Source organism: Lepisosteus platostomus, chromosome 4 (assembly GCF_059453375.1).
Source record: "Lepisosteus platostomus isolate fLepPlt1 chromosome 4, fLepPlt1.hap1, whole genome shotgun sequence".
In the NCBI taxonomy this organism is placed as follows: domain Eukaryota; kingdom Metazoa; phylum Chordata; class Actinopteri; order Semionotiformes; family Lepisosteidae; genus Lepisosteus; species Lepisosteus platostomus.
The window spans coordinates 15,892,219-16,437,759 of NC_142614.1; the positions used below are offsets into that span (position 1 = coordinate 15,892,219).

At 39.9% G+C, this 545,541-nt stretch overlaps 19 protein-coding genes across 43 annotated transcripts; 12 read left to right on the forward strand and 7 right to left on the reverse strand.

Annotated features, from left to right (window-relative positions):
- Positions 1 to 4,072: 4,072 nt before the first annotated feature.
- Positions 4,073 to 60,346, forward strand: egflam (EGF-like, fibronectin type III and laminin G domains). Of its 4 annotated transcripts, none has more exons than XM_088628719.1 (24): positions 4,073 to 4,652; positions 13,877 to 13,986; positions 17,793 to 17,879; positions 18,321 to 18,347; positions 19,336 to 19,486; positions 20,262 to 20,397; positions 27,633 to 27,799; positions 35,914 to 36,029; positions 36,836 to 37,163; positions 41,356 to 41,456; positions 42,657 to 42,757; positions 44,355 to 44,499; positions 46,629 to 46,818; positions 50,443 to 50,568; positions 50,934 to 51,177; positions 52,706 to 52,817; positions 53,978 to 54,094; positions 54,792 to 54,972; positions 55,456 to 55,479; positions 56,521 to 56,599; positions 57,277 to 57,420; positions 58,558 to 58,641; positions 59,110 to 59,213; positions 60,084 to 60,346. In XM_088628719.1, exons 1-24 carry the CDS (start codon positions 4,547 to 4,549, stop codon positions 60,236 to 60,238), a joined length of 3,135 nt encoding a protein of 1,044 aa, XP_088484845.1. In that variant the 5' UTR covers positions 4,073 to 4,546; the 3' UTR covers positions 60,239 to 60,346. The 4 variants fall into 4 exon arrangements, with proteins under 4 accessions (XP_088484845.1, XP_088484847.1, XP_088484846.1 ...); XM_088628721.1 differs by having other exon boundaries at positions 4,074 to 4,652; positions 19,369 to 19,486; XM_088628722.1 differs by lacking the exon at positions 4,073 to 4,652 and adding an exon at positions 7,574 to 7,923.
- Positions 60,347 to 65,411: 5,065 nt separating this feature from the next.
- On the reverse strand, positions 65,412 to 106,525 carry lifra (LIF receptor subunit alpha a). 3 transcript variants are annotated; one of them, XM_088628723.1, is made up of 18 exons: positions 106,240 to 106,525; positions 84,344 to 84,510; positions 83,879 to 84,036; positions 83,244 to 83,394; positions 82,160 to 82,432; positions 81,625 to 81,751; positions 79,793 to 79,959; positions 78,537 to 78,679; positions 77,418 to 77,577; positions 76,843 to 76,919; positions 76,214 to 76,430; positions 75,651 to 75,833; positions 75,410 to 75,511; positions 74,110 to 74,265; positions 73,382 to 73,522; positions 72,714 to 72,807; positions 71,805 to 71,874; positions 65,412 to 70,667 (listed from the first exon to the last, which is right to left on the reverse strand). In XM_088628723.1, exons 2-18 carry the CDS (start codon positions 84,426 to 84,428, stop codon positions 70,113 to 70,115), a joined length of 2,859 nt encoding a protein of 952 aa, XP_088484849.1. In that variant the 5' UTR covers positions 84,429 to 84,510; positions 106,240 to 106,525; the 3' UTR covers positions 65,412 to 70,112. The 3 variants fall into 3 exon arrangements, with proteins under 3 accessions (XP_088484849.1, XP_088484851.1, XP_088484850.1); XM_088628725.1 differs by lacking the exon at positions 106,240 to 106,525 and adding an exon at positions 91,537 to 91,663; XM_088628724.1 differs by lacking the exon at positions 106,240 to 106,525 and adding an exon at positions 87,310 to 87,716.
- A 13,200-nt stretch (positions 106,526 to 119,725) lies between these two features.
- On the forward strand, positions 119,726 to 141,305 carry osmr (oncostatin M receptor). Its single transcript, XM_088628728.1, has 18 exons — positions 119,726 to 119,883; positions 122,550 to 122,672; positions 125,292 to 125,455; positions 125,762 to 125,918; positions 129,235 to 129,486; positions 129,658 to 129,784; positions 130,805 to 130,956; positions 131,940 to 132,076; positions 132,558 to 132,720; positions 133,626 to 133,705; positions 134,019 to 134,232; positions 134,735 to 134,920; positions 136,342 to 136,443; positions 136,857 to 137,021; positions 137,456 to 137,608; positions 138,701 to 138,794; positions 139,757 to 139,841; positions 140,347 to 141,305. Exons 2-18 carry the CDS (start codon positions 122,600 to 122,602, stop codon positions 140,725 to 140,727), a joined length of 2,685 nt encoding a protein of 894 aa, XP_088484854.1. The 5' UTR covers positions 119,726 to 119,883; positions 122,550 to 122,599; the 3' UTR covers positions 140,728 to 141,305.
- A 2,479-nt stretch (positions 141,306 to 143,784) lies between these two features.
- rictora (RPTOR independent companion of MTOR, complex 2 a) lies at positions 143,785 to 223,743 on the reverse strand. Of its 2 annotated transcripts, XM_088628726.1 has the most exons (39): positions 223,545 to 223,743; positions 223,368 to 223,415; positions 206,405 to 206,502; positions 192,737 to 192,801; positions 190,124 to 190,255; positions 189,118 to 189,181; positions 186,438 to 186,564; positions 184,268 to 184,437; positions 181,622 to 181,689; positions 180,664 to 180,731; positions 179,767 to 179,849; positions 178,908 to 178,995; positions 177,651 to 177,741; positions 174,888 to 174,954; positions 174,703 to 174,783; positions 173,610 to 173,710; positions 172,715 to 172,880; positions 171,811 to 171,912; positions 171,035 to 171,081; positions 170,381 to 170,516; positions 169,624 to 169,823; positions 164,373 to 164,499; positions 163,219 to 163,383; positions 162,597 to 162,673; positions 161,360 to 161,438; positions 159,972 to 160,081; positions 159,186 to 159,273; positions 157,643 to 157,735; positions 157,095 to 157,201; positions 156,223 to 156,452; positions 154,521 to 155,523; positions 153,492 to 153,572; positions 152,049 to 152,226; positions 151,593 to 151,680; positions 150,784 to 151,005; positions 149,653 to 149,808; positions 149,298 to 149,421; positions 147,720 to 147,858; positions 143,785 to 147,276 (listed from the first exon to the last, which is right to left on the reverse strand). In XM_088628726.1, exons 1-39 carry the CDS (start codon positions 223,726 to 223,728, stop codon positions 147,202 to 147,204), a joined length of 5,328 nt encoding a protein of 1,775 aa, XP_088484852.1. In that variant the 5' UTR covers positions 223,729 to 223,743; the 3' UTR covers positions 143,785 to 147,201. The 2 variants fall into 2 exon arrangements, with proteins under 2 accessions (XP_088484852.1, XP_088484853.1); XM_088628727.1 differs by lacking the exon at positions 153,492 to 153,572.
- Positions 223,744 to 227,193: 3,450 nt separating this feature from the next.
- LOC148672793 (FYN-binding protein 1-like) lies at positions 227,194 to 280,058 on the reverse strand. 6 transcript variants are annotated; one of them, XM_088628730.1, is made up of 19 exons: positions 279,904 to 280,058; positions 259,924 to 260,983; positions 254,055 to 254,205; positions 248,179 to 248,267; positions 246,577 to 246,596; positions 245,711 to 245,757; positions 244,258 to 244,384; positions 243,764 to 243,923; positions 242,933 to 243,074; positions 241,622 to 241,641; positions 240,738 to 240,810; positions 239,393 to 239,512; positions 234,656 to 234,681; positions 233,936 to 234,017; positions 232,406 to 232,505; positions 231,645 to 231,807; positions 230,219 to 230,252; positions 229,265 to 229,296; positions 227,194 to 228,317 (listed from the first exon to the last, which is right to left on the reverse strand). In XM_088628730.1, exons 1-19 carry the CDS (start codon positions 279,904 to 279,906, stop codon positions 228,295 to 228,297), a joined length of 2,472 nt encoding a protein of 823 aa, XP_088484856.1. In that variant the 5' UTR covers positions 279,907 to 280,058; the 3' UTR covers positions 227,194 to 228,294. The 6 variants fall into 6 exon arrangements, 5 of the variants coding, with proteins under 5 accessions (XP_088484856.1, XP_088484855.1, XP_088484857.1 ...); XM_088628729.1 differs by lacking the exon at positions 279,904 to 280,058 and adding an exon at positions 267,570 to 267,688; XM_088628731.1 differs by lacking the exon at positions 279,904 to 280,058 and adding an exon at positions 265,920 to 266,044.
- A 706-nt stretch (positions 280,059 to 280,764) lies between these two features.
- On the reverse strand, positions 280,765 to 295,228 carry LOC148672794 (tetratricopeptide repeat protein 23-like). Of its 5 annotated transcripts, none has more exons than XM_088628737.1 (12): positions 295,148 to 295,228; positions 294,152 to 294,249; positions 293,313 to 293,490; positions 292,999 to 293,122; positions 292,481 to 292,634; positions 291,665 to 291,790; positions 288,986 to 289,163; positions 287,168 to 287,273; positions 286,187 to 286,314; positions 284,893 to 285,042; positions 284,396 to 284,478; positions 280,765 to 283,370 (listed from the first exon to the last, which is right to left on the reverse strand). In XM_088628737.1, the coding sequence occupies exons 2-12, from the start codon at positions 294,214 to 294,216 to the stop codon at positions 283,331 to 283,333; spliced, it is 1,332 nt and encodes a 443-aa protein (XP_088484863.1). In that variant the 5' UTR covers positions 294,217 to 294,249; positions 295,148 to 295,228; the 3' UTR covers positions 280,765 to 283,330. The 5 variants fall into 5 exon arrangements, with proteins under 5 accessions (XP_088484863.1, XP_088484862.1, XP_088484864.1 ...); XM_088628736.1 differs by lacking the exon at positions 295,148 to 295,228 and adding an exon at positions 294,915 to 295,032; XM_088628738.1 differs by lacking the exon at positions 295,148 to 295,228 and adding an exon at positions 294,493 to 294,884.
- A 762-nt stretch (positions 295,229 to 295,990) lies between these two features.
- Positions 295,991 to 304,760, reverse strand: ccdc80l2 (coiled-coil domain containing 80 like 2). The gene is made up of 7 exons (XM_088628735.1): positions 302,975 to 304,760; positions 301,591 to 301,747; positions 299,856 to 299,983; positions 298,709 to 298,860; positions 298,200 to 298,303; positions 297,896 to 297,976; positions 295,991 to 296,775 (listed from the first exon to the last, which is right to left on the reverse strand). The coding sequence occupies exons 1-7, from the start codon at positions 304,469 to 304,471 to the stop codon at positions 296,519 to 296,521; spliced, it is 2,376 nt and encodes a 791-aa protein (XP_088484861.1). The 5' UTR covers positions 304,472 to 304,760; the 3' UTR covers positions 295,991 to 296,518.
- Positions 304,761 to 305,119: 359 nt separating this feature from the next.
- c4h5orf34 (chromosome 4 C5orf34 homolog) lies at positions 305,120 to 381,571 on the reverse strand. Its single transcript, XM_088628762.1, has 12 exons — positions 379,918 to 381,571; positions 379,180 to 379,269; positions 322,110 to 322,759; positions 320,650 to 320,751; positions 319,554 to 319,674; positions 315,129 to 315,220; positions 313,818 to 313,887; positions 309,304 to 309,474; positions 308,729 to 308,847; positions 307,750 to 307,854; positions 307,461 to 307,501; positions 305,120 to 307,136 (listed from the first exon to the last, which is right to left on the reverse strand). Exons 1-12 carry the CDS (start codon positions 380,110 to 380,112, stop codon positions 306,931 to 306,933), a joined length of 1,962 nt encoding a protein of 653 aa, XP_088484888.1. The 5' UTR covers positions 380,113 to 381,571; the 3' UTR covers positions 305,120 to 306,930.
- LOC148672797 (uncharacterized) lies at positions 324,133 to 328,028 on the forward strand. Of its 3 annotated transcripts, XM_088628755.1 has the most exons (6): positions 324,133 to 324,679; positions 324,862 to 324,936; positions 325,123 to 325,476; positions 325,688 to 326,029; positions 326,258 to 327,475; positions 327,742 to 328,028. In XM_088628755.1, exons 2-6 carry the CDS (start codon positions 324,862 to 324,864, stop codon positions 327,856 to 327,858), a joined length of 2,106 nt encoding a protein of 701 aa, XP_088484881.1. In that variant the 5' UTR covers positions 324,133 to 324,679; the 3' UTR covers positions 327,859 to 328,028. The 3 variants fall into 3 exon arrangements, with proteins under 3 accessions (XP_088484881.1, XP_088484882.1, XP_088484883.1); XM_088628756.1 differs by having other exon boundaries at positions 324,626 to 324,936; XM_088628757.1 differs by lacking the exons at positions 324,133 to 324,679; positions 324,862 to 324,936 and having other exon boundaries at positions 325,404 to 325,476; positions 326,252 to 327,475.
- Positions 329,166 to 333,052, forward strand: LOC148672798 (uncharacterized). Its single transcript, XM_088628765.1, has 6 exons — positions 329,166 to 329,708; positions 329,891 to 329,965; positions 330,152 to 330,505; positions 330,716 to 331,051; positions 331,282 to 332,499; positions 332,766 to 333,052. Exons 2-6 carry the CDS (start codon positions 329,891 to 329,893, stop codon positions 332,880 to 332,882), a joined length of 2,100 nt encoding a protein of 699 aa, XP_088484891.1. The 5' UTR covers positions 329,166 to 329,708; the 3' UTR covers positions 332,883 to 333,052.
- On the forward strand, positions 334,199 to 338,080 carry LOC148672799 (uncharacterized). Of its 2 annotated transcripts, XM_088628758.1 has the most exons (6): positions 334,199 to 334,731; positions 334,914 to 334,988; positions 335,175 to 335,528; positions 335,740 to 336,081; positions 336,310 to 337,527; positions 337,794 to 338,080. In XM_088628758.1, the coding sequence occupies exons 2-6, from the start codon at positions 334,914 to 334,916 to the stop codon at positions 337,908 to 337,910; spliced, it is 2,106 nt and encodes a 701-aa protein (XP_088484884.1). In that variant the 5' UTR covers positions 334,199 to 334,731; the 3' UTR covers positions 337,911 to 338,080. The 2 variants fall into 2 exon arrangements, with proteins under 2 accessions (XP_088484884.1, XP_088484885.1); XM_088628759.1 differs by lacking the exon at positions 334,199 to 334,731 and having other exon boundaries at positions 334,784 to 334,988.
- LOC148672800 (uncharacterized) lies at positions 339,218 to 343,106 on the forward strand. 3 transcript variants are annotated; one of them, XM_088628750.1, is made up of 6 exons: positions 339,218 to 339,757; positions 339,940 to 340,014; positions 340,201 to 340,554; positions 340,766 to 341,107; positions 341,336 to 342,553; positions 342,820 to 343,106. In XM_088628750.1, the coding sequence occupies exons 2-6, from the start codon at positions 339,940 to 339,942 to the stop codon at positions 342,934 to 342,936; spliced, it is 2,106 nt and encodes a 701-aa protein (XP_088484876.1). In that variant the 5' UTR covers positions 339,218 to 339,757; the 3' UTR covers positions 342,937 to 343,106. The 3 variants fall into 3 exon arrangements, with proteins under 3 accessions (XP_088484876.1, XP_088484874.1, XP_088484875.1); XM_088628748.1 differs by having other exon boundaries at positions 339,225 to 339,757; positions 341,330 to 342,553; XM_088628749.1 differs by lacking the exon at positions 339,218 to 339,757 and having other exon boundaries at positions 339,819 to 340,014; positions 341,330 to 342,553.
- LOC148672801 (uncharacterized) lies at positions 344,258 to 348,134 on the forward strand. 2 transcript variants are annotated; one of them, XM_088628747.1, is made up of 6 exons: positions 344,258 to 344,785; positions 344,968 to 345,042; positions 345,229 to 345,582; positions 345,794 to 346,135; positions 346,364 to 347,581; positions 347,848 to 348,134. In XM_088628747.1, the coding sequence occupies exons 2-6, from the start codon at positions 344,968 to 344,970 to the stop codon at positions 347,962 to 347,964; spliced, it is 2,106 nt and encodes a 701-aa protein (XP_088484873.1). In that variant the 5' UTR covers positions 344,258 to 344,785; the 3' UTR covers positions 347,965 to 348,134. The 2 variants fall into 2 exon arrangements, with proteins under 2 accessions (XP_088484873.1, XP_088484872.1); XM_088628746.1 differs by having other exon boundaries at positions 344,266 to 344,785; positions 346,358 to 347,581.
- LOC148672802 (uncharacterized) lies at positions 349,265 to 353,154 on the forward strand. Its single transcript, XM_088628764.1, has 6 exons — positions 349,265 to 349,811; positions 349,994 to 350,068; positions 350,255 to 350,608; positions 350,818 to 351,153; positions 351,384 to 352,601; positions 352,868 to 353,154. Exons 2-6 carry the CDS (start codon positions 349,994 to 349,996, stop codon positions 352,982 to 352,984), a joined length of 2,100 nt encoding a protein of 699 aa, XP_088484890.1. The 5' UTR covers positions 349,265 to 349,811; the 3' UTR covers positions 352,985 to 353,154.
- Positions 354,366 to 358,188, forward strand: LOC148672803 (uncharacterized). 2 transcript variants are annotated; one of them, XM_088628754.1, is made up of 6 exons: positions 354,366 to 354,834; positions 355,017 to 355,091; positions 355,278 to 355,631; positions 355,843 to 356,184; positions 356,418 to 357,635; positions 357,902 to 358,188. In XM_088628754.1, the coding sequence occupies exons 2-6, from the start codon at positions 355,017 to 355,019 to the stop codon at positions 358,016 to 358,018; spliced, it is 2,106 nt and encodes a 701-aa protein (XP_088484880.1). In that variant the 5' UTR covers positions 354,366 to 354,834; the 3' UTR covers positions 358,019 to 358,188. The 2 variants fall into 2 exon arrangements, with proteins under 2 accessions (XP_088484880.1, XP_088484879.1); XM_088628753.1 differs by having other exon boundaries at positions 354,369 to 354,834; positions 356,412 to 357,635.
- Positions 359,691 to 363,211, forward strand: LOC148672804 (uncharacterized). The gene is made up of 6 exons (XM_088628760.1): positions 359,691 to 359,870; positions 360,053 to 360,127; positions 360,314 to 360,667; positions 360,877 to 361,212; positions 361,441 to 362,658; positions 362,925 to 363,211. The coding sequence occupies exons 2-6, from the start codon at positions 360,053 to 360,055 to the stop codon at positions 363,039 to 363,041; spliced, it is 2,100 nt and encodes a 699-aa protein (XP_088484886.1). The 5' UTR covers positions 359,691 to 359,870; the 3' UTR covers positions 363,042 to 363,211.
- LOC148672805 (uncharacterized) lies at positions 364,706 to 373,104 on the forward strand. Of its 3 annotated transcripts, none has more exons than XM_088628743.1 (7): positions 364,706 to 364,893; positions 365,076 to 365,150; positions 365,337 to 365,690; positions 365,902 to 366,243; positions 370,932 to 371,273; positions 371,500 to 372,615; positions 372,839 to 373,104. In XM_088628743.1, exons 2-7 carry the CDS (start codon positions 365,076 to 365,078, stop codon positions 372,953 to 372,955), a joined length of 2,346 nt encoding a protein of 781 aa, XP_088484869.1. In that variant the 5' UTR covers positions 364,706 to 364,893; the 3' UTR covers positions 372,956 to 373,104. The 3 variants fall into 3 exon arrangements, with proteins under 3 accessions (XP_088484869.1, XP_088484870.1, XP_088484871.1); XM_088628744.1 differs by having other exon boundaries at positions 371,506 to 372,615; XM_088628745.1 differs by lacking the exons at positions 370,932 to 371,273; positions 371,500 to 372,615; positions 372,839 to 373,104 and adding exons at positions 366,472 to 367,689; positions 367,956 to 368,242 and having other exon boundaries at positions 364,714 to 364,893.
- A 144-nt stretch (positions 381,572 to 381,715) lies between the features above and the next one.
- On the reverse strand, positions 381,716 to 392,428 carry paip1 (poly(A) binding protein interacting protein 1). The gene is made up of 11 exons (XM_088628763.1): positions 391,930 to 392,428; positions 390,142 to 390,293; positions 389,422 to 389,622; positions 387,470 to 387,582; positions 387,105 to 387,216; positions 386,330 to 386,455; positions 385,681 to 385,787; positions 385,005 to 385,122; positions 384,071 to 384,125; positions 383,412 to 383,508; positions 381,716 to 381,933 (listed from the first exon to the last, which is right to left on the reverse strand). Exons 1-11 carry the CDS (start codon positions 392,138 to 392,140, stop codon positions 381,840 to 381,842), a joined length of 1,386 nt encoding a protein of 461 aa, XP_088484889.1. The 5' UTR covers positions 392,141 to 392,428; the 3' UTR covers positions 381,716 to 381,839.
- Positions 392,429 to 393,137: 709 nt separating this feature from the next.
- On the forward strand, positions 393,138 to 454,570 carry nnt (nicotinamide nucleotide transhydrogenase). The gene is made up of 22 exons (XM_088628741.1): positions 393,138 to 393,285; positions 395,019 to 395,238; positions 399,175 to 399,404; positions 401,498 to 401,715; positions 402,361 to 402,448; positions 403,998 to 404,086; positions 406,937 to 407,124; positions 409,232 to 409,365; positions 409,977 to 410,168; positions 410,714 to 410,867; positions 412,943 to 413,104; positions 417,024 to 417,134; positions 419,599 to 419,744; positions 421,399 to 421,594; positions 422,609 to 422,842; positions 425,827 to 425,987; positions 429,779 to 429,958; positions 431,758 to 431,917; positions 436,877 to 436,958; positions 449,288 to 449,406; positions 449,746 to 449,861; positions 452,565 to 454,570. The coding sequence occupies exons 2-22, from the start codon at positions 395,085 to 395,087 to the stop codon at positions 452,709 to 452,711; spliced, it is 3,261 nt and encodes a 1,086-aa protein (XP_088484867.1). The 5' UTR covers positions 393,138 to 393,285; positions 395,019 to 395,084; the 3' UTR covers positions 452,712 to 454,570.
- The last annotated feature ends 90,971 nt before the right edge of the window (positions 454,571 to 545,541 follow it).

A 545,541-nucleotide genomic window follows, 5' to 3' on the forward strand; every position in this document is an offset into this window, starting at 1 on the left:
TAGTTAGTAGCTAATTGATCTGAAGAGCTCATACAATGATTTCTTGAAATAAGCCAGGGCACAGGTTCAATAACCATAGGGATGGAAACTCAGTTTTATAAGATCACTTTATTGGCCACATACTGTACATGTCTTGTATTAGGAATTTGTCTTTTTGCATACCCCAACTTGCTCATCATGAGACACACAGACAGGGAGAGAAGCTTGGGGTCAGAGCATAGGGTCTGACATTTATATGGGGTTAAGGGCCTTGCTCAGGGGCCCAACGGAGTAGGATTCCTCTGCCGGCCACGGGATACAAACCGGCAACCTTCTAGCCACAGGCGCAGATCTTTAGCCACAGGGCCACATTTTGGACTCACACAATGACAATGTGTTGAATTAACATGTTTTTTTTCATTCCGGTTTGATTTTATTCCCCTCATGCACCTAATTGCAGTAAACAATGCCAATGGATCCTTAAAACACCGCTAAAGACAAAATGCAGTGTTGGCACAGAAGAAAAGAGTTCTCTCTTATGCTTTACAAAATCACAGGCTTACACTGTGTGTGCAGATGAACAGGAGCACTGACGTGTTTCTGACATGTAGGGAAACATTAGAGGTTTCTACAACAATACTGCAAATTGATTGAAATAATCTGTTACTGGAGCCCCCACGTTAGCCACCAGTAATTGCCCAGATAAGAAGAGTGAGTGTTCTTGTGGTCATTGGACACAGACCTATTAAGGTTTGTGGAAGATGAAAATTTAAGATTTGCTTTAAGTGAAATAAAGGACCAGCAGAAGTTCTGAATTTTAAGAGCAGACACTGTTCAAATCCAGCTTTCATGTGTATGCCAAAATGGAAGCTCTATGGCATTTAAGAGTTTTTTTAATCTTTCATGCATGCAACAGCTCAAATTGCACTGCTTGGTCATAAATCAAAGAAACAACTGATGAAGAATTCATAGAAATTAGATTAAGATCAAGGACTGTTTTCATGTGGAGATTAATACATTGTCAGTTTGCCTAGAGTCAAGCAAAATAATGTTTTCTTTCATACAAATGTCTTTGTTTTATGAGAAAGCAATAATACAGCTCTAGACAGATATATTTCCTTCAATATCTACAGAGAGGAAAAAAAAAACAATAGAGATTTCAGCGGGTAATGAATTCAACAATTTCCTTTGACTCCTGGATTTGACTCTTCATTTCCGTCTATCCCAAAAAAGGTTAAATAGCAGTGACCCAGTGGAGCAGATATTAAAACTGAAGGATCAGAATATGAGCCCTGACAAGGAGAAAGCATTTGCTGTCAGTTTTCTTTCAAAAAGATATAGATCCCTTGTGTAACTCTTCTATCACTAAGCTGTTATTGTAAGTTTGAAACAAAGTGAAGCCTCTTTCGGCAAAATGGATTTACTTAAACGGTGTAACCTAGAGAGCACCCCTGGGGTCATCCTGTTTACAAAAAACCCACGAATTGGTAAAGCTCAATCATTGACTCCAGAAAAGAAAGAAAACAAATATATGTGGCTGTCTGTGGGACAGACACATGGCTGACAGGACATTTGAATGACTTGGGAACGTGCTCTGGGAATTCCTGTAGCCACAGTGCTCTGGAGGACTGGGCTCACTGCATGATTTCCAGAGACAAGTCTGGAGTGGATCTTTGCAGGATGTCAAGAATCTTGTCAAAGTCTACCCTGCATAGGTGAAAACATCATGTTTTCTTTTAAAGAGAATGTACACACACGAAGCAACATTTAATTGGCTTAAAAGCCCTTTTAAAACAGTGTGGTGCATCAACCAATTACAAGCATTCAGGAACAGCCATGAGAAGGCAACAGGAAAGGGACCAGTCCTTTTATACAGTACTGTACAGTACCTTGCTTTTGGGATCCATACAAAACCCGGACTGTTCTGTCTGTTATCACTGCCAGCCCCATGAGTCCTTGATGCTAGGAAAGGAAAAAAGAAATATGTTTTTGAAGAAAACTGTGTATCTACTAGGCATCTACTTCTTTCTCATGCAAAAAAAGGACTGTGTAGTGACGAGTCCCTCTTTTACAGTCCTTCTGCTGTGCATTGTGCCTCTGTGTTGAGTGGGGAAGTGGGTACATGTTGGGGTGAGACGCAGGAGTTTGTTGAAGTCTCTGTGAAAGGCCTGACACTGTGTATGACAGTGTAATACAAACATGCATGGAATTTCATGGCAAGAGCCCACATGACAGCACTGAGCTAATATAATGGGTACCAGAGTCAATAGAATGTAATCTAAGAATACTAGCACGATTCCCAAGCCCAGTGCAGTTGAGGATTTATCATTTACTCCTTGGTATGATGGGTTACCTGTTCTTTACATTCTACCCTGTGATTCTTTGAGACCACAATCACATTCTCAGTGTTTGTCTTGGACATACACACTGTTGTGCCAATATCCTGTGCCTTCAAGGTGATGTAGTGTATTAAAACATGTTTTTGGCACTGGTACCACTAACAACTGAGCTCTTGTTCTTAAGAAAATAAATCTGAGTGACTGGTCAGTGAAAAATGATCAAAGTCATACCAAAAACATTTAATTTATATGTAAAATCCATATTCTTTATTTTTCTGAAAGCATGCATGTACTGTACAGTACTTTACAGTCTGAATTGAGTGTTACGTTTCTTTTGGTGCACAGTGTAGCTGTTTTGGTGACATAGAGTACGATTTTCCGTGTGTTTGTTAAGAACCATCTGTTACTTTGAATTGGGCCCGTGGAAAATAGTTTGCTGTCTTTTTTTGGAAACTGTTCGGTCCACTCTATCTTCAGATTTAAAGGGTTCTGTTTCCCAAATGTTTAAATGTGCTAGCATTCAACTAAAGAGTGCATATAGTAAACACAAGAAGGTTGTAAATATTTTCACCCTCATATCTTTAAAAACTCTCTGTTGTGTGTTTTATTCACTAGTTTGTTGTATTATATTGTAAAAACAATCTATGGAAGTGTTTTTTATATGTACATTTTGACTGACTTATGGAGATAAAATGTATTTATTCCCATCTTTCAAGCTTTACTGTTCAAGTACATGGTATATGGGTTTCTAAGGTATTTAAAAGGACCCCCCACAGAATGCAGCAAATGTTCCAACTCTTTTTTGGAGTGGCTATGAAGGCAGCCCACCACAGTAGTAGAGTGTGGATTGTTTCCAGTTTTATGGTAAAATTATTGCTGCCTGGTACTTGCACTAGTTTATATGTCCATGTCCTGAGATGTTATGTCCAATATGTTAGCTACTGTACACTGTATTGATGGTTTTATTCTTTCTCTCACTGCTTAACTTTCTGAGTTACAAGAATCTGGACGTTTTGGCCAGGCTGTCTTTTGAAATGCTAAATTGTTCAATAAGGCTAAGTTTCAAAAGAATGTCATGTTTTGTACAATCATTTCCTATGGCACCAGGACAAGGAGTGCTTGCTTCCTTAATTGCTTCAACCAGTGCAACGGATTAAGAATAATTGTATTTTTATGTAGCTCTTGCAAGGCTAGAATTACATTCCCTCCTTGGGGACAGCACTAACAGAATTTAGGGTCAGGGTTAGGGTGAATGAAGACGGAGATAATACAGCTGCACCAAACGACAGCCATGTCTTCTATTCGAACATGAGTATCATGCAGGGTCGAAGAATGGCAGTCAATAACTGGGCGGACTCTTACTGTACCTACACTCTGAGCGTAGGGCTACTGTCGAACCTTCCTGTGATAATGCAAATTGACTGGCGAGTTAAGTGCTTTACAAGGTGTAAATCGCTCTCATTCAGACACCTGTTGCTTTCTCTCTTTCTTCCCAGGGCTTTCCAGGACACGACAGAAATCAATCACACCTTCCCTAAGTTAAAATGATAACATTCTTTTCAATAGCAACTTGAAAGGCTAAACATATATTGTTGTTGTTTTTGTACTTTTTTCGTCATAAACACTTTAATTACATTCGTGATTATAAATCCCCCTCTGGGCGTTTCTATATTAGTCTGAGTGGCGGTAGCAATCTTCAAACCTCCATCTGGGAGGATTAAACTCGATTTATCCTCTTAAACTCCAAATGCTCCCTCCTTCCCTCCTTCTTCCCTCCCCCCACCCCGAACCATCCAACGCCCGGTCTTCCTCCGTAGTTACGATGGACCCAAATGCAGAAGAACTTCGAAGTACCAGCTGTAAATCGGAATTCAGTATTATTTTGGAGGGGTGTCTTGTAGGGGTGCCGAGAAAGAAGCGGGGCTCCTGCGCCTAGTGTGTGGAATGGACATGCCAGCGCTAGGTTGCTCATTTACTGATCTTTAGCAGATTGTAATCTCATCAGATGGTCAGTCTCAGCACCCCCCTGCCGGGAAAAGAAGAGGCTGGCTGCTTTGTGCGGGATTCATTCTGGAGGACTTTATCCTGTCCGGGGTGGGACGCGTCCAGTAGTGTAAAAAGGACCGCGATTATTAGCGTTCAACTTTCAGGAACCGGACTCTCCGTTTCATCTTCGGCTGTGGATTATTCGTGAAAACTGAAACTTTTTCAACTTCGATGAGCAAGAAATGGGTTTTTTAAGCAGGGAGAGGAGCTCGTTTTTCTTTTCATGTGTAATTATTCTCCTGACAGAAGCTGCTTATTGCGCGAGGAGGACTGCCGTGAGAAAACAAGGTAATTACCCCCCCCCAAAATCTTCCAAAACTTTTCGCGTTTTTACAGGTGACAGCAAGTAAAGGTACCTATGAGACGACAAAGAGGGTTAAAATCGGCTGGGCAATCCATCACACAGGATTGTCTGCTTGTGTGATTTGTACCTAAACATCAAACAATAACTTCCTCCCGTTTTATCCTGTTTAATTTTTCGCAATTGAAATGCTAAAGAGGAATCTGTTGTTTGGGCGTGTCTATAGCATGTTTATTAAAGAATGACATTTTCGCGAATTTGAAATGCGTATTTTGGTCTTCGATTAACATTTGATCCTGAATCTAAACATTAAACGCATTTCAATGGCAAATTTATTAAATTTATGGGCTGCATAGCAGGCGATCTTGTAACTGTTTCTACTGGTGCTTCGATTTTCTTTTTTACTGTTACTTCAACAACATTTTTATTCGTTTCTTTTGAATAGTGGTTTCTGACTTTCTGATTTCTCTCTACATTGTCGTTCCCCGCTGAATACATCACTGTATGACGTGAAAACTGAGAAATTCTGCTAAATAAGTCATAATATTTCATAATTGATTGATGGCTCATGGAATTATCAAAGGCAGGCTAAACCCTCTGTACGCACAGTATCCAGATTTGCGGTGTAGTGGTTATCTGCGACAGACAGTGGAGGAGAGGTTGCGGATGAGCGGCTCAGATCAGTAAACAAAGTGGGAGGCTACTCATCCTGTTTTAGCGTTTGATTACTCCGTTTTACAGCTACTGTACAGTACGTTGAATAAGTATCGGTGTGTTTTGTAAATGTTCTATTAATCTACAGTATTACAGTAACCAAAGCCCAACTTTATCGTTTATAAACAATATTTTGAAACGACGTTTTTTAAATACAGATAGTTAAGTTTGTTTTAAACAAACACACAAAACAACGCTTATTTTAGATATTGTACTGAAACATGACGTCTGCATTTTTCACTTGAATTAACGAGGCGTATCTCCAGTAATAAAGTTACCTCACACTCAGTATTTAGTAGAAGTGCACTTGCACAGTTCAAGTCCAGCTGCTTTTCAAAAGATTTAGCACACGGTCATGTTTAATATTTCTAATTGACTAGAGACCACTACGGTTGAACAGCCGATAAAACTTTATGAATGAACAGAGGAATTTTATTATAGTACTGAATTGAAGCCTTTCACAAAACGTACTGTATGAGTTCGATTGCCAGTCCTGTGGACCAATGATTCTAGACACAAAACAGTATATTGTTCTTATTCAATGTGGACTAACCGCTATACTTTTCAGGAAACGGGAAACAATATTTGCAACATAATAATTAATAATAATGATCATAATCAGTTCTACGATCAAGTCAACAGAGGGCGCTCTGGTGCATTGTTTGCGGTTCTGTTGAGGGAATTGGGCATGAGGATCCAAATTAACGGTACCAAGCAAAACTTGTTAGAAGCCAGCGGGTGGCAAGAGAGAAATTATTAAATTTACCCTGATCCCGGGCCCATCATATATTTAATTGCAAATTGAGCAATGACTCAAATGTTCACGTTTGTATGGAGTTGTTTCTCTGTGGGAAGGAAGAGTACCGTTTACTTTTGTGGTAAATTATAGTTCACTGTTAACATTAAAAATCTGGGTAAAGGGTACTTTTATTCATTGATTATACTTCAAAATCCTGTTCTATGTTATCCATTTTAGATAATTACATTTTATATTTTTAAGTTTATTGGACATCTTACGAATTACCTGTAAATTGTAAAAAATAGGAAGCGTAACTGGGAGGTATTAATAATAATAATAATAATAATAATAAACTTTATTTTATGTAGCGCCTTTAAAGGTGGCTTCTCAAAGTGCTTTACAGGATGACAATAACAATAAATAAGAAGACTACAACAATAAATAATCATCAATTTCCCTACGGGATTAATAAAGTATTATCTATCTAAATAAGAAGATTTCACAAGATAAGACACAATTACAATTAGAACAATAACAATAGAGGAGACCGTGGAAGTGGTACTAAGAAGAGCAGAGGGGTGAAGAATGGAACCAGTGAAGTAAAGGCTTTTCTGAAGAAGAAGGTTTTGAGTCTGGATTTGAAGGAGTTTAGAGAAGGTGACTCTCGGATATCCTTGGGCAAAGAGTTCCAGAGCTTGGGGGCATAGCAGGAGAAGGCCCTGTCGCCCATACAATGTAGACGGGCTTGGGAGACAGTAAGGAGGGCAGAATTTGAAGAGCGGAGGTTGCGAGGTGGGGAGTAGAGCGATAAAAGTTCAGACAGGTATTGAGGTGCCAAGCCATGTAAAGCCTTATAGGTGAGCTATTCATAGTTTCCACACCTATAATCCAGTTATTATGTCATAGTTTAGCTATAACCCTTTGTGTTAAGTGAAAGGGAGGCATGTCTGGTCAATTTAGATATCTGTAACTAAATTAAAATTAGCGTGGTTCTGATCCCCATAGCCGCAGCGCATAACGTAATGCACGTCAGGACGTGACGTTACGTGTCTTCTTGGTAGTCGTGATTTACTGGTATGCAGACAATGATTCTGTAGGTCAGAAGAAGTAGGATTTAATTCCTCATAGCTGCTTAGAGAAAAAAAGTCTAAAAAGATACTACTGTATGATCAGCTCTGAAGATCCTACAGCAATACTTTTTCTGTGTAGTTAGACGATTTTTACTTTGCTTTTAACTGCTGTTTGCCAAAGAAAAGACTTCTCATAGTTTACCACGGCAAAAAACGGGTACAATCTGGAATTCGTATGGTTATTAACTTTTTTATTTAAAGAGAGGGCATTCATCCATGATTAGCCTAGCTCAACACAGGCAATACTGTGTGAAGAATTGTGGGAAATAATTAATACCATCTGACAAAGCTTTATATCTACTGGAGAACTATTTGGAACAAAACAAATGCGACATTTGCATTACTGATTAAGAACCTGTAGACTGGCCTTTGTTGCTTAGTTTGTCCAGTTCTAAAAATTAACTTGGAGAAAACAAAGATGGGTGCGATATATTGATGTTTACAGTGCAGTCAAGCCTCAAAGGGTGCAAATAACAGCACGCACAGTAATAATTAGGTGCCAGGATGCTGCACAGTGATGAGGAGTTTCAGTGCAGAAACAGACAGGAAGTCATAGCATAAGGGCAGAATCTGTAGGTTAGGGTCAGTCATAGCTGGTGTCAGCTACAGTATATCCCGCAGATATGGATTTTCAGGTTTTTCTGGAAGACTGCAAGTGAATCCGCAATGTAGCAGGTAGGTCATTTCACCACTGGGGGGCAGCACAGAGAACAGTCTGACCTAGGACTTGTGGCCCCTCAGCAATTGCCAGTTGGCCTGAGGAACCAGATCTTAGTGCCCTGTGGGCCTGACAGTGGTCTGCAGGGGCCATGCAGGACTACGGGCTTTGCCATGTTGTTTCTGGAGTTTTTTGGAGGTTTCCACACATTTTACACTCATTATGGAAGTGTACATGAGAGATCTCTGTTATTTAAGAAGACAAAGAAGTGGTGTCCAGATTACAGAGCTTTGACTAAGTGCTGATATGCTTATAGACTACATTGGTACTGGTCTGGGAACTATGAATCATTTCTGGAGTCCATCCACCTGTCCTAATCACCCACAACCTGCAATTAGCATTGTCTTTAGGAAGGGTCAGCTCCACCCTCAGAACATATGTCATTATGGCACTTTGTAGAAGAATCTGTGCCACAGGGATCTGAGACGCTATGCATTTTCGGCATTTCAAACAGGGAAGCCTTTCTGACTTCTCAAACTCTATGCGGCCCCCAGCCCTGGTGCTGTTTCTCATTCATGTACTGGTTTGTCTCAGTCCTTATTAGTGGGGTCTTTAGCCTCTGAATGGAGACACCTATGAAGCATGAAGGTATGGAGTTTCTCAGCACCAGGTGAATATCGGCCTTCTGTGAAGAAATCGATTCACCTGTTTAAATTTCTCAAAGTTCACCACTGGTGCATCAATGCACATGACTCATTCTTCTTACTCCTCCTTCAGGTGTCTTCAAACTCCTTTCCTTGTGGCAGGGGTTGCTTGTCAGAAAATATAACTATCAGATTGTATGGACACTGTCTCTGGAAAAACATGATTTATAATTGTCTGGGAACAGAAAAGGTCCTCTATACATCTTGTTTTTTCTGTGCAGCCGTGTTTGTGTTCACAGTAGCTCTTGTCAGTGTGACAGATCCTATTCTTTCCTTAATGAAGTCCCAGGTGAACAGCTCAAGTTCAGCCAAGGGCGTATGTTCATTTACCAATGTAATATTATGCTCATGCAAAGCTGACCCCACATTAATGTTCTGTATACTGTATATATGTTGTTATATCCGTTAGAATATGATCAATGTTCTGCCCCTACATCAGCTTGCCTTAGAAAAGTTTCTGTTTTTTCTCTAAATCTCCCCTGTATCTGTCCTTTATCTGATAATGGGTTTTGATTCAAACAGAGCAAAACCTGAGAACAATGTGGCATTACATTGTCAATAAAAGGTCATGTTTTGCTTTGCAGTTTTACATAAATATTTAAATGGGCTCTGGATGAACCATTTTTTTGCTGCGAGATGAGAGATACAGCATGATTACAGCCTTTTATTTAGTGCCTCAGTGTCACACACCACCAGCCAATAATGTAAGAAACAAGAGATGGTACTTGTCTGAATAGCAACTGATTGTGTCTTTGTAGCTCCCGAAATGCAAAAGCACAGTAGATAAGTTAATGAAAATGAACTCTCGTACTTGCTTATCAAAGCCTGTCACCATAGTGACAACTGAAAGGGAGATGTGAAAAATCTGTCTGTCTGATCTGTAAGGCTCCCCTTTGTTATCAGGCTGTCTACCCATTAAAATATGTCTCGTATATTTAGTGTTACAGATTTAGGAAAGAAAAAGCCCTCATCAGTTTTCTGATCCCAAAATTCCCCAAACAGTTCACATTCAAATATTCCTCTTATGGAAATCTCAACCTGAGATGAGTAAAACCCCCTCTGTGAAGATGGCCGACGACACTGCATGATAGGGTACTTCCCCAGTTTTAGAAAAGGCTCAGATTCTGGGAGGTGAGCTGGCTTCGGACTGAAGACTGAGTTGATAGTTGGGATTTTTTTCACACAGGGCAACTTAGCAGGCTCATGTGCCTTTCTAGGGTGGTGGAGGCACATAATTAGTTACCCACACAGCCTGCTCTTTCTAGAGCTGACATCGGGTGTGCACAAATTAAATGTTATGTTTCTTACTATATGAACTGCAGGGTGGGGGATGTGAACGCACAGTCCTCTAGTTACTGTAGAAGTGTAGGACCCTAGCCACTGCTCCACCTGCTTCCTCGTGAGCCTCTCTCCTGATGCCCTTTTGGCATCACATGCATTTGTAATTCATTCCTTTTGACACCGCTAAGAGAAAAGGGGGAAGAAATTTGTCCGAATAGAATAGATCATTTTGGAAAGCAGCCTAGTGGTGCTGCGGGATCTCTCTCTCCGTATTTGTTATTTTCCAGCAATGAGTGATAGATTTGAAGTTTGTAGAGATGGTGGTGGGGTTGTTTTTTTAGGATTGTGTTCATCAGGGAAATAAATTTAGTCTCATAGGCCTTACTGTTCATTAAATAAGGTGCTGAGCAACTGTCTGGTCATTTACGGTCTCTTTATTCTGATTTAGACCTTTTTTTTTAAGACTCTCTTTAGCTGAGAAAACTCAGTTAATCTGGTACTAGTGGTGATTACAAAAGTGTTTTTGGAACAGATGCTATATTACAAGGCCAAAAGCATAGTCTGTGTGAATGCAGAATATACGGTATTTGATTTATCACATACAGTACTGTACAGAGTGGCCCTGTGTTAACTTTTGTTATTTGCCGTTAGTTGGAATTTGCTGCTCTGTCTTTTTTTTTGCAAACATTCCACCAGCAGCCACTTTTTTTCAATCTTTGCCATGTCATTTTGTATTTAAATCATCTGCACAACCTGATTCCTAAATCATCTGTAGGTGGTGGTGTTTGTGGTAAATGACAAGCCCTGAGAAATGAAACTTTGTTCCATGAAGGACTGAATTGCAGTTGTGCAGTTGATAGATACTAAACCTGTTACTCCAAAACAACTTGTAGTACAGTTTTGTAAACACCGTAATCTTTTTGGGGGAAAACACCATGGCAAATCCAAAAAGATGTGTAGAACTTCTTGAACATCAACCTTGGTGTTAAATCATCACCAATGTACTGTATCTCATCTCTACTTCATCTTTACCTGATGAGTTCAACAATGGGATTTTGAGCTCCTAATATTTTGTCTGATAGAACCATATGCACGACACATGGATATTGAAGACTGTGGGATCTTACTCAAGTGACCTAATATAGACAGGCCAAACAAAAGAAAACATTTGCTTTTATTAATACTGTAATACTGGGGAAAAAAGGCTTGTAAAAGGCAGGACAGGCTTTTCACAGACCTGAAGTGATTATAGTACCCACAATCTCCAAAATTCCAAGTGCTGGATTAAAGAGACCTATAATCCTGCTGTATACTGTATGAACAGGTCAGATAACAGTCTGTGTGCTCTCTCTGGGAACAGCCTTCCCCTTTTATTCTTCCCACTCCATCCAGGAGTGTTTGGTTTTACATTGGTTACATAGCTAGATAGGTCTTTCCCTGTGCTAGCCATACAGCACTATATGAGAGTACTCTAGCTACGTACTGTATGTTTCTGGTTTCTCGCCTGTGTGCTGCCATCTGTGTAGTGTTTACTAGTTCGCTGTCCTTTATTCTCTGCAATCGTATCAACATGATGTATGTATCATTACTGATTACTGCTCATCAAGTTCTGTGTCTAACTTTTGAGCGCTAGCATGTCAAACCTGAACACTGGTTTGAACTATTTTCATGTGCTTCTCCGTGTAGGTGAGAGATATACAGTACTGTATGAAGGTAATCCGGGGAAACTCGAGACTAACAAACTTGTTCGTTGTCTAAATGAACCCCAGAATTTTGTCCGAGTTGATGACTTTTCTGAGTTTTGTCTTTACTACCCTGACACTATTTGTTCTGCAAGGTGAGACCATGGCTACTTTGCACAGACTTTCTGCTGGTGCCCTCGATAACCTTTTTATTTCAAACTGGGCTTATGGCTAGTTCCCTATGCATCTTCTTATCATATGGTACTTTTGAAAATTGTATATTTTGGAAGGAATCTTGATAGATTCCCAACTGTGCAAATTTTCTGCTTTAAGGATTCCAGTTGTCAGGATTGGTTAAATGGTGTAACTGCTTCGTGTGTGGTGACCATGGGCCAGGGTGGAACTGTGCTCACCAAGATGGGGGCAGACCAGGCCAGAAGTGACACTCCTTGATTTACAGACTTTTTCAAGTCAATAGCAGTCTACCAGCTTGTAAATCCTGAAAACCTGTCTTTCACAATTACATCCTTGGATGCACTATTTTTCAAAATTGAAATTGGTGATGTAAACACTCTTAATTGCTGACAGGAAATTGATACCTTGCCAGTGGAGGACTATAACGCCTTCTAATCAGGAAAACTCATTTAACTGCCTTTCAAACCTCTAACCATTTGTTCTAATTTTAGAATGGGTTTCAAATATTATTACATCTTTAATGAAGGGATGAACACCTGAAGATGCTGCTTCTCTGCCATTAAAACTGAGCACAGGGTAACCCAATGTGTGATTAGTACTGCATGCCTGAATGTCCCTAATGGACTTTAGTAGTTTATCATGGAAAAGACTGTCTCGGCTTGCCATGCTGATAGTGTGGCATGTGTGCTCAACACATGCTTCCAATTTGTGCAGCTTCAAAGGCCTGGTGGAACAGAAAACCTATCGTCTTCCCTGCTTTGAATCCCTGGGGGGGGTGGTGGAAGATTGCCATTAAGTCAATTATATGAAGTTTTAACATCTGCTATGTTGGTTGGGAGCACAACGAGGGGCGCCACAGAGATTTTCACATTGACAGCACCCATGAACTCTTTGTGGCCAGTGTAATGGTTGGGTTATTGCAGGTGATTCAAGACTTGCCTGGCACTTGCATTTTTTCAGCAAGGAGAATAAAATGTCAACCCAAATTGTGCATGTGCTTTGTTTTTTCTTATTGTGTCAATATACTACATTAATGTTGTTGTTTTTTCTTGGTAAGACCCAAGGGTTTATTCGTATTGCACATAGAAAAGCTACAATATCATACAGAAGATGGTTGTTTTTTTAAAGATTTCTTTTCTCTGTTTATAAATAAAATGATATCCTTTTAGTGAGGAGCTGTGCTCTTCGGAGATTCTCACTTCTTGGGCGTTGACGTAATAGTAGTGGACCAGGGCACAGTTTAGTTAACTTTAAGCTTGATTAGAGTGCTTGACAAGGTCAATGAGAGTTACTGTAGTTCAACTATATTTTATTATGGGCCTCTTTATCTTGAATGAACATCATAACTATCCTGAAGAACTTGACTGGTGTTAGTGGACTGGCTGCCAGTCACTGAAGAGCAACTTTCTCTGAGACTGTTGTTTTGTGCATGCAGGGCACAACAATACAGGTGGAAAAGTGTTAGAATACTTATCGCAAAGGGGAAATCCATTTCAGCCATGCTGAGAGAGTCTGAAATAAAATTTCATTGCCCTGGTATGATGGCACGCACCCTTGTTTTTCCTGGTAGTGGTCTGGTTTCTTTCAGGTGCACACCGACTCACCAGTGTGGCGTCTCCTGCAGTACAGGGGACCCTGTCTTATCACAGGTTGAGATCTGACTTGGGGTTTACTGCTCCAGTGAAAAGAGCATGACCTACTGCTCCACTCACACCGCTTTCAGCAGCACTCTGGTTTCCTTGGGTTAGTCAGTCATGCTGGTGTCCACCAGGCCCAATTATGTTGATCTTCTTTGCTGTGATGAGCTCAGCACTCAATGTGCTCTGTACCCAGTGGATCCAGAAAACAGTATCAACAACCAAAATGCAGGGTTATATAAAGGGATTGTTTGTAGAGTTAAAACGTTGCTCCCCGAAGATAACAAAAGTTCCTTGTCATCCATCCACTGTCTTGTTAGCGAGTAGTTTTCTTATTCACTGTCCGGGATTGCCAGATCCACCCAAGTTTGAAACCACGATGCCTCTGAGAGTCCCTGTTACAGTGTGAGGACTTGTGTTCTGGCCTCAGCTTGTAGCACATCCTAAACCCGTTGTGTTTCTGTATCGCAGATCGACTGAGTCCTCCCCTGGACATCCAGGTGGAGCCCCTGAACTGTACGGCATTCAGTGTGCGCTGGAGGATGCCCCGACGCCACATCAGCACCATCACCGGGTACAAGGTACAGTAGGAGGCCTTCAGTCTTGGGTTTACCCAATGCCTGCATCTCCACTCCACTTTTACAGAGAGTGAAGTAAAGTATTTGAAGCACCCAGCCTCTGCATGGCAGCCTGATGTTCAGAAAAGGGGTTGTGACTCGGTCTACTATGGCTAGGTTATATCCACTGCCTGTTTTTGAGGGAAGGAACCTTAGCTGATTTAAGTCTCCCCATCCAGGCATCCAATTCTGTCATTGTGTGTGCAAACCCACCCTGTCTTTAAGATTTTCCAGTAGCAGGTGGTGAGGCTCACAGTCTGGATCTGAAACTGGGGTGATTCTTATGTTAGTCATCTTAAAGTCTATGGAGAAAATTGTTTGAACTTGTGAATGCCCTGGTGGGACTTGAATATAACACTGGCTTTTGGATCTCATTTGCACTGATAGAAAATCCCAGCTCTTCAGTCTATACCCTTTAATATATACCTTTAAAATCTTTCTAGAGTGGCTTAAATTGTCACTGGGTACCCTGTAACTTTGGGTATTCACTTATTTAGGGCATCTTAAATGGTGCTGGGAAAAATAAGTCTTGAGGTGATTCAATATGCAGTATTTGTTGTCCATTGGAAATTGGTCAATTGGTGAACAGGTCTGTTTCAGAGGCACAGTAAAAGATCAGTGTTCTGTGTGAAAAAGATTGCAAAAAAGGTTGCAAACAGAAATAACAATACATACAGAAAATGCCTTTCAGCAGTCAAAGCTGCTCCAAAATGACAATGATTAAACTTGACATACTTTAAGCAGTCAAAATAATGATTTTCTTTCTGTTAGATAATACTGGTTCTTTTTTATTGATATTAACAAGTTAACAAATCATCAGAAAATAAATGACAGGTTTTCTAATTGACTTACATGTAAGTTCACAAATAAATGTCTTGCCTGAATACATTAGGAGAACGAAATTTGTTTTTCAATCTTGTGTGGCGGATTGACTTTTGTAATGGTGAACATCTTCTTTTTCTTTGTTTTTTGTCAGTCGCTGCACTCTGATGAACTGTGATAAGTATTTTCTGGTGTTGAGTTAGTTCCCAATCTCTGGGACCCTTTGGGCCATATACTATAGTGGAGGAAACAAGCACAGTAAATGGAGCTGTCAGTACTTTATGGCATTCCAAACCTGTAAGAGTGAAAGAAAACCTCAACACTACTGGAATGATGTTGTAGCGAAGAGTCAGAGATTGGGCTCTGATCTGCTGCTGAAGCTCACAAGAGACTGGATCAAGAGAAGACAGGCTCTCTAGGAAAACAAATTCATGTTACTAAAGAAAAATGAAATTCTGACCTGCTGCATGATAATTGAAGAGAAGCATGCAGGCTCTCTGTGAAAGGCGAGCCAGACCTCTGTGACGTGCAATAATAATATTGACTTAGCTGTAGATGTTACAGATACTGGCTTAGATTGTGCGAAGTAAATGGGTATGTCATGCAGAGGTTGTGCTCTTTTTAGGAACCACAGGAAGCACTCTGTATTTTGGAGAGTAACTGCTATTTTAAAATCCAAGAATGCCAGAAACGTTCTGGACTTTGCAATGTTTTAAATAACAAAACAAGCCCTGAGGTGACTCAAGGAGAAAGTTAGCTGTGGAGTATAATGTCAGAACTGTCTGGACTTCTAAGAAATTTTAATAAAATGACCATTCTTCGAAGAATAAAAAGGCATCTGTTAGTCAATAGAACGTGTCACAGGCTAAAAAGTGTGTCTGAGGTTTATAGACAAGAACACTGCCTAAACTATTGAATGGAAAAAATGAGCAAACAATAATAAAATAATTGGTTTTATGCAAACTTTGGCCTATTATAGAATGCTCAACACATAGTCTTATATTAAAGGTAGAATTTTTTTTTTAAACAGCCTTTAATTCTTGGTCAAAGATTTGTTCCTCATCGTGACACCACTTGTTAATTCAAGACAGATACCTCTGTTGCAGTGGCTTCTTCCACCTGCTGATTGCAAGTTTATCAATGTTTTGACAAACGTTTTTTTTCAATTGAGATTGATTTGAAAAGATCCTACTATGGTATTTTGGGACACAGAATGTTACCTCCCTGCTGTTGCTCTTGCTAAAGTAAAGAGAAAGTGAACAAGACCTACTGTATGTACCAGCAGCCTGCTGGACGAGCAGGGAAAATAAATACCATTAAAGAAACTGTTCCCTGCCTCTGAACCTGAAGATCACAGCCTTGGGTGACCTCACTGTGAGTCTCGCGTCCAAGTAAATAAACTCTCCAGGCCAGACACACCTAGGAGTTGTCCCTGTTTGTGCTAAGTGCTGTAAAGCACCTGCTGTACTGACAAAGTATTTCTTTAAAGTAGCTACATGTGAAGAGGAACAAAGTTAAGATTTTGCTTGTTTTGTTTATGACTCTGAGGAAATGTCAGTTTTATAATCAGCCTTTTAAAGCTGTTGCTAATGTTTTATATGGCCTATGAAAGTGCCATTATTTGTGAATCCCAGTCATGTCTTTTTGATTTGTCACCACCAGATTATCTAGTTACGTCTGGAGCCTAATTATACTCTGTTTATACCTTATGTTCTCCTCCTTTGGTTGATGTCTCAGCACTTAAGATTTAAGAATGGGGAGAAGACGCATCTACTTGGAAATTTAAAGCACCCTTCTATTGGTTTTTAGTCTTGCACTGCATTTTAAGATAATAAAAACATGCCATTCTGCTGTACATATTGGCAATTAGATGTTCTCTGCCAAGAACAAATTGCAGCAAGACACTAACATTTTACAGCTCAAGGTACAATTATCCAGCTGCAGCACTTTATCATGTTTAAGATTCGCACAATGTTGTTTCGGTAATAGCCTGTGGGTTGCAGGACAAGCAAGGGAAAAAAAGATGCTGGTTTAAGACTGCGATTATTGAGATGGGAAAATGTAACCTGTAGTGATTTGCAGAGAAAACGGCACCTGAGGATTGCAGAACCGTTTTGGAAGGTACAGTTCATTTTCAGGTGTGGAGTGCAGATACAGACTCTCATCCCTATGCAGTGCTGAAGCTGTGGTGAGGACCAGAAATAAAAACAGTTCCCAAATCCTGTAATATGGGGTGTGGGAGATTATTGAAACATCTTTCTCTATTTGCTTCGGGGTTTTGTTGTGCTAGTCCCTGTCCTATTGACAGCTCATCTGGACAGGCCAGCCCTGGTGATCAGCACAGCTTGTTTGGCAATTGTGACTCTTCAACCTGGACCAAAGTCCCTGTGGGATTTCATCCGCATCCTCGTGACTCACTCCCAGGCAGTGTGCGGACGGCTGCCTGTGGTTTGGGGTTAATGGATGTGTTAAGGATTCCTGTGTCTCTTGAGATTACTGGCCGTGTGGGCCCTCACTGGGGTTTTGGCCATTTGAATGGTTCAGTGGCTTGGAAACCTTCTGCAACAGCCGGCCTCATCAGCTTTTAAACTGTTGTGAGAATGAATTTCATCCCATTGCAAGAGAGTTAGCAGGAGTGGGCTTGGCAGCCAGGAGAGCCCTGAGCCGTTTCAATCAGGTTTGTCCACAGGACCTCAGAGTTGATAGCGCTACTAACAGAAATGAAGGATCTGAGAAATACACGTTTCACCTCAGTTCCAGCCTGTCAAAGTGTGCCTGTGCTGTGGACTCACTCCCCAGCGCTGTAGCACCCTTGACCAACTGCAAGTATCGAAAGTCCAAAAATCCTTTCTGGTTCACTACAGTGCACGGGTGGGGGGTTAGCTGAAAGCGCACTTAAAAACATTGCTCTTAAATGCCTTTTCTATGTGTTTGTGGGCCTGTTTCAGGTGTTTTACACAGAGATGAAGAACAACAGGCCAGTGAGTATAGCTGTGACACATGACATTCCTTTGAGTCTGGGCATGCTTACTATGGTAAGTAAAGAGTACGTATGGTATTTTACATCTAACTTAAAACCTACAGTATTTGCTATGTAAAATTACACAAAGCGCAAACTGATGTTTAGTATTTGCCCCACAGTATTCTTATTGATTGTCATAAAGTATCCGGTGCTTTTCCATAGATTATATTATACAGGCCTTGTCTGTAAGGCTTTGGGGAGAGTCACTACAAAGAGACGTGATTTTGCATTGCGGTGTGGTGAATAGTGCTTGTGCCTCACAGTGGTTGGCTTTTTGTACAGTTCTGGGCTAGAGCACCTTTTTTTAGAAAACTATAGTGAGAATGTTACAGACAGCTGTTTAGTCCTGTATGATATAATAGCTACTGTATGTACAGAATGCAAGAAATCATATGATATTTCGTATTGTTTTTTGTCATAAAACTGATGACCGGCTTGTTTATTGTTTTTGCAGGGGCAGTTTGATGGACAAGCAAGTTTTGTAAGTATAATATGTTGTTCTAGTTCTTTACATGCCTCACATAAGAGAGGACCCCATAAGGCATGTGTTAGAAGATATTGAATGGTGTAAGAATTCTGCTGATCTAAAGGAGTGTATTATAGATGGGTAGTTAACACAGATTTAAAGTATATGAAGATTGAAACCCCAGATGTACAGTACATGTCAGTGTGTCCAATTTCCCCACCCTTTCCAGTATGTCCCTGATGTTTCTTGCATTGAAAGACTGTTATATGTATACACTGTATAAGTACTGTATAACATAATGGAACACTTTTTTGGATATTGAATTGAACTGTAGTGAAATTGAAATATTTATTCAAGAATATTTGAAATTATATTTCATTTAACACCAAGGCATTAAAAATTCAACAAAAGCATATTATAACAAACGTCATTTGTTCCAGTTTTGATGCCTTTTTGTATATTTAGCTTGCTTTGCTATATTTAACAGTATATTTGTTTGAATGCCAAGGAGTAGTATCCTGTGACATTCTCTAATCCAGTATTTTATTATTCATGTTTGGTTTGCAGGATGCATGTCTTTTATCAGAATGACATTCTCTGGGCTTCATCTCACATTAGATTCTGAACGTTTCTCCCCATGGGTTCTTTGCTTGGTTTGTTTGAGAAGAAAACAAAGCATTAAAATTGTAAAGTGTCAAAAATGATTAGTAAGATACCCTAGAGGCAATTTAAATGTTTGATTTTGATTTTGCTTCATTAAAGGGCCTGTTTTTCCTTTTAATAAAAAAAAAACAGTAATGTTAGCTTGACGGAAAACAGGCAATCATGCCTCTGTCCTCAGGCGCTGAATGTTGCTTTCATTGTGAGCAGCACCCACTTTGATATCAGACTCAATAGTGACTTAGACTGCTACAAAACAGAGGTCCTGAGCTCAGGCATGGGAAAATACAGCTTCTGTTTATCAAAGAGCTCTTTTGGACTTTGCCTCTAATGACAATAATAGACTGAAGATGGGTCAACCCTGTATCTGCTCCAGGACGTTGTCATTGGTAACCTCAAGGTGGGCACTCAGTACAGGGTCAGCGTTGGAGCCTTCGGATGGGCGGGAGAAGGGAGGCCCAGCATGCCTCGTGATGTCACCACTGCTTCTCGAGGTGGGTAGCAAAGCGACGAGTAGGATTTCTTCAGGGAGATAGAAATGGGTGAAACGGATTTCACCCAAAGAAAACTCCTAGGCTGACTGTCCTATATTTCCACATGTGCAGGTTAAACTATGACAGAGAGGCGATGGGCTTCGCTCCTGTTTTGCAAGAGAGCCCAGGAAACTTCAAAAGAGCTCTCTGGAACAAAGCATGAATTCCTGAATATCTCATATAAACGTTATGTCATAAAAGTAACATACCTATTGTAATACATGAAGGCCATCAGCCTGTATTACTATTGGTGTTTCTGTCCAGATTTGATGCTCTTCAGTATGCAGCATACATCAGCTAGACTACAGGCTATTCTCTCTGTATATCAGTACCACTGAAAGAGCTGGGTGATTGTCATCAATACCCTTTCAGTTGTAATTAAATGTTTGCCTATGAGATTAATCTTTTCGGAGGCTTGTCCCATGAACCGTTTATAAAATAGTCCAAAAGACCCATCTTCATGTCTGCATTTACTAACAACTTTGGTATATTTGCTCATTTAGATGAAGCAATACCACTGTTCAGTATCCCGTCAGTTTTTGGCCACACCATATCGTATAAACAGAAATTCTCCTCTTCTAGTTACGGTGCCAGCAGTGAATTTTCAATAGGAAACATTAATAAAGCTGTTGGTTTTCTGTTGGATGCATTTAAAAGTTTACTTGGCACACAGTTGTTTAAGACCCGTCATCTCACCTCAGAGACAATCTCTAACTTTCCCCTCTTCCTCCACCAGATAAATGCATCCCACCTTCCCCGCCAACGCAGGCTCGGGCCCTGGCAGTGTCCGACACAGAAGTAGCATTGTCATGGAAACAGGGAGAGAGTCAAGGCAGCTCGCCGGTTCAGTACTTCTTGGTGGAGTACATAAGGTGAGAGTTGTTTGTGTCTGTCAGAACTGGTGTTCAGTCCCCTGATGGCTCCTTGTACAACCCTCTCGGCTAGTACCACTTCAGTTTTGATTATAACTCCAATTGCAGAAACCATTCTGAAAATGAAACAAAGAACAGGCTTTTAAATGTAAACCAAACTTGAACATCCATAAGGAAGTGCCTTAGCACTTTAAAACTGAAAGATTTAGCTCCTTCTCCTGGCTGTTTCTTTGTACAGGGTTAAGGCAAAAAAGAATCATGGCCGAGGCCAATTTAGAGACTGGATCTCCGGATTATTTCCACTTTTTAACAGGAGGAGTGAAGAGGTGACTGGACAAAATCCTGCAGTGGATTACAAGCTATTATGATAAAAAACAATTTTCCCTCCTGTGTCGAGTTTTAGTTGTGTTTAAAGTATATTTTGGCTTTTTATACATTTGGTTGGCTTTTGGTAGTGTGTAGAAAAGATAAGCAAGACTTCTTTAATGGATGGGGCCAATAAAAACATCCCAATGCCCGGACTGTGTGACACTTGTCAGGGGACATTTTCAATATTTTGCACAGCAGTAATCCAAATCAGATTTAAGGATTTATGATTAAATATGGGAAATTCTGAAATAATTGTGTGATCGGTCTGCACTGAGGTTGATTGTTGCTCTGAGTTTTGTGCTGACACGGTGCTGACACGGTTACTGTATGCGGACTGACAGTGAAAAGACCTCCTCTGATTTGTTGGTTTTCCACAAGCTTATTGGAATCGGCTGTGGGTACAGAAGGAATTTTGTTTTCCTGTCCTCAGTTTTACAGGGAGGGAAACTGAGATGCAGACAGTAAACGTCTGTAGCATCAAAGCAAAATTTGTGTGTGGTGGGAACCAGTGTAGCCAGGGAGTTCAAACAAGCGTGCTGGTCACTTCAAATTTGTATAATTGAAACCTTATGTTCCCAGTACAGACAAAGAAAAGAAAAAAGAACTGCAGGGTGGCTTTTCAGAAAGTCTTGACACAGTAACTCTTTAGCAGCAGATAAATGCTGGTCTGACTGAGAAAGGCAACCGCCGTAACCAGAATCACCGAGGCAGTCACGACTGCGTCAATCCCAGGTACAGCAACATGTGCAGTGCAATGCTGTTTTCCCCTTGTGCTTCCTCTGCTTTAGACATAAAGCATAAAAAGAATAATCTGGTGTGTTGTCAGCGAATGTTCAGACACACATGTTAAAAATGGTCTTTCACTTCAAAAGTTCGATAGCACAAAGCGTTCAGGCTGTTACTGGTGTTGAAAGCATGGCATGTGCCAGTGGGCACTGCTGGAGGCTGTTGGCTGTGGATGTGGATGTCCCCCTCCTGCTTGTCAGTCTGTCCTGGCACTGAGCGATCGCACACTCTGTGGGCGAGAGGGTGCTTCTCCCTCTTATCCTGTTTGACCCCTGGCCCCTGCTTTTCGGAGGGCTGGTGAATGTTCACTATTGTGTGGGTGTGAATGGCTGCTCTTTGACTGGGAACAAACATTCAATGGGGGCTGGTGTGGAGACCCCCTCAGTCCAAGATCTTACGGGACACAGAGAGATGAAAAGTCTGATAGGCAGTTAATTAACATTGTAGGGTCGGCTGGGGCTGGAGCGTTTCCGCTTGGGGCTGAAGAACTCTCTTAGCAAGTCAGACAATGTAGATTTTTGAACATTGCTTAGCAAAGACAAGAATCCCACTGTGCAAGCTTACAATCTTTATCAGCTGAAGCTTGGATGAATAAGTAAAGTGCAATGTGTTTAACAGTTGCATATTGTCTGTACTTTCTTGATTATGTAGTTGTAAATTTGAGTTAATCTTGTATGTGTTCTGTCGAAAATTCTGTTATTTAACATTAAATAATATTTTATATAGATATTTAGATGTTGTGTCAAAGGTGCTACCTGCTGTTCGAAGGTGGCAATCTGTCATTTTTGTCAGAAAACCTGTAGAGTATTTTTGAGAAAACTAAAGATCTTCATCCAGTCTAACACTTCCTAAAGTACACTATTTACAATAAAAGCTATTTTTGGCAGATTTTGTGTAATGCATCTTAGTTTTCCACATACAGTTCCAGACAGTCTAGTTGGAATACCTATTTATATGATAGCTAGAAAATATTTTCAGGACCAGAGCAGTGTGTCATATAAAACATACAAAATGTTCTACCACCCCACATGGACTGAGAACCGGACCACATAGACTGAGTTTTTAGGAATTGGATTGTATGTGAGGGCTAAGAGACTAAAACCCTCCTGCACACAATTTAAAGAGGTTTAGTGCTCTGTCACTCAGTTGGAATTCTGTATTTTTCTAAACAAAACAATTGCATAATAAATAACTCCCACACACAATTGTTTCTTTGCAAATTATGTATTTGGTCTTTTGTTATGTCTCCAGACAAAATGTCTTCAGGTTATGAAACAAGCAGTGTGTAATGTATATGCATCAAGAGAGATAGGATCCATTGTTTATAGAGCAAAATGATTAGAGCTTGATTAGTCATTGTTAGATGTCGACATTTTAATCAAGAAACAAATATGGTTAAACAATACTAATTACAGGATTAGAGGCAGCTGGAGAGGACAGACAAACAATGTACCCTGGAGTTATGATAAGATCCGGATAATACACCTTAGCCTTTCACAGACCAGCTCTTTATATGGCAGTCTTGTTTTCAGCAGAACCACCTTAAAGACATTTAATTGACGATGAATAAGGATTACCAGCAGGGGTCTCCGATCCTGGACAAGGACAAGCCCTATCTGGCAGGTTTTAAATGTAACCATTAAAACTCTGACTTATAAAGACTTGGAGAAATTTAATTGTGATTTGTTGAGGTGGTGATTTGTTTAAGTAATTGAGATGTAATTTAGAATAAAAAATGTGGGTACGTCTCAGTCTCTAAAGACCAGAGGTCTCTGCAGTGGTACATGGGGAGCTGTCTGTTACGTTTGGGTGAACTGGGCAGAGAGGTCAGACAGTCCTCACACTGGGGCTTGGGCTGCCCTGTCCTTTGCGGTCTTTGTGCACTCAGAATAGGACAAACTGGGGTTGGGGAAAAAGCAGCAAGGATTCCTATCTGCCTTCCAAGGTTTCCCTATGAGAAAATACTAAGGAAAGGAGAGCTGACTTGACGAGCCTTCACAGGGAAGGAACAGAGGAGCATGAAGCAGCATAGCATCTGGAACAGACCTCTGCTGGCTCATGCTGGGAAAAAAATAATAAAATCATGCATAAAATCATCCACCTGGGAGGAGGCCTGCTGTCTGCTAGCAGCTGCACTGTAAGCACTTGTTACAGAACACAGGGCTTCTGCAGGTGTAGTATCTTACACAGGTAAAGCTCATGTTGCTTTTTGCCTGTGTGAAACACTTAGCTTGCTCAGCAAATGGGTCCTTTTGGCTTAGCTGCAGTTAGTTTAGTGTTAGTTTAAAAAGGACAAGCTTTTACACAATACTGCTTTTTTGCCAGATAATTTCCATCTGAATTAGTTTCTGAGACTCATTCCATATTCTTATTGCTGGTAACAATTTCATCATGTGTGAAATATCTGATGCTGCTACAGTTTCACCCTAAATCCACCTTCTTAAAGGCAGAAGCTGGGTCATAATTACAATATAGTCCTCAGTTCTCGATTGTCAGGTCACAGCTGTCTGAAGATCAGAGAGAAATTAAACATGAAACTCAGAAGCGATCAGCACCTGAAAGGTTAATGCCATTTTCCATTCTGTCTCCTGTTCATATTCCTTATTTATTTCAAGTGGGCTAGCTGCACAGTTAGTCATGGCAGCTCTATAATTGCCCTGGCTTGTCCTCTGTTTACAATTTGCTGAGTGATTCAGTCAGTGTGTTGCTTCTTTGTGACAAGTTTTGCTTAATTGAAAGATGCGTTATCAATAATCATTTGGTTAACTTGTTCTGGCTTTCTTTGGTCCACAAAGAAACTGGTTCAGTTGGCCATATATTTCTCTTGAGAGAACATTTTTCTCCATCTTCTTTCCTGTTCACTGTATGCATGACAGTGTCCGTATTGTGAAGCAGATCCATTGGGATCGAAATCTCCTGCATTTTCGGTATTGCTTTCTAAAGCTCTTCTGTGTAAGTCACATGTGGTTTTGTTTGGAGCAACACATTTTTAAGAATATAAAAAGTGTCCACAAAATTATGCAGCCAGTTTATCATACTGCACTTTAAACTGTTTGGATCTCCTGTGAAATTCTTAGGATAACATTCCTGGTCTGAGTGCTTTGAATGTTTTTTGGACTTATGTTTAAAAACACTGCATTCATTACTTGCAGGGTCCATTTGAAATTATGCCAAGTTTTTTCTGAAATGGGCTTAATTTTGGCCCTTAGTTGACCACCTGCGGATGGCGTTCCATACACACAAGATGAAATGTTGAGAAATACAAGTCTCAAATTCAAACAAGAAAATATACTGTTTACATACATGTTATCTGAGTAAATGACTCAGAAAGCATTTTTCAAGCCTGCTGTATTACATTCTGTAATAATGCCTCTGCAGTTTCCTTTTCTGGGCCTGATGTGTCTGTGTCCATTTACCAGACTCCTTAGCACAAGCCTAGAATTACCGCCAACTACACACACAGGATGAAAATGGTAATGTGAAGCAATTCAGTGAATGAGAAATAAAGACAAGAAGAGCCTTTCTAAGCCCACCGAATGTGCAGTGATTTATCTTTTACTTTTAAAGGAGAGAGCAGCCTGACATGTTCCGTGATTAAAGACTGAATTGTTGCATAAAGATGTCGAGCTGGACTTATTTAAAGAGATCTTGTTCACTTGAAGACAAAGGTGATCTTATCACGTGTTACCACTGCTAATACCTCTGTTACAGAGCTTGGAATACTGAAGATGGAAAAACAGAGTTTATGCAAAGTGTGTTTTCTTGTATGGTGGAGGCTGGGAATAATAGTGTCTCAGGGTGTTTGTCGTCTTATTTCCAGGTTTTGTTTACTTTAATATCTTCTAAGTCTTTTGTTTTATGGTACACATGGCACTTGCTGTGCACGTCTCGTGCTCCTGGTTCTGAAGTTATGCATTGCATGTTTTAATACTGTGCGTCTGTAATGGTAAATCTGATAAGGTCACACAGCTCTGAAAAAAATAAATAAGATCCATACACTTACAAGATATTGCACAGCGTATTTCCACTGAGTGATTTATTCAGCACGATCTGAGAAAGTAAACTAATTGTAATTGGAGCTAGCAAACAATCCACTCCTACAGTATGTTTTCTCTTACATGAAGCATATTAATGTGATGCTCTTCAATCTTAATGTCTGCCTTCACAAGCTCTGACTGTCAGATAAAGAAAATGTGAGAAATTATCTGGAAATTGAATTTAAAACCTGTATTTTAGAGGCGTTATATTTTGGAAAACTCTTGAGACATAGAATAGCATAGCATGGGATTTAATCAACCATGGCTTTGTAGACAAATTCCAATAGCCTACAGAAAACATGGAGCCTGTTTTGCAGTGAAGTAAAAATTTCTAAGCACATATTACATTGTGCATTGTGATAAAATTCAGCTGATGAGTTTATGAACCAACTATACCATACATTTTGCCATCTCGATTTTATGACGAGAGCAATGATGCCTTCAAAGTTTCCATAATGTAAAACCTGATGACACTGAGAACCCAGTGCTGAAAGTGACTTTGAAACTGCTCTATTTCTAGAAGTCCTTCAACTTCGCATTTCTGCCTTTCCGAGAGATATTTTTTAACTGGTGTGGTGTGAAGGACGAGACCCCAGTAGGGTGTTGATCTATATCTATGCTGTACCACCTCCTGCGCTCTCTGGCAGTGCTTTAAAGAAGTGTGTCAGGATTGATTTATAGGGTGCCTACACTGGGTCACAATCCCATCAGTGTGGGAAAGGTGATGCCAGAGCCATCCACATCTCATTGGTGGGTCTAACATTGCCTTAATGGCTACCTGCTGGTCTGCACCACAGAGTGCTGGCATCCCCAATCACTAGCAAGGGCTGCCATCGTGAATGCTGGGCTGCTGGTTTTTCCCAGGATCGTGGCTCGGAGGTGAGACTCAGTCACGAGCGGCAGCTCTGTAGTGGGAGACCCCCATAGCTCTCGCACCAGCAGGGGCTGGCGAAATGTCGATGAAATGTCTAGGTTGACTCAGTGGCAGAGTCCCATGATCGGCCAACTGGTTAGTCCATCAAAGCTTAAAGGCGAGGCAGATGTCGACGGTACTCCTTTCCAATACTGCATGCTCTAAGGGTATTCTGAGTGTCAGTAGTTCAGGTCAGGTCAGCTGCGTCATGATGCGTAGTCTGCAAAGGAACAAGTCATAGGTTTATCCCATGCTGAAAAGAGAAGCAAGAACACACAACGTTTCAGCTGTGAAGCCAAAACGTGTTTTCTCTCTTCTCAATTCAACATTGAATAAACCTATTACACACCTGAAGAAGGCTTCACAGCCAAAATGTTGTGTTTTCTCTCTTCTCAATTCAGCATTGAATAAACCTATTACTTGTTTCTGTGTGTCAGGATTTGAATTTTCTTGTTCCTGTTGTATTTAGACCCAATCTAATGATGCATTGAAGTTACAGTTATGTCCATAATATTTGCCTCTCACTGCCATCTTCAAATTACAGCTGTTTTGTATCCCTCTTTTTAGATCTTTAACACAAGTTGTCACTGTGGTTAAGATAAATCCAGATCATTTCTCAAGCACCTCTTTCAAAGATATATTCACTGACCCATCGATATCCCAATAACTGGCAAGCTAGGCATTTATCCCAGCTGCATAGACCAGGAGCTGAAATGTGATCCCATTGCTTACAAGCATGTAGTGTTGTGCTGTCTTGTTTCTCCAGATGCAAATGAACAGGCATTTTTTAAAACTTGTACTTTCTATTAGTTAGCAGTGTAGGTATCACAAGCAGATAATTTGTATTGAATCAAAGCAGTTTATAGCCAATTGTCCTTGATTTAATTCAGTAATTTTGCATTGTGCAGAGATATGAGCCTGCAGTCATCTTTAAACCAGTACTGTAGCATTATGTGACTTTATCTTTATTTGCTTTTGTAAGAAAATGGTAACAGTGGTGTACAGTATAAATGTGAGTGAATTGATATCAATAAATGAGAATGAATGAGTAATGTTCAATATAAAGCTTTCAAGGTTTGAACAAAACCATCGTAACAAACACCCACTCCTTTCTTTGATTCTTTCCGCAGGCCTGAGCTGGACACAGACTGGACAGCAATCAAAGAGCCCATTGAGTCCAACTCCATGGTTCTGAAGGGGCTCGTCCCAGACACACAGTACCAGTTTGTTGTCAGAGCCGTCAATGCACATGGGACCAGCCAGCCCAGTGAAACCAACATCCCAGTCAGGACGCTCAGTAAGTGTGTAAGCATGGGACAGGTACAGAGGGACCTCGAACGTCTGGAACCCAGTGACAAGCAAAATATGATAGATTTTAGTGATACATGATATGAGTATGATGTCATTATGAAGTATTAGGTTATGTTTTATGGTTTGGTTTGAATGTTGTCAACTGCTTATTTGCATGGCAAAGCAAAGCTTATCCATATGTGAAGCACATGCGCTGATGCTGGGAGACCACTGTTTAACAAACTCCCTATCGCTGAAGTTTACTATGAACAGGCCTTAAATAGCACTGGATAGAATGGACTTCGGTATTCACTGGGACCCCCCATACAGCTCTTCAGAATTCAGAAGGCCATGTGGTTCTTTACTCCAGTGAAGTGAAGGGAAAATGTGCAGCTCGCTGTTAATATTGTCTAGGAACTCTGTAAGGGCAGCCCTTTTATTTCCTGCAGGCGAGCTAACAGACTGGCAGCCCATTTCTACATCAAGGCTGCTGTCTGCACATGCCTCATAAAGCCGAACAAAGCAGATATATCGCGTGGGCTTTGAAATTTGCCTTTAAGTCAGCAGTGACCTTTTTTTTCCCTGAAATGGCATTGCTTCAGATGCTTTGCTTGTTGTGCTGACCTCACTTGGCTTCTCCAAACGACTCTGCATCCTGCGCGGTTGCCTGTGTTCTGCAAGCACGCGGGAGTGCGGCTCTTGATGAGCTCTTCAGCGCACAGTGCTTATCAGAAACCCAAATAGGAAGAGCAGGGTCAGGCGACCCTCCATGGTAACAATAACAGCTCTGAGACAAAAGCGCGGGTGCTGACTAATGAGGTGGAACCAACTTCCTCTGTGGAGTTTCGCTCAGTTCATAAAAGCACTTCTGGACTTGGATTAGAGATATTCGGATGGAGGCTTCTTGGCTCATTAGCAGATCCTTTGACCAAATTTCTGGTCAAGCAATGTTAACGATTGGGGTGAAAGTGCCGAACCAACTCATGAAAGGTTACTAATTCTAAAGGAAAATAATTTAATACACATAAAGAAGTAATGAAACCATGACTTTTGTTTTACCTGGCTTTGTTAAATGTACAGTCAATTCTTCCATGACTTGTAGGTTGCATGGAGTAATGTGTGACTCTGTTCTCCAGGAGTCCACCAGGTAATTCAGCAAGGAGAGGTGTCGATGCAGAGCGCAGATTAATAATAATAATAATAATGATGATGATAATAATAATAATAATAATAATAATAATAATAATAATAATAATAAAACTTTATTTTATATAGTGCCTTTAAAGGTGGCTTCTCAAAGCGCTTTACAGAATGACAACAACAATAAATAAAAAGAATACACAAGATAAAACACAATTACAATATATAGAGGAGACCGTGGATGGTGGTACTAAGAAAAGCAAAGGGGTGAAGAATGGAACCAGTTAAGTAAAGGCTTTTCTAAAGAAGAGGGTTTTGAGTCTGGATTTTAAGGAGTTTAGAGAAGGTGACTCTCTGATATCCTTGAGCAGAGAGTTCCAGAGCTTAGGGGCATAACTGGAGAAGGCCCTGTCACCCATACAATGTAGACGGGCTTTGGGGACAGTAAGGAGACCAGAATTAGAAGAGCGAAGGTTGCGAGGTGGGGAGTAGGGTGATAATAGTTCAGACAGGTACTGAGGTGCCAAGCCATGCAGAGCCTTATAGGTGAGAATGAGGATTTTAAAGTCTACATGGAATTTGACTGGAAGCCAGTGTAAGGACTCCAGGATAGGAGTTATGTGATCATTTGCGCTAGACCAAGTCAGGATTCTGGCTGCTGAATTTTGGACATACTGCAGTTTGTTCAAAGTAGATTTAGATACCCCAGCGAGTAGAGCATTACAGTAATCAAATCGAGAGAACACAAATGTGTTGATCAGCTTTTCAGCCACAGTTAGTGATAGCATAGGGTGTAGTCTAGCGATATTTCTGAGGTGAAAAAAAAAAGTATGCAGTATGCTGCACATGTGGGTTGAAAGTTAAGCCAGAACCGAATATAACCCCAAGGTTTAACCCCAGTGCTCATTAGGCTGAGCACTGTTAGCACAGGTTGAACTCTGAGTCGTCCAGGGGTCTCTTGGTAATCTTAGGAACTGTTACCACTGCGACTGACTGGAGCTTGCCTTTTCATCAAATAGAGCTGGGTCAAGTGCTCCCCCCAACCCTGACACTTTTATCCAAAGCAACTTAGTCGCATCCTGTTGGGATGCAAAGGGTGAAGATAACTGTACAAGCCTTCGGGTCTGTGGTTTGCATTGTGCACCTGGAGCGTTCTAGCATGTCGTCAGCTGTTGTCTCCTGTACTTGAATGGAGGTTGTAGTAGTTGTTGTTGAATCAGAAAAGCAGAGCTAATGAGATGCTGGCCACTGATTCAGACTGAAACTGTTAAAATCAGCAGGATGCGGGCACTTAACTCCATTACATTTTATAAACAGTGACAACATTTATGAACACTTTTGTAGTAATCATTAACTCAGTAGTCATTTTTAAGTGTTGCAAATATTTTAGTTTACATGTACAATTTTTGGGATTTAGTGGTTTATGCATGTGTTCTTAGTTGGTTTTGGAGTATATGTTTATAATATGACTAATTCGCTACTTGTGAATTATCCATTTATTGTGGAACAATCTTAATATGTAGCCTGTTTTCAGCTAATTAGTCTTAGGTGATGTAAGACCTGTGTAGAGTTAAATGTGAGCATCCTGTTGATGGCTTTGTTGTAATGTAACAGGAAGGAATCTAATGAATTGTAATATAGGTCACACACTTGAGACTTTATTAACTGTTCTAGTAGTAGTTGATTAACATTTTATTGTTTTCAGAATTTGTTTCAGGAGGGGCTTTATTAATAATAATAAAATAAAGCAACTGTTCGAGATTTCTCAGAAGTAGTTGTCAGCAGGTTGTTCAGGAAAACAATTCCTGAAGGAAGGCTGTTCATGCTAAGGACAGTGGCTCTCCAGGGGGAAATGTGGGTGAACAGATGTGCTTGAGAATTATTTGTTACTTGGGGATCTCTCACCTTGGCAATCCTCTCTGGGAACCTCAAATGTCATGGAACTGTGCCAGACCTGATGCAATCCATAAATACAGTGTTCAGCTGTGTGAATAAGTCTATCAATTAGCCTTCTTTAGATCCACTGAGACGAGAGCTCTTTCTGAATTGGGGAACTCAGTCAATTTATTTGGAATAGTAAAATGACACTTTTATCCAAAGCAACTTAGTCGCATTCTTTTGGGATGTAAAGGGTGAAGATAACTGTACAAGCCTTTGGGTCTGTGGTTTGCATTGTGGACCTGGAGTGTTCTAGCATGTCGTCAGCTGTTGTCTCCTGTACTTGAATGGAGGTTGTAGTAGTTGTTGTTGAATCAGAAAAGCAGAGCTAATGAGATGCTGGCCACTGATTCAGACCGTTAAAAACTGTTAAAAACAGCAGGATGCAGGCACTTAACTCATTAGATTTTATAAAATCTGTGCTTTAATATGAAGTAATAGGAATTAGGAAGTCGTAAAACAGTTCTTCTTTTAAGATCCACATACAGTATTGTTTCATGATTATCCAGACAGGTGTCACACATTACAAAGAAGCTTACAAAGCAGATTTTGAAGAAATGAATTTGTTGGGCTCAGGATAAGTGGAGCCCACAGAACTTGTGGTGATGAACATAATACATTTGAGCAGAGTCTCCAGTGTCATGATGGCCTTCCGCTTTATATTTTGAATCTAATAAATCTGACCAACCGTAATAATATTCTAAAATATGCACAGCTTGGTTTTAGGAAACTTTTGTTAATGTTGTGAATGTTATGAAGCAAGATAACAGCAAATCCAGTCCAGCCCAGATTATAGTGAGTGATGTAAGCAGCAATGTCAATTCACAGCGGTATCTTCCCTGCTTTAATGCGATTCTATATCTGTTTGGGAAACTGTTATAATTTCTTTTGAATGTTGTTTTATTTAAATTCAAATTCAGGTTTTATGTGCTGCAGAGTGTTGAAGAAATAGTATTTCATTATTTTAGGTTTACACATTATTTACACATTTCCTTTACATTCTTTTATCCTGTTACAGTGTCCTGTCACCTAACATAGCCAGGTGTACATACAGTACACGCAGTACTGTGGGTGTATTGGCTTCCTCAGTGTTTCCTGCTAATTTATTTATGCATTTTTGCATTGACAGTTCATTGCATTATCAATGCAGAATTTACTTTTCACAACCTATCCATAACCTCACAGTGTGTTGAATCTGTTTTAAAATAACTATAAATGTCAGGCTTACTCTTTTCTTTTATTTAAAAAAAAAATTCATGTCTACCTTTAGCTGTCATTTTTAACACTGGATTTATTTTAATTGTAACACTGCTTCACAAGAATACTGTTACTCATCTTCCCAGGAAAGTAATGCAGGGCTCAGTGCAAGATGGGAGGTCATGATTTCACTGTGACCTCTGGTCCTAATTAGTTTGTTCTGGGACTGCTTGTACGAAAAGAAAAAGTGTGGAAGTGCTGCACCTGGAGCATAGTGTAGCCCAGGTCGCAGGTGCTGACTGCAGTCCAAGGACCGTCTGACCTATTTTGAAGAAGAGACTTCATCGCGAAACCCCAGTAGCCTCTCCTCTCACCACATGCCAGACAGCAAAGCTTAATTAATATATATATTCTACTCAACAATGGCCTGCATTGCCTTTTGAGAGAATGTGTTCTCCTGCATGTGTGAGAGAAGTATTTCTCAACCCACTTGGAAGTTGAATGTACAGCATACAAATATATAGCAGAAGAAAAATTCTAAAAATAAAATGCAATACATTTTAAAACATTCGCATTTTAATGCTTTTTAAATAGGCTATTTTAATATTTGGTGTAAACTGAGTTGTATGGTTCATGTAATTGTACATCTTACAACATAAATTATAATATACTGCAGTATTACCCTGCATCTCTACAAAGGATTATACATGTCCATAGAAATAATTACATATATTCATGTATTGATATTTAACAGTCCTTCCTAAATATTTCCTAAACATGTTTCTGGATGTGTTTCTTTGTCATCCAGTCAGTTCCAGTAATTCAGCTTGTGGTTTTCTGTGAAAGGACAGGCTAAAACGTCAACACAGTTTGAATAGTATCTATTCACAAGTTGAGAATTCTGGGGAGCATTTTTGATGTAGGTGCCAGTAGGTCTCAGGTCCCATGCTTGGGAGATGTGCGGGACATTTAGTAAATGAAGCCTCTTTATAGTTTCTAGTGGTTAGGGAGCAAATTAAATGGTACATCTTACTGAGGTTAATCTTAAGAAATTTGTAGCAAGGAGCAATGGCACTGTGCCTGGAGGAGGTCAGTGGGCTGCAGAAACTTTCCATGGCTTTACTGCACTAGGCCTGTTTCTTCCAGCTATCCCCACTTGTAAGTGCGAGAACACTTAAGGGTGTTATCATTGTGGACCAGGAAGAATAGGAGGGCAGGCAGACAAGGCACGATGGCTGTGAAAGAGTTAACCTGAGGTTATTGAATTAAGTGTTAAATCCTGGCAATTTAGGGAAGGGTCTGCGAGGGGCTACTTGTCTCTCTTCAGGTGAGAAAATCTGGTTATTACTCTTTTACCAGACAGAACAGACCAGGGCAATCTTGAGACCTCGCCCCTCCCCCCAGACAAGTCAGGCCCACAAATCCACCCAGGGTGACTGTCTCTCTCTCTCACATACACATACAGTATACCGAACATGTCTGGCATGTACAGGGTTACTAAATGCCATATGTTTGGAAAAGAAATGTGAAAAAAGTGTACAAAATGCAATGGGTTCAGTACAATATTTGCACCTTTCATTCTCCACGTTGCGATGGATGTTGAGTGTGATTTCAGGCTGCTGATAACCAGAGCTGTTTTTCTCTTTTGCCTTTTGTTGAGGGAGTATGGGAGGTTCCCGAATAAGAGTGTGCGCTATGAGGTGCTCAGTTTTGGGTACAGAACAGCAGCTACACAGATTCTGCCATCTGCCACCGATATTCTGTGTCTCGCTGTCAGTACTCCATCCATTTCAGGTTGCATGTCTTTGCTGTTCACTCTACCAATATAAAATCTTACAGATTTTAAGCCACATGTCATCTTGAGTGCATATTGTGTGGTGCATTATTGATTTCTCAATAAACCCTTTCCCTGTGCCATACTTTATGGGTGAACATTCTCATTTTTTTCTCATTATGACAGACCTGATTCACATTCTCTTATTTGTATGCATATCTTGTTTCCTTACATCTGTGGGATGCAGTGCCTTATTCATTTCTCCTCCAGTCAGACAATTCTTTATCATCAGCTCATGTTTTATAGTATATAAACTACTGCAGCATGAACAGCCTGGCTTTATTCCAAGATTTGCATTTTGAATGTGTTGGAGTATGGATTTGTCCACTTCCTAGGAATAAAAAAAAAAGTCATCCAATATACCATCTCGGTGCACTATAGAAATTTTGAATCTTCATCGCTTGGAACAGAATTGTTCAGGCGTAGCTGAGAAGTGTTTGCTTTGATGAGCACTGTAAATACGATGTTACTCTTAACACAGAGCAAAAGATCACTGGGTCAGGAATAAACCTAAGACTCTCTGCAAATCTCTAACTTTGGGAACACTGATTTCTGGCATTGAAAGATAAGTTCTGCATCCTTGTTATCTTTTTCTTAACTTTGTGTCACATTCAAGACTAGAGAGGAGGGCAGCATGGAGTGGATTATATAATTTTTTTCTGGGGGGGGGAGGGTGAGTTGTGATTTGGGCTCAGGACACCTCCCATGAATTTACTGTACAGTATGGTCTGTAAAAAAGTCAAATATTTTACTATTATCTTACAATCATCTCGAAATAAATTATAAAAGAGTCTAACTTCAGAAAGGTGTCGGAATTGGCATTTGTTTTAATATGAGTAGCTGCCTTTCCTAAAGTTTAAAGCTGGGGGCTGGTGTGAACTTCGATCGGCAGTCTTCCCTTCTGCTTCAGTGCCTAGTCTGAAACATACCTGTTTTTTCTCCGGTCTCCTTGGATTTCACGGTCATGAAACATGCCAGGACATAACTCGGAGGACTGCTTTAAACGAGGAGTGCGGTCCCATGAGAACTTTAGGCTGGTGGCGCGGGGATAAAATGTCTGTAACTGCATCGCCCCTGTCGTAGTCGTATTTGCAGAGGTCTTGTAATTGACATGGAAATGCTTCCATCACATCCCTGAGTAAATTCCTGCTGACATTTTAAATGTCAGTGTCCAGTGTGTTCTTAAAAGCGGGCCAATTTTAGGTAATGAAATCATTGGTGTGTCATGACTTATGAGCTGAATATGATTGTGGTGTGCTTATCCACAGATTTAGTGCTCTGTTGTCTTTTGTAGGTTTCAAAGATTTTTTTTTCCCCACTTTAAAATTTCCTCCTACGTTTCTTGCAGTTCCCAAAAATCTCCACCTGAAATTCTCAAACCGCATTTGAATGAAAAATAAAACTGAAAACTATTTCTCTATTCTGTGACTGTGCCACCTCTGCCTGTATTGGCGCATTTGTATTTAATTTATCACAGATTCATTTTTACACTTTAATTTGCTACATTTTTTATTGACACGGAAATTGGCGGATTATTGCACTTTGAGAAATTGTCCCCTTCTCTCCGCACCTACTGTACCAGTTCTGATATTTTGTTCAAGTCTCATCACAAATGTTTACAACTATACAGTACATCTTCTTTTTCAAGATTCTTCTAAAGTTAATGTGGGAAAAATAGAAAAACACACATTGGAAACCCATGTAGATCTTTATATATTGTATATGCTCAGGTACAGGTTGGATCCAAAAATATAATTTGAAGGGTGAGCTGAAGAGGTACAACACAGATTTAACGAATCCTTTATTGCAGATAAAGCTAAGAAAAAAATTGCACCCCTCTTTATTGGGTCAGGCTGCTCACCGTTAAAAACATATGACATGAGCACACTTTGGCAATGCAGAAAGTCCCTTTTATCAACCACATGTCCATCCCATGTAGCAACTCATTAATATCTGGGTGCCGTTGACAGTAGATGCCCAGTTCCCTGTAATGCCTGAGCTCTTCTTTATAGGTACTGATGAGCTGGGCAGTGGACATCATGGGCAGAGCTACATCACAGACTCCAAGATCAATGACGAGGTGGCCTTCGGGATTGATGACTCAGACTACGATATCTACATTGAAGAGGTGGGCAGTTCTCTCAATCTCGTGTTTTTCTTTTTCAGTACTTCTCCCAGATAGTTGCTGTGTCCTGCCATTTTTGAGAACACAAGCAAAACTCACCTTGTAAAGCCTGTCATTAGCCAAGGTTCCAGTACTGTTTTCTCCTGCCACATGTAAATTGGCAGCACCTATTAGATTACAATTTTTAACTTGACTATTACATGCAGCATTGTGGAGTGATGGTTACCTTTGTTGTCTTACAGTTCTAGGGTCCTGGGTACAATTCTGAGCTGGGCTTCACACCTGTTTCTCCTCATGTTCCTGCAGCTGCTTTTGTCTCTTGTTTCTCTCCACCACTCAAAGACATGCTGATATGTTGATTGACTGGTAGTAATTTGCCCCTTCCATGAGGAGAAGCAGATGCTGGAGCAGCTCTGTTGCAAGGCTGGGCTGAACACAGTATAGTGCAGGTGATGATAACGGTGTCATCTATGATGGACGCCATCGACAGCCATGCTCCAGGATGTGAAAGTAAAGCCATAGTTCTCTGGATATAAATTTGTTGTCACTGAATTGTAGAAAATCCCATGAAAGGATAGCTCCTCTTTTTTTAAAAGAAACTTTCAAATAATCAAAAATCCAAACAGAGCTTTGAAAACAAACCAAAGAAAACTTATCATTACTGCATACTTATTTGAGTTGCTATAAAATTTTGTCGTTGATCACTACTACCTCAAGTAATAATGAGCTAAAACAAAATAACACCTGTTGGCATTCCAGTTGTCATCTCTTCTAAACCTATTGCAATATTGTTCCTCCTTCTGCTGCAGCTCAAGCCATTTCCTGCCATCAAGGAGGACAACAGGAAGTTCCAGTTGGAGGCTAAGGCCTCTCCTGCCTCTCAGACAGGAAAAGGGAGACTGAAGTACACAGTGACCACTACCACGTCCACGACTCCAACTTCTGCCACTACTACCACCACGCCTGCCCCCACGACCTCCGCCCCCACGCGAACGGGTGGCACCATGCCCCGCCTGCACGATCTGCCCTGTGACGACACGGTCTGCCCCGCCGACAGCTTCTGCGTCAACGACTACGACAGCGGCGGCTCGCGCTGCCACTGCAGCCTGGGCAGAGGGGGGCCCTTCTGTTCGGAAGGTGAGCAGATGCTATTGGCTCCGGGGTCGTCACATGATGAGTCACATGTGCCTCCCAGGGGGGCCTACTTAAGATACCATGAAGTGGAGACTGCTTTTTAAAAACACTGCCCAGAGCTAATGACAGCCTGACAGTGCGTGTTGGCCAGCAAAGCAAAATAAACTCAGGCCTGGTTGTCATTTGTGTATTTCATGAACGGCGTTGACTCTGATCAGGGGGTGTAACTGTGTGAGTAATGTATAACATTACAAAATGGTTTCTTCAGAATGAATGTTTTTTTCTCCTGTTTTTAATTTTTTTCCCCCCACGTCATTTTGCTCGTGTGCCCTGAAGTGGAAAAGATCCTGCCAAGCATTTCTCAGGATTTAGGGATAAAGGGATGTCTTGTCTCGGGGCTGTGAAGGCACGTTTTGTCTTACGTGTCTTGGAAAAGAGACTTCTTAGGAATCACAAATGTACCTCTCAGAACTTGGCTTTACTGAACTGATACTTAAGCTTAAGTTTTTGGTTCTGGCATGTTTTTGTTGCAGATCTTGAGACTGTATAGATGGAAAAAAATGAGACAAAATAGCTATTGCTCTTTTGCAGGTTTGCCAATTAAATGTATTAATAATTAAATACTGAGAGTAAACGCGAGTAAGTACAGGTTGCATACATTATACTTTGCTAGTTCAATTTTGCAGTTTTATAGCAGCCCTGCATTGTGTTCTTCCAATTTGTTTGATCTGTTTTAACTGTTTATAAGTATTTTAAGGGAGCTTAGTGTTCTGTTTGACATGTCCTGCACTGTTTCTTTTGTGATCGATATTTTTTTTTTCATCTTTGAGTTGGAGTATCCTGTCATACCTTGCCTCACCTTTATAACTTCTTTAAAGAAGATTACATCTTAGTAAGGGGGTCAAAAAGAAACCCCATCATAACATCTAGAATACGTCCTTCAGAGAATCATCACAATCCTCCTCCAGCAGTTTGTTCTCGGCTCTCCCAGGGAACTAATAAAAGGCAGATTGGATCAGAGGCTAGATCACATCAGGAAATTTTGCTTTGCTCCATTTTTCACATTCTTACCTCTTAATCTATCCTGAGAGGAAACTCTAATGGAATCGTTGACTACCTTTGTGATTATTTTTAGTTTTCTTTTTTAAAGGTGAAACATCTGGGTATTACTCCAATTTGTCCCAAAGGTCAGCCTAATGACAGCTCCTTCTCCAGGGTCGAGGAGGGAATTTCAGACTAATTTTAACCACTGACACAGCCAGCTATGACTTGCACTCAAGAGGCAGTATAATGGTCACACTATTACACAGTGCATGAGCATCATACCATGTTCTGCTATTGTGAATATAACCAAATAACAAAACAGATGTATTTGTTTTAGACAATTAAAAGTCTATGTACTATGTACATAGTCTAAAGTACTATGCGCATTGACTTTATATACGTATAGAGATTGAGTGTTCATAAAACATCTTTTTTTTCTTCATTAGCCTTTTGGTCATACAAAGATGTGTATACAGTATGTCCTTCGGGAGTACTGAGAACCAGTAGATGGTAGTAGTGGTACTCTGGGGAGATGTTTGCTCTTTAGAGAGTTTACGTGGGCGCAATCGGGGTTTGGACTTCTCCCAGACTGGCGTGTGAAACTGTTCATTGCAGGATGAGAATGTCCACTAAATCTGCAGCAGTTCTTTGATGAGATGGAGTTTATAAGAGAAGTTTGGGAGGAAGGTTAGATCATAATCTCACACAATTCCACTCGTCTACATACAGTATAGAAGTCTTGCACCCAGGACTTCCCTTCTCGTATCTCTCTCTCACCGCCCCTCCCCATCCACATCCTTGTAGCAGCTCCCTAGCTCAATCCTCTCAATAGTGAGGGGATGTTTGGGCAGCGTATCCTCACAGCTAGACTGCCGTTCCCTCAGATAGGTGAATCATGCCAGATACTCTATACATACAGTGTTTCATCCTGCTGTCACATTCATTAGGATCTTACCCAGCTACTGAAAGGGCTTATTAAATTTGCTTTTGATATATTATTGCATTTTGTTGTATAGAATATTATTAGTTATTAATAATATAATAATAATTCCTTATAAAATCAACTAATAGATTTGAGTTATCTAATTAAGTAAACAGAGAACAGAGAAGTTACTTAATTAGATAACTCAAATCTATAAGTTGATTTTAATTATTGTTTTCCAGCACTTGTAATACATTTTATATGAGTATGACATTTTTTCTTGTAACTTAAAATAACTTTGTAAGAGCTAAATATGATTTGTTAAGGCTGGAAGAGAAACCATAAGAGATAATACTGAGGAGTGGGGTGTAAAAAACACTACGGTGAGCGAATCCTTCACCTGTCCTCCTTTTGTGTTACTACAAGATTTTGCTTTGTGAAAAGTGAGGGAAATTTCAGCGCTTAAAGGGGACTTGAGGCAGTTAGTATACAATACGTGTTGGTTTATTTATCATATTGATCCTCAGTGATGTCCGTACAATTGTTCCTGAGCCCACAGAGAGAGCTTCAGCCTTGACCTGTGAAGGTGCTGAATCATGGTAGTAAGCTATGCTCCTTTATAAAATAGAACCCTAAAACATCTGAAATGCAATACTTCTTCCCCCTATCATGCATTAAAAGTGCAAAGCAGCCATGCCTTTGTACCTGATCTTGATAATCTAAAACAAATATGCTTGATAGCTGTTACATAACAATGAATTACAAACAACATACCATATGGGCTATGAAATAATCTTTATGTTGTAGAGTGCTATATGTACAGTGTGACTCAGAAAACCGTTAATGACCCCAATGCAATAGAGTGATATATTCTGTTGCGTAACGTAAACTTTTTTGTTATGAAGTTTAGTTTTTTAATGAGATGGTTATATATTACCGTAGTCATTTATGTCTTTTCGTTGTTTTTTTCACGAAGTCTGGTATTTCACCAAGATCCGCTTCCTGTTTGGATCCCACTTGATCAGAGGTGCTAGTTCCCCAACATTATTTCAGCGAAGGCTCAAATTCCTGCTTTGCAAGGGTTAAACATTTTCCAAAAAGATATCGCTTCTGCTTCTGTTGTTGCTCTGCCCTCCCCTGAGAAACCGATCCTGTCAATATTAAAGGTTTATGGTCTATGCATTAATCCGAACCCCGTAAAGGAAACAAATCAATGTTGTGTTGCACAGGGCTTGTTTGCTCATTGAGCTCGATTTTTTTTTTTTATGTCCATGAAAAACATCATACAGCCACAGCTCGGTGACCTTGCCCCCAGCACATCGACTCATGTGGTGAATGATGCCGAGCGATGCATTAATCTGCCTGCAGACAGGGGTGCTATTCAGGACTTCCTCCTGGCAAAACTCACCGTTCGCTCACATTCTCCGTTCTTAAAGCCACCCCCCCTCCCCCGCCTTCTCCTCCGATTCCCCACGACCTCAAAGTCTGATGAGTCACTTCCACGGAGTGCTGAGAGAAGCCTGCTGCTTTCCAGAGAATAATCTTTCTTTTCAGTCCAAAAGCAGTGCTACAGGGTGACCTTGTTGCCTTCTATATTTTATAACTGAAAACAAATATGTTCTTTTATTAATTAATCAGAAAACATCTCCCGATTTCATATTTTGTTTTACTTTGGCAGTGCAGGATATTTGTAATGTGCGCTGAACATCAGTTATTGGGCTTTTCCCTTAACTGATCATTGCCATTTTAAACCAAAATATTGTGCTTTCATTGTAAAATCCAATGTTTAATATTTCAAATGCCCTAATTCGCTTTGCAAAATTAAACTCGGAATCCTAACATCTTTCTAAAGCTGTTCTCTGTCCATAAGTAGCATTTGTCTCAATGACTATTTATCCAAGAAATTTCGTGGATGGTTATCATGTAGTATAAAGGACAACAGATGTTTATAATGTTACGCTACAGATTGAATCTTCATAGTTCTGTAAATCTTGTGGAAATAGCAAGACAAATGCTTATGTTACTAATTGAAAATGAGGAATTCAAAACCCCAAATTTTTAAAATCCAATAAGAACTGAAGTCTTCTCTTAAGATCAGATGCTAACCATGATGTGTAATGTGAATTTAGTGCACTTTGGTTAGTTTCTGAGAGATGCGGCAAGGTGAATAAAGATCTGAGATTCTTTGATCCATATGTTAATAATCGACTGCCTGCATTTCTCCTCCAGGTGTTCCAGTCCAGTATCCAAAGTTCTATGGCTTTTCCCATATGGCTTTCGAACCACTGAAGAATTCCTATCAAACGTTTCAGATCACCATTGAATTCAAGGTGCGTTCACTTGAGTGTCCAGCAGAGTAAGGAGCCTTGATCGGTAGTAAAGATATTTGCAAGCACTCAAACACTGAGATCCAGTCATTTGTTTGTGTTAAAATCTGAAAGCTGGTAGCTGTGAAAAACTGGAAAACCCTTATAATCTGTTCTGATGCAGAAGTAAGGATAATAAAGTATGAACACCTCCTGAAGTCAGATTTTGTTTTTTGGAGGAAAGATGTCAAAGGATTTATTCTTTATTTTCATGTTCAATGTTGACTAAGGAACATTTACCAAGGAAACTTCAAAACGGAGTGAAGAGAACCATTTTATTTGCACTTTGTTTCTGCAATTAACAAAGCAATTTCAGAGTAAAATCCTTGTTTTTTTTTTGCAAGAAACTGAAACTAGTTAAAAAATGCAAACCTGTTAACAATTACAGCACAATTGACATTTCAGTCAGATTTTAATGACCTGAAAACGTAAAACAAAATCTTGTTCTTTGAAGACAGGCTAAGAAAACTGTAATATGCAATGTATATATATATATTTCCCTATGGTGTCCAGAACTTTTACTTCAGTGTTTGGTCCCCAGTTCATCCCTTTACCTTTTCTAGCAAACTTCCAGGTCCCAGCAGAACATGCCAGACTGACCGTTGTGTTTGAAGACTAGGCAATTGTCGTTCATTTTTCACTGCCTCTGCTGAAATGTAAATGACATTTTTTGCCCCTGTTGTTTAGAATAATTAGCTCTACTCTTGAATGGCAATGGAGTATCAATTCAATTTTTTCTTGTATCTTTGAGGTTTTGGTCCAACTGGATTATAAATTACTTATCCTTTTTATACCTTAATCTTAATTTTTTTACTTGTTTCTGCAATTGGGGTAACTTTTCAGAAAAACCCTGCAGATCTCTTATCGGTCTGCTGTGGATTGTTGGCCCCCCATCGCTGTCTAAGCAGCTCCTAAGAGCTGTGCAGTACACAGTATCGGACGTCTCAATAATCTGCTTTAATAGGTAACCCAATGTTTTGTTATGTATGTTTGAGAAAGGTCACAAATATTGGACACGGCTCAATATCTAAATAATTAAACTGCAAGCGAATCCCGAAGGCTGAAACTTCCTGCTCCAAATCCAGATGTACAGCATCGGTGTCTTGTTGGGTCAGTGTCCTCTGGTGGATGGGGCAAGGATAACCCAGGTTTTGTCGTATCCAGGCAGAGGCAGAGGACGGGCTGCTGCTGTACTGCGGGGAGAATGAGCATGGGCGCGGAGACTTCATCTCCCTGGCTGTCATCCGGCGCAGGCTGCACTTCAGGTGGGCAAACAGGCCCCCTGGGATCGGGGGTGGACCTGCTGGTAGAGGGTGTAGGGAGCTAATGAGCAGTCGGCTGAGGAAGAGACCTGGAAGAATTAGAGCTATTGTACTGGGTAAACATGAAAGTTATTCAGATGTCCTGGTTTGAAAACCGAAGGATACCGAGGCTTCTTAGGACCAGAGCTGGCACAAAACAAAGAGGAATTTGGAGACAAGTAAAGCTCTTTAATATCTTGACGGGAACACAGACACTAGACCAACAACCTAAATGCAGTGACACTGCTGATGCCACAGTGACAGTGCTACTGTAGCCCCCAGTGTGGCAGTCAACACAGCTTCTATGCCAGGGAACAGGGTTGGACCTGTGCCTCATGTGGGTCAGTCATGCAGTAGGCACTATAGGAAAACTGTGCAATTCCATATTCCTTATTTTAATGTGGTCAGGCTCTACAGAGATAATGTAGGAGGAACGTCTCATCACAGTCATTGCTGGGAATAAGAAAACCAAGGCTTGTACTGGTTAGGTGCGTTTTGAACAGAATGTTTCAAGAAATAGGTTCATTGTGTCTATATCTGTTGTTTGTAATAAGATTTGAGGATCTGCTTTTCGCAGCAATCTGAATGTTATGGCATAAGTATCAGGCAGTTGGGGAATTTGGCCCTTATCTTTTTTCCTTTTAGTGAGTTTTCTAACCCTAGAAAACACGAGTATCCCTTATGTATGTCTGATAAAATGTCTCTCACCGTCACCATTTTCCTAGATGAAAATAAACCACTGTTGTACTTACAAAGGAGAAAAAACTGTTTTGTGTCTTTTTTAATTAGGTGACACTCCTAAAGTTTATTTCATTCCCATGCAAAAACACTAAAACCCTGCTAAATTTGAAACTATGCAAGCACGTTTTGCCTCTTCGATCCCTCAAGCACCGTTTGCTGAGTGACTTGAGTGACCCTGAACCCAGAGCCCATTTAAATCTCATCTCAGTCCTGCAGTTTTATCATTTAGCCCTGAGTGAGTTGTTTATGGTTGTGGGTTTGATTTTCACTAGCAGTTAAATGAGACGTGCACACAAAAGCTCTTTTTAACAGAACGGAGCATAGTTAGTGTCCAATAATTACCATTCGACATCATTATAATTAATGAAAAATCATTCTAAATTCAGAAGGCAACCAACATTTTTACAGAACTGGCATAGAGTGAAGACTCACTGACCACTAATTGCTGTTTAAAGGGAGGCAAGCAGTTGGAAAATAAAAAGTGAAAATGAAGAGCCCTAAAGATAACAAGGCTAAACCTTAAAATCATGCTAATCAGTGTAAAGCTCTGATTGTGAAGGACTCCTAAGAGAAGCAGTGCCAGAGTTTTTGCAGTGAACATACAGAGGCAGGGGGAGTGTGGGGCACTGTCTAGGAAATATTAGATACTAATATCGGTGACTGCAAAAATGTAATAGTTGGGCTTTTATTCCTGTTTAAATACCTCCTCAGATTGTGACCTAGAGAGTCCAACCAGGCAATGGGCACACTTGCACTTCACAATGATATTTGTACCCAGTGTGATGCAGCCCAGTTTGTGATTTGTTTCCCACCCCTTCAGGTTTAACTGTGGCACAGGGACAGCTGTCATTATTAGTGAGAGCAGAGTCAGGCTGGGCAGCTGGCACAGTGCCACACTCTCCAGAGATGGCACGAACGGGTGGCTGCGTCTGGACAACGACACGCCTGTAACTGGCCGGTCCCAGGTAAGCAGAACCTTCCAGAACCTTCTCCCGAGCTGCAGTATTGTAGGCAGGTAACATGCAGTAACGCACACATGTTTTAGAATGCACTATTGCTTTTGTCGTCCTGAATTCAACACTAAGAAAAACAAAAACAATCCTGTAAACCTGAGAGCAGGCCAAAATGACCGTGTGATTTGTTTAAAAGAGGAAAAGGACACATTGGTAAACTGTGGGTGATACAAACAATGAGTGTTTTAGTAATGAATAAATTGGCATTAAAAATAATACTATGTAAAAAAATGTAGGAAGATTGCATTGTGGGTTTTTTTAATTAGCTGTGGCCACAAAACATCAATGTCTTACACAGATATAAACACTGAAAACCAGAAACCCTTGTCAGATAAGAGTGAACGGCAGTATGATATTTTTGTTGCTGTGCAGGATAACATTTGCCAGGAGAAAACATAAGAAAGCTTGACAGCTGTAGAGGAGATATGGACTTGAGAACTGAGCCTTCTCATCTGTGGACATGTTAGACAAAAGGCAAAAACAGAAAAGAGCTTTGTGCTTGCTAGCCTCTGGAAATATCTCACTTTCTGTAGGAACTGTATTATGACTGAAACTCTAGCCTTGCTTTCAGGAAAACAATGGCAGGTCAAAAGGTGAAAACTGGAGGCAGCTGGCCAGGTTGCTATCTAACTGTGCAGTCTTATTGGGAAATACAGTAAAAAGCAACTGTGGTTGCTTGCCAAGTGTGGCTGTGCCTGAATGATCTTTTTCCAGTCTGCTCACAGGATTTGTTTAGAAAATATATTTATTAAATCAAATTTCCTGCAGACACCCTGACTGAGGCGAGACTTTGGAATTGGCAGCAGCCTAGGGGCTATTCTTCCTTGTTCAACAGCCAGTTATTCATTGTCACAATTCACATAGTGCATTTGATCCCAAAGAATCCCAAAACACTTCCCAGGCAGAAAGCAGCTCAATTTATCCACCATTGAAGTGCCACCCCACCTGGGTAACACAGACCTGTCATGACATGACACAGACAAGTGTGTATGAGCACCTGCACTGTACAGCCGATCAGGGGGAAAACGGAGAAACTGCTTTGCCAGATAAATTAATCATTAAATAAAGGAGGAAATATAGGGAGTTTTGTGTAAACCCAAAGCTGAATTGAACCAGGACAATGGAGTCCACACCCCCATACTCTTACAGTGTTACATTTACAGTGTTACATCTGCTCTCCCCCCCACTGATAGCTGATGTGTGGTGAGCGTTCTGGCGCACTATGACTGTCGTTGCATCATCCAGGTGGGGCTGCACATTGGTGGTGGTGGAGGGGAGTCCCCATTACCTGTAAAGCGCTTTGAGTGGGGTGTCCAGAAAAACGCTATACTGTATAAGTGTAAGCAATTATTATTATTATTATTATTATTATTATTATTATTAATATTATTATCCACTGGATACCATCTTTTGTGTTTCTCAAGGCTGTAGGGCCTGAGAGGGGGCTTTGATAGGATGACTTACTGGAGCGGTCACTACTCCTCCTTCCTTTGACTTTTCCACCCCTGGTTTACACTTTCCAAGATCCCTTGATTGACATGCCCTGACTGAAGCTCTTGTGAGCTCCAGTGTCAGTGCTCAGGAAAATAAACCCCTCTAGCTGACACAGCACAGTACAGAGAGCCCTCCCTGGACTTGATGTTGTGAAATGAGAGGTTGGGGGCGGAGCCAGTTGCCGTTTGCTGAACAGTGGCCCCAGCAGGCCAGGACTGCTGCCAGAAGTTAAACCAAGGCCACTCCAAAAAGATCCGTCTGTAGTGTGGCAAAGTGAGACACCAGCCAAGTTTGCGGTTCTCTGGGTGAGAGGAGGAGAGATTAGCCAGCTCAGAGGAGCACCGCTGGGACTGTTTCACAACAGGGAGAAGTGACCTAAAGTTGCCTGCGGAGAAACAAGGATGCGCCTTTTCTGTCTTACTGACATAGAAATGCATTGTGCGATAGGGGTTTTAGTTTATTTGCACTAGCTACCATGGGAGCTATATTCCTCTAGTTGTTTAGGCAAACTGAGGTCATGGTCATGATTTTCCAGAACTATGGCCTTTTCTTAATTAAGCGCTGTTTGTGTCTTTATTTTCACACAGGGCCAATACACCAAGATCACTTTCAGGACTCCCTTCTATGTGGGGGGCACTCCCAATGCTTATTGGCTAGTGAAGGCGACTGGGACCAACCGAGGTTTCCAAGGCTGCGTCCAGATGCTGAGCGTCAACGGCAAGGCCATCGATATGAGGCCCTGGCCCATGGGCCAAGCCCTGAGTGGGGCTGAAGTTGGTAAGCAGGCTGGAGCCCATTTGAAATGGTCAAAGAGAACGCGTCCTCTTGCTCTTTAGCAAAAAGCTTTTTTGACTATGAAGCTCAGGACCACTGCGCAGGGATGCTCTTCAGAAGTTTTAAATGCCTCTGATGTGATTGTGCTGACATTTAACTCCTTACAATGTTGTAGGATAAAGAATGGCTATTGCTGTATCTACCAGGACATGAGCACCTCATTAATTTTCAAAGATTTAGGGGTGTATTTGAGCAACCAGCCCCGATTGGTAAATTAACCTTTAACTCTTTAAAACGAATGCAGATCAACTTACGCTGCATGCATGTAATTATTATTGTATTCCCATTTCTGGTCTTACTAATGTTTTGGAACAAGGTGCAATTTTTTTTTCTTTCAGAAATTACACCGAACTCGGTCTGATAGCTTGTCAGAATTAGATGGACAACAGGTGATGGAGTGTCCTGAGTTAATGCTACATCGCAAGATTCATTTTCCTTCTCTGAATAACTCGAAAAGGGTGGAATGTGCAGACTAACAATGAGAGTGAAATATGAGTAGGAGGAATGCAATGATTTTTGTTAACTGCACAGTCTTTATAGCAATTTCTTTCATTGTGCTAGAAATAGAATTGCAGAACAGGTCTGGGGAAGAATTGAGGGGTTTGAGAAGTAGCCTGATGTAGTGTCTATTTAAATGCAAAAAAAGCTTTAATGGAAATTAGTTTCCCCAAAGTAATTGAACTAAAGATTTCTATAAGTAAGGGCTAAGCACTGAAAAAATTTCCATACAGATTGTGTGATTAAAGGATTGTGTCTGAAAGTGTCTTAGCAGACAGTGATGCCATAAGACAGCCATTAACCTTCCTCACAAAAACCTGTTTTTCTCTCTGCTGCAGTAGAAAAGGTGTTTTTTCTTTTACATGATTACATGAATTTCAGTTCGTTACATATAACTTATACTGTATACTGTACAGCTGTACATAAGAACTTAAGACTGGTTACAAATGAGAGGAGACTTTTCTTCTCATTTAGATTTTTTTAGGTACAGGGTATTTGCTTAAACACGACGTCAGGGTAGCTTGTTCCTTTCACACTCCCTTTGCGTCTCAGTTTTATAATTCACTTTCACATAGTTTCCGCTTGTGTCCTCTGGTCAGAATTGGATCGTTGGTTCTGAAGAGGTCCACTGGGCTGACAATTTCAATGCCTTTTGAGGTTGTTGTGCAAAACATCAGTGAACATATGTTTTTAAATATTTAAATTCTCAACTAGTTGTGTTCATTTTAACATGCCCTTCTATGCACATTCTGTACAGTATTTTGATTGCTAGAACTAGTTTTAATTCCTATAAAATGCTGTTGAGGATCAGCAAATACAAAACCTTCTCTGAATGAACTTGCATACAGTACACAGGATCCAATGTATAAAACTAACCAGCCGCCTACAGTGATCTGACACTAAGAGGTGTTTCTGTCTCATGGCTGACTTGGCATTACATAAATCACGTTTTCTCGATGGCAGAACAAACAAGGTCTTTATCAGTTGTACTTGTCCCCTCTGTCTGACAGCTGTGGTTAGGATCTATCTGCTCTCTCGGAGAGACATTAGGCCTGGAGGTGTCTGAGCCCTGCCCATCACCAGCCTGGCAGAAAGGTTAACAGAAATGATCCAGCACAATTGATCTGTGAAGCGAGTATAAGCTGGGACAGGGAAGGGGAAAAAGTGATGTGGCCATGCTGTAACAATGTGGCAGATCTTCATCGAACATGCCTGTCAACTGGTTTACACACAAGTTTTAATACTCTCTGGCTGCAGCTAAAAAGGGACACTACCAATTACATTTGTGCATATCATAGTTTTGAGGTGTATTTTTGTTCAATCATGCTTATTATGGTAACAGTAATTTACAAAGGTATGGCCAATTTGGGGATGGTTTTCTGCAAAACAACTTGGAGAAGCTGGAGATCAAGTTCGCTAGAGAAAAGGGCACAACTGGCCCTTGAATCAGAAACCTCCAGCTCTGACTTGTCCCAAAATCACTGATAGCTGAAGAAACTGTAAATATCAAATCAGGGATTGACATAAGCACATATTGACACCAGAATAATTGAACACATAAACCAACAATTTAATGCACAGTGATCTGATCAGCTGAATAGATGTGATGAAATTGGTGTAACAAATTATTTATTGTAGATGGAATATTATTAAAGCTTCTGATTTGCATTGTTTTTCCCTTGCAGTTCAGGTGAAGTTGATGTGGTAGTGTCTTACAGTATATTAGTATCATCTTAAAGGAGACAAAAGGCGCTTAAGAAATGAGTTGTTGTAGTGTCTGTTAAACACAGTAAAGCATCACAATTACAATTCAGAAACTTGTTCAGCCATTGACTCATAGATTATTTCCATGTCTAGCATAGAGTATGTACTTTAATGACCCCCCTAGTTAGGGTGGCATGGTGGCACAGTGGTCAACATTCCTGCCTTGCAGGGCTGGGGCCCTGGGTTCAGTTCCTTGGGTGCTATCTGCTTGGAGATTGTGTGTTCTCCCCATGTTGGTGTGGGTTTCCTCCCACCATCCAAACACGTGCTGGTGGGTTAATTGGCTTCTGAGAAAACTAGCCATAGTGTGTGTGGTTGTGTCTGTGTGCGCCCTGCCTTGCACCCTTTCCTTACCAGGAACTCCCCCATGACCCTGTATTGGATAGAGCATTAGAAAGAAGAACGGAAGATAGACGGATTACTCATTAGTTTAAAGAGAATCACTCCTCTTTCCACTTCTGACTGTGTAATAAAATGTATTACTATATTGCAATAGCTGTTTAGGTTTCATCCTGTAAAAATCTGCCAGTTGATCCAGTTTCACTATGCATTCCTCTGCTGTGCCTGAAAATGAATTCTTAACAGGAGAGCAGAAAATTAAGGGAGATACACTGAAGGCGAGAATTCAAAAATATATTCCTACTGAATCTTGCTTGTACATGCTGAGCTGATTAACATTTTTTTTCCTGCTGCTGTAATGTAAAATAAACATAAGATTAAGCTTTTAGTGTTAAACAGACAGCCAAGCCAGCAGCATGTCCCCCCCCCCACCTCCTGCACCAACACCTGCCCCAGGACAGCTCCTGTTGACCTTCAGAAGTTGTGCTGTTGCTGTAATTAGTGATTACAGGGTCCATATGCTTTTCTTGGGCCCCCTGTGGTGCTTTTCCAGTCCCTGCCCACCCTTAAGGGAGATTAGACCATCATGTCACAGCATGATTTTAAGAATACCTGTCATGTGCTACGGATTGTCCATAGAAAATGCAAGGGCAAAGGCTTGGATACCCATACAGATTTCGGAACTGCTGAAAAGATTTGCGAGAAAAAAAGAGATTTTACAACAGCCCCATTTCTTGCAAACAAAATTGCTAAACACAACGGGAATGGGAATAAAGGAAGAGCACCACACGAAAAAGTCCTTGGAAAAAACCTTGCACTGGAAATTCTCAACTAGAGGAAATTTCAGAATTTGTGTACAATTCGGAGAAAAGATCTTGTTCAGATAAAAATGAATGGGTTGAAGAATTTTTCCAGGTGCCTGTGTGTATTTCTTCCTTTTTTATCAGCTCATCTTCTTTCTAACAGGTGAGTGCAGTGCCAGTGTGTGTGAGGAGGTTGTCTGTGCCAATGGAGGGATGTGCTTTGCTAACAGAGCAGATTCCTACATCTGCCTGTGTCCGCTGGGCTTCAGAGGAAAGCACTGTGAGGAGAGTAAGTTGCCTCGCAATCTGTTATCACAGTGTAATATCCTTCTTGAAGGTTTACAATGGTAACTTCACTCTTTCAGCACTCTTTTGTTTTCCCTATTTTACTTATCTGCTTAAAGAAAGCATTAAAGAAACATTTAAGTCAGTTGGAACACATTCTCATTTACAATGATCTACAGTATATACAGTACAACAGGGCATTTACTGGAGCAGTGAGAGTGGGGTACCTTCCTCAAAGGTACAACAGCTTTATCCTGCCTGGGGTTTGTACCCACAATCCTGGTCTTGTCCCCATAACCGCGGCTTGTTCCTCTACAGCTCACGCTCTGATTCAACACCCCTCTCAGATCTCTTGTTTCTGATGCACAGGTTTCTGGTTGGCGCTGCCCCAGTTCAACGAGACCTTGTTGTCTTACGCTTGTGTGCCTTGGCCCCTGGCGCCTCAGCACTACCTCTCCTTCATGGAGTTTGAGGTCACCTTTCAGCCCACCGCGGAGGATGGGGTCCTCCTCTACAGCGAAGACACCAACAGCAAGGACTTCATCTCCATCACCCTGGCGAAGGGTCACCTGGAGTTACGCTTTGACTGTGGCTCCGGCCCGGCTCTCATCAGGTACTGTACACATTAGGAGTGCATGAAGGCAGGCCGTGTGCCACACTGCGCTCTTGGTCACTCAAATTAGTTACCAGATAAATTGCTTGCCTGTTGATAATCAATTAAAATCTCTGAATGCACTAAAAAAATCTAAAAGTAATGAAACAGAAATTTGTACCCACAAATAAAACAACATCCTCAAATTTGTAAAATCTCCATGCATTTTAATATATATATATAAAAAGAGTAACATCTGGCCAATACAATATATTACACCAACAAAAAATGTACAACTGAGGGAGCTCAGGAGCCAAAGTTTGTTAGAGAACACCACCACTAACTTCTCCCAGCATGCTTTGCATCTTTCCATCTCACCATTCGCTCAGCTTACTTCTCTCATCTCTTCAGTTTCTTCATGCGGGCTGGTTCTGACAGTCTTGTCCCCATGGACACTTTGTTGTCCCTTATCCAAGCAGGTCTGAGCCAGTGAGTGCCTAGAATCCAATTCTTTACTCGCCAGTAAATCACTAAAACACATTAAGCTGTGGAGAGTTTTCTGTAGCAGTGTGTCCTGAAATTATATTAAGGACAATCCCACGATGCACCCTGCTGGCTCTGGGCTCTGTCACAGGACATGACATTCATGCTTCCTGCTCATCGAGCTCCTTCTGCTGTCTTGTTGGAAGACGCCAGACTGAAGAGACTAATAGAGACCGCGTGGGCTGTGGACGTTAAGTGACAGCCAAGGGGGGCACATGATTGAACATGCCTGTCAAATCTGTGTGCTGCAGCAGCTGTGAATAGAACAAATATGATTCAGACAGTGAGTTCCAGCATCCAGGTCCTTCCCCTTGGACTGCTACTCCCCGGCCTCAACAGATTGAGTGTGGAGTGTGTCAAAACATCATTCCTGCATGATGTGTTAAGCTGAGAATTATTGAGTGAAAGTAATTTTCACACTTTACACTTAAACATCGTGTTTCTGTGCCACCAGGGCTGTGTTGTCTTGTTTTGTGGCTTATGGTTGCATGGGATACATAAATATTATGGAAGGGGATAAGTATGTCATCACAGATCCTGTTAGAGCTCAGCAGATCAGCGATGCTGGACCTGGTCAGTACTGGGATGGGGGACCTTCAGGGATAGCCAGGTTCTGTTGAAATGGTGTGTTTGGTGTTGGTTCTGGTGGCGGTGTGTGTATAGCGACTGGCACACTTCGTGATGCAGGAGGTGCTCGACACACCTCTAGAATCCACATTGGGATCCTTTTGGGGAGCCAGGCTCAATACAAATTAAATTCATTCTCACCTCCTGTAAAACCTAAATTGAATCAAGTATTTCATGATTTTCTTCCTTGTCCATGACCCCGCTCAAGGTCCAGTTTCATGCCTTGAAAGCTCAGGGGAAACAAAACGAATGGTTGACAGAGTGCAGCCCACCTATTTGCAAAGAGTGTAGGAGCTGCAGCGGTGAAAAGACCAGTGTGTGAAAACTGTGCTGTCCTCCATCCCTCCCCATTAATAGTCATGTGTCCTCTCTGCGGCAGGAGCGAGGAGCCGGTCAGCATGAACACGTGGCATGAGGTGCACGTCTCCCGCACGGCCAAGAACGGCATCCTGCAGGTGGACTCCCAGAATCCCATGGAGGGGATGGCTGAGGTAATTACAGGTCACAGGACCTTCAAGCACAGGGCATTTGCAGCTGTTCTCTTCCTGAGGAACTACGGTGAAGCGCTGAAATATTCACAGATTTAAGTGTCATGAGCATTTCATGTTTCAGATTACTTCTCCATGTTAATCCCGTTTTGACCCCACAAGTGTTGTGGACCAGGCTTTGGTGAAAATATCTTTTCATTACAGATTGTAAGAGGATCCCATTAATTTAGTTTGTTATTTCAAAGACCTGATGATATTGTCTGCTTACAAGAAGCTAGCCCAGCACCATAATAACCTTAGATTTTTAGGGTTTGCTTAATAAAAAAGCATGACAAACATTTCCATAATGGAGAGGCAGTTTTAATAACTGTACAAATTCTGAATGTACTGTATACAAGGCGAAGCCACTGCGACCAGCTCTGAAAACAAATGCAGTATCTGAGCTTCAGTATCAGTGGTCGTTGTAGCAGAAGGAGATACTCTAGAGATACTGCTGTAGATGTTCTCTGCAGTCCATGTGTTTTTGCACTTGTTCAGCAATAGTGTATTAATTTTATATATTGCTATAAAAAGCAATATAGTATGAGTTGGTATTTTTTCTTCAGGTACAATCATGATGAATAAATTTTTTAAGAAAACTGCATACAAATCAAGCATTGCACTGTTTTCAAATTGGAATATCTATATATATATATTTTTAGAATATACAAGTGTAAGGTACTTTCTTAAAAGTATGATGTTCAAACTGTAGCCTGTGTTTTTACTACTTTACCCTGCATGCCTTTCAAATTCAACTGCTCTGTCCATTTTTTTGTCATATTTGTATTCATTATGGCCTGATCTTTACAGACCACTCCTCTAGGTCCTGTACTACATTCTGTGCAATCACAACATATAAAAGTGCAAAATCTTTTGGAACATGCTAGTCGAACACTGTGTGGCAAAGATTAATGTGAAGATCAGCGGTTGTGTCCGTGCCGTTTTACATTCTCATCAGCTCTTCCTCAGCAAAAGCAAAACGTTAAAATGACAGCTTAGCAAACCACTCACCAAAAAGAAAAAATGAAATCTTGCATTTTTTAGATCCACATGGTCAGGGACTGTGGGACAAGAACTTGGTCAACCTCTGCACGTGGCCTGACAGCTGTGTTTTTTGCTCGTAGGGTGCCTTCACTCAGATCAAGTGCAACACTCCCCTCTACATTGGGGGGGTTCCAGACTATGGCAGCACCAAGAGGGGAGCAGCTGTTTTCAGACCTTTCAGTGGAAGTATCCAAAAGGTAATGACCAGAAATCTGCCCCATGGCCTTGGAGCAGTGATCCCTGCTTCTAGACCCAGAGAACTGCAAAGTCTTCTGGTTTCTCTGCATTCTGAGATCTTATTGATGGGACTACATCACCATTTGCATTGGTAATCAAGGCTTCCCAGCCCAGATATGGGGTCTCGTTTTGGAGAAAATGCTTTCTATTTAAATGCAAGCTCAAGATGAATCTTACATAATAAGCATCCAATCTAGCTAGAATCCTACTATGCAGATTTATTGGTAAATGATAAAGCTGAATTTCTTTATCATTTCACTATGGACTTGACCTGAGATGTTTGGTGAAGGTGACTGCACCTTCTTGGGTAGACATCATATTTAACGTAGAACTCCCTGGACCTCAGAAGTTTTATAAGGTCTTTTGGTGCCTGTGCTAGGCAGGACAAAGTCACCATTCTGGCATACAGACCAGAGATCACAAAGTAGTCATGCTATGTCTAGAAAGAAAAACAGTTATTTACTAAACACATGACATTGCTGACTAACCAAATCAAGCATGGCCCACACATGCTGTATAAATCATGAATATGCTCCAGCTCCAGCCACATAATATCAACACTTCATTCTGATGAAACCACGTCACATGAAAGCAAAAGCACAGGGGTTTTAAAGTCTCCTGACATTCTGCTCTTGCTCTGTGCCCTGTGCCCTGCAGATCATCCTGAATGACCGCACCGTCCAGCTGAATAAGGACTTTGCCTCTGGGGTCAACGTGGAGAACGCCGCTCACCCCTGTGTGAGGAACCCCTGCGCCAACGGTGGCTCCTGCAGACCCAAGAGAGATGGGTACGAATGCGACTGCTCACTGGGCTTCGACGGGCTGCACTGCCAGAAAGGTACACCTGTGTGATCACAGGAGCTGAACTCGGACCCAAGGGATCAAAGCAAGGTTCTTCTTGTCCAAAGCAAGACTTCTTTTCCAGCTCTAAAATCTGTAGCTGTGTAGAATTTAGTGTTTGTGCCATGTGTCTTTAATTTGCTAGAACTACCACATGGAAGGAGGAATGTGTATTGAGTAACTCATAAAATTAGATGAGGTCATTTTGACAGATAAGTGCATTTTATCAGAGTATTTCCCTCAGTAAAGTAGTGAATAACCTCCAGATACAGAAATTAGTCTTAGTTCAAAATAAATACTCTGTGAGTGAACTTTAAAATATGCTCTGACAATGTTTGTGAATGCATTTGAGCACTTCCCATATAAATAATGCATATAATCATTGCCCCAGTTTTAAGTCATATATTACCATTGTGTTTCTTCAGGTAATATCACATTCTAATCTTTACTCCTGTTTTCTTTATTTGCTGCCTGTCTGAAGAATGTGGAAATTATTGCTTGAACAGTAAGTTCCTGCATACAAAATGAGATGACAGTGGGCTGCTTTCATGCCTAGATTATATCACAGACAGAATGCTAATAAAATAGAAAGTAAGATTTTGTTAAAAACAAGTTTAAAAAAAAGCCTGCAGTGCCCTTTGTTGGTTTTTGGAATATGATCTGTGGATGAAATGCAGCTGGTTGTTGAAGACCACTTCTTGTTTGCCTGTGTTTAATTGGATTCTGACAGAGAAAATTGTGCATTCCAGGACCTTATCCTGTTTGCCTCTGAGAGCTTAGTAAGCCCAGAGAGGTCAGAGGTCACGTGGAAATGTCACTGTGCAGAAGCTCCAGTTGAGGTGCATGTTTCTTAATTTATCCTACAGTTCTTTCAAGAGCCATTCCTGGCATTACCATGGAATGTTGCCAGAATATGCAACATTTTTTTTTTGATAGTCTGCTTCCTGTCAGTATTGCACAACAACTGCATGAAACATTTGGTTTGTGTTTTTTGAGAGGCAGAGAGAACCATACTGATTGAGGTTATGGACACTCAGAATTGAAGACATTATAAGTCTGATTCAAAGAGTCTTACCTTTTAATGAAGAAACCTATTCTTCTCATGTTTTAATTTCTTGTTTTGTTTTAATTTGTTTGGACCACATTAAATGCAAGTTTGTCATTATTTGTGTATTATTACAAAGTCAGTTTGAGATAATCTATGCATCTAATACAGACTGGCCCCATCAAACACTTTTAATTCCTTCAAGAAAACTCAAAATAATGAACTTTTTGTGCATCCCAAATATTAATTAAAAGAGGTACATCAGTATAAAATCTCTGGTATATTTGATTGAGCTGTGTGTACATTTTTATAGAAATTGTTTGAACTGTGTTTTTTATGCTCCATCTTAAAAAATCCTTATGTATATTACATTTTTCCTTGTGCTACTGTATGTCAGTGTTTTGGTATGTAGAGGCACGTTCAGCTTTCACTTAAAAACCTTTCTTGCTCTGCCACCCAGAGGTTGTTTTCTGAAAGTGCATCCTCTGTTTAATTTAACAGCCGTCACTGAAGCCATCGAGATCCCTCAGTTTATTGGCCGCAGTTACCTCACCTACGACAACAGAGATATCCTGAAAAGGTCAGTTAATTTTCAAGGTTTTGGTTCAGAAACAAAAGAGATGGAATGAAAATCAGGCTTTCCACTGTATAATAATACAGTAATTTGTATTGTAGATTTTGTTCATCAAGATCTCAGTGATGATAAGCACGTGAAATAGTTTCCTCATTACTGTATGCATTTTCTAAAGAAGACGTAACGTTTCTCTGAAATAAAAACAAATTTGTTATTCAAAACATATCCGACATGCCAAATCATGGTTACCTATCTCTTTGTCTATTGTTACAAGTCTACTGTAACTATTAATCACCTGTATTGTGTTTACAATATAAGGCCTCCCAGTATACATTCATGGACAGCATTTTCATGACAGCAATAAGGTTGCCCCTAATTGTTCCTTTCCTGTCTCATTGCTGTCGTGAATCTGGCATAAAACTCATAGTCCAGGTATTACTGGTAAAATAATACATAGATGCTTTCCAGTTTGTGCTTCTAAAGCTCTTTCCGCTCAGTGAATACATGTGAACATTAGGGGAGCCTGAGGAAATTTGTCAAACCTGAGGCCTGACTCCCAGTTCTGGGCAGTTGATCAGAGAGTGAAATTTTGCAGTAGTGTCTGAGCGTGTGACAGGCTGTGGTGCCTGTGTGTGTGACAGGTTGTGGTGTCTGTGCATGTGACGGTCGGCTGTCGTTCACAGGGTGTCAGGCTCTCGGACAAACGTGTTCCTGAGGTTCAAGAGCATGGCAAAGGATGGGCTGTTGCTGTGGAGAGGTGAGAGCCCCATGAGGCCTAACAGTGACTACATCTCCCTCGGACTGCAAGATGGCGCCCTGGTCTTCAGGTCAGTCTGGGCCCCTGGTTGCTATCCTGGGTCCCTTACAGGGGAACCCCCATCATTTCAATGCTCTGAGACAGTTGAGGCTCAAGCAAGTGTGCTTATGTTTCTCAATAGGAGAGAAGTGCATAATGACAGTTCCCCTGTCTGAAACTCATAGTTTATTAAAACAGTCACAGCCGTTATATAATAAAACAAAGGCCTGCCTACGAAACAGACATATCTGTTTCTCTGGCAATGCTTTCGCTCCTGTGTGTGAACACATGTCTACAGCACACCCCACTATTGCTCCAGACCCAGCTATGTGACATGGGTGTACTTTCTTCTTCATTTTTGTATATGGTGAGGCATCACAGACATGAAATGCAGATAATGTAAGATCTGCGTTTCATGTCTGCTTATTTTTAAATGACAGGGCTGTGTTGTCTGGCAAAAAAACAGTAAGTTGTTTCAATCACCATTTCTGTTCAGAGGCCTAGCCATAAAAACAATGTTTTCCTGTATTGGGGATTTATGACTGCAAAAAGCACCAAAAAATGTGCTTATTTTATGTAACCACCGTGTGTGGTCCTTTCATTTGTATTTAAAGACATTCCTAAAGTACATCTTGAGGAAGATGAAAAGTCAAAGCTCTCATGTTTTAGACACAGACCTCCTCCTTTGCCAGAGCAATGCACTCCTCAAACATACACAAATACTGTATAGTTTTTGTTTTTCGTCTCCTGAGGAGAACTTATTCTGTTGATAAATTCCCAAGAAGGATGTGTTGGAGCTGCTCCATGGCAGATGAGTGACTCACTGGGCCTATAGGAGTTTGGGCTTCAACTATTGACGATTAACCACATTGACACTGAATGTGACCACAGAGTGAGAAAGCCTCTCTGAGTCATGGCCTCGCTACATTGTTTTGAGGGAGCAGCTGTAGGTGATACAGAAGCAATTAAATTTCTTGGAGAATCTTGTTAGAGCTCCTTATCCAATGGCCCCTGTGCTCTGTTACAGTACATGCTGTGCACAGTGTATAAATGGGACCTCGGGGGCAGGCACTGCGTGCTGCCCCTCAGGCCAGTGTCAGACACCCGTCAGAGAGCAGGATCAGTCAGGTGAGGCTGCCTGCACACAACTCCCTGTTTCCTGTTGCAGCTACAACCTGGGCAGCGGGGTCGCCACGGTGATGGTGAATGGATCCTTCAATGATGGCCGTTGGCACCGCGTCAAGGCAGTTCGGTATGTCCTCTCGAGTAAAGCCATGGTCCCCCTGCATGTTCAGAGTACTGTCTGACCGTGCAGATACCTCCTTGGGACCAAATGAACAATAAACAAAACAAGGCCTTGTTGCAAAAACACACCTAGTATTGATTGATCTGAATTAGGTATCTGCAATAAATGCATCAGCATACTCCTTCTTTATTTGACCTGTATGTTAAATAATTAATGTGCTGTCACTTCAGATATTTATTTTTTGGGGGGGGTTTGTAACATGGATGTGTTTGGACCTCATGGGACTAAAAAATGGATGCCACTATTTCCTATGATTCAGCTAAAGACAAAAAATTTGCTCTTTTCTTGTCCAGAATTTTTTTAAGAGGGTTGGGAAATGAGTGTTAAGTTGGTTTTTTAGCTTATCAGAGGCTGAAAGTGATAAAAGCTACTTCGTCCTAATGGAAGATTGTTAATGTCCCCTCTGTTTCCCAGAGATGGGCAGTCTGGGAAACTCACAGTGGACGACTACGGTGCTAAGACAGGCAAATCACCAGGCAAGATGCGTCAGCTTAACATCAATGGGGACCTGTATATTGGTAAGTGCTCTAATGTGTAATTATAAGACAGTGACAGGAATAGGAGCAGCGTTACTAATTACTAAACTACGAGCAGTTTTTTACATACAAACGGTGCAGAACATGGCCTTGCATTTCAAGATTGGCCTGATGCAGAAGGCATGGCAAAACTGTAAAATATATATTAAGGATTCAGGCATGTGTACAGGGTAATTCTTATTGCACTGTATGTTCTTTCCATATTTGATGCTGAACTGAGCAGGATTTGGTTATTTTTCTGTAAAGTATTAGACTTTTAATTTTGTTTGTAGCTAGTAAATGTTTGGATATTATAACAATGATTAAAATCTTTAAAAAACATGCATTGTTTTAATTCAATGGCTACCTTTTTGAATGTTTAGTTAATATTAATTGTTGTATTTCAATGGGGTGGATCACTATTAATTAGTAGGTTTTTTTCATTTAGAGCTTTCTTGTGATCATTTTCCTCCCTCTATTCAATTAAAAGTGTGGGTTGTTCTTTTCTCCCTGTGGGTTTTGGTCATGTACTCAACATGCTGACTAGCTTAATTGCTACTTGTGGCTGGTCACTGTGTGCCTCTCTGAGTCTCTCTGTGCGGACGCATCTTGGCAATAGTCTTTTCTCCGGTGTGTGTCTGTGTGTGTCTCTCTGTGTGGGTCTCTCTCTGTGTCTCTGCACGCACATGCATGTCCTCTGATGTGTCCTGTCCTGGGAATAGTCTTGCCTCACGTCCCGCGCTTTCAGATCGGTTCTGGGATGCCGCAACCTCTTCCAGGAAAGAGTGTTTTCCTGATAAAGCGCTGCTGGAGGAATGCTGGCGGTATCTTGACCGGGCCTGAGTTTGAGCCCCTTTGTCTTGTTTCTCCCAGGGGGAATGAAGGAGATTGCGCTACACACAAACCGGCAGTACATGCGAGGCCTTGTGGGCTGCATCTCTCACTTCACCCTGTCCACGGACTACCACCTCTCCCTAGTGGAGGACGCAGCCGACGGGAAGAACATCAACACCTGTGGGAACAAGTAGGAGCTGCCCCCTGTTCCTGAGGGGCTCTGCTACAGGGGAAAGCACAGACCTCAAGGACCGAAGGCACACTGGCCGCACCACACAGGCACTTCGTCACCCGAACGAAGTCTCGTAAGAATTTCCCCATTCCCTTGTTATTCTCCTCGACAAGTGCCCTGTTAGCCAGAACATGTGACGTTAAAACCCTGTCAGTGAATACTATGAAGCAGCGGGGTAATTCAAGGCCGGACTAGAAGAACCAACATGCCGTGCAAGCGGGCCACCTTCAGGAAAGTGTTCTGGCGGTCCTTCCTGTGGATTTAGGAAGTGTTGGCCACTTTCCCGACCAGGTCAAAAATGAAATCCCAATCATTGGACTTGGTAACCTTCATACTGTGTTTTGTTCCAAAACCCTTCAGATACGTATTTATGCTAATGTGAGACTGCAAGAAACAAAAGGTTGAGGAGAGGAACGCAATCTTAATTGTTTTTCTGGTACATTTTCTATAGCATGTACTCCGAAGTACAGCACTACCAAAAAATGAAAGGTAAAATGAATGAGCTATTTTTATTGATTACTTAGTTTTGTAAATCTCTCTGATCTAGAGATATTGTATTGTGTCACATGTTAATGGGGGGAAAAAACAACTCAATTATTTGGGGGGAAAAAACACAAGAAACACAGGAGCAATCCTGAAAACAGGAACTAGGCACTACTCAGCCTAAAAGGCAAGGGCATGATGGATAGGAAGAGGAAGAGCTAGCGTCTGTGAGAGTTCAGGCTTTGTTTTGTTAACAGATCCATTAGGCCTCAGTTACGTCAGGGACATTGGTCAAAAGCATGTTTTTACATCTTTCAGACATCCATCTAAAGAAAAACACAGCGAAGATGCTGACTTTGTCGAACCCATTTAATATATTATTATTATTATATACTATATATAATTATATATAATATATATTAATATATATATATTATTAATATAAAGTAGTTTCTTTTTATCTTTAAACAAATGTTCTGCTATTTTTGGGAACGTGCTCTCGGCAAGTTGGAAATGTTCCTAAACATTTGTTTAGCAACACTGACATGCTGTGTCGCTGGTACAATGGGAAAAACGCACAAGTAGGTGAGAAGCCATATATCCTCCTGGTAAATCTTTGTTGTGTTATGCTTCCATTGTAGTATAGATTGTCAAGCTGATCTTTTTTATGAATTTCAATATAAGTGTTTTCAGTAACTGGTTCTCCATACAGGAGGTGATACTGTATCCAATTTGTCTGGGCTGTGCATGTCACATACTGTATATCCCCAAGGACAAGCATATTTGCTTTAATACTAAAAGCAGCAGTCCTACTGGGTTCATCTTCATCAGGGCCTGAAAAATCAATCAATTGATCGAATACAGCAACCAAAGACATTCTTGCTTAATAGTTAATTCTCCATTCAGATACATGGTCATTTTCTATGATTAAACTGGGCTCATATCTGGTGGTTTGGCTACAGTAGTTTATTTTTTCCCCGTTTTATGTCCACCCAGTTGGGAATGGAATGTGACTCTTAACTTGGGATTGCTGTGTACCTCACCTGGAGAATGGGCATCTGCTAAGACATGCTCATCGGACAGGGCCTATCACCTTTTGACATGCTGTGGGCTCCAGGTCAGGTCAGGAAGGTAATCGCTGACTAGAAGGACAGGGTGGCTCTGACTGATGTCAGTGCAGACTCATAGGCACCCAGCACGCCTCACGGATTGGCACCCAGCATGCCTCAGGGGTTGGCACTAGGCATTCCCCAGGAGTTGCTATTGTGTTTGAAGTTGAGAAGAGTCCTAGACGACAAATGCCCTCCCTATCCTGATGGTATCTGCCAGCTGTGCACCAAGGCTCAGGGAATCCCATTGCAGTCAGGGAATGATATGGAGCACAGGTTCCAACCTGTGAGGGCCCTCAGCATCCGTCTTCTTTATGCACTCTATTTGAAGTCAAAATGATAGCACAGTGTTACTCCTTGTTTGAAGCACTCCATTGGGTTAGACACCTTTTACAGCAATTATTCTTTTGATTAAATCAGCTTGTGGGTGACCCCAATGCTACAAAGATTAGGCAAACACAAATTTATTTTAAAGGACTCTAACTCAGTTCCTAAAGAAATGCACAATGTTACATACAGACTGCCACATATGAGCCCAAGTAATACACTCAGCCATGCCAAATTCTGGTGGTGCCAAATTCACAAACTGCATTGATTAAACAGCAATGGATTAAAAAGTTTGTCTTGTCTTACAAACCATGGCAGGCTGCACACTGGAAAGAAGGAGGGGCAGGTTCCTAATAATGGATTATTCTGCCATACTGGAGCTGTTGAGTACGGCTTGATGTACAGTAGTTAGAGTGGAGAGTTAGAATGTGTGCTTTGACATTATACAGTAATACTTGGTATCAAATAGACCAGCAAATGTAGCATTTACATGTAACATTTAAGCAGCATCTTAACTACATGTTAATCAGCTGTGAGTAAAGGTACAGTAATGGCTAAGGTCTGTTACGGTTGTTTTGCTAATTAACGTAGTCATTGCTGAGTATGATTTGGGCTTATGTAGTATGCTGTGGTAGGAAACATTATATTTCCTCTGGAAGTGAATATGCACGCTAATAATGTTGTCGACATTTATTCCCGATTAATCTAGGGAAGACCCTATTGGAAAGATTTAAGTGTTATGAAACAATTACAAAATGATTGGCCAAACACTGCCTTCTTTCATCTGGTTATATTCAGGCTGTTTTGTGAAGACAGTGAAACTTGTTGCCACACAGGGATCTGTCAATACACACCCTCCAAGACAGCTTTCTCGGTCAGAATACCCAGCATTTTAGCACTAATAGAGATGAGATAATATGAGAAATTGCATTTTCTTTTGTTGTGTTATTAAATATAGCATCATTACAATACTTTTTTAGTTTGGAGTATAGTCTTTCTCTGTATAATTGTGATCCCTGTCCATTCCTCTTACCCTTCGCACAGAATTTTGTAAATGATGTCTATTCTTGAAGATGTAAATTTATGATGCCCTTCAGTTTTAAGTAAATAAACCAACATATTTAATAAAACTTTTTTGTTAACAGTGAATAACCTGACAAAGTCTTGGAAGGCACAGTGACAAAGTCAGTGGGGTATAAGTGAAAATTATTGTTACTCATATAGTATCATTTCTTGCCATTTGCATTTTAGACGTCTGTCTATATCTGTGCACACTATTTTGTATCAGGACTATTCAAATGAAATGCAGATTGTCTCACTGTTTCAAGGCCAGAATTCTGGAGATCTAACAGAGGCAACTTGAGCAGACAAAACAAGATCAAAACTAACTGGACATTTCTGAGCACTTTGTGAATTGGTGCTGACGTTGTTGCTTCTGTCTAGTGTTCAGCTACACATAAACCTGCCACAGTATTCAAGGCATTGTCTTCTAAATGAGGAGTCAGTAAACACTCTCTCAGTGTTGAGAAAGAGCTTGATATGAAGAGTGCTGACCCAGGATACCGATGATTAAACAGTACATACAGGGAGAGGGTTAATTTGAATAGTTAATATAAAGGCCATTCACAGAAGAGGCCAGCAGAAAATAGGTTCAGTAAATGTATGTCAATAGGTCAAGTTTCAACAATCAGTGTCTTTGGAGTCCGTGTGTTTTATTGAACCAAAACATTTGAGAAGTATTAAATAATAAAAGCTTGTTTCTACAACGTTTTCCAAGATTCGCAAAACATTAAATGTGTATTTGGTAGCTCAGTCTTAGTTTCACTTTTGTTATGAGAATGCTAACCATGCAAGTAACCACCTGGTGAACTATTTTTTACTTGACCTTTTTAATTAATAGTTTGTTCATTTTTGTCATACTGTATATCTTGGAATTTATCAAAAGCATTCATATGGTACCGCAGATAAAAGGAGTAATAAAAAATTTCAAGACATTTTAACATTAGTGACATACTGTAGACTGCCTTAAACTGCTGTTAGCTGCTCCCATTCTTGGTCTTGCTTCTCGGTTGTTTGCAGACATACCCAGGATACCTAGTTATTTTAAGTATTTTTAATTTAAATGGCAAGTTACCAATTGGCTGGTTGGCGTATCTTCACGAGGGATGTCTTACGATAAAATGGAATTTTCACAGCCGAAACGTTTTCTCTCTTCTCTTTTCAGCACGGAATAAACCTGTTACGTGTTCTTTGTTTCAGTGTTGGTCATGATTCACCTGCAGGTGACCAAATGCTGCACTTGTAGATTTTAGATGATACTGGATTTAGCCTAATCTTCTCTGAAAGGTGACATCCATGGTTCTGGGTAGGACCCAGTTTCTACTGGAAACTTGAAGAATGTAATGCTGGGGCAAGTGCATTTGGAGCTTGCTGAGAGATGACTTCAGTCACCTGAATGCTTCAAAACAATTGTTGGACGATCCACTGAAACATCATCAGCCTACTGGGGTTTGATTACTGAAGTCAGGATGGTTTTAGTTTTGGACCATCTGTTGGAGATTAATTTATCATCCATTTGGTAAATCAGCTAAACTCCAGCAGGAAACGTGTCTGGAATCAAAGAGAGAATGACCCCCAGAAATGTTGAAAATAGAGCTAGGATAATGACACCTCCTTGCGTGACATATTTCTGGGCATTAAAGAAAGCTGTAATGAATGGATCATTATTAAGGATTATTTCACACACCTCCCCCTGAAGCAGGTGAATTATGGAGGTAATCTTTCAGAATGCCTCATGACTTGAAGAGTCAAACAACTTTGTCAAAACAAACAATGTGAAGTAGAAAAGGTTGGTTATTCTCGTGCAAACCTTGCCCCTGTGTTGTTTATGCTTCTCGAGGGCCCAAACTCGTTTGAGGATTCTGTTCATATATATTCACAAGATTTTTTTTATGCAAGGCATGAATGTGCCTGGATGCATTGTTGTGGATCCAGCTTTTAATCACATATTACGACCCCTGTACCCGAATGTGCACATTGGTCTTGACTGGCCTCCACACTACCAGGAACTAACACTACCAGACTTTTCCTATGGGAACACTTCGAGTCTATGGGTTAAAGCCCAAAAAACCCAAACAGTGTTGCAGCACTTAAGGAAAACACTTTGAATTCATGCGCTCAGATTAGTGTTTCCACCTTAAGAAGTGTTCAGAAACATTTGTACAAGACAAGTTTAATGGCAACCAGTTCAAATAATAAAATACTTCACTTATTAATTTTTAGCATGGGAACATCCAGAATTCTGATATACTCTAAAGCTAAACCAGGTACTGGGTATGTCATTTGCAGTTGGTTGAAGAATTAAACCTTTGGATTTTTCTGGGTAGCCTTATGGGTGTCAGTGGTTGCAGGGTACATTATACTACAATTATAGTTGTAGCAGAGACCTTTAGCAACAATATTCTCTCATTTTTTCTTATTTCTAGGAAAAATGTTAAGAATAGTAGAATCAACCAGCTGCATCTATACAGATGAAGGCTTGAGTTTACCGAGATGTTTTTTGCGTAGAGAGTATACTCCATCTCTGGATGATTATACATAGATTTTTTTTACTGGACACCATTTCTATAATCTATGGGTGTGCTTTACTGTTCCTTTTTTCTGCAGTGAAATAGCATCCCATACTACGTTCACACTCCACGAAGCGGAAGATGATAGCTTTACTGAAAGGCTGAGGTCTCTGAGTAACAACAAATACAGCAAATGAAACAAAGGCAAAGTATAAACTGAATGCCTCTTTCGTGTGCTCCTTAAAAACACATCACAATAAAGATTCATGATCTCTTTCTCCTTTACTGCTTTATTTGGAAATTCAAGTCTAAAAGGGGACTTTTGCCTTGAAGTGATTATTGCAGGTGCTTACATAGTGAAATGGCTAACCACTCTGTGAGTCTGAATATAAACAGCGTGATCACTAACACCTGTGATGATGAACCCTGGGGCTTTTGAAACATGTCACAAGAGGTGAATTTGAATAATTTACAAACACAGACATCTAGAGAGCTATATCATGCCTATTGGCAGTGACAAATACAGTAAGTGTCATCTCTGCTCTGGTCTGCAGTGTCTCCATGTGGAGCAGAACTGATGCCAGACTATCTTCTAATGTCTCAGTAAAGTTATAACATGCTAAGCTACACAACTGCAGTTCTTGGTTATTTACATATTTACAAAGCCTTCAAATATGCAACCAAGCACAGAAGTGACACAGGACATCCAGACATGGAAACTTACTGTACATATAAGCGTTACACACTTTTCATTTGGTAGCTGGTAGACCTTTAATAAACAAAGTTCGACTTGTTTTTGTACAAGGCACTAAAATTAAAGTTAATACTTTATTTCAAAAATGCCAACAAGCAAATACAATTTTCTGAAAAATGTAACAGTTCGACAACAAGCAACATTTGTTTTACTTAAAATAAGGGATGTATCAATATTATGTTGCCAATACAAAAACAGTCAATCCAAAGACTAACAGTCTTGATTACACTGAACATGTTTTGCTTATCCTTGGTATAGAGAAATCCCCCCAAAATATCAATACTGTTTTAATAACATTCAGAATAATTTTGTGGACAAAAGATGCATTTAACTGTAGTGTTTATCAGAAAAGCAATGCAGAAAATTTAGTTTGTATGCAAATTAAACTATTTAATAAATTGGTTTGAATGATATCCTATATTGTACAATAAAGTGCTCAGCTTTCTAATGCTATATTGGTTTAACACTAACAGTAATTTACAGTAATGAATAACTACTGTACATCATCCAAACATTATTTTGTTTGGATTAGTAATGTCCATTGCATTGTTACACATCATCACACACTACAAAGCTCTTTAATTTCATTAGTGTGCTGTCTGTGGAACGCTTTAGAGTTATTCAATGACTTTTTTTTTGATAACTGAACATTAGCATATTAAAGATTAATATTGTAGGCCATGCACAGGCTCTGAAGTAGTGTTTACATAAGGTATATAATCCTATTGTGTCAGTACATATAAAAAACATTTACTACATACACTCCCTTTTGACACTAAAATGAGTTAAAAATAAAATGAAGATCCAACAAGCTATTTGGAGATTAGACATAATACGAATTGCAATATACTGATTTGAACGTGATTGTGATAATGGAATTCTTCAGTTCTTATGTGGTTTACTTGGTGGTTTTAAAAACTGAAAGCATTGTTATCTAGCAAAACTTTGCTGTGTTTGAAAAGCACAGCCAAATCTTCAATGCCCAAGGGTTCTAATAAGAGTCAGAAGTACACTTCAGAAAAATTGTCTACTAGAGCAATCAATGATTCTGGGAAGCTTTAACATGAATGTGACAGTGCAGATTGCAGCCTTGCATAGTACTTAATGGCCTGCATTGAAAAAGACATTGACATTACAGCACCAGGAAACATTCTGATGTTTGCAAAGCTTGCATTGTGGTCTTTGGGGCCCAGTTTGAATTAAGACAAGATCAAAAGGAAGCCCATACTTCAGACACATCAAGAGCTGAGCAGTAAACTAGAGGGTTTCATTTTTAATTATACTAATAACTCAAATTACTTTAAAAAATGCACAAACACAAAAGGAATTGGATTTAATTGACCTCCACGGCTTAATGCATGTTACCTCTATGCAAAATGTAGTGTACAACTTGAAAAATGTGCTACAGAGAGCAGCAATTATGGCCATAGTTTCATCGCTGTGGAGGTGCACATTGTTCAAAGCAACACGCTTCTCCCACCAGGCGATCTGTTAAATTATACGTCCCACAGGACATCCAGTTAGCAAACCACCATTCCTCAGAAGAGGTGGAGTTCTGAGTTCACAGCTTTCTTTAAGTCCATGAGGATAAACGGGTGCGAGCAGTTTCTTAGCTTTGTCTGTTGCTGTTGCGGCTGAACATGTCAGCCAGAAAAGGAAGAAAAAAGTTTAAAAGGTTCACGGCCGGGAAGGATGCTGAAAATATAAGAAATGTTATTTTCAGAGCATTCCTTCAAATTGTCTGTGAACTCGTCCCTCACAAAAGCTGTGTCCAGCAGAGGTCCAGTTTGGTATGAAGCAGGCAGTCCAATTCAGAACAGCAGGAATGTGTGCGGAGGACTTTGACCACTTTTTAACGTTCCACTTGAAGAAGCATACCCAGAACCGTACACCTGATCAACAATCAAAGCCTGAGAAGTGACACAACAAATGAAGCAATGTCCTTCTCTCCACTTGAAGAGTCTTCTCCCTTCAGCAGGTGTTGAGTTGAAGCGTTCACAGTGTTGGGTCCTACGAAGGGGACCTCATTGATTTAACCACAAGGCCAGAATGAGGAAGACTCTGCCAGGAACAACTGACAGCAAGTCCAATGAAAAGATAAACACTCCCTGAGGAACCCAACATTGCCATCTCAAAATCCATAAGATGTAGATCTTTTGGGTCTCAATACAGTCTGACAATGCAGATTTGTTAACAAGGAGTAGAACAGAAGGCCATTCTATTTTCAGACAATGCTACTGAATGTAAATTACTACATGAAAGCATTTGGACTCCAGAATAGGAATACAAAAAAAAACACATTTACATTACTAATGTGACTTTTAAATGTTTTGGAGCTAATCTGTACGTATCATATATTAAAAGAGGCATACATTGTAAAAACAATCATAGAAGGTGAAAGAGCATCGGTACTGGAAATACACTGAAATATTACTTTGTCTATTTTGCCTCTGACAACTGTGAAAAAACAAAATCCATTCTAGCAAACTAACCTGTTTAAAGACAATTACATTGTAATGACCTTTCTCTGTGTGTCAAAATGTCAATGACCTAGTAATAGGTTGCTGTTAAATACTTTTTGAGACTTTGAGAAGAAAACGTGATCTAACTGAAATGTTTAAAAAGCACTAATTCTCTTTGGTAATACTGAAAGGTGATCACTGTTTGAAATAATACCATAATATTTAAATTTTTACTGAAAGCAGGGCATGATTTATCTAGTGATATGAAGGATGTCTGTTTCAGGCTGTAAATTTTGAATCATTAGAGACTGCTGTACTTCATCATGTTTCAGACTTTGAACTCTCACAGAAGCTCCAGCAGGATGGTAATCAAATTCTCTATTCTTGCGCTGAAATGTGTTTGAAATTATAGTGGATCTCACCGGGTTTGATCAAGGTGGTTTCTTCAACTGGTGGACTTTTCTAGCCTAAACACTGGCAGGAATGAAGCCTTGAAATAAAAATTGAATTAAAAAATAACACTTTCTAAAACTTTACAGCGATTTAAAATATGGAAAGATTACAGAAAAGCTGCCAGCCTGTTAAAAAAACAAAGATTTAAGACCATTTTTCTCAGGGTTAGTTTTTGTATTTTAAGGCAGCGATGAACTTCTTTTCCACATTGCATCATAGTGTTATCAAGGTAAGTAGCTACTCGGTGGCTGTGACTTAGTGCAGTCTTAGTTACTCTTTGGTATTAACGAAGATGCTTTTAGCAACACAAATACATGTGAGGGATCTGCAGTTTTTCGTTGGACTTTTCCCTATTTTTCCCCCTTCTCCTTTCAAAATGTTTGCCAGGTTAAATCACAATGCTGTCATCCGAACGTTTCACATGCTGGCCTCCTGCAGAGCCAACAGTCATGTCAGTAACAATCCTCTTATGTTTCCCAATACGCAGTACACACTTTTGCAGCAGGTAAGTCTCCTATGTAAGTGCCTTTATGAATCACCAAAGGATTTTCATCCATAGTACTGAACTATCTCAATTTGAACAACAAAAAACAGTTATTCCTGCCCCTGTGGTGTGGTCATTTCTTAGTCCTTGTGTGGCCAGTTGGTCAGTACTCGAGGTGTGGGGCGAGGCTGGGCACTACCGTTTCATGGAGAGGAAGTTGTGAAACCAGGTGCTGAACTGCGGCTCCTGGCTGTCCTCGGGGCCCTGGTCGGGCAGCAGGAACTGGGTAGAGTTGATGGAGGTGGGGCTGCCCAGCGAGCTGTTGAGGCTGGCAGGCCCGGGAGACTCCACGGTCCAGTCTTTGGGGTTGGCCTGCGGCTGGTAGCCCGCCGGGTCGCAGATGAGCGGCATGGCGAGCGGCGGGCCGAGCTCCTTGGGATCTGGGCCCCGGGTCATCTGGGGCTGGTAGCCGGAGCTGGCGGACGCGGAGGAGGAGGGCTGAATGTTCGTGTAGGTCACCTCCGTGCTGTTGGACTCCAGGGAGCTGCCGGAGGTGCTGGTGCCCGCGCCGCCGTTGTAGACCTGCCCGTAGTAGTTGAGAATAGTCTGGCTGCTGCAGCCCGTGTCGTTGTCATCCACCACGGGCTCCTCGCTGTCGCTCTCCTTCTGTTCCACCAGCACGTCTCCGACGACGCACACGTGGCTGGTGTCACAGGCATCCACGTTCATGGGCGGGTTCACGAAAGTTCCCTGAAATACACCGACAACATTGAAAAGCCAAACTCGCCGAAAAAGCCCAAAGAAGTAAAATCGTATGATATTATTAACGATTACACTACGATCTCATTATTATTAGAATTAATTGCACTTATATAGAGCACTTTTCATCCCAAAGGACGTTCAAGCTGTTTACATACAGGAGCCAGACTGTACAGTTTTAACCAGAACACTGGTTTTACACCTCTACTCTTGCAAACAGGGTCGTGGGCCCCTAAGTGACCAAAGAGCAAAGAAATGGGATTAACACCTTATCCAAAGGACACTTTCAAAGAGTACATCCTACAGTGCAGTGATGCCCAACATGTTAGTTCCAGGACTAGTTGACTGGAGTTTGCAATCTGGACCTTCTGAGCATTCACAGACAGAACTGTACTTGGTGACCTGGTGAAAGTCTATGCTCTCACTTGACATTAAACTCTGAGGCAATGGATCAATAAGCTCTTCATTTCTAACAGGGGCTTCACAATCTTCTAAATTAGAAAAAATTGTGAATTGTCCAGAAATATGTTTAAAAAAACCTAAAAAGTCTTTTTACTCCTAGGAGTGAAAACTGTAGTTACACAAATGGTCCAGTCTGAAGTCATTCTAAGTAATGTACTGTATACTATAGAAGATTTGCCACTCATCCAGATATCAGAAATTTTTGACTGATTTATTGATTCCATAATATCTAACAATATTATGTTAGGGCAAAAAAATATTTTTGTATTATGTGTATTACATGGCACTGTCAGCTTAGAAATGTGAGCCTGAAACCCCAAGACACTGCTGCCACCTACTGTTCATCTGGTTTATAAGACAAAACAGCAGTGCTCCAGAAAAAGAAGATTTTCACACTAACAATCTAACATGCATATGCATTTTTATTGCATAAGTTATGTGATTTCAATGCTGTAATAAAACATACGCAAAAGTCTTTAAAAGCAACTTCTCAAATAAATTAAAACAGCCTAGCTCAGGTGAAACTATAAACCTAAGAAGGCAGATTCACAGAGCTAGCTGTTAGCTCTGGGACTGAAGCAGCAGGAATGAGCTGGGCTAGCTCAGTAACAGACCAAAACACAGAGAACCCAACAGTGACAAAGATATATAAATATAAGAAGTTACCTCTCCAGGAATCCACTGTTCACCCCTGATCTCAGGTTTGGGGATGTCAGGATAGAATGTCTGCATCACCCTAGAACAGAGAAAGAAGCCATGAGTGCCTTTTCAAAACATCAAAGCATTGGTCACCTTGTTTGACAAACCAACAGTGAATCATGAACCAGATGATGTACAAGTAGCAATGTGGAAATGCAACACTGTTGAAGCCGATTTCCTGGCCTTTCAAGTAACAACTGGATGAGACACTTGATCAAACTAACTGGATGGGGAAAATAGCCTCCTCTCATTTGTAACCTTTCCTGTACACTATGCACACAGAAGAAGTAAAGGGGTACAGCGTTGTGAAACTAGTGTTAACTTGTTTTCTCACATCACGCATCACAAAAATGTTGGTATACCTCGAACTTCTACCATTGACGGATGTTTCATGAAGACAGCTAAAAATTTTTTTTTAAATACCAAAGACATCATAAAAAATGCAAAGACCCCACACTAAGGATATGTAGATTTATTTGACAGATCCTTAAGGCTTTAAGTGGAGGCTGGTGCTCAGCAAATGGAATGTTAAAAATGCCTCACACTCTGCTGCCTGGCTAAGAGACTGGAGTAATACTGTGGTCAACACACTTCAAGTGTCTGGCATTCATCCTTTTGCACGAGTGTCATGATCAGAGCCTGATGCTCCCTTCAAAACAGCTGATTTGTCTAATTTGTCCCAAAATGATTCTTCAGCAATTGCCTGCATCCTGCACTGCATGGTGCACATGCCCAAAAACACCATGTCATCTTCCGCTCCACTCTGCTGTGCTGTGTCATTACATGTGAATTTAAACTTAAAATGAGCACAGCACCCATCAAAACCATGCAGTTGGGCCAGCAAGTGTGTAAAACAAACAAAAATAAACATCATACCAGTTCCTTTTTTTGTAGCAGACGACAGTGAGGATAATGGAGGAGACGGCCATTACCCCCAGAGAGATGAGGATGATGGCAATTAATCCATCAGCTGAAAGACAAGGAGAGAAAGTTGGATGTTTGCTAACTTCAGCTGCTGACAGACCGCACACGCAGAGGAACCAATCCAGGAATTCTGTGTGGTGAAGCCTGCAGCCTGTCCTGCGAGTTGGCATCAGTCACGTGATGCAGAGCTGCTGAAATCCTGTATGTCTTTTGTGCAGTTCGCATGCAGAAGGGACTCCCAAGACACAAGATCTTCAGAGATTTTTACAGCACAGAAACTCAGTCCAGGTCTCTGAACATGACTTAAATGAAACTTATAAATGTTAAATGTGCTGGTCTTTCAACGTAGGTAAGAAAAGGATAAATATTCCCTCTCCACTAAATGCTGCTTTGAAATGGAGTGGAAAGAAGCACTGAACAAAAGCTCTGACAGCTGTCCTAAAAAGATTTTTTTCTGTTCCAAAGCAAGAAACAAAAACGCAGGAAAAGGGGAGGAGGAGGGGGTAGGCGTAAGTGCTTTCTGATTAACTGATTTTTGCAGGAAGTGAATATTTGTAAAACCATCTCATGCTGACAATGAGAGTTTCTCCCGGTTTCACAAAAGGAGTGAAATGACTTACTTGGGCCGGGCATGAATACAGAAACGGTGGCTCCTCCGTCATCCTCCCCTGCAGCTGTATAGGCCTTTACTGTGAAGTTGTATACAGAACTGCGCAGTCTTTTCAACACGTAGCTTCTTGCATCTGGATTGGTGATATTTGCTAATGTCCAACAAAGAGAAAGAGGCTCTTAACCAAAAACAACATTTGTTACAGGCACTTTAATGATTTTTATTTTTTTTCATTTTGTAAGACCTTTGATTAAATTTTTGTTTACAGTTTGTTCAAATGCTAAGAAGACAACAATGAAATGAAGTTATGCAACTCCCAAACTTTCACTCATTCTTCATATTTCCTGCTGCATTAAAAGCATTCTTTTAAAAGCAAGATCGCATTCTTGATGGGGATTTTTAATAAATGTCTTTATGCAGACTGTATAGTATCTCTTCTGTATGGTCAATGGTACTTCACACCGACGACCTGCTCCTGTACAGTGGAGGAGAACTTCCTTGTCTGAGCACACAAGCATTGAATTATCCTGCAGTGTGGCTTTGTGTTTCATGCAGTCTGACACAGGCGCTTGTACAGATGGATAATTCAATATTTATGCCAAAGATGTGAGCAAGTAATGTGAAAAAACTGGGTGATTTCACTGTGTATCTGGGCAGTCTTTTATTGTCTCTCACTGTCTAAGCCCCTGCTATAGAAGGGCGCTATAAAAATGTCTCAATTATATAAGGTTTAGTCACCGGCTATAATGGAGCGTCCTGTCTTGTTCGAAGCATAAATGATGAATCCTTTGATGAATCCGTGTTTTTTCTCCAGAGGAATGTCCTCCCACTGCAGCAGCACCTCATTTGCAGAGCGTGGTTCTGCCTTCAGATTCTTCACAGGCTCAGATGGAACTTTGAAAACGAAAACAAAATGAGTGCAGTCAGGCCAGCGTTGTATCATGACAGCTGACACTCTTACACTGCTTGTAAAAGTCATTGTACCGCTGTTTCATGAGGTTATTCCCTCCCACTGAGTGGAGATTACCTGGCAAGCATTTAACCCTTTCAACACCCAGCTGAAAGTCCCTTTGAATTTATTATTTTGTTCCTAAAAGCCTGGAAATTCTGGCTGACAAATTATTTATGACCTGAGTATGTCTCACTACTACAGCTTGTTCACACAATGGGAATCTAGCCCAGACAGTATGGAGGTAAATATCGTTACTACATCTGTACTAACTGCTGCAGGCTTTTTAAAACACATTTATCACAATAAATCCAAAATAACAAATGACAATATGAGGAGACAAGCAGTAGCTAGTGCCTACGTTTAGCTCGAAAGGAATATTTGCTCTGCTCTGTAATGTACCTGTAACGATCTCTGTGACATCTGCAGCCTGTCTTATAAGCCTCTGTAGTTTTAGCACATCCTCTTTTAATTATGTGCTTTGGAAAACTCCAGTAATGGAAAACTCTAGGGACACCCAAATGGTTAGAATGTTATCTGTATTAATGAATTGGCTGTGATCCTTGTTACTGGACTCATACACAGTATAACCTGTAGAAGGCCTTTGTTTAGAAGCATCTACTCTGGAGTGCAGACCCCTTAGATGCAAACCATTTTTTTATGATAAGCACAACACATCACAATACCACTAAAAGCAATGATCGTCAAGCTGCAGCGACACAGAATGATGTCAATTCTTGCTATGTTGATGTTAGTGCCCTTTTTCAGTTGTTTTCTCAACAATAGTGCCATGTTACAGTTCTCTGTCAGTCTACGAAATTGTCTCAACCTTTTCCATTCCGAATCCTGCACCCCTCCCCTTGGAAATATATTTCCATTTATATTTTTCTGCAGCTGTCATTTCATTTGAGCAACATCTCCCTGTTAAACAATGGAAAGAACAGCTGAGGATGTGGTTCTTCATACGAATCAGTGTGCAAAAAAGGAAAAGGACCTTTAAAGACCAGAAGATCTTAATTTGAAAAAACCCTTTGATGAGGCAGCAGAGAGCTTGTTCAGCTCTCTTACAGTGGGTCTCTCAGTTCTCACCTAGTTCCTGTCCATATCCAATCTTCCTCTCTAGTAGGTAGGGCCCGTTCTTTGTACAGCCATAGATGGAGAAGCTGTACTGCACGCCAGGTTCAAAGTCCTCTGTAGACACACAGGAATATGTGTCAGGGTGAGTGAAAGTTTTAAGTATCTTTCCAATGTGAATATACAGAATTAATCTAATAATAAATGAATTCATTCAGCTGCTGTTGTTGTTTCAAATACAGCAACTGGGATTTACCTGACTTTATTACTGCATTGGTGCTTCCTAGAGGAACCTTCACCCAGTCCAAACTGCAGTTCTGCACCCTGTGAGTAGGGCACCAATCCACAATGTACCCACAGTCAACGCTGGCATTGGGAGACCAGCTCAGGTGAAAACCCCCATTCGCAGCACAAACCACAGACGGAACAGAATTGTTAACTGAAAAAAAACAGGAAAGAAAGGGCATTAAATCCAGATATCAGTTAAACCTAGATGATGCCTGCCATTTCAATCATCTGCTTCTACAGAAAGTCAAAGAAATAATTCATCAAAATTGTTCAAAGATATAAAATACAAGGAACAAGTTAAGCAGTGAATCACTGTCCTCCATGAGTACTGCCTGACACAAATTATAAGGAATATCAGTAATAAGACAGTAATTGAAACAATAGATTTATTTTTAATTGCACGTCTCTTCAAGCCAAGTTTTAAGGAAGCAGGGAGACTAACCGACTAACCTTAGAAAACTAACAGACAGCACTGGGGCACTGCCTTAGCTTCAGAATGAGAGTGTCTGAGGGGCGTCACGCCTTTCCTACCTAACAGCAGCTCAGGGACTATGAGGCTAGAAGGAGGAGAAGATCCTGCAGAGTTGCTGGCGCGGACAGATATGACGTAGTCACGGTTGCTGAGGTTCAGCTCTGCACTGGTGTCACTGGGGGGCAGAGTGAAGCTCTGTTCACTGCCATCAGTGAGACTCTTCCAGGTCACTTCATATTGACGAATTTTTCCATTGCTTTCCCTTTTGGACAGGGGCTATAAACACCAAAGACAAAGTACATAAAGCACTGATTGGAATTTGCTGTGCTCTTCAAATCTTTGTTCTATTGCGGACGTGAAGCTTGCACACGCACCATAGTAACCATGGTGTACGCACAGGAAAAACAGCAACAGATGGCTAGGAGTGTTTTTAAGCTTAACTTTGACAAAAAACAGTGTCATTAGTCAATTCTGAGAAGCCAGCCTTCATTTTCAATTGATTCTTGTGGCAAGGTAAAGCTACAGGGAGCCTGCTATAAATCACAAGCTTTTGATGAAGGCATAGAGATGAAGATCATTGCAACAGCAGTGGCCAATCTGTCGAACTCATCATACACAAGCATAAAATTATGTAATGGCATTCCTTTCTGATGATTAAATCTCCCAAGCAAGCAAATCAATTGTTTACCTTCCATGCAATGACAACTTTTTGGCCATCTTCCTCCTTGATAATATTTCTCCAAATGTCAAGGGCTTTTACTGGGCCTTGGGAGTGAAACAAAATAGGGAAAAGCTAAACAAACAAAAAACATGTATTGTTTTTTCAGAAAATGCAGAATGTTTATAGTGTTGAACAAAGCAGTCCAGATTTTTGCTGTCTAAAAAACACTAGACATCCTAGTTACTGCTTCCACTTGCTAACGAAAACACATGCTGCAACAATGTGATCACACCAACGTTCTGAATAGCAGGCTCTTTTTTAACAAGCCCAAAATGATCAACGGTTCAAATTTACCCTCATCTTTGTGGATTGCGTGCAAACACATATTCCAGTCTTTCTACACTGTAAAGAAGTATGATTCCACCACTAGGACAGGATTCAATATGGTTCATAAAGCTTTAGCAGTTAAGAGAAGTACTGCAGAGCAAGGGAAGGTGAAAGAGCTCATATCACAACTATTAAAGCAAGTGAGAGCTTAAATTTCTCAATGAACATCTTGTACTGTACACCTTAAAAGACTTTTTGCTACTAGTCATACTTACTTTCCTCTAGAGTCTGAAATTGTTTAATATGGCTCCAATCACCCCATTTCCAGAAATCTTCAGCAACTCCACAGCGAACGCGGACAGAGTATTTCTCACCCGGAAGCAAATGGCTCATTTCTAGATTCCAGCTTGATTTTTTATCCAGTGTGTAGTTCCGCTAATAATAATGTTAAAAAAACACAATAGATAAGATAGATAAATATCTACATCAATACATCTGTATTAGATCTAGAATCATGGTCATACTGAAAAATTAATCCTTTTCATTAAAACAAGATCCAGAAGAAAAGAAATGCTATTACAGTCTTCACTTGTCCTTTTCCTTGGCTAGTGCTTTTTACTCATCATAGGGGTTCTCTGAACCCAAAAGATGAGGTACACCCTCAAAACACCACATCTTTCCCCATGTTCCATTAGGTTCTTCTAAGCTCTTCTCTGACCTAAATGCTGTAGTACAGATCCAAACATCATTTGGATTAAACAGACAATAATAAATTAATTCACCCGTTTGTCATGTCCGTTTGTTCGTGGTTTCATTGCATACATGATTTATTTTACCTTAGTCTGTGAAGATTTGATTTCAGCAGCTATCCAACAAGCGGCATCCATTAAAGATTTGTGGGAAACAATGTTACCAAAAAAAAGACGCTGACATGCAAACTTTCCATCTCAGTCATTTGCTTGAATTTCGTTAGCTCCACAAATTCAGTTTTCCTGAACAGTTGTCAGGCTTTGCATGACTGTTTCCATCGCCTTCCTCTGTTTTGGTCTTTCTGTGACAAGAGTGCTAGGGAATATTTTCTAGTGAACATGCTTGTTAACCAGAAATGTTCTGTAACAATAGCTAACAACTTTAAAGATGCGGTGCTGCATAAGTTTGTGTACAGAGGCCATGGATCTAGCAAACTGAATTTCATGATTAGAAGTAACAATGTTAACAAAGAGTAGAGGTGAATTTAATCCTGAAAAGCAAAGCAGATAGAGCAGTTGAGTCTTCCTCAGGAGTAAACAGGAGTGGAGATTATATAAAGTTTACTAGACAATGTGAATAGTGCAAGGTTCTCACACAAAGACACCTAAATAAAGTTGTATGTTATCAACAGGACAGTTACTTACCACCTCTGCATGATCCTGGCTGTACACCTCCACCTGGCACACAAAGCTCAGCCTGTCGTAGTTCTTTGGCCAGTCCCAGACCAGCCTGGCACTTCTGGAGTAGACAGACTCGACTCCCAAATAGCGAGGATTGTGTGGATACACTGAACAGAAGACCATTATACACTTGTAAACCTCTGAAGCACTCCGTTTACCTCAATATACATACTAGCATCACAAAGGAATATTTAAACAAACCCTGCAAATGTCTCTACAAAATGATTTCTTTCAACTGCCTACAAACATTTCAGTTCATGTTATTACTGCCTTCAGTCTGAGAGCAAGATTAAATGAATCTGAACCTAACCTGGAATATAAAATCATAATGGCCTTTAGAAGGAATAAAGATCAAGGCAATTCTAATGAGAGATGTCTCACATCCTTGCAGGCATAAGGGACATTTTTCACTTTCAAACCTTGAGGAACTGCATAATATGACTTGCCAAGCAAAATATGATATAACATGTTCATGTTTCTGGAGTTTAGAGAAGTGACAAGTGAAAATTGCAGAATGTTTAATGCCAGCACAGCATTCACGTAAACCCATTCAGAGTAATCAACAATTTACATTTCTACACAGTAGCATAAGCAGGAAGCTCTGGGGTCTTGGATTCAGCTTTGGGCAGGGGAGCCAGAATGCATGTTCCCTGTAATTTAGAATAACTCTGAATATTCCAGCTTTCTTCAACCTACTTGCAGTTTAACTGGCTAAGATAACACTATCCATTTCCATCCCTCCACATGAATCCACCTCGAAAACTATTTTTGATGTCTCTGTGCCCAATGCTTTGATACAAGTATGGGTTTTTAGGATACTACGATTATGCCCCTATTTTTCATCTAGAAAGAATTAGGTTGTTAATGCAACAGCATGTAGCCATGTAGCAGGAAAGCAATCCACTATATCAAGGAAGAGTGCTTAATGTAGAACTTTCATCTATTCATATTAGAGGCCAGGTTTTGCAACTTGCAACTATGTCCAGGTTTTGCAACTTGCAGAAGCTTTTTGTGCTTCTGCAACTATGTGGCATAAATATCAGCCTCCTGCTTAAGCTTCTGAGTTAGGCCCTGCACGTCACACGAAGCCGCCCTTGCCCAATGCAGCCACATTTGAGTCTGCTGTCTTGCTGCGCTTGGCACTGTGCTGCACACAAGAGACCTCAGTGTCAGGCCTGCTCATTCCCAGATAGCGGGGACCTGCGGCTGCACAGGCTTACCTCTGTGGTGCAGGTCCAGAGAGTCTGAGAGCTCCACCGCTCCCAGGGGGTTCACGGCCCTCAGAGTGAAGACGTACTGCTGCTGGCCAGGGCTCACAACATGTTTGCAACAGTACTTTTGTCCACGAATAACATTGGCCTCAGAGCAGTTGCCTTCCCCAGAAAGCCTAAGAGGTAGAAGAAAAGAGAAAAAGACACACAAAAAACAGTTTAAAAACAATATCCCAGGGAAGTTGGGGACCTTCAAATAACAGTGGTAGGAACCTTGGCACCACCATTACAACTAATGTTTTCCAGCTAATCTATAATGATTCCAATGCTCTTAAGCAGTAGGGTCTTTTAATTAATTAAGGGGTTGATTCAGTGCATACAGCACTGACTAGGTGCCATTACGCATGTCTGAAATGGGAATTACTTACTGCTGTTGTAGCATACAATACAATCATATCATATCACAAACAAAATACAACCATACAGGCATCTTGTTTTGGGCCACACAAATTCCAAACAGCCCAAATAATTCACAATCAAGTTGCCAAGCCCCATGTCTGTGAAAGGAAGAATGCAGCCACTGGATTGTGAGAACGTGCATAAAAGCAGGCAAAGAGCCATGAAATTTTCCCACAAGGCTGGCAGTGAAGGAGCTATAAATATCACAGGGTATTACACCCTTTCCTTCCTGCATCTCCCACTCTGCAGCTGGGTTACATTTTCTTCTCCTCAAAGCCTGTTTTTTTATTACTATTGACAATCATAATTCAAAACACGGAGAGGCTGTGTTTTTCTTCCATGTAACCTGAGATTGGTTTACAGTACATGATTCATGAATAACTTTGCTATGAGTCCGAAGGAAAACTGCTGCATCGCAAAGCACGTCCGCTGTGGGCAAGTTGGACTACTGCATTGGTCTGCCTGCACTTACTGCATTATGGCACCAAGATGTAAATCCTGTTACCGAACTATGACATTCTCAAGGGACTTTACACAGTGACCTGGTTTGGAAGCTTCAAAGGGTTTAATTTTGCACCATTAAACCTCTTAAAAAATAAGGGCAGTTGGTCAATAGATCTAGATCGCTTGCTGTTAAGTACACGTTCCTGACAAGTCCACTCATCTGGCAACAATACTGGATCACGCCGAGATACTTTAAATGTTATCACAGCAAATGAGGACCATGTCAAGTAGCTCTTCTATTTAAATGAATGGCTTCTGCAGAATAGAGTGACGAGGAAACTGTCCAAGCACAGTGATTTATTATTAATTACAGCTATTCGATCTGCATCCACAGGTCCCATCTTTTGCTCATCTTCACCTGGCAACATGTTATCACCTGTGCTGTGGCATTTGATGTCACTGTCATCGTCTGTGACATATGTTGTTGCTTAAGACCTGTGCTATACCCTTTAATCTACTGAACAGCTAGAAAGTGCTGTACCATATAGACACTTTTAAACAGGTACATCTGACCTGAATATGTTCCCATATTGTACAACCGCATTCATTTGGAATCAAAGACAAAGGTAATAGGTAATTATATTATTAATAAGTTTTGGTTAAATACTTCACAAACACTAAAAGTTATGCAATAAGGTACAATATTTTCTCAGCCTTTTTGGCGCTGAAACGGCAGTTATAAGCATAAAACAGTAAAAAACAGTATGTTATGATGCTATATACTGTACATTATCTATTCACTCATTTGGGAAAACATGGGATACTCAGAGCTAAGTTCTGTCAGGAAAGGAGCATTTACATTTACAAATCTGGTGTTGTTGCTTTTGACCTGCCTGTCCTGTCAGTACTGTGAACCAGAGTCTACTCTTAGAAAGCACCTTTCAGTCAGGCTGTAGATAGTCCTGCGTGGCCCATACAGGTATGTGGAGTTGCCCGTGTTCCAGTAACATTCGACGGATGCCAAGTCTCGAGTCTCACACACAAGGTCACTGTCCCGAGGGGCATCTGGGAAAACAAAGTCGTAAAGGGGGAGAATAATAGTCCCCAATTAATCAGTTGAAAAAAACTGCAAAAGAAATCCTGCTCGCTTTTACTTCCTTTTCTGATGCATACTGTATACCAGATAATCCAAATCCAGTAAAACGTCTGATAAAGGAACACAGATAAACAGATTAGACTGTAACAGAACAGATTGATCAGATATTGATTAACATTAGAGATGATTTTCTAAATCCTACATGGCAAACCAGAAACTACAGTTTCTGTAGATCCCTATCATTGAGTTTAACACCAAGAAGGAAATGTAGGCTTTTAGAAAAATACACAGCTTCGGGAATGTCCTCGCAAAAAGATGTGACATGATTTTAAAACTGAAAAAAAAATACTGATGACTACAGAGAACGAGTTACTTACAGCCAACAAACACAACGGTCCCCCCAATGGACCCAGAAGATTGGTTAATGCAAATCACATTATCTCCGCTGCTAATGGATGGAACAGGTAGCTTCTTCTGTGCTGCCAGAGTCCTGTTGCTTAGGTATGTGGTACTTAACTTCTCCTGAAAGATTAAATCCATGACATTGTCGTTCTTCCCAGCCACACAGCAAAATGTCAAGTTTGTGCCAACAGCCACCACTCTGTCAATGGGAAACACTGCAGTTTCACCGACATCTTTTGTATCACTCCCTGGATAATGAGAAGGATGACAACACATGTTATGATGTTAAGAAAAAATTAATCATAATCTTATATAATAAAAAATATAAACAAGAACACAGAAAAGACTACAAACTCGGGGAGGCTAATTGGCCAAATGAGCTGATCTTTGGTAGTTAGTAATTAAAAAAATATCATACAGCTGTGTCTTTTATAGGAGCATAAAGTCACAAACTTCCTGATTCACAGAGAATTTCTTCCCACAAGCTGTCTGATTACTGAACTCTACCCCTATCACGGGATCACCCTGATGTTTTTTTTTAAGTTATATGTTGTTTAACATTGTTGTTGCTGCTGTTCGGTGTTTATGTTTTTGGCGATGGTCTTTTTATCAGGGCAGAAATGCAAATAAGCATTTCACTGCACTTCGCATATGACAATAAACTGACCTGAACTCTTGAAGGAAGCCAGGGGCTTCAACAACAAGGCTGGGCAGAAAGTATTCCCTTACCTGTGACATCACCAAACAAAAACTCTTGGGATGAAATTCCCCAGGATCTCCTCATGGCTCTCAAAAGTATGGTCACTGACTTCCTACATATATATCCATCTCAACTTTTCAACAGGGGTGTCAAATCTAAAAACTTCTAAAAACGTAGTTTTGCTTCAATTAGCAGGTGTCAGAGAGTTTAAAACAAAACAACACATGAGTGTTTTGTACAGCTATTTTGTGTGCTTTGTTAGATCTGTTATATAAGCAACAGCACAAAAAATAAAGATCCTGGAATGTGAAAATAAAAAGAAATTATATTTTTTTGTCCTGTATAGCTGTGAAACCCACCTTGGATGGTCACTAATGAGCTCCATTTACTTTTTTTGTGGTTGTGGATGGATCGTATCCGTATAGAGTGGGACGTGCAGTTTAAAGGCATAGGAGAGATCCACATCCACTGGTTTTTATAAGTGTTGTTCAGCAGCACTTTATAAACGTCCTGTTGAGATACAAAACATGTAAGACTGGAGCCAGTCATACTGAAACTGAGGAAATCATTAAAAAAATAAATTCCTTAATGGAAGTGCCGCTTCCCTTATGGTCACAATAGACACTATTGTTCTGGCAGCATGATAACATAATAACATAGCACACTTATGTTGGAAATTGACATTTGTGAAATGGACATTCACTAAGCAAACTTTTCTAGCAACATCAGATTAAAATAGGTAAGTTTAAACGACTAATTCCATTTAAAATTTTAACCTTAGGCAGACAATCATTTCTGCTTAGTAAAACTCAAATGTTTGAACTCATGCAACATGGCTAGAAGGACATATGAATGATGGGATCCATACAGATTGTCAGATTTACAGTAGGTGCAGAGATAACATATATATTTGTTAATAAAAAACTTTTTATATTAACATTGTTGATGCTTTGTCAGTCTCTCTCCTTATTTGAATTTTTTTTAATGTGCTTACTCGGTGAACAACTTCCATTTTCTCAGTCAAGAGAACTTCAATCTCATATTGCTCTGAAGAGCTACGAAAAGAGGAGTCATCCTCCCACTCCACAGACAGAATGTCAGATTGATAGTCTGGCTTCACTGTCACACCCTGGGGCACAGGCAAACTGAGGTCTGCAAAGACAAAAAAATAGCACGTGTATCTACTGTAGATAAACGAGTCACTTTGACACCATACTATTCTGGGTTTTGGAAATGTAAATGTTATTAATACTATGCGTAACAGCTGCATGAGAGCCATTCAGTGCAAAACACTACACATCATAGAGCTGTTTCTGTATCTTCTTTCTACAGGGCCGTGAACATAAAGACTTTCTTACCCTGCAATAAAATTAGCCGCAGAGCTGCAGAATTTCCTTTGATTTTAAAACCACAAATGTTTCAATACCCTAAAATGGTTTCTGATGCGGACCTACTGTACCTTCTTCGGAGACGCTCTCTCTCACAAGGACAGCAGCGAGGAGAAACCACCACAGTCCAATCAGGAAGCACGGAGGAGTCTGCATTCTGGGCAGGAGTTTCAGGAAGCTACAGTACAGGTGGCCAAGGTGATGGTAACCAAATCATAACCGACAGATCCTGCCAGAACTAGAATTGACAAAGACAAACACTGGGATTAAAATGTATTTTTAACTGTAATCCAGAACACATTTACAATGCCTACATCCAATTCAATGATAATGCCCAGTCGATCTTAATTTATGTGACGCATGACGGGAACATCCTCCAAACCAGTTGATCAGTATGATTATTTTTCCAGTTTCCTAGACATTCGCAATGGTTGTGTCTACAAAAGCTTTTATCAACTACATCTCTGTTGCCTGCGGCAGTGAGACTTAGTAAGATTAACCCCCCGCCTTGTCAATTCTCAGACACAGCTGGAACCCCAGGCAAGCCATGAGAAGGGCAGTGGAAACGGTACTTTGCGTCTGTAGACAGGACTGACTTCAGGCCAACAAGAACCAGGGACACTTCAGCTTTGTTTTGGAACAAGTCTGTACCCTTCAACACCAAGCAAAAGAAAAACTAAACTGAAAATGAGCTGCAACTGTGCTCTACCACGGGTTATAGCACAGGACGTTAAACCTAGGAAAAGGACTTACAGGCTTGAATTAAAAGAACATGAAGAGGGTTAAATACCAAGGAATATTTCAGCTAAAGGGCTATGATACTTAGATACAAAAGCCAGGGCAAGCAAATTAACACACAACAAAACCAGTTTTCAGACACCAAAAGAAAACCCTCTCATTCCCAATGACTATACTTTGTGTTAAGAACACAGTCGCTCTGGTTGAAATACAGCATCAATACCTAAGTAGGACATTTTTCAAATTAATGTCATTAATAAGTTATACATTAAGACCATTCCCGCTGAATTCCAAGAATGATGGCTTGCGTGTTCAAGTTCCACAAAATATAACACTATAAAAAGTATAAGCAGTAAGAACATTTTTTCCTTTTTCCCCACCTATTATATCATCATATAACCTGAGCTGGGTGATTGCAGCAGACGTGACACAAGTGAGTCATCTTGATACCGTAAGGCTTGCCTCCCCAGGGTAGCGGCAAGTTTGTGCAAGACTACATCTCTGCTCAGGCTCGGACACTTCTTGAATTCATAAAGACTGTGCCAAAATCAACAATCAAAACATTAAAATAACACACTTTGAAAACTATGTAGCAAGGCAGCCAGTTCCCACCCCCACACACAAATGCACTGAGTTTTCCTGGAATTCTTACACTGACAGTTAACAGGCGACACTGCAGGAGTCGTTGAGTACTGCTGGCTTTCCATTTACTGTGTGGATTAAGTCTCTGGCAAGCCAAGACGCCATCAGACACAAAGTTTGGAATGTGTTTTAATCCCAAGGCTAGCTGCGGTTTCCTGACACCATGCCACTGAAACAACACAGCATACTAAAATGAGGGGAATTCTGAAAGTCACTACATGGCACAGGACTAATGCCAATATCTTGTACTGTCCAAGCATTTAAAAGTCTTAAATTAGCAAAGAGCACAGAGTAAAGGGCTAATCAAGCAAACAGCTCACTTAAATGACTAAATTAACCTAGGAACAAACAAGAGGCTTACAAAGATCAGGACTGAGAAATGCAGATTTAAATGCAGTAACATCCCTGACAACAAATGACTAAATGTCAAGAACAAGAAAATAAAATGTTAGGTTTAGAACTTGAAGTGCCAGTCATGGGTGGATGTAGACAGAGAGGTGAAAAATGTATTTTTATTTTATATTTCTAAGGTTCAGTTGTTTGTATTGGCTCTCCAGTGTGTGAGATGCCAAGCAGACGTGGGGACTGACAATCTGCTTTGTACGGATATCACCATCAGCGATTCCATAATTCTCAGACTGTGCTAGACCAAAACAGTAAAATAAGTTCCGAGGCACTATTTGTGTTTCTGAGTTTGAAATTGACTTTCATCTTGTATGGAATCAACGGTGATCTTGGTCTCATTTACAAGTACGAGAGTCCTCTTCTTTACCCTCCACGTAACTGATGTTTAGACGGCAAACCCGGAACAAAATCAATAAAAAACAGGGGCAAACAACACGAGATGAGAACTGAATGTTCTCATTCAGTTCTCAACTGAATGTGTTTACTAAAATAAACACCATCCGGATCTTCCCCTTTACTTCAGTGAAGGGAGACACTTCAAGAGTGGGTTTTACTCAGTTACTTTAAAAGCAAGCTAGCAAAGGTGTTGAGCTTCCAATCATTTAAACGACTAGTAATTTAAATTCGCCATCTCTGTCAAACTAATATTTGGCTATGTGTAGCTCTCACTTGGAAAAAAAATAAAAATGCAGCAAACAGAGGGCTACAGATTATATTATTGCAAATGCACTTTGGGATAGAAACAATGCACAAAAGTAAAAAAAGAATGAACCAAAGACACAAACCTAGGGCTTTTAATGTAGTTGTGCACAGCAGAGGTATGCTACTTGTTCTAAATAGAATGAAAATACAAAACAATCTAATTTTCAAGAATCAAAATAATCTTACCCAGCTTGCAGGAAAATGTACATACACTGGACTGAAAATAAGGTTAAGGTTATCATGTAAGTATAACACTGTGTATATAGTGCCTTTTAAAGCAATAATTTCAAATTTCAAATGTCAAGGCTGTTTATGCATTCCCAATTTTCTGAAACAGGACAGACACAGTACATCCTCTGCTGTTCAACATTTGTCTTCAAAGTTTTCTTTTTTTAAGTTAATGATTTTTTTCCCCAGAGAAAAACGTTTTGTGGTGCCCCATACAAGCACGCACAGTGCATTATCCAGTCATCCTACTGTGAAAAGCAAGCTAGAACTTGAAAAAGCCACATCCAATTACAAGAAAGGAAACTTGCTTCCAAATACTTACTCGTGAATGGATCAGAATCAAAAGATTCCAAACGATAATGCATTTCCAATGTAGATCTCAGAGCAGTGAAATATACATTTGTTTGTCATTAAGGCCTGCGCCGTTGTTGTTCCATCTCATTTGGCTTTTTCCACTGCTGCCATTTCCTTTAACTCTTCTCTTACTCTGTGCAGACAAACTCGGTGAAACATTTCATTTGAAACGTATCCTGCTCCTTAACTAAAAACCACGACACTACAAAGTGTTGCAAAATGCTTTGCTACCGATGCCAGCACAGGCACAGCCAAATAATTTTACCCCGTTGACCTTTTTCCCCAGAGAAATACTTACTAAAATAGACATTAAAACCTCTCAAAAGTTTTTAAAAAGCTGCCCCACTTACGCATTATGTATGCATCGTAATCATAAAATGTGGTCGGCAAAGAGCTAAACCTTGCAAAGCAAAACACATATACAGTTATGTAGCGGATAAACAATGATTAGATTTCGCATTTGTTATTATATGCAGACATCTGCATGAGCTGTAAATGTAGAAAGGCGCACACGTGTTCACTCTCAAGCTTTTACCAATCACAGATTTTAACAAGGAGCTGTTTTCCTATGCATTTCCATTGAAGCGTCTCCAGAGTAGCACATCACACTGTGAGCTCCTTCTCGGAGACCATGACCTTAGCTTGATCTGAAGAAAAAGGCCCTGTCAGACTGGAACTGGGGGCTCTGAACTGCCGGTTCTCAAAGTGAAAGCTGTCCAGATTTACTGGACACAGGCAGGATACACAGGTCATCAGCATGAACTTCTGTTCCTTACTTATCCGTGCAGATATTTCCTTTGCCTCTTTGACAATTCGCTCAATTAACCCCATTGTCTTTGTGTCATATTTACTATGCAGCACGGATCATGGGGATTTCTCCTGTACCATTGTGTGCCAGTTAACTGGACACCAGAGACCTACAATATTTACTGTAAAACATTTCATGCATTCCTCATTTTCTAAAAATGGAGTTTTAATGGTAAACTAAAATCCACCCTTCAAATGTGTTTTGTGCGTTACAAAAAAAACAAAACTTGTGGGTTTTAACAAGTATGGCAGGCATATACAGTAGCTCTGTTTATTCTGAACACAAAAGTGTCTAGAAAGTAACTTTTTTTAAGTTGTTGCTGCAAAACATTTAATTCAGGCAAAATAATACATTTTTGCAGGGTTACAAATTCATCACAATTCATCAAGGGGCAAAACCAGTAAAAATGAGCAAATATTTAACAGATTTGTGTATTGCATTTTTGCAGAAACATTAATTTAACCATGACTCACAGATACAAATGACTTGTTTGTTTCAGACTTGGTTACACCTAAAAAAAAATGTGCAAATGTGCCAAAGTGATTTATATTTTCGAAGCTTCTCTAGAAGAGTGGGGCTGGAAGTCCTAGGTACTTGGAATCCCTCAAGGCACAGACAGAATTGGACAGAAACGCAGCAGCACTTCAGTTTTTTAAATGCGCTCAGCCCTTGTATGACAACACTTCTTCAAGGACCCAGCTCTGCAGAGTTGTAAAAACCAGCAGCACAAAACGACATTACAGGAATTCCAAACAGAGGGAGAACATTAATGTGTCTGCTACTTTAAAACCCGAGAGCACCTGACAAGACACATCGTTTTCAAAAGTGACAGCTGTTCAGATCAAAAGAGAATTATACTCGGTCTGGGACACGGACTGGTCACTAGCCGCTGTAAGCAATTCAGGAGGTAATAAGTAATCCTCAGAAAGCAATCCAACAACTGAGTATGGAACAGAATTACTGATTCTATACTAAAAGTGACTCAAATGGCCTTTGGACTTGAAGGCCTTTAATGTAGACTGTAAACAGCATCAATCGGTCAAATGGATCAAATCTGGGGTCTACCCTACAGTCTTCTTCAATATACTCAGAGAGGCTTATTGCTTTGGAAGGCTATCAAAAATGGAACAAACAGTGGAGACATCCAGGTTAGCCAAGTCAGTACACTTACATAAGCATGTTCTGATCACAACACTGCCTACAGAGCTCATGAAAGCCTTTTTGTACTTATAGAGAAAGTACAATTTAAAAGTTGGGAGTCAACTGGTACATGATGTGTTCTTCAGTAGGGGAAGAAAATTAAGTAAACTACTGTATATGGAATGAGTATTTTTCACAGATGTTCACTAAGACAGAGGTAAATAACACGTCTCAAATAAAAGAAGGATCTTGCATCATGCAGAACAATCTCTGCACACAGGAATAGAATGTGAAGTGTCACAGGGACATGTGAGCGCTTAAAACACAAGTATTAAATATTGGACCTGATAGTGTTTTTTATCAACTGTACTCAAAGAAATGTGGGATGTTATTCTTCCAACAAACGGTGTAGCTAAAAAAAAAGATGAGGTTTATACCCATCAACTAGAGATGTTCAAATATTCTACCCATGCACAGAAAGGCAGATAAAACTGAGGATGCAGTTAGGTGAACACTACTGAGTGATCTACATGTCCTTAAATCAAGCAGACAGTTAGCATAGTTAGGGAACATTGATTGTGTTTCACTTGTTACATGCCTTTCAACAGAAACACCACACACCATGCGAAGAGATATCTTTGCACTTTTGTATCTCTAAGAAGATCATAGAAGATCAAAAGATGCATTAAACAAATATGCATGTGAAGAACACAAACACTTCAAAAGGATGACATCTTAAGTGATTTACCAGGAGAATCCAAGACCTGTATTCTATATTTACACAGATAAATCGTTCCAGTACAAACAAAGCACAAGCAATAATGTTGCTAAGGTCATCCACTCAATTCAAGGAACTGGGAGAAAAAATGCATTTAGGGATTCAAAAAGGGGACATCTTGGTACAGAGCTTTGCTTGTCTAAAACAAACTGCACCACTGTTTTACTCCTTGGATATTTCAAGAACCAGCTGGTTGAGATTATCAGATAAATAATATGCTCTACTAACAGGCCTCCTCTCATTTTGCAATACTTCTTACGTTCTCAGGATTAAAAGATTACAAGGTTTAATCCTTTACTGTCTGCGAGTTACATGCAGGATATTTAGAATAACTTTTATGGTGTCATCAAGTGTGTCTTTTCACTGTTCAAAAATGACAGATTCAGGGAAGAGAAGACCAATCAGAATCTGTATTGCACTGAAGGAAACAATGTAAAAGAGAATCTGCATTACATAAGACCTTCAAAACATTCAGGACATATTGGCTGAAAAAAATATATTCAAGCTTGCTGATTTATTTAAATCTCCTACACAGCTCTCACTGGCAAAGTCTGTGCTTCATATTTTAAAACACTACTTTTAGACTTCCACCTTTTAGTTTTAGTCATTGAAAAAAACAGTGGCGGGAATGGAGGGGGGGTGATTAATGACTGCTCATATTCTGCTAAGAATATTTAATCTGTATGTTTTCATGCATCACATTGGTGTTATTAATTTTAAAAGTTGAAGAACAATTAAAACTTCTGTGCGCTCAAGTTATACTGTAGCTGTGCTACTGACGCCCTGACTTCTTTAAAGAAACAGTGAGATGACATCCTCACATCATTACAGAAAAACTAACTGAACTAGATACTGTTTAGACAATGTCGTGTTCTAAGTGTTCCAATATTAAACAAGGAAATAAAACAATTGTTTTAGCAGAACCCCTTTAGATTCTAAAGATGGCATTTCAATTGTAGTATTTTGTATGCAGCAGTAATATATATGTCAAAAATGAGCCTGAAATTGTGAAGACAAAATGCATAAATAAGTTTGGTAGCAGAAGTAGGATGTCTTTTGGACTTGCATCCTGGTTTTTCTGAAGCTAACCTCTATCACAGGATATCATTAGTGCAGCACTGATGGTCCATTAAGGCACCCAATCATCACAGCCTTGGTCACAATATGCTTGCTCTTTCTGCATGTAATGCTGTATTGCATTCCTAATTACGCGGATGCAAGTCTCCATTTAAGTCACGCAGTCCATTTCCAAGGACTTTGGTACACATCAGCAGCAAAATGTTCCTCTCCATTCATTCAAATTGGAGGACACATAACAGATGGTAGCTCAAATACAGGAAATGCACATTGACTGGCCACTGCACTGTACTGCACATACTACACGTACATACTGTACATATTGAGAGTCAGGCATAGACCTTAATCTGAACTGTCGGGATTCCTGTTGTAGTAAATGTATTTTAACTTACCGAAAAAGGACACTGTACAGTAACAGACCCCCAGGACTCTCAGAGCTGTCCTGCGCTGGCGGCCTCTGATATTCCAGAATCACAGCTACGCTGCTCCTTTCCCCAGCAGCAGGCAACAGACTGCTGCAGCTCACAGCGGCTGCTCAGAAGAAAACTGGGAGAGTCCTAGCCACGCACCCATGGGATGTAATTTTTTCCTTTCTGTTTCATTCTGACCCATACTGGGTCTTCAATTTTACTAAAATGAGCCATTAACCTCTTAAGAAAGCAGGGTCAGAACTTCGCACACTGTAAGCACCTGCAAAATCCCCCTTTAAGGGCAACACAAAACATTTCAGGAAAAGTTCTTCCCAGCCCATTAACAACACCCAGTTACAGCTGGAAATTCAATACTTAATAGTATGCTGAGCCACAGTACATCTGTGTTCATGATGAAGAGGCATTTTCTCTCTCCAAATTCAAACTTTGTTACAGAATGCATGTGAAATGAAAATAGTTGTGTAAAGACTGAATCGGATGAATTTTCCTCCCTTTTTACCTCATTTCTGTATCACAAGGAAGAACACTGTAGGATGAGTAACAATATCCAGCAGTTGTACAGACACACTGCTGACTTGTATCCAAAGCCACTTGCATTTGCACCCATTTATACTGCTGGAGAAGCTGTGTTATACTTCAGATGCTCAAGGGTAAGGGTTCAACAGCAGTCTCGATCCTGGGATCCTAGGATCTGAACCTGCATCCTTCTAGTTACAAATCCAGAACGCTAACCACTGCTCCACACTGCTGCCTTAGTATCCTTTGTCTCCAGATGCACATATTCCATAGCCATATCCATAATAAACTGTCCTCTCATAAATCGATTTACCACGTCTACACAATTCCACATTAATTGCAGGGATAACAACACTTGAACTTACAAATTAGAGCAAGTCAAGCAATGTACAATTATGACAGCATACATAATTACAAAAACAATAGCAAACAAACCCGGAGTGCGGATGCAGAGCAGTAACGTGGACACCCTGCAGGTATGTGTTCCCCGATTCCAGTGAGTAACACCACCACAGTGATGACTAAAAAATTCTCGAGATTGGGCAGGTCTCATTTCCCTGGGCCGTCTCATTCCCCAGCTTAGGAGCGAGGTGGGATAATCAACAGGCTCTGGGAACGGGGCTACAAGACTCGGAGCATATATAAAATATAAAGAGGAAGGGACTGTCACAAATGTTTAATTCATAAGTATAATGCAACCCATCGTTAATACCTGCCTATTTAAACCAGTGTTTATACGCTTACAGGGTCTCACGAATGTCTGTCCAGACACATTTAGTCTCATTAGAAGATGAAGGGAGGGAACTGGCTGGGACTCACCACACTGGCCAGGTAGGCTGGTAAGACAGGACAGGGGATGGAGGGGTTAAGATCTGTACGTTTGGATTACCATTGCAAAACTCTACCAACTATCAATTAAGTGAGCCAGCCATATCACCCTGCAACTCACAACTGGCAACCCACTGAAGCTAAGCAGGTGTGAGCCTGGTCAGTACCTGGATGGGAGACCTCCTGGGAAAAACTAAGGTTGCTGGTGAAAGAGGTGTTAGTGGGGCCAGCAGGGGTGCTCACCCTGCGGTCCATGTGGGTCCTAATGCCCCAGTATAGTGACGGGGACACTATACTGTAAACAGGCGCCATCCTTCGGATGAGACGTAAAACCGAGGTCCTGACCCTCTGTGGTCATTAAAAATCCCAGGGTGTTTCTCGAAAAGAGTAGGGGTGTAACCCCGGCATCCTGGCCAAATTTCCCCCATCGGCCTTTATCAATCATGGCCTCCTAACAATCCCCCTCTGTGAATTGGCTTCATTACTCTGCTCTCCTCCCCACTGATAGCTGATGTGTGGTGAGCGTTCTAGCGCACTATGGCTGCCGTCGCATCATCCAGGTGGATGCTGCACATTGGTGGTGGTGGAGGGGAGTCCCCATTACCTGTAAAGCGCTTTGAGTGGAGTGTCCAGAAAAAGCGCTATATAAGTGTAAGCAATTATTATTATTATTATTAATTATCACAAATACATACAGTATACAGTATTTATAAAGCACTAATTGACATGGATAATTTTAGAACTGCTACCTTTTAGGAGGTGAATTCTGGATTTTATAATAAGAAAGTGCAAAATGTTCAGAGTATGGGAATTAGTTTTCTCTTTTGAAGCCTCTGTGGTAATGTGCACTTTCTGCTACAATACAGCTGTGTAAGACTGAAACTGAAAGGCAGCATGTGGATTCGGTAAGTTACAAGAAACAACTTGTCTGTGACCTTGTAGAGCAGACTGTAGAGCAAGTTATGATAAGCCATAAAAACAAGGCCAGTGATGGGAAAGAACTACACAGAGCATGTAACACATGTAAGCTGCCTCAAAACTAAAGCCTGGGTTGCGAAATTCAAACGATAAAATATACAATGAGGGCACGGCAAGTAACCACATGTATAAGTAGGTGGTGGTGTGTTTAATCCATGTGTTTCTTTTAATAACCCCTGTCTCAAAGCTTTTCATGTACAGACTGCCCTAATTTTAACTTGGGCAACATGTTCCCAAACAAAGAAAAAAGCTAAATGAGTTTCCAAAAGACAGTTCATTCACCAGGGTGGTAGAACTCTGAATGTAAGGTGCCATACGCTCATCACTAACTAAAAGTCTGAGGTCAAATATCAAATGGATTGTGCCTGCAGGGACCACTGCTCACACACCGTCTCGTCAAGTGAAGGAGATGATTCCTCCAACCTCCAGTTCTCCATTATGACTCCTTTGCATATACCCTGGAAGCAGATCACCCATGAAGGCGACTGTAGCGTCTTCCACAGCAGGGCTTCTTATTCCAGGTGTTCATGGACCAGTATGTCACCTCGTTTTGGTTCTAGCTGAAATCTAAATTGCCAGTGAAGTGAAACGCTACCTCCTGAGGTGCATGCCACCCTGCAGACACCTGCTTGCATTGGGCAAGGCCAGACAACCAATTATTCACAAGCACTTCAGATATGATGCTTCTACAACATGAAAGGTTGCTGAATAATTACAGCTCTCGATGATACAATTCTTCATCATGAGCCTGATATGAAGAATTACGAAAGGAAGAGTGTACTTATATTACCTGCGAGATTATACAAGCAGTAAATTAATATTAGAACTATATGAAATGTTTCCATGTTGCATCATACTAAATCTTTTTACTGATAACTCATCTATTATCCAATCCCAGCTACTTTCCCTTGCTATTTTTGTTACTCCATGCATAACCTCTCTTAAGTTTTCACCTCTGTTAGTGAACATCTGACTGCTACAGACCACAAAAAAGACAAAAAGTGCCATACGCGTTTGCAAATATTGATCTAGATGAAGCACACCAGCAATTTAAGCAAGAATTAGATGTGCTTATCATGGAAGTGTTAGAACATTATCTTTTCCATTTGTATGCTTTAAGTTCTGTTTAAGTTCTGTTGACCGGAGTTCTATTGGCTATGAATGCCTTTGCAAAGAAGACCATTATAGCATTTTTGTGGTCCAAGAGGTCTACTACTTAAACTCTTATCTACACGAATGACCTAACCCTCCTCCGGTAGGCTGCACTGTCAGTCACCCAACTAATTTAGCAAGAGCCACACTTGCCTTTCAAGAAGGTTTTTTAAGTTACTCTGTTACTGTTAAACTGTTAATACAGTACTATGCAATAAATGAGCTAGGTGTTAACACTTTCCCGAAGTTTTCTACAAACATACTTAGGTCTACACTATAGGATATGTTTCTACTTTTCAAAGTTATGATTAGGATTTTGTTGCTTCTATGCACTTGATCTGCTGTACAGGTAGAATATTCTCATGTTTGTGTCACTCTAAAGGCTAAAGCATTAACATTGAGGAATTAAATCTCCAGAAATGTACATGTCACTTTGAAACATAGACTATGAGCCCACAGGTGTTTTTTTCAGCCAGGTGATCATTTGAGGGACATCTTTTGGACACAAGTCAATCTATCCACCCCTCGCTCCAAATCAGGTGACGCCCCAAGTCAAGCTTCTCACATCCTGTGGGTTCCCAGCAACAGGGCATCTGATAATGTATCCAAGGGAAAACTGCCATCTTGGCCTGAAACGAAGCTTAAGACATCCCCCTGTTCAAGTTCCCCTCCGTAAAAGAAATATAAACTTGGAAAAAAGCAGCTTGGAGACCAGATTAAAGCTTTAATTGTTATGAGGATCCTGAGGTAAATGGGCTAATGGCAAGAGACACTCTGGAAAAACATTCACAAGCTGCCAAAAAAAAAGGGCTCGCTACCTTCAGCTCTCAATACACATACTGTACTGTTCCCATTCTAAGCACGAGAGGGAACGGTTACAGGAACCACTGGTCTCACATCTTCCCGTTACTTCATTCATCTGTTTTTGTTGTGTGTGGATTTGGCCTGAAACGATTTCATATTATTACAACCTTCTAAAATAGTTTACTCTTGGCTGGAACGCAAACAGCATAAGTTGGAAGCAAACCAATGACCACGCAGCTCCCAAGTCCAAGCTGAGGGTTCCACATTGCCTGAAGGTCAGTTAAGCACAAATTACGATGGAGGTCAATACCCCAGGAAGCCTTACTGAGCAACAGTTTTCCATCCATTTTCCAAACACTCAATTAACTGATATAATTACGAGCTCCAAACCATACTGCATGTATAAGTTTGACAATTTACCCACCTTCCCTCAGTTTCTATTTTTTTCCAACTAATTAAAAAAAACTCTGGGTTCAGATGAAAGCTAGAAACGCTGCAATCCAGCAATTGCATCATCTCACCACAATAACGGGGGTACTTCCTATGAAGAAATGGACTCCCAGAACTCACAGCAGAGGTCCAGATGAGCCCAACGATCAGAAACTCAAAAGACACATGGTCAAGTAACATGAATTAATATACAGTAACTGCACATAGACTATCAGTAATCAAGTCTTCCAGTAAGGTGAATTTAAAGACCATAAAAATGGTTACAAACGAGAGGACATTTAGTCCACCCTGCTGTTTCTTCAAAGAAGCCAGGGTAACAGCTTCAACAAAATGGCATTAATTGAACACTAAATAATTTGCCTATGATGGGAAGTAATTCCTATTATTACAAATGTTATTTGACAAACTTTGCAGCGGAATTATAATGATTTCAACCGCTTCCCTGGCACCATCACTGCAGAGCAAAAGGATCCTGCATCTATGATGTTGGACACTTGGAGAGCATTCCTCAAAGGGTATCATTTGTGCTTCTGATGATAACTTCCAAGTTCAAGTCCTAAAGCACAGCTCACACCCTGTCTTTGGAGACCAAAACTCTTGACCACAGCCACACTGTTTTCCAATGTATGTCGAAGATGTGGCTTGCTGTGTACGCTACACACAGCACAGAGAAACAAGATTATAGACAGTCCATTGAACATGCCATTCAGGTCTTTTTCATTTTTTTTTAAAACACAGCACAGGCTGTAACAGTAAAGTATATATTTAAAGGATCATAAAAGCATTTCAATGGGCTTAAACATAGTTACTAGTATTCTATTAATACAAGACAGTGACTTGTTTTTTGCAGTTTAAGTGTTTTTAAATGTGTTCTATAGTGTAATCAGGGTAGCCTTGGGCACCTGTATATTGGGTGGCTATCTGCATTCATTCTTGGACCTTGACAATCTGTTACAGATGATCAAAAAGCAAAAGCAAAAACAAAACATGAAACAATACACCAATCACAGATAAAAGCCTACTGCAGCAATGGAGACCTTCTCTGTTCATTCTTCACAACTTAAAAAAACAATGTTCTGTCCTGCAGCTTAATACAGTCCAGAAGACGAATGGACTTTGAGTAAAACCAATTTCACAATGAGAAACAGCAGGCCGCTTGTAACACATGTAGTTGTGGGTAGACAGTACAAACTGCACAGTCACATTGTGGGTACTTTGTCATGAAGGTTGCTGAAGACGTTATCACAGTGCAAGCTTAGAGCTACTAACTCTACAGACAATATAGCCTGCGCTTATGTGTGACTATGTTTCTAATTAGTAGTCAGATTTATATAACCCATCAGTGAACAGATATGAAGGTAAAACATGTTTATGTAATTAAAAGTTACTCTAACAAAGTCTCCAGGTAACAAATGGTTTCTAATATGGAAAAGAAGTGTGAACATTATTTGCAAAAGCTGAAAACAATCTGTTCTACTCAAGCTCTTTGTTATTACCTGTGTGTGAAGACAACTGCTTTAGCCTCAGGCTTCAAAACCAAATCATGAGAACATTTAAGACAATGACAAAACCACCAGGGAATCTTTGGTGATGCCAATGCCAGATAGAACACCCTGTAGTTTAATAGTATGTGTATAGTGTAAGAGTGTATAGTGAACAGGACATGAAAATAATAAAGGACACTGCGTCTTATCCTATTATACAGCTTTGGAAACTCTGGGCACCTCAGGTTTCCTCTGCTGTAGCCATAACGGAAGTTCTTGTCCGTCTACCCACATTCATTATTTGTTTTAAAAAAAAGAGCATTTCTGATTAACATCTGCATGATTTTACTCCTTTGTCCTCTGCCTGTCACTGTGGAAAGATCAGCTCTCATAGGAAAAACAATGGGAGTTTATTTTCCTTAAAATGTAATGTTTGCTTTTAAACGGCAAATTATAGGGTGCTCTGCTGTTTGCCACATGTGGTTTTAATCTATTTTGGTCAAGTAAAGAAAAAGAGTTTCTTTTACAATGAGTTCAGATGTTGTCTGGTTGTTGGAGCTAAATATGAAGTCACTCATCCTAGTCTTAATATTAAGTTAATTTCCTTTTTACAAAGCAAGACACAAAAAAGACTTGCTAATTTAGAATTAGTGGGGATAAGGCAAACGAATAAGACAACATAAGAAAAGGTGTCTCTGAATGTTTATAAAGAAATTTATAGAAAAGACAGGCTCAACACCTGGTTGATGGTTAAACCACCTACAGCTGCATGTAGACTGAGGAGTTAAGGAGTGGCTGCATAGGTGGAGGAGAGATACAGAAAGTTAAATGCAAGCAAGACAAGGGGATTTATATGGTATTTATAGGTTTTGGGGAAGAGATAACATGGTGAATGTTGAGTTAAAGCAGCAGATGTGAACCCTCATTTGCCAAAGCTTTCATTTAAAACTCCATTGAGACGGCTGTAAGTCACAGACATCTGTATGTGCATAAGACTCAGAAAATGTTTTAAACACAATTGTATGACACATTCTGGCAAGCAATAACAGAACATATGTCCAAAGCTTTTACAAAAGTTTCGTTTGCCAGTTTGTGTCACATTGCCAATGGAATGTTTTACCTCTTGTTGACAAAATTAAATCACAGTACATTCCTGCTTCTCTTAGAAAAATGACCCTCTAAAAGCAAGCACATGGGAAAATTATTTCCCGTAAAGCATCCAAAACCCCTGATCAATATTAGGCGTCTTCATTTAATCTCTGACTAACCCATCAATAAGAGTTGCATCATGCAATTATAGTCAGTGGATTACCAGAAAATTGTTTTTATGGTTTAAAAAGAAAAAAAAAAAACTCAGTTCTGCCAATAAGTACTGTAGATGATTTTTCTAAAAGGCACTTACGCAGCATTAATTTGGAGAAGCACAATAATGGGCTTTGACTTTTCGGGGCTTCTACATTTTCAATCTAGTAAATAAACTACAATATAACTGGAAATACACCTGAATTTCAAAGAACTTTATAAAGTTTTCCAAGTATTTGGTTCTGATATAAATGTGTCTCTATCGCTGATCTGCCCAATTTAGAACTTTTCTTACTGTTACTGTTTTGGAAAACTACAGCCTTAATCACATTTACTTTGCCTTGTAAGGTTTTACTCTGTATGGTACTTGGCAAAGAGGCAAAGTGTAAGATATCCCTCATTTGGGCCTTCTGCTTTCTTGATAGTGAGCCTTAAACAGAATCGCTGTTGTTTTTACTGCGTAGACAGACATTTCTGGGAACCACACACAAGATGCTGAAGGCATGTTGGTATAATAATACGCTTAAATTACAGCTGGCTTACTCCAAACGAAAAGACCAACGCCCAGATGGTGTAACGTTTTTATTTTTTACAATAGTCATTCACTTCTACTGCTGGGAAAACCTTGCAAATACTGCAGCTGATGTTCTGGATCATATTTGGAGAACCAGGCTATTTACTGTAATTCAACCCCAGCAGTCATGTCTGTTTGCATCTTAGGCTATTCAAAACGACTGGCAGTATTTTACACCCTGTCCACATTTTTGTAAATAAACCAGTTTAATTGAAATTAATTCTCAAGTCATCCCAGCAATGACAGCTCAGTTAGAATAGTGTATTTCATTTCTTTGGAGGTGCAGTGGTTAGCACCACTGCCTTGCAGCACTAAGGCCCTGGGTTCAATTCCTGGGGTGCTCTGTGTTTGTATGTCCTCCCCATATTGTTCTGGGTTCCTTCTGGGTTCTCTGGTTGCCTCCCACAGTGCAAAATACTTTTGGTAGGTTAACTGGCTTCTAGGAAAACTGGCCCTGGTGTGAGTGTGTGCGTGTCTCTGTGTGGCCTTGTCCCCTCCTTACAGCTGTTGCTAGCCAGGGTAAGCTCTGGGGTCCCCATGATAAAGCTGTTAGAATATAGATGGATTGAAGAACTGTGGGTTAAAAACATGGGGGTATGAACTGAGACACTGAAAGACACACCCTCTGATGCACCTCCACTTCATACTGAGGTTAGGATAACCCTGAGGATAAATACAAGAAGAGAGATTCAAGCACAGCACTGCTCTAGCCTTCACTTCTCAGTCTAACCCAGCCTGGTCCCAGGGACACAGGAAATGTAAAAAGAGTATATGTCATGTTCACTGTGGCTGTTTGGTGGAGCACAGTGTTCTCCCAAAACTTATTTTTCTTCCCCAAATGCTTTGATTCCCAGACCAGATCATGTTAGTTGAAAGCTTGAAGGACTTGGATTTCGATATCTGCTTTTCACTTGAACCATATGGAAAAAGTCAGAGGCAGGCATGGAAAACTGCCATGAGAAAACCATGGAAGACAATAACATAGAAGATACTCAAAATGTAGCTGAGGGGGCCTGGGAACACTAATCATTTTATGCTACAGTGATAATTAAAGTGCACAATTCACTGCTCTGCACTATAAATATCATGGTAATCTGATACATTGCATTAATTCAGTACAAGCAAATATTACATAGGCTTTGAGGAGAAAAACACAGGACATAATATCACCATAAATCGTTTAGGATTCTCGTACTGCAAAGAGCATCATTTTTAAAACTAAGTCACCAGAAATCGAACAGCAAGCTATATGGACAAGGAAACTCAGCTGCAGCCAGTAAAACCTTGTGATGTGAGATTTATTTAACAAAACTAAGGTACTTCATAAGATTGTCAGCAATCAGGCTGTTACACAGAGACAGATTCCTTAGACTTCTTTACCTCACTGTGTTCCTATCACTCAATTTTTCATTTCCTATGCAGAAATGATGTAGAATCCTCTGCTGCAAATTTAGCCACTTTGTGTTAAGATAACATTTATTTCTAATCTGTACTTTGCAGTATGACAAAGGAACCTTTCAGCTATGTGGATGTGCAAGACAGGAACAAATAACGTTAATGATAAGAAACACCAGACAATGAATCGATTCAATGTGTTTGGCAACTAACATGGATTAGCTGATGTATTAGTCTTTATACTGACTGCTCATATCTAGTTTTTACTGAGTTGTTGTTGTCACATTTCTTAAAAATCAATCAATATGAATCAGATCAATATGAATTAAAATATGAATTAAAAACTGCTACACGACATTGTTCTCTTCTCACCCAAACGTAGCTGTATTAATAACAGTAAAAGCTGCTATCATAGCAGAAGTTTCAATGCTCATAACATACAAAATTATTCCTGATGGCATCTAAGAGGCCCAAGACTGCTACACAAAAGTGTACGTCAATCAATCCCACTTATAGGAAATCAAATTAAATCTCTAACCTATCAAAATCATTCACAACTCCTATCTCTGTTTAAAGAATTGGTATAAAGTGCTCAAATGTTCATACCAAATGATGATGAAATGATGGCGTTTTTGGCCCACATGTATGATCTTTGCTTACACTGACATTGATACGTCGAGAGTGGGTCATTTTCAAAACCAAAATAACAAAAAAATAAATAAGCCAGGAGACTCCCAATGGGGAAACTGAAAATGAGATACAATCTTTGCTCTCAGTCCCATAGACTTCAACAGTCATATCCCAATTTCTGGCCAGCAGTGTCCTGTAGCAAAATATCCTTCCCCACCCCCTTCCCCAAAGGTTGGCTTACTTAATGCAGAGGACTCCTATCGGCAAATCCACAAAATGGAACTTGAGCTCCAGGACACACTCAGTCCTGTCCTTCAGTTGCTATGGCAGTGGTTGTGTTGTAAGTACAGGTTCAGTATCTCACAGCCCAAAGGGAGAAAAGAGCCCCGCTACACAACACACAAAAAACAACAGACTTCCAGCATTACAGAGTCAGCTCATCCTCCCACCTTTACACTGTCACTGTTTTTGCCCAAGTAAAAAAGGCAGTACTGTACATTATTTTTAAAAAATCACTCTACTCTTTTATTATTTGATGAGAAGAACGAGGAGAATTGAATGTGATTGTTTTTATTCATGCTGGCACTGGCAGCACTGGGAATTATACAGATGTGCCACTGGCGTTTCAAGGCACATCACAGGCAGCAGAGCAGCTCACTTCTGATCTTAAGGTTTGCATTCAACTGCTTTCAGAATAAAGGACATTTTTTCCTGATATAACTGTCTGTGATGGGCATCATGGATTAGTTTAGATCAGAGAAGCTCAACAATGGCACTTACATTCTAGGGCAATAAGCCTTCCAAAAACGGTCAGACTGATACTTAACTGCATAACAAACACAGATGCAGAAGATCACTTTATGAAGGATTTTTATATAATCAGCATAAACTCATTGCTTCAAGTGAAAACAGGCCAAACAGCACAATTTTGACTGGAAAGCAGTGGTGTTTTTTTTTTCTGGTGTGTTCACAGCATCTCCTCTGTTGTCCACCACTGGTTTGATTCTTACAAAAAGCTGCACACCTCATTCCTATCATTTGTAAAGCAACCACGCAGTCAATACTACCGTTTTTAAATTACAAATTTAAATCAGCTAGAATTTAAGGGCTACAGGTTAGTGTTTTTTCTTGCTTAGACATTACATCATATATTATCTGTAGTGGACAGACAGGCACCAGATGGCTTCAGGCTTAGAGGCATAATCCTCGGTGAGGCTAGGTGACTGTGCCTTTGAACCCCCTATCTTGTTTTCCCCTTGTTTTTAGCTAACAAGCACCATTCAGGAGCCCCCTGTTGGCACCAACCTACCACAGCAAGCTAATTCATGAGTTATTGACTGCACCAAAAAAAAGACCACAAAAGAAAACATCAGTCGAGACCAAACAAAACAGAGAAATGCACCAATTAGGCCTACTCCTCAAACCAAGAAGAAAATATGTATACAAAAAAACTTTCAAATCAACAAAAGAAAGCATTGCGCTTCTGGGAAGTCCACCTACACAATTTGCAAGTGCTACATGAGTGGATTTGCATGATATGTGTGGAATGGGTATCTATAAGCAATGAGAGAGCTATATTCCTAATGCTACTAAGGAAATATAAGCATAAAACTCAACCCCTTACTTGCCCACTTCAACATCACAGATTTATCCCCAGGAACTGTATTCTGAAGGGATGTCGTCCTATCCCTCCAGAAGCACAGGAAAGATCTCAAATGTTTTCTGCACAGTAGCCCCAAGAAGTACTTCAAACATTCACAAGACTTTACATCTTGAAGCAGAAGAACTCAGAGTCTTCAACTGTAAAATCCTGCAAATACCTTAAGCATGCTTTAAATTTGCAGAATTCCCAATATAAGACATAAATCGAAAATGTAAAGTGGCAATCATATTTCACAACAGAACGGAGGAATACTGATTCTGGGAAACTCATTGTAGACACCGAGTTTACCACAGAACCTGGTTTAAAAGCACAAAGCAAAATGAAAAACCATGAGTAACAGTTAATAGGCACCATCTTAGCGTACCAGGCCAGGGGCATACCATGTCACTCCTCGTTCGTCTATAGCAGGAACTGCCAGCATTGATCCAGACCACAAAAGTCACAGACCCTTACAATGTTCTCGCTGCAAGTCAGATACTATGACAGACACTACTACCTCCACAGCAGGAGCTTTGCTCAATGAAGTCACTTTAAAGCAGTGTTGCCACTTGTCCAGACTTCATGCAGGCAGCCCAGTTTTTTACCTTTGTGTCAGGGACAAATGCTGCAGACCTGATGTCTGTGAATCGAGAAGGGCTCTTACTCCCACATCCTGCCACAATTTGTGTTCAGGAATTCACTGTGGGAAAAGGTGGACACGCTATGTTGAAGCCAATTGGAAGCAAAAGGCAAACATTTCAACATTCCATAAGCTTTAAGATATGTATCAGAACATTTTGGGGTTTCACAAAAGGAGGCTGCGATATGCTAAACTGGCGAAAGGCTTGGAGCTGCTACAAGCAGCTGTAGGAGTTGATGATCTTAAGGGGACCCTGTGAACCCTACAGGACCATGGCTGCTCTAGCCCAGAGCAGGATGCCCTTCACCCAAGCGTAAAAGGCACAGTGAACACTCCATACTGTCAAGGTACCTTCTGGCTTTCATTCCAGATAGTTTGCTAACAAGAACATCTGACATGTATCTATCAACTAATATAAAGCTGTTAATTAATTTTCAGTGCTGAAACCAAAACAGTTACAAAAATTTAAAGTCGACCTCTAGGCTGTAACAGTGATGTTACACGATTTCAGACAGGAGCGAGGATGGGCCAGGTCAGGACCGGGGTGGGTGACCTCCAGTGAAAACCGGACTGCTGCTGTATGTGGTGTGGTGTTGGTGAACCTGTAGGAGTGTCTCTCCCCACCTCCAAACCATTACGCCAGTAAACTCAGAGATAATCTGCTGTAGTTGTCTGGTGTTAACCCCAGTTTCCAGGATAACCTCAACAGGTGATGCACAATCTGGCTTCTCTCGAGCTCCCCCTTAACTCAGCTGGTGAAGAAACCTCCCACGTCTCCACCTGATCTGTGCAGTGGTGGAGCTGCTGGATGAAAGGGGTCCCCTTGTCTAACAAAATAATGTGCCTTTTAATCCTGTGGCATAAAAAGAGCTACTGTAGATGAATACAGGGAATTAAGAACTGAAAGCCAGCTGTTTTTGAACTAACCTCATGCATGTATGTTGACAATGCACACCAAAAAGGATAAATCAGACTACAGTAAATACAGGTCCAGCAATAATGACCATGTAAACTGCAACCTTGGGATATACAGTCCCATTGTCACAACAGATGAATTTACAAGACAACACACACAAAAAAACAGAAATTAGGGCTGTCCTGTTTTATCCCTGAAAATGAACGTAAATAATGAAATTGGATATATCCAAATAAATCACTTCCATAACAAACAATAAGGTACTTATTAATCACCCCCAACCACTTTTCTTGACTTAACACTCCTGTCCTCTTTTTTATATTACTATTCAGGATTTGATTAATGCAAGTGCTGTTCTAAAACTTTAATGAAACTTTGTTTACAAGTGGTGAAAAGTTTCTTAGCGAAAAAACTTTTAGAACCTACTCTTGCTCAGCTATGAATCTGAATTCATAGCTGAGCAAGACTATCTCCTGAGCAACCCAGGATGGCAAGACTGAACAAAGGATTTGAACAGCATCCAGTATCGAACGTTAACCCACTTTAACTACAAACTAGCCGATTATCGAACGATACCGAGAGAAAGACGAGATTCGAAGAAGCAGTCATCCCTCCTAATATTTCGGATATCCAAGACATTTGTTAAACTACGGCGAAGCCTAAGTTACAGTAAGTCACATGTGCATTAATAAAGGGATAACTGGAGAGAATCTGAAAAAAACAATGTATATACTATGTAGTCACTTCTATAGAACGCTTTCCGTTCATTATCATACTTCAGTTACGGCAATATCTAATGTAATTGGACAAAACAAAATCCTATAAGAGTAGGTTCTCTATCAAAATCCAGAAAATAAGCAAACAGTACTTTATTTTAAGCCAGTATTAATACGCTTTCAATCATTTGAAAATAATAAAAAAGGAACTGACATTCAGGAAGTGATTTTCGATACTGACCACATTATGTATCTATTTCTAGTTGAGCGTCCATTGAAAGAGAAACAGCTAGCCAGTACCAGCAGCATGTTGACAGCAATTTCTAACCCCTCGGGTATTCCTGTTACATTTCGACCAGCTATCCCTTCATTTTCTGGGTGCCTTGTGTCGTGCTATGGTGTTACTCAGCATTAATATTAATTATTACTGCATTTCAGTCAGCTGTAGAACACAAGATAAGACTGGAAGAAGGAACAGTACGAACCCAGAATAACTCCATGTATCCACAGCTACCGAAGGAAATCCCTGTGATTAGTTTCCAACCTTTTTGATTCCTCGGTCTCCCTTAGCAGTACGGTAGGTTTTCCACCACTCTACACAAGACCATCGTACGCAAATCTGCGATATTGTACTTACGGTCACGTTCCTCTAACGTGTGGGCACTGGAAAACGCAGTCTTGCTTGTTGTGGAGGCTATTTAATTTGACTGGTTTCGGCCGATGGAAGACATGAATATTACAGGCGACTTGAGTCCTCCGTGTGTCGAGCTGTAACGTGGGATAGACATGTGGGTATCACACGTGAAAAAAATAAACAGATTTTTTAAAAAAGAACTATGAAAAGTGACAGAAAAGCAGACTGTTCCTCAGCGGATTGTAAGTCCTGGGAGAATTGGCAGCGGGGGCGTGTGTGTGGGATACGGCCTGGGATACGTCACCGGAAACACGGTTTTCCAATGAATGATTCAAAAGACGAGAAGACTGGAGCGGATCTGTTAGTGCTATTCGCATACTTATGGGGACGCTTAAACACTCCGTTTTCCCTTATTTATTCGTTCATCCATTCCCCTTAGAATATCAGATTTTTATCATTCCAGTTTTTCATCATCCATGTTCTAGGAAGTTGGTTGTAATGATTAGGGACAGGCGGTCACACACTAAGAGCTTCCCAAGAAAAATAGCAGGTCAGGATGAATGATTTGCGCAGGCCAGAAGAGTGTTATATAAATGTAGCTCTTAAGAATGGAGGGAAACTGTTGATGAATTAAATAATAAAATGTTTTAAAAATTAAAAATGATTTTTATTGTATCCTTTAAGGGACAATTGAGGCTTCAGCCCCTCTAAAATGTGGAGTGCAACATGTGAATCATTACACCTCCTATGAAATATGTAGGGTATCTCTCACTTGTTGTTTGACCCTAGGGCAATTGTATTGCTGTTCGTGTTTTAGCAGTCTTTCAACGTTTTTATCTTGGCAGGAAGAGCTGTGTCTACCTCAACAGCAGCTGCTGCGCACTAGACTACGAATGTACCAGTCCCATGAATAGAGTGCAAATACATTGAGTAGCTTGCTCTGTGGATAACAATGGGCCATACTTAACCAGTAAAAAGGCCAAACGTTGTCTCCTACAGAGTTATAATTTTCTTGCACGGGGTATTATGTATGCCCAAAAGGTTTACTTGCCTCCCTGTGTCCTAAAGGAGGCCGAAAGTGTTTTATAACTGTTATTCCAGAAAACTAGTTAAAACAAAATACAATCATCCTTCAAATATGTTTCTTTCACAACTGCTTTGTATGAACTCAAGCCCTGTTCTCGGGTCATTCAGAGGTTATAATTTCAATGAAATCATATACCGTATGAGCCCAGGTTTTACTTGAAAAGGTCAGGCATTGTTTATAGTTGGGAAAAAATATATTTTGTTTGAAGTACCATTCTGTGCCAAGCAAGATAGAAAAAAAAAGACATTTGTACATCTTTGTGTTTTGCAATCTATAGGATTACCTCACTTTCAACAGGATGACTTACACCAGATCTCTCCCCTGTCTCATCTGTGGTATTGTAATTAACTAACTACTACTACCACATAAGAAAGCTCACAAATGGAAGGAGGCCATTAGGCCCATCTAGCCTGTTTGGTAGATAGTAGATAATTGATCTTTCCAGTTGTTTCTGGAAAGAAGCCAGAGTGTCAGCTTCAGCATTGTGGTTAGGTAACTTGTTCCACACTCCCAAAACACTTTTGGTAAAGAAGGTCCTCCTGTTCTCGGTTTAAAATATCCACTGCTCTAATTTCCACTTCTGGTATGAGTTTCACTTCTAATTCTGAACAGCTCCGTTGTGTTGACTTTAATGTCTTTGAGGATCTTGAATACTTGAATCAGGTCCTGTAGATTTCTCTGTTGAAGACTAAAAAGGTTCAGAGAAGACTACCAGAGAATTTAAGTATTCAAAATCCTCAAAGGCATTGATAATACCCAGCATATCTTACACAGAAAGCAACTACTGAACTGTAAACATTTGGCAGTGGCAAATATGTAAGTAATTCAAAGGTCTTGGCAGTAATTCAAGTACACAAATATTGCAACATGTTAAATATTTTGTTTACTTTATTTCCAATACAAAATGTCCCTACAAAACAAATCCACCAATTGCTCTATACAATGAGCAATCAAAATTTCACAGAGTGCCTAATAATTATGAATGTATAAAAAACATGTTTTGCTTAATGTGCTTTGATTAATATGTATTCCTGACTAGTAATTTACCCTGTGATCTATTGTGGTAATCCGTCAGTTAATAAATTGTTTTTAGAGGTGTGCCTTGTTGTAATTTGGAATTCGGAAAGTTGTTCTGTAACATTCAGATGGTTTGGGGGGACACCCAAAGGGCTCTTCCTTGGCATCATGTGACTCCAGGGAAGGAGTGTGGAGCACCCCACATAAAACACCTAATGTCTGTTCCCCCTGACAGGTAAACTGTCCTGACATGACAGTGAATCTCCTGCTGCTTCTAAAAAAAATTATGGACAAATTTTACCGTTCTGCTACTCAAGTGGCAGTGTGGTGGCTCTGTGGCTAAGGAGCTGTGGCTAAAAGGTTGCCGGTTTGAATCCCACTGCTGGCAGACAAATCCTACTCTGTTGGGCCCCTGAGCAAAGCCCTTAACCCCAACTGCTCCAGGGGTGCCATATAAATGGCTGGCCCTGCGCTCTGACCCCAAGCTTCTCTCCCTGTCTGTGTGTCTCATGGAGAGCAAGTTGGGGTATGCGGAAAGACAAATTCCTAATACAAGAAATTGGCCAATAAAGTGATCTTAGTCTAAGTTTTCAAAATCAGCAGCGTAGATCAGCACAGTTTGGAAGCAGTGGTTGTTAAGGCTCTGGACTTGTAACTGGAAGGTTGTGGGCTCAAATTGTAGGCAAGGGGCTGCTGCAGCCTTGAGCGAGAGTGATCTGTATTAGTAAAATAGCCAGCCACAAGTCTCTCTGGATAAAAGCATCAGACAATTACTAAATATTAATTTAGTAATAAACCATAAAATCAGTACAACAGATGCTTTCTACCACAAGGGGAATGTTCTGCTCATGCTGTTTGTGTATGAGTTGTTACATGTCATGGGATATTTAGGACAGAAATGTCTTCTAGCCACTGAACAGTCTGATCAGCACTCAGTTCAGTACAGGTCAGACTTTATCTGGTTTAGACAAAGGAACCAGGGAGGTGATGGTACAGAATGTTCTAAGATGGTTTTCACTAGCAGGTCATGTGACTTGCACAAGTTACACAGAACTGAACTAGAGCCATTTTTTCTCAAAGGGTCTGTCTGATAACTGGGCTTCCCACTCACAAGTTGCACAGGCCAAACAAGAATTCCGTCAATGCAGCTTGTGAGTGGGAAGCCCAGTTACCAGACAGACCCTTTGAGAAAAAATGGCTCTAGTTCAGTGATGAAATCACCAGTCAGGAGGTGAACGGTTGATTTAGGAGACTCAGTATATGAGAGACGCCTGTTTGTGTCTCTCTGATGAAGAAACATCTCTGCAACTGGGCACCATCTTTGATAGGCCAGACATCCATGCTTTGGCCATTTTCCTTGAAGGACAGAAACTAAGCAAGTGGGTCTGTGATCATGGCTGTGGAAATACTTATTTCCTTTTTGGATTCTCCAGCAGGCTAGAGAAATTGTTGCATTTTGATGTAGTATTTGGTAGTTAGAAATGTTTCCTCTGGTTTCGTATCGGTTTAGAGAGCAAATTTCTCCTCCAAAAGAAAGGGACCTCTCCCTCATGTCTCTGTGATATACTGTGTTACTTTCACTCAGCATTTTCTAAATTCTCTTGTCATCTGAATGTCTGTGATTATTACAGGATCTGTATGGAATTTGGAATTTGAACACAAACCATGCATAATTCGACACTGTATTTGAAATGAATCAAACAAGGGGCTATAGTGGGGCATGGTAGTGATCTAAAGTTTCTGACCCCAAAATCCTTCCACGCCTGAAGTGTTGCGCCCACCTATTCAGTGATGTTGGAAGTCTTGTTACAGATGCCAATCACACCCCCGACTAGATGTCTCACACTTCCCAGAACTCATAGGCTTTACAGTAAATGTACTCTGGTGTGGCTTGCCATCTAGTGGTCTGATCGGCACATTACAGGTAATTGTGAATGTAACTCCCAGAGCGTGGGAAACTCCCTCCTTCGCGTTAACTACAGTCAAGGTACCCTGTCGTAATATTGCAAAAGTAGGGATTTAGCATAAAGGTCAAAACAGGACCTGCATAACCGTAGCTTTACAACAGAGGGCGCTATAGTTGTATGCTATAAATATTGAATTTTTATATATACCCTATCCATAATACATCAGTGTTACCTGTGGCGTCTCTGTATAGGGTTTTCACTCACAGCACGTTCCAGAATTATTCTTAAGATCTCTGGCACGTGACCACGTGAACAGTGGAGTGAATGATATTGAACTCATTCTTATCTGGTATTTTGTTTAGTTTTTGTTTTTAGTCCATTTGTAGTGGAGTGAATGATATTTAACTAATTCTTACCTGGTATTTTTAGTTTTGTTTTTAGTCCATTTGTAGCCAGCAGAGCCAATACCATTGGATACACGTTAACTAAAACAAAATCGTGGCCACATGTTAACTAACAAAAACACAAAGGATAGCATCTCGTCGGTATACTGCGCAGCGAACGAACGAGATGTTTGTCTGTTTCTCTTTTTTGTTTGTGAATAAACGGGAAAACACAACCTTGGCTCTGGAAGCTTCTCAAAATAAATATTAAGTCTGGTTACTGTTCAAAGAAAACAGTCTCATGTTGTCTTTCCAATGAAGCTACTTTGATTGTGAGCAGCTAAAACTATTTACTGTATATCCCGTCACCAGACCAAAGCAGTGGAATGCAACATTGCTCCCTAGTGAATTATATGCTCGTACGCTATGCGGCGTCAAGTCAATGAGCTAAAACTTATTGGGAAAGAGCTTTACGCAACATACTTTACTGCACATTCATTTCCGGCACTTCAGAATCTTTCCGCTCCTCACATTTTGTTATACAGCTATACAAATAAATATGCAAATAAGATTACAATCAATCAGTCTTTTGTCTACCTAAAAAGGCTAAAATAACCCCCCCTAAACAAAAGGTTGTTGTTATAGACGAGTGGATCACCTGTGTGGGAAATTAAGACAGGGCAAGGGAGGAGGAAAGAAATAATGACAGGCAATATGTATACAATAAATATATAATATAAAGTATATTATATATTAATATATATTATAATAATATAAATGTATAAAACATTACCAGTCCAATAAATGAGAATCATAATACTCGATGTTCTTTTATCTGATGTCTGACATCTTGCGTCGCATGAAACTCGTACACGTGGACTCAAGGGGTCAATTGCACCCAACGAAAAGTGGTGGACTAACTGGGCCTGACGCAGTGGTTAGTACGCAGCTCCGGACGTCAGGGTAATACCAATTGCAACTAAATTGGCAGGAAAAGTTTATGGAAGCCCGTTTCGGCCAGGGAGTAAAAAAAAAACGCGCTATGGGATCTCGGAATTGCGACTTACTGTAGTATCATCTCGGGATTGCGACTTTTTATCTCACACTTGCGACTTCGAAATAGCCCGCATTTTATTGTCTGTCCTTATGTTATTGTAACGGATTCAGGTTCTAGGGCTTGTGCCCTCGCTACTCCCACCCTAGTTCTTGTCTCACTGCATTGGCTCGAACCCAGCTCTTGCCAGCTGAGCTAAAGAACACTTTCTTTAGCCCCGGCGGCCAGCATCCCTGTTATGCGCAGGGGAGGGCGGTACTGTCACCACACTCCAACCAGATCGTACAACCTGTATGTCGGCCGTTCCGTTACACTATATTCATAAATCGTACAGGATCATAGTATCTATAGACCTGAAGACTTGTCTGGTACAGTGCCCTGATAAAAAATCAAATTAATTACAGTAATTTATATGGAATCCCATTTCCGCCAGTGAGGCTTCCATAGTACCCGGATGGATTAGTGGACGGTGGGCTTTTTAAAAAAGATTTTATTTAAACACCAGAAATACAAAAAAGGAGACAATATGAAAAAAGATACAGAAATAGACACCACATCCAGAGGAATTCACAATTATAAAAACTGAAACTTATATTTTTTTTACATATTTCCATTGTATGTCCTTTTTTACTTAAAAAAGAAGGTCTTCTTTAGCTCAGCTGGCAAGACCTGGGTTCGAGTCAATACAGTGAGGCACGAAGTAGGCGAAGCCCTAGAACCCAAATCCGTTACAATAACAAAAGGACAGATAATTAAATGTGGGCTATTTCGAAGTCGCAATTGCGAGATATAAAGTCGTAATTCTGAGACGTGAGGTCGCAATTCTGAGTTTTTAAGTCGCAATTCTGAGATACTAAGTCGCAATTGCGAGATACCATAGCGCGTTCTTTTACTCCCTGGCGGAAACGGGCTTCGATAGAATTTCGTTCCCAGTTCCGTACTAAACATATTCTCAAATGCAACGAAGAGCTGCTACTCTCTAGAGAATGCTAAGTACGGCACTAACTATAGCTCTTGACGCTCTTGAAGCAATTCAGGACTATGGGGATCACTGAATCACAAGGGAAAGTTCCGAATGTTGTTGTAGCTTAGTACTGAAATAATATCGTTAATACGTAATGATTTGAAGCATCCATCGCTGTGAAATTTATTGTAATATTCAACTAACATTGTATTCCAACCACAATACGTCCTCATATTTTTGCTTTTAAACATTTTCATGTTTGTGGGACAAGAAGAGTTCCACATTAAAAATATCATCCCTCTGCCCTTTCCATTTCTAGCTTTTAAAGACTAAATCAGAGTATCTTGTTGCTCTTTGAACTATTTTCTGAATTCCATTTTTCTGACTGTTTTCACTCAGGTATTTATTTTAATGCAGAAACAACTCACTTTAGGAAATTAGTTACCAAACTAAATTGCAGCATTCTGTAAATGCTGCCCTCGGCCTGTTTAAACATACAGCCACTTAAAGGGCTGGCAATAAGAAGAGGATTACTCATGTAGGGAGAGTGTGGTCCAAACTGGGATTTGAGCCGGCTTTTCTCAGGCACATCCTAACTCCTGATACACCTGCTATCCCAAACAGCTGTGAAGTCCGCTACTTTCAGTGGAATTGTATTCCTTTTTAAAAAAAAACAAAACTAGACAATTTATGTTTGACCTGACTTGAAGGTACAACAGTCTACTGAGACAATGTGGCACCTGAACAAGGATGCAAATGAATTTCACAGTTACATAGCTTGTTCTGATCGCATCCAAAATTGAAGAGCTGGAAAACTGGAAAAAACATGAAATATTGTGCAGCAACAAGTCAGCCTGAACAAACACAGAAACAGAAAAAAATTGAAAATGAGGGGAACCTAAGGTATATCGTTAAGGTATATCGATAATAATATCGTTAATACGTAATGATTTGAAGCATCCATCGCTGTGAAATTTATTGTAATATTCAACTAACATTGTATTCCAACCACAATACGTCTCATGTTCTGATCGTGAAGATGTCATCAGCATCGCACCTACAGATGTGTGGAGAGCCCGTAGTCAGGTACTGTAGAGAGCTCGGAGATACATACTGTACTAAGATCAATTTTCTGGGGAGTGAAGTAAACGGAAATGTAAAAAAATGCTTTATAGAGGGCTAGTGAGAAACAGGTGTACACTGGATACAATGTATTATTTTATGTAGTTATAAGTACTGGTATGTAAAAGAAAGAGCCCATGGAGCCTAATCTGTGAAAAATCAGAGTAATTAATAAAACTAAAAACCTACAGCAGCTACCTGAATGGCCAAAATCCACAGACACAAATGAGAAAACACTCATACAAATGCACCACCCTTACAGAGACACTGGCCATCAGTGCCCACTAAGATCAATCAGACCCAAATGCTGTACACATGTCTGGATAATATATATTAATGTTGTCATTAGCTTACAAGTACAATACGAGTAGTTTAAATATTCCAAATCGGAGCCCCCTTCACTTTTTACTTGGTAAAACAACAAAGTCTTTAGTGTTGTACTAAAACATGATCAGCTGGTTTCCAGCTTGTTCTGCAGGTTATTTCATTGCATTTAATTGAGAGTACAGCAGGGGATGATCACGAGACAGAACCATACTAGCTAGTATTCTACTTAGTATGCAGCACCATTTAGTATGGAGCTCTGTACTAAGTAGAATACTAGCTAGTAGCAAGTTTGTTGCAATTGGTCCAGGGTGTCTACATGAGTTTCTAAGTGTGCAAGCACAACTGAATTTAAAGCAATGAAACTGGTTTCACCATAAGGGTGTCAAAAAGATGAAAACAGTGAAATTATAACGTCTCATCAGTAAATATGAGCCAAACAGAATTTTCACATCACTTTTTGTGGAAATCAGTTAAATAAGTTATCGAACAGCCTAATTTTCTGTGTTATGAAGGAATTCTCCTTGATAACTCGGTGCACACACAAACAGCAAGAAAACATGAACCCACAATAAAACAATCAGGCAGAAACAGGTAACCTGATGAGATGCATGAATAATTGAACAGTTTACAGGCCTGACAGTAATTCCCCACTCTGGTCCTATGAGAACATCATGTCAGCAGGTTTGCAGTCCACATAAGTCACCCATGCTAACTGATACCTTTGATCTAAATTTAAACACTGGACTTGATTGTTTCTGAACTCAATCGTGAGGGAAAAAACATGGACAACCACATACAGTAATGTTTCCAACAATTTAAGCACATATTTTAATAGATCTTTAAGCACTCTCTCCTCAACTTGCTAACCATTATTCCTGATTAAACGTCTCTTAATAGCTGGTAAAGTATGCCTTTTCTCAGAAGACAAAGAGAACAGGAATTAATTGCATTTTTAAAGTTACCTCGAATTCATTGAAAAACACAAAGGCAAATCTTAAAGCAGCACAATCAGTCACAGCTCTTGTATTTGACAGGAGCTACTGGCCACAGGACACAAACTCAAAAGAGCTTGTTATCTGATCACAGCACAGAAACACTTGGTTTCCAGCAGAGAGGGATGTGTATTTAGTATTTACTGTAGGAATAGTAAGATGTACAGTAGCTGATTCTGCTTGGCTGAGGGCAGACTCCTGGCCACATGACAAGGAGGCTGGGACTGCCTGCAGAGTGAGGAGTGACCAAGGGGCAGCTGCACAGATGGGGCAGGGATGCAGAAGAAAAAATGTGAAAAGAGAGGGACATCTATAGATGTCAGAAGTGATTTAAGGGATGATTATGATTTAGAACAGCTGGGATGCAAGTAACTTTGTTGTCGTTATTCCTCCTAAACTTTAGTCAAGATCTTCCATTTGATCTGACAGAAGAATTGGCCTGGTCCTGCTCACATTATTACCCTGTTTTCCTTGGAAAGACGTGGAACCATAAGTTAATTGGAACCCAGCCTTTGTTACAGACTATGCTTTCATTAACATATGATTTTTTGATGGTTACTAAGCAATACGTTTTAGCAGAACTGTTCTGAGAACGTCTCTTTGTAAGGGAAGTGATTCATGTACAGTAGTGATTCCAAAAAATCCACTGAATAAACACCTACACCTTATTTATTGTACTGCACATGTGGCAACATGCAAGGACGATTTGTAATATAGTATCCAGTAGGTATTTAAGAAATGCTCTAACATGCTTTCAGGTTGTATCAGTAATCTAGCATAAAGCTGAGAAGGTAAATTCCTCATATTTTTGCTTTTAAACACTTTCGTGTTTGTGGGACAAGAAGAGATCCACATTAAAAATATAATCCCTCTGCCCTTTTCATTTCTAGCTTTTAAAGACTTAATCAGAGTATCTTGTTGCTCTTTGAACTATTTTCTGAATTCCATTTTTCTGACTGTTTTCACTCAGGTATTTATTTTAATACAGAAACAACTCACTTTAGGAAATTAGTTACCAAACTAAATTGCAGCATTCTGTAAATGCTGCCCTCGGCCTGTTTAAACATACAGCCACTTAAAGGGCTGGCAATAAGAAGAGGATTACTCATGTAGGGAGAGTGTGGTCCAAACTGGGATTTGAGCCGGCTTTTCTCAGGCATATCCTAACTCCCGATACACCTGCTATCCCAAACAGCTGTGAAGTCCGCTACTTTCAGTGGAATTGTATTCCTTTTTTAAAAAAAAACAAAACTAGACAATTTATGTTTGACCTGACTTGAAGGTACAACAGTCTACTGAGACAATGTGGCACCTGAACAAGGATGCAAATGAATTTCACAGTTATATACAGTAGCTTGTTCTGATCGCATCCAAAATTGAAGAGCTGGAAAACTGGAAAAAACATGAAATATTGTGCAGCAACAAGTCAGCCTGAACAAACACAGAAACAGAAAAAAATTGAAAATCAGGGGAACCTAAGGTCAAGGACAGAAAAAAGGATATAAACCTACAGTTGTTTTTTATGAAGCCAAAGATAAAAACCCAAGTACAAAGAATTCTTACAACATCTTCCTGCTTAAAAAAAATTTGCTCAATCAGTGTTTCTGCTTTTATCAAAAGGTGTTGTAAATGAGCTTCTGGGATCCTGCCTCTTCTTTCACGGTGGAACTGAGCTTAACTCATTTTTTTTAATGTTCATTTGAAAATGTAGAAAAACATCACAGAAAAAGCAAACCAAAGAACGAAAATGCAGAAAAATAAATTATTGTAATTCATTTGCAGCTAAAACATTTCCTGCAGATAAAATAAAAACAGAACATACATTTGTGTGTCGCAATAATCTTTGCAAGTTTCCTGGCCTTATCGTAAAATAGTTATCGCTGGTTAGTATTTTTTGGTGGATACGGCTTCTGCCATTACACTTCTATTTTCACAAGTACTTTAAGGTGTGAAACATACAAGATGTTGAAATGTGCTTCTCCTTTACTTATTCGAAGATCTGTTTGCACAAGAGCAATAACAAGTATCACTAATAGATTATTTTCATTGAAAGGAAGTGAATGTTTTATACTGAACCTTACACACTAAGAAAGGAGAATTTCTTAGACACAATGACAAGCAGAAGAAAAACATTAGTACATAAAGTTTACACAAACCTCATTACCACAAGACATGTAAGCTTCAACCCCTCTGCATTTGATTTCCAAATATGATTCTTCATGTCATTTACTTTTCATTTGTATAGTGCATCATTGCAATTCTATTCTTACTGAAATATTTTACTTCAATTCAGAACTTCAAGTAGTAAGCACCATTGCTTTTGAAATACAGCTTAGAATAGAGCTCTTGTCTCAGCAGAAAGACACAGAAGTTAAAAGAGATTTCAGTCATTGTGTTATAATTATGTGATCCAAAAATGTAAATATGTATATAAATATTTCAGCCCAAACAAGTTTCTATTGTCACAATAATTCTGGATCAGAGTTATCCTGGACTTTGCTTTTCTGTTTTTTTTTAAGCCCAGCCTTGTCCAGCTTGGCCAGGACACACATGCTCACACTAAGGCCCTGAGGTGGCCATGTGCTCCTCTGTCTAGTTACTGCTGCGCTCTGCTTGATTGTCTTGACTTCTGGACGTCTTGTCTTTCAGCCTCAGAGCCCCTCACACCCACTATTACAGAGCTGTACGCTGAGAGCTACTCTTGGACACTGGTGGTCAAGTGGAACATCAGCTCTCTGGAATTTGAGGATGAGCTGAATGTGACCTTTGAAATTCAGGTTGCGAGGACAGTAGACGTCAACTAAACTGTGATTTCCATCCCCCTGTTTTCAGTAACCACATTCTTCTTAGGGAGCAGCAGTGAGCTGGAGATCACTTACCAGTCACAGGGCACATGACAAGACTATACCTTGGACAGGACATTGGTAATCGCAGGAGACGGTGGGACATACTGTACATCATGGTTAAGATTGTTTTTGAGATGACATTTGACTGACACAAACAGGAGATGGCTGAGGAAGTGCTGACCTGTGGATTTGCAGCGAGATACCCTGTTGGAGAAGTTTCCCTCTTGAGTGTTAAAGTCACAGATATAATTTGTTATTATCAGCTGTGTTGTTCCTCTTTTGATTGTTATCTGATTGCCTCCGGGCCCTGTTTCTCAATAACTGGGAAAACACCCTTGCTTGAATCTTACATGAAGCGTTCCTGGAAATGTATGAAACCTGGCCAGTTTATGGTCTGTTGTCATCTCTGCTGCATGGTTCTTCGTTGACTACCTACAGTCTTCCCACCAGTTGAAGGCAGTGGTGTCATCTGTGCTCAGGTCAGGTTTAGGAGCAAAAACGTTATTTTCCTGGGAGGATGTTCAATAAACATGCAGGATTGCTACTGCTGCTGTAGTTCTCAATCATTAGCACCATTGTGTTTGCATGTTTCTCTGGACCTGACCTTTATGGTGTTTGTTCAGACAGGAGCTCAGGAGATAGTCAAATTCTAAACTCTCTGCTCTCCTATGCATGTAAACTACCAGTCTGCAAGTGGCACTATGTACATCTTTTCAGATGCCAATCCCTCCACCCCATAAGTGAGGGGGGGTGTGACAGTGCTGATCTCCAACCAGCCCTGTCATTTCCAACGCCAGGCAAGTTAAAGCCAAAGTTACAGAGTAGGCTATCCTTTCTTATTTGTCAGTTCGTTTCATCATCAGAACTTAATTATGAAAATGTGGCTTCTCACTCCTCACTCCTTGGGTATAAGTCTGTGCTACAACTCCAGGGTTAAAACTACAGAGGGAATAGGGTGGTGATAATTACATTGTTTGGAAACCTGCTTGTCTGCAAGCTGCAGAAAAATAGAATTAGGTAGTCTTTGCAATTTATTTCAGTAAAATTATGCCATTATCATGGCAGGGGTTCTTGATAACAATAGAATAGAATTATAAACAGGAACTAGCTTGAAAAAGCCTGACAAAAGGTAATGTAACTTATCCACAAACTAGAGAAATATCACAAAGGAAAAGTTCTGTGGAACTCACTGCCTCAATTCACCTCAATGGAAACCCAACTCAATGACTATTCATTTTTAAAATACCCCCTCAAAGACCTCTGTTTCTGTATCTTTTAATGTCTTTTTTTTTCTATTTGGTGCTTGGTTTCTGGTAGTGATTTTTTTTTTACTTCTGTAACGTTTTTATGCATGTACAGTACCATTGTACAGCATTTTGAGTTTTTTAAAAAGTATTTAGAAACAAAATGTGCAAAGATAATGTAGTGCTTAACATGAATAAAACTATCATTCCACTAAAGTAGTTTGAATTTCGCCTTTTTTCCTTACAGTGTACTGAAGAATTATACTGTACCTTAGACGTGTAACGCTAACTACTGTATGAAGTCTCAAGTGACAGACTGCTTCCACGTAAATTGAAGGGCATCCGAACTGAGAGCTGGTCCGTGAGTCTGAAATAAGAATAACGTATCATGGCAAGCGGGTGGAAAATGGATGGATGTATATCAAGGCAAAGAGCACCGGCATTCACGTACAAAAACAGCGAAACGCACACACAATTGTTGATTGTTGATTTTTTTTTTTAATTTTAATCGGCAATTATGCATACTATTCTCCACCCCATTTCCCGCTGTGATGACTCATTTCGAGAAAAGGAGCGTTTCCAGTCAAAGTATTGCGCAGCTGTTTAGTTGAACGAAAGCGACGTGACAGTGTACAGAGTAGTTGGTGCATACACAACGTGATGTTGCCTTTTCTGATGATACTGTACATGCATTTCTGAAGAAAGTAAGTGGTCGTTTTTGTTCATTCAGAAGTTATAAATTTTTAAATATTTTGTAAAAGGCCAGTTTATAGTTCCATAAATGCTTAAATGGGAAAGACGGCGTTTTTCCCATTACGGGTTTTTATTGAGTGGTTACAGTAATGTTTCTATTTGGCTTTTTCTCACCTTACAAACATGAATGTTATGTATGCAGATTTGTAGGTGTTATACTGTATAAGGTGTTCTCTTTAAGTTTATTGTTTTAAATTGAATGTCATTTAGTTATTCTTTGTAGTGTTATGAGTTCTATTTTAGCCTTTTTTAGAATTTAACATATGCATATCAAATATTATATTAAATAGTTACTAAAATGACTGCGATTAAAAAATATGGTGTGGATTTCAAGATCAGGGTATAGATAAACCAAGAATTTGAAACGTTCAACAATTCCTTTTCAATGCCGGTGAATTTATATGCAACACCAACCTCGCGTCTTCCACTTAACTAACTTAATCAGCAGTAAGAAAAAACGCCCATTGTACACCTATCCAGTCTCTCAGTCGGTTTGTGCTGGAACTGTCACACAAGAGAGTCAGCGCATAGAGCACCAAATATGAAATGATCACAAAGTAGATCTGTGATTTTACAATGAAGACGGATTGGAATAATAATAATAATAATAATAATAATAATAATAATAATAATAATAATAATAATAATAATAATAATAATAATATTTCGATAACAGTGTGATGGTGACGCCGGACCCAGACATATAACGTCTAGAATGTAGAAGCACAAAAGAGGGAACTTTAAATACTGAAGGGAGAGGGACGGTTGGATAATTGGTCCAGGAGCGAGGATCTGTTGAATCTGGTGCCTGTGAGAATGTGATGGGTTCAATTTGGGAATGAGATCGTGAAACACTGGGTTTGGGAATGCAACGGCGTTTGCGAGGGAGAGTGTGGGGTGTGACCGGTTGCTGTCATCCCTCCCGAACTTTAGTTACAAACTCCATTACATGACTTGATAGGCACCCAATGTAGAGACTGAAGTGTAGGAGTGATAAGCTGCCTGGGTGTGGTGTGAGTTAAGAAGTATGGATGCAGTTTTGGACATATTGGAACTCTTTCAGAAGAGAGATAGGGAGCCCATAGAGTAAAGAGTTGCAGAAATCAACCCTCTATTACTTTCAAGAACAGTCATTGTGAATTTTGGTTAAACTATTGGTGAGTGTAGGACAACAGATACAGAGATAACATTTGTGCCTGAAATCTGCTGCAATGCTTATTTTACCCACACCCAATATCAAAGAGATAGAAAAAAAATGTGAATGGTGAAATCTGGCAAGATGGTGAAATTAGTCTATTAACTGTGCTCCTGCTTTTACTGTATCACAAGGTGATGTGAAAGAGGAATTGGCAGCATATTTCAAGTGCTGATCGTGGGTGAGCTTTGTAGCTGGATTTCTTTAGAATGCATTTTAAATTGTTGACCCAGAAATGTCAAATTTATAAAAGAGACTTCAAGAGACAGAATGAAGAAAATAATGCTTGTTGTGGTTTAAAATGCTTATAGCGAATAAAAACAAAATGCAGAGCTGACAGAAAGCCATAATCCCTACACCTACTGTACATTGTATCACCACAGCATACAATGCCAATAAAATAGTTAATAACACAAGTACACATTTTCATAGTTCATAGTTCTTGACGCTGGTCAGACCAAGAACAACTGCATAATTACAGTTTGAGCAAATTAGCTCTGTATTCCAGCTGATAATAAAATATAACTTCGAAATAATACTGAAAGTAGATCATTTAAAGACGGACAGTTTTTGAAATTTGTAAAACTGATAATATCACGATGGCACATATTTAGCAATGAATATTCAGCAAAACCTGTTCAGTCTGTTTATTGATGGCCTCCAGTCTCGAGGTACTGTATGCTATTTCCTGGTTTTTCAGTAGCTGATGGCCACGTTAGTAAAAGTGCAGTATATGAATTACTACTGCTATGGATTTTTATGGATTGTATGTTTGCTGGGTTTCTTATGGTCAAGAATATATATGCACTAGGTATTTATTTATATATATAAGGACTGAACCGGAAAGTAGAAATAGAAAAATAGAAATGCAAGGTGGTGTATTGGTGCTAAACAGCCAAGCAGATTGTAACAGAAGTTTTGATCCCAAAGGTATTGAAAATGATCATTTCTGCTCATTGATTCTTGTTTTTTTCCTAAGACATATACAGAAATACACTGAGTTGGAAAATTAAAAGCAGGACTCAAAAGGATGATGCTGGGGTTTTAAACTCTGACTACAACATACAGAATATCTCCACTTCTAGAAAGAAAAAGAAAAGAGAGCATGCTGTCAGCAGAGATGCAAATGTGTTAGATAAGATGGCATCAGCACGGGAGCCTAGTTGTTTGAACATGCTAAGTAACAGAGCCATATCATACAATTCAAGGAAAGTGTACAGTATAACGGCCTTGTCCTCCTCTGTATCAGTTGGATCCTTTGCAAACAGCCCATATTCTGCCCATTGGGAGTGGAGTGTGTGGCATTTAACAGCATAGCGGTCTGTTCTGATGATCCAATAGGTCATTGGCCGTTTTGTTTCTGGGAAGCCTGGCAGTTTCGTGGATGCGTTGACTTTGAGGGCTTTTTTATGTCCTTTCTAGGAAAGTAACAGCGGTGCACATTTTTGAGGCTGTCGCTGGCGGAGAGGGGAATGGAAACAATACTGTGCCTTCTGGCTGCTTGTCTCCTGTGGCAGTTCCAGGGCGGACGGTGCCAGAATAAAGGTAACAAACATTTCATACTGAGGTAGAATTTCCAGGTTGAAATGAGGTCCAGTTTTTAGGGGGTGCAGATAGGCTATTAAAATAGTCACAGCACAGGGAAAGTAATAGCAGATTTAAAAAGAGAATGGTTTACGCTGAAGCAAAAAGATAATTTATAATAAAAATATAGCTTATCTAAGCATACTGTATATAAATAGTTTAGCTCTACTATATATTGTACATCAACAAAGATAGATCTGTGTAAGATGCTAATGTTAAATACAGCTTAAAACAGAGCTCTTCTCACAGTTGAAAGACGCAGAAGTTAAGAGAGTTTTCAGTCATTGTCGTATACTTATAGAATGCAAAAGTGTAAATATGTATACACATATTTCAGCCCAAACCAGTTCCCATCGTCACAGTCCGTCTGGATCACAGTTATCTTACAGTTTGCTTTTCTCTCTTTCCAACATTTAACCTTCAGTGCAAAGTGTTCTCTGTTTGATTTGGTTTCTGATGACATGTGAAACAGGATCAAAGAAATTGAATACACTGTAAAGCCTAGAAAATGAATTGCTAGATGTTGTCTTCTAGTCTTGGCGATACCATGGCATTTACTGTAATTGTTTATTGGTTATTTAGTAAACTTGACTTTTCAAACACATGCACTGTAGATTAGTGTTTGGCAATTGTTAAGTCAAGGAACTCAAGTTGTATGCACAACAATTAGCAGGATATGAATTCTGATAATGATTAGCTGAGTTCATTAAAGGAGAAATTGATCAGGGGTGAATTGGCTGCCGAGCTGGTTGTCAATTGCGTTTTGCTTCTTTTAAATATCCTCTTCTGTAAATGTGGTTCCGCACTGCATTTTCAAAAAGAGTTCATTAGGTCAACTGCTATTCCAGCTAAGATAAACAAGTGTCTATTGCACAGTACTCCACATCTTCATACACTGGCCATGTTAACCTAAAGGATTAAAATGTTCTCTGACTTGAACACTCTTGCTTGTGTGATGACCACTTGGCCTTAATCCTGAAGTAGTCAAAGACCCACCCACACCCCTTAAAGCAATGGACCATGGGAAGCAAAGAATAATTGCCTGAGCTCGGAACTGTCTTCACTTGTTTCTATAATTGTTTTTTTTTGTAAAATATTTGAGGTTCAGACTTACCTCTGTAAGGTAAAAAAAACAACAAAATAATAAAGGCTACTATACAATACAAGAAAAGAAACAAGGTTCCACATAGGCTTAGATCTTTCAACAAAAGGGGTCCTCAGCTAGTGAATGTTCTTGCCAGCCCTCAGGTTGCTCTCTGTGATTGTGGGTTCAAGCCTGGGTCATGTCAGGCTTGCAGTGCTGTTGTTGTGAGGCTGTATAGTCTGAGAAGTGTTAAAAGAGGAGGTGCTCAGAGGAGAAGGTGGGTGGGTCGGAGGAGTCTTTCTCACTCTCCTCTGCGTGTGGTCATCTCAAGCCGAAATAAAAGAAACACAGAACTGGCTATTCCAATTAGTCAGCTATTCAGATATTTTATATTAAAAAAGTGACTGCGCAGTATATATACTGTCAACTTGCAGCCATATCACCCTGCAACTCACAACTGGCAACCCACTGAAGCTAAGCAGGTGTGAGCCTGGTCAGTACCTGGATGGGAGACCTCCTGGGAAAAACTAAGGTTGCTGCTGGAAGAGGTGTTAGTGGGGCCAGCAGGGGGCGCTCACCCTGTGGTCCATGTGGGTCCTAATGCCCCAGTATAGTGTTGGGGACACTATACTGTAAACAGGCGCCGTCCTTCGGATGAGACGTAAAACCGAGGTCCTGACTCTCTGTGGTCATTAAAAATCCCAGGGCGCTTCTCGAAAAGAGTAGGGGTGTAACCCCGGTGTCCTGGCCAAATTTCCAATTGGCCCTTACCAATCATGGCCTCCTAATAATCCCCTTCTATGAATTGGCTACATTACTCTGCTCTCCTCCCCACTGATAGCTGATGTGTGGTGAGCGTTCTGGCGCACTATGGCTGCCGTCGCATCATCCAGGTGGATGCTGCACATTGGTAGTGGTGGAGGGGAGTCCCCATTACCTGTAAAGCGCTTTGAGTGGAGTGTCCAGAAAAGCGCTATATAAGTGTAAGCAATTATTATTATTATTATAACTTAGTGATTCTAGCACAAGATCTGACTTCTTCAGGTTTTATTGAACTGATTTTTGTTGTTTTTCCAAGTCTTTAAAGCAATCAGTGATTTGTTAATGCCTGCAAGACATGTTGAATCCTGTTGAGGATTAGAAGTAATACTGTATAAACAACCTCTTTTCTTCAGTAATATTTTTATATATCAGCTTAGTCCCACGACATAGATCTGCCTCTCAAGCAGCAAAGCCTTCAGGTCATCTCTGCCTTGGCCAGTGGTTTCATTTGCAGCACAAATCTCATAGGCCTCCTCCTCCAGTCTCTCCTTAGATGTAAACCACATTGCTGAATGTGAAGTACAATCGGTTGTTTGTGAGGGAGCCTAGCCTCGTCCAGAATGGCCAGGACACACATGCTCACACTAAGGCCCTGAGGTGGCCATGTGCTCCTCTGTCTAGTTACTGCTGTGCTCTGCTTGATTGTCTCGACTTCTGGACGTCTTGTCTTTCAGCCTCAGAGCCCCTCACACCCACTATTACAGAGCTGTACGGTGAGAGCTACTCTCGGACACTGATGGTCAAGTGGAACATCAGCCCTCTGGGATTTGAGGATGAGCTGAATGTGACCTTTGAGATTCAGGTTGCGAGAACAGAAGACCTCGACGTGCTTCACACTGTGAGTCAAGGAGATATTTTTAATAGGCTTTGCCACTAAAGCTTCACAAAAAATACCCAGCACAATTTTGAAATAGAGATAATTTTTTCATCATTTGCATTTCTGTTGATCTTTTTTCACAGTTTTTTAGATAATTTAGTTTATGATGTTAGTATATACACTATTATAATTTTTTGCAACACTGATACCCTTTGCAGTGCTCTTAACACTACAAAACAAGAGCAACAGTAGGGTAACTGTAGCTGTATCTGTACGCAATACTGTATGTGATACATTCCGTCGTTTTGTTCACACTTTTTTTTTCAGGACTGGTACAATGTAATGCTAAAGAAGGGCAAGGCAGTCTTTACTTGGCAGTGGGTTTCTGAGGTGCCCCTGGAGTGTGAAGATCACTCTGTGAGAATAAGGAGTATATTAAATGATACCTATTCCAGCACCTGGAGCTCCTGGGTAAAGCATCAAGGTAAGATTTCTTTTGTCATGAAGTTTGGACAGGTCTAACACATACAGGAGGGACTGAGGAGGTCACTGGCTTGTTGACATGTTAGAAGAGACCTTATTGAAGAAATTTCCTTCTTGAGTGTAAAAGTACCAGCTGTGTTGTTCCTCTTTTCATTTTATCTGATTTCCTCCGAGCCCCGTTTCTCACTAACTGAGATAAAATTCTTCAGATCTTCTGCGAGTTTCCATCTTGCATTGTAAGTAAAACTCACTTAACAGACTTGACCAGAATTTCTTTGTCGAGTGTCAAGTTTTTCTACAAATCAAATGTTATGTTATTTGACAGAACACATTTTCTGTAATAAGCATTCTTGGAAATCCATTTCAAGAACCAGAATGTGGCCAGAGAATGTTATTTCATCATCGTTGCTGTGTGTTTCATTGTAGCCTATAGTGAAGAAAGCGTTTTCTTGTATAGATCAGATGTCAAGTTTAGGAGTAGGAATATTGTTTTCCTGTGCGAGTTCCCTGAGTCAAGACTTCACTCCCATGGCAAGCTGTGCTGTGTTTTTAATAAATCCGATCTCTGTCAAACTTTGCAGGCAGTTCTTAAACCTTAAATATACAGTATGTCACATTAATTTGCATAGATTACACTTAGGTAGGTATTAGAACCCTTGAGATTTCACTGTTTAATCAAGAAAGTGTGCCTTCTGCACTTTTGATTCTACAGTATACATTCCAAAAGCATGATGCCAGCTTCAGTGTAACAATGTCCAAATTCAGTGCTACATGTTTATAAAGAAAGAGATACAATGCTAGAGAATACAGAGATGTAAGATTTGCACGGATTTGCTGCTATTTTCAGTAAATGTATTTCGCATTTAGCATGCCTTTTGTAATCACACCAAAGACTTACTGAGGATAATGATCTGTTTTTTATGAACAACCTGCTTTTAGACTGTTATACAGTCAGGTATGCTTACAGAAACAGCACAAACATTAAGAAAAGAGACAGGTAACGCACATACACTCTTGGGTATAGACATTCTCAAGTGTTTACTGCAAATTACAATAAACCCTGTAACTCTACTATTCCCCACATCATGTGCAGTGGAGTCCTACAGTAAATCCAGAATGCTTGGATTAAAACAGTGATTTCAATTGAGATGTCTCTTAAACTACAGTACATAATCATGAACTTTACTTGTGATCAAATAAATTGGTGACGGCATGCATTTATTAAGTAGTTGAGATAATAAGATAGTTCAGGTGGGTAGCTGCGTCAGCATGCGTAGGCTGCAAAGGAACAAGTAATAGGTTTATTCCATGCTGAAAAAAAGAAGAAAGAGAACACAACGTTTCGGCCGTGGAGCCTTCTTCAGGTGTGAGAGAGACAGGGCAGTAGGCAAAGGTAAAGTAGCGGGAGAACAAAGGTTGGGAGGGAGGAGGAGTGAGAGGCGGGAGCAGGGGACAGAAAGAGAGGCCAATCAAGAGGTGTGAAGTCAGAATGGGTGCAGAGAGGTGTGAAATGAAACTTCCAATGAATGGAGAAAATTTAAAAGAACAGTAATCTGTCGTTAAGGGAAGGGAGAATGTGTGATCCTAACTGCAGAATAATTTTAGTTTCGGTGGTCTTTCTGATGTATGAGTTCGGAAAACCGTCTTTGAGAACACAGACGGAGAGATTAGAGTGATCGTGGCCGTCAGAGGTGAAATGAGAAACAATGGGCTTGGAGAGATCTTTAATCTTCACAGCCCTGATGTGTTCTCTGAAGTGGTCTCCGAGTCTCCTTCCTGTTTCTCCAATGTAGATGGCTGGGCATTTACTGCAAGAGATACAGTAAATAAGGTTGCTGGAGTTACAAGATGCTGTCTGGGTGATCCGGAATTGTCCTGAGGGGCCTTGAATGAGTGTGGTGGTGGCTGTGTACTTGCAGGTGATACAGCGAGCTCTGTTGCAAGGGAAAGTGCCTGGTGTGGATGGTTGTTGAGGGAGGTCAAGGGAGCTGTGAACAAGGAGGTTACGCAGATTAGGTGGTCGGCGATATGAGATGATAGGGCGATCAGAAAAGAGGGCCCCAATGGAGGGATCATCCTGTAGGATGGAAAGTTGTGGTTAATGGTCCTGGGGATAGGAATTGTGTTAGGGTGGTAAGGAAGCACCAAGGGAATGCGGTTGTTAGGGCGGGAGTTCCTGATCGGGTTGATGGTCCGGGGGGTGTTTTTGGCTCGGGCAAGGGCCCTGTCAATCACACTGCTGGGGTATCCTCTGTTGATGAAAAATGAGTACATTTCGAGGGCTTGGTTCTCGAAGTCGATGTCGTCGCTGCATAGTCGTCGTAACCTAAGGAACTGTGAAAAAGGAAGAGAGTTTTTAGTGTGGTTGGGGTGAAATGAGCTGTACAGGAGGTAGCTGTGTGAATCCGTGGGTTTGTAATAAACTGAAGTGGACAGTCGGGGGTAGTTGATAGACAAGTGGATGTCTAGAAACGGAAGAGTTGTGGAAGATATGTTAACCGTATATTTGAGGGACGGGTGGAAGTTGGTGAAATGGTGCAGGAAGAACTCAAGCTGATAATCTTGAACTCAATCTGTTAATCAGCTTGAGTTCTTCCTGCACCATTTCACCAACTTCCATTTCACACCTCTCTGCACCCATTCTGACTTCACACCTCTTGATTGGCCTCTCTTTCTCTCCCCTGCTCCCGCCTCTCACTCCTCCTCCCTCCCAACCTTTGTTCTCCCGCTACTTTACCTTTGCCTACTGCCCTGTCTCTCTCACACCTGAAGAAGGCTCCACGGCCGAAACGTTGTGTTCTCTTTCTTCTTTTTATCAGCATGAGATAATAAGATGCCAATCAAACTTCACTGTGCACTGTATAATCTTGTATTGTGTGTATTAATGTGTTTTATGCTACTGTAGATGTTTTCAGGGAATACAGAATTTATCCAGCTGTTATTCGTGACTAACTATTGCTAGTAAAAGAACACCAAATGTAAATTAGAACAATGGGTATCGAAAAAAACACACAGGCCTAAGGTGAAGGAAAAGGAAGGGAGCCTCGTTCTGTAGGTGGAAGGGAGTCTTCATCAGTAGCTAATCTATTAATGAGTACCTTCTTGTTCTAAATTATATCTAACACTGCAACACAGTATTAATGTCTAACTGTTGCCCAAGGAACCTATCCAGCCAGCCAGAAGCGGGAACTGTGAACAGGGAAATATTTTTCACGGATGATATTGCTAGTAGTGGTCCCAAATCTCATGGGGTTTCACACCATTCTCACACTTTCCAGTAAGGTTTTTGTCTGTTTTTCTCCTTTCCTTTTCCACAGGAAAACACCAAGGTGATGAACCTGAAATATTTCCATATCAGGAAGTCTTGAAGGAGGGATCAACTGCATATTTCTGCTGCATACCAAGCAAGGGAGCATATGTCACTACAATGAAGTACAATCATAAAGAGTACCCTGTGCTTCCTATCAGCAACAGAACTAAAGCTATCAAAGTGGAAAATCTCCCTCTGACAGGCAAAAATGGAATTTTTGTGACGTGCAACGAACATCATGTTGTCATCTTTGTGAGTTGTAAGTATATCTATATACAGTATATTTATTGCCATTGTTAATACAGACAAATAGGCAAAATGTCAGAACGGAAGGAAATTTCACAAGTTTTAAACTGAACTGCCCTTCAGCTGCATAAGAGGTGATTTAATTTAAAAATGCATTGAAGTGCTGACATGCCTTCTCTTACAGTTCCGCCAGAAAAACCCCAAAATGTAAGATGTGAAACGAGAGACCTAGAGACAGTGAATTGTACATGGCACCCAGGGAAAGACAACCTGTCTCTTAGAAGGAAACAGAAGTACAGCCTTATCACAGGGTGAGTGTGAGTGTCAGACTTTCCGATGACTGCCTGAATTGTTAATGCTGGGCAGGCAGCAAAGGAAATCCAGAACTAGTCACACAATGTGGATAACGTGAATGACGAGAAAACAAGAATGTGTTTAAAACAAGAGGTGGTTTTTAAAAGCAATTGCAGGATATCGAGTTATAGAAACTGCTGTTAAAGTTACATTGAACTCTAGAGATTTTAATTAAATTCGATCCCTCTTACAATCTGTATACTAGCATGGGCATATTAAGGATTGTGCAGGCTTCCCTCTGAACGATTCCTCTTACATTCAGGTGCAGAGCACACTGGGGCAGCCTGGTTTGGTCACCTTTAGCCAGTGTCATTATAACAGATCTGTTTCTAATAGGTTTGGAGCAGAACATAGCTCAGAAAGCTTTCACTGAAGTATTCCAGAATCTGAGAGGGTTTTAAAAAGGCCACAAACATTGAATTAAACTCAAGACATAGCAATGAAGGGATGTCGATGGAAATGCTTTGCTAGTAGATTCAGCGCAGGAATTTGTGTACAGCTTCACCAAGAGAGTTAGCAGTAAAGGAAAGAAACGTCCTGGCCGTTTTTGTGGAAAAGACTCACAAGTTAACAACCGGGCTGAAGGGGTCATCTGACATTGTTTTCATGTATCCTAAATTAACAACTTTGTGAGGGCTGATCACAAAGATGCAGTGGAGGAAAAATCTACAGATGAGTTTTATGTGCAATGTTTGAGTTAACAGAACAATCAAAACAAAGCAATGCCTGAGTGAACAAGCAAGATCTAATTACAAAAAACAATTTGCTTGATTGTAATGAGAAACGGAAGAGATCGGAGAACCAGAGTATTCCACATCAACCTGCTGTCATTAAATACAAAAGCACTCCATCCTTATGTGACATTTTGCAGCTGCCTGGTTATGTCTCAGTGGTACAGGCTCCCTTCAGACTACCTGTTAAATAGATATATTTATTTAGTTTTTAATTATTTTCTGTATTCATTTGGGTGTATGCAGGCCTTTGCCAGAAGATGAAGTTGCGTGCTCCAGCAACTCCTACTGTGCCTTCAAGATTGTTCCTGGGCAACAGCGGTACAACACCACAGTAAAAGTGAAAAACAGGCTGGGTGTAGAATCTGTAAATCTGACCGTGGACATCACTCACATAGGTGAATATATCCAGTTCTTTGCTCTTCTTGCACTCCAAGGCACTCTGTCCACAGTGACTTCTCATCTTTCCTAAAGGGGCACTTTTGCAAATTCAGAAATAATACCTATTCACTCCATAACAACCCCAAAACATGAAGATGCTTGTATTGGCTACTACTGTAAGTGTAATGTGAATGTTTCATGATTTTTTATAGAGTACAACAAAGTATGCGCACAGTCTGGTCCCATTGCCATGCTGCAACAGAAGGAATCTGTTTTATTTCCTCTTTGTGGCCTGATTGCAGGAGACATATCTGGCATCTTTGCTGTTTGGATGACAGTCACAGCATGAGTGCCTGGCACTACCTTTGAATATTTTAGTCCCAGACCTTTTCAAAACCAGACATGGTGTACTCAGTTACCCCAGTGCGTTGACACAGAAGTCTTGTCTGTGTGGTGTATTGTGATTCTCAGTAGTGTGAACGCAAAGACGCAAGACTCTTTGAAGCTGCGAAGAACGGAGAATCAGCTGAATGTTACTGCCTCATTGCCTTACCCATGGCTTGTTCTGCGCTGTGGCAAGGTGCATTAAAGAGTTAGTAATGCCATGTTAGCTGAGCAGGAACCAGAATGTGAACAATCCTGGCTGTATTGCCTGGGGAGCTTTGCATTTCCATGTTACTATTTATGGTTTTTTATTCAAACTGTTTTACCCCTTTAATGTTAAACTTTGCAAGCAGTGTAAGCTGTCCTTAATGGACACATCTTTTAAGCAATATATATAATATATATATAAATACTTTTATATTTATCTTATTTAAATATTTTTTAAACCTCTTTTTACCTCTTACATTTGGTAAATCTTAGGTTCTTCTTTCTTTGCCAACATGAGCACAGAGATGATGACGATAAAAAGATACTGGCAGTATCGATGAACTTTGTTATTTAAAATAAAAAATGCTCCTTGTAATGTGAGTGAATAACTTCTTTTTCACCCTGACAGTTTTTCCCAAGCCCCCAGTGATACAGTCAACCACTTCCGGACCTAGATCTGTGAACATTTCTTGGACACTGGAAGGCAATTTCTCTGCTTTTGAGCTTCTTTGTCAAGTCATAACAAACAACGGAGATATTCCAACGGTATGTGTTTTTCTTCACCAGGACGAACCACACCCTAGTGTGTGTTTGTGTTGCATTTGAGTTTGTTCATTTAGATTACCAGGTGTGTGCACTGAACATTACAGCCTGTTTCCTGTCATGACCCAGTTTTATAAAAGGAAAAAAACAAACACAACCACATTCAACAGTTCCACTGCTAAGAACCTGGGGAAGAGATAATGTAGGGTTTCTTGGCTGGGAGTAATTTTCCCCTCCTACCTTTTCATTCCCAGAAATGACTAGAAAATAAAAGTGCTCTCACATAAAAACTGCATGTCAGAACATTGCATTCACTCAGCATGCCAGAACAAAGATTTATTTTAAGGATGGGAGGCTTTGTAAATTAGTCTATAAAATGTGATGTAATAGAATTTCCAGTTGTTGTCATGAGGAATTATTCAAAGTCAGTATGTTTTTAAGGATACTTTGTACATTTAATCATTCTCTCTTTCTGATGCTGAAGAATCACACCCTAGGTGGAAAGCATCTTGGTACTTATGAAGTCTCAGTCGATGGACTGCATCCCTACACAAGGCACAAGGCGCGAGTTCGATGTGCTGCCTCAGAGCACTTCTGGAAGTGGAGTGAATGGAGTGAGCCTCAGGACTTCCAAACTGAAGCTGTTCGTAAGTCTGAATTAAGAGTGATATATTAATATTTATGCAAAGAGCACCACCTTGTTTAATAGTAAAAATGCATGTAACTGACAGTCTGAGATACAGAACTGTCGGACAGCACAAATCTGTCTCCCTGTTGTTCCTAGACAAGATATGAATCCAAAAATTACCAAAAACATCAGTGCATCTGCCACTGGTGAATTGCTAACACAGCAAATGTCAAGCTTTTTCTGTTTGCTACATGCGTCCTTCTTCTACCCAATGGAAAACCGTGATCAAAATGTCCTTGTCAGCTCTCAGGTCCTTCATGGTATCATTTTAGACCTGGAGTTTGACTCTTTTGTTACAAATAACTGCATGCCTATGATGTCGTAGTAGTATTGCTTGTCACAGTATTATACACAACATGCCAGTGAAGTCCACTGGATGGTGCTGAAGACTGAGCCATCTTCACAGTTATTGATGTCCCAGAAAGAAAATATATACAGTAGACATCCTTGCCTACTTGCTCAGAATTTCTCACTTGTATCCAAATTCTAGCTGTACTGGTAGGCTGGCTATGTTACTTCTCCTCCTACTGAATCACACGAGATTCTCAGAATTAGGCATCTGCAGGAATTGATTCAGAAGTTTTTTTTTTTTCAACCATCATCTGTCCTCTCATCTAATACCCAAATTGGATTTTGATAAGAACAACGCACTTCCATCCAATCATGAAACCACATTTGAATTGACCAGCCCTAGTCACTCCAGGATTGTTTCTACAACTGGTGTGCATCCTGAGTCAATCCAATTCCATTTCTGCCTGCAAAGGTACTTAAGGTCTGTTCTTTAAGCTTTGCTGGAATCAGATAGATTTTGGCTTTGAAAAGTCAGTACTGAATTCTGAACCTGTCAGCCCTTCTTCCTTTCAGGTCCTTCGGTTGCGCCTGATCTCTGGAGGGACATCAAAGATGGTCAGCACGGTCGAAACGTCACTGTTCTGTGGAAGAAGGTAAGCTTCCCCTTACCTAAACAGTCATTTCATCTTCTGCAAGGGGTCTCGTCCTTGCCTGTTGATTTTGAAACATAATTTGGCCTGCAGTCACCTGGGTAAGACTCAGTCTAGATTGTATGTCTTTGGGATGTGGGAGGAATCCTGAGTGCAGGACTCTGGTGGCTGCAGCTCTACCCGCCAAGCCACTGTGACAAGCATGGGCCTTCAAAAACAACACAAAAAGGTTCTTTGGCTACTGGAGGAGCCAGAAGGAATATCTGTTTGTCTTCATGACAATGCCTTCCTAATCGCTCTGAATGTATTCTTTCAGTATCCTGTCAGCTCTGAGTCCAGGGGATCCATTCGTAGCTACAGTATTACCTGGGAAGTCTCAGGGAGGAATGAACAGGAAGTGGTCAGCAGTGAGGTGACCCAGAAGGAGATTGCCATCAACAAAGACAACTGTACCATAACCGTGAGGGCCAGCAACGCTGCCGGCTCTTCGCCTGTGTCTCGGCTCATCATCCCAGCTGCCAGTTGGAGAGGTGGGTTCTTGTGTTAACAGGGCTGATTTGGAATCAGAGTCGGCTCACTTTGTCCTGCTTCTGTCCCATCTGAAAGGATGCACAAGAGTTGGTTCACATACCGATAATGATTTAGAGACAAATGTTTTATTCTGTAGTTGAAGATAACCATACAGTAGAGAAAATGATTTGTTTTATTGAAAAAAACAGCACACACATTCATTATTTCTGCAGGTGTTCCACTCTTGGTAACAAGCAGTTAACAAAGAAGGAGCTGACAGATTTAACCATACATCTGCATTAGATGGGAAGGACATAATTAAAAGGAACAGTGAAAACAAACCTGACAATGAACTGCTTGCAGGTGGTCCACACTTTTCGAAACAAGAATAACTGCTCTTTAATCTTTTGGGCTTTGGAGACCAGATCCTTCACTGGGATTTCCTGCAGAATTCCTGCAGATGACAGATGTATTGTTTAAATGATAGAACGTTCTTTAGCTAACCTGACTGTTCCCCTTTAGATGGAAATCACCCTGAAGTCCAGAAAATCCATGGCAGTCTTGAGGGGTTTTGGATGGAGTTGCAGCGAGACCCCCGTGTGGACTGCAACTATGCTGTGGAGTGGTGTGAGCTACCCGGAGCGACCCCTTGTGCTTTGGAGTGGAGAAAAATACCTTTCAACACAACATTTGTCCGAATTTCATCAGGTACCAGCAAATAACTTTTTTTTTCTGTTGCGTTTGACATTAAGTAGTTTGCAAGGACTTCATGAGTACTGCTCAAGCATTGCACTCAGTCACTTTGTCATTTGCCCACCTGTGGTTAGTTTCCACAGGAATGCACATCCTATCAGTTACATTTGATTTAGAGAAGGTTACACTATAAAGAAGAGAGGATGGTGGCAAGCAGATGCCTCACACCTCTTGGGTCCTGGATTCGATTTTGGAGTGGAGGCACCATCTGTGTGGAGTTTGCAGATTCACCACAGATTGTGGTGTTTGTATGGGCTTCTTCCGGTAGATTCCTCCCTCTCCCCTGTGTGAGTTTCCTGAAAGTACCTGGCATCCTGTTCGGGGCTTTCTGATAAGGGATGAACAAAGAAAAGCTCAATAAAGAATTAGCCTTTGCATTTGTACAGTGTTTCAGCAATTTTTGTTTTCATCTGGCAGGTATACTATGAATGAAAGTCAGTAGTGTCTTTATGTGTCAAAAATCTATTTTGAAAAAGCAATGTTTTGATGATTTGGAAGGAGAGTGAAGGCAATGGTTCTAAAAATGTTGCTATGCAGGTATTAAAATGTGGTAATGAAATATTTTAAAAGTGTTGCAATGCAGTATTTAATATGTTCTGGGCAATACCTTGCAAGCAGAATTCTGACTTCCCCTGTAAATGCAATACAGTGCTTTTACCTTGTCAGGAATGAAAAATAGCGTGATTTTGAATTATGGTCCAGATCTAACGATGACTGACTAAGACTGAACTTTGAAGTTTCCAGGTTTCTAGGACACAGAGATGTTGATTGGCTATACATAAATATTGGAGATATTATTAAGATGACATTAACACTGTGTAGCCTATGCAGCTGGATCCCAGATTCATACTGCTATCGCAGACCTCTAGAGCACGCTGTCCACCCAGGGCAGAATGAGAGTACAGTGCTGGACCCACCCTTTGCTGTGGGGGTGTCTTATGCTCTACATGGTGCTATACAAATGGAAGCAGCTATTAATAAGAACAGCATGTTATGCTATAACACAGGGAAACTCTTCTGTGCTTTTCCCTGCAAAGGATCTTTTTACAAAGGGCATTTCATTACATAATTGTGAAGATTAGCTCAGTTATGACTTCATATCTGCGGTACCATACAAAACACGAAGACTCAGAAGTCATGTAGTAGACAAGGTCATGGTTTCAAAGTCATGAATGAGGTGCAGTATGATGTCTGTCTAGCCCTGCTTCCCCTGGAACTCTGATCTACAGTCAGAGAGAGTGGAAAAGACCATGTGCTTGTTCAAAGGCCTCCCCTTTTCCCTTTTTGGTTTGGCTTATATTTATAAGAGACATTGTCAGTTCCAGCTTCAGATTTAGACCTGGCTGGCATCACTAACTTTCCATGGTGTTCAACAGGGAAGTTCACAGCGGGACAGCGCTATACATTCAGAGTGTACGGATGCTCATCTGACACATACTGGCTGCTGGAGAGAAAGATGGGCTACACCTCAGAGCTGGGTAAGAGTGGAGCACAGAGGGAATGCAATGTCATACTCAAGCCAGTTTATTTCTGCTGTTCTTACCCCAGCCTTAGAGACTTGAAGTTGACACATCTGGCTGTCCTGTGCTACTGTACATTGCAGTGCCATTGCACACTGTGACCCTTAAGCTCTAACAGCAGGGTGAGCTGTAGGTGATGAATCAGTATGTTCATCATAAATCCAGTGGTCCAAACTCTAAATCCAGTCCCTCTCCCAAAAAAAACTTCTTGTGACTTATTCTTTGGTACCAAAGATGAGCTGAAAAGCGGTGAAATTGGAAATCGTCTGGTGTCTTCCAGATGGAAAACAAGACTGTAGTAGCACAATTCAGTAAAAGCCATGCTTTTGTGTTGCTGAACGAAGGTGCTAGATATCGTATGTGTCTACTAGCCCCCAGAGAGCAGCCATCAAACCTTCAGACCTATGTGAGCCACAGCTCTGTGACCCTGATGTGGGACTTCTCTGAAAACAGTGACTACCATCCGGGCTTCATCAGAGGGTACCAGATCCACCTACAAGACAGGGATGCCAATACGAGAAAGGGCCCTCAGACAGGTTTGGTTTCCTGATCAAAGAGAAATCTAAAATCTATTATTGGAACAATAATATATGATAAAACTTCCAAGAACATTTACACAGCAGCAAAAATAAATCTAGGAAAGTCATCATTTCCAGGAGAGCAGCTTGATTTTGAAGGGTTCTATTTGTCATACAACAACATACTTAATAAACCTAATGAAACCTATTATATTCTATTACACAGACTCTTGCCATATTGCTGTACTCCAGGCCTGTTCAGGTATCACAGCAAATACGACAGAGCTCTAAGGTGTTGATTTTGTAGCTTTCCAAACCAATACTGTTTTAATGTTTAGACCAGGTTTTACAACAAAAGTGTAAACAATACAGTAGCTGTGTTAGTGGTATTATGCAAGTAATTTGACCGCAGAAACATTTGAATAATTACAGCCTTTTCTGTCTTCTTTCAGGGTCACAGGTTTTTAATGTTACTAATGCAAGCACAAAGGAGTATACTATTCCTGACCTCTTGGAGAACAGAGAATACACCATCACAGTGGCTGCCTTCACTGCTGCTGGGCTTGGCCCGCAGGCTGTTGTAACTGTCATTACACCTGGAAACCGTGAGTCTCACCGGGTGTAACTAAAGGCACTGGCACGTCAGCTCTTTTAAATATAAACCACCAGGCATCACCAACATACAAAGGAGAACCTGTTAAAAATTTGTAAACTGTGGGATGGGTCATTTGTCATTTCCTCTATTGTTAACCCATGTGTATTTGTTTATTCAGAATGATTGAAGGTGTGAAGTACAAAGTAGTATTTGACAGCCTGAGTCATAGACCATCTCAGTACTGTATATTGGACTGATCCAATGCTGATCGTCAGTTCATTTGTTTATAAAATGGAATGTGCACACAGAGTGATGTATTAATCTGAATTATGATACATTCCAGAAAAAAAATCATGTGGTAGGACTTTTATCATAGCTCATCCTATAAGCATGCCCAGTTCCAGTCACGTTTGCTGTTAAGTAAATGGGTAATAGCATTGTTTGAGCTCAGGACACAAACAGGATATAAGACTACCCTATTATGACAATATAGTTTCTCAAGGGAGATTTTGTTCCCAATACAGTCAGGGCTGGCTGTGGGACAAAAATAAAATCAAATAAATTCACAAAAATTCTAAGTGAATTCGCAATCGAGCAAAACCGAATGTTTATAGCTCTTCAGCCACACTCACAGACAGATATAAGGGTTACTGAGATGATCCTCCTAATTTCTCAATACAATTTCAGTGATACTGCACAATAAAACAAGTCAGTTATGATACTCTGTGGAATAATAAGAGTTACTGTAGGACTGTATTTAAAGTAATTCTGCTGTGTGATACACTGCAGGTGTGTGTAAATCACTCTAGGAGCTTCATGCTTGTATGCAGTTTATAATGTAATGAGTTGGGGTGCTAAAAGCACTGTATTTATATTGGAAATATTTCAGCAAGTAATTCATTAAGTTAAGATAACTCTGGGAGTTGAAGTGTAGTCTGTTTTTTTTGTCTAAATACATTTAAAACATTGTCTGTTTTTCATTTAAGATCTTTAAGAAATGAATGCTGTATCAGTTGGGAGCCCCTTAGCCTGGGGAACAGTGATGGATAGTGAACTTTGAATGTATATTGATCACAAGTTTGTATCACATTTTTTCTAACAGATGTGCAGTTCCTGGTCATTCTGCTGACTTCAGTGCTGGTGTTAGTGCTGCTTGTTGTCGTGTTGTGTGTTTATCTCTGGCCCCACAAAGAGACGTAAGTCACGATGCTGAAAAGAACATGTTCTTTCTTCTTATAACCATGTTAATTCAAAATGTGGTATCTCTTGGCTTCATAGTGCACCACCTTGGCTTTTGACTTTGCAGATTGGACCACCAAACACCCTTTTGCAGTGTATCCATGATCAACAGCATGTCATCAATATTACACATGGAAAAATAAACCTTGCAGTATTCAGAATTAGTTCTTGTGGGTTATATGAACATGATAACAGAAAATTACCTTTGATATTGTATCTTGAGCCTTAAAAACAATTTGGCCATCTTTCTCTCCTGACTACAGATGTACAAATTTCAACTGTTGCAGTTTCATTTTTTTTCCATCAATCGATATTTGATGTGAATATTATGAGTCCTGCCATGCAGCTCTTAGCACTTTTGCATAGCGGTTTTCTTCCAACACACCAGGATAATGGACAGGCACCATTGAGAATCTAGCTTGGCCCAGGCTGCCCTGAATGAATGCTGGGTTTCAGCAACTCAGAATGCAATGAACACTGTTTTCTCCTGCTGTCAATTTAAACCTGACTAATATTCAGCCAAGATCACTGCTAGTCCCCCCACAGACATGCTCAAGCCCTGAAAGTTATTAAGACACTACTAGTGGAGTGTATTTATCCTGTCAAGCTCATCTTGTCAGGTGTTACAAACTAAGCATAGCTGGCTTATTAGTTGTCTTGGGGTATTCTGTTAGAAGTGTGGACAGTTCTGTGTTAGGATGACTGATAAGCCAAACCGACAGTAGAATATAGTGCAAGTCCAACAAGGTCCAATACTATCCTGTCCAAAAGGTTTCCTGCAGTTCAGGATGGGGAGAATGACCTCCTCTTATTGTAGGTTGTCTAATTCTGACTGCAAGTGTAGGCCCAGCCTCTTGAGCTCCACAAAAACAATCCTACAGGCCCATTCAGGCTCTAACCTCTGCGCTGCATTCCACAGGGTCATGGAAATATTCCTGGATTTCTTCAGGGTGCCCACACCAAAGGACATCAAAGCCCTGCAGTGGGACAACACAATCTATGAGGTTTGTAATTAATACATATTCCCACTTTTAATTTCTACTTTCAAACAGTACTTCCTATTTTGACCTATATTTGATGCGTAAAACACATTTTTGAGCACAACTGTGCCAGAACAGGAGGGTTAGCATCAAATGGGGCATTCCTGTGGTTCTCGGTGAAGATAATGTTGAAACTCCGGCTGCTCCGGCAACAGTTGAATGAGATCATTGGATCAATTCCTTAGTAAATATCCAGCGGACTAGATGGGCTGAATGTCCTCCTTTTGTGCACTCTGGACAAGCCAGCTCCTCCTAACCCTGGAAATGTTCAGTCAGTTGTGTTCTTCTGCCACGGGAATCCCAGTCAGAATAAGCTAATGACTCAGCCTTCAATCCAAATATATATCTTACTAGCTTCAGTCACTCAGGACCTCTGTTACTCATTTTAAATAGCAATTCCCCCATCTTGATTATAAAAAAAAGCTTAAAGAGTTTAAAGAGGATTTTCTTTTGCTATTTGTTTTCACAGACTACCAAAAAACTTCAGGGCTTGACAGCACAGGATTGCCCATGCTGCAAAATCGAGATTGTCGAGACAAAACAGGAAGAGAAGCTGTTGATGCATCTGTCTGCCTCTGAACTTGAAAGCCCCCTCTCTTCCAGCCCCCACACGGTGTGCTCTTACTGCCTGCAGGGCACTACAACTGAGCCTGCCCAGACTTCAGAGAATACACCCGGGCAGGGGGAGCTAGTGATTTTCAATAACCTAACATACCTCGTAGAAATGCCCGATATGGGGGGTCAGAGCTTCCACAGTGGTCTTCGCACCAGTCAGATACTTGGAGAAACCAGAAGCCAGATCAAATATGACACTGGTGGCTACATTACAACGGGGGACATACCTCAGTGAAGGTGTGCTTGAATCACACTTTCTTCAATACCCAGTGCTTCCGGAGAGAAAGCAGTGTTCGCAGATGTACATTTGCACTACTGTTTGATTCCCAGAATCTGTTTTCAAAACCATCGTTTATCTGAGGCAGCTTTGCAGAGATCCCTTTAGGCCCAAAAACAAACTGTATGCCCCATTGTGTCAGCTGCGTCTGTCAAATAAAATCTCATTTGCTCTGGCTGCTGATTTCTGAAGTATTGGTAACATACTACACAGTGTGCTCCAGGCTGCAGAGAGTGCGTAAAAGACAGCCAAACAGCCAGTATGGGACATGTGGGTAAATTTCGACTGGGTCTCTGGTCAGCAGAAGTAACAGAGCAAACAGTGAAGTCCATCACGTAAAAGGAACACGCTTAAACAGGCAAGGGCTGGCCGAATGCAGGGACTGAAAAGGCGGGTCATTTCACGTTTGTGACTCATCTTAACTTGTAACTCAACAATAATGAGCTTGTCATTTTATTTTCACTCAGTTGAAGTAAGCGTTTCCTCTTCTTCAAGATGTGCAGAAATTCTTTTAATAAACATTATATAAAACAGAACTTGGAATAATGTCAGAATGTCTTTCTAACATATTTGTTCCAGGATTTCCAGACCTTGGACCTGAAGGAACACTTTGCTGGTTTTCATTGCAGCTGAGCTAATTCAGTACTATTGGAACCCAAACTGTGAGGGACACTGTAACCAGACACTCGCACAGTGGGAGTGACACTGTAATGAGACATTTCCACAGTGGGTGTGACAAGATCCTGAAACTCAGAAACCAGTACAGGGTAGATACCAATTACAAATCCCATTCTACTTTTAAGAGCTGAAAGCAAATTTGCAAATATATCTCAAATAGAAATCTGAAATAAATAAGAAGGCTCCACGGACGAAAAGCTGTGTTTTCTTTCTTTTCAGCATGGAATAAACCTATTGTTCCTTTGCAGCCTACGCATGGTGACGCAGCTACCCACCTGACCTAATCTTACAGAGTACCTTTACACATGTGAGCCCACTATAGGTTTTTTTCCAAAACCTCAGGACCTGTTTTGGAAGTGTTTGCACAACACTAGCTACTCACATATCCACTGTCAAGGAAGTGACTAATGCAACAGCAAATTCACTTAAGTATATTTATAGGGACCAAACTGTTTAAGCAGGAACTGAGACGGTACACAGAATGACGGAACAGCAAACACAGAAGCCTTTATCAGGACTTCAAGCACCAAGCCAATGTTTTTAACTGCTTTCATTCCACCTAGAACCTCCTGAACTTCCCTTATTGAGCTTTAGCTTTGTGTTCCAGAAGAGCTACAGAAACGAGGAGTGTGGAGAAATACCCTCTTGCTGTGCCCATAACATCATGGCTTTGCTGCTGTTCCACAAGCCAGAAAGCACATTGGGGTGCTAAGCAGTAGAATGCTGAAGGAAAGGGAAGACTTATCTTCATGAATTTACATGAACTCCAGCTTCGTTCCCTCCTCCCGTCATCATGTTCACCATCGTCTGAGTCGGTATGCTCAAGTACTGTGCCAGTCTGCTCCTACAAGGTTTTATTAATCTTTCACAACTGTGTTGTTATCTGGATGCTAAACACTTTTGTTTCTCCTTCATGACAGACAAGACACAAGTAAATACTTACAGACAGCCACAACCCATTGGCTCACCCACAATCACCCCGAACAACTGTGCTTCAAATCATCCCGAAAGCCTGCTTATATAAGACTCCGTGAGCTGCAATGAACATCACACTTTGTGTATCCCAAATCGAACTCTGGGAAAATATGTCTCAACTCCTAACTGGATCTTGCATAAATACAGTATATGTGTTTTATTAGCTGCCCTGCAGATGCTGCACAGCAAAATCAGTCTACAAAGGCCGGTTCAGATTCATGAAAAGCTTTCCTTGGAGGGTATTTGTTTATATATTGTTGTTGCAAATACAGAGAAATGAGAAAAGTACAGGAACATACTGTATTAATGGAGGAAGTTAATGGAGGAAGAGGTAAAATAGAATCGTATGTTCACAGTTCTTGACATTTGACAACTGCAGTTTTCTTACTAGATAGTACTATCACTTACAAACATCAACATATATGAAGAAGCACTGAAAAAATGAAACATTCTACTGTTACCAATAGTCATTTTGTTTTGCTTTTTGCATTCCTCAGTGTATTTAGATACAAATGCACACGGGATCAAATTAAAAAAGTGAAACCACTGTAGTGTTCTTCACAGCATGTTTAAATCATGTTTAGGAAGTACAATAGCAACCTGACAAGACAAGCATATTATTAGAAATGAAATCAATATTTAAAAAACCACACCAATCACACCAAAGCCTCAACAGTGGAATCCATAACATGCCAACTAAGCTGGGTGTCGGGTGCAGCATGAGTTTTTATAGTGTAGCAAGTGGTGCATAAATAAACAAAAGACTGTTTCACAACCGACACTTATTTTGGACAAGGTTGTTGACCCGCAATGGACTAGTATTCCATTCAAGGGCAGCCTTGTGTTTTCAGTTTGCTTCAGATCACAAGACTCTGTCCTTAAGGTCTTATCTGTAAAATTAGTCAAGAAAAATACCGGCTACATAAATTTGATATCAAAGCTCTTCCATGTTTTGCATTAGTGAAAATACAACAAAATCTTTTTTTTTGCAGGGGGGGGGGGGGGGGGGGGAGAACAGACAGCAATAATCAGCATGTTAAAAATGTTCATTGCATTTAATGGAATCCAAAATGCAGGATTTCTTCATCATAGACATGCAGCTTACAAGCTTTCAAGTAGAAGTGCACTGAAATCTTCTTTACCCTACAGTTGTGGCAGTGTGGAACAAGATGTCCAGCCATGTTGTTGAATCTGAAACCCTTGATCGTTTCAAGAAACTGGATGAATTCCTTTGATCAATTGGATACTAACTAAAAGGGCTAAAAAGACAAAATAGCCTCCTCTCATTTGTAACTGTTCTTCTGTTCAAAGTAATAGCTCACACACATACAGAAAGAAAGGGCCACCACAAATACACTGGAATAGTTCCTGTATATTTTTATTAACAATGTATCCCTTTGATAAGATTGTATGCTTCATGAGGTTTGTAATGCCCAAAGACATATACTGTACACACTATACAAAGGAACAACATGTTGGGCGAAACCTCTTTAAATTATACACAGCTTCATGAAATATTTTTCTTAAGGAAAAAATATAAATAATTCTGCTTTTGTTTTCCTTTCTTCTCTTCTATTATACAGGTATACAATATAAATCAGGTTTTGACATCCTTTCAGTGACCTACAAATACTAGAAATCCAAATAAGTAGCAGCTTATTACTAGAACAAAGATAAAAAAGGGATTTGGCTATTGTGCCTTAATTTGCTTGAAAATATTAAACAGTTAAATAATTAACATCCCAACCCCACCCAAAAGCTACATTATGGATTGCAATTTTTTTTATCATTCAATAAAACCTTTGCTTTAATAGTAAAAATCCAATTTTTATCCCCGCCAATGGTTTTAAATTGATATTATTCTTTTGTGGGCACATTTCAGGTTACTTAAGTAAAAAATAGTGTAGTAAGAATGTGAATTAGGCTGGTCGTGCAATTTGTGCATGCAAATTACAAAATGGTATGAATATAAAACAAAGTGTATAACGTGCAGAGACAACTTGGGAAAATATCTTGTTAAAGAAATCAATGCACAGGTTTTCCAGTTCTAGTGGAGGAGGACAACCTACAACAGTTAACCATGACATTGTCTTGCACATCGTTTTTCAGTTTTTGGGATTTCAGCGGCTTGTCAAATTTCTGGTAACCTCTGGTTCAAAGAAGCTCTTGGCTCTGATGAGATTTTGTATTTCCCCACCATCAGGCATTACTTTCTCTTCATTAACATTATAATGAAACATTATAAAATACATGTTCATATATATTTAGCTCTGCAGAGCTAGCACGGCTTACATTAAACTTCCCGTTATGCAGCTTGGAAAACACTAGACAGATTCATTTTGCACTCTTTCAACCTTCTTTGCTCTGCCATTGTGCTCTACATCAGTAAATGGTGGTGATGATGCTTTCCACTTTTATGTCGTACAGAAACTGACCTTTTCTCACACTCAACACTTAATGTGATGCATTGAGCTAACCTATTAACAGTCTGAAAGGTGTCTTTAGGAATGCTAAGCCACACTGTCTTTGCAATGTCTCTCTATTAGCATATTAGATGAAAGATTGATGCCACGTGTTGCATTTCCTATTATTGGCAGCACCTGAGGATGCTGAGACAGTGGCTGACTCTCTTTGCTTTGGCACAGCTGGTTTGCTGTTGGTGATTCGTGCCATCTTTACCAAGTTCACCTGATCTGTAACTATCGAAAAGTAAGATAAAATGACAGGCTTGGCTTTCAGAGACACCACGTAATCTTATACCTCACAAGAGTCCAGACTACACTCTTACGGCAACTGCAGAAAGCAAACCTAAACGTACCATGACAGATGGCAGGTCAAGGATTGAATCATTCTGCTTTGCTTCCCTGCTGGGCACTCTGCAATCCCCAACTGCTAGTGTGAACCATATACTAACACTGATGAACAGAGAAGGAAAATTAAATTTTGGTGCCTTTTTCCCAGGGCAAGCATTCCTTTAGAGTAACCTTCCGAATGTTTCACCGTGCATGATTTGTACTGTGGATTGCGATTTGTACTGTGGACATCGCGACAGGTAGCCCACAAGGTTAGGGTTTTGTGCAGACAAATGTGTAGATGCTAAAAAGAACAAGAAGTACCGGTAAATTAATTAGATACTAAATAAATTAAATGTCTAATCCATCATTCTTTGTTGTTTTGGATTAAACTTTAAAAAAGACAAAATAATTAAAGCTGCCTTAATAATGAAAATAATGTGGTCCAGCCAAGAAAATTCATGTGGAAAACCCCAGTTCTGTAAAAGCTCAATTCCTGTGTGGGTACAGGTAAGGGGTACATTGCATAGCCATTAATTTACAGTTTCAAACTCTGAATCCCCAGGGGGAAGTTTTCTGCTTTTAAGAAAGCCATTCCAACAGAGAAGAGTCCCAACTCTTCCGCAATTCTTATAACAATAACCGTTTTCGTCTCGTTAACTGTCGGAGTTTATGTCAAGGTGATGCAGAGTTCTAAATAATGCTTGCATGAAAAAGCTACTTCTGTTCCTAACATGAGTATCACCTGCTTATCCACACAGACTTCTAAATATAAATCATTTCAGCTTGCGTGTGAATACAAAAAAACAATGCTCAATTGAAATTCTTCTCACAACAATTTCTTCATGGCTTTGTAAAGGGCATGGCTGGAAACATCTGCTTTAAATCTAAACTTTCTTGTTTTTGGACTAATGGTCCATGTCCAGAGAACACTTAATACAATATGGCACTTAAATACATCAAATGTTTCAGCTCATCTGATTTGAAGATCTATGAGTTCCTCTATTTAACACATTTTGTGTTTTAGAGCAAAACTGCATTCTTTAAAAACAATTTCAGTAACTCAAAACCCAACTGCGAAAGGCTACAAATGCTCAAAAATGCTGTCAGAATTTGGTACATTTCCTTTTCTTTTTGCTACAGCCCTTTACGCATCCAGAAAACAACACCAAATGTTCTGAGATGGAAAATTACAATAGGTTCTCAGAAAAAATGAAACAATTCAGCATGAAGCAATTATTTTCTGGTCAACAACATGAAACAATGCCATGCTTCAGACAAAGGGAAGTTTATGGAAATTGGCATTAATTGATGCATGAGTGTCTGAAGGATTTTAAAAGGATCCAAAAAACCCTTTTGGGTAAAATCTGAAGATTTTATCCAAAGGTAATGTGAAAGCAAGTTTGGAAGTGACAAATAGACAAAAATGTGTTTTTTCTTCCTTGGCACCGATACAGCTTCTTTAGTTTCCCAGATCATGGCTATTTCAAACGTCTTAGGACAGAGGCTACAAAAAACATAACCCCAAGTAGTGTTTCTAAATCAAGGAAATAAACCGTAAGAGGAAAAAAAAGAAACATGCCTTGGTCATTTCATACTAACAACAGAGTGCACTCTTAAATAAAATCAAAACATCATAGCGTATCTTTTCCAAACCCCTAGCAATTTCAGTTACTTCTGTAAGAATTCACCAGATGTGTTCAGTGCTCAGTTCACAAGTGATGATCAGTATCAACATTTGGTAATATCACTGTGTTGATGATCAACAGTCCCACAGATGCCTGTTGGGAATAACTGTTTTGTTCACACAGGGTAGACCGGCTGTCTCTCATCTTCTCCCCCTTTGTTGGCAGTGTCCTGATCTCCCCACTCTTGTCCCCGTGTTGTGGAGATTCCCAAGGTTTCGGGTGGGGGTTGGGATGGGAGAGGTGGGCAGGGGCAGCTGTTCCAAGTGCATGAGGATGCCAGGAGGAGCAGGGATCAGGGATCAGGATTCGGGTTGTAGATCTGCAGAGACTTGCTTTGGTGGTGTGGCTAGGATGGCCTCAGCTTCCTCGTACATCTGTGAAAAGATATCGGTACCAAAGGGGAAGAAAAACTAACACATACTGAGGTTGTTTGAGCTTCTAATTCTTTTGGGCCAAACCTATTGGGAACAATCCAAACTATTTTGGAATACACTCCCCAACTTAAATCTGCAGAAGCAGACTTTCTGAGACTCTTCAAAAAAGGCTCTGAGGTTCTGGCATCATGCTACTATTGCTATAGATGGTATGTTACTAGATATGATCTGATACAATATGATTAGAATAGCATCCTTGTGTTTGTCAGTTCTCATATGCATAGGGTCTCCCCAGTCATGTGTAATGTCTAAAGTTGTAGCACATGTGAGGGAGGCACTCCTGTACTATTAGCGTGAGTGAAAGAGTTGTTCTCACCAGCCTGTGGCAGTGAAACGAGGAAAAGCTAGGTGTAAAGATTACAGCGGTCTGGGTACAGGCTTACCGGGGTGAACTGGACATCCTGAAAGAGCTCCTGTATGAAGCGCCGGGAAGGCAGACGAAACATGCAGTGAGCCAGCAGGTGCGACACCTCTGAATACAGGCAGATGTCATCAAAAGCATAAGGAAACTTCTCCTTGATTCTGAAGAAAAATAAAACTTGTGGTCAGGATTTTCGCCTTGAAGCTCCGGGCCTGGACTCACCTCCTTGGGTGCTATCTGCATGGATTTTATATGTTCTCCCCATGTTCGTGTGGATTTCTTCCATGGTTGGTTGCTCATGGTCAAACAGATATTGGCAACAGAACACACACGAGCCCTGACAAAGAATCTCGTTTTAATAAAGATTTCTCAAAATGTAAACTGTATGTCACATTGACACAAAGTACACATAGTATTACAAAAATCTCCCCCCAAAATCTTACAAAAACTCCAGCAGGAGTGGAGAGATGAAAACATCTGGGTAAACGAGGGTCACCAACTATAATGAAAGCAAAGATTTATACACAGGTGTGGCTCATGTGTTAAATAAATGGCAACTAAAGTTGGGACCATGTATTAAAAAAGGTGGCCGGGCTTGGTTGCCTACAATTATGGCTTGCATGGCTGAAAAAATTACTCAGAAAAAAAAAGTTTTTTTTTTTTATGTGGTTCGTTTTCCAGCAGTTTCAGTAGCCAAGACAACTCCATTTGCTAACATTTCAAGAACAGCGGTGTCTCATACTCCAGGACCATATAAGGGCAAGTACAGTAACTGCAGATCAACAGACTGCACATTTCAGCCTAAGGCACAAACATCCCGTTTCATCAAACCCATTGAGAACTCCACAGAGAAGGACACAACTGTACAACAACACATCACATTGGGCATTTGCAAGTCCTGTGCTACAATTATCTGACATAAACAGTTACAGCGCAACTAAACACAGTAAACCAATGCTTCCATTTTTTTGTCCACTACATGTAGTTTAACAACATTTAAGAACAGATAAGAACAGAAAGTACACAAACACTGCACTATTTTGCCAATTGTTTAACCTTTTTTTCCTTTTCTGTTTTCAATGAACCTCTACTTATTTCTAAACAATATTTATTATACTTCATAAACTACCAAATATCCCTGCTCAGATACAAGTGACAAATACTCATCTCTACAAATGGATTGTAGAGCGAGTTGAAGGAAAAATGCCTTGCTCCTATACCTCCTCCTGCTGGTTTTAAAGGGTACTGCATTGCAGTTAAGCAGAGGTTATGCCTAAAGGGCAAATGTGATCTTGTGAAAACATTTGCTTTCCTCAGTTACCAGGAGTGAGTTTTCCCTCACTATTGACATTCTAAGGGTTAAGGTTTCCTCTGTATTTTTTTGCTGTCTAGGGAGAGAAGCGCCCAGCGCTTCATTTTTTGCTTTCTGGAAGGTGCGAGTGCAAATATTCTTAAGTGTACTTTATCTGGTATCACCACTGCATTTCAAGTCCTTTAGATTATATGACTAGGGTCAGGACTCTTGATGTACTCTGATCACTCTTGTGACCTTAAGTGCATTGAGACCCACTCAGATGAGTCATGAATAATTTCTGCTTACGTGAGCAGGCCGGTTTCGTGTCCTTTTGTTCCCACTGAGCTGCTGAGGTTAATGACCAGGCGCAGAACCTCTTTGCGTAGGAGAACTCGACAAGCAGGTGTGTCCTCTGATATGGCCTTCCCACCTAGGAAACACAAGGCCAAAGTTTCTGTTGGCAAATGAAACACGAGGTAAAAGCCAAAGTGTCATTAAAGTATCACCTCCTGCAGTTTAGGAACTCAACCGAAACAAAAGTGTCATTCGGCGATTGGTTAGCTCAATTAGGGGTTCAAAACTGGAGAAACGGAGCAGTCCAGAAGGCCCTCTGTCTCAGACTGGCAGAGACTGTTGAAAAGAGCAAGACTTCCATACTTACCCAGGACCAGCTCCGTGCTCCGAGTGCTACTGGCTGAGCCCTGAGAGACTGCGTCGCTGCATCCCGACACTCCCGAGAACTTGGACTGTGGCGTCACCTCCAGGTGATTGTGGATCGTCTGCCCACACCAGTCTGAATACGGAATGTCATTGAATTCTGGACGGGGAAGGTACATGGACACAAAGACATTACAAGGGCAAACTGGATCACCAATTGCAGTTTAATGCAACATATATTTCCAGTGATGGTTACTGATATTTCAGGCACTTAAAAACAAACAGAATGATATACCAGGAAAGATAAGAGAAAAAGTTGAAGAGACGTTCATATGAAAGACTGGACCTCATCTGACAGCTCCCAAAATACAAGGTGACACTTTATTACTTTTTTCTTTACCTCAAATAACAATACACTCACACTAAAATGCAGTTGGAAAAAGAAGCTGTTCAACATCTCTGGCACTGGTGCACAAACTCACGGCTTGCTATATTAAAAGGTGATCTGCTGTTTACTTTCAACAAAAAGAGTTTCCTACTAAAACTTGAACAATATAAATGTATTAAGTAAGCAGTCCAAATAAAACTATTTACCAAATTTACATTCCCCCACCCAACACTGGCTACTTGAGATCAGATATGTTTAATGAAAACATCTATAGTGACAGACTATGGTTAAAGCAAAATAAACAGCATTAAAACATCTGTTACTGTTATATTATTATTTAAATGTGATCCAATTTGCTCTTTCACGGGGACGCGGCAGCCTGTAACCTCTACTGAAACTAGTTCCCTAACTCTGGTTCCCATCTTGATCAAGGCTGCCAGTTCATGTCTTCACTCCAACGACAGATGATGATGACAGTAAGTGACTGGCAGGTGATGAGGCTTGACAGCAAAGAACGCCTTTGCTTGCTCCTAATGATTTCTTTGTGCTGCCCAAGTACGTATGAGCCAAGTGAAGTGAAACAGCAAATCAACCCCTGCTTTAACACCAGCAGCTTATTGTGAACAACAAATGATTGTCTCTGCACCCGGCTTTCTTGAGAGCTGCACTTTTATCCCGCAATACCAAGCCGGGTTTGATGGGAGGATTCTCCCGCCATCATGCCGGCCCACCTGCAGTCAGGCTTACCTGTGCGGTTTAAAGTGGAGTTGATCTGGTTGTGTGCCTGACAGCCCAGGACCTGGACACCCACGCAGTAAAGGCAGTTGTTGTCCGTGTGCTCCTGCAGCCCTGTGTCCTCAGAGTTGCTCAGGAGCTGCGCCTGGTCAGAGCGGCTTGTGTTCATCAGCTCTGTAATACTGATCTGCTGCCTAAGCGCCTGCAGGGGATTTCGACCGGACTCCCCAGGCCCTGAAACAACCACACAGCTGCTTAGTATCAACCACGCACAGCCAGGGGCCCTGCAACACTAGTGTTCACCTCCGGAGTTTGCCGTAAAGCAGGCGACATACAGGACAGCAAGCTGGCAAGCTGGCAAGCTGGCTTAACATTCATCATTCACTGATCTTATACAATACAAAATATTTGTTTACTGTATAAATTACTCACAGAAAACTCAACATGCATTAAACAAGCTCAAAACCTAAAGCATGCATTAACAGTTTCTTTGGAAGCAAGCATGTCTGATGTTTGAGTATTTGTGATACAGGAGGAAGAGCCACGAACCTCAAAACTCACTTTTTCTTCACATACTGACCAGACCCCATTATTGGTACCAATTCCCAACGTGAAAAACCTTTTTTCAGTATATATTGGCCACTGAAACCCAATTGCTGAACAATTCACACCAGCATTTCAATCCTGCTGCCCCACATATAACTAAAGGAGACTGAAGAGACATTTGTTGGAATCGTCTTATAATTCATGATGCTCACAGGGCTCCTTAGAAAGAAAGTAAGGCCTGTTTGAAGAAGAGAAGCAGCTGTTGTGTACTTTACCATCGGATTCACTGAAGACGAACTTTGCCAAGTGTTCATCAGCAGGTGGAGGACTGGTCTTCTGTTGGAAGTACGGAGTTTCTTTAATCTGCAAGTAAGAGACAGCTGTTAAACTCTGCTACACAAAAAGCTCCTAGGAAACTGCAAATGCACAAACCTTTTCTTGGTGAGGGGATTAGAAAGAAGAGGTAATGAAAGTGGATTAAACTACATTTAACATACTATGCCCATTCAACAGCACAGCCCAAAATATGTAAGTCCAGAATTCAAAATCAAGTGAAGTAACAGTATATGAGTCACTATCCCTTCCGCTCACAGCCTGCATGTTAATCAACATGGAGTCTTGGGGTTATTTTTCAAATTAAAACGATTACAGTTGTTACCCCAGCCTTAAGAGATGTGCATGCAGTGGATTCACTGAATCTGCTCTGATAGGACTCCCGAAGTTCACAGTACCTGGAACATTTCGTTGATGTCCATGGGAAGGGCCAGGCCGATGTAGTCATCCGAACAGCCGTAGGTGGCGCTAGACACCATGGAGCGCACTGAGGAGGAGCGCTGCAGCGTGTTCTGGTTGATGGGGCTCAACAGGTCTTCCTTATCCAGAGACGCAAAGCTGAGGGCCTTCAGGAACCTGCACACAAGGACAACCCACACGTCAGAGCGCAGTCGAGGAGAGCTTTCTACGCCACAGCTGCTGCGGAACAAAAGCGCTGCAAACATAAGAAGAAGGTGGCAACATTCTGGGGCTTGTCTTCTGCTTTAAATAAAACAGCCAACTACAGAGACTTCATTGCCTATCCTTGCATTCACCTCTGTTCACAAGAAAACACAGTTGCTTCACTTTGCTTTTTAAATAACATACTCAAAACCATAGAACGCAGAACAGCGAGATGTTGTACTATTAACACACAATTTGGATTTTTGCATGTATTGTTATGGTAAATTGCCATACCAATTTTAAACTTAAAAAAGAGTTTTTGACTCTACCATTCAAATCTGCCAGCATTTGACATCAGTACTGAAAATGTGAGGTGAGTACAAGAATATAAACTAAGATCCCTTTGCAAAGACTTACTATAACAAACCTCAGTGCCCAGTCAGAATGAAAGTTTTGCTTTGTCTTAAGCGTCTGGTGAGCGATAAAAGGCAGTAAAGAACAGCAGCTTTGCCTCTGGTTAAAAAGACGGACAATGTTAGCCATCCCACCCTACCCTAATTGTTCGTCATCCCAGGTGGTGGCTCATTTGAGCCGACGATTATCCGTTTTTTTTGGCATTTGCTTGTGGGAAATTGGCATTTTGGCATTTTGGCATTTCCATCCTTGGAAACCTTCTCCGTCTTTCCAGCATTGCTTGCCGAAAGAGTCGAAAAGACAGGTCATAAAAGGCCCCTTACCACAGAGTGCTCCACAAAAATGTACACACTAACGTATTCAATTTCAGATGCTTATCAGTATTAATTCTTGGACTCTCCCCAACTAAAAGAACACAATACTAAAAACCCAGTGAGCCGAATCCCAGGCTTTTCCTCTTGAGAATTGTCTGCTTCATGTGAGTAGTGTACTAGGACTTGTTACCGACCAAAACCCTGCTTTTAACAAACCAAGAGCTGGAATGGCTCTGCTTGGGCTGCGGTAGATTGACAGTAAACCTTGTCAGGGATCAGCGCTCTATTTTCTATGCAAAACGCAAACACAATTCTTTAGGGTTGGTCCGATGCCTTGAGGGAATTCTGGGATGGGTCTTGCGAAGCAGGAGAGATGCTGCAGGAACGGAAGGCAGGAGGCCATGGGGAGCAGGCGGGAGGGGGGGAATATCCCCAAGGAGCGGTCCTTAAAACAGGTTTCTCTAAGGGTTAGAAAGAAACAGAAAAAAACTCCACGGAGAAGCAACGCACCATGGCAGGAGATTTCTTGATTGTCGGCGCTGGTTCGTGGCTGTGCCTTGAGAAGAACAGCCAAATCTCTTTAGTGAGAACCTGAAGGGACCACCAAAAAACAGTTCTGATTACCCGTTTTTTACTTTCAGGAGGGGCTTCTCATATGTGCCCCCCCTTCTTGCCGTCTCTGCCACTGGGAGCATGAAAAAGCTGTCAGGCTTGCGGTTCTGCAGTAGGGGGAGTTGATCTTAATGAAGAGGTTCTACTGTATTGGTGTCAAGGAGCATTCTTTCTGGCCCTATTTAGCCACCCTCTCTGAAATAAAAAGCTTCATTAAATGCAAGAGGAAAATAGTGAAGAATTTTGTCACACAGGTCCAAACTCCATGGAACACCAGGAAAGCTGCATAGCTGGGAAGGGCACAAGTATACTGTCTTCCAAACCAACACGAGGCGCTTAAATATGTTTACTTATCCAGACAAGGTAATTCAGTGTTCTGATAAACCAGGGCATTTGACATCAAAGCACCTGAAGCTGGTTTACGAGCCAACATGCCAAACCCAGCTGCAGAGCCTTGCAAGGCAACATCCACCAAATAACACAGAAGCTCCTGAGCTTTTTGAGATGCAAACTCACTTTATGGAAAAGTACCAACTGTTTTACTTTTTGCAGACGTTTGGAAAGAAAAAATCAAAACTCCAATGACACATGCTCTCGAGAGAATTTCTCATACAAAGTCTCCCCTGAAAATGTATTCATTGTGAGAGCAGTGCAAAGAATGCCTTGAAGACTTGGTCCCAACACCTAAGATTGCTTTAAAAATAGGTACAAAAACGTTGGCTCTCGTTAAATCCAGCTCTCCACTTAAACTCCCTTTTGCCTTTTTGCCTTTTTACGCCACCTCGCCCCAGCTCACAGTTTACCGTGTGGCCGTCCCTTCTCAGGTGACAATGACAAGGCATAACCAGAGATCTTGCTCTAGGGCAGGAGACCCGTGGAGCAGCGCAGTTAAGCAGCACTGCTCATCGTGAGAAGGCAGCAACCTACCGTCGGGGGGTGAGTCTGGAGTCCAGGCTACGGGTCTTCATGGTGATGGTGTCAGTGAAGAGCACGTCCTTGGCCGGAGACGCCAGCGCCTCGGAGTGGGAAAGAGAGGGGTGGATCCTCTGCTGCTGGAGCCGCTTGAGGGTGGCGTAGCCAAAGGCATCCCTGGGGCTGGTGTACATGAAATTGTAGTCAGCAAGGCTCTTGATGGTGGTGACCGAGGTCGCCTTGAGTGACTGGGCCCGGCGCGGGAGGGTGTGCGAGGAGCCGGGGGGCACCAGGGAGACGGAGTTGGACTTGGAGAGGGGCAGGTGGTTGGCTTGCGGCGTGAGGGAGTGGAGAGTTTTGACAGTCTTGGTGCTCACCACCGTGTTGAGGCTCACACAGTCAGTGTCAATGGTGCCGCTCTCCACCCCGCTCACTGTCTCCCGGGAGGGGCTGGAGCTCATGGAGCTGATGCCGCTAGTGGTGGTGTCCGTGTTGAAGCTCTGGCTGCGGCTCTTGAACTGCGCTCCGGCCGTGCCGTCCCCCACCAACCTTTCCCGGCTGGCGTGTTCCCGGTGGTTCTCGCCGCCCCCTCCTAGTACCCGGGGCAGCTTCAGCTCCGGCTCCCCAATGCTGGGCGTGCTGCCCTGGTCCTCCGAGGCCTTGCTTCCCACAAAGGACGTCTCCAGGCTCACCGTGGGGCTTTTAGAGAACCGGTTCCCGTTGAACACGGGTGTGAACACGTCGCCCTGCGAGTAGCTGGAGGGCTCGGTGACAGTGCGGTTGCGCCTTAGGCCCGGCTTGGGCTCTGTGGGTGTCTTCCCTCCCTTGGGGTCGCTGCTGCTGCGCAGCTTCTTGCTGGGCAGGGTGAGAGAGTTGATGAAGCGGTTCCTGACGAAGCGGCTGGAGGCCAGGATGGTCAAGCGGCTGCGGTCCTTCAGCGTTTTGGGGCGCATGAAGAGAGGCTGGTCCTCGTCCTCGCCGGTCCCGTCACAGCGGTCATCATCCAGAATGTACATACCTGAAATGACAAGCACCACCTTCAAAAATACTAATAATCATTGCTGCCAGTGTGGGTATCGGTCAAAATGAACCAACTGAAGATAGAAGGAACACAAGGTCAAAACCTTAAACATTGTAAGAAATCAGAGAAGTTATTTTTTTTACTGTCTGTCATGAATTAATGCCATGTTTCTACAACTTAATGCAAAAAAAGACATGATGTCATGTAAAAACAGAAGACAACGTCAAAATAACACTATAGATGGGCTTTGCGCAATAAACACAATGTTTGGTTCCGCAAAACGCAGTCCGTTTTAAAGCACAGAAGAGGAATAAAACTTTAAAGAGGAACAGTTTTATGAGTAAATACTGTTCCAAGCTTTACTTGAAAATGCCGCCATTCTTATGTTCCCTTTAGATGGGCAAAAGAAAATTGATCAACGTGAAGATAAACAGCTACTCTGTAACCTACTTTAAAATCTTTTCACAAAACTACTGAAATAATGAAGCGAACACAATAAACATAAATAAAACAAGAGGGTAGTGATAAGCTTTTTAACAGTGCTATGCTGGAACATAAGCTGGGACTTATAACCCTGACCCTGGAGACCGATAGTTGATCTCTGAATGGCTTTACGAGACTAATTATTTGCCAGTAAGACTTTCCAGTTGTCTAACAATAAGGCATGGCCATCAGGAGGTGGTGAAGGATGCTCACTGGGCTGTGTGGACTCGCTCTCGCTGTTGTGCCGAGAGCTGGTGGACTCCGAGTTGAGGCTGAGCGTGCTGGGCACAGAGGGCAGCTCGCTGCAGAGCGTCTCCACGTCGTCGGGAACCACTGGCCACAGCTGCCTGCGGCTGTGCCGCACAGCGTCCCACCTGTGCTGCCTCAGGATGTCACAGCCCTGCTTGGTCTTGGCCATCAGGCCTAGGACGTACAGGCAGGTTCTAGGAGAAGAGGGCACAAAACAGCCAATCAAGATCACCATCATCATAAATATTTCAATCATTCTGCCTGTGTATGACAGGTAATAACACAGCTTCCTTCAGTGCAGGGTACAAACCACCACAGACTCCCAGAGGCTTCAGCTGGTCAATTACTGAGTTGATTAACGTTCAGGTCATCAAGGCAGCAGGATGAAAAATCTTGCTTACTTAAACAGTAGGAAGACAAATACAGGTAACTAATAGACAAAATAATTCCTGTGTACTATGATGGCAAATCACTGGTGTAAAAGAACTACAGTGTACTGTCCTTACGTGCACTGGGTATTTTACGATTGGTAAACATTAATGGAGTAAGAGTCAAACCCAGGTTCAGAGGTAGTCTGTGAATTCTGATTCAGAAGGACTGTACTCTAATTAAACCTACAGTTCCCAAGCAACAGCCAACCAGGTTTATTAATTCTCATTTTTTATCAGGCTGTTTCATAAAAGAAGCTAAGGTATCAGCTTTGATAGCATGGCTGGGTGGCTTGTTCCAGTTTCCCAAAACCCTTTACAGAAATAAGTGCCTCCCCTCCACAGAGTAACATTTTGTTATGAACAAATACATTGTCTGCAAAACTGCCTGCTTGTTCCGTCCCTTACCCTCGGATGGAGAGAACTTCACAGTTCTGTGCCAGGGCTATAATGTCTGGCACGACGTTCTCCTCCTGAAGGAGATTTAGACCCCAGTTTGAAGTGCCAATGTTACCCTGAAAACAAACAGGCTCAGATCAGCAATTAGTAACGACAAAAAAGATCAATGTTGGGAAAAAAATCATCATATAAATATTTACAGTCACTGAAGGTAATCACGGAGTGAATATCTATTGACTTTGCATTGTTATATTTTATTTAGGGATGTAAAATTACTCAGTCTTAAAACCGGGATCACAACGTGGGTTACTGCAGTACGACTGATGCTCTATATACGTATGAAAAGTAAATGGTAGATCTGAGGATACAGGACTGACTATAATTTGTCTGCCCAGATCAAGACAACAGGTGTTTCTATCTTAAATGCGACTGTCAAACCAAGGCTGTTTTTCCCTTGCCAAATGCACCAAACACTTAATTTCTAGCACATTAAACCAGAGACACCCTATCATTCATCACTATTCACTTTTTAAGCATAACAGGGTGAAGAGTGTTACCAAGGCCCAAAGCGCTGCTTTGAGATGCTTCACGCCTTCCCATTTGTCCAGCATGGGAGATCGCACAGTGTAACTCAGGTCTGGCACGATACTCTGAGAACAGCAAAGGAAGAAAAGAGAAAAGAAACTTTGGATAAACATCAACACCAACTGCCCAGCCAAGGCCACAGGGAACTTTTCTAAAACACCTGGGGCACAGAGGCGAATAAAAGGGAAAAATGTCAAATGGTTAAATCACGGCCATCTTTGTACAGAGGTTTCTGAGAAATATCTAAAATATATTTCAAGGTAGCAGGAACTTCCTCATTGTACAAATAGTGCCTGGGTTTTTACAAAATGATCTTCGAGGTTGATGTGAAGGGCACCCGACAAGGTCGCCACACGACAGACACGCTGCAGTACCAGTTAGACATTAAAGACTTCAGTATTTTCCTCTTTACTGGTTTCTCTTGTCAGTTAGCTTGAATGTAGAGGAGGCATGTGAGGGGGGTCTAGCTCTTGTCTTTAAAGTCAGCAGGGTCTTCTGTTGCATCTCAGGAGGACTGACCATTGTGTGTTTGACATATTTCCCATCTCCCAGGCCTAGAAAGTGTGTGTGCCCTCACACAGGCCCTCACATGTTGAACACGCAGGGTCTTTAAACCACTGATGACATAGCTCACCCTTTCCTTGAATGAAAACCTTATTTGTTTAATGTAACCAAACTGGATGAACAAAAAGCAGAAGACTTTCAAGTTAAGCAGAACAGAGACACTGTCTCCCTCACTGACACTGTTTAGAAGACTTGGTTTGAGTAATTTCTTGTTTCCCCTGTAACTCATTCACAGCTCTTGTGTTTGACATGCAAGTAAGTACTTTTACACTTGCTCCAGTCGCAGTGTATTAAACAGAACATTCTGCAGCAGCAATTCTTCAAAACAATGTCATCAGACATGTCCAACTGTCTTCTCTCTCCTCTGGTCTGCAAAGCAGGTACAGAAGCTCCAGATTTACTAAAAACTTGTCTCAGTTCATCACGGGCAACGTCTCATTGTCTTGTGATAAGCCCATGGGTTGCATGAGCACTCCACAAAGACTGATCGAGAGGTTCTGTGTCTAAAATAAAAGGAAACCCCACAGAGCTATGTGACTACAACTATGCCTAGTGCACAGTCACACAACCAAAATGAAATATTTTCCAGGAGTTCTGTTCCTTATTTATCTACTGCAGACAGAATGTAACTAAGGCCAGAAACAAAACAGAACCAAAATAAAAACAATAGTTTTCATGAATTTCCTTAGAAGCTGAATTCTGCAATGTCCAAAGATTTCTTATGATTCCTGATTTTGAGCATGCATGTTATTAGCAAACAGCAAAAGCCTGTGGTGTCTATATCTTCAGAGATTTTAAAAAAGCTCCTCATGTTTCTATCAAGAGAGCCACGACATAAACCTGTTTAGGTCAAATAACATTGCTGTGAGGTGCGCAGAGCACTACAAATGCCTGGCATAGCTCCAGTCAAAGGTTCAAAGGTTAATCTGCTCCCCCCTCTTCAGCAAGTACCTGAGCCTCAAGCAGATGGCAGCCTGTTTTGTCATGGACCAGCTGACCGTACAAGTGTACAGGAAGGTAGACATTTGGCCTCTGTAACCTGCAATATTGAACACAGCTATTTAAAAGAGCAGTTAATGACAGAATACACAAGCATCCTACTTTTCATCAGTAGGCAGAACATTCTGGAGGACAGACACAAAAAGAAGAATGTCTTTTCAATGGTAGAAATGTAAATAAAAGACTCCCCAATCATATTCATGTTATGTTTTGCAGGCCCATGTGGAAACAGAACATTTAAGGCAAAAACACAGTGAGGTTATGCTAATCCATTCAAAATGGGGCAACAATTATCCAGCCTCTGGTGCTGTTATTTATACAAGGGAGTGTGTAGTCCACAAAATCTAGGTTTGATTCAGCTGCTGTCCAAAGAGAAACTCACCCATTTCTCTCAAGCACTAAATGAAACTGTCAAATAGCGACCTGCTTCTATGATTCAATGCATTGCCATCATTATTTTTAAACAGATAATATAGATAAACAGATTAAATTTACACTGTGTGACATCCACATTAAACTTGCCAAATAATTCACAATTCCTAGAAAACTATGGCATGTTGGCTCAAAAAACAAAACAGCAGTAAGGTTCCATGATTCAAAATTTGCTTCCTGCAGTGCCATTTCAAAATACCACTGATGGACTGAGACAGTTGCAATCAAAGTAGGAGTTCACTCAGCCAATTCAAGAAAAGTTTAAAGGCCAAGAAGACTGAAGTGGTTGAGACACTTTAGCTTCACCTTTGGTTGCTCCGTCTTACGTAGTTGTCTCCATCGACTGGTTTGCGGTATGTAGTGAGTGCTTCGTTCAGCTGCTCTTCAATCAGATCTACATATTTCAAATTGTACTCCTGCGGGAAAAGAAGATCAAATGAAACGGAAACTCTGATCATTGTACATTGCCGACCCTTCCAAACACTGGAAACGTGTGTTTGGAATGTGTATCTTCGTGTAATAATTCTTTTTGGAGATCCTTTGGCCACAAGCGACTAAAACAGACCTGAAGGGATATGAATCAACAATTAAAATCTCTGATAGCAGGACTTCAGTTTCATCTCTCATCCAAACACGTTGCAAATGCACAGCAGGACACTGGGTTGAATCAGGGACCAGCTTCTGATGTTGCCTGTGCCTAGTAATATACTACAATGATTTGCCCCCAACAAAGGCCTTCCACAAAACACAGGCAGCCTGGACAAAATGGACTAAGGATCTCCTACACACTTATTAGTCCTCTGTGCAGTTATCTGCTTCCAGCTTAACTTCATGTACAGTGCTAGACTAAAGGGCACGTATAATGTAAGTATTTGGGTACCTTCATGCTTAGTCCATTTTGTCCAGGCTATCTATTTTTGTGTGAGAGTCCTGTGTTTGGACGAATCATTATAGTATCCTACTTCTACACCATTACCAATACATTCCCCTTAAAAACATTTCAGAATAAATTTATGTTCCCAACAGCCCTTTGTACTTGAGGAGAGTAGACATCTGAGAACTAAGCTTAAGCATTCGGGAAAGTAACATCTGCACATTCATGAAAATTTTAAGACTGAACTTTCGAACATGATGACTGCAAAAATAGTATGGCTCAACTCAAGAAAACTATGTCTTCTGGAAAATGGTACTAAGCACAAATTTGCAGTGCAATGACATCAATGAAGATGAAACAGCATCACCTGCTGCTTTAATTTGATAAAACATAAATAAAAAAGCCCATTAACAATAACTTAGCATCCAATGACAGACCACCAGCACCAAAGGAAAAAACCTTTAAATAAGAAAATGAGTTCATTAAAGAATCATCAGAATTTATTACTATTCTTTTCCACCAAGAATGTCAACTGAATGTTCATGAACTTACTGAGCTGCTTTGTAACCTACTACTTAATCATTCCCACCAAAACTGTCAGTCTTCATGAACACACCGAGTTTCTTAAATTATTTACTCATTCCCATCATGAGCGTCAGTGCATCTCATCTGAGCTGCCTGATAAATGATGAGTTGCTCCTTCTCACCAAGAACATCAGTGTTCATGACCCCTTGTAGGTCAAATAAGGAAACAAATGCAAAGCACAGTAAAAGCTTATGAGTCTATGATAAGCAAGGCAGGCACAGTGCCACTGCTTACCTTCTGCCATTTCTCCAGCTGTTTGGTAACATATCCCCTTTCATTTAGGTAGGAAAAGCCCTTTGGAATGGAAAGAAACCTAAAGCAAATAGAAAGAGCCGGATTAAATGGAATGAAAAATTTGGTCATTCACACAACATGGAATTCAGCCCAGGGTTTTCCAGGCTCTGCTGCTTTCTACAAAGAAATAGCATACTATGGGCCACTACATGAAAGCTGAAATGCCAGCTGATTATTTAGAAACATTGATGACGCAATGAACTTGCATACAAAAATGGAATACTGACAGCTAAGAGTACAATAATTACAACTGTATTAAACTGCTAATTGAAATTACAGTTCAGTTTTAATTACTGCAGAGTACTGCCATACCTATGCACCCTCTAAGCATAATATAGAGTGCTAGCATTATAGTCATAGGTCACGTTTCAATGTATATTTATTTACTTTTCATATGACTGTAAGTTCTGCAGAATAACTGTAAGCCAAATTGAAATACTGCATTCCTTTACCCACAGTTTTCAAATTAGCTAGTAATACTGTTGTGCTTGTGGACGGAAAATGAACTACAAAAAGGAGGAAAAAAAATGCACACTGATTACAGAGATGCTGTTCCTTACGAGAAATTGAGGAAAAAGGCAGAATAACCCAGATGCACAGTGCATACTCCCTCTTCTCCAAAATGGGTTGTTCTGCAGACATAAGTCTTCGGCAGAACAAAAATCTAAACATCGAACATTTGGCTAGACATAGATCTCATCTAGGCAAAAGTTTCTGAGCTTCTGGCATTCCAAGTGAATGGAAACCCCCCTTTGGAAGGAATGGACAGATAAACTAACCCACCTGTCCAATTAGCAATTTTTAAACTCACGTATTAAAATATTCAATATACATCAATACATTTTTAAAAATACAAATATCAAAAACAACCCATTTAATTAGAAAAAATGACTTAAAACTAATTATATTGAAAGATTCTTTACCCAGATGTTTATGAATAAACTTACATTTCTAAAAGTTTGAAATCTAATTCTGTCTTTAATTATTGAGGTGTTAAAGTGTCAGGAAGAGAAATAAGGACATTTAAATATCGAGAAAATGCAAAATACAGAATCTGAATTACAAATGGGTTTGGATGAGAATATGCGGGCAGACTGGACCATTATCTCAATCACTCTCTAGAGACAACACTGATCACTCAAGATCCTTGTGTGGTTCTCACTCCTACATCCCTTACCGTAGAAGAAGCAACAGTCCTTTATCTCCTAAATGGGACAGTGCTGGCTTCATCTGGATTAGTGCATGAAGATTGGCCTAAAAAATGAAGCACAAGACATGTCAAGATATACACAACTAAAATAAAAAGCAACTATAATCAAATACAAATACCAATAGTGCAGCCTAGTTCTTCTACTCAAAAAAATCAGCCAGGAAAAATGCATACTCCCACCTACTGTATTGATCTCAGACTTGCAATAATGACAAGCACTACAGTTGCTGAAAAGCATCAAAAAATTGTTTTTAATTACTTTTCTTTTTGCCCCTGTTTGAAACAACGACATCACTGTTAATCAGCCTTTTATCAAAGCTGCTATCCCAGTGACAGCATGGGGATGTGAAGACCACTCATGAAGTTTCATAGCCCTCCTCCCTATGTCACCCTCCCAAGGCCCCTGGTGCCAACAGCAGACTCCCATACATTGAAGTTCTTCCCAACAGTGAGGTAGTCGAGGATATTCCTGCCATCTCAGGCCTATCTCACCCCATTGGTGCTCTGCCTAACAGGTCCTGCTCCTTGAGGAACTCCTAGTCACAACTTATTCTCTTTTTGCCTAAGTCTGCCTAAGGACGCAGCTTACCTTGTCCTCACAGGCCTCATCCAGGATGTCGAGAGCTTCCATCGAGATGGTCTTGTTCTTATCATGCAGCTGAGTCACCAGCAGCTCGATTCCCCAGTTGCTGAAGAATTCGATGTTGGCCCTCAGAAGAACTCGTAGGTGCTTGGTTGCATACAGCCTGCAGCTCTGTAATGCAAACGTGGATGAGAAGGACACCAACCTCCTGAAGCACCCGTTTCTCACCAAAGCTAGAGGCACTTTGGAGACCTTGTTTCTGTGAGGACTGACTCAGTGCAAGTCTGAACTGGTAGACTCTGCTGAAGTGGGACTTCAAGTAAGAATGGAAAAGTACAATCTTCAGTGAAAGACACCCTTTCGCGTTTCTAACCTGAATGTCACATGTGGGAATCATGGCAATGAACTGAAGTAGAAGTACTTCCTGAAAACAAGGCCAATGCTTCATGCTAATGCAGATCAGGCCACCCACATAACAGTTTATAACACAAAAGCCAGAACACTACAGTTTTATTTCTATGCTGTTATATTCACCTTCAGATTTAAGAATCACATAATACTGACTTAATTTCACTGTATATTCTTTATTTTGCAAAGCTTATATAGGTAAGTACCAGTATGTGAACTTTACTTGGCGGTAGACAGTTTGGAAATACAAAGGGCAGACTGACACCAAAGGGGGAAACAAAAGGCCGCACTTAGCCATGGTTAAAAAATAAAGAGGGAGATAATGGGTTTGTCAGTATTTTACAATCTTCTTTCTCTGTTTTACAATTAAAAGCATAACTAAGGCTTTGGTTGTATTATCTGGCTTTGACTCTGTACAGCTTCACACTTGACACAACTATTTCTCTTTGTGACATTCATGAAATATTGCAGGAGGGAAGCACCACATCAGTCCAGGAGGGCCAAAAGGTTTCTTGTTTGGCTGCCTCCTAAGCCCTTAATCACGTAATTGATGCAATTACTTGCTTAATTGGATTGGGTAAAGTTTCTGCTGGAAAGAGCTATAAAACCTGCATAAAAGCAGCCCCTGAAAACTGAGTTGGGCCCCCTGGTATTATGATATTGTTTTACTGGCAGCTTCCTTATTTAGTCTGCATAAGGACGGCGAACTCCTTATGAAACAAGTTTATAACAGCACCAGCTATAATACTTACATCTGTAGCTGCAGTTAAGATTTTGGACAGGATGACCCTGGCCAGACCATCACGACTGTAGTCCAACGTGGAAACGGTCAGTTTTAATAAGTGGTCCTGGTTCTTCAGTGAACAAAGATTTAGTAGACTGGGAAAACAAAGAAAATTAGCAGAGATGAAAGAGGGAAATCATCAATACTACAGTTGCAAGCAAAAGTTTGTGAACACTATGGAATCACCTGGATATCTGCATTAATTACTCATAAAAATGTGGCCTGATCTTCAACTAAGTCACAATTATAGACAATCACAATTTGCTTAAACTAATAACACACAAACAAACATACTTCTTCATGTCAATATTGAACACATCGTTTAAACATTCACAGTCCAGGCTGGAAAAAGTATGGGAACCATTGTATTTAGTAACTGGTAGAACCTCCTTTAGCAGCAATAACCTCCACCAAATGTTTCCTGTAGCTGCTGATTAGGCTTGCAGAACATTAAGGAGGAATTTTAGACCATTGCTTCTTTCAAAACTGTTTTCAGTTCATTGATATTTCTGGGATTCCTTGCGCGAACAGCTCACTTCAGGTCATGCCACAGCATCTCAATTGGGTTGAGGTCTGGACTCTGACTTGCCCATTCCAGAACAGAAATTTTCTTCTGTTTTAGCCATTCTGTTGTTGATTTACTCCTGTGTTTCGGGTCATTGTCTTGTTGAATCACCCAACTTCTATTAAGCTTCAGGTGACCGCTTCCCTGACATTCTCCTGTAATATTTCTTGATACAATTTTGAATTCATTGTTCCCTCTATGATAGCAAGCTGTCCAGGCCCTGAGGCAGCAAGGCAGCTCCAAACCATGATGCGCCCTCTACCATGCTATACGGGTGGGATGAGGTTTTGGTGTTGGTGTGCAGTGCTATTTTTCCTCCAAACATAGCATTGCACATTTCTTTCTAAGAGTTCAACTTTTGTCTCATCTGTCCACAGAACATTGTCCCAGAAGCGTTGTGGAACATCCAGGTGGTCTTTTGCAAATGTGAGACGTGCAGCAATGTTTTTTTTGTAGAGCAGTGGTTTCCTCCGTGGTGTCCTTCCATTAACATAAATTTTGTTCGGTGTTTTTCTTATAGTGGACACATGATAGAGACTTTGGCAAGTTCAAGAGATTTCTGCAGGTCCTTTGCTGTTACTCTAGTGTTCTTTTTCACCTCCTTCAGCATTGCACACTGCGCTCTTGCCGTGATCTTTGCAGGATGCCCACTCCTAGGGAGAGTGGCAACAGTACTGAATTTCCTCCAAATACTTTTGTAGCCTTTTCCAGCCTTATGCATCTCTACAATTCTGCTTCTAAGGTTCTCTAATATTTCTTTTGATTGGGGCTTGGTTCACAATAACAGCTCTTTCTTAAGAAGAGCAGACACTGTCAGTAACCAACCTTTGTGTGTCAATCTCATCTCATTGATTGGTACACCTGACTCCAATTAGCTTTTGGAGAAGACATTAGTCTAGAGGTTCACATACGTTTTCCAACCTAGACTGTGAATGTTTAAATGGTGTGTTTAGTACTGACAAGAAGAAGTACAACTGTTTGTGTGTTATTAGTTTAAGCAGATTGTGTTTGTCTATTATTGTGACTTAGTTGAAGATCAGACCACATTGTTATGAGTAATTAATGCAGAAATCCAGGTAATTCCAAAGGGTTCACAAATGTTTGTTTGCAACTGTATATAGACCACAACAGATAAATAACTGAAAACTTCTCAGCTTTAATGATGAATGATCTTCCTTAAGAGGAGCCTCAGTGAATCCCATTATTCAGTTCTGGTGAAGGTTATTTTTTCTCCAGTTGGAGCTGCTGGCAGAGGTCTCTGATGCTTTAACTTTTGACAGTTATTGTTAAGCAGTACTTCATTGTCAGCATTTTTTTTTAATCAACATGTCAGTTTGGTGCCGGAAAAATGACTAGAAATTCCGTAACAATTCAAAGATGTTTTTTAGTGGGTAAACAAGTACATTTTGAAGATTTTTTTCCACTAGGGCTTCGGCAATTCAACTGAGAACAGAGACGAAGAAACAAGCTAATAGCAGCAATACGAAATCATAAATGCCAAGATGTTTCCTAGGTCTCAAGGAAAAGCTGCAAGCAGACCCGTCACTGTGTTCTGAAGGGCAGTATTTCGACTGGCAGTTACTGTCAAAGATACCCTACCACTGATTTTGTCCTGGTACCTGAAGATAACTGTAATTCCACGCCTGTTAGCTAGTTAAGAGTGGCTTTAAGAGTACTTAGTTGCTTTGGGTCAATAAATAGGTCTATCAAAAAAAATTAACAAGTTTCAGCAAGTGAGCCACAATTTAGAAAGCAAGTCATCAGACTCTTCTTGTTGAGTAAATTTAGGGTCAGTCAACCACACACTGTAACAGAAGGGTTATGTAACAAGCCTTGAAACAGGAAAAATTAGTGGTAAGTAAAACGTTAGTCTGAAATTCCTGCCAGAAGAAATGTCTGGTTTCAGAGCTGTAACTAATTCAAAATGTTTCATGAACACAAAGTAAAAGTCTTAAATCATGGTTTACACATTAATACTAGGTGTGTTGGCTAAATAACATCCACAGGCACAATCTTTTCTATTTTTTTAATTCTGTCTTTACTGTTGCCCTTTAAAGCTAAAATTAGCATTAGGACCCATATTCTTCTTCTCAATCAAGTCCCAGACAAAGATTAGAGAACCCCCAATACTGCATGTATGTTTCTTTAAAAAAAAGCTTTGGAATAAACCTTGCACATCACTCCCAACACCGCTGGTCCCAGAAATTACATGTCTGAGGAGGCATCTCTAGTTAAACCAATTTTAAATAAAAACATACAAGTACAAACATGGGGGGACACATTTTTAAAGTTTAAAAAGTATACTGTTTTTATTGGTACAGAGCAATAAATCAATTTAGCGCAATGAAGTAGTCAGCCAGCATGCTACTAGCTTTTTATATTTCATTCTTTGGAGTGAAAAGGGAGCCCCACTTATATTAATCTCACTGCTACCTGGTTTGTTTGAAAGAAAAAAAAGTATATAAACTGTTTTTAAAAACTGAACGTAAAAGTAATGCTTAGCTTTTATGTTAATTTATAGTTTTAAGACATTTTAAGATTCCAGGCTGGAGGGTTTAATCCCAGATGGGACAATATTATTGTACCCTTAAGAAACTCATATTTCTTGAGTAGGTGCCCTACTGGATAAATGTGTATTCTCCAAATCAACATTATACATGATGATTTGTTCTCAATCGGCTGATCTGGTTAAATAAAAATATTAGTCAACACTTGACATAGTGGTTGAAGCTTAACCATTCTCCAGATTTGTAAGAGAATTTATTGACATTTTGGCTGAAGGTGAAAAAAAGAGAAAAAAATTATACAATGAAATAAGAAGCAAGGCCAAAAAAATTAAATGTGTAAAAAACCTGTTCACTTAAATAATAAGATGCCAGGTAGATAGGACAGTTTCCTTGCTTCATAATAAACCGAAGCAATATGAACACGAACGTTCATGTGTGTATTTCATTTTCCAGCGGGGAGTTGCTTTCATGTGGTTTTCTCTTTACACAAGGAGCTGAACTATTTCCTTCATTCAGTGCTGTACTGGAGCACCCATTAGAGTTTCATTAATTTTCCTGCCAATTTATAATGCTTTTATAATGGTCAGGTTGCAGTTAGCAATTTTTTTCCCCATTCAAGTCAATTGGCTGTGGTTGACATTGTATTTAGTCTTCTAATCTGCACACTCTATGATTGAAGAAGGGACTGAACAATTCTTCACACTCCCTCAAGTGCTGCATTAGAAATACCTTAGGCATCAAAAAATGGCTAACTATATACAACATCATTCCTGGGATTATATTCACAGTGAAGAAAATACATAACACAATTAAAGTTGTTTTAAATAGGGGTAAATAAAAATGCTCATAATGATTAATTTGACTTAAATTTCACTGAGAGCATTGGCTTCAGATAAGGATGCAAGCATGTCAATATTTGATAGTCTCTTGTCTGTGCCATTAGCTGATCCAAGTGAAATTCACCACACAACAGCATACAATAGGTTAAGGGTCACCGGAGTGGGCTGGTTTCAAAGATAGCCTGTGGCTCAAACGGAGCCCATGAGCTGGCAATATTATGAGGGAGAGCTACTGTACATCAATCGATGCCTTAGCTTTCTTGTTAGATGATGTTGATGCCACTTACAGAAATCACTATATAAGAAAATGACTATTATAGCTCCCCTTCCCCTGAGAGAGCAGAAATTGCAAAAGCAGACATTTTGAAAGCACTTTGCTTAGTCCTCAAATAGTAAAGAGGTGGCAACCATGAAACTCTCAAACAAGAAAATGTGTATACTTTAAACTTCTGGTGCATGCGCTGTATTATATGTTAGGCCAGCTACAAAATTAAACTCCCTTATAACAGTGCTATCTCAAATCAGCATGAAGCTATAAACTGCAGCAAGAAAAAAACAAAACCCCTTCAGAGTCTATCACATCTTTGTGATAATCTATTAAGGGATAAACACTGAAAAGTGAACATTTCTTTTCATTTTCTCACACTAAAACCCCACTATCACAGTATAAAACAGATCATGAAAAAGGGCAAGCAAATTACTATGCTCCTGAGTCTCCTATAGTATATTCCTATAATATTATTTAATATTTTAGATGTTACAGGACTCTTTCCGTAGTTAATAGGTTTGCTTAAGTAAAAGAAAATAAATCCTTTATATTCACTGTTAAGACCTTTTTATTTTACCAGCTTTTTTTAAACTTTTTTGATTAACTTAAAATAAAAATCAACCATTTCCGTTACAGAAATCTATTTCAAATCCAGGATTAAATCCATGGATTGATAATATTTCTAATTATTATTACTATGTTATAAACATTACATCAATGCATTATTTGCAATGTGACAATGGTTACTGACACTTTGGTAATTATTGGTCATTTAATTTAAGTAAGCTCTTGCTGTACATGGCTTAGTAACTTTATGTGATATGACTGAATATCACCTTTTTAACTTTTTTAAATATGACTGGCCATCCAAGGAATTTGACTAGTGCCTGGAGCTGCGATTATTTCAACAGAACATCAGACTTTTATCCAGTGTCATATTGTGTTGTATGGATACACAATAAAATGAATGAGATGTCGATAAGGTTAACAGCCAGTGCTGTGAGCGCTTTGGAACAGTCAGAGCTGAGCAGTATACTCACCACTGGAAGACACTGCATTTCTCAAGCATTTTGACTCCATAGGGGTGAGAGGACAGCGACCCCAGGAAAAGGAAGTAGTGCTGGCTGAGGGTGTTGAGAAGACCATTGTTCTGGAGGCTGCGGTCAGGTTTCATTCCCGAGGAGGAGGTGAGCCACTGGACGATGTCCTTAACTAGGTCCTCCAGGTACGGCTGGCCATCCTGTTACCCAAGAGGACACAACAGGACAATGTAGAGCAGGCCAGGCCAACTGCGGTTTTCCAGGGCCAATGTCCAGCAAGTTGAAAATGTTTATTTCAATCTTCTCCTTCTCCAGGGGAAGCAAAGACTTTAACTTGTCCAATTAAGCAAATATTTAATTCAATTAAAACGTGGCATGGAAGGAAAACCAGAAACTTTCTGGTCCTCCAGAACCGTAGATAGACACCCCTTACTCCCAGGATACAGACAAATGCCAACAAAAATTTCAGAACCCTTCATGAACCCAGTCATGAGGAAAGAATAAGAAAAATTTAAAACCAAATTTCCATGGAATGTCTACATGACCATACAGCACCATAACACCTTTTCAAAAAATCCATCTGCCTTCTTAAATTTGCCTGGTCGCAATGAGAAAACCACTACTGCATTTATTTAGTTATAACGCAAACTGGTAAAACAAGAATTACCACCCATATATTAAGCAAAAAAGAAGTGCAGAGCGTGTTTTTTTGTTGTTTTTGACAACAGGAACTGCAAGTCATGAATGGCTGCTTTACCTCATCCGACTCGAGCAGGAACTCGATAAACTGGCAGCCAACCACTGTCAGCTGTTTGGCTTTGCTGTGATCCAACTCCAGACTGGCGTAAAGCTTACTGCTGGGCTTGTAAAAATACAGCAGCCTCCGGACAAACCTAGAGCCAAACATTAAAGTCACGTGACTCGAGGAAATGCAACTAAGCTGCAAAATACACAGGGCAGACTCTAGAGCACATCACTGGAATGAAAGACGGAGAAACAGGCATACACTGTCCTGCTAAAAAATAAAGAGACTGAGTAGCTAAAACGGCCTTGATTAAATAAAAATCTGACATGACCACCAATTGGAAGTTACAGTATTTGACAATATTTGACAGTTTTGGTTTTATATTGGGCAAACAACAGTTTACCCTGACAATGTGTGGAAAGTAAGAAGAGCTGCTGTTGGTTTCAACTCAGCTCGTTAAAAATACTTATTAACAGGACTTTTAAAGATTTTATTATAAATACATACAAAATGTGTTCTTTTTGTACACAAATTAAAAAAAATATCAGTGAAGTACTCTTGAATCAACTGAAAAAGTGGAAAGCATTAACCAAATTAGTAGCTGTGAAATTCACTGTGATAGCTGTTCAGCACATCAGTTGATGATAGGAAGAGACTATCCATTACCTGTGGATCTGCTCATCTTTGTTGCTTCGCAGATTAACATTCGGCCACTAGAAGAAGAAAAAAGTAGATAAAACTTATTACGTAGATTCAATAATAAAACATATCCCCTACCACTTTTACCATTTAAAAAAAGGAAGCAACACAATTACAGATCTGCTAAAGTCACAGTCACACAGAGGGAGTTCCAGAAGCTGTATGTTGTTGTCTAAAGAACTAAGACATGACTCTCTCCCCAGAATCATAGTGTAAAACAACAGAAGACTTCTTTTCTAGAGAGTGTTTTTTAATGGATTGTTTTAAGGGATTCTTTGCTCTTCCTGTTATGGTACATGTTTTTTGGGGAAAAAAGACTCCAGCAGTGTATCAAATGTCAAACAAAAAAACTAAACCAGAATATAAAATGTAATTACACTCTTGCATTTTGAGTTTTTCATTAGGCACTTCTGTCATTTTTGTTACTATGTGTCTTTATGAATCACGGTTTTCAGAATAAGAGTGAGGATTTGTGTCTGTTTTAAAGTGCTTGTGGATATTTCTGATATGAGAATCAAATGTGTTTTATGTTACTTTGTACAAATAACAATGTGTTGAACATAAATATGATGAAAACCTCCAAATACAAAATTGTCAGCCATCGATAATACCACTTTCTATCAGACAACTGCCATACGAGACATATTAAAATCTGTGCACAACCATTTCTGCATTTGTTGATTAAACTGGACATTTAAATTAAAATATTTTTTCAAGCCGAAGGCAGGAAGGTCTGCCCTCACCTTTAAAATTGTTCCAATGAGAACCCAGTTCCAGTCCAAATTCTGTTTGTGGTTGAGGATTTGACTATCTCTGAGGTTCATCATAAGAGCTTCTTCAGTGTCCTAGACAAAGAAAGGAAAAGTGGATATTTTTAATTTGTAATAGGAAATTAAAACGTCCCTACAAAAAGGTTGAGCATCTGTCTAAACAACAGATAACCTGACAAAAATCAAGTCAAGATGAAAAAAAGGTTAAAAAGAGATAAATCTCAGTCACAGCCCATGTGGTAAGGAAAGTAAACATGTTTTGCATAAAAACAGACAAATGATTATTAGCCAGAGAAGGCCACTCAAATTTTACTACTGGATATTAATGATTACTATTAGCTGCTGTTCTGAAGTATATCATTTGTTTCATACAGCACTTCAATTTAAAATTTTACACTTTTAACAATATATCCCAACATTCTGTTATTGCTTTATTATTGCTTCCCCACATTGGCTAGATGACAGTAATGATGCGACAAGATGAGCATCTAAGTCTTTCTCATACAGTAGGTAGCTTCTTCAAGCTCAGTGTGTCCATCAATACCTTGGTTTTGCTACACCCAAATAATAATTTGCAGTTGTCAACATTCACAATATTGAATTATCCAGATCCCTCTGAAATTCCTGCTTGTTGCTTATAAGGGGTTTTACAATCCAATTTCAATTGTTGTGTTGTCTCCACGTGTGACTAGCTTACTAGCTATACCAGAATCTGGACCACTGAAATGGCCCATTACATGGTTCTCAATTGAAACACACACCATTACGTTGAATGTCTACTACATGCAATTGGATAAAATTGCATGCAGACACAATATTGTACAAGTAACAACTTTTCAAAAGATGTTTGATAAGCAAGTTAGTTTGCAGCTCGCACCTTGAGAATGAAGATGTCTTTCTGTACTCGCAGGTGCTGGTCTCTTCTGTAGTGTGCTGCCGCTGACTTCCTGATGATGTGGTCCAGATACAGGCTGTGAGGCTTGGGACCCCTCTTCTTCTTTTCATGGAAGCGTTTTAGGCAATTCACTGCTGCACTGGCTCGCCTGAAGAACCACAGACAATAAGCTCTCTTTAGTTTATTCTGCCTACTGTATGTGTTTTCTTAAACAAAACCTAAGAGAACATAATTGACTGCAGTAAACGTCAGGCTACTTGGACTAAAGAATCAGTTATTCAGTGACAATGCACAGAACAAATTCAGATATCAGCATAGTACCTATTTTAAACAAAGCTACCAGCACACGTCTTAATGTGCTAAATAAACCCCCAATTTTGGTTCCTGATCGCTTTCACTCTTTTCATCTTTTTAAAATCATATTTTAAAACTTTTAAGAAACAACCTCCACATAAAGAGCGAAATGCGTGTTAGGGTTAAGTCATGTTTCAAAATCCCCAAATTGGTTGGGTATAGCTTTAACGGCAGATTCCCTTTACCAAAGGGAGGTGTACAATTATCAGGTGGCAAAAAAATCATTTCAGACTGAGGATAGGAAATGACTCTTTACACAATGAACTAGGGGAATCTGCAACAGGCTGCCCAGCCAGGTGGGTGAGGCACAAACTCTAGGTTCCTTAAAAAAAGAGACTAGACAAAATGCTCAATTCACTACCAAACATTACAGGTCAAATGGCTTCATCTTGTTTGCATGATGTTCTTATATTATTCTAAAAGGCTGAGATGTCACTGTATTTTGTACCTCATATCACTTATATATGTGTCAAGCCGTGGATTACTAAACAAACAATTGACGCCAGAGTTTTGAGGTACTCACATCCTTTTCTCCTGTGAAATATCGAAAGAGGCTGCCATGTTCATCAGGGTGGGCAGGCAGTGCAAATGATGGCTGTGTGAATGTGGAAGGATTGTATTGGCCTGTGGAAAGAAGGCAAGGAAAGGACACAAGTTTGTGACTCACATTCCACTGAATACCATTTTAGTGGACTCAGTTGCTGGTCAATACAGTACACAGTATAATGTTAAAACAATTATTTCAACATTTTACTTATGAAATCTCAAAGAGCCCTCAAGCAAACCTTTGTTAAGTAGTTTAGTAGGTTGTGCATACTGTACAAGAGAGATTCTTGTACAGTATGCTTCTAAGCCCCAAAAAATAATAAAGGCGTTTTCTGTGGCACGTAAGTATTTACATGAAGCAAATCATGTAAGGTATAATGGGGCAGCCATCTAAAGTATACCTACACAGCTTAACAATTCTTTTGAAGGTAAATGTTAGTGGGTGCTGAAAACTTAAAAAAGATAGATTAAGTATAAAAATGTATTTTTTATTCTGGGAAAAAGCATATGTATGTACTATCGGGTACAGAAATCCAAATTGCCAAAGCCTGTTTTATTTGTATTTTTTCTAGGAAGCTACTACAGTAGCAACGGCCTCTAGTGTTATTTTCAATTAGGAAATACATTTAGGAATGTTTATTAAGGACTTTGGCTTAACCTGCTTGGCTGAAGGCCAACCAACTGGACTCCCCATGCAGAGGGAGAACTTAGCCAAGGGGGAGCTTCATAAAGAGTGGAGATAGGGAGCAGGAGGGATGCAAAAAGACTAATGCGAATAATATGGCATTAGATGCTCAAATATGGCATTAATAGTTTTTCAGGAAATAATGTTATGGAGTTCTACAACATGTCATGTTAGTTAGATTAGCAAAGGAGAGGGAGGTTGCTGTCATCTTCCCTGAACTTTGGTTAATCACACCCTTGAACCTCAAAGTATCCTAGGCAGTGTGGATCAATCTGGTGTCACTGTTTTACTCTGAAGAATCAGGTTATGTACGATAACTGAAAGTTAGTTTCTGCAACCTCCTACTGTGAACAGGAGCAGGCAGATTCTGTAAGATTCACGTTACCATGTGCAAAAGTTCTCCCAGGAGGATGGTCGCGCGCACGGACACGTGGTCATCGCTGCTCGTGATTACTTCAACTAAGCCCTGCGTTTAACCAAAATACACAGGATTTTAAAAAGGGAAAATCTACGGTTGAAAAAAACATCATTAACAAAATAGGCGAAGAGAAACAACTGCCTGTTCCGCACCTCTAAGAGTCCGCTGCTAATGAAGGCGGAAAGTACCAGGGCCAGGTAGTTGTCCATCAAGTCAGGCCTGATGAATACAAGCAAAGTAAAACATAAGCGTTAGTGTTACTGTACAGCAGGCCATGGGTTTTAAACCCGTTTCCCCATATCACTGTAGTGACCATATGAGTAATATCAGCCCAGTGCATTCATTTTTCAGCATATTCTGTGGCTAAGGATCTGTGCCTGTGGCTGGAAGGTTGCCAGGTCTTATCCTGCGGTCGGCAGAGGAATCCTACTCCGTTGGGCCCATGAGCAAGGCCCTTAACCCCAACTGCTCCAGGGGCAACGTATAAATGACTGACCCTGCGCTCTGACCCCAAGCTTCTCTCCCTGAGTATCTCTGTGTCTCATGGAGAGCAAGTTGGGGTATGCGAAAAGACAAATTCCAAATACAAGAAATTGTATATGGCCAAAAAAGTGATCTTATCTTAAGATACATGAGGCATGACTACCTAATAATGGCTGTATTTGTTTTTTTTCTCAGTTTTTTACTTTTGCTCTCCTGTTTTTATATCAGTGCTAGGCTAAAAGCTGCTCACATGGCAATTTTAAACAAAATGCAACAGACACCATCACACATTCACAGCCAGTCATGGCATTGTACCCATTCACATCTCCTTTTTCTCTAACTGTTGTCTGTGAAAGCGCAGAAAAACCAGCCTCACTGCAAACACACACAGGGCCTCGTCTGGTGTGCCAACTCTCAAACATCTAAGCAGCTGCCGGCCTCCAAATAAGCCTGGCATTTGCCCCAGAGCCATAAAACACAGCACTTTCCAATGTTTGTTATTACGAGGTCAAAACAGAGAGGCAAGAGCAGCAGACACATTTTTGGCAAACCCAGCCTTTCTCAGTATATACTGTACTAGTATATATGAAAACTGCTGCATTGATGACATAAGAACTCCTGTCTCTACCCTCCCCAACACTGGCTTGCACATTATTGTATTTTATCATGGTAAACCAGTAATGCCATTACTTTCATTTTTTCATCTGGACTATGAATAATTCTTTGGGACATACTTCAACACAACTAGAAATCTCACTTTCATTTTATTCTGGTCTGTTCCTGGAATATTTGTCCTTTTTCTGGCTTGTGCATAGCTAATTACACTTTTAATTTAAAATTGAGGGTTCAGTCCAAGTATAAAAAAGCAACACCTGAAAAACTTTCTTGTATAGAGCTCTGACACAATTAGACAAGCCCTAAGTTGTCCCAGTGATGTAACAAACAAAGAACTAAGAGCTGTTTTTACAGATCCTTAAAACTGCTTAACCTTTCATATGTATCACCTATTCCTTCTGCACAGTCACCTATAACAGGACTATAGCTTCATGTCTTAACTGAAACATGAAGCGCAAGGAGGAAGAGTAACTTGCTCAGTGAGTTAGAGCAGTGCCATGTTTCAAACCAAGAAGCCCTCTTTCTCTTAACTACAGGACAGGCTAGTCCTCAAGGGGTACGGATACAATAAGGAGCAATACCCTGCCGACAGCCATGTAACAGCATACATGGTTCATAAAATGATTCAGTAGTTGGCCAATACCATTTCTGCGGTACTGGTGCAGAATTTATCACCATTGACCACTGACTGCCAACAGGGGGATTTTAAAGAATTTTTAGAGAAAAACACAACTGTTCAATCTAAACTAGCCACAGTGTCCACAATAGAGAAATGTGTCACAGGAATAGTCACGTCATTACAAAAGATGACTTTTGATGGTGGTGCAAAAGATGTTTGTGCGCCCAAAGGCATCCACCAGGCTTTTAATGAGATGTGTGGTTCTCACTAGAAATGAACTTGGGATTTCTAAACTCATGAAACTTTTTACTTGTGACCATAGCTGAATAAGAACTGGTGACTCCTGAAATTCCTTAACTATTCAGGTCACGATTCACTCACTATCATCGTTTGCAAGAAATCTGCTGAATGCTTTGTTATGCTGGATGTGTATTCTGCAGGATATTCCTGCTTTTGCACGCAAGTGGAATTTCATATTCCACCATTGTGCAGGGGTTACATGGAGGGGAAACATTCTGGACACCCAAGCCTTTGCATTTAATCAGGCAGGCGCCATAAAGACATTAGCTGGTGGGAAACAGCAGTAATGCTGACAAAGTTCAAGCAGCTAAACATGGGAAATCACACATCTATAGTCAGTGAAGTTATAGCAATATTTAAATTATTAAAAATAACTCAAATAACATATGTCTACAAAACTAAAAAATACAATAATGCCATGAATCTACAAGTATAACTGATATTGCCTTTGATTTTCAAATGACTAGTTGTTCATTAGCTCGTTCAGGCTTTATTCATAGCGCACACAGTCAGAACAGCTATAATGAGGCTCTGCATGGAGGATCGATGCAGTTTCTGCTGACCACACAGCACGCTTGTAGGCGCTGGCAGGTGACAAACGAGAGGAAACCCTGGTCGGAACTGAACACACTCAACCCCTCTGGTGACCAGTGGAAGGTCTCTGTCTGAACTCCAGCACATACTGTAGCCCTCTTCTATGAACCAAGACCCTTACTGGATGAGCCTCTTCAGAGATACATAGTGAAGTGTGTTATTTAAAAAGAAATGCACTGCAATATCAATGGAAAGAAATTTGAATCAAACAGTTTTCTGGGTGAAAGAAAGGAATCAGACAAGGCTCTGTGGTATGTGTTACAAAGAGAAAGTCTCAGAGGACCAGCAGGTCATTGCTTCTTACCTTGACCTGGCTCGATGTGGAAGTATGATTTTTGCCTCAGCTGCCACAAAACCATCTGACAGCCTCCAGGTGTCCTGAAATCGACTGGGGTCTAAACGTAACAGATAAAAAGCAAAATGCATACCATAAATGACTGGAAGTATTTGACTGTCATTTAGTGACCAGCCAAGGTTTTATTTCTTCATATTGTTACATACTTGAACACTGCTTATTTGAACGAAACACTGAAGTCCATAGCACCTACAGGATGGACTGCATGTACCAAAGCTTGCATGTGCAAAAAAAACAGGTGAAATGTGGAAATGTAACTGCCTAATACTCGATACTCATTCACTCCTAATACATGCCTATCAAAGCTAGTTAAGACAGATAAACCTATGAGTGGACACTCATTTATGTGTGACTGACATGGACCTTTATTAAAATAATAAACTTAATTTAATATAATCATCTCAAAGAGCTTTGTGTCCCATAAAAGCAGACCATGATAAATCTAAATTTAAAACAACACAAAGCCAAAAACTAAAGGAACTCAGATCAAACAATCAGATAAAACTAGAGCTAATTAGAGCTCTAGAACTCCAGAGCAAAACTGCTTTCTGTCCCACTTGCTCACATGCAAGATGCACAAGGTGGGCCAAGCGAGACAAGGGAGCACCGAGCGTTCCACACTAAAATGAAAAAAGAAACTAGAGAACTGGTGCCCTCCCCACACTGTTACATGAAGATCACAGGCCACAATCAAGAGAAAACAGATTACAACTGACTACTTATCTAACTACTAATTTCGTTTTGCACTCAACGTTCACACACCACATCTGTTTTCATAACAAAATCTAAAAAAGTTGTTAACTCGCATGGAGTGACTGGGGGTTAATACTGAGGATCCTTTTCAAGACTCAATATTAATAATATTGGCAAACTCTTTCCAGAAGTGTGTCGCATCATGGAATATCTTGCCTCCCTTTCCTTTTCCTGCTAAAATCTCACTAAATTCAAATCTGGAGTCACCGGAACATAACGACAACAAAAACACAAGACAGCTTAAATAAATAAGCACTAAATAACAAAGCATGGACCAAATTGTTTTCTGCTCCATGCTCAAAGCAACAGTTCTGTTCCCAACTCCTATTTCCACATAACATTACCCCGTGCTGAAAAATTATAGCTCAAATCTGAAGGAATTTCAAAGTACTGATTATTAATCTAATTTCGAGAACTGAGAAAACTCTTTTAAGGAGGACTGGCAATACCCACCCACACTGAGAAGAGCTTCAATAAATTCGTTTGTCACAACAGGAACTGGGAGACGAAAAATGTCATACATGACCTCCAACAGGCCGCGCTGGGGGGAGAGGAGAATGGAGATAAGAGGAGGTTCTGGGCATAATCTAGTGCAGTACAAAACAGAGACAAACCGAGAAAGGGCACACATCACTTGCACTGGTTTAAGGGCAGTAGGAAACACGGTCACACTACTGCGAAAGAAACAAGCACCTTAAGTTGATTTTAAAAAATCTTTTTTTAACATTTTATTAATGCGACACTTATAAAATATGCTGGTCACCCCTAATGCTCAGCCCTAAACCGGAGTAATCTGCCTTGTATATTATAAAATAAGAATGCAATCCAAACTACCTTTACATTTGACTCAATAACAAAACATCTTCTCAAATGTTATTGTACTTATTTAATGTAACCTAAATAATTATATTTTATTCTAACAAAATAGACACCAGAGAAGAAATCTGTAGTGGTCCAATCGGCCTGAATTTGTTAAACAAAACATTGTTCTTAGTGTGGTAATTCGGATGTTAAAAGGTAACTTACTCTAATGTACAGAAAAGGGAGATTAAGGTTTTTGTAATATAATAATAATAACAATCCTAACATTTCCCTTAAGAAATATTTATTTTACATTCCCCAATCCCCTTATTAAAACTAACATGAGAATGATACATGTGTGTTGTACTGTTACACAAGGTTTGCGAGTGTAAATGGCAGACAATCACTTTGCTCCGTGATATCCAAAGGGGACAAACACTAGCACACATCTGTGAATTGTTTGCTGGGTGAACAACCTCGTACTGTACACTGATGATGAAGGTGTACATACCCGTACTTCCATATTTGGTATGCAAAGCAAACCTATGAGTGACTGGATTCCAGAACTGCCCGATTTGCACAGGTTAATAATTCCTACAGAGTTGGAAAAGTAAAACAGAAAAATAAAAGGGTAAGTGAAATGAGACAACAAGATGGGTATTTTAGGTCAAACGAGCCCAAAGGTAATGAAATGTATGAAAGGATCTTCTGGTTTTACTTTGAAGGACAAAGCAAAAGGGTAATTGATTAGAACTTCTCTCAAACCTCACAACTCTCACACTACTATTAAAACTAACATAAGGAGACAGTTTTACAAGAAGTCTTAAAAGAAGTTTAAAAAGGTACACATGACGCAGTGGTCAGGTAACAGTGGCTCAAATTCCTAACCTTGCTTTTCAAATTCCTAACCAGATAAAGAGAGCTTTGCAACCGTTTGTTTAGTTATTAAACATTGGAAAGTCATGTAGTTTCATGTAATTTATTTTTTCCATTCCAACGATTGAATTGATTTTCTTATTAACAGGTTACTAAGGTACCGAGACATTTTGTACAGTGCTTTGAAATAGTAATATATACCCGTAATCTTTTCAAGGATATATAAGAAAAGTGGTCTTATTCAAGTGTTTGTGGGGTGAACAAATGGAATTTAATCCCCCCTCTTCCAGGAACATAATAACAAAGATTAAATTCAAATTTCTTAAAATCTGCCATAGCCAAATTAACAGTTGCATAGTATATGTGCATTTTAAATGATCTTTTTTTCTGCTTTTCACTGGGGAATTAATCTCTCTGAAGTTTACATGCTGATAAAGCTCCCTCTAATATTGACTTCCTATTTTTTTCTGAAACCACAGGTTTTTTGACCACTGGTAATCTCCAGGGTTTTGATACAAGCATATATACCTACCTGACCAAGACCGGAAGGCTGCCACTATTGCCATTTTGCTGGCAAGAAAGCGTGCTTCTCTGTCTTCCCTGCCAGAGAAAAATCAGAGAGTAAGCTGAAAAATCCTGAACAAACCAATACGCATCACAACCACTCGACCAATGACTCTTTGTGTGAAGAAGTTTTTTCTTTTGGATTTGTGCATGGAATGATTGGTAAATGACAAATCTCAACAGGTCCTGAACAAGCTGCCCACTACTGTAAAACTGGTTGATTTTCTGCATTAATCCTTTCCTCTCTGTCTGCTGTCGGGAGTCTACATGTGCACAATCACAGTGGCAGCACAGTGTCCATACCAGCAACATGCACATAATGGGAAAAGACAAAAATGAAAAGCCTCCACTACATGTTATGTGAGATAACTCTTTCTACGCCAATGTGGTCTGAAATCCTACACAGCTGGGACTCTTTCAGGGTCTTCAATCATGTTTCTTCTACTAGTACTTTCTCTTAATTCTAAACAGTTAAATGGCATGCGACAGTGTACCAAGCTTTCACAGCAGTGTTACAACTTTCTAGGATGATCTCATCACAGTTCAGAAGCTACGCAGGGATGGGCTCAGTCAGTACTGGGAAGAGAGACTCGGGAAGATGAGGAAAGGGGGAAAATCCAGAGGGGTGTTGGATATCTTTCACACTGCACGCTCACAGCACCAACAGTAGAGTAAGGAGGATGGATGCAACTGTCCACGTTCATAGGCTTCCAGATGGCCACATGGGGTCACTGCTGCACTACAAGCCAAGGTTACCCTGGCAACTGTTGGCCAATTGTGCATTGCCCTTAGAGAATCACAGCTGGAAAATGACACAGCTCCGCCAGTCTGGACCACATGATAGGCCTTTATCAGAGAAGACATCATCGATACAGTAACTCAGTAAACCCACAGTATTTTAGAATTAAGTAAGTATGTTTACTTACTTGAGCTGCCCTTCAGCTGTGTCGGGGTTGTGTCTGTAGTGAAAATCTGTGTAGGGTGCCAAAATTTGCTGAAAGAAAAAAAATAAAGCAATCATCCTTTACTTTTCGCACAACTAAGATGTTATTAAGCATCATTTAACAAAATTATTATTAAGCACAAGACAAAAATAATTGCACTGCGGCCATCAGGTAAGAGAGTGGAAGAATTGTCAATTTTATTTAACTAGACTTAGTCATGTTTATAACAGGTGAAGAAAAAACAGTAGTGTTTAGTCTTTTAAATGCTTATCAGACTCTAAAAACAACATACAAGTATTAAAATAATCATGATTATCATGTCATTAACCTAAAACCCCCATGGTTTGTCTTCAACCACTGTTTCTGACTGAAAACAACAGTTATATGTTGAGAAAAACCACAGCTTTTGATGTGTATAATAACTGCTACAAATATGTCTCTGCTTACATTAAAGCCTGATTAAAAGGAACACGCACAGACTGAAATTGCCCATCATTCCAAACCCCTTCAGTCTTTGCTACAACACAGTGGTGCCACAGATCAAGACAACTAGCACCTCCCGGAGAAGAGTCATAGCCCCCAGCCCAAACAGATCTCATAATCATGCGTACAACAACAACTCCAGTCCCTCACCCACAAGGCAGCACTCTGATAGACAAACACAATAAGCACAAGTGGAAGGTGTGTGACAGGTATTTGCCACAATTATGAACAAATAGTCAGAGATGAGTGAAGGCAGTTCAGGCCTTATCTCTTGTCTGGTTCCTTGTAGTTTACAGATTCAAGAACCTTGACAAATATTTCCTTCAATGGCATTAGTAACTTCAACTTCTAAGTTCTGAATTTACAGCTAATTAAAACAAATACACAGCAACGTCTATCAGTAAACATACTGTATGTGAAACTATAAGAATTCTGGTGTCACAGATTTATTTCATGAATTGGACAAGACATTATTCTAATTGGGCTGTAAAGTATTTTGAATTATGTATTAGACACACAGAGACGTTTAAAGACATATGGATACACAACATCTCACAGATGGCTATCATGAAAAGAGCTTGCTCTCGGTGGAGTTCAGTGTGCTGTTCCTCACCAGCACACCCTGATTCTGTCAAGGGAGCCAGCCAGGATTAAAACCTGCTCCTTTACAATGGGACTTTTTCACCAGGAGACCTTGCTTGCCCTGTGAACATTCCATTGACTGAAGACAGACAGGAATGGAAACCTTGACCAGTAGCTCTAATTATTCCTGAAATTAAAGGCGTATCAGTTTCCAAACAGGAAGCAAAACACAACACACCTTTCTGAAAGCTAGTAATGTATCTCTTTAATCTTCTTGGGAACAAAATGCATTGCTATAGGTCCGTCTACAGTCTGTACAAAACAAACAACTGGCTTTTAGTCTGGAGAAACTCCAGCATGAAACATAAAGCTAATCAAAATGGCAAAAGTATGGAGCATTAACCTAATCAAAATATAGGAAATGCAGATGGTAAATCTTGCATCTTGTATTTTGCACAATTCCTTTCATTAAATTATTTTAAATGTATCCCCTGCCCCCTGTTATTCAATAACATTTATTGAATATTATACTCCATAATGGGCTCTGTTGTTGTGATCCCAAATAAAAATACTGCCTTGAATTAGGATTTTAGTTGCCAGATCCCTAAAGAGATAGGACAGTCACCTGTTTGTATGCTATGCCAACTAAAACCAAACCCACAGACCAATTTCTACAATTCATAGATTTTGGTTGTTCTGAAAATGAAAATCCTTTGGCACTGAATAGATGAAACAGAAATGATGAAATTGAGAAAGTTCAACAGGTCTCAACAGAGCTAAGTGCTTTTTTGCAGTGAGCCCTAGATAGGTTTTCACCAGGCAGATGAAAAACTTTCTCTGGTTGTCAGATCACACACTTGCAGACCTAGAACATAGTCTTGCATCTGCTGGTGAGGGAAATATAGAAAAAGGACCAGGTCCCAATGTGCTTTCTGATTCACTAACAACTCAAGAATTGTTTTAGGAGTTAAGAGGGTCAACCAATGGAGCTACATGACTTAAAATATAGATTATTATTTGATTTACAAGGTGGCATTCTTAGGGACACTATATATTAAATTTGATCTTCCTTAAATATGTTAACATAAATATGTTTCAGGTTGGAACTTAGGATACATCACAAAATGTGTAAAAAAACTGGTAATCTGAATACACAGGATGTGTATGAAGAATTCTTCCAAGATGAGTCACTTTTATACACTTCTTTCCATCAAGTGCTGATTAATTAATTAAGAAGAACCCTTGAAACCGCTCTTTGGTTAGAGGGGCCAGAACCATTCTAGGTCCCTTTCAGTAAATAAATTCTGAAAACCTTAAATGAGCTTTCAGCAAATTTTTGATAATAACACAGATTCTTAACAGAACCACAGCTTCTTCTTCTTTTTTATTCTTCTGATAGAACTCACCACCTAATGACTGGTTTCGGGAACCTTCACAAGACTACCCGGGGGCCTCAGTGGGCTTTGGTTTCACTACAGAAATGCACTACTGGGGAAGGTGCTTCTATGAAAAACCCATGGGAGTCCTCTTTGCTTAAGCCCAGTTAAACAGGAGCCCATGTACCTCCAGTTCCACATCGGAGCGCACATACTGCCGGGTCTTGGGGTGATTGAGGAGATGCAGTATGGTCGTGATCAATGCCTCGTTTATGCGGCTCAACTGGCAGTCGATCACGTTCTTCAGGATGGTGCTAAGGCCTCCCCTCGAAGCCACCACTTCTGGGTTCCTCAAAGCTGAGAAAAGGGAAGGAAATATGATTCATGCTATGCCCTGTTCCAAGCTGATGAGGGAGGGTTATGGTTAATTTTGAACATACAGTGAGGTCAGGAGCCGGTCACACAAGAGGTTTGCTCCTCTTTCCACAGTACTTCTCACCGTTTGCTGGCTACAATTGTTACTCAGGGATGTTAAGGTCACAGATGTGATTAAAGCACAATTCCAACAATGTATCCAAGGAAAAATGTGCCATGGCAATAGAGAGGGGCTACAGCAAGCTCTTATCATTGTGTGGCCACTAAAACACTAGAAGGTGAAACCAGAACTAATCCTAAAACTGCAAGCCTGTCCATTCGAGATGATGTTCCATTACTCAGTCATTTGTCATGCTTCCTGAAGCATGAGCTAATCCGATATCCCAACTAAGACTGCAGAAAATTATAAACATACCCATCCTGCAAACAGAAAACTGCTACAATGGAAGGCATTAAAAAGCTACAGTTAAAATCAATGTTAAATCATGAAATTGTTACCATCTGCCAATCACTAAACCTGCCAGAGAGTGGAAACTGAACTTAATATGTATAACACAAATTTATATTTCTGTATTCTTATGACCAAACAATGCTACAGTTCTTTAAAAAGTGTTAAACAAATTGGAGGAAAACCAGCTAAAATCAAGTCTGAAACTTCTAGAGTCAGTAATAAAGCCTTCAGTATGTTTGTAACATCACCACTGTCAGTATCAAATGCCTGGGATCTCAGTCAATGCTTTTTTAATTAATAAAAGCAACTCCCTGTGAAAACAGTCCTCTGGGTGAAAGTTAAATTAATTTCAGCATATTCCGTGGCTAAGGATCTGTGCCTGTGGCTGGAAGGTTGCCGGTTCCTATGTATGTGTTTAACAGTATTAATAAAATGCGACTTTCTCTGCATATTGATAGTTTTACCCTAAACTGAAGAACAAATGTGGGTCACTTTCTTCTCTTTTAAGTAGATGACTAACAAAGTCTGTCAACCAAATAGTTCACTGCTGATACTGATATTCAACAAGCTTTTTAACTTTCTGCTACCTCTGAACTTTAGGTTGTGGTACAAGTTGGTCCAAGTACTTCTCACAAATAAAACTATCACAAGAATCCACTGAGGTAGAGTATAGCATTTTGCAACAGAAGTCCACTGCCTAACACATAAGGTGTAATAGATAATTGAGGAATAAGAAAGCTTAAATAAGGGATTCAGACAAGCCATCAAAGCTGGTAACTGCAGTCCTTCAAATTGTGTATGGGATCTTAAAGACATGTATTCTGGACCTCCATGTGTATACCCTTCATTATGGAGAAGTTTAATTTCTTCTAAAAAAGATAGCAGACTAACGCCATAGTGGGTAAATATAGAATACTGTGTCCTGGTTTGCTCACCATACCACAAAAAGGGTATTATAACTTTGGAAAGAGCAACATCAGTGATATCTTGTGTCAGGGGATTGTCATATACAGAGATAAAACTCTTCAGTCTACAACAAAACTTGAGGTTAAGCATATCCATGTATATAACATTTTAGGGGTATAGACGGTATAGCCAAGGGAATTATTTAAGACTCAGTAGAGAAGCACAGGGTCACAGTTGGTCACAGCTGGAAACAGAACTGGAATTCATTTAAGATGGAAAACAGAAAACACTTGTTTACACAGGGGGTGGTGGATATCTGGAACAGGCTTTCCAGTCAGGTGCTTGAAGCACAAACTCTGGGCTCCTTCAAGAAAATACTGTTCGACAGCATTTGATACCAAAACTGCCTGACCAGCAAGATGGCAAAACAGACTCCTCTAATTTGGAAACTTTTTTATGTTACGTTCTAACCTGATAATCAGTAACAAAGGTAAATGTTGGTTTTGCGGTCAAGACAGAGGAAGATGTAACTATAGTACAGAGCCACACATGCAACTTAGAGCTGCACAATCACTCATTGCGAAACACGATGACTAGATTTGCATGCATCTAATACTGTACCTACCTAGTTCACAGATTATGGCAATGCATGCACGAACCATCCGGTCTCTTTCCTGCAAACCGTCATTTCCTACTGCTATCAATGAGTTTGTTATGGAGCTGGGGAACAGCAAAGCATTCACAGTGATCATCTAGAAAGGATAAACAAGAGAGGGGTTAATTACGTTCACATAATTTTTGAAAAATGATTTCCTTGTGTACCACTGTATTGACTGTTAACAGTAGCACATTTACAATAAAGCTTCATATCCCATCAATACGAGAGACTCATACTGACACAGGGACCAATTTCCAAATAGAGAACTATAGCCCTTAGTAATGACATCTAAACTACAAAAATTTCACAAGGTAGGAAAGTACAAGACATAATGAATTAAAAATAAGATGTATTTTAGGAATTTAAGAGTCAAAAATAAATTGTCGTGTTTTAGTGTGTGCTTCCCTTTTTCCTCCACTCTTAGAGGAAACCAACCCTGGTCCTGAAGCGCTACAATGTAACCCATTTTATAGGTCAACTTTGGACCCTTCATTTCAGACAATGTGCAACAATTTCATTTTGGGCAGTTAAGATGATCTTAATTTGTTCTATTTGGCGATATACTGATCATTTGGGATAGAAATCATCCTAGTAGTCTTCCAGGAAAAGACTGTGCCACTCTGGAGTTCAAATGAAACAACGGACTGTCCTAAATTGAGCAAAAACCAAGATGTGTGGAATGTACAATGGCTCAACCAGTGAATGAGCCCTACAGGTTAAGCTCTACAGTCCAGATGCTGCCAGGTCTAGGCTAAGACACAGGTTTTTCCTGATCGGGATTTCCCAGGTGGTGGGGCACAACTGCCTAGGGCAACATCTGCATGCGTCACAACAGTGTGCCCAGGGGCTTGCCAGGCGCTCGGTGACTTACTTGTAGTGTAGTCTGTAACCATCACACCCATTTGAAATTAATGTTAACTTTCCTAAAAGCAATTCAGCGTGAAATTAATTCATGCTGTTAATCTTCTAAGTAAAAAACAAAGCCAATTTAAAGTCACTCAAAAAATCACTGGACTGGTTCTTCACACTGAAAGTGTAAAAACTGGCAGATTTCTCCATATTGCATGTTTTGGAGGAAAAGTTCCCACTCCTTGTGTGTTGATTGGTACAAAGAACACAGAGTTGGGGCAATTTCAGATCAGAGGGGTATAAACTGGGGGAGAAGGGGGGAGATTTAGGAAAATACAATTTGTTTCAAGATACTATTTATTTAAGATACACCTACTGGAATGTTATGTTCCAAAACCACGGTTGGCTATCTGTTAAGACCATTCTCATACTTGATGCTGTACGCCCAATTCATACGCTTCACACTTCACACGAGTCAGTTTTATCTTAATCCACAAGCTTTCACATTCAAGAACCACACAGCAATATGACAGCCCGTCAAGCGAATCTCATTCACTGAAGAAGAAATTGTATGGTTTATTGCCAAGCTCATACTTTCGGTCACATGTGCTTTGCTTTGGTTTATTTTTAGAAAAAAAAACAGCACAAATCAGTTTTTGTAGTAAAATTTAGTTTTGGCTTTCTTTGAATGAACTGTGTGATGCATTTATTAAACTCAGTTAACTCTTGTTTATGAAGAAATGTGGTGATGCCAAAAGATACAGGTTTTTTTTAAATAAAAAAAATCTATAGCTGGGAATACTCTATTTTTACACTCTGCATGAGAAAAAAAAGAACGAGGCAGAGAGCTCTCTATTTTTACATATTGTTTGTATGTGGTTAAAGCCTTCCGAGAAAAGCCACTTTACTGCTTGGCCATATCAAACTGCTACCTCCTTTGAAAAAGGAAGTCCAGTCAGAAAGGACACATCTTTACACACAAACATCGAAAACCACAAGTTTTGTTGTGCTTGCTGAGAGAAAAAAACACAGGAACAACGCAGACGAGTTAAAAAAGCAAAGAGAAGTCGCTGAGACAAACTGATATCTCAGATCATTTTTTATATTTAGTGGTGATAAAATGGTTCCTTTTAAAAACCACAATACTAAAGTGTTAAAATGTTTCTGTTATTTTTTTTATTATTTGAAATAGTTCATATTCTGTCATTAATGTAGAGCGAAAAATTACCTTGCTGAAGATGTACATTTTCAATTTGTGTCAACAACCTGGTCCACATTGCTGCACGTTTTTTATTTTTTTAAACGTGCTGCACATTTTTTAAGTTCATGCAATGATCGAAAGTTCTGCAAAACCTGATCTCTTTGTATCTGATTTCAGATTTGTCAGTTTGGAAGACAGTCACAGGATGTTTAAAGCTGACACCAGGGGAAGAGGAAATACCCTGTGCATCCCCTGATCTTTCGTTCCACCTTAGCAAAGCACTACACTGTAAATAAAGCAAGGTTTTTTTAAATATTAGGCCTATTAAGCTCCTGCAAAATTTTGGAAATTTCAAGCCATTCTTTAGTATCTGTATCAGGATTCTGAAATCATTTATAAAATGATCATACAGATTGGATGGTGAAATTAAAATAAGACGGACCAGGCCTTTCCACACCATCTGATGGCTTACAGCTTTCCTTCCTTAGCTTTCAGCTCTAGCAATGAACCCTTCATTGGAGGGTTCGGCAGAGTCTTTGATATTTTCAGTGAAAAAAATGACCTGCCACTCTCCTGAAAAGCATCCATAGGCCTTACCTTTCGTACTAATCTCAGTGCTTGTGTTCGCTCCACTTCATTACTCTGCTGAATATCGATGCACCTGGTAACAGAGAACTGGAGTCAGGGCCACGAAGCAGGTATAAGTACATCTTGTCACACTCTCGTCAAAGGAAAAGTCCCTACACAAGATAACACCTTCTAGATCTTGAAGATTAATTCAATACATCACATATCCGATTTTACAGGGTCCATGCAAACATGAAGGAAATTAATTTCCTCTGCTTTGTGCCCGGTCAACTTCTCCGTAACCCCCCACCACCACCCTTCAAGTACATGTAAAGAAAATGTAAGATCCAAGAAGCCTTAACCACAGTGCTACAGAGGACAGGAACTCTCCATTACTGCTCTGCATTAACGAGCCTCCCTGAATGAATGAATTTCCCTGATTTTAATAACAGCTGATACGCGTTTCTCTACTTGTTAACATCATGTCCAGAAGCCTCAGGCACTTTTCTTGAGCGCTGACTGTTTATTACAGAAGTGCTCGGAGTGCAGCTGTGCTGCGATAGCCAACCCAGAAAGGCAACATGCAGGAGTCTGAAAACCTACTACAAACCCCATAGCACCAAAGTAGTGCTGTTCTACAACAGAAACCAGGTATTTTGACAGTTAGTTCTGAACTTACTTTTAAAATTAAAACATCTTGAAAAGTTTGGGGAAAGTGTTTAGAACAGATTCTTTGGAATATAAAATTTTGCCCTATTAGCTTCCCAGGGCCATGGTATTTATTATGCAATGACAAAGATAATCAACTGAACTTCTGCAATGTTCCCTATGTTTTACCATTTGTGCCTGGGCTTTTTTTTTACCTTACGGTTTTAGATTAACCATAGATGCAGCCTATTAAGCCATGAACACAACCTGTCAATCCCCAGCGCGCAGGTTTAGACAATTTGTCACACCCAGTGGTCCAAAATCATGTGCACCACAAATCCCATTGTTCCAGATGCCCAACATCTGCAGATCGGAGCTGCGAGCTCACCTGGATATCAAGTAGTCCACCTGTAGTCTTAGCACCTTCTGAAGAATACTGCTGTCTCTGATGAGATAGCGGAGAGCTCGCAGCCCTGCAGCTCGCACCTCTTTCGCTTCATTTAATAATGCTAACCGTAGACTGTTGGCAGAGAAGAGAGGAGAAAAGGTCAGCAAAAAGTCTGCACATTGCAGCCTTTCAGCAGTAATACATTGGCTATCAAAGAACCCAAAAAGTCATCAGACTGTAAGTATCTGGAGAACAGCAACATTACTAATTACACATATTTTAAGACAGCGGTATTGGTTCTTACAACCATTTGAAGTGCAGGTCTTGGGCATGACCTACAAGTTGAATTATAAAACCATATCATAATTGGCTGCTTTCAGAATAAGCTATGGCATGTAATATGTATAAGAAGAAGGGCTGGAATGCAAAATGTAACACTCTCTAATTTCCCCACATCTTTTTATTAATTGTGCAACAGACACGTGTTCTAAACATCTGTTTACACTTATTCATAAAAATAAGAGAGAGGAGAGGAGGCCATTTGGTGAATCTAGTCTGTATGGGAGTGAGTAGCTAATTAATCTGAGAATCGCACCCAGGCATGTCATGAAAAAAGCCAGGGTGTCAGCTTCAACAACACAGCTGGATCATCTGTTCTGTACTAACAGCACCCTTTTTGTCAAGAAGTGCTTCCTTTTCTCAGTTTTAAATGGACTTCACTGTAGTTTTCACTTGTGTCCTCTGGACAGCTTCAGTAGGTTCAGTATTCACAGGGGGTCTGCAGTGACTTGCTGAAGCTGTCCAAAATCTGACAAGCTCCCCGTTTTTGAATCATGATGATGTGCTTGGACATCTGGCCCTACATTCCTCTTCCCCCCCCCCCACTTTTCCACTTACAAATGTAATACGTTATAAAGTTATCCCCCCAATTTGGTCTGAATAAATGTTTCCAAGAGCTCCTCTGAAGTAGTGGGGAGTTTAGAAACTTGCCTATTTGCTGCTATGTTTCATGACAATGGTTGTACCGAAATTGATATGTTGCTCGGAAAACCACAGAAGATGACATGTTTTAGGAGAACTTGCATTTCTTTTTGGTGAAAAGCACAGCCTGAAGACAAACCCAACTTTTCTGAGAACAAACGATTATATAATTGAGGAATGCTCAGTTTGGAGAGACATCTTTTTTTCTAAACTTTAATTTAATTAAAAAATAAATGGTGTTGACATATTTAGGTTTACCAGACGTTCCAATGCTAGTCTTACATGTAACATTTTTGTTCAATATTTGAGCAGTATCACAGATGTGAGCTCATGCAATAGAGAGGTACTGTTACCATAACATTGTTTTTTTTATAAAACACAATTATTGCTATTGTTTAAAAATGAACTATAGTTTCAGCTATTTGATGTAAAAACTCACATTAATGGATGGTAAAATGCTGCTGGTATAATTTATTGCAATTAAATGCTATTATCTTTTGCTATTGAGAGAGAAAACTTATAAACATTCACTCAGGGATGGTATGGTGTTATTTGTGTCACAGAAAGCATAAAAGCAGATGATCAAAACTAACCATTGCAGCACAAAAAAAAGAGACCTACACATGCTACACTTTTATATTGAAATACAGACTAAATAATAGAGTCATAATCACAGATCACATAGGGGAAATAAAAGCTAAGCTACAAACCTCTGTATTATCAGCATTTGGAGACAAAATGTCCAATATCTTTTTATGCACTTGTAAAGTCAAAGCTTAACTCCAATCATTAAAGACAGTATTGTACGACCTGATTAGAAGACTTCAACCTGCAGAAGTGTCTTAAAATGAGAATTAAGAACTCCACTAAAATTATCTCATCTAAGTGTGCCACCATTTGTTCAAAGAAAGGCCACCTGTTTATGTTTATACAGTAAATACAGGCTCACTCAATATATCTGTTTTGGAGTTAAAAATTAATCACCCAGTTTTATTAAAATTAACATAATTTTACCATTTGTGTCTGTAAGAGGGGCATGTCACTATCCATATGGTATGCAACAAACGTCTGTGACGCTCATTCATCAAACAGGGAGGGCGTTATGGAATTAACCTCCAGGATACAGTCTGATTTGACACTGGAATGGCACTTCAATAAATCAGAATAGAACTGGAGACTAAAAAATGGGGGGGTGGGGAGGCAGTGGGAGAAAGATATTCTAGGAAGAACCCACACGTCAAGAACAAAACAGATTCACAGAGATTCTATGTGAAAGAACGCAAAAAATTCCCCAACATATTTATACAGTACAGGCTAATTAGCTGTACATCTGCCCAGCTGTGACTAACTGCAAAGGGAAAATCGAACCAGGGCTACAACCTTCCTGCTCCTGGGGGATTGGTGGGAGGACGAATACAGAAAGGCTGTGTGGTGTAGGGCTGGGAGTGGGACAGAAGAGTGAAGAGCTAAAGATGTGCCTGAAACACCACGCTGCAAACAGTGCAATAAATCCGAACGTCCCCCAAACCCACAACATCCCTTTATTTCTCATTCAAAATCAATCTACCAGTCTATAATAAGAAAACATGGTTAAAAAACATACAAAATAGCCTAGCTAGGCCACAGACTTACCAGATTATAATTTCTTCATAAGTGAAACCGAACTTCTCCTCACAGTGGCCAACATTACAGAGAAGCTGAAAGACAGGAGACAAAATACCGTTTTCACTGAAAGGACACATATGAGAAGTAATCTGTACAAGAGCCATTATAGAAACAGTTTGTGGTGGCCTGAAGGAATGGGCTAAGAACAGATTAAAGGTATTCCCAAACAGCCTTATACTCCCAACATTTAACTGCATTTTAGACTATCACTTAAACTAGGTGGGGGGTACCCATTATAACATTAAGGCAAAGATCAAACTTCCTGATAACTACTGGTGTGGCATCTTCTGATCATATAAAATAAAACCTTTTCCACATATGTTATGGAAGCTGGTTCCTGATCAATGATTCAGTTTATTTGCTGAGCATGTGGTCTTTAATCAGTATCATTCAACTATTTTAGACTGCCTGAAGGCAACCCCTACCATCAGTGGCTGACTGTGGAGACTGAAGACGGGGAACTTCTTTTTGTAAATTGCAGGTTTAATTCCTGCCTTCCCAATTCAAGTGTTTTCTGACAGTCTACAACATGATCACATTGGGGTGCATTTGGAAGCAAATTTAAACCCACACCATGCAGAAGAATACTGACAGACATTTCACACATGACAGCATCCTCAGTCTGCATTTGACACAACAGTATGAGATGATCTTACAGATTTTAACCTTCTTGCCTGGCAGTGAGAATCTCAGAAGTCCTTTCACCCCATCTAGAGCAAATTTCTGCAACAGGCTTTTCTGATGTCTCGGAAAAACCCAACCGACAGACTAAGTTTACTCCAAACTTGTGACTCAGCTTAATGAGAACTTTACTTCACTGCATAATATGCCAATTCAATGTGGAATTAATTTCAGAATTGCAAAACTGACATTTAGGACACTGTGCATCTGTGTTTCCTCAGACCTCCATAATCTGCTCTCGGCGTGCCCCCTGACTGTGCTCCTTGCTCAACTAGTTCTGTCTTAATGTCTTCTTGGCGCAGACTGCAACATAGGAGATAGCTTTCGATTATTGTACACCAAGATTGAGGACTGTTCTTAAAAACAGATTAAAAACCCATCATTTTTATCTTGGATTTGAATCTGGCTGGTACTTGAGTTTGATGTTTGATTTGTACATCACAAATAACAGCCACTAAAAGCACTTTGTAATTCAAAAAGTGTTCTTACAATTTATTAAAAAATCAGAACAAAGCAAAGAAAAAAAACATGATAACACATAGATGAGAACTGAATTTCAATCCATGTGACACCTCCGGGCCCAAGATTGTGGCTACAAGCCAGGGCGTCCCAGAAAATAATGGCCAGTCGCACACAGCCTGTCCCCCCACACTTTCCACTACATCAGAAATCAATGCTGATGTTCCCATCCACAATTACCTCAGGCAGGGCGAAACACCAGCTGTCCACACTCAGACATTTTTCAAATAAGAAAGCGCCTGCTGCTGTAGGACATCCTCAAAATTAACCTTGCATGATAGTGCCCTAAAAAGTCACACAACATTATGCTTTAGAACAACATTAACATTAGAACAAAACTATGCACTGATGAATCAATAGAAAATATAGGCTCTTCGAAAGCCCAAATTAAAAGCCACATAAAACACAGTGAATAGCACAAAACACACAAAGTGTGCCTCTTGGTGGTTAAGAAACCCTACCCAGAACAGATGCCATACTTCATTCATTCGAACAACTAGAAGCATGGGAGAGACCCAACTTCTACTTGACTGAATTACTACAAAACACACCCTGAGCCCCACCTTTAAAAGATTCACTATCGAGTATGGCCTGCTAGCATTCCAGTTTGAGTTGTGTTTGCAAGTGTGTACCTCAGTGGGTTAGGCATGTTGTCTGGCTTGGTTGATTCTGATTTGTGATGTGTTAGTGGTGCTGCTCTTTTCTGGGCTCAGCAGGGCCTTATGTCCAATACAGAAATTTGCCAGTGTGGAACTTTCACTGAAGAATTAGTGAAACTGGACGCTACCATTCGTGAAAGTGAGAGAGCTCTCACAAATACTGTATAAAGATCGTTCCATCAGCCTTTTGGGGAAGGGCTTACTCTTCTACCCTCCACCAACACTTTATTGAACAAAAAGACACTGTTTACTTGTTTACATTCTGTTTACTGTTTACTTGTTAACAAGTTGCCTAAGGTTGCTGCTTGTGGATAGAATATTTCTCATACCATCACTAAAACCACTGCAGTTAGCTATAAACACATTAATACTGAAACTCTGGATACATGCATGAGGTCAGAGAGTAGCCAAACCGAACATACAGTAGCACAAAGAAACAGTAAGGTGGATTTCTTCCTTAGGACACCAATGGGACAGGGTACATGAATGTGTCTTTGGGCCCTCAGGTACTTGCCATTTTCAGCTGGAATGTGTAAACAAGTTAAAAGAAAACCCCTGTTTAATGTAATTGCATCAAAGCATTTTTTGTGTTTGATTTTCCTAAGGAGACAGCCAACATCACTTAAGTGCCAGGCTACAAAGCGCACTGTCTATTCATAAAGAGTTCCCTTTGTGGAGTTAGAAGATAGTTCCCACTAATCTGCTGAGCAAAGGTTTATGTGACTTGTTCTCTCCAAGCCAGCCTCCCCCACATTAATTCTCAACTTTGATTAATCTTGCTAATGAGAAATTAAGCGAGGCACTGGAAACGTTTCTCTCTACTTCATTTGCATATCCTAGAAAGTCGGGGGCATGTGAAAACGAATGCTAATAATGTCTGGTTTTGTGAGCATAGATCTTCTGTAATAATAATTCTGACAGTGTAGGACTATAACTATTCAGTAAGTATTCTTAAACTCAAAACTTCTTTTCAATGCCTTATACAGTACATCTTCACATTCTTTTCTGACTGGACAAATGTTTTGGAAAATTGAAGCAGCAATATCGAGGATTAAATTTAAAAACATCTTTTATAAACATCTTAGGGTACAAAGGTTGCAAAAAAAATCTTAGCTGACAGCGGGCTTTGGTAAGTTTCTACTACTCAACGTTTTGTAACGTAAAATGTAGCAATCCAAGCAAAAAATCCACTTTCGAAATTCAGTTATTGGAAAAAAGTAATCAGAACTTGTGTAAAAAGCTACTGCAATGTAGGAGTTTAAGCTTACCAACTCCCTTACAGGCAGATTTATGGCCCAGATCCATGATCAGACCCAGCCCCTCTATTGTCCCCCAGCCCATGTGACAACACTCAGCTGTGTGGAGGCCAGTGCTACATGGAGAGCTTGTTTCAGAGGTTTCCTTATCCACAGCAGTGATGTCAGGTCGCAGGCATGGGCGTGTGACGCTCAGATGGCAGGGGGATCATGTCATGGTGCTCTTCCTCCATGCCTTAAAAGGATAAGGAGCCAAAACCCTGAATCACACCCCTCCCCCTTCCTCAAGGCTCAGGACTGATCAGGTATACAAACAACAAGAGTGAGAGCGGCCAGGGAAGAAGAGGGAGGCAAATGTGAAACAAGTCCTTCTATCTTCACTTGTGCCCAGCAGCTCCTATAACCAAACTCCAAAAGCACTGAAGAGGCAAAGCTGTCTTGATCTCTTGATGAGACCACAGGTCCTCTCACCAGCCCAACCTGAAAAGTACAGGATGATTGGTTTTGTATTGAAGAGTAAAGGAATTAAGAATTCTGGTATATCAGAAGCTGCGATGGGATGAGGGATTTTCCCAATCTTTTTTTTTTCCTTGCAATCAATAAAGATAACCAACACAAACCACAGTGATTAAAACACATTTGTTTATTTAGCACAACATTAAAAAAATAAATGCACAAAACAGTAAGGTTCAGTACACCAAACAGATCCTGGACTTCCTCTGTAACCCAACTAACAGCTAGTTTTCAAATATCGTCTGATACACACACACAGAAACACAGATCAGACTCCTCCTGCACAACAGTTCTGTCCATTTCAGGTTTATGAGGCTGTGGGCACCTCCCTAGCATCATGCATGTTGCTGGTTTTAAGGTTTCACATTCTCGATCTTATTTTCAGTGAAGTCAGAAGGTCAGAAGACAATCATGTGAAATTTAAAAAACACAAAATGAAGATCAGGCCTAGCACTGATTATTTTCCTGCACACAAGGAGGATTAGGTGTGCATGTTTTTTTAGTTATCATGCTGGACTTTAAAGATAATTAGCATAAATAAAGTACAATTATTTACATACTTTGCATTTCTGCTTTATCAGAACAAAGAGCCTACACCTCAAGGATCAAATAACTTGTGCTGCAGCATCAAACTGTAATACTCCAAAATTCAATATTATGTGACTTAACCAGCATTGTTTTTAAACAATACTGATGCTAAAGGTAGATCACCACCAGCAACTTGTATCTTTCCAGATATTTTTCGCAGAAAAAATCGAGATGCTACTACATGTCCCAAAGCTGGTAGACAACAGACTGATTTGTTCCACGGTGAATACTGATAGACCAATTTAAATACTGATTTATTCCACAGCTGCTTATACAGAACTCCCATTACAGACCGCACACTGGCGTTTATGAACTGCAGTGTGCATAATGGATGGCTAACACAGTGGTGAGCACAACATTAACATCGACATTGCGAAAATCAGTTTCAACTGCAACAAAGATGGATTCATAAAATCTAGGAGGATCTGGATATGTGGAGCCTTCCATGATCAGGAATGTGCTCAGTTTTCCTTAATCGTGTATGGGGCAATGATTGCTAGCATAAGAAGGCAGCCTGATAATATGACTATCAACATCAATACAAATGTAGCCGGTGGGCTTAAATGAGCAAATGAGCAAATGAGCTAGTCAAAGTCCTCCACCAAAGTGAACAGAAGAATTTGAAAGGTACTGTACATGAGTGTTACGTAATGCAGGGCTTGAAGACAACAGCAAAAGACTTTTGCAGAACTGAAACAAACATGAATCAAACAGCTACAGGGGTGGCAAAATGACTATCTGCTTCAATAAAGGTTCTAAGGGGGGGGAAGAAAGTTGCAAGATTGTTGCTGTAAAAAAGCACAAGACTATTTCTCAAAGGCTCATGTGGCAACGCTGCCCCTTGACTTCAGCATCAACACCTGAAACCATCACTACAGGAAGCCAGGGGTGATACCGTAGCATTTTTTAACCGAAATGTGTCCGTATATACTGTGCACCACACCCCGAAACACTGATGCAAATGAAACCCAGCGCTATATCCCTTTTTTTACTTATTTAGGTCAGGCTTTTGATACAAAGGTCCTGCACAGGCCCAGACCCTTCAACTGCAAACAGGAAAGCACACATCCTCATATGCAAACTACAAAGGTGACAAATAAAACCCAGGAACCACTACAGTTATAGAGTTTTTGTTTATTCTGAGCAGTGTTTTCATAGCAATTGGTCCTAATCTCATTAAAGTTCCCGCATGGAAATGTGAAACCAGGAAACAAAAAGATGACATTTTCTGCAGCTATGCTAAGGTCACACAGTCGAAACAGTTACAACAAAAGTACTTTGAAACTCTTTAATGGTTTTCAGCCAATTATAAATCGTTGCAATTAAAAACTATTGCACAAGTACTAAATTCTGCATTAGTCTTCATTTACAGCACATAACATACTGTAATAGCAATATGCTACTAACCCTCTAGCAAACTTTACAACCTGCGACTAGACAGACATGCATAAAAAAACTGCACCGACTACATCTTTCAAAACTGCAACTATGGTGAAGACGGTTGTGTGTAAAGTAATACTTACTATGCTATTACTTAGAAACACTATGTTTAACAGTAAAATGATGGTTTCTGCAAGTCGGAAATGATCATTACAGAGTCTTCAAGGTGTAATAAAGGTACTCCGAGTTAACATCCTACATTGAACCACTAATTCTGTAATGAAGATCCTGCTCTGAAGCAAATGCTGTACTTGCGTCCCCTTCTGGTTGTTATTGTTTTTAAGATAAAGATCTGCAAAAATAATATGGTGAGTGGCAACAGTACACTTTTCCTGGTATTCTTTCATGCACTTAGAGAAGTAGAACCGCGGAAGGCTCTGTGGCTTAATCTCTAGGTAAGACATTGCCAGACAAATGAGAAGTATAACCCACACTGAAGTTCCACCAGTCTGCTATTCCCACTGTAGCACTGGTTTTCATCTCCTCCCACCTAGAGCAAGTGTAAGGCAGTTACAAGAAGGCCATAATTGACTAATCAGACACTACCGGCTTGGGAAATTTAAACTAACTCACCTAATGGAGAGGAAACAATTTCTTGCAAATGCAGGCGGTTTTGTGTTTCTCCTAATCCAATGCAAATTTGTACATAATTATGCAGTAAATGCCACCCGATAGCACCATCGACTTGACCTGACAAATCATAAAATGAACATTTGACACACAAACTCTCCACAATTTTTTTTCTAGCATGGGAAAACGAATTTTAAATACTGTCACTGTAGCTGGATGAGACCAAGAAGAGAGCAGTATTGGTATTTTTTTCTTGAGTATTTTATTTGGTCTGGTTTGTTGGTTGCAGTCAGGAGCTAGGTCCTTTCACCCTTTATGATGTCTTGCACTCCCCTTGTTTTTGGGCTTTCAGCTCAAACCTAAGAAGTAAACATTATATACATATGCACACAGTGTAGATGTTATAAACATACGTTAACTAGGAACTAATTCAGCAAAAAAAAAACTGCCAAGAGATCTATAAGGCATTTGTACGGAGTTGACTACATACATTTTGACAATTTATATGCCAGGTTTCTAAAAGCTTTGCTGCCAATGACCTATGATAGCTTGTCTAGTTGTCTTTTCTTCTAGGGACCTGCATGATGGAAGACGTACAGTATACATGTTCAGATGAGTTTGCTGAAGGGCCCCATAAGAAGAATACACTTGTTAAAAGTGGTTTAATTAGGAAAAGAACAGCAGCTTTGGAATAACCAACAGACAGAAGCAATAGGCAATAAAGACTTCACAACTTAATATCAACAGAATACTGCAATCTACAGTGCCTTGCGAAAGTATTCGGCCCCCTTGAACTTTTCAACCTTTTGCCACATTTCAGGCTTCAAATATAAAGATATTAATTTTTTATTTTATGTGAAGAATCACCAACAAGTGGGACACAATTGTGAAGTGGAACGAAATCTATTGGATTTTTGAAACTTTTTTAACTAATAAAAAAATGAAAAGTGGGGCGTGCAAAATTATTCGGCCCCCTTGCGTTAATACTTTGTAGAGCCACCTTTTGCTGCGATTACAGCTGCAAGTCGCTTGGGGTATGTCTCTATCAGTTTTGCACATCGAGAGACTGAAATTCTTGCCCATTCTTCCTTGCAAAACAGCTCGAGCTCAGTGAGGTTGGATGGAGAGCGTTTGTGAACAGCAGTTTTCAGCTCTTTCCACAGATTCTCGATTGGATTCAGGTCTGGACTTTGACTTGGCCATTCAAACACCTGGATACGTTTATTTGTGAACCATTCCTTTGTAGATTTTGCTGTATGTTTGGGATCATTGTCTTGTTGGAAGATAAATCTCCGTCCCAGTTTCAGGTCTTTTGCAGACTCCAACAGGTTTTCATCCAGAATGGTCCTGTATTTGGCTGCATCCATCTTCCCCTCAATTTTAACCATCTTCCCTGTCCCTGCTGAAGAAAAGCAGGCCCAAACCATGATGCTGCCACCACCATGTTTGACAGTGGGGATGGTGTGTTGAGGGTGATGAGCTGTGTTGCTTTTACGCCAAACATATCGTTTTGCATTGTGGCCAAAAAGTTCGATTTTGGTTTCATCTGACCAGAGCACCTTCTTCCACATGTTTGGGGTGTCTCCCAGGTGGCTTGTGGCAAACTTTAGACGAGACTTTTTATGGATATCTTTGAGAAATGGCTTTCTTCTTGCCACTCTTCCATAAAGGCCAGATTTGTGCAGTGTAAGACTGATTGTTGTCCTATGGACAGACTCTCCCACCTCAGCTGTAGTTCTCTGCAGTTCATCCAGAGTGATCATGGGCCTCTTGGCTGCATCTCTGATCAGTCTTCTCCTTGTCTGAGCTGAAAGTTTAGAGGGACGGCCAGGTCTTGGTAGATTTGCAGTGGTCTGATACTCCTTCCATTTCAAGATGATCGCTTGCACAGTGCTCCTTGGGATGTTTGAAGCTTGGGAAATCTTTTTGTATCCAAATCCGGCTTTAAACTTCTCCACAACAGTATTACGGACCTGCCTGGTGTGTTCCTTGGTCTTCATGATGCTCTCTGCGCTTTCAACAGAACCTTGAGACTATCACAGAGCAGGTGCATTTATACAGAGACTTGATTACACACAGGTGGATTCTATTTATCACCATCAGTCATTTAGGACAACATTGGATCATTCAGAGATCCTCGCTGAACTTCTGGAGTGAGTTTGCTGCACTGAAAGTAAAGGGGCCGAATAATTTTGCACGCCCCACTTTTCATTTTTTTATTAGTTAAAAAAGTTTCAAAAATCCAATAGATTTCGTTCCACTTCACAATTGTGTCCCACTTGTTGGTGATTCTTCACATAAAATAAAAAATTTATATCTTTATGTTTGAAGCCTGAAATGTGGCAAAAGGTTGAAAAGTTCAAGGAGGCCGAATACTTTCGCAAGGCACTGTAGATACAAAAACATGAATTATGGGAACACATTTGTTTCTCAATCAATTTCTGATTGAACTGATCTTATTCGAAATGAAAGTACTGAGTTACAAGGTTTTAAAAAAAAATCCATCATTATTATTATACATCCAGTATGCTGCTAAAACCTTTTCATTTGCATGTTTTTTCATAGTTCAGATCCTGACAAGTTCTTCGACTTACGGTATAAGTCTAGTCAAGACTGGTGGAGAGGCGTGTCCCCGAGCCTGACGTCTGTCTGTATCGCTTGTAGCTGTGAAGGAAACACCAGCGAGTGGCCCCGCTATCACATCAGGGTTTGAAAAGAGCCATTCCTCCTGCAGGCTTGAGTGATGCCAGACAGAAACACTGCAGGCACGTTACCCAAACAGTTCTTACAACACATAGTGATGTGTAACGCAATCGTTTTCAGAACCTCGTTATGTGCTCTTTCAACATATTGAAAGGCATAAACAAGTGTGATTCCAGCAGTTAATTCAAACTCCGCTCATCCAGAAAATGAAGGGGCGCATAAATGGAAACTCCCCCCCCCCCCCCACATATGGAGCAGTGAGCTGGAATGGTATACCACAACTTACTTGGAATGGTAACACCACAGCTTAGCATTAAATACAAAACAATGGGAAGCATCAAGAATAAGCCAGGCACAGCATGAGGACCTCTTCAATGACAGGCCTGCAGTGTGAGCTCTGATGGGCCAGAGCACTGATGGATTCCTTATGTTCTTGGTTGCAAGCTGATCGCTGAAGTAGCAACAGGAAAATAACAGAGAGGGGGAGTGTTATGGGGTGTGTTTGATATAACTGTCGGAGTGTTGCAGGGTGATGTAATCCCCAGTGAAGAGCTCTCTGTTCTGTAGTAAGTAGGCTAGCTTGTTCAGTTAAGTGAATATGTACACTATTGGCCAATGGGACAACTGCTTGTATCCAAAGAATCAATTACAATGAATGTACACATCTGTAGTGCAACACAATATGCCAAAAGACACTCATGGACTTTACTTAATAACACTGATTTTAAGACGCATGTAAAGTGAAATCTCTCTTCAAAGATATACCTAAGTAAAACCATTCTATGCACGGACATGCATGGTCTCTTCCTATTATTGATTTAAACACAGGTGAATTCTAAACATATATTGTACGGTCAAACTGCTTTGAAGCAAAACTAGTAGCAAGGACCTGAAGCACTGCTCAGCAAGAGGAAATGTACACTCTCCACACTGCTAGTACTGGTCCAGCACTACTGGAGACATCCTGACTAGTCAGATCTGAAGGAGGATCTGGCCAAAAACAGAACTGGTGTCTTTTTTTTCTTTCACATGCAATCATACAAGTTTGATTGCATGCAGATCTATGATGTACTGTAGATACATAGATACTAAGCTTCACTCCAATTAGGCGGACTTCTGCTAGGTCTACGATTCAGGCTCTGCTGAGGGAACCACTATTCTCTATAGTGCAGGTCTGTTAGTACTGCAAGAAGACAGGCATACCATGAAGGAGTAACTTTGGAGTGAAAAGGCAATTTAATCTCTATGTAAGTCAAAATATATACCTAATTCCTGTTATCTACTCTTATTTCCAATTAAGTACAGCATATCCTTCAATTGGAAGACTATCATTTGACTGCAGTTGATCTGCTTTTGTGTGTATAGCCAGAATTAAATCTTTAACAAGGGAAATAACTACAATGTTGGGCTTATCTGCCACCTTTCAATCCCTAATATTTTAATATCCCTGATAGTGAGACTTGTATTTTTATACCAAGATCAGTCAACAGATTAGATTCAAACAACAAATTAATGATACATACCTTCAGTAAAATATAAACTTTGTTTTTATTAAATGTAGCCAGCTATACCAAATATGGGTTAAACGTTTTGGTGCAGAGCTCAGCGTGCCATGTGTTACACTTCTGTTAATGACAGATATCTATGACTTTACCTGCATGCAAGTAACTCTGCATCCCCCCAAAAAAACAACATGAGTGGTTTGATCTGTTGCTTTTTTGTATTTTTTTTTCTTTCCTAGTTTTTAAAAGAGGAATGTACTAGCAAAATCTCAGAGCAGGATGCTACATTTTGCACATGCTAACACCTCTCAGTTCAATCCAGACAGGTGGGATCGAAACTGGAAATTTAAAATAACCCAGTTTGGAGGCGCCAGCTGTTTGTGACTCAGTTTTAAGGCTCCAAACTCACAATTCCCTTTACTCCAAGTGGAGAAAAAAGAGCTGTGGGTCTGCTCCTGGAACAGCCTCCACTGTAACCTATTGTCATGGCTAGATCAGGACTAAGCTGAATGTTCTCTCTACAGGTTCAGCTTAAGTGATAAGAAAGTAAAACTATTTCTCTGCCTTATGTAGGCCTCTATGTAACAGCAATGCTTTCAATTTAGCTTTCCAGGGCACAGCAGACTTGGTTTGGTCTGACTGGTGAAGCTACAGGTTGGCATGGGACCGGAGATAACAAGACTGCTTTCTAAGACGTTTGTGAGATGAGGAGCAAACCTACTACAGTATATACGCCACATGTATCTCTGTCACGGCCTGTGTATCGAGGACCAACTGTCCCCTTAAGGCAACACCATTATATTAAATGCCAGTGTTGTTAGCCCAACCATCATTTACTAAATCACCTACCAAAAAAGAACATGTACTGTAGCAGGAAATGCAGTCAGCAAGGAACCAGACAAAAAAGGAAAACAATGATCTAAAACCACTCCTTTCACGTCTATCCCACTTCAGCATGAGGTCGACACTGTGGGAGTTTGTTCACCGCTTGGGGATTGAAATAAGGAGCCTGTTTATTTATGGCATCCCATCCCTTATTTGGTCACTCTAAGCAAGAGGGTGGCATTATCACAAAAAAGCATTGGACATGTAATTTAGGTATATGTACAACATGCTTAGAAAAGTAGCTGTCCTGTTTAAACCACATAGGAAAACTGTGTCAGGAAAACTGCAACGTGGATTAATCAAATCTGGTATAATCTGATACACGTACAATTAGGACAACTGGCAGAATACAGCAATGCTGACTGAGGTGTCCCATGCCCCCCAGAAGCAGTACACTTTTCCCCGAGAATGAAACTGAACAGCACAGATTCTGTGACAGCTTCCTATGGTGTGTACTGCCAATATCTCGAAGATGTATACCCCATGGTTCCAACTACACTCATCTCCTGGCACAAGTTTCATGCGAAAGGCATCTGAGTAGTACAGTAGTACAAGCTTAAAAGCATTCTGCACATGCCTGGACAAAATATTTTTTTTCCTTTACTGAATGGTAAAAAAGAGGATGTTGCTTTTAGAGCTTTAAAAACAAGGCTTAAGATACAACAGGGACACTTTGGTTTAATAAGCAGGTATGCTTCATGTTTCATTACAAGGCAACTTGGGGATTAAGAATTTCCTAATTCAATAACTAATGACAACAAAAATAGGGTCTACCAAGGTCTTTCAAAGCATAGAACATCCAGAGACTTTACAGGAGGGCTGGCTCTATTTTGTTATGGTGGTAAAGGAATCACGGATTCTCTGTTCCAGACAGAAGGCTGAGAAGGCAAGGACTTGACGGCTGGCAGAGAACTTTATGCAGTGATGTGGCATTCGGCTAAATTTAAAGATAAGGCTAATTACGGTTGTCTCTCAGAAGGGGCACCCGATTCAACAGCTCTTACTTAACAGGAAAAAAATGTAAGAGCTTCCTTCTAGATTTAAAAATTAAGCTCCAGTTTTCCCCCCAAGTGTCTGAAAAAGGTATTTTATTTTTACTAATGAGGGCAGAGCTAGTCCTTCCTGCGCACAGAAACCAAACAGCTGAATGCAACTGTAAAATATGCAAATTACACACTCAGATCAAGGCAAAGTTTAACAACAAAGTTTTATTCTTTCCCTGTTATAATATACAGCAGTAAAAAAATGTCTGTGTATTTTGGCTAGCTGCTGTTTGCAAAAAATGCAACTGATTACCTACATGAACCTTCACTGCTGTAAAAATCGGACACCTGCTGCTCATTTATACCGTATTTATTTATTAAACCAACGCTACCATATATCTTAAATTGGGGAATTCTGTGATATAGGCTGAGAGGTAATCATAAGAGTGCAAGGAAAATAGATCCTATAACAGCAACATGGCTGTGGCTTGTTAGTCTATTCCCTTCTTCACTTAGACCACATGCAAAGGGTCTTATAACACACCACAGTGATTAGCAGGGTGGGACTGTGAGCCTTTAAAGTTATCTTCAAATATACTCCTCTTAAACACATTTTCATATCACTCAAAAATGAGAGGAACTGAGCTGATATTTATCAGTTTTAATTCAATTGTCTACTGTACCTTTACCGTCATGCTAAAACTATGCACTCCATCCAGTATCAGTTGCAAACAATGTCAACATTTTCTGACAATCTGAAATGAAATGTCAAGAATGCCAAAACCTGCCACCGCTGAGGAACACATCTGGTTTGTTCTGTATGTTTTCGGAAAGCACACGAGTTTTTCAATCTACAAGCAAACTGCACCCATGACCGTAAGAACATTCATGATCACACCCACAGCGCCTGGCCTTTTCCAAGCCTGCCTCGGCACAGCCAGCAGAGGAGCACTTACACTGGCAGGAGATTAAAGAAATGTGTCAGATAAAAGGATCATTGCTTATTTAAGAGAAAAGGCATCTGCTTGCCAAACATGAAGCCACAACCTCAAAAGAGTTTAATCGGTATTATCAAGAAATGAAAAATTCACATGCTCTAAGGTGACATCAGTATTACATTATGTTTTTTCTTGCAAGCATGCGTTTGTGTCTAAAAGTTAAAGACAGCAAAAACATCTACGTACACTAGGTTAATGTCACTGTCCTTCCCAACAGGAAAAACTCCTTGTCAATGTCCATGTTAAAAGGAGCACCTACCCAAAATGAGTGAAGAAAATGCCTCATTTTCAAGCAACACTAGGCAGGCATTATGAATACAGTATCCATTTCTGTTTACCTTAATGAAGTTGTTCAGATGGCCCAGCTTGCGCATGTTTGTAACTCCTTGTGGTTTGGCCACATTTTGAAGAATTTCCCGTAAGTTGTCAGAAGGTTCTGTAATACAAAGCAGTCATTAGTATATCAAAGGTGTACAACAAAGCAAGCAGTTTGCTACTCGAATCTGTTGCTGCACTGGGCAGAGCAGAGGTGGTGACTGAATTCAGAAATAGTGCGGTTGTTTGCCTGGCTATGCTACAAAATGTTCTTAGTGTACTCGGTATCTATCAATGAAAATGATTCGCATTTATAAAGCCCTTCAATCTCAAAGGATCCCGAACTTTACAGACAAGTGGGATCCATTTCATCAACCATCGGTGTGCAGCTGCCACCTGGGTGATGCACAGCAGCCATTCTGCACCATCAGCCCAACTCTTGATTCATGAGTATATGTGAAACCTCACTGAAAGTTAACACGTCTGCTGTCTCTTCTTGGGGAAGCCCTTTAAGGAAGCATCAGCTGAGCATTGACTGCACGGCAATAAGTGGAGATCAGATTGTGTCGTTATGAGAAAATAGGTATAAGGCTCTATTGTCACATTTTTAGAGACACCGGCAGAAAGTTAGGCTACAATAATCACGCTTGCACTGCAGGAGGAAGGTGACAAGGTCTTTGACAGGCAGAGAGACCAATATAACACAACAATCACTGGGTGGACATGAAGTGACATTACAGAGGATCTGAGGCCAGTCTTTATCTTCCTACATTGTTAATCAACAACATAAAAGCACATGAGAGAAGGAGCATGCAGAGCTATGAAGAAACCACTACTTTAAAGAGGTCTTGGGTTTCTGGGAAAAATTGCCCTGCCATTTTGCTATAAACAATGTAGTGGGAGCTTCTAGGAATCTGAAGGCTAAAAGCTGTACTGTAGATTAGGAAACCACAGGCAACCAAATGGCTTGTTCTTATTTGTGAAGATTTCTTGTGAAGTGTTCTGAGAAATATCCTGGTATTCTATGTATAGTTGTAGACACAGAGCAAACATTTCACGTGTCAACCTCCAGTATTGTTCAGACTAGGGCTTATACAGCCTCAGGTGACAGGGACAGGAGAGCCTTGCTATGAGAAACTTCAGACACCTTATCTCGGTTTCCAATGTTTCGCCCAGGCAGCTCAGACTCTGTTTACATCCTTTTTTTCTTTGAGTGTGCCATCAAAGCATTTTTCCGAAACCCTTAGCTTCATTTCAGGAACCAGCACGTTCTGCTATTTTCTGTAAAAACACCCAGGATCACCAGTTTACTTCAGAACTCAGCCTAATTCTGTCACAATTGCAGAGAAACCTGGCTAAGACAGCTTGTGTGTTCTTTAAAAATACACCTAGGCGCCCTACCCCCCCAAACAAAATATGATTCGGTTATGATTTGTCAACGTTCCATATCCACATACTGTATTAGTTAGTAATGTAAAAACAAGGCAAAGAAAATAAGCAAATCTCTCCAACACCCCTATTGCATTTGTTCAAGGCTATTTTTCTAAATTCTTCATTATGCTTACACTCCCAACCCATTAAGCCGAACAGTTCCTCTTGCTCTTCTATTGTGGTGCTGCCCATACTGTGCTGTGTGGTCTTTCTATCAGGTCTATCCTTGAGTTTCTGTGAACACTCTACCTGATGCTGGACTGTTGCAAACTTTTCTTTGCAGCTTTCTAGGAGTTAAGAGAATGCTGTTGCATGTGGTACAGTTGGACTATGCCCCCTGGACAAAGACATCAGTCCAATTAATTACACAGGAGAAAGGGGGAGAAGAAGAGCTAGTGGTTATTTTGAGATCAGAAAGGCTTCTGTGCATCTGGGACTGGGTTCCCCCTCCTGCCGGATGATGTCACAGGCACTGCCTCTGTAAATTCCAGGGTTACTACAGAACCCAAACAGCTCAGCGCAACAGGATCCAGCATGCAGACATATCAGCCCTCCAGCTGGTGTCCTGGAGAACAACCCCATTACCCGAAGAGCTCCCAGTCACCTGCCTGTTCAGGCAAGCACTCCAGATTTCTTGCATCTGACTGAGGCTTGCACAAGGAGAGAAAAAAAAAAACAGATGACATTATCCTGTTCGTATGAATGCTTTTTTTAGACCCTACCACAGATGCAGAAATCGATACTTCAGCGAGAGACATTAATATTCATGCCCAAGTGACTAAAATTTGCTCATTAATATCCCCAATATCAGGTTCTTCAGGTACGCAGTTATGGGCAAATTTGCCTGCATTTACAAACCAATTTCCATTCAGTCAGCACACTGCGAAATCTTGGATATGTCTATTCTTTGTTCATTTGCACCTGCCGGGTCCTGATAAATTAACACCATCATCATTCTAGCCTCTACACTAGAAGACTTTCCCCCTGCAGTGCGTGTGGCAGCAGTCTGTCGATCAGCAAAGAGCACCGCAACACATCTGTGCATTTCCTACTGCCAGCTATTTCAGATGCTCTGTAATTTCTGTTTCAGAAAGCGGGGGCGTAAACTCACGCTCTGTAAAAATAAACCTCTGTGTCACATCTTCTCTCCTAGCTCGCCCTCCATCCTTCTGGGTCGTGTCATTCCCGCCAGGAGAGAGAAGCCAGACAAGAACCCCCACCCCCATTCTCCCTCTGCAGTGCCTAGGAAAAGCAGGAGCCTCGTTTCATTTGGGACACGACTTCAGCTGGAGGCAAAAATTCAAGCGCCGCAGGATCCCGATTACAGCAGGCTTTACTGGTGCTGGCAGGCACAAAACAGAAAGTACAAACCAGAGATCACAGTGGTTAAAGAGGCTGCACTGGTGCAACTGCAAGATTTAAGACAAACGTAATCCTCCGAGATCAGAATGAAAATGATAATACTGCCCATTTTTAAACTTTAAACCACAACAAGTTGAAGATCCATCCACTTCCTACTTAAAGTTAGAAGTTAAAGTTAATCTGGTTAAGCCTGTGCGCTTGGGGCGAACATATCTGGAGCCCCACGGAGTGCGGTGTGCAGAGCACAAGCAGTGGGCGACTCAGGAGCGGGGCACTTGCGAAAGAAGTGAGAAATTTGTCTTCATACGACAACCTGGCAAAAACAAGAAGCGCAGTAATTTGCGCCTCGGAAAAAAAAATCAAACCCTTATATTCTGGCAATCCGAATGTCACTGTTTCTTTGCACCATCACTTGCCTGCTCTGGCTTAGACTCGCACACAGAAAACGGAGCAGGAGAATGAATGCTGGTCACGGCCCGGGCTCGGAGATTTAAATGCAGCATGTCTCTTGGACATGGAAGTTTTTAAGGAGCAACAGTGCCGCTTGGGCCCAACAAATGGCCTCCTGAGAGTCGGCAAGCAAGGATTTCTCACAAACAAGAAAGCGTTATCACTGCAAACTGATACATGGCTGAAGTGCTTCACCTTGATTTTGTAGCAGGATGATTACTGCTGTTACACTCGTAACATATCGACGTATCTCTCAGTTTACAACATACCCCCTTTATTGCTAACGTTATCAAGGTTGCTCTTAAATTATTCATTCAGGAAGTCAATATTCCTAGCTTTACTGCTGTTAAAAAGTCTAAAATGAAGTAAAGAAAGGAACTTCAATTAAGGGTTCAACTATTTAGTGCCTCTGCTTCTAATGCCAGAAATCCAAGCAGACAATAACAACAATTCACACAAGCTCCCCAAAAATCACAAGATATAATAAAGATTTCAACACGCCACTAACTCTCAGCCAGTCTTAGTTTCCCCATCACAGACAGGGCCCATAGGCCCACGGGTCACTGCCAGTGCACAGCACAGCAGGACAACAGTGAAACAGCACTGCCAATAAAGAAGCATAAACTTCCATGGCACCACTGCAAAAGCTTTTAATACTGTAGCTAAACATCGACTTGAAATACGGGCTCAAAGGGGCTCAACTAGTGAAAGGTTTGTTCAGCACGAAGTCTGGGACTATCAGTCCCGGAACATCAGTCCCTGACTGGGCTCTACTTTTAGCCCGTAGCTGCCTGGGGCTCCTCAAGAAGGTGTATGCAGCTGGCTGCAGAACTGCGTGTGGATTTGTGGATGCTCTTAGCTTGCTGTGGCATATATTCAATTGACTAGCCTGTTCAGAGCATGTTTAGAGGGATGTCTGTAATCATCCCCACAGCTCGCGAGCCTGTAGTGTGACCACCGACAGTCACTTCTGTCCTCTCCACTGCTGAAAAGAAAATAGCCCGGACAGGCAGTGGCAGCCATACCTACTGTATGGGGTCTTCATTTCCTCTTTCCTGGTTTCAGCGGTACTCTGGATCTCTTAAGAACTGGGTATTCTTAAAACAGGATGGGGGTTCACAAAAGGGATGTCAAGAAAATTTCAAACTGAACACTGTCTTTAGAATTAAGAAAGGTCAGGATCTTGTGGCTTTTCCCATTACTTCAGGAATCAGTGCATCCCACAGCTTGCTAACCTACAGAACGTCTTAGGCCAATGCTGATTACACTTCAAATTACTTCAAATACCAACACATGGGAAAGCATGGCTTGAAAAGGAGGGAGAGCACTGAAAGCTTCTGACATGCCTACGGCTCGGCTAGACACACGCGTACAGCAGCCTAGCAGTCTTGTTGTCAAGACCAAAAGCGAAACAGAACTGGTTATGAGAGCTGCGGTGTTGATGGTTAAAAAAAACAAAAATATCACAAGTTAAAATTCAGTGAGAACGAGATCTAAGCGGTTTACTGAACGGCAGCCTCAAGAGTCGAGCATCTCCTCCACCTGTTCGCCCAGCTATTTAACCTCCACAAAACATCCAACAGCTCCCAACTACAGCTTCCCCGACAATTAACACAGATCACATGCATTTTAAGCACATAACCCCTCCCACTCGGTCTGATGCAGCCAATTACAGCACATTTAAATGCAAGGCTCCTCCCTTTTATTCAGGTTTAGCCAATTACAGCATATTTAAAACAGAAGGTTTTTTCCTACTTGTAAAAGTCCAAACAATTACAGACATACCCATTGCTATTTAAACCTAAGGCAAAATGAGATCTATAATGCCAACAACACAAACGACTCATGCGCCCAATCAGGAGATTACAGGTGAGACAATATATGACAATTACAACGTTACAATGGACAGGGGTTATGTCCATGACAAATGTGTGCAAGTGTCTCAGTTTTGATTACGAATCTTGTTCTTGCATCCATCCTGTTTTAACCACATTCCTGTGATTCAGGGGGGCACGTTTTTGTGCATTTTTCTTGTTTGTGTAGTCTCCGTGACTGTCATCACAGGAGCGAATGTCACTAAAATGGAAAGCTCGTACATTGGTACCATAAGAATATTTAGTGAAATGAAATACAAAACATTAACAAAAAACGACCTCATCCTTGGCCCCACAATGTCCAGCATTTCTGTGCTTTCTCAGGAGTTCTTTTAGTAATCCTCCAGCTGTACTCTGCCAGACATATATAAGCACAAAATAATAGCACACTCGTGTGTCCTCATTTACAATACAAGGGCATATTGTACTGTGTTCAGTTGTGGTTTCCATGATCCAAAACAGACATTCCTGTTCTGGATAGAGTTTAAATCAAAACAAAAACAGAATAAACCATGGTCTCAAAGCAATGTCATAAACACACAAGTGTAAAGAAACAATCTCTTCTACTTAAACTCAACAATAAAAAGCACAAAAAACGGAACTGGAACACAGGTGCATTTAGAAGTGAAAAGAAGAGGCACTTATATTCGAATAATTGAGGGTCTAAAACTGCCATGTTGTTGAAGCAGATACAGGGATCCTTTAAGAAATGAAACGGCTCCTAGCAACCAAACAGACTGCAAAATGATCTCCTCACCTTGCGTTCTTATGAAAAATTCCTAAAGGTTTTTAAAACATATATGATTTCTAATTAAGAACACACACACAGTACTTGAGCTTGCAGGGGTACAGAGTGTTTGTCCCAACACTGTGCACTGACAACATGAATGATTTATTGCTAAAAATCTACTGAAATATCAAAACTTCTGCTCAAAATATGAACTTCCATTTTTTTATTCGTTTTCTAGATCTAAGAGGTTTAAAAAGGTCTGTACGAGTAAACAAGGCTGCTGTATAAAAAACAGTGATTTGCTTCACTTCAGAAGGTCTGAATTTGATTTCTTGACACATCATTGAACTGCTGTGGGTATTAAAGTAGCAATTAAAATATCAAGGCTCTCCTACAACGCTGTTGTATGCGCATGTAGGATTGTACGTTACTGTTAACTATTAATCTTCCCATGATAATGAATGCGTTAGTCATGCACAGTTCCTGAACAGGCCTTCTAAAGGCTGCCAGAGTATGTACCAGAAAGAGACGTAAAGCCACACAAGCCCGTGACATATAAACATCAAGATTAATAAAGCTAGTGCATCACGGACATGTTTTCTCTTGTAGGTCTCCATCTCATTCAGCCCTGAGAGCCACTCTGGAAATGGCTTTAGATAATAAAATCAGAACATATAAACTCGAGGAAAAAATCATTAATGCATGGCGCAGAAAGGATGCCCTCCTGTTTAATGTCTTACTTTTAGGAGAATTTAAAAAATATAATAATCTCATTTTCAGATCAATCTATTGGAACTCTCCTCCGGGGTTTCATTTACACATCCAAAATGGTCCTGAATGCTGAGTATCAACAGCCACCTTAGGATGAAACAGGGCAAAATTTCTCTTCAGGCTCCAGGCTGCTTGATCCCAGCCTATGTGGAGACTGTACTGAGCCCACACATAGAAAGGAAATACATCAAAGATGCTGTACAAATCCACTGACAATGATATTGTGCCCCTGTGCTTTATTATCACTGGGCCAATACATTCCATTATCATCACACACTACAACTTACAGTGGCAAGCTGGGCCCATGCAAACCTTTTCTGTGAAAGTGAGAGGCACCAGGACCAAGCATGCAGTTTTCAGAGTTCAGAGAGGTTAGGATCCTATGGCTTTTCCCATTATTTCAGGAAGGAGAGCATCCCACAGCTTGCTAACCTAAGGAACATCTTGGGCCAACGCAGATTACACTGCTAGTGTTTCTGCCAATTACAGTCAAACTGGATAAAAAAAAAAGGTTTCTTAAGGTACATTAATCCTATATTTGAGTTTCCGTTTGCCATTCAAACAGAGTATATTTTAATCCACTGTCCCATTTGCAGAGATGCACCATTCTGCATCTTGCACTGCACTTCTACTGCACTGCTTACCTAACTACGACAGTTTTATGTTAAAGCGCTCTTTGTTAGTCCAGTCTACAAAGTAAGGCTTATAGACAGAGTTACAAGTGGGAATTCAGATTCCATAATGGAATTTATTATGAACTTGGAAACAGGCTTCACCACAATCATGAAAGTATAGTAAAAGAAAAAAATATATTTAAGATGAAACCACTTCGTTTCTGGTTTTCAAAGAAACTGTCTCTTCATTATTCCCATCTGAGCCACTTTATTTCTTATGTTCTTCTTTTGAGGAACCCCAGTGGAACAACAACTTCAAACATCGAAGCACACAGGATACAAAGTGCCTTTCAGTAGATCACTGGCCAATTTCCTAACAAGTCAGGACGAGAATGTTTGAACTAAGAATTTATTAACCTCCACACCGATGTTACTATTTTTATTTGGAATCGCCACTTTTTTTTGCTCTTCACTTCCCACTTTGGAATTCTTAATAATCTTACTACTTCACCAGCATGGGTGGGTTGGAGCCCTGTACCTTTTACCTTTGCATTTCTGAATCCATCCATCCACTGTTTTACCCACGGAGTCCCACAGTGCACTCAGGCGAGTTGAATCTCTCTCTCACAAGTTACTGTGGGTACCAGTTGGCATACATTTTCTAACCAATTCAGGGCTGTAGGGGAGTCGGAGCCTATACTGGCAAGCAACAGGTGCAAGGCAGGGCACACCCTGCAGACAAACTGAAACACAGACACTACCACCAGGATGAATTTTCCCAGAAACCCATTAACTTACAGCATGTTTTTGGACTGTGAGAGGAAACCTGAGTTCCTGCAGGAAACTAACTTGAACATGGGGAGAACATACAATCTGTATGGAGAGTACAAGTCCAGAATTTAACCCAGAGTCCCTAGTTAGCATTCACGCCTAAAATTAAATGGTTATAATTCAGGATACACTTCTGCAATACAAATGCTTTCTTAATCATTTGTTCTAGAAATTGCAAAGTCGATGAAGTTAATATAATGTCCAAGACGCATAAAGTAAATGTCCTTAAATCACAAATTCACAAAATTACCTTTCTTCAGAATAAGGAGGACAAGGACGAGGGAACTTATTCCTATGCAAGCATAAATAATGATAATAATTTACCCTGCAAAATTAAGATTATGAAATAATGTATCACATCCAATAAAATGTAAGATCATATGACATCCTCCTCTGCCAGAAAACAGCGAAGTCATTCAAACGGAAAAAACACTTCAATCAAGAAAACTGTGTGCAACTCATTCCTGAAGCAATAAAGTAAACTGCATCCTTCAATATGTTACACTCTGGTTGTTTGTGAAAAGGTCCAAAACCTTAAATTTCTACTGTAGGTACTTTTTCCTGAAAATGGGTGATGAATCAAGATCCTAAAATTCAAGCCTAATGTTGGACATTGTAAGTCCAGTTTAAAGACCAAAGGTTTGACTACAGACCATAACCATTTCAGTCACGAGTGATAAGAAAGTCAGTCATGCATTAGCTGGAGTAACGTCTTACTTAAGGATGTACTGCTATACACCTCCTTTTGCTTCTATCTCAACATGAAAAAACTTACACCCTAGCTTGCTGGTTTGTACTCTCATGTTCACCTGGCACAACGCTGTATGACAGGGGGGGGCAATCTACCACAATTGATACATTTGCAGGTCTCTTTCTCAGAAACTTCCAGCTTGTAGCTCTTTTCCGGGGAGACGTTAGCAGAGCCAGCAAGAGACCTGATCAGAGGACCACTCTTCAGGAGTAGAGTTTAGGGTCCTGGACTTCTAACTGAGAGTTTATCAGTTCAAGTCCAGTGTGAAACACCGCTCTATAGCCTTGAGCAAAGTATTACACTCAGACTGCTGGAGTTGCTCAGCTGTATCTATAGTACAGACAGAAGGGGAGTTGGATAAAGCCTACAGCAAAATTTAAAAATATCAACAACAAAAAATGTGTGAGTTTAAAAAAATTATCTTAGAGTTTTACTGGGAACGGCAGCAGAAGGTGGGATTGATCCAGACCCAGGTCTGTACTGTCTGTAGGTCTGTCCTTTTGCTAAAGAAAATGAAATGAGTAAAGGAAAACAGTGAATGGAGGAGTGCAGTGGTTCTGTGAGGGACTGGTCTAAATAAAGGCATTAAGAAGTCATTCCATTGAAAAAGGAAAAGCTGCCGCTTGCTGTGAAAACACCAGCAATCATGTGATTTGGTAAAAGTGCACTTTAGGAGGTGAAAATGACTAATGCAGTCTTGGCTCTTTTGGGAGTTTTAAAGCATGACAGCACACTGGATACTAGATTTAAACCATACCCATCCTCCTACTCCATAAAGTCTCCCTTTCCTCAAAGGGTGAAGATGGGAGACTCCTAGCACCTGTATTCACACAGGGATCACGTAATCGACGTCAGACAGAGCTCAGTGCAGAAGAGTCAGAGAAAAAGGCACTTGAATTTTGCTGAAAAGCAGAAAGATTCAAAGAAGCACTACAAATCCACTTGTACACTTAGGATGTGAAGGAGGCCCTAAAAGAACAGATTTCCTATGCAGACATAGCAAATCCTGCCTACAAATAAGCTACCAAGAAGAGATCTTTTCTTTGTAGGGGCATGAGGTTCAGCAGACAGAGGACAGCTTGGGGGGATGGGAGCCTCAATACAGTATCTAGAAAGAGGTTGATTTTCTCATTTTCACGGGTCAAACACATTTAGAAAATTTAGACACAATGCCTTACAAAAGGATTCTGAGCCTAACACATTTTTCACATTGTGTTGTTTTTAAGCTTGCAGTAATGACACTATGAAGAAGCAGTTGATATTTGTTAAATACTCAGCCTAAAAATCAAGAAAAATCATGAAAAAATGAAAATGTTATAATTGCTTAAGTATCCAAACCCTCAGCTGTGGCAAACCTACATTAATTTAGGTACACAAAATAACCTTAATGAGTCGCACACATTTGATGAGTGCAATAAGTGGCTTACATGATTTCAAAGTACACCTATAGTAAAACACTTGATTTTATATAGAACTTTTAAGATCTCTTAGACAGGTAGTGAATTTCAAACTTGAAGATTATTAACCTTTCAAAACAAATCAGTGAGAAAGTTATATAAAGGAACAGATCAGTAGAAGTTGACAAAAGCATTTTGAAGACCATTAACATCTCTTTGAGCATGATGAATTGGATCATTAAGAAGTGGAAGCCATCCAGACACTGCTTACATCAGACTGTCCTCCCAAACTGAGCGGTTGGACTAGAAAGAAACTGGTTAGGGATATCACTGAGGCCAACAGAGACTTTGAAAGAGCTACAGAGATCAGTGGCTGAAATGGGAGAGCAGCAATATCCCTGGCACTCCACAAAGGGGGCTTTTAAGGAACTGAAAACAATGTCTAATACCCCATATGGGGTTTGCAACCAAGCTAAGGTTTTGTGGTCAGACAACATAAAAATGAAACTCTCTCATCTAAATGCAAAGCATTACTGCTGAAGCAAACCCAACATAGTGCATCGCTCACTCAGCTCTATTTCTGCTATCAGTCATGGTGGTGGCAGTATTATATTCTAGTTCTGCTTCTCATCTGCAGGGACTGTGAAACATGTAAAGACTGATGGAAACATAGATGGAGCGAAGTACAGAGAAATTGTAGAGGAACCTCTGCTTCAGACCTTAGCTCGGGACACAAATTCACCTTTCAGCAGGACAAGGATTCAAAGCACAAGGCCAAAGCGACACTGGAGTGGATTAGGAATAAGAAAGTGAATGTCCTCAAGTGGCCCAGTTCTGACTTGAATCCTGTAAAGAAACTGTGGGGAAAAAAAATACTACTACTGCTGTCCATAAGCAATCCACCAACCAACATGAGAGAGACTGAGAAAATCTGCCCAGAACAAAAAGGCAAAATTGTACCCAGCAGATGTGCTAACTTGGTAGAGACTTAACCAAAACGTCTTGCAGCTGTAATGGCTACCAAAGTGCTTCCCACAAATACTGAGACCACGGGTCTCATTACCTGCACAATCAATATATTTCAGTTTATATTTCAATATTTTTCTCTTCAGTTTTTGCTGACATCTCACCCTTACAACCCTTGGGTGTGTGCATGTAGGTTGTGAATAAAATATACAAGATGTGCCTGCATCATTTTCTAATTTCACAAAACAGGACATCACCAGAAGGGTCTGAAACCCTCAGCAAGGCAGCGCGTCAGTAATTGGTTTCTGATCGGCCCCCGCCACTATTTAAAAGTGCAGAATATTGTGAAACAAAGAACGGGAAGGGCACTGGCTGTCCCTTCGCGCTCCTGACTGGATTCCACCACTGTGCGGCAACAGCTGACGTGCTGGCAGAGCTCCAAAGGGACGCAGCGCAGTCCTCTGCACCAGCAGCGGCGAGGAAGCAAAGCGGCAGGCCCAAGCCATCTGGAGCGCTGCTGCTCTTGTCATGCAGCAGACATTCTTCCCCTTCTCCCCAGTCTGCACATTTCCCGCTCATGAATGGAGACAGCAGGGTCATTCAGGAAAACCATAATCATCCCCACCAGCCCACCCCACGTCTCTCCGGAGGGAGTGAATTCAATTACACGCTTTAGGAGGGAGCACCTATAATACTAGAGTCGGGCAGCTGAAAGGAGCAGTGATATTTAGAGAAATAGGAAGTGAACTATTCAAAGCTGCTCAGTGGCACAGAGACCATTATAAATGACTCAAGTCAACAGACTCCTTAAGTTGGACCTCCTGAATCTCAAATCTCGACAGAAAGGGCCCTCTGAAGCATCTGGAGGATTTCTGAAATCATGTCTTTCGCCACCCCAAAGACAAACAAGAAGTAATAAAAAGCCTAGAAATTCTTCAGACCCTTCAACTACAACACAGGCTCGGCAAACATAACCTTAAGAGTTATGAAAAATAATGGCTTATTTCAAAAATGGCTTACTTAAATAGAGTCTTATTAAAGCAGAAATGGTCAGCTGATTTATAGCACTTTGCCACTGGAATCTTTTATCTTAAGGGAAGCAATACATTTGACAGATTGAGCCTTTAATTTATGATCATAAGCACGCTACACATGAAGACATGTCAGACATGTCTATGAAAAAATGTTTCCGCTTTGTGAAATTGAAATACACACAGGGCTGTCCCCAAATGTTCAATGGGGTGTTCTGAAGCTCACATCTCAAAGGCTGTTCCGAACTTTCGAAGGTTCAGTGTGTGTGAAATTTGTGGTGACGTTTTTTTTCCCCTGAAAGTATAGAACCCGCGCTTCAATGTCTGAATACCAAATTACATTCACATGGAAATTTCACACCTATATAATTTCTACAAGGTAATTTATTGGAGGAATTAATATGGAAAATTCACACCTAGATAATTTCTACAAGGTAATTTATTGGAGGAAATATATAATGTCCTGTTTTTTAATTAGTGCAACATCAATGTTAAAATACTGATCAACAACCCTGTCTCATAACATTCATACCTGAAGGTGGTAATTACTTTCTAACTAATGCTATTTATCATTATGTGAATGTTACCATTTTTTTTTATTTACACATAACGTTTATCTGAAGTCAACTGCAATTCTTTCAACTGGCCACCTGAATTAGCGCCGTACAGTAGGTAGAACTGCAGGTCGGCCGTAATTGTACGGCGAACTAAATGCATGTATGAACGTTTTCCAGGTAGCATCAATAAGAGGAACATTCATGTAACAATTTACTCTAAAGGGGGATTAATTTATGGTAACCACCTGAAAAACAGCCGGATTTCTAATCAGTAAATTATGCAAATTATTACTACCCAAGACATATTCTGAACTTCAAAGGTCAAAAGTTATCCTTCCCACAAGTTTATACAACATCAGTTGTAGGGAATTGCTGGCACTGGCTAAGGCATGTCTCACAATATAAAAGACACACAAATGTCAGGATTATTGATGGTCTTATTTTCAAATAATACACTAGAAGGGCTGTTGAAAATGCCAGCTATGTGACTGATTATCCTCAGCTGAACGATAGCTTGGAAAATTCCATTAGGGAGAAGTAGATGAGTGTGTGAAATCACTTCAAGTTTTTACCCAGCCTACAGTCAATGTCAGAGGAAGACTAGGGACTACAAGAATGATACATAGCCCAGTGTCCTGCCGCATTACAATGAGCACCCTTGAGGATACAAGTAGGACAAAACAGTATGCACAAAAATGAGCAGACATAAGCATATCTACATTTACATACTGATAACGCAGCTACAAAGTAAACTAGAACACGTTAAAGACAATGTATTGACATGAACATCTTTAGAACACGTTAAAGACAACTTGTGATGAAAGAAAAATAGTGAATAATAATCTTTTTATGGTTGGGCCTTAAGAGGGATTCCTTCAGCCTCACAGATCACTAGGAAAACAATTTGACCCACTTCAGGTTTTACAAGCTGCAATCCCCTATACAAAGAGTGATGATACTCAGAAGAGCAAATATTCTGAAAAATCTACATTTCTGTCAAAACAAAATTACTCAATATAAACATGTAACATATCGGAAACAGGGTTTGGGCTTCTATATTATAATGCATCACAGCAACATCGGTGTGGACACTAGTTAGGTCTCTGGATGACAGGGTTGTAGGATAAAGCTGTTGTACCTTTGAGGAACTTACCTCACTCACACTGCTCCAGTAAATGCCCTGCTCTATCTAGGTCAATACTGCACATGAGAATTTGTTCTCAATTGGCTTACCTGGTTAAATAAAGGATAAAAGAAAAAGGCATGCAAATTGTTACAGAATGCAAACCTTATTCCTAGACCTGCAGCCTGGGCATCACTTGAGCAAACCACTGATCTTCACTGAACTTCACATAATTCTATCTCAAGTCTTAGTTTTTTACCTTACTGTATTTCTGCTTCGTCAAAATATGCCATGTTAGTGCACTTAAGAACCCTGTGAAATTAAAAGTTGCATTTAAAATAAGAAAACTGGGATACAAATTATCTTAACATACCACTCCAGTTAAGATGTAAAACCTAGCACATCTCCTCTGACAACACCAGGTTGCATGAACAATTTAGAGGTACTACATTTTCAGTCCAACATGTGCTAACACAACGAAAGAACGCAATACTGCCTGAATTTTAAAAAGGACAGATATTACCACGTCAGCATACCTCCAAAGGGCCTCACTATCAATTACACTTTTAGTGCAGAAATGAATGGATCATGCTATTTAAAAACGCCAGGCGTTTAATCCAGGCAGTGCTGATCATAGATGAGACATGAAGGAATGTGCAGAACTGGCCACATGCCACCTGGGAATGGGTGAGGCTAATACATCTGGAACATCCTCACCTTGGCAACCAACAGCATCCTTGTAGAATTGAGATCAAAGTAAATTAAAACACTGTCCCACTGGTCTATTGTAGAGTACAGCAGTAGCAGTTCTGATGGACTCCAGACCCTGACCACAGTCAATGTGGCAGGCAAGCCCTCAGTATGTGGTCTTGAACTACACTGTGATATGAACCAGCTTTTTGGCAAACGGGACAGCCCGGTCAAGAGTGCTGATCGCTCTTCCAGAAAAATACCAGAAACGGAGTGGAAAGTGGGGTGTGCAGTTGGCACGTCAGAAAATGGGGACTTTGTTCTTTATTTCTGTGTTTAAAAAATGTTTTTGACACATCGATAGAAGAATAAGCTCTTATGCAGAAGAAATCTCCTCAAAAGCAAACTTGTTCATAGAACGTTTATCTTTAGCACCAGAAAATGTACATTTTGAAGAACAGTTTATTGTCTCATAAGCATGTAGTTGGACAAAGAAACACAAGTTAATTCACAGACTCTAGCAACGTCTGTGACAGTAAGGTACTGGCACAGTAAACCCCTTAGACCTGCATTCTGGGCACATCAGGTCGGAAAGGAAAAAACAGTCAGTGGGGTGTTAAAGACAGATCCCAAACACATGAAGCAGTGTGAGGGGAGTTTGAGCCCCTTTCATTTTAGCCCCTGTTATCAACATGCCGATGCTAATGGTGGCCAACTGTGAGGCACATTTTTTCTATTGAAGCAGAGAGCTGTCAGAATGGGGGAGAGGCTGACCAGTCGGAAAATGCCCAATTCACGTGGGAGGTGAACCTTGGGCATCAGCAACCAAAAGTGTTAAGAACCTAGTGAACCACTCTCTGTCCTTGAAGTGTTATAAGAGAGAGAGGCTATCAAGCGCATCTTTGCCCACATGGACCTCAGCTTTTGAAATCCTCTTCAGGCTGAGGCGAAAACCATTGAGCTCCTTTTCTTTCAGACTCTGGTGCCGCAGCTCTTAGAGGTGATCCACAAGTACTTGTAATACTAAATGAATCACTTGACAGTTTCAAAAGATTATGTCAGTGAAATATAGGACTTCTGTAACACTTCTGTGCCAGCCAGCTGCTTCAAAATGTACAAATGTGCAAATACCACCAGTTTATCCTGACATTTCTGTGGACACAAATGATTAATGCCCAACAAAGCACACTGCTACGAGGATGGACACAGAAACATGTATTAACAGAATTGAGGTTTGCCTTCATCTTATTAAGAAATAACCTGCATCATACTCTGAATGAAGGCCTACAGTTCAGGACACAAACGTTCAATTGCATACTTATGCAAAGAGAACCAAGCTTCACATAATTAAAACAAGCACAATAATTTCCCTGGATCTCTCATCCTCTTAGAAATGTAATGTTCTAATACACAAGGGTAAGCATAGAAATACCGAAATCGAAATGAAAACACCACATCTTATGTTCATAGACGTGGGAGAGCAAGGAGTTAGTGTCCTCTAAGGAGCCGCTTCCAATGCAATCCGCAAATCACTTTAAAGACCACGGCAGTTCAGTGAATTATTTAAACAGAGTGTAGGCAGTTAGAAACGACCAAATTGGGTTTAGCTGGACAAGTGAACGTTGCAATGCACTGAGCATCTTGGAATAATAATTATAAACCTGCTTAAAAATAATTTCATTCTTACTTTGGTAAATGTATTATATTGTCTGGCTTCACGCCAGTTTCCGCAAACGTATACTTGTTTTCATCTATATTTTAACGGTTGTGCACTATTTACGTTATCTGTCCTTCTGTCAGAGTTGGGGGGGGGGGGAGGGAGGGGAGAGAAGGGGGGTCTCGACTTCATCTCGGATAAATAACCAACGCTGTAATGCCATCATTGTCGGCGGCGGCCAACGGGAGCTACAGGAAAGCGATTAACCTCGGTGTGGGTTTTTGCTTGCAGCCAGGCGTCAGATGCAAGTCTTCGACATTGTTTACCGTAACGCCACTCGCCCCGGCTCCTGACACCCAAGCCAAGCCCGGCTTCGTGAAGGATCCCTCCCTCCCCTCTCATCACTGCTTTGATCGGTGACCACGTCGCCCCACGCAGCCTAAATTGCCCCAGTTGCGTACAACCACTTTAACCCCCGATGATTATGTGTGTATATATATACACAAGCAATGAACGCTCCACTCACTGACTAGACATATCAGGGGACTCTAATCAAAACAGAACATTATCCGCAAACCGTCAGCTAACACCCCCACCCCTCCTACCAATGACGTCTAATAGCTAAAGCCACGTATAAAATACAATCAGACATCCAATCCTTAACGTAATTAGCATTATTTGTAACCTTCCCGATTAAAAAAAAAACAGCTTAAAAGCTCCCCTTTCTTCATGCGCCCTCTCTCCGCCTTACCTCTGGTGAGATCGAGCGGTACGTTTTCCTCCCCGCTGTCATTCCGACCTGTCAAACACAGACAACACGGAGACGGTTAGCACAAATACTGGGGACTCTGGGCGCACAGAGGGTTCAAGCTCGCCGATCCGAAGGAGACGAAGCCCTGCTGTCAGGAGAAAGGGGAGTCTATCTTACCTCGCATCCGAAGACTTCGGATCGGACGGCCGCGGATGCTGACCGCCATGTTTCCAGGGACATTCACAACACCGGAAACATCGGGGAGATATCGCGAGAGGATGAGGGACGGAGGAAAGAGGAAGGGGGAGTGTCTCTCGTCTGAGGGAGGAGTGGGCAGGAGCAGCGCGAGCTGTGGCGACATCTAGCGGACTGAGCCGTACTTCACTTCACTTCAGATGCCAATCAAAATGAACTTGTTTCTCAAGCGCTGCCGGAGCGTTGGGATGTACAGTAGGTCGGGTCCGTTGCAGTAAACGTTGTGCAAAGGACAATAGGAATAAAGTCTCATAATACAATATCAAAATGTAATACAACAGTCACAATTAACATACCAGTATACATACAGGAAACGTGGACATGTATATACAGTATACCACACACGTAAATATATATATTTTGAGTGTAACAATATGTTTCAGCCTGCTGACTTAACGCTTGACAGATGAGCAAGCACTGTCATGAATTCTGTGTCAGTTATTCAACTTAATCATGTTGTATCCTATTATACCCAGGTTAGTTACATGTGATAGATACCATGATAGCAATAGTATAATATATCAAATGCTGCATGTTTTTTACAGTGTAAACAACAGCAAATGGGCCGTTTAAAAAAAAAACAGCCATTTAAAAAAAACAGACCATAAAAACTGCAGGATTTACTTTGCAGATCATCCCAGACAATTCTCAGGATCTCAGTGTCTGCAGTGTGCTATTCTTCCCTTTTCAGGCCTTTAAGCAGGTGGCAATTTCAAAGATTATTTTATTTACTGCAAAGGGTCTTGTCTCTTCTCTGTGTTGCATTTGTTCTCTTGTCTGAAACCAGTCTATTCCCAGTTGTCTTTCCCTGCAGTCAGCAGCTATATCACCCAGCAACTCCCAACTGAAGCTAAGCAGGTGTGAGCCTGGCCAGTACCTGGATGAGAGACCTCCTGGGAAAGCCAAGGTTGCTGCTATAAGACATGTTATCAGGACCAGCACTGAACAAATTTCCCCTTGGTCTTTACCAATCATTGCCTCCTTATATCTGTTGATTTCATTACTCTGTTCTCCTCCTTACTGATAGCTGATGTCTGGTGTGTCACAGATGTCGGAAAGGATGAACCATGGAATGGCAGGAGAGAGAAAATAGACCCTAGCGGCGAGACGGGGGTTAGCCCGGGCTATGCCCTCAGGCCATGGACAGGAGTGACCTGGTGCTAGGCGGGTCTCAGGACATCTGAACCTCAATGCTGAGCGAGGCGCAGAGCAGAAGCAGGAAGTAAATAGGTTACACAACAAGACACACCAGAAAGACATGAATAATCACAGGGAAGTAGGAACAGGAGAGAAGTAGAGCGCCCTCTAGGTGTACTGGGCGTGACATGGTGAGCATACTGGTGCACTTTGGCTGCTGTTGCATCATCCAGGTGGATGCTGCACATTGGTGGTGGAGGGGAGTCCCCATTACCTGCGAAGCACTTTGAGTGGAGTGTCCAGGAAAGTGCTAAATAAGGTTAAGGAACTATTTTTATAATTATTAAGGAATTATTATTATTATATGGAACAGAGAACTAGAGAAGTTGAATAGTACTCATGATTGGAGAGCAATTGTGGAAAATATTTTCCTGTCACATACTGTATGTAGGGTGTGCCTGGTACCTACTGTACCTGAAAGTCGTGGGAGTTCCCAGTGTCAATGTACTAATGTGCTTCCAAATGTAAGCAGCCAACTTGATAATGCCGACTCTGAAGCTACTATCAACCTTTAGGCACAATGACTTTTACCAGCAGGTCTAAACTGCAGTAAAAGCTCTTTATTCATTATGAATCATGGTGTCATCTGTGAGCAGGGTCTGGGTTTAGCATCTGAGCCTCGAGCTTGGAATTCAGCTTAACTTTTATTGAATTAAAAGGCCTGTTCACGTGTTTCTAATGTTTTTGCTTTGCTATGTAAAATAACGATTGCTGTTACAACGCGCTCTCTGTGGATGTGGGCTTTGAGAAATATTAAGTATATAGGATTCTGGAAACTCATTTCGTGTTTTGGTGTCATTTTGATTAATTGTACAAATCACCTCATGAGTGAGACAGATGATTGGGCTCAAATGATGAGGTATTGTAACCTGTTGAATGTCCAGCCTGGTGAGCATCAAGAAAGAACAACCCGGAAAAGAACCAATATGCCTTTGTGATATTGGTGTATTGGAGGTTAGACTAAAGCAAACATTTGGTTTTTAAACAAAACTAATACTAAAGTAGATATATGTTTTCTTACCCGTTATCATTAGGGCTCCATCCACTCTTAAATCAAATTATGGGGCCACCACCAAAGATACCTGAATCTTCAGGGTGAAATAAAAGTTAAAAAAGCTTCAGTTCAGTTTCTATGCTTCCACCCTGAAGCATAGAAAGAGCGTTTTGGTTGTTGGGCTTCGTCAGCTGTTTCTCCTTTCTGTTTTTCACAGTGAAATCAATCCTCACCTGTTCCTTGTTCATTAATAGTGGTTTGCTATTACTCAACACTTTTAACACCTGCAATAGAAGCTCGGGCCGAGAGTAGTATTTAAGTAACCATCACCCCTGGTTTTCTGAACTGAAAGGGTACACTGTTGTGGAATTCAGATGCTTGCACTGTGTTTTTCATAGTGGTCTTTATTCTCCAAGTCAGTCCTCCCAATTAATTTGCGCAGTACCTTTTCAAAGAAAAGGGCATCTCCTAGATTAGTGTGGCCACATTTTGTATCAAGATGTTTAAATCGAGAGGAAAAAAAAGCAAAATTTAAAATGTTTCCTTTGAACCCCATGGAGATATGAACTAAAAAAAAATTTAAACTTATCCTCCTGTCAAATCATATTTGTCAATGTTTTTTATTTTTTAAATTTTAATGAAAAAAGGCAAAATGTGCAGTAGTTATTACTAGCATAATTCACAATAGTATATTTTATCCTCACAACAAACTACTTGACTATTGAATTGTATGTTTTTAAATTACAGAGTTTAAAGAAATTAAACTCTCAGGACATTTGTTGGTTCATAACATCACACAGCATTAATATATTAAAAACACAAATATAAAAACCTTTCCTTTTAAAAAAACCTACAGGATATTAGGTAAATGTAACACTTCTACAATATTTTAATTTCTAGAAATTTATTTATTAAAATACAAGAAAACACACATACTTGTATTATAGTACATAATCCTGACATTTCTGGTAAGTCTGAAATTCTTGTTCATGTACAGTATTAGGCCTTGATCTAAATGTTATATAAATGTTTTGTTTGCTATATACAAATCAGTTTTGCCTTTCATTTTATTCTTCATATGTCCTCTTATGAGTATTCCTTTCAACCACTTCTGCCTTTTATGCCACGATCGGCTGTGCTATCTAGCTGTTCCATTAAACAAAATCTGAAAGCAAACACAAGTACTGTATGTGCAGAGACAGCAAAGTACTGTAGCTTCTTGTGGTGAAGTGACTGATGCAAACTGAGCCTGTGTGACACTGAAATCTTTCCCCATGGTGTGTCTGCCCACTGCTCAGAGGGCAATCTTTTCAGAACCTTTTTGTGGTTCACGTATTGTGGAGGTTGGTTACTGGTGTGGTAATAAACTGCATAAGCATATACTGCAGAAAACATTTTATTGGAGAATACCAAGGCAGTTAAGGATAAGGAATAATGCTCATATGTTCTCCAGCAGCAAACCTCACATTTTTGTGCCAGAGGTCTTGATAAGGCCACAGCTCTGGAGTTACCTTTAACTGATTCTGCCAAACCATCACACAGTAAGAAAAGCAATCCATGGCAAAGTTCCCTCAGAGAGACATCAAGTAAAGAAGGGCCAAAATAAGTGGAGAGCTAAAGAATTTATCTTTGCTTCATATTACCAACCTAGTGCCAACATCCCCTACCACAGACCCCTGTGTTTTCCAGGTTTGTGAAAGTACTGTAATTGAGGATAAAATGTAGTACATATCCAGGGCTACAGACATACAGTAACATACATTTAAGACATTCTCAGGGTTACCATATGACTCCATGTTCTCCATACACTTTGAGACAGCACAGGATTTTAAAACTGCCCCTCAATACTTTAAATACTTCTAACATCTAGTCTTTGCTAAATTCAGAACTGTTACTTAATTACCCTACAGACACACAATTAAAAAAAAACCATTAAAGTACATTTTAAATGTAAATACTCACATTTCTTATTTATTTTGTTGTCATCTGTTTTTGTTCTTGTGCTAATACAACAAGGCTTTAGTTACTGTAATAATTAATCATATGTGATTCAGAACAGCTCTCCCACAGTCTGATCCATGGCAGAAGTAGTGAACAGCTGATCACAATTAAGACTCTTCTACAGTACATAGAGTCGTTATACATCTCAGCAAAAATGTAATGCCTAGTTTGCATGTTAATTTTTGTTTAAATACTGTACAATGTTAAAATCCTGTCCTGTCTCAATTAACTCCAAGTCATATGGTCATTTTGTTGCTTAAATCAAGACCTTCCCATGGGCTGGGAGATCACAGTACTGTAAGTGAGCAAGCTGCTCAGTTGATGTGAAGTGTATTTGCTGCTGAGTGGACAGTTACTGCCTTGTTCTGAAATCCCCCCACCCTTCCGTTTACTAACAATAAATAACTTTACAATTACATCTTTTTTTTAAAAAAACATACAAATGCATTTCTCTGAAAGAAAAAAATAGTTGAGCAATCCTCAGTCGTTGTCATAGACACAGTCTGGAAAAAAAAACAAAACAAAACAGGTCTTGATGTAATACATCACATAAAACATGTACAACCAAACACTTTTCCAAACTGCATCTGAAACACCCTTACAAAATAAAGTACCGCTGAAACAGTCCAGCCAAATTATATCTACGCCTTGTGCGTCTGTAGCTTTTCATTCCAGATCTGCTCTTAATGACATAAATCAGCCCGTCACTGGCTTAATTGGAATCAATTTAATAATTTCTCCCAGCTCACCAGGTTCTGGTGCTTTAAAAAGAAATAGAAAACCTGCAGGCACACCAGCAAAACAGGAAAGGAATCGCATCCCCACACTCTAAACTATTTGAGTGCTTCAGGTTGTGTGGGTCTTCAATCCTGCGGGATCTTGAATGACGTGTTAAAGATTGAGTCCATCTTATACTGTATACTGGATATGTACTGTATAATCATCTTAATTAAGTACTTGAGGGGTAGAATGACAGAACTTGAAGGTCATCAGAACCAGTGGAGATTTCTCTTAGAATCACAAGGGCTGTGTTGAGCAACCCCTGATCTGACTTCTAATTAGCTGACGAGTTCATTAAGGAATTGTTGGGGTATAAAACTGGAATGGAAGAGTAGAGGTTGCCCTACACTTCTTTGCTGAATTTTATTAAAATGTTACATATCAGTCCAGAAGGAAGGAGTTATATTGGGTTTTTTTTCTATGAAGAAGACTGGAAATGAGGATGAGCTGTAACTGACTGAAAGGAGGCCTTTCAAGGCATTCTTTCTCCAGTATGACCTAAAATAAGATTTTCTTTCTGTTTCCCCTGCCTGCACTTCCCCTATCACTTGTTTATTTGTTTTACCATTAAACAGTTCATATTTAATCCGCTGAAAATAAAAAAAAATACAATTTGTTTTGGAGGTGAGATGCACACCTGGATAACTCATCCAAAAACTGTGTTACATACCTTCACCAATGTCGTCATAAATGTCGGCATCTCTGCAGAACAGAAGCAAACAAAGTCAATTGAAAAAAACGTTTCAGACAGCATGTTCAGGTTTGTGGTGGTCCAGGAGTTGAATATAATAAAAATTTGATAAATTGTACAGTACCTCTACTGGCTTCTGCACCAGTGTCCTGAGTGTGTAATACACACAGAGGTTTCAGAAACAGGCTTGTACAGATGGTGCTCTCCTACAGCAAAGGGCAGGGCTGTGTGTGGTGTGGACTTTGTGTGCACCCAGCTAACAGGAGTTTCACGTCCGTTTTCATGGTAATTCAGGCCATGAAATGTGCCCCAAATATATTTTACCACAGGACATTCAGTTTTGGAGTTTTCAGCATGAGGGCCAGGATAATTGGTATTAACCACAAAAGGAGCTTTGAGCCAGGTTTCAATATATGGCTTAACCTCCATCATGAGCCTAAGTAATTTGCAGGACTGGAAATTATTCTGGTTTATGCAAGACACCCCGAAGTGGAGCACCAGTCCCTAGCAGTGATGTATCTGTTTGTGCACCCTGAGATTCAAGAATACAAAAGAAGCATCTGCAACATGGTCTCAAACCCACATGCCATAACCAAAGAGATGGGTTGGTGCCCAAACTAGTATTCCACTCTCAGTTTAAAAAAAGCCTAACTACTGCAAACATTTCTGTTTTGAGTCCGCAAGCTGACTGCAAGTGGTGGCGGTTTGAAATGAACAACTGACTATGAAAGCTGGAATGTGTTTTGTTTGCAAGGAGGCATGGGAACCATCCACTCATTGATAGAAAGGCATTTCTTTCATTACTGGGAACAGAAGAAAGCTGAACAAAAGATATCTCAATGAAAAACGCACAGTCTGAAAAGCATGCAGACTTGCATCAGTGCAAACAGTGGTTCACATTCATTATTCAACTACTTTATGCATGTTACTTACTCTGCTATGATGTTGCTGGTTAAAACATATCCAACTGTAAAAAAACAGATCACATTTTTATCTTTTTAAGAGAAACACATGGAAATGGAAAGTGGATTATAGTTTTAGAATTAAACCATTTCAGATCTGCTTTTTTTACTTGCTTGGAAGAGACCAACGGCTAGATGACAACAGAAGCAAGTTGCTGTTAAAACAATTAAAATTGTCTTACAGCTAGAAAATCCAAAATTAGAAACCTAAGGGCTTCCACATATGTCACTGATTTCTGAGCTCTAGCGGTATTACTGGGAAGCAATAATAGCAGGAGAGGAAGGAAACCAGACAAAGAGGTTGTAGAAGAAGTTCTAGAACATCCTGTGAAACAAGACAGAAGTAACTTGTTCAAAACTGTCTGGAAATTCTAGTGTGAAGTTCTGTTCTCCTGCAGGTTAGAAGCAATATCTTCCTACTGCCAGAAAATACACACAAGAATCTCATGTAATGGTCAGTGCCATGTAATCTCAAGTAATGGTCATTTGTGTCTGTATGAGGGGTTCCTGCCTTGACCTGACCTGACTTAGCTCTTTCTCTAATTACATTCAATACATACATCTAAAGTGGAAGATTTCTGTCTAGCCACTGCACTTAACTCATTCAAGACATCTTGCTATCACTCTCACTATGAATATTCTGTCAAATGTATCAGGAATATCTATCGTCATGTTTATAAGTCTTTATAACATAAGGTGCCTTGAATTCATATATACAGTAGTACTGTAAAAACGTATTGCAATGCAGTGTACAAGTCATGGAATATGTTGTTTGTGTCCACTTAGGAAAAGGTAATACAGAATTTGTAGTTTTCAGTTTATTGTACTGGCAATAATACAAGTACAATTAGATGGTTTACTCTGTGAAGCTATGCTTTTTGTGCTCATTTGTGTAATTGAACTAACTCTGACACCCATATAACTGGTCAAGTTGGGGCAGCAGATGATTCGGGGTATTTTAAAAAAAATCAGAGAAAGGATACAAGGGTGTTGTGGTTTAAAGTTCAAACCACACATCACAGAAGAAAAAGTAACAGAATTTAATCGAACTGAAAAAAATAAACAATGGTCCCCAGCTAAAACAATAATACAATTAAGAGGTGTTAACATTAGTCAAAATAAAACTTTAAAAGCTTTATTTATGGCAATTTCTAAAACATAAGCATTAAAAATGGAAGCACAAATCCATACTGTAAAACCTTTCTTTTGTTTCAGATAAATATATTTCTAAAACAAAGTAAAAACAAAATGTGCAGTCTGTGTGTTTTTTACTGACAAATATGAGAAAACGTAGGAATGTATTCTGTTTAACATATATAAATACATTCCTAAAAAAAATGTACTACCTAATGTATCTGAAGTTTCAGAAAGAAGAGACACTTTGTCCCCAAACTTACATTTTCCATCCTCGTTTCTGCAGATCATCTTGTTGTCCACAGGCTTCTGAATGACATCCACAACCTCCCCAGGCTTCAGGGGCAGATCTTTGCCACCCCACTTCTTGTTGGTCAGTGTGGACACTATCGTGACTTGGTATAGCACCTGGATTTCACCATCGTACTGTAAGCAGGGATAATGGAAATATAAAAAAGACACACAAACTGTAAAAAAATTTTTAGAAGGTAATGCATTTTGTACATCCTGTAGTGTTCAGGGTAATAAAAAACAGCAACAAGATGGAACTACTTTCCAATTAGTATGCAGGTTTATTTATTCATTGCGCATGGTCATAAAAAAAAATCAAATATTACATAAAGAAACTTCACTCTCTTTCTGGGGTTTCTAAACCTAATACGAGAGAACTACAGTGTCAGCCTCTTTTTGTCCTAGTTAGTCAAGACTAAAGTGACTTATAGCCCCTGTCTGTCCCTGGCACCAGCAGTGAAGACCACAGGGAACCTGGGACTGAATCTGTTCTCAGGTCCTGAGTGTTTAGGGGTTACAAGATAGCTGCCAAGAGAGGGTGAAAGGTTGAGGTGCAGTTTGTGGAACCCATAATAATACTGCACACGAGGTACCAGTACTGTGAGAAGACATTGCTCCTGATTCTAGCAGGACATTTGTCAGGTTTGTCCAAGTTCTGTGTCTGTATTCATAGGAAGGCAAAGAAATAGTAGGCTGGAAGTAATTGCACAACACACTGCGACAATTTTCTTACTTTAAACTTTTTCCTGAACTCCTTCTCCTCTTTCTCAAACTTCTTCTGCTTCTTCAGGTCCTTCTCTTCTGTCTTGTCCTTTGCTTTCAATTTTGGTAGACTAAACAGCAAAAAATTAAGAAACACTAACTGGAAATGGGCCATTATACAGAAAAAGTAAACCAAGTTAGCAATATTTTAATATTGTTATTGTCCTACAGCCTTAATCTGATATTTTTCCATTAGAACATAGGAAAGGTTACAAATGAAAGGAGGCAATTCAGTTTGCTGAATGATCAAAGAGTCTTGTTCAACCATTTCTTGAAAGAAGTCAGCTTCAAAAACGTGTCTGGGTACCTTGCCCCACATTTTCACAATCTTTTGTGTCGAGAAATGGCCCATTTTAGTTTTTTTTCTTAGATTTTGTGTTACAATGTTGCTTCTGAAGAAGTCCATTGGATTGTCATTGTCCATGGCTTTGTAGAATTTTAGTAATAAGTTTAAGACTTAAAAGATTTAATTATTTTAGTCTGTCATTCTAGTTCTGGTAACCCAAAAAAAAGTATTTTGTTGCTCATTTCTGGATTTCTGGAGAAAAGAGAAGCAATAAATTGTACAAAATGTTTACTAAAATTGCATTTTAACATGAAATCCCCCTTTTTTTTAGTTTAAATCAAGAGCAAAGGAAGTGCAGAAGTATGGACCTTTCTTTAAAAAGGGACCAAGATAGAGAAAAATAGGTGATAGAGGGACCCCAAAGCACTATTCAGAAGGGATATTAGAATAGGAAAGAATAGTTTCTAACTAACGCAAAGGGAAATTAACAAGCGGTATGGACTATTAAATATCATTAGAGATGGTTAGCAGAGTATTGCATGGATTTGTTTTAGGGCATACTTTTCATTCTGGTTTCCATAAAAGTGTATAGATGATAAAAAATTACAGAGGATGAAGCAGAAAATATAACGTGTTATATAAAATTTATAAGAAGTCTTAGACACCATCCATGACTGGTCAGACACCTGAATAAAATATATTGCACAAAGGCAACAAATATGCATATGGAGAGGAATTAAAAATAAGCAAACAAGAATTAGAACCTATAGAATATGCGTTTTTAAAATACCTTTCAATATACTTAACAAAATGGGTGGCATTGGGATTTATTAAAAGAATTTAGGACTTAAGAGAGTCAAGGATTGTCAATGCCCTCATCCAAGCATGTGGTTAACCAATTATTGAGAAAAAAATTTGATTTTTTGGGAAAAATGCAGAATAAAAGTTCAAAGAAGATGTTACAGAAAAATGAGTGCATTGTTGGGCACTAAGTTTCAAAAGGACAACGCTGCTCTGGAATAAATGTAAAAAGGCAGCAACCAGATTTTACACAACAACATTAAAGAAACAGCACTTAAGTTATCCACATTTTTTACCATCTGCTTTTAGAGTGTTCGTTTTCTTCATTTTTGTTTCATTCTTTATTTTTTCCATTGCTTTAATTGTCAATCTAAACAGGTGACAAGAGTTCTTAATGAAAGAAAGGTAAAACACCTGAAAGCAAGGGGTGGTGGAGGGAAGGGGGTAGATTCCACGTCATCGTAGATCTCATCATCGACGGGAGCTGCTGCCTTTTCTGAGGAGCAGGAGGAGAGAGGTACAGTATAAGACCAGCGTAGATCTCACTTCACAGCTACTGAAGCCCTGCAGTCTGCTCAACGTAGCCTGCACAGCCAAGGGAAAATTTCTTCACACATCTGACAGCCAACAGACTGAAAAAAACATGGGCTTAAGGACATGAATTTCAGTCATTCAACCAGCAAACTGCTGCCACTTTAAATACAGCGTGATTGTACATTGGATTTTTTTTATGCCAACAGGACACAACGTTTTGCAAATAAGCCAGTGTATTTCGTTATAATTGCTCCACTGTATTATCAACATTTTGCTATTTTTTTATTTGCTGTTATTTGGGGATTTGAATTTCAAGCCAGGGATAAAGTGAAGAATATATGAGGTTTGACTGCTCAATCTGAGGGACGGGCAGTAATGGAAGAAAATAAAGGCAGATTCACATCAAAGGTCTCCAAAACCTTTCCTCTTAACACCTTAAGCTTCACTTTCCACTGCACTGGCAGTCTAGACGGTTCCCATTGTGGTCAGAAAGCTCAGGTCCATGAAGCAGCCGGTAAATATTTAGGGAGTGCAGTACAGCAACAGGGAGATGAAGTGTACGCAAATACACAGTATGCTTAAGAATTTACATTCCATTACCTTTTGGAAAATCAGCCGGAGGTCCTCTGCAAAAACAAACAATAATCTCTCTTAGTCTTTTTCACTTACATCTTGCAATTTAATAATGAAGTCTGATTACATGTAGTAAAAAGGGGCACGGTGAAATTCTTTAAGGGAACAGCAGTAGAAAGTAGGAAAATGATAAAGGTCATTGGCAAACGTTTTTAGACATGTAATTACATATTAATTATGTACAACAGTCGAAGAAAATCTTGTCTTCTTCACTGTGCATTACTGGCTTCTGCTTTTTACTCGGGCTTGTAACATATGCAGATGCTTGTATTCACCCTAGGTTTTTTATTTAAAAACATCTCAGTGTTCTGCAGCATTCAGGTTTATATCTGCATATGTTACATGAAAATACATGTCTGGCACACAACAGCAAACCATCAAACTTTGCTGGTGCCTTGAGAGCTCCAAACTTCAGGTGATTAGAAGTGTGTGAGCTACAGTACAGCACAGGCATAGCTGAACCAGATTACCTGGCCAAGCTATACCCAGGAGAGACAGGGGGAAACTGGATATTAGTGAGATGTGTGCATGATGTTCAAGAGAAGTCAAATCATGGACTATGCACACTTTATTTAAAAAAAGAAAAAGGTTAGTCGTAAGATTATGGGTGTACTGAATACTGATTGATTTTTAATCTGAAAATGATTTTTGTCTCATTTTCCATTTACTGTTCCCTCTTGCTGAATGGAACCTTATTGCAGGCGGACACACACCTTATCAATTTGATTAGAATGCAATGGAGTAAAACGTTACAGGAAGAGGATCTAATTGGCCAATAAGGGCTATTATTTTTAAGTTATTTGTCTCATGCATTTACTGAAAGTGGCGTACATAGATTACCCTTCTTCACATGTAAAGCTTGTTCTGATTGATACTTTATAGAGCTGGATTGCTAGAGTAATTTGGAAAAAAAGACCCAAATAAGACTTGAACCCTAAAAACAGCTACTCTACAGCACAGCCCCTAGAGGGTGTACATGTAAAATGTTTCGCAGTGTAGGTGTTGGAGATACTAAGCCATTCAAAGTCATATTACCAAAAAGAGATTTCCTTTATAGGTTCTTGTCCTACTGTTCTTTTATATACTATATTCTGTACATTTTATTTCACTGTTCTTTTTTTACGCTAAACTGATTTTAGATTAGCTTAATTTTCAGTCATTGTAAATTCTCTCCATTGAGGAGTATAACTGAAGGTTTAATCAAATCAATCAGAAAATCAGTTAATTTAATTAATTCGATTTCAGTTTAGTTTTGTTGATTGATTAAAATAAATTAATTGAGTTAATTTAGGGAACTGTGTGCCTTAAGAACCTCACACCCATTGTGTAAGGTAGTTAGAACATAAAACTTTGCATATGTTTAATATTTGCTGTTAAATTAAATGTTTCCTTGAAAAAGGTTGAATGTGCTTCTTTGCTTCATTTACAATAAATATTGTCATGCTCCTCACATTTAATGCTTCTCTTCATATCACCTGCATTGCTAATCCACACACAGGTGGTCAATCAAGAACACATTCTGACCCATAATCTAGCCATCCACAGTCAACTCTAAAAGAATGCACTCATTATTATCGCAGCATGCATTTTGGAGCAAGCTTTTCAAATACAACTGGATACTTTTTTTCCATTAAGCTAATGTGGCAGGGTGCCCCATGTAAGGACTGTCATTTCCATGGTCCTACCGCTAGAGGCCGCTAAAGATTAGTCACTGGTTCACTTGGGCATGCACTCGCTAATTGTTTTTGAATAACTGACCAGGGTGCTTTCTCACATGTGCTCAGTTTGGGTGTTCCCATGACAGTCCATCTATGCGACAACCTGCCAAACTTAGAAATGTCTGCAAACAAATTATGCTGTTATTTTGCATTGATCAGATTTTGCTTAATGGAGATGGCATCAAAAGTATTTTCTAAACATGCAGATGGCAATTTTAGGCAAATCTTTATTCAGAAGTGAAGAAGCGGATTGGTGTTTAGACTATTTTAAAAGGGCCGTGTCATTAGGCATTTTAAAGGTGCAAAAGAACTGGCTAAATAATAAAAAATGCCCATTGTAAATAGACCAAAAAAGCTGGCCATTATTGCAGTTTAGGATCCAGAAAACAGCTCTTTTCTCACTGTACCTGTTGTCTAATCCAAGAGATGGTTAAAATTTGTTGTTTTTTTTAAAATGTTCACTGCAAAGTTTTAGTCACAGAATAAAAAATAGTACACCAGCCAACTGTATACTTCAGCTTCACCTTTTCAGAATTACCTCAATAAAAATATCAATTTTAAAGATTATTTTAAAACCTCTGTGAATATTTCCACAACAACAACATTGGCCATTGGTAATATTGACACTTATAGTATAGTAATGTCAATGTCAATATGCTGCTCCTCGGCTTGTAAACTGAGGTAGTGTAGAGTTTATAGATAGTGAGCAAGAAATGTAGCTACAGTGCCTTGCGAAAGTATTCGGCCCCCTTGAACTTCTCAACCTTTTGCCACATTTCAGGCTTCAAACATAAAGATATAAATTTTTTATTTTATGTGAAGAATCACCAACAAGTGGGACACAATTGTGAAGTGGAACGAAATCTATTGGATTTTTGAAACTTTTTTAACTAATAAAAAAATGAAAAGTGGGGCGTGCAAAATTATTCGGCCCCTTTACTTTCAGTACAGCAAACTCACTCCAGAAGTTCATTGAGGATCTCTGAATGATCCAATGTTGTCCTAAATGACTGATGGTGATAAATAGAATCCACCTGTGTGTAATCAAGTCTCTGTATAAATGCACCTGCTCTGTGATAGTCTCAAGGTTCTGTTGAAAGCGCAGAGAGCATCATGAAGACCAAGGAACACACCAGGCAGGTCCGTAATACTGTTGTGGAGAAGTTTAAAGCCGGATTTGGATACAAAAAGATTTCCCAAGCTTCAAACATCCCAAGGAGCACTGTGCAAGCGATCATCTTGAAATGGAAGGAGTATCAGACCACTGCAAATCTACCAAGACCTGGCCGTCCCTCTAAACTTTCAGCTCAGACAAGGAGAAGACTGATCAGAGATGCAGCCAAGAGGCCCATGATCACTCTGGATGAACTGCAGAGAACTACAGCTGAGGTGGGAGAGTCTGTCCATAGGACAACAATCAGTCTTACACTGCACAAATCTGGCCTTTATGGAAGAGTGGCAAGAAGAAAGCCATTTCTCAAAGATATCCATAAAAAGTCTCGTCTAAAGTTTGCCACAAGCCACCTGGGAGACACCCCAAACATGTGGAAGAAGGTGCTCTGGTCAGATGAAACCAAAATCGAACTTTTTGGCCACAATGCAAAACGATATGTTTGGCGTAAAAGCAACACAGCTCATCACCCTCAACACACCATCCCCACTGTCAAACATGGTGGTGGCAGCATCATGGTTTGGGCCTGCTTTTCTTCAGCAGGGACAGGGAAGATGGTTAAAATTGAGGGGAAGATGGATGCAGCCAAATACAAGACCATTCTGGATGAAAACCTGTTGGAGTCTGCAAAAGACCTGAAACTGGGACGGAGATTTATCTTCCAACAAGACAATGATCCCAAACATACAGCAAAATCTACAAAGGAATGGTTCACAAATAAACGTATCCAGGTGTTTGAATGGCCAAGTCAAAGTCCAGACCTGAATCCAATCGAGAATCTGTGGAAAGAGCTGAAAACTGCTGTTCACAAACGCTCTCCATCCAACCTCACTGAGCTCGAGCTGTTTTGCAAGGAAGAATGGGCAAGAATTTCAGTCTCTCGATGTGCAAAACTGATAGAGACATACCCCAAGCGACTTGCAGCTGTAATCGCAGCAAAAGGTGGCTCTACAAAGTATTAACGCAAGGGGGGCGAATAATTTTGCACGCCCCACTTTTCATTTTTTTATTAGTTAAAAAAGTTTCAAAAATCCAATAGATTTCGTTCCACTTCACAATTGTGTCCCACTTGTTGGTGATTCTTCACATAAAATAAAAAATTTATATCTTTATGTTTGAAGCCTGAAATGTGGCAAAAGGTTGAAAAGTTCAAGGGGGCCGAATACTTTCGCAAGGCACTGTATGTAACAAGAAAAGTATCTCTTACAATAAACAAACATAAACATAAACACGATTATCCCACCATGTTTTTTAGGTAAAAGGCAAAAATCCAACTTCTCACGTCCCAAAAATGAAATTCTTCATCTCCGCTTTATTAATTATCTCTGGGTAACTTTGATGATTGAACTTAAATGTTTTTCTCCACTTTCATCAATTGAGAACAAATTCTAATTTGCAGTGATGACCTGGAGACCATACTGTATTTACAACACTACTGGAGCAGTGTGAGTGACTAATGACATTGCCAAAGGGTACATCAGCATCATCACACCTGGGACTCGAACCCACCACCATCTACCTCCTCACAACCCCAGAGTTCAGAGTCCTAACCACTAACCACACTGCTGCCACATTACAGCCAAGAATGATGGCAAACCCTTCATGATTGTGACCCAGAAGTGCTGTTTTCCAGAAGATAACCTGCCAGAATAATGCTTAGTTCATTTTTCACAGAGCAAATTTTGGTTCCTTTCAGAAATGGAAAAGTATGGAATCAGCTTTGCCTTTTGCACCATTAAAGACTGATTAGGGGGGAGGAATGGATACGTTAAGGATTAGTTCCTGGAGATTTAACTTGGGCCGTTGGCATCTTACGAAGTTGCAACATCCTCATTATTGTTGGACAAGGTTTTCTTTTTCTCCTCTTTGCCCTTAATGATCTTCAGCAGGCCCCACGGCCAGGATTTGTCCTTTGAATCTTCCTGCGATGTCGCACTTCAGGGAGTTGTCAAGTCGGAGAGAAGAATACAACAAGCACACAAACATTGACGTCCATTTCTTTGGCCACTCTAGCTGTGAGGCCGTAACAGCAATACAATGTCTGTCCCAGAAAGTAAGCCAGAGCAACAAGTCAAACAAGGTAAAATGAGCAGCCTTGACAATGAGTTTTTCCCAGTGTGCAAACTGTGAGCCAATTACCCATCTTATTCATTTAGTGTGCAATGTGCCCACAGCCTGTGCAATTGGAAAATTAGTCAAACAGCACTAAGCGTCAAAGGATTGACGTCAAAACATGGAAAACAGCATCCAGAGCAGGGTTGCTGACCTGTCTCAATTTTGATTCTCATATTTGAGTAAAGTTTCCCCAGAAATCATTAACAGTGGGGATGTAAAAAAATCGCAAGGGGAAGCACCCCACTCGTATTCTCTACTGCAGGGCAGACCTGCCCCCAGAAACATCACGTTTTTAGAATTGAAAAGGTAGAACCCTAATCCAGAGCTCTGTGCATCATGCATGGCAAGACACAGTAGCTGAGAAGGGTGACAACTGTTATGTGGGCACAGTAGGGTTCCTGCTTGTAAATTAGACTACTCTGAGGAAAAAATAGAAAGGGAAATCATTTCCTTATACACATAAATTGTGCAAATGTCTGTGTCCTTTTATAGCTCACTTCCCAAATTTGGGCAAGCACGAAAAAATGACTTAGGTGCCGCCTAATGTACAGTATATGCTGAATTTGGTATAAATTTGAACAATGTGTAAATTGGATTTAATTTGTTGTTTATGTTTTCACAAAACATTGATCATATGTAACCAACAGAACTTTCAATATGAGCACAGATGCCACTTTCATTATGAGCACATTTAAGTTCATTTGTTGCCTGCCCATTCTGTATATTCATTTAGCCACTTATTTGAGTAGTAGGAATCACAGAATTAAATAAATAGACATCTGATCGAATAAAAATGAATGAAAATTAATTTTTAATAAATTATTCATTTTAATTACTAATTAAATTGATATTAAGGTAAATATCCACACCACTGTGAGGCCATAAAGTGAATATTTGTAACAATCCAGACTGTGATTTTTATAAAAATAGCATATTACCCATTAAACAAGTTTTAAAATTCCACTCAGTTACAAAAACCCTCCAGGAACACAGTGTGACACCCCTGATGTAAAGTGAGAACAATAGAAAGACATAAACTTCCCACCTGACATTCAGCTCAGAGTTGTCTGGGTCATGATAAATGTCATCTTCCTCTTCTGGTGGAGGTGGCAGAACAACTAATAGAAATGAAATGCATACAAAAGAGGCATACCGTATGTAAGTTCAGTTAACTCTGTAGTAACATTTTTAACACTTTGTGTCCCTAATGCTCTTATAGTTATTTGGTAGTGTGAGAGGGAAGTAAGTTCAGACAAGATGGAGACTCTTGTCTCAGCTATATTTCGCAGAAGGCAATGGGGAATGGCCTGCCATCCTCATTCACCTGACTAGTCTTGGTAGAAGACTATTGGTTGGGTGACAATTAAAATCAGGAACCTGCGTTTTCCAATTGGCCATAGAACCTTGCTGGCTACAAAACCAGGTGAGCCTCTGTAAAGCTTTTGCATTAGAGGAATAGAGAGGAAACCATGACCAAACATCAGGCATAAGAATGTGAGTTTTGGTCTAGGAGAGAGATTTATACAGTATTTTGGAGTCGGTAAGCAGATTAGCAGTCCAGTTATATTTATAGACCAAAGAAATCTTCTTAGAGTTGAGAAGAAAATCTAAGAAGACAGGCTCTATAATGATAAACACTGTAGTAAGCCATTTTATTTTTTATTCACAAAGGTGCTTCAAAAAGTCTGCAACTATCAGGGAACCCCCACAAAAGTTGTGCCTGGCAGTAATGGCATGTTTCCAGAACACTAACACCCTTCAATGTACGTTTGAAATCGGAATGTGTTCCTGTTCATTGCCAACCCATTGCAACTGGATGTACAGTACGTTTCACTTTTTTCCAGGTGGATACGAAATTTATATAAAAACAAAGGAAAAATAAAAAAGTTTTTCTGTTGATTCTGGTTTGCTCTGCACGTTAAAACTTACCCCCAGGACCTCGGCCCCCACTGAAAAAAAGAGATAAGATTACATGTTTCAGCTTAAAAATTCACAACACCTTAGGCTACCTTTATACAATCAACATTTAAACTGTTTTCATTACCGCTGAATCATGCCATCATGCTGGATATCCTCTTTTTCTCTTCTTATTAAAGAAAGAAGAAAGAAGTTAAAGAAGTTTGGAGGGTCACAGGAAGCCATGACCCTGAGATGCATGAACTCAGCATTTTGATTGTGAAATTGTTGCACAGCTCATTGTTACTTATCTGGTCTTGCTGTTATTTATCTTATTACGGGTGTGTTTTAGGATGGTATGTGTAGTTGTGTTGGGTGGATGCTGTATTGGCTCTATGTTTTATATTTGTATTGTATGTTATTTTTTGTTTTTTAGTTGTTATGGCAATAAAGTGAACTTTGAACTTTCTTAAAAATTTATTATTTTTATTTTACAGACAAACTAGTTGGGAGAAATGCTCACACAAAAAGAAATCTATTGTCTATTCAAGACAAGTATTACTGTAGATGAACACTTATCACTCTCCTTCCAAGGATGTTTAACACACTCATGGTCTTGCAGTTATTCATCAGTTTTTATAGGGTGTATCCAATTTTGATATACTGTACATTGACTATTGTAATACTGTAAAAGTACAATACTGTATTACAAATTTAGTAAATAATAAGTAAAGTTATTTCTGTACTGCGTGAGAGAGTTGAAAGGCCATGCTTGGGTTTTGAAGGAGAAGATTAAACTCCAGTCATCATATTCCCTATTTTTCTCAAAGTACAGTCTCGAAGCAAGACTCTGCTCATCATCCACGGAAGAGCTAGCCTGCCAAATACAAGCAAATACCCAACAAGCTAGAGTTTAAATGACTCTAAATGGTGTTCTAAATTTTATTAAGCTGCCATTTTGGCTTTTCATGTAAAAAATGTGAAAATGTGTTTAAGGATCAGAGTGAGGCCTCCAGTTTTTTTAACCAGGACAGACCTGTCCAGAGCACAGGAGACAGGGCACAGGGCACAGGGCACAGGCTGAGGCTCCCCACCTCAAAGTCACTCATCTGAACTTGGAACCCACTCCCATAGCACAACTGCCAGAGCTCTGCTCAGGTTAGTGGGTTCAAGGTTGGACAAGTTGGACTTGCCTTGGAATGACAACCCTGAGGTTAACTTACCTGAGGAGTGGAGTGCTGAAAGGAAAATTAATCAGATAATCCATTTTAAAAAAGGAAGGTGCTTTCCAGTGAGGTTTTTGCAGACAGAGAAGTAGAGACACTTTGTGTGATGAAACCTCACCTGTTGACTTCCTCATTCGAAGCAACGTCATCGTACAGTTCACCGTCATCCTCAGGGCGTTTGTCAGAGACCATGAGACCAAAGGGCTTCCTTTTCAGGGTGTCATAGTCAATCTCCACTGACTCTGTCTTAACGTATCCATCTGCATGAAAGGAGCATTTACGAGTTGTGACATTGAAGTAAAAATCCAATCAAGGTGGATTTCCAAATAATTGGCGATGGCGTTTAATGTTTTTGCTTTTGGGATAGCCTAGGATAAGGTTTATGGCCAAACATCAGTATGAAAAGCACAGCAAAATGGATATAATGAACATGTACTCAGCTCTGTTAGTACAGGAAGCCAGCGATAACAGAACCTGAAATTCACATCAGATCTCTTCAACTGTTGGTACTAGTTCTCTAGTACTAATTTCACAATTGTTTTCACTAATGAAAACAATTCAAGTGGGTTTTTCACTGTGGTTCACTGTGAGAAACATTATTACATTACTGAAATACATCTGGTAAGGAGCCATTCAGAAAGAACATATTCAAAGAGGCAAACCAGGCTTATTTTAGGGTGACAATTAAGGGAAAACTGAACTTGTATTGTGCATTTCTACACACTCATGCTGCACTTTCAGTCCAGACCAAGCACAGGATACTTGTACAATGGCATGGCTACACATTTACATGAGTCTGTCTGCAGGTGTCACCGTCGTGTGCATTTTTATCTTGCAGTTTCACTGCATGGATGTCTTAGAATTGCCTGCAGAAATAAAATTATTGAGCCCCACTGTGAGCACAATGTCACATGGCGAGAGAGGGAAGCTCAAGCGGAAAGATGCCTACAAGACCCGTCTTTGTTCCTGCCCAGCCAGCGGCCTTCAGGGTTGTCTGTGATGCGGATGATGTCGATGGCCTCTCCTTGTTTTATCATCAGATCATTCTTGCCCCCTTTGTAGTCCACTCTTGCCTTCACCTTGTGGAGGACTTCCAGGGGGCCGGTCAGCTGTAGGAAGGAAAAGCACAGGATGGATTTAATCAGTTGTGATGGAGCTCCTGAACCAGCACTTCAGTTATGTCCCTGATAATGGGTCTCTTTTCCCAGTCAGGCAGCTGGCTAGAAGGATCTGCACTGAAGTGGTCCGGCCCATTTGGTGGCCCATAAGCTGGGACGTGTTTTCTCCTTGTGTGAGAACAGAGTGCGGTATCACAGACGGAAACCATGTCAATAGCTTATCCGTCTGTGCTGAAGCCTTATCAGCTTGCAGTGGATGGAAACCAGGAGCTCCAGCTGATCCACATGTGTGGGATACACAATGTCTCTATAATCCCATCCTCACCTTAAACCTCTTCTTCAGATCCTGCTCTTTCTTTTCTCGTTCCTTCTGCTCCTTCTTCTCCTGCTCCAGCCGTTTCTTCTCCTCTTTCTCTCGTTTCTTCTCAAGCTCTTTGGACTCCTTGGATGACCTAACACCAGACAGAGGTGAATACTGATAGGCTAAGCAATCTGCAATGAGAAGTATTTACTGTTCGGAGAGCCCTTCTTCACTCAAATGTGGGCATGCCTTTTGTGCCTTTTGTAATTGGGATTACAAAACCCAAAACATGATAGTAGTTTTTTTTTATTTTTGGACGCTTCTGGCTACTACTCAGAGAACTACCTCTATCAATAGTTTGTCATCATGCATTTACTGAATGTGAGCGAAGCTTGGATTTAAACCAGACCTGGTAATCCCGAAAACTAAGTTCCGGAAAAGCCATTCAGGCACCTCTGCTGTGTTTAGTATGAACACAAGAGGGCGTCATCCCCTCAGAAACCTTTATTGCTGCGAAGTCACGGCCACCCGTCCACCTTTGTGAAAATTCCTCTTTGAAATAAGCAATGCTAATGATCACACGTTTTGAGCCAGCAGGAATAGTACTATCAGGATTTTCATAAAGGGCTGAGTAATAACTAGGTTACACTAGGTTAATAGGTTATTTCAAAATCCTGATCTGCTGGATGTGGTATGGGACAATTTATTCAATACTTTCAAACGTCCTAACCATCAACTAATTTTCAAAGTACTGGATTTGTTCTATGCAATCCTTGTACTCTTAACATACGTGTCCGTTTATGCACATGTTTTGATAGTGTACAGAGGTCACTCATTTTTGGGGTCATCTGATATCCCTACTGTCCCTACTGTCCGGAACAATCAGAAAAAACATAACACTGGATCCAGCTGTGTTACTACTTAGTAAAGACTCAAGACTTCCACTGAAGGAGTGTCATATACTGCATATGTTGATAACCATGCAATTAACATCCAGTAAATATATTTTACTATCAGGTCACTGAGACTGTATCAGTGTTCTCTACATGTATCATGGGTTATAAGGAGATTATAAATGGATGTGCAAACCCTACAGTATACAAAATTGTTGCTAAAGCCTAGGTTCCAGACAGATATAATTGTGTAGCATTTAAAGATTAAATGGACCAACAAAGCTCTTCTCCACAGAAAATCTGCTGGTCTGAGTCCCTCATGGAGCGTGATCTGGGATTTGTGCACTACACTGGTGATAATAAGACTGGACCGTCAATGAAATAAGGGTTTAGCTGGACAGAGAAGACAGGTCAGTCTACGTCCTTGTGTTGGGCTCTTCATTATAGCTTAGTCAATCCAATGTATTTAAAAGAACATTAAAAAACATTATCATTACCAAGAATTGGAGATAGTGAAATATAGTAAGAATCAGGACCAATTTTTAACAGGACACAGAGCAAAATAAAAAAGGGAGAGTATTTACCATCGCTCTTCCAGGTCCTCATACATTTCCCCATCACTCCCATCTTCCTTTTAAAGGGAAACAAGACTCACTGCAGTTGGACCATAATACTGTATATTTTCACAAGAACAGTTGCTCCCCACATATCCGAAAATACAAGATACAGATTTTGTTCCTAAATGCCTGAAATGAACTGTAGTTATTTGTCGTTAATCGTTACTCTTACGCCAGATGAACAAGCTTGCTTTGGGGGTGTTGGCACGGCAGATAAAATTAAATGTGAGCTTGCAGCTGTTACAGTGGTTGAGTGTAAGAAACTTTTTTAGGAAGTAAATCTAATGCCGATCATAAAATTAAACATGGACTGTCTTTCTGCTGTCTGAGTGCATTTTCATACTCTGTATCTGTTGCCTAAATGTTAATTTTATACCAAACTGTTGCACCTCTTGGAGCATCTTCTAGGTTTAAGGCAGAAAATTAAAAAATATATAGAATTAATAATTACAAAGGTAGGAAAAATAATCTCATTCATAAACACCACAGTTTCCATTCTCTTATGCTTACTGTATGTTTTTAAAACTTATTTTTATTTTGCTCAAGATGCATTTGACTAAAGTTTTTTGTCTGTGTTTGCAACTTTTAACTTGCTCATGGTCTTGAATGTAAAAGCTACATGCAGGGTTTTACACTTTGTTGAAAAATCTCTTAAATTCAACTTATTGAATTCCTTCCTTTTTTCAGCAGTCTATTTTTTTCTGCACTTTCACAATGTCTTTTCATAGCCAGTTCTATTTTCAGCAGAAGACATTTACATTTTACTGCAAATTAGTACAACTCTGTCATGGTGATTTCCAATAATCTCAGCCAGCAGGAAGACAATCTCCTACCTGGTTCTGTCCAGGAAGCCCTGTAAAATAAAAATCCATCATGAATTAATGCCCTGCCATTAAATGCTCAACCTGGATTAACACCCTAAAAATAAATGCACAGAGGGGGATACCATATTATCTGTGATGACAATTAGGATTAAACAGTATAATTATAGCTCAAATGAACAAAATAATAATAAAAAAAATTAGTCCACAGCAAAGGTTTGGTCTTATTTTCTCCAGCATATATTTCAAAGTGTTCAATTCTGAGGAGGCAATCTACTGTAGGTTAAAAAATGTACTGAATTCAATGATTGTTTTTTCAGTCCTCTAAAAACAATTTTAGCTGCAATACATTTGTACTGGAGCATAAATCTTTGAAATCTGTCTGATGGGAGCTTTTACAAGCATAACAAAGTTCAAAACACATGTATTCAGATTTCACAGGCAGGTGAAAGAAAACAACTTATTTGTATTTAGGTTTATTTGTAAATAAAATGTATAGGCATCTATCAAGTTTTTCTTTTTTCATTTTTATGCAGATAAGCATATTATTGCAGCAAAAGGGAGATGTAGCCAACCAGCCTTGTCCCAACACAGGAATGGAAAATTAAAGGCCAAACCACGCTCAAACGTTCTCCTGACCACCGTTTGCTACTTTGAAACACAACAAAAAAGGGATTCCCGCAGTACAGTACACTATGTCACTCGAGAGATTCCTGTAATGGTCTAAGATATTTAGATTTAGGCCCAAGATCATTTTGTATTGATGTAGGTACCATTCAGGTATTTAGTCTGACCAAAAGGAGTTGCAGTTGGATTGGGATCATAGGGGGTTGAAATCTGAAAGAAACTTTGGGAGAGAGCCTTGCTCCATCACCCGAATACAGTACCAGTGGCTAAACCTAATACTGCTGCCAGACAGATGGAAACCAGAAGGTATAATCTCAGAAAAGTTGATGCAACCAAACAAGAGATTTGTAGGAAAGAAACATCTAAGCTCTGAAAAGATCCTGAAGCAAACTGAAAAAAGAGCAGTCAAGAACGATGATTTACATTTTGTTATACTGTAAATATGGCTTAAAAATAGCAAAAACTCAGTCAAAAAACAAACTCCTCTGCACCTCTGAGCATGCCCATACTGTACATTTCCATACATTTTCTATTTCCATATACTGTAAGGGGACACTATTTGCTGTTTTTAAAAGTGATCTTTACTCCACGACCTGCAGACTTTAGAGGAAGCAGCAGTTCCTCAGTTGCTTTAAATGTCTGTACAGTAATACCACTGTTAGTGTACAAAGATGTTCACTGTTCAGTTACTGTACAAAGATCACCGGGGGATTCTTTGACCAGCTTAAGCCATTTTACAATATTTTGTTCTTCTGTTTTGAAGCTACATAGTTGCCAAGCAAAACAGTCCTGCTGTAGGGTGATGAGTTTCCTCTCCATGGACAGATAAGTCCAAAAGGACAACACACATTTCTGACACTTTTAGGAATGCTGCAGGGCCCAACAAGGACGCTCACAGGCTGCAGACTCTGTAAGTTACACCCGCGATTCAGAAACAAGCCCTCACTGAAACCCTCTATCAGAGCAAACTCAAAAGAGCCACAGTACCGTCTCCTCCTGGTTTGCCTGCCGGCAATGGGGGTGGTGTGTTCATGACACCAACGTCATCGTAGTTCTCATCTGGGTCAGGCTGGATTCTAAAGAAACAGACAGAAAACACATCAGAATCTGCTGCCTTTTTAATCCAGTTCAATCCACCTTTATCTGCCTGGTGTCAGGGAGGATAATGGTTAAATGGTAAAGTCACAGGGCTCAGCAGGGTTTGAGGACCACGACCCAGAAACATCAACAAAGGCAGAATCTATATATATAAAAGATCAATACTAGTACACACATAAACACCATTTCCAGGCAACACAACACCACCACATGAGTGGATTGCTAAAGGCACTGTTCTGTTTTTTTTTCTCTTTGCATAATATGAAAATCTGCAGCTGTTGTTAGATAAATGCATAAATAAGGGAATATTTTACTTCCCTTTCAAATAGTCACAGAAAATAGTAATTCGCTGCTAAAGGTCGTTTGACTAACCACCCTTCACACAAAAAAATATAGAGCTTGACTGTGGAGAACCAGTCTTTCTTTAATTGGGGAGTTGTTGTATCTCATTAAGGGATGTTTGAAGAGATGGTAGGGGCTTTCGTCTCCACACAATTTGAAGAAAAACCTTTGTTAAATTAAATCCCCTCTTTTTGGAATCAATTAAGTTTGCAAATACTGTAGTCTTTCACTAACTCAAAATTGACAAATTCTATGCAAATGGACCTACGTCATAATAAATGACCTATACTATGCAAATGGATCTATGCTACACTAACTGACCTATACTATGCAAAGATGAACATCAGACAAAGCAGCAGAAAATAAAGATTTTTATGAGAATAAATTAAAGGCTGACTATTATTTGCATATACAATGCCAATGCTGCAATTTTGTTGTGTGACTTTATTGATGAAAACAATCTTCCATGAATAAAGATTTTCATATTTCAATTACATGAATGTAGAATGAACTGGAATTTGAGCAGTTATTATTGAAAGCATTTGTGCCTAAAAAGGACTAACACCCAACGAAACCCATGTTGACAGTTTGCTGAAAATTGGTGGAGATACTAAATATAAATAACTGCTGAAATAACAGTGAGAAGTTTTATTTCTGGTTATAGAGTACAAGCTGATTGAGCACACATGGAGAGTTCAGGACTGTCTTTGTAATCTCTTGAGAGTCATTTAGCCCAGCGCTGAGAACCTCACCTTGTTTCACTAACATTGTTGGACTGTGCTAAAGCATTAATTATATAAAGTATCTGCCGAGAGGTCTTAAATAGTTTAAATAATGGCGTGACAAAGCAGCCCTGGGATAATAATAATAATAATAATAATAATAATAATAATAATAATAATAATAATAATAACTGCTTACACTTATATAGCGCTTTTCTGGACACTCCACTCAAAGCGCTTTACAGGTAATGGGGACTCCCCTCCACCACCACTAATGTGCAGCATCCACCTGGATGATGCGACGGCAGCCATAGTGCGCCAGAATGCTCACCACACATCAGCTATCAGTGGGGAGGAGAGCAGAGTAATGAAGCCAATTCATAGATGGGGATTATTAGGAGGCCATGATTGGTAAGGGCCAATGGGAAATTTGGCCAGGATGTCGGGGTTACACCCCTACTCTTTTCGAGAAACACCCTGGGATTTTTAATGACCACAGAGAGTCAGGGCCTCGGTTTTACATCTCATCCGAAGGACGGCGCCTGTTTACAGTACAGTGCCCCATCACCATACTGGAGCATTAAGACCCACATGGACTGCAGGGTGAGCGCCCCCTGCTGGCCCCACTAACACCTCTTCCAGCAGCAACCTTAGTTTTTCCCAGGAGGTCTCCCATCCAGGTACTGACCAGGTACTGACCAGGCTCACACCTGCTTAGCTTCAGTGGGTTGCCAGTTGTGAGTTGCAGGGTGATATGGGTGCTGGCTAATAAAAGTTAATGCATAATAATGTAAAAGGATAATGCATAGGAAATGTACTATGTTCCTATGCCTGGGTTGGTGTCAAATTTACAACAATACTGCTGACATGATTATACATGGAAAAGGAAAACAATCTGTACAGTGCATGCAGTGTACAACAAAAAATAATTTTTCAACAGATTCAAAGCAGGAATGGGGGTCACACGTTTTTCAGTCCTGAAGCCAAGCAACTAGAAGACTGAGGTGGAACTTTTAGTGACAAGCTGAGCAGAGCTCATTAACTCCTGTTATCCATTTGAGCATCCTTTGAGAGAACAGTAAAGCCAAACCATGTCCAGTTAATTCAAAAAGGAAAAATATTTCTGCTCATATGTCACACTGTATGTGTTATTTAATGGACTATTAGATTGTGTGGCAGTTCTGTGCAATATTATGTTCTAGGTTGAAAATTTCAAGCATAATTATATGTTGATGCATCTGGATCAAGAACTGCAGTCAAATGCGCCACTCCTAAAGAATGCCACTTCTCCTCTGATCTGTGCTGTTTTGTACAAACACTGACTCATTGGCAATAGGGAAAACTAGAGACTCTTCCTGATTGTAGTTTTCACCCAAAGAAGGTTCCAAAGCTGAAATGTTCTCTTTTCAGCATGGGATAAACCTTTAATTGCTCCTTTGCATGTCTCACCATTTACTTTAAATCACGTTCCAAATGGTTAGCTACTGCATATGCCTTGATATGAAATGTTCCTTAGTGTTGCTAAAGAAAATCAATTGATAGCTATCAAAGGCATAATTAATAGCCCAGCGTTGATCATAACGAAGTGCACAATAATGGCAGGAAGTAGAAAGGGCAATTTCCTGATTTTTAAAAATTATTTCTTATTTTACAGGGTGTTTTTAATTAAAAAATATCAGTTTCTTCCAATGTGGTTGTAAAACATTCAAATGAGACAAATGGTCATAGTAAAGAGATACAAAATACAAGTTAACACAAGACATTCTGTTTTGCTCCTCCTGAAAGCAAAACTGAGACAGAGTGAGTGTGTACTGTTATAGGCAAGAGTGATTTAATTTATCCTTGATTAATTATTCAATATTTCACTGTATGATAATATTATTACCTTTCGTGTGTCTCGTGCAGTAGCAAACAAATGGCAGTAGGATACAAAAGTGAAAAATAATCCATGCCTCTGAATTTTGCCTTTAGTTTTCTTTTTAAGCAGAAATCTCTCTCCCACACAGAGCTGTTCAAACAGCACATGCTGAGGGTGTGACATAACATAAATTTGAAACAGCACTGAAACCTGTCTATTTCAAACAAACAAGAAGCTAAAATTTAAAATTTCTCTGAGCACAAAGAAGATATAATATCAATAGCGTCCAAGGGATGAATGTCAGCTGTAAGTTGACGTTCGGTTCTTAGATCAGCATGAAAACTTTCTTGAATATGAAAGTGTCACCCACTAAGACAGTGTAGCAGCATGTGTGACAAACAGAGATGCATACAAATAGCCCCTTGTTTCCTGTATCTGTTTCAGCACCATCATCTCAGCCTCTTCTTAAAAGCAAAGGCAGCAGAGACAGAAACAATGTGAACAGGCCGGTATTTATTTTAATCAGACTAATTAATTAATGCAAAATGCAAGACTGTTCTAAATATCTCGAACCAGTATTGGCCTGTCTAGGTCTAAAGTCACCAGCGTTGCACCTCAGTAAGTGTTGTATTCTGCACCTGCCACCAAGTAGACTTTAAGACTGGTCAGGACTTTGTACGTCTTTCAAACCACTTCTGACTCTATGAAATACATTTTTTAAGCTGTCTTGATTCATTAATTTCATTTGCTCACTGATGAACAGTCCTGGGCTTGCCAGCCCTAGGGTGTGGAATGATGGAACCCTTCTCCTGGGCAGGGCAGGGGTCAGGAGAAAACCCTAACTTTCAAGCCGCCCAAAGTTGGTTGACAAACATTATCCTTTTTGTATTTTATCGTGTTTATGTGCAGCATTTATTATAGAAAAATTAAAGGCTGCAGCAAAACACATAGAATTTCACAAATCAAAAAATGAAATGAAACGCATGTTGAAATGAAAATGCATGTTATAATGCTAGTGGCCGAAATTCCTTGTCAAGCTCAGGATTTAAGCCCCAATAATCAATCAATGGTTGATTGATTGACCGACTGACTGACTGATTGATGGATGGATGTACTGTACAGTACCAATAGCGTACACATTTGTGCTTTGTACTAAATGCCTGCTGGTGATAAAAAAGTTTTTTTCTGCTTCTGCTTCTCGGCATGTTTTAATCTCTTTCAGTTGGTGCTTGGATCTCAAACACTCTCCTCTTTTAATATCCCCAGAGAGGTTGGCTGCCCTGGTATGTGTATCTTGCAGACCGCTGGTCTCGCCTGGCCACACTACTGCATCCAGGACCCCTAGGGCTAAGAGAGAAGGGTGAAAGCTGTGTAATATGGAATCGCACTGAGCATGGCCGGGTGGATAGATAGCAGCACAGTCCAGCAAAACTTGCTCGGAAATGACTTCATCGAGGATGTGAACAGGGAGTGTGACTGGATAGCAGTCAAATGATTGTGGTGGCCCTGGCTCAGCCGTGAGACGAGTCTACAATGGGGTGTTCTCTCCCTCCCTGCCTTCTCTCAGCAGAAACGCAGGAGAGGTGGATTCCCAGGAACAGAAACACAGAACACAGAACAGAAATGCCACAGAAACACATCTACAGCCACCCTGAGGGGCGAGTAGGATCAAATTCCTACTTGCATCTCTGACATAAAAATTTAGATGACTCAAAACTTCCTTCATCTTAACTGTGACAAGACTGAAGTCATGCTTATTGGTACCCCCCATCAACTTCGTAAAGCCAGTCCTGTAACCCTGTCTGTAGATGGCTCTGTACTTGAGCTTCAATCAAAATTGAAAAACCTTGGGGTTATATTCGATTCTGGCTTAACATTCGACCCACATGTACAGCATACTGTCAAAACATCTTTTTTTCACCTTAGAAATATCGCAAGACTACGCCCTATGCTATCATTAACTGTGGCTGAAAAGCTGATCAACATATTTGTATTCTCTTAATTGACTACTGCAATGCTCTGCTCCCTGGGGTATCTAAATCTACTCTGAACAAGCTGCAGTATGTCCAAAATTCAGCAGCCAGAATCCTGACCAGGTCTAGTGCAAGTGTTCACATTACTCCTATCCTGGAGTCCTTGCACTGGCTTCCGGTCAAATTCCGCGTAGACTTTAAAATCCTCATGCTCACCTACAAGGCTTTACATGGCTTGGCACCTCAATACCTGTCTGAACTTTTATCGCCCTACTCCCCACCTCGCAACCTCCGCTCTTCAAATTCTGCCCTCCTTACTGTCCCCCAAGCCCGTCTACATTGTATGGGCGACAGGGCCTTCTCCTGCTATGCCCCCAAGCTCTGGAACTCTTTGCCCAAGGATATTAGAGAGTCACCTTCTCTAAACTCCTTCAAATCCAGACTCAAAACCTTCTTCTTCAGAAAAGCCTTTACTTAACTGGTTCCATTCTTCACCCCTCTGCTCTTCTTAATACCATCTTCCACGGTCTCCTCTATTGTTACTGTTGTATTGTTGTAATTATAATTGTGTCCTGTCTTGTGAAATTTTCTTATTTATTGTTGTAGTCTTCTTATTTATTGTTATTGTCATCCTGTAAAGCGCTTTGAGACGCCACCTTTAAAGGCGCTATATAAAATAAAGTTTATTATTATTATATTATAAATTCAAAATGTTATTTTTGTTTTATTACAAACATTACAGAATATATAAATAGCTGCCAATGAAGGTGACAAAAGAAGCCAGGAAGGAGGACCTGACTTAAATTAAAAACAGGAAGGCAAGATTGCACAGACCAGGGTGGAAGCTTAAGGCTGTTGCCAGATACTCACACTGCTCCTGGGTACCTCGGGGGTAGGTTTGGAGGAGAGGGTGCCACAGAGGGGTGCGAGGTCAGGGGTAGTGCTGGGTGGCTGCTGGGATGTGCAGAGGAAGGGGGAGGAGGGGGTGGAGGTGTCACTTTCTTTAGCCCAGGAGCCGGAGCTGGAGAAACACAGACACAGAAGGGGATCCCACAGGCTTAGGCAATGTTCAGACACTCTGATTACTTGGGGACTGAAGATATACAAAAGCCAGGGAGATCATGAGCGGAAATAAGCTTCTACCCCACTCTCTGTTGTGCAATGTATTACTTTACTTTACTGACTGTCACCTGGAGCTCTGAAGACTGGAAAGCTCTGGAAAGACTAAAGTGATTTATTATAAAAGTTCTACAGGTGCTGGAGCCTAGTGTAATTAATGTTGATGCTTAATAACTATTACTTATTTTCTACAAATCCTTATTTCAATTTCTGATAGTTGATTTTTGTTTGTACAAGTTTCGTTCCATCCATCTGTTTTCTAACTGCTTTATCCAAAACAGGGTCATGAAGGAGACAGAGCCTAGCACTGAAAGCAATGCATGCAAAGCAGAGTATACCCTGTAAGGGATACCAGTCCATTGCAGGGCACACACAAACACATACACACTCACACCAGGGCCAATTTGCCCTGAAGCTAAGTTGTAATTTACCTAACAGCATGTATTTGGACTGTGGGAGGGTACCAAATCACCTGGAGGAAAGCCATGAAAACACAGGGAAAAAATACAAATTTCCAAACAGATAGCATCCCAGGAACTGAACCCAGTGCAGCAACACAGCAATTCTAACCACTGCACCATCATGCCACCCAACCATCAGTACTTGATTTTTAATACCAACTGTTCTAATGATACTTTTTATTTTTTAATTTATATTTCAACTGGATTAACAGCAACACCCCTAATTTAGAAACACATAAGAGGAAATGCCACAACAGAATGTAAAACACCCCACAACATTTCAGCTATTAAGTCTTCTTCAGATGTCTTCTCACTAGACTGCCTCTGAAAAAAAAAATCTTTCTACTTTTCAGCATGGAATTGACCTCTACATGTTTCTCTGCTGTGTGCACACTGGCCCTGCCCCCCACTCGGAAATCAATTTAGGAAATCCGCAATGTGGAGTGAAAAATGTCATGTCTTTAAGGTTAAAGCTGTAGGGGCAGCTTTAATACACTGCACTGTCTTATAGTGTCCTGGATATAGGAATCTAGGTGGCAGCCTAATTAATATGAATGAAAAACCAAAGAAATGTGTATTTATAGGTGAAAGAAGGAAGTATTTTTAAAACGGGAGATATTTTAACAAGAAATTAAAAGGGGAACTTAACTAAAGAGAGGAAGCATAGTTTTTTTTTTAAACTAGACCTCAGGATGGATGTCTGCGTGGGCAAAAGGCTTTGATTCTCCTCGATATTTGAAATATGGCAGCACTACAGGCGTCTATCCAGCCCATAATGCCAATTTTCTATTGTTAGCTTTGCTTTTATCTTTTATTTTGAAAAACCCACGACTTAAGTGTACTGTACATCACAGCCCTTGTGAGCTGCAATGTGCAGTATGATTTCAAATTCATACAGTGATACAGTGACCTACTGTATACCTTTCTAAGGACAGTCCTACAGTAAGTACTTTCTCTAGTTATATTGCCAGAAAAGAACAGCACTCAGACTTTAACAGCGAATTCGATCAAGGCTTAAAAAACTTACAGAGAGAGGAATAAAGAAAGAGAAGAGCTCACATGCAAAGGCCTTGGGGAAGTGCTTGTGAAAAGCAGATCTAGAGCACCATACTGACAGCAAGATAACGCACGTCAACAAGGAAGTTAGAAACAGAAAGGCTCTCCTGTATTGCACTGAGCTGCTGACAAAAAAAAATCACAAAGCATTTACAACACACAAACAAGTCTGATAATGATCTTGATGTCTACAATTACACTTGCTCTTAGTCTTGTGAACATTTCGGTCTCATTATCAAATAACTGCGTAGATGTTGTTTCTTGCTTTGTGTTTTTGAATGTATTAATTCTGGAATAGTTCAAGCGGGTAGCTGCGTCAGCATGCGTAGGCTGCAATGGAACAAGTAAAGATTTCTTCCAAGCTGAAAACAGAAGAAAAGAAACACAATGTTTCAGCTGTGAAGCCTTCTTTGTAATAAACCTTTACTTGTTCTTTTAATTCTGCAATGACCCTCACATCAGTGCTTATAATCCCTGCCTTTTGGTCCAACTCTGATCTTAATTACTTGTTCAACTGTTGGCTTGAGGTGATCTCATTGTTAGCTTCTAGCTGCTAAGAGCTGCTGTGAAAGTTATAGCAAGTATCTATTAAACAGATTGGTACTTTGTTGGTACTTTGTTGGCAACAAGATGCCCACAACAGGGTATTTTCTAAGCCATAGGTGGAGTGCAGGAAAGAGATTGTTCAAAAACGTATCTGATTCAATAGAGTGTTGAATTAGTCTCAATAATAAAGAGGCAAGTTGTAATGAAGACAGATGCAGGGGAGCAGCAGGACCTGGGCTGGGGAGCACTGCATTCTACCAATGCCTGTGATTTCTACTGTTATGAAAGTAATTAGTAATAATTGACTGGATTCATACAACATTTTTCATCCCAAATAATTTCAAAGAGCTTCACACATACAGTAGAACGGGACCCATTTCATTTCCACCAGCAATCCTGTGACAGCAGCCCCAGTGTACGTCAGATAATGTAAAGAAGTGAGACCAGTGAGACCATTTCCAGTTAAATTAAAGGAGAATCCATACGGAAGCCAGACTGTCCTAGCTCAGAGCAGAATTCAGGACACTGTCCCTAATCTTACTGTACCTTCAGTGTCTTGAGAAAATGTCATAGCAGTAGCCCACTTATTATGGAGTACATTTATTGGTAAACAGATCAGTCAGCTTCCTTTTTAAGATAAAAATCTGCTGCTTTTTCAAGCTGATCTCAGCAACCTGCACATCAAATATATTTTAATTGTAAATATTGATTATTAGGTTTCAGCACTTCTAGTGAAGTGATATCAGATTACGTCATGGAAGCTTTTCAACTCATTACACAGCTCCCACATTCATTAAAAGCACATTTTTCAGACATTGATTTTGGCTTGAAGACAAGAAAATGAAATCTAAGCGGTCAGCCTAATGTGTATGATAACCTGCAGCAAGAATTAAGTTTAAAACAAAAATCCTAGTGCAACAAAAACAAAAAATGGTTTGCTAGCCTCATGGCTGAGATGTAAGGAGACATTTTTTCAAGACCAATAACAAAGTGTAACGCTTGTCTCAGTAATTTCAGGTTATTTTTAATTTTGTCCTTGTCAGGCTATTTTTGTCTGTCAGTCAATATTATTAAGATCATTTAAACATAATGACAGAGGCAAAAGTAGAAAAAAGTGTCCTTGGATCAGTGAAAAACACTGTGTGACTCCAGTAGTGATGGAGGTATTTGATTAACCAGCAATGACACAAACACCTACTGTATCCTCCAAATTCTTTCATGAGCTCCCTAGACAGAGATCAGAGAAGTATAATTCCCCGTGTTACAGGTACTGTATGTTCTTACACAGATGGTTCAAAGAACTGACTCTTTCGTCTTGAATAGAGCTGATATGGAGGGATCTACCAAACAGCGGGCCTCTCTCTTTTGTGACTATTCTTATGTTCTTATGGATTCATTCAAGATTAAAAACCCAGAAATGCAGTTGCTAATTTAAGCTCGAAATGATTGATATTTGGGTGTCTAGAACAAACTGCCCAGCCACGTTGTTAGAGTGATAAGCTAGAGATACACTGTCTCTCCAATACCAGGATGGGAAAGTCCTATTCTACTCTTTGCACCACTTTCAAGTTGTATCACTGTATTCAAACAGCATTAAGAATTCAAAAACAGGGTTAAGATTCTTACCACAGTTTGAACACACATTAAACACAATTTGGTGGTCTCTTAGCAGACTGCCAAATATGAACATTGTGTTGTTCTAACCCGTAGCCTGAATCCAAGTTTGAAGAAGCTTTCTATTCAATTAAAAGGCACCTGTTAAGGGATCTTCTGTGCAAAAATTCAATCTGCTTTGCATTTACCACTAACTGTGAAAATTACTGTGGTGAGGTTATATATGGTTTGATTCATTGACAATAAAAGTAAGTCTCAAAACAGTAAGCTGGAACCGTTACTAAATCTAATTTGAATGCAAAGTTCAAAATATAACTTATATGGCACAATGTGTGTTTGTACAGAACCTACTCTTCCCAGGGAATGTAGGTTATGTACTTAAAGGGTTTCTCCACGCATATTGAAACCTGGGTTTCCTTAGAGGTGCAGCAGTTTAACACCTGTCTGTAGAGCCTGAGGTCTCTGAAGCAAATGGCTTGAGTTCGGGTTTTGACCACAGACTCAATTAGCGTGTGACCTCCTACCACACACTGGGGCCAGTAATAGCATAGTTGGCGTTCCCCATAGACCTCGAACACCAGAAGCCTCGATCATTTACAGTAGGGAGCTCCTGCAGAGACCTGGACCATGCTATGTACTCCATAATAGGCTACTATATTTCTGTCTATTTTTTATGTTGTTAATTTTAGACATTCTGCAGCATTTGTTCCTCAGAGCTACTGTACATGTATGCTGTTCTTTGGAACAAGTAAAAGGTTTATTCCATGCTGAAAAAAAGAAGAAAGAGAACACAACGTTTCGGCCGTGGAGCCTTCTTCAGGTGTGAAGAAGGCAACACGGCCGAAAGGTTGTGTTCTCTTTCTTCTTTTTTTCAGCATGGAATAAACCTATTACTTGTTTCTTTGCAGCCTACGCATGCTGACGCAGCTACCCACCTGAACTGCTGTTCTTTGGGCCTGTAAATTACCTAACACATTGCAAAAGAAGGTAATTTCACATTCTCAAGCAATGATTTAGTAACTCGCTGAGCTTATTAGAGAAAGGAAAGTTGCGTACACTCTTTCATATAGCAGTAAGAATGTAACACCAAGGAATTCTCTAAACCTCTAAATATTTCAGGAAACACACAAGATCTCTGCTTAAATAATCACCAATTTTATGAAATTCCTACTGTTGTGTTATTACTGGATCAGCAATATAAGAATATACAGTATTGTCTCCCACAATCACTCACTAATGACTGGGCAGCTGCAGAGAAAACTATGTTTCTTTTTCTTACATTGAGCAGAATGTTCCAATTACAATAAAGTGTTAATGAAATGCAAAAGTGTGTCAACAGTGCATATACGGTATTTAAGTTGTATGTAGATAAATACCCTGCAACCCAAAAGTGGATGAAGTTAGAAAATGGATGCCTTTGTTGACTTCTAGTGCAGGTACAATGATCCAAGGGAAACAAATATAATTTTTTTGTGGAAAAAGATTTAATCCTGTACAATTCTGAACTGCCTGCATAACACAGCTGTAGTGAAGGGGTGCAGTTCTAGAGATCTGTGTGAGCTGATTCCTCACTGGGGCGGTGCAGTGGCTCTGTGGCTTCGTATCCTGCAGCTGGCAGAGGAATCCTACTCCGTTGGGCCCCCTGAGCAAGGCCCTGAACCCCAACTGCTCTAGGGGTGCTGTATAAAATGGCTGACCCTGCGCTCTGACCCCAAGCTCCTCTCCCTGTCTGTGTGTCTCATGGAGAGCAAGTTGGGGTATGCAAAAAAGACAAATTCCTAATACAACAAATTGTATATGGCCAATAAAGTGATCTTATCTTACTAACACTCAACAGTTTCAATTTCTCCACCTGAAACACAAAAAGACTCACTACTTCCCACTACTGCCAGAGTAAACAGCTGAACTGCAAACCGTTTCAGACTAGCAGAGGCAAGACTTACCGTCAGTCGCGGACTCTGCGCCCTTTTTAAACTGCTCCAGGTTTACATTGGGAGGCCTGTTTGGCTTTGCTGGGGGAGACCCCAGAGCAAATATATTGGGCAAAGGGTTCCGTTTAGGGGCTGAAGGGTCACTGTTTTCTTTCTGAGCACCAAGTGCGCTTGGTTTTCTTGGGAAGTCCGGTTTGTGCGCTGCAAAGTTCAGCTTCTGGGGGGGAGGTTTGCGGGAGGGTGCTGCCTCATCCGAGCTGTCCTGGTTCAGCTTGGCAAGGAAGGCATTCCGGGCATTTAGAGGTTTGGTGTCTGTTTTCGGAACATCTTCGCTTTTGTTGTTGCTGGCGCTCACTTCACTGTTATCTTTTAGAAAGTTGCTCTGGACACTCCTAACACCAGAAGGTTTCAGGGAGACCCCAGAAAATGGTTTGGCTGCTGGATCAGTTGTGTTGCCTTCGTCAGCTTGTGCTTTCAAGACCTTAAAAGAGCTCTTAGGTTTGGGGGCAAGAGGCATTTTGGGTGAGGTAGCACTGGTCGTGCTGGTCTCCCCAGCCTTAGCAGTGTCTGTGAGCCAGGGAGGCTTGGACACAGCAGCAGGCTTTGGAAATGCAGGCTTGGTCTCTTTATCTTGAAGGTTAGAACTGCCAGTGGCCTTTTGCAGCGGAGGTTTAGGAAACATTGGCTTGGCTTCACTCTCCTTTGGTGCCTCTGAAAGTTTGGGCTTGAGGGGCTGTTTTGGAAAAGCGGGTTTGCTCTCCTCCAGAGTATTTTGGTTGCCCCCAAACTTGTTTGCAGTTGGTTTAAGTTTCGGGAAAGCAGGATCCTTGTCATTTTTTTCATCTGGGGTTTTTGGAGGTCCTGAGCTTTTGATGAAATTTGGCTTGGGTGGGGTGTTCGAGGTAGTACTCCCAGAAAGACTGCCCTCAAGCGCAGCTCTCTTAGCTTGTAGAGTTCCTACGGACTTGGTAGGCTGAACAGACACTTTGGGTCGGCTTCCAGGAACTGCTTCAGCTGGGCTGTTACCGGTGTTGAACTTTGCCATGATAGCCTTCACATCCGCCTTGCTGTCCTGAAAATGAGATATAAAAAAGAGGACTCCTTAAGAAATGCAAATGGGCAGGGGCTCAAGATGATGCAAAACTGTGAACTGGCTTCTGGTATGAAAATAATTTTCAAGCTCATTGGCTAGCTTGCTGTATGCGGTATGTGCCTTCCTGTGTGTCACCTTCAGAGCCGTGGGGTGGTTATCACCACCACGCTGGGCTAACAGCAGTTATTCTGTCAAGATCGTCTTTTTGATCTTCTAAAAGCCAGTTTTGGGTACAGTATTGTACATTACATGCATGTTTATCAGGGGCAATTCAATTATGAGAACTTAAAAACAGCAATAATTTAATAACTACCCATATAACAATAGAGGAACAAAGCAATATTAGGATTTGTTTTTTTACCTTTTGTGTAGATTTTAAGCATTAAAGATTCACATTTTCTCTTTCAAATTGCCTAAATGAAAAAGTGTTGTTTCTACCACTTGGCTTTTTCCTGTTATGTTTCCTGGCAACATGTTATGTTTACTCAAGAGTGAGGTTCAGTTGAGTGCACTAGAATTGCAGAAGAAAATTAAACTGAACAATCTTTTGTTTCAGAAAGAGTTAAATACTGTATACAGTAACCAGCAGAAGTACGGTAGCCTGTGAATCAAAATTCTCCTTTCATGTTTACTTGACAATGTGGCTTTATTTCAAAACAGCACAGCATAAAACAGACACATGAAGAGGAACTCAAGGTAGTCTCAAATTTTACAGGGTTGTTTTCAGTTGGGTCCCCCAATCACTTGTAAATTTCCAAACTTGTACAAAGTGGAGGCCCTCTAGTGGGAATCTTTAAAGAAGAGCCTAGCAAACAGGAAGTGTTTGTTACTTGCAAGCAGATTATTTAAAGATTCACCTTAATCCCTAAAAAAGGCTGGAGATAAGCAGTCCATTTTGGCAAACTGATAATTGCTATTTAGTTAAGGACTTTTTCATTTCTGTAATCTATGGTGAACGTCTACGTTTCTGCTGTATATTGAAGCTGGAAGATAATTACAGATGATTTCTCCTTACCTTATCTAATGCACATCTCCTGCATTGTTCAGTATCATAAGCGGTGTCAATAATCACAAAGGAGGAACATGTGTTATGAGTTAGTGATGAACAAGAAGTTAGGAGGTGTGTTTCCTTCTGGATTTTAAAATTTGGAGGAAGCTCACCAAGGGCTTCTATATACTGTATAAAACATTATTTTAAAGATGAGATTTCTCCTTTTTCCAGGATCCAGACAAGGGTCAGGCACTTGTAGTATACTGGGAGACTCTGGGTCTGAAGCACAGCCTTTCTGCAGACTGTGAAAACTGACAGAACCCATCACTTTGGCTGGTCATTAACCAGAAGATAAACAGCAGCATGACAAGTCAGATATCAACCGTCAATAAGATCTGTGATTTCATGTGCAGGAGAATTTATTAAAAGAATATTACACACTTCAACCTATTTCAAACTGTAATAAAACACAATTCTTTCCTATAAAGGATACAAGTGTAAATAATTGTGACATTAGAAAACCACAGATAATTAAGTTATTTTTTTAACATGGCACCTTTTCATTTAAACTATTCCCTGTTAAAGTCTGCTTTGACAGGGACGTTTAAAACAGTGTTTATCAATTAGAAAGCAGTACTTATTAACAGGGATACACTATTTTCTCATTCTTCAGACCGTACATTGGAAAGGAAGCAGAGCAGTGCTTCCTAGGTCAGTCAGTAGGGATAGTTCCGTGGGGGCTCAAACTGTGCCCTAAAGTTGTGATTCCCAGCAGGCAATGAACTCTTGGCTGAGAGCATCAAGGGGTGGAGGCGTCGAGTCAGACAGAGTGTTCTTGGCTTTTCTGGAAATTGAAAAGTGCACAGCTCTAGTAGGAAATTATATTTAATTAAATTGTATACTAAGGTGGAGCAGTATTGGTAGGAGCAGTAATGATATGCAATTGCAATTTGAATCTAGAGTAAAATTACCATTGGATGAATATTACCATGATGAAACACTATATTATCATTAATTATTGTTGTTGTTGTAACACACATAATACTTCCCAGAGTAACTGATTGCACATCGTACACACAAACAACATATTTTAATTATACCAGGTTGCAAATTGAATACGTAAAACTGAATAAAGTCTCAGTTGATAAAAAGTTCCGGAATGCTTTCAAATACAAATTAAACCAATACAAAGATGGTTAAAACAATAAATAAACAGAATGCTGATCAGTGACATGATCTAACAGAATCGTCTGCATATACTCCAGCTGCCAGTTATCAAAATTGATTTCAGGAGGTCGTGTATAATACGATCATTAATTTAAATTACTTCCTTCCTGCAATTGTCCTTAATAGCAAATTGTGCTGAAGCTAGTAACAAACCCACTCACAGGAAATATGAAAAACTACAGTTCCCTTTGAATTGGGTCCATGCAGTGGTCAGGTAACCCTCAGCATGCCTGAAATGAAACCTTTGGTGTCTGGTATGATTCTGATCAAGTACACGATGTTGCTGACAGTGGGAGCTGGAAGACAGTCATCTTTGCCCAATCTACTTTCTTATACAATGTCTTATCTCTGTGATTGCCTTTATCCTTTTGTACTGTAGAGACATGACAGACTTATAGTATAAACTACAGAGAGGCCTGGTCAATTGTGCATCAATGCAGCCTTTTTTTCTGTTCAGTCTTAATTCATACAATTTTATTCAAGCCAGCTTCTCTGTGCACCTAGGTTGCCTTTTCCTGCTCAGTAATAATTCAGACAGCTCAATTTCTCAATCAGCCTGCATCATTACTTTATCATTAAAACCTAGCTCCCACTGAAGATTCCTCTGTGAACCTGCGCTTTGAGCTTGGCTTGTCATTAGCTACTGTACAGCCCTGAAACCACAGGGCATAACACTCGTTTAACCATTTCTGGAAAGAAGGGTATCAGTTATTAGCTTTGCGATACCAACATCAAAACATGATTGGGCAGTTCGTTCCATATTCACAGAAGCCTTTGTGTATTAAGGTGTCTCCTGTTCTCAGGTCTAAATACACTTCCATGTACTGTAGTTTCCACTGACATCAACTGGTTTGTGTTTCACTGTTGATATTGAAGAAGTCCAGTGGACTGACTTTGTCAATGGTCTTTTGATGAGGTCAGTAACCTTGAGTGTTTCGAATACAGATCCACTCTTAGTCTTCTCTGTTCAGGACTGAAAGGATTGAGCTCTTTCAGCCTACCTTTGTAGGATATATCTGTTTGCTCTTGTCTGAACCTATTCCAAAGCGAACTGCTTTCTTGTATCTTGGTGACCAAAACTGTAGGCAATATTCTGAATGAGGTCATACCTCATAGCCACATGCAATTCCTTACATTATATTAAAACAGCCAGGTGTTTTTCCAGTCCTATAGTTTGTCTAAATCCTTATGAATACAGCTTCTGCAATGTTTATTAATTCTTCTAGTAATCATGAATATATTTTACAAGTGAACATTAATAATGAGCCTGCCGTTCTGTTACAAAAACTGCACTCTTTTCACACTCAGTAAAGAAGAGCCAAGAGGAAATTTGATTAAAGTTGTCAAAAACTTAAATAAAACTGATAAGGTTGATAAAGGGTAGTTATTTCCTATTGTGCATCTCTGCTATATGACTAACCAAACAAGAGAATGTTATTTCTGAATGGAATAAAACAGCAGTGTGAAATGCAAGTGCTGGGACAGACTTTAAGATGACCTCCAGCAAGACAGGAGAGGGCATGTGCGACTCCCCTGCAAAATTAAAAAGACCAACTTCTAATAAGAATCTTTTAGATTGCGAGCAACTGAATGAGAACTGACATAACAAAATGTGTCACGTGTGACAAACATTAAATAGGACAGGCCCCAATTTTTGTTTGTCCCCCAGGCTGAATCAGATTAAAAAAACTACGGTTTTATAGCAAAAGTAATTACTCCTATGGAGACAGCAAAGAGATGTAATTGACAAGTTCTGAACTGTACAGTGTTGGGGCAGCAATCAAAATTATTACTTGTTTAACACTGTGCTGTGTCACTCTCCAAGGTGAAGAAATACAGTCAATCAACGACCGAAAAATTATATTTCATCATCATATGTGATGCAGTATGTACAGAAATGACATGTTTCTCAATATCGAAAGAAATGACATTCTTTCATTATTCCTCTTCCTTACCTTTGTCAGCTGTTTTAATCTGTTTCTGTGCACATCAGGGATCCGACAGTGTTACAGCTCTTATACACCTAATCTCTCAATGGTTACCTGGCCAGCCAACAACTCTTATACACCCAATCTCTCAATGGTTACCTGGCCAGCCAACAACTCTTATACACTCAATCTCTCAATGGTTAACTGGCCAGTTGAACACTCTTATACACCTGATCTCTAAATGATTACCTGCCAAGCTGAAAAATCTTATACACCCGATCTCTGGCCATCTGACAATGTGAGGATTTTGATGCATTAAAACCCATAAGCAGCTGTTAAGATGCTCTATTCCTGAGGGACATAAAGAATTAATTGATTGGATTAAATAAAATGTATTGACAGTTCAGCACAGAAACTTTAGGCAGAAATACTAAGCCATTGTACAGTGTTGTCATTTTTAAACAGTGTGTTTTCACAGAAGTCCATATAATACAGTTCTCGCAACTTTCTCAAGCTTAAGTTAAACTTAGAGCTCCTGGTGAAAACAATAAAAATTCAATCAAAACTAGTCTCATGTCACTAGAGCTGGTAAACACTGGATTGTTTAAAACCAAATAATTATTAGAATGATTTTCATTGAGCACAAAACAGAAAAATAAAACTATTGGTACAACAACATTTCATATATTAACTTATGCACACATATTTGAAGAATGGTAATGTTAATAATTACTGAATCCCTACAAAATAGCAAAACGTTTGTACTTACTAATGACAACAAGATCAGGAAAAACAGCTCCTCTGCTTGCTATTAGCGTGTGCCTGCAAATTCATGTTTAGGGAAGTTGGCTCAAGTGGTGAAACTATTGCTAACATCACTATTTCACACAGGATACAGTTTCACATAGTTCTCGTAAATGACAAAAAAAACAAAGCAGCACAGGAAGAGGAATTCGACAAATCCTTGGTTTTAGTTAGGCATTTCTTACTTTTGGTCTGTACAAAGTGAGCAAGATTTCAAATTTGTCCCATTGAATCGTGCTGCAGACGTTAAGGGGCATAAGTATTTTGAGTACTCACTCATTTGCCAGTTCCTGGGCCATGTCGCATTGTAGACACAATTACCTGCAGTATGCTCAGTGAGGTTTATTCTGGTGTGGCACTGAAAACTGGACACTGAACACTGCAGAGACTGGCAAGACTGCCTTGTGAATGCGAGGGACCCATTTAGCCTAAGACAGTTTAATTAGTGAGAACTGTACTAGTGTATGTGAGTCTGTGAACACACTGTATTTTTATTTTCTTCTAATTATTATTGTCAGTAATATTAATAATAAACTTTCAAATGTCTTTTTATCCCACAGGATGCCAATGCACTTGTCACACAGAAGGGTAGCTTCTTCATTCCCCTATCAAGTTCAGCTCTCAAGTTCATATATCACCTGGGTGATATGTGGCAGCTGTTCTGCAGAAGCAGCCCCACTGCACAGCAGATCATTCAGAGACATGGGAAAATGCTTCTCTGATTGAACTAAGGGGAAACTTAAGAGAAGGCCAGATTGTACCAGTCCAGAGTGGAATTTAGCCAGGGAAATGGGATTAACTCCTGGGTTTTCATAAACATTGCCAAGACCTGGATTTGAAGTCTCATTAAACGGATGGCACCTCCTACTGTACATCACTAATCCCTAGTCGCCATTGCTGTTATTAGTTTTGATCATCTGGCAGAGGGAAGAGCTCCCACTATTGGTTCACCAATATCACAGTAACCTGGTGTCTTCTGTCCCAGTGCAGGCCGGACCTTGCTTAGTTTCTGAGATCTGACAGGATCAGGCTACAAGGTGCTATCAATGTATGTATTAAGGTAACTTTCTGGAAAAAACTCTTCTCCTTATGAGGAATGATTGCAGTTGTGAATGGATATGTTCAATGAAAGCCTTAGAATGACAGAAAAATGTACCAGTTACAACAGAAATACTCGCCTGATATGCTCTTCAAGTAAGGACATTGTCTATTTTACACAATCTGTAATTTGACTTTCGACCATGACCAAAAGGCAATAATAAACCAATACCAAAAATCTAAGAAACAGAAGTTTGAAAGCCATATGATTAGGGTTCATCAGGCTTACAGTATAATAAAATCACGGAATCAGGAAACCACTTGCTGAATAATTTAATTGATCAAAGACCGACAATGTATGTACTGTTTAATAACAGCTTGTTAAGTAGCTTCCAGCTGAAGATATAAAATGTGACAAATGCACAGCCTCGACTGGAACTGTGGAAGAGGATGATTTGGCGATTTCTCCACATCTACCTCCTACCAACAAAGCTTGGAGTCTTTACAAAGCCCATCTTGCAGGAGTGTTTCTTTAGCACAATAAGTAAAAAGTAACCCAAAAACATGATACACTAACCTGCTCCATTAACTTCTGATTCTCAACAAACTTCAGAAGAAAACTGTGCTTCCAAGAGTCTCAATGTTACTGTCGAACGTAGACCTGAGAATATGTTTTAAACAAAAAAATCACAAAGTTTAGTTTTCTCTTTTTAAACTTCCCAGCTTAGGACAGTCAATTATTATTAACCCCTCTTATCTCTGGTTTCTAAAGATCATAGACCTCAGAGTCATTGTACTTTTAAATGTTGTACTATGAACAGTAAGGTTGTGGTGCCACCTAGAGGAAGGAGACAGCACTTGCAGGGACACACGGTATCCTTTTCCTTTCCGATTCCATTTTATAGCTAGATTATATTATATATATATATTATAATGGGTTATATATAAATAATGGATTAGATGGCTGGACTATAGCTGGATTATGTGCAAAAACTGCTGAGACCTTTTCAGGTTTCGTAGAGATTTCCCTTTGCAGCTGTGTTTCTGTCAGACTATATTTCAACTTCTTTTGCAACAGGGGGCATAACTCACTGAAGGACTCCTGTTACAATTCATCAGTTTTAATTCCTCCAATTTCACAGTGTTGTAACTTCAGGAGTTACTCTTCCCCTCCAGAATTTTGCAGGTTTGATCTTAATTGTGTTATTGCATTTCAGGAAAGGATACACAAAGGTGGCAGAGTTCACTGTGTATTTTATATATCATGCTTCTGAACTTGCCCTAAGCTGAGAGCTGAAGCCTGACCAGTTACATATTGATTTGTGATTGAAAGTTTTCTTTGTATCATGACAATAACTAATTTTTTTGTAATGTTGATCGTTCAGGTAGAAACTTTGTATTATCGTTTTTAGTGAGCTACCTACTGTAAATGTGTGTGGGATTTTTAGAACCGACGTGAAATAAATAAATACAACTGAAGCTGTTGAGCAGCACAGGTGATCATGAAAAAAATTATGCAGCACAGTTGGTCACAGTCTGATCTGAAATCCAGACTCTCTGTGAAGTTTCTGCCATTTCACGACACATTCTTAGTAGCACAGTATCTAAATTGCACAGTGATGAAAGAAACAAGGAAGCTCAGACCACATGCAGGAACCAGGCACAAATTCCCCTGGCAGAAAATAACATCAGAATAAAAATAAACATCACAGAAAAAATGCTTACATGAAATTTTAAGCCTATGAACAAATTGATATTTCTATACCTAAAACAGATCAATTTAAACATGTAGGCTTGTTTGCGTTGTAGTGTAAATTTAGTGGTACTTCTGTCTTTTGATAAAATATACTGTACAAAGACCAATATAATATAACACCGCCCTATTGGAAAGGGTTCAACAGGTAGATACTTTGTCTTCTTAGTTGTGTTAAGAGCTCTTACAGCTCACACGATCAGACTATTGGTAAAGATTGAGTCAAACCTAATCTAAATAATCTAAACTGATGTCTGGAATATCTGATATACAGTAGTTTCTCAGGTGCATGGCTTTCTGGAATCTAAAGTGAGCACAGGTGAGTTCTGGCTCACTGAATGGCAGAATGTGGGAGCTCTCAGGTGCCATTGGCATCAAGAGTAAAACATTTGTATCTCAATGAGAACATGAGAAAGTTTACAAAAGGCTATTCAACTCATCAGGGTTTGTCACTTCTCTAAAAGACAAGTGGAGTCCAACAAGAATTTTCCTGTAAGGGAAACTAAGGTGACAATGAGTTCGGCCTCAGCAGCTGGGGGGGGGGGTTTCATTCCCAGACCAAAGGAAAAGAAAAACACAGACATAAGCAAACAAAAGAGGAAGAGAGAAGCTGAAAAATGCTGAGCAGTTGAAAGGAACTTCTTTTCAAACACTTCACTGCATCACTCACCGTACTGGTGGTGGCAGTACTGTTGCGTCTGTGCTCCTGCCCGAGGTGATACAATGTGACATCTCACATCTTACAGGTCCTGTAGTTGTGGTGTGTGTATGAATAGCACCCAAGTTGCCTCTTTAAACTGGGGCACCTTCTACTACCACAAAAGCGTATTGATAATGACAATCCTATTGATAATGGAACATGCTAAAGAGCTCATGTGATATCATTGAACAGCAGGCTACTGCTCACACTGCTGTAGCACAATTTCTTCCACAAGCTTTGCAGCCTGTGCCATGCTCTTGCATCGTGGAAAGAGTCTTCATCACACCCTTGCTCAGCAAATGGTTGTAGCAGCAAAGGAAACGAATTAATAACAGTAAATTATGCAGCCGAGAAACCATTGTGATTTCAGATGGATTCCAGGGTCAACAAACTGTCGAGATAGTGTGTCAGGTATAAATTTATTTGGTGGCTTCATGTCATATCAGGTGTGTTCAATTGATCAAAGATTAGCAGTCTTTAATTCTTTAACAAAGGTTTTTTGCTCCATACCTTTTATACTAGTTATACATAGGCTAAGATACATGTGCAGCATATAATTCTTGCAGATTTTTCCAGTTAACAACAGTTGGCATGCTTAGAGGATAGACACATTTTTAATTTTGCTCTGATAGTAAGGAGATGATCAAATACCCTGAATGGTGTATGTGAGTGTTTCCATAAGAAGCTGAACATTAACTCCAGTGAACTCCAATAATATAATAGAATGTGTATTATATGATAATTAATGTTTATTTCTTTATAGTGCCGTGAGATTTTATCATTCTGCCTCTCACACTCGGCCCTTGGACAGATAAAAGGACTACAGGCCACATGCTTCCCTCGGGGGGATATCAAAAGTTGCATATAAGAAAAAAAAACTTTTTAACATGCTCCATGATCATTGTGAGCTCCACTGTGAGCAACAAAATAAAGTACTGCTGGAAAGCTAGTACTGTACATGAAGTGATATAAAACACAAGTTTCAGTTCTCTAACATCAGAGGGGACAATGTGCTTGTCAAAGGTCTTATGCAACACATGCACTGATATGAGATAAGCACTATAAATAGGGACTGAATACTACATCTATGTTGTCTAAGTCTTGAAAATTTTACACAGGAAGGCTGCCTTGAAAACGCAGACATTGTGAGAACTGCTTAAAGATGGAATTTCCTGGACAGTACAGTAGATGTCACAAACCAATGAATTTAAAAAGGGTATTTACTTCATAAACTGTAGAAATACCTGAGACATCTTAAACATAGTCAGGGGTTGCAATATGAGCATGTTATCATCATCACGAACTACTCAAAGCCTCCACTAATTTCTTTACTATTATAACAAGTTGTACCATTATTAATACAGCTTGCTTTGTGTGAGAAGAAACTCGTCATCCAGTGTTTACTTCACATCAAGTAGTATATTCAAAACCCTAAGTAGAACATTTCAAGATAAACTAGACACGAGCAAGTGATAAAACCTAATTCATCACATTTTGCAATCAAATCTAATTGACTCATTGTGAGGTGTTTCTCTTCTTTAGCACTATTTGCTACTTTCTACAGGAATCGTTTCTTAAGATGCTCGTCCCTCCCCTGTTAACAAGTCTGTAGACATTTTCTACAGTGCCTAACAAAGTGATCACCTTTTGTTGCTTTAAAGCTTGCAGTCAGGAACTTTCAATAGGTGTTAGATACACAACTGACTTTACACCACTCCACAAAGCAAAAAAGTAAAAGAAGGAAGTTAATAGATAATTAATATTAAAGAAAAATTGAATAATACTGATTGCATATTCAATGCTGTTACATATGGCTACAAACCTGAATAGCTTAATTGGACCTCAGCTTTCGCGTAGTTCATTTGTGCCTTCACTGTGTTTCTCCAGCGTTGAACTGGGCTTCTTCACTGACTATGATTCTGGACTGCGTTCGCTACAGCCACCTGTTGCTTACCCGTTTGCCTGCCTGTTCCTGCTCTTTGTTTTATCGTGAACAATGGACCGCTGCTTAGTTACATCTCACCTTCTCCCCACCTTCTTGTTCTGTAGGAGGAAATATCTGAACTATCAATAACTTGAGTTTTGCTCTAAGTATTTTTCTCTGCAAGTTAGTGCACAGGAAAATACTAACGCCAGTGTTCTCAATTTAAGGATTTTCTTGCACGCTGTACTTTAACTATGGAAAAAGAAAGCAGATTGGGCATACACCTCTCTAAAGGAGCATTTGAACATACGGTATACTAATTTAAATTCTTCATTTGAATGGGACTGACTGGAGACCAGGAAACACAGATAGATGAGCCAGATAAAGAGAACAACTACCTGTTATGATGTCACAGCTGCTTATTGTCATAGGTGTCTAGATATATAAAACACACACTGGGCTTATAAACAATGTAATACCCTACATCAAGAACAAGAAACTATTCTGACAAATGCTCGACAAATGTTCTTAAATGGAAAACAGCAAATTATCACTTTGTTAAAGAGAAGTTATTTTATTGCACAAGGGATCTCCTTTTGTTACAGCAACGGCAAACATACAGTACTGCCAATGCTTGTCAACTTCCTGACATGTTCGTTTCCATTGAGAATTTTACTTCAACAAACCAAACCAAAAATCACTATGTTTTTGGAGATCCACAGGGGTCTTTTAATTGGTACTGTACATCTCAATTGATCTGATTACTGGTTCAGCTGTGTACTACTGCACGATAAGAACACAACAGTCTTGTATATCAGTAGCTCAATTGTAACCACACATTATTTCCATCTTAAATTGTGAGCAAAAAGTTTTGTTGATTGTTTGAGTAGTATCATTTCGTGGAGTAAGAAACTGCTGAGCTCAAGTCATGCAATTTCAAAAAGATGCTCAGTGCTTAGTATTCTAATTAAATGCCACAAACAAAGGCTGATAAGGAATCTGTACAAGAAACGCTTCACAAAGACAAGTTTACTTAATGTAAGAACAGTGAAATATAGAGAGAAACAGAGCAGTTCAAGTGATAAACGTATTATCAGCATCATTGAATTCAATGTGTGTGAGAGAAACTGTCCAGAAAAGGAGACATTCTGCTTCTACCATCAGCAGATTAGTTCAGAGAAATCAGGAAACTGGTTCTTATGACCTGGAAAACAGATGGTCAGAACACAGTCACATCTATCTGATCCTCACATTCAGATAGCAGTGGCCAAACCGCATGAGAAATGTTGAGATTAAATAACCTGCGCATCCGCATAATGACTATGCCTCTCTTGTCTACGTGAAAAAGCTTTGAACCCTCGAGAGGATGCTCAGAGGTCACGCTGACAGTCAGGAGCTGAACTTGCTGTGTTCTGTGGGCCTGTGAACATCTGAGGAAGCAACAGAGAGAGTGGCAGAGGGCTCTGTTCCCAGTGCACGCTGTTGTGCCCCTGACAGGCCTGGCAAGACCAAGTGTGCAGAGATGTGCAGAGGGAAATACTCTGGTGGATTGCGTGAGGACGTGAGGGGAAATCCCTTTTAACACAACAGTGCCTTTGCTGGAGTTTAAGGGCATCATTACAGCTCAGTGACACACAGGTGAAGTTCGTGACCCATGAGTGATTTGCGTTTTTACATTTTCAGCAGGTGTTGGGGTCCCCAAGACCAGGCCGTGAACCCCTGACCTAAGAAACAATTCATACCCAAGCTGCACGAGGGCTGTTGAAGAGTGAAAGCCTGTCCATACTTTGCAATATATAGGAATTGCAAATGTATGTGCAATTGTATACTAAGACTTTATTACAGTGATTTAGTGCAATTATGCAATGTTTATGTTCTTACCTCTTTATATATTTTTGAACATGCTTGGTAGATACTGGATAACAACCGTGGAAAGGCTCATCTGTGACAATATTTTATTTCATATATACTTGTTCGGTTCTGATTTCTAAATTGAGTTTGATAAATTGTGGAAGTTTGCCACATGAGTTGGACTGTATCCAGCACTACTGTTAGATAGTCCCTTAAAACAAAGCTTTAGTCTGAATTCCCCATCCTCTTGCTCCAGGTAATGTTTTCCTTTAGCTGCTGGATGATGATCTGACTTTTGGAAAACAGTGCTTCCACTGTGAGAATGTGTGACAGGCTCACCTGCAGCCAGAGTTCTTGAAATGTGCTCTCCTTTATGTCCTGGCTTTGTGTCTCACAAAGTAAAAAAATAGCAATACAAAATGTTGCCTGTGGCTCTTTTAAAGTTTCCATGTAATAAGGAAAGTACTTTCTTATGCAATTTTGGCATCTTAATTCTCACAGCTGTGGTTCAGAAGGAAAGCTATGAGCTATCAGTGCTGATCATCTCTGTAAAGGCTTAATCTGTATACTGGACTTCCTCCATCGGACACTCTGGCTTTCGCACCATTTTAAGGATGGTTGGAGCAGGCAGCCTGCTGTAATTAAAGTTTTTAAATGTAATTAAAGCTAATAATCACTGCTGTAATAACATTGTATTGTTGAAGGCAATCCCAAACTCCAGGTTCTCCCCTCGAGCTGCTGCTCCTCCTGTTCAATTATGAATATATGACTCAGCTTGGAGTTTCAGTGTGAACCCTCATGTAAAAACTAATTGGAAAATCATTACAGTCTATTATCATTGCTGCTTTTCACTCCTTCCACACCCGACTCATACTCAGCCATTAAAGCATGCTGAGCACTCCCTTTTCTGTACAACTGTTCTTTATGTTAAGAGATTCCCTTTTTGTTAGGCCCAGGAATAAAGTTCACCAAGTTCCTCTACAATGTGTTAGACGAAACTGATTTGGTGCTCTTTCGAACAAGAAACAAAATGACCACATAAACCACCCAAACCGTGGGCCAATTTTGTTTAAGAAACAGGTGCAGCCACCACACAGGTTCTCTGTTTCTAACTAACTCTTGTACATCTTCAGTATTATTATGGTTTTCTCCAATTTACAACGTTTGAGACCACTACTACTAAATGCAAATAAATATTTTAAAAATTACAGCATGGCACCAACTGGACATCCAGGTTATTATTTAATTTGCTTTCTCCCTGAGGGCAGATTAAATCCACACAATCTTGCTTGAGAATGTGGGCTTCAGTCCAGGGTTCAGATCCGAGCAGATTCAGACTTTAGGTTCTCCAAAGCACTGCTGAAGGAGTAAAGTACTTGTCACCTCACGCAGGGCTCATTGGGTATGTTTGCATTTGTACAAGTAACCCAGAACAAGGGGACATGGGGGAATGAACTGCTTGATTTGATTGAACAAGAAAGCTGTGTGCAGCAGTGGCTGAGTCTTCAAGTCCCTCAGTGCAATTGGGTAAATGTGCCCTTGTATTCTGTATCATAACTGTGTATTTTCATAACAGCAGGATTCATCCTAGGAGAAGACCGTGTACACGTGCATTGAGAGGATTGTGTTGCACACAAAAAAAAGGTTGTGCAAGACAAAATGCTCAAGCACTGCACATCAAAAGCCGTCTTTTAGTGTTAGGACAACACATGCCTTAAACATACGTATAAAGTCACATTTTATTTCTTTGGACTGTATGATTTCAAGTAGGGACAGTTGTTTCATTATTTTCAAATTCCCTCTCCAAATTCAATAGATTGCATGCTGTGAAGACAGCAGTGCTAATGGATGTGTAAGGCTTACTGAGGATCTTCCTTTTCCCCACAATGTGACTTCAGCAGATTCACTACACAAGACTATTCTTGTTGTGCTGGAATCACATCTTGTGAGAAAACTGCCGATCTGCTTGCTGCTGTACCTGTTCCAGTAGATCCACTGGGAATATTCTCTATTGGATTAGCAGTCCATTAAGAAAGGAAGGCAGTGGAGGGTGGTCATGCTACAAAACATGAAATGACTATATCTAAATTGCCTGACAATGTAAAACTATATATACACAAAATCACTAAGCATCTTCTCCCACTCTTCTGTTTTGCAAATAGTTTGTAGATGGTTAGGATCCTTTGCAACTGTGATTGTTACCAGTACTTGTAAATAAGCCTGAATATTTACTGTACGCAAGCTATTTTCCAAGAGAAATTTTATGTTTTTTTCATGTTAGAACTGCCAAATTAAAAATGATACAGTAAAAGAGGATGTTTAGCTATTGAACTGTGCTTTATTCCCCAATGTACATATTTCCACACCCTTACCACTGCCTTAAATAGTCTTCTGCAATGTTCTTGAACTGAACACAAGCAAAGCAAATATAATATTATCTGGGTTCATTGCACAACAGTTCTGAAACCTAAGTGTAAATAAGTCCTCTTAATTAGCTGCTATTGCAAAATGAATAACCCCACAATTGGAAAGGTTAGCTGCACTGTGTCAAAGGTCCATCAAAGGTCCTGAACAACGAAACTCAATCTAAAGATATATAAGCACTAGCAGAAGAAATGCTCAGCAGTATGCAGGTCATTCTTTTCATACTGCATATTTGGGTGTATCTTTAAGGATGTTAGAGGGTTGTCTTCAAAAACAATACCAATAGCCTGGCTTCGTTCAAGAAAGTGCTGCATGAAATCCTTGAATCAGTTAACTACTAACTACTAAATGGACTGGATCGGTCAAACGGCCTCCTCTCCTTTGTAACTCTTCTTGTGTTCTTAACAGTCTCGACACTTTAGTTCATACTGAACATCCACTTCTCTTTGTGAAAGACACTGTTTCTTTAGTTCCTTTGGCACAAAGTAGGAGTGCTAGCTGGTATAACGGTATATTAAGAACAGTTTAGTTCAGCTGTGAAGAAAGATGTGAAGACGGGGGTTTGAATTTAATCCTTTCTGTATGAGGTTTAGACTTTCAAGTCACAAGCTGGGGTTTATGGCAGAATAGGGGGGTTAACTGATAAGGATTGCAGATGCAAGCTAGGAACCCCCCTGGGTGTAATGTTAAACTGACCATTTGCCCAGAACATCGTAAACTGGCCAAATACCATGAACCCCCCTCTTTACCATCAGACCGAGTGACGTCAGAAACGGAGAAGAAAACACTATATAACCCAAAAGTTTGTAACAGTACGGGGAACAATACTTCGGTTTTGTTGTTTCTTGCGGGAAACACGACTTCGGCTTTATTGTTCCTTGCATGCAATAAACTCATCTGTTTTACTTCATCTCGGGATCAAGAACCTTATTTCTTCTGTTACAACAGCTGGGTACACCAATTTGCAGTGTGTGCCAGTGATTGTCCCTGCAAAGTACTGTATGAAAGTGGTGTTAGCACTGCCCAACAAAGGCAATACTGAAATAGTGCTAATTCAAGCACAGGAACATTCACTACTAAGACACAGAAATTATGAAAATTTATGAAAAACTGAAAAACATTGAAAGAAACAAGCTATTGTATTACAGATTTTTTTTATAGATTACTCCTTAAATGCTCGTCTTAGTTTTCCACATTTCGCAAACTTCTCTTTTCACAAGGAGAATAAGAATGGCTTTCCCGAATGGTTTGAGATATACAGTAACATCATTTGGGTACACCTGCCATTATCTTGGACAGTATATAATTTATCTGGATGTGGAAGTAGATTACAAAAGTAATGAGTTGAAAGGGGAGAGATTTTTACTGTATTACTCATCAAGAAAAAACAATCATTCCAAAAAATAAAGTGAATGAGGTCTACATTTATTGTCATTGTGTTACTCTTGAGAATATGGGAAGGAAGCTGTTTACCAGTGATATCGTTAAATGCTGTATAATGTGCACAAGAGAGAAAGTACGACAGAGTAGTTACAGCAGCCACGTGACGTAGCAGTAGAAGAAGTTTAAGGTTATTGTGGTGACATATTTAGGGTCCTTAGGAAAATGCTATTAAATAGCCAATTGGTATGTGAGACAGGACGGCCTGACAGCACATTCTCTTTCTTTCTTTTCCTTGCTGTACATTCTCCTGTTTTTTTCAAAATGGGTTCCTATGATGGAGGAAACAACATTTATGGGCAAGAAAAGCCATGACTTCGTCATTCCAGCCCAAACAAAACAAACACACGCTTACTGTACGTTTTCTTACTGCACAAGACCTTAGGAGTTTGAGTCATGTCATCCTGAGCTTATTGTAATCATTTTCTGTGCATTGTAACTTGAGCTACCTTCTTGCTGTCTTTGCCTAGAACATTATTTGTCACAGTGAATGATGGTTTTAGCAAACAAAAGTGACTGTGACAAGGATTCACAAAGCTGAACAGAAGAAGCGTACAGGTATCTGGGACGTTTCATCTTGAACACGGACAATGTCACATTGGAAAGTGTGATTCTGATTTCTTTCAGCCCACGTGCTGCCATGTTCTGTTTGTGCCAATCCAATCCATGCATGTACTGTACTGCAAGTTCATGTTAAAGTTTGTGTGCTGGGGAAGACTACTCCAAAGATTCAATAGGCTAGTGAAGTCAGGATGCAATTAAAAAATATAGATAACAACACAAAAATGAAACGTCCACTAAACTCATATTAATCTACCTGTTCCTTAAATTGAAAAAATTAGTCTAGTGAAAAACAGTTATGCTCACAGCATTTTGGTAGCATATTCAGAACAGTACTGTGAGTGTTTATCTGCCATTGATGCTCTTCAGCATTTAAGAATGTTTCTCTACTCTGCTGCAGTATTTATGTGACCACATGGTCGACAGTGTTTATCGGACTGGGTCCAGTGCACAGCCTTGCTATAGACTGCAAGCTTAATCAGACTACATTACATTAATACAAGCTATTGCTGCTGCTTTTCGGATCGTGTCTTTATCTTGGGTGAGTCATATTGCAAACAATTGCTCAACTGTAAAAACAAAACAGTCCAGAAGAAGAATTTTGCATAATACACTGTTCTACAACAAGGAAGGCCAGACACAGCAATAACAGCGTTATTTCTATCTTCTGCTCTCTTCCCTCACACCAGGCAGAGGAAGCAGATATATGAGCAGGCTAACAAAGATAATTAATGAAGGCATCATTCCAGCAGTTTATTAGATACTGCCAGGGGATGTTGAGGCAACTTAGAGGCTTATAGTGTCTTCCCATTAATACGTTTATTGCTTTTCACAGAATTTTGCCATTTAAATTCCAAAAGTCCTGTTGTGAAGCTTCTGCCCTCTCACTGCCCTCTCACTGCCCTCTCACTGCCCTCTCACTCTGTTCTGATCCACGAAAGGCGGTGAATACAGCTCATGGATACAATTCATTTCATTTCAGAAATACTCTAATTTTAATTGGCTGAATGACTCGAACCCACATCTCTCTGCATCCCACCACTAAACTGACTTCTACACAGTGTCAGCCTAGGGCAGAATGGCACCTCGGCCCATTACTGTACCCACACTGCGTCCTTTAAAACTGCTCTCACTTGGAAATCCCAATTCGGACTCCAATATTCTGGTTTAGATTCTTACCCACTATTGTGTAGACATTTAGAAAAACAATTCAATCGACGGTGCCATATGACAGGAAGATGGGAGACTGCTGGTCTGAAGACTCCCGCAAAGACGACTACACAGAGGGGAAGTCGAGCAGTGGTGCCTCTTTGACTTAACACTCCATCGGGCCATTTGGAAGTAATAGAAAAACACATTAAGAAAACCAACTTGTGTAATTTCATGTTCCCTAGTGCGGCAAGAACAGGAAGTGAGACTTTTCAGCAAGGAAAAGAGCCTCTGCTTAAGCCACCAAAAGCAGTTGCTTTCGCAACACTCTGCAGTCATGCAGTGCAGGCTGTCAGTGCCGAGCTGGAAGACCCCCTGCTTCGCAATGCCCAGCTTCTCCTCTCACTCTCTCTCCTGCGCTTCTGTTCAGCAGTAACAAATTAACAGAACCTTGCCCACATGCCTGTCTTATTTACTTTTTAGTAGGAAAACTATAACAAAAAGTTCTTTCTTATGAAGGTGAGAATGTGAAAGAAAGCCTACAGCCCCAGGAGATGCAGTTAATCAGTTTAGAAAGACTCTTTTTTTAAGTATCGCTTGTGCTTGACTACTGTGTAATGTTACTATTCATTTGACTTATTGGGCTCCCAGTTTCCCGCATGTTGTTAGTTAAACAATATAAAAGGTTACTGTCTCCTGTTTTTTTAATTTTAAAAAAACAAGGAATACATTTTTACTCCCCAAACATTGGAGGGACTAGAAAGGACTAATCTACAGGCACCAGACTCTCCAGCGCATCAGAGCAAGGACTGATAATCTGCAGCAAATCCTGTCAAACTCAGCACTTCAGCTAAACTTCACTAAACCAAACAAAAGAAAGCAATTTCATTGGTTTTTCTGCATGTTTCTTTAAATTTTAATAGAAGGATTTGGAAGGTCATATTTTGTCTTGTATTCTGTGGACAAAAGGAAAATGAGCACCCCTTCCTCCTCTGGATTCTTTCAGCTAGGCAAGTCTCTATGTTAATTACTGGCATCTCCCAAAGCTTTCAAGCTGTGTTTATAAGCAGCAGAAGTGAAATTAAAAAAAGATCAACCTGACTACTTACCATTACTCCAGAGCTGTTTAAATGCAGACCTCCAGCGCAGGATGTGAGCTGGGGCTCTGCAGCAGTACTGTCTGACAGTATTTACTTCCCTTCATGACTATGAGGCTACTCTATAAAGTCATCACAGGAAGTCCTATCAGCCTATTCATCGGCTTTTATATTTGCCTATTCCATGATGCCGACTGGCTGTTTCCATTGTTACAGAATTAGGCAGAGATTAACTCTTGGCATTCCAAGTGCAGTAAAAACAAAGAACCGGCAGTCTGCCACAGGTGTTTTCTCCAGTCTCTGCAGCTTAGCGATTACACATAGTGTTCACAAACAGTATTATAGATGCTCCTGCTCACTTCATCTTACAGCACTAGTTTCTGGAAAAGTTTACTTTCTGTATTTTTACTTTCTGTACTTTCTGTATGTTTACTTTCTGTATATTTCTGTACAGAAATATACAGAAAGTAAACCTTGGATTCACCCTTCACCACACAGCTACAGTAATCAACAGTACAGTAATGACTGGCTAATGGGAAGGAAATACTTCTCAGAACATTTTGTTCAATTGTAATGCAATGTGGCTGATTAAGCCCCTCTAGCAAGAATCCCATGGAGCGTAAAATATTAGACTGGCATTTTTGGTCAAAAGTTTCTTCTGTACCTGAAGACTGAGCTCTTCAAGGGCCAAGTTACCGAGCTTTTTGTTTCAAAGCAATGCTTTTTCTAAAACCTTTTTCTAAAACCTGATATAAACTTTAGCTGACTTTCTGACTCTTTTTAAAATCTGCAGCAAGTACTTTATGAAAACCATGAGAAAAATATCTTTTGGATAAAAAAAAACTTTTGGCATCACCAAGAGGATTCAAAATGTGAGGTGCAAATTGTTTGTTATCTTTTATTTTTAATGAAATTAATATCAGCCAGTGTAATACTGCAAAATGAGGGGGACACAATTTTCATCCATCTAACATGTCCTATTTGGTAAATTCTTCAGGACTAGGGCAGTTGACTTTACTGTATAGAAATCATACACTTTTCCACAACACCTGCTGCACTTTGCTGTGAGAAATCAGACTTTGCAAACTGCATATACAGTTGTATGCAAAAGTTTGGGCAACCCTGGCCAAATTACATGTTTTATTGATTTTCTAAGTGAAAAGAAGTTAACACAACCTCGGCAGGTAACAAACTTAAACTTGACATATTTCTGCACATTTTAATGCACAGTTACAATTTATTTGCTGAATTTAACAGATTGAAAAAAACTTAAACAGTAAATGTGGCATGTACAAAAGTTTGAGCACCCTATCAGTCAGTACTTAATAACACCCCCTTTGGCAGAAATCAAACCCTCCAAACGTTTCTTGTAGCCAGCTAACTATTTGTTTTTCTCACTATTCCTTGCAGAATGCTTCTAGTTCTTAGGTCGTCTTGCATGCACTGCATGTTTGAGATTTTCAATAATATTCAAGTCTGGGGACTGTGAAGGCCTCTTTCGTTTCTTGAAGTACTGTAGTTCATGTTTGATTTTGAGGCATATTTTGGATCATTGTCCTGTTGTAATATCTAACCTCTTTTCAGCTTTAGTTTCTTCACTGACTGTGGGACCTTAGCTTCCAGAATTTATTGATACTTAGTAGAATCCATTCTTTCCTCTACCCACACATTTTTTCCTGTGCCACTGGCTGCCACACAGCCCCAAAGCATAATAGATCCACCCCCATGCTTAACAGCTGGCAAGGTGTTCTTTTCTTCAAATGTTTCTCCTTTTTTTCTCCAAACGTGCCATTGGTGATTGTGGCCATAGAGTTAAATTTCTACTTCATCAGACCACCAGCACTTGGTTCAAAAACGCCTCTGGCTTATCTAAGTGTTGTGTTGCATACTTCAGACGTTGACTTTCGTGATGAGATCGCAGGTAAGGTTTCCTTCTGATGACTCTTCCATGCAGATCATGTTTGTGCAAGCAACACTGAACAGTGGACCGGTGCACCACTACTCCTGTGCCAGCTAAACCTTCCTGCAGGTCCTTTGCAGTGACATGGGGGTTTTGCTTTGCACTCCTGACCAGTCTACGAGCAGTTCTATCTGAGATTTTCTTGGTTTTCCAGATCTTGTCTTGACCTAAACAGTTCCCCTTAACTTCCATTTCTCAATAACATTTATGACAGTGGAAATTGCAAGCAGGAAGCGTTTAGATATCTTTTAATAGCCTTCCCTTGCTTTGCAAGAGTCAATTATCTTTATTTTCTGCTCCTCGGGCAGCATCTGGGCTTCATGGAGCCCATGGTTGTTGAGTTTAAGCACAACACCCTGAGGGGTTCGAAGAGTCAGAGAATCTATGAAGCTCTGGAATTGTCATCACCTGACTTAGATTAAGGCCTAACCAGTCAATTAAGTTCTGAGACCTTACAAAAGAAATAACACTAGTGGACCAAACGTTTGCACATGCCACATTATTGTGTTTTATTTTTTTCAATCTGTTAAATTTAGCAAATAAATAGTAACTGTACATTAATATTTGCAGAAATATGTCAAGTTTAAGTTTGTTCACTGCAGAGGTTGTGTTAACTTCTTTTCACTTAGGAAATCAACAAAACATGTAAGTTGGCCAGGGGTGCCCAAACGTTTGCATAAATCTGTATTTCATTAAGGTTTACGGTGGTAAAGTTTGGATGGTAATACGTATAAAATGGTCTGTGCCTTTTTGTAAACCAATGTGAGCACATATAAGAATTTTCCTCTTTGTGCTCATATCATATTCCAGATATTTCTAAATAAATTCTTGTTTTTTTAGCAAAATTCTGCCTGCTTCAGAACATACTGTAGTACTGTCAAACAAATTTCTAAACACAATTATAATCAGAAACTCTTCATGCAATTCAACAGATAGGTTTTCATTGATCATACCTTTCAACATCTGCAACTAAAAGACATGACAATGTACTGTATATACAGTACAGTAAAGGTGAACTGTCATGAAGAAACAGGGATGGGTTTCATGGTTTATTTAAAGCATTGAAATATACAAAGTTTTAATGTTAGAGCCACTCGTAGTGATATTTTTTCTGCACCTTTTTATCATGATGGTTTCAGGTCAGGATGTAAATTTTACACTTTGAACATTTGGATTCTTGGTCTGTGTTTGAAAGCAATTAACTCAAAGGGCATTACTTGTAATAGAATGATACAGCTTTACCACACAACTTCACAGTGTTGTGAAGTTGTGTTTACCACACAACTTCACAGTGTCTGATGCATCTGGAATTCACAGCATCCAGCCATGTTTGGAAAGTAAAGCAGGAAAACAATGAATGACATATCTCAGCCTCACACTGACCATCTCACTTGGCATACAGTAGAATGGGCCTAAGTCTGAATTAGTCTGCCTCCTCTCCCATGTGTACTTCTCTCTTATGACCTTGTGGGATCGTGGTTATTGTGGCTGCAGACTATTTTTGCATACAGCAGGAGACCTTGAAAGAAAAGGAAACAGAAAGATCACATTTGTTTTCTTGTTGTGTGAAACTATATTTAATGTAAAATTCAGATGCTTTCAGGACCACGGTTCAGACTGGAAACTACCCACGTCAAAGTTCCCCCAAATTTCTTCTTGTTCAGAAACTTGCCCATAATGAGGTTTAAAGTTGCACAAATCACTGTCAGTTGCTACTTTTAAGCTGCTCAACCACATTTACTGGTTTATTAAGGCTCTGAGCACACTGCTCCTTTTGAGACAAGTTAGTTTAGTAACATCAATACTGTGAGAATAACTGACATGCGAGGAAGTGAGGGCAATCAATGGGCTTCATGCTGGAAGTGAGGAATCTTTCTTGGAAGCACTTTTCCATAAAACATTAGAGATTTAACTACTGTCCAACCAGCAGAAAATCCAACTACTACAGAGTAGCTAGAAGACAAAAAGAGCTGCTTAGCATAACGCTCTGGTCGGCCTGGACAGTTCTGTGCTGCTCTGAGAAAGCTGAAACAGATTTTTTTAAAGATACTGTATGAGCGATCTTGGGGGGCATGGTAGCACAGTGGTTAGCAGTGCTGCCTTGTAGTACTGGGGCCCTAGGCTCAGCTCCAGACCTGCGGTGCTATCTGGGTAGAGTTTGTATGTTCTCTCTTAAGTTTGCATGGATTTCTTCTCGGTCCTCTATTTTCCTCCCACTGTCTACACACACTGGTAGGTTAATTGGCTTCTGGTAAACTCCCCCTGGTGTGAGTGTGTGCGTGTCTGTGTTTGTGTCAGCCCTGTGTTGGGCTGGGGTCCTGTATATGTTTTATCCTTGTGTCATTGCTTGGTGGGATAGGCCGGAAGCCTGAATTAGATAAAGCATTTAGAAGCATTTGGATGGATGAGAGATCACCAAAAAAACAAAATAGTTTTTCCAAACTGGTACTTCACATAAAGGAAGAAAAACTGAATCTGTTAAAATAGCAGTCCCCCATTATTTTGGCTTACTTATAATTACTGGTATCCAGTCTCTGTACTCACTTGTTTAACATGTCCAGTAGCTGCTGGGTCTGTCTGCTCTTCTTGTGCTGGCTTCCATACAGGACTGTCTGAATCTCTAGGCACTGCAATAATAACAACACATTTTGTTCACTGTTTTTTTCTATGTTTATTGCATCTGAAAACAACAGGAAAGACAAATTCTGATGCCTTACTGCCCTTCTAGTAAATGAACGGACTCATTGTAACAATACTGATAAACTAGGGTAGTTCACCCTTAAGGAAATCTGTGGCATGTTGAATGGCTGGTGTGTTGCATTTGCAATTTTGACCTTCACTTAAAAAAAGAACTACTCTGAGTAACCAATGAGAAATAAAGTACAGTGACCACCAAAAAGAAGACCCTGCCCTTCTCTGTTCAGCACACATACTGGGATAAGGGAGAACTGCATTCCCTCTGTTGTCAAATAGAGGGAGCTGCACTATGTATCCTTCCAAAACTACTGCAGGTTTCCAGGGAAAGGCAAAAGTGCAAACACCTTCTTGAGCAGCTTGTAGGCCTTCTTCATCTCTCCCCCGGCAAGAGTAATACTGCTCATTAGGCTCAAAGTGTCAGCCACTGAATCACTGTAGTTGCCAAAAGCCTCCACTCTGCGCTGCAGCGTACTGCGGAGAAGTTCGAGCGCCTGCTGTGAATGCAGGAAAACCAGAGTGATCAAGCGGCACTCCATGCCAGAGCTCCCAACAGAAACTAATAAAATGTCACAAAAGTGCCCAACTTTCCCCTTCACTGTCTTGGGAAGCCGTCACAAAAAGACATTGGAGATTAGCACTGTGACTGGGAGACTGAGAGGACAGGGTAAATGAAGAGACTCTCTCATTAGTTTAGGAGAAACCGATCTGTTGTCATCAGGCTAATTAGATATTTAAATCAGTGAAAAGCATGGGCCCAGGTCAATCCACTTCAAATTAAAACTTGGAAATAGGAAATGTTAGAAATACATGGGGATACTTATCAAGCTAAAATGACTGAAAACTGTGCTGGATTCTGTCTTGATGAACAGCTATTTTATTCACACTGTTTCATTAATGCATTTTATATGGAAACAATTATATATTAAATAGAGTAAAAATATGTTACAGTGATATAATATGACATACAATAATACATTTTAGTATTTTAGAGGTTTAACAATCACCAAAATATGTTCCCGATTTTCACATCATTAAGTGCTACTGCAATTAATTACTTAACTGCATGTATACAGTGCTTCTCATCCCAAAGAATCCCGGAGTGCTTTGCACATCTGAAGGGGCTCAATTCATCTACCACAGATGTGCAGCACAGACCTGACGTGCTCTGACACATGGCACCAACAGCCACACTACACTGCAGATTGTGTGAGCCTAGAGTGGAATTTAGCCAGGATGCTGGGTGATGCTAATGCTATGATGTTATTCTTTCAATCAGTGTCATAGAATCTTTAATAACCACATGATCAAGACCTGAGTTTAACATCTCACTGGGAAGACAGAACCTCAGACCGTACAGTGTCCCCTGTCAACAAACTGTGCCATTAGTTTGGAACTTCTGGTCCAGAAGGAAGAGTGCCAATTCCAGCTCCATCATCATTACTTACAAAAGCAAGCTGTTTCCCTTGGAGATCTCATGGGTAGTGACCAGGCCCAGGCTAGCTGAGCTTCTGAGGTCTGATAAGAACATGCTGTATGTTGATCTCATGCAACAACGAGGATTCTTCTTAATTTAAAATATTTCCAACATTGCTTTGATGAAATATTTAATTAGAGCACATGAGAACAGCCCCTAAATACCTGCTGTCTTCCTGTTTGAATCAGCCAGCTTGTGTAGTTATCCACTGCGGGGAACGTCAGAGGGTTTTCTTCTCCCAGTACACTGCGAAACATATTTATGCTTTCCTTGAAATACTGTTCTGTCAGCTCTATAAGAAAAGATCGGTCTCTTAGGACAGAGATATCTGAGCCTCCCAATAACTCTGTTGGACCAAAAAACTAAGTGTGGATTCAACCAATATCTGACCACTTCAATCATCAGACAAATTTCAACAGACAAAGGAAGCTGAAAAACAAAGACACTGTTCTATTTTCAACACTCAGTTAAATGTTGTTTTGTACAACCTCATGTGCATTCAATCAAAGACATCATTTTTTTATTTAAATCACTTGCTTTCAATCTGAATTGTGGTACATTTTGCAGTTTGATCTTTTTTTCCCAAAATGACAAATGTTTATGGGTTGTGCAGACTATATAGGCCAACTGAACAAAAAATAAACAAATATTATGAATTATACAATAACACCAGGGAAACAACGAGTGGAAGTAACAGATAAACTCAATATCATGGCTTACTATAGCCATCCAAATCATGTTGTCCTCAAAGAACTCATTGGGGAACCAGTCACAATCAGCTAACACAAAAGTCCAACAACATCAGGACTATATGGCTGCCAGTCTGTACCGACACCTTTACTTACATCATAATGTTTAATGAAAGTGTTGCTGGTTGTGCAGGGTACATCTTCAGTCCAAACTGTTGGGTATTATTAAACAACATTTGCTCTTGATAGTATTTTCGAACCATGAAAATAAACCACACAGTGAAAAGAGCCCAGCCCGAATATTATTATCAGGCTCTGTGAGAGGATAAACTCTGATTATACATTAGCTTTAGCTTTAACCCTTAAATTCCTTTTTCCCTTTGTAACACTTTTTTCCTCATTTGATATTTTATGAAGACTAGGAGTAAGCAGACTTTCAGAATCCTGCATGCTTACCGCTACTGCATAAACTTCCTGCTGAAGCATAGCCTTGAGCAAGTAACAAGGCTGCCTGGGCTGTCTCCACACTCTCGTTGAGCTGGGCTATAGCTATGGAGTGAGCCTGAAGGAATTAAGACACACGGGTAAGCAAGAAAACACTACACCTTCATCACATAGCCTTTATCTTCATAATGCATATAAGGTTTGCTGAGAAGTTCAAACAGCTTTTAGCTGAGACTACAACATGGTACGCACTTTCAGTGAAAGTACTCAGAACTTAGATTTGAAAAAGGCACTCATCCAATCCTTGGGATTGTGTCTGACTCTGCATTACAACAGATGTGGAGTCAGAAGTGGAAGTATCATAGAAGAACTGAAACAAGGAAGCTTGTGTTCACAGAGCCCTGAGAGACCGGAATACATTTTAGTTTCTTCAACACCCTAGCCAGAACACTGTTTTCCTACAAGAAGTGGCTAAACAAGGTTTGTGGATCAATTACCTACTATCAGTGAAACAGCTCGGTGGGCTGAGTGGTCCCCTCTCTATCTATTTTTCCTAAATTATTACTATCTAATGAATGGACACCGTGGCTCCTTTTACAGGGAACCTGGAGGGAGCTGTTCACAGGACATCTCAGTAATGCATAATATGAGGTGGCAATACGTGAGAGTTTTACACCCTTACTCTGCAGCAGGCTGGCAGGCTTGTGGACAGTATGCCCTCTTTGTTCTCTTATTCTCTTGTCTGGTCAGATCAATGAAAATCACAAACAGCTGGCCTCAGCTGGCCTCCTTACCAGATACCGATTAAAGTCTAGAAAGGTGAAATGCATAGCTTTGCTGTGTTCAGAAACAATGAAAACAATGAAAAAGAACTTGGTCTCAGCTTCTGTTAGACACAGTGTGTCAAAGACAACAGGTGGCTTTACAGCACAAATAACCTTCATGTCCTTCAGCTCTCCAGCACAAGTGCAAGGTTCTGTCTGATTAGCAACAAAGTATTAGTACTTGAATGAGCCTAAAAAAACAATGTCATAATTCCTTCATAAACACTATGGAGATAATAAAACATCAATTTCCCATTATCTCCACTTGTGCAAAAGACGTTAAAGGCACAATGCATAATATTGTAACGCATACGGCCAACAGGTACTGTGTAAGAGCCGGCTTACCAGAGCGGTGACATCACCGCCCTTCCCTGTAATAGCAGGACCACAGCCACTGGGCTGGGGAGAGATCTCTCTTTAGCTCAACAAGCTGGGTCCCTGTTGAGTGACGCCGGAGGCCCGGGTTTGTGTCCCCGACGGTGCGGGGCCGACCTGTGTAGGCAGCAGGCAAGGGCGCCCACCTGAACCCCGTTGCGTTACAATATGCATCACAGATCATAACAATACATAGTCATGGCTGAAATCTAAGGGCAGAACTTAAAATGAAGACTGTTATTCTAAGTAAAGAGAAAGAAGACACCATTAAGGACCTGAAAGCTGATAAGGACTTTCTGCTAATTCAAGTACAGTTATTTAGCTCTGTGAGTTTGTGCAAATTGTTTTATTGTGTTGTTTTGTGTCTAAAAAAAGTTATGATTGTGTTTTTAGCATTGTTCAAGTATAGCAATACCACAATAGATAACATCAGATTTAAAAAGGCCCAGATCTATCTGATAAAAAGTTAAATTAGGCCTTTTTATGTCCAGTGAATTCAGCTGGTTATTTCAAATTGAAGGCTACAAAATTATTCCTGAACTTCTCTCTTTTCTAAGCAGATTTAGGAACAGGACCAGATATGCGACTTCCACACAGCTCTCCCTTCTCAAAGAGATGCCCAGGAGTGCACCTGCAGCAGGTGTTTGATGGCCTCCTCATGCCTGGCTCTCATCTGCTCTGCTTTTGCCATCTCCTGGTAGATGCCGACCAGCTCTGGACTGTCCTGTCCTCGTGTGGAGCTCACACAGGAAGCTGCTTTTTCAAAGTGCAGCACAGCAGACACAGGTCTTTTCTGCTGCAAGGCCACCCTGCAGGGAAAGAGCCACAGGAGTCCGACACAGAGACCGTGGTTTGGATTTGACATTTCCTCAACGCTGGTTCTTCCACAGAGAGGGAAAGGAGAACAGGAGGCCATTCTTCTAGAGTATCAGTATAGTATGGATAAAATTATCAGCCAACTCAATTAGCAGCTAAATGTAATTATTAATATTGCAAACATACTGACATTTCCTCTGTGAATAACTTATAAGTCCCTGAACCACAGGTCATTTACTTCAAAATATTTTTAAAATACAATTCAAAATGTTTTCAAGTCAGAATTTATAACACAATTGGCAATGTCTGAAAGATAACTAATAACAGAACAACAGCGACAGGCGTGTTGATGTTCTATGTTAACATTTACTCACACTACTACCCTGAAACAAGGGATCAAACAATGATAGTACCTAAAATAAAAGTTAAAGTATACCTTTATAATTCTGTACATACATTTCTTGTATGATTTAATTAAGAGGAATTTATGTTTTCTTGAAAATAACCTGTGAACCAGCTGGTAGTAAACTGAGTACTGGAAGCCTCAAAGATGTGAAGACATCAGGCAAGTGGATAAATTCAGTGAGAAAAATGACTGGCTTTATGACCCTACTACACATGCTTACACCCCCATTACACAATCTTTATTGTGATGTGTTTGCAGATTATACAGTGCCTTGCGAAAGTATTCGGCCCCCTTGAACTTTTCAACCTTTTGCCACATTTCAGGCTTCAAACATAAAGATATAATTTTTTTATTTTATGTGAAGAATCACCAACAAGTGGGACACAATTGTGAAGTGGAACGAAATCTATTGGATTTTTGAAACTTTTTTAACTAATAAAAAAATGAAAAGTGGGGCGTGCAAAATTATTCGGCCCCTTTACTTTCAGTGCAGCAAACTCACTCCAGAAGTTCAGCGAGGATCTCTGAATGATCCAATGTTGTCCTAAATGACTGATGGTGATAAATAGAATCCACCTGTGTGTAATCAAGTCTCTGTATAAATGCACCTGCTCTGTGATAGTCTCAAGGTTCTGTTGAAAGCGCAGAGAGCATCATGAAGACCAAGGAACACACCAGGCAGGTCCATAATACTGTTGTGGAGAAGTTTAAAGCCGGATTTGGATACAAAAAGATTTCCCAAGCTTCAAACATCCCAAGGAGCACTGTGCAAGCGATCATCTTGAAATGGAAGGAGTATCAGACCACTGCAAATCTACCAAGACCTGGCCGTCCCTCTAAACTTTCAGCTCAGACAAGGAGAAGACTGATCAGAGATGCAGCCAAGAGGCCCATGATCACTCTGGATGAACTGCAGAGAACTACAGCTGAGGTGGGAGAGTCTGTCCATAGGACAACAATCAGTCTTACACTGCACAAATCTGGCCTTTATGGAAGAGTGGCAAGAAGAAAGCCATTTCTCAAAGATATCCATAAAAAGTCTCGTCTAAAGTTTGCCACAAGCCACCTGGGAGACACCCCAAACATGTGGAAGAAGGTGCTCTGGTCAGATGAAACCAAAATCGAACTTTTTGGCCACAATGCAAAACGATATGTTTGGCGTAAAAGCAACACAGCTCATCACCCTCAACACACCATCCCCACTGTCAAACATGGTGGTGGCAGCATCATGGTTTGGGCCTGCTTTTCTTCAGCAGGGACAGGGAAGATGGTTAAAATTGAGGGGAAGATGGATGCAGCCAAATACAGGACCATTCTGGATGAAAACCTGTTGGAGTCTGCAAAAGACCTGAAACTGGGACGGAGATTTATCTTCCAACAAGACAATGATCCCAAACATACAGCAAAATCTACAAAGGAATGGTTCACAAATAAACGTATCCAGGGGTTTGAATGGCCAAGTCAAAGTCCAGACCTGAATCCAATCGAGAATCTGTGGAAAGAGCTGAAAACTGCTGTTCACAAACGCTCTCCATCCAACCTCACTGAGCTCGAGCTGTTTTGCAAGGAAGAATGGGCAAGAATTTCAGTCTCTCGATGTGCAAAACTGATAGAGACATACCCCAAGCGACTTGCAGCTGTAATCGCAGCAAAAGGTGGCTCTACAAAGTATTAACGCAAGGGGGCCGAATAATTTTGCACGCCCCACTTTTCATTTTTTTATTAGTTAAAAAAGTTTCAAAAATCCAATAGATTTCGTTCCACTTCACAATTGTGTCCCACTTGTTGGTGATTCTTCACATAAAATAAAAAATTTATATCTTTATGTTTGAAGCCTGAAATGTGGCAAAAGGTTGAAAAGTTCAAGGGGGCCGAATACTTTCGCAAGGCACTGTACCTCTGTAAACGTTTGTTAGGACAGATGCTTTGTTTTGACTGTTTTGCCTTACAATACCCTCAACAAAAATAGAAATGCTCTAAATATAGACTCTAAACTGTGGATTATTCACACTGCATAACCCCATTGTTCTACCAAAGGCAAAAAAAGTCCAACTCACTGGTGCCTCAGGACACAGAGAAACAAGTTACCTGCCCAGGGCCCGTTCCAGGTCTTCCCGGGAGACATTCTGGGCTCGGTATTCTGATCTACACAGGCCCTGGTGTCCCTCAGAGATCTTCTCAGCTTTCTGCAGGTTCTGGTGAGCTTCATTCAGAGTGACGCAGTCAAGGATAAAGCCAATACGTCTATGCATGTACAGTACCAGTACACTCCCCGACTTCTGGACATCCAACACGCATGCTACTCTGGATTTTGGGCTAAATAATACTGTGGAAAGGTAATCATTACATGATTCATGGAGCTCCTGTATATAAGAATTCGGATTTCTACAGCTATTAAAAACAAAAAAACCTTCATTGGTCTCCTGATTTGCTTCTGATTTCTCCTCTGATCCTGTTGTCATCACATCCAAATATTTACACTCATAACTCCCAGACGTTTCTTTTTAGTTTCTTGAAAGGCACGATATCATTTTGATTGAATAGTATAATTCTTCCTCAAACTGAGTTCACACACTTCCCTAGAGCTCGTCTTGTTCTGACTTCTCTATTCATTGCTGTCCTCCAAAATCTCCCCCCAGAAATCGTCCCCCAGGTCTCCCCCTTTTTTCTCTTTCCCCACCCTTTCACTTTCCCCTGCCCACAGATTACTTCCTGTTTTCCCCAGTCCACCTCACTTACCCTCATATCCCTGCTCTCTCCCATACTCCTCCACAAACTAGAAGAAGATTCCATGTTGTCCATTTTGGTCTTTCATTTTACTTTAATGAAATAAACTCTGTGCATTTTCCTTAATAGGTCTTTACACACTGTTGAGGAGGAACAGATACAGTGCGCAAAGGATATTTTTTCTGCATGAGGTGCGCCACCCCAAGGGTGTAGTAGGTGGTCATTAAGGTAGGAAGTATGTCTTTCTTCTCCACAAGTTCTGGTAACAGTGTCCCAGCCAGCAGAATGTCTCTGGCAGTCTCAGCATGCTGTTGTGCTTGTGCAGGAAGTCCTACAGTATTTAAATAAACACAAACGCAATTGAATTGATTCATCAGACTCTTTCAAATGTTTTACAAATTTGTAGTGTCGGACAGGATAAGAAAATTGGAAATTAATCCTGTGCTAAAAGGATGGTTAATGCCAGTTCCAATTATTGTCTGTTATTTCAACTAAACAGGTGCCTGGACTTTAAGTGGTTGGGCCCATGTAGAACTAGGAATAATAATTTGGACCTGTTTTAAATAAAACTTCAGAAAAAACATGGCAGTAACTTCATCGGAATATAATCTGCAAATGAGACCTTCTGCTCTGTTCATTCTGGTATCAGGCTGATAATGTAGAACAGAGTGTAATTTCAGGTACGACTTCAGTACCTCGAAGCTTTAAATACCCATAAGCCACATTGGCGAAAGCCTCTGCAAGACGCCAGTGCCCATCTCCGTAGACCAGCCTGGACAGTGCCACACATCTGATGAGCTCAGTCATGGCCCGTGACACCTACATCAACACAGGAAGAGAGCATGTTTAACTGTAAAATAGTACACAGGGAGAGCGATTGGTTTGTGCTCCAGTGTAAAACCCAGTGAAAATATCACCTCAGGTGTGGGAGAGGTGAGCCTGAGTGACCTTACTGTAGGTTTAAATGTTCGTAGAGGTGTGGTTAGCCAGCAGGTGTCGTGACGTCTACCTCGTGGCTTTTAATTAGTTGCTCGCAGGCTGTGCGCGCACTGTCGAGCTTCTCTGCCGGAGTAAGACCGGCCTCTTTCCAGGGGGCTTCATCTTTCCTCAGAACCTCTCGGATGCTCCTCGACGACGACGAGCTGTCCTGGCTGTGCTTTTCGGGACTGCATCCTCTGCTCTCTGCCCTGGAAATTTCACATGTATCTGTAGTTTTTGTTTTATAGGGCAACAGAGAAATTGTGCACCAAATAATTGTCAAAGATTTTAGTGTGATTTTAACACACTCCAGTGTTTAAATACTCTCTGTAGTTTTTCAGTGCAGATTATGTATTGTTGCTGACAGTGAGAAGTCCATATACTGTACTGTATGATGCACGACTCAAGACAATTTTAACCTTATCAAGGATGACTTTTAAAAAACATAAGTTCTCCCTAACATAATACTCTACCCTTCAAAATATATACAGTATACATCAACGTTTGCCTTTATATATACACAAATTGTCCAACTCCCAGCTCTTCGTGACCAGTTTTGTTACTGATTCTTATTTGTTTTACTTTTACTCTTTTTTCTCAAAACTGTACAGATCTGGATTAATTATGTTGGGATGCATGATGAAACAAGCCTACAAAAATAAAACAACAGTAAAATCAAAACCAAAATTGAAATCGCCTTGAAGAGCAATGCCGGACAGCAGGCAGCAAAGATCAACCTGCTAAAACCATTAATCCATTTAATCACCGGAAGCTTTGGCTGTTGCTATTGCATTCAATTGCAAACTCCCCTTTTAACACCCAATTTATAACAAAGTCTATATGGCGTGTCCTCAGATTTTTACCTCTTACCTCTGTAGATCACTGGCCTCTGTGGCACAGGAGGCGGTCGGAATTGTTATCACTGCTGGTTGCATTCCCCAGATCACTCAGGTGTGGGTTTGAAAGAGCTGAAAATGAAATGGCAGCATTATCACGGCCAACAGGTGAAGAAGCTTACCTTAACTACACAAGACACATACTGTACCCTACAGTCCTGAACGGGCCATCATACTGCAGCTAACTAAATGAAATGTTGCGCAACACTAACAAAAAGTAATTTATCTGTAACAACAGAAGAACTGCATCAGGTTTTATGACTTTTGTCTTTTCATTTAGGCTTTGTGTATAGCAAAACCTAGAATTTCACTTACAGTAAGTCTTCAAAAACGTTACACGTCTGTCTACATCATTCAAATGGTAGGTGCAATACTATATGAACTGCAATCCGATTGCCGGTCCATTAAGAATTATATTCGCTTAGTATAACAGAAATCTCTCGCTAACATCACGGGAAGAGTGGTGAAAAATGTTATGTAAACAATGTTTTCACTGGATGTCGCCAACAATCACCAAATAAACAACCTCAGTACACGCAATAAAAAGCATCTCGATAATATCGAGGTTTTTCGGTTTTACGTTGGGTGTTGGTCCACCTGGCTACAGCTGTTAAAATATTGTCTATTGGTACGAGACAAAAAGCATGCAAATTATCACGTAATAAGCTTCCAAGGAAAACATCAGACGACATGTTGAATATCATATTTGAGCGCGGTTTTACTGTAAATATAATTACCAACACGTATTTGCACATCCGCCTCTGGTGCACTACACGGAAAAGTGCGTCCTTGCGTAGTCATGGCAGCGACTGCAGCCAATTGAATGAGCTAAAACTGGCAGGTTTCCACTGGCCAGGCAAGGAGTCTGTCAAAACGATTTCACACAAAGTTTGCAAAGGCCCTCACACGTCTTTTTTTATGGGAGGGATTGTCAAATTAGCCTGTGTTTTTATACACACGAGCAACTCACACCCACTCGTCCCCAGCTGAGCCGTAGTCCTCCTCACAAGGTTTTTCATGAAGTGCAACTTTGTGGGAGTACTTCGTTTGTCACACTTTTAAACTGTCACACTACTGTAGTTTTTAAAAAAATAAACAAACCTGTTTCTGTTCATTTTATTTATTTATGTTAATTATTTATTGTTCAGAATCTTAAGCGAGGACGAGCTGTAACTACATTATACCGAAATAGAATATTAAGGTTGGCCACCAAAGAACCGAGGTATGTTAAATGTGATACAGTAGGTTTTGTGTCTTTGTTTTTTAGGGCTATAGGGATTTATGGTGTTCCTGAAGTTTGACTCTAACGTCTAGATTTCGCCATTAACCACAATGGAATTTTTTTTTAAACTCAATTTTCATTGCAAGCTCTGTACCAATATTCACTTCTGTATTAAATTCCGTCTCTGGATGAATACAAAATATTCTCAAGGTAAAAATACAGATGATTGTATACAATATATTACATTTAGGAACTACAGCCTCACCTGTGCAAAACAGTCTCTGGCAATTGCAATTTGTGTCATTTGCTTTCTCTTAAGGCAGTTTTTGTCAGCTATACAGTAGGTCTGGTGGAGCCTTAGTTACACCTGCTGGTGCATAGGAGAAACCGCTTCTCTCAATATGGTGTAGAAATACATTTTTCCTTCAATAAAAAACACATTTTCTCTTAAAAAATTAAATATTGACTTTAAATTGACCCACTGGTTCTGAAACCTTTCAGTTTTAATACATCAGTAACATTTTGCTACTTATAATGTAGCTTATGTTGCTCTTTAAGTATTCATAAATGCTCATTTGCAGGACCTAAACATTATTGAAATATAGCAATTTATTAAAATGGACAGTTTCTTACCGAATATGATCAACAGTGCTGTTACATGCAACCAGTGCTTTATTATTTTTTACACCTGTATGAGAATACTTGAAAGAAATTTAAAAGATTTAATTGTTTAAAACAAAACTGAAATTAAAGGAGTTTCTACTGAGACATGCATATACAGTACAGCACAACGACCAGCGCCACCTCTCTGTTACTCCTCGTCTCAATAAGTGCCCTTTCGGAAATTACGCGCACGCATGTTGTCACCATCAATTTGCTTAGTGAATCACCAAAATGGCCTGTTAAAATGGTCTTTTTTTCCTTCTTCTTGTGGTTATTTGTGAAATGTAAAGCTGGTCACGGTAGCATGCAGTGTTTTCTCAAAAGAATAGAGAGACATTTATGGGAATTAGCAGCATGAATACACAACATCTTAAGAGGACGAAAAACATCCTTTGATAAAACAGACATCAGCAGCAGTCTTAGTCCCCAAGGTTCTGGGGTGGTTTCTTCATGAACCTAATAGCTGCTTGGGTTCTCTGGGCAGCTTATGCCAAGAGTCTCCTTCAGCTTCTCTTCTTCTGGTTGGAGCTCCGTGGAATAAAGCAGGCTGTCGAGGATGGCTGTGGACCACAGTGGAGTGGAGTATCGAGACTTGATGCCGCCGCCCTTTCCAATCACCAGCACGGTGAAATAGTCCCTGCTGATCTTGAAGTGCTCCCTGATGCCATTCACTATATCCGGGGAGAGTCCCTCCTCTCTCGACTGACCCGTCCCTGCAGGAGAAGGCAAGAAAGTGACCGGTCAGGCACTGTGCTTGGTCCTCAGTAGTTCTTCTTGGCCAAAAGAAAAGATGGATTCCAGACCACAGGAAAAGCTTTTCCACTGGTCAGTCCACACTGATTCTCTTGAACGCATTGATTGCATGCATACAAGGAGAAAGTAAAATAAGAATTTTCAGTTCACATGGGCCTTTTCCTCTCTATTAAAAATGATTACAGCAGGTGGTAAAGACTACTGCTTTGCCTTCTTCAAACATTAATTTGTATTATTGTAACACACAGACTTAGCACCTACATAATTCCACTAAAGCCCCCTTTTGAGTTTTCCTAGAAAACTGATTATGATCTTACAGTGTTTCTGTTAAAGGGAGAAAATGCTGCCATTGCTTGTTTACATAACAAGAAAAATACTGGTATTGCCACTGAACCCTTGAGCATCCTGAAAATGTCCAACAAGGTGCTCCAATCTGTTCTCACAAAGAAAATGTATCTTAAGGAAAAACAGCCCAATAGACTAGATCTATTTCATAATGAGGTTAAGAGTTTTTTAATGTCTTGTGTCTTATGTGTTTCTCAGATGGTCTGAACTTATAATGTATTGCATGAGATGTAGAGAAAATGTTTTCCTCAGTACATACAAAAACGAAGCAAGAAGCGCATGTCATATTATGCAAATATCACAGGTTTAAACTGCAGCTCAAGTGTGGTTGTGGTAATCAGATGAAACATACTGTCAGTGGCTGGGAGGGATGTCCTCTGGCTGCATTGTTAGAGATATTGAGATGTTTTTAAACTAGCATTACACCACAAATACAGAGACATTAGATTAACAGTAATGATAAAATTCTGTTTGCTTGTATTGCTCTTTGTCTGCAATGAGAGCCTGTGAAAAGTATGATGAGCAAGAGATCATCAGAAGTGATCACCAGTCCTAGTGGGGTCAGACAATGGCTCTAATTTGAAACAATTATACAGCCATGGTCCTTCGAAGGAACATCAATAGGTATAGGGCTATTGGTTTAAAACCATGTTGTGGGATATATTCACTTGTCTACAGGTTACAGTACCGGTAAATACTCTTATCTGTACAGGTACAGACACAAAACAGACTCACCATCGAGAGGAAACAACTGCAGAGAACCAGCAGCCCGAGAACCATCACCTGTTAGTATCAGCAGTGCAAAATGATGGAACCCTTCAGAGAAACAAACATCAGAAGCAGATGGATGAAATTTTGTGATCGATCAACTAACAGTCCACTACGCAAAATGGGAGCCCAGTCTCCAGTTTGGGGACCTTTTGATGTTTTTCCATTTGATAGTTTTTGACTCAATGTTGCCTGTAAAGCTCTTTATCTTAGCTCCTCTAACAAGATGTGTTTACCAAAAGAACTATTAAATCAGATAAATATTTCTCACCCAGAAAGCAAGCCTGCCCATGCAGGGATGCCTTTTGCTGCTGAAAAGTTTCATCTTCTTCTGTTGGGGAGGAAACAATCAACAGCCGTCTTTCAGCAGCAAATCTGATAAAAAGTATAATTTTTAACATCCATTTATTTTATGCCATATACAGTACAGTACTTTACAGTAGAATACAAAAGGTATTTTAATGAGTAAGAAAAGATGATGAATTCAAATACAGGGCAGACAAATGGATTTGAAACAGCCTGTGCAGATCATACAGTAGGAGCCAATGATGCTTTCTTCATTTCTAATCGCAAACACTGGTTCCACTGAGCACATAACCTACTACGCTTCAAAAATATGTATATGTGGCTGTTGAAGGAAATTCTGACAGTTCTGATAATGTACAAGTAGTTCCTTTAGGCAACTACTTTACTTTTCTTCTATACTGCACCTTTATAAAACCGTCACTGTTCTTTTTGTCTTTTAATATCTCTGTCCAAAAGGTTTGGGAGCTCATGTACCTCGACAGGAATGTCTCAGCTTTGCTTTGATTGTCTCGTTCCTTGCAGGAGACAGAATGCCTTGTTTCCTCCTCAGCCTCAGCCTGCCTTGAGGGAAACGTGTCGATGTAGTCCATCATCAGTGGTATGGAAACGGGCATGTCGAAGAATTGCTAAGAACAGAAACCAAGCAGTGGCATTGGCTTGTGCATTTATTCAGACGCCAGTGTCTTTGCGTATAAGGTCTCATAACATGCACAGCAGATAACCATAACCAGTAACCATAACTACTAAATGATCATAACCAGTCCAACAGATATTGCTGATCCTTTACAGAGTATCAAGTGGCGTGACAAGGCAATTAGGGGACTATGGCTCCAGGATGCAGAATTGTCTGGAGGGCCTCTCCCAAGTGACAGCAAAGTCAGTCAAATCCTGAGAGGGTGCAGATTTTCTCTGAAGATTAATGTTTCACACAACTTATTAACTTTTTTGTTTCTCTTCCAGTTGCTCATTAGCTCAAGCTCTTGCTCCTGGTAGAAGTCCTGTACATGTAAGTTTGTTGCCTTTTTTATAAGAAACCATTGAGTGGCACAAATCTTTTTTGATTTGATTTTGAAAACATTTTATACAACTTCTGTTACATTACACCAGGCTGGAAAACTGGCTTTGCAGTAAACTGGTTTTAATACTGGTAGTAAATATTAAAATAAAAAAAGTTCAACTATTTTCAGAACCTGAGAGTACAATGACTAGAGTGTGAATTCAGTCTCAAATAAACTTCATGTGCTTGAGAACTCCAGCAAAGATACAGTACCTTACCTATTTGTTATTGAAATATGAGAGCTGTTTGAAGTGTTTGGCTAACTGATATGTAAACAATAAAACATCTAAGATATGTGTGAAGAACAAAACCTAAACCACAAGACTATTTCTCCATTAATCTAGGAAGCAATTGTTTAAAAGGTTGGTTTCAGCAAAGGTGATTTTTCAGGGATTGTGTAGTATGGAACTGTTACCCAAATGACAAAAAATAATAGTGCAGACATAAAAATGATACTTTTGTGAGTAGCCTTAAGAGTTGTTCAGATGTCAAATGCTGGATTGTGTAGGAAAAACAATTTTGTGGTTAAAAAATTAACTACATTGATGATAACTCCCAACGTACCTTTGGTTCCAAATCATAGTCCGTCACTGTCATGAAGAAGGTGTTATAAACTATTTGATACTCCTTGTGAAGCTGAGCGATCAGATCACTAGATTCCTCTGGAGGTGAGTCAGGTGAAAGATCAGCATCTTCAACAAATAAATTATTTTAAGGTATGAGTTAAATCCTTATCCATGAAACAAGGCAGAAGCAGGTTTCATCAGCCTGTTTCATGTCTTCTAGTGGTCTTGCTTGATTTTCTGTTTTTTTGGGGGGTGCTGTGCTGCTTTTTGTGGGTAGAAGCCTGTTTGAAACCTGTGTGTTTATGCAGGAAGGATGTTAATTGATGTATTAGAGGTTTGAGACAGATAGTCTGTGTCTATGGAATGTGGGAAGTCACACCATTTTCTAGAGGTGCAGGTTTACGGCTTACATGTGACCTTTCTCAGAGCAACGGCGTACAGAGTTAATACAGATGCATACTGCACACAGTGATAACAAAGAGCTGCTGCAAAGACAACACCTTCTACAGCTCAGTGTTGCATTCTGTAAAACTGGGCTTAGCTAGGAATTTCTGATTCAGAGGGAAGGGCTCCACCTACTGGACTGGCAAAATCACTCCCAGCAGCAAACTGGTGTTCTCTGGGTGACACTGAACCACATTCTGTCTAGGCAGTGGGTGTCAAATACAAGTGCCATAGGGTCTTCTAGTTTTCAATCCAGTTCAATCTCTTAATTTCTCTAGACCGCTGTGCTTACTGAAAAAATACAGCATATGAACAAGTGACTGTCGTTTACTAAATTTAGCTTTATCAGTAGTGTGTGGGATTGTTATTTTTGGATACCTGCACATGAAAATGTATAATTATTTTTGAATATGGCAGTGTAGTTAAGTACAGTTGCATGAAAGTGTATTGTTATTTTCAGATATGTGAAAATGCGTCGGTATTTTTAGACAGGTTTGGTGATTTTGCACAAACAAAAGTGTATTGGATGACTTGTTCGACACCCATTAAAAATATAAAAATTCAACAGTAAGATGACAACAGACAATATTCATAGTTTTGAATATAACATGGCAGCAAATATTGAATCTGATAAAACTGTTTATCCATTGTGAGCTTTGAGCACAAGATAGTAAAACATACTGTAAAACCTTTTTCAATATTCTAGGTTTCTGATAAGAGAATAGCCCATTCAAGTATACTGAACTTGTCTTCACAATCCAGGAACACAAGTTCGGTGTCTTGAATTTTTATGGTCTTCACAGTCTCTTCCAGTCCTTCAAATGTGTCCTTCATCATTTAATTAAATCCTGATTTCAACCTTATAACCAAAGAAAAATTGTACTAATTTTAAATTGTTCTCTCAACTGAAAAAGATGTAACTTTTAACTCAGGTCTTAATCAGTTATTACTGATTAAGAGATCAATTAAGCAAGTGGAAGTTTGGATGGGAAAGCAGCTGATAATAGGTGCACTAGAACCAGAACTGGAAAGTTCTGTTGACATATCTAACAGCTTAATCTAATTCAGTGTCATAACAGAACCTATCCCGGCAAGCAATGAGTACATGGCAGGATTCACCTTGGGCAGGACACCAGTCCATTGCAGTATTTATGATAATGGAAAGTAAAGAACAATTAAAGTAAAATAAGATTCTAGTTCATTCTGTCTGTTATTTTCCCGAATGTCCAGTTTGTGGTTTAAAATGATAGGATCTCTACTCTGAGTGATAATGCACCATTCAAACATACCTGCTAGATGATGCTGTAGCTGTACAGAGCCATTGTCCTCAGAGCCCAGAACTGTTACAACAGAGATCTTCCTTGCTGCTAGCTCACAGCTGTATTTTACACTTTCATCTCTTTGTTGGATGTAAAGTGGATTGTCTTCACTGGGAGTAGCAATGATCTACAGAAAGAAAATGTTTATGCATTTTATTGCTTTCTTTTTTTAGTTTATTGTTCATTGCTAATTCATAAAATGTGTCACATAGTTGTGGAAATACAGACTTCCACAATTACATCTACAGCAGGGAGTTCAAAACTCAGTTTTACTTAGTGTGATCAATTGTTTTTCTTTGTTATTGTCTCACTAGTTACTCACGGGTTTACATGACTGATGTTTTTAAGGAATTTGAATTCTTACACTTTTAAGCCTTGAGAATTACCTACTGTAAGTAACCATTTCATTGCAATCAAGTCTGCCAGACTACCATGACTTATGAAATCATGCATAAAATACAAACACATTCAAGTGAGTATTAAGAAAGCTTTTTTCTGGTAGAATGTCTTTGGTATGGGTATAGCCTATGTTTATCCTTACATTACTGCCTGTGCTGTTAGAAATCCATAAGATGTTTAAAAATGTGACTGAAAATTAGGTGGATCATGCTGTTCTCAACATTTTTTCACATGAAGACCGCAGCAAATCTCTACAACACATACTCTACACAAAAGTCCTGGTTTGAGAAACACTCAATTATTTTTTGGTCAGAGGAGGGAAGTGTGTCTGTGTGCAGGCTGCACAGGAACAAGCAGAGCTTAATTCAATATTGAAAAGTAGAAAGGAAGGAGAAAAATGTTTTGGTTATGGAGCCTTCTTCAGGTGTGTAATGCATTTTTGGTCGTGCAGATCTGATGAATCTTTGGGATTTTTGTGAAGAATCAGAAATCTAGATTTTCTTCCCAATATGTCCTGCACTTTGTTCTTCAAGACAGCGTTCTTGACTCCCAGCCTTCTCTGACACACACCTAAAATATGCTCTATAGCTTAAAAAGTTTTTATTCTTCTTTCCTTTTCCTTTTCTAAACAACTAAATATTAACTAGACATTTAGAAATAACTGAATGTGTCAACATAGACATGTATGCCACATGAACTGATCATGAACTATCATCCAGTATAGACTATAAACTCTAAAAAGCTTCATCAGAAGTAGATTTTTCCAAGCTTAATGGTCATTATACAGACAGCTGTGGAAGAGCATTCACTTGACCAAGGTCAGGCTAATGTGTGGTGTGATTACTAACCTTAGACAAACGCCCTGGTGGTAGCAGCACAAACGGGTTTTTTTAAGGCCCTATAGTCAGTTAACAAAATTAAACTAAAGAAAGAAGCTCTGATATTTGTTTCTTACCAGAAGTCTCCTCTTATTCTTGAAACTCTCCAAAAAACTCAGATCTGCCTTGCTGTCCGTAGCCCTCCGGGTTTTCTTCCTGCCTTTGCGTCCCTTTTTTTTACCCTTCTTGCCTTTCCCTTTGTCTTTTTTCTTGGAGTCTCCCTTCCTACCTTTTCCTGACCTTGCTGGAGCACTTTCAGCAGTTTTGTCCCTGCTGGGATCGGTCGTGTTTTTGTCCTCTCTGGAAGAGAAGTCATATTCACTCTTTCCTCGTTCGCGAGTTGTGGTGCTTTTCCCAGCTTGGTTAGCTGATGCTTTTTCCAGAACTTCACCAGAACTAACTGAGGAGGGAACAGCTTGTGAGCCCTCGCTCTTCTCATTCTCTGAAGGAACAAGGGTGCTGTCTGTGTTCGCTGAATCTGTTAATCCTGGCTGCTGTAGGGGAAGAACAGGATCTGTCCTTGTGCCCTGCAAGAGCCACGTTTCACCCAGCTTTCTGTTATGGTGTAATCCTTTGCCATTGTTTTGAGATCCAGGTGATATCTGGCTTATTTCTGCAGTGTTCTCAGACCTGGAGTGATTTCTGTTCATTTTTGGTTGCGCAGATATAGTGCGCTGAGGCAATGCATCTTTGGAACTCTGACGAATCACAAATCTAGATTTTCCTCTCAATATGTCCTGCACCTTGTTCTTCAAGACATCTTTCTTGTCTCCCAGCCTCCTCTGTGTGAAGGTCACAGAAGTAGAGTTAGCTTGTCTCAGAGGACTGGAGACTCTCACTTTTCTTGTGATTGGGCCTTGTTTCCTTGCCACTGGCCTCTTAGGAACTCTGCATCTTTTGAAGGCTCCTCTCCTTGTCAGCTTTTCTACTTTCCGTAAAGGCAGTTGGTCGATGGCTTCCAAGACAGCTTCGATTCTAACAGGGTAAGGGAAGCGCTCTCCAACCTTTAAGTTCTTCTTTAAGACTAGCATGCCAAATGTTCCATCCTGCAATGACAAATAGCGCAGCAGTTCAGAGACTGTATCTGAATCAATCGCCTCTTCTATGACCTCCCCTTGATAGGTGGTTCTTCTGATCTTGCCTTCCATCATGGCATCTTGAATGATGATTACAATGAAGGTGTCCCTCTCTACCAGGCGGCAGTTCAGCCCCGTCGTTTCTTCTATTTGCTTTTCCATCATCCTGAAATAGTGGTCAGCTGAGGAAGGAGCTGTGATGACCCAAAGGCGATTTTTACCAGTAAAGTTAGCTAAAAAATCCATGACTCTTGTGGCATGAGGATTTGGTGGCCTTGAGGAGGTGCTCTCCTGTGCTTCATCAACTGACACACGTTCCTTGCTGGCTGTTCCACGCTTCCCAGTGGGCTGTAAATTAGGCACCTCTTCCCAGGGCTCGTCTTTTTGACCTGCAGTTATTGCAAGATCGCTGCTCCCCAGGGCGAACAGAAATAACAGCATCAACAGGCTCCGCATTTTCAGCATACCACTTATGCTTGACTCCAAGCAGTAATACATTACAAAGTTATGCTCATCTTGAGGAGCACAAGTTTAGAATTTTGTAGGGGTGCCTCTCTTAGTCAGAGTACAGGAACAAACCCTGTTTCAGATTAAGGTCTGCCTTTGTTTCAGGAAACTCCTGGAATCTGGAAGCTTCAAAGTGATTTTAAACATTGCAGACTGAATGTTAATCCAAGATGGTCTCAATCTATCAGTCCGTATTGCTTTCGGTTACAACTCCAGCTGGGGTAAAGCGGGACGATGAAAGTGTAGGGAAGTCCTGTGGAAGCTGTATTCTGAAACCTGAGACTCCTACAACCAAGAAAGAATGCTGGGACCTCCTACAACTAACACAGCACGGCAAGAAAATGCCTACAAAAAAGCCTGTTTGACTGTTGAGAAGTGTTAGCTTTAACTCAAAGGAAACTCCTTGGTTCAATTTTACAAAAATAACATAACTGAATTCAGTTTGTGTTTTGAAAAAAAAAATGAAAAACCAAAAACCAACCAGTGTTTACTAACAATTGTGATCAACAAAGTGAAAAAAGGATAAGAAGAGATGAGAGAGACCCAGCTCTCCTTTAAAGGAGGTTTCTTTTTCATAATGAAATAAACAATTAAGGTACATAAATCAATGATAATGGACAGTCCCATCACACATTGCATTTAATAAGGGTTTGCTTTATTTATGACACAAATCAACATATTAGCTTTGGTGTAAAAAATTGCACATTGATGCTTCCAAACATTTACTATAATATATTTAACATACTGTACACAAAAAAGGATTTGATATTTGATAGTTCAAGTGTCCACAACACCTCCGAAAAATAGCACTACAAATTTAGTAAAATGTTGCTTTGACTCTTTGTCTGCTAAAAAAACTGTATATTGCGAAGAATCACAAAATATTTAAAAGGTACATGTTTCAGAGCAATGAAGGGGTTAATTCCTGTAATTTTCTTAAATAATCCCACATCTGCAATTCATTACTAAGCCTGATCTCTGTGAGAGGGCCAACAAAGACACACGGCGCACTACACTCAGGAAGAGCTCTTTACAAGCTAGCCTCGCATTCAACTGTACACATTGATTTTCTAGTAGACAATGTAAACAAAGAAAGTCTGACCTTAGACCCATTGATTTCTTAAGTCAAAATTTTTAAAGGAAAAAAACACATCTGGGAATATTTTAAAAGGATTCTTTTGTACAACTTAAGAACGAAATAAAATGTTGTTCTTTGTCATTTTCCTGCATGGATTTTCCGATTACAAATTACACGACACACCCACCCGACTGTAGTCGTGCAGACAGAAACTGTCGATATGTCAAGCACAAATAAAGTTATTGAAGGTGTCTTTGAATCATTTATAATTTACATTTTCAGATTGCATTGGTACAAAACTCATGCATGAAGTGAGTCTGAAATGAAATCTTCTAAAAAATATTCAAGAATGTGTGATTCAGCACCTATTTCAATGCTTATGTACAGTATGGTCCAGATGCCATGTTCCAAGTACTGTATGATTCCTGCACCTGTGTGCAACATGCCAAAAGCTTGGAAAAAGCAAACACTGTGCTGACTCAAGGGCAAGAGCGAAACACTCCTCATTCTTCTCGCATTACCATTACAGCACAGAGCCATCCCCAGTGTCCATCAATTACTAGGAAACCTGTGAAGGGTCAACACTGGAGAAGACTGTCAGAGCCACCTGATGAGTCAGCTTAAGATGCTTTAAATGAGCTGTTTAATAAAACCACACACCAAAATGAGATACAAAAGTAATGACGTGTAAGTTATGGAATTAAAGTCACTAAAGAAAATGTTCCCCTTTTAACCTTTTAGCTTAATCACAACATATTTAGTTTGCAGGCATACTACACATGTCTTCTCAATGCATTATAGCCTAGTCAAAGGAGGACACATGAGTTTGCCTTTATACTTGTTCAAAAGAGACAACTTCTGTATTACACTACAAAGGCAGGTATTTGTGCAGGAAAACAAATACATTAAGTATCAAGTGCCTATCAAACAAACGTAGCCGTGATCTTCTGTCCCTGGAAACATCTCCTGTTGCTCCCAAGACTTTGCAAGCTGTGAATTTAGTAACATTGAAGCTCTGTTTTAGCTTGATTGTTGTTCTCATGTACAGAACGTAAAGTTACATTCTGAAAGATAACATATCAAAATCAAAGCAACCACTGGATCCTTCAAAGGAAGAAATTGACATAGTTACATCTGCGTTCACGCATCAAAACAGTGATGTAAAACATTCACTATAAAAATCTATTAAAGACAACTGTAGATCAACACACTCGCCATAGGTGTTGTGAGAGTTAAGTCAACTGTGTGAGTTTTTAGCATAACGAGATGGAAATTGAAGTTTCAGTCTGGTCCAGGATACCCCCTGAACAGTCTCGGAGGGATTTCTAGGATCTCTGGTGGAAAAATCAGTGATATCAAGTGAAGACAATTTTTACACTGCATTGTGGCTCTTGGTGGCCCTGTTTGCTAACAATGTCTCAATGTCCTTGATGGTTTGAGACGTTCTCGCCAGTGCTTCAGCAATGCTCTTCTCTTTGGCTTTTCCGGAGGAACCTCCACCATCGGCGCAGGAAACATAGTTCAATTTGGAGGCATCACTGGCTGCTGTCTTTACGAGTCCACTGTTTTCCAGGAGAACTGTGCTTTGGGTTAAAGAAACAGAAGCAGTACCTTCAGCAAGCCTGGAGTCTCAGTAAACTGTATGTTTTGGAAATAACTGAGTGTCGAATGTAGCTTTATTTAATTTGCTTTGAGATTTAAAAGAATTAAAGTATTAAGTGAAATTAAAAGGACATGACAAAATCTTTTAATGAAGGAAAAACTAAAAGTTAGATTTGGTTCATTATCGAACTATTTTGCATTACAGAACTGTATGTCACTCATAAGGAAGAAATTCACTTAATAGCTACAGACCCAATTATACAGAATATAAACTGTTGATGAACCAGTAATTAAGGATACAATTAAACCTTTTGATTTTCTGGAGTTCACACTCAACAGACCTGGGAAGCAAAAAAGAAAAAATACGCATATTCAATAGTCAAACAGAGCAAAAATATATTAAACAGTATAAATGCAAATGTTCATTATACAGTATGAATCTCCTTATCATTTTAAAAGAGAAACAGATTTCAATACCAAAATGTAAGAAACTAGAAATCCATACAGATTAAAATGGCATCATGTATTAAGAAATTCAATTTAAATTCTGTACATTTTTTAAAATATTTTTGACTTTTTAGATTCTTACCACTCCTCACTTGGATCCGACATCTGGACACCTCTGGCAGACTCTTTCCTGCTCTGAGGAGCTTGATCTATCCACTTACACCAATTCAGGGCTGCGCCCACGTACCTAAGGAACAGATGGGATTAAATTAGTCCAGGCAGTCTTTTTGTTCCAAGAAAATCCTGAAGTTAAGGATGGTGCACAGAGTAGAAGTGACAAATGGAAATGTATCTATAATCTGACAGACAATATTTCACACTGAACTCATCCCTGTTTTTTCTGAAGCAGACTGGTGACTCAGGTGAAAAAACTCCATCTCTTGTGCGTATGATGTGTGTTTCTTGTGTGTTGGAATAAAACATGTGGGGAGCCTTTCCATGCCAAAGAAAAGAGGACAGTCACTTTTACAATAGGGACAGTGATGAATGAAACCATTGTTGATACAAACATTCTGAGTCACAAAAATATTTAAAATAAAACTGGAGAAGACTGTAATGGAATGGGCACGAAACGGATAAATTATTGCAGACAACTGAAATTGTGTGAGGGTTTGCCTATACTATATATAAAGTGTGTATGGGACCATTTTAGGAAAAAACTCCTTTTATAGCAATCTGACAAAAACGCAAGATGATGATGCGTTTCTGTCAAGAAAACTAACACGTTTTCATATACAGTGAATCAGTTTTCATGCTCAAGCTTTCTTCCAACTTTCTTCTTTAGACATATTGATTTAATCTTGAGATTGCATCCCTATAGTCCTCATAAAACCAGATAAAGAGGCTAAGAATTTCTAACTCTACCTGCACGTAACCAAAGTTACCATGGAAACTACAGTATACAGTAAGTTGACTATACTGTATATGACTTGTTAAAAATGCCACTGAAGGAAAATCCCTCTTAGCATAGGAATGTAATACAGTGCACATACAGTACGCAGTACTCAGGGTACTGGTCTAGCAAGAACGTTATGCTCAGGCTCCTTGTGTTGCTTTTGTACCTGTCATGTATTCCAGGGGCCTGCACTTGCACCAGGTGACACTGTCCATCAGGCCTGGTCAGCTGACACCACCCTGACACCTGCTGCCCCCCTGGGGCACACAGGAAGGTCCCTCTGCCCTGTGAAATACGAGCCCAACAGAAAGACTGAGCATTTACTAACACACTCAGTCCTAATCATCCGCTTTGATTTTGTAACCTGAGAAACTGTGTGGAGCAAAATATGTGTGATGCGTGATATGCTGTAGTGGGAGAAAAAAGAAACTCAATTGTATTCAATATTTAAATCAATACTGTCCCTTAAAGGGCTGTACTGTATGTTCAAAACATATCCACAAAAAGATTTAACATGTACTATAAACTAAATTCATTCACTTAATAAATGTTGTGACATGAATAAAATGGGGAATATGAAAACACATTGGTTTATATATTCAATATAAAATCAACAGGAAGCACATGTGTCTTCATGCAAAATTAAGCGCATTACAGACCCTTATTATGAAGTCTCGTGCTGACAGCTAATTCAGGTGCACAGCAGCAATTCTTTTATCCAATATGTTGCCTGCACTGCACCTGTGTTTTCAGTCCCAGAGAGCTGAAGTTCCACATCATGTGTAAAGCCGTCCCGTCCCAGAAAAGGACATGCACCCTCCCATCCGAATAAGCGCTGAAACGGCCTGTGTTTGGAATATAAGCTTCCTCTATCAGTACTGGAGGGTTCTGCAGAGCTGACAGGCTGCTTTCCTGGGAGTAAAAAGGAGAGAACATGTTTTATTATACAGTAGGTCCTTTTGTCAGGGGAGGGCTGAATTAGTTTCTTTGTCTTCCCAATTGAAATTAAATTAAATCTTTACTTTTTAAAGCATCCTTTCAAGGAGGACAAGACCTCAAATTGCTTTAGAAAGCCCAACAGATTAAAGTTATTGTAGAGAAACAGGAAATCACTACCCAGAACAGCACAATAATAAACACTAACAGGACGCCCACAAGCTACAGTATAAGGATTCTACTTCAAAGCAAATGAAGTTATTAGCATTAAAAATATAAAATGAAAGCCATACATTTTTTTAGCAAAGACAAAGCTTAAAAATGTAAGACGGAAGATGGTTTATAAGTACAGAAATGAGTAATAACCAGAAACAGGTCCATGTGGTATCACATATCACATGGGGGCACAGGGAACAGGGGAACAGGAGAACTGATCAAAAAAGAAAATGGAAAATAACATGGATCGGACCAAAAATCTCCAACTGCTTGACTGAAAATACAACACTGAGCCTTACTGTACTGTCTTATATAGAGCCCTTAATAAAAAAAAACATGAAAAGCACTTTCTGTGTGATTAAATAATTTGAGTATTTCGGTGCTTGAATCTTTTAAATATTTTCTCAGATGACAGTTTAAAACCACAGCAAAAAATAAAAATGTGTCCACTGCACTCACGCCTCAATAGTGTTATAACAGATGTGACATATTCAAGCTGACCAAATGTGGTCTTGAAATGGGTCTGTGTGGAAAACCCTCTCCATTGCTTAAACGGTTACATCTGTGTCTTCCTTTTGTCTCAAAAGAGGATTTACTGCTGAGGAGAAGGTTATGTGCACACTAGTATACAGGATTACTAGCTTGCAGCACATGTTTAATTAGATTCTGAAGGATCTGCACTTCTGGGTTTACCTCCCTTCCAGTGATCAACCCATATTAAACTTAAAAGAGTGATTTAAGCAACATCAGAGCAACCTGTCAATAAGCTCTTAAACAGGCTCAGCCAAACCACACCCCCCTTTGACAGGTTGTTAAGTAAAAAAACAGAAACATGAAACAGGTTTCCTTAAGGCTTGACCAGGAGGTTATGTGCAGAGTAAGGTGGAAACAAAGGTCAGATACTTCATGGATTAGTCTAGGACCTGAAATTTAGGAAGCATTTCCAGGGCATCAGGTTGTGTCTAGCAACTGTGAGGGACACTAGCAAGACAATAGCACCCAGGACTGAGATCTTGAGAGTGAGTGCAGCAGAATTCTAGTTCCAAAACCTGTTTGACTACAAACACTGAAAGAAAAATTACTGGCACAGTGCTTCAACAGCTGCAACACAGCACCGTCATTTAAAATGTTGTTTTTCAGAACCTCCTGCTTGACGTTTAGAGGAAGTCAGAATTTGTATGCATGGAGTTTTAGTTTTAGTTTTACAGAGATGCATGCTATTAATTTTGCTACTGAACATGTGAGGTTAGTAGCTGCACAACATACTCAATGTTAATATTTATATAATAATAATATAAGAATATACTTATTTTTTAAATGTGAAAAAATGCCTTAGTTTGTCCACTGTGACAAAGCACTCCGCAATGTTCTAAATCCATTACAAATGTAATCCAAGACTTCCTAGTCCAATATCATCTGGTTTTACTGCTCTGGTTTTCAGTAAAACACAGAAGTATGTTGCTACTTCTGTTTAACAGATTAATCAAAGAACCATTTCAGACCACTTTCAAAAGAAGTAAAACAGCAAATAAAAGGCATTTCTAATAAAAATTCTGGACCATTAGAGCAGAAATTTCTGTTTAGGATAATTCACTCTGGCACAGACCTTCCAGCTCTAAACATCCTGGATTATATGCTAAATTGGTAAGAGAGGAGGAATGATCTGGCCTCATATGGATGCTGTTTGTTTTTTGAACCCTTTTCCCAAGAACAGTGCACGGAAAGAGAGAAGGCATTTGGAAGCGAGAGTATGTGGTGCTGGCCGCATGACTCACAGCAGCTGTATGCACTGATTGCACAAAGAGATTCACTAACACATAACACGTGAAAATGATAAAATGATACTGTGGTTCCTCAGTCATTTCAAAATGCAGCAAGCAGAAAATCTTGAAACTGTGGTTCAGTGGTGGCTGGTAAGATTTGAAAAGTTTAGGGGATTCTTAATATTTGCTTCCAGGCATCACTTACAATGGGAACTAACTTGGTAGAATTTTTTTTTAATTGAGTTTTGTTTTGCAATATTCCGGAAGTAGAAATTACTGCAAAAAGCAGTTGCTTTCTACAACCTGAAATAAACAGAAATGTGTCTCTGCATATTCAAAATCTGATTTTTCTTATTATTTAAAGAAAATGCGTATGTGCAAACAGTCCGTGTCTAGTTAATAAAAAAGAAGATTATGGGATGGTGGTGACTAACCACACTTACCTGGCATGTGATAAAATAATATAGAGAAAAGGCCAGAAGAGCTGGCAGAAAATTCAATTACCTCGAAAGGCATCTAGAAAAGTTATAATGTTGCTAATTATACTATAATGATACATTTATGGTATACTGTATGTATATGATAACAATATTTCTTTATCTAGTTATTTAGAGCAAAATTATCTATTTGTGATTATAATACAAGAACCCTCTAGTTGGGAATAAAGGTGGCCATGTAACTTTTTTTCTTTTACCTTTTCTTATACATTTGCATACAGAAACAGTATTAAATGTCATTTTTTCCGCATGTGAGTTGACAATTTTCATTATTTTTTTGACTAATTGAGCATTCAAAATTTCGCTTCTGGGGGTTGTTAAAATCAGCACTCGGTTACTGTCACTAAAGATAAAAACAATCCCGATATGGTGTCTGGTCCAACTCTTAAAGTATATTTTACAAAAAAATCTGGCAATGGCAAGGTTGCTAAGCCTTTCAATACTACCATTAAAATATATTAAAACAGCAAGTATTACTGTCATTCTATTTGTTCCATAGAACTTTGTAGAAAGTAATTCTATTTTGAATTCATTCATATTAATAGATGCTACCACACTCAACAAACCATGGCTGTAGGGCAGTGGTTCCCAAACCCCTGTTGATTTTTATTCCAGCCAAGCCCTCAGTTATATAAACAAACCCTTCATCGACTTAGTAATAATAAAATTAATTTGAATTTTAGTTTGTTCCCAGCTAGTTAAATATGTTGGAGCTTTAACTGTTATTTTCTAAGTGAAATAAAATCCTAAACTTGTGACTAGAAACATAAAGCAGAAATTAAATTAAAGCAAATTCTTAGATCAAATAAGACTTCAATTATCTAATTAATGTGGAATGGAATGAAAGCCAGCACGTGTGTGGGTCACCAAGACCACTGGGAACCACTGCTCTACGGCATTAACTTTGCGAACACTATAAGTGCACACACGATTCATAGATGGAATATAAAGCTGATGAGTGACACAAAACTAAAAGATGCCGTTATGTCACAATGATGGCTCACTGAATCATTTGTAACAACGTTTTTCCGTGAGGTATGAATTACAAAATATGTATCAAAAAGCATGTCTGTTTCACAAATTTCTTGGAAGCTTCAATTAACCTTAACGACTGAAATTCTCTAGTGCAGCCTTTCCTCTCCTGAATTGTGGTGATATTGCCATGAATGATACACTCCAACAATAACACAATTATTTGTTTTTTTCCATATTATATGTAAGCACAAAAAATGTATTCATCTCCAAAATCTAAGTTAATGTCTTTAAATAAGTGCTGAGATCTTAAGCAAAACTGCTGCCTACTGATCCACTTGTTAAATAATACAGCCTTCAGATACAGTACAATTACTTAAAACAACAGAGCATGAACATCAATACATTTCACAACAAGTTGCAGCTCTTTTGTATCACTGTTAATGCACCACTGAGACAAGCTGAAACTGGTTTGAGCTTTCAAAATGCTGACTTCCTTTGCTGAGTTTAATAAGCTGTTTGGTAAGCAAAAAAAAAAAACAATAAGCGTGCAAAGAGATGGGAGGAACAATCCAACAATAAATTTTCTCTTTTTTGATGGTTTTCAAATGACATTTTCCCTCATTACTTCCAAAACAAAATTTAAGTGGATTTTCTGCTTTTTCCATCACAACTCCACAGAACACTGTTGATCAAACAGTGGTAAACACAGTAGTAAACTGAAACAGCAATTTGGGTTGGATCAAAGCAAACTGAAGCTTATAAAAGTCTGTTCTTAGTGTTGCATCTTGTGTTTTCCTGTTATTCATCACTCACACATCGGAATCTTAAATGTCAATCCTACCATTTAATTTGAAAAGCAGCCTCTTACCTCCTTCCAGCAGCAGAAAGTGTTAGGGAGTTTCAGCGAGAGTCTGCATTGATTATAGCACTGAAGGATTCTGGAATAAGACATTTATAAAATTATAAAAATACTGAAAATAAAGGTACATGCACTTAATCAGTTTTAAGTAACAAATTATCACTGTGCTTTGGATATGTAAAAATCTATTTTATGTCATGTGTACAGTATATCAAAACCTATAAAGGTGTCTGATTAAATCAACGATATTAGGGATTTTTCTACAGCAACATATACAGTATAGAGACTGTTGATCTCACTGACATAAAAAGGGAAAAGCAATTTCTTGCAAGAATAGATAGGCAGATAGTATTCGAGCCACAAAAGCTTATCGGTCCAGTGCTCTTTCTGGTTTCTGTGGCATTAAGGAAACAGTGTGCACTTGACTACCCCCACTGCATAAGACACTGATCCATCACAGGGATCACCCCCCAGCAATGCTGGGCCCCATTTAAACAGCTGGGTGGACTGGAGCCACTGGGTACCTCACTCAAGGCACAACAGCAGTGTCTCCAGCAGGGACTCAAACCCACAGCCTGTCAGTTATGCAAGCCATGCATTTGCTTGTCCAAAATCTTTAGTGTCTTGTTTCATGCTTTATTAAAGCCCTTCTATTATTTACAATGCTTTCACTGTGCTTTTTTTCCATTTCAATCTGCTTATAACAAGGTATACACCACTTGAGACAGAATGTGGGGCAGAATTACATAGAAAGAATATTTTGGTCTGAGATTTGTGCTTCTGCCTGCTATAAACTTGTCTGCTAAAGGTTGTATTTTTATTCTGTCCTGTTCCAATAAGGAAATTACATTTCCAGGTAGGAAAAGGAAACACTGTTTGAGGAGGCACAGCTGTGATTAGCTTGCCTCTCAGGTTCCTCTGGGGTGGTCTTAGTTGCTTGAAGGACAACAAAAGAAAAGCGTTAGACAGAGAGAAAAGTAAAGAGCAAAGCAAAGGCTTAACCAGCCAATTTATTACATAGTCTGGATAAGGCGCCAAAGGTGGAGATAGGTTTTGTCTGATTTGGGCCTAATAGTAAAATGAAATACATTATGACAGGTGCCGGATGTACTGTACAAACTATTAGGAGGAAACCATTTGTGAGACCAGTTTCCCACTTTAGACTAGAAGATACAATTAAAAAAGCCTGACCCCATCCTGTCTTACACTGTAAACATTTCTAAGCATGTACAATGATATAGTGGGTATACACATCAGGGCTTCCCAAAAACAGAACTAATTCTGTGTCCTATTAAAAGTGTGTCTGCAATAATATTTCACCTGCTGGCCCTTGTGACCACCGAAGAAACCGAGTATCTCTGACCGGGAACATCAGGGGGTAGACTGTTCAGGAAATACATCTTTTCATCAGTCTGGGGAAATAAAAGCATTAGCAAAGTAGATTCTTCCAGACTGTAGTACATGAGTGGATTAATCTTGCCGTGGTGCAGTAGTTATACAGCAGCACAACACACAGAGCTTTCTTAGAGCAAAGTGGTCTGCCATCCTTAGACCTGTTCCTCCCCCTTTTTTTAAATTGAAATAGTAATAGTAAATAGTAACAGATATGCCACTAAACAGTAAATTCATCTCAAAGGAGCTGCAATAAATAGAAAATGAAATTTGCTAAACAGATAAGGAACTCCAGCTTGACTTTGTTTTTTTTCTAATATCCTGTAGAATAGAATGAGCTGTAATGCGTTGTTAACTGGCACATTAATCTTTGCTATTTCATTTGCTCATCTAGGCACACCCCAAATAAGAAGTGCCCTAATTCGAGGCTGAAGGTCACATTCATTCTGCGCCACAGTTAAATAGAAGGACATTATTGAGCACATGAAGCAAAAACTGTCAACTGTAACTGCAATCATTTCTAAATACCAGTGAGGCTCCTCAAGAGTTAATGTTACTGGAGTAAACAAGTGGTCACAAGAATCAAGTTGAGGTCAGGCCACATAAAGATTTCATTGCCGTGCACACTATGAAAAATAAGGAAAAGATGTAATAACCTTGTTGGGACTGACTCGCCCCTGACAACAGCAGCATTCCCACAAGCACTCAACCTGTCATTCCAACTAGGTTGGGATGTCTTTCAATTAAGCCTGTGTTCTTTCAGTTGGGCTCCCAAACTCATTCCCAATCACACTAATTACATCTATATTTAAGTCTGTTCAAAATGCGAAGCTTTGCTCCGTCATTAGAGTTCAACCTTGCCAACCTAGCGAGCACACCCCTCTTCTAGTCTAAATTATAACCTTATCTACCTACCTTTAATCTCTGATTCTTCCATGCAGAAGGTTTTTCCCTTAAGAAGTTATCTATTATTTATCCAGACTCCATCTCCACTTGAGTGAGATTTTTCCCCGTTTTTATTTTTTCCTCTTTTTCGCCAACTCGCCAGCCTCTCTTTTTTTATTTCGACTGGCAGCCGTGTGGCCCTTTTAATTTTCACATCTTCTTTTCTTTTTGCACACCTCTTTACTTCAAACCCACCTCTAAATGTCAGCCTGTCTTTGACCCGTTACTATCTCACCCTGATCACTCGGATAACATCTACTGTACAAGTGCACAGAGTCCTGGGCTTCGACTATATCTCCCCGAAGCACTACAAAAGACCTGTGAAATTCAGAGCTGGACACATGGTCTTAAGACTTCAAGGACAGACAATATTTTAGGTTCTATGATTGGGCATTACTTTCTTTATATTTTCATTGCTGTTTTTGGTGGTACAGGGCATTTAATTGTTGTCTTGAACAAGGGTTTATTTTCTCTAGGAGGGAATACTTGTCTACTCTATACGTGAATTAAAAATAGTGTTTGATCAAAGATATGTCATTATTGTTTCTGTTCATATAGTTTAGACTCATATAGTTTCTGTTCCTGTTAATAATTATTGCAGTCTCTATAGTGATGTTTGTAAAGATAAATAAGAACATTTCATCGTACTCACACAGGAGCTGTCTTAGTCAGCTGTAGCATTTAAAATGAAATAACTCTGTTGTACACATGCAGTTGCAGTACTGCTTTACAGCATTAATCCATGGAGCTGAGTATGTATTAACACAAAAAAATTAATTGACCTGCAATCCTTACTATTAACATACAGGATAAATCAGCATTTAATAATCAAGGACAAGTTATTGTGGATAAATAAGTACAGTTTTGAAACAATATTTATCAAGGTAATTAAATGAATAAAGGTTTCAAAAGAGAGCTGAAATCATATCAATGATCATGGGGAAAATGCACATCTCTGTTAGAATTGGTGCACTGTATAAATGCTCACAGCAGGGTCAGCACTTGGCAATGTTTATCCCCACTTTCAGTAGCCTCATATGCTGTAGAAATGATGATTTGATATAAGGGATGCCCTCTTATTTAAGTTGTATAAACTGCCTCAAAGCCAGCATGTGATGTCAGAGAGATAGCCCTGAACAGCTGCATGAAGCTGGGTCTCGCTGACACTCTTCACTGTGTTTCACAAAATGACAGTCCTAGTTCAAATGACCAAATTTAGGGTTCCCATAAATATTCGGTTATAATCCTCCCTAAAGCAGTTGCAGAATATATTCTCTAACAGCTCAGGATATATAGTTTATGTAGAATAATGGTTTTGCTAATTTACAAGGACAATATCTGTACTGTTAAAAAAGCTGATGGTAGCTGCTCACATTTATGACATTCTGTTTGTTCTGAATTTAATCTGTCTTTCAGTTGTAATACAGTTCATGTGTTTAAAGCTCAAGGAATGTAATGGTTGTCTCAAACACAGGAAATAACACAATTTGAAAGAATCCCTTAGATCTCTGCCACACTGTTTTCTCAAGTGGTAACCTTACTGAAGTTCAAGCCTTTAAGCTGCTGTCTCATAAACAGTGATTCTATCTTATCTACCATGCACACAAATAATTAATTCACATACTGACGTGTGATAAGCAGAAAGAGAGGCAAGCTCTGGAAGCAGAAAGTGATACCCAGATACAGTGCATGAGCAAAAGTTGAATCTCACAAAGCCAGAAGCATCACAATAGTTCACATTTCACCTGGAGCCACTGGCGCATCACAGTGCTTATTACAGCTCAACCCTGAAGTGGACTGAACAGTAATTCGTTTCATGTCTTCCACACTGTGCAAATAAAATGGTGAAATCAACTGGGGGACAGAAAAAATAAAGATTTATATTTTAATTAAAAAGCTGCAATCACCACCTCACCCTAGTTTTAGTTCAAACAGACTTCGATGCTAAAATAAACGGTGGACTCCAAAGAAAAAGAGAAAGTCTGAGAAGAAAACACACTACTGTACTGTATGTGAACTGATGCAGATTAAGGAAATCCATCTGAAACCACCGACTGGGCACATAACAGCAGGGCAATTAACAGCAACAAAATATTTGGCTTTTAAAACATTTACTGGTGAGCAGTAAAATGACTTCTCAAATGAAAAGGACAAACAACAGCAAGAGCTCACACTGCCAGTTTTCTGATTTAAACTACAGACATGTCTAGTTAAGGTTCTCCTCGGTGTTTGGATGATGTTAAACCGAACACAAATATGGTAAAAAAACAAACATCTGACGTTTAAAAGGCAGTGCTTCCATTGACCCTTAAATATAGTATCCTGAAAGTTAAAGTCTTTGAAGACATAAACCTACATATCATATAAGTTATATAAGTATACAATATGTCTTACAATCGTAATTGTCCAATTTCATTTTTAAGGGAACATCTGGGTTGAAGTTTTATGATCAGAGGTTACAATAAATTTCAACAAGTGTTTTTTTTTAAGTAAATCAAAATTCTTTTTCTAACAAGTAATAGAGGAAAGGAAGGCAAAAGGAACCATACTAACATCATATAGCAGAGTTTATAGGAAAACATGTGACACTGTAGTTAACAGCTGACGTGTTGCCATGAGTCATGTGTTGTTTAGGTTTAGAAATGTAAGATAACGATTCCTTCTTTTTCTTACAATGTAACTGATATAACTTATATTATAGATAATAATGAATCTAGAACTAATAGCTGTCTTTTGAGAACAAAATTCAAAATTGATCATCATGTCCATGAAAATAAATGGCACGATTCCTTTTTCCTGGATTGTCTGGTAGTTCTCATTGCTACAGAGCTGTCAAATTCTTAAATCAACCCTTATGTAACTAATATTTAATATTTTTAACGGTCAAGCTGTTTAACTGTTTAGCAGCTGACAATTCCATCGGGTTACACCAGAAGAAGGGTCCACAGCCAAAACGCTATGTTTCTTTTCTTCTCTTTTCAGCACAGAATAAACCTTTACTTGTTCCTTTACTGTTATATTCTAATAGCTATCACATCATGTTGGCACATCTGGATTTGTTTCTTCAGACTTTCTGTTCTCTGGAACTCCTTTGAAGTTCCAGTTGCTCTCAGAAACTGGATTAATAATAACCATGGATTTCAGCAGGGGTGCCTGCTGTGTACAAAATGTGGAATCACTCTCGGCTGAAAAAATCCCCAAGTCACTGTTTCGGCAATAAAAACCTTTTATATCTTAGTCGCTGTTCTTTAAAAGACAGAGTTTTAATAAATTAACAGGGGTAGGAGACAGAGACCCTTAAGGAATGCCAGTGAGTTTTACTTAATGAAGACTTATTTCCTACAGGAAAGCATGCAACGAGGTATCCTGCCAGATCTGGAAAGGATTCCATCATGACCTCTTGCATACCTGGCATGAAACGTCCTTGGCGAAGTGATGGGTAAAGTAGTTTGCAACCGCTCCTTTTGATCTGATGACTGAGCCATCACCAGGGTAAGCTTCTATGGTGCAGACTGTGCTGCGGATTAGCCTGACAGGAAGGGAGAGGAGAAAAGGCATCTTTACCAACAGACTGCTAAACAGACACAGTGTATTTGTCTCACCTTAACATGATAAATAAAGTCCTAATCAAAATCATTCATTAAGGAAGAGGTCCAAAGAACTTGCAGGCTATCACATTTGATCTGTGACTTAAGATCTGGATATACAGTACCATCCCGGAAATTTTTTTAGGAAAAAATAGGTGACTCGCCTGTAGACTGGGAAAGTACTCTAGTGCCTTTTGTCCTAACACTAAAAGAGATGCAATAATTTTCTCAAACAATGCACATATTATATACTATATAGATCTAGGAGAGGATTTTAAACCTTTTTTGGTGTAAAGAACCCCTTTCCAAAACATCTCTCCTAATATAAGGTGACACCAGTATTTATCATCAATAATTACAATTACAATAGCTCTAAAGTACTAAAAGCAAAAGTGCAGAGAAACTGGTTCCATCTGTCAGTGTTAATCCTACACATTATTGTACAGTACTCGACAAGGTGCTAAAAGTGTCCCATTGCTTTGGGGTGAGGAGGGAGAATCTGTGAGGAGAACCTCGGATTTGCAGCAGACAAATTAAATGAGAAATATCTATGAGGTGTTATCGACAGAAAGTCTGCATGAGAGGGCACATTTCCGGAAGGAGGACTTGTAGAATAAAAATAAAAATCTTGAATTCTGTGATTTTTTTCCTGTGGACCCTATGGTGTGAAAGAGTGAAAGATAGGAAAGTCGCCTTGGGTGCTTTCCCATAATGAAGACACACACTATGAAATGATTCTTATAAACAAATATACAGAGCAAATTCATCTGTACCAAGTAACTTTTTTTAACTGAACTTCCAACCATTAAATACTACAGTATATTATTATAAATATCAAATAAGACACCTTTTTTGGGAGTGTCTTGTGCATCTTCAGTCAAAAGAAAAAAAACATTTAAAGCATCTGATTGACTTACCGATAAACCACCCCTTGGCACCAAACAACACTGACAAGCTCAGTTCGAAGGAGCTGCTCCATCTCCTGGTCACCCTGGGAGAAACTCTCCTTAAAGTTCCACCTAAACACACAGCAAACATTCCTCACAAGGAGCCCATCCAGCTCAGTGTTTCAACAAGACCACAGGCATTTTCTGGGACAGGTCATGCAAACAGTTTGTCATATGCACTGTGAAAGCAGTGCTTAACCTTTCTTGAAGCAATCTAGAAGAATTTAGCCCAAAAAAATATTTTAAAACACAGCCTGAAATATAAAAGAAACTGAAATGTAAAATAATTAAATTTATAATGATTTTAATGGGCAAAAAATCCCAAATTCTAAATCCTTAATGAACCTAGTCATGGGACAATCATGTTGAAATGGACATTTTGTATTTAGGAATGATTTTGGTTCCATAAAAACAATAATTCTCTGTATGTAGCTAATCTAATTCATATACAATGTCATCCAGTTTTCTCTTTTAGATTTACATATTGCTCGTTATTCAATACTCAATCAGTCACCAACATTTGTGGGCTGATTAACACACAAGAAAATTAGTGGAAACCCAACCCAATTAGACAGATCATGCTGGTCATCACAGTGACCATGGGTTTCAAATGTAAAGATCCTTAGCATTCTGCTGAACAGAGGACATTTGTAATGTGTTAATTACACCCAACTATTTCACGACAATCCCAAAACCTTCTCACGAGCAAGAGGGACTTGAGTCTCCCCTGTTCGAGGCAATGGGAGGATTCAACATCCTGAAAGGTAATCACGAACGTCAACTCAATAAGCTTCTTCAGGGTTGATACTGGAACGAACTAGAAGCCACAATCGGAAATTAAGAGGAAGTGTAAGATAGCGAACATGACAGATTTCTTTACACAAAAGGGTTGTAGGAACATGGAACAAGCTAACTAACCATGTTATTGAAGCTTATATCCTGGGATCACACAAGAGATGGCTGGAAGAGATCCCCAGAACAATAGCCTTTTCTCGCTTGCAAACTTTATCTTCTCTGGGAATCTACTGTACAGTATACTGTATACAGTACTGCACTCAGCTGCAAAAGGCAGAATTAAAAGGGAGTGCATGTTTCTAACCTGGTCAGAAAATAATTTTCTGCTTGTATTAATGTTTCTGCACTGTTTTTTTTTCCTGGGATATAACCTTGTTTGGTGCCTCTGTACAAACCTCGTTTCATGCCACTTTCTATAGATTTGGGTTCGCTCTCCAGTGTTTAAGCAATATACCTCTGTCAGGAACATATGAAGAAAAGTGCAAGGAAGAGAGACTTTGGTTTCCAGTAGGTAATATTCTAGTGGATAGTGTGAGATGAAAGAATGGCACAGTTGTCACTGAAAACACTGCTGCTACAGCTGCATGTGATGGCAGATGGAGAGGATTCATGGATCGTGTGTGTGTCGTTCTGACCTGTGCTGGTGTGGCAAGGGACAGCTCAGCGGCAGAGACTCAGGCAAGCAGCTCGCCTCTTCCTTCATTACATCTGCACCCCGGGGCTGACAGGTCTGCCCCGTAGTCTTCACATCTTTGTCTCCCACAGCGTCAGTATTATTCTCCCTTAGGGAGTTCCTAAAAGCAACTGCTAGAGACAGTGGGTGGTGCCATAGAGACGGATAGGATGACAGTGAATGGTGCTGAAACACCCAGGTGCAAAGGTAGGCCTGTTTGGGAGCTGGCTCAGAGAATCTGTGACTTGTGCCACTTTGACTGGAGGCAACTCTCAAGCTCCTGGCGTTGGGGTGTCTATCTCCATTATCTTCTTGGATCTCTGCCGATTCCACTTCACTGTGCATGACCTTTGGGTTCTCGTCTCTAGAGCGCTCCTTGGCATTTCCAGGGCCACCAGCAAACTCGGTTTTTGGCTCCAGGCTGGCAGGCCTGGCTGACTTCTGGCTGGCCTTGCAGAGAAACTCCACCCAGAATTCCTGTCCCGAAGCTGACACGCGGAGAACAGCTTTGCCGTCCACAGAGGACACCGCCACCGTGCCGTCATCTCCGAGCTTCGCACAGCCGGAACTAAGAGCGGGCCATCCCACTTCTCGTTCATAGTGGTAACACCGCTGCAACGATACAACAAAGCAAAAAAAAAAAGTTGCTGTATGCGAAAAGAAGGCTGTAGATACTCCGTACACAGCGCAAACGAATGCGGTGTGGGAGTCGTTGTTTATACTATCTGTAGGGGAGACAACGTCACGGAGCTGACTGAACAAATACTGTATATACTACGAACAATAAACCTGCAAATATGCAGCTACGTTATTACAGAGCTTTAGTATTGTGTGTGCAACGACGATTATATCGCCGCGCTACAGAACATGAAGTCCACTGTTATCGTGGGAAACGGCAAACCAATTATTTGAAAGGTATGTTTCAGTTACTTTATAAACACGATCATCTGATATTACTTACGGAATGAATCTTGCACACAGCCTCAAATATAAAGTTGTATCATAAAACAAAATAAACCTTTTTAAAATAAACACCACCGCTGTGTTTAACTTTTAACTTTAAGGAAAAACAACATGAGTGAAAGCTCAAACAGAAGACGAGAAAAGTGAATAACTAAAGACTTAAAATGAGACCACGTGGGAGCACACCGTCAGTGTTATGCAGGAGACGTACTATACTTCCTTCGGTAAATAAAAAAGTGCGATCTGAGGGCCCACACCACCTCCGAAGAGATTTTTAGCTGCGGTTAGATCTGCAAGCGGTTACACACCTACAGTATATGAAAAATAATTTTCCATCCATGGATCTATTTCAGGGTAGTAGCCATGTACTGTAAAAATCACGAAGAAAAACACTGAAAGCTAACGCCAGTTAACGGTACAACACGTGAGATTTTAGACCATGAGCAGATGTTAAACATTACATTTTACTACTCATCACATAACACGTGGTGGCAAGGAGAACCAGCAAGACAGGTTGAATACTGTGCAAATATTCGTCAGAATCTGAACAAAATGAATAAAACACTAGAAGCAGTGAGCTTTATACCATTTATTTGAATTAAATACACAAAATATTGCATTATACAAATATGAATTAATATATTTGACATTGTCGTACAGCTGCATTAAATCTGTCCGCAGTGCTGAGCTTTTTCCAGAAAGTCTCCGGTTGTTCACGCCGGGGGGGAAACAAAAACCTTTTAAATATACAGAATACGAGAGTGAAAACATATTACGCCTTTACAAATCATACTGTAAAACGGAGGTCAGCAACTATAAAATTGATATATATTTATATAAAATTGTAATATAATTCCGACGGGCAATGACGACTAATGACAGAACAGTGTGAGTGTGCTGAGCCTGTACTGAAGGAGAACACAGCCCCCTCCTGGAGGAGTTTTACAATGACAACACACGACCGTTAGCTCCGCACAATTCCGGGGTCGAACCCAATTCAGAATTACACACTGTAGGACACTTGTCAATTAGCAAGACAGGCTAGTGATACTGGTGTCTTTAACTATACCGTTACAGGAAATTTCTTACCTAGGGAGAGTGAATCACCTAAGTTTTTTTGCACATCTCGAATACTATCATGATGTTTAGATTCTAAAGGTGTTTGCATTAATTGTTGATTCCGAAAAACTGTAATTCATGCGCCATGCTAATGAAGATTTGAGACTTCATTTGTATCGGAGGTTTTCGATCGTTATTCATGGTAAATGAAACTAGTTTTGCACCTTTTGAATACAGTAACGATAAGTGAAACGCACTAATGCTGCCATACCGTCTTGCTGGGTGAAAGGCAGACTCTTTATTACGTCATCACTGGTAATATGATGAGTTGAACTAAGACTTTGTTACATCACTTCGTAACTATGCCAGCGTTGAAAATAAACTTATTAAGCGCGTTTAGTTCAAGCTAACACGCGGTAAGAAGGTCGTCGAAGATTAAGAAGAAGTTTTAAGAAAACACTTTCTCAGACAGAGAAGCCTCAAAATATTGATTTTATCTGAAACATAAAGGTAGGACGTTTTTCACTTATTTACTCAAGGTACTGCTCTTCTACAGTATGTACAAGAATAGACTTTTTTACAGAAATATGCACACTGAAAGTCAAAGTCGTCTTTCATTTAAATGTTTAACAAATAAGATGTCAGTATTGAATTATTCGGGTTAACCAAATCATTTTCTGCGGGGTTTCAAGATGGATGCCAAGGAGGGGAACAACCTCCGAGTGAAAGCTGTGGAGTGTAAGGCGAGACAATCAGAAGATTGCTTGGTAAGTTGAAAAAGGATGCGTCTCCATGATCAGCTCTTTAATTACCGGATAAGATTAGTTTCTTATGGGGCAAATCTGTCTCACATTGTTTCCAATATCCACTACAGCCACATAAATGTACAAAAAATAGAAACAAACCCAGAAAATCGTTCATATTCAAACTAGGAATTTTGTTTGACACTTTAGAGAAAGAAAGGAGGAGTTGAAATGAGTCAAAAGCAGACTGCTGACCCCCGCCTGGATGTCAAAACCTCAACAGCCATTTCGGAGGGGCCAAAAAGAAAACAGCGGTTTGAGAAGGATGATGGTGATCTGTCCAGAGATGTGGACAGACTCATTGCTGAAATAGAGGAGATGTTCAGCGACTCGTCCAGTCAAACCCATCCTGGCCGAGACAAACAGGCGGAGCAGACAGAGCCCCTCATGTCCTGTGAGGACAGTGGCAAGGAGCCCTGGTCAGACACAGGACCACCGTCTCGTGTACGCCTACCCAGACCAAAGGCGTCATATGGCAGGAGGATGAAGAGCGGAGGTACAGAGGTGAGGAAGGGCGTTGGGGTCCAAACCACCAGTGAGACCCGTCATCACAGGGGCACTTGAATACCAGCAAGGGCAAAAAACATTAGGAAAAATTCTAGCTTTGCCAACTTAATAAACTGGATGTACAGTATTGTGTTTAAGAGATACATATTGAGATATTATACACGGTAGTTCTGGTTTTTATTTGTAGAACATTTTTAACTTTTTTCAGGTAAAACAAGGAGTAATACCTTCTGAAAAGGAGACTGTTGAACTCTTCTCTGAGATCCTGACCCCACAAACAGTTTCTGAGGGGCCAAAAAGAAGAAAACATTGTGGGAATGACAATGTCTCCAGAGATGTGGACAGACACTTTGCTGAAATAGAGATGTTCAGCGACTCCTCCAATGAAACCCATCCTGGCCGAGACAAACAGGCAGAGCAGACAGAGCCCCTCAGGTCCTGCGAGGACAGTGGCAAGGAGCCCCGGTCTGACACTGGACCACCATCTCGTGTACGCCTACCCAGACCAAAGGCGTCATACGGCAGGAGGATGAAGAGCAGAGGTACAGAGGTGAGGAAGGGCGATGGGGTCTAAAGCACAAGTGAGACCCGTCATTACTGGGTCACTTTAATACCAGCAAAAAAAAAGTTTTGTTTTAAATACATTAAGAAAAGTTTTGGCTTTGCCTGTGTAATAAATTGTATATACATGATTATGTTTGTAATATATGTTGATACATATATATTGTGATTCTGTCTTTTATGTGCCTAAGTATTTTATTTAACTTCTTAGATAAAGGAAGGTGGCGTCACTGACTTCTTCCCTGAGATCCTGACCCAAAGAGCAGTTTCTGAAGGGCCAAAAAGAAGACAACATATTAGGAAAGATGATGTTTCCAGAGATGGGGACAGACTTATGGCCAAAATAGATGAGATGCTTAAGGTATCCCCCTGTGAAACCCCTCCTGGCCGTGACATCCTTCCATTTTTATCCAAAAGACCACTGTCGGAAGATCCACATCAGATCAGAGTCCGTGGCCTTGCCAAGAAGGCCCAGACTGACCTGTCACTGGTGGAGGAGTTTAAACAGGATGCTTTAAGCACAGTAAAGGGAGAACACCCCAGAATACCTTTCGACAGCAACAATTCCCAGACTGCCAAAGAGTCCTGCGTTGCTGAGGAGCTTGGCGAGATGTCAGAACAGCCAGCTCCTCCAGTGCTCTCCTTGACAGAGCCCGTGAAGGCGACAGTGATGGAGGCTTCAATGAACAGCTGCCCAGGACACCCACTGCCTCGTATACGTCAGCCCAGACCAAAGGCCTCATATGGCAGAAGGATCACGAATGGGGCCATAGAGGTGAGGAAGGGTTCGGGGTTCCAGGTCGTCCGTAAGATCGCTCACGTGAGGCAGGAGCCCTTTACCACCAGCGAAGAAAGTCCCACCAAGTGCAACTCTGGTAATTTTCCACCCCAGAGTGAAGGCTCCTTAATAGGACCACTTCATCCTTGGTGTTTGAAACGGCAAATGGAGGAGAAGATCCCGGCATTGGAGAGCTTCCCTAAGGAGGCTTGGGCAGGAGGAAATAAAAGAGAGAAAAAGACAAAAAAACAAACCCGTCTCATATCTGTCCAAGCTGAAGAAGACATGCAGTTGGACAAGGAGACCAGCAACCATGACATCTCATCTTTTACATCTGAGTTCCCACCAGATAACGGGGAGAAGGAAGACAATGAAATTCATGTCCCTCCAAAACCCACAATGATCAGTACAGAACCAGAGGACACTTTACAAACTGAAAGCATCAGTGCCCGACCGGGACAAATAGAAGCCATTGTTGGACAACTTAAAGTTTTGGCAACAGAAAAGGAAGTCGAACGGGAAAAGGCTAGTAGTGTCTGGAAGAAGCTCCTTAGGAAAACCGGTGCCAGGAAGATGAAAGAAAGTCCAAAGAAACTCAAAAGAGACTCAGAGAGTGCCTCTCCATCTTCATTTAAAACACAACAGAAGGATAATGAGGTAAAAACAAAGCAGAAATGTTATGTGATATTTGTTTTCTATGTTGTTTCTTCCAGTTGTGGTTAGTTTTTCTAGTAGCTGTAAATGGGAATGGGAGGTAACTACTGGATGTAACTAAGTATACTGTACCTGACAAATCGCATGCCCACAATGCCTGCTGGGATAGCCAAGCAGTGTGATATCACCTGTGTAAAGACAGGGAAGTCAAAGATGGCCAAGTGTGTAAGTCAACACTGAAATTATGTTTCAAATACCTTCTGTTTCAGAGCTCAACTCAAGAACAGCCTTCATGCAATCAAGAGAGACTTACTACAGAGAGAGTAGAGGGAAGCTGTACCTCCTGCTTTGCTTTTCTTAAGCTTTTTAGGAGGAAGAGAAGGTGAAGGGACTGCAATCAGACTGGCGGTAGCATAGCCCCTGCAACATTCTTTCCCTTCAATGATTACTGAAACAACAGGGCTGGACGTGTACGATACGTTAACAGAAAATAACAGAGCCTTCATTTTTTGTAAATACACAGAGACTTAATAAATTCTTTAATTGTTAACAGAAAGTTGTTTGTGTGCATTTTAATCCATGGTTCACAAAGTTTCTGGCTGAAGTGAGATCCGCAAGTAGTTGCAGTGTTTGTTAAAGGAAAATTAAAAATCATTTTCCATCCTTACATCTATCTCAGAAAAGTAGCCAAGTAAAACTGCGTCATTGTGTCCCTGCTGTATCTCCTAATTCCAAGCAAAAACATTGAAAACTGTGGTTAGATAAAATACTGTACATCGTGTAAGCTTTTGGAGCAGTCAGATGTCAAGTATTAAATAATACAAATTTCATACAATGAACTTCACAATGATAAAAACACTGATTAAGATGAAGCACTAATAGCTACAAAATAGGTTTATCCTTCTTACTTCTCCCCTCTAGCGGTGGGAGGGAGTCGGGGGGACATTGAGGTGTTTTATGAGCCGAAGACGTTTTTGAAAGGAACTGAAGTCACGTTGCATTAGGAGCAACACCTGTAAACCAGCTCTCCCAAAGTGTCTTAACTGTCAACTGAGGCGCGTCCTAAATCCTTACACACATACTTACAATGTTTAATGTTATAGAGAGTTCCTCCGTGCTTCTGATATCTTTTCAGTCTCGCCACCCTATACTGTACATCACCCATAATGGCAACGAGAACCAACAGGACACAGGTCGGATACTGTGCAATTATTCAGTCAGAACCGGAGCAAAATATTGAAATAGCTACAACGCAGTGAGCTTTATACCATTTATTCGAATTAAAGAGCGATTTCAAATATAACATTATACAGATATTCATTTCTACACTTCACATTGTTGTTCAGCTGTTCTAAATCCGTCCGCACCGCTGAGCACTTTTCCCAGAGAGTCTCCGCTGTCTCGCGCAGGGAGGAAACACGCCATTTTCGTTTTTACCCCAACATTTGGATTAAAAACCTTTTAAGTATACAGAATACAGGGCTGAAAAAAAAAACGGAGGTCCGCAACAACTGTATAATTGCGACGGGTAATGACGACTAATGACAGGAACAGTGTGAGTGTGCTGAGCCTGTACTGAAGGAGAACACAGCCCCCTCCTGGAGGAGTTTTACAATGACAACACACGACCGTTAGCTCCGCACAATTCCGGGGTCGAACCCAATTCAGAATTACACACTGTAGGACACTTGTCAATTAGCAAGACAGGCTAGTGATACTGGTGTCTTTAACTATACCGTTACAGGAAATTTCTTACCTAGGGAGAGTGAATCACCTAAGTTTTTTTGCACATCTCGAATACTATCATGATGTTTAGATTCTAAAGGTGTTTGCATTAATTGTTGATTCCGAAAAACTGTAATTCATGCGCCATGCTAATGAAGATTTGAGACTTCATTTGTATCGGAGGTTTTCGATCGTTATTCATGGTAAATGAAACTAGTTTTGCACCTTTTGAATACAGTAACGATAAGTGAAACGCACTAATGCTGCCATACCGTCTTGCTGGGTGAAAGGCAGACTCTTTATTACGTCATCACTGGTAATATGATGAGTTGAACTAAGACTTTGTTACATCACTTCGTAACTATGCCAGCGTTGAAAATAAACTTATTAAGCGCGTTTAGTTCAAGCTAACACGCGGTAAGAAGGTCGTCGAAGATTAAGAAGAAGTTTTAAGAAAACACTTTCTCAGACAGAGAAGCCTCAAAATATTGATTTTATCTGAAACATAAAGGTAGGACGTTTTTCACTTATTTACTCAAGGTACTGCTCTTCTACAGTATGTACAAGAATAGACTTTTTTACAGAAATATGCACACTGAAAGTCAAAGTCGTCTTTCATTTAAATGTTTAACAAATAAGATGTCAGTATTGAATTATTCGGGTTAACCAAATCATTTTCTGCGGGGTTTCAAGATGGATGCCAAGGAGGGGAACAACCTCCGAGTGAAAGCTGTGGAGTGTAAGGCGAGACAATCAGAAGATTGCTTGGTAAGTTGAAAAAGGATGCGTCTCCATGATCAGCTCTTTAATAACCGGATAAGATTAGTTTCTTATGGGGCAAATCTGTCTCACGTTGTTTCCAATATCCACTACAGCCACATAAATGTACAAAAAATGGAAACAAACCCAGTAAATCGTTCATATTCAAACTAGGAATTTTGTTTGACACTTTAGAGAAAGAAAGGAGGAGTCGAAATGAGTCAAAAGCAGACTGCTGACCCCTGCCTGGATGTCAAAACCTCAACAGCCATTTCGGAGGGGCCAAAAAGAAAACAGCGGTTTGAGAAGGATGATGGTGATCTGTCCAGAGATGTGGACAGACTCATTGCTGAAATAGAGGAGATGTTCAGCGACTCGTCCAGTCAAACCCATCCTGGCCGAGACAAACAGGCGGAGCAGACAGAGCCCCTCATGTCCTGCGAGGACAGTGGCAAGGAGCCGTGGTCTGACGCAGGACCACTGTCTCGCGTACGCCTACCCAGACCAAAGGCGTCATATGGCAGGAGGATGAAGAGCGGAGGTACAGAGGTGAGGAAGGGTGTTTGGGGTCCAAACCACCAGTGAGACCCGTCATCACAGGGGCACTTGAATACCAGCAAGGGCAAAAAACATTAGGAAAAATTCTGGCTTTGGCAACTTAATAAACTGGATGTACAGTATTGTGTTTAAGAGATACATATTGAGATATTATACACGGTAGTTCTGGTTTTTATTTGTAGAAAATGTTTAACTTTTGAGGTAAAACAAGGAGTCATACCTTCTGAAAAGGAGACTGTTGAACTCTTCTCTGAGATCCTGACCCCACAAACAGTTTCTGAGGGGCCAAAAAGAAGAAAACATTGTGGGAATGACAGTGTCTTCAGAGATGTGGACAGACACTTTGCTGAAATAGAGATGTTCAGCGACTCCTCCAATGAAACCCATCCTGGCCGAGACAAACAGGCAGAGCAGACAGAGCCCCTCAGGTCCTGCGAGGACAAGGAGCCCTGTTCTGACACAGGACCACCGTCTTGCGTACGCCTACCCAGACCAAAGGCGTCATACGGCAGGAGGATGACGAGCAGAGGTACAGAGGTGAGGAAGGGCGATGGGGTCCAAAGCACCAGTGAGACCCGTCATCACAGGGGCACTTGAATACCAGCAAGGAAAAAGTTTTGGTTTAAATACATTAAGAAAAGTTTTGGCTTTGCCTGTGTAATAAATTGTATATACATTATTATGTTTGTAATATATGCTGATATATATATATATCATGATTCTGTCTTTTATGTCCCTAACTATTTTATTTAACTCCTTAGATAAAGGAAGGTGGCGTCACTGACTTCTTCCCTGAGATCCTGACCCAAAGAGCAGTTTCTGAAGGGCCAAAAAGAAGACAACATATTAGGAAAGACGATGTTTCCAGAGATGGGGACAGACTTATGGCCAAAATAGATGAGATGCTTAAGGTATTCCCCTGTGAAACCCCTCCTGGCCGTGACATCCTTCCATTTTTATCCGAAAGACCACTGTCGGAAGATCCACATCAGATCAGAGTCCGTGGCCTTGCCAAGAAGGCCCAGACTGACCTGTCACTGGTGGAGGAGTTTAAACAGGATGCTTTAAGCACAGTAAAGGGAGAACACCCCAGAATACCCTTCGACAGCAAGAATTCCCAGACTGCCAAAGAGTCCTGCGTTGCTGAGGAGCTTGGCGAGATGTCAGAACAGCCAGCTCCTCCAGTGCTCTCCTTGACAGAGCCCGTGAAGGCGACAGTGATGGAGGCTTCAATGAACAGCTGCCCAGGACACCCGCTGCCTCGTATACGTCAGCCCAGACCAAAGGCCTCATATGGCAGAAGGATCACGAATGGGGCCATAGAGGTGAGGAAGGGTTCGGGGTTCCAGGTCGTCCGTAAGATCGCTCACGTGAGGCAGGAGCCCTTTACCACCAGCGAAGAAAGTCCCACCAAGTGCAACTCTGGTAATTTTCCACCCCAGAGTGAAGGCTCCTTAATAGGACCACATCATCCTCGGTGTTTGAAACGGCAAATGGAGGAGAAGATCCCGGCATTGGAGAGCTTCCCTAAGGAGGCTTGGGCAGGAGGAAATAAAAGAGAGAAAAAGACAAAAAAACAAACCCGTCTCATATCTGTCCAAGCTGAAGAAGACATGCAGTTGGACAAGGAGACCAGCAACCATGACATCTCATCTTTTACATCTGAGTTCCCACCAGATAACGGGGAGAAGGAAGACAATGAAATTCATGTCCCTCCAAAACCCACAATGATCAGTACAGAACCAGAGGACACTTTACAAACTGAAAGCATCAGTGCCCGACCGGGACAAATAGAAGCCATGGTTGGACAACTTAAAGTTTTGGCAACAGAAAAGGAAGTCGAACAGGAAAAGGCTAGTAGTGTCTGGAAGAAGCTCCTTAGGAAAACCGGTGCCAGGAAGATGAAAGAAAGTCCAAAGAAACTCAAAAGAGACTCAGAGAGTGCCTCTCCATCTTCATTTAAAACACAACAGAAGGATAATGAGGTAAAAACAAAGCAGAAATGTTATGTGATATTTGTTTTCTATGTTGTTTCTTCCAGTTGTGGTTAGTTTTTCTAGTAGCTGTAAATGGGAATGGGAGGTAACTACTGGATGTAACCAAGTATACTGTACCTGACAAATCGCATGCCCACAATGCCTGCTGGGATAGCCAAGCAGTGTGATATCACCTGTGTAAAGACAGGGAAGTCAAAGATGGCCAAGTGTGTAAGTCAACACTGAAATTATGTTTCAAATACCTTCTGTTTCAGAGCTCAACTCAAGAACAGCCTTCATGCAATCAAGAGAGACTTACTACAGAGAGAGTAGAGGGAAGCTGTACCTCCTGCTTTGCTTTTCTTAAGCTTTTTAGGAGGAAGAGAAGGTGAAGGGACTGCAATCAGACTGGCGGTAGCATAGCCCCTGCAACATTCTTTCACTTCAATGATTACTGAAACAACAGGGCTGGACGTGTACGATACGTTAACAGAAAATAACAGAGCCTTCATTTTTTGTAAATACACAGAGACTTAATAAATTCTTTAATTGTTAACAGAAAGTTGTTTGTGTGCATTTTAATCCATGGTTCACAAAGTTTCTGGCTGAAGTGAGATCCGCAAGTAGTTGCAGTGTTTGTTAAAGGAAAATTAAAAATCATTTTCCATCCTTACATCTATCTCAGAAAAGTAGCCAAGTAAAACTGCGTCATTGTGTCCCTGCTGTATCTCCTAATTCCAAGCAAAAACATTGAAAACTGTGGTTAGATAAAATACTGTACATCGTGTAAGCTTTTGGAGCAGTCAGATGTCAAGTATTAAATAATACAAATTTCATACAATGAACTTCACAATGATAAAAACACTGATTAAGATGAAGCACTAATAGCTACAAAATAGGTTTATCCTTCTTACTTCTCCCCTCTAGCGGTGGGAGGGAGTCGGGGGGACATTGAGGTGTTTTATGAGCCGAAGACGTTTTTGAAAGGAACTGAAGTCACGTTGCATTAGGAGCAACACCTGTAAACCAGCTCTCCCAAAGTGTCTTAACTGTCAACTGAGGCGCGTCCTAAATCCTTACACACATACTTACAATGTTTAATTTTATAGAGAGTTCCTCCGTGCTTCTGATATCTTTTCAGTCTCGCCACCCTATACTGTACATCACCCATAATGGCAACGAGAACCAACAGGACACAGGTCGGATACTGTGCAATTATTCAGTCAGAACCGGAGCAAAATATTGAAATAGCTACAACGCAGTGAGCTTTATACCATTTATTCGAATTAAAGAGCGATTTCAAATATAACATTATACAGATATTCATTTCTACACTTCACATTGTTGTTCAGCTGTTCTAAATCCGTCCGCACCGCTGAGCACTTTTCCCAGAGAGTCTCCGCTGTCTCGCGCAGGGAGGAAACACGCCATTTTCGTTTTTACCCCAACATTTGGATTAAAAACCTTTTAAGTATACAGAATACAGGGCTGAAAAAAAAACGGAGGTCCGCAACAACTGTATAATTGCGACGGGTAATGACGACTAATGACAGGAACAGTGTGAGTGTGCTGAGCCTGTACTGAAGGAGAACACAGCCCCCTCCTGGAGGAGTTTTACAATGACAACACACGACCGTTAGCTTCGCACAATTCCGGGGTCGAACCCAATTCAGAATTACACACTGTAGGACACTTGTCAATTAGCAAGACAGGCTAGTGATACTGGTGTCTTTAACTATACCGTTACAGGAAATTTCTTACCTAGGGAGAGTGAATCACCTAAGTTTTTTTGCACATCTCGAATACTATCATGATGTTTAGATTCTAAAGGTGTTTGCATTAATTGTTGATTCCGAAAAACTGTAATTCATGCGCCATGCTAATGAAGATTTGAGACTTCATTTGTATCGGAGGTTTTCGATCGTTATTCATGGTAAATGAAACTAGTTTTGCACCTTTTGAATACAGTAACGATAAGTGAAACGCACTAATGCTGCCATACCGTCTTGCTGGGTGAAAGGCAGACTCTTTATTACGTCATCACTGGTAATATGATGAGTTGAACTAAGACTTTGTTACATCACTTCGTAACTATGCCAGCGTTGAAAATAAACTTATTAAGCGCGTTTAGTTCAAGCTAACACGCGGTAAGAAGGTCGTCGAAGATTAAGAAGAAGTTTTAAGAAAACACTTTCTCAGACAGAGAAGCCTCAAAATATTGATTTTATCTGAAACATAAAGGTAGGACGTTTTTCACTTATTTACTCAAGGTACTGCTCTTCTACAGTATGTACAAGAATAGACTTTTTTACAGAAATATGCACACTGAAAGTCAAAGTCGTCTTTCATTTAAATGTTTAACAAATAAGATGTCAGTATTGAATTATTCGGGTTAACCAAATCATTTTCTGCGGGGTTTCAAGATGGATGCCAAGGAGGGGAACAACCTCCGAGTGAAAGCTGTGGAGTGTAAGGCGAGACAATCAGAAGATTGCTTGGTAAGTTGAAAAAGGATGCGTCTCCATGATCAGCTCTTTAATTACCGGATAAGATTAGTTTCTTATGGGGCAAATCTGTCTCACATTGTTTCCAATATCCACTACAGCAACATAAATGTACAAAAAATTGAAACAAACCCAGAAAATCGTTCATATTCAAACTAGGAACTTTGTTTGACACTTTAGAGAAAGAAAGGAGGAGTCGAAATGAGTCAAAAGCAGACTGCTGACCCCCGCCTGGATGTCAAAACCTCAACAGCCATTTCGGAGGGGCCAAAAAGAAAACAGCGGTTTGAGAAGGATGATGGTGATCTGTCCAGAGATGTGGACAGACTCATTGCTGAAATAGAGGAGATGTTCAGCGACTCGTCCAGTCAAACCCATCCTGGCCGAGACAAACAGGCGGAGCAGACAGAGCCCCTCATGTCCTGCGAGGACAGTGGCAAGGAGCCCTGGTCAGACACAGGACCACCGTCTCGTGTACGCCTACCCAGACCAAAGGCGTCATATGGCAGGAGGATGAAGAGCGGAGGTACAGAGGTGAGGAAGGGCGTTGGGGTCCAAACCACCAGTGAGACCCGTCGTTACAGGGGCACTTGAATACCAGCAAGGGCAAAAAACATTAGGAAAAATTCTAGCTTTGCCAACTTAATAAACTGGATGTACAGTATTGTGTTTAAGAGATACATATTGAGATATTATACACGGTAGTTCTGGTTTTTATTTGTAGAACATTTTTAACTTTTTTCAGGTAAAACAAGGAGTAATACCTTCTGAAAAGGAGACTGTTGAACTCTTCTCTGAGATCCTGACCCCACAAACAGTTTCTGAGGGGCCAAAAAGAAGAAAACATTGTGGGAATGACAATGTCTCCAGAGATGTGGACAGACACTTTGCTGAAATAGAGATGTTCAGCGACTCCTCCAATGAAACCCATTCTGGCCGAGACAAACAGGCGGAGCAGACAGAGCCCCTCAGGTCCTGCGAGGACAGTGGCAAGGAGCCCCGGTCTGACACCGGACCACCGTCTCGTGTACGCCTACCCAGACCAAAGGCGTCATACGGCAGGAGGATGACGAGCAGAGGTACAGAGGTGAGGAAGGGCGATGGGGTCCAAAGCACCAGTGAGACCCGTCATCACAGGGGCACTTGAATACCAGCAAGGAAAAAGTTTTGGTTTAAATACATTAAGAAAAGTTTTGGCTTTGCCTGCGTAATAAATTGTATATACATTATTATGTTTGTAATATATGCTGATATATATATATCATGATTCTGTCTTTTATGTCCCTAACTATTTTATTTAACTCCTTAGATAAAGGAAGGTGGCGTCACTGACTTCTTCCCTGAGATCCTGACCCAAAGAGCAGTTTCTGAAGGGCCAAAAAGAAGACAACATATTAGGAAAGACGATGTTTCCAGAGATGGGGACAGACTTATGGCCAAAATAGATGAGATGCTTAAGGTATCCCCCTGTGAAACCCCTCCTGGCCGTGACATCCTTCCATTTTTATCCGAAAGACCACTGTCGGAAGATCCACATCAGATCAGAGTCCGTGGCCTTGCCAAGAAGGCCCAGACTGACCTGTCACTGGTGGAGGAGTTTAAACAGGATGCTTTAAGCACAGTAAAGGGAGAACACCCCAGAATACCCTTCGACAGCAACAATTCCCAGACTGCCAAAGAGTCCTGCGTTGCTGAGGAGCTTGGCGAGATGTCAGAACAGCCAGCTCCTCCAGTGCTCTCCTTGACAGAGCCCGTGAAGGCGACAGTGATGGAGGCTTCAATGAACAGCTGCCCAGGACACCCGCTGCCTCGTATACGTCAGCCCAGACCAAAGGCCTCATATGGCAGAAGGATCACGAATGGGGCCATAGAGGTGAGGAAGGGTTCGGGGTTCCAGGTCGTCCGTAAGATCGCTCACGTGAGGCAGGAGCCCTTTACCACCAGCGAAGAAAGTCCCACCAAGTGCAACTCTGGTAATTTTCCACCCCAGAGTGAAGGCTCCTTAATAGGACCACGTCATCCTCGGTGTTTGAAACGGCAAATGGAGGAGAAGATCCCGGCATTGGAGAGCTTCCCTAAGGAGGCTTGGGCAGGAGGAAATAAAAGAGAGAAAAAGACAAAAAAACAAACCCGTCTCATATCTGTCCAAGCTGAAGAAGACATGCAGTTGGACAAGGAGACCAGCAACCATGACATCTCATCTTTTACATCTGAGTTCCCACCAGATAACGGGGAGAAGGAAGACAATGAAATTCATGTCCCTCCAAAACCCACAATGATCAGTACAGAACCAGAGGACACTTTACAAACTGAAAGCATCAGTGCCCGACCGGGACAAATAGAAGCCATGGTTGGACAACTTAAAGTTTTGGCAACAGAAAAGGAAGTCGAACAGGAAAAGGCTAGTAGTGTCTGGAAGAAGCTCCTTAGGAAAACCGGTGCCAGGAAGATGAAAGAAAGTCCAAAGAAACTCAAAAGAGACTCAGAGAGTGCTTCTCCATCTTCATTTAAAACACAACAGAAGGATAATGAGGTAAAAACAAAGCAGAAATGTTATGTGATATTTGTTTTCTATGTTGTTTCTTCCAGTTGTGGTTAGTTTTTCTAGTAGCTGTAAATGGGAATGGGAGGTAACTACTGGATGTAACCAAGTATACTGTACCTGACAAATCGCATGCCCACAATGCCTGCTGGGATAGCCAAGCAGTGTGATATCACCTGTGTAAAGACAGGGAAGTCAAAGATGGCCAAGTGTGTAAGTCAACACTGAAATTATGTTTCAAATACCTTCTGTTTCAGAGCTCAACTCAAGAACAGCCTTCATGCAATCAAGAGAGACTTACTACAGAGAGAGTAGAGGGAAGCTGTACCTCCTGCTTTGCTTTTCTTAAGCTTTTTAGGAGGAAGAGAAGGTGAAGGGACTGCAATCAGACTGGCGGTAGCATAGCCCCTGCAACATTCTTTCACTTCAATGATTACTGAAACAACAGGGCTGGACGTGTACGATACGTTAACAGAAAATAACAGAGCCTTCATTTTTTGTAAATACACAGAGACTTAATAAATTCTTTAATTGTTAACAGAAAGTTGTTTGTGTGCATTTTAATCCATGGTTCACAAAGTTTCTGGCTGAAGTGAGATCCGCAAGTAGTTGCAGTGTTTGTTAAAGGAAAATTAAAAATCATTTTCCATCCTTACATCTATCTCAGAAAAGTAGCCAAGTAAAACTGCGTCATTGTGTCCCTGCTGTATCTCCTAATTCCAAGCAAAAACATTGAAAACTGTGGTTAGATAAAATACTGTACATCGTGTAAGCTTTTGGAGCAGTCAGATGTCAAGTATTAAATAATACAAATTTCATACAATGAACTTCACAATGATAAAAACACTGATTAAGATGAAGCACTAATAGCTACAAAATAGGTTTATCCTTCTTACTTCTCCCCTCTAGCGGTGGGAGGGAGTCGGGGGGACATTGAGGTGTTTTATGAGCCGAAGACGTTTTTGAAAGGAACTGAAGTCACGTTGCATTAGGAGCAACACCTGTAAACCAGCTCTCCCAAAGTGTCTTAACTGTCAACTGAGGCGCGTCCTAAATCCTTACACACATACTTACAATGTTTAATTTTATAGAGAGTTCCTCCGTGCTTCTGATATCTTTTCAGTCTCGCCACCCTATACTGTACATCACCCATAATGGCAACGAGAACCAACAGGACACAGGTCGGATACTGTGCAATTATTCAGTCAGAACCGGAGCAAAATATTGAAATAGCTACAACGCAGTGAGCTTTATACCATTTATTCGAATTAAAGAGCGATTTCAAATATAACATTATACAGATATTCATTTCTACACTTCACATTGTTGTTCAGCTGTTCTAAATCCGTCCGCACCGCTGAGCACTTTTCCCAGAGAGTCTCCGCTGTCTCGCGCAGGGAGGAAACACGCCATTTTCGTTTTTACCCCAACATTTGGATTAAAAACCTTTTAAGTATACAGAATACAGGGCTGAAAAAAACGGAGGTCCGCAACAACTGTATAATTGCGACGGGTAATGACGACTAATGACAGGAACAGTGTGAGTGTGCTGAGCCTGTACTGAAGGAGAACACAGCCCCCTCCTGGAGGAGTTTTACAATGACAACACACGACCGTTAGCTCCGCACAATTCCGGGGTCGAACCCAATTCAGAATTACACACTGTAGGACACTTGTCAATTAGCAAGACAGGCTAGTGATACTGGTGTCTTTAACTATACCGTTACAGGAAATTTCTTACCTAGGGAGAGTGAATCACCTAAGTTTTTTTGCACATCTCGAATACTATCATGATGTTTAGATTCTAAAGGTGTTTGCATTAATTGTTGATTCCGAAAAACTGTAATTCATGCGCCATGCTAATGAAGATTTGAGACTTCATTTGTATCGGAGGTTTTCGATCGTTATTCATGGTAAATGAAACTAGTTTTGCACCTTTTGAATACAGTAACGATAAGTGAAACGCACTAATGCTGCCATACCGTCTTGCTGGGTGAAAGGCAGACTCTTTATTACGTCATCACTGGTAATATGATGAGTTGAACTAAGACTTTGTTACATCACTTCGTAACTATGCCAGCGTTGAAAATAAACTTATTAAGCGCGTTTAGTTCAAGCTAACACGCGGTAAGAAGGTCGTCGAAGATTAAGAAGAAGTTTTAAGAAAACACTTTCTCAGACAGAGAAGCCTCAAAATATTGATTTTATCTGAAACATAAAGGTAGGACGTTTTTCACTTATTTACTCAAGGTACTGCTCTTCTACAGTATGTACAAGAATAGACTTTTTTACAGAAATATGCACACTGAAAGTCAAAGTCGTCTTTCATTTAAATGTTTAACAAATAAGATGTCAGTATTGAATTATTCGGGTTAACCAAATCATTTTCTGCGGGGTTTCAAGATGGATGCCAAGGAGGGGAACAACCTCCGAGTGAAAGCTGTGGAGTGTAAGGCGAGACAATCAGAAGATTGCTTGGTAAGTTGAAAAAGGATGCGTCTCCATGATCAGCTCTTTAATTACCGGATAAGATTAGTTTCTTATGGGGCAAATCTGTCTCACATTGTTTCCAATATCCACTACAGCCACATAAATGTACAAAAAATTGAAACAAACCCAGAAAATCGTTCATATTCAAACTAGGAACTTTGTTTGACACTTTAGAGAAAGAAAGGAGGAGTCGAAATGAGTCAAAAGCAGACTGCTGACCCCCGCCTGGATGTCAAAACCTCAACAGCCATTTCGGAGGGGCCAAAAAGAAAACAGCGGTTTGAGAAGGATGATGGTGATCTGTCCAGAGATGTGGACAGACTCATTGCTGAAATAGAGGAGATGTTCAGCGACTCGTCCAGTCAAACCCATCCTGGCCGAGACAAACAGGCGGAGCAGACAGAGCCCCTCATGTCCTGCGAGGACAGTGGCAAGGAGCCCTGGTCAGACACAGGACCACCGTCTCGTGTACGCCTACCCAGACCAAAGGCGTCATATGGCAGGAGGATGAAGAGCGGAGGTACAGAGGTGAGGAAGGGCGTTAGGGTCCAAACCACCAGTGAGACCCGTCATCACAGGGGCACTTGAATACCAGCAAGGGCAAAAAACATTAGGAAAAATTCTAGCTTTGCCAACTTAATAAACTGGATGTACAGTATTGTGTTTAAGAGATACATATTGAGATATTATACACGGTAGTTCTGGTGTTTATTTGTAGAACATTTTTAACTTTTTTCAGGTAAAACAAGGAGTAATACCTTCTGAAAAGGAGACTGTTGAACTCTTCTCTGAGATCCTGACCCCACAAACAGTTTCTGAGGGGCCAAAAAGAAGAAAACATTGTGGGAATGACAATGTCTCCAGAGATGTGGACAGACACTTTGCTGAAATAGAGATGTTCAGCGACTCCTCCAATGAAACCCATTCTGGCCGAGACAAACAGGCGGAGCAGACAGAGCCCCTCAGGTCCTGCGAGGACAGTGGCAAGGAGCCCTGGTCTGACACCGGACCACCGTCTCGTGTACGCCTACCCAGACCAAAGGCGTCATACGGCAGGAGGATGACGAGCAGAGGTACAGAGGTGAGGAAGGGCGATGGGGTCCAAAGCACCAGTGAGACCCGTCATCACAGGGGCACTTGAATACCAGCAAGGAAAAAGTTTTGGTTTAAATACATTAAGAAAAGTTTTGGCTTTGCCTGCGTAATAAATTGTATATACATTATTATGTTTGTAATATATGCTGATATATATATATCATGATTCTGTCTTTTATGTCCCTAACTATTTTATTTAACTCCTTAGATAAAGGAAGGTGGCGTCACTGACTTCTTCCCTGAGATCCTGACCCAAAGAGCAGTTTCTGAAGGGCCAAAAAGAAGACAACATATTAGGAAAGACGATGTTTCCAGAGATGGGGACAGACTTATGGCCAAAATAGATGAGATGCTTAAGGTATCCCCCTGTGAAACCCCTCCTGGCCGTGACATCCTTCCATTTTTATCCGAAAGACCACTGTCGGAAGATCCACATCAGATCAGAGTCCGTGGCCTTGCCAAGAAGGCCCAGACTGACCTGTCACTGGTGGAGGAGTTTAAACAGGATGCTTTAAGCACAGTAAAGGGAGAACACCCCAGAATACCCTTCGACAGCAACAATTCCCAGACTGCCAAAGAGTCCTGCGTTGCTGAGGAGCTTGGCGAGATGTCAGAACAGCCAGCTCCTCCAGTGCTCTCCTTGACAGAGCCCGTGAAGGCGACAGTGATGGAGGCTTCAATGAACAGCTGCCCAGGACACCCGCTGCCTCGTATACGTCAGCCCAGACCAAAGGCCTCATATGGCAGAAGGATCACGAATGGGGCCATAGAGGTGAGGAAGGGTTCGGGGTTCCAGGTCGTCCGTAAGATCGCTCACGTGAGGCAGGAGCCCTTTACCACCAGCGAAGAAAGTCCCACCAAGTGCAACTCTGGTAATTTTCCACCCCAGAGTGAAGGCTCCTTAATAGGACCACATCATCCTCGGTGTTTGAAACGGCAAATGGAGGAGAAGATCCCGGCATTGGAGAGCTTCCCTAAGGAGGCTTGGGCAGGAGGAAATAAAAGAGAGAAAAAGACAAAAAAACAAACCCGTCTCATATCTGTCCAAGCTGAAGAAGACATGCAGTTGGACAAGGAGACCAGCAACCATGACATCTCATCTTTTACATCTGAGTTCCCACCAGATAACGGGGAGAAGGAAGACAATGAAATTCATGTCCCTCCAAAACCCACAATGATCAGTACAGAACCAGAGGACACTTTACAAACTGAAAGCATCAGTGCCCGACCGGGACAAATAGAAGCCATGGTTGGACAACTTAAAGTTTTGGCAACAGAAAAGGAAGTCGAACAGGAAAAGGCTAGTAGTGTCTGGAAGAAGCTCCTTAGGAAAACCGGTGCCAGGAAGATGAAAGAAAGTCCAAAGAAACTCAAAAGAGACTCAGAGAGTGCCTCTCCATCTTCATTTAAAACACAACAGAAGGATAATGAGGTAAAAACAAAGCAGAAATGTTATGTGATATTTGTTTTCTATGTTGTTTCTTCCAGTTGTGGTTAGTTTTTCTAGTAGCTGTAAATGGGAATGGGAGGTAACTACTGGATGTAACCAAGTATACTGTACCTGACAAATCGCATGCCCACAATGCCTGCTGGGATAGCCAAGCAGTGTGATATCACCTGTGTAAAGACAGGGAAGTCAAAGATGGCCAAGTGTGTAAGTCAACACTGAAATTATGTTTCAAATACCTTCTGTTTCAGAGCTCAACTCAAGAACAGCCTTCATGCAATCAAGAGAGACTTACTACAGAGAGAGTAGAGGGAAGCTGTACCTCCTGCTTTGCTTTTCTTAAGCTTTTTAGGAGGAAGAGAAGGTGAAGGGACTGCAATCAGACTGGCGGTAGCATAGCCCCTGCAACATTCTTTCACTTCAATGATTACTGAAACAACAGGGCTGGACGTGTACGATACGTTAACAGAAAATAACAGAGCCTTCATTTTTTGTAAATACACAGAGACTTAATAAATTCTTTAATTGTTAACAGAAAGTTGTTTGTGTGCATTTTAATCCATGGTTCACAAAGTTTCTGGCTGAAGTGAGATCCGCAAGTAGTTGCAGTGTTTGTTAAAGGAAAATTAAAAATCATTTTCCATCCTTACATCTATCTCAGAAAAGTAGCCAAGTAAAACTGCGTCATTGTGTCCCTGCTGTATCTCCTAATTCCAAGCAAAAACATTGAAAACTGTGGTTAGATAAAATACTGTACATCGTGTAAGCTTTTGGAGCAGTCAGATGTCAAGTATTAAATAATACAAATTTCATACAATGAACTTCACAATGATAAAAACACTGATTAAGATGAAGCACTAATAGCTACAAAATAGGTTTATCCTTCTTACTTCTCCCCTCTAGCGGTGGGAGGGAGTCGGGGGGACATTGAGGTGTTTTATGAGCCGAAGACGTTTTTGAAAGGAACTGAAGTCACGTTGCATTAGGAGCAACACCTGTAAACCAGCTCTCCCAAAGTGTCTTAACTGTCAACTGAGGCGCGTCCTAAATCCTTACACACATACTTACAATGTTTAATTTTATAGAGAGTTCCTCCGTGCTTCTGATATCTTTTCAGTCTCGCCACCCTATACTGTACATCACCCATAATGGCAACGAGAACCAACAGGACACAGGTCGGATACTGTGCAATTATTCAGTCAGAACCGGAGCAAAATATTGAAATAGCTACAACGCAGTGAGCTTTATACCATTTATTCGAATTAAAGAGCGATTTCAAATATAACATTATACAGATATTCATTTCTACACTTCACATTGTTGTTCAGCTGTTCTAAATCCGTCCGCACCGCTGAGCACTTTTCCCAGAGAGTCTCCGCTGTCTCGCGCAGGGAGGAAACACGCCATTTTCGTTTTTACCCCAACATTTGGATTAAAAACCTTTTAAGTATACAGAATACAGGGCTGAAAAAAAAACGGAGGTCCGCAACAACTGTATAATTGCGACGGGTAATGACGACTAATGACAGGAACAGTGTGAGTGTGCTGAGCCTGTACTGAAGGAGAACACAGCCCCCTCCTGGAGGAGTTTTACAATGACAACACACGACCGTTAGCTTCGCACAATTCCGGGGTCGAACCCAATTCAGAATTACACACTGTAGGACACTTGTCAATTAGCAAGACAGGCTAGTGATACTGGTGTCTTTAACTATACCGTTACAGGAAATTTCTTACCTAGGGAGAGTGAATCACCTAAGTTTTTTTGCACATCTCGAATACTATCATGATGTTTAGATTCTAAAGGTGTTTGCATTAATTGTTGATTCCGAAAAACTGTAATTCATGCGCCATGCTAATGAAGATTTGAGACTTCATTTGTATCGGAGGTTTTCGATCGTTATTCATGGTAAATGAAACTAGTTTTGCACCTTTTGAATACAGTAACGATAAGTGAAACGCACTAATGCTGCCATACCGTCTTGCTGGGTGAAAGGCAGACTCTTTATTACGTCATCACTGGTAATATGATGAGTTGAACTAAGACTTTGTTACATCACTTCGTAACTATGCCAGCGTTGAAAATAAACTTATTAAGCGCGTTTAGTTCAAGCTAACACGCGGTAAGAAGGTCGTCGAAGATTAAGAAGAAGTTTTAAGAAAACACTTTCTCAGACAGAGAAGCCTCAAAATATTGATTTTATCTGAAACATAAAGGTAGGACGTTTTTCACTTATTTACTCAAGGTACTGCTCTTCTACAGTATGTACAAGAATAGACTTTTTTACAGAAATATGCACACTGAAAGTCAAAGTCGTCTTTCATTTAAATGTTTAACAAATAAGATGTCAGTATTGAATTATTCGGGTTAACCAAATCATTTTCTGCAGGGTTTCAAGATGGATGCCAAGGAGGGGAACAACCTCCGAGTGAAAGCTGTGGAGTGTAAGGCGAGACAATCAGAAGATTGCTTGGTAAGTTGAAAAAGGATGCGTCTCCATGATCAGCTCTTTAATTACCGGATAAGATTAGTTTCTTATGGGGCAAATCTGTCTCACATTGTTTCCAATATCCACTACAGCCACATAAATGTACAAAAAATTGAAACAAACCCAGAAAATCGTTCATATTCAAACTAGGAACTTTGTTTGACACTTTAGAGAAAGAAAGGAGGAGTCGAAATGAGTCAAAAGCAGACTGCTGACCCCCGCCTGGATGTCAAAACCTCAACAGCCATTTCGGAGGGGCCAAAAAGAAAACAGCGGTTTGAGAAGGATGATGGTGATCTGTCCAGAGATGTGGACAGACTCATTGCTGAAATAGAGGAGATGTTCAGCGACTCGTCCAGTCAAACCCATCCTGGCCGAGACAAACAGGCGGAGCAGACAGAGCCCCTCATGTCCTGCGAGGACAGTGGCAAGGAGCCCTGGTCAGACACAGGACCACCGTCTCGTGTACGCCTACCCAGACCAAAGGCGTCATATGGCAGGAGGATGAAGAGCGGAGGTACAGAGGTGAGGAAGGGCGTTAGGGTCCAAACCACCAGTGAGACCCGTCATCACAGGGGCACTTGAATACCAGCAAGGGCAAAAAACATTAGGAAAAATTCTAGCTTTGCCAACTTAATAAACTGGATGTACAGTATTGTGTTTAAGAGATACATATTGAGATATTATACACGGTAGTTCTGGTGTTTATTTGTAGAACATTTTTAACTTTTTTCAGGTAAAACAAGGAGTAATACCTTCTGAAAAGGAGACTGTTGAACTCTTCTCTGAGATCCTGACCCCACAAACAGTTTCTGAGGGGCCAAAAAGAAGAAAACATTGTGGGAATGACAATGTCTCCAGAGATGTGGACAGACACTTTGCTGAAATAGAGATGTTCAGCGACTCCTCCAATGAAACCCATTCTGGCCGAGACAAACAGGCGGAGCAGACAGAGCCCCTCAGGTCCTGCGAGGACAGTGGCAAGGAGCCCTGGTCTGACACCGGACCACCGTCTCGTGTACGCCTACCCAGACCAAAGGCGTCATACGGCAGGAGGATGACGAGCAGAGGTACAGAGGTGAGGAAGGGCGATGGGGTCCAAAGCACCAGTGAGACCCGTCATCACAGGGGCACTTGAATACCAGCAAGGAAAAAGTTTTGGTTTAAATACATTAAGAAAAGTTTTGGCTTTGCCTGCGTAATAAATTGTATATACATTATTATGTTTGTAATATATGCTGATATATATATATCATGATTCTGTCTTTTATGTCCCTAACTATTTTATTTAACTCCTTAGATAAAGGAAGGTGGCGTCACTGACTTCTTCCCTGAGATCCTGACCCAAAGAGCAGTTTCTGAAGGGCCAAAAAGAAGACAACATATTAGGAAAGACGATGTTTCCAGAGATGGGGACAGACTTATGGCCAAAATAGATGAGATGCTTAAGGTATCCCCCTGTGAAACCCCTCCTGGCCGTGACATCCTTCCATTTTTATCCGAAAGACCACTGTCGGAAGATCCACATCAGATCAGAGTCCGTGGCCTTGCCAAGAAGGCCCAGACTGACCTGTCACTGGTGGAGGAGTTTAAACAGGATGCTTTAAGCACAGTAAAGGGAGAACACCCCAGAATACCCTTCGACAGCAACAATTCCCAGACTGCCAAAGAGTCCTGCGTTGCTGAGGAGCTTGGCGAGATGTCAGAACAGCCAGCTCCTCCAGTGCTCTCCTTGACAGAGCCCGTGAAGGCGACAGTGATGGAGGCTTCAATGAACAGCTGCCCAGGACACCCGCTGCCTCGTATACGTCAGCCCAGACCAAAGGCCTCATATGGCAGAAGGATCACGAATGGGGCCATAGAGGTGAGGAAGGGTTCGGGGTTCCAGGTCGTCCGTAAGATCGCTCACGTGAGGCAGGAGCCCTTTACCACCAGCGAAGAAAGTCCCACCAAGTGCAACTCTGGTAATTTTCCACCCCAGAGTGAAGGCTCCTTAATAGGACCACGTCATCCTCGGTGTTTGAAACGGCAAATGGAGGAGAAGATCCCGGCATTGGAGAGCTTCCCTAAGGAGGCTTGGGCAGGAGGAAATAAAAGAGAGAAAAAGACAAAAAAACAAACCCGTCTCATATCTGTCCAAGCTGAAGAAGACATGCAGTTGGACAAGGAGACCAGCAACCATGACATCTCATCTTTTACATCTGAGTTCCCACCAGATAACGGGGAGAAGGAAGACAATGAAATTCATGTCCCTCCAAAACCCACAATGATCAGTACAGAACCAGAGGACACTTTACAAACTGAAAGCATCAGTGCCCGACCGGGACAAATAGAAGCCATGGTTGGACAACTTAAAGTTTTGGCAACAGAAAAGGAAGTCGAACAGGAAAAGGCTAGTAGTGTCTGGAAGAAGCTCCTTAGGAAAACCGGTGCCAGGAAGATGAAAGAAAGTCCAAAGAAACTCAAAAGAGACTCAGAGAGTGCCTCTCCATCTTCATTTAAAACACAACAGAAGGATAATGAGGTAAAAACAAAGCAGAAATGTTATGTGATATTTGTTTTCTATGTTGTTTCTTCCAGTTGTGGTTAGTTTTTCTAGTAGCTGTAAATGGGAATGGGAGGTAACTACTGGATGTAACCAAGTATACTGTACCTGACAAATCGCATGCCCACAATGCCTGCTGGGATAGCCAAGCAGTGTGATATCACCTGTGTAAAGACAGGGAAGTCAAAGATGGCCAAGTGTGTAAGTCAACACTGAAATTATGTTTCAAATACCTTCTGTTTCAGAGCTCAACTCAAGAACAGCCTTCATGCAATCAAGAGAGACTTACTACAGAGAGAGTAGAGGGAAGCTGTACCTCCTGCTTTGCTTTTCTTAAGCTTTTTAGGAGGAAGAGAAGGTGAAGGGACTGCAATCAGACTGGCGGTAGCATAGCCCCTGCAACATTCTTTCACTTCAATGATTACTGAAACAACAGGGCTGGACGTGTACGATACGTTAACAGAAAATAACAGAGCCTTCATTTTTTGTAAATACACAGAGACTTAATAAATTCTTTAATTGTTAACAGAAAGTTGTTTGTGTGCATTTTAATCCATGGTTCACAAAGTTTCTGGCTGAAGTGAGATCCGCAAGTAGTTGCAGTGTTTGTTAAAGGAAAATTAAAAATCATTTTCCATCCTTACATCTATCTCAGAAAAGTAGCCAAGTAAAACTGCGTCATTGTGTCCCTGCTGTATCTCCTAATTCCAAGCAAAAACATTGAAAACTGTGGTTAGATAAAATACTGTACATCGTGTAAGCTTTTGGAGCAGTCAGATGTCAAGTATTAAATAATACAAATTTCATACAATGAACTTCACAATGATAAAAACACTGATTAAGATGAAGCACTAATAGCTACAAAATAGGTTTATCCTTCTTACTTCTCCCCTCTAGCGGTGGGAGGGAGTCGGGGGGACATTGAGGTGTTTTATGAGCCGAAGACGTTTTTGAAAGGAACTGAAGTCACGTTGCATTAGGAGCAACACCTGTAAACCAGCTCTCCCAAAGTGTCTTAACTGTCAACTGAGGCGCGTCCTAAATCCTTACACACATACTTACAATGTTTAATTTTATAGAGAGTTCCTCCGTGCTTCTGATATCTTTTCAGTCTCGCCACCCTATACTGTACATCACCCATAATGGCAACGAGAACCAACAGGACACAGGTCGGATACTGTGCAATTATTCAGTCAGAACCGGAGCAAAATATTGAAATAGCTACAACGCAGTGAGCTTTATACCATTTATTCGAATTAAAGAGCGATTTCAAATATAACATTATACAGATATTCATTTCTACACTTCACATTGTTGTTCAGCTGTTCTAAATCCGTCCGCACCGCTGAGCACTTTTCCCAGAGAGTCTCCGCTGTCTCGCGCAGGGAGGAAACACGCCATTTTCGTTTTTACCCCAACATTTGGATTAAAAACCTTTTAAGTATACAGAATACAGGGCTGAAAAAAACGGAGGTCCGCAACAACTGTATAATTGCGACGGGTAATGACGACTAATGACAGGAACAGTGTGAGTGTGCTGAGCCTGTACTGAAGGAGAACACAGCCCCCTCCTGGAGGAGTTTTACAATGACAACACACGACCGTTAGCTCCGCACAATTCCGGGGTCGAACCCAATTCAGAATTACACACTGTAGGACACTTGTCAATTAGCAAGACAGGCTAGTGATACTGGTGTCTTTAACTATACCGTTACAGGAAATTTCTTACCTAGGGAGAGTGAATCACCTAAGTTTTTTTGCACATCTCGAATACTATCATGATGTTTAGATTCTAAAGGTGTTTGCATTAATTGTTGATTCCGAAAAACTGTAATTCATGCGCCATGCTAATGAAGATTTGAGACTTCATTTGTATCGGAGGTTTTCGATCGTTATTCATGGTAAATGAAACTAGTTTTGCACCTTTTGAATACAGTAACGATAAGTGAAACGCACTAATGCTGCCATACCGTCTTGCTGGGTGAAAGGCAGACTCTTTATTACGTCATCACTGGTAATATGATGAGTTGAACTAAGACTTTGTTACATCACTTCGTAACTATGCCAGCGTTGAAAATAAACTTATTAAGCGCGTTTAGTTCAAGCTAACACGCGGTAAGAAGGTCGTCGAAGATTAAGAAGAAGTTTTAAGAAAACACTTTCTCAGACAGAGAAGCCTCAAAATATTGATTTTATCTGAAACATAAAGGTAGGACGTTTTTCACTTATTTACTCAAGGTACTGCTCTTCTACAGTATGTACAAGAATAGACTTTTTTACAGAAATATGCACACTGAAAGTCAAAGTCGTCTTTCATTTAAATGTTTAACAAATAAGATGTCAGTATTGAATTATTCGGGTTAACCAAATCATTTTCTGCGGGGTTTCAAGATGGATGCCAAGGAGGGGAACAACCTCCGAGTGAAAGCTGTGGAGTGTAAGGCGAGACAATCAGAAGATTGCTTGGTAAGTTGAAAAAGGATGCGTCTCCATGATCAGCTCTTTAATTACCGGATAAGATTAGTTTCTTATGGGGCAAATCTGTCTCACGTTGTTTCCAATATCCACTACAGCCACATAAATGTACAAAAAATGGAAACAAACCCAGAAAATCGTTCATATTCAAACTAGGAATTTTGTTTGGCACTTTAGAGAAAGAAAGGAGGAGTCGAAATGAGTCAAAAGCAGACTGCTGACCCCTGCCTGGATGTCAAAACCTCAACAGCCATTTCGGAGGGGCCAAAAAGAAAACAGCGGTTTGAGAAGGATGATGGTGATCTGTCCAGAGATGTGGACAGACTCATTGCTGAAATAGAGGAGATGTTCAGCGACTCGTCCAGTCAAACCCATCCTGGCCGAGACAAACAGGCGGAGCAGACAGAGCCCCTCATGTCCTGCGAGGACAGTGGCAAGGAGCCGTGGTCTGACGCAGGACCACCGTCTCGCGTACGCCTACCCAGACCAAAGGCGTCATATGGCAGGAGGATGAAGAGCGGAGGTACAGAGGTGAGGAAGGGCGTTGGGGTCCAAACCACCAGTGAGACCCGTCATCACAGGGGCACTTGAATACCAGCAAGGGCAAAAAACATTAGGAAAAATTCTGGCTTTGGCAACTTAATAAACTGGATGTACAGTATTGTGTTTAAGAGATACATATTGAGATATTATACAGGGTAGTTCTGGTTTTTATTTGTAGAAAATGTTTAACTTTTTAGGTAAAACAAGGAGTCATACCTTCTGAAAAGGAGACTGTTGAACTCTTCTCTGAGATCCTGACCCCACAAACAGTTTCTGAGGGGCCAAAAAGAAGAAAACATTGTGGGAATGACAGTGTCTTCAGAGATGTGGACAGACACTTTGCTGAAATAGAGATGTTCAGCGACTCCTCCAATGAAACCCATCCTGGCCGAGACAAACAGGCAGAGCAGACAGAGCCCCTCAGGTCCTGCGAGGACAAGGAGCCCTGTTCTGACACAGGACCACCGTCTTGCGTACGCCTACCCAGACCAAAGGCGTCATACGGCAGGAGGATGACGAGCAGAGGTACAGAGGTGAGGAAGGGCGATGGGGTCCAAAGCACCAGTGAGACCCGTCATCACAGGGGCACTTGAATACCAGCAAGGAAAAAGTTTTGGTTTAAATACATTAAGAAAAGTTTTGGCTTTGCCTGCGTAATAAATTGTATATACATTATTATGTTTGTAATATATGCTGATATATATATATATCATGATTCTGTCTTTTATGTCCCTAACTTTTTTATTTAACTCCTTAGATAAAGGAAGGTGGCGTCACTGACTTCTTCCCTGAGATCCTGACCCAAAGAGCAGTTTCTGAAGGGCCAAAAAGAAGACAACATATTAGGAAAGACGATGTTTCCAGAGATAGGGACAGACTTATGGCCAAAATAGATGAGATGCTTAAGGTATCCCCCTGTGAAACCCCTCCTGGCCGTGACATCCTTCCACTTTTATCCGAAAGACCACTGTCGGAAGATCCACATCAGATCAGAGTCCGTGGCCTTGCCAAGAAGGCCCAGACTGACCTGTCACTGGTGGAGGAGTTTAAACAGGATGCTTTAAGCACAGTAAAGGGAGAACACCCCAGAATACCCTTCGACAGCAACAATTCCCAGACTGCCAAAGAGTCCTGCGTTGCTGAGGAGCTTGGCGAGATGTCAGAACAGCCAGCTCCTCCAGTGCTCTCCTTGACAGAGCCCGTGAAGGCGACAGTGATGGAGGCTTCAATGAACAGCTGCCCAGGACACCCGCTGCCTCGTATACGTCAGCCCAGACCAAAGGCCTCATATGGCAGAAGGATCACGAATGGGGCCACAGAGGTGAGGAAGGGTTCGGGGTTCCAGGTCGTCCGTAAGATCGCTCACGTGAGGCAGGAGCCCTTTACCACCAGCGAAGAAAGTCCCACCAAGTGCAACTCTGGTAATTTTCCACCCCAGAGTGAAGGCTCCTTAATAGGACCACATCATCCTCGGTGTTTGAAACGGCAAATGGAGGAGAAGATCCCGGCATTGGAGAGCTTCCCTAAGGAGGCTTGGGCAGGAGGAAATAAAAGAGAGAAAAAGACAAAAAAACAAACCCGTCTCATATCTGTCCAAGCTGAAGAAGACATGCAGTTGGACAAGGAGACCAGCAACCATGACATCTCATCTTTTACATCTGAGTTCCCACCAGATAACGGGGAGAAGGAAGACAATGAAATTCATGTCCCTCCAAAACCCACAATGATCAGTACAGAACCAGAGGACACTTTACAAACTGAAAGCATCAGTGCCCGACCGGGACAAATAGAAGCCATGGTTAGACAACTTAAAGTTTTGGCAACAGAAAAGGAAGTCGAACAGGAAAAGGCTAGTAGTGTCTGGAAGAAGCTCCTTAGGACAACCGGTGCCAGGAAGATGAAAGAAAGTCCAAAGAAACTCAAAAGAGACTCAGAGAGTGCCTCTCCATCTTCATTTAAAACACAACAGAAGGATAATGAGGTAAAAACAAAGCAGAAATGTTATGTGATATTTGTTTTCTATGTTGTTTCTTCCAGTTGTGGTTAGTTTTTCTAGTAGCTGTAAATGGGAATGGGAGGTAACTACTGGATGTAACTAAGTATACTGTACCTGACAAATCGCATGCCCACAATGCCTGCTGGGATAGCCAAGCAGTGTGATATCACCTGTGTAAAGACAGGGAAGTCAAAGATGGCCAACTGTGTAAGTCAACACTGAAATTATGTTTCAAATACCTTCTGTTTCAGAGCTCAACTCAAGAACAGCCTTCATGCAATCAAGAGAGACTTACTACAGAGAGAGTAGAGGGAAGCTGTACCTCCTGCTTTGCTTTTCTTAAGCTTTTTAGGAGGAAGAGAAGGTGAAGGGACTGCAATCAGACTGGCGGTAGCATAGCCCCTGCAACATTCTTTCACTTCAATGATTACTGAAACAACAGGGCTGGACGTGTACGATACGTTAACAGAAAATAACAGAGCCTTCATTTTTTGTAAATACACAGAGACTTAATAAATTCTTTAATTGTTAACAGAAAGTTGTTTGTGTGCATTTTAATCCATGGTTCACAAAGTTTCTGGCTGAAGTGAGATCCGCAAGTAGTTGCAGTGTTTGTTAAAGGAAAATTAAAAATCATTTTCCATCCTTACATCTATCTCAGAAAAGTAGCCAAGTAAAACTGCGTCATTGTGTCCCTGCTGTATCTCCTAATTCCAAGCAAAAACATTGAAAACTGTGGTTAGATAAAATACTGTACATCGTGTAAGCTTTTGGAGCAGTCAGATGTCAAGTATTAAATAATACAAATTTCATACAATGAACTTCACAATGATAAAAACACTGATTAAGATGAAGCACTAATAGCTACAAAATAGGTTTATCCTTCTTACTTCTCCCCTCTAGCGGTGGGAGGGAGTCGGGGGGGACATTGAGGTGTTTTATGAGCCGAAGACGTTTTTGAAAGGAACTGAAGTCACGTTGCATTAGGAGCAACACCTGTAAACCAGCTCTCCCAAAGTGTCTTAACTGTCAACTGAGGCGCGTCCTAAATCCTTACACACATACTTACAATGTTTAATTTTATAGAGAGTTCCTCCGTGCTTCTGATATCTTTTCAGTCTCGCCACCCTATACTGTACATCACCCATAATGGCAACGAGAACCAACAGGACACAGGTCGGATACTGTGCAATTATTCAGTCAGAACCGGAGCAAAATATTGAAATAGCTACAACGCAGTGAGCTTTATACCATTTATTCGAATTAAAGAGCGATTTCAAATATAACATTATACAGATATTCATTTCTACACTTCACATTGTTGTTCAGCTGTTCTAAATCCGTCCGCACCGCTGAGCACTTTTCCCAGAGAGTCTCCGCTGTCTCGCGCAGGGAGGAAACACGCCATTTTCGTTTTTACCCCAACATTTGGATTAAAAACCTTTTAAGTATACAGAATACAGGGCTGAAAAAAAAACGGAGGTCCGCAACAACTGTATAATTGCGACGGGTAATGACGACTAATGACAGGAACAGTGTGAGTGTGCTGAGCCTGTACTGAAGGAGAACACAGCCCCCTCCTGGAGGAGTTTTACAATGACAACACACGACCGTTAGCTCCGCACAATTCCGGGGTCGAACCCAATTCAGAATTACACACTGTAGGATACTTGTCAATTAGCAAGACAGGCTAGTGATACTGGTGTCTTTAACTATACCGTTACAGGAAATTTCTTACCTAGGGAGAGTGAATCACCTAAGTTTTTTTGCACATCTCGAATACTATCATGATGTTTAGATTCTAAAGGTGTTTGCATTAATTGTTGATTCCGAAAAACTGTAATTCATGCGCCATGCTAATGAAGATTTGAGACTTCATTTGTATCGGAGGTTTTCGATCGTTATTCATGGTAAATGAAACTAGTTTTGCACCTTTTGAATACAGTAACGATAAGTGAAACGCACTAATGCTGCCATACCGTCTTGCTGGGTGAAAGGCAGACTCTTTATTACGTCATCACTGGTAATATGATGAGTTGAACTAAGACTTTGTTACATCACTTCGTAACTATGCCAGCGTTGAAAATAAACTTATTAAGCGCGTTTAGTTCAAGCTAACACGCGGTAAGAAGGTCGTCGAAGATTAAGAAGAAGTTTTAAGAAAACACTTTCTCAGACAGAGAAGCCTCAAAATATTGATTTTATCTGAAACATAAAGGTAGGACGTTTTTCACTTATTTACTCAAGGTACTGCTCTTCTACAGTATGTACAAGAATAGACTTTTTTACAGAAATATGCACACTGAAAGTCAAAGTCGTCTTTCATTTAAATGTTTAACAAATAAGATGTCAGTATTGAATTATTCGGGTTAACCAAATCATTTTCTGCGGGGTTTCAAGATGGATGCCAAGGAGGGGAACAACCTCCGAGTGAAAGCTGTGGAGTGTAAGGCGAGACAATCAGAAGATTGCTTGGTAAGTTGAAAAAGGATGCGTCTCCATGATCAGCTCTTTAATAACCGGATAAGATTAGTTTCTTATGGGGCAAATCTGTCTCACGTTGTTTCCAATATCCACTACAGCAACATAAATGTACAAAAAATGGAAACAAACCCAGAAAATCGTTCATATTCAAACTTGGAATTTTGTTTGACACTTTAGAGAAAGAAAGGAGGAGTCGAAATGAGTCAAAAGCAGACTGCTGACCCCCGCCTGGATGTCAAAACCTCAACAGCCATTTCGGAGGGGCCAAAAAGAAAACAGCGGTTTGAGAAGGATGATGGTGATCTGTCCAGAGATGTGGACAGACTCATTGCTGAAATAGAGGAGATGTTCAGCGACTCGTCCAGTCAAACCCATCCTGGCCGAGACAAACAGGCGGAGCAGACAGAGCCCCTCATGTCCTGCGAGGACAGTGGCAAGGAGCCCTGGTCAGACACAGGACCACCGTCTCGTGTACGCCTACCCAGACCAAAGGCGTCATATGGCAGGAGGATGAAGAGCGGAGGTACAGAGGTGAGGAAGGGCGTTGGGGTCCAAACCACCAGTGAGACCCGTCATCACAGGGGCACTTGAATACCAGCAAGGGCAAAAAACATTAGGAAAAATTCTAGCTTTGCCAACTTAATAAACTGGATGTACAGTATTGTGTTTAAGAGATACATATTGAGATATTATACACGGTAGTTCTGGTGTTTATTTGTAGAACATTTTTAACTTTTTTCAGGTAAAACAAGGAGTAATACCTTCTGAAAAGGAGACTGTTGAACTCTTCTCTGGGATCCTGACCCCACAAACAGTTTCTGAGGGGCCAAAAAGAAGAAAACATTGTGGGAATGACAATGTCTCCAGAGATGTGGACAGACACTTTGCTGAAATAGAGATGTTCAGCGACTCCTCCAATGAAACCCATCCTGGCCGAGACAAACAGGCGGAGCAGACAGAACCCCTCAGGTCCTGCGAGGACAGTGGCAAGGAGCCCCGGTCTGACACTGGACCACCGTCTCGTGTACGCCTACCCAGACCAAAGGCGTCATACGGCAGGAGGATGAAGAGCAGAGGTACAGAGGTGAGGAAGGGCGATGGGGTCTAAAGCACAAGTGAGACCCGTCATCACTGGGTCACTTTAATACCAGCAAAAAAAAAGTTTTGTTTTAAATACATTAAGAAAAGTTTTGGCTTTGCCTGTGTAATAAATTGTATATACATGATTATGTTTGTAATGTACTGTATGTTGATACATATATATTGTGATTCTGTCTTTTATGTGCCTAAGTATTTTATTTAACTTCTTAGATAAAGGAAGGTGGCGTCACTGACTTCTTCCCTGAGATCCTGACCCAAAGAGCAGTTTCTGAAGGGCCAAAAAGAAGACAACATATTAGGAAAGACGATGTTTCCAGAGATGGGGACAGACTTATGGCCAAAATAGATGAGATGCTTAAGGTATCCCCCTGTGAAACCCCTCCTGGCCGTGACATCCTTCCATTTTTATCCGAAAGACCACTGTCGGAAGATCCACATCAGATCAGAGTCCGTGGCCTTGCCAAGAAGGCCCAGACTGACCTGTCACTGGTGGAGGAGTTTAAACAGGATGCTTTAAGCACAGTAAAGGGAGAACACCCCAGAATACCCTTCGACAGCAACAATTCCCAGACTGCCAAAGAGTCCTGCGTTGCTGAGGAGCTTGGCGAGATGTCAGAACAGCCAGCTCCTCCAGTGCTCTCCTTGACAGAGCCCGTGAAGGCGACAGTGATGGAGGCTTCAATGAACAGCTGCCCAGGACACCCGCTGCCTCGTATACGTCAGCCCAGACCAAAGGCCTCATATGGCAGAAGGATCACGAATGGGGCCATAGAGGTGAGGAAGGGTTCGGGGTTCCAGGTCGTCCGTAAGATCGCTCACGTGAGGCAGGAGCCCTTTACCACCAGCGAAGAAAGTCCCACCAAGTGCAACTCTGGTAATTTTCCACCCCAGAGTGAAGGCTCCTTAATAGGACCACTTCATCCTTGGTGTTTGAAACGGCAAATGGAGGAGAAGATCCCGGCATTGGAGAGCTTCCCTAAGGAGGCTTGGGCAGGAGGAAATAAAAGAGAGAAAAAGACAAAAAAACAAACCCGTCTCATATCTGTCCAAGCTGAAGAAGACATGCAGTTGGACAAGGAGACCAGCAACCATGACATCTCATCTTTTACATCTGAGTTCCCACCAGATAACGGGGAGAAGGAAGACAATGAAATTCATGTCCCTCCAAAACCCACAATGATCAGTACAGAACCAGAGGACACTTTACAAACTGAAAGCATCAGTGCCCGACCGGGACAAATAGAAGCCATGGTTGGACAACTTAAAGTTTTAGCAACAGAAAAGGAAGTCGAACAGGAAAAGGCTAGTAGTGTCTGGAAGAAGCTCCTTAGGAAAACCGGTGCCAGGAAGATGAAAGAAAGTCCAAAGAAACTCAAAAGAGACTCAGAGAGTGCCTCTCCATCTTCATTTAAAACACAACAGAAGGATAATGAGGTAAAAACAAAGCAGAAATGTTATGTGATATTTGTTTTCTATGTTGTTTCTTCCAGTTGTGGTTAGTTTTTCTAGTAGCTGTAAATGGGAATGGGAGGTAACTACTGGATGTAACCAAGTATACTGTACCTGACAAATCGCATGCCCACAATGCCTGCTGGGATAGCCAAGCAGTGTGATATCACCTGTGTAAAGACAGGGAAGTCAAAGATGGCCAAGTGTGTAAGTCAACACTGAAATTATGTTTCAAATACCTTCTGTTTCAGAGCTCAACTCAAGAACAGCCTTCATGCAATCAAGAGAGACTTACTACAGAGAGAGTAGAGGGAAGCTGTACCTCCTGCTTTGCTTTTCTTAAGCTTTTTAGGAGGAAGAGAAGGTGAAGGGACTGCAATCAGACTGGCGGTAGCATAGCCCCTGCAACATTCTTTCACTTCAATGATTACTGAAACAACAGGGCTGGACGTGTACGATACGTTAACAGAAAATAACAGAGCCTTCATTTTTTGTAAATACACAGAGACTTAATAAATTCTTTAATTGTTAACAGAAAGTTGTTTGTGTGCATTTTAATCCATGGTTCACAAAGTTTCTGGCTGAAGTGAGATCCGCAAGTAGTTGCAGTGTTTGTTAAAGGAAAATTAAAAATCATTTTCCATCCTTACATCTATCTCAGAAAAGTAGCCAAGTAAAACTGCGTCATTGTGTCCCTGCTGTATCTCCTAATTCCAAGCAAAAACATTGAAAACTGTGGTTAGATAAAATACTGTACATCGTGTAAGCTTTTGGAGCAGTCAGATGTCAAGTATTAAATAATACAAATTTCATACAATGAACTTCACAATGATAAAAACACTGATTAAGATGAAGCACTAATAGCTACAAAATAGGTTTATCCTTCTTACTTCTCCCCTCTAGCGGTGGGAGGGAGTCGGGGGGACATTGAGGTGTTTTATGAGCCGAAGACGTTTTTGAAAGGAACTGAGGTCACGTTGCATTAGGAGCAACACCTGTAAACCAGCTCTCCCAAAGTGTCTTAACTGTCAACTGAGGCGCGTCCTAAATCCTTACACACATACTTACAATGTTTAATTTTATAGAGAGTTCCTCCGTGCTTCTGATATCTTTTCAGTCTCGCCACCCTATACTGTACATCACCCATAATGGCAACGAGAACTAACAGGACACTGGTCGGATACTGTGCAATTATTCAGTCAGAACCGGAGCAAAATATTGAAATAGCTACAACGCAGTGAGCTTTATACCATTTATTCGAATTAAAGAGCGATTTCAAATATAACATTATACAGATATTCATTTCTACACTTCACATTGTTGTTCAGCTGTTCTAAATCCGTCCGCACCGCTGAGCACTTTTCCCAGAGAGTCTCCGCTGTCTCGCGCAGGGAGGAAACACGCCATTTTCGTTTTTACCCCAACATTTGGATTAAAAACCTTTTAAGTATACAGAATACAGGGCTGAAAAAAAAAAAACGGAGGTCCGCAACAACTGTATAATTGCGACGGGTAATGACGACTAATGACAGGAACAGTGTGAGTGTGCTGAGCCTGTACTGAAGGAGAACACAGCCCCCTCCTGGAGGAGTTTTACAATGACAACACACGACCGTTAGCTCCGCACAATTCCGGGGTCGAACCCAATTCAGAATTACACACTGTAGGACACTTGTCAATTAGCAAGACAGGCTAGTGATACTGGTGTCTTTAACTATACCGTTACAGGAAATTTCTTACCTAGGGAGAGTGAATCACCTAAGTTTTTTTGCACATCTCGAATACTATCATGATGTTTAGATTCTAAAGGTGTTTGCATTAATTGTTGATTCCGAAAAACTGTAATTCATGCGCCATGCTAATGAAGATTTGAGACTTCATTTGTATCGGAGGTTTTCGATCGTTATTCATGGTAAATGAAACTAGTTTTGCACCTTTTGAATACAGTAACGATAAGTGAAACGCACTAATGCTGCCATACCGTCTTGCTGGGTGAAAGGCAGACTCTTTTTTACGTCATCACTGGTAATATGATGAGTTGAACTAAGACTTTGTTACATCACTTCGTAACTATGCCAGCGTTGAAAATAAACTTATTAAGCGCGTTTAGTTCAAGCTAACACGCGGTAAGAAGGTCGTCGAAGATTAAGAAGAAGTTTTAAGAAAACACTTTCTCAGACAGAGAAGCCTCAAAATATTGATTTTATCTGAAACATAAAGGTAGGACGTTTTTCACTTATTTACTCAAGGTACTGCTCTTCTACAGTATGTACAAGAATAGACTTTTTTACAGAAATATGCACACTGAAAGTCAAAGTCGTCTTTCATTTAAATGTTTAACAAATAAGATGTCAGTATTGAATTATTCGGGTTAACCAAATCATTTTCTGCGGGGTTTCAAGATGGATGCCAAGGAGGGGAACAACCTCCGAGTGAAAGCTGTGGAGTGTAAGGCGAGACAATCAGAAGATTGCTTGGTAAGTTGAAAAAGGATGCGTCTCCATGATCAGCTCTTTAATAACCGGATAAGATTAGTTTCATATGGGGCAAATCTGTCTCACGTTGTTTCCAATATCCACTACAGCCACATAAATGTACAAAAAATGGAAACAAACCCAGAAAATCGTTCATATACAAACTAGGAATTTTGTTTGACACTTTAGAGAAAGAAAGGAGGAGTCGAAATGAGTCAAAAGCAGACTGCTGACCCCTGCCTGGATGTCAAAACCTCAACAGCCATTTCGGAGGGGCCAAAAAGAAAACAGCGGTTTGAGAAGGATGATGGTGATCTGTCCAGAGATGTGGACAGACTCATTGCTGAAATAGAGGAGATGTTCAGCGACTCGTCCAGTCAAACCCATCCTGGCCGAGACAAACAGGCGGAGCAGACAGAGCCCCTCATGTCCTGCGAGGACAGTGGCAAGGAGCCGTGGTCTGACGCAGGACCACTGTCTCGCGTACGCCTACCCAGACCAAAGGCGTCATATGGCAGGAGGATGAAGAGCGGAGGTACAGAGGTGAGGAAGGGCGTTAGGGTCCAAACCACCAGTGAGACCCGTCGTCACAGGGGCACTTGAATACCAGCAAGGGCAAAAAACATTAGGAAAAATTCTGGCTTTGGCAACTTAATAAACTGGATGTACAGTATTGTGTTTAAGAGATACATATTGAGATATTATACAGGGTAGTTCTGGTTTTTATTTGTAGAAAATGTTTAACTTTTTAGGTAAAACAAGGAGTCATACCTTCTGAAAAGGAGACTGTTGAACTCTTCTCTGAGATCCTGACCCCACAAACAGTTTCTGAGGGGCCAAAAAGAAGAAAACATTGTGGGAATGACAGTGTCTTCAGAGATGTGGACAGACACTTTGCTGAAATAGAGATGTTCAGCGACTCCTCCAATGAAACCCATCCTGGCCGAGACAAACAGGCAGAGCAGACAGAGCCCCTCAGGTCCTGCGAGGACAAGGAGCCCTGTTCTGACACAGGACCACCGTCTTGCGTACGCCTACCCAGACCAAAGGCGTCATACGGCAGGAGGATGACGAGCAGAGGTACAGAGGTGAGGAAGGGCGATGGGGTCCAAAGCACCAGTGAGACCCGTCATCACAGGGGCACTTGAATACCAGCAAGGAAAAAGTTTTGGTTTAAATACATTAAGAAAAGTTTTGGCTTTGCCTGCGTAATAAATTGTATATACATTATTATGTTTGTAATATATGCTGATATATATATATCATGATTCTGTCTTTTATGTCCCTAACTATTTTATTTAACTCCTTAGATAAAGGAAGGTGGCGTCACTGACTTCTTCCCTGAGATCCTGACCCAAAGAGCAGTTTCTGAAGGGCCAAAAAGAAGACAACATATTAGGAAAGACGATGTTTCCAGAGATGGGGACAGACTTATGGCCAAAATAGATGAGATGCTTAAGGTATCCCCCTGTGAAACCCCTCCTGGCCGTGACATCCTTCCATTTTTATCCGAAAGACCACTGTCGGAAGATCCACATCAGATCAGAGTCCGTGGCCTTGCCAAGAAGGCCCAGACTGACCTGTCACTGGTGGAGGAGTTTAAACAGGATGCTTTAAGCACAGTAAAGGGAGAACACCCCAGAATACCCTTCGACAGCAACAATTCCCAGACTGCCAAAGAGTCCTGCGTTGCTGAGGAGCTTGGCGAGATGTCAGAACAGCCAGCTCCTCCAGTGCTCTCCTTGACAGAGCCCGTGAAGGCGACAGTGATGGAGGCTTCAATGAACAGCTGCCCAGGACACCCGCTGCCTCGTATACGTCAGCCCAGACCAAAGGCCTCATATGGCAGAAGGATCACGAATGGGGCCATAGAGGTGAGGAAGGGTTCGGGGTTCCAGGTCGTCCGTAAGATCGCTCACGTGAGGCAGGAGCCCTTTACCACCAGCGAAGAAAGTCCCACCAAGTGCAACTCTGGTAATTTTCCACCCCAGAGTGAAGGCTCCTTAATAGGACCACTTCATCCTTGGTGTTTGAAACGGCAAATGGAGGAGAAGATCCCGGCATTGGAGAGCTTCCCTAAGGAGGCTTGGGCAGGAGGAAATAAAAGAGAGAAAAAGACAAAAAAACAAACCCGTCTCATATCTGTCCAAGCTGAAGAAGACATGCAGTTGGACAAGGAGACCAGCAACCATGACATCTCATCTTTTACATCTGAGTTCCCACCAGATAACGGGGAGAAGGAAGACAATGAAATTCATGTCCCTCCAAAACCCACAATGATCAGTACAGAACCAGAGGACACTTTACAAACTGAAAGCATCAGTGCCCGACCGGGACAAATAGAAGCCATGGTTGGACAACTTAAAGTTTTGGCAACAGAAAAGGAAGTCGAACAGGAAAAGGCTAGTAGTGTCTGGAAGAAGCTCCTTAGGAAAACCGGTGCCAGGAAGATGAAAGAAAGTCCAAAGAAACTCAAAAGAGACTCAGAGAGTGCCTCTCCATCTTCATTTAAAACACAACAGAAGGATAATGAGGTAAAAACAAAGCAGAAATGTTATGTGATATTTGTTTTCTATGTTGTTTCTTCCAGTTGTGGTTAGTTTTTCTAGTAGCTGTAAATGGGAATGGGAGGTAACTACTGGATGTAACTAAGTATACTGTACCTGACAAATCGCATGCCCACAATGCCTGCTGGGATAGCCAAGCAGTGTGATATCACCTGTGTAAAGACAGGGAAGTCAAAGATGGCCAAGTGTGTAAGTCAACACTGAAATTATGTTTCAAATACCTTCTGTTTCAGAGCTCAACTCAAGAACAGCCTTCATGCAATCAAGAGAGACTTACTACAGAGAGAGTAGAGGGAAGCTGTACCTCCTGCTTTGCTTTTCTTAAGCTTTTTAGGAGGAAGAGAAGGTGAAGGGACTGCAATCAGACTGGCGGTAGCATAGCCCCTGCAACATTCTTTCACTTCAATGATTACTGAAACAACAGGGCTGGACGTGTACGATACGTTAACAGAAAATAACAGAGCCTTCATTTTTTGTAAATACACAGAGACTTAATAAATTCTTTAATTGTTAACAGAAAGTTGTTTGTGTGCATTTTAATCCATGGTTCACAAAGTTTCTGGCTGAAGTGAGATCCGCAAGTAGTTGCAGTGTTTGTTAAAGGAAAATTAAAAATCATTTTCCATCCTTACATCTATCTCAGAAAAGTAGCCAAGTAAAACTGCGTCATTGTGTCCCTGCTGTATCTCCTAATTCCAAGCAAAAACATTGAAAACTGTGGTTAGATAAAATACTGTACATCGTGTAAGCTTTTGGAGCAGTCAGATGTCAAGTATTAAATAATACAAATTTCATACAATGAACTTCACAATGATAAAAACACTGATTAAGATGAAGCACTAATAGCTACAAAATAGGTTTATCCTTCTTACTTCTCCCCTCTAGCGGTGGGAGGGAGTCGGGGGGACATTGAGGTGTTTTATGAGCCGAAGACGTTTTTGAAAGGAACTGAGGTCACGTTGCATTAGGAGCAACACCTGTAAACCAGCTCTCCCAAAGTGTCTTAACTGTCAACTGAGGCGCGTCCTAAATCCTTACACACATACTTACAATGTTTAATTTTATAGAGAGTTCCTCCGTGCTTCTGATATCTTTTCAGTCTCGCCACCCTATACTGTACATCACCCATAATGGCAACGAGAACTAACAGGACACTGGTCGGATACTGTGCAATTATTCAGTCAGAACCGGAGCAAAATATTGAAATAGCTACAACGCAGTGAGCTTTATACCATTTATTCGAATTAAAGAGCGATTTCAAATATAACATTATACAGATATTCATTTCTACACTTCACATTGTTGTTCAGCTGTTCTAAATCCGTCCGCACCGCTGAGCACTTTTCCCAGAGAGTCTCCGCTGTCTCGCGCAGGGAGGAAACACGCCATTTTCGTTTTTACCCCAACATTTGGATTAAAAACCTTTTAAGTATACAGAATACAGGGCTGAAAAAAAAAAAACGGAGGTCCGCAACAACTGTATAATTGCGACGGGTAATGACGACTAATGACAGGAACAGTGTGAGTGTGCTGAGCCTGTACTGAAGGAGAACACAGCCCCCTCCTGGAGGAGTTTTACAATGACAACACACGACCGTTAGCTCCGCACAATTCCGGGGTCGAACCCAATTCAGAATTACACACTGTAGGACACTTGTCAATTAGCAAGACAGGCTAGTGATACTGGTGTCTTTAACTATACCGTTACAGGAAATTTCTTACCTAGGGAGAGTGAATCACCTAAGTTTTTTTGCACATCTCGAATACTATCATGATGTTTAGATTCTAAAGGTGTTTGCATTAATTGTTGATTCCGAAAAACTGTAATTCATGCGCCATGCTAATGAAGATTTGAGACTTCATTTGTATCGGAGGTTTTCGATCGTTATTCATGGTAAATGAAACTAGTTTTGCACCTTTTGAATACAGTAACGATAAGTGAAACGCACTAATGCTGCCATACCGTCTTGCTGGGTGAAAGGCAGACTCTTTTTTACGTCATCACTGGTAATATGATGAGTTGAACTAAGACTTTGTTACATCACTTCGTAACTATGCCAGCGTTGAAAATAAACTTATTAAGCGCGTTTAGTTCAAGCTAACACGCGGTAAGAAGGTCGTCGAAGATTAAGAAGAAGTTTTAAGAAAACACTTTCTCAGACAGAGAAGCCTCAAAATATTGATTTTATCTGAAACATAAAGGTAGGACGTTTTTCACTTATTTACTCAAGGTACTGCTCTTCTACAGTATGTACAAGAATAGACTTTTTTACAGAAATATGCACACTGAAAGTCAAAGTCGTCTTTCATTTAAATGTTTAACAAATAAGATGTCAGTATTGAATTATTCGGGTTAACCAAATCATTTTCTGCGGGGTTTCAAGATGGATGCCAAGGAGGGGAACAACCTCCGAGTGAAAGCTGTGGAGTGTAAGGCGAGACAATCAGAAGATTGCTTGGTAAGTTGAAAAAGGATGCGTCTCCATGATCAGCTCTTTAATAACCGGATAAGATTAGTTTCTTATGGGGCAAATCTGTCTCACGTTGTTTCCAATATCCACTACAGCCACATAAATGTACAAAAAATGGAAACAAACCCAGAAAATCGTTCATATACAAACTAGGAATTTTGTTTGACACTTTAGAGAAAGAAAGGAGGAGTCGAAATGAGTCAAAAGCAGACTGCTGACCCCTGCCTGGATGTCAAAACCTCAACAGCCATTTCGGAGGGGCCAAAAAGAAAACAGCGGTTTGAGAAGGATGATGGTGATCTGTCCAGAGATGTGGACAGACTCATTGCTGAAATAGAGGAGATGTTCAGCGACTCGTCCAGTCAAACCCATCCTGGCCGAGACAAACAGGCGGAGCAGACAGAGCCCCTCATGTCCTGCGAGGACAGTGGCAAGGAGCCGTGGTCTGACGCAGGACCACTGTCTCGCGTACGCCTACCCAGACCAAAGGCGTCATATGGCAGGAGGATGAAGAGCGGAGGTACAGAGGTGAGGAAGGGCGTTAGGGTCCAAACCACCAGTGAGACCCGTCATCACAGGGGCACTTGAATACCAGCAAGGGCAAAAAACATTAGGAAAAATTCTGGCTTTGGCAACTTAATAAACTGGATGTACAGTATTGTGTTTAAGAGATACATATTGAGATATTATACACGGTAGTTCTGGTTTTTATTTGTAGAACATTTTTAACTTTTTTCAGGTAAAACAAGGAGTAATACCTTCTGAAAAGGAGACTGTTGAACTCTTCTCTGAGATCCTGACCCCACAAACAGTTTCTGAGGGGCCAAAAAGAAGAAAACATTGTGGGAATGACAATGTCTCCAGAGATGTGGACAGACACTTTGCTGAAATAGAGATGTTCAGCGACTCCTCCAATGAAACCCATTCTGGCCGAGACAAACAGGCGGAGCAGACAGAGCCCCTCAGGTCCTGCGAGGACAGTGGCAAGGAGCCCCGGTCTGACACCGGACCACCGTCTCGTGTACGCCTACCCAGACCAAAGGCGTCATACGGCAGGAGGATGACGAGCAGAGGTACAGAGGTGAGGAAGGGCGATGGGGTCCAAAGCACCAGTGAGACCCGTCATCACAGGGGCACTTGAATACCAGCAAGGAAAAAGTTTTGGTTTAAATACATTAAGAAAAGTTTTGGCTTTGCCTGCGTAATAAATTGTATATACATTATTATGTTTGTAATATATGCTGATATATATATATCATGATTCTGTCTTTTATGTCCCTAACTATTTTATTTAACTCCTTAGATAAAGGAAGGTGGCGTCACTGACTTCTTCCCTGAGATCCTGACCCAAAGAGCAGTTTCTGAAGGGCCAAAAAGAAGACAACATATTAGGAAAGACGATGTTTCCAGAGATGGGGACAGACTTATGGCCAAAATAGATGAGATGCTTAAGGTATCCCCCTGTGAAACCCCTCCTGGCCGTGACATCCTTCCATTTTTATCCGAAAGACCACTGTCGGAAGATCCACATCAGATCAGAGTCCGTGGCCTTGCCAAGAAGGCCCAGACTGACCTGTCACTGGTGGAGGAGTTTAAACAGGATGCTTTAAGCACAGTAAAGGGAGAACACCCCAGAATACCCTTCGACAGCAACAATTCCCAGACTGCCAAAGAGTCCTGCGTTGCTGAGGAGCTTGGCGAGATGTCAGAACAGCCAGCTCCTCCAGTGCTCTCCTTGACAGAGCCCGTGAAGGCGACAGTGATGGAGGCTTCAATGAACAGCTGCCCAGGACACCCGCTGCCTCGTATACGTCAGCCCAGACCAAAGGCCTCATATGGCAGAAGGATCACGAATGGGGCCATAGAGGTGAGGAAGGGTTCGGGGTTCCAGGTCGTCCGTAAGATCGCTCACGTGAGGCAGGAGCCCTTTACCACCAGCGAAGAAAGTCCCACCAAGTGCAACTCTGGTAATTTTCCACCCCAGAGTGAAGGCTCCTTAATAGGACCACATCATCCTCGGTGTTTGAAACGGCAAATGGAGGAGAAGATCCCGGCATTGGAGAGCTTCCCTAAGGAGGCTTGGGCAGGAGGAAATAAAAGAGAGAAAAAGACAAAAAAACAAACCCGTCTCATATCTGTCCAAGCTGAAGAAGACATGCAGTTCGACAAGGAGACCAGCAACCATGACATCTCATCTTTTACATCTGAGTTCCCACCAGATAACGGGGAGAAGGAAGACAATGAAATTCATGTCCCTCCAAAACCCACAATGATCAGTACAGAACCAGAGGACACTTTACAAACTGAAAGCATCAGTGCCCGACCGGGACAAATAGAAGCCATGGTTGGACAACTTAAAGTTTTGGCAACAGAAAAGGAAGTCGAACAGGAAAAGGCTAGTAGTGTCTGGAAGAAGCTCCTTAGGAAAACCGGTGCCAGGAAGATGAAAGAAAGTCCAAAGAAACTCAAAAGAGACTCAGAGAGTGCCTCTCCATCTTCATTTAAAACACAACAGAAGGATAATGAGGTAAAAACAAAGCAGAAATGTTATGTGATATTTGTTTTCTATGTTGTTTCTTCCAGTTGTGGTTAGTTTTTCTAGTAGCTGTAAATGGGAATGGGAGGTAACTACTGGATGTAACTAAGTATACTGTACCTGACAAATCGCATGCCCACAATGCCTGCTGGGATAGCCAAGCAGTGTGATATCACCTGTGTAAAGACAGGGAAGTCAAAGATGGCCAAGTGTGTAAGTCAACACTGAAATTATGTTTCAAATACCTTCTGTTTCAGAGCTCAACTCAAGAACAGCCTTCATGCAATCAAGAGAGACTTACTACAGAGAGAGTAGAGGGAAGCTGTACCTCCTGCTTTGCTTTTCTTAAGCTTTTTAGGAGGAAGAGAAGGTGAAGGGACTGCAATCAGACTGGCGGTAGCATAGCCCCTGCAACATTCTTTCACTTCAATGATTACTGAAACAACAGGGCTGGACGTGTACGATACGTTAACAGAAAATAACAGAGCCTTCATTTTTTGTAAATACACAGAGACTTAATAAATTCTTTAATTGTTAACAGAAAGTTGTTTGTGTGCATTTTAATCCATGGTTCAGAAAGTTTCTGGCTGAAGTGAGATCCGCAAGTAGTTGCAGTGTTTGTTAAAGGAAAATTAAAAATCATTTTCCATCCTTACATCTATCTCAGAAAAGTAGCCAAGTAAAACAGCGTCATTGTGTCCCTGTTGTATCTCCTAATTCCAAGCAAAAACATTGAAAACTGTCGTTAGATAAAATACTGTACATCGTGTAAGCTTTTGGAGCAGTCAGATGTCAAGTATTAAATAATACAAATTTCATACAATGAACTTCACAATGATAAAAACACTGATTTAGATGAAGCACTAATAGCTACAAAATAGGTTTATCCTTCTTACTTCTCCCCTCTAGCGGTGGGAGGGAGTCGGGGGGACATTGAGGTGTTTTATGAGCCGAAGACGTTTTTGAAAGGAACTGAAGTCACGTTGCATTAGGAGCAACACCTGTAAACCAGCTCTCCCAAAGTGTCTTAACTGTCAACTGAGGCGCGTCCTAAATCCTTACACACATACTTACAATGTTTAATTTTATAGAGAGTTCCTCCGTGCTTCTGATATCTTTTCAGTCTCGCCACCCTATACTGTACATCACCCATAATGGCAACGAGAACCAACAGGACACAGGTCGGATACTGTGCAATTATTCAGTCAGAACCGGAGCAAAATATTGAAATAGCTACAACGCAGTGAGCTTTATACCATTTATTCGAATTAAAGAGCGATTTCAAATATAACATTATACAGATATTCATTTCTACACTTCACATTGTTGTTCAGCTGTTCTAAATCCGTCCGCACCGCTGAGCACTTTTCCCAGAGAGTCTCCGCTGTCTCGCGCAGGGAGGAAACACGCCATTTTCGTTTTTACCCCAACATTTGGATTAAAAACCTTTTAAGTATACAGAATACAGGGCTGAAAAAAAAAAACGGAGGTCCGCAACAACTGTATAATTGCGACGGGTAATGACGACTAATGACAGGAACAGTGTGAGTGTGCTGAGCCTGTACTGAAGGAGAACACAGCCCCCTCCTGGAGGAGTTTTACAATGACAACACACGACCGTTAGCTCCGCACAATTCCGGGGTCGAACCCAATTCAGAATTACACACTGTAGGACACTTGTCAATTAGCAAGACAGGCTAGTGATACTGGTGTCTTTAACTATACCGTTACAGGAAATTTCTTACCTAGGGAGAGTGAATCACCTAAGTTTTTTTGCACATCTCGAATACTATCATGATGTTTAGATTCTAAAGGTGTTTGCATTAATTGTTGATTCCGAAAAACTGTAATTCATGCGCCATGCTAATGAAGATTTGAGACTTCATTTGTATCGGAGGTTTTCGATCGTTATTCATGGTAAATGAAACTAGTTTTGCACCTTTTGAATACAGTAACGATAAGTGAAACGCACTAATGCTGCCATACCGTCTTGCTGGGTGAAAGGCAGACTCTTTATTACGTCATCACTGGTAATATGATGAGTTGAACTAAGACTTTGTTACATCACTTCGTAACTATGCCAGCGTTGAAAATAAACTTATTAAGCGCGTTTAGTTCAAGCTAACACGCGGTAAGAAGGTCGTCGAAGATTAAGAAGAAGTTTTAAGAAAACACTTTCTCAGACAGAGAAGCCTCAAAATATTGATTTTATCTGAAACATAAAGGTAGGACGTTTTTCACTTATTTACTCAAGGTACTGCTCTTCTACAGTATGTACAAGAATAGACTTTTTTACAGAAATATGCACACTGAAAGTCAAAGTCGTCTTTCATTTAAATGTTTAACAAATAAGATGTCAGTATTGAATTATTCGGGTTAACCAAATCATTTTCTGCGGGGTTTCAAGATGGATGCCAAGGAGGGGAACAACCTCCGAGTGAAAGCTGTGGAGTGTAAGGCGAGACAATCAGAAGATTGCTTGGTAAGTTGAAAAAGGATGCGTCTCCATGATCAGCTCTTTAATTACCGGATAAAATTAGTTTCTTATGGGGCAAATCTGTCTCACATTGTTTCCAATATCCACTACAGCCACATAAATGTACAAAAAATTGAAACAAACCCAGAAAATCGTTCATATTCAAACTAGGAACTTTGTTTGACACTTTAGAGAAAGAAAGGAGGAGTCGAAATGAGTCAAAAGCAGACTGCTGACCCCCGCCTGGATGTCAAAACCTCAACAGCCATTTCGGAGGGGCCAAAAAGAAAACAGCGGTTTGAGAAGGATGATGGTGATCTGTCCAGAGATGTGGACAGACTCATTGCTGAAATAGAGGAGATGTTCAGCGACTCGTCCAGTCAAACCCATCCTGGCCGAGACAAACAGGCGGAGCAGACAGAGCCCCTCATGTCCTGCGAGGACAGTGGCAAGGAGCCCTGGTCAGACACAGGACCACCGTCTCGTGTACGCCTACCCAGACCAAAGGCGTCATATGGCAGGAGGATGAAGAGCGAAGGTACAGAGGTGAGGAAGGGCGTTGGGGTCCAAACCACCAGTGAGACCCGTCATCACAGGGGCACTTGAATACCAGCAAGGGCAAAAAACATTAGGAAAAATTCTAGCTTTGCCAACTTAATAAACTGGATGTACAGTATTGTGTTTAAGAGGTACATATTGAGATATTATACACGGTAGTTCTGGTGTTTATTTGTAGAACATTTTTAACTTTTTTCAGGTAAAACAAGGAGTCATACCTTCTGAAAAGGAGACTGTTGAACTCTTCTCTGAGATCCTGACCCCACAAACAGTTTCTGAGGGGCCAAAAAGAAGAAAACATTGTGGGAATGACAATGTCTCCAGAGATGTGGACAGACACTTTGCTGAAATAGAGATGTTCAGCGACTCCTCCAATGAAACCCATCCTGGCCGAGACAAACAGGCGGAGCAGACAGAGCCCCTCAGGTCCTGCGAGGACAGTGGCAAGGAGCCCCGGTCTGACACTGGACCACCGTCTCGTGTACGCCTACCCAGACCAAAGGCGTCATACGGCAGGAGGATGAAGAGCAGAGGTACAGAGGTGAGGAAGGGCGATGGGGTCCAAAGCACCAGTGAGACCCGTCATCACAGGGGCACTTGAATACCAGCAAGGAAAAAGTTTTGGTTTAAATACATTAAGAAAAGTTTTGGCTTTGCCTGCGTAATAAATTGTATATACATTATTATGTTTGTAATATATGCTGATATATATATATATATCATGATTCTGTCTTTTATGTGCCTAACTATTTTATTTAACTCCTTAGATAAAGGAAGGTGGCGTCACTGACTTCTTCCCTGAGATCCTGACCCAAAGAGCAGTTTCTGAAGGGCCAAACAGAAGACAACGTATTAGGAAAGACAGAGATGGGGACAGATTTATGGCCAAAATAGATGAGGTGCTTAAGGTATCCCCCTGTGAAACTCCTCCTGGCCGTGACATCCTTCCATTTTTATCCGAAAGACCACTGTTGGAAGATCCACATCAGATAAGAGTCCGTGGCCTTGCCAAGAAGGCCCAGACTGACCTGTCAGTGGTGGAGGAGTTTAAAATGGTTGCTTTAAGCACAGTAAAGGGGGAACACCCCAGAATACCTTTTGACATCAACAATTCCCAGACTGCCGAAGAGACCTGCGGTGCTGAGGAGCCTGGCGAGATGTCAGAACAGCCAGCTCCTCCAGTGCTCTCCTTGACAGAGCCCGTGAAGGCGACAGTGATGGAGGCTTCAATGAACAGCTGCCCAGGACACCTGCTGCCTCTTATACGTCAGCCCAGACCAAAGGCCTCATATAGCAGAAGGATCACGAATGGGGCCATAGAGGTGAGGAAGGGTTCGGGGTTCCAGGTCGTCCGTAAGATCGCTCACGTGTGGCAGGAGCCCTTTACCACCAGCGAAGAAAGTCCCAGCAAGTGCAATTTTCCACCCCAGAGTGAAGGCTCCTTAATAAAACCTCATCATTCTCAGTGTATGAAACTGCAAATGGAGGAGAAGATCCCGGAACTGGAGAGCTTCCCTAGGGAGGCTTGGGCAGGAGGAAATAAAAGAGAGAAAAAGTCAAGAAACCGAAGCCTTGACATCTCACGCTTTAAATCCGATCTCCCACCAGCTAATGAAAAGAATGAAGACAGTGAAATGAATGTCTCTCCAAAACCCACAACGATTAGTACAGAACTGAAGGATCCTTCAGCAATTGAAAGTATCAGTGCCCAACCGGGAAAAATAGAAGTCAAGGAAGTTGAAAAGGAACAGGATCATACTTGCTGGGAGAAGCTGCTTAGGAAAACTTGCTTTATGAACATAAAAGGAAGTGAAAAGAAATTTAAAAGAGACTCAGAGAATGCCTCTCAATTGTCAAATAAAATACAGCAGAAGAATAATCAGGTAAAAAAGTATAAATATTATCTGATATGTTTTCTTCATGTAGTTATTTTGTCTTGAATTTGTTAATTGGAATGGGAGGTAAATAAGTATACTTGACAAATCCCATGCCCAAAATGCCTGCTGGGATAGCCAAGCACTGTGATATCACCTGTGTAAAGACAGGAAAGTTGTGTCTGAAAAGCTGGCTACTGTATATGTTTGTTCAAAATGTCTTCTTTTTTAGGGCTCTGCTCCAGAGAAGCCTTCATGCAATCAAGGGAGACTTACTGCAGAGAGAGAAGAGGGAAGCTGTACCTCCTGCTTTGCTTTTTTACAACTTTTTATGAGGAAGAGAAGGTGAAGGGACTGCAGTGACACTGGCAGCATCTTCAATATTCTTTCATTTCAATGTTAACCCAAAGAACAGGGTTGAAAGTATAAAATACATCTGCCTTACCCCATTTTTTTTAATTCACAGAGACTAAATAAATCCTTTAACTGTTAACATAATGGTGTTTGTGTGCTGTTTAATATTTGATTAGGAAATACAGTATTTTGGAGAGTCCTACGGTATGTCCATTCACATCTTATCATTTTTAACTCTTGGATAACAGCAATGTCACTGTTTATAACTTTTCTTTAAATATGCAAAATTTTAAATACCTTAATACTGCAAAACATTTCTCATCAAAAGTAACCTACCCTGTCCCCTTTCCTGGTTAATTAGGATATATCATTTCTACATTATTTTGTGACATTTGTTGGTATAGCAGGGATGAAACAGGACAATACTGAGCCCTGGCAGGGATTACACTGTGCCTCAGCCCCCCAGGTGGCAGAGAGTGGTGCAAGACATGATTAAATCACTGCAAGAAAAGCTGTAATCTGATCGAACTCAACCACGACTGTAAACAATAAACATGCATATTGTTGTCATTTTGCTAATAGTATTCAAATTTGGACAAGAACTCCTCCTGCTTCATACTATTCTAACAGGAAAAACCTTGAAGATCAGTGCCACCCAGCTCAGTTTTGCCCCATGAAAAAAGCAAGTGTAAAATGCCACTAAAAGAGTGCAGTAAGTGTACCAATTGAGCCCAATTTCAGCAGTGACAGTGACAGTAGGAGTTTTAGAATAGTTGCTTTTTAATTCAGAACAATCAAAGGTTTTATTTTTGAGATGTGAATAAAAGCTTGTGAAAAGCTTCATTTGCCCATCTTGAAAGCTACTTTGAAATTTCAGCCTTGCAACAGCTATAGAAGAAAACATTTCCAATTTATCTTCAGAGGAATAGTAATGATTCTTTAAAGAGACTGAATGTGTTTATTTACCTTGAACAATTAAATAACTATGTATTCAAAGAGAATTCAAAGTTGGGTTTCCTGACCTTTCAGATGTACGGTATATTTTGCGGCAGGCCTGAGAAGACTAGCACAGAGATTATCTGTATTAAGATAAAATAGACATTTGTTAATGTCCTCCTCGTCTAATTACTCAGTTCATTACTTTATCACCAAATGACAATGAGAGCAAAAATATATTGGATATTTTTGTACAAGACACTTGGCAGAGTCTTAGGTGCATCTTGTCTCTTCTCCTTTTTAGCGATCTTCATGGACATTATATCAAGGTGCAGCTGGGATTTGGAGTGTATCCACTTTATGGACCTGAGGGTTGCATCTCTGGTGTTTAAGGATGATGTTGTCTCCTTTGCCTCATCTGACTGTGAACTTCAATGGGCATTTGCAAGATTTGCAGCTGAGTGCGATGCGGTCGGGATGAGGAATAGCACCTCCAAATATGAGGTAATGGTTTGCTCTCTCCAGGTGAAGGCGGAGCAGCTGCCACAAGTGGTGGAATTTAAGTAAGAGGGTTTTGTTCACGAGTGAGAGTATAGAGGATCATGAGAGGCTGCAGTCATCCAGATGCTTTGCCGAACTGCGGTGGTGAAGTGTGAGCTTAGTTTCTGGATGAAGCTCTTGGTTTTCCAGTCGATCTATGTCCCCACGCCCACCTATGGTCACGAGCTTTGGGTAGTGACTGAAAGAATAAGATTGCGAGTACAAGAAATGGAAATGAGATTTCTCCATAGGGATGTTGGGCTTAACTCTCCGTGACAGGGAGAGGAGCTCAGAAGTCCAGGAGGTCCATGGACCACAGTTGCTGCTCCTCTGGATCAAGATGAGCCAGTTGAAATAGTTCAGACATCTATCATGAATGCACTCTGGGGTATACCAGGCATGACTCATTGGGAAGAGACCCCGGGCAGATCAACGTCACTCTGAAGGGATTATATCTGAAGGAGACGGAGACTGGTTAGACTGGTTATCCCCATTAGACCGAGACTAATGGGGATAGGGAAGTCTGGTCTGCCCTACTAAGCTTGCTACCACTGCAGCCCTCATCAGGAGTACGCAGGGGAAAAATGGATGGATGAATTTGTCTACAAATGTCCTTTTTTAGGTTGGGCTTCAAAGGTAAATTATAATCCATCAGAAATACAGCAACTTGTTTATGTTGCTGGTTTATGTCATTTTCATTTGTAAACTTGCTGACGAGGTGGGTGAGTGGTTAAGGCGATGGACTGCTAATCCATTGTGCTCTGCAAGCGTGGGTTTGAATCCCATCCTCGTCGAGGGTTTTTGTATGCCAGCAGCTACCGTATTTCACCCTGCAGCTTACAACTGGAAACCCACTGAAGCTCAGCAGGTGTGAGCCTGGTCAGTATCTGGATGTGAGACTTCCTGGGAAAAACTAAGGTTGCTGCTGGAAGTGGTGTTAGTGGGGCCAGCAGGGGGCACGCAGTACTGGCGCCAGTACTCTGTTCTCCTCCCCACTGATGTGTGGTGACTGTTCTGGCGCACTATGGCTGCCATCGCATCATCCAGGTGTGGCTGCACAAAGCTGGTGATGGAGGGGAGTCCCCGTTATCTGTAAAGCACTTTGAGTGGAGTGTCCAGAAAAGTGCTATATAAGTATAAGCAATTATTAACTAAAATTAGGCAGAATACATTGACAAATCTTGAATGTTAACTGGCCTGTGACCACAAGAATAAGATTGCGAGTACAAGAAATGGAAATGAGATTTCTCCATAGGGATGTTGGGCTTAACTCTCCGTGACAGGGAGAGGAGCTCAGAAGTCCAGGAGGTCCATGGACCACAGTTGCTGCTCCTCTGGATCAAGATGAGCCAGTTGAAATAGTTCAGACATCTATCATGAATGCACTCTGGGGTATACCAGGCATGACTCATTGGGAAGAGACCCCGGGCAGATCAACGTCACTCTGAAGGGATTATATCTGAAGGAGACGGAGACTGGTTAGACTGGTTATCCCCATTAGACCGAGACTAATGGGGATAGGGAAGTCTGGTCTGCCCTACTAAGCTTGCTACCACTGCAGCCCTCATCAGGAGTACGCAGGGGAAAAATGGATGGATGAATTTGTCTACAAATGTCCTTTTTTAGGTTGGGCTTCAAAGGTAAATTATAATCCATCAGAAATACAGCAACTTGTTTATGTTGCTGGTTTATGTCATTTTCATTTGTAAACTTGCTGACGAGGTGGGTGAGTGGTTAAGGCGATGGACTGCTAATCCATTGTGCTCTGCAAGCGTGGGTTTGAATCCCATCCTCGTCGAGGGTTTTTGTATGCCAGCAGCTACCGTATTTCACCCTGCAGCTTACAACTGGAAACCCACTGAAGCTCAGCAGGTGTGAGCCTGGTCAGTATCTGGATGTGAGACTTCCTGGGAAAAACTAAGGTTGCTGCTGGAAGTGGTGTTAGTGGGGCCAGCAGGGGGCACGCAGTACTGGCGCCAGTACTCTGTTCTCCTCCCCACTGATGTGTGGTGACTGTTCTGGCGCACTATGGCTGCCATCGCATCATCCAGGTGTGGCTGCACAAAGCTGGTGATGGAGGGGAGTCCCCGTTATCTGTAAAGCACTTTGAGTGGAGTGTCCAGAAAAGTGCTATATAAGTATAAGCAATTATTAACTAAAATTAGGCAGAATACATTGACAAATCTTGAATGTTAACTGGCCTGTGACCACAAGAATAAGATTGCGAGTACAAGAAATGGAAATGAGATTTCTCCATAGGGATGTTGGGCTTAACTCTCCGTGACAGGGAGAGGAGCTCAGAAGTCCAGGAGGTCCATGGACCACAGTTGCTGCTCCTCTGGATCAAGATGAGCCAGTTGAAATAGTTCAGACATCTATCATGAATGCACTCTGGGGTATACCAGGCATGACTCATTGGGAAGAGACCCCGGGCAGATCAACGTCACTCTGAAGGGATTATATCTGAAGGAGACGGAGACTGGTTAGACTGGTTATCCCCATTAGACCGAGACTAATGGGGATAGGGAAGTCTGGTCTGCCCTACTAAGCTTGCTACCACTGCAGCCCTCATCAGGAGTACGCAGGGGAAAAATGGATGGATGAATTTGTCTACAAATGTCCTTTTTTAGGTTGGGCTTCAAAGGTAAATTATAATCCATCAGAAATACAGCAACTTGTTTATGTTGCTGGTTTATGTCATTTTCATTTGTAAACTTGCTGACGAGGTGGGTGAGTGGTTAAGGCGATGGACTGCTAATCCATTGTGCTCTGCAAGCGTGGGTTTGAATCCCATCCTCGTCGAGGGTTTTTGTATGCCAGCAGCTACCGTATTTCACCCTGCAGCTTACAACTGGAAACCCACTGAAGCTCAGCAGGTGTGAGCCTGGTCAGTATCTGGATGTGAGACTTCCTGGGAAAAACTAAGGTTGCTGCTGGAAGTGGTGTTAGTGGGGCCAGCAGGGGGCACGCAGTACTGGCGCCAGTACTCTGTTCTCCTCCCCACTGATGTGTGGTGACTGTTCTGGCGCACTATGGCTGCCATCGCATCATCCAGGTGTGGCTGCACAAAGCTGGTGATGGAGGGGAGTCCCCGTTATCTGTAAAGCACTTTGAGTGGAGTGTCCAGAAAAGTGCTATATAAGTATAAGCAATTATTAACTAAAATTAGGCAGAATACATTGACAAATCTTGAATGTTAACTGGCCTGTGACCACAAGAATAAGATTGCGAGTACAAGAAATGGAAATGAGATTTCTCCATAGGGATGTTGGGCTTAACTCTCCGTGACAGGGAGAGGAGCTCAGAAGTCCAGGAGGTCCATGGACCACAGTTGCTGCTCCTCTGGATCAAGATGAGCCAGTTGAAATAGTTCAGACATCTATCATGAATGCACTCTGGGGTATACCAGGCATGACTCATTGGGAAGAGACCCCGGGCAGATCAACGTCACTCTGAAGGGATTATATCTGAAGGAGACGGAGACTGGTTAGACTGGTTATCCCCATTAGACCGAGACTAATGGGGATAGGGAAGTCTGGTCTGCCCTACTAAGCTTGCTACCACTGCAGCCCTCATCAGGAGTACGCAGGGGAAAAATGGATGGATGAATTTGTCTACAAATGTCCTTTTTTAGGTTGGGCTTCAAAGGTAAATTATAATCCATCAGAAATACAGCAACTTGTTTATGTTGCTGGTTTATGTCATTTTCATTTGTAAACTTGCTGACGAGGTGGGTGAGTGGTTAAGGCGATGGACTGCTAATCCATTGTGCTCTGCAAGCGTGGGTTTGAATCCCATCCTCGTCGAGGGTTTTTGTATGCCAGCAGCTACCGTATTTCACCCTGCAGCTTACAACTGGAAACCCACTGAAGCTCAGCAGGTGTGAGCCTGGTCAGTATCTGGATGTGAGACTTCCTGGGAAAAACTAAGGTTGCTGCTGGAAGTGGTGTTAGTGGGGCCAGCAGGGGGCACGCAGTACTGGCGCCAGTACTCTGTTCTCCTCCCCACTGATGTGTGGTGACTGTTCTGGCGCACTATGGCTGCCATCGCATCATCCAGGTGTGGCTGCACAAAGCTGGTGATGGAGGGGAGTCCCCGTTATCTGTAAAGCACTTTGAGTGGAGTGTCCAGAAAAGTGCTATATAAGTATAAGCAATTATTAACTAAAATTAGGCAGAATACATTGACAAATCTTGAATGTTAACTGGCCTGTGATGAAGTATGTTTCTATTACTTTGGTTTTAATCAAACGTTTTGTAGCCTAGAGTGTGTCATGCATTATATTACTTTTTTTTAATTAAATTCTCATTAATTTAATGTGAAACAATAAGTAGAAGAAATGGTCTTAATTTGATCACACATCAGCTTATATGGTACTTCATGATCATATTAAGCAAAGAAGAAATATTGCACATATAGTTCACTTTTTAACTAACAAAATACTAAAAAATAAAGATTATCTTTAAAAGTAACACTTATCTTTATCTCAAGAAAACTAATTAAATAGATGAAACAAGCAGATTTTGTGGGCTCAATGGGTACCATTACCTTACTTTACCATGTAAAAATTAGCCATCATGCTAAGCAACGTTGTCATTAAATCCAAAGAAAGTTATTTCACCAGTCAGCATGAACACTAAGTCACTACATTGCGTCTTAAACCAAAAATGAAAATCAACTTCATTTTGTTCTGGTGACAGGGGCCCACCACCATGAAGTCTAACTTCTCTGATCCTTACGTACAGCTCTCTTGTCAGCAGGGATGAGCTCTGCAGGGAGGTACGGACGACTGGCAAACCTATTCCTGAATTCCAAAGCCTGGACAATCAGTTCCTGGAAAGAAAGAATAAGCACAGACTCTCATTACACTTTTACCTATGCAAACTTACAAATAAAATGGGCAACTAGCCACAATGCATAAGCAGGGAGTGATGGACAAACTGCAATTAAATGCAATTAAATGTGAAAGCAGGTTACTGTTTAGAACACATGGGAGCCAAGGAAACTCAAAACACATCTACCCTATACAGAGAGCCAAATAGCTCCTACTCAATTCACTTTTATCTATACACTTTTAAATTGAACGACTGAATCAACTTGCTGCACCTTGAACTGCAAAATAGCAACGCCTAAGTTTTGCAGACTATAAGTAACTACACTACTAGATTTAACATGAATAACAGTAGGTACTGCTAATCTGAGATCATTGTTTGTGATGCGAGAATAGTAAAAGGATGATGAAATCAGTCACTGGGGGGCAACTCGTAGACAGGTTAAAGTGATATTAAGTGTATTCTGCTCCTGATGTGCACCGAAACTGTAACGTTGTGAATTGCGCAGAATCGCACATTTCTTCTGTAATAGAATCTTGCTTTAAATAGACTGGGAGTTTCACGACTGAAGTTACCGAAATTAAGATATTTTGATGTTATACACAAAGAATACATTATGAAGGGCGTTAACTAACGTAAATCTCTTTACTTTATAGCTGCTGATGACGAAGCGTGTTCTTTGCCGGATCCTCTCGCTGGGTTGTAGTGGATGAGCCGAAATGGGAGGCGTTTTGTCGAAAAGGAATTCCGATCCACAGGGAGAGAGCTGGAGCCAGGAGCCATCGCTGTACCGTACCTCCACCGACTCGTCTTCATACAAAACCATCAGGCTGACTGCGGCCATAGTACGAGGAGGTCAAAGTAGCTACTGCATGGTCGTCAAATTCTATGTTTTGGTCCGGGTAGCACAGACGTTTGGATGTTCTGTTTTTTTTAAATAACTTCTTTTAAAGTGTTTCGGAGAACTAGCCCTAAAATCAATGGGGAAAAAATTACGAACCTCCCGCTCCCAGATGACAAAACAAGCGTCTCTTTCAGTGGGCAGTCTTCTAGTAATGTCACATTTCATTGGTTGGCAGCGGTTGCTTTGGTGACTAAACTAATGCTTAGCAAGGAAACTGGAAGAACGGCATAACAGTCACAGATAGACAGCGTTACTGTCAAACGCTAGCTTGTTTTTTAAACAAATACCATGCGTAGTGCAATTTCTTTAAGTTATGTTAGTATCATGTGGAAAGGTCAAACAACCTGCCTTTTAAATCAAAAGATTTTCTTACATCTATTTGTTATCTCAAGGTAAGAAATAAGGGTAAGTAGATTTTATTGTACTTGTATTGAAAAACCATCCGTAATACCTTTCACAATTCAGAATTATTGTCTGCAGACCCAGCGTAGAAGCCATCAGACAGAAAAGTATCAAGTTCAGGACAGACTTCACACCTGCCAGCTCTGGTCCAAATCAGAATATCCATTCAAACGGTTTTGCTGGACCAGTTGGGCTTATCCTTCAGCATCTACAGCTGTGAACTCCTTGCTCTATATCCCTTCAACAATTCACTTTAACACTTTCTCAGACACATTTCACTGAATTCATCACACTTGTCTTATTATAAACAATTTATTGCAGCCAAACAATGTAAATAACATTAATGTATACGATAAACGTTCGTTGTATGATTAATTATATTCTGTATACTGTATATATAAAATTCAGTCAGAACAGCATTTCTGTGCTCTTTAACACTGTAACTCAGTAACTGTGCTGAAGTCTGTGGTTTTTCTACTCGACCCACCAATCAACAGGAATTCCATAGTGGAGTGTGGCATTGAGGATGAAGTGACTCAGTTCTTTTGCCTCACACTGAAGATAAAACTGCTTATCTTCACAAAGTAGTTGCCAGCTGACGTCAGTGTTGTGTTTGCATACGATCACAATTATCAGAAAAAATCAGTTGTGTTGGGAAAAAAAAAAAAGATCAATGCTATCACAGGATCATCTGTTGAATAGTTGACAAACCACCTTAATTTTGTTCTACTGTTTGCCCAGTTCGACATCTCAGACTCCACTTTCAACGCAAAGGGCAGGCTGAGTGCGTGTTGCAATTTAGTGCCAAACATTATTGTTCTTGGAATTCACTGCCATTGAAGGGTGTTGTAGTTTCTGAGTGCAAAAAAAGAGATCAGGTAGCCAGCAGTCAAAATCTGATAGTGCTATACAAACGTGTCGAGCATCTTGAGTCTTTATTTAAGTTGATAAAATATAGCTGGAGGAAGAGAGATTCCTGATTCTGGATTAGGCAAAAACAGTAGGAATAACCCCTGCTATCAAACCCATCATTGCATTCAAGTGTTGCAATATGAGTGTGTATGTGGAAGCAGTCTGCAGATAGAAATCTCAGTGACTTAAAAACTAAAACAGAAGAACCAAGAAGTGCTGACTAAGCATATTTTTTTGAGAATTCTGCTAAAACTTTAATAAACATTTTTATTTTTTTACAGCTGCTATACTTATTCCCACATTATAAACACAGAAGGCATCAGTGCTAGTCTACATCTCTTCTTCTCCCTTCCTCACTGTTTTCTCTTCTTCTCTGATTCCAAGCAGAACTTCTCAAAAGCTTCTTCAATTTCTGGGTCCATTTCATCATCATCATCATCTATGAACCTGTGGATGAACAGCAGTGAGACAAAACTACCAATTAATAGGCAACTTTCAGGCTATGACCTGAGTATACATAATTGCATTCAAATGCAACTTTGTATTCCTAAACATTTAAGCTTAATAGTAATTTTATGTGAAACTGGGTAAAAATATGAATAAGTAACTCTTTAGTGCACAAACATCTTATACAGATATTCTACTATATATTTTCTACTATAAGTATCTTGCTCAGAGAAAACACTAACAACTGATCTTAACCGATATGGTTTGAAACAAAGTAAAAGTACAGATATGGACTTTTTTATAATATATCCACTATGGCACCAATTAAGAACTGCCTACTGTTTTAAGTACTCTTTTACCTGCTCAGGTGAGAATAAGTCACATAGACATGTTCCTCTGACATACCCTCTGCACCTGCAGGGCCATTTGTCAATTGATATGCTTCAAGTTCCACAGTGCTCTGCAGGAGAGTGATTAATACCAACCCTTTCCCAGTAGTGCTCTGCGAAAATTTGCACCACTGCTTGAGGAGTTCTAATCAGATAGTGACCTGACCCTGAAATAAGCTAAAGTCATGTGGGGCACAGAGCTCAAGCTGCTGTCTCACTGTCTCAACAAGCAACTTCACTGGTTGAGCTTCAGGATGCACAAGATGCTTTCTAAAATACTACTTTTAATATCATACCCATATTCAATGCATTCTGGCTCAGTAGTCTGTCCTGAAGAACCACAATACTCGTAAAGAGCCTCTCTTTTTGTGCCCTAAGTATACTTCAATAATTGCCTCTATTATTCATTTGGCGCATAATTAACTGTGTTGATTTGTCAGATTCACACAAGAGCTTGAAAAGCTCCCACTATGGGGTGATGCTGTTTCCATCGTGTCTTTAGGCTCCTTGCAGGATTTATTCCACCATGGTTAGAACTCAACACAGTGCTGACAACATAAGCCACAGCAAGTGTGAATAAACCACAAGCTAAGCTACTTTATGCCTGGCCAGCAGAGTCATCAAATTTTGTTTTGGATCTGCCTCCTGCTTTGCTGAGTCTGTCCACAATACTGGTGAGGTGCTTTTATCATAGCTGGCACACAGCAGACAGAAGAACCCCACTGCAGGGGTAACAGTCACCATGTGGCACTTTATATTTTACCCCATGAGTCTTCTAGAACATTATTGTTCCTAACTAAGAAACAGAGTTCTTCTAAATTACAGGCTATTTCAATATCTGGCAGCACAGAAATGGAAACTGGCATGAACTTTAAATTGTTAATTGCTATCTGCATGTTTATAAATGCCCTCCAACAATTACTGGTACAGGCAAGAGGCCGGCCTATAAGGGGTTGAAGAGGACAAGGTATATTAAGTGTATGAATTTTATTTTCTGTCCGATTCCTTGAATCCTGCCCTGAGGATCCACTGAGCACTAAATATACTGTCCCTAGATATGACATTATTTTAGACTAAAGATGCACTTACGATTCACCCGCTGCAAGAAACTCTGTCCCATTCTCTTCAAAGAAATCTGTGAGCAAATCCTCTCGATCAATTATCTCTTGGTACTTCTCAGAGTATTCTGTGAAAAAAAGGATTAGTTGAGCTTTCACATCCATAATCTGTATTTCTCCTCTACTTTAGGTTTCTCTATTAGGTCATTCAATGACAATACTGGCAGTCACAGTTTTCACTCTTAAAGCCTTCCATTAAAGTAAAGGACTGACAACAATGATACAAATATACAAGATAACTTCATGTATGTGCAAATACACTTTTAAAAAAGTAGACTCTTCAGAAATACATGGAGGTTGCTTTTCATCCCTTTCATATTCTTGTAATTCCACAATGGATTAAGTAAATGATGACCTGTCACAGAAAGGCTGTACTGTGCCATCAGATCGCAAGTGGTTGGAGTTTCCTTTTACCTTAATAGTTTTTATTCCCGCTGACCTTTCAGTTACTCCATTGAATGAAAAATTTGCTTAGCAAGATGTTTTTTTGTTGTTTTCAGCTCTTTAAACAGTAATAGGCTGGTGTCATTAGTGAAGCAGAAGTTCATCCCACTAACAATTCTACTAAATCTGTCTCTTGTCCTGTATGTAATACAGCCATAATAGAAAAAAAGACACATACATACGTACCTGGATCAGCAGCTGTAAAAGGAATTCCTTCTGCTGTGTAAAATGTAGGCTCATTCTAGGAACACAGGCATAAAATAGAAAAAAAATAGTAATTAACCTTTCTTAGGAAAACCACAGAACTGTGACAAAGAGCAGAACATGCCTTGGGGATCCTGACAAACGGGCATGAAAAAGACAGCCTTTCCTTAGTAGTATACTAGAAGGATGCACTCTATCGTACCATATCCCTTAACACTTTCCATATCTCCACATGGAATAGTGCTGTGCATTAATAATGTAATGAGAATTGTATGCCCTCCTCTCAAGTGTATCCTTTTCTTGCAAATTATTGATTAATTTGAACCACTCCATGAGCTGCCAAATGAGGTGCAACAAATAGGATTGGGAAAAAATATGTAATCTAATGCAGTCTTTCTTCACCTCCTTTGCAAACAAAATGAGAAACAGGATAATGTGGCAGTCAAACCAGCCACTCCGTCCACGTGCATGGCAGTCTTTTTACAGGCTGAAATCTGAGCGTGCACCAACATATCAGTGACATACGGGAATTACAGCACTGGTATGCTACACTAAAACATTTTAACCACATACAAAAAAAGGCATCATCGCTGTATGTAACTTTTTATATTAATTTTATGTTGGCCTAATTTAACAACATGGTAAAGTCAGTACTATACAATATACAAATTGTACACAATACATACTATACAAAATACTTAATTATCCACATTCTATTGTGATAATCATAATATCCCAGTGCCCCAGCAGTGGATGTCTTATAACCCTCAGAAAAGGCACACTGCAGGCTGCCTGGCTCAACTTCAAGTACCCACTTTGGTAGGACAAATAAGGCTTTCAGAACGTTTGAACCCTTTAAGCTGTGCTGGGCTGTCTGCTACAGATCCGCCCCTATGGCCCGGCACTGTGCTCTCACCATGAAGTAGTTGGGATCATTTTCCGGCGTGGCTTCGCTGAAGGCTGCAGCGGCATGGACTCTGCCCCAGTTACTGCTTCTCAACTCCACCAGCCTCAGCAGCATCTGCTTCACATCCCTGAGGAAAGGCATAGGGAGATCCAGCTCTCTGCGTAACCCATGCTGCTAATTCTGGACTCAAGTACGGTGTTTTTCAGCACTGGAACTTAAAGCCACACTCCCTGTTGGAATCCTCCTTTACTACAACTGCCACAAATACCCCTGACCTCTTAGCAATTGCCAGAAGACAACCTGAGAGAAAGCATTTTTAAAAACTGGTCCTACAGTGAAAATAATTCTGTGCTACTTTCCTATATCTGAGCATTTACTGCAGTTCAGTGCTTTGTACAGTTTATCAGTTATAACACACAGTGGAGTGTTAAACAGAAATTGATGAATGCTCCTATGAAATGTAACCTTGATATGAAATACCTATGTGGCATTTACTTGCGATTTAATAGTGCAAGGTAAGAAAAAAAAATTAAACCAGAATGGGAACTCAAAGAGATCAGTTTCACTATATGAAAAACTGGTCTGCCAGAGCAGTGCACTTAAAGCATGTTCATTTGCTTGAGACAAACTACTTAGCCTGTCCTTCCTCCAGGGATATTTGCTGTGTAGAAGTACAAGTCCTCACCTACTACATCCTGCATCCAGGACAATATTTTCGATTCCCCGCATAAGATCTTCCATATATGACTTTCCTTTCTCTTTCCAGGCATCTTCCAGAACTGAACCCGTTAACTAATGGGGAGACAAGCAGTCAGTCAACTGTACAGTATCTATTCACTTGTCCTTCACAATACGCTTTTTACCTCAGTTACCCAACTTAAAGTAGAAAATAGAAAATATTCCTCAAGGAGAAAAACTAACTATATGATACATCATATGAAGAGAGGCACAAATTTTTCAAAAGGAAACTGCGGATACAAAAACCTACAGTAGCAAACTGCTCTGATTGGTGAAATGAGAACAGTTGTTTCTGAATATGCCAAGAAGTTATTTTTTTACATTTCCCCACTGGACATCGGTTGGTTTGTGCTGTGATGTGGGGATCCAGAAAATGGCTGGTCCAAGTTCATACACTGCCAGATCTCATCTACCGGCAGCAAAAGATAATCAGGAATCTGGAAATCCATTGCACTTATTTGTACTTTCAGGCCCAAGACCTCTGCCATCTAACCAAATCACAGGCTATTGCTCAGAGGAATCATGATGCATATTACTATCCATAGCAGCTACAGATGCAATGCAATGTAGAATCCTTTAACATGCAACTCTCTTGCCTTCAGTAGTTTCACGGCACAGATGAGATTCCCATCCACAGGGTTTGAAAAAAGTGCATCCAATAGATCATGCAGCGCCATCAGCAGTATGTCCGCACGTGTTACTTGTCCTTTTGAACTCTTAATCTGCAAAAGACAACTATTATTATAATCATCATCATAATAATAATATTATTACTACTACTCCTCCTCCTCATCTACTGAAACTGTCCCTTTTTTATATATCATAGCTTGTAAATTTAGTTTCCATCTATAGCTCTTGATACATAACTTTTCTGGTCCTTGACAAATTCCAAAGATGTTACTGCATCGATTCATCGCTCTTGTACATGGAGACATGTAAAATTGAGAAATGCCGGGATCGGGCCAGACCAGTGTCACCAGCAGGGCCTGCCCTGGCCACCAGATCAAGGCAACTGTTGGAAATTACATGGGATCCATATGTCAGTAATTCCAGGGGGACCCTAAAAAGTGGTCCCTGAATCCCCAGATACACTCTTAATTATTTCAACATGACCAGATACAACTGTTGCCAATTTAATTTTACACCATTTGATTGTAAAAATAACTTTAATTAGCACTTACTCTAGGTCTTTTGGCCAGTCAGCAAATGCTCGATTTGTATTTCCGACCTGTAGCGTTCAATGTGGCTCCCAAGTGGATCTTTTCACCACAGGATCCATGAAAATATTAATCTAATAATTCTTATTGATGTTACTGTTGCTATTATTTCCACTCTTTATTCATAAATCGTCAAAAAGCGATTCCCACTAACCTCCAAGTTCAGGTACAGTTCCCCCAGGAATAGGACATAAGAATGAAAACTTTTCCGAGTCATTTCATCTCCCTTCACAGCCTTGTCTCTTGCCTCGTACTCTTTCTGACATCTAGTGTGTGGGGAAAAAAACAGGTTACAGACCCACAGGAAAAGCAAAGACGGAAAACAGTATTTTTACACTTTACCCTCTACGTTACTGTGCCAATGGATGCAATAGCTGGAGCAATCAAAAAGGCAAAGTAAGAACTAATCAACGAGTTCAATTTAGTCATTGAGAGTTCAGGAGGAAACAAATTGTGTCAAGCAATGTACTGGCAACCAAACACTGCAGGTAAGACTGGTATACGCAGAAAGAAACAAACCTCATAAGCAGCAGCTTCCTGAAGTTTCCACTTGGCGGACTGATAGTGAGGTGCTGAGACAAGTAGTTGCACAGGCGAGCACCCGTGTATGAGAAGTTGGGGACAGATGTGGACTGTGGAGTAGAATATGGAAAGGTGAGTTAGACTGCTTACAAAGTTTTCACAGATCTCAAAGAGAGACACTACTCCACTTAATACCAACACAGAAGAACAAACACTGTTCTCATCTGCCATTAAATCATCCAACTTCACAGCTGAAAGGAATGTTATATAACACATCAACACATAAATTAACTTACCTGCTTTTCACACATAAACTGCTTTGATAATAGCACACTGTACAAATGTCTCACTCACTCTCATGTGTCCTGGGTTCAGTGGATGGTAGCATGGTTCTTTGGCTTTTTTCAAACCCTTACCTTAAATTATGAAATGGACTTGAAAATTACAACACCACTATTTTCCAGACCTGAAAATGTATTACAGAGCTATGGATTTAAGTAACTGGGAGATTTCCATAGAAATAAATGCAAGTAGACAATTTGGTCCTTGAGGAACCTGATTTGGGCCTTCACTTACAGAACAAGCAGCACTTCAGAGGGTTACAAGCACTGATGCAATTTGCTGGCTCTTTTGTACACTGGACACCTTTGCTGAAGAAACAGGGCTGTTCCAGCCACTGTATCATACATATCATACGAATATTTTATCATCAAATATAGGGTGGTGGGGGAGCTAGAGTCTATCCCAGCAAGCAACGGGCAGAATACACCCTGATCAGAATGCCAGTACACTGCAGGTCAGACACTCGTCACACACTCGTACCAGGGCCAATTTTCCCAGAAGCCAATTACCCTACCAGTATCCATCTTTGGACTGTGGAAGGAAAATGGAGCACCTGAGAGAATCCCACATGCATGTAGTGAGAACACACAAACTCTAAGTAGATGGCACCCCAGGACTGAACCAGATCCCCAGCTCTACAGGTCAGCAATGCTAACCACTGTACGACTGTGCCAACCATTACAATAATTGCAATATTCAAAGCATTATCCCATTTTATGCTCCACAGCACTTCCCTTTTACGTAATTTTTCCTTTTATTCACACTTCCTGTTTTACACTAAGATTTATTTCCAACTCTAGTGCCTCCATCTTATTTTCCCAGAAAACAAAAACACCCAATGTCTACCAGAATAAGACAAAATAAAACATCTACATTAGAGGTGAACATGCATCCGTGAAGCACTTGTCTAAGGTGTTATTTCCTCAGGATTGGACTTGTTTAACTCTAACTGACTTCCCTGTGTCATTTCCTGGCAGTAGGCTTTAAAGCCTTGTTTCTACCGATAATGCAAATTCATTTTCTGCTTGTCCAAAACTGCATATAATCTTCATTCATATTCTATCCTTTGCCCTTTCATGTTGTTTGTGTAATCTGGGGGTGTAACCCAAAATATTTACCGTATTTTTAATGAACACTTCAATTTAGCTTCCTTCTTTTTGTTTATAAATCCAGTCTTGGCTAGAACAACAGACCAAACTATTTCACACTCTGAGAGGCTCAACTATCTGCTGTGTACAGCATAAATACACAGCACTTTTTTCCATTTTCACAAGCATTATGTATACATGAGTTCAGGAGGCAGCCATGATCACACCATACCAGTTATAAGACTCAAAAACGTCACAGGTTATTAATGAAACATCATTTTAAAGAGGATTGTTTCCCAGCATGAAGCACATGATCGCTATTTTATTTCTGTGAAGCTGGCAAATTATACTACCCTGCACAAACTGTACCGGCGTTCCAGTTAACAGAACTGAATGCACAAAATGAACATGATGACAAATAGTGTTTTTAGCCACAGATGATAATCAATCACCAAACTGTTCCTTGCATAAGGAACTGGAAATGAATCTGCAAAGAGGGGCGCGCACGTGCACACACACCTGGTGATAGATTAGCTCTACAAGTTCGTGAAGCGCCTCTTCTGTCGTGACCCACCCATTCAGCATCGTGGTGAAGGGCTCGATCTCGGATTCAAACGACCCTGGGAACTCGTTGAGGTGGGACAGGAAACTCTGCACCAACTCTGTCAGCATGGGTTCCGAGTAAAAGTCACCACACCCATCTTCACACACTGCTGCCTCCTTCAATGAGAGAAAGAGCCTTTTAAAAAAACAAAACTATATAATTGTATGCATCTCAGCACTTTTGGGGGAGGGACACCAAATGTGTGACACTGTATTTTAGATCTGATCTTTAATTTAGATTCAGGTTCATCAAGTGCACAACTACAAATGACATCCATACTGATCTTAACAACAAGGATATGAGTACACATAATTATGTTTCCTCATTCTAAACCATATTAAATAACCTACACCAATAATGAAAGTGGGTTAAGCCACAGCGGATTTAATATTTTCTAAAAAAAAATAATAGCAGGGCATTTTTTAAAATCACTCTATGCAAGTCAACTCATTCTTTTTACCAACTTGCAAAAACCTCCACAAGTGATGAGCGTTAAATGAAAATTTCTGCTGCAGGACTATTATAGATCTTAAAAAGCCACTCCATCAGGGATGACAGTGGAATACGAATTTCTGGGCGATCACAATCCTTTTGTTTTGTTGCGGTACGACAGCTGCTGCTGGTGACAATCTTACCGAGTGCACGGTATAACCGGCTGGGTAGAACTCTGGTGCGTTCACCGAGAGATTCGAACTGACCGCAGCAGGGCTGGCCAACTGGGGCGCGAGTGCCGCTGCGCTGTTGTTGTCGTGAGCCAAGTGTGGAACTCTGGTTGTTCTTCTGCTGTCTGAAATGACGGATTTCAAGAAAAGCCGTGTTAATGGTTACTCAATGACCTGTACTTGCTCGTATATAATTGACAAAAGCCAGCGATACGTTGTATCAGGTATAACCACTGGCTATTGCATAAAGCATCTTGCTCCATAGTGTGTACTTCTTGATATTTCATCAGTGACTGATCTTCAAGTCCTGCGTTCTCGCCATCAGAACTTTTACGCCTTTCAGTAATGCATTTAGAGTTAATTCTGCCTCGGCAATTTCTATGATAACTCTGTGCTTTGCTTTGTGTTAAACATCTCGTTTTAGACCCTAAAAAAAAGGTCTCTCCTAATACAATCGGAAGTGAGGCTGACCACAAACTGGCCATCTTTGGCTGAAGAAGACCACAGACAGCTTTGCCTATGATGCCATGCTACCCAATTCCACGCATCCAGATCTTTGTTTATCACCAAGGTTAGGACAATGTGGGTTCCTGGGAACATCCTGAATGCTCTCATTTGTCCTGTCATTATAAATGTACAGTTTTCTAAACATGTCGTCTTCATTTTGGATGTAAGTGAGCTCATTTGTTCCAGAGAATGAAATGCAAGCATAGGTAAGAGATCCTCATTGAGCATATGCCTACCTACAGCTGCACAGACCCAGTTTCTTCAAGAAATGCACACGGATTCCTTGTCACATGACCTTTAATTTTACAAGGCATGTAGTGTTTAAAATAAAGTTACCACGTCTGAATGAGCTGCTCAAGAAATATACTACCTACTCTTGTGCACATGTACATCGATTGCCTGAACAGAGACAGTAATTTTAATTGGCATTGAAACAAAACTGTGGGGTCAGCTAATTCCTCTCCCAGTCAGTCTTTCTGACTGTGGAAAACTGGGCACAGGGCCCAGAGAGGGGGATGGGGTGGGGGGTACTGTAAGTACTCCAGAAAGACAAACTATGGAGGCACACATACTATGCACACAGAACCCTCTGCCACCATGCTGGTCAATTTTGCTTCAGCACTTTCCACAGGAAAAAAAACAACAGTTTTAGTACCAAAGACCAGTCTTCTATACTGTCATCCAAACCAGAATTCAACAGGCTACCAAAGGGAATGTTGAAAATTGGGGTTTCACTTAGAGTAAACTGCATAGATTTGAATTATTTTCTAGCAGTCCTCACCTTCCTCTGCTTTAACACATTCAAACGTCACATGACACACTCGCGAAAGCTCCTGTCATTTCTGATGGCGAGTTTTTTTTAAAGTTTTCTGTTAAATATTCTACTGTATTCATTTTAAACTATAGAAAATTACAGGGATTAAGAAGATTTTTCTGCTTGCGGCCAAATAATCGAATATAACTTTCCCCACCAATTTCATGCTAACTGTTATATATATATATCAATTCAAGCTGCAGTTGTTATTACCTCTCACAAGCACAATTGATTACCCGCTGTTCTATTTTGGCAAGACTGTAATGATTCCGCTGTTACAATAAATCCCCCTGAACTGAACACTCTAAGACAGGGTCGAGAGCTCCCAAAGAGTAGTTAAGTCGGTGGTATACAAACAGGTGCCGAAACCTGTATGGTTTATCTTGCCCCACACGCTTCAGTCTTCCAGCATCACGCCCGCAGCGGGTGATCCCTCTCACCTCCGCTCGCACTGCTATCCCCCAGTGAGGGGGACGTCCTGGGCTGCCGGAGAGGCTCCTGTTGGTTGAACAGGCTCGACTTGGCTTCTCCTTCACCTGCCACCTCTCCGACATCCGGAAGCCGGCCGCTCTCCTGCTCTCCGAGTCCAGTGATGCTAGGCTTAGCCCGGTTCCGTCCCGCACCGGGGGCCCGATCGAAATTGTCCGTCATGCCCGCAAAGTGAAGAGAGACAGGGCCCTGGCGTAGAGCTTCACCGCAGCCTCATCCGGAGCCGCGACAGGCCCCAGGCTGAGAGAAACCCGACAATATTGCGAACGCGTAGTTTTAAAAGTTGACGTTTCTCTTTGTTTGATGTAATTTGTTTCTCGTTTCCCTACGTAACTCGAGAAAGAAAACCTAAACAAACTCTAAGCCTTCAGGAACGCGACTTCCTGTAACAACAACTGGCAGTTTGCACGGAGGAACTCAGTAGATGTTATGTGGCCAGGAGCTATGGCGTCCACTAGAGGACAGGAGTAGCTCAGGCACTGCTGACATGAAAATAGCCGGCAGGACCACATGCGCCCTGCTGTCTTTCCACCTCTCGTTAACATCCATAAGCTGTATTTGCCAAATCACTTTAACAGCCCAGAAAACGTAGTTGTATCGCTTTTGCGCAGTGTAACACAGCAAGAATAACGCACCGAAGAGATATAACTGCTATTTGAAATTAATATTTCTCAGCGATTTATGTACAGCTGCTGTGGGCACGTATAGTGTACGTATACATATTTAGGAGACCGTATACCCGGGAATAGTGCAAAACTTAGGTAAGCTTTTTTCTGTATCAATGTACACATACCTAAAATGTTATCAAATTTTATTATTAAGATAGTTAAATTAAATTATCCTGGTTAATATAAGGCGAATATATGAATTACTATAAAAACTGCGTTTATATGCTTGTATTGTTCATTCACTATGCAGTTTCATTCAATTCATTTCTTTGCATAGTTTGGCAAAACAGTACAAGCTCGTCAGTGAAAGTTATTTTTCCTATGTGCAATGTAAATTTCCCCAAATCGCGGGAACTGCGCCCATGGCTTCGGAACCGTTTAAGGTTTTGCATTCGTGCAACAGCACTCCACCCCCTCAGTACTATATTAGTTTTCTGTAAAAAAAAAAGAGGACGAATATACGTTAGCATAGCTCGAATAAACTAACGCCAACAACGCCGAGTACAGTACCCACACGCCCTCCCTCATGTCCACCACGTGGTCGGAAAATAACCGAGCAGCCCTCCAACTCCTTCCGGGTTGGGAGTTGAAGTCATTCGGCAACCCGCCGTTCAGTCTCCTATAGCCGGCTTCCTAAAGGTCAGTATACGAAAAGGCTTTATTTTGACCTACAAATAGTGCACCGGTGTAAACGTTCCATTTGGTTGCAATGTGGGGTCAGGATATGTCGCAGTAAATGCCCGAAAACGTTCAAAAGTTTTGAGCTCGATTTTAGAAGTTGTTTTTAAACCGTTTTTGCAGGATGCATGGGTTTATGTCAGCCGAGCCTCGAAGCGGCAACGGGTGAGAGTGTCGACGACGTTCTCCCCGTTTTCCCCTTTATAAATAGAGGCGATTATAACTGAGGGAATAAGACAAATCTGTGTCCTTTCTTTCTTAATAAATATATAACCCTCCACATTTTCACAATGTTTATGATATTTTAAGGATTGTTTTTCTGGGGTATCCCGTGTTGGATAGATTTCTCCCCTTTACTTTAAGGTGGTTACATTGTTTTTAAAGTCTGTCTGTCACTCAGCGGCATGCAAATCCTTATGCATCTATCCTAGATTGTCAAAAACAAATTGCCAGTTTATAGTTGGCTGAACAACTATGTTTTTTTTTTACTAGCGGCAAACTGAAAAAGTCCGCTGACGTGGTAGAAACTGAAGATCAAGTTCTGAGTTTTTACCAGCCGAGTGCTGTAGCCTTGGGTACAGCTGGTTTTTGTGTAGGATGTTGCCACAGCAAAGCTTGAGTCAAATTAACAGTAGTTAAAGGAAACAATCACAGCAGCGAGGAAGGTGAAGAGGCGTGAGAAAACCACAGCACTCGATCCTGTCTGAAATTACGCCTCTCTACAAGTGGAGGTTTATAATACCTTAAATACTACATATATGTTTTCGAGTCCTGGACATGAAGCAAAAATGTAAACATTTCCGTTTATATATGTAGTATCTGGGGTTACGATGTCCGAAAGAAAGTAAATGTATATTTTAATTGGTTCCGATTATTTTTTTGTGATGTTTTAGGATTGAGTTTATGATCAGCGTTTAACTCGGTTATAACGTTCCTTTTAAATGCCCCCAAACAATGACCTTAGTGTTTTCAAGATCACCAATCTTGCAAATGCACTGAGTTTCAGACATAAGCATTGTAATTAACTGTAGTATGGTCAGTTTGGACGGGAATTGTGTCTGGTGTTTTATTTAACCTGCGGCCTATCCATCCGAGACTTATCCGGGCTTGACTGTTCTGCAGTTCTCACTGTTCTTTGCCATGGCCAAGTGCTTCAAAAAGTGAAGGACAAATATTCTCTCCTCGCTCTGTTGCCTTTCAAGGGCCATTTGGACTCCTGACCTCAACCCTTTCGGACTCTCAGACCTTTGCCTGCTGAAATTCATAATCCGCCGTGCTTTTTCTGGTACAGGGTAGGTTCGATGTGGGGAGCCAATGCAAACTAGTTATTGAATATCACTTCTGGCTGATGAATGTTTCAGTCTGGATGTAAAGAGAAAGAGAAATTCTCCTTGACTGAAGTTTGTGGTGTAACCAGTTCATGGTGATCTCCTTATCTATTGCTTTCTTTCAAGAAACATCTAGATAAGATCTTCAGATCAATGAGCGACTAATTTCCAGATGAGCTAACTGGCTTCCTCTCATGTGCAGTTTTACTCATGTTCTTATGTATGTATGTGGCATTGCCTTCCTGTCCCAGTGACATTTCCACTCTCCAGTGTCCCACCCCACAGCCTTTACCCTGATGCAAACCCGAGGGGGAGCACTCAGCTGAGTGGAGAGGTAATCCAACATCTCCCTTTCTCGTGTGGCAGGAGGAGGGCGGCTCAGGCTAGAAGAGGCAGCTCCCGGCTCTTCCTCCTCCCCTCCTCATCAGCACAATGGCCAGTCTCCTGCGCGCGGTCGTCAGCAGCTGCTCCAGCCCCGTCCTCGTAAGCGGGGTCTTGTCTCTGAAGGTGCAGACCGTCAGGACGCCGTGTTTGCGCCTGTTCCGGACCCACCAGGCTCTGAGGTGTCAGGGCGCCGCCAGTCCAGGTGAGCCAGAGGGGGCTCATCGCCAGTCTGTCTTTGGCACGGTTCCTTTCACAGGGTGAAACAGTGTGCAAAAGCGCTCTAGGGGACGGAGTTCTAACTTTGCATGAATAAAAAGAACATTTCATATTGGCTCTCAGCCTTTTTAAAAAAGATTTGATATTTTGTTTCTTTGATTATTTTTCTGTTCATGCAAAGGAGGAAAAAAATGCAGGTCTACTCCAAGATAGTGAGATTTCTTAATTCTTTTTAAACTATTGGACACTTTATGAGCACAGGCCAGAGAGGTGAGTCCATTAAGTCATATGCTATCTCTCTGCTGATGTTTTCTAAACTGAACACATTTTGTAGGGAGTCAGGTTTCTTTAAAGACATATGATTTTTACATCATGTTTACACCATCTGTAGTTACAGGTTTAAGAAAACCCATAGAATCGCTTACCAGATTTGTCACTTATGGCACAGTCATTCTGGGAGTTTAAAGCCTCAAAATGTGATATTTATAATGACTGTACTTTTCCCTCTTACCCTGAATGAAGAAGGCCTCTTCTATTTATTGGTGTGGTATTCTATTGTATGTGTGAGCGCATGTCTCAGAGTCCAGTGTTCCAGTTTGATTTCTGCATGTTAGTCTAGAAAGTTAACTCCACCTGCCTTCGCCTCCCTTGGTGACTGAGAAATAAAGGGCATCTGAAGGATTTTTCTTTTTATTTCCCTAAGTAACCCAAGGTCACCCCTGTGCTGTGGGTCCTCATGCTCCAAATAAACCAGTAGAGCAGCCCTCGTCTTACTTATGTAAATGAATGAAGTCAGTGCTGCGGGTCGGTGAGGAGGTCCATGATGGGCGTGGGGAAGTGTGCCAGTAATAGCCAGTCCAGCAGCAGCAGCAGTGTGGAATGGCGCTGACAGCTGGTGCCTGCTGCTCTTGGCACTGTTCCTGCTTAAGCTCCCACGTTCAGAGAGAGACAGCAGTTGCAGAAGAAGAAGGTTCATCTTTTAAAAGAAGAAACATTTCTTAGCACATGAGCATAGGTTTGCCCTTTTGCACATGGGCTTCAATTAAAATTATTTCCTCATGCGCTGCCACACTGGCTACACTAGGGGTAGGGGGGGGGCAAGCTCAGTACCTGAAGGCCCCCTGGGTTTCTGGTTTTCGTTGCAACTGAAAGCACTCATTTAGCTCTTGATCTACATACTGAACATAATTAATATTTTCTCTTTTTAATCTTGCCATTTTGAAGAGACACCGTTCACCATAGTTCTAGGCTAAAAATGTCTTTCCTGTGACTGCATGGTAATGTTCAATTTTTCTGTCAGTTAGTGAGATAACATCAATTGGGAAGCAAAACGTCTGTGACTATCTAGACCTGGAATGGTTGTCAGCGTGACATTCCTACAATTAGATTGCTGCCAGCCATTGTGAATAAGACACCCTCTACTTAAGTGTAAGTGAGTTTCAGGGAAAGGGATTGCAGTGCCTCAGGGTGATTTCATGTAAACGTTTTTTCAGTTCAGGTCTGGGGAGGTGCAGAGTGTAATCCTGTTGGCTTTCTGGGCTTGTTTAATGTCACAAGAGGTCGGTCAGCAGTTTGCCATTTGTAAGGAATGGGACGGTAAAGGAATTTTCCGTCATGAATCGGGAAGAGAAACAAGGCAGCTGCTGCGGCAGTGAATGAGCAAAGTTTTCCGCAAAGGAATGAATGAATGAGAGATCAGATGAGTATTGAATCCATGTTGATTGTCCTGTCTCAGCTTGGCATGTCACATTTTTACTGTCTTTAACTTGTGAAAATGTACCTTTTGGTAATTTTAGCGGGATATCTATAGCCCTACCTCTTCCAACAGCTTAGACAAAAGAGGACACATCAGGATGCTACTTGTGAAGTTTTTAGTTTCTTTAACATGTTTGTGCTGAGGACATTGTCTGTATTTTATGTTGGAAGTGTGCAAAACAAAACTAAAACCCTCTGACTTTGTTCTCAGTACATTTATTTTTTTCCTTAAACATCAATACTGTTGTTAAAAGGAGTTCAGTACCATCTTTCCTGTTTTTTACAAAAATACTAGAATGCTGTGGAAATGATATTTTACTTTAAGTGCTCTTTTTAGAAACAAAGACACCCAGTCTGCTGACTTACACATTTAAATTTCCATTCTCATCTTCTGTTTTCATATTCACAGCTTTACCTTTGTGCTGTTCTGATAAAAACAATCTAATTGCATCTTAAGGTATTCATTAAATGGGATCACATGACTTATTCCCACATTGTTAGTTGGCATTTTGCCTGTTCCCATCTTGACTGTTTTCACAAACCAAAATCAAGGACTCTACCTTGCTATATTGCAAGTCTTCATTTTTAAGTGGAAATTTTCAAGACAGTGTAAAGCAGTTTTATGCGGTCTAAAGTTAGTCTGCACAAAACAGAATGTACATTGGAGTACAAACTCAGATGCAAGTTGGTGGCGCAATAAAAGAATCAAGATATATTTGATTCCGTAGATTTCTTATGGGGGACACAGTTAATGTCTGTGTCTTTGTAATCAAATGGAGCTTATCGCTTAGCACTCCTTAGTGCAAACACAAGAACATTTACTGCTGCATTAAATTGAGGTTTTGAGAGATTTTCCACAGTCTTATTACTATGTGGTGTTCATCGTAGATTCCCAAAATGTCTCTTTGAACGGTGAATACCAGCAATTTAGCACTGGTTTTATAAATTGTGGTAGATGGGGAAGGTGAGAGTTTAGGTGTAATCTTTGTCAAGGTTAAGCACTTGCAGGTGTGGAGAAGTGTACTATGTTTTGGTTCTTAGTACAGTCTTCCTGTAGGCTGGTTATTGTTCCTATGGTTGTTCTGTCTGATGTCCAGGTTGAGTCAGCCCAGGAAAAGCCATTGTAAATGAGTTTCAAAGGTCTCTTTCGGATGAGTAAACTGTTGGATTGCAAAGTACATGGCAGAGTACTGTGAAATGCAATATACTTTGTGCAGCACATCTATTCCTCATTTCATTTTTTATCTACAAAGCCTTTTCTTTATAACATTTTTATTGGCTTTATATCACTGTACTCAGCAAAGTACAGAGCCAGCTGGATTTGGTTAGACTCCAGTGTCAGGTCATTTGAGGAAATTAGGGATCAATTTATCTTTAATAGACAGAGGTATTAACTGTGACTACTCTAATCTGTCAATATTGCGATCTGTTGAAAGGTTATGAGGATCAAAATATATTCTTTGTCATTTTGTTGGGAGTTTGGCCGTGCAAGGATGAAGTTACACAGCTGTAAATCAAGTGTTCATCCTCATGTGTTTATTAATTCCTCATTACAGACAGATTTTATGTGCCATAAGAATGTTATGTCAGGTTCATCCAGCTGATTTTGGTTGCATGCATCTGGATTGATCACTTTAGAAATACCTGTCACACCTGGAGACCTGGAATTTCCATCATTCGGGGTCTTTTACTTATGCAAACTGGGTACATTATTTAGAAAACAAATCCTTGCAGTCCATACCACATTTGATTGGGCCACTTATTGGTGCTTAAAGTCATCATCCCATGAGCTATGAGAGACCGCTAGTCTGGTAAGGTCTGTAGCTGCAAACAAACCAGTCTGTAGCTGTGTGAGAATTAAATCAAAGATGTAATTGCTGCATACACAGTTGTTTTATATTGTACAGTTGTACATATATTTCCTGCTTTGTTTTCCCAAGCAAACTAAATCTCTCATTTTTAATCGTTCTTGTGTTCTCCTTCTGTTGTAAAGGACTCATCTTTTTCTGGAGCAGAGGCTCCAGAGTATTTTTTTATGACAAGATGAGAACCCGTTTACATCGGATGAAACAGGCGGTGGCTCCCACTAGTGCAAAGTGGACTGTGTGCCTGCCTGCCCAGCTCACCTCCTCTCCTTTCCCTCTCCTTCCCTTCTCTCCTGCTCCAGGGATTCCTTACAAACAGCTGACAGTCGGGGTGCCCAAGGAGATCTTCCAGAACGAGAGGCGTGTGGCTGTCTCCCCTGCTGGGGTGCAGGCCCTCATCAAGCAGGGCTTCAGCGTGGTGGTAGAGTCCGGGGCTGGAGAGAGCTCCAAGTTCTCCGATGACCAGTACGCTCAGGCTGGGGCCACCATCAAAGGGACCAAAGATGTCCTGGCTTCCGACCTTGTGGTCAAGGTAACCTGCCATTTTTTCTGTCCCTTTAAATTTCTAGAGAACTTCAGCTCAGGACCACAATGGTTAGTGTAACAGCAGGTGTGTGTGTGTGTGTTGGGTTGTGTGTTGGGCACAACTGATCAGGCTTAGCAGGGGAATTCAGACATTGTGCTGGAGTATCCCCTGTTAATTCCATTTTTAGTTCCAATTGGTCTCATTATTTAATAAAGATTACCAGTTGCTTCAATTAATTTTATTTTAGTCTTTTGCCCTCACTGGGCAGCTTATGAAGATTTTGAAGATTCTTCAGACATTTCAGTGACAGTAACCAAAGTTTGTTTGAGGGAATTAAATATGGATTTTCTTTATCTTTCCACATTCTACAACAGGGGATTCCAACTCAGGCCCTCAAACCTTCTTACTTTTTAAACTATGGCCTAACTGGACCCTTCCCCTTGTTCTGCAGACTTTTTTTGTGGATGATTTATGAGAGAGATAGAAAACTTCCAGGATTCTGGACCTTGTGTTCTAATATTGGAAATGATTGCTCCCTGCTGTCTCTTACTCTCTGTGCATTGTTAAAGCTTTGTTGAAGACAGAAAAGCAGATGAAAACTTTGCAGTGTCGCAGAACACCTTGAAATTCATTCTGCATTCTTTCTTTCTGCAGTGCACTTTTTAGGTGGTATAGTTGCGAGGAAAATTGTTTTATCCCTCTTCAGTCTGCAGATCCTTAGCCACAGTGCCTCCACTCCGCCCAGTGGACAGTTCTAAAACACAGCAAATGATGCACGGTACTTACTTACTAGTTTTTAACACTGAAAATGTGCTTAAAAAGTTAGATTAAGTAAAAATATAATTGCATAGTTCAACTAACTAAAAGCTCAGTTGGAATGAAAAACAAAAAAACAGGTTCATGCAAAAGCCGACCTGCCTGGTTTCGGTTGAATTGCTTCAAAGCTGTGATGTGAGCGTTTTTAAGCTGTCACCGACTTGTTACACCTTTACACCTTACAACTGGTACTGTATTTAATGGATTGCATACATTTATATATGTTCAGACACAGACACTTCCTGAGATAAACAATCACTTATTCATGCTTTGTGAAAGTCTAGCCATCTGTTAATTACATAGCATGCTGGACTTGCATATATCTAAACAGAGTGTGCTGTGAAGTCCAGACACAGCGCCTTGCTGAGGCCATGAGGTGATAGGCAGTACAAGCACCCTTGTCCACTGTACCCCTTTCTTTGTCACCACTCTGGGCCACTAGAGGGCATATTTGTTTGCTGGAGCTTCTATTGTCTGCTGAGGGAGTTTGGGGTTCTAATATGTATGTTTTTGCACGGTTTCTTTTTTTATTTCTGGGCCAAGAGTAATAGAACCAAGTCATCTTTTATCCCCACAGCTAACAACCTGCTCATTTGGACAGTTGACTGTACATTTACTTTTTAAAATGCATCTTTTTCTTTCTTTTTCATACATCTGTTAAATGTATTGCATGTTAAATATATTTTAGAATGTGTTATTTCTGTTAAATGTATTGTATTATGTTTTTACCTGCCTTCAAAGCAAATTTCCCATCTGCAGCAATAAAATAAGAAAGTAAAGGTATAATCGGTCAATGTTTGGCCACTGAACGCACATGCTCCATTATTTGCTGCTCTATCTCCACTGACATATCACTGTTTATTATTAGAAGGAGCTTTACAGTGTTTTTGATACTTGCAGGCAGTTTATTTAGTAGGGTATTGTATGGCCTGGCCATTGTTAAAGAATGAGGTCTGTTCATATTTTAAATCATATTGTAAACATTGGAAATGTTGTGATTCTTGTTGTGTCAAGTCAAACCTCTGTCAAGCACAGCCGTGGTCTTAAATGATCATTGTTTTAGGAGGTTGTATGGGTATATTAAACCTATTAAAGACCTGAGAAGAAAAAAACAGCTTAGTTTTTCTCCTTGAAAGTAAAAAGGAATAAGAAAAAGTGGAATGAAAACTAGAGCAAGATCTCTCTCCGTTGGCCTTGAAGGACAGCCAGCGCAGTATTGAAACATTCTCCACTGGCTGTGCATGTGGCCCTGCTTCTCAGTGCTGTGTGCCGTGTCTTTCTAGGTGAGAGCTCCTATTTTTAACCCCTCACTGGGCGTCCATGAGGCCGAGCTGCTGAAGGAAAACTCCACGCTGGTGAGCTTTATCTATCCGGCCCAGAACCCCGAGCTGATTGACAAGCTGTCCCAGCGCAGGGCCACTGTGCTGGCCATGGACCAGGTGCCCCGGGTGACCATCGCCCAGGGCTACGACGCCCTCAGCTCCATGGCCAACATCGCTGGGTACGTAACTCCTCCTCTTCCTCACCTACACTGGATGATTCCTGCCTCTCAAGGCCAATGCCACCTTCATGAAGAAAGAAACTGTGAAAATAAATGTAATTCTTCCTTCATTTACAGCTTTCATGGAGTATAATATTGTCTGTTGAACTCTGTGTTTGAAAAACATGCATCCCTCCCTGTGTCTTTTGAACACTTCTTCTTTGGCAGTGGTAGCTGAGGTTTCTAGTGGTTCCATTACTGGTTTACATTACTACATGTTTAGAAAGAGTTTTGAGAAACTTCCATTTCACTAATCCCACCCCGTTTCCGAGCGGCGCTGTACAGTGCTAATTTTCCACTTTCTTCTGGTGAAGGACATCCCAGCAAGTACTGTTCTATGTAAAGTGATGTACAGACATCATGAGTTGCCATCTTTTATGTTGAAGTAAAACACTCCAAATCAACGCCTTTGGACCCTTTCTTCAATGACACAGACTGAGGAAGGTTTCCTTTTAACACTGACGATGAAATCGCCATTTGTTTGATCTGCTCTAAATACATCTCCCAAGGCTTTCCTTCACCTAACTGCGGCCATTGTGTGCGTTTGGCAGGCATGGATGTTGCCGTTTGCCATATTTCACTATTCATGTGTCCTGTTTTTGACAGGTACAAAGCAGTTCTCCTGGCAGCGAATCACTTTGGCCGTTTCTTCACCGGCCAGATTACAGCAGCTGGAAAAGTGCCTCCCGCAAAGGTAAATGAAAATGCAAACGAGTTCAAATGGGGGAGAAAAGTACCTCAGCAAGCCAGAAGGAGGTAATTTGGACTAGATTCGTGTTTGCTTTTTATACTTCTTTTTTTCTGAACTGAAAAATTACTCTTGGCCTCATTTCCCCCTCACTAAGGAGAATAGCACCAAACCATTTATCACTTATTTCAACTATTGCAAACGGTGCAAAAAATGATATTTTTGAACCCCAAATTAAAGGTTTTTGCTATTGCATAGAATAAGATCAAATGTTCGAGTGTTTTCAATGTCTCAGGAATGAGTCTTCTGTGCATGTTTATTTTAAAGGGAAGGCAAAGCACATTCCTGATAGTTGAGTATAAAAACAATAAAAGGTGTAAACCTTTGTTGTTTTTTCTTACATTGTGTATATATTCACAGATGTTTCATTTGGTTTTCTAAATTCACAGAAGAGAAACAGGAACTTTATGCATGACTGGGGAAAGCACATTAGCTTTGATTTATTTTTGGAATTATTGTATATGGCACTCGCTAATATGTCAGTCACCATTTATCTTCTGGAAGTAAATAAAAACAAATTTTCAGTTCTACCAATCGCCAAACACTGATCAGCTGTTCATTCCACCTACTCGTTTGCAGACAAAAGTGAAACAGTTGTTCCGAATGTTTCTGGCACACATGATCGTTGGACAACAGTGTTCCTCTTGGTCAATGTTGAGAGTATACAGTACTCTCTAAGGGAAGAGGTTTAAAACCTGGTCTTTCTCAAGGTCTAGAGGATTATGCAGCAATCTGGTCACTGCACATTAATTCGGTAAATTGTAGTAATTAATTTAGGCTTATGTCTTATTAAAATTGCCTTGAAGATCTACTCAACAAATACACAGATTGAGCTTTCCCACTGGTGTCATTATCTCTTCCCCCTTTAAGCCATATTCATTATTGATGAAACCTTAGTATAAGAAAGGTAAGCAAAACCCTCTAGTATCATAGCTCTTTGAAGTGGTAAGTTTGAAGTAGAGGTGAATATGGCATGGTCATGTTGATCTTCAGAGTGGTCCTTGGTCATAAATCCTGCTGGTGCAGAGATTGTAGTTGAGAGTGACATGTTTATTAAGAACTGATACGTTTGACATCAGATGATTATTTTTTCCTTTGAATTCTATTATTTTAAAACCAAAGAGGACTATAGAGCCATTATGCTGCCAGGGGTCCTGAACATTGAACATTTGAGTAAACATGTTTATTTTCTGTTGAATTAATGAAGGCTATTTATACTACAATGTCTTCTTACAACAGGAGTCAGTAAATAGCTTCTAGGCTTGTTCATGAAGTCAAGAATATCACAACTAGATTCTAAATTTTAATCTGTTCTCTTGAGCCTCTCAACATAAATAAAGGCTTGTACAGTGTTGAAATGTAAACTTTCCCTGTTGATGAAGGTGTATCAAGAGGACAAACACAAAAACTGCATCTATACTGAATTGCCCATCTTTGTATAGTACTCTTTCTGTGTTTTTCATATCCATTTTGTGTCTGATGATTTTTCCCTTAGGTCCTGATCATTGGGGGTGGTGTAGCTGGTTTAGCCTCTGCAGGCGCTGCCAGAGCCATGGGTGCTATAGTGAGAGGATTCGATACCAGGTGAGGACGTGTGAAGTGAGGGTGAGGGTGAGGGAGAGGACATTGTCTGTGAAAATGGAAAATTGTTCCCGGATATCTCGGGCAATAAAGGCACTTGCTGGGAGAATGGACCTCAGGGTTAGGCCCAGACATCAAGATTGTTCAGGCCTGGGCTATTCACTGACTGTGACTAGAACATAAATGCTACAAATGAGAGGAGACCCCCCCTTGGCACATTTATCCTGTTTGGTAGTAGGAAGTTAACTGACCTGAGGATCTCATCCAGCCATTTCTTGAAAGAAGGAAAGGTATTCAACAACATGACTGGATAGAGTGGATAGGTTGTTTCAGACACCCACAACACTCAGACATGCCTGCTGTCCACAGTTTTAAATGCATTACCTGCATTACCAGGCATGAGGGAGGAGAAAGAACACCAAGTTTTGCTGAGTTTAGGAAAGGAACAATAACACATCGTAGCATTGCAATTGTAAGACCGGACAGTTGTTAATATAGAAAGCCATGCTTTCATGACATAGTATATTTAGATAGGCTAAGGGTATACATCTGTGTGCTGGGTTTTTGTATTTTCTCTATCAGGCTGGGTCATCTCAGGCAGGGCTGGCCGACCTTATTCCTGGAGAGCCAAGAACCCTATTTTAATATTGTTGGAGAGCCTTAATCCAAAATCCATCTGTTTTTTTCTGACCTATAAATCATCCATTTCTAAACCTTGGAATTTTTTCATTTTTATCATTTAAGACGCTCATTTGTTTGGTTGTGTAATATAAAGATGATTCAAAATGAAAGTATGATGAAAATCTGTCTTGCTGAGTTTGGATTTTGTGATCCTGGCAGTAGAGGAGCAGGAACGGGCAGCCCAGTTCTGCTGTTTGCCCAGTCATCTCACTTTTCTAAATGCAGAAGGCTTTTAAATGTTGGTTGAAATGTTTAGAACAATATTTGTTCAGTTGAAAGCAATACACCCTGAGAGTATCTTGTGTAAGACTGAATTAATCTGCCAGAACCATGATTCTCAGTTTTGGTCCTGGAGGACCCTTGTGTTTGCTGGGTTTTGTTCCAGATGGTCCCCCATAATCACCAGCGCTAGCTGCTGCCTGTAACTGATCTGCTTTCTGGTTTAGTCTTATTCCTGCATTCAGGTCAACTGTTGAAGTGCATTATTTCCAGCTTTGGCATATAGAACTTTATGCAGTCTCTCCTCAACTTGCAAATTAAGAATCTGCCCTTTTACTTTTGACTAAATAGCCCTTATTAGATGATGAATTGATGATGAACAGAAACTGGTGAAAATGACACTGTATCAGACAATACCCCTGCGAGTCCGTGTTTTTTAATCTGCTTAACTCCGGTTGTTTAGCTAGCTAGCACACCTGCATGAGCGCAGCCCTGAAACTTACTAATTAGCACAAGGTTCATACCAATTACAAATCTCATTTAGCTTTCTAAGAGCTGAAAGCAAATTATAAAATTAATATTCCCCAAATTAAAAAGTTGAAATCAATTATTAAACTAAACTACAGAAGATACAGGGGTTCTCCAGGACAAGGATTTTGAATACCACTCAAAAAATATCACTATCCTGGGGAATTAGTGAAACCAAGGTTTGAGTGCAGAAAAAAAAGTTTAACTAAGCAAGGAGATAATTAATGGTAGTAAGCAATTAACACTGGTGATTAAGGGCCAGATGGAAAAATTACCAGCAAAAACAGGGTTAATCACAGACAGGGAATGGCAATGACAGTGTGTGCATTTACTAGGTGCATTTACCTACTCTGCCAGCAGGTGTCAGCATTAAGCAAGAAATAAACTTAGGCATGACTTGAGTCTTCAGGTTTAGCAGTGTGCCACCAGAGGGTGGAGCCACATGGTATTACTGTAAGTGTTGCCTAATACAAGATTGCTTGAATTTGGGAAAAAAGTATATTTCCAGGAATAAAACAAACAACAGTAAGGTTATTATAGACGTATACAGTAACAATTTATAGAAGTGTATTTTCAAGACTGGTAAATAAGTTGTTTTCCCCTCAAAACACTGTAAACATTTTTTCAAAGCGTGTTCCCTCTTTGTAATTAGAAAATAAACCCGTAATTCAGCTGAAGGCACCGGTGGAATAATTTATGGGAGTGTGAGTTTTCTCTGTGGTTACTGTTTGGGAAAATTTCACAATCCAAACTACTCACAAGTAAACATTTTCTTTTGTTTCCATTTCTTCCGATGTCAGTTTAGAATGCGTGAAGGACTGTAATGTGGACCATGGCTACATGTGCTCACCTGTGTAATAACTGTTAAAACCTGCTGTTGCAGCACATAGTTATTTTTCTTTTGCCTCCACAACTTCTTTATATTTATATTATAGGCCTTCCCTTCCCATCTGCGGGAAACCCTCGCTCATACTTGGTTTAGCCCGCTTTTAAAAAGCGCCCAGTTTCTCTGCCAACTCATTTTTCACATTAGCATATGCATTGGATTTCTTTTTCTATAATATATATATAATATATTTATAATATTCATATATATCATTTTATTTCTTACATAGAATTATAATTCGTGTTATCTTGCTTGAAGATTCCTCGCTTAAAATTCCAAGTTAAGTTAGCTGTTGATGAGCGCAACATGGACTCTGAGAAGCTAACCCCCTAGTTCCCAAACGCTTAAATATTTACCAGCCGGGGTGTAAGTCCTGCAGCTGGTGAGGGAAAGTTGTGCTTCCAGTATCATGGGCGAATAAGGCAATTATTATGAAGTTTCTACCTGACCCACTAATACATGACTTAATGCTGTGGACGTCTTCTATGGCCATATGGTTGCAGTGTAACCCATTACCTCTGTCTCTTGTTTCCCCTCAGAGCGGCTGCCCTGGAGCAGTTTAAGTCTCTTGGCGCAGAGCCCCTGGAGGTGGACGTGAAGGAGTCTGGAGAGGGGCAGGGAGGATACGCCAAGGAGATGTCCAAAGAGTTCATTGAAGCCGAGATGAAACTCTTCGCCAAGCAGTGCCGGGAGGTGGACATCCTCATCAGCACAGCCCTCATCCCTGGTAGGCTTTCCTTTTCCTGCTGACTAATGCACCACTGTCTGGTAAGAACAGCCCTTGGACTCTCTAGCCACATTTCCACACATTCTGGTCTGTTTGACTAACCTCTTGTCTTAATGTGAGACAAGCTGCTCATAAACCGCCTTTCAAATGAGTCTTTTCTTCATGTGGGGTTGTCTGAATAAGACAAGAACCACACTTTGATGGTGGCTAAAGAAAGCTGACTAGTTAGTGGTAACTGAGTCAGAGCAAATGGCCTTCTCTTGTAGAGTTTAGAGTCACAACGGCGACACCTAGTGGACACCCTGATAGTCATGAGGTGGAAAGATTGTTCGGCCGGACTGCTGATTTACCCTTTAAAAAAACTTCCAGAGAAACTGGTTATTCATATACCATCTTTAAAGTACCAGAAACAGTTTTTAGTTTTTTCCGTTAGTATACCTCTCTTGAATTTCGTTTTGTGAGTAAGACTGGATTCAAGTTCAATTTCTTCTTATAAAAAGATCTTTTCTTATAAAAGGATAACAGAAATGCACACCCAACATTAACAAAGTGCTGTCCAATGAAAATCAATCTTAAACACGTAAAAAACAGCTCCCACATTCTCCATTCTGTTATTATTCATTAAATTATTTTGCACTGAAACGTTCACAGAATTTAATAAATTATAATACATATTAAATTGCAATGTGCTGTTGACTGTTGACATGACCACAACTTGAACCTGTGGCACATGGATCATAGACAGCAAACTGCACATGGAGTGGAGAGCATTTCGGAATTGAAAAGGGCATCTTACTGTTCGATATAACTAGTAAGGAATTGTTTTATTCCACATTTACAGGTACACAAGTCTCAGTGTCTGAATTGTTAATTAGATAAGTTTTACTTGAGTCACTATTTGGACTAGAATACCACAAACTGTGATTCTGATCTATGATTTTATATGTCTACTTCTTATATGATCTGCACACAGCAGGGTTGCGTTTGAATTGATTCACATAACGTGCTCTGTAAAGTTTGAAAGAACAAGGTCAAATAATAAAGCTGTGATTTTTATTGAAGCTGGTGCATTAACAGGTGTTCCAAGCAATCAAGTCTACAAGGATTCTAAAAATGCCTACGAGGAAGGCTAAACTTAGCTGCCTTTCAAAACTTTTGTCCTTCTGGATCTGCTGAGCTGTCCTTTATCTATTTTAGTTTCTTTTGTTACCTTTCTGATGCTTATAGATCTGGATAGCAATTTTTAAACTTTTACGTGAGAGGGTGCTTTTATTATTGGGAATCGGTTTTCTAAAGAAGTTGTTTTTTAATTAATATTTCACCTAAATATGCTTTTGATATTCATTTTCTTGACCATATTTTAATGTAGTGCTCAGCAATATGTGATTTTACATTTGTTGCTATTTCTAATATTTTTAATACTAGAACTGTTCATTTTAAATAATATATTAAGCACTTCTTCATTGCAGACTCAATATGTTGTTCTTTGATCCATCTTCTTATTTTATTTACAAGAGATAGATGACAGGAGGTGAAGTTTGTGCTTTTCAGTTTTGTGAACCAGTCAGTATCTTGGAGAACAGTTTGGGATTTTCCTGCTTTTGAAGCAGCTTCCTGTATAATATATATATATTTTTAAATCATAGCTGTCCAATTCGAAATGCCTTTTATTTCCATGACATGGCTTTCTGGCAGCTAGGGAGTACTTCTTGGGAGAAAAGGAGGCATGTGGACTCACTCCTACATGAGCAGAGCCTTTGACCATTTGATGTGCTCTGAGCTGTATTAAGCCATGGGAATTATATTTTTTTCGGGAAGGCCGAGAGATCCCTGACTGACCGCTGCCCAGCAGGACCCTGCTGGCTGTGGGTAATGGCCTTTACGGAGAGCAGCAGTGTGGAGCAGTCCTGAGGTTTCTGGAATCATAATTGGTGGGTTGGGGGCTCAAACTCCAGGCGAGGCACAGCATGAGCGAGGAACTTCTCCTGCATTGCTCAGTAAAAAATATTGGGATAACATGTCAGACTAGTAAAATGAGTAACTTATAGAAATAAGCAATGTGCCAGAGTGTGCCTTCATATGAGGCATTTTCTTATCCTTCTCTCAGGGAGGAGAGCCCCGATTCTCATCACCAAGGAGATGGTGGAGAGCATGAGGGACGGCTCTGTGGTGGTGGACCTGGCTGCTGAAGCTGGAGGGAACATTGAGACCACTGTGCCAGGGGAGCTGTCCGTGCACAAGGTAGTAACAGTACGAGTAAAGGGCATCTGCTTCTTTGCATGCCTTTAGCATTGATGGGGCCCCTTTCTGAATAGCGTGCAGCTTGTGAAAGCTACGCTGTTTGTCTGTAAGGTGGAACAATGCGGCTTCAATCTCTATGTCTGTATTTTTTTTATTTGAAACAGGTAGGGGGATTCTTTTGATTTCACCTCAAAAATGCATATTCAAAAGGGACTTTATTGGCAGAGTATTTCCTACTTCCCATATGTAGAAATAGAATGTTTGGATGAAGAAGTTTCATTTTACAGTGGCAGGTTTCTTGCTTCTGCAGAGTGTTAGATACTTTAATTACAGTCATGACAAAAAACATGAAGAACTACAAAATACTACTTTGTGCCAGTAAAGTGACACGTAATTTTTTTTTTACAAAGGAAGTGTACTAAAAAAAAAAAAGATGACTAACATCCAAAGAGGGATGCTGTAATCACAAATCAGCTTTCACCTTGCTGCATGGTTTACCAGAAGCTTGTACTTTTGTTCTTTCATGCTCGTTGAACAAAATCTTAAAAGACTTTAAAGCCTCCAGGTCCTTGTAAAACAGTTTTTTTTCTCATGTTTGTTCAATCTTTCAGGGGGTGACTCATATTGGCTACACAGACCTGCCCAGCCGGCTGCCCACCCAGGCTAGCACTCTGTATTCAAACAACATTGTAAAACTCCTGAGGGCCATCAGCCCGGACAAGGAGCGGTTTGCTTTTGAGGTGAAGGACGAGTTTGACTATGGTACTATGGACCATGTCATCAGAGGCTCGGTGGTCATGAAGGTGAGTGGACGGGAAATGAGCTGTGTGCTTCTTTATTTTAAGAGCAGTCTCAACTCTTGGCAAGCCCTGGTGACTCCTGGTCGCTTGCAGGCAGGCGGTGTGGATGGTGAGGGGTGCACCTCTCCTCCGAACAGCACTGGTCTTCCGGGACCTATGAGTCCTATGGGACTCTGCTGTCTGTTATGTGTTAATAGATGATTAACTTGAAAATGGGTGGGGCAGAGGAGTCTGGCTAAACTTCTTCACCCTGCCCTATGTTCAATGGTGGGGTACAACAAGAATACTAGTGATTCTGAATTTTATTCAAAAACAATGAGAGAGCTAGAAGAAGAGGTTTTATAGATTCATTTCTCAACAGGTGCATGAGACATGAAGAAATGGCCTGCAAACTAAAGTCTTAAAATGTACCAAGAAACAGCGTGTATTATGAATCAGCATTTCAGTTCGGCTTTACTCATAAATAATTGCCCTTGGCACATCACTTATTCCTGTATACTCTTGTAGTGACTGGTGATTACCAATCCGTGTCTCTGTTTTTTTAACAGGATGGAAAATTCATCTTCCCGGCTCCGCAGCCAAAAAACATTCCCGTAGCGGCTCCTCCCAAGCCCAAGAGCGTTCAAGAGATCGAGGCTGAAAAGAGGGCAGCCATTTCCCCTTTCAGGGCTACCATGACCACTGCCAGCGTTTACACGGGGGGTGAGGAGACAGGAGACACTGATAGATCTCCACTGTTCTTTCACCTCAAACTTCAAAGTTTCACATAAGTCAGATCTGGGTTATTTCTACTGGCATCGCCTCAGGGTACCTAGAACAATCATTGAGATAAAATGTATGAAAGGGTGTGGTTCTTGGCCTTCACAGAAGTCCTGGAGATCAAGAACTTTTAAAATATTTATTAAAACAAGGTTTCTAATGCGCCTTGCTGAAACCAACTTTATTGGTAAGTGATGGGATAATTGACCATTAACAAAGTTTAGCTTTTCCTTAATTTGGCTGTCCAATCCATTAAGTTCTTGTACTAAGGATTCCTTCCCTGTTACTCAAAAGATGTCATGTGGCCTGACTTACATGTTTTATGAAATTCAGTTTCTTTTAATAATATTTGAAATTTGTAGAGTATGTATACCATTAGGGTAGATTATACCTAACATTGTTGGTTTTTCAAGGGGATAAAATTTGAGGCTTCCTCTTTTAATTGTTTTTTCTTTGGTATTCGTCCAGCATTTGTTTGGTTCTCACACCGTAACCTAACAGTGAAGTGATGTAAGAATAATTTTTTCCACTTTAAGGATTTTCGTTCTGTGGCAGGGAACCAGATGCAATTATGAATTCACACTTAATCTCGGCAGGTTTGGAAAAGGCCCGAATTGGCTATATCGGTAACAGCCGGACAAAATACCCTCTCTGTAGAACCACTTATTGTGTCTAAGAGAGCACTGGCCCCAGATCAAAGCATTCTCCTACGAAATTAAGAGACAGGCCAGAAATAAAATTCCGCTACATGTTTGCTGAGAATAACTGCTTTTAAATAAACACAGATAAAAGACATTTTATCTTGTGTGTAGTAGTAAAATCAAGAACATTATTGCACTGTTGTAGTAAATAAGTATGCAAAACAAGCAAACAGAAAAAAGGCTGACAAAGGATGAAAACAAGGCAGCTCTGCTGTCTACCTTCTCAAGTCCCTTAATTGGTCTGATATGAGCTGGTTTCCGAAGTGCCAGGAAACCAGGTATAATAAAACGAGGCACATAAAAAATCTCGCAGTCTGTAGGCGAGCATTTTCCCACAGACCTGATTTATCAGTAAGGTCCCACTTTCAGACAGACAGAGCAACTCTTTGCACTGGCTTCCAAAAGGTTTAGCATTGCTGGTCTAAACAAGGTATATAATCACCTCCTAAATTACTAACAGCATCTCCAGAGTCTCCCCACCCACATCCCTGTTTACAAGTTTACTAGTTCTCTTTTTTTAGATAGCCTACATATTGCAGTTTATTATTTTCTGAGTTGGAACCATGTGTGTGTGCCGTATTTCCCAGACTTTAGTACTGGAGAATACTAATCAGTTTTTACTTGGGTACTGTATCCAACTCAGTTGGGTTCTGAGAATATTCATTCCTGTTTGTCTTCAGGCCAGAAAGGACTAGCTTCTTTTACAGCATTATATTATATAAAATATTATTTTTACATTAAAAAAATATATTGTCATTGAAATATAAGTATTAACGGTGCTAGATGGATAATAATGGAAAATCAAGTTCTTCTTGCATTAGTGCATCTTGCATTAGTCATTGCATGACTCTCCTAGATCATTTCTCTTATGGCCTTGAGTTTGGTTGGCAGCTTTGAGTGATCTGTAGATTAAGTTTATATTTTGTGCCATTGAGAAATTGGGGAGATACTTTCATACACTGAAGCCATCTTTAGCTGAAATTATCTAAACTTTTCCATGCCCAGTTCACATTTTATCATAATAATAAAAGTGACGCATTGTCATTATAAAGTGTCCCAGAAGTAATTTATGTCTCTCTCTAGGCAGTTTAATACGAGGTAGCGCATACTGAATGTTACAGGACTCACAGTGAGAAAAGTTAGTGATGTCACTCCTCTCGGTTTTCCATGAACAGTCAGACACCCCATAAAACATACAGGGAGCCCTTTAGTACCCTAGGTGTGTAGACAGGGGATTTGAGGGAAGACGTGCTTGCTCTTGTCTGATGTGGATCATCTCCACCTGTGCTTTTGGATTAAGACTCATCTCTTGTCCAGGTATTGCCAGTCTGCTTGGGCTTGGAATTGCTTCTCCAAATGCCGCTTTCACTCAGATGGTGACAACCTTTGGCCTGGCTGGAATTGTGGGATACCACACGGTGTGGGGCGTCAGTCCGGCCCTCCACTCTCCACTTATGTCCGTGACCAATGCTATCTCAGGTGAGTCTACCGAAAGTTTAATAAAATCACTTATATGCAACAGTGATGTAACTTTGTTTCGACAAAATAGCACTAACGCTCTTGCTTCTTTGCCTTTGGTAATATGATTGTGTTCATTCAGATTTGATATGGTTTATCAAAGATATCTATTTTCACTTCATTCATATTTTGTAGCTCCTTTTCATCTCTGAAATAACATGGTTCTTATATAGTCATATGATAATGGAAAAATGATTGCTGACAATTATTACAAAGACTGGTCTGTCCATTATTATCAAGGTCTGGTATGGGTTGCAGCAGCTCAGGGGCTTTTTTGAAAACTTGTGGCATAAAGCAGAGCTACTCTAGATGTCAGTCCATTGAAAGCACATACCCAGACATGGACGATTTAGAAACGGCGATCAATAAAGCCAGCAAAGCAAGCACAGATCTGGTTGCTGGTAGGAAACTAGAGCTCCCAGAGTAAACTTCCCCAGAAGTAGACATGTACACTGCTCACAGAATACTTCCCAGGCCAGAATTAATCCCAGTAGTATTCCACTTACTAAGTTTATATAATTCAAATAATTGTTTTTTGGATAAAGAGTGAATTTTAATTGTGCTAAAATAATTATTTTCTAAAAGTAATAACACTAGGCTTATACATGGAACTTTTTGTATATCAGAATGAAGTAAACCAGACACTGAATAAAAGGCAGTCTTCACCAGTAACTTTGGCGGGGTTTGAATTTCCATAGACATTAATGGAGGACTTGTTTGTGAGTGTTTATGCCTTGATCCATGGGCCTTGATTAAATTCCTGCCTTGTACACCGCCTAATGCATAATGTGTTTATTCATTCATTATGTCGTGTGCGTAGACAGGCTTTGATAATTCTGATATCCCCCCATAAGGATGCTTTTATTTCCAAAGTGGGAACCACAAGTGAAATAGCTGGAGTGTTCGTGGTTCATTAAGCTCGTACCCTGCAGCAGTGGATTTAGGAATGGTTTAATTGTCTCTAATAAGCCCATGGTGGTCGACATCAAACAAACCATCACGTAGGCAGGGCTGTTAAAAAAATGCGACTGAGCTAGTCCTGCTAAACACTTATCTGTACCTACTGCACTCTCAGTGTGGCCATTTTAATGTCTTCAAGGGCTTCAATTAATGTAGTTTAAAATGTCTTTCTCTGAAGCATTTATTTAATTAGGATTATTCTTCAGCCATTTCTGAGTCAGCTATTCAAACTCCATTTGTCTGGCAGAACCAGATCTTCATCTGCAAATCTGATTCCTCTTAAGCTTTATCTGTCTGGGTGAGAGGAGGGCACCTAATAACATAAGAAGGTTACAGAGAAGAGAAAGCCGCTCAGCCCATCTAGCCAGTTTGGTAGTTACAAACTTTTTTGATCGGCTTCAACAACATGGCCGAGTAGCTTGTTCCATACTCCTGCAACCTTTTGGTTAAAGACGTGCCTGCTGTTCTCGTTTTTTAATGCACTCCCATATAGTTTCCACTCGTGGTTTGTGTTTCACTGTTTAATTTGAAAAAGCCTAAATTCCCCTCACTTAAATCACTCTGGAAGGGAAATTCAAGGAACTATGAAGGTATATTTTGTTCTGTCTCTGTTATATACTTATTAGTTTTCATTTGCTGTCATGATCAAAGAACGTTTTTGCTAAAGTTTACTAAAAGACTTGAATAATGATACTAAACAGACTCTTCCCTACCTGTTTCAAGTGGTGTGGTGTGAAGAAATATCAGGAAGGAACATCAGCACATCTGTCAGTGTTATTAGAGTTATATAGCAGATGTTACAAATTGTTATAAATGACTGGAAAATGTTGAATTGAATTGCTTTTTATAAAATACATTGTATTAAATGAACAATCTTAGGTCCAGCCACATTATCTAATTATATGGATAAGATATGTCAGTGTCTGAAATATTAATAATTGCTGTTACTAATGTATTTGGCTGATGCTTTTATCCAAAGTGACTGACATTTGCACTGTTTATACAGCTGGGTATTATACTGGGACAATAAGGGTGAAATAGCTTGCTCAAGGGTACAACAGCAGTGTCTCAGCTCGGATTTGAGGTCACAACTTCCAATTGCTATTCCACAATGAATGAATCTTATTTAGTTATTTTGAAGATTTATGTAAGCACACCAATATTTATGCTAGTTATAAATTAATAAAATTTCAAATTGTAGTTTGTTTTCTGATGTTTTCCAGTGGATATCTTCAATTATTAATATTAAAAAAATATAAACACATACTGTTCACAGATGTATTTTCCTTTCCATTTTGATGAATCTCACATTGAACTTGTTCCTTATTCATATTCTTTTGAGCTGTCACCATAATAGTTGAAACTGGAGTAAAAATAGGACTTCTTGGACCCAAACAAGAGATTTAATTTGATACAAGAAACGTCTTGGTTATTTTTTCCTTCTCTCATCATGGTGCCTAATTTCACCATGTCTTTAATCTATCTGAAACCTTCGACACCCAGAATATCCCTTTTCCTTCATTAGGTCACCTTCTAGAAAAGCATAAGTAGTAAACAGGCTGCAGTTCAAAGCAGAGAATGGGTTTCACTTGCTAGGCCCTGAAAACTAAGGCACCCCCGGTTAGACATCTGTGGTTTAAGTCCGTCACCCAAATGGCACAGGATTTAAGAACAAGGTTGTGTTGAGTTTCACTCTCAGATCATCACTGCTTTGCTCACCTTAGCTGTCGGCGAGACAGTGCTGCTGGCGGCTTCATGACTAATTTTTGACTGTTGGTTTATGCTGGTGGGGTTCAGGCGCGAACTGTCCATCTTTACCGCCTCTACAAGTGCGGCTGGTTGTGTAAGAAAGCCACACTGTGCATTTGCTGCATTAAACCTGAAAAAAATGAGTTGAGAAAAGAAGAGGTGGCGAACAGATATCGAACACCAGCCAAATACTTAGTGCTGTTTAGCTTGATGTGCCCTACCGTACTTGATGTCGAGTTAGTCTCTTATATGAAACTGTGCCGATGCACCAAGCACACATTGAGAACAGACATTAATCCACCTGTATGTTGTAGCCTAGTAACCTCAAGCAGGCTGTGATACGGGCTAGTGCAGCAGGGTCATAATTTTGCCATGGTTATGGAGATTGAATATTGGCTGTTTTTTTAGTTGTTAATGCACTGTAGCACAGTTCAGAACATGTCAGGTAAGAGCAGCTCGATGATGTTGCTGCCTGGTGTTGTTACAGTGCTTCATGTTTCATTGCCATACAGTATATAAAGCTGCATAACTGTCTCAGAACTGTTGAAAGAAAAGGTGAAAGAAAAAGTTTCTGTTGCAACCGAATATTCTGTATAGAGAGATTTTTCAGTGAATTTTAAGTAACTATATTAAGTCATTTTGTGAGTTAGCATACAACTGCATAGTCTCCTTATCCCAGCAGGAACTGCTGATGGTTTTGTGCTCTGCTGCTCTTAGATGTTCTCCCATTTTGTTTATTATGTGCGCCAAACTTGAAAAGCTTAACTCTCGCCAAGCGTGATTCGCGCGTGAACAGATTTAGAGCTTGGGCTCCATCTGGTGTGTACACAACTAACATGCAAATTGGCATGCTGGTTACCACACAGAACTTATATACATGTGATTATTATTTAATTTGTTAATTTTTGTATTTTCTTTTATGTGTCTTTTCCAGATTTCTGCGGTGCATGCATTGATGTCTGAAGGCACAATACTGTGCTCTGATTGCCTTTCACTGGCAAAATCTGTAGATGTTTAAGTAAATTAAGTTGCATGTGGGCAGCTTGCAATAACCAGGAACCTATTTTATTGGCACTTGTTGTCATCTACATCTGGTGGGGACTGGAGATTTTAGGATGTGAGCAGAGGACAGTACTGGAGCTGTGACTGACTCTCTCCTCGTCTTGTACAGGTCTCACTGCAGTGGGTGGGCTCTCTCTGATGGGAGGGGCCTACACACCGACCAATACAGCAGAGGTCCTGGCCGTGCTGGCAGCCTTCATCTCCTCTGTCAACATTGCTGGTAAGCATCCACAAGTGAGTTAGAACTTCTCACACCACTGAGTCCAGAGTCCTGGAGGTTGATGAGCAATTCAAGCAGTTCTGACTGGACTGGGTGAATTTGCTAACTATTTGGCCAGATGGTTGTTGTTGAAGAAATAAACCAAGAGCCAGGGTACTATAACCGAATGGACCTTCATCGTTGCCAGGTTGTGACTTACCAATTCCAATACCAGTTCTTACTTACTAATTCATTTGATGGTCTAGTTTTGAAGACTGGGATATCTGTGTCGATCCATATTTGAGTAATGTTTTGTGGTGATCACTAAAATCCAAAACTGGGAAAGAAAAATGTTTTTCTCTTGCAGTTTGGAATAATGGATATTTTAGAAAGCGTGTTGGGATTTATGCACTGCCTTTTTTTGTTTGGCTCTTTTTGCCAGCCCTTAACAAGTTCAAAAGCTATTTTGTGGTGTAACATTATTGGTAAGGGTTGAGGTCCTCTCTCCCTCTACTGTGCATGAATGATGGCAAGTGAGCGTCTTTTAGACAATAAATTATGATTCATGTCAAGCTCCTTTGAAAGCTTCCCAAACAAAATATTTTAGACAGCACATGAAAAACAGTTACACCTAAAATAGAAAACTCCTTCCAAAAGCACAAAATCGTAATAAATCATGCTAAATCAGAGATAGAGGGTGAGCCACAGTTTTGGGAAAAATCAGAATGTCAGCTAAGAATTCTGTAAATCTGATCAACCACAAAACATCACGTCTGAAATCCATGGAATGCAGACAGGACCTTCAAGTGGCTGGTGTTACCGCTCCTGGCTAAAACCCACTGGGAAATAGTGTCTGTGATTTAAAACCCTACTGCTTGACATTTATACTATATCTCACTTTCTAATTAATAACCATGCATTACTTTCTCAGACCTTCTCTTGTTTGCGTTCCATTGTATACAATGCCTCTTATCCACCTGAAGCCAGGAGTTTAATGTCCTAATAAAGAGATTCCTTCACTACCATTCCAGAAATCTTTCATTAACACACACAAAGGTAGTTCCTCAAATAACCCCCCAAACCCTCACTTCCCCCAAATCTAAAACATAAATACATATACTCTTCCCTTAAAAATATTTGTCCATACCACATGGACCATACAGTTTTTTTTTACTGAAATAGCATAATGTCATGGCTTTTTCCATTTATATAGTTTGGTTAAATAATTCCTAGGACTTGGGAGTATCTGCTTTTACAATGACAGGAAAAGGGGAAAAGACTGTTTTCTTCACGTAATACATGGTCTCTTAATTTAATGGGTGTGTTTTAAAGGGAAAGAATCATTAGCAATGCGATTACTGCCACTACTGTATTATGTTGTGTGGTCAAGGGTCAAACACATTTAAAATAATTATCCTCTACAACAGCTACATGATTCTGTTTTGCTTGATTTAACTGAAAGGAGATAAAAAGGATGATGGCTTGGGATACATTTTCTGTTCCTTAATTAAATGACTGTTTTTGTGATTCTTCATTTATTCTATTTACATGTTCAAGAGTAAGTTGCATTTTCAATACCTGCATTTCAGATGCTTTGATTACTTCTGGGAAATAGATTACACTCTCACTAGTATAAGACTTCATTTACTCGGAATTTGATATGTCGTATAAATCCTAGGAGGTCAGAGATATTAGGCTGCCAGGGTGCAGAAATGTCTTCAGTTGGTCCAGGTTTAACAAACTCAGCTCCACTATTTGGGAGTTAATTAATGAAAAGCGTTCGCTTCCTTAGATAATGTGAAATTGGACCAATTCCTAGAATCAACTTAAAAGAGAGGGCATGGAGAACAAGGACTCTTCTACGAGCAAAGGAGGCTTTGATTCCTCTTGTCGTAACAGAGCTGCTGTTGTTGGCATTACATTCTATGCTTGTAGTTTCTCCTTATAATCCCTCTGTATGACGCCTTGAACTGCAACAAAATTTGTAACAGGTTTTATAAGATAAAAATAATTACATGCCATCTAACAGCCGCCTGTACTAATACTCTTTGTCATTCGTCAATTTATACGTCCCCAAAAAGATTAAAAGGAAAATCTGAAGGGGTTCCAAACAACTCAACCTGTTGATGCACTTTTTGCACTATGTTGTGCAGGATGAGCCCTAAAGTCTGGAAATTTCTGATTTGGACCTTGAGTGGTCAGATGACTGAGGATTTCCCAAGAGGCACATCAGCTGACGCTGCTGGGGTTTGATGGTTTTGAAAGTCAGCCAGGGCATCATCTTGGAGCCCATACGACTCTATCCTTAGCCCTAATGTTTGCACTGTGGGTTCTTGTTGAGAAAGGGACCAAGTTATGATCCCCCTTCTCTAGCATCTAGGCAGTGCTGCTCGTACATCTGGGCAGATTTGATTAGCAGGCGTCAAACAACAAGAGCGCTGCCCAAGCAGTGGAACTGACAGTTTTCTGTTGATCTCTCCTCCAGGTGGTTTCTTGGTTACGCAGAAAATGTTGGACATGTTCAAGCGCCCTACTGACCCACCAGAGTACAACTACCTGTACCTCTTGCCTGGTGCAGCTTTCGTGGGGGGGTATGGCACTGCCCTCCAGAGCGGATACAACATTGAACAGGTGAGCAGTGCACAACCTGCACAGGCCCTGTTCTCCCAGCAAAGAATAACTCTTGCTTCCTGACAGTCTCCACAGGCCTTGCTGGTCCAGTGAAAGAGTACTCCCTTGACTCTTATAGCCTAAGTCTGTGCGCCATGAAAAATAAAAGGTTTTCACTCTAATATGTTATTAGTTAACTTCCATTGTAGGCTTGTACTGTCTGGCAAAGCGAGCAGATTGCCCTTGCTGGCTGACTTTGTTTTCCGCTACTTGCAGGCTTGACCAGTCAACATAGGAACTACGTCATCAGTTTAGCAGGGTGTGGTGTTATAGTTAACACTGACAAGGGACCAATGATGTAGAACAAAAGTGATTATTAATGGATAGGACTTTTAACCTTTAAATGTCTTAAAAGTAAACATACGAACAAAAAAAAGACAAATAAGGCATCTGTCTTCCAAAACAATAATGGCTCACTTTGAGCTTGTTTTGTTGTTGTTGACTTTGTAGCTACAGGTCTTGATTATTTAATAATAATAAATGCCTTCTGTGTCCATTGACTTGTTTGACATGTGGGTGGCCCTTCTAATTAATTTACTGTTGATTAGTAAATTAATTAAATGGGCCACCCACATGCCAAACTATTACTAATTACTAAACTGGCCACAGTTTGCCAACAATGGAAAAAGTAGGTCTTATAACTTTCTGTTGCATACTACAGCTTGACCACACACAGTACAACTAGAGAGGGGAGGGAAAAGGTGCAATTAAACTGTATCCTAAGGCAAGTAGGAAATCCTGTAAATTAACTAAAGTAACCATTTCTAAAAAACAAAGGTAAATAGTTAAAATAACAGTAACTCAAACACTCATGCAAGACAAGGTCTTGCAGTATTCTGAAATATATAAATAACCACAGTAGTATATACCACTACACACGTCATGATTAACCTGAAATCTTTGGATTAAACAGGATTAACTGTGTAATTTTACCATCAGGGTGACAAATAATACAGAAAAATATTTAGAATCCTTTTGGTTTCATACTGGTGAATACAAAGGGAAATAATACAAAAGGTATTCAGAAAGTAAAGTTTAATTGAACTAATACAGAGTATATTCACAGCTGTAACTAAAGAAAAGACCTGCTGGTCAATATTGTTTTTCTAAATAGTTGAATTTTAGAAGACTGGCAGTATTAAAGACTGGGCAAATCTTTCCAGATAAATTCTATTCCTGGAATTAAAGAAATGTCTCACACAGACAATCTAAAAGATCTGCAACTTTTTAGATTTGAACAAAGACAACTTCAATGGCACCTGGTACAAGTATTCAAAAGTCAATCCACTCAAAGTCAATATTCAACACATCCTGTTCTCTGGGTTCTGAAGAAGCTACAGTAGCGAGCCATGTTGTCAAAGCTGATATCCTGACTTATTTTCAGAATCGGCTTGACTATGGTTTCAGATGAGAGAACCCATAGAAAAGCATACTGATATGGCAAACAGGCTATACCCAGTAACATTACTTAATTGCTAGAAAGATGCATATACAGAGGTCAAATAAATATTAATATTAAAATAGGATCATTCTGTAATGGAACCAAATACCTCATATTGCGAAAACTTTGTTGTGAATGAATCCTCCAGCAACTGATAGCTGTGTGTGCCTGCAGATGATGTACCTGGGCTCGGGCTTGTGCTGTGTTGGAGCTCTGGCGGGCTTGTCCACCCAGAGCACAGCTCGGCTGGGCAATGCCCTGGGGATGATCGGCGTGGCCGGGGGGCTGGCTGCCACACTGGGGTCACTGAAGCCATCCCCGGAGCTCCTGGCACAGATGAGTGGGGCCATGGCAGTCGGTGGCACCATTGGTAAGAGCTTATGCACGCGTGTGTGACTGATAATAATAATTATAATAATTGCTTACACTTATATAGCGCTTTTCTGGACACTCCACTCAAAGCGCTTTACAGGTAATGGGGACTCCCCTCCACCACCACCAATGTGCAGCATCCACCTGGATGATGCGACGGCAGCCATAGTGCGCCAGAACACTCACCACACATCAGCTATCAGTGGTGAGGAGAGCAGAGTAATGAAGCCAATTCATAGATGGGGATTATTAGGAGGCCATGATTGGTAAAGGCCAATGGGAAATTTGGCCAGGATGCCAGGGTTACACCCCTACTCTTTTCGAGAAACGCCCTGGGATTTTTAATGACCACAGAGAGTCAGGACCTCGGTTTTACGTCTCATCCGAAGGACGGCACCTGTTTACAGTATAGCGTCCCCGTCACTATACTGGGGCATTAGGACCCAAATGGACCGCAGGGTGAGTGCCCCCTGCTGGCCCCACTAACACCTCTTCCAGCAGCAACCTTAGTTTTTCCCAGGAGGTCTCTCATCCAGGTACTGACCAGGCTCACACCTGCTTAGCTTCAGTGGGTTGCCAGTTGTGAGTTGCAGGGTGATATGGCTGCTGGCACCAGACCAGCAACACCAGTGAAATCCATGTCAGTGATAGTGCATGTCTTTGACATAAGCAGCTGTTTGAAACCTTAAACATACATCTGTGTTTTATTAATTTGGTACAGCTTTTCCAAGTCTCTTCATCTCTGAAAACCTAACATTTAAAAAAAGTGCTGTGAATAGTGTCTTTTCTCCATTTCTGCTTTTTTAGTTTCAGAATGGCTCTGTGATAGTTTCGGAAGAGCTCTTATCAATGGTTTTCATTGTTTCCCACTCAAACTTCTTGGTTTGGGGAACATGTCAAAATCAGAGCTGTATCACAAGCAGAGGCAATGGTTTTATTAGTCTGAACTCTGTTGGGTTTCAACAATGAATATTGGTTAATTTGTCCGCCTGTCGTTCTCTCTCTGGTTCAGGTCTGACCATTGCCAAGCGTATCCAGATCACAGACCTGCCTCAGCTGGTGGCTGCCTTCCACAGCCTGGTGGGCCTGGCGGCCGTGCTGACCTGCGTGGCTGAGTACATGATAGAGTTCCCCCACTTTGCCACTGACCCTGCTGCCAACCTCACCAAGATCATTGCCTACTTAGGCACCTACATTGGGGGCGTCACCTTCAGCGGCTCCCTCATCGCTTACGGCAAGCTGCAGGGTGAGTGTGCGCTGCCCAACCACCTGAGGACATGCCCCCCTTTTTTCTGTGGCTCCCACACAGGTTCCACAGGTTCGACTATTTAGGGTGTTGCATGTAAGGTCCTTCACACTTTTTCTAAATTGCTCAGAAAATTAAAGCGCAGCAAAATGCAAAAGGATTATTCCTTGAAACAGTGTTTGTTCTGTCCTTTCATCCTGTGATGGAGCACCTTTATTTTCTCAAACCTAATCCTGTTTCCCCACATTTAAGTGCCATGTGAATGGAGCATGAGGTTTACAGCAGGTGAACTAGTGCAGGAGATTTACCACATGGTGGTGGGATTAAATAACCCCTGGTAATTATTATCCTGTAATATCAAAGTTAAGATTCAGTTTAACTGTATTGTTTGCCATATTCTGTATTTTGATCTGAGAGAGCTATTATATCCATAGCCATAATAATTTAATGGCAAGATCATTTTAGGTTGAAGAATGTGAATATCAAAAACCTATGGACTGACACACCAGTCGCTAACTCAGGTATGCCCGGCGTTAGCACTCATTGTAGCTGTAATAATAATGTGCTCTACTTTGAGACCTCATGGACATAAACTATGAATCTGTTACGTCCAGGAAAACCTGGATAATTGCAAGCCTCATTTCCAGTCCTGGAAAAGTAATGGAAAATAGAGAAGAAAGGAAATATCCTTTAACCGTCATGGATAAACAATGACAACACTGGTATTGACAGAATGACAGGGGTGCACAGCAGGCTTTCTTTGTACTACCGAAGCTGTCGAAAGCAGCCAGGCTCGAACTGTGATGTGATGTGGTCTGGGGCAATAAAGGGGGGACAATGTGCTGCAAGGGGGGATTGACAGGACTGCTGGGACCTGTGGGAAACAGCCAAAACATGCCATGGAACTTGATCCTTCAGGGAGCCATGTGATGATGAAAATCCGCTTATGATTTAATTCCAGAAAGCATAGATTTGAATAATACAGCTGGCTTGAAGCTGGCTATGAGTACTCCGTTTATGCAAAGACAAGGTAACATTCCTAGCTAGAAAGGTGACGTCTGGAGAATACAAAAGCATGGCACTCTCCCCACATAAAGTAATGTTTGCCTTTAGATCTTCACAAAATCATCATTTCCTTCTGAGTGCATCAAAAGACTAAGTTCTCGTGATTGTGACACAAGGTGTTAATACATATTTCTGCAACTCTGCCGGTTTCTTCCAGGTTGTATATCTAGAACTTTGAAGTGTCATTTGATGGGATGAATGAGTGTTCAGAATGGTATCGTTGTCAGGGACTAACAAATTTGTACTTGTGTAAAACAAATGTGGGTTTTATGGGTGTGGTCTCTTTTGCAGATAGAGAGGATCAATGCTGTTATTTCCCAGAGTGAACAATGATCTGATTTCTTCCAAAGACTATTTTTCTCCCCAAAAGTCCCCTCCCTGTTATCGGGGTACCACTTCTTCAGTAGCTAGCTCAGCCTGTAAGCACATGCACAACGTTTTATGTATGGCCAGACACAACCACACAAAATTAGGCTGCAATTAGTCCCTGAGCCCCCAGTCATTTTCCACTTGTTCTTCAAAGCTGGAAAAAATTGCTTCCAGTTAGCATTCCATCTCTACAGCTCAGGAAAACAAAAGAACAGTCGCGGAGAAAGCAAACCTCGAGAGCTAATTCTCCAAAAGATGACAGAGTCCATTTTCCATTGGGTTTTCTATTTCAGATTTTAAAAAAAGCGGCGGCATCTGGAATTTATTCAAGTATTAAATACTTTCAGGATAATTTATTAAACCATCCTTTGTGCATCACAGAGATTTTACAAAAGTGCTTGTTGTTCTTACCATTTTATAATATAATATGAAAGTAGAATAATATGAAAGACCTCTAAATCAAAGAACTGCACATTCTAATTCTATTTTGGCTTTGATATAGCATTGCTGATTAATCAATTAACAAAACAAGTTAATTAGCCACCATTGTATTACCAGTAATACTTTGTTTCCAGCACAGACTCCAAATTTATTATTAAACCGTATTTGATTTAACAGAGTCAGGAATCATCATTACAAATCTGATTGTTTTTTCATATTTATCTCTTAGGAGAGATTGTCGATGTGAAGATGTCATGTCAAAGAGCAATAAACCCTTAATCCAACAACAAACAACTTTGTTGGTTTCTGAGTTTTGTTGCTGTTGAGCAGTCTGTTCCTTAATTAAACCTGTAACTGGAATTGAGAACTTTAACTCCAAAATCGGGCCCTTCAGAGTTTTGACCTCTAAAAGAGCTGGAGGTTTACAGGTGATATTTTCCTGCAGTTTTATGAAATCTGACAATGCAGTTTTTTGGAAAGAATTAGGTGTCAATTTAGCTTAATCAGGTGTCTTAATGAGGCAGCTGAGGGCTTACTTGGAATAAAGAGCACAAGGCACCAGGATTCTTCAGGCCTGGACTTGGCAGCTCTGCTGGAGGTCTGAGCTCTAGAAGGCTGAATGCCTCCCGGTGCCAAGATTGCATATTTTCAGATCATTCTACCTCGTCTGCACTGTTCCCCTCATCCCCATTTCTCATGCACACATCTAATCGTGCCACACAGCGCAGCACAAACCTCTAATTGTGGGTGGCTGATAATTCTCATCACTTCCTGTCGACCCTGGTTAAAATTAAATGAAGTCTGTTAATAGTGCATCCAGTTTCCCGAAACCTTCACGAAAACCACGTTTCTCAGTTGTAATGATGGGGTTAAGTGTGCGAGTAATAAAGCTCGCTTAGGTGGCATTTTAATTGTTGACCGGGAAATTAATATTTTCTTTGATTGAACAGATGTATTGCTTTAGGGAGTGAGTCTGTACACACAGTGTAACAGAACAGAATAACAGACTTAGCAGTTTCTTTGGAAGCAGGTCTCCGATGGTGAGGGGCTATTCAGCGAGTGGCTTGGGAACTGCCTCAGTGTTAAACCTGCTGTTGTCTCTCCTAAAGGAATCCTGAACTCAGCGCCACTGATTTTGCCAGGACGTCACGCCCTGAACGCAGGGCTGCTAGCAGCCAGCGTGGGTGGCATGATCCCCTACATGATGGATCCCAGCTACACCATGGGTATCACCTGCCTCGGCTCAGTGTCGGCGCTCTCCGCCATCATGGTAAGCATATGGCTCTGCCTTTCACTTGACGTTTATTAGTACGAAGTGAGGTAAACGAGGAAGTGAGTCAACATGCTGCTCTCTCAAGATAAGTTGGCAACAACATGCACCTGACCTAAGTTGACACTAAAGATACAAATATAAAAATCCAGTTGCTCTGAAGATGCAGGCTTACCATATAATCTCTCGTCTCACCACATGCACATATTAATAACTAAAAAAAATACCCCTGATTGCCCAATGGCTACTCCTGAGTATGGAAGAGTAATGAAACTTAAGGATGTATAAACATACACATTGATTAAAAAATATGCATGTACAATAAGTTAGTATCTGAATGACAAAATAGCTACTGAAAACAATTCGTTGATTTAGATTTGCAATGCAGATAAACACAGCTATAGCTATACATTTTAAATAATGAGAAAACATTTTTAAAGTAAGAATGTTAAATTCCAGTCTTAAAGTCTCTTGAACAGTGCTCTTTAATCAGTGCATTATTTCTCTAGAAATAATTAAATTGATATCAGGAAAATAAGCATACAAAAGCTAAAGATACAGAATGCAAAATTTGGCAGCTAAACTTTCTACACTACAACATAGATGAAGTTTCAAATATATTTTTATGTTTGTTTTATCAAATTAAAAGTCTTATTACAAATTTCTGAGGCTTAGCATTTCATATAGTGTTAAACGCAAGGTAAATAGAAGACGTTTTACAGTAAGACTTTAGAAGAACAATTAAATGTCAGGAAAGTTATTGTTTTTTATCCTTTTGAAATGCTTGACTTACTTAAAGAGCATTCCACCGAAGATGGAATTCAAGGGCCATTACTTTGAAAACCACCCTGGATTCTGGCTGTTTCGATGTGGTTGTGATTACCTGTCAATCTGATTACCTGAGAAATTTTTTTGCTGGTGTGTAACACATTAGGAAAGTCTTAAAAAGCAAGATATCTTGTACCCTGTTTCCACTGCCGTTTTCCAGTCACAGCTGCGCTGGCCGGACTGGCTGGGGTGTAGCTGGAAGGCTTTTCCACTGTGGTTCAGCTGCACCTCAGGTGAACATCAGCCAGCAGTCTTGTGTCTCATTTACAGCCAGGCCAAACAGCCCTGAGTGGGCATGTCTAGACAGGGAAGCTTTTCTGCTGGTTAATGACCTGCGACAGGGGAAGAGTTAACCTCAAAATAAATACATAAAGTAATTTCTTAGTAAAATACCCAATCATTGTAAATGATACTGACTAAATACAGTCAATCCCTTCTGTTGAGACAGACATAATAGTATAAAAGACATAGTGATGATTAAGAAAACAATTTAAAATGTAATGTGATTATATTGTTTCTTTATAAATGTAATGCAGTAATGCAATATTGAGATCATTATTTTGGAATGAAGAATTATGTTGTGTGTTTTGGAAGATGAAAACACGTAATAAGATTTAAAAAAAAAGACAGCTGGACTCATCAGCTAAATTTTATGAGTAAATGGTGGAAAGCTATTTTTTCTTGTGGTTCTACAACATCTTTCCAATTGCTTATACAAGGCAACAGATAATCCAGATTCAGCACCAGCAAAGAAAATGGAGTTTGGATACAGTCTTCTCATCTCAGCAGTCAACTTGCCTATGGTGTTCAATGTCTGTTGATGTCCCTGGCTGAGGAATGGCAATTCAAACTGGGAACAGGTTTCTTCAGCTGCATCTTGCCTTCATAGTTCCTGTGTAGAGGATTCAATCGTGCCCAAAATTGTAGTTAAGACTACAGTTATTATACAAAAGTAAATTATTCGAACTTACTGTTCCAAATAGGGGGTTTATAAAAAGAGAAATACATAAAATAGACGGAATAATCAATAAGTAAAATAAATCATTATAACCCCCGATCTGTAAAGATTACGCCAAGAATATAACCAAGTGGTTGGTGTGATTTAAAGCACTTGAGATCTTTGTTCTCTAGCATAGCTTGAATTAAAATAATAATAAATCAGGCACACTGGGTTAAACAGTGACACACACTAAAAAACACTACACAACATACAACAAACAAGTTACACAATAAACAAGGCGCCCCAGAGTCCAGACCAGCCAGAAAAACCCCAGACTGCTACCAAGTATTCAAAGATCTATATAACACCCACATGGCCGAACAAGTGAGATAAAGCTGCCTAAACTAAATAATACTACCTACCGTTAAATCACTCTGTTATATATCTGGATGCTAGAAAGTGAATGGGAAACCTATCTCTCTATTCTAAAAATTCGTCCACTGATCAGAAGAGACCATTTTTCACCTAGGGGCTTTCTAGGAAATCATCGTTAAGAGGCAAGCCGACTTAACAAGGTTCAAATACTTAACTAGAATCTGGTCTTTACGCATGAGCAGGACAAGTGCCAGGCGAGAGCTCCATGCTTCCTTCTCTCGCCTTGTGTCTTTCTGTCTCTTCCTGTGTCCTTTAATCTCTCTTGTATCTCTGTGCCTGCCTCTATATTTTATCTTCTGTTTCAGACTGTTGAGGATCCTTAATCATTTACCCAGATCTTACTTAACCAAGGAAAGCTAGAGATTCATTTGATCAATGTGTCTCACACACAGTACAACTCAGTGAACACCTCAGTTCCTTTCTTCCTGTGATGCACCTGAGAGATACAGTTGTTGATACTAGCCAGTTGTTAACCATTTTCTCTAGATTCTTAAGACACCTCCATTGCCTCCCTTCAAATTACCATAACTATATACTTTGTTCTCTCAGCTTCCAAACCCTATTGGAAAAACAGATCTAAAATATGTGTTCTGTTTCTTCTCTTGTGGAGTGGGTCCTGAATTCATATAGATTGATTTAAATGTTTTTGCAAGGAATGCTTAATAAAATAACAGATTGTAGTCTGGTCTAGGTGTTTGAGTGCAAGCTGTATATTTTTGGAAACATGTTGAGTCCTTTAAAATTTTTATGGGACCTGCTTTTTTTCCAGTGACTATGTGCACTGCGTTTATGCTTAGTTTAGGTCGATGCAGTGTTCTTCTGCAGCAGGAGTTTATTTAATGCGCATTGTCATTTGGAGTCTGTGGGACCGACTGTCCTATGCAGGACATCTCAGTCATTTCTAACATTAACTGCTGTTAAATATTTGGCATTTTAGTAATGGTTTAAGGCTGCTCAGTACTATACACATTTTCAGAGTATGTGCCTATGTTCTTGCAATAACAAGCATTTTCTTTATCCATGCATTTCACAGTAAAGATCTGCAGTGAGATTTCAGACAGCCTTAATGCTGTTAAAAAAGCGGAGCTATTTTCAGAAACGAACTGCAATAAGATTAAAGACAAATTTAGAAAAGATAATGCAGTTATTTTATTAAAAATCTTTTTTTTTTCTACTAAATCTGGCTTTGGAAAGTTAGCTATAGTGTGAAAAAGATGAGCTGGTCTTGTAAGGGAGTGAAAAAAGCTCTGGAAGTCTACAGTAGTCTGGTTTTCTACCAAAGCACTTTTTCTACTAGTAATCATCTGTCGCAAGACTAAAAGTTTGCTTCGATATTTTACTGCTTTTATTAGGATGATATATTTTCTGAAGTGCCTGAAAAGCAGTAAAATTGACTGTAAAAACATTCTGTCAGTCTGATTGAAAGGAAATGAGCTTTGCCACGTAAAATGGGGCTTTCAACGCCCAAGTGCTTGATGCATGCAAAGATCGCTCTTCCCTTTTTCCGCCTTCTTTTCCAAGGAGGGCTCCTAGCCAACTGCTGACGCCTATGTGTGTGTGTCTCCTAATCTTCCCCTCTCCCTCCCAGGGCGTGACCCTGACTGCAGCCATCGGAGGAGCGGACATGCCGGTGGTCATCACAGTCCTGAACAGCTACTCGGGCTGGGCGCTGTGCGCCGAGGGCTTCCTGCTCAATAACAACCTGCTGACCATCGTGGGCGCTCTCATCGGCTCCTCTGGCGCCATCCTCTCCTACATCATGTGTGTGGTAAGGATAGCAGGCGGGCACGTGGCTGAGGTGCTCCTGATCTCCACTGAGCTTGGCCACAGCTGTCTCCAGGCATGCCCTGAGTGGGTCTGCACATGTCCCCACACTGCTACAAGAATTAGCTTGTGGTGACCCTGGGGTTGAGTGAGTTCACTCAATGGGGACCAACAGCTGCTACCCAGCAAGATTCTGTATTCACATGTGTAGGGACATCTGTAACAGGAGAGTTTTATTAAAACCTTGGAAGGTGTAGCCCTTTATCTTTATTCCAAGGTGAGACTCTTTTTTGGGCACACCTATAGCTCAGCAGACTTAATCCAGTTGAGAAAGTTTCCAATCTGTAGACAAATTGATGTCATGCAGTAAAAAGCCCAAATAATATCTCCTGTACAAACGGTTAATATATAATTCCAACTAGATGTTTGTAAAGTGATTCCATTCAATGATCTTTGCAAAGGAAAAATTTGTTTCTTTATAAGTATGTTCTTATTTAGCTATATCAATGGGAATATTGCTGGGTTTTAAATTTAGAAAAGGGAGAAGAAAAGATTTTTGAAAGTCACCCTGTTAAAATATTTAAATTTTAAATATTGATTTTGGGAAATTGAGCTAAGGCAGGCAATCTTTTTTAAGTCAATTTCCACTCAAAATCCATTGCAGAAAATCTCTCAGATGAGCTCCCTAGAAACGGCATTTCAATTGAAATGTTGTTTTTAAATAGTAAAAATAATTTGAAAAGATCTTAGTTGTGTGTGGGGGTTGACTTTTCTTCTGCAATTTAGCATTGAGATTCCCCAAAAAAATCCTGGCTCTACATAGAAACATTGGAGTGTCTGGAGATGTGAGTGGACTTTGCTCCTGGTTATGTCAGAAACTATAAATCCTTGGGGACCCTGTTTCACTGAATCTGAACACACAAGATTTTAGTTCCCTTTCAGTATATCGAATGGTTGGGAAATGCACTTTCATTTCCACAAGGAGGCACTGTTATTGTTATTAAATTAGACAAAATGCTCTCTCATACATTGCTTCACAGAATAAAGAAACAAGCCATTTCTTCTTGTGGTTTCTGCCATGGTCATGGCATGTTATCAGTAATTTACTGGTATGTTTATCAGAAATTTCTAAAAAATAATAAATTGCAGTGCCCCTAGACGATTGGGGCTGCTGGTACAGAATGACTCTTATGAGTCACCTAGGTAGGGGCAGCACTTCATAGTGGTTGAAGGTGGTGCAATATGCTTTCAGTCTTCTTATATGCATAAATAAATTCTGCAGTCTTTTGTCTTTAGATTTTGTCACCCTGATTTACATTTATTAAGCCTCCTAGCCTTTACGCTCCCCACCCATTCTCTTTTCTTTGTCCTCCCAGTCTAGCTCTTTAACCTCTATCTGGTCCTGTGCAACACTCATGCTGATATAGCATAGCACATTCTTATCTTTTAATATATATAGATTTTTAGCCTCCAGTGACTGCAGATATGTTCACTGGGAAGGTGTGCAGTACTTGCACGAGTATGAACAGAGCTTTTGCTTAGGAGGATTTAGGCAGAGATGCTGGCCCTTCAGTTGCATCCATGTACAGAAATATCATATCACTCGCATGGGATGGACTCTAATCCTGTCATATGTTTTGTATTTTTTACTCCGTTGAGTTATGATGAAACTGTTGCTATGTGAACAACACACAAGTGTACCTAAACTATAGATGTCAAAAGCAAAATCTAAATTATGACAGTACCTAAGGTGGAAGTGATGAGATCTGTCCAGGGGCTGATGATCGGTGCTGTTGCCAACAGGCTATGAACCGTTCCTTGGCCAACGTGATCCTCGGAGGATATGGAACATCATCTACAGGCACTGGAAAGCCTATGGAAATCACCGGCACCCATACAGAGGTCAACCTGGACCAAACTGTAGAGATGATCAAGGAGGCCAACAGCATTATCATCACTCCAGGTACTGTACCCATCAGACCAGGGATTAATGTGCAACTGGGCACCAGTCATCTGGCCAAAATACAGATTTTCACACCATGTGATTTCCTAGAAAAGGCCTAAAAGAAACAGTCAAATTTGCTAAAAAGCCAAAAATAAGGTTGAAATTTCATAGTTTCATTTCTTCCTGTAAATAGTTTTTTTTTGTATTAAACGGCAGCCTAAGGGAGAGAAAAGCCTGGGTATTGAGTCACATTTATTTTTACTTCCAAGGTTTCATATAAACCTTTTTGATTGCATCCAACCTCCATCCTGCAGCCTCTGTAAAGCCCTACGGCCTTCTGAGCTGCTTAGGAAGAATGACAATTAAATTAAGAGATGAAGCTTGCTGTTATATTAGTTACATGATTATTGGATGTCAGTAGGGACCTGCTTGGAAGCATGTAAAATATTCTGATCTGTCAATAAATGTTCTTTGTTTTATTGAGTCCTTCCTGATCCCTTTATATTAGCTATGAATGCCCAGCAAGTCCCAAAGCCCCAAGATAGATTAAACTGACTGATGCTTCTTTAATCCTGTTATGCGAATTGACTTTTAAAATGTAATATTAGGTTCATGGTTGTATTTGCTCTGGCTCCATTTCCATCTTCAGCATGGAACTCCAGATGCTACCAGATGGTTACAACAAAGTCTTCTGAGTGCTTGTGTGTGAGCTTTAAAATGGTAAAAAAAATATTGCTGCAATATTCAGACTTATTCTGAATAAATAAGTTAGAGATCTTATGTAGCCTTTCCTCAAAATGGGCATTTCATTTTTTTGGGCAAGGTGACAGGAAAGCAAAATGTGGCCTTTGTAGATAGATCCTAAAGGAAGGTTAACCTTGGTTTTCATGGTCCTCTTTGGTGTCTATAGACCTAAAGGGTCCAATAACATAATTTCATCTACAATATGATGTCAGCTTGGTTTATTGCTGAACAGAGGTGTTTGAAAGTTTACAGGTTATGGTTCTATCAGGGCGGCAAAGAAGACAGATGGTGAGCCGAGAAAGTCAAGTTAAAAGCTTTTAATTTAATAGAGAAAAAAGAACAACCAACATAAACAAGACTGGAGGGCCAAACACAATATAGCAATTCTTCCATGAAACCAAAGCCTGTCAGCTGGCAGTTTGAAATCCAGGCTAGTCAGCAACTTTACTGACCTTCGCTTTTTTTGTTCTCGGAGTTTGATCTTCCTGGGTCCAGTCATTTACTCCACAACAGCGTCTTTGTTCCCTGTTAAAGTACCAATGTGTGCTTCAGTGGCAGCCAGAGAGGAAGCCCTCATTCCTCTAATTCACTTGCCACTCTGTCAGTCACAGAATTTGAATCCTTCAAATAGTCTGATGTGGGTTCTTAGAGCTGTGGTCCAGCCCTTAGACGGGATACTACAGGCTGCTGTAACACCCTCTACCATCAATAATTCATTTCCATATCCTTCAGGGCTACTTTGTCTCTTCCAACCCTAAATGATTTATTTGAATCAATAAGTCAAACAGTTAATTGATTGAGAAGGAACAAGTTAAATCCCTGCTGAAAAAGTGAAAAGGAGAAACACAAAGGTTTGGCTGTTTTCTTTCTTCTGGTTAAATTAAATTAATTGATTGTCTCTTTACTATTGATGATTGTGCATTACCCATAGAACCTGCAGGATTACAGCCTTAAAGGAGCAAAAGTTAATGCTCCTGTTATACATTCATCTGATGTTCCCTACTGGAAAGGAAGAGATCGTTGTAATTGTTTTGCTTTCTTCAAAAGAACAGATTTGGATATGGCACAGATCTGTCAATAAGTCCCGTGTTGTCTGTGTTAACACGCAATTAGCTTAACACATGCCTTTAACAGCGTTAGCGTGGTTACAAATGAGAGGATAGTATGTTAATCGTCTAATCCGTTTGGTTGTTAGTAACTAATTAATTTGAGCATCCCGTTCAGATGTTTCTTGAAGTCAGTTTCAACAACGTCTGTGGCTTGTTCCATACTCTCACAACCGTTGCATAAAGTGCCTCCTGTTCTCCATTCTAAATGCACTAAGTTCCATATAGTTTAAACTTCTGTTTTGCGTTTGTTTCTGAAAACGTTACCTGTTGTTTCTGAAGAAATCTGCTGGGTTGACTTGCTCAGTGCCTTTGAGGGTTTTGAATACTTGGATCAGGTCTCCTTGTAGTTCAACACTTTTAGGCTGTCAGAACGTGCCTTCTAAATTACATTGTCAAAGCAAGTTTGAAAGGGGACACAACCTAGCAATGGAATGGACATCTTTGGCGTGGATGGCATGGTGGTGCAGTGGTATAATTCCTGGAGTGCTATATGCATGGGGTTTGTGTGGTCTCCCCATGTTCGCATGAGTTTCCTCCAGGAACTCAAGTTCCCCCCCCACAGTCCAAAAATGTATAGAAAATGTTCAGCAGCACATTTACTGAAAAAAAACATACTGGTAGTCTAATTGCCTTGTGGGAAAATAAGCCCTAGGTGTGAGTGTGTGCATGTTTGTGTGGCACTCCAATGGACTGGTGTCCCATGCAGGGTGTACTCCGCCTTGCACCCTTTATTTGCCAGGGTAGGCTCCAGCTCCCCTGCAACCCTGAATTCGATAAAGTGGTTAACAGATAATAACAGATACGGTGGAATCGGTGAAATGGGTATGCAGGGTTTCATTCCTAGCATGCACTTTTGTTTCTCTCAAAGATCAGAACTTAAGGATGTTGGGTACTACCTCAGTAGGTATGTTTCCACTCATGGTGATTGACACCAGAAGGCAGACTTTGTAAGCCTTTCAAATGAGCCCACGGAATTTGTCTGGGCTGTTGTTTTTGTTATGTTAATGAATAATCCTCCAGAAAAAAAAACTATTGAAGAACTGTCATAAACGAGAAAAATTCACATAAACTTCTACAGACCGAAGATATTACATGCGATGTTAAAGCAATTATTGAACAGTCGTGGCAGCTCTACCAAAGAACAGACACCGAAATTGATTGTTTGAATTGGCAGTATTTATTTTTAAGTTTCTCTGAGCTTTTTTCCTCCCACAAAAAAAAGAATAATGCACAGTAAGCCAGTCAGAAGAAAAATGCAGATGTTTCCCGTGAAGATTTATGTGAAATTATCTCCTTTTTGTTTTTTTCATACACGGCAGATGGGAGAGTGATATAGGACATGTGGAATAATTTAATGGAAATATTTAATGGAAATTGCATAACATTATCTATAAACCATACATGAACTTATTTTTTTCAGTTCTTTACTAACACTTCTGTACTTGTTGCCAGACACAGGCTGTATAGCATGGTCCTGGTGATTTTCATTCTTTGAAGATGAAAGTTATTACTCTGACTTTACAGTACTGATCAAGAAGAGAGCAGCTCTTCCAGTTCATTTAAATCTTTGTATTTGCTATGCACTGTATGTTTATGTAGAGCTCTCAAAAAACAACTGAAATTAAAGCTGTCAGCTGCAGTCCAATTTAGTTGCAGTGGTCTTGGGCATAGAATATTCTAGCATTTTTCAATAATCTGCATCATGGCTCAGACCTTCAGCAGAAATGAAGGTTTAAAGTAACCTTAGTTCTCTGGCATATGTGAATATTGCTTAAATATATATACTTGCTTCTGCTTCCAGAAGCCGATAAAACACTATTTACTTCAAACAAGTCAAATTAATCCAAATATTAAATTGATTTAATAGGGTTCAGTTGTGTAACTGAGGCTGGCTGTAACAAATTCCAGCACGTGTGTAGGTCTCTAGGACCAGGATTGGAAAACCCTGCTGTAAGGCAAGGGTTTGCCTTGGAGTGTAAAAAATCTAGCACATACTTTTAGGTCACCCTTAAAGATTGTTTTGGGGGAAAAAAAGCATTTTTGATCAAGAAAACAAGGGGATACGACTGGTCTACAAGTAGTTGTTCACAAATGAACCACTTACTATGAGCTGTGCCACCTGCTGGATTGCAGCTCCTAAAACCAGGGCTAGCTCCTTCCTCATGTAAAAAAACCAACGTGGGAAGGTAGGGCCTTCTACTGTCAAGTCAACCTCACAATTTTCTTTTTAACTCCAAACTTTGGGGAGCACAATCATGCATTTCAAGTTGCGGATTTTTTTAGAATTTGTTTTACAAGAGCCTTTTCTGAGAATGTTTTGAACATTTTTCTGTCTGAAGTGGTTTTTATTGTTGTCAGTCATAGTCAAAGCACAGGCTCTGCAAGAGCCACCCTGCGCCTGGGAGATCTTGGAGACCTGGACTTGGTGCAGGTTTCGGGTTAGAGATCAGCTGTACATAAGTTGTTGTTTTTTTAATCGAGAATACGAAATCACTCTGGGTTGAGAAGCAGTGCATGAAGATTTTGTTAAATGAGCTGTTTAATTGATGTCTGTGTTAAAGAGGTAGGTTAACCACATTACATAAAATGTCAGTGTAGCTTTCTGTGTATGAGGTTAGGAAATCCTGGTATTATACTTTTAAGAACTTACAGAAGAATTAATGTGAACAAGTATGCTTAAAAATGTATAGATAAATTCAAATAGAAGATTAGCAAACATGCTGTTTTTTCTGAGTAAAGACATCTTTCCACTTATTACCAAATGTTATACAGGCATAGAAATTGCCAGTAGTAGGGAGGTAATGTGTTAAAGACAAAGATCTGCATATATGATGCATTTGCTGTGGGACCTGCACCTGAACTGCTTTCTCGGGTCTTAAGATCATTAAGATCTTGAGCCATAAAGAAGTCGACACACCAATTAACAACAAAATGTGAGCCCCTTTGAAGAGGGTGTTTGTACACTTCTGAGAAAATAATTTGCAGAATGCATATAGCTAAAAGTGTATAACTGTTTAACATCAAAATTAAAGATACTTTTGCTTTATGAACCTGGATCTTCAAAGTGAATGCTTTGCATTTTTCTTTTCTCTGTGATTCATGTTTTTAAACTTCTTTCTTCTAGGTTATGGTCTGTGTGCTGCCAAGGCTCAGTACCCCATTGCCGAGCTGGTTAAGGTGCTCCAGGAACAGGGAAAGAAAGTGAGGTATGTTGGCTTTTAGACCCAGGTTGGCTGCTTCTAGAACCTTTAGTCTTTTAGTTGAGAGACGTGTTCCTAATTCCTAGCCTTGTAGAAACACAAAGTAACCTTTGGTTTTTGTAAATTAAATAGGTAAGGTCAGCTTTTGTCAGATTCCTCTTTTCTGGAATCCGGGGAACAAAGGAATTTCAAGAGAGTTTCCAACTTTCCCTCAACCCATTTCCTTTTCCTGGTCTTCCTGATTAACCCTCTTTCTTGTTCCTTAACGGGGAAAAAAAACCTCTCTTTAAAAACACTTGGAATCAAGCTCATCGACATAGTGCCAAAAATGTTTTGTCATTTTTCCACATGAAGTAGATCCAAAGAGATAAAATCAAAGGAGCCCACTTTAGATCACCACACACAGTGAATGAGAATATAGATGATTCCTTTCCAATACTGCAGCAACTACAAATTACAGGTATAAAAGCACTTCTGCTTTTGCAGATGCTTCACATGGCAACCATAGAACTGCAAGGTCACAGCAGCAATGGTGGATGTTCAGAAACTCTGATTTCTATAAAATTAAAGGTGTTTGCTTATTTTACTTTTGCGGCATGCATATCTTCTGTTTAAATTTCTGCCCCCAGGCTGTTTTATTTAGCGCAGAGAAGCAGAACTAAACAGATCTCTACAGAGACACTCCAGTCTCCCAGAAGAGAGTGCTTTTTGGGCTTTGCTGTGAGCGCATGTCCTCATAATAAATAACTGCTGCTGGAAAGGAAATAGCAAATGCTTAGAATGATAATTGCCCTGAAAGCCTGTGTTCTGTTCCTTTGAATGGCCATATTATATCAAATTTATCTTGTCACCCTTCTAAGGATTCATCTGGCGTGTGGGAGACATTGGTCGGGAAAACCTTTTTGGGCCTGTCCCATTGTCTGACGTTTGTGAGGATGAATCTCTTAAGCGGTTGGCCGGACGTTTACAAGCCAAATCATTGGCCATGCTTGGCCTTATCAAATCTTTAATGTTGCTTTGTTCTGGCACATGAACTTTCCCCATTTTTAAAACTGAAATATCATTTTTGGTTATTTAGCATTTGATTCTTTAAAGAAATCTGCAGAGGGACACGTTAGAGTTTTTCACTGAGCATTGGAAACGTGGTTCCTAGCCACCCTGGACATGTCCGCATGAATGTGCCTGTGTCCATAGCCTGTTCTGGTCATTCTATTGCAGGTTGGAACAATCCTGGTGCTCAGGTGCATAATGTGCAAAACAGAGTCATTGAGCCAAGGATTTCATTTTTTGAAGCCTACTAAGCATTAAAAGAGGATAGTAAATGTGGGATAATGGATTTGTGTTTTTAATGACTATATGCATGGGTCTGTGTGTATAACATAAATACTGTGTATTGATCCATGCCTATGAGCCATCTTCATTGGTTTCTGGGTAGAAAGCAGTTTGTGTTCTGTCCAGTTGCGAGTGAAGTAAAGTACACAGGGAAGAAAGCAAACAATCAGGTGTTCTTGAATTGATTAAAGAGCTGATCCAGGAAATGCTATGTAAGCAAAGTCTCTCGCTGTCTGATGACTCTTATTTTTAGTCAAAAGAAAAACAAGTCCATCACAGAAGCCCAAATTTTCCACTTGAAATAGGTGACCTCACCAGGTTTTTCAACAGCTCCAGTTTCATTCCAGTCTGAGGTGCCGTTTATCATTTTAGGAACTTTTAGGATCAAAAACTTGACATTTTCTGCCCTTTTTTTTGCCCCCGACTTCAACTTGTGTGTGGGATACTTCCATTTCAAAGAGTGGCTTAAATAACACCATTCTCCTGCCCCATTGTTTAGTTCTTTTGTTGGCTTTCCAGAGTACATGTAATTCCCTCTGATGTGAGATCTGCTTGTTCTGGGAGCCTTCGATCACTCTAAGAAGGCAGAAGGAGAGAAAGAGGAGAGAGACAGGTGCTCACTACGTAATGCAACATGTAGCGATGAAATAATCTGCTCTCATGTTGCAGTGCACTGAAAGGGTATGAGACTGACCTGAAAGGGTAGGTGAAAGGTAAAAGAGAATTAGAGAATTTTAATGTTAAAAAAAACAAGCAACGTTCAGTTTGAACTTAATTCTGGCAGACTGTATACTAAAACTGGAATTGTATCTTTTTTTTATTTTCCTTGCAGTCACTCATATCATCAAATGTAGTGGCATCAAGAAAATGTTTTATGTTCGTAGAAGGTTTTGGCCCAGGGCACAGAAATACGAGGATCTCATGACAAGCATTTCTCTGTAATGGACACTCAGAAAATCTCCACCAGCAGCCAAACAAAAATCCTATCTAGCCCTGTTCTTTTGCTGGACTGCAGAGTAATTTAAGAAGCATTTTTTTGTCATTGTAATACATTTAATATCTCAGCCAACCACTGAGGTGTTTTGAGGTATTGAGGTATGATGTGAATTTTCTTTCTGAATGGATTCATGTTTTAAGTGACATATAGGGATCTGTAATTCATGTTGTACCAGAAATAACTATAGTGTAGAATTCTTTATACATGTTACAAATGCAGGTCAAAATATTTCAAGTATACATTAAAGTAGAAAATTGTTTTGAAAACAAATGCATAACATTAATTGCTTTCTTATAATATGCTACCTTAAGAGAACATCAAAACCAAGCTTTTATATTTTTAACCTCCTTGACAGCTCAGGAGGTTAGAAAACTGGGGACAGTGGTGGCCGTATCATTGTTTGGAGGTCACCCTGTATTTCAGTGTTTTATTTACATGAAGCAAGATCTTGGTCGTTGTCATATTGTTATTCAGTGTTTACAAATCTGCCTCCAGCCATTTGTTCTGCACTTTAAATTTGTATACAGTAAGTGTGTTTTACGCATTTAGATGTTGAGAGCTGGGTCAGAGAGATAGCGGTATCCGTGCTTATGTGTCTGTTTGTGCTTTCTGTAGCTTTAGGAAGCAATGTCAGTGATTTCCGAGAATCCCATTATCGGAGCCGACCCTCATTTTCCAACATTAACTTCATCTCACTCTGGAAAGAAATGGCTTCAACCGCACCAGCTGTGTGGATGAGGTCATGCGTCCAGTCTATCCCTACAAAATTCTGGGAGTGTTTTTGTGTTTTTACAAAAGCTGCATTTAGAAAAAAAAAATATCGTGCCTTCTTTAGTTTAAGTGATTTGTTTTCTGCTTTATGGTGCCAGTTTTATTTCTCTTACCTTCCGTTACGGGGTGAGGAGATTGTTTCTTTCTGATTGTCTACATAGGCTGTTGGTTTGCTTTTATGTTGAGATAGCAGCTGTCATCTTGAGCTTTAATCCAAAGCAAGCGACCAAGAACAGTTGTGGGATAGTATGATTAACAGTGCTAAACTGCAGAGGAAGTGACTTAGAGCCAGAGACAATTATTTGAAGCCATTTGGGTTTTTTAACTGAATTCACAGTATGCGCTTTCTAAAATAATTAAATATGTGCTTTATTGTTACCAGATCTAGCATATTTGCCAATTGAATGAGCAGAAAATCATACTTTTACTATACTTGTTTTGAACTTGAAAATGATTTGGGTCTTGTACTTACACTTTATTGGGTACAGACAGAAGTGTTGTCCTCTGACAGACAAAGAATGGCAGAATTGACACTACTCATGTCACATGTCATGTCATATCAGATGTGGAAAAAGAATCACACAAATTAGTAATAAATTACTATTTATAAACTTGTTTACCATGTTTAAAATAAATAATTTTGGAATATTTTTAATACATAATAAGTATATCACACAAAAGTAAAGAAAATTATGAAGCCAAAAAACAAATCTGTGGCAGATCAGAAAAAAAGCTCATTTTTAGCCATTTTAAGCTCAACCCTAAAAGCACCCAGTGTGGTTGAGACCCTGAATTCTTTAGAGAGTTCCAGGTGTTGCACAGCAATAAAAAAAAAGTCACCCCCAGAGTGGAGTATACAAGGGGAACACACAATAAACCAGTATGGGCAGAGAAAATGTCACATTGAGGGGAGAAGGCACATTAAAATATTGGCTAGATACTGGTGAGCTACTGGGAAGGATTTTAGAGCGTTAAACAGAAGTTGAAGGATTTAAAAATCAACTCAAAACCTGACTGGAGTGTAGTGATGCCAAGGCAGGAGTAATGTGATCACTTTCATGTGAATGTGCCAAGATTTTAGCTGCCAAATTCTGACCATTTTGTCATTTAAGTGTGGCTTACTACACTTCTGCAAGCAGGGTATTACAGTCATCTATACTTGATAACAAATGTGTGAATTGGTTTTTCAGCTACAGGTTCAGACAGAATCGCAATGTTTCTTAGTTGGAAAAATATTGGGATACATACAACCCTTTGCAGTTTTTCAGCTTTCTTACCCATGTTTCTTACCTTTCAATATACAGAATTAGAAAGCAAATCATGTTTGTACAGTTTATGCAGTTTGTTATAATTTTCTCCTGAAACACTGGATTGCTGTCTTTGCACTAAAGCATGAAACCTATACTTTATTTGATACCACATCAATTTTGCATGGTTGATGGAATAGAAGGAAAGTGATATGCCAATGACAAGTTGATTTTGTGATGTCACACACTCTGGGCATGCAAAAGGGTGATGATAAAATTGTTGGTTATGTTTCCGCAATGTTTCTAGGAATTATACTTGCATTTCTGTGTGAACCAGATTTCTGATCAGTCTGCCTTGCTTTGTGGTTTACAGATTGTTTTTCTTTAATTCAGAAAAAAAATTAATATGTAGCATCTCATATTATTAAACCATTGGTATTTAAAATGGCAGTGGGTCATAGTGCGTGTTTCATGATCCATTAAACTTCTTAAACAGATTTTAAAATACATAGGGATTTTGAGGCAAGCATAGAGCAGCATCAGGTATCATAAAATGACTAATCACAGAACTTGGTTGCTAAATCTCTTTGTGAAATTGTAATGTTCTATGATAGGAAAAATAGTCAAATATATCTCCTAGTTTAGAGGTTCCAAACCTGGTCTTGGAGAACCCCTGTATCTGCTGTTTGTTTCTTTTCATCTGAGCTGGTAATCGCTGGTTCAGATTGATGCCTCTAATTGTCTGCATGTGTGTTTACAGTTTTGTGCACTGTTTATGCATTCGTTTTAAAAAATATAGAGCTTGCAACCTGTCGTTCCAAAAACTTCAACTAAACAACTTGTGAACTTGTAAGTTTGCTCCCTTATAGCAGTCTGAACAGCTTTTGACAGGTGATAAACAGGTGGAGACGCGGTATCAGGCATGTCTACAGTAATTTTTTTTTCTTCTGCTTAATGAGGACAGTTCTGAAACTTAGAAACTGGTACCGGGTTGATACCAATTCTAAATCCCTTTCAATGTTTAAAGAGCTGAAAGTAAATTTAAAAGTATGCCTTTTCAAATCTAATAGCCTACAATTAGATTACAGTCTCAGCTGGAACAAAAGCCTGAGGACACAGGAGTTAGGAACCAGTGTCCTAGTTCATGCATCACAATCTGTGGATTTTTTTAAAGTTAAAAGATGTTTACAGGCAGGTAGTCTTGTCTAATATGTTAAAATAAGAACGAAGCGCCTTAAGTATAGACTAGTATGGCTGTTTATTTGCTTTTCCTTGCAAGGGTTAGTTCACAGGGGAAATGTGGTCAGAGCAAGAGCTGTATCACCAGACCTGCTGAGAGAGAATTACAACAGGGCTGTGAAGGTAGGAAGTGGAGTACTCTGATCCGTCAGCTCCTGCCATGTTGAGGCTTACCACTGTGGGATGCGATGGCTTGGCTTTCAAAAGACAGCAGCCGACCGCAGAGCTGCTGGGGGAGAAGAATGCCACCCACACACCTCCCTGACAGCAGCACAGATGAGCCGCAGAATTCGGCCACCATGCTTAATGCCTCATGCTGGAGGTTTGTTTGAAGGTGCAGCGAAACGGCAGTTACGGGTTAGCCGCCATGGTGGGGTTTAAAGAAAAGAAGCAAGTAGCACCAAACGAATGAGGTGAGTAACTTCGCTTTGCAGTTTGCCCCCCTTCCCTTTCTCAGTTGTCGAGCATAGAAATCTGTAGAAGCGACACTGCGCAGTCCCACACACCCACCTCCCTCCCTCCAAATGGCGTTCCCAGAGATCTCCTTGTCTGCAGCTGCTGGCCATTCTCACTCCTCTGAACTCGGCAGTCACACAGACCAGATGGAGTAAGCGTTGCACACATCCGCGCTGGGTCGCAGCCAGACTGGATACAAAGCTTCTCTTCAATTTGCTGTAGCTGTCGTCTGCCAAAAAAGATAAGGGCTCTCTCTCCAGAACCCCCCCCCCACCCCCCACCCCCCAGGCCACCATCTTTTTGTTTTTGTTTTGCTTAAATTCTTATACTTCATCCATCCCGTCTGTCATGGGCGATTGTGGCCTGGCGTCCCATCCAGGTGGGAGCAGTCAGTCATGTGCTCCTCAGGCCTGCCTTGCGCTCTGTGCTTCTCGGATGTGCTCCAGTTTCTGGGTTGCCTTGACCCTTACTAGAACGATTGGCCTTCTGACAACAGATGGGTGGATTTTTCATCAAATATTAGGATTAAATAACTTCAAGATTAGTATATCTCTGTGCTTTTTCACAATGGCTTCTGGCATGTAAAGTAGAGCCTTAAGGAACGCTGAATTGCCTATCTACATTATCAGTTTAAAGCACAAGCTGGAACTGAGCACTAGACTATGAACCTTTAAGCCAAGAAAAAAAAAATAAAACAAGAAATGTAATGGGAAAAGTAATTGTTCCCATTAAAGAGCAGTTTTGTCCATTTTCTGATTAAGATCTCCAGGCTGCTGTTCATCAGTTGTTGCACGTGACCTTATTTTGGATTGCCAAAATCTGCAGCTTGTAAAAACCTGAAATGGATCAAATTGCTCTGCAGTTGGAGGCTTAGTCTGGGTTGTTTGCGCTAAAGAATTTAAAAGAAATTCCCACTTTGTAAGGGAATTGTGGCGCAGGCCATCTGCATACAATTATCTGGCTAACTGTGGGGATTTGAACGTGTATAACACTTTCTTCCTGCTGCTTTTGTTATGAATTGCCCGACCTGCAAACGCTGTAATGAGGCCAGTCCACCCGGCAGATCAAACAACAGGTCCAGACCCCCCCATTAACCCAGCTAACTGTCCCTGCACACTGCCCTGTCATGTGAGTGGAGGCAGCAACCAGGAGCTGTGGTAATTTTCTCCCTCCTTTTGATCCTGTCCTGCAGCTGTCACCGATTATTGCATGTGTAATTGATGGAGGAAGTGGGTGGCCTGGGTGGACACATTCTCTGGCATTCCCCTTCTGATAGTCTCTTGTTACCAGGTGAAAAATGAAATGGGCCATTTTTTGAGTGGGTGGGTGGGTTTAGGGAGACGTAGTGACATAGTGGTTATCATTGTTGCCTTGCAGGGCTGGGGGCCTGGGACAATTTCAGACCTGGGATGCTATCTGTGCGAAGTTTATAAATTCTCTCCATGTTCATGTGAGTTTCCTCCGGGTGCTTCAATTTCCTTCCATAGTTCAAAGACATACTGGTAGGTTAATTGGCTTCTGGGAAAAACGGCCCTGGTGTGAAGGTGTGCATATTTGTGTCTGCCCAACCAGCGTGAATCCTGGCTTGAGCCCACTGCTTTCCTGGTTAAGCCCGGCTCCCGCCATGACCTTGTCCTGGATAAACAGGATAGAAGGTGGATGAATGGATGGATGGATGGATTTAGCTAAAAGCAGCATGGTGCATTGTGTGGTTGCCATTGTAAGTCTCATTTGGAAAGGTTTCTGCAGTTCCACTACTTTCCAGTGACTTTCTTTAGGTTTGTGTCCTGTGTTTGTGGACAGCACAGTGCCGTGGTCTGTGGTGGTGAGCACTACTGCCTCCCCTATCTAGGATCCTGGGTTCCCCCCATGCTCATGTGGGTGTTCACCAGGTGCTCTGATTTCGACAAACACAGGTTAGATTTGATTTGTTAATCTTGTCCCTTGCATAGGGTAGAAATGAGTTTGTTCCTAGTAGTGACTGTGTAGCATGTGGAGGAGATGGATGAGAAGCTGAACAACCTTCTCTCATTTGTGGACTTTATGCAGGATCATTACCACTGCCGTGCACTACTTCTTAATTAATTCACTTTAATACATACAACTGTTTGGTAGTGTCTGTATGTAGTGTCTGTATTTGGTAGTGTCCTAACTCTTGTCCTTAATGCCAAATTCAAAGCTCAGCTAGCAGCACTTCTCTTTGAGCTTCTCTTCTATCTCTTTCAGCTTCTCTTTCATTGTTTAGGGGGTTTTGCCTAAGTCAGTTTTTTCCTGGTTTCACAAATTGGTTACAGCAAGTCTATTGCCAGTAAAATCACAGTAATTGGAGTCTCTATGCTGTTCTGCACAGACAGCATTCAGAAGTTTCAATATGACCTGTCAGTATTTTATACTGTATATATTGCCTCAAGTAGTCTTTCTCAGGAGAGGTCACTTCCTGCAACTGCCTGTTGCTCTGTTGCATAAATCAAGGTTTGCTTTGGCAAGGCTGGGGTATTAATAGTGTACTGAAATTACTCCAAGCTCCATGAAGTCCCCTTCTTCCTAAATAAAACAACTTAGAGTTAAGCAGTTTTGGAAGGAGAACAGAAGAATAGTAGTCTATAGTGTACAGTTTTAGAATCAGTACATTTCAAATTTGTATTTGCATGGCGCAGATGCCATTTTCAAGAATTGTGGTAGCACGTTTCCATGTAGCATGGTCATTGTTTGGTCCAAATGGGGTGTCTATTGAACACTTAGGGTAATTCAGAGCCACCTGGTGGTGATTTTGTTTTCTATTGCCTATAGATCTGTAGTTGCCCATGATCCTGTATGTATGCCCAGCAGTTTTCAACTAAAATGGGTACATGGTTATAGATATATTCTTCTTGGAAGACATTTCAAGACTTTAGAACAACCCTGTATATTGTATATAGTCTGTATATGAGTTTCAGTGTTCATTATTATTTGTAAATTATATTTGGTTTAATAACTTTCTCTCTTAAGTGTTTCTCATGATAGTTTATGTTCAAGTGAGTGTGTGTTGGATGGGGTCTTAAATACCATTCTGGAATGAAAATGCTTTTTTCCAGATACCATTTGATTGAGACTTATTGTGGAGTGAAATACCTCCAATTTGTAGATTCATTTGTCCAAACTATTGGCTGGATTTCTCTTTTTTTGTATGTGGTCTCTCTGGATCAGTTGCTTCTTCTGACCGGGGAAGAAAGAGGAGACAGGCGAGTCATTGGAATCACAAGTCATGCATGGCCTGCTAGCATTTGTGCAGTTAGACAGACTTAATACATAAAATATACATTGTGTATTATACATGTAAAATAATAATACATGTAAAGAGCCCATGAAAAGTCAAATGAAAGGACAGGTGAGATGTGCATATATGTGCGTAGAGACTAGACTGAAAACTCCTTCAGTGTGTCTTAGAGCAGCTGTCCTGCAACATTGTCCTCTACCTTGGACTGCTACTTTCCTTAAATCAAAATAAAAGATTCTGACAATCCTTTTTCTGTGTGAATGAGTACAAAATAGGGATGGCCACGCAATCTTAAGGTAACGGTAAAACCTGCTTTATCTTATGCCCATTTTTGGTTTTTCTGTAAATTGAGAATGGAGCCTTTTCTAACCTGAAGTTGATTGCAGGTATCGACATTGAAAAAGAAGTGCATCATGGGATTTTTAGTATTATTTCATTGTTAAAGTTGCTCACTGCTATTTTCAATAACTGTATTGCATGACCTCCCCGACCACAGAAGCCGTATCAGTCAGTTGATCAGTCAGATGAGTGATCAGGACTGACACATCCTGTCGATTTGGTACACTGCGGGTGGTGCAGTTGATGGCACACAGTGCCAACATAGCACTAAAGGGGTTAAAAATGAAAGCACGGTTCTATGTGTGGATGGTTTCATTGACAGTCCCGTCTTCCCTCGCAGCCAAATTCCAGCTTGCTGCAGTTTAATGCGCAGGAGAAATGGGAAAGGAATGATGGAATACCAGAACCACAAGCAGCTTGTACTTCCACCAAACCAAAAGTATTCACAAGGAGAAGTAAAGAGAGTACACTGGGAAAATAATTCCTTAAAAATGGCCTCAATTTGCCTTGTTGAATTTTTCTCCAGTACTGGAGGTTTGTTGGGTTCATTTCCCTTCCTGCCGCAAACATACCACAGGAGTAGTTTCCCAGTATGGCATGAAGACCCGATATTAATGTGAGAAGATTCAGCTCGACTGTGCATTCAGCTCGCTTGCCATTGCTTGCATCAGGAAATGTTATTGGCATATTCACTACACAGACATGCTGGGTGTCTGGTGGTGTGTCTGTTCCAGCCATTTCACTGCATCTTCGGATTGACATTAGGTTCTGTCTTTTCCTTTTCTGTCAGAAGTCAGCTTTTTGAACAGAGGTAGAGCAGCACAGTTTCTAATCATATTAGGATAATAAAGAGAGAGAATTATCAAGGCCTAATAGGGAAAGATGGATGCAACTGTGGAAAAATAAAAGAAAAAAGCCTCAGCTATAAACTGAAGTTCCTTGCAGGGGTGAAAGGTGAAATAGATTCAGATCTTCTGTTCTTAGTTGGATTAAGCAGGGCTTGAATCAGGCTTTAAAAAAATCATTCTGTGCCTACACATTGAAAGCTTTATTTTTCACAGTTTTAAGATAAGGTAATATCCGTCATAAAAAATCCATGGACCCATATTCACTGTATCGTAAGATAAAACTAATGTTTTAGCTCAGATGAAGCATCTAAATGCGGTTGCAGTTATAAAATAGATCAAAGGAATGACATGCACACAGAAAAATAGTTGCTTTGGGCCTCATTAAATTAGATAAATACCAGTCTCACAACCTCATATTGACGTATAAGTGGATCAGCATAAGAGTATTGGGATCATGGACCTTCTTTCATTGAGGTCCTGACCTAATCTTAAAGGAAGCCTGTCAGAGTACAGTTTGCATTTTCTTAGGGTTAACAAAGCAGAACCAGCTGGATGGAATTTAGCATCATATAGTGCAACATGAACAGATAAAAACAGAAGACCTGGGTGTTTTGACTTTCATTGTTGGGGTTGTTTATTGAGGTTTGTATTTGTCATCATTCAGGTGTGTTAGTTGAAATCTTAACTATTTGGACTTAGAGGAAAAGCCACTGACATACTGTTGGAGTTGTCTGATAGATTACGTGTTAAAGATCTGTTTTAGTCTAAACTGTGGAGGTGAATTAATTAGTAAGTTGAGTAGAGAATGAATAACATTCTGTGTGCTGATATTACTGGAAGTAAGGACTGAGTGCAGAAAACAATAAGCAAGCTGATCGATTTAATCAGTTAGCACCAGTGAATCAGGGTCCAGTTGTAATGAAAACCAGCAGACACAGCGTTATCTCAGGACTGGAGCTGAGAACCACTGGCTTCACCCTACCAGTGTGAAGGAATTTTAATTTTCACAAAATGTCTAATTAGTTACTAATTTATGTTTCAGACTGCTCCAGATCAGCATATTTTTCAGTGCCTATATCTAGCTAGATCATCTGCCTGCAAAATGTCTAATAATTGGAAAATAGTTCGTATTTACATGATGGCAGCATTATACATTGTGGTGTCATCAGCAGTAGGTAGATGGATTACATTTACAGCTAATTGTACACATAAAATTTAAGGTTGGAACAGAACATTGTTACAAGTCAAGCAGTGCTTTTACCGCATCTTTTGATGTGTCAAATGCTTAGTTTAGAACTGCGTGTCTTGGCATAAAGACATACTGTATCTGCACAGAACACCACTACGTATTAGTCCATATGTTGTACGTGGTGAACAGGGATCTTCTTGTCATTTGATACAAAGAAAAGTATTTATGCATAGCCACATGTGCCACAGTAATTCTCCTCAGGAATTATTCTGCTTATTATGTGGGATATGAGACCGATGGATAATATTTGACTTCCAGCTCAAAGCTAAGGGGATGCAGTTGCTCAGACTGTTTTGGTGGAATCCTGCATGGGCTTGTTACCGACAACAAGGAGTATATTTTAGGATGGCATTAAATCATTCTTGGTTCCATAATAGCAGAGGATTATCAACTTATGAATCAAGTTTTTCTGCATTGCGTACTATGACTTACCAGAGCTTAGTTATGAAATCTGTAACACTCCACCCATAATCAACTCAAAAATAATATTTATTTGGTTGTATTTTATGCAATGTTGAATTGGTCGGCCATTGCCACAGAAGCTTGTTTGAATTTATCCTGTCTCATGGAGCCCTGTGTCTTTGTCCTTGTCTCTTTCTAGGTTTGGTATCCACCCAGTGGCTGGACGCATGCCAGGCCAGCTGAATGTGCTGCTGGCAGAGGCTGGAGTGCCCTATGACATGGTCCTGGAGATGGAAGAAATCAATGAGGACTTCCCAGGTAGGAGTGCTAACTTGGTCACACCTCTCCAAATCTTGCTTAAAAACTCTAGTTGACATACATGTGATGAATTGCTTAATAAATACTTACTTTTTACTGCTGATTAAACTACCGCCCCCCCCCCCCCAAACACGCATTCGCACTGGGAAGAATGCATAGATATGGTAATATAGTCATGGCCCACTCTGTTTCTATAGTGTTCATTTTCAGTCTTATTGAAACTTTAATGTATGACAAATCTGTATTCCTGCCATCTGGGTTGTTTGGCAGCAGAGGTTGTAATTGAAGTATTGTTATTGAGGATGGCAGAATTATTTTTCTGTTTCTTTGGTTTCTTAGAAACGGACCTGGTCCTCGTCATCGGTGCGAACGATACTGTGAACTCGGCAGCTCAGGAAGACCCCAACTCCATCATCGCAGGCATGCCCGTCCTGGAGGTGTGGAAGTCGAAGCAGGTGAGGGTCACCGGAAAAGCAGCCAGAGAGGTTTTCAGTGGAAACTCGCTCTTTAAACTGCTGGTGTCTGATGATTCGTTCAAACCATTATAAAAAAAGATTTTTCTTTTTTTTTTGGGTGGTCCTGCACTTAGTCATATAACATCTATATAAAACTTTTTGTTGTAGTTCAAAAATTGGTTTGGCTGTATCTTGAATTTGAAATGCAATTAATGTACTCTGGTGAATACCTTTTCTTCTTTCCATAGCTCCTTTGGCTATGGACTACCCTTTCCTCGATTTTAATGTTTCCAAATTCTACTGTGGAGCAGATAGCTGTGAAAATTCTGGCATATATGTGAACGATTAAAGCAGTAATTAGCTTTCTTAGTGCGGAGTGCAAACCTTTTCACACACACAAATAAAACCATGAGTAGTGTTTTGCAATCACTTGTGTCGCCAGGTGCGTGGTACATACAAAGAGAATTCACACCGTTCCAATTAATAATGACGAACCTCTTTCAGTGGGGGTCTATTTGGGACGAGCAAGTGCAAATTAACAGAAACAGAACTCATCTGTTTTAACCACTCTTCGTCTTGCTTGATACCCATATGCTTGTTTCATACACACAGGGACAATTTAAAAAAATTGCTTCAGCTGATTAATCACAGCTATCCTTAAACCACCCCCCACACACAGTTTTACCATTTCTTCTTAATCAAAATGGATAGTGTATAGCACAATACCTGTGTGCTTGTCTATTTCTTTGGATCATAGATAATGTTCAAGTAAAGTTGTCTTAAAAAACCACAGAACACACATTTGTTTTGTACGGCAGCCTTGTACTCTGAAACTCTGAAAAGTGGATTCCCTCTGCTCGGTCTGTTCCTCTGAAGTCAAGGAAAAGATACACTCAAGTTCTGACAGTATGTGGGGAGGATTTGTAAGAGAGTTTAAAATCTGTGTTGATTGGAGTTTAATTTTTCAACATATCAGCAACTGCTGAGAAAAACTCAGTTTTATCTGTTTTTGCTTAGGCAGTCATTAGTCGTTGGTCGATAGCCTGGCCAGATCCACACTGAAGCCCAGTCTTGGAACCACTTTCTATCGAAGAGTTTAAACTTAGATTCACTGATTATGCAAAATAATGTTATATGTGCCAGGATAACCATGACCCACCAACCATTAAGTAGGAAACCTGCCTAAACAAAACAAAAAGTCTGTTTGATTGCCTCTGTTCAAAGTAATGTCCTGGGTTTCCATTACCTTTTTTCCCAGGTAATGACTGAAGCACAGTCAGCACATGACTAAATGCATGTGTTGTTGACAAAGGCAAAGCATACACATGCTGGCCATAATACTAGCCAGCAGATTAATGTGAGCTTACAACCTGTGCATTAGTCTATATTGCCCAGTGACAACTGTACAAAAACAGCAACTCATTTAGCATCCAGTATATTAGAATTGCTCAACACTGTGACTCTGCTTGGTCTATATGAGCCCTTGAATTGGTTGTGAAATTGTGGCTGAACATTGACTTGAGCTTCTTGCTCCAAATATTGTACCACGACAATCTTTATTTTCAAGACTAGTTTCCAACATAGCTTACCAAGTATAGGGAAAGTATTTTCTCTTTAATTATAAACAAGTAATCAAAATACTTAGCAGATACAAATAATTAGCCAATTAAAGAATTAAGAAGTGGTGTAAATTGACTAAATTGACCTTTTAAAAAGTAAGTGAAAGCCTTCTGAATTACTGAAAGAGTTACAAATGCTGAGCACTATACTGCAGGCAGACCACTGTGTCCTTGCAATGAAGGAGAGGTCATTTGAAAGCAGAAAGCTGGTTTCTAGAATAATTTTGTGTATGGTCACATCTGTGATCCCTTTAAAATGATTTTGTTCATGTTATTTTGTAAAGAAAACAATGACATTTTCAAAAAGAAATGCACAGAGCCCTCAGCTGTCTGACACTGGAGTACTCTTTCAGGCTATGTGTGTGTAGGGGGGCAAACTGCCGCAGAGGGACTATTTATTGAGATATAAGGCATGTCAGGAGCTTGGTTCACTTTCTCAATAAAAGCAAAGTGATTTTTCTCTCACATTCCCTTGACTTGCCAGCAGGCCCCATGAGGTCAGATTGAAACAAGAGACAATAAGCCGCTGAAGAAGACAATTTGAATCTTTTCAGTATTAATCGAGGTGTCTGCAGTCCTGCTTTGTGCGCAGTTACACTTGTGATTGAGCTCTTCAGGGTGCTGAATTAACAACTTCTCCAATCACAATAATCTTTGAGTGCTTTTAAAACAAGTCTGTTGTTTTCAGCGTTATGGTATTCCATTTTTTGCAAACTTTGCCTAAAGCTTATATTTTAAGAATTCTTCTGTTTGGCTGTTTTGTGCAAGCACAGTAATTGCTGTCTAATTTTGCATAAACAAAGGATGTCCATCATCACCTGTCAAGACTCAATAATGACACCGTTTGGGAGATCTGAAACACTGGATGAGTTTAGATAGAAACGAATGCACTTCTATTATGCCCAGCTTTCAGCTAAGGCAGTTGTACATTAACTTTGGGAACGCTCAAAGGGTCAGTAGCAGAAAAGTACAGACAAACGGTAATCATACAGCACAGCAGTTAGTCAGAAGATGCATGAGTCAGGAATATGTGGATTTAGCCTTGCAGCCGAAGCAAGTTTTTTAATTGCTCTAACCTTTCCAGATCATTGTGATGAAGAGGTCCCTGGGTGTGGGCTACGCTGCTGTGGACAACCCAATCTTCTACAAGCCCAACACAGGCATGCTGCTGGGAGACGCCAAGAAAACATGTGACGCCCTGCAATCCAAGGTCCGAGAGGCCTTCCAGTAATCAGTCCAGGCTTGGAAAAGGGATGCAGTGTGCACAGATCCCACATATAATAACCCAGAAAGGGCATACAGTAGACACAAGCAGAAAACAATACATGGTTATACTCTCTTCCCAATTAGTTTAGGAGACCATGTGAATTAGAGGTTAGCCCAATGTTTCTAAAAGCATTACATTTGTTAAAATTCTTCAATTGATATTTTTAACAGCAAGCGAAATCTTCAAAAGGTAGTGCCACATTTCATTGAATCCAGTGTTAACTCAACCTTCCTCGCCTTTTCTCCCTGTCGAATCACTGTACTGGAGAAATCTTACTGTAGCATAAGGTTTTTCGAGGAAGGATCAAACAGAAGTTGTAAGTCGTCCAGTTTGAACATTTTATTACTAATACCCGGATGGGTAGCTAATTATTTAAGTTCACCTTGAAGTTGAAGACTGAACTAAAAATTTATGAATCAAAATTCATGGAACTATTTTTTCGTCAGTTTAGAATGTGTTGCGAGTTAGATTTGTGTTCTTGTTGTGAGTTCTACATGCCGTTTGGGACTTCATGTAGTCAACGCAGTGAAGGAAGTGGTCTGTAGCTGTCAAGGAGTGATATTCAGCGTCATCTGAAAGAGTCAAGAGAAATGCTTTCAGTATTAAACAAATTCAAAGGTAAAGCGGGAGAGTTGACAAAAACCCTCATTGATGCCACACGAAGAGTAATATTTTCTCAAAACGACATCACGTACACCTGAAGAAGACAGCAATACTTCATTTCGCATTAAAGCTTAGACAGCTCAAGGGCTAATATTCATATAATGAGGGAATATTTGCAAATTGCAGCTCATTATAATGTATGCTTGTGTAGAGACAAGTACACAGAAGCAATACTACCAATAGACTGGTGGTTGTGACTTTTCTTGTTAATGTTAAATTCTAAAAATGTTAAATGATGAACAGCCCATACTCCACTAATGGGTTTCCCAATCGGGCATTAAAAATCAGTTATTACCATCTCTAGAACTACCAATTTCAAAGCATTAGATATAATGTTCAGGCAGTAAACATTGTGTTTGTGGGGGGAGAGGCAGCATTAATTTTTTGTATGCGCCAACATGATTTTTATTATTTAAAATTGGCTGCACAGAACTCTTCGAGGTATTGCCAAAGTAATGAAATGCTGACAGTCTCAAAAAGTCGTGCGATCCATTCCATTTGCTCCTCAGTGGAAGGCGTTAAACTTAAGGTGGGTTTAAAAGCAAATCATCTTTATTGTTTTTAAACAAACCTTAATCTGAATATGTATACTAGGACCTTACATGTTGCATAAAAATAGATAGATAACATGCATGACCATCACAACATCCCTACCTCTGTAAGCTTGATAACCTGACCAGTTCTTGCAGTTTCTTTAGAAGAGACTTGTTTCACCCGCAATACTTTTTTGATAGCTGCATCAAACATAGGCATGGTTTCTCAGCACCCCTTGTATTTGGTAGACTTGAGTTTTTGCTTGCTGAAGCAGCCCAGCTGTATGTTTTTACACCTAGATATTGTTCAGTGCACTCTTGTTAAATCAAAAAGACTGGGAACATTTTACTTCAAGGCTTAAGTTGCAAATCCTGTGTCTATGAAAATAGAAGGGTCCAGTAAGCTAAGGGAGGTTTTACTTTCTTGGTCCAGTAGGCTTAACAGCAAACTGTTTTCTAGTACTTTTTATACACATCTTGTTCCTGTTCATTAAGACTGTCATGGTTAATACCAGGTTCGTGATGACAATTCAGAGTTGAATTCAGCCAAGGAACGCAATGAAATGGTTTTTATCTTCAGACAGTTTATCATGGAACCTCAAAGACAATAAAGTGACCTGACAACAACTTTGACCTTCCTGTTTTCTTTGCTTATTTTTCTTTGTAGCAAAATTTAGTTTTTGCTGTATTGAAAGCACTCTGCCACATTCAAGTCTTCAGGAATTGCTTTGATGTTTCTTTGTACATCCACACTCAGGACAAAAGTTGCAATTTGAAAACTAGTGGATGGACTCCTCCTGCTTGCCCAGGATCCTGTGAACACAGTGTGCAATCAGATAAAAGCTAAGATTCAGACCTTAGCATCTGTCAGATGCACATTACACTGCAGCCAAAAAACCAGAAATGAGTTTTTAAACTGTGCTGGATTCTAAATGTAAAGTATGACAGATTGTGAAAACCCACAAACGAAAGAAAACTGAAAAACATTTGAATGAGACAGTGAGACCGTCTAGTCCCAGTTTCCAATTAAAGTATAAGATTAAAGAAAAATGCAGTTAATCGGGACAAACCACATTCATGTCTGGCAAAAAAAAAAACTTCTGTGGTAGCAAATGGTGTTGAACTACCACAACAGCAACAATAAGAAGCAACACTTGTCAGTTGAAGGAAAACAAGCGGTAACCATGGATTTGGGCGTAATAGCAGGTAACTTTCCGCAGGATGCTGATCAAAGCGAATGTATTGTCGGCTCGTTTTTACAATGGGACATCTGCATTCTTGTTTACAAGGAGGCCTACCTGTAAGATCTTTGAGATTAAATCTAGGCTGTGGTTTCTCTCGTTACGCGGCTGGCTGTCTCTCAAAGGTTCCAGCGCGGATTTCAGCCCAGAGCACAGCATGCTTTCATTCATCAGCTCCAATGCTACAAATAGTCTTTTATTCTCCCCCTCCATCTGTCTCCTTAATACCACTGTCTGGAGCACACCTAATACCCCAGCATTTAACACATCCTATTCCGTGACACTCATCACTGTTGCAGCTACTCCTTGTTTGTTCTGCACGTTGCTCTGCTACTGTTAATGATTAGGAGCAAGGAAAATTCAAGTATGTTTCGGTCAGGCCACGCTTTGTATGAAATGACCTGATCCGATCAAGCTCTGCTGTAAAGGTTTAGATTTAATAAATAGCATTCTTTCAGTAATGCTGCAAAAAATGTACTCCAAGGGTTTAAGCTTCTCTATCTTCACCTGGAAGAATTTTTGACCAAAATTCAGACTGTGTTTTCTAAACTATAAGTTGTGTGTAGAAAAAAGCGATCTAGGGAATTGTGGCACACTAGTTTTGTTATTTGAAGATTGCATTTCTAATACCACCCTGAAGACTTTTGTTATTGAAGAAAACTTTTATTTAAAAGTTCATAATGGCAGACTCGAAAGTGTTTATAACGACGGCAAAAAATAAATTTCCAGATAGGAAATTCAATCTAAGTCAGAAGTGTTTCTCTTTAATAACCTTGCAGACGTTTTTTGTCAGAACAGCGTTACCTCTACTTTTTTCCCCATTTCTGTCGGTGTTCTAGGCTAGGGGTGGACAGCTTGCAGCCCAAGGGCTTTATGTGGGGCCATGCTGTAGACTTTGATTGGCCACAGTAGTGACCCTCCCCAATTTATAGGTTGACCTCCACGTTCTGCTACTAACCCTGCCAAATTTGGAGCTGTTGCAGAATTCATTTGAGTTGCAAATACTTCAGCATGAGAAGCTAGTGTTTAGAATGATGATTTTCAAACCATTCAAATCTGAGCACATCCCTGGACAATGGAATTTGGTGTGAATAGGCATCCCATCCTAGCAGCATGAATGTGCCTCGCACAGTAAGAATAGGGTGGAATGAAGTTAGAAATGTATGTAAGCAATGTATAAGTTCTCAGAGTTTGTTGACTTGTTGCATTCTTCAACTAAGTGGTGTCAGCAAAGAATATAATAGCATAGACTTCAAATCAAGGGATGTCAAGTAAAATTAATACAATATACTACATAGGCTCCATCTGCAATATGGTGTTTAGTTTTGGCCACAGTGTTTCAAGGAAAAGATTGTTTCTGTATTTGGCAGTAGAATGCAGTGCAATCAAACTAATTCCTGGTCTTTAAAGAATTAAATTTAATCAAATTAGTTTGGCTTAGAACAGGGAAGATTATGTGAGGACTTGATTCAGGTGTTTGAAATTCTAAAAAGCAGTGACCCTGTCAGTACAGGGGACCTACTCAAAGGCCCAAAACAATACATGGACTCTAGGAGTAAAGAGAGGATTAAATTGAGGATCATTCACAACAAAACATAAGGAAATGACCTCCCTACCCATATTGCTGAAGCAGATTCTGTGGGATCTTTGAATAACAAGAAATGGTTTGATAAACTTCTTTAGTTATCAAATCACTAGACGCCAGATAAGCAAGATGGGTCAAATGATATCCTCTTCTTCATAATCTGTATGTTCATAAGGGGGAACATTAAAGGAAAACCAGAACCAAGCAGGGAAAAAGAGGAAAAACATTCTAAGCCTCCTGGGAAATACTGAAATGTCTCCCTTAACACCTGTTTCAGTAGTTAACTGTGTTGGATACAAGCATTAGAGGTAAACATGAGCACAGATGTACAAGTGCAGAATATGAGCGCTGTTTTACTGTTTTAGTTGAGTTGTATATCCATCACCTTTTCTATAAAAATATTTTAAAATGTGCTTTTAATGCACTTGTGGCCTCCAGAGGATACAGGTCGCTGAATAGAAAGGCATCATAGAGCCATATGGCTAACCATACTTTTTAAAATGCTCTTAAGAAGCACATAAGTAACAAAAGCAGCTCTTTGAGCAGTTGTTTGACTTGAGCTCATGGTTCAGGCTATCCACCTTCATGTTTGTGTTCATGGATCAGCAGCAGCCTCAGTAATGTCATCGGCATCACAGTGAAGTCAGTGAAGCAGCCCCAGTGATGGTGGAAACATAAACTTAGTGAACATTAAGGTAAAGACACAGAACTTGCTGTTCAAGCACCAAGGATGGACCCGGATGTGACTGAGCAAAACTGCGGACTAATCCCTAATGGATCAGGATCAGGAGCGAGCTCAAAGATCTGCTGCATGGTGAGCTCATAAGTACTTGTAGGTTTAAGGACAAGTGGACAAATTGTCAGCTATGAATGAAAGTAAGTGCTGGTTCTGTGCCAATCATGAATATTTTCCTGGGGAAGAAACATCATAAAATACAGGAAAATAATTCAATTAAACATTTTCATCCTATTCATAATGTATAACTCTCTCTAGAGTCGTGTACATATATTCTTTTATTTCATTAATTGTGGTAGATTCAACAGGAGCAATCATCTCTTAAATCTTGCAAAGATGATGTTTTCTCAGACGTACTGATAAAAATCACCATTATACAAGCTAAAATGATTGCTCATTGTTGCCTTTATGGCACTCTGACTTAATCAAGTTGAAATGCATCTCACATTTTGTTTTGCATTTTATCTTGCACATGTGTTCTGAGGCTTTAGGATTTCGGAGGACAGGTGAAGCAAATGAATAGGCTTGCATGTGCACTAAATGTGGGCTGTTTTCATTCAGTACAAGTAGCACTCCAAGTTACTGGAACTCTGACAGCTGTTTCTAATAACAACAAGTCAACAGATAAGTGCATTGCGTGAACTAAGCTTCTCAAGTGTCGGCTGATTTGTCAAGGGATGTTTAACTCTTTAACAGCTAGGCTGGCAAACAAGTAATAACTGCTGCCATAAAGAAAGTTCGTAATTCCTGTTGAGTCTTTTTTTTCTTATTGGTGTCTGCTCCTTCCCTGTATCCCAAAGCACATGATTTTTTTTTCTCCATTGGTACCTGCATTTGTGAGTGTCACTGTCATCTCTGCCTCCTGCTTCTCCTGTTCCATGTATTTTTTGGCCCCTCGATCTTCTCATTTCATTCCATAGCCATGATTTATGAAATGAGCCCCAGTGTCAAGGAGAGTGATCCCATTGTTGCATGGTCTTGGATTTCAGGGTAAGATGTGAGAGAGAAGAAAATCAATGAAAAAAAAAATGTCAAGAAGTCAACCAGACTCTGATGGTCTTCCTGAATGAAATTAATCCTGCTTTGGCTTGGACAAAGGAGGATTGCACACTGTTTTTGTCATACAAGTGTATGCACGTTTGCTGGTTTTGCAGTGATTTGGTTAATACTGTACATAATGCAGTTTATAATGAGGGGGTCCGAATCATCCAAAAATGTTTACTTATTGAACTTACTCAAGCTTTCCCTGTCGATGAACTCCTCTCAGACACTCCTCAGGATCACATTTTCTGTTATAATAGCTTCTCTTCTGTGATGTTTTTATACCAGAAAGTGCCTGTTTTGGAAAATTACCTGTCTAAATCCTGCACCCCTGTTTTAAATGGTTTAAAAAGCTACCCTCCTCACTACAACTAGCAGGCAGAAACCAAGGAGCAAGGTGGGATAGCTGTCTTTGTCATGAGCTTGACTAAGCCTTTGGAGTGTGGAATGTGTTTCTCTCATTGACGCATGTTCCATCATGACGTGTAATTTGGGGGTACATTTGAAATTGTACTGAGATAAATACCTCTGGTGGCTGGTTTGAGTCCCTTGCTCTTTTTAACAGGTGGCTCTCTTTGTTAGAGAGTAGGAAAACCCAGGAATGTTTATTAGGTGGCAGTGAAACAACAATTTTAAGGTCAGGTCTGCAAACGCATCCTTAATGCTTACTGCAGGAAGAAATGCTTACTACTGGGGGTGTGTCTCACTGTGTGATAAGGTCTTTGGACATTTTTGGCCTAAGTAGCTCTGTGGCATATCACACAGTGACAATTTGTGATTAGGGAGCTAGATGTTTTAAAATATTCTAATGACTGGTTATTTATCACTCGTTGTACTGCTTTAGATTAACCTAGATCCACTCTGTCAGCATAGTGAACTGGCCCAAGCTAACTAACTCTGCCTGGAATGACCTCAGGCATCTCAGAGCTCTCCAACCTAGTTATTTCCACAGCTGCACTCTTCGGCAGTTGCTGATTAAAGCGCAAGTCTACACTGAGCATCAAAAGAAGCTTCTCACTTAAAACTGCATGTCATTCTGCACATCAGTGACAAACTTGATGATGTCCTTCAGGGTGGTCGACACAAACACCCTGAGTAATCACTATGGAGGACTTGGCTCCACTGCTGTTGAGTCCACCTGAGTTGTTTCTCCAACATACCAAGGACACAAAAGCACCGTTCACTTGGTCCACAGTGCATATTTGTTCTGTTCCATGTTTTTCTTTATTTTCAACAGGTTAAATTACCTCAACACCTGTGTTCAACAAACTTTCTCACTAATGAAGTAAGTCAGTGCCTGTGCAACAGTTAGAGTCACTCAAGTGTATCACAGCGAACCAGTTATGCATGACAAATTCTAAAATCCACATGCTTCGTTTGTCTAAAAACTTACATACTATACATAGGTGGAGTAATACATTTCTTTTTTGTTCTCAGTATATTAATACAATGGCAAGACAGAAAACTGGTTTCTGATTGTTCTGTCAGGTACCTGAGAACTTATGCAGTATTATTTAAATGCCCCTCTTTGAAGACTCACAGGTACTATTTTTGGAGGCAAAAAGGTAATATAATTTTCACCTGTAAAAATCATTTTTAAAGCAGAAAGATACAGTGTCATGCAAAAATATCACCCATTTCCAATCATGTCCCATTTTGTGGAATTCCAAGTTGTGTATGCATTTTTAAATTTTTAAAACTTGAATGCTCAACTTTTGTGAAAGAATTGGTGAAAGAATTAATGTCAGGTAAAAACAGTAAAGAAAAATTGAAAACTAAAATATGTTGATACTTAGTGGAAGCTTCTTTATCTTTTTGAATAACTCTCTCTAGCTCTTTCTCTTTTCAGGTTTTCATGATTTCATTCAGTTTTTATTTTCTGCTTGACAAAAATAGATCTTCTTGGATCTCTGTTCCTGCAGATGAAAGATCCTATCCGCTTTTTGTAGTTTACACTGTTTTTTATTATAATAATAATTTATATTATTATAAATTGTTAATTCCCAGTCTTATGTTACTCTGAATTTATCTATGATTTTATAGTTATGTACAAAGTATTTCAACAGTCTTGTTTCTGAAGATTTCTGCTATTATCGGGTTTTTATTTTCTTTAGCTCTGATAACAATGGAAGGTATATTTTTGAGGCTTAAATTAAGTTCAGCAATACATTGCTTTCACTGACACAGACCAGAAATATCCCTGATGATTTGTCAAATGAACAGTAAAGATTTTAGGGTAAGACTGGAGATTAGATATTGTTGGAAGAAAACTAGCCTGCCTTGATTGCACAGTGTTTCAAACTAGCTGAAAAACAGAGCCATAGCATGCTCTTCTGATGGTATCTGGGAAGCTGCACATGACTGATTCCCAGGACAAGTAATTCCATTTTCAAGAGTTCTTATTCTTTGGAGAAACTTTGAAACAGAGCCTCCTGTGACTGCTGTCAGAACTTTGGTGAGTCAATGGCGTAATTTGTTGGGAATCTTCCTGGACAGCAAATTCCAAGATTTTCTACCAGATTCAGTTCAGAACTTTGGGCTGTCCAAGGATATTCAATTTCTTATTCTTTAGCCAGTCCAGTGCAGCTTTGGGTCACTGTCCTGCAGAAAGGTAACTTTTTGCCACAGTATAAGGTCTGAAGCAGGTTTTTCACCTTCCCCTCACTTACAAGTGTCCCAGTCTTTGTTGATAACAAGAAGCCTTGTTACATGATACTGCTACCACCATTCTTGACAGTAGGTCAAGGTCAAATTTTATCGTTTGACATTTAAGTGAAAATCACTTAATCACAGTCTAGGGTGACTCCAGCCAGAAATGGCTTCCTTCTTGCCACTCTATTTGTTTTTGTGAAGTGACTTGGAAATTGTTGACTCATTTATATATTCTGCCATCTCAGCCTTTGATCTGTGTAGGTCTTTCAAAGTCACCATTGATAATGGCTTTCCTACCCAACCATCTTGCTTGCTCAGTTTGACAGACTGATCTATGCAGTATCTGGGTGGTAAGGTACTATACATTACACTTCTTTTAGACTTCACCATGTACAAAATGCTGTTCAGGGTCTTTTAAATGTTTTTTTCTTCAACTTTATTTTTGTATTGCATTTCACGAGGAATGACGGCAGCCGAAAGCTTGGGAGAAATTAGAATAATTTATTGAGATGTGGAGATTTGGCGTAACCTGCTTGGCTGAGGGCCAACCTCCCGGCCGTTGGACGGGGAGGATAGGACCCCCATGCGACCAATGGGGTAGCTGCAAAGGTGGAGAGGGGGTGGAGGAAGGATGCAGAAAACGAACGAGGAAGAGGAGAGGGTGAAGTTTGATATATATGGAGACCGGTTGCTTACGTCAGGATTAGTGAGAACTGTGGCAGCTGTGTCGAATGAGCTCGGCTGCTTTCATTCCTCCCGAACTTTCATTAAAAACTCCATTAAAAGCTCCTTGGTCTTTGTGGATACATCCATGCTTGAAATTAATGACCTGACTCCCTGAAAAGGAGGTGAATAAATAAGCAATCGGCATGTTTGTTTTTTTCCATGCAGGTCTTGCTGATATTTAACTTCATTCACCAATAAAAATTCCCGCTTAACATTGTGGTTTTAATTAAAGGGGGAATACATAAGTTGTAATTTATCGAAATGGGACACCATTGGAAAGGAGCAAATACTTTTGCAAGGCACTGTAGAAAGTGCCAGGAGTTGGTGCAAGCCAGGACCAACAGGTGCAGAAGATGAGATCTTTAGATTAAATTATTTTTCGTTAGATATTGATTGAGCTCATTCTATTCTTTGTTCTGTTGAGGGCTGTCCTAGTTTTTTGTTTGCAATTGTGATGCTAGTGGTCAGGCGAGCAGAAGTAAGAGTTCTGGGATTGTACTGTAGATTAAATTCCATTTGAGACTTTGCACTTGTACCCTTGAACAAGGGACTTCACCTGTACTGTTCCAGCAAAATACCCAGCAGTATAAATGGACTTAAAACCTCCTGGGAAAAACTAAGGTTGCTGCTGGAAGAGGTGTTAGTGGGGCCAGCAGGGGGTGCTCACCCTGCGGTGTTCATGTGGGTCCTAATGCCCCAGTATAGTGACGGGGACACTATACTGTAAACAGGCGCCGTCCTTCGGATGAGATGTAAAACCGAGGTCCTGACTCTCTGTGGTCATTAAAAATCCCAGGGCGATTCTCTCAAAGTAGGGGTGTAACCCCGGTGTCCTGGCCAAATTTCCCATTGGCCCTTACCAATCATGGCCTCCTAATAATCCCCCTCTATGAATTGGCTACATTACTCTGCTCTCCTCCCCACTGATAGCTGATGTGTAGTGAGCGTTCTGGCACACTATGGCTGCTGTCGCATCATCCAGGTGGGGCTGCACATTGGTGGTGGTGGAGGGGAGACCCCATTATCTGTAAAAGCGCTTTGACTGGAGTGTCCAGAAAAGTGCTATATAAGTGTAAGCAACTATTATTATTATTATTATTATTATTATTATTATTAAATGTAAGTTGCTTTGGATGAAAGTGTCTGTTGAATACATTCTGAATGCTCCTCACAAGAGGATCTTGATTTGAGACACATGCATGTCACATTTAATTACAGATGTTCTTATTATGTGCAGGTGTCTACTATCGCACAAGTCTTTTGTGCTTGTCAAGTCCGAAAAAATGTATACATTTTGACTTTATTGATTTGGTTGACCAACAAGCCAGAAAACTAGTGGAATGTTACAAGGCTGTGGTGCTTCAGAGCAGCAGATTTCCTGGACATGAGCTTGGAATGTAATGCTTTTGCCACACGGTTTTAACAAGACGCTATGGGATCACAAGCAGACGCCAAGCAGAAGAGTCTGTCCTCATTCTGGTCAGCCTGGAGTTACCACAGCTAGAATAATGGGACGGAGAAAGCTAAATGGGGTCACATGACTGACCATCATTAAGACTCCTCTTCATGGCTTTAGAACATGTTTACAGACAAGCGTCCTTCACTGATTTTTTTTTGTAGCCACTGCAGAGCTATTATTTTTATTCAATCTGTAGCCAGTGTCTTTCATAGAAGCACAGTTACAGATGTCATAGCCTTTCTGGTCTGCAGGGGTCTCTGTTGCAACACTGACTAGGATTGTTGTCCATCAGCACAGAGCCTTGCGGGAGCCAGAGACTGTTGTTGCCCAGGCACTTGATACACTTGACTTTAATTCACTTTTCACTGGCAGCATCACTTCTGTTATTATTATTATTATTAATAATGTTGAGTGTTGCACCGCTTTCTGAAAACCTCCCTCCAGGTTTTTGAGGCCATCATGCGACTTAAGATGGAGACTTTCTGAATAAAAAGAAAATCCCTGCAATGAGGAATGAGTCTTCTAGTTTGTCTCATCTTCACTGAGGTCTCGGGGTCACCAGTTCCTCTTGCTGCTTAGTTTCAGATTTTGGTCCTGTTGAGATTTACATTTGCTTGTCATGTGCTCCTTTCCCACTTTTATGAGCTTGACTAATTTCTTGTTGATGTTTCATGAACGCCATTGTTGAATATATTAAGCTCTCATAAATGACAAGCAGCAGCATTTGTTTCCAGATTACATTCTCTATCTTTTAGCTGTCCTAAGGCCAGTGTGATGTCTTATCATTTCTGTGAAGGACTGTAACCATTTCATTGTACGAAGACCACTGCAGCTTAGGGGTTTAGGTCTACTGGTAATTGGTCTTTTTGATATCAGGCCTGGTTTATATATCCCATTGTTCTAACAAACTAAGGTGGCCATTCTGAGTAAACCCATGCAGGATAGCCAGTTATCTGGAATTGTACACATTTTGGCAGTACTACTTCAGGAAGCACATTTCTTGGGAAAAAAGGAACAATTGCAATTGCAGTCCTTCATTTCAGACCAGTATTACATTAATCATATCTGCATGTTATTGTATTCCAAAGCAGTCATTTTACTGAAAATGTTCATACTCAGGATAAATAAATTGTGAAAACTTTGTTTCAGCAGATAAAAAATGTTTGCAGTTGTTTATTCCAAAGGGCTTTTTTTTACAGCTGGTTTTCCTCCTACCAGAAAGATAACGCTAGTCAGCCTTCTAAGAAAACTTTATGAATATCCCTCCAAACAAAAACAAGTTTGATATTTTTATTTTACTCGAAGGTTGCTTTCAATTAAAGAATTACCTACAGTATAATCATGTATAGTCAATAATATATTATTTTAATTCCATGGTTTACCAGCAAGCAGCTATTTCGTACATTGCTGAAGTCAGTGGTTCTGGCAGGAATAAATTGTGGCTGGAATGGCTTAATTTTGTTATTGTTATCGAGTACTAAATAAAACTGATACTAGACCTAATATATTTGAGATATATAAAAAATGTGCTAGTAAAAAAAAACTGTTAAAAGACATAATTTTTGAAAGCTAGAATTATGGGGCAAATGAGAATTTCTGTATTCCACACTTTTCTACAAAATTGAGAAGCTTGTATTGCTCTCAAACAGTTTTACAAACCATTGAGAATATGCTTTCCGTTATCATTTTCTAAAAGGAGTTGGTTGAAAACCATTTTTTTCTAGCACAGATTAGAATCTTATTGTTACAGTTGTATTCTTCTGAGTTGTTTCAACTTTTGAAATACTCACTTTTTTGAGTGAGTATTGAATATAGATCAGAAATACATTTAAAAAAACTATTCTTATAGATTCTATACATTTTTACCTGAAATCTGGAACACTTGAAAAATAAAGAAATGTGCCTTTATCTCACTGACAAACTTATTTGTCTTGTTTGGCCATTCCCACAATTTGACGAATCTTTTACTGGATTATGAAAATCAGATTAAATTAATAGTTAAAATTAGATCCAGCATTTATTTGTTCCTGTGTCTGATTTTAAGCAAAGACTCTTCAAGCATCCCGTCACTGCTACCTTATTGTAAAATTATAATAAACACAAAATTAACATTTTAACTGGGATGGGGTGTGGGTGGGTGGTGTAAAAACAAAAAGACGCAAATAATTAACACGCAACCTACGGAGCTTGGGTCACCCCTAAAGGACAGCTTCCAAATGGGCTAGATAGGCCGAATGCCCTCCTCTTGTGTGTAACCAATCTAAATGTTCTCGTGTTTTTTTCTTTTAAATTACTGTTTAAATTATGTGGTAACCCTTTGCATTATTTTTACAGGAACTGTCTTCTTTGTCATTATAATAGTAGTAATCCTTTGACTTTGCTCTTCTCGATGGTGAAGTCAAGTGCCTGTGATGCACGATGTGAATGTTATGAAATATCCAAGTGGGTAACTTCACAATAAATATAATACAAATTTGAAAAGGCGTTTGTGAGGAAGAAGCAGAGGGGAAAGTGTGACGGGAGAGAAAGAGGGAGGTTTTCCTAATATGTGGAGGATTGACCCCTTCCCACTGGGAAGGAAATGGAAACAAGAGTTAGTCAAAACAGAATAAGAAAGTTTCCTGTGGAGGATAATGTGTGCTTTTATTTTTCCACTTTCAGAAAGTGCAGTACAGCATATCCTTAACCAAGATATACAGTATAAAGCTGCTAAATGGCTTAACATACAGTATAGAAGTGAGAGAAGCGACAGCAAATTGAGGCATCAGTCCTGGTTGCAAGTCCTGGGGTGTCTGATTTCACTTTAAGCAAACAGTGCTGAGCAGCACAACAAACAGAGCAGTGAGAGACATACATTACTAGAAATACCGAGGAGCAATGAGTGCAACATCAGAGTTCATGAAAAACATAATTTATTGTCTTTGGGGAAAATTGGGAAAGGTGTAAGCTTAGTCAAATTCATGAGGTGAATTAAATGGAATCAGTTCCTGCCCTTCATAAATATGTGCTTACGCAGGGTAGCACAATTTCCCAGATCTCAGCAGAAATATCTTCATCCAAGCATCTTTGGACAGTTAGGAGCTTTGTTAGACACCATTCCTGGAGTACAGAATTTCCTGAACAAGTAAAGACACAAATTACTGCTGCATTCTTGACTGATCCTTATTAGTTTAGCTTTAGTTTGATGGTAGATTACACCTTAATGGGTTTATAGCAGGAAACACATCAGAGTACATGGCTGTGGTGGACTGCTGTGTACAGAACTGCATAAACATAAGTAGCTTAATGCTAGAAATATTTGTACCTTGAGTCAGGACAGTGGCAACTGAAACATATTTTTAGGGTCATTGCTGTATATAAAAACTCAGTTCTGTCTGTCAGAACAAAATGTGAAGAGAGGTGAGGGTAGACACAGTCCAGTGGCATTTCGCAATGGGCTTTTCTACTCATCTGTAATTATAGTACTGTAGTGAATATATTCACCACGATCTACAGTGTTAAGCCAAACATTTGAAAACTACTTTAGACTCTTGATTCCTGTGTGTCAAATATGTAAGAAGAAAGGTTATTAACTCAATGTACACAAATGTTTTATTTATAACAGCCAGTCATATTGTTGGATGAGGTGCAAAAAAGCTATTAGTCCTTTAGAAACACTGGTCATATCTTTCAGCTTTATTAAAATCCTAACTTAATGCAGCATACTGTTTGCTTACATAAGCTGGGCTTGTCACGAGTAAGGAGGTAAAAGAGAATGATGGGTCACAATATGCAGAAATGCGAACACACATGATGGACAGAAATATTCCAGACTGTGATTTGCAATGAATTTCCATGCTGTGAATCCTAGAAAGTGTTATATTTTTGTCATTTAAAAACTAGTCTAAAATATAAAACAGGGACCTAGAATTGCGTACAGAATTTGTATTTTAAAGCTGGTCTTGATATTGGTTGCTTAGCAATCCAAAGAGAAGGGTTCTATGAACCCACAAACAATAACTGGTAATTGAAATATATGATTATTTCTGTGAAATGATAACGGCGAATAAAATATGTATTTCTGTGTTGCTTGATTTCTTGGCTTGAAATACCTGGTAGAGAACATAGTATATAAGATAATTAATTAAATTAATTAATTATGAATTATAAATTATTGTTAAGGTTATGCTTAATGATACTATTTCCGACAAAATAGGTTTTGAATGTCTACTTAAAGTATGCCTTGAGGCCTCTTACATAGGTATACAGAGACAGGTAAAGAACTGCCTTCGATACACATCTTTATTTTCCACTTGCATTTCATATTTTATTTTTGAAGGAATAGTTATCTTAAATATGTATTTTAAATAAGATTAATGTTTTTTTATTTCATTTGTATTTTGTTGGCCTATTTAAAAACACCTACCAGTAAGCACTTTTTTAAGTTAATGAATTGTGCTGTACCCTAAATGATGTCCTTTCTGCTGTATGAAGGGTAAATTCCTGTTTCTATGCTAGCTAAAAATATCAAAGTATTTTTAAAGCAGCATGTTCAGGAAACTGATGGTATTATAAAAAAACTTGATAACGCCATTAATTAATGTCTTATGTGTTGTACCTCTAATGCGCATAATATAATAATCTTATTTTATAAGGCATATTTCATGATACATCATCTCAGTGCTCTTTACAGAGAAACAAAAAAATAATGCAGACAGTTTTCATAAATTTACACAGTAAATTAAACAAAAAAATAGAGTAGATGTATATGATATATTATCTAGAGTATATTAGTGAGCATTAAGAAATATATTTGAAAGTGCTAATTCACTTGCAAGAGATTATTTTTCAGTCTTGGAGAAACAAATCAGTGAGCTCTCCCAGGAGTCAGAGCCTCATATTGGGAAGTAAAAGTAGAATAGAGTCCAAAGAATGCAAGCAACACATAGGTTTATAACTCACTGATATATTCATATAAATACTACTTCTGAGGTTCAAAGCATGCATTGGTTATTTTTATGCTATAAGAAAATGAAATATATTGAATAATAGTAATTTTATTATTGTGACACTGAATAACTGTAAACACAAATGCTATAATATAGGAGTTGAGATAAATATTGTGATGCAGGAGTTCAGAAAACTACTTTGTTAGCTGCTACTTTAATGGAGATAATGGAGATAACTAAGTCAACTCAAGCAACCCTAGGAGCTAAAACAAAAAAAGACCTGGTTATAGAAAATGTGTTTTAGTTTAGAGTGACACATAGCTTTCCATTTGTTTCACATCAAAAGAATTATGGTATGACCTGGCTTATTAATGACTGCTCAGCATCATCCCTGTGAAATGATTTTTTCACTGTGTGCCAGACTTGCACAATAAAGAGGAAAATTCCATTTAAATATCACTATTATGACGCACTCTGCATTCAAAAGCAGAAACACTTTATAGCACAGTAAACAGTGGGGGTGGATATGCAAAGTACCAGACCAAACGTTTGCTTCTCAAGAATGTTTTAATGCTGTCACCAAGAACTTTCCATCATTTGGAGAACCAGTGAGAAACAGTGAGGGTTTTAAAATCTCTCTTTAGGGAATGGTGTGGATCAAAAGCTAAGACTGTTTGTTAGTGAGTAGACTGGAGCTGGGTACTGGGTAGCTGTAGTGCTACAGTGGCCTACTGTAAGTTACTCAGAATCAATTACTGATTGAAGTCTCAATAGTTATCAGTAATCATAAAGCATTATTATTATTATTATTATTATTATTATTATTATTATTATTATTATGACCCCTAGTCACCAGAGGTTTTCATTAAAAAAGCAACCTGTAATCTCTCTTTTTTTTTAAAATACAACCCCAATATGGAGACATCAGAAACTAATTTCAATGATATACACCCAGAAGGATTAAGGCTACCACGAACAGGGCATGGACTTTGTGTTTTGTCCCAGGATGTGCTTTCCAATGGATAAAGCACAAGAAAGATACTGTAAATAACCTGTTCAGTGTAATACAAAGTGAGTCAGTGGCAGCAAGATTTATGTGAATTATGGCTAGCACCTAGCTCTGTCATATATTGTAATTAAGAGAAACTGTAAACAGGTTTAGAAATGTAATTTTCATATAAACCACAATCGGATTGATTGTACGCAGAAAAGTAACACAGGAAATGAGTTTCTCATCAAAGTGATGTGTATTAATTAAAGGACATCATTATCACAAAGTGCATAACACAGGTGTCCTTCTGGAATTGCTTCTGCACCATTTATTCTCTGAATCTGTTACTATGGTTATGGCAAAGACATTTGAAACAGAGAATGATGAGAACAATGAAGGATTATCAGAGGCTCCATCTTGATTTAGACTTATTCATCTCTTTTTAAGGTGACTAGAATAAGGATCATGATCCACCCAGCCTCTATCCAAGGCAAACCATTAAAAATAATAGAGTATAGTGATTGGTTTTTCTCTAGTCTTTCAAAAAACATTAATACAAACAAATGGAACAGAAACAATTAACCTCTTTACCTTTAAATGGAGAAATTCAGGAAGGATGGCCTCCTAATAATCGCCATCTATAAATTGGCTACATCACTCTGTTCTCCTCCCCACTAATAGCTGATGTGTGGTGAGCGTTCTGGCGCACTATGGTTGCCATTGCATCATCCAGGTAGATGCTGTACAATGGTGGTGGTGGAGAGTTCCGATTGCCTGTAAAGTGCTTTGAGTGGAGTGTCCAGAAAAGTGCTATATGAAGTGTAAGCAATTTTTAATTATTATTATTAAATTGCCATGAATTTCTTTTTTGATGACTTTGTTAAACATTGTGTATTATACATTTGAGAGTAGCATTACCACCTTACAGCCTGATCTTGCCATTGTTCCAAAGTGGACATGGTCACTAATATGATGGGAGAGCATTAAAAAAGTCAAATTGCTTCTGATGTTGGTGGAGCCGTAGGTGACACTCTTCTACCTAGACTAAAATTTCCAATCCAATACCCAATATGGTAATAGGGGACACTGTGCTCTAAGAGGTATGATCCTTCAAATGCAATTTTGAATCAAGGTCCTGACTAAGCAGTCATCAATGATCCTATGACATTCTTTGTATTAGAAGGGACGGTAACATTAGTGTTCTGGTTGAATTACATTCTGTGGTTGAACAATCTGGCCTTTATAAAGGGCCTCAGCTGTTGGATTAAAGAATTACACACTTCTTTTACCTGATCTCTTGTGTAGAGGGTCTGCTACATGCTACAATAGATGACAGTACTAAGAGCAGTAGAAACACTATCATTTTAATTTTATTTGATATATTTGTCCTCATGTATGTTTTTTGAAGCGGTATATTGGTTTTATTTTCAACTGTAACAAGAAAAACACAAATATCTAAAGAAATTAAATTTATACTTGTCAAGAATGGTCAATCTAAAAAAAAATCTTTTATTTATAATCTTTTTTTCCTCTTTAGTCATATTTATGTAGCATAAACTATTCTGTTGCCAAGAAGTATCAAAATAGCCCAGTAGCTCAGTACCAAAATGTACCTGATACTGTGCCAATGTTTATTAAAGGTACTTTACATAAAAATCACAATTAAGCTGACAGACATTAAAAGCAGCTTCTATTATATGATGTGCCAGCAGCCTTTCTAACGTTTTTGACCTCAAGATTTGAGCTGAGCAAAAAAAGATACCCGATAGCTGCCATTGCTGCATGATGAAGCTGATTTGTCCCCACACATGGTTTCGGACAAAAAAAACAACCAAAAACAAAAACACTGCTCTTCTGACAGTGCCTCAGTTAGCAGTTGTTCCAAAGAGTCCAATCACTCAACCCCAAACCTTATCTGATGCCAGGCCAGTCAAATGCTTTAGGGCCATCAGGAAGGACACTTGTTATTTGACAGTTCTGGGAATTTCCGTGAGAAACAGAAGAAAAAGGCTATAAAAGAACATTTGGAACCGGATCCAAATCCCACAGGAATTATCTTAGAGAAACAACCTGTGTTGGGGGCTCCATTGCCTTTATTCAGCTTTCTCTGGTATGCATGAGATAGCTGAAAAGAAATTTGTGTCCAAACCGGGGCCTCTGTTCAGGCTATGCTTAGATGTGAGGCTTTTCCATAAATAAACAAACACTCCTGTTCAGTTGTGCAACACAATTAACATAAGAATAGACATTTCTTGCTCTGCATTTTCCACCTACATTATTCAACAAAAAAACAAAGATAGCTCCCTTCAAAATGTGACCATTGCGTAATTAAGAAATAAGGAATGAGGTGGGAAAAATGTTCACACAGATGTTTCAAGTGAGTTTCTGCTTCTGAGAACCTCATTTATATTAAAACAAAAATATACAGACTGATTAATTTTGAAGCTTTCAGTTTTAAGTATACAGTCTCCAAAATGAATATTGTGGAGCTTCAACTATGTTGGAGACACTGTAGGTCTGTTTCAGGCTAGACATAAGGGGTTTTATAGACTCCCCCAACACACACACACACACATTGGAATAATACATTTTTAGCAAGCTTGGCTCACCAATGTAACCTTCACAAGTGAAATGTCAATGATAGGAATGCTTGTTTTGGAAAGTCCTTTGTCAGTGTCAGGCCATTGGCATCTTATAAGCGTAAGACAGAGGCCACTCCAACATTTCACACACCCAAAAAGCCACCTGGGGTCTCTGTTGGGTTGCAAGCCACGATCATCTATCTTCAGACCCACCCACTTGCAGTCAGCATTTGGTCAAGTGTGCACTGCTCCTTGGGAAATTCTGAGTACAGCCTTCCTCTGAACTGCTCAGCTTAAACTGACTATGAGTGGCTTTTACTAAGAGTTTTTCGATCTATATTTCATCTCTGAGTTATGTGCACATTTGTAAATGGCTGCACTCACCACAGTTTAAGTGTTTCACTTCCTTAGCAGTTGTTAGAAAAAGACAGAATTTAGAAAAGGTTGGATCTGATTATACTTACACTTAATGTCAAGCATGTAAATGCTGACATGAAGTTATAAATTCAACACAAATGTTTCAAAATTCTCCTTCACAGATTCAGCTGGTCATTGAATTTTTACACACCACACGAACACATGAGTGTTCATATTTTGGTGCATTATCCATTTTAGTGTTTGTAGATTAATTCATTCTTGATCTTTTGTGGAACGCTTGGTCCATGGCTAATATTCAATGTAGGTGAAATTGCAACTCTCTTAATACGGTTTCGCCAATTGAAATTAAAATAAACTGAAAAGTGATACATTGATGAACTCTGAATTGTGCGGAATCCAGGTTTTATTTGTCAGCAGTGGTTCATTGTGTGATTGCTGAAGGTTTGATCACATGTGGAACTTCATCCCTCAGATGTTGGACGAACAGTGTGCCTTCTTTGAATAAAGAATTGTTTAGAAAATGCTTCAAAACTATATAGAAAATGTTTTGAAAGAGGCCATTAATTTTCTGTAAGCATTAAGGTCATGCAAAATGAACAAAGCTTTAGGATTTGTTAATTTTGATGAGTCTCAGCCTACGCTACTAATTACCAAATGGTCATAGTTTCAAACAACCAATTATTTTCATAATATATTTGTCTGATTAGAATAATGTATTAGTAAGATAATACCTACTGTAGCTTGCAGGCTAGGAGGAGATTGTAGCTGTAAAGTACATTCTGAACTTTTAAATATTAGAATCATACTAGTTAAAAAAAAACAACTTTTCTCTGTAACACAGAACTGAAATCTGTGATATTTTAAAGAACTAACTGGTAATTTGTGACATCAGCAGCACGCTGTTAAGGTCCTGAGCATGACACAGAGTTTAGAAATCAGCAAAATGTTACAAATCCAACAGCCTCTTGTACACATCTGTGGTAGAAGGGAGTAGACTGGTGAACAAAGAATGAAGATCACTTTATCAAGAGTCGGGTATCAAGAAACAAATACGTGAGAGCCGTTTCCAGAAAGCACAAAGGTTGACTGACACCATAAAAGGAGAGATGGGATTTCATACTCTCCTGCTTTCCCCTCTTCCAAAAAAAACACTGTTCTCTTTTTGTTTGAAGAAAACGTCTCCTTCTAGCCCCCATGTGGGCTGGCATTTTGTATAATAGCAAGAATTCCACCTGCAAGAGTTACAGAGGAAACGAAATGCCATTTGTAAGATCAGATCGGAATCCGATCCTTCTTTATGTTTGCAATATAATGATAAGAAACAACAACTTTGTTCAATGAAAGTGGGCCTGGCTGATCCTGTAGCAATCTAGAATGATAAGATGCCGCAAAATAAACAAAACTACACTAAAACACCTCAGTTCTTATCGCTGTTGCATTTTTCTGTCATCAAGAAGAGTCACAGCAAGATGACAGTTACAGGGGCTTGCATGGCCCTCATGGCTTTACTCTGAGGAAGAAGAAAGATTATCTGTAAGACGTGCGTTGATGTGTGAGGGTGAAACAATGCCTTCCGTGCCACTGGGATAGTACATTATATACTGATTGAGCATACGAAGCTGGCCCTTACCTTTGACAGGATTAAAACATATCCATATTCATGTCATCCCTAAGAAACTGGCACAACACCAAAACATACAAATCAAGTTCCTAGTGAAGATGAGAGCGATTTTATTATTTTTGTTGTTGTTTTGGCATATCCATCATCTGAAGCAATCAAGTGCTCTTCAGCTGTAACAAAACATCTTAATATTTTGAGTGCGTGCATAAAACTGTCTTATGGGCCCAGTCGGAGATATAGAAGTTATGAAGCACTCCACACGCAATTGGCGAAAAGTTCCAAACCGAAATATGGAGGAAAGTGAGCTCACGAGGTGCCCAGTCTTCTGCTGAGAAGAATGGCACAAGATTAAAGACTTCTCTTCAATTGTGTAAAAATAACTAAAAGATTGTAAGATGCTTTTCTTGAAATTCTCAAGGCCGGAAATGGTTCCACTTTAAAGCTTTAGTATCGACTATATAACTAAGAGAAGGAGCAGTTCTAAAACTGTAAAAAATAGTAAGTAAGGCACAAAAAAGGCATGACCGCTTCACGACACAGTGAACAAGATGAATACAGCTTTTGACCCTGTTGGCAGGGAAGGAGAGACACGTTTTGTTTTGATTTCTGAAAAATACTTTATGTTTTTATACTTACACATTTTTCCAAAATATTTAAGAAATGCAAACATAAAAGATTATTTTCACAATTTTCAAAACAAAATGGACGGCGGCCCCTTGACATCCAGACATGGGAACAGTTGAAGAAAACAAAACCCAATGTCTTCAGGAAAGAATAAATCGTTTCATTTTGTGATATTGACTGGTCTAACAAGGGCTAATAGCCTTTTTTCCCTAATCTGCTGGCATTAAAATGCTTGACATGTCTGAGGTTTAAGCACATTAAAATCATTGTCTGAGACAGATTTGTATGTATCATTTGCACCAGAACAGCCAATGTCTTTCCCTAAATGACAAATCAAATTCAAATCTCAGTGCTCTGATGCAGTATTTTAGGAATATGTTTAGAACTTGGTTGAAGATTAAGAAGATCCTTATATATTCGAAGTTAGACCTAAATTGGGTTAAATTAGACTAAGTTCAAGTAGGTACCTGAAGAAGGCTCCAGTCAAGAAGTTGTTTGTTTTCTTCTCTTTTCAGCATGGAATAAACCTTAACCTGATTTAGACTATTCTCCCATTCATTTTAGGGTATGGTGACATGTCCCAGAAAACCATGCAAGGCAGCTGTTCATGGGAATTATTTTGAAAGAAACATCAAGGCTTTTTGAATCATCGGAAAACAGAGACAACAGCATGTTCTTCCTTTATATTCCTCGTCTGATCTGTTTACTGGAATGATTCACAAGGTTAATTCACCTATGTCCTACATGGTGCACCAGAACGATGAGTAGCTGTAACTAGACTGGTGAGCAAGGAAGAGCAGTAATTGCTTCAGGCTCCTTTGACAAAGGCCAGTCATCAAGTGTGACCTGAGTTCTCTGGAATTACTCTCAAAGGAAATTTGGCTACATTACCCAGCCATTACCCAACTTCATTTTCATCATGCAGTTTGTGAATACATTATCTTCCACAAATGATACAGCACTGTGTGATTCTCCGTACAGGAGACAATCGATTATTCCAGCCTGTAAGGGTGAGATTTATAAATAACATTATGATCAATTGTGTGAAACAGCGTTGTACTTAATTTTAAGAAGTTCCAAGAAACAAATGTGAACTTACTATAGAAGTCGACCTTAATTCATCATGTGAATTTGTTCATTGTTAATAGCCCTGCCTGGTCAGAAAAGTTAAAAATGGTATTCCTGTTCACTATGGGTTATCCATGTTAAATGAAAAGCCGAACAGATGGCAACCACCAGACAACTTCCAGATGCAACTATTTCGGGAAACTTTATAAAGCACTAAGTTTAGGTTGTGGGATTTTTAAAACTATATAATGGGGAGAAAAATATGTTTTAACATTGATATAGTATATAAACACAACATCAGATGCAATGTAAAAATGATTTATCAGAGGCTAATATCTGTAGTCAGGTCTAAATGTATCCCAGAGACACATCAAAGAAAAACCTATTTAAAAATTCCTAAAAAGGTAAGTTGCACTTAATATTATTTCAAAATATCCATCCATCCACTTTCTGATGTCTTTTATCCAACACACTGACAAAATGTGCACTGTGGGAAGAAACCCATGCAGAAATTGGAAGAACATACAACCTCCACACAAATAGCACCCCAGGAACTGAACACAGGGCCCCAGCATTGCAAGACAACAATACTAACCACTATGCCACCGTGCCTTGCTTTTAAAATATATTTTTTATAAATATCAGTTTATTTACAGTATATATATACATTTATCAATTGACTATCTGCTGATATTAATTCAATTTCATAATCTAAATGAATGTTATTGTAATTGACACCATGCGATCTATATACACATACAGCTACAGAGCAAAAGCTATCTCACTTTCCTAGATATTTCCTTCACTTATCACTCTTGACCTTTTGTTTCAAGTTTTCTTGATTTGAAGGATAGCAACCTTCAAACGAATACGCCTCCATTGCGAGACTTGAGCCTTCTTCACGAAACCAGGGGAAGGCTTGGTTCATTGTTATTCATGTATTATTTCTAATACTTGGAACAGCATCAGTGCAAAGCTCAAGGAGCACTTGCGGTGGCTAGCGCAGATATGGACACAAGGTACAGAGTCTTCTAGTGCGAATTGCGGACCGTTCCAGCTGGCTTGATATTTAGACAGGCCTTGGGCAAACCTGAGTTGAATAGGTGAACCAAAGAAATGATTACAGAAAGACCTATTTCAGGTCAGAGACTCTACAGCCTCATGCAGCTCTCCAGCTCTTATTAATGAGTGCCATTCTGCAGGCTTTTTGGTTAAATAAACATAGCATTTCATTGCCCTAAAGGAGAATAATTTGTTTTATGACTTTGAAAAAAGACCCCTTTGCTCAGAAAGCCTTTCCACACGATCAGCAGGAAAAAAAATGCCCTCAGTTGGCTAGAATGTAAATAAGGGGCTATTTTACACAGGACTGATTAAAATAATATTTTTAGCTCACAAAAACTACATGGAAGAGGATACTGCAGTCGAATGATGCCTTTCATACTTCAATGTCTCCCTGGCTGCTCAATACCATTAATTTTGTATCCAATAAAACTTTGCTTGATTTTGATTAAAAGCTGCATGTAACTAAGAACATTTAAGCAGAAGACCGATTGCCTTATTTAAAGCCAAATTAGGATTTTTATCATCGTTTGTCATGTTTGATTAATATTGACTCTCTTTTCTTTTATTTCTCCAAGTTGTTCATATATAAACTGTCTACAAGAGAGGCCCTCTTCACCATGGTTGAACTTTATTTTCAGTCTGTTTAGGAACATGATCCACCCAGAATCCTTCCAGAAAACTGAACGGAGAATCAACAGTCTAGAAAAAGGTAAAAGCAAATGAAAGGGGATGGCTCACTCATAGGTTGTTGTGATTATACTGTAAATACTGAATGAAACTCGATTCTTAAATGGGGCACCGTACAAATGCCAGCTTATTTGAAATTTTTACACTGCTTATTCTTTTTTGTATGACTGTGTGACGTTTTTTTTTCTTGTGTACTTTGTGTACTTTTTTCTTGACTCGTTTGCAGCTAAATTTTTGGAAAGGCCAGAACAAAGTTTAAGCAATCCCACTAGTAACTTTTGTGTATGGGTAGTCAATATTAAAATATCCATTCTGTGCTATTACAAGACTTCAAGACATCCAATATATCTGTCAATGGATTGATCCAGAATTGGTAAATTATCCCAGGTGCTTGATGATTAATGATTAGTTAGAGCAAAGACTTACAATGGAAAAATATAGAAGCGCCAGTTTTGACAACCTCCGCTTGTGTAAGAAGGCAACTTGATCATTATTGTTTATTGTTCTGTACTTTATTTTTACATATTAAATAATTCTAGTCTCTTTCATTGGACTACCAAAGGTGATATTAATCATTTGACTGTATCTGCGTGTCAACAAATTCCTGGTGCAGTTGTTCATTTACATTGGCATCTAAATATCACTCAGGCTTTGGTTGATCTGCAAAAAAAGCACTGTAAGTGTGCAAAAATGGCAAATTTACAAAAATATCTCATCCAAACATATGTCAAACTGCAAGAAACAGTTGGAGATAATCTTGGCTCACACGCATCTGGGCACTTTTTTTACGGAGAAGTGAACTACCTTGCTTGCCTCATTCACCTCAAACAGTCTGCTGCTTTTAGAGAGTTACTACAGTTCTTTTGCCATTTTGTAACTAAGCACTGGGAATTGCCATTCTGGTTGTACAACATAGTGAAATGTAAACCATTCATCATCAATTAATGAGAGTGACACTGCATTGGATCGAAGAGTTCCTGGAACATCATTTTGGCACTTAGACAAGCCTCATGCCTTAAGTCCTTGCAACATATTGTAACGCATACGGCCGACATAAGAGGTTGTGCGAGCCGGCTTACCAGCGCGGTGACGTCACCGCCCTTCCCTGTGAATAGCAGGGACCGCAGCTGCTGGGCTAAGGGGAGATCTCCCTTTAGCTCAACTGCCTGGGTCCCTATTGAGTGATGCTAGTGGCCTGGGTTCAAGTCCCCAGTTGGTGGGGGCTGACCTGAGGTGGCACCGGCGAGGGTGCATACCCGTGTGAACCCGAGAGTGCTATAATATTATAGATGCTCTCCCATGTTATGAACCCAAGTTATTACGCACAAGAGGAGATCCATGATTTTGCAGGCTGTTATAATATATAAGAGACATGTCTGTGCTATTACTGCCTGGAAGTGCCTGTTTAGAGAGCAAATGGTCCAATTTATTCCTCTTACACGTGGCATCCCCACTGCTCAAGTTCTATTGGTTTACAAACCAATACAGTGTCAAAGGAAACAGGAGGATAAATGAGTGATAGGCAAATGATAAAGAGATCCGCTATTACAGACGTTTTGGTGACAGGCTTTGATATCCAAGATATCAAAGAGGTCAGATGAACCAGGTCAAAGCAGAGCTTCCACTTCATTTGTTTGATAACCTTTTCTATTGTGTGGCAGCGGCAGTTGCTCTTATAAATTTACAACCCAGCACAGCTCCACTGAAAAGAAGTCTAAATAAATTATCACATATTGAAATGGCCATTCCTCCCACTTCAGCTGCCTAGTATATTTTATTTGCAGTTGATTTTAGAAAGCTGAGTTTAGAATAGCATCGGGACAGCAACGTGCATTATTTTTGCTAACACGTTTGGCATACATTGAAGCATGTAGTAAAGAGTAAAAATTGTTTTTTCTCTGAGCAATTCTGCCTTGTTTGGTCCTTTGAGATTATGTGTGCTGTTAACAAGGACTTTAGAATGGTTCAATTAAACTGCATGGCTCACTAGCTCACACCTTACTTTTAGTTGGGCAAAAGGTACTATATATATATGGATAGTTGTAGAAGACATTTGTTGGGCTGTGGGAGAAACTTCTTCATCAAACTGTTCGTTTTTATTTCCAGCATCACTCTGACTTTCAAGAGCAGTTCTGGTATACGGATAAATTCAAATGCAGTGGTCGCCCTGGTTACCACCCCTTAGTGTAGCTTGGAGTCCTCTGTTGTTTCATCACAGTGAAGACTGTTGTAAGGAGAAATGGATTGCAGGCAATAATATCTAGGATGCAATTCCAGAAGTTTTGTGTACAGTGCGAGCATGACTCAGGCTCTTTATCCAAAATGACTCTTGAGCTTGTAGGGATTTCTCATGTCCTGTGTGAGAATCCCACAAAATGAGCGAACGGCCAGTGCATCTGATGCTGTAACAATTGAATCAGTATGACAGAGAATGGTATCTCGTGGCTTTGTATACATTTTCTTATGTTTTCTATGACTAAGCTATGAGAACTTCTGCCAGCATTCCTCTCTGCAGGGTCATTTTATTCTCACTGGAGTGTGGCAGGAGAATGTATGCAGTTCTTCACCTTTCAGAACATACTGACCATAGCTCCTCCAATTCAATAGCAATATCAGCTTCTTTAACTTCTCACACTGCCTTGACTAGGTGTGGGTTACATTTTGCCTCTGGTACTTAGTGCAAGCATGGCAGATTTGGTAACAAAGTGTGTGTCGTCATCGCTGACGTGGGCTCCGACGCCAGCTCCGACGCCAGCTGTTCCACTAGTTTGTGACTTTGCAAAGACCTTCTAGGTCTCGATCATTCAGACAACTGGCTACTCATCACCCACCGGCCACTGATCAAACCTGCAGCCTTTGGCTCTGGACACTGCTTCTCATACAGGGGTTTGTGCACTACCAATGCCAGACATCTATCAAGATATGAGTTCTAAAGTTTAAATGAGACTGTGACTTGCGTGGAGTCAGAACAAGACCTGTCAATATATTATCTTTAGACGGTGATTTTATTAATATGGCGCTCCTTCATGTTATGACGCAAAAAAGGGCTAGATGGACCAAATGGCCTCTTCTCGTTTCTAACCTTCTTATGTTCTGTATTGTTAAGCTTGAATAGCTCCATCTGGTGGCCAAACAGACTTAGACGATATTGGCAGGTGTAGTATTCTATAATTGTATGTATGTATACAATGTACAGTATGTATGGCATTTGCTTAGTGACTTGAAATACACACATCACTGTAATATTTCTGGTTTTAAAATGTAAGAATCAAAATCAATCTGGGTAAGACCCCACACTTTTAAAAACAGAAATAATTCTCTTAATCAGTATAAGTAAATTGTTATTAAAACTGTGCAGAGCTATGAAAACAAGTATGCACCTTTAATTTTCTGAATGTGTCTGTTTTCCAAAAAATCTGCCATATGAATGCTTTTGACTGATTCTCCTCTGTCAGGTATGCCACATACTGCAAATTTTAGACCCAAAGGATATGAGAAAGGTTACAAATGAGAGGAGGCCAGGTCACAGAAAATATATCTTGAAAATAAGGAAACAATGAGTAAACAGTATCAATACTTGATAATATCAATTTCAGCTTTTGCATCAGCTACTGACCACAGCTAGATTATGCCACGTACACACACACATAAAATAGAGATAATGTGCTCACATTGTATTCTTGGTGTATACTGTATATAAAGAAACAAGCAGAGGTTAATTCCACTCTGAAAATTAGAATGACAAAAAAGTTTCAGGCTGTTGCACTTCCTTCGCTTGTGAGTCGTTGTGAGAAGATTCAATCACTGACGTTGTGTATTTTATGTTATTCTCTATTATTTCATAGTATTCCTCTTATTCCTTTGCAATTGCTCACTTAAACCTCCATGTATATAATTCTAATCTATTATAACTTGAATTGCATTATACTATACAGTAAATGTCTTTTGAGTCAGAACAGAAGTGAAATTTCAAATGTAATCAATGATTATTTATCTGGGGACACCAATGGGAAAATGTTCTTAAATTGATCTGAAATATCTGGACACATCAATGAGAAAATGCATCTTGCATAGAGATGAATTAATCAAAAATAGTGAGATGAAATAAGTTGTACTGAGTTCCATATTGTAGGTTTATGTACTTAATTATTTGTGTTTCTTTTCTTGCACAACTACCCTTAATAATATATTCCAATTACTGCAGTTTTGGCCCAGCTCTGCTGAGTGGTTTATTGTAAAGCACAGAGTGAATATGTTGTTGATTAGTGTCGTGACTGATCAAGGGACACTCAGGCTTAAGTAACTGAGTTAATATAATAGGCTATTATATAATTGGCTGTAGCTGATCATGGACAAATTTAACTTACCACACACTCACATTTTTTCCATACGCCTTTACAAATACGACAATCGACTTGCTTGAGCATCTCAGCAGCATCTGCTAGTGCTTATAGACCCCACTGAAAAATATAGGCACGTATGTTCTGTGGTAAGGAAATCCTTCTGTTGTTTGCAAGTGGTACTTAATGTTTTAAGCATGACTCTCCTTTAACTTACATACACTATGTTAGGGTGGAAAGAGGGGTCATGCAATACCAGTCCCGCAATTCCTGAACGATTCTGTTTTCTGAAGCCTTAACAGTCTCATTCATATAATTGTTTGGACAATTTGAGCACTTGCCTTTTTCATAAACAGGAGATAAGCTTAAAGAGAACTATAAAACCTGCTGGATGGCAGCCCTTGAGGACTAGAGTAGGGCCCTCTGGTGTGAAGTACACTCACTTCCCGCCCACCCCTTCCTTAAGATGGAGCCATAGTTAGCCTAAGTCCGAGCTTCTGTGTTGCAGATACCAACTCTTGCTTACATGTGTGGATGAACTCTCAGCAGGACTCTGAGTAAAGTTTGGGAAGAGAGCTGGTGAGTCATTCTATTTGGACATCATCTTACCAGGTAAACAAATTACCCTTCTGCCCAACATCAGTTTCTGCAGTTTAGCATCCATTATCTAATTTCTAGGCTAAACCTACATTGAAACTACGGAAACAAGTATTTCTTTAACCCTGGTCTGTAATTGGTACTTCTCTGGCCACAAGAAACTCTTGGGGGTCTTGCATCATTTTCCATTATGTAAAGGAGTGCTCCTTGTTCTCGTCATGTTCCTTCTCTGACCTGTCTTACCATTTTCCTACTGCCCCTTAGTGTCCTAGACAACAGCTCCAGGAAGTTAGGACACTGTTTTAATGTCCTAATAAAAAATTAATACAATATTTTTATCTCCCTCTCCAGCAGATTTTTGCTTTGCAAGCACAAACCTAAGAAAACACAGGGTTGATGTTTGTCAAAATCTAATCATATTGTTACTTCTAAAACTAAAACTACTCACTGAATCATTTTAAGACCCCATTTTTACATTTCTAAAAACTTTCAAATTATACCAAATAATCACTTTGAGTCTTATTTTATTACAAAATATTACCAATCGCTACCTAATAAGGTACTGTACAGTATAGACTTACCTGTTACAAACTGTTGCTTGACTATGCTGGCTGTGCTTCTAAATGTGTTCTTAATATGTCCTTTAGCATGTACTCCTGCTGAAACATTGACCAAAACAAGAATACTGTTTTAACAATTTTGCACTGGCTTTATGACCAATTTTTTTAAATTTAACTTTATTTTAACCCTGACTCTAACCTTTGTATCTCACCAATATTAAAGACTTTAGTAAACTTCTGAAGACTTCAGAAATTATAGAATTTAGATTTCTAGTCAGAAACTGTTTCTAATGATAAGGCTCATGGTTGACAACATTCTATTCAACAACTGTGCACCTAAATTAAGGATTTGTAAATTTCTTTTAGATATGCTCTTCTACAATCTTTTAACTTCCTTTAGTGAAAGAGTTAAGCAAACCACTTTAGTCTGCATAGCTTTTATTTAACAAGGAACATAATCCTAATTTATAATGACTACGAGACTCACTTTGCTGCAAAAGTCGGTAACAATAATCTAATAACAATAATAAAATATTGAAATCAATGAGACATAAAACATCAAACCCAGCTTAAAAGGCAAAGATGTAAGTCAGCACTGAGTCAGCTCCATGACTAAAAGCATTCCTCACACAATCCAATTGCACAATTTTGTGATTTTTGAAAAGACTAAATCTGGCATTGCTCTCATTCACTCAAACGTTGTGCAAGCTTTTCCTATGACCGTAAAATTGTAAATACAATCAAACCTTTAAAAAACAAAAGCATGAAGTGAAGGTCACAAGCTAACAATGAACGAAACAACAATACTTTCCAGTATTTGTTTGTGAACTACAGGGTTTGAAATGACTTTGTGGGTGTATTTCTGCATGAAGCCTATTAACTCTGCAGTGTTTACACTGAAGGTCACCTGTAAGCTGCTACTGATCCAGTGCGCCATGAGATCACTGATGGGGTTCTGGTGGATTTCACACTGAGGTCCACACTAAGTTCACAAACACCACTACAACAATATGGCTGACATATAACAAATTTTCTTCTAGTGTCTGCAACCAGTTGTTTTTTAAATTCATGGTTCAATGATCCAAGCACTTCCATACACATCAGCTGCTTTGTCATGTTTCAAGCTGTTGTCAGAGACACTGTGAACTCATCAACCAGTTAGTATACACAAGGCACTGGCCCAGAGTCATGAACCGGCAACACCAATTTAGCTACACTTTGGCATAGGGAAAGAACTAAAGTCTTTCCAGACTTAACAGACTTGGGCAGAGTACTGATTGTGCCTAAAGACCCAATAAATGGTTAATAGATCAAAACAGGCACAGATTTCACACTTTTTAGATACCATTTACAGAGCTGAAACACAGATGTACTGATGATGATATTAATTGATGAAGTGCTACTGACATGCCACTCATACAAAACAAACACAATGTTCTATTGTCCTGCAAGTAAGTGATCAGAAAACTAAGATGCTCAGACTCAGGAGACCAGGGCCACCACACCAAGTTCCTTTGTCTTTTGGTTTTGTGTCACCTGTACTTCTAATTAGGAAGTATTGTCCTTTTAAAAGCCTGTGTTCTGTACTGAATGAGCATAGTGCTCTGTTTCTGTCAATAAACTGAGATTGTCTTACCCTTAAAATAGTTTTCTATTAGAAGTAACGTATGGTAGAAAAGGGGCATCAAATTCAGTTTCTCGACGGCTGTGAGATCTTTCAGTTTTGCATTAACTAGAACTGCCAATGAACCTAATTTGAACTAATACATGTCTCATCTGGATATATTTAATTTTTTTTCAATGTCTGCAAAATATGTGAAAAGATACATTTTGATTGAAGGCACATTAGTTATAAAGCCCTTTTCAAGTCTGAATAGACATGTTCAGTGTTTCCAGTTAGTAAAATAATTACAACAATAAACTAAAGCTCTAAAGGTATTGAGTCTGACACCTTGAAAACTAATTACTGTATTTGTACCATCCATCTTTATTTCATGAAGGACTTGGACTAGTATTTCTCAGAGGGTAGAAACAGCACAGTACTTTATCAGGAACAGTATGTAGTTATCCACAAAAATGTTGAGGACATTGAAAATACAATATGCCATGAATATAACATAACAAACCAAAGGTATGAAATGCTTCTTGTGCTGGAAACCATTCTCATAGTACTGTATCCATGTATCATGTTACTGTATTACATCCGATGCATTGTTAAAATAAAGAAGCAAATGGAAAAAAACCAGCTTAAAAGTGAGAGATCAATTACTGAAGCTACAGTACAGGGTAGGGTTGACGGTAATTAATGTCTGCCTGCTCGTCTTGACACTTCAGAAGACTGACCCCACTGATTGCAACAGGATTGGTTTTTTTTGTTATCGTCATTGAGACATTACTCACTGGCTATTAAATAAATACATTATTAACTCCGAGTGATGGTGAACCTCAGAGACAGGTTTAATACCTTCTGACCAAGGTATTAAACGGTTTGTGGCTGATACCAAGCATAAACCTTGGAAAAAAAAAGAAAAATAAGAGGAGTCCACATGAAAGTGAGGTTAAGAAAGTGTTGCAGAGAACATTCTAACATTTCAGCCAGGCAGTTGACTGGAAAAATACCCCTTCTGTTAGCATTCTCTGATTCACCCTGCATATCAGAGCCCTCGATGCACTAGGCCTATTATAAATATTTAAGCAGAGCTGTTGACACGAAGATAACACTGACAAATTGAGTTAACATTTCTCCTAGAGATTGCTGACCATGTGTGGCATAGAACTGCTGTGACACCCACAACAGATCTTTTATAGTTGCCAGATTGTGTTTAGTCTATATTTCTGCGGTGGCTTTCGAATGAGATTTAAATTTTTTTGATTTACGTGGTACAGTGTCTCTCTGAAATTCTTTGGAGCTCGGAGAGTAGGCGCTGCCACACTTTCCCCATAATAATCTCTGAGATAAAGCCTATTTGCTACACATGAAAGTGTGGTATGAACTAACTGACACCAGCAATTGCAGAACTTTCTGGTCGTGGACTTTGTGTTTACAATGAAGAAGCTGTCGATTTTTCCTTGGCCTTCTGGTTAAGATCATGGTGTTCACATTAGTGAAATTAGTTTTTGTCACAGATACAGATTATTGTACTGAATTCAATTTAAGATGCTCTTTGTCTGTACTTGTGTGTAGATTTAAAAACATACTAGCCACAAAGGAACAAGTAAAGGGTAATTCAGTGATGAACAGATAAAAGACGAAAAACAAGACTTTGACCTTGGGGTATTCTTCAGAGAGAAGCATTGTGTTTTTATTTTTTTCTTCCAATGTTTCAGCAAGGAATTAACCTCTGCTTGTCTTTTAAAGTATTTTTTTTCATTTCCCAGGGGAAGAAGTTGATCATGAAAGAGCCAAGTGCTTGGCTTGTAAGAAGAAGCTACAAACAGCAGGAATAAAATTCTTTGGGAATGGTTTCCAGCAAACAGCAGATTCCATATATAAATATAAGAAATCTATTAGTTTTATTAATTCCATATGTAACTGCTATCTCTCCAGTCTTACAGCCAATGCTGACATCCATCATACAGTGCACAAATGTACTGTATGCTTCAACCTGCCAGGCAGCCAAGTCACCCCTGGCAAAGTCAAAGCATAGCAAGAAAGTCATTTAGAAACAGACGGGTGCCAAGGATACAGTAACAGACATTCTGTGATGGTCTTTGTTCTCCAACTTTATGAGTTTTCCAAATTTTAAGAAGGCCAAAAGATATATTTCACATCACCTGCATGATGGATTATAGGATGTAGGCATCAGAAAGGATACCTGCCCAGAATGCTCCCCCCCGCCACTCCACTGTGCGCATTATTTTACATTTCAGAGTGATCCTGGAAGGCTGTTAAAAGCACATGGACACTAACTGTGAGTGAATTTGCAGTTGTGCTTGTAGATAAAATACAAAAGAGAACTCTTCCCACATTGTGTCCTTTAACTTATATTGTGAACAGATCTTTTCTTGGAAGGTGGCCCAGTGATACTCTCCTGATTAGCTCTGCCTACACCAATAATGATCCATTGTTTTCAGGAGAGAGAGAGGATAAAATGAAAAGGGATTGTTTCTGTTGTGCATCTTAAACAAAATAAAGTTTAGTTTTCTTTTTTTCTGTCTTACTGAATCAATGCCACAACATTCTATCCAACAAATAGAACAACATTTATAATAGTCTTTATTTTTACATGAACACGTTTGAAGGCTCAAGGCATTTGACAATAATACAAAAGAAAAAAAACATTCTAAACATATTAAATCTGAAAAGATGAATTCCATAAAATAAACTGATTCTCAATAAAATATGTAAAAGTAAGGCTCAGAGATCATTCCACAGTCTGAGAGCAACAATACAGAAAGCATGGTCCTCCAAAGTTTGGAGCCTCATTTTAAGTACTAAAAGAATCTAGAGAGGAAAATAAAATTTCTGGGTGTAGGGAGTTATATAGCCAGGAGACAAATTGTTCAAGACTTTAAAAGGGAGCATCAGCATTTAAAATTCAAAGGGAGTTAGAGCAAGAAAACTAAAACAAGTAATATATGCTAATGCATCAAAAAAACTGTGAACATGAACATGAACTGTGAACATGAGCCTCAGATGTAAAAGTCAAAGATCTTTGGTCCTGAGTAGCTGGACGTATTCTAAGACCATTTGTAGTCAAACAAATGTTAACACATTTGTGAAACTGAAAAAGAAGGTTCAGCTGTAAAACGTTTTGTTCCATCCATTATTTAACATCATCTAAAAAGTATGACAAGTCAGATGTTGCTCGATTAATGACAGTTTTGTGTATGGCTGATATCGATATAGAAAAAATATGCCATACAGTATGTACAGTATGAAGAACCTGACCTAATGTGACTCCAAAGGTGACCAATTTTGTAGATGACTGATAATAGGCATTGTAAATCAACAGTCCTAAATACTAGCTTCCTAAGGACCACTGACAGGAGAACTTAAAAAGGATTGGAAAAACAAATATGAATTAATACACCTGACGTTCTGAAGCTTAACATGCTTAGGTTTGTAAGTGCTGTGGATACTGTAACCTTTTTATCAAAACAAGTAGATAACAGTTCATGATAAGGTCCAGTATGTAACCTTTGGCTTAATTAACTTATTTACATTCTAAGAAAAATATCCTAAACTTATAATACTTTTAAAATTAGGCATCAACGAAGACAAATGGGAGCATACAGCAGGACTGTACACACACACCATTGATGGAGACAAGACAAACTCCAGTGCTCTGGAATTATTTAGAAAACATTACAGAGCAGTTTTAAACTGATGCGCAACATCCAGCCCAGCACTTCTGCCATTTCTCTGAATCAGGGTACTCTGGCAGAAGAACATGATTTACCAAAAAGCTTTCATTTGGATGATACCAAATTTTAGTTAAACATAAGAAATTAAGAACTGTTCTTAGCATATACCTGGAGCTGGGATTGAGGTGGGTTCAGTTGCTGGCTCTTGTCCGTTTATTTTAAACCTAAAAAGTTTTGCATTGTAAATCTTGAGCCGCATGTTAGGTCCATAGATAATCCATCCAACAAATATCAGAAAGCAATTTATTCCTGGCAAGGGTAATGGAAACCTGGTGCTTATCATGGAAACAAATGATACCAGATGGAACTACAGTATACCCTCAATGAGATGGCCAACCACAGTCACCACAGAAACAGGTACAATATACAGTGGAAGCACCAATTAATACAACCAGCACACCTTTGAAGTGTGAGGTAACTGTTGAAAACCCACATCCTTTGTGATAACTTTTATCCCTAGTGGTGCCTTATGTGTGCAAACTCCAAGCACCCCAGTACAGAATGGAGCCCAGGACCCTATGTGACCTATTGTATGTGAGCAGTTCAAACAAATACTGTAACACCGGTTTGCTGGCTCATGTATTAATATGAATATTTCATATAAACAAAATATTGTTTTCCTGCTCCATCACCTTTAAAACTATTGCTTTACTATATCCATCTTACTTTGTAATGGAAGTTGTTCTGGTGTTATAAAAGCTCTTCTTATACACAAAGTGGCAGCATGTTATTTGAGTAAATGTATGGTAGCTACTTGCCAGATAATTATAGCACAATGCTACTGTACATGTGCCAAGCAAATCTTACAGTGTGTGGGATTCAGTACAAAACAGCTCAACATCTTTGGTTGAGTGTCAGTGTCAAGCTGGTGATCTAATTCTCAGCTGCTTCACCCACAGTCGTTCTGTGTTGTGGTTTCCTGGGGATGCTCATCATAAAGACAGACTTCCTTTTAAGATGGAAATCCAAGAAAGATGATACGCAAGTTAGAAGGCAGCTTCTCTTGTAGTAGTAGCTCTGAATTGAAAGATATGTTGTCTTTTTATTGTCTTTTAGAAAAGCGGATCTTATTAAAAGTACAGTACAGTAGTACTTTTATTCTGTATTAAAAGGGTATTGATTTAACGTTATGAAACACATTACATCATTTTCAGTTTTATCAAAGATAGTCATAGGTTTGTTATTTTCAGATTCAACACCTGAAAAAAAAATAGCTACTGTATATACTGATTTCTAATTTGTTGGTATCTTTAATCCAACATGACTTTAGTTTTAGGTGAATCCATTTAAAGTCCTATTGCAGAAGAGGTGAGGCACTCCACAAATTGATACTGTACATTTATTTGTCTGATGCTTTTTATCAAAAACAACCTACATTATTACCAATTTACACAGCTGGGTATTTTACTGGAACAGTTCAGGTGAAGTACTTCAAGGGTAAAACAGCAGTGTCTCACCTCAGATTTAAACCCAAAACATTCAGGTCAGGTCAGGAGTCCAGAACTCTAACTAATGCTTTCATACATAACCATACCCATAACAAGCTACAGCTAACCTGCATTTTAAATTAAACTTTGTCTTAGCTAAATCCTAAAATGAGATAGCACACAAGCTATGACAATGAAGAGAAGGTACGGCTATGTGTTCATTTGGTTGGAATGAATGATACCAGTCCTAGATTACCCAAGGGGACATGCCACAGAAATATGAAAAAAAGACTCTCCAGGGGTTAGGTTCAAAATAGCCAAGAATTTCCTGAGGAACATGTGAAAAAATTGGATTTCTTTAACATATTGGAAGGTGAAAGTTTGAAACAAATCACATGCATCTGGTTTTACAGCCCCACAAAAACCCAAAACCCAAGTTAATGAACAGGGAACAGAAAAATCTACCTTACAACTTGCTTAGCTTCTTCCTGCAAGTCCTGGTATGCAACATCCGTTTGCTTTTCCTGTACACTTCCTGCCAGCAGGTTTTGAGATATCCTTGGAAGCAGCAGTTTGAAGTTAGATCAAATAAAAACTAAAAGGAAGGTATCTGGAGAAATCCCTAAAGAAAATACAAGGAACAAAGATTTAGAGAGGCAGAGAGAGAAATACTGGAAGTACATGTTTCATGGAATTGTGCCCCTCTTTCCTGTAAAGGTGGATGACACAACATACTGGCAGCACACTTTGCATTGTAAATAGCTGTTAAGAGTGTAAAAAACAGAAACCTCTAATTATAGACATCTTGCATTCTCACATAAAGGATCCCATCTTCTACACAGCTAATTTAGGTAGAACTGAAAGCTGAGTGTGCCGTCTTACAGTGACAGTGACTAAAGGACATTTACATCTGAATGCATTAATTTGTTTTACAATGCACTTTTACCAACCAACAGCCCTTTTTATAAAATTTTATATTTTACATTTTTAAGTTTTCTTCGTCTTGGAAATGATTTGTAATCATTAAGCAACTGAAGCTGACTGAAATTCAGGAAAAAAAAAACATAAAGAAAAAGAAAGTTGTAATAATAGAAATAATAATACTGCATTTCATCCCAAATGCTCACAAGGAACTTTACATACAGAATGGAATCTATACACCACAACTGAAGCACAGCAATCTCCTTGGTGACATGTTGTATCAGCTGTTATGTGACAGTAACGCTACTGCACTGCAGATCTGATGGAGTAAATTACTTCAGTTGAATTACGGGGAGACTTAGGTTATTCTGAACAAACCCAGGAAAGAGCTTACGTTAGCAGAATTGAACACCTCTAATCTTAGCTACCGTTACATGAAATACTCTGGCATATTAGCATTTAAAAACCATTACATCCGGTTTTGCCCTGGATGGATATCGTATAAACCTTCACTGACTGTCCCATCTCCCTTAAAGACCAACAATTTCATTTTAGAGACTCTTAAGAAAACCTCTGATAGACAGAAAATACTATGTTAAAATTAATTTACATTAAAGTTTATATTCCTTTTAAATTCACATTTAAATGACTATGTTTTAAAAAAACAAACCTACTACCTGAAAACATCCTCTTCAGCATGAGTGAAGAGCACCTCACTTATAAACTGGAGTGTGGGAAATGGAAGTCTGGATGAGAATCATTTATCACAAACACAAACCAGCGTCAAGCCTAAACTTCATGTGATATTTCTGATCTTCCTTATCGTCTCATATCCATCAAGATGGTAGACTGGCATATTACTAGTTATGTCCTGCAGTCTCATGTGATGTTGTCATGTTAATTGGCTATTACTAATGGCACCGTGTTTAAAATTCCAGGAATTGTTACTAAATCCAAGGAAAAACAGTGGCTTTTCCACCATTACTCATTATACGCTATTCCACTCACCCCCTGCTCCATCCTCCTTCTAATTCATGGGTCTTAAGCGCCATAATGTTAAACTCCAAAATTAAAGTTCTGACCAAGGATCCTGATTAGGCTCTGTCCCGCCGACACAGCTGGCAGCCCCCACTGTACCTACCAGAGTTTGTTGTGCATGGTCAAGGTATTCTTGAGCCATAAAAATCCCAGCTGTGTAACATACGAAGCCCGACACCTGTTTTCTTGATCATTTACACGTCGTAGAAGGAGAAACAAACACCGCTTAATTAAAGCAACCTCTCAGCCTTGACACGTTTTCTTACAAGAGCCTTGGTAAATATATTACCCTACCAAAATATTAGAGAATGCGCCTTGAAGTGGGTCAGTCCACCTCTTGCTGTGATAACAGCTGCAACATAATCATTACCACTACGTGCACACAGGTGTCCATGGAGATACGGGGCCAACAACAGTTGGCACGGTTCTCTTTGAGATGTGGTTAGTAGTTCGTTCGCTACATGTAATTTTAAATGTCCTTCCTTTGCTGTTTCTATCAGCCAGCCACTGACTGTAAACCCTTGAAGCTTTTTGAATTGACACATTAGCCAGGTATGCTGTTACCATCAATATCACGGCAAAGGCACGTGGCACCAACAGCCATGGTCTCTTATGGATTACATATTGTACATAGGCATTTTTTTCCATATTACAACACACATAGGTCAAAGCCTGGTATGATACCAATTTACAGTTTCTGTTACATTGTGGGTCTTTGTAATTGAACATACCGCTCTCCAAAATTGTGATAGTGTCGTGTATGTTTCTAGGTTAACACAGGGAATAAGAAATTAGAAAGAGTTTGATGTCTAGATTAATTTAGTGAAAATAAAAAGTCTTGTTGGTTACTTTAAACTTCGATTCAAACACAATGAATTTGTTTAATCAATACAGTTTTATTCAGTAGTATTTTATATTTTGGAAAAAGGTAGAGAGCAGTCTGTAAGAGATTGTAAAACAAGCACCCAAAAGGCTTCCAGACAGATCATTTTCATTGATATCTGTTTTATGCAAATTATATTATCTTTGATGAGAAGCACAAAAATAATGCTTTAATATCAACAGGGAAGGAATACAACTTCATCATGTAACTTCTTTCATGGCACATTTTATAAGCAATTGCCATTGTTATGGACACCTTTCAAGGTTTGTGGGAAAGCTTAAACATTATTTGAAAAACAGTGATTCTTCATTCAACACCCCTTAATCTACCTCATATAGTACACATCAAAGAAAAAACCCAATTTTACACTATAGGCTAACTCTTTGTGACATGCTCATGTATTTAATTTGTTGTACAGTTGGCTGTTTGCCCACTTAGGTAAATATAGCCACTGCTCAGCAAGTGATCAGAATTTATCTGCATTGATTCAATTTTGGACAGAAATGAGCACTTACATGTTTTGTCATTCTATGCTTATCTATCAGTTTTGTATGTTATTTGTGGTATTTAATATTGAGTTAAGATGTTCATGGGAATCTTGAATAACTTTTTCTATATAAGATACGATCACTTTATTAGCCATATACAATTTTTTGCATGAGACACAGACAGAGAGAAGCTTGGGGTCAGAGTGCAGGGTCAGCTATTGTACAGCACCGCTGGAGCAGTTGGGGTTAAGGGCCTTGCTGAGGGGCCCAACGGAGTAGGATTCCTCTACCACCCGCAGGATTTGAGCCAGCAACCTTCCAGCCACAAGCGCAGATCCTTAGCCACAGAGCCACCCCTCCACCCCCACTTTATGCAAAGCTGGTAAATCTGTTACTTTAGTTATTGTATTCTATGAGCTGTGCAGCTAATTTATTTAAGGACCTATACTGGGAAGTTAAACATGCAAATTAATCAACACTTCAAGCAAAATCATCTTATTAGAAATATTTGGTATGTCCTCTGTACTTAAATATTTATATAAAATAAAATATAAAAAATATTTTAAAATTGTAAATACATTTTATATATATACATGCTTTCCTACTGTATAAACATATGTACTGTATACAGTATATATTCTAAAAATATAGAAAAGTTAAAATTTTCAGAAATGTTTTTAAAACATACAGTATTTTTATGTTTTTTTGTTGAGAACTCTATTGGTGCAGGCAAATTCAAGTAAGGTGAATTGATTTCAATTTTTCAATGTGTTTCACTTTTCAGTGTGTTTTTAAATTTTCTTTAAAAATATATGGAGTTTGTATTTGGTGTCTACACTCTACCTGTTCCTGAGATTCAGAACTCACCTTATTCAGCCTTATTAGGAGAAATGTGATAAACTGAATTTAACCAACACTTACTGTGGGAGAGTTCAATACACTGTCATTACTACCTGTGCTTTTGGATTAAATTGATCTCTTATTAAATGCATTTTAGTAAGGAATAAGAAAGAAAAATCTTAATAAGCAGGTTGAAGACAGATTGCATATAGTTTTGAATGCTGACATTTTTGGCAATATTGTACTTTAGCTGTAGAAAGCAGATCAATTACAGACCCTAATTAACTCTGGTGATTAAGGGCCCATTTGGGACATTAACCAGTGGACACAGTGATCCCCCAGAGACTGAGAGCTACTTGTTTAGACAATCAATGCACATGTGGCATGAAATGGATTAAACTGAAAAAATGTGTAAACAAACACCTTAATATCATATGATAAATATGGTGTTTAACCAGGGACAATATTTTACTCTAAAACAGGGCTGTCCAATCCTCTCCTGGAGGGCCAGTGTATCTGCAGGTTTTCTAGATCTTTTCAATATAGCAGCACATGAAAAGCTGGGTGAATGGGTCCAGTTAAGTCAGTAATCAGCTTGTTACTGAGCTAAGTTGGAATAAAAACCTGTTTAACACACTGGCCTTCCAGGATTTGGATTAGACAGGCCTGCCCTTCAGCAATAGTACTTAAAAACTGTATTTTTATAATCATTTTGGAACAGGTCATTGTATCGATTGATAAGTCTACAGGAAAGAGTTTGTGTTTTATTGAATTTTTACCCAGGGCTGTTCAAAGTCCAGTGTTCACTGTGCATGTAGTGCAATATTCATGCTTCTGGGTGTATTTCTGCATGTGCCACACCTATAGACAAAAGAAAGCAATGTATAAAACAGGAGAATGTGCTGCTGTTCATGATCCAACAATACAGGGAGTTATTATGGTGTGTAAGGCACATTAGCTCACTGTGAAGCAGTAGTTAGTATTCTGGACATACTTGGAAAGTTGTATGTTCAAATCCGAGGTGAGACACTGCTGTTATACCTTTGCCCAAGATACTTCATCTGAATTTCTATAGCAAAATACCCAGCTACAAACAGGTTCATAAGTGTCAGTCAAATATATAAATATGACCTATACCTGGTAAGAACTTCATGGCTGGAAAAAACTGTGATATTTGACATACTATATCTTTCCAGCTGACATCTGATGGTTCTTATATCTAATGTATGTCCATGCACAGAAAGGCCTTTAAGTGTGAGAAAGAATTTCATATCTGCTGTTTAGAAGAGCCATACTGTAATCACTGTATATGTCCTGTTACAATGATTCTCAACCAGTGGGCCATGAGATACCCACTAGAGGGTCTTGGAGATGATACAGTACATGATGATTGTGACCTACTGTATGTGGGCTCTGACCACTGTGACACATACAGTACATACTTTAAGTGGACCTTGTGTTGAAAAGTTTTACAAGCTCTGTCACAAGGAAATATGTGTGATTTTTTTGTCAGCTTCTCATGATAGGTGGACTTCATACAAATAAATAATCACCTGTTCCTCCTGTGATGATGAGCAAGGCGATTGCACAACTAGTCTTTTTTCGAGGTCCAAATTTTTTTCTTTAGAAGATACTCATTTTTATACTCATTCAGAGGTTTGGTAGTACAACTACTGAAAGGTAAACTAAGGTTTGGGTTCAGTTCTCAGAGAAAGGACATACCTGTACCATTTTGAGAAACAATTTGAGAAAAAGTGGTAGTGTTGATTGTGAAACAAAACTGACAGACTGCAAGACACAATCCTCTGATGTAGAATTCATTGGTGAATCTGCCCTTTTAGTTGTTTCTCGTGGACTGTTTATCTCATACAGCTGACTCTCATCGTTGTTACCTTCTGTGTGGTACACCCAGACTCTGCCTCGGGCCACTCAGCCTTCCATAACTTGATGCAGGGTGGGAGGCAGCAACTGATTACAAAGCGTAAAATAAAATGGTTAGATTAGCTAATTTCTCCCAGCCCTAATGGAGACAGAAAGCAAAACAATATTTTTGATAAGATCTGGTTTTCAATTGTCCTCTTGGTCAGGTAATTATCCACCACAGTAGTTCCATTAGGGAGCTCCAGTGCTCCTTTTCACATTCCACAGAAATTAGGCCTCCCACGCCAGGGCTCAATTAGCTTGCCAGTCTTTGTTTATAGGTTTCTAATATTATTCTAATAACCAGTAACTAGCAGTTGGCAAACTGCACAAACTCCTACAAGTTGTGATAATTGAAGTTCTACTTAAAGGAATGCTTAAATCAAGGATGAGAAAACAACCAGTTCCTTACCAATACAGTATCTAAATGACTAAGTTGTCCATTCTGATGTGGGCAGCAACTATATACTGTACAGTAGTTCCTCCCATTTGCCTATGGATATTTTGCCTTTTATTCTCTTTATTTAGTGTTATTCCTGATTGAAGGCCCAATTTCTATTTCCTGCCATGCTGTCACTGATATCTGTGTGTTCTACAAACAAAATTAAATGTGATGGAGTCCATAACATGGTATTTTTTGCATTTTAGTTACTGCTGTGTAGTGAGTGAATAATAATAACGAGAGGTCCTTGCATTCATTTAGCACTTTTCATCTCAAAGGATCTCAATCTTTGCATATAGTTTGGGACACACTTAATTCACCACTGAAGCTCAGTTACCGCCTGGGTGACATGCAGCAGCCTTTCTGTACCCCCTCTTCACAGCAAATAAGGTCGGGGAATGAGAAACTGCTTAACTAGGTGAATTAAAGGAGAACAGTATCTTATATTGTACAAACCAAGTGTGGAATTTAGACAGGATGCTGGAGTTAACACCCCGGCTCTTAAAAACTGTGCCAGGTAGTCTTTAGTAGTCAGGACCTCAGTTTTATGTATTATCTATATGAGACTAAGAGTCAATAAGTAGCCATGAGAAATTCTTCTATAGGAGTCAAGTGCTCTTGTTAGGACTGGAAGGACCAAAACAAACTCAGTAATGTAGATGGAGTATTCAGTTTCACTCTGTCTACATGGAAGGACATGAGTCTTAATACCAGAGTTCTCTGTAAAGTTGCAGTCCAGTGAACAAATGCTTAAATATTCTATACTGTACATTTACAGCTTCTTATTTACGGGAAAAACTGGAAAACCTATTTCGATAAGGAAGAGATTGCATTAAAAACTAGTAGAACCTTACTTGCAACTTCAGGCATGAATACAATTAATAAAATTGTCCTTCTCAAGTTACATGCACATATATTTGATTATAATATTGACCTTAATTAAGTAAGCCCAAAATCACATACTCTGTTACTGTTTACCACCAGCAGCTGTGCCACTAATTTGGGGTGAAAAAAGTAGTCAGTCCATAATGTAGGTCATGTTTCAGCACAGCCCTTTTCCAGCACATACTGATCTGTAGCTGTGACTTGTTCTGTACTGTCATGTACTGTAGCTGTGACTTGTTCATGTGAACAGGATTTATAATAGGTATTATATTGATTATTGCAATTAGTTTTGCTATTGGCTCGGATTATTAATAATGCTTGACCAGTATTAAAGGAAAACATTTTTGAAAAAAACACTTGTGAAATTTAAAATTATGGTTCTCCAATTTTCTTTAACACCTTTTTAAAGTGTAAGTTAATGTGCTGTTGTCTGCAGCACACATGCATAGCAAACATTGCCCCTCGCGATCGTGGTAACCAATCTCTGCTAGCCATCTAATGACAATAATCGGGAGCCCCTGAAGGCAAAGTGAAAAAAAGAGAGAACCAGATGTCTCCGGCTGATTTTCCAACTTGAAACCAAAGTTACTGCACTCTTCTGCACTCATATCAAAGGTTGGGGGTTATGTTTTAGGTGCATTAACCCTTTGCTAGTGGCAGCTTAACTATTATTGTTGTTTAACTGATGTCTCAGGTTTCTGGGGGACCCATTGGGATCATCACTGAAATAAGGTGCATTTTATATCCATATAAAGAGCTTGTGCTCTTTATTCATAACTGGAAGCCAGAGCTCAAATGGTTAGGATTAAAATAAGCTTGACTTGCCCAAACAAGGTCCCAGCGGGCATTAGCAAAATGCTCTACAGCTTTAGAAAACACACTATCATTATAGTTGGGTGGCCAAGTGTGGGGTAAGCAAGAAATAACCTTGCATCAGCCTCTCTGGATTCAGTAGGTTTGGAGGTGATTGTTTATGTGCTGTGTTGATGTGTTGCTAGGTTCTGGAACATTGCAATACATATTAGTGCTTGAAGAAAATAAAAAAAAAAACAATTACAGAGCTCAGCTGTATTAAAAACAAACCTGATATAGAGAAGACCACAGAGGGAAGGACACTATATATAAAAGAACTGAATGGTCATTAGCATATCTTTTTCATGAATAAGAGTGTATTGAGACAATAGTGAAGTGAAGGACACTTTAAAAAAGAAGCACAAGTGAATGAGACAAAAAATGCAGTACTGTACATGTTCTTTGTTATAGACTTCATGCTGTACATACAAAAACAATAAATCAAAATGACAGATTTAAACCTTGCAGTATTAGGATTGGGCATTGAATGTTCAAACAACCATTGCAGATTTGATTCACAGACTTAATCAGCCTCTGGACAAACTACTGTGTGGCATCCCATCCCTGTTCCTGTGGAGGTTGCCTTGTGTTGATGGTGGTGTTGGCCAGTAACTCCCATAGTTACTTCACTGGACTCAGATCAGGAAACAAACATGAACATGGAAAGACCTCAGCATTGTGTTTAATGTGGTCCTGCACTGTGCTGTGGGAAAGTCATCACTTCAAATGGTCTTCCAGCAATGCAAAAACTGTAGGCTCAAAGGCTTTGTCAAAGTGTCCTGGAGCAGAAGAGTTTACTTAAATCTGTGTCAAAGGAGTTATCACAGAATAAAGAACCGCATCCACCATGATCACGTTAGTTACTGTAGATTGAACAGCGCTATAACAAACACCCGTCATACCTGTCATAAAACAGTCCACCACTCTCTGCAACCACCTTAGATGCTGTCACGACTCGTATGTTCTCCTGTAAGTGCCCTGGCAATCCCACGCGTACTAAATTCCACACATGCTCATCCAGGAATTAATTATCCAACCACGTCTCTCTCTCCAATATTTAAACACTCTTCACCGGCTTACATGCGCTCACTATTGAGAAGTCTTCCACAGCTTTCTCTTGTGCTCTCTAATATTCTCGACCTGACCGCTTGATTACCCGACCTGGTTCTCCTACTTTTGACTTCGCTCTTGCCTAACGACTTGGATTTGGAATCTTGGATTTACTTTTGCTCGAACTCCCTTCCTCACGGCTTCAGGGGTCCAACTACTCACCCCTTTCAGAATTCCTGACAGATGCCCTCTGGTCCACAGAAAATGGTGATTTCATTTCTCAGCTGTCAGTGTGTAAGCCCTGAATGACCTTAGAGTCTGTATATCATTTTCTTGCAGATGGTGAGCTTCAAGTCATTTAGCTGAGGCATGGGTTATTTCCAGAGCTGTTTATGTAAAACTTTCCAAGAAGAGCAATAATGTCCAAAGCCCCTGCACCGTGTGTGTGCTGTCTGATTTCTACTGCTAGGGTTATATTTTGCACTGGCGGTGGGGGAAGGAGTAAGTTGAGAGTGTCAGTTTGAGGGTGTGAGTTCTGTTCAGATGTGTGTGACCCCAGCTGCAACTGTGGAGTCTTCTGGAGAGTTTTTCAGATGTTTGAACTGAGCCTAAACATACAGGGATTTATATTTCAGTGCAGTTTTTTCAGCTGCAGTCACAATCACTACAGTTGGCCACTAAGTATTTAAAAACCACAACAAAAACATTCAGCTAATTGCTTAATCTGCTATTTATATATTAAAATGTCTCATGTAATATGGAACTGGATATTTAAGACATCGTAATTGGGTTCCATGATGACCAAATCATTTGAATCCCAGGTTTATATTTAGTCTGAGCTAAATTTCCAAAGTCACTTTCCAATTTATCTTCCTCAGTCTCTGGAAAATAGGCCTGAGTAAATCTTTCAATTACTTTGAACATACGTTGAGAGCGATAAAGAGGGAAAACAGATGAAATACACAATTGCACAGGGAATCACATCCATTTCAAAGTCATGTCCCCTAGAGAATAACACATTAGGATGTGTGTATGAATATTACTCCTCATCCTCAATTTTGCCTCTTGTGGGATACAAATATATCTTGTTTTGAGACTGCAGTCATGACCTATTAAACTCTATCCTGTTCATGGAACAAAATATGACAAATACTGTAGGTTGAGCAAAGGGTTTTCATTAGCATTTATTGAGCCCATCTATGTTCATGTGGGACTCATTTCCAGTGACTAGGCTTGACGGAGCTATGAATGAAAGTATTTCAGACTATGACTCAGTAATATTGAATAAACAATCAGCATCAAATCAAATGATGATTTGTCTATGTTCTTTGACAATGTTCTTTGACAAACAGTATGTTCTTTGTCCAGGTTGGATTTGCTCCATTGCAATTGTGGCAATGATTAGAAAACAATTCTGATTGTGCTGTTTGTACTCTGTGTGCAATAACATGGCATTGCAGAAATACCGAGTGAGATAGAGTGGGAAAGACTGTACAAGTGACATTTTTAGCAAGTACTACACAGTTGCGGGAGGTACAGACCTCACTTTGACATTGAGGAAAGAAAAATTAGTTACTGAGCTCAGGGTGTTCTGTAAGAGAGATATACTGTACAGTAAAATAACCAGATGGCCAGGACTGAACATACAGGAAAGTGAAATTTCCTGTTATTGGCAACTACTGTACAAGCGCTAAGGGTAGGAAGGATGGAATGAAAACAGTTTAGCTCTACTGTATATAGTCTTGGATTTACTGTAGAAATGAGTAGGGCCTGGAGGCCAATGGAGAGCTTGGCTTGACCTGGGATGCAAGAAGCAGAGTTTTCAATGAAAAGAGAGATGCAGTAGTACATGTAAATGGGGCTGGTGCCTGGAATAAGAGCAGGGCAAAACAGCTAATGACACTGAAGAGTGGACTCTTTAGATGGAGGTCATGAAGAGGCGACAAGAGCATCCCCTGGGCAGAAATGTGCTGAAAGTTGGAGAGGAACTGGGGGTGACACAAAGGTGTTTTCTGGAAGAGCATGGGGTGGAAACAAATCTTGTATATCTGATGCTCTACTAGAGGCACATGCTACAATATATCTGTGAGAGCCTGAAAAACATGTGGAGCATAATGACCTGCCCATTGCAGTTAAGAAAACAAATGTAAGTGTAAATGCTAAGTGTCCATATCAAACTAAACAAAGGGGATATATAGTATACACCTGTGTGACGGATATGTTTAATGATCTTGCATCTATTGCAAGAAAGAGTTGTACTATTTACTGGAAGTTGTGTCTAACATGCCTTATTCTGCTTCCAATGAGGGTGGGAGTGGGGGTGTGAGGAGGAGTAATGCGGAGCGAACATTTTATGACCAAGCTCTAATGAAACATGAAAGGGATTCTGTTTCATTCAGCAAGTTACAGGGCTTTGAGAGCTGGGATTGAAGACCTGCTTCCTCTCATTTCTAATCATCTTTGCCCTCAGACGGCTGATTCCTCTCCTTGTGAACACTGCGAGGACTTTCATTTAATGCAGCCCTGAAACCACAGAACGAGGCCCAAGAAACCGCTCCTGACTGGGATGTCCCGTTCCTGTCAGCCCTGCTTTGTCTGATTAAAACCGTCTGTGCAGCCCTTTGCGTGATAGACCTAGACACAAATTAATAGGAGGACAACGTGTTGACCTACAAAACAAAAAAACCAAATAGCACAACAACCCGATAACTACAAACAGACTCAATTTTCTTAGCGCCAGCTTATGCAAAATATCTCCTCAAGGACTTCTCATTCATTTGATCATTTTATCACAAATCGGAAATCACACAAATCTCACAAATAATTAGGTTTCCTGACTTTATATATGTTTAGCTTTTTTCCCTTGCACTGTGCTTAATTACTTTAGAACAGTACTACATTATCTTTGATTTTTTTCTGTTTACATATTCATGGACTTTATGACATTAAACATGCCTTCAAATCACTTTTTATTCTGGCCAGATTGCAAACAGACAAAGCAGGAAAAATATGCAAGACGAAAATAGTGCTATGTTTGATTATGATAGAGTCTGGTCCTCAAACCTCAATCTAAACATTACAGTGGAAAGATGTGGCTAAAAAATTGCACCCCTTTTTGTAAATAACACTTTGGAAGCATTTGTCCTTGTCAAAAAGTAGAATTGTGTTATTTTAAATTGTTAGTGCATCTTAATCCTCCTTCTCATAAGGGTTTTTTTTTTAAAACACACCAACTATGGTAAAAGTGATGAATAATGATTTTTTTTAATTTCTGTTGTCTTGCAGTGATTTTGAAAAGTAATTCTGAACATAATGTTTGAAATGTGGTATTGGGTTACATAAAAGTAAGAATGCTTAAATTATTTTTTTAGTATGAGCTATTACTGTATGTTAAATGGGTACAATATTAGAACTACAATGATACTGGTGAAAATGTATTATTTTTTAATCTGTAATAAGATAATTATAAGAATAAATGTATAAATAACGAACTAAGGCTATGCAAATATTACCTTCAGTTATGTTAATATGGACTATTATATGTAAAGATGTTAGGTCACTTCAGATAAATTAAGCTGTGTTTTTATTTGTATTCAGCTGAAATATTATGACACAAAAAGGTTTATTAGACCCGTCCTGTGACTGCGTTCCAAGCACACTACACCAGTGAATGCATCTTTAGGTTTTGTTGGAGACTGAGGTTATGTCCACCTATGTCCACACACGTTATTTTGCACAAGGGAGTGCTTTCCTTCATTTTCAATTTACTACTCAGAATTGTTCGAAATTTGCTGTAAATTGAAATTGAACTGGGCTTTTCAGTCACACTGACAAGGCAAAACACTATCAAAATGGATCAGCACAACTGAACCTTAATTTGATATTCGTTCATGGAGTTAGTTGTGCTGCATGATATTTTTATTACTAACATGTCAGGAGCGTAGGAAAACTTAACAATTGCTTTGACTTTCATATGTGTGCTATTTGTGCATGGCAAGGATCTCTCAACAAATTTATATAATAATAATAATTGCTTACACTTATATAGCGCTTTTTCTGGACACTCCACTCAAAGCGCTTTACAGGTAATGGGGACTCCCCTCCACCACTACCAATGTGCAGCATCCACCTGGATGTTCACCATATAGCATGCTGTGTTTTGTTTTGTTTTATTTTCTAGTTGCTCACTGATATTTTGCTTGAATCTTGAAAATCATTTTCCACGTATTAAATGTAATTCATTTTTAACATATATGTGAACTTTACTCAATGACCATAACTAAGCATGCACTTCTGGTTAGCTTTCATTTCATCATTTTATTCCAGGTTTTGTATCATGTAAGAATGACTTTATAATTGAACATCATAATTTTTTTCCATATAATAATTGTCAGATATAGATTTGGGGTATTTATCATTTTATTGTACAACTGACAGGAATGTTTTAATTGCAATTGCAGGCTCATTTTTGCTTTTTTGAAAGAGAAGAGCTGAGGAGAAAGTAAACATTTTTTCATGGGCTCTGAACCATACTAGACTACTGTGTCCACTGCAGTGTTTTAAAACAATCAGATTTGAATCCTATGAAACATTGATTTGTTGTAGAATTATTGACCTTTTGTCTACTAACTGTTTAATTTAACAGAAGTGAATCGTGTGTAAGTTAAACTACCAAAACCTTAGATTTGTTTATTTTAAAAAGATTTTAAACAAAGTCATGAAACTTATGCTAACAAAGGAATCTCTTGAATTCCTGAATTTATTCTTGTAGTTTCCTGAAAATAATCTGAGGGCTATTTAACGCAATATAAGGAGGTGATTATAAATGAAGATAAATGGCCTTTCTTATCTTAACTTGTTCTTGTCAATCTATCTATTATTTGTATATATGTTTTTGTATTTGTCTGACAAAATACTTTTGCCCATAATTTGCACTTCTTTGTTGAAAATGGGTATCTTACCTGTCATGGACAAATTTGTACAGTATTTATCCTGAAAAACAGTGCACACTGGCCTGAGTATTAATTGTCTGCATCTAAATCAACTTAAGTGTTTTGTCCAAAGCTGTTACACCTTTTAATGTTGAGCTGCAAGTCCAGACATTCTATTTGATTAAGTAAATCTTTACAAAATCTAAATAAAGTTACTAGTGAAAGTCTCTAGCTAAGAATCAAACCCATATGAACTAGCTTCAAAGTTCATTTTTTATGGGAAAATGTGTTTGGAAGTTTAATGGGATTTCTGTTGTCAATATGTATCACTGCTTGATGGGTACAGACGTTCAAAAGCTTACAAAAGATGGCACAGAAGTCAACACTACTGCATCACAGCTCTTGGGTCCTGGGTTTGATTCCCTTGCTGGAGAGTATTTTGTGAGTATCTTGCTTCTACAAATGTTCAATCTTCACCATAAGTTATGATGATATCTCATGGTAATGGTACTAAATTATTTAGCTTTTCCTAACAGAAACAAACAATTGTATCAGAGAAGTGACCTTGTCAGAGAATTATTTTTTGGTATGCACTTACAATAAATTCCGAAGGTATTTTGAATTTTATTTAATCATTTAATTATATTTGTATCAAAACAAAAGAAATCCAAATATCACTTTGACAGGACAGCATTTCTGTAGCAACCTCAACAAAACAGCAACTCTTGAGCTACAACATTCCATATCTGTCAATATAATATTTTTATTGGCTTTATGCTCCTGTTTTCCAGGGAAATGATAAAACGCGCAATAAGTTATCCTGCTGTAACATGCTCTTACAACTGTGGGGGTATGAGCTAATTTCTGGGCTGTAATTGTGACATAATTAACAAATTCTTTCAAAGAAACCCCATTGATATTCTCTGTTTATACAACCCCAGCAAAATTCCAGCAAAATATTTAATGACATAAGTGGGATATCATAAAAGCACCACAAGTAGAGAGGGTAAAAACCACACACTAATAAATACCACAGATACTTGCTTTTTCTTCAAGCTGGTATTGAAACATGTCTTTAGTCTAATTAGTATATATTCTGTTTATATCACACTAAATAAGAAATGGGAGCATTGGCCTATTGTGTTATCCCGGGCCATTTTTTTTTCTTTATTTCTTGATTTTTATTGTTAAACTCTTCCAGCCTTCTAAATTCCTGTGGTCCGGAGGGCAAAACTGGGAGGCAGACGTTTACCAGAGGCCTTGGTTAAAGTTCTTTGTGATGTCACAAGAAAAGAAGCTGTTCTCCAGACCCATTTTAGCATTAACACACCAGGGTTCCAGAGCTGTTCAGTACCAGTGAAATATCACCTGGTGCTGGTTTAATCTTTGTCATTCTTGTGGTACAAATTGAAAGTTGGAGCTGAAGTCTTCACTTGGAAAATGTGCTTTGCCTGTGTGAAATCTTAAAAAAGAGCATACTAAGCACTCTCACTGCTTTTAGAAGATTTTTATTTGCAACTGTAGAAACAAAAAATGGTCATAGCAGTAGCACATTAGAAACAACACAGCTTGGTGGAGAAGCCATGTGTTTTGTTTGTAAGGGAAACACACATAAACATTCATCTTTGATGCAACAAGTGAGGTTCACAACAGCCCTGGGTCCTATCACAAAAGGCTAATTATGACACTGTTGTGCTCTACACAAGATTAAAAAAAAGTTCAGTATAAAAACTTATGGGGTTAAAGGACATTAAAGTCAATGATAGACAAAAAGCTATTTTTTAAACAAATTGGAAATAAAATACTAATTTGTCACAGCTGCCTAATTACTCCAAACCTGCAGCAATTAAGCTTTATCATTTTAGCTGTTTGTTTTTAATCACACAACATGCAAAAGAATGCAGAGTATTAGCAACATCAGACTTAATTTATAATATTGCTGTCTCAAATGAAGCTCATATGCAAACATATTAAGGAACCAAATGCCTGAATTTGAACAGGGAAATCTATGGTTATTGGATTGAGGAACGCACTTTTCTGAAAGGAGGGACAACGTCGATCCTTTGGACTGTTTTCAGCTCAAAATTGAAAGAACGAACAACAGTCACAAATTCAAAGGAAGTAAATGTTGGGTTAGTAATAGGAGGTTAGAGTTGTGGTTGTCTGTGCTGGTATGTGTATGTGATTGACGGTTTTTAAGTGTTCTTAGCAGAAAGCCCACAAAGGCAGGCGAATTTAGTTTTACAAATCATGGGGATTATAAAGTTGAACAAAAGGAAGGATCAGGGCTATAATGAAAACCAAAGAACCCTCCTGCTGTTCACAGCTTAAAAATACAAGTCTACACAGAGTAGAATGTGCATCTACAGTACTCTCTTTATATCTACAGTTAAGTTGGCCACTTAAGTACTCAACCAATCAAACTACCATCCAATGAGCATGAATAAAGCAAACTCTTGCATTACAGGATCTGAGCTGAAGTGCTTTCAAATATTCTTCTTTTCCTTGGGTTGTAATATTCAGACTATATTGTTTCTGTTGTGTGCCATTGTCATGCCACTAAGAAACAGATACACTTGCACCGTTTTCATCACTACAATATATGATGCTACTGAGGGCTGATGGTCATAAACAATACCAAACACCTTGCCTTCTTCTCTCTGTCTCTGTTTCTCTCCCTCCATCTTCCTTTCCTCCCCTGTCTACTACTACTTTTTATTTTTTGTGAGACTAAATTATTATTGGGGATATTACAGAATTAAATTGTATATTCATAAATAAAAAAATACATAATATCGGTTTTATACAAAAAGTAGAGAAAACACAAAAGACAAAAAATATATCGAGTAATCAACATAAAAATTAATTCCAAGCGATTATCCGACCTAAATGGGACCGATAGTATGTCGGATAATTGAAAATGTCGGATAATGCGGAAACCGACAAATCATAGATTAATGGAAGCGCAGTATAAGAATGAAATCTGACTTATTAATCTACTGTAATACTAAAATAACAGAATACAGAACTATTGTTAGTTATTATTTTTAAAAATGAGTGATTGGAATCTGTTTCCCAGATGTGCTTCTCTTCCTTGCGGCAAGGTTTTGTCAGCGTCTTAGTAACATGACATCAGTAGCAGTTGCCTCCTCTTGTTTTGAATGTAAACTAGTGCCGCTTTGAGAGCCTTGACCCCTTCACTGTGACTGATTCTTTCAGATTTGTCTAGTCCCAGTGCAGACCCAGCATTGTCATCTTCATCATTTTCATTGTCATAAAATTATATAAAGGGAAAATACAATAGGAAAAATAATAATCACGAGCGCGAAATCAGCAAGCGAAGCTACATCAACAGCAGCACGTGACACACGGAGAGACAGAGCAGCATCGGATTGGGCAAAATTTTATGCACGCGCACACATGGTGTACAGTATATACAGTAATTGCAGTATATAATATAGATAATCGCACCTCTACTGTCTTTATTATTATATAATAAGACCTTATTCCTATCAGTTTTGGATTCTTGATTAATATAATCAAAGCATTATTTTAAAAAACTTGCTTTCTTATTTATTTGAAGAAATTCTGATTTCCTGTATTGTGGAATCCTCTGACTACAAACATTCTCTCCTTGATGAAGCATTTTTCGAATTGGGAGATAGACTCCCATTTGCCACCATATTATAGAATGATTTAGTTTTTCTTAGGATCCTTTTCTTAGGACTCACAGTCTTACGTTTTCTCTGTATTTTGGGTTGCATGGCTAGAATACTGGATTTTTTGGGACCTATAGGATGTAGACCTCTGGAATAGATTTATATATATGTCTTAATTAGTGAGAAAAAATATTTGTCTCGTCCAAAATAAAAAACAGATCATGAAGAAATTTGATAGAAGTACTCAAAATTCTCAAAGGCACCGACAAAGTCAAATCATCAGATTTTCATCAGAGGAACCCATCCCAGGTGTCAAGAATGGTAATGGGAGTATCATGGGTTGGGGCTGCTTTTCTGCTATGCCAGAATTTGGCAAATTCTGGAGGAGAATGCCAGGCAATTGGTTCCCCAGCATGTGAGTCAAAAGTGGGTCATGCAGCAAGACAGTGATCCTAAAAATACTGTAGAAGCTGATCTAAAATAAAATGGCTGAGGAAGGCAACATTTGGCAGTTTGAATTGGTTAATGTCAAATTCCAGACCCAACTGTCACTGAGGTTATTGTAGGATCTGAATAAATGAAGAAAGGGTTATCTTCATCTCTTATTAAGACTTTAATGAATATTTAATGTGGGTATACTGTAGATCTAATTAGATATAGGCCCACCCTAGGTCCAACAAACAAACACACTATAACATCAAAACATAACATAAAAACTACACTTTGAAATTAGTATGCATGACTCACAGGTAGTCTACAAGAATTATGACAAGGTTTAAAAGTTCAAATACGGTGAAAAAGTCATGGTTACTCCACAGTGAAGTAGTGGAGTACCACAAGGATCCATATTAGGACCACAGCTCTTCCTAATTGATATCAATGATTTAGATCTAGATCTATCACAAATGAATCAAAAACAGAAGGATTAGCTGATACCTGTGAAACTGTCAATAAAATCCAAAAAACAGAATTAAAAACTAGGCAAATACCTGACTAATGACATTTAATGTAGACAAATGCAGATTCTTACATGCATAGCAAAACAAACTAGTTAAATGAGGAACCCAAACTTGATTAAGTTACTTACAAAAAATACTTAGTTTTTATGTTGTCACATTATTTGGTTATTTTAGACACTCTTGCAATGCTAGGATCAATAATAGTGTAGAATTTAAATTAGAAATAAGAGTATTTTGTTAACATTGGACAATACACTGGTGAGTTCTCCTTTAGAATAGTGTGCACAATGTTGGTTACCACAAAGATATTGCTGCTCTGGAATCAGTCCAGAGATGAGCCATCAGCTACATTCCTGGGTACAAAGGAATGTCCTACACTGACAGCCTGAAAGAAATAAATATTTTCATTCTCAGACAGAAGAGGCCCTGATTCAAGTATTCAAAATCCTCAGAGGCATTGACAAATTCAAGACAGGACTTCTTCAGAATCAACAATGGAGCACAAACAAATGGATACAAGTGGAAAGTATGGGAAAGTGCATTTAGAATTGAGATCAGGAGGTAATTTTTATAAAAAAGGTTGTGAGAGTCTGGAGTCTGGAATATGCTAACTAGCCATGTTGTCAGAACTGATACCTTGGCTTCTTTCTAGAAATGGCCGAAGGAAAGATCCTTGGATCAATTAGCTAATGACAACAAAATGAGCTAGTTGGACTGAATGGCCTCTTCTTGTTTGTAACTTTTATTATATTCTTATGTACTGTATGAATAGATAATGTTTGTCACATCATAGGTTGAAGGATATGTTATATAACATATTTGCTATGGGATAAAATATCTGTAGGATATGGATATTTTGGCTATGTGTCCCATGATATAAGTTGAGTAATACACCTCTCCTGGAAGGATCCCAAAACACTTTACTTTTCACATCTATCTGTGAAATGAAAACACTGTCAAGGTTGTTATCCCTCCTCCAGAGGGTGCTCCTACCTTTTTCGTTGTGTTCCCAGTTTTATTTGTCCCAGCTGTGTCTTATCCCCTTTTCCTTTTTATCCATAGTTCTGGGCTCAGCTCTGGAAGATGGGCGCCCGGAAGCCCGCCTACCACTGGGCACAGGAGTGGCCCAAGGGCATAGGCTTCACCACAGTGTCCTGACCTACTGAGACCGAGGCTCAGAGAGCCTTGTCCTGTCAAGGTTTTATATATGCGTACTCCTAGTTCCCTGTATCCTGTGTTCATCTTGGATGGATCTCTCGGCACCTTGACCTTGGACTGTGCCCTGATTTCCCCCATTGGACCTCCTTTTGGATTTGTTCTCCTGCGCTCCCCCCATGCACCACATCACCGCCATCATCACCCCCTGTGTTTCTACCCGACATGATGCTGTGTCTTCCCTGATGTCCTACTGCAGTCACTTCCGGATTATACCATCTTGCATCTTTAACAACACATTTCAGGGGAGTCAGAACCGGCTCCTGTGACAAACACCCTCTGTCTTTTTTATTGGCCAGCAGCTCATGCAGACTAGTGTAGGTGGAATGGAAGGGAAATAATAATGTTATTCAACTACAGAAGGAAAACTTGTTTGACTTGTTTGAGAAAACCTGAACTGTAAATTAATCATCTTTAACATCTCTCCTGGAAGCACAAGGAAGATCATCCAAACACCTACTGTATCAGGCCCAGCCTTAGAATGGAGTCTGAGATCTGTTTGGTTGAAGACTCAGTGTCCAGAAAAAAAAACTCAACCAAAACAAATACTCCAGCAATTTTTAGTTTTCTGGGAAGAGTTCTATGACTTTCAAAATGACTCTGGGAGCTGCATGTGAAACAACAGACGCAGGAGATGTGTACGAAGTGCTCTGCAGAGTAACAGTTGCTGTATTTGCAGCTGTTTTAACGTGACCCTTCTGTTATTTAACGGTACAAAATTGAATGGAGAAAAACAAGCCAATTAAAATGTGGACTTTATAGTAAAACTTTCCACTCTCCCTTTTAGAAGGTTGGTGGTAAATCCTAATGAAGATGATAAGCGGAATGCAATAAAGTAATTAATTGTTTTCACAAATGTTGATACTGTACTTCTCTTAAGCAGGATAACTCAACATAGGCCTGCAGGAGAGCACAGACACATAATCAGATCGATAGATTGCCATCTATGTCTGAAGGTTTAGCCACAATGTTTTGTTTTCTTGCTTCACTTTACTTTGAAACAGCTCACTCCACTTCATTAGCCAAAATCAGGACTGGGGTCTGCAATTTATCATCTTGTTTACCATTTGAGTCACTGGCAGGGTATAGAATAATTTCCTTCTTAAAGGGGAATAAGGTACTTGGAGATACTGCAGAATATTAAGAACTGTAACTAGAGGAAGGAAACGTTTGTCTGCAAGTTATAAAATGCAACAAAGATATGGACTTCATGTCTGTGGAAACTCTGTTGTTTAATGTCTTTGTATTTTTTCTCCAGAAAAGCACTACATATTTTAAATATTAAAGATGAATTGATCAGAACGTTTTATACAGAGAGCAAAGGGAGCAATGAAATTCACTAAGGTATTCTGCAAAATGGAGGTGGATGAATATAATCATTTTAATTGTTTGGTTTGTGTTTAGAATCCTTTTCATACAGTCAATTGGGATCACTTTTAGCAAATGACAACTTTTGTTAAAGTTATAATATTTATATTTACAGCGAGTTAAAATCACTCTGGTTATTGTTCTAAAATGCATCTTTTTCGACAAGCTGCACCTGAGTGTTAACTGAGATTCTGTTTTTGCAAAAAAGTAATGAGAGAAAAAAACATAAAGGGAAGCTTAAGGTGACACAAAGTGACAGTAAAATAAAAGAAATACTAAAGGATGTGAAAAGATATGTCAGTAAGACAGTAACAGTAATTATCATATGGATGTGAGTCATATCATGGTAACAATTTCATCATAGGGGAAAAGTAGGACATAACAGGGCACAATCTACAAGAGACAGCAGGAATAGTCAGACTGTAGATATTTAGCAAAATAGCAGTCTTGTTTCTGAGAATCAAGACCGGTCTTGGCTCTGTTTTGCTGATCCGATGCAAAAATCAGACTAACATTTAATTACTGATTGCTGTTAATTCACAGAGGACTTCATCAGATGAAGCTGAACTTGGAGAATGTAAAATCATGTCCAAAGTTTATTTTGAGGGCTTGTGCTTCCTCCGTACCAGAAGATGTGGTATTTGATTGATGTTGCCTCACACAGACTACAGTGTTTGACTATTTTAATTTTATAGCCTATTTACTATTTTTAAAAAGTAGCCTGTTAATACTATTAGAACTTTCTGTTCAATTCCACATCTTGCTCACATACGGCAGAAAGTGGAGGTACTCAACCATCATGCACAGGGGACACCACAGGATAGGCTAGTCATGAAAATGAACAAGTAATAGGTTTATTCCATGCTGAAAAAAAGAAGAAAGAGAACACAATGTTTAGGCCGTGGAGCCTTCTTCAGGTGTGTCATGACTCTCTTCTGTACTTGTTGGCACTGTGACACTGAGGAGACTGAGTATGCGATGTTGATCCTGGAGGTTGGATGACAATTGAGCACAAAAAGGTGTTAACATGAATTATTAAGGAATATGGAAAAATAGGCTGCTATTCTCCCTTCCCATCCAGGAGAACAGGACATTCCAGAAGCTTTTACCAGCATGCCATATTGAGGTGTTCTTAGAATTTCCACAACACACAATGCTTTAAAAGTAGGAGATGCACAATCAAGGTTAAATGGAGACAAATGCAACTCGCAAAGCTGGTAATAACTTACATGCTGGACTGTGAACTAAATGGCAATCACCACTGCAGACATTCCACCAAGATGTCTGGCTATAACCTGTGACTAAGTTTTCTTAAAATAAAGAAAAGAAATTCTACATGGTGAGTGAAATTTAATAGACCCCCTCTTCCTGCCTTCCCAGTTTCCTGATTTCAATCATCTGTCAGTCCTTTTAACTTTTTTTTCCAGTTTCTCCTGGCTTTTGATGCAAGACCCCCCACAGATATTTAGTTTTTTTTTTGATAGCAGTTAAAGACGGTGCAGTAAAACAGCCTTTTCTGACTGAATTGGACTAGCCAAGGTAAACTTAATTTGTGTTGTATACACATGGTTGTAAATGCTTTTCTTGTAAAAAAAAAAGGATAATCTGGAATAATTGCCTAAGGCATGAGGCACAAAATAATTGGTTCTGGAATGAAGATGTGATGGAGTCATGTAATCCTATTTAAGGCATTGCAGGAAAAATGTTATCAAACCACAAATGAGAACAGATTACAAAATCCAGATATATACACATTTCATTGCTGAACATTTGCAAAAGGGCGTATCACAGGACCTTCTCACATTTAAAGGAAGCTCTGCTTTCCTGTTCAAAGAACAAGCATTCAAGTTTTTTCAAAGTAAATAAAAACTTCATATAATGTTATGCTTCACCACATGTTACTACAACTGCTTGCAATCATTCATCATTCTTCAACTGCTTAACTCTTTAGCTGTTACTCACTGAAATAGAATTTAGACAGGAAAATTACTGAAGAACAACCTTTGGCTGACACTTCACTGACCACCAAACCTGAGGGAATTCATATTGGCCCATACATTGAATGTGATTCTGCAGAAAGACAAAGGGGTTAAAAACTAATGCAACCATAATGCTAATTCTGGGTCTATGCACCTCAAAAATGGTGGAAACAATTTAAGTTTTCAATAATTGTTCACGGTGATACAGAACTTTATATTGAAAAAGAGGCTGAGAAAAAAATAAAACAGTAGGTCTTATTGTGATCTGAATATAATCTACTGAGCGCCTAATCCAAATCCTCAAACAAAGAGTCTATATTCTCTGCCACATACTGTACATGTATGAGGCCAGCATTGTGGTATATACACACCATGAAGTTCTCTTTGATATACTGTATTCTGTAAAATACTGCAATCTTTTACAGCGATGTCTTACTATTCCCTCAACTATTACTATTCTTATTATATTGTTACAATGCAGACAATTCTCTAGGCTAGATGAATGCTAATTCCCCAAATCCTTCCATTCATAATTACATCAGATCATTAAAAATGATTTAAATTAATTTTGTTTTTCTTTTCTTATGTGTATGCGTCAGCGAGAACACAAGTTCTAGCCATGAGATGCAACATGTGAGTTTAATGATTCAATGAAAAAAAATATCTTTTGAACTGCAAATTCCATTTCTTTAGACAAAAACAATCAGGCCCCGACAATTCACTGGTTTCAAGTTGGATAGATGCCTCGTTCCTAGTCCATACTAACTTTTGAAATGAGTCACACGAAGGTCTACAGGGAGTGCTGTGGAGATGTTCTCTGACCTGAGACAGATTATTGGTTCTCTTTCTATAAAATACTTGAGAAAAGTATTTGTGAAGTAGCTTGCCTGATTACTTTTTTTGCTAATCTTTCAGCATAAATAAATACAAATAGCACGCTGGTAAGTCATTGTTAGTGCTAGTCATGGATAGATTATGTTAAGTATGTGTAAACAGTGTGGAGGGGCTGCTGACAGACTGCCAGGCTGCCCACGTGGCTTTTACAGTTCATAATGCCACATTGTTGTGAGACTGCTTCTCTTCAGTGGCAGCAGCACATGCTTGTCGAGAACTGGATCCAAGAGGCCATTTCACAATAGTGTTTCCAGTTCTTAATGTCAGCTTCACAAATGTACCCAAATTTTATTTTGTGTGCAAGGAATGTGCAGAAAAGGGACACGATTACAGACACAATTCCCAGAAGGTCTATTGGATACTTCTAAATTGGCTCTGAGGTGTTTTATAGGTAGCTATCATTAACAAAGTGAATGCTATGACTAATGAACTGCAAAAGGCTTTACAAAATGCCCTATATATGTCTAAGAAATCAATTGGGTGAAGTGTTTAACTCGTTAATAGGGTTGGAACAAAAACCAGAAGACACTCCCTAAAACAAAGCAGATGTTGCAGAGCACTATTTGATGGGAAGTGTCTTTTATATTGTTTCATAAAGGCTTACTACCTTTCAAAAGTCATACATTAAGAAAGGTAACAAACCAATTTGTGATAAAGAAATGTTTTGCTAATGAAGAGATTGAGAGAGGGTGATTGAGGTTGTGGCAATAACTAAACTTTTGTGTTCAAATGACTTCTCCCATCCGTGCGCGCAAAATTAGTTGAAAATGAAAATGAATCATCCTCTAGATCAACTAAAGAACAAAGTGAGCCACGAAATAGTAGTATCAGAGTCAAATAAAGTTAGAATGGTTTTTATGGAGGATGAAGATTGGAACAGAGAAAATGAGCGCTCATATTTAGATGAAAATAGTTTTGTCACACCTTTAGTGTTTATTGCTAAAGCAATATTTGGAACAAAAGCAAAATCTAGGGTACTACTGAACTATATGTTAACTGAAGAACAAATGTGAGCAATAAATCAGCATAAAGCATAACATTTTCGATTAGTACAACATTGCAATAAACATTTCAAATTAGCAATGAGAATTGACAACAGAAGAGAGACCATATTCAAACCACTGCAATGCTTATCTGGGATGGGTACCTTGATGCTAGTAAGGATGTCAGTAAAGAAGATAAATGCCTTTGTGATCATTCATGTGTCATTTCCTATGAACACCTACACAGCATCATTTAAGTACATTTGTGGTGACTTAAAACTCTGAGACACTTTAGTTCTGGGAGTAGAATGTGCTCCATTGAGCCAATGAAGGCTCTCATTTAGAGAGCTATATTTAAGTCATGACCTGTCTGTGTCTGTGCAAGTCTGTTATTAGTTGACTGTGGACTGGAATCTCTAAGCAGCTGCATCCATCTTATTCGGGACCATCAGAGCTCGGTGTCCTAAATAAGGAAACATTAAGCATACTGTATGCCGACAAATAGTGAATGAAACTTGTGACTTCCCAGGTGTCCTCGAGTATTCCATGTTGTTAACGAGAGATGCTTGACTCTTTCATTTAATACCCCCATAGGCACCATATGACTCACAACATGAAAACTGTTGGATGGCTCTGACAATGTACATAGATGATGTAGTCCTTATCTCTCCCCTGCATTTACAGGTACCACAGAGGTAAAGCGGAGTTAAATAATGGATAGTGATGCTAAATGTGTGGCCTCTAAGAGGAAATCATTTTAATAATTTTAACTGTAATTTTGTAAAATGAAATAAATGTAGAAATATTCATGTAAGGCTCTGTGTCTCACAGTTTCAATTGTATCTCAACTTGTGTTTAAAGTGAAGATCTTGTTGTCTTTAGACTATATGAAGGGTAGATATGAGATAACTGTAACATTTTACAAAGAGCTCATATTTTAAGAAAATATCTTTCCATAACTGCTTATTTCCTTCTTAAATTTGTCTACTTACAGATGAACAAAAGGCTTCTATTTATTTCTATTGTCTTTAACTGTAATACTAAGTTTAGTTAAAATGAAAAGGAATGCCTCACAGGGAAAATCATCAGCTGTTAGTGAACAGTTGTATTATTTATGTTATTATCTAAAGCATACAAGGCCCATACAAGGTTGCAATCATCTGTCTCTGGTAGACATGTTCTGAAAAATGTGGAGGTTTGAAACAAATTGGGAAACATGGATAGATCTGTTTCAGAACACAAAAAGTTAAAAACATATGGAACACGTTACTCAGAAATCCATTTCTAAAAATTATGGGTTTTAGTGGACTTCAGTAAATTTGTTTCTGGTCAAATACTGGGTTGCAGGATATTGGAAAGAAGCCAAGCAAAGAAAGATAAGGAAATTGAACCAAATAGGGAGGATTGAAAATGCTTAGTGGTCTTTTCCTGTGTCTGACTCCATTATTTTTTATTCCAAACAGAAGTTAATAAAAATCCTATTTTTTAACAAAGTATTTCTTTTTCATAACTGATTACTCAGCTAAATGCAGACCTCATCCCTATGTTCATGTTCATGTTCATTTGCTGACTAAATTTACATTTGAAAAAATCCCAAAAGCTCCTTCTCTATCCAGCAATAGTATGCAGTGGCGCTTTCAGAATGATGCTCTCTTAGTCAGTTGTGTTCTGAAGTAAAAGCATACTGTGATTTCTTTCATGTCCTCAAGTGTCTGAACCTGCAGCCACATCTTGACCTACCCAGCCTGAGCTTCCCAGTTGTCTCCATAGTAGCTGAATGTTTTGCCACAGGACAGCTATCAGGACAGGTATTTTAAATGATATTCTAACTTCAGACCATTACAACGGAAGCTTCAACTTCGTAGGCTGTCACACAACAGCAGCTAGAACTGAATGTTAAGTCAATTTTTTGCTTTTTACTGAGAATCCCATTAGGATTCCTCCCGCTAATCAGACTGTGCAAGTTTCACTTGGGTTCTGAAAAGAACCTGTGGAAGTATGGGGGCTTTGGCAGGCGAAACAACAAAGCACTGCAAAATCAAGGCTTCCCCCTTACAAATTAAATATTTATTTGCTTAATTCTCAATGTACACGTGAATTAATTACCACTCAGATCCCTAAATATACAAAATGTTCAGTTATTTTGGGGCCAATTGACAACAGAAATGTACCACACCTACTGTACCACAACTCAAATGTTTGTCTAAGCAGCTAAACCAAGTTAAGCTGTTCAAAATGCTTTGCCGGTTGGAGTCTACTAAAAATGAGGGAAGCATAAACCTCAGTCCTTCATTTGTTCAAAGCGTAGCATCTGCACCACCACTAGGAGTGTGAGAGCAAATATCATCTTATTTGTAAAGCAAGGCTGAGAATGAAAGACGCTAGTGGCTCTAGTGGGCTCGAACCCCCCAATGTTCCTCTTGGGAAACGGATGATTTTACACTGATCTTGGATGCACATTAATAGAATCTCAGAATCAATTTCCCCATGAAATCTCTTGTGGCCCGTGATCCCCATCACAACAACCCGTAACAAGATCTGATGCCATTCAGCATGCATTTTACAGGCATCTTTCAAAAAGCGTAAGTCTAGTTTCCTTCTCAGCAAACTACATTTTTGTGTATATCTGTACTAAAAAAGAAAAAACAGTTAGCAGAAAACAACAACATGTCATGTTTAAACCAACACTCATGTATACAATAGTCTATATCCTGGTTTATAAAAAAGAATTGTCATAATATACAAAATGTCCATCTATGTGGCTTTTCTGAGGTTAGGCTGTGGCAGAGCTAAATAACACTGGCCTTGTAGGTTGTTGAAAAAGTGCATTTGAGTTGAAATATTATAAAAACAACTGTCATGGTTAATATGTGTTCTATTTATTTCATCGCCTGTCTCAAAAGCATGGCTAGGAAGTTTATCATTTGAAACTGAGTTAGGCTTCAGGTCCATGACAATTTAACCAGTTCCTTATGACAATACATTGCAGGAACACAATATTCTTCTAAAAAATATGAGGATGATTAAATTGTTTCATGTTTCTTTTGGTATGCATTCTTTCTTCTGTAACATTTTGGCAAAGGAATAGTTCTGATGCTCATTTGTGTTCTTTCTGAGACTGTAAGTTACGGTTTCATCTAGTGCCTGAAAACTGAGCTTTAAGAGGATTTTAATCGCAAGAAGATGGGTTGAATTTTTTTGTAGGACTCCATTTCTTTCTTTAATATACGGTATGGTTAGGGAATGGGCTTTAAGGAATGTAACAGAGATTCCAGGGTAAAGACTTCAACATTTTGCTGTTGTTTAGCTTGTTGTAGGCATCCACAATCCTTTGTGCATACTGTATAATTGCTTCCTATTGTCAGTCCTGAATGAGCACTTGTTAATTTCCACTTGTGTCCTCGGGACCTTGTCTTCCTGTTGATGCTGAAGCAGTTTATTGGGTACATTTTGTCAGTGCCTTTGGGGTCTTGTTTGAATATTTGTTTGAAGTCTCCTGTTTCAAGATTAAACAGATTTTGTTCCTGTTTATGATGTTAGGAATCATCTCGGTTGCTCTGCTGTTTATAAATGAAGTGAGCTGGAACACTCGTGGACTAGTGTATAGAAAGAAATACTAGTTGAGAATTAATTTTTAGATTGTTGCAATTGTATGTCATAACATTATCTTCCATGACCACAAAAAATGTTTCTGAAGTCACTGCACGTGCAATTATCAGGAGTGTGTTTGTGATGGCTCAAATATGGGACATAAGTCCAAAGATGCTTATTACTTACACATGTTGGGAGCATGTGTTTTAGATTTCCAGGGGAAGCTTTTAAATGTATACTCTCAGGGTACTTTTACCATGGAAGTGTCTGTGAATGGCGGGCACAAGTGATCACAGAAGTGGACCATGGTTATTACCTACAGTACAGCAAGCTTCCTCACCATTGTCTACAATGCAGGGTGTCAATTGACAGCTTGCCCAGGAAAACTTCAAATGCACCTAAACGCACCATAAAGCTGTCAGGTCAGCACTGACACCACCCGGGCTTTTGCAATTTCATGGCAAATGCTCCTTTTCACAGATGAAGGGGAAAATAACACATAAAACTCACACGATATTTACTTCCTGGCACTCTTTGTAACCTGTAACACTCAGAGCCGTGTGAAAAAAATATAACCATCTGTTTTTCCACACCAATAAAGACTTTTATCTTTTTTTAAAGTCCCAAATAAGCTTTACTATGATGTTAGTTCCATTATCATGACAAGGACAGAATAATATGAGCTTAGTCATTTTTTTAAATCATTTCCATGCACATGCCAAACAACTCTTAACAGTATTTTTAAAATACTCATAACATTGTAGTAAAAAGACAGATTCACCTTATTTGTCCAAATGATGATTAACCATAGAAAAAGCCCTTGTTTCAGCAATAGGGGTTGCATTTACAGTAAATATACAGTACCACCCTTACTGTTTGGAACCAAAACAAATATAAACTAAATGTTTAAAGTCACTGACAACCACATACTGTAACTCATTTGCAGTAGAGGTATGGGGAATACAGATGTTTTCATATAGTTTTGTTGAAACTATTTTCTTGAATACCATGATAAAATTCAAAGACAGCTATGCTTTTCAAGGGCACAGTAACAAAATACTCAAAATTAAATATTACACTCATCTGGGCTGCTAACACCACACAGCCAGGGTTACATCCATTTCTCATGATCTTCACAGGCTTAGATATGGAACTTGAAGGGATACTGATACATTTATTATTGTGTTACTGGTGCGTGAACTACACCAGGACACACGGTGACATAGAGGATAGAGTCCTGCCTCACTGCTCTTGGTTCTGGTCTGTGGTGCACTCTGGGTGGAGTTTTCATGCTCGCCCCATACTCCTTTGTGTTTTTCCAGGTTCTCCCATCTTACAGGTACATGTCAGTTTGTTTATATGGTACTGTACTTTATATTTCTTGTGTGTTATTTGTGTGTCATGTGTGACAGACTGGTTAGCCATCTACTGTATGTGGGTGTGTAACACAGCTTGCAGACCTCATCTCGATAATGCACTGCTTAATATTTTTTTTATTCTTTATCTGCATTTAATTAAATTAGCTTTGGAAACTTTGCCAGCAGAAAAACACAATTCTCACAAATTAAGGTCTTGTGTGACCTACCAGTCTTGTTAGGACAACAGCAGTGACCAATGTCATTGTCACTTCTCTGAATTCAGGTTTTCACTCAGACCATTTGTCCCATTGTGACTTAACTGCAAAGAAAAACGACAGACTGTTGCTTTGTCCAGGCTGGCTGATGTGTGATGCTCCCATCTTGTTCTAACACTCAGTACTCACCAGTCACTCCACTCTCCGCTAGACTCATCCATTTCAGCAAGTCTGTACTGTAACATGCTTCCTAGATTTCAGTCAAGATAGCTAAATCAGACGCTAAGTCTGGAAATTCTGAAATATTCCTTCCCAAACCCTATTACTATTACTATTACTGTAAGTATTTGCATGTACTGTGTGATTCCAGTTAGAACTAAGATACAAGGCTTCTGAGCCTTGAAATATAGTTTTCTGAGGGTTTATATGAAATTAACCACGATCAATTCATTAATCTATTTGAATCTAAGTAATTTAATTATAGACATGCAATTACATAAATCAAGCTGTAACATCATTTTGCCATTTAGTACTTTGCCTATTTTCAAAATACAGTTGAATGTGTTAAAATAGGTACTGAATTAAATGTAATATTTGATAAGAAGCATTACATGTTTTCTGTGCTTTCCACAGTTTAAAATACCATTTTGAGGATTTCTTCATAGATCATAGACACAAATTTACAGTACATATACAGTATTTACGTATTATATGGTGACATGCAAAATTGTTAATTTCCCTTGTAATGATATCCCATTTTATTGAATTAAGGATGTTCTATAGTGAATATATCTATTCACAAAATTCTCAATTTACTATATATACATTAGTAATTAATTAATTTTAATTGCTTACACCTACAGTATATAGCGCTTTTCTGGACACTCCACTCAAAGTGCTTTACAGGAAATGGGGACTCCCCTCAACCACCACCAATGTGCAGCTCCACCTGGATGATGCGACGGCAGCCATAGTGCGCCAGAACGCTCACCACACATCAGCTATTAGTGGGGAGGAGAGCAGAGTAATGAAGGGATTATTAGGAGGCCATGATTGATAAGGGCCAATGGGAAATTGGCCAGGACACCGGGGTTACACCCCTACTCTTTACGAGAAACACCCTGGGATTTTTAATGACCACAGAGGGTCAGGACCTCGGTTTTACGTCTCATCCGAAGGACGGCGCCTGTTTACAGTATAGTGTCCCCGTCACTATACTGGGGCATTAGGACCCACATAGACCGCAGGGTGATCGCCCCCTGCTGGCCTCACTAACACCTCTTCCAGGAATAACCTTAGTTTTTTCCCAGGAGGTCTCCCATCTAGATGATGTAGGTGAAATAAATTAAAAGTTAGCTTAAACTGCCAAGAAAATTTTTTTTCACCTTTTTTGCTCATTGTAAACATAAATTAGCTCAGGTGCACAAAATTACTTTGTTAAATGATACACTTAGTTGTGTGGCTTTTATCTATGTGCAGTCATAGTGATCCACATGATTTCAGAATAAATTTAGCATATTCTTGTTCACGTGGGTTGGCTACAGGGCTATGGTTGGCTCTGGTGTTTTCCCATATGGTGCAGACACGTCAGATGGGGCAACTGATATCATTAAATTATCTCTGTGTGCTCTGTATTGATCACAATGATCTGGTGTTCTGTCCAGAGTGTAATCCTTTTATTATTATGATTTATTTTGTTGTTGTTATTGATGTCCTTAAAATTTGACTCCTAATCGAAAAACGGGTCTCTGACTCTTCAACTTCCATTCTAACACAGTGCCTGGGCTGGTTTTCTCAGAGTTTTTCCATAGAGACACAAACAACGGGTCTGCCTCTTGGTTGGGATCCTAGACACCAATTACCGGGTTGGAAACAAAAATGTTGCTTAAGCCTCTTTCCAGGAAATATGTTAAATTTACTATGTCTGTTTTTGAAATAACATCATTTGTCATTATGCTTTATTGGATTAATAACTAAAAACTAACATTGACATGTTGTAGGAGGAATGTCTAAATTCACAAGTTTATTAATGTTCTCCTGAGAAGCCGAGACAGATGTGTCAAAAAACAATACATTTGCCCAAACAGAAACAACAAAAAGAAACATTTCACTCAACAAATAGCTGCTTAATGTCATAATTAACTACAACGAGAGCTGACCCCATGAAGTCTTGCAACCCACAGGCAATTAGTCTCATTGTTTACTTCTGAAAAAGAACTCATCTATTTATTCTTTGACAGTGTTGTGCGCATACATTTTCTTTTTCTCCATTTTTTGCAGACTTTGTCTTTCGAAATTTGGCTGTCCCGTCCATCTGCTTATATTGATTGAAAGGCTTTTGTTCTCTGTCCAAAAAAATCAACAAATTGGTCTTAAAAAGGGTTTTAGAGTACAGTGAAACCTTGAGTTACAGTCCACAGCAGTTTTGAAACCGGTAGGATGAGCAGTGTGAAAGTCACACTGTGTTTCAGAAGGTGGACTTGTGAAGAGGAAGAAAAATTATGCCTCCTCATATCAACCCAAATGCTAACTTAGGCCTGTTTAGCAATTGGGCCTGTTTAGACCTTGATTTGTAAATCGAGGTGGCTTCAGCAATTAGCTGAAACACCCACCGTCTGTTTACAGCTGTGTGGCTGCAAGTAAAATTGGTTGATAAACATATTTTGGTTCCTTGATGAAACTGATGTTAATGTATCACAGGCCTTCTGTGGTAAACGTTAGCCGAGAAGAAGAAGCCAAGTCAGTTGTTAACATTATGTTCCATCATGCCTGTTTAATTTTTTTATATTCTTTTAATGATCGATGTGTGGGTGTTTATAGAAAACAAAGTAGAATTTGTGGTTCCTTTTTTGTTTGTGTCTATTGTGGTTTGTTTTTTCAACATATCTCTCACACAGTGAAAATAAAACAAGCGGAACTCAAATACAAGTGGCTCTAGAGAAGATAATTGTTTTTTTTGTAAAACAAACAAAATGGCCTCTAAAAAATATTAAATCATATACTGTACATCTATGTATTTGAAAACATTTTAAATACACTGTATTTCACCAAATAATTTATTTATGGTTTTCTGCGGCATGTGTGTTTCGAAACAACTGACTTTTGCCCGCTAAATATTTGCTGTTGGAAGAATGGCTTAAAAATGTTTATAAAATGATCCTGTGAAAATCTGAGGTCATTTGTTACCTCCATGGCCAGTAGGCCTACACAAACTCTCTTCCAAAATGTGCTATGTCAATCTGTATTTCAAAGAATCAAGCTACACATTCCAGGAAAAAAAAAGAAATCGAAGACACGTGTCAACTAACAGCTGTTAATTACAAAGAGTCAGAGTAATTATAACAGACTGACCTTAAGACAAAAAAAAAAATCTGTGTCTTATTAAGTAAGCTAAAAAAGGGCGGACCAGATTGTCTGCACATTTCTTTTGTTCAGTTGTCAAATTACAAATTGAAATACTACGGCAGGCGTTAGAGTTGCAATAGTTTCATGCTCAATTTGCAAGGTATTTAACTTCATACACCCATAAAACCTCTTATTTATTACTCTGACCAGACAATGAAAATACAATTCAGTGGGAATGGCTATGCTTATAGATCAGGAAGGACTGCACTTTATGGTGTGTCCAATGAAAGTCCATTGACAGTTTGCAAATGAAGTCTGTTATGAGCATGTCTGTCACGAACCGTACTCCTGCGTGCACCTCTCGGCATCAACACCAGCGCCCTACTTAAGCAATTAGCACTGCTCACGCCCTTTTTACCCATTTATACCCTCTCACTCCTCTCAGTCCTCGCTCACTGTTCAGATCGAATTTAGCCTTTCTCTTGTGCTCGTACCTTACTGATCTGACTTCTGGATTCCGACCCTGTTTTGTCTTCGGCTACGTCTTCGTTCCTGTCTAGCAGCTATTGGATTTGGATACCTTTCTGACCTGCCTTCTGTATACCTGACCCAGCTCTGTCTCCGGCTTCGACTTCGTATCTGCCTAGCATCTTTTGGATTAGTATACTCTCAATATGACTCTCCGGAAACCTGACTAAGCCTGCCTACCCAGACCTCGCATACTGCCTTTCGCTCCTAGGATTTTGGACACCTACTCTCTCAGCACCGCATAGGGTCCTACCACCTTTTCTCACAGGTCCCTAGTGACTTCACTGACAATGTCTGACCACCATTGGCATTGATTAGAGGAAGACTGGGGGAAACTATAGACCTTTTGTGACAATGAAACATTTGTGACAATCAAACATTCTTCTATTATCTATCTATTATCAGTAGGACTTAAACCATTGACTGCAGCTTAAAACCTATACTTTTGGGGCTCATCTTATTAGACTTCACTTTAGTAAAACTACCATGGAGTGTGTACAATTCTTTTATGGTTTAAATATATCTTTTCTGTGGTTTTCTATGGTTTCAATATGGTTTCACTGTGTTTTACGCCAGACCCCTGGAAATCCATGATGAATGTTTCTCAGGAATATACACCATACTCTATACATGCAGTATATTGTACAACACCAAAAACAAAAAAATACAGATTGGACAAAGAAATCTGTTGAATTTTGCTGGAACAAAATTTTATACATTACAAATGCCAAATAAAGATTCACTGTGCACCATTTATATGCTCTTTATTAATTCATAAGATGATTCACTTTATCACAATTAAGAACAGAAAGTTCACATTTCCATAACTGTCAAGCCCCCCACACAGTTGTCTATCAAGCACAAAGGAGTGTAATTGTAGACACTACCACTCTACCATTCTGTCTTTATAATAGGCTAATAGCTCATTAAAATGTATTTTTTACTTTATTTAAATAACAAACAACAAACAAATAAAACCATGACGACCTCACTTTTAAGTACTAATATTATACAGGTGTTGTATCCGTTTACTTCTTTGAGACTTTTAATGACACTTAAGTCACAATATTTGCACAAACTGAACACCCTGTTAGACAACACATCAGCTTTGTTAATTTTTGGTAGTCTAGATGCCAGAAACATGAATTCAAATGGAGTTTTAAAGCTTCAGCTTGTCTACTTTTATGCAGATAAGGATAGTAAAGGGAAGTAATATCTGATGATGAAAAAAATAATATTGAAGGGATCAGTTCTCAAAGTGTTCTTAAATTGCTTAAGAAACTTCAAATTCTTTCAATTAAACCTCTTTAAGAAATCTTTTCTTTCTCTTTTAAACTCATTCCTTCTTTCAGGAAGCAGTGGTTTACAGAATTGAGCTAAGACTTTTTTTGAAATAAAACAGACTTTTGTCTTTGCAGTCATGCAGGTGATAAGAGGGAAATTTCACGTCAAAGCCAGATGTCGACTTTCTCATTTCTTATGACGTAATACAGCCCTTTAAACCTAGTTTTAAAGCCCAAAACATCCAAGTCCACAGGGATGTAAGAAAACCAATGAAATCATTGACTTGCCTGCTTTAGTTTCCTTAACTTAAGTTGCAAATGTTATGAATGGATATTTAAATGGATGTCATCAGTTTCTGGTCATATATAATTTATCATATATAATTTTATTCTCCGGATGGACAATGAGTTTTGTTTCAATCCATTAAACCAGCTAGCTATTCCTGAACATATTTCCTTTAATGTACTTGAGTTAGGAAAAGGCTTTTCCCAGAAGAAAATGGACAAGACTTAACAAATTTTCAATATTTACTGATACTGTACATCTCTGACCCCTAAACAATACACTTCATGCTAAGTTTCTGTAATGGTGACTTTGATATGTAACATGTTTTGATTTTTCACTGGGCTCAACACAATAGTGTAATAGTGGGGGTTGAGTGGTGACTCTGCACCTGTGGCTGGAAGGTTGCTGGTTCAAATCCCACGGCCAGCAGAGGAATTCTACTCCATTGGGTCCCTGAGCAAGGCCCTTAACCCCAACTGCTCCAGGGGCGCTGTACAATGGCTGACCCTTCACTCTGACCCCAAGCTTTTCTCCTTGTTTGTGTGTCTGTGTCTCATGGAGAGCAAGCTGAGGTATGCAAAAAGAAGAATTCCTAATGCAAGAAATTGTATATGGCTAATAAAGTGATCTTATCTTATCTAAAAGGTGTCAACTTTATGAGATATGCACTACTATAGTGCTTTACATACTGTAATGTTGGGATGTAGATGTTCCAAGATACTACATTCACATAGGAAGTACAAGTCCTTCTTTCTCCAGATTTGTACTGTTTTTTCACTTTGTGCATTGCTCTAGGGTTTATTGGCAATCCCACAGCAATTGATATTACATTGCCAAAATCTATTCAGGAAACACACAAATAAAGAATCTTATGGGTTCCTGCAGAGGTATTTTCAAGGACGTTGCAAATTTACTTCAGGACTCCTTTAGGGAAGCCCACATAGTCCTTTACACGGGAAAAAATAAAGTATAGTATACCCCAGTGACTTTCACAGGAGACTTCCTGGAATCTGTAATGATTTAAGTTCCAGAATCCTCAATGATCTCTGAATGTGACCTTTAGTATTTTTTTACACGGGAAGAGAGATGCTTTCTGTACTGTACTTTGGATGTACTTTAACTTCTCATCATATTCATACACATGAAAATTTTAAAGTAATAAATTTTCCGATCCCATCAGACTTAATCAAATGAAGATGGCAGTGCAAAATCAGTCACCGATGGCATTGCTCTTATGGTTCAATCACCAATGTCAGTGTGGAATCTTATAATCAGAGGCTTCCAAAATGGTTGTGCAGAGCACTGCCTGAAGTCAGAGTTTCACTTTTTTAGTTTACTGAAACAGGTTACGACCTTGGCTTCAATGAGAAATTCTTTTTCTGTTTCATAATGGCAGTCACAAACTAACAATCCTTATTTGGAAGGAAAAACATAAATCATAAAACTTCCATTAGTTAATTAACTTTAAATAAAGCATACATGTAGAAACTGCTTGATGTGGCTTAAAATGCAAAACTCCCATCTTATAGAGTTTATTAAAACCTGAGAATATAATACTAAATATACTGAATTATCAGGGTCAAAAGAAAAACCCTTGTCTTGTGTGGACAAAATACATCAGACAACATGACTTGTGATCTCAAGTGCTCAGGCAATCCGTCTTCCAGTGCATACTGTGTTTGAAAAATATAAGATGAGAATTGTCACTTAGCTCTTGAAAAACTGTCAGCAGATTTTACACAAAGGGTTTTTTTTAATTACCCCCTGCCCAAATATAATATGCCCAAATAAGTTTATAATTTGGTTATTCATGTTTTAATTTAGGTTTTTATTTTTATTTTAAATTGTCACCAATATACAGTATAAATACTACTTATGCATGTCCTGTAGAATACAATATAATAAAGGGCATTCCAAAAACAAAGAAGAGAAATGAAACTATACTCAGACCAGAACTGTTTTTATTGATTTCATACTTGAAACCAGAATAGATTGCTTTTTTTTAGAACAAGCCTTGCTCACTGATTAAACTCTTCTGAGCAAACAAAAAAGCACAGAATGTTAACCTTTGAACCCTTTATCAACTTTCCAAGTTAAATTAACAAAAAGGCTGAAGAAAGTTACTTGCAGTTGGCCTGTCATGTCAAAGCTCTTTAAAACCTGTACAGTACATTTTCCATTTCAAAGTTTATTTGCCTATACGGTACAGTATGAGATTTTGTAAGCTTGTGTCACTACCAAAGCCTGAAAATAGAATGTGACTTATGTTGGTCTTTCCACTGCAGATAGACCCTGAAATTTATGGGGTTTGACCAGTCAAATCTGTTTCTCTTCTTTTTTGTCTAATGGCAAAAGGTTAAACTTCTTGTTGAACGTAGATGTCATTTAGAGCTTGATTTTATCCTGGTTTTGCATAGCATAAAGAACACTCAGAGCCTGAGATATCTTTGAACTGTGATGCTAGTCCACATGGCTAGTCACAGGGTCACCCCTCGCAATGCTGGTACTCATTTGTTCTCATGAAAAAATTGAGTTAAATCTGATCTTGAGACCTAACCACCTCAGCACTCTGCCTTCCATTCCTTTGGTAAGAAAACAGTCACTGACTGACTCAGCATTAAGCTAATTTTGGGCTTTGTACTGTTGTACTATTGAGTGTAATAGCTTTTCTCCATAAAAATAGACTTTCCCTAAATCCTGCCAGTTTTACAGTAATAATTTTCATGTAATAGCAGAGTCTGAAACACACAGGAATGATTTATTATACATTTCTCACAAAATACTCTGGGTATTTACTCTATTAATGCATGAATTTGGCTGTATTGACAAGCATTTTTATACTGTTGATGTTTTACTTAAATCTTACTTAAATACTTGTGATGTTTTGCATTACATTACTGGTAAAAATGTTTAATGTGCTAAATGCGCAATAGATAACAATGTTGTAAATGGCCTGTTTTGTGTCACACAATGTTCTTTCGTTATACACATACAGTATTAAGCAAAATATGATGATGGGAAACTATTCAGTTTTTATAATTTGTATTGGAAAAATGCACACTAAAATCATTACAAATTGGAATCACACTCAAAATCAATACAAATCACCTCATAGCCTTTTATCTCAGAAAAGCCTAAGGTCACAAGGTACAACACAACACACAAATTGCAAAGACAACAATGTACAGAATATTGCATCATCAGTTAATGAAAGAGAGCACAAGACAGGTTCAACTTATCAATATTGATGTTGTGAATTTCTTCAGGATTCTGTTATCTGTGTAGCTAACATAACCATTATAGTTTACAAGACTACTACATTTCTGTGATTTCCAAAATAATCTATCATGCTGTAAAAGATAGCTTTAAAAGCATAATTTGCACCACATGAAAACAAATGCAAACAAGTCTTATACCACTTGAATTATTGTAAAATACCAACACAGGTATACATTTTCTACCATTTATTTACCTTTTGCTACCCGAAAGATGGAATTCCACTTTTTTAATAATATCTTTTAGTAATTCTTTAAAATTGCAACCTATGTGTGATGTTGTGTTTGTTACCTTATATCAATAATTTCCTGAATATAATATCACGCACAATAACCAGAACTGGCATTTTTTCCCAAAATACTCTTTCCCTAAGTTAATGTCATTTTATGCTGTTCTTCTATTTGACGAATATCACATTAGTATTGACATGGAATAGTCGAACACTGCTTGTGAGGCCTATTACAAAAGCTTGCATGCAAGATCAATAGATCAATAGATTCAGAAGGAGTCTGGTTCCATGACATGGATTCTCTGAAACTAGATCTCCTTGCTTATCTTAAGGTAAGCATCCCTCTAAGCCTGTGGACCTGATGACTGACACAGTGCAGCACAGAAAGACGCTTCTCTGTAAAAACCTGAAATGTTGGCTTCAGTGGTACAATGAAAATACAGGTTTCCACACCATTTGCAGTACATTGTAAAGTCAGTCTCCACGTTTGCCATATTCTTCTCCCTCTGAGCCTGTTGGCTGTAGAGATGATGAACCCATGAGTTGTACCAAAGGTATAATTATCTGACGCACACAAATATTTATTTGGCGTGGAGCACATTAACATTGGAATGTTGAGAACAATACAGACAACAAAAATAACTTTTGGCAGCCCCGATCCATGTGGCCATCAACTCAGAAGTAGTTGTTTGCATATTTAGAAATTCCAATAGACTAATTGGAGGAGACAGCTGTGGGATCCTTACTGTACCAGTGGCCCATTCTGCTGGGGCTTTGGAATGTTGTAAATACATTTAGTTCCTGCACATGCAACAGAGCAGGAGAATTTCAGCTATGGAGCAAAGTAATGAGCTGGTGCTGTGGCACACCATACTCTCATTAAACACAAAGATATGTCATGAACCCTGACAAGGTTTCTCACATTCTTTGTGGTGCATTCATGGCTTCCTGCACCACGGGATTTAAAGTGTGGTCAAAGGGATTTATGTTTTTATAGCTTCCAGCCTCCTGTCTTTTCCTATTCTTCCACAGTCACTTTGCATTAGTGTGAATTCACACCAGTTTAGGAAGCACAAGTTATTTGGCTCAACCACAGGGACTTCAAGGGAGTTTAACAAGCTGGAGCAGCCTTGTCACATTTAGTTGGGGAAAAATGTTTTCACACAAGAATACGCTGGGACATCTCAAATATTTTCACCTAGAGGTGGATGCCTGGCCAGTGGTTCATAATTATGAGCAAAACAAACCTCTCAAGCCTAATACTTTATCATAGCATACCCACCGTAGTGCTGCTTGCCTTCACTCATTAAGTTCTGCTGCAGAGTCAGAAAATCAGCAAGTTAATGCTATGAAGCCGATCTTGACATGGCAAGGCTTTGGATTTATTTGAATAATGAATATCAGAATATCATTATATGTTACAGCTTAAGAGTTAAGAGCAATGGGAGACAGGAAAACACAGTTAGTAATAATAATAATAATAATAATAATAATTGCTTATACTTATATAGCGCTTTTCTGGACACTCCACTCAAAGCACTTTACAGGTAATGGGGACTCCCCTCCACCGCCACCAATGTGCAGCCCCACCTGGATGATGCGACGGCAGCCATAGTGCGCCAGAACGCTCACCACACATCAGCTATCAGTGAGGAGGAGAGCAGAGTAATGAAGCCAATTCATACTGTAGATTCATAGATTGGAAATGGAATAAAGAATGAAGTTCTTTAATCAGAAGAATTTAAAATAACAGCATTTTAAATTCAAAAACACATTTCAAAACATCACATTAATTCAAATATAATTCTAAGAATATAATACTGAGTTACAGTATTTCTTTAATAGAATATGAAGCAGTTTCTGCATTCAGGTAATGAACATCTGCTTCTTTCAGTCGATTTGCTCTGACTGTTTCCTTCCTGTGTTCATAGAACCACACACTTCAGTCTTCAGGTTCTACAGACAGATTAAAGCTAATTAGAAATTTGGCACAAATGAATTAATAAACCATTGATTGAGTGAAATCTTCTTAAAACAACAATATTTGACCTTAGTTGTATTGATCAAGCATTTTTTTACTCCAAGATACATTTTGGGAGTAATATACTGCACTGTTTCACAATGGGACTATAGACTTTCACAACTGTGTTATATATTCTGCTTCCTAGTAAAGAATCTTTCTTCCGTCTTTTTTTGGCAATCCAGCCTTTTCTTGGATTTCTAGATCCTAGTCACATTTTACTGACTAATTTAAGTAAATGTGTACAAGGTCTTATGCAAACCTTTATTTTATTTCTAAATGCCAAGGAAAGCTAAAAGATGTGATGATTCATCTCTGGATTACATGCAGGTAGAGGCAGTCCTAATGTGGTGCCCTGAACTGCAGTGAGCACCAGGAGTAGATCAGGGAAAGAACTGTCCATGGTTCTGAAGCTAGTGTGCCATGGGGTATATCCAGAGCCATGACAGGTTCTGTCCATTGTCCCAAAGCATCTGCATTAATGAATTTAATTCATTTTCTTTGGATGACATTGCACCAGAGCCTTTACAGTACTGCTTGAAACAGTGTTAATAGGAATGAGTAACTCATGTGTTTGTCCCAGGGCCTCATCTTCTTGGAAGTAAAAAACTGTCTGCTGCACCCCACCAGTATTAAGGTGGAATCATCATCATGCACTAAATAAGCATGTGAAGGGTGTGCTATAGATGAATGTTTTTAATGTTCTACTAGGCTTGAATTTGAACTTTTTTTTCTTTTCAATGAGTTTTAGCAATATTTGAAACTGACCTTTTCTTTTCGAAAGGAAATGCAGTATGTCCATCCATTTTCTAACAGCTTCTTCCGATTTATCCTGGCAAGTAACAGGTGCAAGGCTGGATACACCCTGGATGTGATGCCAGTCCATTGCAGGGCACACACAGACACAGACATGCACAAACTCACACCTAGGGCAAATTATTTCCAGAAGCCAATTAACCTATCACAGTTTTTGGACTGTGGGAGCAAACTGGAGCACTTGAAGGAAACTCACATGAACATGGGGAGAACATACAGTACAAACTCCATGTAGATAGCACCCCAGATCTGAAACTGAACTCCAGGCCCCAGCGCTGTGAAGCAGAATGCAAACCAATGTGCCACCATGTCACCCTGTTAAAATCTTTTTTTTTCATATTACAAGGCAAATTCAGAAGTCATTTCAATGTCTTATTAAAATTATCTCACAGGTGGAGGATCTCAGTGGATGGTGAAGAGGGACCCCACCTTTATTTAGAAATACGTAAGTTGATGTCCTTTGAAATAAAAATGAAAGGAGCTGGCCTTTTATTATAGTTGTGACAATGGTGTCAAAGGATCATACCCTCTAGTTCATACAGCAAAAGAGAATTAAAGGTAGTATAAATAAAGTATAAGGGAACTCTAAATTGGTTGTTCGTATATTAAATTTATTGGTGATTATCCATGATCCATTCCTAGCCATGAGTTAACGTGTACACAGCAGTCTTCAGAGGGCACCATTTGTGCTGAATCACCTTAACTAACCTCTGGATAGTGGCCCACAAGCCATAAGCAGGGCAGCCATGATTCCAGTCAAATGCACATAACAACTGAAAAGAGGAAAATTGTTGTCAGGATCTCAGTATTTATTATGTGCTACAATTTTCAAAAGTGGAGCTGAAATAGCACTGAAAGGAGCAATATGAATTCCTTAGGATAATGTGTTTATAATGAGTAACAATTTCATCACTGTGTGCTTTCAGACATATAAGAAGTGCCAAGAGACGTCCACTTCAAGCATCTGTGAGAACTTAGTTCCTGTCATGTTGTCATGCCACTGCCAGATGTTGGTTGAATAGAAATTTGTATCAAGTCCTTGACAGGAAATGAAAAATAAACTCATTATTAAACTAATGGTGTTATTAGGGGAAATTACACTATAGATGTAATAATATTTATAAAGCTACACAGTGTTCTAAAAGGCCAGTGGTATTTTTATCAAAGCAAGTTAAAAGGAATGCAAGGTTGAACAAAATATGTTTCACTGCAAAAAACATTTTGAAATATTTGTCGTCATTTTATCTACAGCTGTTGTAGGGTCTTAGTTACATAACTACGAAAACTGTCATGATTGAATTTTATGTGAGTCTTTTGTAATATTTTTCCAAATACATCTGTTTCCCCCAGAATTTAAAAACAAAAGAACCCAGAACAACACTACATGTGTTAGGAAATTATGGAGATATTACCTAGTGCAACGCAAAATGCATTTTCCGAAGCAAATCTTTGGAAACCGAGATACCGAAAGATTAAATAAATGTCTTTTTCCAGCTCTTTGCAAATCTAACTGCACATGTAAACCATGTTGTCTCCTGCTGCAGGCTGTTCTTTTATTGTCCTCTTTGTGCAATAAAGGCCAGACTGGCAGTTCAAGGATGTAATTTTGTACAGGAAACCACAATAAGGTCTGGGAGCAATTGTAACAAAGACGGAGATTAAAAGATAGGATTTATTTAAAAAAAAACCTTTTGACATTTTTATCAAAAAAAAAGCACAGTGAAACAAGTTCCCCTTTTCTTTATAGGAAGCCTGACATAAATCAGTCAAATTCTGAAAAGCTCTAATTGCACTGCACATAAAAGCAATGGTCTCCTGTTGGGCTGTGACTATGGCCTGCAAGAACCGTCTGACATCCGCTGCAGCCACCACCAAAAAATTGTCAGACTCCTTTTAACAATGGAGTAACAATGTCAAAAGTTCTCTTTCTCTTTCTGTCTTCATATACAAAGACAGGCTGAGAAATAAATGGGCACACCCTGTAATTCAATAACTCTATTGCAGATAAATGATAAGCTCATTATTGCTGTCTGTACAGGACAAGTTAAAGAACACCTCAGGTCTCAGCCATCCATTCCACAGTCGAGAGTTTCTCAGGAGGGCAGCTGGATGACCCCTGGAATTGTTAGGAAGTGCTGTACCTAAGTTACTGCATATGATCTGCTGTCAAATGATAACAGTCATTTCAAGAGAAACGTTTATGTTTGTGTTCAGATTAACAAAAGCCAACAGAATGGACACCTCAACCCGTGAACCAGAGATTAGAACCTTTGATCCTTTCCAGGTGGTGTCTACAAGATCTGCCCCTCCACTCCATGAGGTCAGAGGAAGACAATCACATGATATTGTTTACCACATGTGACATCTTTGGATAACAGAAATGCTGTGATGTTCTATTAACCTTAAGATTTTTTAGGGGTGTGGGGGGTCATAGACAGTCTCTTCCTATGCTGAGCAGAGAAAACCCATAACACTGGGACTCTCCATCGAGGAGAACTGTTTCTGTAAATATTCAACACTCAACCACGCAACAGGTTGGTAGGAAAGGTGAAAGGAGGCCATGACAACTCTCTTGCTCTGGAATTACTCCACATGATCCTCATATAGCATGGGTGTTCTACCTCACAGAGCAAACCCACTTTCTCTCTTTTAATTGCTTGTAAATCCTAGTTTTGTGTGCTGTTTTACAACTTGCACATGCCAAAACAAGTTTATTTTTATGATAAAAGAAAACTAAGGGGTCACAAGTTAAATTCTGTTTTGAGTGTCCAGTCTCTTTTCTTATATTCCTACTTAATGGACCAAACGTTGGACTTGGAAGTTTACAGTAAAATGAAAAAGAGTAACACAGAGGCTTTCCTGCTTTCCCATTTTTACACAATGTATTCCAGTGTTGTGTTTTCCAAAACATTGGGGTGTTTCTAAAACCAGTTGAGACCTAATTATAGTTTAATGCAAGCTGTATACTGTATGTTAAATACATAGCTATGTCCATTTTTTGCAGCAGAAACCAATTCATGTTCCATTTTCTCATTCTGTTCTCAACATTCACTGCAGTCAGCATTTTCTATTCCTGGCATTTAGCACCAGTTTATGTTTCAGAGTTTTGCATTGGTTTTCTTTGGGAGATGAACTATAGATACAGTGTTCCTCTCAGATGGTTTTTCTTAACATTTCAGTTCACATTAATTACATTTGTCTCTGCTCTTTTTTACCACCATGGTCAGTGCTGCCAGGGGTACACAAGAGATTAAGGCTGTATACACACATACATTTTCATGTCCCACTTATGGGCAATAATGAGAAGAATGATAATTGAATTTGCTGTTTGCAAAATGGCATACACACACCAGCACTGCACAACCCAAGCAATCAATTTCATATGGTTTATGGTTTAATATAAATTTAATATAGTTTCAGAACCACTAGATGGAACAATTTTGATTGGACCAATGTGTAATCAGGGATAGAAACAGTCAAATTAAGAAAATGAGATATAATTCCAACGTATACTGATTTCTAAGTATTTGTCTTAACTTATTGCTGTGCAAGAATATGTTACAAATATCAAATACCTTATCTGAGCAAAATTTTTAATACACTCAATTGCATAATTTCTTTTTTTTGTCTGTAGACTTCTTATTCAGAAAGGTAAGGAAGACTTGACTGTATGTATACAGTACATTGTATAGATCACTCTATACTGAGAATCATGTGGACCTGTGTTATTTATATATTTGAACAATCATAAAAAAACACATGGGTGTTTTATTGAAGACATGTGTACAGATAAACCCTGATCTTTTGAAATCCCTAGGGAAGTGTTTATTGCATCTGCTGTAATTGGTAACATTGTGTCTCATCTGGAATTTTAAAAACTTTTCATAGAAGCTTTGCTTCTCTGTTAAGCCTTAAATTTAGAATAATTCTGCTTATCTCACAATATGTGTGTGTGTATCCTTGTTGTTCTTGAACAAGGTTTTGCTAAATTCTATTACTTAGTCCTACAAATAAAACAAGTTTAATATGCCTCCAATATATTATAGGGCATGACAACAGTTGAGTATGATTCATAACTGCAGTTGGTTTTGGGACTACAAACTGAAATAGTTAGGATTATTTTTTGACAAATATTCAAATACCTATAAAATTCAAACCGGAGAGACAGAGACCCAAGAGAAATCATGAAATCTATCACGATTTCATGAAGGATGGAAGTGGTAAAGGATGAAGCTGTATCAGAGAAAATTATGCCAATAGATCACATGGTTTGGCCACTACAGTACAGTATATTAGATGTGTCACAAAAAATACAACACCTGTCTTGTCTACAAGAAAAACTTAATCAAGTAACATTGCTTAGATTGAGATTTTCAATGTTTGAGAAGGCTTTGATTACATAAAATCTAAAAGTAATTGTGTCTAAAAGAATCAAATAAAAAAAGGTAGGGTCAAATTAATTCAGCATGCAAATTCATCGTGGGTCTGATATATTACTTGATTTATGTAAACAAGACCTTATTCCTTCAGAATTGTCCATGACACCACCATGAATAACATTGAATTATGAAGCTGTTGCCCATTCCACTGGTAGGATTTATAAGGATCCTTATTATACATTTATTTCATTGTGTCAGGTTGCATTCTGAACACATGATTTTAGTTAAGGTCAAGCTAAAGCAATAATATATCATGAAACCACAGGTGTTTTTGGTGTTTGATTCTTCAGGGACTGAAGGTCATTTCTGCTAATCGGTTGAAAACCATTAAATTATCTTTTGAACTGTTAATGTCTCTCCTCAGGATAAAATAATCCTTCTCCGACAATAAACTGTTTTATGTGCAAATTTAAAGTATGAAAAATTGCACCTTTTATAGCTGTTTGAAATGTTTTTGTGGTAATTCCAGTTTTCTTTCAGGTTCTCCTCTTGTTTTTATTTTGGAATAAAAGAATATGGTATAATTAAAATACTACAGTAACTTCTGTAGTTGTTTACAGACTGATTGTAATTAGCAGTGTGGTCATTTCCCCCCCACATTTTCACTTTAAATCTAAGAATAGTGAAAACACAGTTACAAGTGTTTGTTGTGAAGTGAGAAGAGCCCTTTGTTTTCTGTCAGGCATTTCTGATAGAATAAAGGGAAGAATTCTATTTGGTTTGTTAAAGTACTTTTTTGCTTAAAGATGCAATCCTGCAGTGCTGCTAATGTGCTTTGGAATCCTGTTGTATTAAAAAGAGCTTAACAATTCATGTGAGTGCTATGTGAATCCTTTGTCTGCTATGAATCACTGTGGTCCCTTTGTTGGGAATGTCTGTATTACACATCATGGTAGAAACATATCAGTTTTCTGCTTTTATATTTACTAGTTATGAATACTTTTTAATGATTGTGACACATTAGCGTGCCACTGTTTTTGTGATGAAATTTCCCTTTCAAAGCCTGAGCAAGTATATCTTAGATCAGTGTGTGACTTACTTACTGTAGGTCATGAAAGACAAACATTAGAGAAAAAGACATTGCACAGTAAATATTCTTGCCCTTAGAGGTGCACACACCGTTTGCAAAAGTTGCATATTCCTAAACACAGTAATCAAAAGTATAAGAATTCTTTGGTTGCTTTGAAACACTGTGTTTTTAACACATTAATTCAAGGACAATAAGCAAATGCTGTTTTTATTCCTGGGTTACAAGACAAAGATAATCATGGCTGGTGAAATGATTTCAGACTTTCTTAAATCTAAATCAGCCAAAAGCTGATAGAAAAAAGACACATAACAAAACAAAATCATCTACTGTAGCTAATGCTACAAATGTGTTTTTTGTAGTGCACTAATTCAAGAAAATCAGATCATTGCATTCAGTATCTACAACAGAATGTTCCAGACACATTTGGCAGCACACCAAACATCTTTTTCTCTCCAGCCCCCCAAAAAAATAACTGGCAGCAACAGATGATTAATTAAATCATTTTAACACCTGTTAGTTGTGTTTGCTAAACAAAACGACAGAACACAAAGGAATCTAAATGCTATCATGCTGCCAAATGTCTAGTAACTAAAAACTTAATAGCTGTTTTCAAACCATGTTAACCTTTTCATGTTGACTTAGCACTTTACCAGGTTGGATTGATCCTTCTTCTTTGATGTTTATATACTGTATACATTTTCTAGACCATATTTGCATTTGTTGAATTCATATGAGATGGTTATAATTTATTGGTGGCATGGTGGGAAAGTGGTTATCATTGCTGCCTCTCAGTGCTGGATTCCTTCATTTCCTGACCTGGGGTACTACCTCTGTGGTGTTTGTGTTCTCTTCATGTTCGTGTGGGTTTCCTTCCACAGTCCATAGACATAATAGTAGGTTAATTGGCTCCTGGGAAAATTGGCCCAGGTGTGTATTTGTGCCTATGTGTCCCTGTGATAGACTGGCATCCCCTCTACGGTGTAGCCTGCCTTGTTCCTATTGCTTGGTGGGATAGGTTTTGGCTCTCCTGCAACCCTGTACTGGACAAAGCGATTAGAAAGTGGGTGGATGAATAGCTATTAGATAGATAGATACTTTATTGATCCCGTGAGGGAAATTGCAGTGCAACAGCAGCTTAACACACACAACACAGCCACAGTGTAACGAATTATATACTAATAGTACAATACATACAATACAATACAAGAGTTACTCACAGTCCGGACACACAAGAGGAAACTAGAACAGAACAGTACACAGAAAATCGTATCACACGTATGAATATAAATATAGATGTAACCATAGATATAAATATAAATATAAATGTATTGCACAGGTCCCTGGCATATATTGCACAAAAGTGGTTGTAAACGGGAAAAAGAAAAAGAAAAAGAAAGAGAACAGATGTAGCAGTATATGTGTATATGCGTTTAGTCCAGAAACAGGTCACTGTCGCTGTTGCCTCTGCCAAGACGCAAGGTGGATGCGTTGTACAGTCTTATGGCAGACGGCAAGAATGACCTCCTGTAGCGCTCCCTGTCGCACCGTGGGTGAATCAGTCTATTGCTGAACGTGCTCTTCATTCCTGCAAGCCTGTCATAGAGGGGATGGGAGAAGTTGTCCATGATGGCCTCCAGTTTGGACATCATTCTCCTCTCAGCCACTACCTCCAAGGGGTCCAGGTCAGACCCAATGACAGAGCTCGCTCTCCTGATGAGCTTGTTCAGCCTTTTGGAATCTACTGCTCTAATCCCAGAGCCCCAGCACACCACTGCGTAGAAAATGGCACTCGCTACCACCGACTGATAAAACATGTGTAGCATCTTACTACACACATTGAAGGACCTGAGCCTCCTCAAGAAGTAAAGTCGGCTCTGTCCGTTCTTATAGATGGCCTCGATGTTCTTAGACCATTCCAGTCTATCGTCGATGTGCACTCCCAGGTACTTGTACAAGTCCACCATCTCCACGCCACTCCCATGGATGTAGACAGGAGTAGGTTTGACCTTTTTCCTCCTGAAATCTACCACCAGTTCCTTTGTCTTTGTAACATTCAGTTCCAAGTGGTTCACCCCACACCACTCCACAAAGCTGCTGACCAGTCCTCTGTACTCCTCCTCCTGCTCACCCTTGATACATCCCACAATCGCAGAGTCATCTGAGAACTTTTGCAGGTGGCATGACTTTGAGTTGTACTTAAAGTCCGAAGTATAGAGGGTGAAGAGGAATGGAGAAAGAACTGTCCCTTGAGGTGCCCCTGTGTTACTCACTACCAGTTCAGACACGCAGTTCTGAAGTCTCACAGACTGTGGTCTGCCCGTCAGGTAGTCAGTGATCCACGAGGTCATGGAGGCATCGACTTGCATCTCCTCCAGCTTCCTCCTTAGAAGTAAGGGCTGGATGGTATTGAAGGCACTGGAGAAGTCGAAAAACATGATCCTTACAGTGTTGCCAGCCCTGTCCAGGTGTGAGTAGGCCCTTTGCAGCATGTAGATGATCGCATCCTCCACACCAACACTGGGCTGGTAGGCAAACTGTAGGGTGTCCAGTGATGAGCTGACCATGGGTCTCAGGTGGGATAAGACCAGTCTCTCCAGTGTCTTCATGATGTGAGAAGTCAGTGCAACTGGTCTGTAGTCGTTGAGGACAGAGGGGCGCCCTTTCTTTGGTACCGGAACCAGGCATGATGTCTTCCAGAGCACCGGGACTCTCTCCAAGCGCAGGCTCAGGTTGAACAGTCGCTGGAGCACTCCGCTCAGCTGATCAGCACAGGCCCTCAGAACTCTGGGACAGATGTTATCTGGTCCTGTGGCCTTACCCCCGTGCAGCCTCTTCAGCTCCTTCTTCACCTGGTCAGCTGTGATGGTCAGCCTGGCCCGGGGGATGATGCTCATAGTGCTTTCAGTGCCGGAGGTGTTAATGGCGGAGGTGTTGGAGAGTGGCAGCTGTGGGGGATGGGTGGGTGAGCAGCCGTCGGGGGTTGTAGCTGTAGGCGGCCATGTTTGTGGGGGGATGGAGGAGGTGTTGGGCAGTTGCAGCTGTGAAGGGTTAGGGAGCGTGTGGCTGTGGGGGGATGGGTGTTGCGCCACAGAGGACCCAGAATCAAACCTGTTAAAGAACTGGTTCAACTTGTTGGCCATCTCCAGGTTCCCTTCTGTTGCAACCCCAGCCTGTTTGAAGCCAGTGATCTCTCTCATGCTGCTCCATACATCTCTCACCCTATTCCTTTGCAGCTTGTCCTCTACCTTCCTCCTGTAGGCATCCTTGCTCTCTCTTAACTTCTGCTTTAGCTCCCTCTGTACACGCTTGACCTCTTCCTTATCTCCCCTCCTAAAGGCTCTCTTCTTGTCATTCAGAAGAGCCTTCAGGTCGCTGGTGATCCAGGGTTTGTTATTTGAAAAGCAGTGTATGTCTTTGGTGGGGATGGTGTTGTCTACGCAGAAGTTAATATAGTCAGTGACACAGTCCACCATGCTGTCTATGTCCTCCCCATGTGGTTCGCACAGCACATCCCAGTTGGTGGCCTCCAAAGCACCACGTAGATCCTCCATAGCCTCCTGAGACCATCTCCTCACGGACCTCATGGTCACAGGTTGGCGCTGGACAATAGGCTTGTATAGTGGTGTAAGCAAGACAAGGTTGTGATCTGATCTGCCAAGGGGGGGAAGGGCTGTGGAACTATATGCATCCTTAGCATTGGCATATAATAAGTCCAGTGTTTTGTTTTCCCTGGTCGGGCACTTAACAAACTGGTGGAAAGTAGGCAGAGTGGTGGAAATAGATACGTGGTTAAAGTCTCCTGAAATAGCTATAAAAGCGCTTGGGTGCTTTGTTTGTAGCCTGGCTGTGACTGTGTTTATGACGTCACACGCTACCTCTGCATTTGCCGTAGGTGGAATGTAAACAACAACAAATTATTATTACTATTATTGATAGTATTCACTTTTTAAGCAGGTTACTTAATATTAATGTATTGTTAACTAAACTTTAAGCAATACTTTGAGGATTGCTTTCCAATATACCAAATTGACATGCTTCTCAGTTAAAGGAAAAGGTTTGTCCACATCCCAAGAAGTTTAGTGAAATAGGTGAACTGTCTTAACAAACAGTAATGAACAAATGTATATCTGGAAAAATGAAATGTTGTAACCAGTAATCCTACTGTATGATCATGTGGTACATGGCTGTTTTGAGATTCATATAAAGTTGCCATCTCATCAATGTTGCATATTGAAGAGAAATTCTTATTCTTATCAAGTCAGTAAGGTGGTCCTTTTGTCTTTCTGTTCCACTTTAAAACATTAACTTGTCTCTGCAGTAGTTCAACCAGTAATACTACAGTGCTTTTCCCAAGTGCAGATGGAGCTTTCCAAGCCTGGGTCACCGAGATTGTGATTCCCCAAGGGGCACAGAGAGCTGCTGGGGGTAGCGTTGAGAGTAACTTCCCAGTGCTCTCAGTTTTCGGAGAATCGGTGACTTCTGTGACTTCCTTGGCCTCAGAAGGATGCCAGTGACATCAGTGTGGCATGTGTCTCTCCTTCAATTGGCAACAAATCTGAATAGCCCGAAGGAGTGAGAGGGATGTACTGTAGAAGCACATCTTCTCCTCAGTAAGGTGGGTATAACATGAAATAATCAAAACATAATAATATGTTTAATTTCTGACCTTCCTATTAAAATGTGCAGTTATTATCAAGAAGAAAATGCAAGTTCAAATATATGGAAACCTATATAAATTTAAATTTGATGTGATTATTTGCTATATTTGCTGTCTTTGCAGAAAGAGATCTGTTTTTTTGTCTTTCAGCTACGTGTGTGAGAGGGGTCCCAAGGCCAGTCTATATTTACCCTGCCATTAGGACAGCTTTGATCTGGGCCCTGGGCTACTTCTTAAGGTCAGTGAACTTTCAAACCAGGGTTGACTGGTTCCATTGACACTGCCATTCAAAACAATGCATTAGTCTCTGTGTTTAGTACTGTCGATATAAATAGCATTTATTTACATTTGCTCTGTGTTGGTTACAAATAATGTGGTAGTGCCCATGAACCTAAGTAACCAAAGACACTAATTTTCCATTTTTGGGTTGATTATTAAAATGCCAATATTTAAGCCTTTCAGGAGAGCTAGGGAGTCTGGGGCAATTACCCGTGAGGTGTGGACTGCTGTGCTAATTCAGACCCAGTTGTTGCATCCTTGTGCAAGGTGCTTTGGCCTGATTGGTCTTGTCTTCTCTGACTTAATAAAAAGATACATTTGCTAGAGGCTAACTTGAGAAAGTCCAGCATCCCACCCAGTGGGATGGGTGTTATGTCCTCAGTATTTTTAATGACCCAGAGTGGTTGAAAAATGGTATAAAGGGCCTAATCCTCCTAGGAGTCTCTGCCACCTTTTGAACTATAGTCATAAAGGGTTATGAATGTTGTTTCAACATCTTGTGTAGCCGCTGAGAAGGTATTATGCAGGCTTCATAAATCCTAATTCAAAGGAAGCGTGACCAATAATTTCTTTTTTACTAAGCACAGCAAGCATTTGTTTGTTATTAAACATGCAAATTACCTGCTCGCATACGTAACCCATTAAAACACATCTTTGAAAACAGCCAATTTTTTTCTGTTCTTGTTTTTGTTGTTTTATGAGTGAGGGTGCATTAGTGAGAAGATGAATGACCGTCACATCCTGGTATTCTGTTAAGTGCAGAGAGATAGCAGGGGGCAAGAGGATTAAAACATGTTTTTTAAAATGCCAGGACTTAAACTTTGGTCCTTGCAGAGCAACAAATGCAAAAGTGATTGCTGAAAACACAAGGAACCCTTTCTTCATCTAAAGACAATTCTCTGTGTTACAAGGGTGACATTACTAAATTTCAGATTGAGCTTTTTTTCTCCTAAAAGCTTTCTTTTGCTAGGTTATCACATTTCCGCTGCAGCTACAGTACATGCAGACATCCTTAGTTAACCTTCTCTGGCCTCTGTTTACTATCAAAAGGTTGAAAAGCCAACTCTTTTGTTTGTCCGCCTTTCCCTCACAACAGAGAAAAGTACAGAAACATATTGTGAAAATATAGCTTAGATTAAACTAGATAGTTTAGTTTAGATTAATATTGTAACATACTGTAGGAAAAAATGTTTGGGGTCATAAACTGAAATGCAATCAAAAATGTACAGGATATGTTGATATTATTTAATTAATTATTTTCTGTGTATATTTAACATTTCAGATGCATTTGAACTCTAGATGGTTTTGATTTGAAAGTGATTAAAAACAAGTACAGGACCTCTGAATATGTGAGTGATTTACTTAGTACTACATTTCACCAATATCTCTCAATGTTACAGTATATGATTCGAAGCAGCATGAAAAAATCAGAATTGCTTAGGTAGCCTGGTGGAGTGATGTCTTAGAAGCAAGCAGCTAAATTGAGAGCACTGGAGCTGAAATAAATTATGGTGATTGGCCATTTTCCAATTCAGAATGGGGCCCGAGATTTTGCAACCTGGTTTGCTGAAGAGACTAACAACTTGCAGAGCTGGTGTACAACAGCATTTCTGGGCTCGAGACATATGCAGGGACAGGGCATTAAAGGCTCTGATTGAACAATCTGTAACTGTACAGGTTGTTGGTTGGTGGTTGTTGGCAAATGCTGCTGTGGCACAATCCATTGACATAGGTTTGAGGCACCATTTGACAACTGAATCCTGCAGTTTGGCCACTGTAAGTTGTTGGCCCTGAAGGGGAATGTGTCAAATATGTGCTTGGCTCTGTCATTGTTACCATCCAGCTAGAGCATGTTCTAGGAAGTGACTCTATTCTTGTAAAGTGGTAGTTTTTCCAGATGTGTTCTGCTCTGTGGTCCGGTGCCTGGAAGGTGGATGCAATTTCCTTGACCTATAAAATCACAGCCTTTCACCTCCCAGAAAGTATTCTACTAGAGGCATGACCAGACCATGAGCCCTATTTCAGTGCATTCTTTTTCTGACATCTATGCTGTGACTACTGTGCACGTTATCACCTGAATGTGGCCCTAGTTTAGTCAGTGGCCATCATAGAGACCTTGTGACATCCTGGTCCTAATGATTAGATTAGTTTCTGACTACTCTTACAACCCACATTACAGGAAGGTCTAAAAAATGGCAGCATTGGTTGAACGTCAAAATAAAAGGTGGATGCTACACATTGGTGGTGGTGGAGGGGAGTCCCCATTACCTGTAAAGCGCTTTGAGTGGAGTGTCCAGAAAAGCGCTATATAAGTGTAAGCAATTATTATTATTATTATTATTATTATTATTATTATTATTATTATTATTAAAAGAGTGTGTTAGGTTACACATATAACTCTGACACCCTAAAAGAGAAGAGTAGATGTCAATCCTCTTGGGACACCTGGCAGTCCCTATACAGGTTTTATCAAGGAAAGAGAACTCAGAAGAGGAAGTGGAGATGGGATGTCATTCACTTGACCAGCCAGTAGGTGGCATTGGTATGACCGGTAAGTTTTCTGCCCTGTGATCAGCAATTTTCTAATTGATTAGTGACTATTCTTTTCTTTCAGAGAACCAGGGTTGTGGGAATAATCTAACCTCCTGTAATGGTGAATCCACCTTTCTCCTTTGGTACAGCAAAAACTAGATTGAATGGATTTATAAAAAGATTCAACAAAACACTGGAAAGATTAAAGAGAATTGAGAAAAATAATGCAAGATCTTAAAAAAGAACTTGAGTGTGTGTGTGCAACAGTGGCACAAAATTAAAGCTTTGAACATTTTTTAGCCTGAGCAACAGACACTCACCTATCTAGGAAGAGCTATTGAAGCCATAAGGTAAATACTGTTAAGACCAGTTACAGCTCCAGCTTTGACTGGACACAATATCTAACTGGCAGAATGATGATTATTACAGTCCATTGGAATACACTGATGTCAAAACCACAGAAGGAAATACAAAATTACACATACAGAAATGGTTCAGAGACGTTACTGATGGGAACTGCCATGATATCTGGTTGTGGTTAGCGAAAAATGATTATACAGTACGTAGATTTTTTAAATGGTTTATCTTACTGTATCACTCTCAAAAGGTTCAAGCCAATTAATTGTTGCTGGCCATGTATTCTTTCCAGATCAAGGTGGTGGAAGATATCATGACAATGAAAGTTTATTACCTGACTTTTCCAAGATAACATTCAGCTTTTTATAGCAATTA

Bases quoted from the DNA above. Each gene is read 5' to 3' on its own strand.
- egflam (XM_088628719.1), top strand. From the start codon at position 4,547: ATGGGTTTTTTAAGCAGGGAGAGGAGCTCGTTTTTCTTTTCATGTGTA. The intron at 20,398-27,632 runs GTGAGAGTTGTT...TTCTTTCCGCAG, and splicing joins TTCTTGGTGGAGTACATAAG to GCCTGAGCTGGACACAGACT. The intron at 54,973-55,455 runs GTACACCTGTGT...GCCTGTCTGAAG, and splicing joins CGGGCTGCACTGCCAGAAAG to AATGTGGAAATTATTGCTTG.
- lifra (XM_088628723.1), bottom strand. From the start codon at position 84,428: ATGCAGACTCCTCCGTGCTTCCTGATTGGACTGTGGTGGTTTCTCCTC. The intron at 84,037-84,343 runs GTACAGTAGGTC...TTGTCTTTGCAG, and splicing joins AGAGAGCGTCTCCGAAGAAG to ACCTCAGTTTGCCTGTGCCC. The intron at 83,395-83,878 runs GTAAGCACATTA...GTATCTCAACAG, and splicing joins AAATGGAAGTTGTTCACCGA to GACGTTTATAAAGTGCTGCT.
- osmr (XM_088628728.1), top strand. From the start codon at position 122,600: ATGGAAACAATACTGTGCCTTCTGGCTGCTTGTCTCCTGTGGCAGTTC. The intron at 125,456-125,761 runs GTGAGTCAAGGA...TTTTTTTTTCAG, and splicing joins ACCTCGACGTGCTTCACACT to GACTGGTACAATGTAATGCT. The intron at 134,233-134,734 runs GTGGGTTCTTGT...GTTCCCCTTTAG, and splicing joins CCCAGCTGCCAGTTGGAGAG to ATGGAAATCACCCTGAAGTC.
- rictora (XM_088628726.1), bottom strand. From the start codon at position 223,728: ATGTCGCCACAGCTCGCGCTGCTCCTGCCCACTCCTCCCTCAGACGAG. The intron at 186,565-189,117 runs GTAAGGCCTATG...TATCCTTTCTAG, and splicing joins CACTGAGATTAGTACGAAAG to ATGATCACTGTGAATGCTTT. The intron at 153,573-154,520 runs GTAGGTTGCTGC...TGGTCCCTTCAG, and splicing joins TCCAGACTCACCCCCCGACG to GTTCTCACTAAAGAGATTTG.
- LOC148672793 (XM_088628729.1), bottom strand. The intron at 245,758-246,576 runs GTAGGAGATTGT...TCCCTTTAAAAG, and splicing joins GGCTTCCTGGACAGAACCAG to GAAGATGGGAGTGATGGGGA. The intron at 243,924-244,257 runs GTGAGGATGGGA...TCCTTCCTACAG, and splicing joins ATCTGAAGAAGAGGTTTAAG to CTGACCGGCCCCCTGGAAGT.
- LOC148672794 (XM_088628737.1), bottom strand. From the start codon at position 294,216: ATGCAACCAGCAGTGATAACAATTCCGACCGCCTCCTGTGCCACAGAG. The intron at 287,274-288,985 runs GTGCACTCCTGG...TAATTCCTTCAG, and splicing joins CCATCAAACACCTGCTGCAG to GCTCACTCCATAGCTATAGC. The intron at 283,371-284,395 runs GTGAGTACAGAG...TTTTCTTTCAAG, and splicing joins CTACTGGACATGTTAAACAA to GTCTCCTGCTGTATGCAAAA.
- ccdc80l2 (XM_088628735.1), bottom strand. From the start codon at position 304,471: ATGTATTACTGCTTGGAGTCAAGCATAAGTGGTATGCTGAAAATGCGG. The intron at 301,748-302,974 runs GTAAGAAACAAA...TTCTTTCTGTAG, and splicing joins AGAATAAGAGGAGACTTCTG to ATCATTGCTACTCCCAGTGA. The intron at 296,776-297,895 runs GTGAGTCTGTTT...CTTCTCCTGCAG, and splicing joins GCAGTTGTTTCCTCTCGATG to GGACGGGTCAGTCGAGAGAG.
- LOC148672797 (XM_088628755.1), top strand. From the start codon at position 324,862: ATGGATGCCAAGGAGGGGAACAACCTCCGAGTGAAAGCTGTGGAGTGT. The intron at 325,477-325,687 runs GTGAGGAAGGGC...AACTTTTTTCAG, and splicing joins TGAAGAGCGGAGGTACAGAG to GTAAAACAAGGAGTAATACC. The intron at 326,030-326,257 runs GTGAGGAAGGGC...TCTTAGATAAAG, and splicing joins TGAAGAGCAGAGGTACAGAG to GAAGGTGGCGTCACTGACTT.
- LOC148672798 (XM_088628765.1), top strand. From the start codon at position 329,891: ATGGATGCCAAGGAGGGGAACAACCTCCGAGTGAAAGCTGTGGAGTGT. The intron at 331,052-331,281 runs GTGAGGAAGGGC...CCTTAGATAAAG, and splicing joins TGACGAGCAGAGGTACAGAG to GAAGGTGGCGTCACTGACTT. The intron at 332,500-332,765 runs GTAAAAACAAAG...CTTCTGTTTCAG, and splicing joins CACAACAGAAGGATAATGAG to AGCTCAACTCAAGAACAGCC.
- LOC148672799 (XM_088628758.1), top strand. From the start codon at position 334,914: ATGGATGCCAAGGAGGGGAACAACCTCCGAGTGAAAGCTGTGGAGTGT. The intron at 334,989-335,174 runs GTAAGTTGAAAA...TTGACACTTTAG, and splicing joins GACAATCAGAAGATTGCTTG to AGAAAGAAAGGAGGAGTCGA. The intron at 337,528-337,793 runs GTAAAAACAAAG...CTTCTGTTTCAG, and splicing joins CACAACAGAAGGATAATGAG to AGCTCAACTCAAGAACAGCC.
- LOC148672800 (XM_088628748.1), top strand. From the start codon at position 339,940: ATGGATGCCAAGGAGGGGAACAACCTCCGAGTGAAAGCTGTGGAGTGT. The intron at 340,555-340,765 runs GTGAGGAAGGGC...AACTTTTTTCAG, and splicing joins TGAAGAGCGGAGGTACAGAG to GTAAAACAAGGAGTAATACC. The intron at 341,108-341,329 runs GTGAGGAAGGGC...TTAACTCCTTAG, and splicing joins TGACGAGCAGAGGTACAGAG to ATAAAGGAAGGTGGCGTCAC.
- LOC148672801 (XM_088628746.1), top strand. From the start codon at position 344,968: ATGGATGCCAAGGAGGGGAACAACCTCCGAGTGAAAGCTGTGGAGTGT. The intron at 345,043-345,228 runs GTAAGTTGAAAA...TTGACACTTTAG, and splicing joins GACAATCAGAAGATTGCTTG to AGAAAGAAAGGAGGAGTCGA. The intron at 345,583-345,793 runs GTGAGGAAGGGC...AACTTTTTTCAG, and splicing joins TGAAGAGCGGAGGTACAGAG to GTAAAACAAGGAGTAATACC.
- LOC148672802 (XM_088628764.1), top strand. From the start codon at position 349,994: ATGGATGCCAAGGAGGGGAACAACCTCCGAGTGAAAGCTGTGGAGTGT. The intron at 351,154-351,383 runs GTGAGGAAGGGC...CCTTAGATAAAG, and splicing joins TGACGAGCAGAGGTACAGAG to GAAGGTGGCGTCACTGACTT. The intron at 352,602-352,867 runs GTAAAAACAAAG...CTTCTGTTTCAG, and splicing joins CACAACAGAAGGATAATGAG to AGCTCAACTCAAGAACAGCC.
- LOC148672803 (XM_088628753.1), top strand. From the start codon at position 355,017: ATGGATGCCAAGGAGGGGAACAACCTCCGAGTGAAAGCTGTGGAGTGT. The intron at 355,632-355,842 runs GTGAGGAAGGGC...AACTTTTTTCAG, and splicing joins TGAAGAGCGGAGGTACAGAG to GTAAAACAAGGAGTAATACC. The intron at 357,636-357,901 runs GTAAAAACAAAG...CTTCTGTTTCAG, and splicing joins CACAACAGAAGGATAATGAG to AGCTCAACTCAAGAACAGCC.
- LOC148672804 (XM_088628760.1), top strand. From the start codon at position 360,053: ATGGATGCCAAGGAGGGGAACAACCTCCGAGTGAAAGCTGTGGAGTGT. The intron at 360,128-360,313 runs GTAAGTTGAAAA...TTGACACTTTAG, and splicing joins GACAATCAGAAGATTGCTTG to AGAAAGAAAGGAGGAGTCGA. The intron at 360,668-360,876 runs GTGAGGAAGGGC...TTAACTTTTTAG, and splicing joins TGAAGAGCGGAGGTACAGAG to GTAAAACAAGGAGTCATACC.
- LOC148672805 (XM_088628743.1), top strand. From the start codon at position 365,076: ATGGATGCCAAGGAGGGGAACAACCTCCGAGTGAAAGCTGTGGAGTGT. The intron at 365,691-365,901 runs GTGAGGAAGGGC...AACTTTTTTCAG, and splicing joins TGAAGAGCGGAGGTACAGAG to GTAAAACAAGGAGTAATACC. The intron at 372,616-372,838 runs GTAAAAAAGTAT...CTTCTTTTTTAG, and splicing joins TACAGCAGAAGAATAATCAG to GGCTCTGCTCCAGAGAAGCC.
- c4h5orf34 (XM_088628762.1), bottom strand. From the start codon at position 380,112: ATGGCCGCAGTCAGCCTGATGGTTTTGTATGAAGACGAGTCGGTGGAG. The intron at 313,888-315,128 runs GTGAAATATTAT...GTCTTATTCCAG, and splicing joins GTGGTCACAAGGGCCAGCAG to AATCCTTCAGTGCTATAATC. The intron at 307,137-307,460 runs GTATCCTTAATT...CCCAAAGCACAG, and splicing joins GAAAATCAAAAGGTTTAATT to TTCTCCTGGAAAACAGTGGA.
- paip1 (XM_088628763.1), bottom strand. From the start codon at position 392,140: ATGACGGACAATTTCGATCGGGCCCCCGGTGCGGGACGGAACCGGGCT. The intron at 387,583-389,421 runs GTGTGTGTGCAC...TCTACTCCACAG, and splicing joins TAGAGCTAATCTATCACCAG to TCCACATCTGTCCCCAACTT. The intron at 385,123-385,680 runs GTGAGGACTTGT...GCCTTTCCTCAG, and splicing joins CTGGATGCAGGATGTAGTAG to GGATGTGAAGCAGATGCTGC.
- nnt (XM_088628741.1), top strand. From the start codon at position 395,085: ATGGCCAGTCTCCTGCGCGCGGTCGTCAGCAGCTGCTCCAGCCCCGTC. The intron at 401,716-402,360 runs GTACGTAACTCC...TGTTTTTGACAG, and splicing joins TCCATGGCCAACATCGCTGG to GTACAAAGCAGTTCTCCTGG. The intron at 431,918-436,876 runs GTACTGTACCCA...TCTTTCTTCTAG, and splicing joins CAGCATTATCATCACTCCAG to GTTATGGTCTGTGTGCTGCC.